General features: G+C 41.0%; 34 protein-coding genes and 5 long non-coding RNA genes across 52 annotated transcripts; 16 read left to right on the top strand and 23 right to left on the bottom strand.

Annotated features, from left to right (window-relative positions):
- The first annotated feature begins 331 nt into the window (after positions 1 to 331).
- Positions 332 to 34,268, top strand: atf6 (activating transcription factor 6). The gene is made up of 16 exons (XM_079574587.1): positions 332 to 577; positions 985 to 1,061; positions 8,734 to 8,812; positions 9,077 to 9,174; positions 9,728 to 9,851; positions 11,222 to 11,425; positions 13,493 to 13,662; positions 18,125 to 18,310; positions 19,390 to 19,481; positions 20,991 to 21,134; positions 22,887 to 22,982; positions 23,084 to 23,186; positions 24,276 to 24,340; positions 24,905 to 25,016; positions 26,387 to 26,471; positions 33,366 to 34,268. The coding sequence occupies exons 1-16, from the start codon at positions 478 to 480 to the stop codon at positions 33,560 to 33,562; spliced, it is 1,932 nt and encodes a 643-aa protein (XP_079430713.1). The 5' UTR covers positions 332 to 477; the 3' UTR covers positions 33,563 to 34,268.
- Positions 34,269 to 34,540: 272 nt separating this feature from the next.
- olfml2ba (olfactomedin-like 2Ba) lies at positions 34,541 to 40,049 on the bottom strand. 3 transcript variants are annotated; one of them, XM_079574580.1, is made up of 8 exons: positions 39,747 to 40,049; positions 39,392 to 39,655; positions 39,208 to 39,315; positions 38,966 to 39,088; positions 38,676 to 38,898; positions 37,667 to 38,449; positions 35,699 to 35,875; positions 34,541 to 35,463 (listed from the first exon to the last, which is right to left on the bottom strand). In XM_079574580.1, exons 1-8 carry the CDS (start codon positions 39,960 to 39,962, stop codon positions 34,850 to 34,852), a joined length of 2,508 nt encoding a protein of 835 aa, XP_079430706.1. In that variant the 5' UTR covers positions 39,963 to 40,049; the 3' UTR covers positions 34,541 to 34,849. The 3 variants fall into 3 exon arrangements, with proteins under 3 accessions (XP_079430706.1, XP_079430705.1, XP_079430707.1); XM_079574579.1 differs by having other exon boundaries at positions 34,542 to 35,463; positions 38,966 to 39,118; positions 39,747 to 40,048; XM_079574581.1 differs by having other exon boundaries at positions 34,542 to 35,463; positions 38,966 to 39,118; positions 39,392 to 39,584; positions 39,747 to 40,048.
- Positions 40,050 to 40,662: 613 nt separating this feature from the next.
- Positions 40,663 to 41,852, bottom strand: LOC306976438 (torsin-1A-interacting protein 2-like; the record flags this gene model as incomplete). The annotated part of the gene is made up of 2 exons (XM_079574367.1): positions 40,663 to 41,517; positions 41,744 to 41,852. The coding sequence occupies 2 exons, from the start codon at positions 41,850 to 41,852 to the stop codon at positions 40,784 to 40,786; spliced, it is 843 nt and encodes a 280-aa protein (XP_079430493.1). The 3' UTR covers positions 40,663 to 40,783.
- Positions 41,853 to 44,067: 2,215 nt separating this feature from the next.
- Positions 44,068 to 44,655, bottom strand: LOC306976615. The gene is made up of 4 exons (XR_013793776.1): positions 44,594 to 44,655; positions 44,349 to 44,375; positions 44,233 to 44,262; positions 44,068 to 44,149 (listed from the first exon to the last, which is right to left on the bottom strand). It is a non-coding gene; the product is annotated as an uncharacterized lncRNA (long non-coding RNA).
- Positions 44,656 to 45,623: 968 nt separating this feature from the next.
- LOC306976614 lies at positions 45,624 to 46,703 on the top strand. The gene is made up of 5 exons (XR_013793775.1): positions 45,624 to 45,764; positions 45,844 to 46,014; positions 46,120 to 46,221; positions 46,329 to 46,469; positions 46,591 to 46,703. It is a non-coding gene; the product is annotated as an uncharacterized lncRNA (long non-coding RNA).
- An 80-nt stretch (positions 46,704 to 46,783) lies between these two features.
- Positions 46,784 to 47,707, top strand: LOC306976610 (torsin-1A-interacting protein 2-like). Its single transcript, XM_079574605.1, has 2 exons — positions 46,784 to 46,830; positions 46,936 to 47,707. The coding sequence occupies exon 2, from the start codon at positions 46,948 to 46,950 to the stop codon at positions 47,689 to 47,691; it is 744 nt and encodes a 247-aa protein (XP_079430731.1). The 5' UTR covers positions 46,784 to 46,830; positions 46,936 to 46,947; the 3' UTR covers positions 47,692 to 47,707.
- Positions 47,708 to 48,331: 624 nt separating this feature from the next.
- Positions 48,332 to 49,388, bottom strand: LOC306976616. Its single transcript, XR_013793777.1, has 7 exons — positions 49,343 to 49,388; positions 49,180 to 49,266; positions 49,020 to 49,111; positions 48,880 to 48,938; positions 48,661 to 48,804; positions 48,538 to 48,563; positions 48,332 to 48,449 (listed from the first exon to the last, which is right to left on the bottom strand). It is a non-coding gene; the product is annotated as an uncharacterized lncRNA (long non-coding RNA).
- A 673-nt stretch (positions 49,389 to 50,061) lies between these two features.
- Positions 50,062 to 51,077, bottom strand: LOC306976617. The gene is made up of 4 exons (XR_013793778.1): positions 51,008 to 51,077; positions 50,771 to 50,907; positions 50,606 to 50,697; positions 50,062 to 50,229 (listed from the first exon to the last, which is right to left on the bottom strand). It is a non-coding gene; the product is annotated as an uncharacterized lncRNA (long non-coding RNA).
- Positions 51,078 to 52,593: 1,516 nt separating this feature from the next.
- Positions 52,594 to 53,871, bottom strand: LOC306976608 (chemokine XC receptor 1-like). The gene is made up of 2 exons (XM_079574603.1): positions 53,798 to 53,871; positions 52,594 to 53,715 (listed from the first exon to the last, which is right to left on the bottom strand). Exon 2 carries the CDS (start codon positions 53,696 to 53,698, stop codon positions 52,679 to 52,681), a length of 1,020 nt encoding a protein of 339 aa, XP_079430729.1. The 5' UTR covers positions 53,699 to 53,715; positions 53,798 to 53,871; the 3' UTR covers positions 52,594 to 52,678.
- Positions 53,872 to 54,583: 712 nt separating this feature from the next.
- On the top strand, positions 54,584 to 66,106 carry fyco1a (FYVE and coiled-coil domain autophagy adaptor 1a). Of its 4 annotated transcripts, none has more exons than XM_079574576.1 (18): positions 54,584 to 54,657; positions 55,327 to 55,442; positions 55,905 to 56,011; positions 56,100 to 56,225; positions 56,313 to 56,419; positions 56,503 to 56,646; positions 57,883 to 57,973; positions 58,052 to 60,472; positions 60,556 to 60,648; positions 60,866 to 60,984; positions 61,047 to 61,214; positions 61,660 to 61,812; positions 61,891 to 62,120; positions 63,246 to 63,390; positions 63,666 to 63,758; positions 63,830 to 64,040; positions 64,884 to 64,993; positions 65,093 to 66,106. In XM_079574576.1, the coding sequence occupies exons 2-18, from the start codon at positions 55,382 to 55,384 to the stop codon at positions 65,166 to 65,168; spliced, it is 4,455 nt and encodes a 1,484-aa protein (XP_079430702.1). In that variant the 5' UTR covers positions 54,584 to 54,657; positions 55,327 to 55,381; the 3' UTR covers positions 65,169 to 66,106. The 4 variants fall into 4 exon arrangements, with proteins under 4 accessions (XP_079430702.1, XP_079430701.1, XP_079430703.1 ...); XM_079574575.1 differs by having other exon boundaries at positions 54,585 to 54,669; XM_079574577.1 differs by having other exon boundaries at positions 54,617 to 54,657; positions 55,330 to 55,442.
- A 136-nt stretch (positions 66,107 to 66,242) lies between these two features.
- On the top strand, positions 66,243 to 87,077 carry ghrhrl (growth hormone releasing hormone receptor, like). The gene is made up of 13 exons (XM_079574595.1): positions 66,243 to 66,565; positions 75,126 to 75,231; positions 76,877 to 76,984; positions 77,311 to 77,402; positions 80,019 to 80,122; positions 82,500 to 82,632; positions 82,779 to 82,932; positions 83,256 to 83,316; positions 83,392 to 83,461; positions 83,671 to 83,762; positions 84,569 to 84,698; positions 84,997 to 85,038; positions 86,426 to 87,077. Exons 1-13 carry the CDS (start codon positions 66,518 to 66,520, stop codon positions 86,525 to 86,527), a joined length of 1,242 nt encoding a protein of 413 aa, XP_079430721.1. The 5' UTR covers positions 66,243 to 66,517; the 3' UTR covers positions 86,528 to 87,077.
- A 406-nt stretch (positions 87,078 to 87,483) lies between these two features.
- On the top strand, positions 87,484 to 88,675 carry LOC306976618. Its single transcript, XR_013793779.1, has 3 exons — positions 87,484 to 87,763; positions 88,237 to 88,356; positions 88,638 to 88,675. It is a non-coding gene; the product is annotated as an uncharacterized lncRNA (long non-coding RNA).
- A 101-nt stretch (positions 88,676 to 88,776) lies between these two features.
- LOC306976596 (uncharacterized protein) lies at positions 88,777 to 97,092 on the top strand. Of its 2 annotated transcripts, XM_079574584.1 has the most exons (20): positions 88,777 to 88,953; positions 89,601 to 89,720; positions 90,395 to 90,535; positions 91,291 to 91,416; positions 91,577 to 91,609; positions 92,175 to 92,297; positions 92,609 to 92,731; positions 92,835 to 92,957; positions 93,229 to 93,351; positions 93,749 to 93,871; positions 94,201 to 94,326; positions 94,938 to 95,066; positions 95,265 to 95,357; positions 95,519 to 95,614; positions 95,734 to 95,829; positions 95,966 to 96,061; positions 96,341 to 96,442; positions 96,515 to 96,620; positions 96,689 to 96,805; positions 96,876 to 97,092. In XM_079574584.1, exons 1-20 carry the CDS (start codon positions 88,791 to 88,793, stop codon positions 96,949 to 96,951), a joined length of 2,235 nt encoding a protein of 744 aa, XP_079430710.1. In that variant the 5' UTR covers positions 88,777 to 88,790; the 3' UTR covers positions 96,952 to 97,092. The 2 variants fall into 2 exon arrangements, with proteins under 2 accessions (XP_079430710.1, XP_079430711.1); XM_079574585.1 differs by lacking the exon at positions 91,577 to 91,609.
- A 1,449-nt stretch (positions 97,093 to 98,541) lies between these two features.
- uqcrh (ubiquinol-cytochrome c reductase hinge protein) lies at positions 98,542 to 101,794 on the top strand. Its single transcript, XM_079574608.1, has 4 exons — positions 98,542 to 98,696; positions 98,887 to 98,928; positions 101,295 to 101,456; positions 101,621 to 101,794. Exons 1-4 carry the CDS (start codon positions 98,652 to 98,654, stop codon positions 101,651 to 101,653), a joined length of 282 nt encoding a protein of 93 aa, XP_079430734.1. The 5' UTR covers positions 98,542 to 98,651; the 3' UTR covers positions 101,654 to 101,794.
- Positions 101,795 to 102,295: 501 nt separating this feature from the next.
- faah (fatty acid amide hydrolase) lies at positions 102,296 to 111,762 on the top strand. The gene is made up of 16 exons (XM_079574588.1): positions 102,296 to 102,683; positions 102,945 to 103,058; positions 103,303 to 103,443; positions 103,539 to 103,672; positions 103,803 to 104,009; positions 104,078 to 104,118; positions 104,211 to 104,335; positions 106,131 to 106,256; positions 106,337 to 106,431; positions 106,525 to 106,624; positions 106,743 to 106,786; positions 106,852 to 106,891; positions 106,970 to 107,078; positions 109,878 to 110,017; positions 110,136 to 110,263; positions 110,580 to 111,762. Exons 1-15 carry the CDS (start codon positions 102,465 to 102,467, stop codon positions 110,259 to 110,261), a joined length of 1,761 nt encoding a protein of 586 aa, XP_079430714.1. The 5' UTR covers positions 102,296 to 102,464; the 3' UTR covers positions 110,262 to 110,263; positions 110,580 to 111,762.
- Positions 111,763 to 114,264: 2,502 nt separating this feature from the next.
- LOC306976604 (diencephalon/mesencephalon homeobox protein 1-A-like) lies at positions 114,265 to 118,285 on the bottom strand. Of its 2 annotated transcripts, none has more exons than XM_079574596.1 (5): positions 118,129 to 118,285; positions 116,542 to 116,703; positions 116,223 to 116,417; positions 115,598 to 116,018; positions 114,265 to 115,241 (listed from the first exon to the last, which is right to left on the bottom strand). In XM_079574596.1, the coding sequence occupies exons 2-5, from the start codon at positions 116,692 to 116,694 to the stop codon at positions 114,823 to 114,825; spliced, it is 1,188 nt and encodes a 395-aa protein (XP_079430722.1). In that variant the 5' UTR covers positions 116,695 to 116,703; positions 118,129 to 118,285; the 3' UTR covers positions 114,265 to 114,822. The 2 variants fall into 2 exon arrangements, with proteins under 2 accessions (XP_079430722.1, XP_079430723.1); XM_079574597.1 differs by having other exon boundaries at positions 114,272 to 115,241; positions 116,223 to 116,401; positions 116,541 to 116,703.
- A 1,100-nt stretch (positions 118,286 to 119,385) lies between these two features.
- Positions 119,386 to 157,486, top strand: LOC306976934 (uncharacterized protein). The gene is made up of 6 exons (XM_079575064.1): positions 119,386 to 119,476; positions 123,591 to 123,662; positions 125,416 to 125,561; positions 129,580 to 129,683; positions 148,038 to 148,177; positions 157,353 to 157,486. The coding sequence occupies exons 1-4, from the start codon at positions 119,443 to 119,445 to the stop codon at positions 129,667 to 129,669; spliced, it is 342 nt and encodes a 113-aa protein (XP_079431190.1). The 5' UTR covers positions 119,386 to 119,442; the 3' UTR covers positions 129,670 to 129,683; positions 148,038 to 148,177; positions 157,353 to 157,486.
- LOC306976503 (transmembrane protein 275-like) lies at positions 149,286 to 151,164 on the bottom strand. Its single transcript, XM_079574439.1, has 2 exons — positions 150,848 to 151,164; positions 149,286 to 150,625 (listed from the first exon to the last, which is right to left on the bottom strand). The coding sequence occupies exon 2, from the start codon at positions 150,569 to 150,571 to the stop codon at positions 150,062 to 150,064; it is 510 nt and encodes a 169-aa protein (XP_079430565.1). The 5' UTR covers positions 150,572 to 150,625; positions 150,848 to 151,164; the 3' UTR covers positions 149,286 to 150,061.
- Positions 151,286 to 155,620, bottom strand: mknk1 (MAPK interacting serine/threonine kinase 1). The gene is made up of 14 exons (XM_079574707.1): positions 155,471 to 155,620; positions 155,107 to 155,169; positions 154,678 to 154,780; positions 154,473 to 154,571; positions 154,302 to 154,399; positions 154,115 to 154,194; positions 153,967 to 154,040; positions 153,785 to 153,889; positions 153,599 to 153,654; positions 153,429 to 153,524; positions 153,158 to 153,352; positions 152,893 to 153,057; positions 152,768 to 152,811; positions 151,286 to 152,640 (listed from the first exon to the last, which is right to left on the bottom strand). Exons 2-14 carry the CDS (start codon positions 155,158 to 155,160, stop codon positions 152,421 to 152,423), a joined length of 1,389 nt encoding a protein of 462 aa, XP_079430833.1. The 5' UTR covers positions 155,161 to 155,169; positions 155,471 to 155,620; the 3' UTR covers positions 151,286 to 152,420.
- On the bottom strand, positions 156,403 to 162,709 carry mob3c (MOB kinase activator 3C). The gene is made up of 4 exons (XM_079575063.1): positions 162,492 to 162,709; positions 160,358 to 160,935; positions 157,250 to 157,452; positions 156,403 to 156,689 (listed from the first exon to the last, which is right to left on the bottom strand). Exons 2-4 carry the CDS (start codon positions 160,773 to 160,775, stop codon positions 156,660 to 156,662), a joined length of 651 nt encoding a protein of 216 aa, XP_079431189.1. The 5' UTR covers positions 160,776 to 160,935; positions 162,492 to 162,709; the 3' UTR covers positions 156,403 to 156,659.
- Positions 162,710 to 172,288: 9,579 nt separating this feature from the next.
- Positions 172,289 to 174,565, top strand: elovl1b (ELOVL fatty acid elongase 1b). The gene is made up of 7 exons (XM_079575197.1): positions 172,289 to 172,426; positions 172,494 to 172,684; positions 172,927 to 173,007; positions 173,071 to 173,127; positions 173,208 to 173,313; positions 173,517 to 173,653; positions 173,724 to 174,565. The coding sequence occupies exons 1-7, from the start codon at positions 172,357 to 172,359 to the stop codon at positions 174,075 to 174,077; spliced, it is 996 nt and encodes a 331-aa protein (XP_079431323.1). The 5' UTR covers positions 172,289 to 172,356; the 3' UTR covers positions 174,078 to 174,565.
- A 141-nt stretch (positions 174,566 to 174,706) lies between these two features.
- zfyve9b (zinc finger, FYVE domain containing 9b) lies at positions 174,707 to 189,117 on the bottom strand (the record flags this gene model as incomplete). The annotated part of the gene is made up of 17 exons (XM_079574366.1): positions 174,707 to 175,522; positions 175,740 to 175,919; positions 176,000 to 176,105; positions 177,350 to 177,512; positions 178,114 to 178,158; positions 179,359 to 179,439; positions 182,248 to 182,398; positions 183,874 to 183,978; positions 184,080 to 184,162; positions 184,238 to 184,462; positions 185,176 to 185,331; positions 185,430 to 185,552; positions 185,730 to 185,841; positions 185,912 to 186,114; positions 186,594 to 186,693; positions 186,782 to 187,512; positions 188,772 to 189,117. 17 exons carry the CDS (start codon positions 189,115 to 189,117, stop codon positions 175,361 to 175,363), a joined length of 3,072 nt encoding a protein of 1,023 aa, XP_079430492.1. The 3' UTR covers positions 174,707 to 175,360.
- Positions 189,118 to 189,186: 69 nt separating this feature from the next.
- btf3l4 (basic transcription factor 3-like 4) lies at positions 189,187 to 192,737 on the bottom strand. The gene is made up of 6 exons (XM_079574723.1): positions 192,625 to 192,737; positions 192,206 to 192,267; positions 191,638 to 191,751; positions 191,081 to 191,282; positions 189,557 to 189,616; positions 189,187 to 189,469 (listed from the first exon to the last, which is right to left on the bottom strand). Exons 2-6 carry the CDS (start codon positions 192,257 to 192,259, stop codon positions 189,423 to 189,425), a joined length of 477 nt encoding a protein of 158 aa, XP_079430849.1. The 5' UTR covers positions 192,260 to 192,267; positions 192,625 to 192,737; the 3' UTR covers positions 189,187 to 189,422.
- A 1,255-nt stretch (positions 192,738 to 193,992) lies between these two features.
- ptgfr (prostaglandin F receptor (FP)) lies at positions 193,993 to 196,186 on the bottom strand (the record flags this gene model as incomplete). Its single annotated transcript, XM_079574364.1, has 3 exons — positions 196,053 to 196,186; positions 195,076 to 195,913; positions 193,993 to 194,298 (listed from the first exon to the last, which is right to left on the bottom strand). Exons 2-3 carry the CDS (start codon positions 195,868 to 195,870, stop codon positions 193,993 to 193,995), a joined length of 1,101 nt encoding a protein of 366 aa, XP_079430490.1. The 5' UTR covers positions 195,871 to 195,913; positions 196,053 to 196,186.
- Positions 196,187 to 199,717: 3,531 nt separating this feature from the next.
- On the bottom strand, positions 199,718 to 210,136 carry st6galnac5b (ST6 (alpha-N-acetyl-neuraminyl-2,3-beta-galactosyl-1,3)-N-acetylgalactosaminide alpha-2,6-sialyltransferase 5b). Its single transcript, XM_079575341.1, has 5 exons — positions 209,876 to 210,136; positions 208,451 to 208,675; positions 201,462 to 201,871; positions 201,038 to 201,145; positions 199,718 to 200,224 (listed from the first exon to the last, which is right to left on the bottom strand). The coding sequence occupies exons 1-5, from the start codon at positions 209,888 to 209,890 to the stop codon at positions 200,002 to 200,004; spliced, it is 981 nt and encodes a 326-aa protein (XP_079431467.1). The 5' UTR covers positions 209,891 to 210,136; the 3' UTR covers positions 199,718 to 200,001.
- A 4,083-nt stretch (positions 210,137 to 214,219) lies between these two features.
- Positions 214,220 to 241,071, top strand: slc44a5b (solute carrier family 44 member 5b). Of its 2 annotated transcripts, none has more exons than XM_079574748.1 (22): positions 214,220 to 214,457; positions 227,986 to 228,034; positions 231,666 to 231,739; positions 232,483 to 232,567; positions 232,808 to 232,892; positions 232,996 to 233,109; positions 233,473 to 233,533; positions 233,611 to 233,734; positions 235,251 to 235,334; positions 235,454 to 235,566; positions 235,880 to 236,011; positions 236,106 to 236,205; positions 236,274 to 236,366; positions 236,545 to 236,632; positions 236,709 to 236,971; positions 237,058 to 237,152; positions 237,219 to 237,322; positions 237,404 to 237,477; positions 238,563 to 238,633; positions 238,724 to 238,812; positions 238,891 to 238,975; positions 240,464 to 241,071. In XM_079574748.1, the coding sequence occupies exons 1-22, from the start codon at positions 214,421 to 214,423 to the stop codon at positions 240,589 to 240,591; spliced, it is 2,148 nt and encodes a 715-aa protein (XP_079430874.1). In that variant the 5' UTR covers positions 214,220 to 214,420; the 3' UTR covers positions 240,592 to 241,071. The 2 variants fall into 2 exon arrangements, with proteins under 2 accessions (XP_079430874.1, XP_079430875.1); XM_079574749.1 differs by lacking the exon at positions 240,464 to 241,071 and adding an exon at positions 239,231 to 240,425 and having other exon boundaries at positions 214,226 to 214,457.
- Positions 241,072 to 242,742: 1,671 nt separating this feature from the next.
- Positions 242,743 to 248,150, bottom strand: LOC306977077 (LIM/homeobox protein Lhx8). Of its 3 annotated transcripts, none has more exons than XM_079575245.1 (8): positions 247,996 to 248,150; positions 246,908 to 247,033; positions 246,668 to 246,789; positions 246,069 to 246,289; positions 245,606 to 245,709; positions 244,343 to 244,438; positions 244,040 to 244,229; positions 242,743 to 243,027 (listed from the first exon to the last, which is right to left on the bottom strand). In XM_079575245.1, exons 1-8 carry the CDS (start codon positions 248,074 to 248,076, stop codon positions 242,951 to 242,953), a joined length of 1,017 nt encoding a protein of 338 aa, XP_079431371.1. In that variant the 5' UTR covers positions 248,077 to 248,150; the 3' UTR covers positions 242,743 to 242,950. The 3 variants fall into 3 exon arrangements, with proteins under 3 accessions (XP_079431371.1, XP_079431372.1, XP_079431373.1); XM_079575246.1 differs by having other exon boundaries at positions 246,069 to 246,286; XM_079575247.1 differs by lacking the exon at positions 247,996 to 248,150 and adding an exon at positions 247,404 to 247,596.
- Positions 248,151 to 255,509: 7,359 nt separating this feature from the next.
- Positions 255,510 to 268,137, top strand: erich3 (glutamate-rich 3). The gene is made up of 14 exons (XM_079575150.1): positions 255,510 to 255,690; positions 256,365 to 256,458; positions 256,766 to 256,891; positions 256,960 to 257,031; positions 257,624 to 257,752; positions 258,705 to 258,863; positions 259,103 to 259,312; positions 260,376 to 260,559; positions 260,742 to 260,928; positions 261,863 to 262,086; positions 262,166 to 262,300; positions 263,479 to 263,820; positions 264,259 to 264,390; positions 264,951 to 268,137. The coding sequence occupies exons 1-14, from the start codon at positions 255,671 to 255,673 to the stop codon at positions 267,659 to 267,661; spliced, it is 4,725 nt and encodes a 1,574-aa protein (XP_079431276.1). The 5' UTR covers positions 255,510 to 255,670; the 3' UTR covers positions 267,662 to 268,137.
- Positions 268,138 to 268,396: 259 nt separating this feature from the next.
- tnni3k (TNNI3 interacting kinase) lies at positions 268,397 to 278,345 on the bottom strand. The gene is made up of 25 exons (XM_079574747.1): positions 277,929 to 278,345; positions 277,654 to 277,762; positions 277,462 to 277,547; positions 277,155 to 277,252; positions 276,869 to 276,979; positions 276,691 to 276,789; positions 276,467 to 276,605; positions 276,225 to 276,369; positions 276,032 to 276,136; positions 275,416 to 275,510; positions 275,188 to 275,337; positions 275,020 to 275,103; positions 274,871 to 274,927; positions 274,628 to 274,720; positions 274,492 to 274,549; positions 274,215 to 274,409; positions 273,569 to 273,673; positions 273,449 to 273,501; positions 272,886 to 272,938; positions 272,343 to 272,475; positions 271,941 to 272,050; positions 270,818 to 270,877; positions 269,815 to 269,984; positions 268,693 to 268,772; positions 268,397 to 268,512 (listed from the first exon to the last, which is right to left on the bottom strand). The coding sequence occupies exons 1-25, from the start codon at positions 277,966 to 277,968 to the stop codon at positions 268,433 to 268,435; spliced, it is 2,508 nt and encodes an 835-aa protein (XP_079430873.1). The 5' UTR covers positions 277,969 to 278,345; the 3' UTR covers positions 268,397 to 268,432.
- Positions 278,346 to 278,913: 568 nt separating this feature from the next.
- fpgt (fucose-1-phosphate guanylyltransferase) lies at positions 278,914 to 281,384 on the bottom strand (the record flags this gene model as incomplete). Its single annotated transcript, XM_079574363.1, has 4 exons — positions 278,914 to 280,374; positions 280,891 to 280,983; positions 281,063 to 281,251; positions 281,312 to 281,384. 4 exons carry the CDS (start codon positions 281,382 to 281,384, stop codon positions 278,990 to 278,992), a joined length of 1,740 nt encoding a protein of 579 aa, XP_079430489.1. The 3' UTR covers positions 278,914 to 278,989.
- Positions 281,385 to 281,791: 407 nt separating this feature from the next.
- Positions 281,792 to 287,878, bottom strand: acot11b (acyl-CoA thioesterase 11b). Its single transcript, XM_079575039.1, has 16 exons — positions 287,706 to 287,878; positions 286,817 to 287,004; positions 286,599 to 286,668; positions 286,257 to 286,317; positions 286,083 to 286,184; positions 285,867 to 286,002; positions 285,611 to 285,764; positions 285,082 to 285,201; positions 284,869 to 285,007; positions 284,726 to 284,781; positions 284,459 to 284,525; positions 284,298 to 284,381; positions 283,461 to 283,594; positions 283,255 to 283,386; positions 283,013 to 283,139; positions 281,792 to 282,686 (listed from the first exon to the last, which is right to left on the bottom strand). Exons 1-16 carry the CDS (start codon positions 287,774 to 287,776, stop codon positions 282,468 to 282,470), a joined length of 1,860 nt encoding a protein of 619 aa, XP_079431165.1. The 5' UTR covers positions 287,777 to 287,878; the 3' UTR covers positions 281,792 to 282,467.
- Positions 287,879 to 288,466: 588 nt separating this feature from the next.
- ssbp3b (single stranded DNA binding protein 3b) lies at positions 288,467 to 299,095 on the top strand. Of its 2 annotated transcripts, XM_079575040.1 has the most exons (18): positions 288,467 to 288,632; positions 289,295 to 289,367; positions 289,499 to 289,560; positions 289,642 to 289,726; positions 293,555 to 293,644; positions 294,709 to 294,783; positions 294,977 to 295,039; positions 295,118 to 295,181; positions 295,257 to 295,330; positions 295,407 to 295,471; positions 295,546 to 295,594; positions 295,840 to 295,875; positions 295,963 to 296,017; positions 296,382 to 296,446; positions 296,526 to 296,604; positions 297,097 to 297,125; positions 297,204 to 297,305; positions 297,651 to 299,094. In XM_079575040.1, the coding sequence occupies exons 1-18, from the start codon at positions 288,577 to 288,579 to the stop codon at positions 297,678 to 297,680; spliced, it is 1,152 nt and encodes a 383-aa protein (XP_079431166.1). In that variant the 5' UTR covers positions 288,467 to 288,576; the 3' UTR covers positions 297,681 to 299,094. The 2 variants fall into 2 exon arrangements, with proteins under 2 accessions (XP_079431166.1, XP_079431167.1); XM_079575041.1 differs by lacking the exon at positions 294,709 to 294,783 and having other exon boundaries at positions 297,651 to 299,095.
- A 2,784-nt stretch (positions 299,096 to 301,879) lies between these two features.
- On the bottom strand, positions 301,880 to 304,229 carry dio1 (iodothyronine deiodinase 1). Its single transcript, XM_079575165.1, has 4 exons — positions 303,825 to 304,229; positions 303,279 to 303,422; positions 302,874 to 303,073; positions 301,880 to 302,511 (listed from the first exon to the last, which is right to left on the bottom strand). Exons 1-4 carry the CDS (start codon positions 304,153 to 304,155, stop codon positions 302,446 to 302,448), a joined length of 741 nt encoding a protein of 246 aa, XP_079431291.1. The 5' UTR covers positions 304,156 to 304,229; the 3' UTR covers positions 301,880 to 302,445.
- An 899-nt stretch (positions 304,230 to 305,128) lies between these two features.
- glis1b (GLIS family zinc finger 1b) lies at positions 305,129 to 375,517 on the top strand. The gene is made up of 11 exons (XM_079574476.1): positions 305,129 to 305,380; positions 305,467 to 305,787; positions 323,240 to 323,366; positions 324,414 to 325,824; positions 348,834 to 348,995; positions 352,287 to 352,397; positions 354,430 to 354,571; positions 359,592 to 359,760; positions 373,771 to 373,898; positions 374,615 to 374,764; positions 374,845 to 375,517. Exons 2-11 carry the CDS (start codon positions 305,514 to 305,516, stop codon positions 374,979 to 374,981), a joined length of 2,811 nt encoding a protein of 936 aa, XP_079430602.1. The 5' UTR covers positions 305,129 to 305,380; positions 305,467 to 305,513; the 3' UTR covers positions 374,982 to 375,517.
- Positions 375,518 to 375,674: 157 nt separating this feature from the next.
- Positions 375,675 to 379,893, bottom strand: elovl8b (ELOVL fatty acid elongase 8b). The gene is made up of 8 exons (XM_079575364.1): positions 379,602 to 379,893; positions 379,468 to 379,527; positions 377,785 to 377,972; positions 377,616 to 377,696; positions 376,479 to 376,535; positions 376,292 to 376,406; positions 376,079 to 376,206; positions 375,675 to 376,005 (listed from the first exon to the last, which is right to left on the bottom strand). Exons 2-8 carry the CDS (start codon positions 379,523 to 379,525, stop codon positions 375,841 to 375,843), a joined length of 792 nt encoding a protein of 263 aa, XP_079431490.1. The 5' UTR covers positions 379,526 to 379,527; positions 379,602 to 379,893; the 3' UTR covers positions 375,675 to 375,840.
- A 279-nt stretch (positions 379,894 to 380,172) lies between these two features.
- On the bottom strand, positions 380,173 to 383,664 carry mutyh (mutY DNA glycosylase). The gene is made up of 15 exons (XM_079575363.1): positions 383,512 to 383,664; positions 383,128 to 383,243; positions 382,983 to 383,022; positions 382,840 to 382,913; positions 382,718 to 382,759; positions 382,568 to 382,639; positions 382,389 to 382,502; positions 382,218 to 382,315; positions 381,970 to 382,114; positions 381,547 to 381,628; positions 381,288 to 381,470; positions 380,910 to 381,049; positions 380,682 to 380,831; positions 380,546 to 380,596; positions 380,173 to 380,452 (listed from the first exon to the last, which is right to left on the bottom strand). The coding sequence occupies exons 1-15, from the start codon at positions 383,594 to 383,596 to the stop codon at positions 380,336 to 380,338; spliced, it is 1,509 nt and encodes a 502-aa protein (XP_079431489.1). The 5' UTR covers positions 383,597 to 383,664; the 3' UTR covers positions 380,173 to 380,335.
- Positions 383,665 to 383,860: 196 nt separating this feature from the next.
- Positions 383,861 to 386,993, bottom strand: armh1 (armadillo like helical domain containing 1; the record flags this gene model as incomplete). Its single annotated transcript, XM_079575698.1, has 9 exons — positions 383,861 to 383,941; positions 384,762 to 384,891; positions 384,965 to 385,037; positions 385,106 to 385,216; positions 385,333 to 385,417; positions 385,481 to 385,677; positions 385,746 to 385,912; positions 385,988 to 386,056; positions 386,785 to 386,993. 9 exons carry the CDS (start codon positions 386,991 to 386,993, stop codon positions 383,861 to 383,863), a joined length of 1,122 nt encoding a protein of 373 aa, XP_079431824.1.
- Positions 386,994 to 390,992: 3,999 nt separating this feature from the next.
- On the top strand, positions 390,993 to 394,934 carry mpnd (MPN domain containing). Its single transcript, XM_079574571.1, has 13 exons — positions 390,993 to 391,595; positions 391,968 to 392,170; positions 392,250 to 392,471; positions 392,539 to 392,638; positions 392,700 to 392,778; positions 392,865 to 392,961; positions 393,029 to 393,101; positions 393,194 to 393,270; positions 393,426 to 393,594; positions 393,829 to 393,899; positions 393,995 to 394,084; positions 394,172 to 394,264; positions 394,342 to 394,934. The coding sequence occupies exons 1-13, from the start codon at positions 391,580 to 391,582 to the stop codon at positions 394,426 to 394,428; spliced, it is 1,377 nt and encodes a 458-aa protein (XP_079430697.1). The 5' UTR covers positions 390,993 to 391,579; the 3' UTR covers positions 394,429 to 394,934.
- Positions 394,935 to 394,962: 28 nt separating this feature from the next.
- Positions 394,963 to 405,109, bottom strand: sh3gl1b (SH3-domain GRB2-like 1b). 3 transcript variants are annotated; one of them, XM_079574573.1, is made up of 11 exons: positions 404,935 to 405,109; positions 404,756 to 404,816; positions 401,441 to 401,509; positions 401,232 to 401,304; positions 400,728 to 400,871; positions 400,389 to 400,522; positions 399,183 to 399,341; positions 398,700 to 398,803; positions 398,402 to 398,535; positions 397,795 to 397,842; positions 394,963 to 397,033 (listed from the first exon to the last, which is right to left on the bottom strand). In XM_079574573.1, the coding sequence occupies exons 2-11, from the start codon at positions 404,798 to 404,800 to the stop codon at positions 396,840 to 396,842; spliced, it is 1,104 nt and encodes a 367-aa protein (XP_079430699.1). In that variant the 5' UTR covers positions 404,801 to 404,816; positions 404,935 to 405,109; the 3' UTR covers positions 394,963 to 396,839. The 3 variants fall into 3 exon arrangements, with proteins under 3 accessions (XP_079430699.1, XP_079430698.1, XP_079430700.1); XM_079574572.1 differs by lacking the exon at positions 404,935 to 405,109 and having other exon boundaries at positions 394,964 to 397,033; positions 404,756 to 404,928; XM_079574574.1 differs by lacking the exons at positions 397,795 to 397,842; positions 404,935 to 405,109 and having other exon boundaries at positions 394,966 to 397,033; positions 404,756 to 404,928.
- Between the last annotated feature and the right edge of the window lie 386 nt (positions 405,110 to 405,495).

Raw genomic sequence — 405,495 nt, 5'->3', positions numbered from 1 at the left:
CACCTACACCATAACTATAGGCTCACTTTAACTTACCATTTTCTTCAGGTTAAATGCAGAATTAATACTTCATATAATTTTGGGATCAATGTTCTCTGAAGTTATAGGCACTAAAACAGTAAAAACTCTCGCTTTTTATTAAAGTTTACAGCCTGTCAACGTTTTAACGATAAGAAGTCACAGATCTACTTTTTTATGGACCCACACAGACCATCAACATATCTGATTTGATAATTCCAGAAAACAACTGAATACTAGGGATATCACGACGCCTTGTGGTCAAAAGGGGCATTGCTGGTAATTTCACTTGTTAGGACCTCGGTGGCACCCGTAGACTTACGGTAAAGTCAGACGTGTATCTTTGAACAGGAAGTTTTCGCCAAAACATAACATCTGATGGACTATGGGTGACAGCAGATGAAGACAAAGGCCAAATCTCCTCATATTTTTTGATCACGCAAATGAATTTAATAGCGAATGGCTTCTGTTTCCATGTCAGATTTAGAAAATCCACAACATTATCCTGTAATGGATAACGAGACGGGTCTCATCTCCATCGACCAAGGAGGCGAGTGGGGTGAGTGCTCTCTATTCGAGAAGGATCTACGTCAGATAAAGGCGTTTTTACGATCAACTAACGATATAAAGTACCTTTGCAGCAAGAACCAACTTTGAGGCCTTTCATGAAATACGTTTAATTCGTGTGTCGCACGTTTTTAGCCATTTAGCTTGTTAGCCGTGTCCCCCTGTGATGAAGGATGATGTAACAAGATGCCAAACATTGTAATGTGACGTATTACAATGAATTACAATCTCAAAAACAATTAAAATGTTCTATTAAATCGTATCATGTTTGTTTTATATACTTCAAATTGTAATGCCTCACATGAGAAATCAGCATCCTTGATGCTTGTGCTTTAGTAATAGGCAGAGATGAAGAGTAATACATTTAATGTAGCAATAATAATATGTATTCATTCACAGACATCAGTCTCTTTGATGAACTTGAAAACCTGGGAGATGCAGATGAGTTGCTGGAGGCTCTGGAGCATGCAGGCTTTGTGAGTTACTCATTTCCCTATTACGCAAATTACAAATAGGACTTTGATGAAGCTCAGTTCTCATGTGAAAAAATGTGTGTTGCTAGCCCATTTTCGACAAAGTATTTAAGCGCTTTCTTATTGTTGGTAAATGGTTCACTGTAAATAACAGTATTTATTAATCTTTTTGCTAAATTAAACACTGTCTTTTATTAATTGAAACCGGAAGCGCGTCCATCACGTGACCTGTCTATGCTAGTTTAAAAGAGCTAGGCCCACAGCCTCAGGGCAGAAGCTGTGGCGCAGTAGTCGGGCCGTGGCCTAAGCCTTGTGACATCTGGGACGTGTAAGTGTCGTTTTATCTGTTTGTCCATTTTTAAACTTAATCCATAGTACGCTAAACTATTTTATCCTTTATTCACAGGGGACCTATGTTTACACTTTTCTTTTCTGTACTATTTGAGCTCGAAATAAACTTTGAAAAGCCAACTGATTCTCCCTGGTGATTTCGAGGGGGCAACAAAATCTTGGTGTTTCAGCCCGGTTGGATTAAGTTTGTGGATGACCTGGATCGCTACCGTGGATTGTGGCTACCGGAGCGCGTGTGTGGACTATATTCGTGAGTGGAATACGCTACGAGAGACGCCAACACGAAGCTATCACGGAGCTAATGCTAACGGAAGCGAGGTCAAGGAAGACGACACAACCCACCACAAGTCACGATCAAAGCCAAGGTAAAAGACTTTCCAATCATGCCAGACTTTAACGAACAAGTGTCTGAATGGGAAAATATGTTGGAAGAAATCGAGGGAAAGCTAATTGCCTTACCTGCTTCGGAACTTCTTAAAATATGCACTACACTTGAAATCAATGTTGAAGATGAAGAAAAAAACTCACCTCGCAAATTGAGAAGGCTAATTCTGCAGCATTTGGAGTGTGAGGATGTCACGTCGCTTGAAGATGAAGGAACGTCATTGTTATTGAAAATAAATGACAGAATTGATGAACTGAGAAAAACGCTGTCTACGTCTGGTCCCACGTCGCCACGCCGCCCTCTGGCGGACACAGCTGGTACTGCGCCCAGCAACACGGAACCTGTGGTAAGACCACGCACCTCTGCCACCACGCTTACTGCCGCTAATAATTTGTCTGAAAGAACTCAAACTGTTGTTCACCCAATGTATAGAAAAGACTTGAAAATTAATGGACAAATTGGTGAACATAATCAAACGGATAAGCTGGGATATGCAAGTTTAGAAAGACAAATTACAAAAGCATTAAAGAAGGGATATGATGAATGCGAAATTATTGATGCAGTCCTTCAAGCTATGATTCCAGGAACAAAACTGCGAAGTTATCTGGAAAGTAGAGATGATTTGTCATTGAAAGCTCTGAAACAAATATTGCGGACTCATTTTGTTGAAAAAGATGCTAATGAGCTGTACCACTCCTTAACTCGTGCTGCACAAGATCACGGAGAGACTCCAGTCCAGTTTTTAGTTCGAGCTATGGACTTAAGGCAACAGATACTCTTTGCTTCAGAAAGAGCAGACACTGGCTTGAAGTACAGCCCAGAGCTCATCCAAAATCAGTTTTTGCAAACCATACTTACCGGACTCCAAGATGACACCATCCGTATTGACTTAAAGCCATATTTGCAAAATCCAAGAATAACTGATGAAGTTCTGCTGGAGAAAATGACCGCCGCCTACAACCTGGAGATGGAGAGGAAGGGCAAGCTGTCAAGCAAATCCAGAGCCAAGGTGTTAGCGGTGAGTAAAGATCCACATTTCACTGATTCAGAGAGCAGCAGTTATGACAGTAACTCTACCAGTTATAAAAAGCAAAAGTTTGAAAAACGTGACACATTGATGGAGAAAGTAGACCAGGGGAACAAAGCAATCTGTGAAGCCATTCAGAATCTCACCACTCAGCTGTCAAGCCTACACCAGCCACCCGGACAACCACCACCATGGGGACAAGCCAGCCACAGCTACAACAGACCACCGCCAAGGACACGCCCCAACCGGCAGTGTCACCAGTGCCAACGGACCAATCCAGGGGGGAAATGCGACCACTGCTACAAGTGTGGGAGCCTAGACCACTGGGCCGTTGGTTGCCGCAGAGCGCCTAGGAACACCACAGCCTCCACCAACAAGATCGAAACCAGCGTACATCTTGGTAAGAACACGGACATATTCTGCACCACAGCGCCCCTCACTGGTAAACAACATCAAACTGCTAAGCTGGTGGGGAGGAGGTGCCTTGTTCGAGCCACAATGAACAATGTTGACACCAAAGTGCTGTGGGACACTGGCTCACAAGTGTCCATCATTGGAGATAAGTGGAAACTGAGACACTTACCTGATGTTACTGTGAGGCCGGTGGAAGAGTTACTGGAGGAAGGAGGGCTGGATCTGTCCGCAGCAAATGGGACAAAGATTCCATACCAGGGCTGGATTGAAGTGAAGTTTGCACTGTCACAAGATGCTGTTGCTGGGATGAGTGATGAACCTGTAGTTGTTCCTATCTTAGTCGCCTCTACAGATCTGGAATGTCCTATTATTGGATTTAATGTAATTGAGGAGCTGGCTTTGGCAAATGAGGGTCTTGGAAGCTGTCTTCCTTCTGGTCACATGGTAAGGAGATTTTGTTCAGCACTTGATGTGGGTCAGGAAACTGCGAGGGCTGTTCTAACTGTTTTACAGAAGCCGTCACCTGAAAACAACCCCCACATTGCTCGTCTGGGAAGAATGCCAGTTACTGTCCCAAAGAGGAACGCCATCCAAGTGCAATGCAACTATCTACAGCAAGGTTTGCTCTGTGGAACTCACGTCGTGTTGGAGCCTAACCCGGAGACACCGTGGCCCACAGGACTCAAAGTAAGAGAACAGCTCATTCAACATCAAGAGAATACAAGGATTAAGGTAACTGTTGAAAACACAACAGACTGATATTACTCTTTGTGGCCGCACAACGCTTGGCTGGTTACACAGTGTTTATGCTGTTTATCCACTAGAGCCCAAGTCACCAGAGGGCAGTGCCACATCCTCACCGGAGCAGCCCAGTCAAGCACCACAGAGGGAGCCCTGGGTCCCGCCTGTAGATCTGAGTCACCTCTCGGCAGAGCAGCAGCACAGAGTTCGTCAGATGCTGATGGAGGAGGGGGACGTGTTTGCCAGAGATGAGTGGGATGCTGGTTGTGTCACTGGTTTGCAAATGGACATTAATTTGAAAGACTCTGTTCCTGTCCAGAGAACATACAATGCCATACCCCGACACCTGTATCAGGAAGTCAAGGCTCACATTCAGGATTTGTTGAGTAGAGGTTGGGTTCAAAAGTCCTATTCCTCTTACTCTTCACCGGTAGTCTGCGTCAGGAAAAAGGACGGCACTCTCCGGTTATGCATTGATTACAGGCTGCTGAATGAGAAGACCTGGCCAGACCGTCATCCCATCCCCAGGATCCAAGAAATCCTGGAAAACTTGGGTGGAAACTCCTGGTTCACCGTCCTGGACCAGGGCAAAGCATACCACCAAGGCTTCATGAGCGAGAAGAGCAGACCATACACAGCCTTTATTACACCATGGGGACTCTATGAGTGGACCAGGATCCCATTTGGCCTCTCAAATGCCCCGGCTGCTTTTCAACGCCACATGGAGGGATGCCTGGGAGATCTGAGGGACGAAGTCTGTGTGCCCTATCTGGATGATGTCCTTGTTTTCAGCCGCACATTTGACCAACATGTGGAAAACGTCAGACAAGTCCTGCGGCGACAGAGAGCCTGTGGGATGAAGCTGAGAGCCGAAAAATGTGAGTTGTTTAAGCCACAAGTAACGTATGTTGGTCGTGTGATCTCTGCAGAAGGATACAGGATGAACCCAAGAGAGGTGGAGGCAGTAAAGGCGCTCACGTACCAGACCCCAGCTACAGTGAGAGAGGTGAGGAAGCTCCTGGGATTCTTGAGCTACTACAGAGCTTACATCCAGGACTTCTCCAGGACTGCAAAGCCACTGTATGAGCTGCTGGCAAAGCCCAAAGGTGAGCCAAAACACTGCCACAAAAAGGGGACAAAACATTCAGGTGCTCAGCTCCCACCCTCCTCTCCGGTTCAGTGGACAGAAAGACACAGAGCAGTTTTAGAGACGCTTGTGAACCAACTTACAAATCCACCTGTTATGGCATATCCAGACCTCGAGCAGCCTTTCATTCTCCATGTTGACGCCTCAGAGCAAGGGCTCGGTGCTGTGCTGTACCAGCGACAAGATGGCGCACTGAGAGTCATTGGCTACGGATCCAGAACCCTGACGCCTGCAGAGAAGAACTACAAGCTGCACTCAGGAAAACTGGAATTCCTCGCACTGAAATGGGCCATCACAGAGCGTTTCCGTGACTACCTGTTCCACGCGCCACACTTCACAGTCTACAGTGACAATAACCCACTCACTTACGTTACCAAGTCGGCAAAACTCAACGCCACGGGTCACCGCTGGGTTGCAGAGCTGGCAGACTATAGATTCACACTCAAGTACAGACCTGGAACAGCTAACACAGATGCTGACTTTCTCTCTCGCAGACCTAAGCCCATCAAAACCATCATGCAGGAGTGCACGGAAGAGTGTGAGCCGGAGGTCATGGACAGCATCTGTAAAGCAGTCAAAAGCAGCCAAACAGGTGAGATCAACTGGATTTCTGCTGTCACCTGTAATGTGGATGTCCTACCACCAGATGGCAGTGCTGTACCACCCCTTCAGCCCTTCTCCATCCAAGACATCCAGGCCCAGCAGAATGCAGATCCAGCCATCCAGAGGGTCTCCAACCTGAAAAGAGAAAACACTTACCTGAAGTACAGAGACAAAGCTGCAGAGAGTGAGCAAGTCAGAGTTCTCCTGAGAGAATGGCCAAAGCTGCAGCTGGGTGAAGATGGACTCCTGTGGAGGAAGACCAACAACAGGCTGCAACTGGTGGTGCCAGAGCCCTTGAAGCCCCTGGTGTACAAGTACCTCCATGAGGAGATGGGACACTTGGGTGCTGACCGGATGGTGGCCCTGGCCCGAGAGCGCTTCTTTTGGCCAAAAATGAGGCAGGAGATGGAGCACTATGTCACACGTGTCTGCAGCTGCATCAAAAACAAAAGGCCCAACAGAGTCACAAGGACACCACTTCAAAGCATTGAAACTTCTGCACCATTCGAGATGGTCTCAATAGACTTTTTACATCTGGAGAAAAGCAACGGAGGGGAAGAGTATATCCTGGTTTTAGTGGACCATTTCACTAAATACGCTCAGGCCTACGCAACCAAAGACAAGGCTGGGAAAACTGCTGCCAGAAAGCTGTTTGACGAATTTATCCCACGCTTTGGGTTTCCATCCAGGATCCACCACGACCAAGGGAGAGAGTTTGAGAACCAGCTGTTTCGGAAGCTCCAGGAATATGGTGGTATTCAACACTCTCGCACTACACCTTACCACCCCCAAGCTAACCCTGCCGAACGTTTTAACAGGACTCTGTTGAGTATGCTGCGGACACTGGAGGAGACACAAAAGGCCAGATGGAAGGAGCACCTCAACAAAGTAGTTCATGCCTACAACTCCACCATCCACGAGGCGACAGGGTACTCTCCTTTCTTCTTGCTTTTTGGACGTGAACCAACCCTCCCAGTTGACCTCTTGTTTCCCAAGAAGCTCGGTGACGCAGAGAAACAGACCCCTGCTGGCTATGCGGAGAAGTGGAGAGAGGCAATGCAGGAAGCCTATGCCATTGCCCTGACGAACATGAGGAAGTCTGCAAAAAAGGGCCAAGATTATTACAATCAGCGCGCCTGGAGCTCCACGCTGAACCCGGGTGACCATGTATTGGTGAGAAATCTCACGCCTCGAGGTGGTCCGGGGAAGCTCCGCAGTCACTGGGAGGACACTGTCCATGTGGTGAGGGAGAGCAAAGGCCCTGGAAGCCCTGTCTATGTGGTTGAGCCTCTGAATGCTGTAGGGAGAAGACGTGTGCTGCACAGAAACTTGCTCTTACCTTGTCCTTACCTGGTTGAACCAGCGCCTGTCGTCCCCAACCCTAAAAGGAGAAGCAGGAGAACCAGAACGTCGCCAGGAAGAGGGACAAGTGTTAAGTGCAACACCCAGCCTGCAGGTACAGAGAGCTCTAGTGAGGAAGACTACCATCTCGTCCTGCCACCCCAACCCGCTCTTCAGCCGCTCAATCCAACTGCCAGAGAGTTCCAACCTAGAGTCCCCACTCCAAGACAGCCGGAACAGGGAGCTGCACCTGCTGAGGAGAGAGCTGAAGGGGTGATCCTGATCCCAGAGGTTGACCCTGAGCCGGAGCCAGAGCCAGTGCGGGAAGCGGATTCATCTGAGCGAGAGGCATCCTCCTCAGACTCCTCGGAGGGATCTGCAAGACCTGTCAGAACTAGACGGCCCAGGCGCTTGTACACCTACGACCAGCTTGGTGAGCCCACGGTCCGGGAAGTGCAGACCTGTCCTGTCGGTGTGTCCAAACCAGCGAGGGTCCGAGACGGCTTCTTCAGCACCTCGGCCAACCTATATCCTTTTAATTCCCAGTCGTAATGCAGTAGTAACATGCACTTGATGTACCTGCTAATTGAGTTGCACTTTGCACTTTGCACTTTAAAGTATGTGGCTTGTGTGCAATAGAGATATGTGCAATAGTAGTAAATGTACTTTAATTATTGTTTAAGTAGTACGTGCTATTAAGTTGGTTTGCTATGCTGCTACAAAATCTTGGGTCGAAGGTATTTTCCTTGAGTCAATTCTGAAGATTCTGGGGCCCACCAATGCTTCAACGGACTATCTACCCAAATACGGAAATGGACCTTTAAACCTGCGCGTACCGCCGTGCCAAAGGACTTTTGGATAACGGACACTATTCATTTAGCCTGGACTCTTTTGTGAAGTATTGTTGTGGTTAAAATTTTATTTGCTACAATTTATGGTTTAAGTCAAGTAAGACCCCCCAGTAGGATTAAGGGAATGTTGGTTTAACATTATTTTTAGTGGGGGAGGGTGTTGCTAGCCCATTTTCGACAAAGTATTTAAGCGCTTTCTTATTGTTGGTAAATGGTTCACTGTAAATAACAGTATTTATTAATCTTTTTGCTAAATTAAACACTGTCTTTTATTAATTGAAACCGGAAGCGCGTCCATCACGTGACCTGTCTATGCTAGTTTAAAAGAGCTAGGCCCACAGCCTCAGGGCAGAAGCTGTGGCGCAGTAGTCGGGCCGTGGCCTAAGCCTTGTGACATCTGGGACGTGTAAGTGTCGTTTTATCTGTTTGTCCATTTTTAAACTTAATCCATAGTACGCTAAACTATTTTATCCTTTATTCACAGGGGACCTATGTTTACACTTTTCTTTTCTGTACTATTTGAGCTCGAAATAAACTTTGAAAAGCCAACTGATTCTCCCTGGTGATTTCGAGGGGGCAACATGTGCACCTGTTAGGTGGAGGACATGTTTCTGTACCGGTCTTTCTGGTGTCTCAGATTAAACTGTCTTGTAATTAACAGGTTATTCATTCATGTGTTAAATAGTTATGATCATGTTTATATTCTCTGTTGTTCTTAGCAACAAATAAAATCACGCAACTGTGCATATGTAAGCCACAGCACGTCTAAAATTATTCTTCCTCATAAAAGTCAATAACATTTATCTCTGTTAAAGGCCAATGAGGGACCTAACCTTGATTTTGATATTGACATCTCTCCATGGAGCGAAGTGGACGCACAGAGCAGCTGCACAGGTACAACAATAACACTTGTAATAATACTTATAGTCTGTATAGATACTTATATATGTCAACTTCTGTGTCAATGTATTCTCCATTTATATCAACAAACAAATACAATCGATTATTATTATTATTATTATTATTATTATCTATGAAAAAAGGGTGGGGAAAAACATGAATTTTGTCATTTAGAAGCTAAGAAGAAGCTCCCAGTTGTTCCATGTGCTACTTATGTGCTAAATATGTATATCTCGTTGTGTGTCCTTGTGGCTCCAGATGGCGAGGTGACTGTGGACTCTCTGTCACCCGCCTACACCTTGAGTTCGCTCCCTTCTCCCTCCTCGGTGGAAGCTCTGTCCCCGTACTCCTTACATGTAAGTCACTGCTTTCAACACGTCTCATTCACAACTTCTGTGTTTGTATCACCTTGTTTGATGCACACAAGACCCTCGACCATATGGTGAGATCAGCAGCTGTTCAATGGAGGATCGCACTTGGAGCACTTAATGACAAAATCCTTAAACACCTTGTCAAATTAATACGTTGCTGTCCATCTGTAGTATGGCCGGATCCCTTTCACCAAAAGGTGCTGACAACCTGAGACAAATTAGCATAATTTAGGAGGCAGATGTTTTCACTGTGTCAAGACAAGGACAGGGGTTGCGCTGTTATCTGGTCTTTATATAGCTTTGTCAAAGTTACTTCAAGGACATTTTTTACATGTTTTAGAGCAGAAAGATATGTCAATATGTTACAGCTTGTGAATGTTTATGTGTAGTATGAGAATCATTACATTATACAAGCTTATACATTACTCAAACCTTTGATTAGGGTCAATGAAGCTGTAACCCATAGGAAATAAAAGGGATTGAGCCAAATAATAATGTTGTTAAATATATTAATCTTCTGTTAATGTTGGATTTTCAGGATGAAGCTCTTTCTCCACAATCGCAGCCTTCCCCTGCGTCAGTTTGCTCAGAATCCAGTGGGTTTTCTGAGGCCGTCACCCCAACGAAAAAAGCTCTAAAAAGAACCAGTCAGTCTCAACGAGGTAAGCAGGTTCTCTCCTTATCAAAAGCAAATAGTAATATCTAAGGCACGTAGAACATCAGTATTCAGTAAAGTGTGTTTTATTATGTTGAAATTATTGGAACATATCAAAATACGTTATGCATGACGAGGTGTTCATTATCGAGGATGATGGACACCTCGGAGTGCTTTATCCCGCTTATACCATGGACCCGCAAACTGAAACTGTTCATTGGGGCCTGTTTGCTTATTAATTATTTTTGAGTGATTTCACTTTTTAATCAGTTTTGCCTGAAGCTAGTTCCAGCTCAATTGTTTATAAAAGCAGCTGCAGTGGAGTGATATAGAACGTGATTTAACTGTTATTTAACTGTTGCCGTGCTAGGTGTACATTATCACTTTTTAACGGACAGCCTCCAGCCAATCAGAATCGAGTATCCACCCAGACCCGACCAGGGCAAAAGACTGCCCGTGGGCTGGGTGCGAGATGATTCAGTCTGGCCCACGACTTGTAGGGCATAAATTCATAAAAATAAAAAAAAATAAACGTTCCTGTGCGGAGTTATGAATTTTTAAAGAAATTACCAGAATGCTCACTCCAGCCACTAGGGGGCATCTATAAATAAAAATAAAAGGACAGACTTCCACAGGTGTCCAGCAGAGGGCACTGACATAATAAACAACGACAAGATAAACAACACATGTAGTCAAGTCGGAAATGGACAGTCTGCCCCTGGGCAGCTGTGGCTACAATAGTAGCTTACGACCACAGAGTGTGGAGTGAATGAATATTGACTATAATGTAGCAGAGACTTGTGACACAGGCTTGTAAAGTGCAATAAGTGTAAGCTGTTTTTATGAGGCTACAGTCCTGCCACGCTCATTATTGTTCATTTATTGAAAACAATTTTGCTCAATAGTATTTTCCCAATCAAAACAATTTTTTATTTAGGAGCTTTTGTTTATGGACCTCGGCGATACACTCTGGATATATTTTGGACCCAGGGAAATGTACTTTGAGACCCTGCTATAGTGCATCGCTTCATTTCCAACAAACTCCGTTTGAAGGAAGCACAGAGGAGCTTTCAGTGCGATGGTTGAAGTTAACGAGGATGAAAAGTTGAAGAACCTAAATAATGGCTTGACATGGCTAAATATGTATATACAGAAAATAATAATCTTACTAAATAACAGTAGATATCAGCTATTCAAAATACACAAAGATGAGCAGAATAGGTTCGAGTTATTGTTGGTGCTGCCCTCCGACTCAATTCAGGCTTTTCATGTGGCCCCTTATGGAAATTAATTGCCCACCTCTGATCCAGACCATGGTATAATCCTATTTAGTATTATACATTCTTAATATATGTATGTGTTTTTTCTTTCAAACAGTCAAACCCTCCCAACCGCTTAAAAGGCCGATCCAGTTTGCCCCAAAAGTTTCAATCCAGCCCAAACCTGTGATCACAGCGGTGCCTTTGGCCCACGCAGCAGCGCCCCTACAGGCGAAGACGATCATTATCCAGCCACTGCAGACGACCGTGCTGCCCGTGGTCAAACCAGCTCCCATGAGCATTCAACCAGCGCCACCTACAGGTCAGAACACACTCTCATTTGATTTTTATTGCCTCTTGCTAAAACTGACTTGTGTTTACGCCTTTCTGACAATCTTGGTTAAAATCATAAATTATGTTCAAAGCCTTGACATGGCCACTAGAGGGAGCTTTAAACACAATTATGTTCACTCACTGCTTATCTTAATGCCCACGTGTTTCTTGCATTTTGAGAAAGTCTATTGCCTATTCGGTCTTTTATCTGATTGTGAGCAGTGCACAAAACCTTGTGAGCATCTACTGTAATTGAGACAATGTGTGTAAACTTTGTATTTTATGACATAACAATTTGTCAGGATATAAGGTCATTCTAGGGCTGTGGTTTCTGTATTCTTCAAGTTATTGCTGTTGTTTTGGGCCGTCTGGTTTACTAATCTGGTCCCCTGTGTGTGATGTCAGTCACACTCAGGCCAACATAAACACTTCTGTCACTGTCTTGGTTCACTGTGGGTGGAGTATTTGACCTTTTTCAACTTGCATTTGAACTTGGATTTTCTCTTTTCTGGCAATTGCCAATTGGTGTCTTGTCTTTTAGGGCCATGAGAATTCATATAAAGGGCAATTTGCTTTTCCCCCCCAAGAACACAGATGTTTCTGAGACGTTTGAGATGTTTCTTTTCACCTTCACCCCAGTAAATTCTTCATGCAGGTGGTGAGTTTGGATGGAAGATAAAAAGAATCTGGTACCACCTTCATTCATCAGTGTTGGTATGTCAACACAATTAGCCCTGGCAGGTCGTTTAGAGCTAGAGGTGAGTGCTGCTGGGTCATTCAGAGAGTTGGTTCCTGGCACTGAGTTTAACTGGAATGGGGTCGGTCTCCTCAAGGCACCTACTTTTCACATCATTTGTAAATCCTGCAACATTCAGTAGTCTCTGTCGTTTTTCAAATTTAAATCTTTTCAATAATGATAATGAGCTATTTGTAATGGAACAGTATCTCATCTTTGTGTTGTTCATGAGAAAGTAGCAACTCATTTGGTTTATTTTAGTATTTTAGTTTATTTTATTCTAGTGCAGGGGGTCCTCGGCCACATGTAGCTACTTAAAGACGGGGTATTATGCTTTTTTCAATCACATAGCACCAGTCTATAGCACAATACAATGATGATGAAACCTTCTGTTGGTCTGTAAATGCAGTAAATTAGAATAACTGCCTTGTATAAAATTGCTCTCTCAAAATGGCTGTAGCAAATGTCTTGAAATAGGCCTCTGTCTCTTTAAGAACCTCTGACCCTTTCCGACACGCCCCCTCCACACGCTGTCTGTGGCATCAGTGGGGAGGGGGTTCTGCTGAGGAGCAGTGGTTGGTTACTCGGCTGGTGATGAAAGCTCAGAGGCGTCTCCAGGAGGTGGGGGCGTTCCTAGGAGGACTCAGGCAAACCTATCCCTAAAATGGCTGCCATCAGAGTTTTTACAGATTACTCAAAAATACGTGAATGTGCCAAGGCAACATTTCAGGCATGTTTTTAATGAGAGAATGACATAATAACATGATGTAAAGCTTGAAAACGTCGATTTTGCATAATACCCCCCTTTAACAAAAATGGCAGAGAGTGACAAATGCTTTGAGTACATTTGTTATGTGACTTAGAGTTCCTCGGAAAAAATGCTTCTGAAATTTGGCTCATCAAGCCAATGGAGAAATGGAGAAAGGTCTTCAGAGCTGCTATGTGCATATCCCTGCTCTAGCGTCTCAAGAAGCTAACACATCTCGGGTTAGGAATGTGGTAGTTTGGAGCATAGGTCACAATGGTAAAGATCTTTTGCACCTGTATTTTAAAAGCAGGAAAGTCTTGTTAAAGCCATGAGGTCAATGCGGCTCTTCAAAGGTGAGTGAGGGGCTCTGAGCTGCTGCATCTGCTCCTGGCTAAAGCTGAGCACTGGATTAAGCCTTTTTCAAATAAATGTTTCTCTCCCAACACTGTCAGAAAAAACAAACTGACTTACTAACATAATGACAGCCTTGGTAATGATACAGGCAGCGTGAATATGATTGCAGTCCTGTATATCCCTGTAATAGAAGTGTGTTGTATTGTGTCCCTCCCCAGGCCGCCCCATAGTGCTGTCTCAGGCGGGCCAGGTGCTGCAGATCCAGACCCCACAGGCGCTCACTGCCAATGTGGTCGCCATGCCAACGCTGGGTCCAGAGAGGCCCGTCCCAGTTGCAGCCCCACCAGTGGTCTCGGTCAGCCTCTGTGCTCCCTCCTCGGACGATGATGTGAGTCCCACTGCTGCTGCTGAACATGTTACAGTCACCTCCTGTGGGGTTACATGACTGTGGACAAAACACTTTTATTGTGAAGTATTACAATTTATATTAGATTTACAATTTATATTAAAAAAAAAAAAATCCTTTAGCACATTTCAAACAAGCTTAGAAGTATTAACACTTGAGTAAAGACTGAAAACTGGACTGGAGGGGTTTGAAGTATAAGCATCAGCTGTCAGCACTGACTGAGGTAACAATTGTAGTTTCAGCTGTGACAGTAGCAGTGTTTTAGTGTTTTTTAAGTAAGTATCCGCTGATGGAAGTGTGAAATATTGTATTATAGCTTTAAAACAAAATGGTAAAGGATTTGGTTGCTAACTGTCTTTATCCTCTCAGTAAAACGTCATCCACATGTTTACTTCAACTGCTGGATTGAGTTTGATCAATTTCCAACAGCATTACCGTTACCATTACCGATTTTTGGGGGGATTTTGACTGGCCGATGCCGATATGCATCACTGATATTTTTGGGCAATATTTTTAATCCTGTGTATGAAGCTTCTAAACGTGTCAGTGTTGAACTGTGACAGAAGGGGGTGCTGTATGTTCATGTTTAGTTTGTACTTCAGAGGGAGCTTGTTTGAAAGACAAAAATCAGTAGATTCCAAAACAAACAACGGTAAGTCTCTATCTCTTATGGTTGCGAAATTATACACAAACGTTTACAACACAAAATACATAAAATAGGTGAGAAACTGGTGACCGATTTTTCACCACGAAATCTCTCCGCGCTCCTGAGGCCTAGGAAGTTGTGGGAGGGCTCATTTTAAAGCCCAGACTGAACCGGGAAGGCATAAAACAGGAAGTCTCATTTTAGGTTCTGGAGATATCGGCTGATAAAAAGCAGGTATCGGCTATCGGTTGATATCGAAAATACCCAAATATCGGCCCAATCTATCGGTCGGGCCGTAACATTTACAGAAAACGTTACAGTTAATAAATAAAGATAATGTTTTGTTGGACATGTCTTGACTAGTGCAGTTACAGGCGGCTACAGGTTATAAAGCGCACAGATCTGCTTATTGTTGACATAACAGTGACAGTTGGCAAAAGCACATTTAGTTGAAATATTATATTGTTGTAAGATAAAATGGTTTTGTAGAAACATAGAAACATTAAGCGCACAAGCTAGTTCTAGTCATGTAAATCAAAATATTCTGCATAAAGATAGCAGTGTCTTTTTTAATTGATAACGTCGTCCTATTTTGAGAACATTTTATGAATTATGGGAAAAGTTGATAATCGGATGACGGCTGTGCTAGTTTCTGTTGCCAATGTTTAACAGACTTCTATCAAGACAAAATAATGAAAGAGTCTGACTCTTAATTAATGGATTGTCAAAATCAGGCAACACAGGCCAATAAACACAACCTCGGTTTAGATAATGTCATAGAAGGACATTGTTCTGCACAGAGACGACAGGGAGTGGAAAGGTCAGTTCCTCAAAGTAAAGTAAAGTATTATTACGCAATGTAATTTGTCTTTGGTCAAAGTAATGACAAGTTTGGAAAGGACGGAAACACATAGCACTGTAATAAGTTAGTTGAAATGTGGCATATTTTAATACAATCATCTCTCAGTAGTAGTTGCCATCTTTCCCGAATGCGTGTCCTCTTTATTAGAAACATGTGGGATATCGCAACCAAGGGCTAGTTCTTCTTGGCCCATTGTGCTTTGCAGATAAAATACAAATGTTCCCCTTGTTTGTTCTGTAAACCCCTGTTGCACAGAGATTCACCAAGTCTTTCAGCCACGTTATTGTTTCAGGCAATGACTGCCCATGTACATTTTGTAGGTTCAGCTTTTCTGATCTGTCCATGAAGTGCACAATGACACATATCACAGCTACACTAAATAAGAAAATAAAAAATTCGAAGGACAACGATCTTACCCTTACCACAATGGTAAATATTGAAATTTCCCATAATCCTTAGGGATGCTTTTCTCTGTCCATCTTGTAAATTGATCTTGACATAATGGTAATATCAGTGTTTTCTTCTTATTTTTCAGCGAAACGTTTAAGTGTCTGTTATGTTAAGTTTGGTAACGACCGACCTTTGACTGTAAAAACACACCAGTGAAATTCCTGAGGGGGAACTAGTCCAGTTATCACCGGGAATAATAGAGGGAGAAGTACTTTTCATGCCTGAGTTGAAGAGGAAAGTTAAGCAAATCCCAGAGCCCAAGACAAATGTCTCAGAATATTTGTAAATTTAACCAAGTCGATGAAGTGTGTACAATTGTGGGGGAATTGCGTAAGTGAACCCAGTCTCCTCTTGGTTGACTTTGAACAGCGATTGCATATTTCTACAGCTTTGATGACATTACAATTTGAGGATATGTGTCTTATTTTAAAACTAAGATCCCGAGGAGAAGTTACTGGATTTCTGTGTTTCCTTTTTCCGCTTTACTTGGTTCTTGTAAAATGGCTGTTAGAGATGGCATGCTTGCTCCAGGAGCTGTGAACTACATACAGTACGTCTCTTGTGCCTGGGCTGTTTACTGCACTGTATTTTGGCCGTTAGTGCAGCTCTGTAAGCCATGGTGTTAAACGGCTGCTAAACGATTACATGCTGCAGACAGGTGTTGTTCAGGCTGGAGTGTTTGCGACAGCTGTAAACAGCCATCAGTGGACGGCTCTGCTGAGGTGGTGTCCAGCACTGCAGTCCTGTGGTGTGGGGGTTTTACTCTCAACTGTTGTCCCTAAAGTTACATTATAAACCTGCTCATTAGCACTTTAAAGCAAACTATTGAAATATTTTTTTCAGCTTGACCCTGAATCCGAATACTAAAGGATATAGACATGACATGCTGACTGTCATCAAGACCAATAAGCGGTTTGTGTGATCCATTCTGTTTGCACAAGAAATCACTTTTAAAACCTTTCTGAAATGTACCTTAAAACCCACCACCAAACACCAGCTTATTTAGAACCTCAGTAAAGTGTTTGTGAAATACCGTATTTATACAGTATGTCAAAACTTACTAACCTACAGGCACATGCTGGTAAAAGTGTTATGACCTCTAGTAAATTGAGGAAGTAATTTAACTTTGTCTTGTTAAACTTAGTCCCTCTCCCACAGTAAAACGTTTGACTCCAGGACACCTATGAAGTAAATGTTACCAAAGTTTACAGGGTGCTGCATGTTAAATGTGAATGATGCTGTAATGTGGCTCAGAGGCAAAGCCACAGCGCATGTGCAGAGAAATATGTATCTCTGTGTATTTGCGTTTTGATTTGAGCCATGCCATGCACTGTAGCTGGCAAATGCCTTTACACTTCCCTCCACATGTCATTGGCTAGACTACATTTTATTCTATCGTTACAGTAATTTGAAAATGCCATTGTGCCACATCTCTGTGTTTTGCGTCTCTGCGTGTTCTGGTGCCAGTAATGTGAAGTCCCCTCGTCTTCTCTCGTTGGTAACTGCTCCACAGCCGTGTTCCCAGGCTCCGGCCCATGGCACCGCTCCCAGATCTGCAGACAGAGGGGTTTCTCAGGAGACCGAACTCAAATAAGAGGGATCCAAATAACTTAATCACCAGTGAAGCTAATAGGACCAGGATTACCCCAGAGAGTGTGATTGGGGAGGGTCTGCCACGAGATGCTTAGAAAGGAACAAAGAGATATAAAGTTCTTTTGATGTGAGGGAATATCCTTTATGACTCATTTAATGATTTTGGAGACTTCTCAACTTCCTGTGCATGGAAGAAAGTACATTAATAGCATTTCAAACAATTTCTTCACTTCAATAGTTAAACGCTACCAGCTCACCTTCTGCTGCAGTATTAGGCTCAGGCTCTAGATTGAAGTGGTTGAGAGTGAAGCTCTTTCTCCGGCACTGACACGCTTCATAAACAGATTCCTCTTTCTGAACGGAGCAGAGGCCATAGATGTGACCTCTTGACCTGCGCTGCGGATGTTTGTGTAAATATTTAAGACTCTCTCTCAAACATGTGCCTTTTAAGACTCTTCTGGGTGATGTTAAAACACTGATTTATTGCAGAGACGGCACAGAGGTGTCACAGCAGCAATGCATGAATGTGTGTTTGTTATTTCTTCAAGGGGAGCATCAAGAGCTGAGGGTGTTTTTATGACTTTGAAAATAAAGTTCAGGTGATTTTATGTTTTGTTTTTTTCCTATTGACATTTAGTGCCTGTAAATTTATCATAGAAACAAAATGTCATTTCAAGCTAAATGGTCTCGCGCACAAAGGCAAACATGAAGTCACTCTAATGAGAAAGGTAAAGATCATCAGCCTGACGGGTAGCTCAGTCTCTCACCTCACTGCGCTTTTCTCCATAATTACTTCCAGCCATTGTGTTTGTATAGCTGCAAAGTGTGCTGCTAAAGTGTGCAATAACAAAAGCACTTCTCATGCGTGTTTTTCATCTGCTCTGTCGCCGCAGTCCAAGTTGTCCCAGAGGCAGCAGCGGATGATCAAGAATCGCGAGTCGGCCTCCCTGTCGCGGAAAAAGAAGAAAGAATATCTGCTGACGCTGGAGGCGCGGCTCAAACTGGCCCTGTCCGAGAACGAGGCCCTCAAGAGCGAGAACGGCAGCCTCAAGAGGCAGCTGCAGGGCCTCCTCAGTGAGGTGAGCGGGACATGATGCCCAAATACCAAATACAGCGGATTAAGAACATTTTTAGACCTCTTTAAGTTACTTGTATTCTTAGATAGCAGTCTGATACTACATCATATGAATGTCTCTTCTATCAGCAAAACATGTATGCTGATAACCTTATAATAATAATATGGTTTCGAAAAAGATTCAATTAACTGCCACCGATATAGCCCTTATATCCCACTTCTTCACAGAGATGAATTTATAGGCACGTTACACATTTTTCAGGGAGCATATCATGTCACAGTACTTTACGCAACAACCACCAGTCTACTTGTTCATGATCATTATAAAGGCCACTTTATAACTTTCACTGATGGACAGAACCACTTTTAGAGGTTTAGGGGGTTCTTTTAGAAAGACACCATGTATAACAAAAAAGTTTGTTGAAATACCTTGCACGTTTTGAAGGACTTTTTAATTCACTTCCGTCTTCCTCAGAGGCATCCCCCGACATGCATGATGCGTCTCTTATCAGATGTTCTTCCCAGGCGTGGCCACAAGGACAGTTTTATTGTTTCTGTCAGTGTGGCCACGCCTGCCGGCGTATAGTGGTTACTGGAGAAGTGAGTCCCATGTGCGCGCCAGGGCAAAGGCGCCCTCTTCTCTGTAGATGGATCTTACTCCTTGCTTTCTGATCTCAATGGCCTCCCGGATCCTCACCCCTTCCAGTCCATTACGTGATTTTACCTTTTGCAGTGGTTAGCCGTCCAGCTGTCTCTTTCTCGCACTCCTTTTGATGTTCCCGTTTTCGTGTATTGAATGTCCATTCTGTTTCCCAAATATATGTTTTATTGCAAGTTTTGCATGGTGTTTCGTAGATCACGTTGCATTTATGGTCGGCTTGAATTCTGTCTTTCTAAAAGACCCTTATAAACCACTTTGAATACAAGAACACATAATGAATGTAATAAAAGAGAACCACTTTCATTCCACATTATAGCACATGAATAAAGATTGGGGTGTGAACATTTCTTGAACCCACTGTCCTGATAAAGAATGTGTGATTGATCTGACATAAAGTTGTGATAACTTTTATTTTTCATCAGAACACTGTGCTACAGACGACAGCCCCCAAGAGACGAGCCGTGTGTCTGATGGTGGTCCTGGTGTTCATCATGTTTAATCTTGGACCAACGAGGTAAAACCACCACAGCTCTTCATTGAAATATTCTATTTTAATGTAATTGCAGCTATAAATTGTTGAAATACTGTGAAAGGGACATATTTAGGTCAAGGGAGAGCCCCTGCCTCTCGGTCTTAGTCACCCTGGCAACTGATAAACCGTTCACTGCCCAGAGCTGCTAAGATCAGGTTGCCCACAGTCCGACAGAAAAAAAGGAAAATATGAATAATATAACACAAAGAAAAGAAGTTTGTGATTAAAAAAAAAACAGAGCAACATGACCTCTATTTATATTGTGTAACTTTGAAACTGACCACAGAGAAAGGATTTCACATCATCAAACTCACAGTGCACCTCCAAACGGCGAGATAAAGCCTCTGTTCTCATGTTGTAAAAATGTTTGTTTTCTTCTGGGAGTAGTTTTTCCCACAAAACTCACTCAGACATTTAGTTAGTCTGGTGGGCTATCCTAATCTGTGCGCTGTTTGCTGGGAAATCCGTTGTTCTCAAGAGCTTGAACTTGAGGACATTTGTAAGGAGTTTGTTTTCGTGTCGGAGTCTGTGTGTGTCTTTACCTGCGCTCACCGCTGTCTCATTGTATTCGGGCTCCCCTCTGGAATGCTAAATATTCCCTTCTGAGTGGGATCTCTTTGAAATGAAAATGCCACTCGGTGCATTTAATACTGTTGAAAGGGTGGTGTGTGTGTGTTCACATTATTTGACTAGTGGAGGTGCAGGGCCCTCCTGTGCGCAGGATGTGAGCAGCGGGGGATTCTGCGGTCATTTCAGTCCAGCCCTGGCCCACAGTCGGCTTGACATTCACTGTTTTGCTCGCTGGCCCCTTTGGCTAATCTTTTTCAAATGTTGCAACGAAGCTATTAAGTGATTTACGAGCAACAATGTAGGTTTTTTTTGCTAATGACTTGAATATGATAAAAGTCTAGGCTCTTAAACCTCTTAACCCCCGCATTAACAGAGCACATTTTCTCCAGTTCAGCTTTACCCAAATCTAGAAGCTTCTTGATTTGGAAGCTAAGACCTACAAAACGGATATACATTTTTTTTTTCCTTTTCCCGTCGTTGCTGTCGGTGCGTTTTATTTTTCAGTGCTTTTTCTGTGCCACTTTTCCATCCTTTTTGTCGCTCTTTTGTCACATTTTTGTCACTCTTTCATTACTATTTTGACGCTTATTTTTAAGAAGCTTTTACATCTAGGCAATGCCAAACTGGAGAAAATTTGCGCGGTTCAGGCTGGGGTTAAGAGCTTAAAGAAAATGTTGATTTTGTTTTATTTTGTAGAGGGATCTTTTGAATAAATCAGGCCTATATGTGTGCTATAAATTTAAATCGGATTTTACTGTCAAGAAAAAGGATGGACATGCATGAAACTCAATTAGTCAAAGGTGCTAATTGAAGAGTAAACTAGAAATCTACCAACATTTTGGGTTGTTCACAGGTTTCATGTCACAGTACTTTCATCTGCTCACACTTGATTGCACCTTCTCTCACACCGTCTCTCTACAGTCTCTTTCAGGGTGGCCCCGGGTCCAGGCTGGATGTTGTTTCGACACAGCACAGCGGCAGGCACCTGCTGGGCATCTCGTCAGAGGCAGAAAGTGAAGTTGTCGTAAGGCCTCAGAGCACAGGCCCTTCTGAGATGGCAGACAGGTAATCAGTTCGACAACAAGTCTGTATTTTTCCAAGATGTCGGCAGACCAGGATGCACCTGTGCTTTTGGGCTGGTTGCTCCTTACACCGTAAATAAACATACATATGCCTCAGCCGTTTGCTAACACCGTTTTAACATCTCAATAGAAAGCCTGGGATTTGAGTAAAATGCTGGGAAATTGGGGTCAGGCTTTGTTGACATCTAGTTCACATGTTAGCAGCCATTTATTTGTCTTTCTATTTTTTTGCTAAAGATCAAGGATTCACATTTGTTAATTGCATAAATACCCCTCTTTTTGCTATATTACCCACTGAGAATGTTGCTTTACAGAGGTGGTCAACACATCTTGCACTACAGTGATACCAGCCTGTGTTGTGTCAGATCTATGCGTCGGGTACCTCACACACTAACACAAACCATTCACGTGCAGTTTCAAGTTTCCCAGCAGCATTTTAAAGCTCAGACATGAAGGAACACATTAGCCTTTACAAAGGGGTGACAGCACCCAACACAGCAGAGGGCAGTGTGACGGCAAAGATATGCAACCTAATCTATGGGTACCCCTGAAAACAAGTTGCATGTGTGTAATGCTGGAGGGTTTACATGGCCTCTTTTGGCGGGACAGTGGGTCAGTCAGCTTTGATTCTGACATGTTGACCCAAGAAACCATTTCCAGAACCCACTGAAGCGCGAGGCCCTGCCTGTGCGGTGGTGTCTCATATGTGGGGGGCCCATGGGAGCAAGTTACTTCAGGTGGTTTTGGTAAAAAAGTTCTGCAGGTGGGCACTGCCTGTGGATACTGTACATCAGCACCTTGTGTTTCATAACTGTTCACTCAGTGGACAGACTGTTGTTTCAGTCACTGTTGCAATAGAGGTGCAGAGGTGCCATGTTCTGCAGATGTAATGTGAAACATACAAAGAAAATTAATGGTGTGACTCGTTTTCCAAGTCATTTCCATGACTCGTGACTCAACTGAAATATCAAACTGAGCACTTGGACTTGGACTTGGCTGATTTCGCTCTTAAGTCCGGAGCATTACCGACCTCCCAAGCATTTGTATCATGGTTTTAATTTCCAAGATGGATAAATGCCATCAGAATTCATCGGTGGGTCCATCGAGTGGACACTCCTTAAAAACAACAAGAAAACCCTGATATGGCCTGGACTTGGACTCAGAACTGGACTTTCTTCTAGTGACTCAGACATTCACATTAAAGCAGAACTAAGTATCTTGTTTACCTCAATAAATCCTTTTCGTTGTCCTTCAGGGGGTAATACAAGTGTTGATGGGATGATTAGGGGTTTTTCCATCTCCCCTGGTGTCTCTGGCCAGAAAGCCATGATTGCAACTTGCCTCCAGGTCGGAGTCGCAATATACACTAATGAAATCACGAAGAAGAAGCTAACAGGCTAACGGGCAAAGCTATCTGCGGGCTGGTGCCACAGTTGAAGTTGAGTGAAAAAAATATATTTCCATTGTGTAATTGGATGTACAATATCCCTCTCTCCCTTTGTCTTTTCTGTCAGTGAAGTATTTACACTCACGGACAATTAATAAGTAAAAAAACACAACATGCTACGACACCTGCAGTGGCGCCTCCAGGAGCATGAGTTATTTAGTTCTGCTTTAAGAAGTTGTACTTAGATTTGCACTTGTTCATGACTTGACTAGAGTTTGGACCTGGACTTGAACAATGGCGTGAACGTGATTTGTAAACGTCCTATTTTTCTGTTCTCTTAATGTGTAGTTTTGAGGATAAAGCGTTAATGGTGGTGAAGGATCCCATCTTTCTTCGACCCCCTCCCCCCTGCCAGCCTCCTGTCAACAGAACCAAGTGCATGGAGTAAGTAGCGCCGCACAACACGGCTTATGAGCTTTCTGAAACGTCACTTTAAATACCTTAATAGCTATGGACGACTTCATAATTACCCCTTTGACTGGCAGGTTGGCGCACGAGCTCCGGGGCTGGGTCCACCGTCATGAAGTGCAACAGACCAAATCCAGACGCATGAGTAACAGCAATCACAAATCCACTCGGACCATTCTGGTTAGTCACAACATTATTTTACAATTTACCACGCTCAATCGTCTAAACTGACTCGAAACGCACACAGTAGAAGCAGTGTAACAGCGAGCGGCAACGCACTAAATTGCAAACGACACTTGGCAAATGTCGCTTCACTGTTTCATCACACCTTCCCCCTTTTCGCCCTCTCTCTATAGGACCATGTTTAAATTAATCCAGCACCCTGAGAAAGTAAACATTCATTGGGGAGCTGAGGATTAGGGTCCCGCTCGCACCGCAGTTTTCTTTTATTTGTCAGGAACTTCTCCAGCCACCTAGAGATCTGTAGACGCGAATACCATAATTTATCTGAACAATCTAAATACAACTGTACATGTGTTTATTACTTTCCGTTGTGTGCATAGTTTAAAGCCACACGGCGCAGCGTTCCAGGTTATCTGTTGCTACAAACTATTGATGCTGATACAGATGTGAGTGACGGTGAATGTGCTCCTAATGCTGAACCCGGCAATGCTATTTTTGAAGTGAGATGTTTGGAGACGAGGCGAAGCTATGGGGGGAAGCAAATGGTTTTAGAGGTGCTTTTTACCACCAAAAACACTCTTACTGATGACTACATTGTTACTAGATTGATTACTTAAAGGGATTTTTCAGGATTTTTGACATAGGGCCTCATTTCCTAGTTATCCAGAGTGTTTTCGATATCTGGATACATTTTTATTCATGCAGTCCTTATATTTGAGAGTTTAGTGGTGCTAGGCTAGTGCTACACGTGGAATTCACAAAGGAGCTTTCTACAAATCAGATATGGCAACGTTTGGAGGACTACCTGATGATTTTGAAGAGGTTTTTAATGCAGGCAATAGTTACCATAGACATGCGCTAGCCTAGCACTAGCCTAGCACCACTAAACTCTTCAAATATAAGGACTGCATGGATTAATATATGAAATATATACAGTATATATCTCCAGAAATCAACAACATGGATAATTAGGAAATGAGGCCCTATGTCAAAAATCCTGAACTATCCCTTTATGGCGAAATTGCGACTATGGCTATAAAATTGCATTTCTTTGCCTTAGATTTGACACAAACACTGTTTTCACAGAAGACCGATGGAAAGGAGGCGTCTGAGATTGTGACCGTCCAATATACTAAAACTACTGAAGAAAAGTAAGTGCATTTGTTGGTACTCTATAATATGGATGTGATTTCATTAAAGTGTACACATTTCAGTAACAGAAGTGTAAGCTACATATATTCACTGCTTCTTGCACAGATTGTGAGTTGTTTTAAAAAGTTTATTCCCAGGCAGTAAAGGTCTGCAGTGAAAACAGTTTGTCTCAGACAGATGGAGTCAATAGATTTTTGGACACCTAAAATGTTTTCCCTGTTTTAGTTTTGCTGTAAAAACCCAACCTTCAGGAACAATAGGACAAATGTGTATTTTCACACGCCGTAACTTCACCAAAACAGAAATAAAAAATCCACAATTTAGATCTAAAGCATGAGAGCCTACGGTTGAACACTGGAGTATTGTCTTCTGACATGTTTTTGGTTTTTATCCTTTTGTTTCCACTCCTTTGTATATCTACACTTACCAGATGAATTAAACAGCATTTGGCAACAAAAATAGGCAACGCGGGAAAACAGGAAACTGAAAGATCACATCACAATAAAGTACAAAAAGGTTTATCGAACAATCAAAGGCTAATAACTGCTTGACTTCTTCTTCAGGATTTCTGGCAGTGAGCTGCAGGTGTACTACGCTCCCTCTCACACCTACAGTGACTTCTTTGATGAGCTCAATCGCCGTCCAGATACTTTCTACGTCGTGTCTTTCAGAAGGGTAATGTATCTAGTGTTTATGTTTTACATATGAAATGATTATGTCATTAATCATGTTCTTCTTTGCCAGTTTATACATTTTTGTTTTCTGTTTATATATTTTTGAAGGAAATGTATTGAGATTAAAAATGACAAAACTTGACTTTCTGGCTCAGAAGAAGTTGGCAAAGGGACAATAGGGACTACAATGGGGCAGCAGTTACGGCTCAGTCTCGACGGGTCAGACTCAGGAATTCACCACCATGTATAAGTGAGGGCTAGGAAACCACAAGGAGGCACAGTCTAATTTCCTCTTTTTGCCAGTCACAAGCCAAGATAAAGAGAGGGAAAGGCATCCAGTGCAAAAGCTTAAAAAATATGCTGTTGCACACCGTTGGCCAGCTGGTTTTATACCCATGCTCCTGAAAGAAAAAGACAAAAGTGGGTTTGTTGGACTAAGAACTACAGTACTGTTTATTATTAGAAGTGTTTAGTGAAGTGGAATTTACTTCTTTGATGCCAATTTAAACAATGTGTTGTATTAATACCTGCAATGGGAGTCCTTTGTTTATTTGCGTAGAATTTGTTTTGTCTGGGTTTTTGAATTATTGAGGTAATGCAGGAATTGTTTTCAATATAAACTATCCATTTTAGTCCTCTTTGATTGCCCGTTCCTTGTTCCACCGCTGTGTCTTTGGGTCACAGCTTTTGGTTTCAGTGTGACGTGACGCGATGGAAAACACAACATGACCGAATTATGAAACAGGTCCCACATTTAGAGGCACACGTTTTTTTGTTCTTGGCTCTTGATGTTGTTTTAGCGCCCGTAGATTTCTGGGTGTAGTGATGTTGACACTATACCATATTGAATAATGTTTAACTATTTCACCTGTTGCTATAGCAGCTGCACTTTATGTTGGATTTTGGAGCCTCGCGTCGCTGTAATACCCTCTGTACCTCAAAATATGTGCGCACAGATTGACAATGCATAGCCCATAGTACTGCACATTTGTCTCGTTTTCTGTAACCCCTTCCTCCCTCCTGTCATCACCATAATGCCCCTCATTTTTCATTCCACTTAGACGCTCACCACTTCAATGAGCTCTGGTGCCCAGTACGTGTGCAAAGCCCTAGGGTTTTTGCCCTGATTTTAGAATAAATAAAATCTAAATTATCAACAGCTCACTATTTAATAACAGTTGCTTATGTTGGGAGAGTGCACATCGGTGTAGTACCTCTATTGTGCTGTGTTGTGTGAGTCATACTGTATGTATTTTGGTCCTGGTTTGTAAGATTGAAAGTTTAAGTTAAGTTAAGTTTTCAAATGCAAGCAAATTTACTTATACTGTGTTCTTTAACTGCCACTTACTTACACTTCCTTGTAATTGTCAGGATCACCTACTGCTTCCAGCCACAAGCCACAACAAAGGGCAGAGACCCAAGATGTCTCTCATTCTGCCTGCAATTAATATGAATGGTAAGTCCAGTGCACTTAACATTTTGTCTTGTCAGTCACCATATTTTAGACCAAGCTATTTAAAAAATGTTTCACGTCTTTCCTTAAACGTCTAACATAAAGCCTCATATCAGTTTTTTGGTGACTTCAGTTTGTGCCCACTGCCCGTACTTGCCTTGCGGGGGATTCTTTCACCCGTCCATTTGAGATCAGTGCATTTATTATGACTATTTGGCCTCATAAACAAAGGACTATGTCCTTGCTAAACTCGATAGATGAAGCCAGGACTCTCTTCATTGGCCAACGCTGGTGCCAAATTATTTCCTATGATTCATGGACACATGTTGGGTTTCCATGAGCTCACCAAAACTTGTCTACAGCCATTCAATCTTTGGGATTATCAATGCCGCTTGTTAGGTCAGTGTCCGTTTCAGTGGGAAAGTGCTTTTGTTTCCAAATACTGAACAGCTCCAACAGTTTTCTTTTGGTTTAGTTTTTACACATTTGAAGTAACAATGATTGATATTCATTTGACCAAATCCAGTCTTATGAGTGTTTTTTTCCCTGTCTTATCATTCCTGATGGTTGTAAACATATTTGAAGCCATATTCCATAACCTTTCTGAATACAAACGAATAACATTCAAGCATTTATTTTTATTGTTAAAAAATACCTAAAAAGTGAACAAACAAACCTGTGTCTTTGCTGTGAGCGGCTCACCTCTCCTAAGACCTGACTCTAACTTAACTGGGAGCGGGACGTCTCCAGCTCGTCTCCATGGAGATGTTGACGACAGGCAGCCAAATACTTTCTGGCAGAAACGTTTAAACAATACAATTTTGACATTGGTCGAGCACATGTGAAACTTACGAGCCAATACATTTTCCTGCCCCTAAAGTTTACACCTCTGCCTTAACAAGTCTCTTTCATCCGGGAGGTTGTTTGTGTTGAGTGTGATATTTAACCTCATCTGTGACTGGAAGAAACTTTCCACAGAGATAAAAGTCTGGGAACATCACCTTCTGATCCTCTTTTGTTTTAACAATCATTATGTGACTCTTAAGAGCATTATACTTAACATCAAAGGCATCACCATAAGAGGAGCAGATATTCAAAAGCTTCTGCAGGCCTGCACTACAAGTATCAGTATATTAATACTAAGTCATGTGCGTACATCAGATGGTTACACAGGACATCACCAACAAGACACCCAGTATTACATTCATTAAGTTTCACAGACGGGTCATCAATATATAAATTGAACAAAAGTGGAGACAAAATACCACCCTGATGCACTCCATTACTCACTTTGAAACAGTCTGGTATAGAGAAGAGTCGCCCCATTTCACCCTCATACTCTGACAAGAACACCAGAAAATAAGAATCCTCGTAAGGTATGCTGGAACAACTCTTTCTGTAAGTTTATCAAACCATTTGCCATGAATGATACGGGCAAAGGCTTTAGAATCGTCTAGAAAAGCACATGAATGTTTTAGAACTCTGGTTGTTGTATTTATGCATACATGTCTGTGCCCATGCTTGAAGCCAGATTGGTTAGCTGTGGTGTACAAATATGCATATACAAATACAGGTCCTCATCCTATTCCATTCCTTGACTACCCACTGCAAAAATATATCTGCATCTGGCTGGTCATTAGGAGCATGTTTTGTATTACTGGCCACAGTTTAGTCCAAAATGTGACGCAGTGGGCCTTTCATTACGGGTGTTTTTGTCGGTGAGAATACCATAAACAACTCGCCCCTCCTCAGGCCTGACTCATAACTTTGCTACAAGCCGGACAGCACCAGTCTGTCTCCATGGAGATACAGTATGTTGCTCTGCTTTAACTGCTGGTGGCGAAATGTCTAAAAAAATAAATAAACACTTTATTTTGATAACCCATTGCAAAAATGGCATTGTTGTGGTCTAGCTGCTGATTAGTAACTTTGTTTATTAGTGTTTTTTCCAACTTGTATATGTTGCTCTTGAGACATAGCAACATATATCAGGTGATGTTCCATAGTAAATAATTCAAGGCTCATCCCTATTAGAAGCCAAGCACGCATTTTAGATTTTGATAATAAGGTGATTTTTGTTATGAGATTTGAAGTCTCCACTGGTCAGATATCCCACTGAGATGAATTTGTGAAATCTAAGGCCTTTATTTGAACTTTTGGAACAAAGCTCGTCTTCTGGGAATGTATCGGGTTTATCTGATTTGTCATGGATGCCTGAAATTGGTCACATAAAAAAGACATTGTTTCTTTTCCCAGCAGGTGGAGGAGTATTTAAGCAGGAGACACTGTGAGAAAAATAATGTTATGTGTTTATATATCAAAGAAATAAGCAGGACGGTCTTGTATTCAGTCTTATATTTAGCCTTGCAGTATATGATCCAAAAGCTGTGACTAACAAATGAAATATTACATTAGATACAGTTGCAAAAGTATGTGGCGTATTTATCAGCGAGATTACGGGGGTGGGGTCCACAGCGCAATCTGTTTTCTAGCATGAAGACCCAAATGCCCCAGTAGCTTGGAGATTCGTGTTTTTGCTGTAATTGTATTTATCTTCGAAAACCTTTTAGAAAACAAAGCAGTTTTATGTTTCTTGAGTGCTCTACCACGGAGTATAATCTTTTCCAGCCTCGCTCCTCGACAGTCACTAAATGGTTTTCATCTGGTCTTGGTGGACAGGCCGTGCTAAACTAGAGCGCTCATTTGCTCCGTCTTCGTCAATAAGTGCACTTTCTTTGACGCGAGCTACGGTCTGTCCACGGTTCAGGGGTTTTGTTAAACTTGCCTGACCTGGACCTCTTTTCACACTTAACAAAAAGCGGTCAGTGCCTCCCATATAAGGACGAAAGGTAGTGTTTACGTAATCATGTCTGAGTGGGAGAGCGAGGTTAAACGACTGGAAGTGACATGTTTTGAAAGATAGATGTTTTACAGGCGACGTCAGCACAGGTAGATTGCACTTATGGGAACAGGGCGGATTCCAAACAGACAGGTTTCACTTTTGAGATCCATCTTCAAACTCTGAATAGCTCCAGGCTTTTCTCGTCTTGAGTCATAACATCGCCAGCTCACTTAAAATCCTTCTCATTTGCTTACCACTCAATATAATACCCCAGCGGTCCAAACACAACTGCATTAGCCCAGGTTGCTGATTTCAAATCCATATCATTCATTCATCTGCTTCTGCTTAGTCCTCAGCGCACGCACAGTGGGTGGTTACGGGGCTGAGACACTTGCATAGACCGACAGATGACTTTTCACTTTCCCAAGACAATGGTCCACATACTCAGGCAGGCATTCATATGTCTGTTCACGCGGGACAAGGTTTGTTCTGTAATAAAGGCATAATAGAGCAAAATTAACCTCCTAACCCCCACCTGAACAGAGCACATTTACTCCAGTTTGGCTTTACCCAAATCTAAAAGCTTCAGGAAAAAATAAGTGACATAAATGAGGCAAAAGAGCCGCAAAAAAGTGCCAAAAAAGCAATAAAAAAGTGACAAAAACATGACAAAAAAGTGACATAAAAGTGACGAGACAAAAAAGCAACATAAAAGTGACAAAAAACGTGAAAAAAATGTGACAAAAAAAAAAATGTGACAAAAAGCAGCAAAAATGTGACGAAAAAACAACAAAAATGTGACAAAAAAGCAACAAAAGAGCAACAAAAAAGTGTCAAAAACATGACAAAAAAGTGACCAAAAAAGCCACAAAAACATGACAAAAATGCAATGGAGAAAAAATGTCAACAGTGACGACAACGTGGCAACACAGGAATCCATTTAGATCCGTTTTATAGGTCTTAGCTTTCAAATGAGGCGTTACACTGGCCTATAGGCTGCAAGCTCCAGTCAAGACGTTTTTAGATTTGGGATTACTGAACTGAAGAAGATGCACTTGGTTAAGAATAAGTAAGTGAGGTCATTTTAAAGAGAAAATATTTAAAGAAAAAATAACTACTGTCCACTGAAATGGGCAAAGATGCTGCCAACTCACGAAGCGAAAGCCCACGCTGCCTTATCGCCACTCTCCGTCTTCTTTGTTGCCTCCAATTTTACATTGCAATTTAGATTATACCGTAATTACACATAAATTGCTTCCTTTCCGCCCGTCCTTCTGTGGATGTGCCCTTAGAGCTGCTGCCAATCTGGCAACCAGCTCTGTCCCAAGATGCGTGGTCATGTTTCCGCGGCGTGCTGTTGCCAGGCGCTGGGGTGGGGGTTATCGCTACATATCGCATACTGTGCCACTTTATGGACCCGCTCCAGATGCCGTCTTTAAAAGGGAGGACGTGCTGAGTGGGACGACAGGCCTGGCCAAGTCTTCAAAGAGGGCTTTTTCAGATCGGAGCCGGTAGCTTCACTCCTGTGCGTTTCCTGTTTCTCTGTCCAGCTACAGCTGCTTGCCCCAAATGTATAGGCTTTGATTTATGTAAGAAATATGCAAATGAAGTGGGCGAATTTAGTCAAATACCTCGAAGCCTTGAGATTGGATTTACTGAACTGAAGACATTAGAGAGATTACTGGTCCCCATAGAGCAGTGAGTGTTTATTGTAGTGTAAGCAGATGATAAAAATGGATTGTGCATATCAAAACACATTGTACGCACATGTGCATGAGTTGAGCAGATGCACACATTCTGACCTTTGATACTGTTACCAATCAGCATTTTGGATGGTAATGAGGCAAAGAACTGAACAAAACTTCTATAATTTACTCATCTACATTGATTAGGAGGATCATCACGGTCATCCTTTTTTATTTTTCAAAAAGGGCTGGGTTATTTGGAAAAACACGATTTAGGAGGATTAACATTCAAGAGAAGACTGAAAAGACCCTACGAAGACTGGCTACTTAAATGTTTGAAAAGGATTTAGCACATCTGAAATAGTTGTTAAAGTGCATAAACACATTAGACACATTTTTTTCCTAAAACATAGTTAACGATTATATTCAAGATTTTGCTAAAGATTGTACCCAGCTTTCTTTAGTTTGGCCATTTTTGTGATGTTTATAGTTTCTCTTCCTTATTGGACACCGACAGGAAGTGACATAGGAGAAGGTAAACAATTTTAAACTGTTGCCGTGCCAACCATGTTAAGTCAATGGGAAATGAGTCTGCTATGTCACTTCATGTCAGGCTTAAAACTTTTAAATAAAAATAACTTTTCTGCCCAACATTTCTTCAATAAAGGGGCTAGATGCAAGTTGGCCATTTTATACTCACTACTGCCACCTCAGGTCTAACATGTAACTGCACCTTCTATATTAAGCTCGTGCATGACGGCACTTCGGACCCGAAGTAACAACTTTTTGAGTGACAGTGCAGGATTTTAGAGGCAGTTGTGGTGAACAGGTCTGCTCTCAGACATTAGGACACGGTTGGAACATAGTAGGTGGAGGAAAATACATAATTTTAACATTTTTAAACTCCGTATAGTCCCTTTAAAATGGCTTCACTGAAATAAAATGATAATTATGCAACTCCTGAACTTGCAACTGATGTTATCCTTCTAAATAAGTCATATTTTCAAAAGCATTAAAACCTGTCATATGCACTTTAAAGGCCCCATACCTGACTATTTTTCTTTTTGTAGGGTAACATTATTTTTGCCCCAGAAAAGTATGTTTTTAAGATGTAATTTGTGGAAAAAGAAGCCTAATGCGTGAAGTTTGCCTTGTATTATGATTTGTTGTTCAAATAGTCAATATGTGATAAAAAAAAAAAGGGGGGGTATACCTATTTTGTCACATTTCGACTTTGAAGGACGGCTGTGATCGCTGTGATAGTCACAACCATTTGAATAGCAATTTCCTTCTGATTGCTTTTAATCGTGCTTCCCTAACCTCATACCATTTTTAACTCACCTGAAATGACACAAAGCACCAATTCTTACCAATATGGGGAAACCAGTGCTACCGTGCAGTGAGAGAATTACATATTTATTCTGGGTATGAGCATAGCGTGACAAATCTTCAGCCACGGACGACTTCCAGAGATGTCTGTGAAACCGCTGAGGCGATTTACTGTAGATCGTCCCAATTCAAAACCAGGTGCAAGAGCGGAGCTGATGAAGTCATAAAACGTTATCCGATGATGTGAACATCCGCTAAATCCACTCGTCACAGAAGCCACTGCAGCCGCAATCGGATTCGCTTTGTGTGTCCAGTGTCGACGCTGTCCCGCAGAAGGCACAGTGGCTAATGTCTTGCCCAGGTGTCTGGAAAAGTCTCCAGATCTTAAAGCATTCACTGGACTGCCAAGTAGTTTAAGACGCCTACAGCTTCATTCTGTGGTCATATAAGACACAGTTAAAGTGCGTGTTGACTTGAGCTTTCCTTATGGTTTCTCTTTGTCCTCCACACAACGAAAGCCTTAAATCTGTCCGTAAATGTAAATATACAAATCTCCTTTTACAATCGTGTCCATGTGAGAGACCTTCTAATCCAGGGCCTAGTGAAGTGGAGCTGTGGCATAACCTCAACCGAAGTAAGGACCTGTTATGAATGAGACCTCAATATGACCTTGTGAGAATAAAAAATGGGCTCTTTAATAACCCCTTCGTGTTTATCATTCTGTTGTAAACGAACTTTGAGCTAGAAGGTCTCACAGCCTGGTCGCGGCAATAGAGAAATTTGTCTTTCTTTGTTCTCGTCTTTCAAATTTGCATGTTCTGCTTTTGATTACAGCGGCTTTGTTTATTTCTTGCATAGAGATGTGACTCACCTCTGGACACCATCTGTCTCCAAACTCTCCTCCGCCATTTTCTTATGAGGCTTTTTCTAGGTCACCGTTTTGTCACACAATTCAAAGTGCGGTATAATTTGTACTGCAGAAAATGTCTATATTATTATCTTACTGTACTTCTTTCTGTTTTTTGTTTTTTGTTTATATAGAGAGCATCATACGGGACAAGGAGTTTGAGGTGATGATGCAGATTGACTGTGAAGTGACGAACACCAAGATTTTGCACATCAGGTCGTCCTCAATCCCGCCTCTGCTGCGCGTCAACCACACAAACTCTTTTTACCAGCATTCCTCCTCAGACAAGCCGCCCGTGCCCCCGGTCGGCGTGCTCGTGGGCTCCGCGTAGGATCAACATAAGCAATAGCCGCAACAGACTAATTGATTGAATGCAAATGCACAGATTATCTTTTCTTTGATCGGGCCTTGGAAGAATCAATTGTTTTAATGTGTTTTTAATGTGTGATGGGCGTCTCCCAGACCTCACACTGAAGCAATTGTTGAGTTCTGGGAGGCATTGCATTGTACCATGAAAAACTCTCAGAAAACACGTGCATTACCGACAAAATATCTCATTTGAATTACAGAAAAGCTGCTAAACATAAGCAAATAGAAAAGAAAAGCCAAATGAGCAATTGGCGTCGTTTTTTGGAAACTGAGCAAAGTAATAAGTTCAACCACTATTGAGCAAGGGTGCTACATGTAAATATACAGAGTACTCGCTCAATTCTAAAGCTTTCATTGTCTTGACACTGTATTTCTATCCTGAGATAGATATTTATTTATATAATAGTCTAACTCGCTCATGTTTCATGTCAGAGACGGAGATTGTTTGTAAATAGAGTGCCTATATGAAGGAAAAAAGGGTGCGTTTTATTTTTTATTTGGTTTAAAGGTGTGGTTTTATAAGTAAATTTAGAAATACTTATTTGCTTAATATAAATAATTTTCATTTGTCCAATTTTTGTAAAGAAACAAAATATGATACTTCAATGTGGTAAATATTTGTACTTCTTTGTTCCTGCTGCTTTTCCTGGTTAGTAGCTTGTCCACTCAGTTCTAAGACCCAATGTAAACAACCACAAAGCACATTACAGTGTGAAAATGCAGGTGTTTGCTTTGACCTGCTCATTGGTTTCACATGTTTGTTTTCCAATATTCAAATTAAATTATACAACTGAATTCTGGTAATTTGATGGTTTTGTACATTTGCAGTAATGCAGAAATAAAATGTTTCCTAAAATAATTTGGATGTGTCGTGTGATGTTTGGTTGAGACGGGGTGTAAATGAACGAACATTTTAAAGTTAGTAATAATAACCATATGTTTATTGATTCAAAACCGTCTGATATGAGGGAAGTGCCTCCATGAGCCTAGTTACATACAGTATAAAAAAATACAAAAATATTTTTGAAATGCGTTTCATAAGATGATTAAAGTATTTAGACACTGAATTAGTCACTGCTCTACTCTCAATAATCTCATAGGGCTTTTATACACGTGTACAATATATACAACACAATAAAACATTGTTTAACGAGGAACCAGGCCTACTGTTGTCCAAAATATTAACACAAAAGCATTTTTCTACGGATTGATCTACAACCCACTTCAAATGTTCCTGTAAATTGACCACTCAAGGCTCTACATAAGCAAACTTCATATTGTATGTGACTTGATGTCCATTGTCCCATCCGTACAGTACCCCCTCTCTAGGGTTATAGCCTAACTGTGTGGTATAAGTGTAATTATTAGTGAAGGGCATTCGGGGAATCATCTGAGTGTTCGTATGCGTGTCGAACGCATACTCCAGGTTGGCCTCTCTTCGGTTGTAGCTGTCCACGAAATACAGGACCCCGCACACAATGAAGCAATTTCCGTATTGGTTCCTCCTGAGTCCGGTCTTCCACGTGGTCTCCCTCTGCATGCTCAGATCCACGGGGTCCAGCCGACTCAGCACCACCACCTCCTGAAGGAAGCCCTCATCGTCCAGCGCCGGGTAAATGATCCACAGTCCACTCTCATCCACCGCTATGTTGATGTCCGAGTAGCTGCGCCATTCCCAGGGCGAGGAGGACTCCTCAAAGACGGCGTCGTGCAGCATGGTCCAGGCAGCGACGTAACGGTGATGGAGGTCAAACTTGATGATGTCCTGAGAGAAGGCGCGGTTGAAGTAAAAAGCTCCTCCATAAACTGCATGACCAGTGCCAATCCAGTTGTAAGGGAGCTTGTAGGAATTGGTAAAATGGCCTAGAAAAGATGGAGAGATGTAAAAAGTGAGGAGTTGATGACATCAAGGGATTCACAATTCAGTTCACAACTTCAAATATATTCTTGGCTCATAATTGGCAGAAGCATGATATAATTGAAGAGAAACGTATCTATATATCTTTGGCTATACTTAATAAAACCTTTACTTAAAGGTGTTCAGACATCTTCTTATAGTCCTATCAAATGGTCATTAATACAGTTTTTCATATCTCACCCTTTTTGAAGATTTCCAGGTTGGCAAACTCTAGAAGGTTGTTCCCATAGAAGTAGTTTGTGACGTATATTTTGTCATTGTTAGACTTGGGGTCCTTCATCCACGCCCCCTCGCTCTTGCCGTAGGTGTTTTGTGTGACCGGCTCAGAAATGGTGGCCAAAGTGTCCTTACAGTCAGCTGTAAAACAGAAGGCGGAATCAATTAGCAATGGTAAAATGCATGTATGCTTTGTGTTTTAGTATGTCCAACTTCTTCTTCTAATAAGATTTTTTAGACAGCCAGTACCTAATTGACTTTTGGAGAGGACGTTCGAGGTTTTGAGAGTGGATGGGAGTTTGAGTGCAGAAGATTGGGGCAAACCTTTTTTCTTTTCTTTTTTTTTTGTATTATGATGAAAATAAATTATAGTTCAAAACTAGACTAGCCTAACCAGCCAGAATTGACACACTTTTCCTATTCTTTACTGCTTTTGAACAGAGTGGATGCAAGTGGATGCCTCATTCCGATTTCCAACCAAATTAAGCCATAAGCCACGCCCCCACGAATTCTGATTGGACGTCATTCCAAATGCAGCTTTTTCAGTTGGCTTTATTAAATTAATATTTTACAAAGCTCTCGATTTACCGATCGATCTACGTTCCCACCCTCACCTATGGTCATGAGATTTGGGTCATGACCGAAAGGACAAGATCGCGAATACAAGCGGCCGAAATGAGTTTCCTTCGCAGGGTGGCTGGGCGCACCCTCCGAGATCGGGAGAGGGGCTCAGTTTCCCGGGAGGAGCTCGGAGTAGAGTCGCTGCTCCTTCACGTCGAAAGGAGCCAGCTGAGGTGGCTCGGGCATCTGTTTCGGATGCCTCCTGGCCGCCTCCCGCGGGAGGTGTTCCAGGCATGTCCTAGTGGGACAAGGCCTCGTGGAAGGCCCAGGACACGGTGGTGGGACTATGTCTCCGAGCTGGCCTGGTGTCGCCTCGGGGTCCCCCCAGAACAGCTGGAGGAGGTGTGTGTGGATCGGGAAGTTTGGGCATCTCTGCTGAGACTGCTGCCCCCGCGACCCGGCCCCGGATAAAGCGGAAGAAAATGGATGGATGGATGGATGGATATTTTACAAATTAGGATTAAGGTTAGGGTTAGGGTTAGGGTTAGGGTTGGGGTTAGGGTTAGGGTTATGGCTAGGGTTGGGGTTAAGGTTAGGGTTAGGGTTGGGGTTAGGGTTATGGCTAGGGTTAAGGTTAAGGTTAAGGTTAAGGTTAAGGTTAAGGTTAAGGTTAAGGTAAAGGTTAAGGTTAAGATTAGGGTTAGGTTTGGGGTTAGGGCTAAGGTTAGAAGGTTGGAAAGCAGAAAGACGTGGAACTCCAAACTAATATTGTTACTGTGGTTATGGTTGTTGAAGAAGAAAAAAGTAGTAGCTGTAGTAAAAGTATTGATCACAGTTCCAGTGGTATTAGCAGTAATAACAATTCTTCGTAGAAGTATTAGCGTTGAACCAGATACAACAGGAATTCTGACCATTACCCGCTTTACTTGTTGCTGTTGTTTTAAACAGGCTCTTTAATGGGAATCTTTCATTCTTACATTGTCGGAGACATTATTGTTGAGGGGTAAACCTTTGAATTAAAATGATCAAAATTTACAGTGGGACTTTTTTTATACCTTTAGTGCTCACACATTTTTGGTTAATTTTCTTTAGCAAAATTGATAAACAGCACTTATTTAATCCCACCCCTTTTTCTGTAATTGTATGTCAAAGACCTTTTAAACTTCCAAAGCTTTCACTTGTATTGCCCGCCCTACGGTTGTGCTGATTATTGAGTTTGTTCAGGATATCTGCGAAACATTTAAAACTGAAAAAAAAGAAAGAAAAAAAAAAGCTCCATCTCTTTCCACAAGTGAGATCTGGTTCAAAAGAGGCGATTCGGACATCAACGCCATTAGCAGTAATTTTCTTCAATATTCAATTGTAACCTACCTGGCTTTCTCCTGTAGGGTCTGCCATCTTTCTTCTGCCGTGGCTCCGATAGAGAAACAGATTTTGCAGCAGTGGTGGTGGACAGCGTGGTGGTAATAGTTGCAGCAGAAGGCGGCGTGGTCCCGGGTGTGGCTGAGGGCTGAGACGTGTAGTACGGGGTGAGAGAGGTCGAAAGCTGTGTGGATATTGGCTCAAGTATTTCATCTTTACTAGCTGGAGTTGACAGAGCTGATGATGACTGTGGGGTTGTGTATGAAGTAGGGACCACAGTTGCTGTAGTAGTAGTAGTGGTAGGCCTAGCAGATGTAGGATTACCAGGAGTACTCTCTGCAACTTTGTCTTTCGGCAATCGCTCAGAGGTTTCCGTCACGGTCCTATTCATTAGAAATGCCTTAAAGGAGTCTATTGTGGCTGTCGGTCCGGGGGATTGGACTGGGCTTATTGAAGTTGAAGTCCCTCGTGGTTCATCTGTCAAATTAATCTGCCACTGACTGTGTTTTTTTGACGTGTCCTTTTGTGAGCCCAGTCCAGAGTCGGCTGTACTGGCAATAAGCGAGGTTGTTGTCAATTCAGGTGGAATCTTTGCCTCGTGACCAGTTTTTCTGACTTTGGATTTTAAAGACTGTGACGTTTTCTGGGAGTCACTGAAATGCCGTTCACTTTTCGATCGAAATGTCCTTTGTCCGGGTCTCGTCCTGGGCCGCGGGGTTTTTTGCTGGAGAAGATTCTCCTCAATAAAAAGGTTGATTGGGCCTTCTCCACTGAAGCCATCATACTCGAACACTAGAAGGAGCAAAAATCTTTTAAGTAACAGAAACAAAGGCTGCCGTACAATACACACAAATCATTTACTTGAAAGTACAGTGAAATTGACTCAAATCAAATCGCCCAAGAAGTTACTTCCTGTTTCGATCCAGAACGCCAAAATAAAAGCACACAGCTCGAATGTTAGTGTGATGCAAATATACACTTGGAGAGGGATGAAAAACAATCAGTAAAAAGTGCTTACAGTTCTCCCCCGGCTCCCCGTCATCGGCTACCATTGGATCTGGCTCGGATTTGTAGAAGGTCATTCCTCTAATGATGAACCCATGGGGTCCTGGTTTTGTCACTTGGTTGACAGAGTTTTTGGGAGCCTCATGAGGACTCATCTCAATGACTTCAGCAGAGTTTTCAGTGTGAGTAAAGGTGAAGGGATGATTCTCTTTGACAAGCTTTTCCTTAAACGTCTCCTATCACACAATTGCTTCAGTTATTACATTGCAAAATTACGTACTGATATGCTTATGCACAGCTTACCTCTGATTTGATGTCTGATCTGTGGACCTCATCACGTGACATCTTCTCATCTTGCCATTCGGGTAGAGACTGAGTTGGCTGACTTTGAGTTTCATCTGCCTGTAGAGGTGGGCTTTGCTGAGGCTTTGTTTCAGAATGAGATGTATTTACCGCCTACGGTAAAAGTGTGAATTTATTGAGCATACAAGTAATTACACAGTCTACTGCATCTACAGAACATCATGATTCCACTGTAAGCTCACCTTTTCTATGTGATCTACACGCTGCAGCAGCTTGCTGGTAACAGAGTGAAGCTTCAGCAGGTCCATACCATAGAGAGATCCTTCAAGTAAGTCCAGGATGGTCGACAACTGAACAGCAACATCAAACATTTAGTTCTGGAATATGTCAAAGATAATCAAGGTTTATGGGTATGTGCCACTTCACCTTGTCATTTTCCTTTCCAGCCTCTCTAAGTTTTTTCAGCCTGAACTCTCCTTCACAAGGGTTGACAGCAGATGGGGGAGCAATGCATGCGCACTTGCACTCTGGTCCAGATGTGATGGTCTCCACGGTGTAGAAGTCCTCCGCTCGGGCGTGCCCCGCTTCTATCCGCTGGCACGCGCTCCTGCTCAGGGGTCTGACAACACATTTACAGCGACAGTCAGAGCCTTCCGAGAGGGCTTTCACTTTGTCATAATCACCCAGTAGCTACAAAAGAAAAGGATGCACGTTTTTCAATGCTTTGAAAGTTAACGCACAAGAATAACAAGAATAAAACGTTGCGCAAAAGCGGGTTCACCTGAGACAGAAGACCCTCTTGTCCGTGGACCTCCTGGAGCGGGTCCCTGTGATGCTCATACTCGGACTTGGCATCTGCAGAGCGGCTGCGCCTTGGCACTGCGCTGCACTGTTTCAACAGCGCGCTGCATGCGAATACGACCACACACAACCTATGCATCTTAATTAAAGTGACTAACACAGTTACACAGCATGCAAAATGGAAGCAACAGTCCATGTACTGTCGTAAAAGTGAAAGAGGCAAATCCTTAAATTTGGTAATTATTCCACGACGTCATCTTGTAGAACATCATAGGGGTCCTTGGCTGATTAAGAGTGCAGAAACACAGAGGGAAGTAGCCGGCATCTGCAGCAGCAAAGAGCAGACAAGAGGCGGGTCCGTGAGGCTTCATGAGGAGGAGTTAAACAGCAGCAGTTTTTCAAGCACATTGCAGACACTTGCAATGACAATGAAATTACAATTTTATTAACAAACCTATCAAAGTCTATTGATAATCATTTGCTACTGCAAGACTGTGCTCATGAGTCCCATACAGTTTATGAACTTTTGCTGCCCTCTGGTGGTTACGGTGGATATCGTTTTTAAGTAACTTCAACCCAGATTTAAAAGCCCCAAAACTCCATCCATAGCATGAATTTCTAATAAGAGGGTTTTCCGGGTTTTCCCCTTTAATTTCTTCACTGATGTTGAGGCTATTTAGTACCCTTAAAAATCTAATAACAATGTGTCTTTAACCATGTTATTTTATAATGACCATGCACATTGAAAATCAAGTGGTGGCAGTTGAACATGATTTTTATTGTTGTATAAGGCACAATTACATGGTTCTGACAGATATTGTTTATTGTAACGATGTAATATTTAAAACTATGTCTTTAAAACATGTAACAATTAGACACTAAAACATTTTAAATTACAAAACATTTGATTAAGAGAAAAAAAAGTGCAAACTTGATTTAAAAATGTGTTACTTTTCCCTGATGCCATTGCAAAAGCAATTCTGAAGCAGATATAAATTGTTCTTGGTTGAGCAAGAGTTAGCACTGATGAGTTTTTTCAATTCTTTTTTCTGTTGCAACCGGTAAAATGAGGTGAGAAATGCGGCTCCACAGTCCACCATATTTGTCAATGTCCATTTTATCAAAAGCAGAGGGATGACCATGTGAAAGAAACTTCTTCTGTAAATGGTCGGTCACCATCTCCTCCACTTCACTCAGACGGATCTTTGCTTGAATCTCTTCCTCCTCTCCTAGAAGCACTGTGAAGATTAAAAATGTTTTCTTAAAAGCTGCATTCTCATGATCACAGTAGCGATAAAATATCAGCGTGGACGCTGGAGGCAGCTCCTCAAAACGGTGAATAACAGCAATTGGTTTTCCCTCTTCAAAAGCTTTCTGGAGTTGACTGTCAATGTCTGATTTCACCTTATCACTGTCCTGGCTGGATTTGCTGACCCCGTCTAAGTCAAAGGCAGAAACATTGAGAGCGGAGGACAAGGCAGAAGCGATACTCTGAGCCAGGCAGCGAAGTGTGCCCTCTGCCCTTACACCAGCAGTCAAGATTATGCTGACGGGTTCAGTGGGCTGGCTTATATGAAAATGTCTTTGCAAATGGATCCTGCTTCTCTTCCACAACTCTTCACGCTGACTGGGGAATTTAACCTTCAGATTTTCCATTTCACGGTGAAATATGTCAATTTGGCGGAGATCTGTCTTCTGAGGTGGATCCTTGTCCGGTCCAAAAAATGAAACAAGAACTGCAACAATAGCCACTAATGCAACGGATAGCCAAAAAAGTCTTTGTCTATTGCCTATAAGAAAGAAAAGTAGTATAGTAAAAAAACATTTAATTAACAGCCATAAAACACCTTTAAAAATGACAAAATATTACTTTCAACAATAGATGGGACATGTATTGGCGCAACAATAGGTGTTGGGCCAATTGTTACAACACCCTAAAAAATCATTAGTAATGCAGAAGATAAGTCAGATAATTACTGGCTTTCGCGGTTTCTTCAGGACTGACAGCTGGGTTGACTCCAGATTCTTCATTGGATGGGACTGATGCTTCATCTGGTTTATCATCATCTAAATTGATAGTTAACATACAGCAATTATTAGAAATAACATAAACTGACTCAAGGTTTTGCTATACAACATATTTTTCCATTTTATTAACAGCCATAAAACACCTTTAACCTCTTACTCCCTGCGACGAAAACAAGGACGGAAACGCAACAAAAAGTGACAAAAAAAAAAAAGGAACTAAAAAAGCGACAAGACTGTCAAAAAACGTGCTGGAAAAGCAACAAAAACGTGGCGAAAACACGACAAAAAACAATAACAAAAAGCAATGAAAAGGCAACAGAAAAAACGTGCCAAAAAAGAGATGGAAATGCTACTAAAACGCAACAAAAATGTGACAAAAGTTATGGTCACGTTTGTAAGTCTTAGCTTTCAAATGAGGCGTTACGCTGTCACTCTCCAGTCGAGAAGCTTTTAGATTTGGGTAATGCCGAACTGGTGAAAATGCTCTCGGGTCAGGTGGGGTGTAAGAGGTTAAAAGTGACAAAACCTTGTCAAATTACCTTCAACCTTTTGTAGGGCATCAGAATTGGGTGTTGGCCCTACTTGGGGTGAAGGGCCAATTGTTTCAACATCCTTCTCTGAAACGGTTTGTTCTGCAGCAGCAGGTGCTTTTGGGGGCAAACACTCTTGATTCTCAGTTGCTGATTTCAAAGTTCCTTCATCATCTGATCATATGGTAAAAACAGATCAATATAATAATTGTGCCGTGTACTTACTGTGAAAAGTTTAAATGCTGTGGTAAGTTTTCTCAAAGAAAAATAATTAGTAATGCAGAATTTAAGTCAGATAATTACTGTTTTTTGCGGTCTCTTCAGGACTGACAGCTGGGTTGACTCCGGATTCTTCATTGGATGGGACTGATGCTCCATCTGGTTTATCATCATCTAAATTGATAGTTAACATACAGCAATTATTAGAAACAACATAAACTGACTCAAGGTTTTGCTATACAACATATTTTTCCATGTCTATAAGAAAGAATTATAGTAAAAAACATTTTATTAACAGCCATAAAACACCTTTAACCTCTTACTCCCCGCGACGAAAGCAAGGACGGAAACGCAACAAAAAGTGACAAAAAAAAAAAAAACGGAACTAAAAAAGCGACAAGACTGTCAAAAAACGTGCTGGAAAAGCAACAAAAAAACGTGGCGAAAACACGACCAAAAACAATAACAAAAAGCAATGAAAAAGCAACAGAAAAAACGTGCCAAAAAAGAGATGGAAATGCTACTAAAACGCAACAAAAATGTGGCAAAAGCGTGGTGACATGACAAAACAGTTATGGTCACGTTTGTAAGTCTTAGCTTTCAAATGAGGCGTTACGCTGTCACTCTCCAGTCGAGAAGCTTTTAGATTTGGGTAATGCCGAACTGGTGAAAATGCTCTCGTGTCAGGTGGGGTGTAAGAGGTTAAAAGTGACAAAACCTTGTCAAATTACCTTCAACCTTTTGTAGGGCATCAGAATTGGGTGTTGGCCCTACTTGGGGTGAAGGGCCAATTGTTTCAACATCCTTCTCTGAAACGGTTTGTTCTGCAGCAGCAGGTGCTTTTGGGGGCAAACACTCTTGATTCTCAGTTGCTGATTTCAAAGTTCCTTCACCATCTGATCATATGGAAAAAACAGATCAATATAATAATTGTGCCGTGTACTTACTGTGAAAATTTTAAATGCAGTGGTAAATTTTCTAAAAGAAAAATCATTAGTAATGCAGAAGATAAGTCAGATAATTACTGGCTTTCGCTGTCTCTTCAGGACTGACAGCTGGGTTGACTCCAGATTCTTTATTGGATGGGACGGATGCTCCATCTGGTTTATCATCATCTAAATTGATAGTTAACATACAGCAATTATTAGAAACAACATAAACTGACTCAAGGTCTGCAGCAGCAAGTGCTTTTTCGGGCAAAGGCTCTTGATTCTCAATTTTGAGTTCCTTCATCATCTGATCATATGGTAAAAACAGATACATATAATAAGTGGAAAAACAAAATACAAAGTACTGTCAAATTACCTTCAACACTAGATGGGACATCAGAATTGGGTGTTGTTGACTGTACTTGGGATGTAGAGCCAATTGTTTCAAAATCCTTCTTTGAAGCAACATTTTCTGCAGGCTCTAGACGCTCATCTGTTCATATGGTAAAAACAGATACATAAAGTAAGTGTACTGTGCACTTACTGTGAAAATTTTAAATGCTGTGGTAAGTTTTCTCAAAGAAAAGTAATTAGTTGGTTACTGGTTTTAGCGGTCTCTTCAGGACTGACAGCTGGCTTGACTCCAGCTTTCTCATTGGATGGGACTGATGCTCCATCTGGTTTATCAACATCAAACTGATTGTTAACATACAGCAATTATTATAAATAACATAAGCTGACTCAACGTATTTTTCCACACCTCTTGATGGCTCCTCTTGTTGAGAATCCCCTAACAAAAACATGCCCAAAAAAGTTATTTGTACTGTACGTTACATAAATGTTCTGCTTATTACAATTATAACCTCTTTATATTACCTTTGTTATCAGGAGCAGCATTTGTGTCTGTTATTAATTAGAAAACAAACATAAGGGAATATATTAGTTCAAAGCAGATATCTTCTTGAAAACCTTTGCCGCAGACTTTGAACCTAGATCACCTGCATGAATGTCCCGTGTTTGGACTTCCGTCACATCTATATTTGAGTAAATAAAAAAATGACAACATAGTATGACCAAGCTGTCTTGTGTCACGGACTTATGTATGTCTGAAGTTTACATACCTTTATCCTGCTGGTGTGCTTCTGTCTCTTTATCACCCATTTCTTGTTACAGTCTTTGATTCTGTGTCATAGCTGTGGAGGAGAGATTATACTCAGTTCTCCTCATAAAGTCTCAAGTTCATAGTCCAAGCTGAGTTGCACATTTGACACAGCTAACGTCACGCACTATAAATACACATACGCATATATAACGTTATATACTAAAACATGACTAATATTTTAAATGACTTGTCAAGTACGCCCAAGGTGTGCTGCTATGTGGTAGAACGGGATGTGCAAAAAATACAACAAGGTTAGGTTCCTGCACCATTAATGATTCATTGCCTGATTGATTTGTGAAAATACTGAAAGTCAACGAGCTAATAGAAATGAACAATTTGATGTCCAAAATGTTTATTACCTCAACGATAACAAACAACAAGCTAGCTGGTTTCGTTAACGTATAAGAAAAATAAAAAAGCAACGACGATAGCATGCTAATAGTTTAGAAACACCGTATTATGATGCTTAAGTTTGATGAATAATTGTAGCAAACTCGAAAGCACTTACTTTTATGCCCTTAGGAAGGATACACAGAGCACTACACAGAGCGCGAGCGAGCCACTTCCGCAGAGCCGACGACTGCCCGGAACCATCGCACTTCCTTGTTTCTATCGGGACAACAAAAGCTGTAGAGCCCTTTTCCGGTTAGCGACGTCAAAATACTTCCCCAAAAAAGTAATGCGCGGGGAAGAAGACATTTATTATATGTGCGAACGTTATGTTTTGTGATAGTTGGTAAGGGGTTTTAAAGTATCAAGTTGGTTTTATGATGGACTCCGAAGATTCCGAGGCGGCCCCTTTACGTCAACTGAGACGTTCAACACGGCAGTCACTGTCAGTTAGGGATCAAGGTAACATGTCACTTCGACAGTTTGGTGTGGATGTTTTTTTTTTTTTTTTAACTGTAGCTCCACTTCTTCTTATCCGAATTGTCATCCTAGTGATAGAGTTTGCTGTAGTTAACGTGTATACTTGCTTTGATACTGATAATACTGTCGCTCATTGTTACTAGCGGTGAACCACGGTCCAACACCTAGAGGTCCACTAAAGAGAGGCAACAAGCGCTCAAGACCCCAACCTGAAGTCCCAGCTGTAAATGGAACTAACGACAAAGGCTCAGATGACGATGGTTGGCTAGTTTTAACTTACAATTTATTGTCTTGTATCCATCAAATAATTTTACTAACTCTGACACCTTTCAAATATAGAAGCCGATACAAAGAAAAGTTGCCTTCAGACAGGAGATTTTCAGGCTGGAGGAGCTGCGCAAGGCCCTCCAAAAAATGATACCGAACCCATGGAAACACATGATGAGAGTGGAGGACGTGAAGATACAAATGTTCAAATTCAATCTTTACAACAACCAAACTATCCTCCAGGTAAGAGACCAGATACTGTTTCAACGAAGCTTGTACTTATTAGTCTGTAATCTTAAACTGTAAACATGGATTTGTTGAAAATGTCCATTGTAAGTTTTGCCTTAGTTCCAGGTCCTTTGGGAGATGTCCATTTGAAGCCATGTGAAGTGCTTGTTCCGCGTTGCAATCTGAGTCATCTTGAAAGTGAAAGTGGCACTAAAACTCGAGGTGATTATATTAAACATTTCATATTCATTTATAATAAATAATGGTGTTATTTTATTTTTATATTTGTGTTTTATATGTTTTTATTGCATACTTTTATGTTTTTGAAGTGGAAAAACCAAAGAAAAAAGATGCATCTCCATCAAAGCACACCGCACCAACTATACCCTCCAAAAGAGCATATGGCACACACCACACAACAGTCACGAGCATGGCTGATTACAAGAGAAAGATGGAGTCCAATATCCCAGGTAATGCTAAAGAATGATGATATAGTATGCGACTATGCGTAGTATATTATACAGTATGGTTTGTTATTAGGAACATTTCTCATGTAATAACATTGCATGTGAATGTCTTATTTTACTCCAGAAATACCAAAAGTGAACCACTATGTCCCAAGAAATTATCCCAAATCTGTGGCAACGACGGGAACAAGACGCCGCACAACTGATGCCTCAACACACAAAGCTGGTGTGGTGGAAGGTAAGTAGGCTTATAAACAATGATAACTTCTGGGAATGGTTTCATCACCTAAAAAATGCATTGTTTGTAACACAGAAACAAAGAAAACTCCTGTTTCCCGCCAGAACGCTGGAGCTTCATCGAAAGGTACATTCATCTTTTTTCAAAATAACTTTTAATCACATCCAAATAACACTAATTTACTAATTTGTTGTTTACCTTATTTCAGGTTTCTTATGGTATTTCTTGCAGCTGGTCCTTTTGATGCTGTTGTGTGCAGGACTTCTCCTGGCTTCCAAACACCTTCCCACTCTCCAGAGGACTAACGATGGTAGTACACATTCATCCAGGTCTGCAAACTCAGGACTGTTTGTTGAAGAGTTGTCTCGTGTGGCGATGCGCTTCCCCAGTCAACGTCCAGAGCTGTGGAAGAGAAGCCGAATCCACCTTCAAAAGCACCTGGACCATCCCCACCCCACTGAACCAGTCAGCATGATCTTGACTGCTGGTGTGAGAGCCCAAAAGACGCTGCAGTGTCTGGCGCACAATATAGCCTCGGCCTTCTCCTCTGCCCTCAACACATCTGTTGTTGTCATAGACGGAGCCAGCCAAGCAAACCTGGACAGTGACCAGGTCAAGATGGACATTGACAACCAACTGAAGGCAGCATTTGAAGGTGACAAACTTGCATCTGTGGTTCAGCGCTTTGAGGAGCTTCCTCCCGGTTCATCACTTATCTTCTATCGCTACTGTGACCACGAGACAGCCGCGTACAAACGGGCCTTCATACTGTTCACTGTGTTGCTCTCTGAGGAGGACTTAAGCACTCAACAAAGTCTTAAGGAAGTAGAGGAGTTGGTACGGGATCATGTAGAAAAGAGGTTTGTGGGCAGTGAAACTGCATTCAATAAAATGGATGCAGACAAGTTTAGTGGACTGTGGAGTCGAATTGCACATCTGATCTTGCCGGTAGCATATGAAGATAATATAGAGCTGAAGGGATGCTAATCAGAATCAAATCTCAAATTCAAGAAATGTTTCATAGTATCATAGATATAACAAGTTCTTTTTTATATATATAAATAAATGGACAAAGCACACATGCATTCAGATCATTAAATGAACATTCCTGTTCCATGTGCCGTATATTCTTCCTTGGTTGGCTGTATGGAGCATTGTTTTTCATCTAATGACATGTACTGCTTTGAAATCTTATTGTTTAACTTCTGAATTCATTTCCAATCGACTGACTGCTTTTCTGATAAGTTGTATTTGCACTATGCAGTATTGTGTTGTTGTTGTTGTTGTTGTTTTAGATTACCAGGTTTTAAACTTATTTGATCATTTGCTGGCTGCTTGAAACATTAACAATATTCCTATTATTTTCTATAAAAAAATTCTGTGAAGACTTGTTGATCATACAAAGCTTGTTTTTTGTGTGTGTAAAAAAAAAACTGAAAAAAACTGAACTTGCCTTAACATGTAAATATGTAAATACTAATACAATATTATGTATATAGTTGAGAAATCACACTGAAATTGCTTTTTGGTATTTGCTGTCTGTTTATTCTGTTTCTTCAACAATTTTAAATAAATAATATTTTGGTATCTGCTATGATTTATATATTTACAGCTTGTGCATAAGTTCAAAACTTTAAAAAAAAAAGTGAATACAGTATATGCTAACACTGGCATATTCCAATGATTATAGCAACACAAAAAGCAATATTTAGGAATGAGGTTATGATCACAGCAGCCACAGACATCTGGAAAAGAAAAAACAAGCCGTCATGACCGCCTTTAATCCACACACAAGCCAAATAAATGCTGGATTCAATGTCTGAATTCACATACTTTAGATTCTTGCATCCGCTCAATCCCTGGAAAGGTGAGAACCGCTACATTAATTAATTATCTCCAAAAATTAAATGATTTAGTGTTTTGTGTTGTTTTGTTTACTTTGCCTTTTTTAATCACCTTTTTTGTTTCCGGAGCCAGTAAATTTCAAAATCTTCACTATGATGATGTATGCTATTTGCAGGAAAATCCATAGAGTGAAGGCTATCAACACTTTCAGCAGCCAGCCCTGGCAATGTTTGGTAGCGCAGTAAATAAAGGCAACTGGCAGGAATAAAGAGAAACCAAGTTAAATCTGTTCTCATCAGTAAAGCAACTACTGAAGATGTGCATTCTTACTTGCAAAGGCTTTTTGGATGAGGAATAAAACTTTCATAACATTATCATATCGGGTCCACCTATTGAAAGTATATACTGTAAATAAATGATCAAACAATAGAACAACACTTGTGACCAACATGAAGAAAAGGTGACATTACAATTCATGACTGCGTCCAATATCTATAAAGGCAAGAACCAGGGTTACTATGCCAGTCACAGACATCACAATTCCCAGAGCGAGGAGTTCCAGCTGAAATATGGAACATTTGATTCAGTTTTTTGTTGAGTCAGCATTAAATATCAAATAGTTTCACTTACATTAATGGGCTCATCAAAAATCCCCAGCACAATCAATGCAGAGAGGATCAGTGCAAAACACAAAATGCTGCCAACTCTTCTTACCCACTATGATTCAATTGTGTTAAAACAATGTATTTATTACATGTGAACATTGAAGTAATAGGTAACAGTCGGCCTTTACCTTTCTAATAATGTGATTTTTTGCATTTTGGGGGTGACAAAAAGGAATTAATGTTACTGGAGCTGCCTAAGTGGGGGAAAAAAGTCATTACATTTTATTACTTTTATCAATAGACTGCGGATTTGAAAGCAGAGTAGCAATGCTTACCACAATAACACTAAATGTGACTCCAGGGACATACTGTTTCCAACACACAAAAAGAAAACACACAAATATGATTTCAACATATAAAAAACATGATGCAGATACAACAAAAGTAAATTGTCAAACTTCTCTTTTTCTGCCTCTCGACGTTCTAAATGCCTTTAAACAATACGTGTATCTGTATTGTCCATTTAATGGTTGTAATCACTCGACTTTCAGGACATTTTAGGTGAAATTCCTCCAAACACTCATTATACTCTAATATGGGTTTGTCTCATTACAGTGTATGACTAACTGGGTGTCGCCACAACCCAAATGACCTCCGATGTTTCAGATAACGAGACAATACTACAAAACACAAAATGCATTTGACTTGATATCTGTCCTTACCCCGTCAATATACCTGAAGTGCTGCTTTGTGGTGCTGCTGACAGAGGCTGTAATTGTGGCTTTGGAAACATAAATACAATTAGATATCTAGCATTGTTTATAGGTTATGATATAGAATTGATGATATATACATACTTGTGGAGATACTTGTCGCACTGTGTTTTGTTGTACTTAGTTTGGTTGTGGGCGTCACACTCACTGTAGTATCTGGAGGTTCTGTAGTACTTTCTGTTGTACTCGGCGTCGTGGCCAGTGTAGTAGGAGTTGTAGTAGCTGGTGTGGTACTTGGTTTGAGTGAAATGGGGAAATCGACAGGATTCCAAAATGTCCTAAACTGCTGGACAACTGTGGCCCTAGAAACATGATGACAAATATACTATTATTAATTGCCTTGTATAAACTTCAGGACACTTTCAATAAGAGACAGGCAAAGTGAACCAAATTTTCACTCAATAAGAGCAATGATACTTTTGAATAATTTTTCGTGAATCAAATAATGACACCCTTGGTAAAAATTTGACTTGAGTAAAGAGTAAGTAGCGCAGGTCTCGTTTATTTTTTAGTAGTGATGCAATTCATTAAACAAACAATGGGTAAAATCTAGATATATCTAATAAAAACCCTACTTCGAGGCCTACTGCAAGTAGTGGTATAGTAATACTCCTCTGAAGTGCTATCACAAGTATCTAGGTGTAGCTGAGTGCTCTTCACCTCTGCTTTTATACTGACCTGAAAATGACGTCCAGATCTTCAGTTTCAGACGTCCAGCTGACTCTAACCTCCTTTTTGTCATTATTAGTTTTTTGACTGACAGCTGAGTCCTGTAACAAGGTCACACAGGGAAGTACTTTCTCCAAATTAATTAAAAACAAACACTTTAATCAATGTACTTACCAATAAACCATTACAATTTAAAAGCCGGGTTCTTTCTGGTTCTAGGATGAGAAATTTACCAACAATGCTATCCGTGTGTTTATGCCGAGCCTCCAGCATAAAGCCTTTAAATGTTGCATCTTTGCCTCTCAGTGTCACTACACAATGGTAAAAGTATTTTTTTTTTTTAATGTATTACCAAATATGAGTTACCAAATATTGCAAAGAGTATTTGTTTATTTTTTACTGTTTTGGTACCTGTGATTAAATTGGGACCAGTGATGACAGGCTCAACCTCAAATGGCATGGGATCAGTTTGGGGGGGAAACATTACCCCTCTAGATTCATGATGAACAAGCATTGAATCACATGACCCTGTGAGATCACCATCGGCAAAACCTTTAACTTTGTAGGCCATGGTAAGAAAATGCAAAGTCCACAACAGATTGGTCAAAATGTTCATCTAAAACAAAAGCAGATTTGGTCAAATAATTACAAATATCCGAAACATAACACAGTATATCTGCATAACATATCTCTCACCTCAAACAAAAGGGTCACTCCTGGATTCTCAACAAAATCCGAAACAGAACAAAGAACAATACCTCAGATGTCTCCTCGTGGAAATTGGCCGCCCTCTCAAGGCAGTCTGTGAGATTTTCAAGTGTCTGTGCTCTAAACAACATAAACGGAAGGATCGAACAAGGAAGTGGATTATAAAACCAAGGCTCGCCCCTTTGTTCTGTTTAATTTATAACTAGCTACATACTTCAGAGGCTCTTTGATAAGGGTTAGAAAATCAGCTGTACTCTTTGTGCTGACCCTGAATACTATGGCCTCATTCCCCATTATCCTAAAGCAAACTGGCATCTTACCACACTATTCTTTAAAATTATTCCAAAAAATTATATGTAAATGTACTATTCATGACTGACCTTTTGGATTCTTGACTTTTTTCAAGAACATAAATCCACTGCCCGGCATTTAGAGCCCTTTAGGTTTCAAGTATTTTCCATAGTTGACACTTATCACTGTTAATAGGTTTACCAATACAATTACACAAAACCTGCTAACAGCTCATTTATTCTTGTTATAAAACATAGTGAAAACAATTATCAAGAAAAAAATATGTATACAACTTGTCACAAATATACCAGAAACAATATATAAAATGATTGAATGCTTCTAATTATGAGCTACAGTTGTGCTCAAAAGTTTACATACTCTGGCACAATTTTAGATTATTTTTTTTAACAATTCCTCAAAGAATATGAACAATAACACAAAAAGGTTTGTTTTCACTCATAGTTAGTGGTTGTGTGAAGTCATTTGTGTTGATTTTTACATTATAATTTTGAATTTTTTTTTTTTATGTATTTATTTTTAATAAATCTTATAGTTTTAAAGCTTTTATAGCTTATTTTTTATCTAAATTCTGTGTTTTGTTGTACCAAGAAAAATTAATGAAAAATGACAACGAAAAAAGAAAGTAGCAAAATGACTCGTTTACATACCCCAGTTTTTAACACTGTGTATTGTGTATTCCGGGGCTGTCGTGCATGAACAGCATGTTTGAGCTCTCCCCACAGTGGTTCATTGACATTGAGGTCAGGAGACTGAGATGGCACTAACGGGACCTTCACTTTGGTCTGCTGGAGCCACTAGCATCAGCGAAACACCTCCATATTTCACAGTAGGTATGGTGCACTTCATTTTAAAAGTTTTTTTTTCCATTTTGGTGGTTTCTTTTGGCTTTACACAACAACTATGAGTGAAAAAAAAAAGAAATTGTGTTCATATTCTTTGAAAAATAGACACAACAAAAAATCTAAAATTCTGCCAGGGTACGTACACTTTTGAGCACAACTTTACATGTGTTCTGCTGAAATGTCAGAGACTGTCCAATGGTCATTGACAATTGTACAGTCACTAATACATTGATCCTTGAGAGTTTGGATTCTGCACTTGCCCTGGCTGCTCCTCCACAATTTTACGAGCACAAAACAGACACAACAAAGATCTCAAATGCCTCCTAAACTTCACTCCGACAAACGCATAGAACACAGGGTTCAAGCAACAGTGGGAGAAGGCAAGGAGGCGAGAAATACAAAAGGCATACTCCAAATAAATTGCTGGGAGGCATTCGTGGAAAGGCGGGACTAAGAGATCTTCTAAAATTTTCAAGAATATGACTACATTGTACGGGATCCATCCAAAAAAGAACACAGCAACAATGGAGAAAACTAACTTCACTGCTCTGCTCTTTGTCCTATGCTGGGTCTGTTTTACCTTGGATATTATCTGAATGTAACAAAAGGCCACCACAGCAAAGGCAACCATGAAGAACATGTTTTGCTGTAACGTTGCCACGGTCTGCCACACATGTGTTTCATAAGTGCAGCTCTTTGAAGCCTCTTCTCCATCAGGACTATCGATGATGGTAGAGTGCAGAAGAGAAGGCAAAGCGGCCAAAACGCTCAGCATCCACATACAGACAGATACCCATGTCCCAGTGTGACTCTTTCTGCTGCTCAAGTCGCTGAAATTCTGCACCACAACGATGTATCTATAGATCGACATCACAGTCAGGGAGAGGATGCTGCTGTAAAATCCAATGTAGAAGACAAAGGACACGATTTTGCAGACCGGCTCTGAAAACTGCCACCCGTGTACGTGGTAGAAGGCCCAGAACGGCAGGCCGGTGGTGAAGACAAGGTCAGAGATGGCCAGGTTGAGGATAAAAATATTTGTGAGAGACTTGACATTTTCGTACACAGCCAAGATGACGAGGACTAGGATGTTTCCAGCCAGGCTCAGGGTTATGACAAGTGCAAAGAAAGCTGGGATGGCAAAGGATTCAAAGTGAACCACCTCATACACCTCACACACTTCAGGCACCTGGTCATATGAGGTGTCGTTCATTTCAGCCGTTGTCACAAAGATGCTCATTTTTCCAAATTAGGAATCTGGATATCAGTTCAGTAAAAGCACACATTAGTAGATAAATGCATCCAAAGTGCATCCAAAACTGGTTTGTTCGTAACTCACCTGTTACTCAATGAGATGGCTGTTGCTTGTGTCCAAACATAAATAGAATGGCTTAAACCTGAGAGAGGTTTCTGTTCCCTGTCTCAGCTAAACCATTAACCAAGGGCGTAACGTTTGGTAAAATATTTTGGACCACCCCCCAATACAAGGACCACCCCCCAATCGAAAGTCAATTAGCAATTAGTTACATTAGCTAGGTTGAATATTGGGGGGTAACCCCCTGTGCAACCCATTTTATACCTATGCGTGTACCATGAAACATGTTCGGCTGTCATAGTATACATTTATTTATTGACAGCTAGCTTCCACAGCACTACACTCCCTCTATGTTAACATTTTGATCTCCAATATTATTTATATTATATGCCTATTGTTTAACTACACATTTATTCACAGAATAATTCTTGCTCTCAAGCAGGAACACTTGTCTAACTAAGTCAAATGGAAAAAGAGAAGTAAATAGGTTGTGAGATTAGGCCTATTTCTCAGAAGTGTAAACCACAGAATATGACATCTGGGTTATTTTATTTAAGAGTAACAATAAAGTGTGTTTTCCTTGTTTCCCTTCTCGTTTTTGTCAAACCTGCAAAAATAAATCTCATATTGTTTTTGCTCTATGCCAAAAAGGATAAAGACCACATAACCTCAGTAGAAATAAATGTATGTCACTGGTCACATGACACCAGTGTTTACGCCACTATTCAACCAAACTATCAAGTTCCTAAGTCCCGCCCACAAACCTATTTTTCATTGGCTCATGATTACTTTCTCGCTCTCTGATAGGACAATGTGGTAGAAGCAGACCAACAAGTTTTTGTGCTATCTAATGTCTTGGATTGTTATGGATTTACCCTTAACAAGTATGTCAGCAGGTTTGTTTTCTCCTTTTATTGTTATTGTGTAACATATAGCGCACGCTTTTGAGTGCAAAAACTGCTACTCTTGATCGGCACTGAAGGCGCTTACCGCGACAACATTGTTGTTTAAGCCATAAACTCGTAAATAATGTCAGAGTCTAAATGCACAGAAGTGAAAGTCAACTATTTCCTTGTCATTGCTTACATTTAAGAGGATGCTGTTCATATTTGAAGTTGAAGTACGTCAATAGCTTGACATTAAATTCATTCGGGAGAAGCTCATCTGTACTTGAAACCAAAACCAAGGGTCCGGGAGTTTTTTCCCCAACTTCCTGAAAACATATTTCACTATGTTGTTTAGTAAACTAAATTGTTGTGAAGGTGAAACGTATTCTTTTTTAAATATCCAAGCTGACACTGTATGTTTCTTGCTGTATAGGCTACTGGACACTTTTATGTATTATAGAACAAACTTCATTTTATATGTTTGTTCTATTTATTTGATTATTTATTTAATTCGAAATTCTTATGCTTTCTATTATCAAAACTGTGCAACACTTTGGAAACTTTGTTAAAATGTGCTTTATAAGAAGTGGATTTGAAAATGCCCCATCACCATGAAGCTCTACTAAAGTGTTCTGTATTCTGAATGATTTTGTTCTTCTGATTCAGTAGACTGGTTGTGACTCTTTGACCCTCGGCGGCCAGAGGAGACAGCGGTGGGGCCATGGCGTTGGGGGCTACGGCTGGAGAGAGCCAACTCCAGAGGATTATCAGAGATCTGCACGGTACGCTAACATTATGGCTGCTGGGCTTTGCATGTGAATAGAAATGACGACAGCGTTGGGACGGCTGGCTGTCAATGCCACAATGACCACGATGAGCAGTGTAGTGAAGTGACCAGTGTTGAGCTGTCATGAAGTCTGCGCAATAGACAAAACATGCTGTAGGACAAGAATCATGCAAAAAGAGAGGAAGATTTCACTGAGAGCTCACCCGTCACAGGTGTCCTTCCAGTTTTTACGATGGATACGAGGCAAGTGTGAGTTTTTATGGGCCAGCTGCATTGTAAAAGGAATGTGATGTGCTGTTTGCCATTTTGAGTCCAGCGTGTGAAATTAGTCAATGATTTTTCAATGATATGATTTAATCCATTGTGTGTGTCATGATGTTCTTCTGTCATGTGCTTCATTTGACACTGTTGACGCTGCATAAGGGCTTTTCGGTCACTGTGTTCCTTTGTTTTTCAGAGTCTGTTGCAGAATTAGCCAAGGAGTACCGGGAAAGTGGAGAGCCCATCACAGATGACAGCACCAACCTGCACAAGTTCTCGTACAAACTGGAATACCTCTTACAGGTAGATTCAACTTATATTTGTGTAGATGATTGGGCTTAAAAGCAATGAATGGTTTAAGTTGAGTCTGGAAATCCTGCTGTGTTTTTAGTTTGGTCAAAAGGAGAAAACCACACTCCTTGGCACAAAGAAAGATTATTGGGAATACTTTGTCGACTGCCTGGCCAAGATTAAAGGAGCAAATGATGGGATCCGCTTTGTCAAATCCATCAGTGAGGTAGGACACATATCCGATAGTTTGTCATTCTCACTACAGTATTTAGTTTGATAATTATGAACAACAATGTACCTTTTAATTTAACAGCTAAAAACATCTCTGGGAAAAGGACGTGCCTTTATTCGTTACTCTCTCGTACACCAGCGACTGGCAGACACTCTGCAACAGTGTTTAATGAACCAGAGAACGACGAGGTACTGATTATTAATATAGACTAATCTCACAGTACTCGTGAATATCTGTTTCAACCGACTCTACCTTTTCTTCCTCCTCTCAGTGACTGGTACTTCACACGGAGCCCCTTCTTGAAGTCTCATCTCAGCGTCGACATCATCAATCATCTGTATGAGCTCAATGATGTGCAGTTTGACGTGGCATCCAGAGGTCATGACCTTGATGCCGCCTGGCCCACATTTACCAGGTAAATACTTTCAGCCCACAGATTTATAATGGAGCTATATAAGCTTATGAAGGAGCTATACCTGATTAATTTCAAATTGCTATATCAAGTCGCTCATTTCAAACTTTCCTAATGCATTTACAACATCAAAATTCATCACAGGGACTGAGTTTAAACCAGGTTTCACAACTTTCAGGGAGGAAAACTGTCACTTCACTGTAAAATATGCCTACTGGCCTGACATTTTATGACTGTTTAAAAGATTTAAAACAGTATTTTTTGGAATGTCTGCTTTTACCATATAAAGGACAAAACAAATTTTATTCCAATAACAGAAAATGTAAAAATCAAGGATTGCTTCTTTTAATTTATTCCTTTTCCTTCCATTTCCTTTCATCTTGCATTTGTATCATTTGTCTGAGGTGAAACCAAGAAACTTCCTTTAACTACAAAAGGGCACTTTCCAAGTTTTTCTTACTTTTTTCCCAAATTTCCCAAAATGTATCCTTAAACTTTCCCTTTTTTTTTTTTCATTTTTACCCCAATTCTCCCATTAAAGGGGCTAGATGCAAGTTAGTCATTTTATGCTCACTACTGCCACCTCAGGTCATATGTGTAACTGCACCTTCTATATTAAGCTCGTGCATGACAATTCGGACCGAATTAACACGTTTTGGAGTGACAGTGCAGGATTTTAGAGGCAGTTGTGCAGGTCTGAGCTCATTCTACACATTAGGACATGGCTGGAACATGTAGGGGGAGGAAAATACTTAGTTTTAACAACTTCCCTTTAAAAAAAGAAGATTCACAATTTTTCTTTTTTTACTTTTTTTTTGCCCAATTTAGCCCATATAAATTTTATTTTTCCACTGGTTTCCAATTGTCTCATGTAAAGTGCTTTGTGACCATGTCTGTGAAAGGCGCTATAAATAAAGCTCTTTTTCTTTTTTTTTTTTCTTTTTTTATTTGTCTTTCACTTGATTACATTTTGATAACTTGAACTTGAATAAAAAGATCTTATATTTCTTTTTCGTTACCTGCTCTCGATACTTACATTTTTTTGACACCAGTTATACCTAAGCCTATTTTCTCTCAATACCATACTGGTATTGTTTAACAGTACCCTGCCCTGCTAGTGAGTAATGTAGCAACAAGGTAGAAGAGGAAAGCTATTTAAATATTTGCTAGGTAGTTAATATTTGAAGTTATCATGCATTGGAAAATAATTGATGCGATATCCTCCTTTTTGATCAACAGAAGGGCTTTGAACGCAAACTCCCCCAGCCATACATGGAAACCACCAAGTCGCAGCTCCAGCATTAACAGTTTGGCCAGCAACTACTCACAGGTTAATGATTTATTTTATTAATCCTAATTCACCATCAGTCGATCATTCACTTTATGTTTTTTTCTTCTTCTTATGTAGCAACCAGGCGATTTCTCCCCAAGTGTTGACTATGGTCATGGTTTACTCAACGATCTGAACGAGTCCCTGCCCCCATGCAGTGAAGACCCCAGCGCCATCGATGACCTCCGCCTCGAGCTGGACCAGTCGGAGCTTAAGCAGCGAGAGCTCTTGAGTAAAATCAACCAAATGGCAGAAGAGGAGGGTGATCTCAGAGGGGTGGTAGAAGACCTCCAGAGGCAACTAGACATGTCCCTGACTGCCCAAGAGCACCAGCAAGTCGAACTCAAAAGTGTCAAAGCTAGAGAGGAGACGCTATCCAGGGAAATGGAAGCACTCAGACACTCGGCGAAGGCCAGAGAGAGCGAACAACAGCAGCTTGAGGTGAAATTAGCCACTGCTGAGGCCAAGAACATAGAGCTGTTAGCCAAGTTAGATGGAGTTTTGGATGAGAAAGGTCACCAGGCAGCAAGCTACTTTGATTCTGCACAAAAGATACATGAGCTACTAGACAAGTTAAAAGAGGCAGAGAAAGGGAAGATGGACGCTGTGGTTGAGATGGAGGAGAAGAAGAGACTGAATGAAAGAATAGAAGAGGAGCTAAAGCTAAAGGCAGTTACTGTGAAGGATGGTGAAACAAAGCTAGCAGAGGTCACTACATCAAAGGCAAAATTGGAAGCGGAGTTGCATGAGCAAAAAACTGCATCGAGTAAGCTACAAGGTGCCCTGACACTGAACGAGAAGGAGACGAGTAATCTGCAGATGCAGCTCACAGATCTCCAGGAAACTGTAGAAAAACAGGAAAGTGAAATGAAGATGATGAAGATTAAATTTGAAAAAGAACTCAAAGAGGAACTTGAGAAAAAAGATACAGAGTTGATCACCAGCAACAATACGCTACAGCAGCTACAAACCAAGAATAAAATCCTGACCGCAGACAAGGAGAAGGTTGTTGCTATCCTTGCTGATACTGAAGTGAATCTCCGGGACCATGCGGTAAAGCTTGAAGAGTATAAAGTACAGTGTGGAAACCTAATGGAACTTAATGAGAAGTTGATGGGGACAGTGAAGAAAAGCGAAGAACGCACGAAGGAGATGATAGGAAACCGAGCCGAGCTGGAGGCCGAGTTAGCTGCTTTAAGAGCCTCCGAGAAACAGCTGCGAAGTCAACTGGACGACACCAAGATGACCGTGGACGAGAAGGAAAAGCGGCTACGCGAGGAGAACAGGCAGCTGGATGAAAGCCTCCAGCGTGCAAATATGTCCGCCAAGACGTCGGAGACCACAGCCAAACACTTAGAACAGGAGAACCAGGCACTCAGAGAAGAGCAAGAAACTGTAAAAGCCGCTCTCAGTCGCATGCAAGCGGATCTGAAAAGCGTGCACGGGCAGATTAGTGATTTGGAAAAGAACTTGGATGCTTCACGCAAGAATGAGCAGGTTTTACAAAATCAACTTCAAACCAAGGAGTTGCAATTGCAGGAGACGAAAAAGGAACTGGGCGAGCTAGTGCGAAATGTGAAAACCTTAGAGACAAATAAGAAAGAGCTAGAAAATGCTAAAGCCGCAGCAGAGGCTGCGATTGCTCGACAAACAGAGATGATTGAACATGTCACTTCTGAGAAACAGGTGATCGAAAAAGCACAATTTGAGAGAAACACAGTCCAAGCCAAAGAAAACCAGGAAGTGACTAGTCAACTGAATCTGGTCGAAGGACAGCTGGACGTGCGTATGAAGGAAGTATCCAGGTTGCAAGCAGAGATACTCGACCTCAGAGTCAAGGTGCAGAGAAATGAAGAAGAAAAACAAAAATCACACGCTCAAATGGAAATGGCAGAGGCCCAGAAAAACGAGCTGAGGACGCTGACGGAAAAACTTAAAGCACAAATCGAGGAGCTAAACCAGAAGCACGTAACAGAGCTGGTGGAGTGCAAAAACAAAGAGGAGGCTTTGATCAAGGAGCGGGACAAAGAAAGGGCTACCAGTGCTGAGTTGGCCTCGACACTCACCCCTGTTCGCGAAGAGGTTGCCGTGCTCAAAACCGAAAATGAGCGATTGATTTTAGAAAGCAGCGAGACGAGGGAAGGACTGCACCGGGTGAACACGGAGATGGCAGAGATGGGCATGACAATTTGCAAGCTCAGCGCTGAAAAGGAAGAAGCCGACGAGCACTGGGCGGCAGATGTGGTACGGATAGAGGAGTTTGAAAAGGAGGTTGAACGGTTTGGCGAGTGCATGGATGAACTACGAGAAGAGAACAGTAACCTAAAAGAGGAGCTGGCGCAGATGGAGCAGCTTCCCAGACAAATGAAGGAATTACAGGAGCAGTTGGAGAAAGCCAACAAACAAGTGCAAAGTCTGAAAAACTACAGCCGCGAGGAAGTGGAGGCAGTGAAGTTTCAGATGAGCTCAGAAAGTATGAATCACCAAGTGCAATTAAAGGTGAGACACATAGTTCGTCTGTGGCCTTTAGTTATTCTTCCCCTGCAATTACTGTAAGTCTGGTGGCTCTTCTGTTATCGCAGAGTTTAACAGAACAACTCGACAAAATGAGGATGCAGCTTGAGGAAGAGCAACAGAGCGTCTCGAGTTTACGGAAACAAGTCTCGGAATTAGAGGTTAGTTTTGCATCATTATAAGAAATAAAGTGAAGAAAGGGAATTTAGCGATGTGTTTGTATTTTGTTTGTTTCATTTACTATATATAGCCAACGTATCCTCCCTCTGCCAGTCCCAAGCCTTGATAATTACAGAAGGAAATTAGTAAAACATTATTGGAGTTGTAAACCTTCTGTAGATTCACAAGAAGTTTTTATTCTATTTATTTTCTCGATAGGGTTTGAATCAGCAATACCAGCAGCTGACCGGTGAGAAAGATGCTCACATCACTAAAACAGAAACCACTGTTCGGGACATTGAGACTGAGATTCAACAACTTAAACATGAAGCAAGCAGGTAAAGACAATTATAAGCTGTTTTCCAATGTAATCACCAACAAAGTTCTTGATTTCCTTTAGTACTAAAGATGCCCACGTGACTGCACAAGCTCTGTGTGATGAATTAAAGCACAAATTGGAGGCAGCAGAACTCGACAAGCAAAGCCAGGTATTGAAGATGTCCGCTGAGATTGACGACCTTAACCGAACGAAAACCATTCTGGAGGAGCGGCTTATTGAGTTAATTAGGTAAGGCTTTGTTTAAGAAACCTAAATGTCATGGTCCGCGTGGATAAGGAGTTCAGTATTAAATATGAATGAATTTTGAATGAATTTTGAACAACTTAATAAACATGCAAACAAACAAAGGGCTTTAGGAGTACATTTCCATATGTACGTACATTTGATTCATGAGTTTGAAAGATAAAACCACAAAGTTTGAATATCTACAGGACCACTACCTTTTTTATTGCTCCTAATAACAACAATATAAAGGCTCTAAAAGATGTGTTTCTATAATAGAGAAGGTTTTTAAGCCACTGATGTTTGCAGTGTATGTTTGAGAGTTGGTTGCGCATGTACTTGTTTCATCATGTTTTTCTTTAAGTCTGCTTGTAGTATTTTGGCTGTTGTAGACTGTGACTTAACTTCACTCTTAGAATGTCTAAAACCTACATAAAGATGTTGTTTATAGGGACAAAGACACTCTGTGGCAGAAGACAGATGCCCTGGAGTTTGAACAGAAGTTGCGGTCTGAGGAGCGCTGGTGGCTGATGGATAAAGAGGCCACTCACTGCCTCGGCTGCCAGGGACAGTTCACCTGGTGGCTGCGCAGACATCACTGCAGGTGGCTTTTAGATCAATGTGTTATATTGGGTATCGGTGATGACAATTTTGACCAAAAAAAAAATGTCCCTTTGTCTAGACTTTGTGGTCGCATCTTCTGCTATTACTGCAGCAACAACTTTGTCATGACAAAGCAGAGCGGGAAGAAAGAGCGCTGTTGTAAGGAATGTTACAACCAACACAGCGCAGTCGTGGAGAGGTTCACAGAGGCAGAGCTGAGTCCTTCAGAAACACAGGCGCCTGATGCTGGCCCGAAACCCCAGCCAAGTCCTGAGCCTACCCCATACAAACCCACTCCCAGAGTCACAGGTAAGAGCAGCAATTATTGGCTCTGGCTGTTACTGTTTTTAAAGGGATATTTCAGGATTTTTGACCTAGGGCCCCATTTCCTAGTTATCCAGGGTGTTGTTGATTTCTGGAGATGTATTTACTTTACTTCATAGTGCTAGGCTAGTGCATGTCTATGGTAACTAGTAGCCTCCCTTAAAAACAGTCTGAAACAAGCACAGTGCATCTGAGGCAAATCACTTATAACATCAGACTACACATATAAATGTCTGTGTTGACTGAATAATGTTTTAAATATAACCATTTTGCACATAAAAGAACTTATATTTCAGCAGCATAAGCTTCATGGTTGTAAGCTACGCAGCGGTGGAGTGATCTGCTCGGTTACCGGATCTACAGTAGTTTGTTTACCTGCTACCGGCATTACCACACGTGGAATTCACAAAGGAGCTTTCTACAAATTAGATATGGCAACATTTGGACAACTACCCGATTTTGGATAGGTTTTTAATGCAGGCAATAGTTACCATAGACATGCACTAGCCTAGCCCCACTAAACTCTTCAAATATAAGCACTGCATGAATATTTTTTATTTTATTTATTTTTAAATCCTGAAATCATCAACACTCTGGATAACTAGGCAATGAGGCCCTATGTAAAAAATCCTGAAATATCCCTTTAAGTCTGTTTCTTGTTTCACTGTGCAACAGGTCTGGCATTCTTTACTGATTGTTTTTTTTATATAAAAAAATTATGGTAACTTAATTCTGGAGGCATTAGGTATATTATAGCAAGTTCTATTACAAGAAATACCAAAACTACGCTGTACGTAGTAGTTAAAGGGACTAGATGCAAGGTGGTCTTACGTGTAACTGCAGTTTCTATATTAAGCTCGTGCATGACGGCACTTGGGACCTGAATTAACACCTTTTTGAGTGACAGTGCAGGATTTTAGTGGCAGTTGTGGTGAAAAGGTCTGGGCTCATTCTACACATTAGGACATTGCTGAAACATGTAAAGGGAGGAAAATACTTTTTTTACACTGTGTAGTCCCTGTAAAAAGTCAGCATGAAACAGAATAAAATGAAAATCAAAAACACTGTGAAACAACACAATGTCATTATGAATGCATTTATTCCCTTCAGTTTCAGACCCTGCCAACAAATCTGACGACGGAGTGTTCGACATTATCACAGAAGAGGAAGTGCACAGTGTTTACGACAGCGACGCTGCCTCTCAAACCACAGCAGGCTCGTTGGACGGAGAGCAGGCTCCCAGACTACTCAACATGTGAGTCTCGCTTCAATTAAATGAAAAAGCTGCACCCCTCGAACTGAACCCCATAAAGGTCAAGGACGTTTTTTCAAATCTCATCACAAACACTTTTCTCAGGTTTTTATTTAAATTACCAAACGTTTCACAATAAATGCATCTAATTTATTTATTTATTGTGTTGAATAACAGTGATTAGTTTATATCACATTGTTTTAACTTCATTTAGCGACTTTCATGCGTCTGTATTTCTTATCTATTATATTTTACATCATTCTAAATGTTTATTGCAGCAGCACAGGTGATGCGACCCCAGAGGATGCAGACGACCATGTTCCAACGGTTCAGGATTCAGAGATCAATCTACTCAAATCTGGAGAAGTCACGTACGTCTCACGACCTTACGAACCCTTAGTTTTAGTCCATATGTAGTAACTTCCTTTTGTTGTAATCACAGGATGGCTATTCCATTCAGCATTGAAGATATTTCACAATTTGGCGGTGGTTCAAGGGAGATCTTTATCAAATCCAGCAACTACAGTGTGATAACTCTTACTGTCTGTGACTGCGGACCGACCATCAGCTGGGTGTTTTCCTCTGAGCCGAAAAGCATTTCTTTTAGTGTGGTTCATCGAGAATCTAGCGACGCTCCCATAGAACAGTCAAAGGTATGGAAAGACATGTTTCAAATGTACATTACAATTGGACTACAATATAAGGAATCAAATTGCACTAAATGGAATAACATCAAAAGGCAAACAACAGTCTGGCATTAAGGCTGCTGCACATTTGGCTGAAACACTGGTTTGTTTTCAACGTTGTGGGTTTGAGTCCCAGCTCTGACAATTTGATGAATGTTTCTCCCCCGCATCCCCCCCTTTTCACCATGTGCTGACTTTTCGAAACACTTAAGTGTCCTATTGTCTAGCTCTGAGTCTGGTGAGGCTGGGCTTTCAAAACAAAAAAAGACCAGCATCCCATGACAGCAGGTCGGAGGCAAACGTTATGAACTCTTATGAAAGAGACAGATTTAACTCAGACATGCATGAATGAAACAGAACAAAACATTGGGTCTGTTTTTAATGCTGGAACAACATTACATGGCTGAAATTAATTTAGTAGCTACCGGCTATTCATTAATAGAGAAATTGAATAACCTCAAAAAACACTCAGAGTTTCTTTTTTTTACTATATAATCAAGGAAAAAGAACAATTGATTTTATCATTTTATGGTATTACCCATAACAATCGGCTGTTGCTGTGCAAGCTCACCCCCTGCTGAGACACCTCTATGTATTTTATAAACCTCAAACAGCAGGTGGCCAGAGCTTTACTTTTACTTTGAGTTTTATAATGTCACAGCTGTAAATGTTTTATCTTACACATTCTGCCTCTGTTTCCTGTTATTCATTAAATATCTTTACATCAGCTGAGTGAACATAAAAATAATTGCTGTGTATTTTATATAACTGTACCTTTTCACGCAGCGGTTGTTTCTGTTCTCCTTTCAGGTCCTGATTCCTCTCACTCGCTGTAATTCCCACAAAGAGACAGTTCAGGGGCAACTGAAAGTGCGACAGCCCGGTCTTTACACCCTCATCTTTGACAACTCCTTTTCTCGGTATGACAGTTTACATTCAGCTTTTAATTCACGGATGGTTAATTTTTTCTGTTGATATTTAATCACAAATATTGCATTTAATCAAAAATGTCTCAACAGGTTTATTTCTAAAAAGGTTTTTTATCATCTGACCATGGAGCAGCCCATAGTTTATGACGGAAGTGACTTTCCCTGAAGCTGCAGACGTGTCCTCTCTCAGGGCATTATGCACTTTATGAGAAATCTCAGGAGAAGTCTTTTTTTAATATCTTTAAACTGATTTTATCAATTGGTTTTGTTTTATGTTTGACCCTTCGCTTTTTATTGGGGGAATCTGGACTCATATGATTTGTATTTGCAAAAAAAAACAAAAAAAAGGTGTAAAAATGTATGCATGGTTTTCGAAGCCTGTCAGACAGGGACGTGATTTTATTTATTTTACCCTTTGATATTGAAGTATAAAATATAAAGTGGTCAGTTCAAAACTAGAATGTTTTAATTTAGCGAAAGTTTAAAACAGCATTTTAAGCACAACTCCTATTTATTAGAACAATGGAGAATGGGCTGTCAAAGTAATTGCACAGTGCGGAGTTCTGCCTCCGTCATGCAGAGAAAAGTGTCTCTGCCACAGTTTATGGATTCACTTTCTGCTGAAGTGCCTTTTGTATCACCAGGGATTGAACATTTTCTGTATTTTTGTTTATTATCAATAGATCATCTACTTTTACAGTCATCTGTGTATAATTTAACTGTCGGCATTTGAAGTACTTTGTATCCATAGTTTTGATAATACATTGAATAGATGTCAACATTCTCTTGAATGGAAAATGTAACACTCGCTTAAAGGACAAGGTGATTTCACTGATGAATACACACGATTGAGATGGATTTTGACTTTCTGTAGTTTTGGTTATTGTACAAGTGTTTTTGATGTATTTGAACGCTGTTTACATACATTTTCTGTAGCATGATTGCACAGCAATAAGACTCTATTCCTACACTACTCAATGAAGGGCTCACCAACATGCTGGTTTTTCTACACTTTGATATTCTGCCTTGAATGATTCATTTGTAGCCACGGAAATATATTGAACATTTGCATTTTTAGAAAACAATTGCTCTAAAAAGTGGGCTGTTCTTCTATGTTTCCTACACAAATAAAGCCTTTTTCATAAGTCAGTTTACTTTTGGTGTTGGTGTGAGACAAATCCACTCAAACACTCACGTTGTTCAATGGCATTTGTGGAAGTACGGCGACACAGTGCGGCGCATGTTTCACATTCATTACCGTCGCGCTTCAACAATGTTGCACGTGTCTGAGCGCCCCTTTACTGCAAAAGCTGAACACATTTCCCAAACCGAACACTCTTCTTGCCATGATTCCTGCCATGGTTTCCGCCGCTCAGCTCCTTCCTAACTTCCTCGCATCCACCTGCTCCGCTCTGTTCAGTCTGTTCCCCGGTCATTGCGCGCACAGGACACATTCAGCCCGGTTTGGTTTGTCGCTCCTCTGACTCTGGCGGGAACAAGCTCCTCATCCACAGCATGCTCCGGACCACATGGACACTTCTTACTTTGCTTTTGGCGCCTACTGTAAGTAAAGATCACAACATTTTATGGATATTGAAAATGCTGCGTAAAACTTAAACATTCTCATGAAAATGTGTCAGACTTCGTGTGCAGTCATATAATTAGATTTATCCTGTTAGGGCTGGAGTGAAGTGTGAAACATTTGTATTCAGAAAACCCTCTGATCAGTGAAAATGTCAGAACAATGCGGAATGCCAGAAGCTAAGGTGATTATAAAATTTCCTCTAGACTCGAGTCTTGTGTCTCATGATTTGACTGAGGCATCTTTATTGAATGACAAATAGCCTGTGCGTTAGGGAGCGGACTGCAGCCTGATTGATTTGGTTACCCAATAGGATTAGGCCTTGGCTATAGGCTATGTTTGTGAAGAATAACTTTTTATGATTGATTATTGATGGGGTAAACAATTAAACAATTAAACAATTAAACTCAACGGTGTCCTGCAATTAGAGTACTGTTTCACAAAAGATAAATAATGAACACAGGCTCAATAAAGGAACATAATAAATATTCTTGGAGATGCAGATCCGATTTTTTCCTGAGCAAAACTGTGGAAAAAAAATATGTGACACGTCTGTATAAATGAATGAAGTGTGAATGTGAAGCAGCGAGAAATGGTACAAAGCATAATTCTCAGGTCTCCAGCAAGTTGGCCATAGAAAACAGCTTTGTCCTTCGCTAAAATAAAACCTGCACTTCTGTCTTCTCTCCATTTAGATTTGCCAAGAGCGACAGACAGTTAATCATCCATTCACGAATTGCCTTGAAACACCTCATACCTCATCATAATATCCATAATTTTTGCTATAGCTACGTTTTCTAACTGCAGATTTACAGATCATTTTTGTTCTGTTTTTCAGTGGTGCAGTGGGGGCACAGGGGTGTTATCGGCTTGTGAAAATAGTAAGCAACATCTGCGAAGTGCCCCTTTTCGGGTAGTAGTTAGTGGATAATGGGTTTCACCTCTCAGAGAATATTATACTGCACACTGCACAAGTACAGAGGGCCCTTTGGCATTGCATTTAGTTTTACAGCTCATAATACAAACACATTTTTCTGGGGAGACTATGTTTCATGATTTTGCTCTTCATGTTGGAGTTTTTGCCATAACTTACCCCATGATGTTGCATTACTTCAGGCTCAACACTGTCCTTATGTAAGATCTATTGCCCTCACACACACACTTAAAGAGCATCTATATATATTGAGCACATGGCTTTTGTCTGATTCATAGTAGTAATCCTTTTTATTTCCCGTAAAACCAAGGGCAGCATTTTCATCTCAGATCACTTCCCTGCTGTGAAGTGTCCTCGTGGCTGATTGTCTTAATATATCGAAGCAGGACATGTGTCATTCTTCACAACAGGGGCAGGAAGCGTAGTCCTTTCTCGGTAATAAACATGCCTATAAGGTTTGCACACATCCTTTTTTTTTTTATCGTGGTGTGGGTGGGATGTTTTGCAGTTTTCGAACAATTTGTCTATTCAAGGATTTCAGTGAGTTTGACTGAAAATTGTATTGATAATTCAGCCACAGCTTCTCCAAGATTGCTGCGTTTGTGGGGTGTTTTTAAGCTGCAGTGGTCGATACCACTGACTGCCCATGAAGTAGCATTATTATTTGACCACAGGTGATGCATATAGGCCAGGGATTGACCATTATTTTTTGCATGCATTCTTTGAAAAGAAATGGTTGTTTTTGTTTAAGATTATGTAATCAATATTCATTCAGTTGCAGCACAGTACTGCATAATAATAAATAGTAGCTTGTGTCACTTTTCTGCAGGTTTATAAGACTCCAAACTGCACACCAGGTTCCTACATCTATAGATAAATTATTTACTGGAAATCTGCAAAAACACCAGCTGCCAATTGAATGCAGATGACAATCATTTATGTAGCTGCAGATTCCCCTAAACGGGCCTCAGACTTGTTGAACAGGCAGCTTGTCAGCATATCTCAGTGGCTACGGGACAACTGTCTGACTTTAAATTATACTAAAACTGTTGCCATGTGTCCTTCTCTAAAGGGAAATTCACCAAATGATCTAAAAAATAATATTGACAAAGATAAAATTGAGCAGGTTGATGAATTTAAGTATTTGGGGGTTATTTTAGACTCTAAACTGAAACTAAAAAGCCAAACCAAGCCAAACCAACCAAAATTTTAATTGTTTCTGTATAATTAAGTCTTGTGCATCAACTCAGTCGGCACGAGTATAATCTACATGCTGTGATTTTATCTCATATGCCGTATTGTTCAATTTGGGGCTAAAAGTGTTTGATCAAAAAACAATGAAGTGGAGTCACTGCACTACCATTGAAAAATATAAAATGATGACATTTAATAACTTCATCAGCTTCTCTTTTATAAAAAAATATATATTCAAGTGTCTTAATGGCCTTGCCCCATCTGTAATGTGTCAGTTAGTAGAAAAATATACTAATGAAGGTGTGAGCACCAGAGCTGGAGTGTAACTGCAGAGTGAAGCGGTGCAGAGCTGCTCTGGGTCCGTCTGCGTGCTCAGTGAAAGGGACACAATTATGAAACTCCTTACCTCTGGAGCTTAAGTCCCAAATGGACCTGAGACTTTACTCCCTGAAGCTAACGCTGTGGCTAAAGAACAAACAAAAGTGTGAGCACTGAACTGCGTGGCTGGACTTGGACTGGGGATGTGAAATGGTCAGATATGTCTTCTATTCTTTCTTTTTATTGTTGTATCGTTTGATGCTTTTTGCTGATTTTTCAAGCCTAACCAGGGACGGTGGCTGCAAATTAACCTTTTGTACTGTTCCTGTCAAATAAACACATAAATAAACCACAAGGTGTGCACACGATCACCTTAAAGGGTCTAGATGCAAGTTCACCATTTTATACTCACTACTGCCACCTCAGGTCATATGTGTAACTGCACCTTCTATATTAAAGGGATATTTCAGGATTTTTGACATAGGGCCTCATTTCCTAGTTATCCAGAGTGTTGCTGATACCTGGAGATTTTTTTTTATATAATTCATGCAGTTCTTAAAGAGGGGGTATTATGCTTTTTTCAATCACATAGCTCCAGTCTATATCACACTACAATGATGACGAAGCCTTCTGTTGGTCTGTAAATGCAGTAAATTAGAATAACTGCCTTGTATAAAATTGCTCTCTCAAAATGGCTGTAGTGAATGTCTTGAAATAGGCCTCTGTCTCTTTAAGAACCTCTGACTCTTTCCGACACGCCCCCTCCACACACTGTCTGTGGCATCAGTCGGGAAGGGGTTCTGCTGAGGAGCAGTGGTTGGTTACTCGGCTGGTGACGAAAGCTCGGAGGCGTCTCCAGGAGGTGGGGGCGTTCCTAGGAGGACTCAGGCAAAGCTGTCCCTAAAATGGCTGCCATCAGAGTTTTTACAGATTACTCAAAAATTTGTGAATGTGCCAAGGCAACACTTCAGGCATGTTTTTAATGAGGGAATGACATAATAACATGATGTAAAGCTTGAAAAAGTCGATTTTGCATAATACGCCAGACTAACCATATAAATGTCTGTGTCGAAAGAATAATTTTAACCATTTTGCATTTAAAATACTTTATATTTGAGCAGGATCTGCTTCGGGTTTGTATAAGCTATGAGCGGCGGAGTGATCTGCTAGAAAATAGTCCCTCAAAATGCGATCATTCAGGCGATGCAAGGTCGACACTATTGACACAGACATTTATATGGTTAGTCTGGCGTTATAAGTGATTTGCCTCAGGTGCACTGTGGAGTGTGTCAGACTGTTTTTAATGCAGACTCGCTGACATCGTAGAAATGCGCCAGCCTTGCATTAGCCTAGCGCCACGAAACTCTTCAAACATAAAAAAAAATATCTCCAGCTATCAGCAACACTCTGGATAACTAGGAAATGAGGCCCTATGTCAAAAATCCTGAAATATCCCTTTAAGTGCGTGCATGACGGCAATTCGGACCCGAAGTAACACCGTTTTGAGTGACAGTGCAGGATTTTAGAGGCAGTTGTGGTGAACAGGTCTGGGCTCATTCTACACATTAGGACATTGTTGGAACATGTATGGGGAGAAAAATACATCATTTAAAGATAGATTGCTGCTTGCGATTTCCATTAGATTTGCAGCTCATCGTTTTAAATCAAGTTTCAGTTTGCTTTGCAGATTTTAAACACGTCCAGGAGCTTTAACATTTAAGAGAAGACTGACAATAGGAACTCCTAAACTTATACGTTAAGAATTGCCTGCACTTTTGAACATGCCTTAATATAGCCTCCGCCCCTTGTTTATCTTCATTCCTCCGACATGCAACAACCAACATTTTTACGATAACAGAGAAAGTCAAGGCAGGATGATTCTTTCACAGAGCAGCTCCCGATTCCCTTTGGTGAACCCTTCGTATCCTTTAATGATGAGGTTTTATTGCTTTATGTAGGTGTGACCCGAGGCTGATGAAAGTTGAATACAATGCGTTCCCAAGAGAGCGCCTTCGTCCCACAGGATTATTGCTTCTAAGTTGCTTCATTAAGTCATGCTGTGTTTCTCCTTAGGTATTTGGAAATGAGATGAAAGCAACTTCTGGCCGGGGCAATACCGGATAGAGGCTTTAGTAATTACATGTTTTCCATTTTCGTCCATGTTCTCTCTTACTTTATACAAAACTAATTATTATCAGTTCTATAGGAAATGTAGCCTTTCATCTATATGCTGGACTTGACATGAGCTATTTTCCTCCTGGGCGATATAGCTAGAAAATAAATCCCGTTTACCCTCGATTTTTGATTGGTCACTGCAGCTACAGATGCTTCAAAATAAACCTAACGCCCAGCAACAAATGAATGGTGTCCAGTGCCATTCATCGCTCCATTGTCCATACTCCATTCAGAACAATGAGCATTATCATTAATTATCATTATTCGTTAATCAGGACAAAGCCTAGTCTTAATCAGATCTAACATGGGCATTAATTGGACTAAATAATGTTTAAACTATGTCTAAACTAGGGCTGAAACGACTAATCGATTAATCGACGACTAATCGATTATTGAAATAGTCGACAACTATTTTAGTAATCGATTAACCGTTTTTTGGTTCACACAGACTAAAATGGAGCAAAAATGACATAAAAATGTAGTATTTTTGATGAAAACCTACTTTGATTTTATATTTAGAGTCTGTAGTGTTTTGTACATTGTAAATTTCATTAATAGAGCCTTCAAAAAACATTTCCCTGTAGTTCACTCCATCAACACATCCTCAAACAGCGCCACTTAAGCTATAATGTGATAAAAAAATTGAAAAAATTAAATTTTCCTACACCATTCACAGCCAAGCGATTAATCGTAAAAATAATCGATAGATTAATCAATTACAAAATAATCGTTATTTGCAGCCCTCGTCTAAACCAGAAAAAAACACCTAATTTAAACACTTACTTACTAAAGCATGAATGAAATAATCTCTAAAAAATGTATAAAGTCTAAAATCGCAGATGACACTGAGCATTAATACCAGTGGTTGGCTCATTGGCTCGTGTTATTGTCACGCCCCGATTACAGACTTATTTCATTTAATTGCGTTTGTCTGAGCGTGCGTTTGTGAAGGCAGTTTTCTTTCTGTCTGAGATTGCTGATTTAATCTAGCCAGTATTTGTGAGTGAATCGTTGGGCCCTCGGAGGCAGTGGATTTTCTGTAGTGACCCTGACGATGGAAAGCTCAAAGGAAAGAACATCTGATACTGATGGCTTCAGTAAACTCCGAAAAAAATCACTCAATAAAAGTGCAACCCTTTTTCCACTACAATCGTTGCACATAACAAAGACTGAAAAAGCGTCAGAAAATCCCAGGCTTTACGCACTATCTTAGACAGCGTAATATGCGTGGTATTGATAACTTTCTTCAATGTTATAAATTCTCTATTATAGTTGAGCAGGTGGGAGGAGTTTTATAGAGAGTAGCCAGTCAAAGTGCATATGACACATTAGACACAATTTTTGATAAAACATAGTCAAGGCAAGATTTTGCTAAAGATTGTTCTTTAGTTTGGCCATTTTTTGTGATGTTTATAGTTTCACTTCCTTATTCACCTTTTTCCGCCCCGCCCACGTTTGCCACTTTTTGCTTTGTCTCGGCACTTCCGTTGTCCTGACACTTCCGGTCGAGCGCAAAGCCCGTTCATTTAAACGGAGAACGAGGGAAAATATTCTCCGCTCAAATCTGATGTTGTGTAAAAGGGCACCAACATGTCAACACTCCACCGTCTCTCTGCGCGGCCGAAAAACGGCTTTGTTTTCGTGTAGTAACTGATTTTATGTGGACTTCTCCAGTCCCATGTTAACAGATAGGAGAAAAGGGGCGGGCACAATTCATGGCGGCGCCCATGCGAGCCTCCGGAATAAGGTGTCTTGGACACGGACTGGAAGTGACATAGATAGATAGATAGATAGATAGATAGATAGATAGATAGATAGATAGATAGATAGATAGATAGATAGATAGATAGATAGATAGATAGATAGATAGATAGATAGATAGATAGATAGATAGATAGATAGATAGATTTATCACATACAAATAAGGTCAAGTCTAAATAGGGTCCATATGGATGATTATTCACAGCAGATTGTTAGCACGATGCTAACTTGAAGCATCATGTTAGCATTCTCCGTTATTTATGTATTTATGGGCTTTTGCACCACTTTGCTTCTCCCCATGTCTTTGTATCTTTATTTAGTAGAAAACTATATTCATAATTCAGCGTTTGTTAAAGGGACTATACAGAGTTGAAACATTTTAAAATTAAGTATTGTCCTCCCCTACATGTTCCACTCATGTCCTAATGTGTAGAATGAACCTTTTCACCACAACTGCCTCTAAAATCCTGCACTAAAAAAGTCCGAAGTGCCGTCATGCACGAGCCTGATATAGAAGCTGCAGTTACACATGTGACCTGAGGTGGCAGTAGTGAGTATAAAACTTGCATCTAGCTCCTTTAAAGTAGTTTTTGAATAATCAGAGAAAGTTTAGATTTTTCTCAAATTGTTTTCCCCCTTAACTGTTTTCAAACATGACCATATTTGGGCGAATCCAGAGATGCCGTCTGAAGGACAACAATTTTAAACCGTTGCCGTGCTGATAATGTCAAGTCAATGGGAAATGAGGGAGTCAAACTTCTAGGGAACTAACATATCGAAGCCACATTAAACTTCTAAACTGCGCTTTGTGTCCAATCAGTTTATACAGTCCTACAATCCCGAATATTGGTCCTCCGAGCCGGATCCTACAATTCAATAATATTATTAATAATTTCACAGATATTTTACTTAACAAAACTCAAATTATATATATTTTTTTTCTTTAAATAGTATCTGAAATGACTTAAACTACATCATGATTAAAACTGAGCTATTGCACTTTTTAAGTTTTCATGCTTTATTATCATGTGTTCATCTCAGCCAGATGGAAGACCTCAGTGATTTTGTGATGGATACTGCGCCTGCTAACATTTCGAGAATGATAATCCTGATATACTGTATTATGTACTCCTCCTTCCTGTGTATAATAATAAAATCTAATTATTCTTTCCTCTTTATCCACATTTGCTTGTTCTACATAATGGTTTCAAGTCTTTTAGTCTTTTAGCCTCTCCGATTTTAAAAGGGAGCGAATTGCCTGAATCTGATAATTACTTAATGTGCTTTTCCCGCAACGTTAGTAACCTTAAAGCTGCAGTTCATAGCTTGATGTTGTTCTGATTCACTGCCTCCTGATGTGGTCACAACACCATCAGTTGAGACATGTATAATGGAGACTCATCATGCACAGTCACTCGAGCACAGCTGAGGTTGATGGGTGCTGACGTTGGCCCTGACATTTCACTCCATAAAGCTGGATATAAGGTGGATGTTTCAGAATTATTTGCCATAGGTCGAGGTTGAGTTTTTTTTTTTTGCTGAGCGTGTTTTTAGGAAGCAATTGTGAATCCTGACTTGTGGGGTGGTCTTTAGCCTCTGGCATTTCTTTCATCTGAAGCCCCCACTGACCTTTTATGGAACAAAACTCGCTAAAGCCACTGTTCGGTGCCCCGACTGCCGAATAGAACTTGGTCTGTTGTATCTATGGCAAACTATATTGTGGAAAATACTCCATCACTATGAATTGAATGAATCCAAAATCATCATTTTTACATCAGCACGCACTAAGGTCTAAAATGTGCTAAATGAATAAACTTGTATTGTGTCTGGGATTACAATGACCAACTAACCTTTGGTGGCGGATTGATTTGTATTACTCCGACATAAATGTCAAGCCAAAGTCAAATGCAAATCCATTCAATCCTTTTTAAGTTGCCGTTGGGGAGTGGATTCAAGTGGCGCACAGCAGTTATTTGAAGGCCGAGACAATTGTCTGTGCCCTTTATGGCAAACTCACATCAATACCTAAGCAGAAAGACTTTTCATGAGACGACAACGGTCCATCTAGAACATATGGATTGGGTAGTACCAGCTCTGTGCTGCACTGCCGCTGTGATGCTTCTTTTCACGCATTTTGAGGTGGTTTTCTTCATGTCTAGGCTTTATCAACCCTTCACCCGGAGTGTGAATACATTTTTCAGCTGGAGAGAGATGAGCGGCACTGCCTTCAGTTCATCGCAGAACACACCAACAAAAGCAATGAAGGTACCATTTTCAGCTTCTGGGTTTCCTATTTACACCAGGGCACATTCAATTCGACTGCTGTGCTCGAAAGCAGCGATTTGAATTTGGTTCAGGTAGGTGCCTATAGAGTTCAGGATTGTGACGTCATATTGCTAAGCTTCATGGGATTTGCAGCAATCATAAACTAATGGAGATTTTAAACGGTAAAATACTGGAATTGTTCACATGAAAACATTTGGACACTGCCGTGAGTTACTTGTATTTACCAGTCGTAACTCAGCAGCTTAAAACCTCTTCCCACCCGCCTTAACCGAGCGCCTTTTCTCCAGTTCAGCTTTACCCAAATCTAGAAGCTTCTTAATGGGAGTTTACAGCCTCTAGGCCAGTGCCTCAATTGAAAGCTAAGATCTTTTTCCCCGCGCTATTGCCGTGTTGTCGTAGCTTTTTTCTATCAAATTTTTATTCCTTTCTTGTTGCTCTTTTGCTGTGTTTTTATGGTGTTTTCGTCAAAATTTTGCCAGTTTTTTGTTGAGTTTTTGTTAATTGCTCATTAGTGGCTTTTTGTTGTACTTTCATTGCTTTTTTGTTGCGTTTTTGTTAATTTTCTTTGCCCTTTGTGGCTTTTTTTTTTTTTGGGTCACTTTTTGTCACTTTTTTGTTGTGTTTTCATCCTTGTTTTCTTCTTGTTTTTGTTGCTATTGTGACGCTTTTTTTATTTGGGTAAAGCCAAACTAGAGTGAAATGTGCTCGGTTCTGGTGGGGGTTAAGAGGTTATTCCATGGCTTTTAATTCCACTTTTCATATAGTTTTTAGCTAATGGAAAAGGTTTGCTTCTATCCACAATGGCAGATCTCCATGGTAACAGAGAATTTTTCCCTCAGGATAATGATGAGTTTGGAAGTGCACCACAAAAAACTGATTAGCCGCACTAGCATGTTTGGGTTTGATTTAGGACAAAAATCCCCTCCTGGAACCGCCATCTTAACGTGGTGGAGGGGTTTGAGCGCCCTAGGGGTCTCCCATAGAAGAGATAGATAGACCAACAGGCTTGTTTTATCGTGAGGACGGCCGTGGACCCTCCACCTGCAGGAGAAGCCATAAGGGGCTGGACAAGTGAAAGAAGATGGATGGTTGGGTTAGGACAAAATGGTGTGGACATGTTCATAGCTCTAAAGTGGCTTATAGCATGGAGAAGGGCAGTACGCTTCAGTGCACATTGTAAACATGTCCAGGGCCATTAACATTTAACAGAAGACTGAAATACTAACTGTTACACTATCACTGGAATCACAATACGACCAATACTATTCAAACAACTACAGGCTTAGTAGCTGATTTTAAACATAGAAAGAGCCCATGGAGAGAGGATGTTATGTCGCATTGAAATTGTACTAGTTAAATACTATAGAGAAAAGTCCTGTATTTCCAGTGGTTTGATGCACCTGTGGCTTATAAGCGGCCTAAATACGGTATGTAAACTAAAAAACCACACGCAATATTTTTAGTCGATTTGCTAATTGCAACGAGTCAGAGTTTGATTTCGATAAGTTGTGCAACTCAATCAGGGAGCGTCCGCAAACACATATCCATTACCAAACTAATGCAGTGAAGAGAACGGTGTTTGTCTTTTGTGGTTTCATGTCACACGTTTCAATTATTTTCAAAGGTTGTCAGCCCATGTGGGACGCTGTGGTGTGCTGGCCTCTCGCAGTCATCGGGGAAACAGTCTACATGGCTTGTCCCGCTGTATTCTCCCTCTTCAAAAATAACACAGGTAGAAAACTAAATTGAAATTATGAATGGTGCATCAATCAGAAGACATTGTGGGACCCACCCGCCTTCAGCAGGTATTTTGTAATTTATTCTTGGAGTGTGCTGCTCCCTTGATTTTAGTGGTGCTCCTGCATTGGTAATGAATTGGTCTCATCACAATAGGCATGTCAGATTTTCACAAGACACTGCAATCTCATTATTCTTTGTTATTCACCGTAATTTACGGTAATGGACTCCGAGTTGTCAGTGTGTCTAAACTGGAATGAGAATATTTTGCAATGTTGTACTGTGATATCCCATGTAAGTGTCGTCCTTTCCTTACCTCAGGGACAGTGGGCCGTAACTGCACCAATGAAGGCTGGTCCAGACCGTTCCCTCCGTACCACGTCGCCTGCAGCGTAGACGACGATATCCCCGAGGTGAGAGCATCAACCACCAGACAGATTATTCCTTTCCACAAGTGGCAAAATAACTACAGTAGCACCCAGAGTTTGGTGTCTCGTTGGGTTGGCAACAATATAGATAATTTATAATAATGATTATTATGTCATCTTTTAAGACAGTGCCTAAAGTCAGTACTGTGGTACTAGGGCTACTTCAGGTGGTACTCAGGGTCTCCTGCAATTTCAGACTTTATTAATTTTGGTTAGTAGTAGTAATTCATTTAAATTTTATGTTTTTGGTTTATACATAATTTAGTCCAATGTAGGTCTATTTTATACCCAGTGTTCTGTCGAGCCATAACCCACCTTGTCGAGTTGTGCATTGCCTGGTGCAAAATAACAGCTTCTAATTAACAAATATACATTTTTAAATTTTGAAAATCTAAAATGTTTTAAAATGAATTGTCTTGTTTATAGAGTGCTACATGACCTGGCCCCGCCTCCTCTTAGGGAATTCATTAAAAAAAGAAATTGTGAGACCAGCACTCGATCAACAGTCAGGGGGGACTGTGAAGTACAGTTCCGGAGGCGCATGTTTTCTTAAAACGTGCTTCCCATTATGGCTTGCTCGAGTTGGAACACTCTACCTATGACAGTTAGAGAAAGCAGCACTTACGTCTCATTTATGAGACAACTGAAAGAATGGCTTCTTTGCCAACAATTAAGAGGCATTAGACAGGAACATATTTCTAAATATTTGCAGGTACAGGCGTGTGAGTGGGAGGGACGTGGGGAGTGGCGGATGAAAGAGATGCACTTTATGCATTGTGTAGTTGTTGTCCTTGCCTGTTTGGTCTGTAATGTACTGCAGTGTGTTTATGTGTTTTATATTATGTATGTTCTTGTCTTGTTTTTTTACCTCATGGGACTGTGGAAATTTGCCTTGAGCTAAATCCGGCATATTTATAGCACTAGTTGTCTGTTCATTAATATGCACTGTCCCATTCAAATAAATTAATAAATAAATAAAAGCAAGAAGTGCTCCCTTTGCTTTCACAAAATACACGCCTAGGAACTTAGTTCAGCAGCTTCATTGTCAGTGTCATATGTTCAATATTATTCAATTAATGTTGAAATATATATATATATATATATATATATATATATATATAAAACCTGGAGGGTGAAGGCATCAGTGGTGCCCGTGGTCGTTGGGGCACTCGGGGCAGTAACCCCCAAACTGGAGGAGTGGCTCCAGCAGATCCCAGGAAATACATCAGACATCTCGGTCCAGAAAAGTGCAGTTCTAGGAACAGCAAAGATACTGCACAGAACCCTCAAGCTCCCAGGCCTCTGGTAGAGGACCCGAGCAGGAGGAGAAAGAGACCGCCCCCGGAGGGTGAGGAAGAGTTTTTTTTTTTTTATATATATATATATATATAATGTGCATATTGAAGGGACTAAAATTATGTTTTTTCCTCCCCCAACATGTTCCAGCAATGTCCTAATGTGTAGAATGAACCCAGTCCTGTTCACCACAACTGCCTCTAAAATCATGCGCTGTCACTCGAGTCTGAATTGCCGTCCTGCACAAGCTTAATATAGAAGGTGCATTTACACGCATGACCTGAGGTGGCAGTAGTGAGTATAAAATGGCAAACTTGCATCCAGCCCCTTTAATGAACAAACTAAACATGAGTTTATCCATAGCATTGCATTTACACTACCTTTGACTGACAGTTTGAATCAATTCAATTTTGTACTATCACAAATTCTTATCACAAATTCTAATCCTTTTTATTAGACATTTTTTACATAAAAAAAAATACAAAACAAAAACAGAACAAAAAGAACAACAAACAGACATTTAAAAAAGGAGAAAAATATGTATGATAAATTAAAGGGGGGAGGGGGAGGGCAGGCCATTCATGTAGTAAATTAATAAAGTTTTTTTTAAATTCTAATTTAATAGTCTTCTTGCTAGCACTGAGACTATGCACGGCACTACCGAGCCAATGACACATTTTAGTTTTGGGAATGCTAAGTTTGACGGCTCAAGTGTGCTCCTCAAAATATGTCACAAGAAGCTTCTGAAAATAGAACGGAAACATAATTTACTCAAACAACCCAGTCCAGTCGACGATATTTCAATCTCTACTATGATGGAAAATCTCTGTACGACTGAAAGCTCAGCCAAGCATAAGAAAGATGTGCGAGATCCTCTGTTTACGCTTCATTGGAATATCAGACTATTCCAACGCAAACAGCCAACAGTCCCATCAGGTAATTGGCGCATTATCTTGTTTCTCACAGAGGAAATGGGGCATCAATCATACATTTGTGAAATTGTATTTTATGCCGTTCCACACCCACCTCTCGATTTTCATTAAGTTTTCCAATATTGGGATAAATAGTTGGTAATTAAAGTTGCAGTTGAGTGGTTTTGTTGTTCAAAATATTGCAGTTTCTCAAAAGCAACACTTTTTTCCTTCTTGCGACCTGTTTTTTGAGCCTCGTTGAAAGTTAACGTCTGCAATTTGTTCTCATTTTGATACATCATATTCATTGTAAGAGCATGGCAGCTTTTCCCACAGCTTTGATATTTCGTTATAACTGCCTTTAAAGCAAATATGTTTTTTGATGTGCTTTCAGACGGAGCAGTCGTATTTTGCCACTGTGAAGCTCATCTACACTGTTGGCTACAGCGTCTCTCTGGCCGTGCTCGCTGTGGCTGTGCTTATTCTGATGCTGTTAAGGTTTGAATCTATTACATTTACAGAAGGACATTATTCAAATCAGGCTTAATTTACCTGAAACACACATTTTTGTGCAAGGAAACAGCAAATTCCAGTAGACTCAGTTCATACATGCTGCTTATGACCTTTGTAATAAATGGCAGAAGAGACCTGGTAATACAGTGATTAAGAGAGCATAGTGTGAGCCGAAATCAGTGCGTCTTCGTCATTTCTGTGGCCTTTAAGACTTGTGTCCTGGCTTCAACTGAACCATATTTTATAGATACTCTAGAAACTTTCCCCCACAGACGCTTTAACAGTGTTGTTCCCTCATGAAGCACCAAGCCTGAGTTGTGTTTTGTTGAATTCATAGATGTTCTAAGAAGAGTCAAGGAGATTTGTTTGCATTGGCTGAGATGGCAGGAGAGGAGTTATGGGGTGGTGTCGCCTGCAGCAAAGTGCAGTCAAATTAACTCACCTTTTTAGGACCATTTGAACCTGAGCGCGGTCAGTGTGGCGTTTGACAAATGTAGTGCTTTGCTTGTTGATTTGGCAGAAGATGGCGTTGTTTATCACTCCTCTCTTTTAGTTGTTTTTTGGTCATATGAACAGACCATGCATTTCTCTTATTGGTTAATCTGCTTGTCAATCACACTAAGCTGAAGAAGTCCTTTCTCACACCTTGGGCTTGAATCTGAAAAGAATAGTCTCAAATGGCTTACAAATGTATTGCGTTTTACAAGCCTGTATTACCAAGTCTCTCTAAGCGCTACACTGTAGTCATTATTCAGTCACTCCATACTCAGTGGTTGTAAGCTACTGATGTAGCCACAGCTGCCCTGGGGTAGACTGATGCTTCCAGTCTGTGCCATCAGCCCCTCCAACCACCACCAACCACCCACTCACACATGTTTTTAGTGGTGGGGAAACCGGAGTACCTGGAGGAAACCTACGCAGACACAAGGAGAACATGCAAACTCCACACAGAAAGGCCCCATCCAGGTGGGACCGGGTGCTACCGTGCCGCCATGCTAGCATATTTGCATATTCCTACAAATTCAGTCAGCTTCGTCCTCAAGAGATAAAATTAGTTTTCGCTCACTTGCTTATTACATGGGGCAGAAATCTAATAATTATTTCTCTACATATTCATTATACCAAACCGCCTTCGCTTTGCCCGATCCCGTCAGACCTCGGAAGCTCAGCAGGGAAGGGCCTGGTCGGTACTTGGATGGGAGACCGTTTGGGAACACCAGGAAGCCTGGAAGTGCTACATAAGACTAATGCTTTATTATTATTATTTGTATAATCTTACCATGGAATACCAAGGCGAAGTTGTTCAAAAACTACTTCAAAAACCTAAATCTCACAGATTTCAGGTTGGAAACATCAACAAGACCTGCCATTCCAGAGGTTTGCACGTTGCCTCAACCATTTCGCTATATTTTGTTCTTCAGTGCTTCCAGGCCTCTGATTCACCTTTTTGCTCTTACGTATTTTACTTGTGAGTCATTCTGTCAGACCAGGACTCATCTTTGGTCAGGAGGATGTTACACGACAGTAGGCACTCTTTTGAGGAGAGAAGATGAAATGTTTTGTTGAATAATACTGTTTAAAGTGTACTATATCCCACAACCAGACAACTGGAGAAAGTTGCATCATGAATTAAATCTATAGAGTTATGAAGCTTATACAGAACAATTTGCTATTCACAACATAGTTGTAGGCATATATTGAAGTGAAAGTAAACCAACAGTGTTTTTGTATATAAACAGTACTTCATTACTGATGCTGAGTGAGAAGCACATCTTGTTGCTTCATTTAGCCGGTGCCAGTAGGTCAACAGTGTCTTTAAACTTGTTAATCCTGCTCTGGAGCTGAGAGACTCTTCATTATTGCAAGACTTTCTTTTGTCTTTGGAGGATTGTTTTACCAATTTATCATTAAGCTCTTTTAAAGGCGAACTGCGTAATATTCTGGACTATACTGTATGTTGCCATCAACACAAAACATGCTCGCAATGACCAGCTCAGCACAGAAAATGCTATTACTGCGGTGGATGATCAAAGAATGGATTTGGATGAGAACCTAACCTATTTAAATCTCAAATTCTGCTGACTTTAGTCACATCTCCATGGAGACGAGCTGGAGATGAACCCACCCCTGGTAAAGTTACAGTCATGTCTTGGGAGAGCTGAGCCGCTCACAGCAAAGGCACATGTTAGTAGATTTATGAGATATTTTTCAATGATGAAGCAATCTGTCATAAAGTAAATGCTTGTATTTCAATTTTATTTATTGGGTAACATTTTACGCGATATGGCTTTAATATGCAATATATCAATATTGTACAATCGTGGATAGTAGCTACAGCATCATTTTGCTCCTTTCTTCACAGGAAACTACATTGTGCCCGAAACTTCATTCACATCCAGCTGTTCATCACATTTATCCTGAAGGCAGTGTCCGTGTTCATAAAAGATGCCACTTTGTTCTCCAGCGATGACACCAACCACTGCACCCTCTCCACAGTAAGATGTGACTCCAGAGCTTGTTGCTTCAATCTAGTTGTCATATTAATTCAGCTGCCTTTGGCATCACACATCTCTTTTTCTTCAACTAACCAGTAATCCCTTAACTAACCCTGCAACAATTATCTCACTTCTCTTCTGTTCAGTTTGCCTGCAAAGCTTCTGTCATTTTCTGTCATTACTGTGTAATGGCCAATTTCTTCTGGCTCCTGGTGGAGGCGCTCTACCTCAATTCCCTGTTGCTCTCCTCGCTTTACCATAGCCGCTGCTGTATGTGGGGCTTCAGCTTGTTGGGATGGGGTGAGCACAATCTATTACTACGACTAAAGTAACACCAACACTAAATCACTAAATCATGTAAACTGTTTTTATCATTGAGACTTGAGATTTTACTTTAGTACATCACTGTAATACAATGCTCGATAGTTATAAGGACGTGTTCTTTGTAGACAAAATTAAGCCATCATCTGTACTTGGTAGTTGAAGTCCAACACTTAAACTGCCATGTACAGATGACAGCCTAAGAGCCCTTTTCTATGATTCAAAACTCCTTTATGACTTAGAGCTTACATAAACATACGTGCCATTTGTTTTTGTTGTGACTAAAGTTTTGTCTTTGTCAGGAGTGCCTTTCTTCTTCATCTCTCTGTGGATTGGATCTCGGGTGTATTTCGAGGACACAGAGTTTGTATTAATCTATGAGAAGCTTTGTCAGTCATTTTCTTATATAATAATCTGTGTTTGCTTTGTGTCAAACAGATGTTGGGATATCAATGAGGAATCGCTGTTTTGGTGGATCATCAAGGGCCCTATTGTTGTGTCCATAGCGGTGAATAGACTCTTGACTGTGCCTTCTTTTGTTTACTTATGACATTTATACAAACACCTGTTGTAAATGGGTAGATGTACATGCTTAATTTATACCTGGTGTCATCCCTTATTTCACTGTTCAGTGCACGAGGCAGCCTCTGTCATTATCTTCAACCAACAACAATAGTCACAGTCAAAGTGATGGTAACTTTTCTTTATTTACAACAGGTTAATTTTATGCTCTTCATGAACATCATCAGGATCTTATTTCAGAAGCTCAATCCTCGTCTAATCCAGTTCAACAACTCCTCGCAGTACAGGTAATCCCCTTTACACATACAAGGCTGGCAATCACACGGGACGCATTAGTAACAAGGCTTTAACAAGAAGCAACAACAGCATTAAATTATGGTTGTACACCGAACATGTTTCTCTTATTTGCTACACCACTAAAGTATGTTGTATACACTAGCTTCCTCTGTTTGACTTAGCTGGATAGGTTCTCTTTTTCTAAATATTATTTTTAAACATCTTTATTATACTGTAATCCTCTATTGTGGGGTCTTAATAGTGTAGATGTGCACAAGTACATCATGGATTCTCAGGTAGCATGTAGGTAATGAAGGAAAAATTATGTTAAGTGCTGTTTGACTGATGCTAGATTAAAATCCACTCACAAAAGCATTACCTCTGATCTCTAATTTAAATAATTTGAATTTAAAACATCCCCAATCACCGTCGTCACACAAGAAGCTTGTGCATTCTCACACATTTTAACACTCTTGATTTGAGGTTAATGATAATTGCATACATAAATAAGTGTCTTGTTTACTTCTGTCAGGATGTTTATATGCACAGTGCTCTGACCTCACTGGGTGGCAAATTATTGTCTGATTTCGCCAGAGACCTGGTCATACCACTCTTGTCTTGTCTTAATCTACATAATGCTCACAAAGTGTCAGTCAGTGGAAGAGGGATTGTATTATGACTCCACTGGTGGCATCTAAACACCTACAATACTTCCTTGATATGTCTTGCTCTTGAATGCCTCCACATAGTCAGAGCACACTGTATACCTGCATATTAGACTTTCTTCTGGTCATTTTTATCTTTGTTTGGGTAACAGGCGTTTGATCAAGTCCACACTTCTGCTGATCCCGTTGTTTGGGACTCACTATATGTTCTTCAACTTTCTGCCCGATTACTTCAGCGTCAACCTGCGCTTCTGTGTTGAGCTCTGCCTGGGATCCTTTCAGGTACTGCTGTATTCACAAACTGGGCTGAGACATTTAACATGTACTAAGTGCTACCATATACAGTTATTTGTCAAACATTAAACATCCCAACAATAGCCATAATATTGATCAATTCTACTGTTCTTATAAATGATGCAGATCATTTGCAGTCATCCAGGTAGTTAATTCAATCTTCTATTTAATGACGAGAAGCCATCGTTGCACCCCCCATCAAGCCAAACCTCGAGGAAGCTCCCTAGATGGGGATTGTAATTGCTGAAATTACTGTTTGACAAAATGTTTTTTTTTTCTCTTTTAGGGTCTTTTAGTAGCAATTCTCTACTGTTTTCTCAATCAAGAGGTCAGTATAAATGTCCTTTCATACACTTTTTACAGTTTGTCTCAATTCCTTTGGCTTTGGCAGAAGCAGTAATTACATTCTCTAAACCGCTCTCTCTAAACCTCTAAACCACTGGGCATTTGCTCAGATGCAGAACCTTAACTTTATTGTCGCCCTCTGGGGAAATTTGTCTTCGTTTCACCGTCACTGTCACAAAATCACAGCAAGTCACAAAAAATCACTACAGGACAGATGGCAATAATAAATAGCAAAGACAATAAGTTAATGATAAAAAAAAGTAATGCGCTCAGTAGGTGACGGCAGTAGGTGCATTTTTTATTATCCTATTTAACTTGTTTTTGTTTGCCGCCAAACCACACAGTGATAATGAAAACAAGGACGCTTTCAATCAGACTGACATACGTAAACCCTCAGATTTACATTTAATTTTCCTTTGAACAAATTGTTAATGTATCAGTACATTTCTACAAATGATTAACTTCAATGTCCTACAGTTTGAATAAGCATCAAGTTAAAGCTTAAAGGAATAGTTTTCCATACTGAGATATGTTCTTACCTGAGCTTAGACAAGTTGATGCGTACCTGTCTGGTCTTTGTGTGTGCCCGTGGAGGAGCGTGGTAGCTTCCAACTTCACCCCCGTTTGGAGCTACATTGGGAGGCCAAATGCAACTGCAGCTTCTATATGAAGCTCGTGCATGACGGCACTTTGGACCGAAGTCACAGCTTTTTGAGTGACAGTGCAGGATTTTAGATGCAGTTGTGGTGAACATGTCTGGGCTCATTCTACATCTTAGGACATTGCTGGAACATGTAGGGGGAGGAAAATACATAAATTTTATATGTTTAGACTCTGTATAGTCCCTTTAACTTCATGCTTTTTTTTTTTAAGTGTAAAACAAGCCTGTTTGACCTGTTAGTAACCCTGTGGCTGTTGGCTGGTTAGCAGATATACAGATCAAACAGCTGCCTGTCACTTCTCAGTCAAGTGGTTCCAAAACATGTCAACATCATGTCAATGTTTAAGTCATCTCAAGCACAATCATTTATTCAGTTGTCAAAATGTCTGGAGGACCATAAAATGAAAAACATTGCATTATTGTAGATCACTTGGCTCTTCAGACATTTGCTGAACTGATTGCTTCAATCGACTGTCAGATGAAACTAGAGTTTGACTGATGAAGGGGTAGGCCACAAATCTCAGATGACCAATCAAACACCGTGTTCAAGTACTTGGCAGGTGCTATACATGAGTAAGCTGCCAACCATATACATATACAAATATGGCTGATCAGGATCTGTACACTTTGTTAACATGAAGGTGCCTGGCAAGGGGAAGAATAGGAGTAATTGATTGTTTGAGGAGAATGTTTTTTGTCTGTTTTACAGGTTCAGAAGGAGATCCACATGCAGTGGCTGAGGTGGCAGGAGAGGAGCTATGGGGTGGTGTCGCCAGCGGCAAAGTGCAGCCAAATGGACACGCCTTTTTAGGACCATTTGAACCTGAGAGCTGTCAGTGAGTCGTGTGACAACTGTGTGTTATGCTCTATTTCACATGTAAAAGAGACCACAGTTGCTTGACTTGAATGTTTCCATTAAATGTACTCAAAACATGAATTGTTGCATAGAAAGTGTTGAATACTGTTACTACATTAAGAGCTGCCTTTAGCTTTGAGCAAGATTGCCGATGGCAACCCTCTGTCCTGTAATTTTATTGTTGGCATTAATATTGAGTCCGTTTTATTTTGTGTTGTTGCTTTTCAGTTGTCGGCGGTTCTCGGTGGAGCCGTGTGCTCAGTCCCTGTAGCTTTAGCTTCTCCGCGGTCGCTGTCAGTGAGCCTGTTTTTCTGTTATAAAGGCCTTTCATATTGGCCACAGCTGTAAAAAATAATGTTCAGCATGAGCTAATAGTTTATTAATTCATCCTAGAGCTCACAAGTCTCAGTTACTTTGGGCCTAAAGCGGGGTACGTCCTGTGGCCAGTTAGACAGCATCCAAAGAGGTATGGCGGACAATCTCTGTGGGTGGAGTGCAGGTAATATACAGTCCCTTTTCTACTGTTCATGTTAGGTGAACGGAGACTCTTATTATTCGTGTATAGATTAATATGAGCTGTTAGTTTTGGCTGTTTTTGCGATGCACTTATTCTACTTCTTCACAGCACTGTGTTATAAACTAATAACTGATCTTTATTTTGGAGAGTTATGTTGTGTGAGCTCATTCTTACTAAGGTGAAGATTGTTGTTATTATTGTGAAATAGTCCAGTCACACTCAAACTGTGAAGCCCAAGCTGGCACAATGCATGTTTGTTTAAAACATCTTGATCTCAATGTAGCAGTAGATTATAAGTATGTTAATAAATACTGAAAATATCCAGATGTATCTCTTTGTCCTGTATTATTGTATTATTGGGGTGTTTGAAAAGGGGTTTTAGTTTTAGGTTTTAAGTGTTTCTTTAAAATTGTCCTTGATGTCTTTATGACCTCTGGGTCAGGCTTTACACCAGGGCATCTACGGGCCTGTTTCGCACTCTGTGTCCTCCCCTTCCTTCCTCTGTCTCTCTCTTTCTCTCCAGCCCCTCCTCTGTCTCTCTCTCTCTCTGGGTAGTTTGGGATTTGGGTAGTGGGAAGTACAAAGTTAGACAGGATGTGGAGTCACTGCTGCTGCGTTCTGCCCCCCACACTGACTGAGCAAACTGGAGTCCGCTCTTGGAGAAGCTACAAAAGGTTTGAGACATCTTGAAACCTCTTTGACACATACCTCTGAGCCAGTAAATACAGGAGATGTGAGTGGAGCAAACTTGATTGAATAGACCTTTAACTTTTTAACTAGTTTGATAGTTTGAAGCCATATGCTGCAGCTGTGTTTGTTTTTACCCGTATAATGGAAAACACCCGCAGAGTCTCAGACTTTCTTTTTTGTTTGATGAGAAAAATATGTTAACATGCAGATGAAACTTGTGGCTAAACTTTTTCTGCAGCTGTTGTGGAGTTTCTATTGTTGTGAGCAGACGGCCCAGGGGGTGATGATAATAAGAGGGCGCTCTTCCCTCATTTGCCTGCCAGGACATGTTGCTGCATTACTTCTGTGCATGAAGATACTTTAATTAGGGCCACTCAGCTGTAATTGTCTATGCTCTCAATAGTAATTAGGTGTGTACACTGTGCCCTTGTGGCCCACTGCTCATCTGTTAAAACAGATTCCGGTGATGAATCACATGTGGGTCCTGTCAGCACTGCTTCTGCTTGTGTCCCGCGGTCAGCCTCTGAGCCCTGAAGAAAATGAGGTCCTGAAGCTGTCCGAGTTCACCGAGAGCCTGGTCAGTGACATATTACTCTGCATGCAGAAATGTTAGGCAAGTGGTATTTATCAGCAGTAAAATTGTTTTTAGAACAACCAAAATATGAATATTTATGCAAGTTGAATGCCAGGTTTTCAGTTTTTCAGGAAATATGTTAAAATTTCAATTAATATTCAATAAATGGTATGCAAGCCCTGCAACTAAATGAAAAACAAAAACATTACAAATCTCACCATGTCCCATCAGACCCATGGTGGATCTTCATCAAACTGACTTACATGGTATGCTTTTTTTTATAGTTGGTTGACAATGTGATTGGGAATATTAATGAAAAAACAACTCTCTCAACGTCCACTTGTAAGTTGTTTTGACCATGTACAGTTTGACTACAACTGAGGGATGTCTTTTTGATAATACTTTATTTATTACAAGCTCCTCAGTGGATCACAACAATGAGTCCAGTTCACAATACCACTACTGCACCCTCCTGTCCTGGAAACCAAGTCCATCTGGAGAACAGCACAGACTGTGGCTGTCTGTCCCATCTGGTGAAAGACGGGGACAACTGCTCCTGTCCATTGGGCTTCACTCTGCTGGGAGAGTCAGAGTGTAAAGGTAAGAACAATTAAACTGTTTCGTATTATGCAGTGTGGGAATGTCTATTTCTATCCAGTGAACATAACTGATAATTGAAAATAGAGTAGCTGTGTACTAGTACCACAGTGGTCCTCATAGCTCCTCTGCAGTTCTAGTCATAATTAGAAATTACCATTTGGGGTTAGCCGGTTTGCGGTTGAAAGCACCTTATAGTCACCGTTGTGTCCTATTTCAGTCCTGGTTCAGCCCTAGCTCAGGCCTGGTTTTGACCTTGTGGTACTCTTAAAAAACAAAGACTGTAGTTGGTGTGAATAGTTTGAGAATCACAGCCTTCCCACACTGAGGTCATTATCCACCTGTGAACCAAGATGCACCGCACCGTCCTTTTCTTTTCCTTAACAATAATTTATAAACATTTTCATTCAAAACACAACACAAAAGCAAGGGCATCAGTCAATCATACAAGTCCAAAGACAAAATGGGAACCTCCCCTGCAGAGTGTGTCTGCCAAGTCCCTCGGCAGATGGCATTGTCCTTTTCAAAGAAAACCCCACATTTGGGTCTGGCTTTTACTGAATTTGAATACTAATTTTGTTCTGAGATTTTGTTGCTTGTTTGTTGATTTTCCTGGTGAAGTTCTCATACATCGTGTGTAACCTCGACAGATGTGGATGAGTGCATTGAAGAGGGTCCATGTGGTCCCAGTGCCATCTGCACCAACACCCCTGGCTCGTACTCATGTAGCTGTCTTCGAGGATACTTGATAAGTGCAGCAGGATGCCAAGGTTTGTTTGCAATTGTGTCAGAAATTGAACAGCTTTGCTCACAGCTTCATCAAGGGTCTATACAATTAAGGACAGACAGTGATCATCAAGTAGAATTTTTCTTGTTTGGAAAAGGCGCGTAACTTTCAAAATGTTAATCCATCCATCCATCCATCCGTTTTCTTCCGCTTTATCCGGGGCCGGGTCGCGGGGGCAGCAGTCTCAGCAGAGATGCCCAGACTTCCCGATCCACACACACCTCCTCCAGCTGTTCTGGGGGGACCCCAAGGCGACACCAAGCCAGCTCGAAGACATAGTCCCACCAGCGTGCCCTGGGCCTTCCACGAGGCCTTATCCCACTCGGACAAAATGTTAATATCTCCGTAATTTAAATTACGGGGCTTATATACATTATTCTCAGTTGATGTCAAGACTTTAGACCAGAAATAAAATGGCACAATTTGGAGTGCCTAACAACAAAAACAACAACAACAAAAAGGTGCAACAGAAGTGGATTGTGTAATTTGTAAAGTGCATCGCCCTTTGAGTTCTAGGCTTCAGCCCTCCATCTGAAAATGTGGGAAAAAAAATCTTCTTTTTACAAATATCTACAGTGGAAAAGTGGAGGGAATAGAAAGTTGTGATAGGGACATGTTTAATCTTTTCTTTAAAGAAATACATGCTTGTTTTTGCAGACATAGACGAGTGTGAGCTGGCTGCTGTAACAGGACTACAGGCCTGCCACAGCAATGCTGAGTGCAAAAACACCATTGGCTCCTTCACCTGTTTGTGTCCATTGGGATATGTAATGGCTTTAAATGGACAAGGCTGTGTTGGTGAGATTTTCAATGATTTGTTATGTGTGGAGAGATTATAGCATGAACACCCCAGTTGTTATTCCTTCATCTCATACTATTCCATACTCTCTCTCATAGACAAGTTTAACAATTTGTAGAACAAGCTCTACTGGGTTGTTTAAGTGTTGCAGACATTTTGTCTTTCACCTCGAGAAGCGGCAGCTTATACTGCTCTAAGGAGGGGTTTACCTCGTTAGTTTAGCAGTTGCATGCTCTTACACATATCTGAATTAATCCTATGTTGAGAAATTGACACCATTTTGGAGTATTTTGTCAACTAAAAAATCATGTACCAATGAAACCTATGACCCAATTATCTCCTAATATACAGGGCTTGAAATGTCCTCTTTTGCACACGGGCCACTGTGGCAATTACGTTTATTTTTTATGATACTTGCCAATTAAAAGCTTCATAAAACAATGCTATTTCTTCAATGCAAGTTTTATGTTTATATATTTAAATTTTCATGACTTTTTACCAGGCAAAAACATTGTAAATAGCATCAAAAGAGCCTCAATTATGCATAAAATCAGTCTTCCCAAAGTACCTTGTGGTAATAAAAGTGTTGTTTGGCCAGTGTTAGTGTCATGCCATGTTTATATGCTATAGATAGTTTGAACCAAAATGCTCCATAATGTTGTAGCACTTCAAAGGCTATGAGCTCTGAAGGATGAGGTTCGGGAGAGCGAGGGGAAGCCGCTCATCTTGATTCCTGGATGTGTGTCTTGCGCAGATGTGGATGAGTGCAGCTTCGAGGAGCAGTGTCGTCGTGAACTGGGAAACGTCTGTGTGAACACTCCTGGCAGCTTCCTGTGCCAGTGCCGGCCCGGCTTCAAAGCGGAGCGCCCTGCGTGTGCCGGTCAGTTTATTATAAGCATCGATAACACTGTTTAACCGCTGCAGTGGCTTCTCGCTTTACGTAAATCTGTCTGCTGAACGAGTCCTATTGTGCTGCTAATGCTCTTCTGTTTTATTTGCTTTGCCGCCAATCCTGCTCCTGAATGCATTTTACTCTAAAGGTCCAGTGTGCCCAAACTATGAAGTATGTCAAGGTATGAAATCTTCACCTCGTTTAAATGGTGGTTTGGGATTTTCAATTTGATGTTTTGTGCCCTGTTTTGTTTTCTTACAAGAACCATACTATTCTTTTTCTCAGAACTGATTTGTTATATATTCTTTGGTTAACACTGGTTTATAGGCATTGTTTTAGTTTTCAGTAGTGTTTGTTAAAGCCATACTGCGAAACATTCCAGCGGAATTTAACTGAACTCTAGACACCGATAATGCTCTTTTTGCAGTGGGTAATTACGATTCAAATTTGGAAGATAATCTAATTAATGCAAGTCTCATGTTTGGCCACTAACTTTTCCATGGAGACAACCTGGTGATGTCCCGCTCCCGTTTATATATATATTCCGCAGTATGGCTTTTTTTTAACCTATTTACGTATGTATGTTTCGTGTCGAGATCCCCAAACCTGTATTGTAATGCACTGGAAAGTACAGCATGGAGCTCTTATCTCCGAAGTTCAGCCAAGAACAAAAAACACAATCCAGTGTTTTCACACTTATAGTAAATTGCAAGTGGTCTTTGGTTGTCCCTCTGTGTCCATCCCAGATGTGGATGAGTGCGCGGAGAGTCCCACGGTGTGCGCCGGTCAAGGCGTGTGTGAAAACTCGCTCGGGAGCTACAAGTGTGTTTGTCAACCAGGTTACCACGGAAACGGCACACACTGTGAAGGTAAGTAATTAGTGTCCACTGGGTCACCCTCCTCGCGCGCCTTTATGTGACCCGATTCGGGTTCTAAAGTCTATCCAATGGTTGTATACAAAAATATTATAATAATTTGCTCTGTCACACACATTTTTGGTCCGATCGCACCCTCAGTGCATGGTGGGGTAGCACAATTTGCATATATTACACTTTCCGTGGTTCACAAACTCGCTCGGATGCACAATTCAGTTGACTAGTTTGTAAAGAGTATGTTCTGTTTGTACCAGTATGATCTAGTCTCATTTTCCATTTTTAAATAATATGTTCTTTTTTCTTAGATAAAAATGAGTGCTTGTCGGGTGATCATGGCTGTGACACCAACGCTCGCTGTGGAAACATTATCGGTTCATATTTCTGTCAGTGCTATCAAGGCTTCAGTGGAGATGGACACTCGTGCTTTGGTGTGTGTGAACACAGGCGCACAATGTATTATGTGTGCCATTAGAGGTCAGTAAAAACACTAAAGTCAGGAGAGAAAAAAAGTTCTTGCTTTCTTTTAACCAGACGTTGATGAGTGTGCGGTGAATAATGGCCGGTGTCTACACAACTGTACTAATGAACCAGGAAGTTACAGCTGCCAGTGTTCTTCAGGATACCAGCTGGACAAAGACGGCCATAACTGTACAGGTAATTCTGTCTTGTGACATAAGCATATGTTATTACAATGCCATTACATTGCCATATCACTTAATTTAAATAGTGAATAATAATAACATTATTCCAAAGTGAAAAGGCTTCAGTGCATGCGGAGGCAGTAGACACAGAATAATCTCTAACATTATTGTGTGTTCTAATGATACCAAGCCCACAACTGTGTCACATTATTGTACCTTGTAAACTGAATGGTGTCACTTCTTGCTGTGCCAAAAACCTGATCTAAGTGTTTCTGGTCTCTCAGATGTGGATGAGTGTTTGGCACAGAGTGGGACTTGTGCACATGGTTGTGTTAACACACAAGGATCTTATCAGTGCTCCTGCAGGCCTGGATACCAGCTGCACATCGACGACTCCACCTGCGTGGGTCAGTCACCGTGACACCATTTCACTCGGCTGAACATTTTAAGTCAAATAGACCAGCCATTCCCAAAGTGGAGTCTGGAGACCCCTGGGAGGCCTCACAGGCAGAGAGAGAGCTGTCCACATTATTGTCAGAAAAATGAAAGTTTGAAAGGAACTTTAACTGTAATATGTATTGAGACTATAATTGTTTTTATTGTTATGTCACATGACGTGACGTTAATAAGGAAAAACATGTCGCATGTTGTTGGAAAAGAGGCAAGCTGGACTTTGGGAGTGGCTGGTGTACACAAACTGTGCTCATTCATGGAACTGATTTGCATTGCTTCGTTTAATGCATGAATTAGCTTCATTTAAATGTGAGCAGTTTTGTTAATGTTTATCTTTGGCTGTGTGCCCAGACATTGATGAATGTAAACTGCAGAATGGAGGCTGCTCTCACACCTGCACCAACTCTCCTGGAGGACACACCTGCCACTGCCCTCCTCCGCTACTACTGCACACAAACAGCCTCAGTTGCATTAGTAAGTTAAAGCCATTTGCTTGCCTACATTTGTTTCACAGAGTTGAAACCATTTTTTATTCTTGTGTTATACTTTGAGTTGTTCCTAAATTTGATGTTCCATCCTATGTTGTTTTATTTGTCTATTCATTTGAGGTTTCATTTCTATTAGATTTAAATAGAAATAGAATCTGCATACCCGCTATATTTTTGTGGAAAAAAGAGAGACTGCCGGCATATAATGAAAACTACTATGAACATACGTTTGCAGTACTACCATAAGTGTAAACCTGCTTTTGGTTAGCCTTTATATATCAATATTCATTATTAACGTGAAGATTGTTTGTGCAGATGTTACATCATGTAAGTGGAGAAATGGTGGCTGTGAGGACACATGTTCTGTGAGGGCAGATGGACTGATCCAGTGCAGTTGCAGAGTGGGCTGGAAACTACACTCAGACCATAGGAGCTGTGTGGGTAAGTGAGAGAGACAGCTTTTCATTTAAGTTTCTTACTTTCGACTCTGTGCGCTGCCACTGGGGGCCAACCTGACCAGCATGTTTTTGAAGACAGGGGAAACCTACGAACTTACGCAGACACGGGAAGAACATGCAATCTGTCAAGTTCCAAACAATCAGGTCTCACAGCTTAACATTCTTCATGATGTTAACTGATGGAAAAATTGACTCCCGATGAAGCTACTAGCTCATAAGACTGGGCTCCTTCCCACCACCATGCTTGTGTGGCTTAGCTGCAAGTCTTGCCCTGTTACGCCCCTTTTTTGCTTCCTGTAGCGCCTCTTGTGACAACTCCACTGTGCTGCAGGTGTGGGGGCTCTTGATGACTGATCTGTGGATTTTTAGGTCTCAAATGCTGCTCAAAGACCTTGAGATAATCAGCTAGCTGTTTCCTTCATGGGCTTTAAGGATTCTGCAGTAAAAAAAAATATTTGTGAGATGTTTTGTGATATTGAGATATTTCTGGATTATGTACATAGTAAAAAAAACAGTATGACAAATAAAATGTTTGAACAGGTAATGAAGCAGAAGATTTGCTGATGTTAAGTAACTTTTTGTTTTTGTTTTTAGACGTGAATGAATGCGGGGACTTCACAAACGGAGGTTGCGAGCAGCTGTGTGAAAACCATCCCGGTGGCTTTAACTGCTCCTGCAGAGAGGGCTACACAGTAAGAACAGACGACCCCACAAAATGTCAACGTGAGTGAGAAGCATGAACAGAGTTTTTTTCTTTTCCACAGGATAATAATAATAATAATAATAATAATATATATATATATATATATATATATATATATATATATATATATATATATATATATATATATATATATATATATATATATATATATATATATAATATATATAATAATAATATGTTCTTGTGTTTCTTTTCAGCCTTGTGTGAACCTCCTTGTCAAAATTATGGCGTGTGTGTAGCCCCTGGGAGCTGTGATTGTCCACCAGGCTATCCAGGGCTGGGCTGCTCAGGTAAACAGTCTTCTCTTTATGAAAAATACATGCTGCAATTGAACATTGTATGTTTGTAAACATACCTGAGTCTTTTGAACACATGCTGTAAGAGGACAACACAATAAAAAGATGACTGAGATGTCTCCCAGCTGGTGTCAAAATATGGTCATATGTTTCAGCCATGTGCTCGCCTCCTTGTGCTCACGGGGGCAGCTGCATGAGGTGGAACAAGTGCCTATGTCCCACAGGCTGGACGGGAGTAGGCTGCCACACAGGTATCAAGTAAACACTGCAGAGATGTATGTAAACATAAAAAGCTTTTCATGTCAATGCTGTTCAACTGTATGTTTTATAAATGCCATGTTGTTATCGCTAACCTTTTTGTTCTTTTTAGCTGTTTGTGAATTGCCCTGTGCTAATGGCGGCCGCTGTGTAGGGCCCGATGTGTGCCAGTGCCCCTCTGATTACACCGGCCCCCAATGTCTTTTGCGTGAGTACCAAAACCACCAGCACATCTGGCTCTCGTTGTATCCATCATGCATTATTTAGGCGCACAGGTACTTGCATGACCTTCTTCATATACTATAAGTAAGGCTAATGCAGTTTCTCTGTGCACAACCTTTCAGCCCTCTGCACCCCTGCTTGTCAAAATGGAGGGAGATGTGTGGATGTGAACAAATGCATTTGTGAGGCGGGATGGCAAGGAGCACGCTGTCAGATTGGTAATGGATCATTTTATTGCAATGTATTTATGATACGGGATGATTTTCTTTTAATGTTTTTGTCAGTGGCTAATATGGTTTGTCTTGAGCAAAAGCTACTTTTTCTTGCCATAAATAAGTTTTTGTTTTTTGCTTTAAATATAGACCTTAAGTTATTGATAATTATTAAACTTCACTGCTCTTTGATGGATGAAATGCCATGTCCACTGATAAAAGAGGGATGTACTGAGAGGTTTAGATCACCAATTGAACGATTGCTGTCTGTCCTACTTTTCCTAGAACCTGTTCAGTGTCAAAAGCCTTGTACGAATGGAGGAGTGTGTATAGGCCTCAACAGGTGCCACTGTGCCAAAGGATTTACTGGGACGAACTGTGAAACAGGTATACACATAACCGATCCTTCACAAAACACTGAAGTCCCTCTGTTGGTTAAAATTGTTGTTTTTCTTACAGCAGTGACCACGCCCTGTGTGCCCCCCTGCCAACACGGAGGCACATGCAGTCCTCACAACACCTGCACCTGTCCAGCAGGCACCACAGGCCTCCGCTGCGAGCGACTGTATGTACCAATGTCCATAACCGAGTTTGAAAGACTAAAACTAAACTTATTTTTTCTGTTGTATCAAGGGCATGCCCAGTGGTTACTACAGTGGTGAGCATGTCTCGGGCTGTGAGAAAGGCCTTCAGAGAGAGTTATGTAGATCGCTGTGGACCCCTTGGTGTACAACTTTGCACTAAATACAGGTACTGCAGTTAATAACAGTAAATGTATTGTCTCAAAACACTAAAATGCTGCGTGTGTGTTGTTTTCCAGGATGAACCAGGCACGGGTGTATGTCCAGGCCTATAGAGTTGGATATAAAATTCAGTGTCCAGAGAAGAACACATGAACCACTATTTAAGCAATGTCACCATCAGGAAACGATAGCAGCACAAGTGTTGCAGCAGTTAGCGCTCATGCCTCACAGCAAAGAAGGTCCCTGATTCAATCCTCGACCGGACGTGGCCTCTCTGTTTGGAGATTGCCTGTTCTCCCTGTGTCTGCTTAGGTTTCCTCCGGGTCCCCCGGTTTCCATACCTCTAAAAATATGTACAATAGGTTCCCTTCAGGGGCCAGGACTCAGCTGGAAATGAGATTCCTAATCTCAGTGGGACTTTTCTTGTTATATAACGGACAAATAAAAGTAAATAAATAAATGGCTAGGTTAACAGAATGTGAATTTTCAATGGGTGCTACATTCTTGGTATAAATGTATGATTATTGAGAATAAAGACATTTTTCACAGATTCATTTTTAGGGACTATACAGAGTATAAATATGTTAAAATGAAGTATTTTCCTCCCCCTACATGTTCCAACAATGTCCAAAGGTGTAGAATGAGCCCAGACCTATTGACCACAAGTCCGAAGTGCCGTCATGCACGAGCTTAATATAGAAGCTGCAGTTACACGTATGACCTGAGGTGGCAGTAGTGAGTATAGAATGGCTAACTTGCATCTAGCCCATGGATCTATTATAAAAAAGATCTAGCCCCTTTAATGCAGCGGTGTCGAAGTTGTTTGGGTTGAGGGCTGAAATTCAACCCCCACAGTGGGTCGCAGGCCGCATATATTGTAAAGGACTGTGGCCTCATAAATATCGGCTTACACTTATTGTGCTTCATCAGTCTATGTCACATGTTTCTCGAAGTGCTCAAAGTCATTATTCATTCGCAGAAAGTTACTATTACAGCCGCACCACGTGGCTGTAATATGCCGTTCATATCCTGATCTCTTATTATGTCAGTGCCCTCTGCTGGACACGTGTAGAATTCTTTCCTTTTTTAAATTCAAGCTGCCCCCTTGTGGCTGGAGTCAGCAAACTGGTTATTTCTTTAAAAATCCATAACTCTGCACAGGAATGAGCTAGAGACTTACTTTTTTGACATGCTCAGGAATTCATACTCCTCAAAGGGCCACATTAAATCATATCGGGCCTTGACCTTGGCACATGCGATTTAATGGAAACTAGTCAAGACCAACTCAAACACATGCACTGCCGTGTTTTAGAACAATTAAAACATATTTTTATGTCGTTAATCAGTAGCATTAACCGCACCAGCCAGATTCCTCAGACTCACAGTATCCCTCGGTATTTTTTTAAAAGGATTTAAAAATATTGTAATTGATCACGAAATCAGTTTTGACAAATTCATTTACATTTTTAGTGATTACTCATTTAAACGTCTATCCGAGTCCATAATGACAGCTCATCTGCAGAATATGAAACAGAACAGAAATCTTTCAAGACTGTCCCTGTATGCAATACCGTATTCTAACATTAGATGGTGCTGTATTCACAAGGAAATTAAGTTATCTTTATCAACGTACTGAAATGTACGTCGATAAAGATGAATTGTACACTTTTACTATATTAGTACACCCATTTGATTAGGTTTTTCCCCAACATATATTGATCCATTCAACAAGAAACAGGAACAAGGGAATCGTTAGAAATGCGTTTCCCGGAAGTCACGGTGCCGGTGTACTGGAGTGACCTTCCTCCTGCTCGTGTGTTGACAAGCAGCTTGTTGAGGACAAATCTGTCAAAATGGTATTCGAAGAGAAAATGATCACGAATGGGGAGCCCGATGAGGTAAATACGAAGTCATATCTTCACTAATGAATAGTTGGGATTTGCCCAACTCGCAGAATATGATTTGCTGTTAACAGTAGCTATCCAAAAGCTTAAGTTAGCATTAGCTTCTTATGTTATGTGTGGATTTTGAGGATTACTTGCGGACTTTTTTTTAATTTTAATTTTGTATTTATTTATTTGAATTCAGGAGGAAGAAGAGGAAGAAGAGGAGGAAGAAGAAGATCTGGTGGTATGTTCTTGTTATAATCTTTTGGCATTTTATTTTGTCAAAGAAAATCCACTGTTACCATGGAGATCTGTCATGTTTGTTGCAGTTAGCATACATTTTCCATAGACTAGCATTAGCCATAAACAGTATAAAAAGTGGAGGAAAAAAGCCGCGGAACAACTCCGTTAGCTGCTGAGTCATAATACATCTAACTCAGTGTTGTGTCCAAGTGTTTTAATGTGAACAATCACTTCTGTAAATCCCATCATGCTTAGCGATATGACATCACAATGTCCTGACATCACCCCTAAGAACCCACTGAATTCATACAATGTAAGTGTAGGTGTTCAAGGGTTCAGCTGTAAAAAGTTGACAGAGTAGGAATAGAACATTCATCCTTAATGTTAAATATTAATAGATGACTACTCATGAGGATAAATTCACAATTGCTGCCATGGTGCCTTTAATGGTCGAAGGGTTCAGGGTTTCATGTTGGTATTACAGTTTTTATCCGTTTGGCTCTTCTTGAAACAGAAATTACATTCTCAAAACAACATGGACAAATCTCCAAACCACTTGGCAGTTGTTCACAACAGAATTGAATTTCTCATTAATTTCATCAAATTGCAAATGTCTAAGTCCATGTCTCAACGTCTCAGTAGATCTTTGCAAATGGTTAAGTACATGTACCTACAATTAGCACAATTTCCAAGTGATTAGATCTGGTTGATCTAAACTGATTAATGATTCTCAGTTGAATGGTTGTTCGCTCCAAAACGTGTCAGTGTCATTTCATTGTATAAATCATCACATGCACAATAGTCTGTTCAATTGTCAAAATTAGTCAAGAACACAATACCATGAATAATACCATATATGTTGTGAAAGTCCAGCTATATTTACAGCACGGTAGGCTGCATATATTTTTCATTTTTCATAACTAAAAGGAAATTTAGTTTTGAAGCATGAGTGAACAGTTTTGGGAGAGATATGAGCTTTTGCAGGTGAGCTGTTGTCCTGAACTGTAAGACTGTTTTGCGACATGATCTTAGAGTTTTAAGAATGTAATTTCTGTTTTAAGAAATGAGCCAAACCAATAGAGAAAAACTATAAGCTGGAAGATGGGTAGGCATCTTAGGAGCGTGTCTGTGTGAAGGATACTGAATCTTGTCTCCAAAACAAGTACAGAAAGAAAAATATTGATTTTTTTTAGCTATTGCATTGCATTGCATTGCACATTGTGATTTTATATATAGTTTTAGCAGTAAAATAATGATGGATTCAATGAACAAAGTAATTCATTATTATTGAGGGGGCCCTATGGAATTTTCGGAACAATGAAGGGGCCGCAATGTCCCACACTTTGAGAATGGCCACAGTAGAACAGCTTCTGCTGCTGATGATATGAGGCAGCAGAAAACATGATTCCAAGACCATTCCTCCAAAAAAAAAATCTCTCTAGATCTTTCATATATACCTATTCTGTTGGATTTGTTTCTATAATTCACTTCATGTTTTTAATACTGGGATTCAGGTAAAGGCTAGAGACAGGGATGACCCAGTTATAAGCTGGCGATAATTTTCCATATGGCTACTTTTTATACTTCCGTTTGTGTTTTAGTGTGTAAGGATTATAACGAAATCTGAAAAAGCTTCTGAATCCTGCTTTGCTTACACGCTACAGAACAAGAAGACCATGGCAGTGAGAATAGCTGATAAACAATGGTCAACACCATAATCATTCTGCACATAACGTAAAGTACAGATAATAGAGCAGGGAATTTCGTCTTGCAACACTTCCAAATAAATGACAGAGATGAAGGTGACAACTGTTTATTCTGAGGCCGACTTTCTGAATTCTACACCTAAATGACGGACAATTCTCATACAGTGATTTTTGTAAATGTTCTGACCACTAGAACCGTCCTCCTGACAGTGTGCAGAGAAAAGTTAAGACAGTTGCCCTTTCCCAGGTTAATTTTTAAAGAATATATAGCCCACATGTGTAACCGAATAACCCCATAAAGCAAGGCAAAGCAAGTGCATTTGTAGAGGAGGATTAAACAGGGAGTGATAGATGACGAATGAATAACGATCTACTGGAATATCACAGACAGAGAAGCTGCAGATTAATTGTGAACATTGTGAAAATTATTGCATTGATAATGGCATAAAAAATAAAAACAGACAGGAGCAGGTCACCACTCTCACCCAGAGTTCTGGTCAAACAAAGCATCTGAAGGTCTCGTGATATTGAGATCATGGAGGTATATTACACACACGTATCATTCAACATTAATATAGTATACTATTTACTTCTCCAAATTTCATCAGGTTTGATCTCCTTTTATTGTCAATGTGGTTAAAGGCGTATATTTGTCTTTTAGGATCCCATTGAAGCTCTAAGACAGAAATGTGAAGAGGCAGAGCATTGCGTTCACACCAGGGGGCGTCTAGAAGAGTGTGAATCCAGAGTAGGGTCCCGGTCTGCAACTGAAGAAGACTGTACTGAAGAGCTGTTTGATTTCCTCCATGCCAGGGACCACTGTGTGAGTATTAAAGGGACTCTTGTGAGAAATATATCAATGTAAATAAGTAAAATGGAGATGGTAACAGTTAAAGATTAGCAGTGAAAAACTGTTTTTTTTAGTCTTTAAAAAAGTTAAGTGTTGATTAATTATTGGTTATTTACTTTTTCCCCTTTCTTTTCTAGGTGTCTCATAAATTATTCCATTCTGTGAAATGAAATCCTGAAGACATGGACCCTGATTGTTATTATATTGTTAGACAAACTTAGATCTATGTGGATTATTCAATATGTTGTCACTTTAAATATATATACTCTGATATGTATATCGAGCTGTTTATGCTGTAATGTACTTGCAAACAAAGTACAATAAAGCTCATGACTTGAATTCACTGATTGGTCTACTGCTTATGAAGTTACCGTTATTAGTAAGTGGAGCATAGGGCACATTATCTTGTGCATGACCCATGACTTTTAGAAACACCGATTTAGCAGAACCAGATTTGAATGAAAAAATATTAAGATTTATACTGGACCATGTGTTCCAGTAAATCTTAATATTTTTAGCCTGGCAATAAAATATATCACTTTTATGTGAAAACTTGCAATAGAATTTAAAGGCAAATAATCAATGCTTGGTAAAGTGTCAGCACGTTGAGTCATACATTTTCACCTTACTTTGGCGCCCTCTACCGGTGAGCTTTAATAAGGCCTTTTCGTAACTGGGCGACAGTCGCTTATTGTTTGCTAACCCGGTGCAGAAGAAGGCGGCTGGTATGGGCTGGTACCGTTGGTGCTGAGCTCGTGCCAACCGTTTATTATGATAGATCCATGGTGCCAACATGACCTGTATTATTGACTGTTAACTAAAGGCGAGACGAAACCACACCCACACGAAGCGTGTCCCGTCAGCGGCGAGGAAACGAGCTCATTTGGCGGAGTTAGCTGACAACTTCAAGTGGTCGGTGCAGTTGTCATACATGTGGGGTCAGTTGTTTCTGTGTCTATAGGCCTGGTTCATGCTCTGAAAATGGGGAGCTTCGAGCAGTTTGTGCACAATGCACGTTCTTTCCTCGGACACCGGTCTAAGGCCATTCTTCTGTCGGGGGCTGCGTGCTTTGGGGCTGTGCTGCTGGTCCAGAGGGTCGTCAGCCGGCGAAAGCAAAAGAACCGGATCTTAGAGGCTCAAAGGCGAAGGGAGGAGAGCTTTCAAGTGGCGGAGCGAGCTCTGCTGGAGTACAAGCAGTCCGTAAGTCAGATCAAGCATAAAAATAGGATTTTTATTTCATTTTGAAATTCATGTATTTTGCCGAGCTGGCGGGTTACAAACATGCAGCTCTGAGTCTTGCATCACAGTGGTTTTGTTTTTCCCTTTGCCGATCTAGAGTTTGTCTATGTAAAACATGAATGCTCCTCACGGGGGTTCAGACGAAAACTGTCAGGTCCGAGTTTGGGGATAAGAGTTTCCCCCACAACTTGATTCTGATTGTGCCTATCCTTTTGCTTTCAGCATCCCATGACGAACGCCCCTTATATCTTAGGTCTATCCTTGTCTGAGCTAACAAAGCAATTACAGGAAAGCTCACTGTCTCCAGAGGAGGTATTTTACACCTATTTGGAAAAGGTAAGTCATTAATGCTGACTCACAATATCATATTATAGGAGCCAATATGCTTCCTCAAGTAAGAGTAACGTTACTTTGAACAATTATTTTTACTCAAGTAGGAGTACATATACTTCATTATAGTTTTACTCAAGTAGTACTGTAGGATAAAACCACTCTAAGAAGTACATGAATACAGCTCACCTCTCATCATACACCGGGGATTGCAACATATAACTTCTGTTCTGTGTTTGTTATTTTACAGACTCTTGACGTCGATAGGAAACTGAACTGTTGCACTGAGATTATTTTGGACAGTTTTGAGCAGTTAAAAACAATTGGCTCTTGCAAAAGAGGGATCCTTTATGGGGTTCCTGTTAGTGTCAAAGAAAATTTATTGCTCAAGGTAGGCTACACTTAGTTTCATGAAATAGTTTAATACGTCAAAGATAACCACAATATTTTTTACAACATAACATTGTTTTTTCCACATGAATGTAGAACCATGACTCCTGCTGTGGAGTGGTGAAATATTTAAACCAGCCTGCTGATGAGGACTGTGTGCTGGTTAAGGTCCTGAAGGAGCAAGGGGCGATTCCGTTTGTGAGGACAAACTTTCCACAGGCTTTACTCAAGTAAATCTATAATATTATATACAAACCTGACATGTACAGAAAATTACAAAGTAAAGTTGTACTTGTTTCTTACTTTCCCCCTAAATGTAGCAGTAACATCATCAAATGCTTTTCCCTGCCTTATCTGCAGCTATGACTGCAGTAATCCTATTTATGGGCAGACTTTGAACCCTCATAACCTCCAGAAAACCGCTGGAGGTTCCTCTGGCGGTGAAGCGGCCCTCATCGGGGCAGGAGGTTCTGTGATTGGTATTGGCACTGACATTGGGGGCAGTGTGCGTATCCCGGCTTCGTTTTGTGGCATCTGCGGCTATAAGCCCACAGCAGGTCGATTGAGGTGAATGGCACAAACTAAATGTTATCTTTTTATGACATCTGTGTTTTACTCGATTGTTTTTGTTGTAGTTCCAAGGGTTGTAAATCTATTTTCAGAGGACAAAAGACGGGTGAGGAAATACACACTGGCACATTTTCACAGACTAAAAGTGGCGATTTGAAAGTCGTACAGCTGAAATATATTTTCTAATTGTTCTGATAGTGCTGAGTACACCTGGACCCATGGCAAGGGATGTTGACAGTTTGGCTTTGTTTATGAAGGCTGAAATTTGCGAGCAAGTGGTTTTTCTGGACCCAACTATTCCCCTGCTTCCATTTGATGAGGAGGTGAATACAGCATTGACATTTGCTTAGTGTGCATCAGGTGACTGAACTCATGAAATGAATTCACAATGGACCATTGTCAGCAATGACCTGTTTATTGGCTGCGTTGTGTAATAGATCTATGGTTTTATTTTACCTATAAATCAATGGACTTTATTTGTCTCTGTGGAGCAATTTTATAGTCTTTTTAACAGTTTTAGCTTTAATTCATCCCAGTCCAAGACAACTCACTCTTACACCGTCTCACCACAACAGCAGGAAAGTAATAAGTTACATGTATGCAGAAGTTGTGGAGGTTTAATATGTGGTTGGAGAGAGATGAAAGAGCTGTAGAATAGTTTATATAGATCACTACTGGAGCCAGAGACAAATACTTGTGCTAGTTTTACTATTCAAGTCTTGCTATGCTTCCACAAAAAGTGGGTCATGTTGATCGCTAAAAACAAAGCAATAATCGGTCAATTAGTCCAAGTTATGACTACTGTACATCAGTTATTTTATTTAAGGAAAGTCCCATTAATATTAATTTACCACAAGGCCACTACAATTCTTAAGATAAAATAACAACTTATGAAAAACAATTCATAGGTGTTGTTCTCAGTCTGGACTATAATGTGCATAGGATAATTTTGTAATTATGACATATGTTGTAACTAAGAACTCTATTTTTTTTATTTTTATTTTTTTATTTAATTAACATTTTTATTTTTTTAAGCTGATGACATAGATGGCGGTAAAGTTCCATAGTAGTTTTTCATGCAACCATGTTATGTCAATGGGATATGAGTGAGTCAAACAAATTGTTTGCCTCTATGTCACTTCCTGTCAGCGTCCAATAAGGAAATGAAACAATAAACATCACAAAAAATGCCAAACTAATTGAAGCTAAATTTTCAATAAAATTGTGGTAACTGTGTTCAAAAAATGTGTCTAATGTGTCATATGCACTTTAAAAGCTGTCAATCTAATAAGTTCGGCCCTTTTATAGCGAGCAACAAATGATCATTTGAACGCCAAAAAAACAAGAGTCAACGCTCCTCCGTGTGATTAAATTACAGATATAGGTTTTCAGCAGTCCAAGCATGGCCTTTTAAATAAAGTAGCATGGAGTTTGTATCTACACTGTTTAGTATGTGTCAATATGATAAACCTATTATGGCAAATAGTAATAAATGGCGAATAAATTGTCCAACATAGGCACAAATTTGATCGTTCTCTTCTGGCTGGAGGGGTCCTGTGCAATCTGCCTATCTTTTTCCAAGAAAAATCTTTATTACTTACAATAATAACCATTTAATTACATGCATACTAACTAGGGCTGCACAATATATCGCAAAAAATATCGTACCGCGATATTAGCTGATGCAATATCTGTATCGCGAGAAGCCACAATATATCGCAACATCACCATAGCCTTCATCTGACTGAGATCGACCCATTTTTTTGTAAACTCCAACTCATGCATTTGAAGTCATGTGTAAAAGTTCAGTTTTAGTTTAACATTTACTAGCTTTGTTAAATTCTACCCTTGTTTTGGTCCTGATTGGGTGTTTTTTAAGTCTTCTTTTGACACAATTTGCTGAAAAAAATGTAACATATCGTGTTTGGTGAAATATCGCAATAGTATCGTTATCGCGATATTGCACAGCCGTATCGCATATCGCAAGTCACTTCAATAACGTGCAGCCCTGATACTAACCTTGTGGGGAATCTAGTCTGTGTATTGTTTGTGTACTCGCTGTCTATTTAAAATGAAGCACACACTCTCAGCTTGATCTCATGGTTGTATTGTTTCCAGTTGTACCAGAGCAGGAATTCTCTGAGAATTGGATATTTTGATTGCATTGAGCAAACACCAACATCTCCATCAATGACTCGAGGTGTGCAAGAAGTCAAAGTGTTGTTAGAGCAAGCAGGACATACTGTAAGGACTGACACAAATGCACAATACAGGGCGTTAATGTCAATTTTAATTTACAGAATTTCTCTAAATTTTGTCTGCAGCTGGTGCCATATACGCCGACAAGAATTCTTGAGGTTGCTGAGTTAATGAGTAAAGGAGCCTTAGTGGATGGTGGCGCCACTTTTTTGCAACAATTGTGAGCAAACTCTATTGCAAATATTTACTTAGCCATACAATAAAATTATAGTCCTGGGAAAGTTTGAATCTATTTGATGATTCTTTACAACAGGGAAGGAAGTCCAGTTGACCCCGTTCTTCACGCTCAAGTTGCAATGTACAGTTTGCCAATTTGGTTGAAAAAAGCGCTTGCCATCATTCTCAAACCCTTTGTAAGTTTTCCCTCTGGTTCCTCCAATCTATAAATAAAATTGTGCCATATATCTTTAGTACCAATTGACATAGGTTTGTCTTTTACTCAACATTGTGTTTTTATGTTTGGCTTTGCAGTGGCCCTCAGGAGCCCTTATGTTCCGATCCACAAGTGGAGTTGGGTGAGTGAGTTGTGTCTTCACATTCAATTTCTCAATTAGATAATACTGAAATATTGTTCCTTTAGATATGCTACTGGTGTTTGGAAGCTACATGCTTCAATTGAGGTAATTGTCATGCGTTTTTTTCAGTCTTTGAAAAGTTTGGGTTGAAATTGTGCTGTATTTAAAACCACTTGTTTGTAGGATTGTGTGAATGACACTGTAGCTGAGTGGAGAAGACTCAAATTAGACGTTGTCCTTTGCCCAATAATTGGACCTGCTTTCAACTTCTGTTACTGCGGCAAGCTTATGTGTATGTAATAAGTCAAATTCTTTAATATGTCGTCATAACTGGAGTTGGAGTATAACAATGCAGTCACTATATAATATTGCAGTGGTGGAAGAAGTACTCAATTTACTTAAAGTATTACCGTATGTAAAAATCACTTCTTCTTTTTTTTTTGTCATGTTAGTGTTTCATTCCCTCCTAAAACATACCTCCACTGTTGCTCAAATTGATTATTGTATTTTTGAGTAATCTTTGAATCTCCTGCAAGCACCCATTTTCCTGCTGTTTTGCTGGAGGGGACGAGGCTCCGCCTGGGCACAAGGTCCCTCCCATATTCGTTTCCTCAGTTCAGCCAACAGTCCCCGCAGACCTAACTTTTAATGTATCTATTTTGAATACTTGCCAGACAGGCACAGAGTTTCTTAAAGAGACAGTGGCGAAATTGCAGCGTCAGGAACAGTGTTGCTGCGAGGGAAAATGGTTTTAAGCCGTTTTTGATATTTGCTGCATTTGGCGTCCTCGTTGCTAACAAAACCGAGCCCCTGCCCAAACGCAGTGTTAACCTATTTTCTACATCACTTTCTTTTAAACCTCGGAGTTTGCACCCGCTTTTAATGTCGCTTTTACTTGGATCTATACTTTTACATATTTTTAACTGCATGGTGGACTTATATGATACCAGAGGTGAGCCGACGGCTCTACTCACCTCCACGTCCAGATGTGGGGACTGTGCCAGTTTGAGCCAAAAAGTTGCTGACCTGGAGACCGTGTTGTTTTTGGCAGCCGTTTTAGTTTTAGTCTTTTGGACAAAAATGCTTTTAGGTTTAGTCACATTTTAGTCATTTCAAAATGTGATAGTTTTAGTCACGTTTTAGTCAGACGAAAATTAAAAAGGTTTTTATCACGTTTTCGTCTGTTTCATTATAAGAAGTTATAATTAATTTCAATAAGTTTTGGAAATTGGGATAAATAATAGCTATCTATTGTCTTTCTATAGCTTTTGACAAACAGATTACACCACGATAGGCACTGGCAGAAGTGGTAGGCCTACTGTGAACAGTACTTTTCCCAAAAGCGCCCGCTCTCCTCGTCCCCTGATCATCGCTTCGAGATTTTTACATTTATTTTCTTACCAACAGCGCTGTCTGCACATACGTAGCCTACCTCAACGTGCTTTCTGCGTTCATACGCCACGGTTTTGAAAACTGTCCTGAGAAACAATAAAGTCCCTGTGACATGGATGTCAGACGCTCCGAGGAGGATGTACGCGAGCAGTGACTGCACGCCACGGGGAGAGAGAGAGAGAGAGAGAAAGAGGCGCCGCTGCGTGTCACGTTTACCGGTGTGTTCTCTCACTCTGCGCACAAACTCTGTTTGTGAACGATCTGACGAAAAACTTTCTCCCATTTTTGTCTTGTCTCGTCTCATTGACGTAAACTCGTAAACGTCTCGTCATGTTCTAGTCCCCAAAGAGCTCATTTTAGCTTGTCATCGTTGTTTTGACCCCATTTTGTTTCTCTAATATTTCACTCATAAAATAACATTTTGAAATAAATGTGGGTTCTATCTTTAGTTTGACTTCATAAAAATGCACTGATAGTAAATTTACCAGTTTTTTATCATTTTTTGAGTCGGTGGGACATGTTTATGTGAAGAAAAAGTCAAATTTTGAGCCAAAAATGGCCCTGTAACACTGAAAATCCTGAAGTGGATATAACTAAGTATTTGGTGAATTGGGCACTGGGAGAGGCTCAAAGGTAGAGCAGGTTCTGTTTTTGAAAAATGTTTCATTTTTGAATGAGAGCAAATAGTTACACTCGTGAAACCCCATTCATTTCAATGGACATGAGCCGATCCTCCATGTTTTCTGTCTTTGACCTTTTGTACCGACTTCATTTGTGCTTCAGATATGAAACCATTATTATGTTTCCGTCCCAGAGGACCTCCTTGACATGCACATTCACCAGATTTTGATTTCAGATATTTTTACAATAGTTACAGGGCCTAAAGCCTGAAAACAGCAGCAGCTCTCCATTCATTTCAATGGCAGTGTCCTCCATGTCTGTGATTCCAGCTATATTTTTGACTTTTGCCTTTCATACCAACTTCATTTCAACTCCAAATCCATAACTTTTTAAAATATACACTCCACAGAGCCTCCACTCCATGCACATGTACCAAATTTTGAATTCAGTCATTTTTTCATAGTTTTACGACCCAAAAACCAGTGCTATAACCCAGTTTCGAAATATAGCCAAACTATGTCAGGAAAGTCTCTATATTCTCATCAAAAATCTGCTCAAAGCAGAGTTTACATCTTAATTCATGAACTTTTATCAAATTATTAAATGTTCAGTGCAGTTTGACAGTGAAAGTAAAGTACAGTAGAGCAGAATGTGTTTGGAAAAACAAAGCTTTGAAAGTTATACAAACAACTGATACTGAGACCACGAGTGTAACTATTTGCTCAGATTCAAAAATGAGACATTTTTCAAGAACAGAACCTGCTCTACCTTTGAGCCTCTCCCAGTGCCCAATTCACCAAATACTTCGAGTTATATCCACTTCAGGATTTTAAGTGTTACAGGGCCATTTTTGGCTCAAAATTTGACTTTTTTTTTTCCCACCGACCCCAAAAATAATAAAAACAACAATAGAAACAACTTTACTTGTTATTTTCCACCACTGCTATATTGTTTTATTTGTGTTTCAATGCTATGTTTTCATAATTAGTTTTGGCAATATTACTAGTACTAGTAGTATATTAGTACTTAATGATTTACTGTAAATTATTCTGATCTTCTCCTTTTTAATAAACTCCAGGTATGGTTCCACATTCAATGCCTTACAACCTGCTGAACTTCTGTGCTGGGGTGGTACCTGTTTCCACGGTGACCGAAGAGGACGAGAGGAACCTCTGTCACTTGGACAAAGGCGATCACTTTCATAGGGTCCTGAAGAAGGTAAGAGAAAATAATAATAATGACAATACTATTAAGATGGAGGTCTTCAGTTGTCCACTAGGTGGCAGCAGAAGACAGTCTGTTGTGTGTGAGTCACGCGCTAATTGTGTTGTCACAGGCTGCAACTGGAGGCGTGGGTCTTCCCGTGGCCGTGCAGTGTGTGGCGCTACCGTGGCACGATGAACTCTGCCTGCGCTTCATGAAGGAGGTGGAGGAGCTCGTCAAGAAAGCGAAGACAAGATGAAGGTGCAAATACAAAAGTTTACTTAATTTATGACTTTTCATTACGTTTTTCTCCATCACATGCATATATATTTCTCTGCAGTTTCAGTAAAGGTTGCCATTGCTGTAGTAATAAATTGTACAGTCATTTAGTGAAACAATATTAATTTCATATAGAAACACAAAAAGCAAGACCAATGGCTCATCTCTTAAAAATGTGATAACAAGACCTGCTTCTGCTAAGTTTTAATACATTTACATAGTGTTTGAAATCTCCTAAGAAGAGTAAGGACAACGTTTGTGGTGTTTCGTTAAGATGTATTTCTCCTGTGTTTTGCAGAACTGAAATGACGAAAGTGCCAGGGCAGACCAGGCAAAGAGCTGGAATTGAGAGGTAGTTCTTAGCATTATCTGTGGCACATGGAGCAGCTCTGACTGTGCCACTCAGTCAGGGAGCGCTAAGCTTTTGGTGCTTTCGAGACTCAAGTCTTCAGAGAAATCTTGACATTGTTCCTAAATCCCTGCAGATCCAAAAAGAAAGTTGTAACCCACAATGGCGCATACAGTCCAACCTTTGTCTATCTATATATCTTTGCTCAACATTTATTATTAAAAATTGTTATTGATTATTATTCTAGGGTAAATAATTTAATTTCTGATGAAAAATGTTTAATTGAATTCCTTATTCTAGGGGGGAAATGTTATGTATTACTTGATAATGTTATAATAGTTAAAATAATCAACTTGGTTTAGTTTTATAAACACTTTGTATCAGTTTGAGTTACTGTAATATGGTGTATCTGAACATTTCTTGAAATTAACCTAATGTCATTACTGAGCTGTTTTTGTAGTTTTAAGCCACAGTAAATAAATAGATAGCCTGTCCATTCCTGTTGTTTTGTATTACATCACTACAGGCGCAAGCGCCACCATCCAAACTCCCCATTGCAACTTTCTCCTGAGACGAGCTCACCATGTAAACGCACCAAGGTTACACCACTGCCACCTACTGATGTAAAAATATAGAATCACATCTATTTGCTTACTGGGGCTTTAATATTGCACACATTAATCCACCCATAGATAAATGTTTTCACTGTATGCAAAGAAAAACACTTTGTTCACTGAAATGGAACTGTAGCCTGTCTCTCTTTGGAGTATCACAATGCATTTGGAGTCGGAGAGCTTAACGCAAATGCAAAATAAATAGTGGCCTCTGCACTTTCTAAAGTCATCTACAGAGTAAAGTCTGTGAAGTGGAGCCACTACTGCTGTAATGATACTGCAGATCTATCGTGTGCCCCTGGATAGCCATGGTACTTGCTCATGTAACATCTCATTGGTAAGAGCAGCAAACACCTCATTTACAGAAACCTTAGGCTATGAGATCAGGTACTTTAAAAGCCATCCAGACACATTGCACCCCGCCTGTGCACCAGCAAATAAAACACCTTGATATTGCCTCAACTAAACTAGGATGATTCTGTCTTAATGTCTCATTTCAGGGACCAAGAAGCTCATAGTCTTTATGGCTGCAGAGAATAGCACATAGCAATGTTTGACACAGCAGGTGTCTACCTTTTGAGATGATCAAAGTCGCAAGTTCATCCAGCAACCAGAGCCACTTACAGAAGGCATCATGAAGCAGTGAGATTGGCAGCTTTTAGGTCTTTGGTCCATTTCATGAGCCATTACTACCACAGAGACATCACGCTGCGTGGGACGAGAGGGAGGAGGTGAAGGCAGCTTAACAGACAGCTGATACAGGTGTATAGGCGGTATCAAACAGCAGAGCTGTCAATGCAGCAGCCTCCAAATTTCGTCTGAAGAAACTTAAGTACCACTGATTTCACTATGACAGGATTAGCCCGGAGCTTCATATGATTTTCTCAGATTCTGTGACTCAACAATTCAGTGATCCACGCTCTATCGGCTTTGAAGGCCCTATCCCAAGTTTCAAGAGCTTACCCTTTGGACAAGGGCTACTTTTCTCTCACAGCTCTGCTTTTCCCTTTTTTTGCTGCTTTCAGTTGTTCATCAACCCTGAGTCCACGCCAGCTCTCCCATCCTCCTTTCTCTGCACATCTGCTAGGTTTGAGTTTTTCTTTCTTTCCTCCAGTGCCGAGCTTGGCCCAGGGCCCTTATAGCCAAATTGGTTTACATTGGAGAGATAAATGCTCTGCAAATGCGCTTAAACACGTACAGTAAAAAATGCAGACAGTGCGTGTCAGGATTATCACCCGAGTCAGGGGGAGAAAGGCGAGCGTCTCAGTAGCACAAAGCTGGAGAACCAGAGTGAAGCCTCAGATATAGTCCGTCTCATCCACTTCACAGGAGAAGGAGAGAAGGATTTAGCATTTGCATGCTGGTCTGAAATTCTTGGCATTATATAACATGTCAACAATCACACTAGTATTGTGAAGTATTGTTTCACATAATGAGCAAACTGTGGCGTTACCTTCTGAAAAGCACCTTTAGAGACCACCCAATTTATGTATGTAGGTAATTTCCTTTAAGACAATTATTATTTTTTTTTTTACTTTGGTTATGGAAGAAACTTTTCCATTCTTATTACCTAAGATTTATTGCAACTGACTTCAGGTAAAAGGTACAATTATCTCGCTTTGGGGAGAGGCCTGACCACATCCACCTGCTGCTGTTGTCTCCATGGAGACCCTGAAGTGTGGTTCTCTCACTTCAGTTTAAACCGCATGCTCCGCTATGGGGATTTGGATGTAAAACTTCCAAGAAAGACCCTATCACCCCCCCCTCACATAGTCCCCCCTTTCTCATCTCCATGACCTTCCCCGCCTCCCAAATCTGTGCCACCCCCCAGACCTTCCAACACAAAGGCCTCAGAGCAAACCCAGCACAGAAATCATAGCACACCATTCAATCATTGTTTTTTCCCCTCTCTCACCCCTTTTATGGTCCCACTAAAGGTTTTAGCCGGGCAGAGAAGGAGGGCTGTCACTGAGGAAACCTTAGCCCATTGATGAAGTGACAGGAGCTGCCAGAATATGATCCTAATCCTGTTTCTAGCATTCTTTTGGCCCGCTGGCATCGCAATTCCTCCACACATTCTCTGAGCTGTCAACGAGGAAAATCCCTCTAATAGTGCATTGCCCAGATACACATCAAAGAGCTCCTGGAAACCTTCAGCGGCTTAGCTGCCAAAGACACACTCACACACAGCCACAACCTTACCCTTTACTTCTGCTGTGGTTGGAAAGAGCCAGAAAACATGGACAACGCATCTGAATGGCTCTAAACAGGAAACTATGTGGGCAGCATAACTCCATCTTGAATTTGCTCTTAAACTTTTCCATAGAGCCTTGCACCTTCTTTTCTTCATCATAGATAGATATTGTTTCTACAACGATGAAGTGAAAAAGCAAGAAAACTCTGGAGAAACAGGTGTCTCCACTTTGCTGCCTTAAGGAGCCCTTTCAGTCCTATTTCATCTTCTCATTCTATTCTTACTTAATCCATCGATATCCAAACTAACCGAAGGTAATCTTCTTATGGCAAAGCGTTCTGTTTCGGTGCAGCCAAACCTCAGCTGACAGGGCGAAGGGGGGCCGGTGGTGGGTGTTACAGCCTGACACAGTGTGTCACTCATTTAAGATTATTTATTCTGTTGAGGCTGAACAAGTGCTCCCCCGTGTGCTGCGTGAGTAGACCTCCTGTGTCTAAATTATTTACAGCTCATCAAGGTATCCATTCGTCAAACACTTGCAAGAAATAACTGTAAAGTTAAAGCTCTTAAGATATATTTTTGACTCTCATTGCTGTTAGTTGTCCAAACACATTTTTTCTGGAAAATCCTGACTGATATATAAAGTGGTAGGTAGAGCATTGAGGTAAAAATGAAAATATCGTCTACTACTGGATGACTGAGAGCCGGCCCAAACATAAAGTTCTTTAGCTAAGCTAAAAAAAATAATAATAATACGCCCTTTTACTTCCAGTTTATTCATTTGCATTAAACTGATAAATTACTCACATTTAAAACATTTTGGAAGTACATTTTACAATATATTTTTTACAATAATATACATCATTTGTGATTCTCCAGGATCAGACAAAAAGCCTTTAGAACATTTGTGTTGCATTTACATTTATAGAGGAAGCTGTAATACGTCTGGAAAGAAAAATCTTTTCCACAAAACAAAACATGGAACTAACACCGGGAAGATGTACAGTATGATTTACAGATTTACTGCACTCCTTAAACTGGCAACCCTGATTTTAGAAACTGGATGTTACGCGCCAGTGTAATTTACTGCTGCGCTCCAGAACTGTAGTCCATGCACACACTTCACAGGATGGTCAATTATTTATTTAGTTTTTTTCCTCCTTTTTTCCTCTTTTGTACATTTATCGATTAAATACTTTGCTCGCCTATTTCAAGTGACAGTGAGCATATTGCTTTACAGCTATGTCATAATAGTTCAAATCTTTTTGAGTCACTTCTGTTTTTTTCTTATTAAATATTGTGAAATAATGCTGAATCGTGGGAGAACTTTGGAAAGAAATCATCCAATGACCCACAGATCAGTGCTATGAACATAACGATGGGTTCAGTTAGGGAGTGTGTCCAGTCCCAGTGAAGCCGCGTGCTGCTTGGCCCTCAAGCGCAGGTTCTCGATGCTTGTGGTCTTACTGTTGAGACTTCCCGGGAGACTTCCTGGTGCTGCCTGCAACAGTGGGCTGTTCCACACCTGCTGGGCCTGGGACAAGGTCTGATAATAGGACTGACAGGGCAGGGATCCCAGGGGGGCTGGCATGTTGACATTCATACCCAGGTAGGGCAGAGAGGAGGGTGCGCTCATGTCAAAGGACGGATAGTGTACCAGGTTGTTGGTGGCTGCCATGTGCTGCCGGAACTGCTCCTGGAGCCGGAACAGGCTGAGGGGGGACGAGGCGTAGGAGTTACTCGTCACCAAACCGCTGGTCACTCCACTGGAGGAGGGCAGGGCTGGAGAGCTGAGGGGTGAGTCTGAGAGCGAGAAGAGAAAGACCACACGTTATGCAAATGCACCCCAACAGTTCGGTAAATGTACTGACTATATATATTATAAAATATTGGCTTTATTTGTTACTTTTCATGGATAGAAATAAAGAAGTGGTCATGTATGGTCATATGGAATAGCAATGGGGCTTGTGTGGATCCTGAACCCTTAGAAAGGTAACGCTCAACATGATTACTAAGTTTTTATTGATTTTCTGAGTCAAACATTGCTAAAACAATCAAAAAGGACAATGTGAATCGTGTTATTTAATCTAAATTAAAAAGGTGTGAGCAGAATGTTGATTATGTACTGAGGTGCCATCGTGGTTTCACTTTGGTCGTACCTGACGTGGGACTCAGATGTTTGCAGGACGGAGAGCTGTTCCCTGGCTGCGGCTCCTCTTCCTGCGTCTCCTCCCTGATCTTCAGCCTGGACTCCACTCTCGTTTCCTCGTCCTCTCTGTCAGCGCTCTCTTCCGCTGCTGACTCGCTGTCCGACGGCTCAGGGGAGGTGACGTTCACTTCCACGCTCATCTCTGCAGCCTGCGGTTGAGCAGCTACCAGTCTGTCTGGGTCTGAGTGACAGGACGAGGTGGAGGAGGGAGGCGGAGGGCTGCGGGACTCTGGAGCCACAGTGGTGTCGGTTTTAGGGTCCTCTGTCGAACCCTCCGTAGACCCTGATGCCTCCTTCTGCTTCTGTAGCTGCTCTTTTTGAAGGCTGCGCTGCTTCTTACGAAACTTTGCCCGACGGTTCTTAAACCAAACCTACGAACAAATGAAGAAATACCATGAAACATTTTCTGCAACACAATGTCACGCAGGGGCAAATGAGTAAACCCTCAAGTGATTACCCACCAGTTGTGTTTAAATGAATCGAACAGATCTTTGAATTACTTGATATATATTCAGAATATACAGAGGACTCTACCAACAATATTTTATGCAATGGTTAACTTTGATTTGACGTACCTGTACACGAGCCTCAGGTAGGTTAGTGCACATGGCCAAGCGCTCCCGCATCACCACATCTGGATAGTGGGTCTTCTGAAAGGTTTTTTCCAGAGCTTCCAGCTGCTGAGCGGTGAAGGCGGTCCGACTGCGCCGCTGCTTTCTGTGTTGGGAGCCATATCGGGCCTCAAGGATAATATCTTGAAATGTGCAGCCGTTGAGAAGAAAGAGAGAGACGTTTAATTTAAGTTCATGTGTTGCTCATCGATGTGTACATTTTGGACTGTGTGGCGAGAGTTATCTGCAAAGTGTGAAATAACATGAGCTACTAATTCTTACCAGCCAGTCTCTCTGCCAGGGTGAGGGCATGTACTGAGGGTCTGTAGTCAGGCGCATGCTGGGCCTGTTGCGCCGCCTGTTGGTGAAGATTGTACATGGCGCTCAGCGAGTTCATGGCGTGAAGGGAGTAGCCGTTCACCCCGTAGTGCTGCATGATGCAAGTCTGCAAAAAGGGAAAAACAAATGAGGAAGCTGAAGGTTTATGACAGAAAATACTTACAACAAAAAATCTGATCAATTTGAATTATTAGAATTCAATGTGAAAAAATAGTCTTTGTTGTTGTAAATGTTGTTTGTAGTTGAATGGATACAAACAAAACAACAAAACAAAAAAGGTAAATTTAGAAAGACTTAAAAATGAATATTTAAGAAATTTAATATAAGAAATACTAAACAAATATTCGATATACCTGAAGCTAGATATAGTATTGATAAATTATACACAATTACTAACATATATATATATATAATAAATCTAAAAAGTAAAATAGGGTTATTATTTTTTATTTTTTTACTATGTATTATTTTGTTATTTTACAGTTAGAGTTTCTGTTTTTTCAAAATATTATATGGCTGACCAGATTTTTTTTTGTTTAAGTATTCAAATGTATTATTTATTTTTATTGCTCATATCTAAATACACAATCCAAATTTACACCTAACTTTTGGAGTAAGATTGTCTTCAGGTTTGTGCGCTCGTGAGAGGTCACTGACAGAGGTCTCTCGCCGGGAACAAACATATTTATTTTGTTTGAAAGACAGACTCAAATTGAGGCCGTTTATTCCAATCTGTGGCGGGTCCCAGACCGATGTCAGGCGCCTGCAGGCAGCGCGAGAGGGGTCCACGGTGAAATATGCACGGGGTCCCATTGGGCTCCTGTCTAATGTGGTGCAAATAGCTCTCAGCAAGGCTATAAATTTATCATCACTCCTGACAAGTGAAAGGTGCGGGTGTGTGTGTGTGTGTGTGTGCGTGTATGTAAACCCTGTGTCAAATGCACTTAACACTTTTCTTTTTGTGACTTTTCTGCAATATTTTCGAGGCGCCTCCAGCTGAATCTGTGTAATGTGTCCGACTCCGATTTGTAAATCTTCAGCTTAGATTTTACCATAATGCTCTTCTCTCAGGACAATGTCAGTGGCCTCGGGCTCGGCGTTAAGCCTAATTATGCTAATTGCCGTGGATTTATGAGTTACAGCATTTACTAAAGACTGCCTTGGGGCCAACGCGTTTGGCGTATCAGTCGCTTTTCCAAAGTAGCCTTTTCTTGCGTTAAATGGCGATTTAACGTCAGTGCTAATCCTGGAAACTATACAAAGTTTAGCTGGAGGGTTACAAATGTTTAATTGTGTTAAAACAATTTTGTTTGTCTTACGCTTTTCTATTTGCTTCTGATTCTGACTGAACTCCCATCAGCGACATTGTCAATAAAATTGTCCGGCTTAATCGCTAGAAAGCTAAGTTAACTTGCTTTAAACATGTTAAATACAAGTAAAACGGGATAGCATAAACATCATTCTTCATAGATCTGGATGTTTCACGACTTTTGTTTTCGTATTTGTTCATTTAAAAGCCTGTGAAACTTACCTCTCTGCTCTGCCCTTGTCCGAGGGTAAATATGTCCAGTGGTCACTGTATGTTCCCTCCGGATGTTTTAAACGCTGTGAAAACTCCTCCTGGAGCTGGTCATGTCCCGAGTATCCTGAGCGTGTCCCGGTGTGGCGTGTGTGTCCGCGGGTCGGGTCTAGGATGAGGAGGATGCAGCGCTGCCATCTCTCGGCCTTTAAAATGCTCGTGATGGGAGCACGCGCTCAGCCTGTGGACCAATCAGAGCTCTGTCCTCCACAGCTGCCCCGCTCCCTCCCCATCACCACCTCCCCGTCCGCAAAGAGCTGTCTGTCTGTGACACACACTACTTATTTATCGAACACAGAGAGTGGGTGTTTATCAAGGCATTGCTTTTATATTAGGTTATCTAATTAGTCATTGAATAAAGTCATGTATGCCTTTGTACTCTGGTATGTATGTAAGGTGATGGCATTTAGCTAATGAAAAAAAAAACATAACACTATATATCACTATAACTAACTATAAATCTGTATAGCCTAATTATTAGAACACAAAATATTTTCCTTTCGATCAACAATCCCTGATAATTATAAAAGTATTATTCCTATGTCCTGTTTGGTGGGCTTTTAGGCCTAAGTAAGTTGCATTAAATATTATTAACATGGCTGAGATCAGAATTTTTGTAGGTATACCATGTTTTAATGTTAAAAAAAAACATACAATGACTTTGACATGCAGCCAGGCACTATTAATTTAGGCCATTACAAAACAATTGGCTTCTCTTAATATTTTTAGGCCCAACCGGGGGCCAAATGTTGCTGAAACCGCGGATTAAAGAGCTTCGTCAATGGGTTTTTAATTAAAGCGTTTATATTGCATTTGCCCGTGGCTCTGTCGTTTGGCGGGAACGTGGCTGAGGGAGAGCGCGAGGTGCATGCCGGGCCACAGCCTCCAGGAGCTCCCGGCCCCGAGGGATTTAGGTTAGGATTGGGGTAGACAAGACGGCATTTCACCCTCCAAAAATGTCTTAAAATGACTGCTGGTAAGAGGATTAAAACAATAATGCCCCTCTCTTCTCCGAGGTTTTTAGAAAAGACTTCTTCCACCGAGGAAAAACCGTTTAGGCTGGAATTAAGGGCAGCGCAAAGTAGCCTTTTAATGTAAAGCTTGCATAATTTTGTTGAATTTTTTTCCCCGAGACAGGCGAGAGAGAAAGGAGGAGGTGGTCGCTCAAATCCTAAACTCAATTTGATCTTTGGCCACATTCACTTGCAGCGGGTTTGTGGCGTGCATAGAAACAAAACCGGCTGCAGCTAATTTGTTCGGGACGGAATGTTGCCATGGAGATCCACCATCATGCTAGGAGGTAATAGCTAACATTGTCATTAGCTAAAAACTACGTAATAAATAAAAGTAGAGAAAAGAGCCGTGGGAAAACTCCGTCACCTGTTGGTAAATACAGTAGTGGCCAAATGCTTTTTTTTATTTTTATGTATAACTCTTTTTTTTTTAATTTATGTTGGTAAGGTTTTGTATCTTCTTGGCGGTCTGTGTAAACGGAAGCATTTAACGCAACAATTAGTTTTTTGTTTTTTTTAAATAAATATTTCAGCTACAAGAAAAGGCTTAAAAGCGCAACTATGGTAAGTTTTTATTTGTCCCGTATGCTCTTTTCACTGCTGCATTTGGGTGCAGAGGAGAGAAATCGGATTAACTTGTGAACCGATGGAAATAAGAACTTAAACTGGATGTAAAGCTGGCCAGTGTCTCTTTGTGGAGACCGTTTCTAAAGCAATTAAAGCGAGAAGGAATTCCTCTCAGCTGCTCTCGTCAAAATGAGCTTTTTTACGGACCTAATGCGGGCTAATGTCCAGCGTGGCTCAGGGCTTCAATGCAAGTGTCAAGAGGCCTGCTATTAGAGTGATATTACTAGGCCAGTGCAGCAGTGGCAGCCCCTCCTGACCGTGAAGGGGACAGAGGCACTGAATTAGACCTTTGGAAATGCTCAAAAAAATGCAACAGGCTTTTAAAAATAGATTCATTAATTACATTATCACCAATTTTATTATGTTAAATTGGCAGATTGCTCAGGCCAGAAAAAGCCAACCACTTAAACGTAATTGATAGTTTATGCAAAGTAAAGCAATCGCTCTGCAAACAACAAACCTTGGCCCTTGAGCTTAAACCATGTTCTGAAATGCATGTTGTGTTATTTTAGCTGAATATGTCTGTCTATGTACATCGTGTAAATTAGGGGTGGGAACCTCTGGGTACCTCACGACTCGATGCGATACGCGATACATGGTGTACGATGACGATTATCTCACGATACGCCGATACTGTGATAATCGATATATTGCACAAAAATAACCTACAGTACATCACGATTTAAAAAAAGACTTTTAACACTTATTTTAACATACTATTCATCATTTACATTTCTTTTCATGTACCTAAATGATCCCTGACTTACACACTGAAAATGGAGCTATAGATCTGTCAGTGACTTCATTTACATTTATATAAACAAGAAACCACAGTTCTATTTAAAAAGGAATAAATCAACCCCGAATTAATCTTCTTTATAATTATAAAAAACTATCATTAAAAGTAATTAATTGTGTGACAGTGTTTGGTCCAAGTGCTTAGTTCTGCCCCCTCCTGTCCTGACTGAATTCTTGACCATTGTTGGCCTCTACTCCCCTTATTCCGGAAGTTCCCGTGGGCGCCGCCATGAATTGTGCCCGCCCCTTTTCTCCTATCTGTTAACATGGGATTGGAGATAAAATCAGTTACAACACGAAAACAAAGACGTTTTTTGTCCGCGCTGAGAAACGATGCTGTGTTGACATGCGCAAGTGAACATTGGCCATTTTACACAAATCAATCGACTAAACATCAGATTTGAGCGGAGAATATTTTCCCTCGTTCTCCGTTTAAATCAACGGGCTTTGCGCTCGACCGGAAGTGTCTGTACAGCGGAGGTGCCGAAACAAAGCCAAAAGTGGGAGGGGCGGAATAAGGTGAATTGACTGTAAAAACCGTGGAGCACTGCTGCCTCATTAATATGCAGGATGTTTCTCATTAATATGCACGACGTCATCAAAAGTGTCGCTATCGAAATAAAGAGTATCAGTATCGTTCCGCAAAATATCGCGGTATATCGGAAAGTCGATCTATCGCCACACTCCTAATGTAAATGTTTTCTATTGCGCTTTATGACCTGAACTCGCAAATCAAAACACAATTGCGACGCATGCAAGAAAATGTATATGAAATTAATTTGCAATAATGTAGCCCAGAAGCTAATTATAGGCCATTGTTTGCTCAAGCTTTTGTTAGGTATTCTACGCACCATCTCAGCCTCAGTGCCCGCAGGTTATCAAACTTGGTAAAACTTTCCCAACCCCAAATTGATCTGAGATTTCCCTGGATTTCCTGCGCAGTCTCATTGTTCTCTGCTCCCTGACTGCATTCACGCGTTATTATGGAAAACCCTCTCTCATCTCTCTCAGATGTGAGTTATCGTCTTTGCTCTCAATCATCCTCCCGTCTGCTTTCGGAGTATCAAACTTTATCCCTGTATCAGGACTTTGGCAGCCCGATTCGACGCTCAGCTCTGGAAGCCGCAGAGATTTATAAATCATGTTCAGTTTTTAATCAGGTTTATTACGCTCGAATGTTTGTAATTTTACCCCTCGAGTGGCTCTCTGTGTTTACAATTGGCATTTTACATCAACTCATGTAGAAAGTTGATGCCTTCAGCCTTCAGAGCCCATTAACTTTTATCATTAGGTTTGTGTTAACTTCATGAATATATTACATTTCATTCCGGCTGCTCAGGCCTGCGCATGCTCTCTGTCAAGGTTAGCTTGTGCTCATTTGGGTGAAATTAATCATTTTGATGTATGGTTTAGAGTTGACTGCTTTCCTGGGACTTGTGTGACTGGAGTAACAAAGCAACTTGCCATTAGCAATCTTCACGCGGTGTCCAAATGGAGGGTAGAGCTTAAATACTTTTCCTGTATGTATTAGTCTAAAAGATAGCCTTTAGATCTACACACGTTCTGTCTTCATAGTACTTCATGTATGTAACATTCCAAACATCATTTGAACATGAGGCAGAGATAGCAGCTTAGATTACATACTTGTGTCATAAATTTGTCAGGATGAGTTGATGATATGCATTAGGCCAGTGGTTCCTAAACTGGGGTATGTGCACCACTTGTGGTACTTCTTCAAGTGGCACTCAGGCTCATCTGCAAATTTAGATTAAATTAATTTTAATTAGAGAATATAGCCACAAAGTGGTAATTTATTAACAGCCCTTGCCGACCGTCCTTCCCAGAGCAAGGGGGCACTATTGTAACTTTTGTTTTGATTACAGTATTATGTAACAGCCTTTCTGTTTTTTTTTCATTTTCAGAGGTGTTAGTTTTGGGATTTTGGAATGCAATATTATGGGGATTGCGCAGTTATTCTTTTTGTAAGGGGCGCTAACATGCCCTTTCAGTACCTGACAAAGTCCATGTTTTTATGGCATACGGTGTTGCTGTTATAATATTTTTTGCTCAACTTGTCATAATGTATGTCCTTTGCTAAATTTTGCGATTCTACGACAAACTTGATTTTTGGCCGGGTCCTATCTCGTAAAAAACAAAGAGCAGATTTGGTGCTGTTGAGCCAATATGTTGAAATTCCAAAATTGGACATTGCCTTAAAATGTGTCGCCTCAGGTTTGAAGAATAATTTTCCAATAGAAAAACAATGTTTCTGCAGGTACCATAAGTATGTTCGAAAAGTGCTCGTGCATTCCCACTTACGATCATGATCATTTTTGGATGACATGTGTATGTGTGTGGGACGTGCATGACGAGAGGAGCTTGTGAGTGTATGTTTGAGGGGCTCGACCTGTACGCATGTAATTGGACAGCAGTGCGCTCCGCCCATGCTATAGTAATGCATGGTTTAGAGACAGTCTAGTCTTGTTTAAACCTTAGTTGATCTTGATCTAGGCCTGGTGGTACTTGGAAGGTAAAATATTTGATATGGTACTTGTGTGGAACTCTGGTGTTAGGCGGGCTGTTTCAGGTGGTACTCAGTGTCCTCTGCAGTCACGGTTTAGTTCTGGTTTACACCTGGTTTAGACCTGGTAATAGCCCAGTGTAAACCAGGTTATCGACTGGATGTTGCTCTTACGCTACTGTGAGTTGAAGTATCTTTTTGCTTCAACATACAAATATAAACTTTTAACTGTCGATATTTTGAAGAAAAAGAAAGAACGTTTAAGGTTCAAAGGGATTTTGTTGTGATGACACAAAGTTGACTCTATGGAAGGTACTTTTTCTTTTTCACACTGTACAATCAATGCTTCTTTTCTTTACCCCACGATCAAACCTGGTGTTGCATGGTTTAAACTCCTTGGGACCGTGGCTCCAGTCTGGGCTCTAACTATTGTTTCTTGTGCTCTGATCCCACAGATGAAGCCCGGTGCAGCTCGAGTGCTCCTCTAAACGGTTTCTCTGGCAGACTTGACATATCGGGGTTGGCAGGTTTGTTTCCTCCCTCTTTCTCAGAGCCGCTCTTTGGTTGTGCCCCTCAGGCTGCGGCCCAGCACAAGGGTTCCTATTGTCAAGGCCTAATCCAGGGGCTACACAGCTTTAGCAACATGGTGGGATAAAAGCCCATCAAACCACTACTTTATGGGGGCAAATCTTTCCTAATCCCTCGCTTTATCTAAACAAAAGGAGAGAAACAAGAGGATAGAAAGAAATTGTGCAGACACAGGGCAAGACCAGGAGCTAAGATGCAAAGAAGTAGTTTCATTGGAGAGGCTAACCATTTCTGACAGGCTCTCTCTAAAGGGCTGACAAAAAACGGACACCGGGATTCTAAAAGGGCCGAACAGGGTCTTTCTCCATTCTAAAGTTCGGCTTTAAGATCCTTAGGGGGATATGTCGAAATTAGCCAGATTAAATTCAAAAACCTTTACTATTAAGAGAACTTGGCAGGGGGCACCTGTCAGTTTGGGATACTTAAAAAATACCTCCTGGTTTACTCACTGGATGTAAACAAGCGACAACTGTGTGATCTCAAAGCTATTCTTCGCCTTTTTTCCTCGTAGTGAAAAACGGAGTATGGGAATTTCCCGTTCCCACCTCACACACTGCTTAAAAAAATCTGCCCCGTAATGCCCACTCTGACCCTGACCTATGTTCAAACTATGAAGCTTTACTAACAAGAAGAAAGCCTTTAGTCAAGATTGTATTTGCTTCAAAAGAAATATACAAATTGGTCTTTGCACTCCCATTAGCGCTGTTCATGATTGATCGCTTAATCAATGATTTGATGTCGTAGGCGAGCCTCCAAAATACTAAAAATGAGTTGTTACACAGTGTAGAAGATAGACTTCACAGCACTAACTGAGCTTGCCCTTCAGAATATTGTACATTATTAAAGCAGACCTTTGGGCCTAATGAGGAAGCTACTGTATTTTATTGATTGTGAACGAGTTGGCTAGTTGTTATTGTTAGGACAGTTTTTCTCCATGAAAGTTGTGACAAACTCTTCTATGTGATTAATTGTGATGTTACAAGGAAAGACTCTGCACAGGTGTGTAGAAGACTAAAGAAAAAAGCTCCCACACAATGTCTCTCAGTTTTGTAAGCTTTATTGCTGCAACGTTTCCGTCAAACTGACCTTCGTCAGGCTTGAGGACAGCCCCTACTATCAGGTTGTGTATTTGTTATTATCCTCCAAAATTGATGAAATGTGTGATTCTTTTATATGTAATTTTCCACATTTTATAATAATAGGTGTATGTTAAATGCAGCCTATGTTTTATGGCTCTTAAAAGTGTTGTTAAAAATTCTTTAGGAAAGTTAGGAATGAGTTTGCTTTATTTCTAAAAAAAAATTATAGATTTCTAAAAAAAAAGTACTACAAAATTTATATAGAATGTACCGTACAATTTAGCTTATGACAGGTAATTAATCAGGTAATTAATCAATATTGACAAAGTGACTGATTTAAGCAAATAAAAAAGATAGAACGATCCCTAATTCTTATTCTGTGTCTGCATAACAAATGGGCCCAGCTTTGGTACCTGTTTCTAAATGTGTGCAAATTTAGAACTGACACATCCATCGTGCGCCTGTGCCTGTGCAGGACAAATCCCCCGACCCCATTTCATATATGCTGCTGCCAATTCCAATTTCTATCTTTCTCTGTGGCAACACGCTTCGAATCCCGAGTGTCCCGTCTCCAAATGACTGTGTGAGTTAGAGCCTCCATTTTCTTCCACAGACCAAATGCTCCACAAGAGGACCATTTGTAGCCCGGCGGTCACAGACTGGGGACAAGCCAGCTCCCCCGACTCTGGGCACATAAACCACGAGTGCCATAGGGCTGCTCCTGACCAGACCAGACCAGACCAGGAACAGTGTAACAAGGTGAAATTTTGATTTACAGTAAGAGTAAATACACTTCTTCTGTCTCACATAACAGGCTTCACCGACCTGCAGCGAATTTGTTTTTTTACAGGATGGGAGGGGAACATCAATCCCTAAGCCTAATCCTATCCCTATAAACTTAACCTTAACCCTTAAACTTTTCTTAGTTCTGGAAAAATGTTATGTCCTATATTGTAAAAGCACACATTTGTGAATAATTTTTGCATTGTGCGTCTAATTATAAAGCATTTTTGTTGATTGTGATCGAACAGGCTGTTGCTCACATTGTTGTGTCTGTATTGCTTCCTAAAAGTTGTGAAATGGGTTTACAAAGTAATTCCTACTGAGGTGTTAGAAATGTTCCTCATCATCCTGTGAAAAGAAAAAGGCAGGGACTGGCATCACCTACTGTAGATCAGTAAGTAAAAGCTAACTTCTAAAGCATGCCCCCTGCTGGCTGATGTCGACGTCTGCTTGAAAGGGGGTAATTAAGAGATAATAGGCTGGGGATGTTCGTCAGGGACCGGGTGATTAGTGATTCATTACATGAGCTTAGAATGAGCGAGAAGAGAGGAAGGATGTGGTCCGGTTTGCATGAGGGGGGCCATAGTGGAAGTGGCTGACAAATTACCAATGGATTTATCCTGGGTAATTAACTATCACCCAGGGAAGGGGCGGGAACACATTAATATTAACATAGTGTGTTGTGTTTAACATAATTGATGTTTAATTGGTGTCGATGGAAAAACTACAGCCTCTGTTTTAACGTCCTCATGTTCCCCATGTTCTGTTGCCTTAACATAAATGAAGTCTCTACAGTAGTTTTTACCAGAACATACCAGGTTCCATGCTGCTACATCACAAGAGCACCTAAAGCTCATAAAACATTCTCCTGATGCTCAACTTCACACAGACAATGCAGTGGCTTATGAAAAGATTTAGTTCAGAATTTGAAACTTATTTTTATCATTTCATTTGAATATAGCACTATAAACCCTTTTTGTATTGCCATGTACATAAATATTACAGCCTGCAACGTCATGAAAGTTCAGCAGATAAAACTGTCTATCTAGTATTTGACGGCCATAATTCCACAAAGTACAAAAGTCTGTATTTCCATGTTTCAAGTCCTACTAAAGCCAGCCTCCCGTCATGCAGTAATCCTCTCTGGTCCTATATCAGCCCCTCAAAGTAGCGCACACTTACATGAAGACTCTGATGTGCTCTGTCTGTTTTATCTGATTTAAAAGCACTTTGAAACAAGTCTTACAGAGACCAGGAGGCGTGCGAAAACTGCTCTCAATCTGCCAGGTAGAGCTCCCAACATCCAACATCTGCCTATTGTCGCTAAATCGTCTCAGCGCTTTAAAACATCTGTGGGTCATCTGGATTGGGGCATTTAGAGAATTGAGGCTCATCTTTGGGCTTAAGTCAGTGTTGAATTCCTCTTCAAAATCAGAGCTAACTCCGGCTCATTCATTAGACTAATGACAGCGTAACAGGGGCTGTATGTCAAGTCCTGTCATAACAGAGCTGGCTGTTTCATACATGGGTGAGCAGCAACAAGAACACACTGGACTGGTGCAGCTTTTCAACGTTTTGTAGCTACAGGGCAGTCCACTAAACCAGCTAAGCCATGCTCTGTCCATCCATAAGCTTTTTTATGAAATGGTCAGAAGGGATTGTTTCATTGTTGTTTTATAAGGACTTTAAACCTTATTCTTCTTAAATCCCTCTTTAAAGGACTTTGCCTTTTAGTTTGAGGCATATCCAGCATTAACCCGCTGGCTAAGCGTATGGTCTGACCAAAAGTAATAGCGTCACTGCCTTTTGTTGTTTTGTTGGAAATGTTTGAACATAAAGCAGTGTGGAGCATCTATAGTAGAGCACAGGAGTCTTGTCTAGGGTCTATTCCATGATCTATTTTCATTTGATGTAATTAATTATGTATTAAAGGGATATTTCAGGATTTTTGACATAGGGCCTCATTTCCTAGTAAATTCATGCAGTCCTTATATTTGAGGAGTTTAGTGGTGCTAGGCTAGTGCTAGGCTAGCCCCTGTCTATGGTATCTAGTAGCCTGCATTAAAAATCTCTTCAAAATCATGGGGTGGTCCTCCAAATGTTGCCATATCTGATTTGTTGAAAGCTCCTTTGTGAATTCCACAAATCCGGTAACATCAGATCACTCCACTGCTGCGTAGCTTGCAACCAGGAAGCTGCTCAAATAAAAGTTATTTTAAATGCAAAATGGTTATAGTTAAAAAATGATTCAGTCAACACAGACATTCATCATCAGTCTGGTGTTATAAGTGAGTTGCCTCAGGTGCACTGTGCTTGGGTCAGACTGTTTTTAATGCAGGCTACTAGTTACCATAGACATGCGCTAGCCTAGCACTAGCCTAGCACTAGCCTAGCACTAGCCTAGCACTAACCTAGCACCACTAAACTCTTCAAATATAAGGACTGCATGAATTTCAAAAATCCTGAAATATCCCTTAATAAAGGATACAATGCTCCACCTTTTTCCGGAGCAGGCAAATGCAATTTTCACCAACTTTTTTCCATTAAATTATGACCATCTCATTCCATATAAATAATATCACATGAAAAGACATGCTAATTCCAATTGATAAATGATATGCTCATAATTACTGCACAACAACAATAGGTGGGAGTATGATTTGTTCTTTCTGGGGTTACTTTTAGTTCAGCAGGCCTGCTCCCAGCCATTTGACTCTAATTACAGCATGGTAGAGGCCTCCGCAGAGATGGCAAGCTAGTGTAGAAATAAGTGCTTAAGAAATGACTGTGTGAGATGGCCCGAAGGCACAAGGCTCTCTGCTGGGACGCGGCGGTCGGCCACTTAACCTGGATACCTGCTAGCTTTAGTCCAACCAATCAGGACAAGTGAGGAGAAAATAGTTCAGGTGGACAATCTGACTGCCCAACTCAAGTGTTACAACAAAAAAAAAGACTAGAGCGCTCCATTGTACACGTCTTCAATCACCGTCAGTGGGAATAAAGGAGGGAGCGGTGTTGGATCCTAACAGAAAAGGATCCTTGCTGGGCCCAACTGCCCATGTAAGAGCGGGTCTGTGTGGGCTGTCAGATGGCGCAGTCTCTGTGTCAGATAATCCCTGCAGCACACAGCAACCACAGGGGGGGCACTCCAGGCCTGTGACTGAGACTCCGCTGATGGATATCTGCATGGATGTATTTGTTCCTAATGAGAGACGATTAGCAGCCCACTGAGCACACGCCACATGATAAAATAAACAAGAAAATTATTACATTTTAATGTCTAACAGAGCAGAAATAATAAAGAGTATTCATTTCAGATACAAGACAAATCAAAATAACAAAAAGCTGCAGTAACTGATTTATTTTCTTGTAGAAGAGTAAATTATTTTACTTTTGTTATTTATTTATTTATTGCAGGCCTACATTGTAAATGCAGCAAATAGTGAAAGAACAACAGACCATATGCATGTTAATGTCAACTGTTAATGTACATTTTTATCCATCACTATCGGGAAGTAAGTCTAAATCAATGTATTTCTATGGTGGTTCGCCCAGATTCACCCCTCTGTTTGACAAAGCTGTGCATGCACGACATGGGCATATAATTAATTTAAATAAACACCTCAGAATCAGTTTATGATCAACTAACACCAAGTTTTACGGCCTCAAAACTATCTGAAATATAAATGTAATAATTTGTGTACATGAATTATTATTCCCATGCATATTTATATCGGTCTATTTAACTGGCTAGACCTGAGTCACCTGATTATATTATTTCATAATTATTAGTATTATTGTATTTATTTTATTCAAAATCTTATGCCCCTGCTAAGTCCCTGCATGTTCCAAGCGTGGGCCTTGTCATTACTAGCAATAGTAGTGCGTCAGCTCTAACCCATTCAGATGTAAAGTGTCCTGTATACTTATGGATGATTATGGCAGGGATCATTTATGTTTCATTTATGTGTGTTTTTCTTTCCTCTTGCCTTAGGGCTCTTCCGCACACACACACACACACACGGTCTGCCACGCTGCACCCCGCAGAGCAGCCCCTGAGAGAAGATCGGACTCCGGCGCATGAATATGGATGAGGAGGTAACACTCAGGGGAGAGAATCTGATGACAGTGCAGGAAAAGACCGGGGCATCTACTGCAGGGATGTACGACTGCTCAGCCCTGCCACTGCTTTGATAAAGTGGCTGAATTCAAATGCGCGCGTGGGTGTGCTGCGTATAGACCGAGGAGCGCGTCCCGTCAGATGGATATGAATAATGGATTGATAGGCCCCCCCCCTCGCCCTTGTTGTTGTAGTAGTGGGTTGCGTGTGATGTGTTTAGCCTTGCCCAGCTGGCAGGGTCACAAGGGATGTTCACACATTATGTCCCAGTCCCATGAGATGTGTGGGTGCATGTTCCCTTTTCATCATCAATCAACACAGCAAACTGTTTAACACCAACAATGAGGCTGCTAAGAGGCCTCTCAGCTCATGCCAGAAGTGGTGATAATTACCTAAACATGAAGTTGTCACTCTCACTCCCATCTGGCCCCTTCGGTTCAGCTCGGGCCGGCGAGTGAGACGGACAGTAATTGGAGAGATTGATTCTAAAAGCGTTCTCATTTGACCTGCCCTTTGCCCATATGGGGGAGTGTTATTAAGCCTGATAAATGCCGTTGATGTGATTTCTTATGCTTTATGTCTATTCTCATCACCGTCAGCTCTTTCTTCACTGATCTGTGAGACAATACAGTGCACAAGGGTCAAATAGCTGTTTTCACAATAGGGTAATCTGAAAGTAACTTTTGCATGAAAATTTGATTGCACTCACACCCCAAGCCTAGTGGGTAAGGCTGCTGCACATGTACACGGAACAGTGTTCTGGCCTCTGTGTGGTTGGTGTGACTGCCCTGTCCATAAAGCAAGACTGAAATATGAAGTTGAACTGCTTGTGTGCACAGCATGTTTTACTACTGAACTTATTGCAGTCTTTTTGATTTATTGTAATTTCATTTCAATTCTGAACCCCTTGTGCAAGTGTTTGTAGAGTCAATGAAATAAATACATTATAATTAAATCGGATACTCAATGTCACTACAATGTTTCTACAAATGAAATACATTTATTAATATTAAACAAACCTTGTATTAGCCACTTCACCAAAATCACGCCACTGTTTGAACTTTGATCTGGGCATTTCAACATGCAATATGGTAGGTCAACAATATTTTAAAATCTTGCTTTTATTGGTGGGTTGCAGATTCTAGAATGTGATGATGTCACCAGACCCAGTGGGGGGCAGGAGCCAGTTTTTCCTATTAACAGCATTACACTTTAACAAGTTGTATCATAAATGTTTTTTTCAGATACATTAATTACAAAAATTAATATTAATATCAGTCACTGGGTGCATGATCTCTCTGCACAAGACCAAAAATGTCCTCAAAAACAAAATAATTATAACTCGATATAATATTATAGGCCTTTCGAACGCTGTGATGTCACCTGTAACCCAGCAATTGGAAGACACCAAGCAGTCACGACCTTTAATATACATATTTATAACTTTGAGACATGACGAGTGTAACCCTGAAAGTTAGAAATTATAAATATCTTCAATGGCCCAAATAATACAATAAATGTAATGTCAGCACGATATACAATTGTTGCCGGTGAGTTGAATTAGTTCTATAGGTCTGTAAGTGTACAACAGAGAAGCTCAACTTAATACAGTAAAAAGTTATACAAACATGTGTCATTACTCCTTGAATGTCTAACAGTACAGTCCTACAGTACCTCACACTGCATATTAGAGACTGATTTTTTTTCTTCCCCTGGAGTTGCATATAGCCTTGAAACACAGAAACTAATCCATGATATTGATCAGTGTGTTTCATATTGGCCCCGGTAATCCATCAAGCGAACAGTGTGGGATAGGCCTAATTTATATCATCTGAAAGGTGTAATCAAAGATGAATGAACCCCGGCGTGATAGAAATGTGCGCTGGGTCATAATTTATCCCACTGTGAGTAATGGTGGAAGAGGATAAGCAACAACATGGTGTAGCTTTATATTAAAGCGCATGTGTACCTCATGTTACCTGATACACTGCTCAGAAAGCTGCTGTTATTATGCAGTATTACTACTACTCAATACTCATATTTCATTTTTTTCCCCTGAAGCTACCCCTAACCCTAATAGTTGCAGAATAAAAAAAAAATCTGATAGCATATACAAATGTAGACCTACAATGTAAAATAAGATTATCCATATATATTCACCCCAATATATTTCACCATTAGTTGTCTGTATTAACTGTGTGATTAATTTATATTGCTCAACAACAAGCTCAAAATATGGCAGGGGTGACTCACTTGAAAGAGCAAGTTTCTGGTAAAGTCGAGAGGTAAATCAGCTGCAAATGTATGTGCAAAAAATATATATAAACGCTTCCCTTTAAAAAAAGCCACTTAAGAACCCCAACCCTTTAAATAAGGCCAAGTATAATCTGTTTCCTCCGTCGCGGTAGATCCAGTGGGGATTTGCAGAAACATTCGCCAGTGACACAGATCTACATAATCATTTTAAGTTTCTACCCGCTCCTTCCAATGATTCTCCTGCTGTCACTTTAGATACCGCTAAAACTGATTTGGGCTTCCTAATCTCCCAGTATTTCTTAGACTTTAAAAATCTCTAATATTATAAGGAGATTATTTCATTTATAATTGATTGAGTGCATTTGCCGGAGTGCCACTTCAAAGTTGCGGCATTAGGGATGCATTTAAGAAGGCTGGGCACTGGGATGGGGTGCAAGGTTGTGTTTGGGAGAGGGTGGCAGTTTGGGGCTTGGGAATGGAAGTGGCATAGGGATATAAGAGCGGCTTGTGTTTTTAGGCAGGGTGGCTGATGCAGATTTCCTTTTAAATGGGCTCTTGGGAAAGTGTCTCAAAAAGCCACAAGAGGACACCAGCCAATAGCCAGTTCAAGGCAGAGGTATCGCGTCAAGTCCTGTCCATTCTCTAAGAACACTTCAAGAAGATGATACCTTGGAGAAGTCTGCTCTACCTGTAAGAGACTTTTACCCAAATAACTTTTTAAAGCCACGCTGGACCCCAGAAGGCGCCTTTTGAAATCCCTCCTTAAGCTCTCTATTTGAATTTTGTCTGCGTATAGGTCTCTAAAATCTCGGCAGTCCAGATCGGAAATATATGGCTGCGTCTCCAAACTAGGACCAGCCTAAGGATCTTCATTAAGGGAAAGATATAGAGTCTTTAAAGTAAATCCCAGTGGAGCCAAAGAACAGGGGAGAGATATGGCCAATTGGGAGCTCAGGCCTATTGGAGTGCTTAGTTCTGACTAAATGAATCTTGACAGTGAGAAGGATGCTCTCGTCCTGCCCAGTATTGTGCCATGCTCCCAGCTGCTCCTATGTGCCCCCCAACATCCCTCTGCATTAGATACTCCCCTTCCCCCCAATCCACCACCAGCGCTGCCATGGCCCAACCAGATCATAATCCTCTTAACGCTGTGCCTTATTAACCACTCATCTAAATGACATGAAAGCAATGGGCTGCAGAGAGGGGAGGGGGAAAAAAGTAAATTATTTCCCCAGAAATAAAGTCCTGGCCTTTTCACCATACAGTACTTTGTATTTCACATTTCATTATGTGACAAGTGTATCTAAGTCTGCTCAGGGCTCAAGAGAAATGTATTTCAGAGCCCATCAGGCGCAGCAAATTTAAAGCAGGGTCCAATGTGCCCTTTGTGTATTGCATACACACACACCCATTAAAACGCACACGGCTAAATTGAATTCCAATTAAGTCACTTGCACAGTCGAATAAATGGATTCCTATTGAAGAAACTGTAAATGACTGATCCCACTCCCAGAGGAATCCTCTCATTAGGGGCCATTTCCTGAATTAACAGCTCCATTTGCCACCGCTTGGCTCATACAACCTGGTGAACCTCATGTCATAGCCACCACCACCAACCTAGATATTAATTCTCCGGCAACCATTTCGCCATTTGACCCACTTCTTGCTCCTGCCGTAACGGTAACTGAGGTTTGTCCCTCTGTGCATTGTCAGAGAGAGTCGCCTCATGCTTAGACCAGGAGAGAACATGGCAGTAATCCTTTTCTTTGCACTTAGCTCACGATACTGTGTTGGCAAGAATTGGACAGCGTCAATGACAACAATAACAGTAACATAGTAACGCGTCGATCCTGTATTTGTTGTCGTTTGTATCCCATAGAAGTTTGTGTTTGACTGGAGCCTATAATCAGAAACTAGGCTTGTTTTTTTGTCTTCATGGTCATTTAACAATATATCATGTTGGGCTGCTTGTGCAATTAATCAGAATTATACTTCGATTATTAACTACACTCAATAATTAAACCAATAACATAACTGAGAAAAATCTATAATCTTAATTTGTATTAATTATAATTACACATCCATTATATTATCCTTTACCTTTATATAAGGTCTGCAGAAATTGTAGACAAATTCAGGCGTATTCTCTTGTAGTGGCAAAATAGTGTTGCCTGACATGTGATTTTTATGTCAAAAGTCCTTCAGCATTCCTCTTCTGACACTTGTGTGTCTCCCAAGCCAGTGTGTGCACTGTATTATCAAGGCAGTGACAGAATCTCACACATCTGTTTTAACACACTTGGCTAAACTTAATATGGCAAAATTAATCTTCTTTTATATCAATAAAACATCTGGGAAACACCTGTTTTCCCCATAACTTTTGATATTTGATTGTGATCTGTGTTTTCAGATTTTTGATTATTTTACCATCATTTTGAGAGAAAAAAAGTCCCACGCATGGAGAGATAAGCCAGAAAAGTGGTTTAACAAGCTGTTCCCCTTGACTGTGGTGGACACCTCACTGCATGAAATAGAGCAGTGGTCTTTTTTTGAACCTGCTGAGATGAAATAGTGTTTGAATTTGCCTTTCCTTTTACCGCCCAATGTGAACACCGTGCTCCTGTTAGGCTGACTAAAGACACCATGTCCAGGGCTTTGTAAGGCCTGTTTGGTTTCCCCACATCTTGTTTTCTTGTGGCTCCACAGCTCTCTAAGTCCTTTTCAGGCAGTTTATGAGGGCCCGCCTCGTGGAGAGAAAGCTTTGGCCATGTTTGCTCGGGGAATAGTCGGCTGACAGGGTGCTAAAGGAGCATGTCAGAGCACGGGTCCCGAAGTGTTTGGGTAAAGAGAAGCCGCTACCTCTTGCCACTGAAGAATCCGCCCTTCTTCGGTAATCTGTCACACCTCCTTCTAAATAAAATGGCTCAGAGGTTTTCACACAAGTCCGTCAAGGTTAATATTTACCCCTGCCCTTGGGTCAACAGGGGAGCAACGGTCAGTTGACGAAGTGATGAAATATGGACAAACAGCTGGATTTATCAGCTAAGATGTAACCAAAGTTTCAGTCATAAAAGTAGGGTTACAAATATCTTGTAGCATTTTTTTTATTGCAATTAAAGTTGTAATTAACAATGAATGTTGGGGGTTAAGTTTTTTCTTTTTATGTGATACAACACCATGATGATAGGATATTTCTTTGTTTCCAGGAGATAGTATTCATCCTACAATAATTGCAGACGTTTTTTAATTATTAAAAGTGTAATTTCGATTAAATAGCGATTGATTTCCCTCCTCACTGTCCATGAACACGTGTGACGGGGGTGAGGATGTGATAGAAAAAGCGGCACAGAGAGTTTAGTGTGGCCTGTCTTGAGCTTAGTCCCGTTCTGGCGCAGGAGCTGCTCAGTTCCAGTGCTCCTCACATATTCAGATTTGGGCCGGGCTGCCATGTGGGCTCCTAGATACTACCCCCCCTCCCGGTTCTATTCAAGGACCACAAGGAGCCTCGGATGGCGTTAAAAAAGGAGATTAAGTTTCCTCTGGAGAGTAAATCTCCTTAAGGGGGTATCTGTGTGCCTCTCAGCTGCCCGGTCAGTGAGGGAGGCCTAGGGGAGCCTCCCTGTGAACTGCTCGGAGGTACAGGGGGCACCTAAAGCTGTTTGGGTGAGAATCTGCTGGGCACATTTGACTCTGGTACCAGGTTAGACCCAGCCTCACTGCTTTAGTGACCAATACCGTTTTACCAGGAGATGATTTTAATGCGTGACTTGCACTTTTAATCCTTCTCAGCTTGAAAACCTTTTAATGAATGGAGAATTTTGTGTGGTTTTGATTTTTCTTACATAAAGGAAATAGAGATGTGATGGGTTCATCAGATCAGAAATGGCCATTGATAATCAGATTTATGAGTATGGCGTTAATCAGATTTTAGTGCTGAAAAGAGTGAATCCATCCTTCAAAGGTCTTTGAATGTCCATTGAATCGAGAAAAGGACGGATTGCAAAAGCAAAAACCCTTACACATACCTTTAGTTGATCAGTAATACTGATGACTGCAGTGAATGGGAGAGAAATCTAATGACTTCTTGAGCTTCGGAGCTGGAAAAGCCTTATCTGTTCCATTCAGCAGCGCCTCTCCTGGGAAGTGTGGATCACTGTGCGCTGGGACTGTCAGGTCCTGCCAATAGCCGTAATGGGCCCTAATTCCACATTAATGCAGTCTAAATGAAGTGTCACAGAAGATTGATCTGCCCGGGGCGTTTCCGTGGTGGAGCTTGTTCTAGTGAGTGGGCGACGGGGCGGACACCTGGTTACCCCACGCTGCACTCCAAGGGCCATTACTGGGAGAGAGAAACACTGCACGTGCAAAAATAAATACACTGTAAAGTCCTAAATATGTCAAAACAGGTGTAATTTTTCTGATTTATGAAACTAAATTCCGGGATGTAGGCGGATGAAGCGGTTCAGTCTCCTAATATCGTTGTCTCAGTCTCGTGAACGCCTGAGTTTCGATGCACTCCTCGTCTTCTGTCGTCTGTTGTCTGACAGGTGCACAGGCCGGATAATGCTGCCAGTGGGAGACTTTGCAGGGAGCTTAAACACAACCAGTCCTCCCACTGTACATATCTAAGACCCCATTTTACTCCACTCCATTAAGAATTCTTGCTCACAGAAATAGGTTTGTACTCACTGTCAAGCCTACTGTGAGTTTCCCTCAGCAGAGTATTAGGCTAATCATGCGCTCATTCTACTTTGTATATTCTTGTGAAATGATAGTCTTTGGAGTGCTGCAGTGACTTCAGAGGGCCGTCATCAGGCCACGACATTTTAGTGTTTTCCAAAATCAAAGCTAAACCAGTTTGGAACCACTAATAGATGATTGAAGAAGTTAGGGTCACATAGTGAAATTAAAGACTGCTTGGTTGCTTTGTGTTACGGTACTTTTAAAAAAAATTTAACTTAATGAAACTTTTTGCCCCTTTTAATAAGGACATATAGGGTGTTTATTTCTCTTTCCAGGGAGATTTGGATTTTCTAGATGTGACTTTTAATGGCTGAGAGTGTGGCCTCTGGGCACATTAAGTTTTCATTTGAAGTTTTAAATCACATTGATTCAATCATTAATATTCACACACAAGCCCTACTCCGCTGGACACACTTCCATCACTTCAAACAGTTCTCCACACTTCATTTCCAACCTCGTAAATGGTTTAAATGCAGTGATGGCCATCTGTTTGTGTGTGTCTGATTGCCTGAGAAAATACATGCGTACTGCTGAACATTAAAGGCAGCGGGTCGTTGGATGAGCCTCCTAGGTGACCCAGAAGAGTGGAGCGAGTGTGTCGGTGTCACTTTGATTAAGTCTAATACCAGGCTTTTGGCACATGTGGTCAGGTTAATGAAACTCAGTCAGAAGGAGATCTTCCCTGGGTTCATCCCTGCCATGAAGCTGCGGGTGATGGGATGAGGTTCAGCAACTCGCTCATATTTCCCGAGCAACCCCCATCTCCAGCAATGGGACACTCTCAGTACTTAGTGCCAGCCCAGATATGGGCGTCAATTATGGCAGTTATAACACATTCTTATATAGTACACTATAGACAGGTGCATTACTATTATGATCACAATAAATGTTCTGGCAACAACAGCATTAAAACTGGCACTGGCCCAAACTCAAGTAACATTTCAACCAAACCACATTGTGCGTTTATAGTCGCCAGAATCTATCATCAGAACTGGCTGAAACACAATCATCAGTCATCTCTGGTCAATTTTTGCACAAAGTCGATTGACAAATACACTTTTCTTTGTTAAGATAATGTACAGATGCTAGTATCCCTTTGGCCTTTTCTTTTTTGCTGATTGAATATGTAATATTTCCTATGATTCGCCCTGAAGTAATTCTGAGTGTGACAAACTTAATAAGAAGTCAGAAAACAACAGTTAATGTTGTTGAGTGTTGATGCACTGTACTTTTAATAAGTTTCCTCAATGTAAGGCGACCTTTAGAAAGGCGCCAAGCAAACAAAAATGTATTATATCAATTCTTTATATCTTTTTATACTATGAATTTTGTGCAGGACATCAAAGTAACATTAAATTAATTATATAAAAAACAGATGCCATGTCTATCTAAAAACACAAACACACAATAAAATATACATCAAAATAAATTATTATAATATATTATTTTCTGTAGTTGTTTTTTTTTTCTAATTAAGAACCCGTATAAGGATATTTAATTTACTGCTTATAGTATATTCTCAATAGCACACTTTTTTTTTTTTCTTTAACCCCTAAAATTCTGTCAATGGTCTTTGGGGATTCCTAAGGTTATCGTCTTGACCCCAGTTCTCCAAACGGGTTACTCTTTGCTCTCTCATTCTCCGCTGACACAGAAGTAGGGCACACTGGAGAATAAGAAACACAATTGGGAGGCATCCTGTCGCTTTAAGAACGGGACCCATCTAATCTCTGCCATATCCACTCCAGACCCAGGATTTATAAATTTTCTCTTGCAATCTCAATTCTCAAAGCCGTCTTGATTTGGAGTGTATGTGTGTGTGTCAGTGTTTGGAAGTGTACAACTGGCAAGAGGAGGTAGTACTGGGGAGGGGGGTTGCGGTTTGTTTGTGCTGTCCTTTAGAAAAAGAGCTTATAGGTTCAGCAGAAGAAACGCGGGGAGCTAATGTGAAGATTTAGGACTTTCTCCGAGGCTTGGCCCCGTCTAAGCTCTGTTTGCTTGAGCCGTTTGTGGGGTCCTGCTCACACTAAACCAGGATTAATATTCCCCCCATATCCAACCAACCCAGACACCGACTCCACGGCCTCCTCGCGGTCCTCCACCCGCCCCATACAGCCCCCCTCGCAGCCCATGCCTTTTCTGGCCGTGATCGTCTCCATAGCCTAATCCAAGTCCGCTGCCTCTCATCGCGCGCTTTATCTCGTCTAAGTAAGCACCTTTCTCATGGATGCTTTCGGTGCGGGGAAGCAGCAGGAGGAGCGTAAATATGTTTTCTGCCGCCAAGACTTTTCACACTGTTCACTGACCTGTGTGCGCTGGTATTATCAGAGCCAGAGCTAAGCTTATAGCCAGGTTCACCGAGACCAGGGGAGACTAGATTTAACAGAACTTGATTGGTTTACAGACGCCTCACAATCAACATATAAGTGATGGTTGCTTACTGTAATAGGCAAGTCAAATTTCATGCAATATTGATGTAAATACAGAAAACATGTTTGGTTTTTCATTTAAACCCGAATGTGAAAGAGTGTGCCTGTATGGTGCCACCAAACTAAAAGAAATGATGCACTTTTATAACTGAGTCGAACCCAGTAAAACTAATAACTAACAGAAAAAAAACTGTCTATAGAATGGCCTCTTTTGTTCTTGCAGTGCCTAATTGTTTTGTTGCTGAGTTGTAACAAAAAGTCCAGAGATAGGACCTCACCTGCTTCTAATTGTGTACTGTAAGCAATATAACAGTGGATATATTGAGGTTGCACAATATATGTCAAAAAATATCATTGTTGCAATGTTAGGTGATGCAATATCCCTGTTGCAAGAAACCACAATGCATTTTAAAATCACAAAGTCACAAATCTGACCAAGATTTACGTGTTTTTTTGCTAATAGACTAAAACAACAGCACATGGTAACTTTAAAATGTGCAAATGTTCTGTTTTATATCATTTTCTAATTTACTTGATAAATAAGTTGATAAATAAAATCTTAGTCTTGTTTTTCATGGTATAGCTTAGATGTTTTTGCAATGTTCTAAGTTGTTTTGGAATATAATATTTTCTTTTCTCATATTGTGCAGCCCTAAACATCATACTGTACTATTATCTTATATTTATTTTATTTTCGATTTAGCAATAGCTCTCGTTGCTGTATTTTAGATGCCTCAGGATGCCAGTGCTGCTGCACACATCTCCTTGACTCTCAAACAAGATTGTAACTAAAGCTCAACTCCCAACTCTCTTTTTTGTTGTTGCCTTTTCTACTTTCTGACTCTGTCGCTCCCATCTGGATCAAGTCTGAGGAAAGAATAACAAATGCATTTAGAGCTGAGAGAAAAGGGATGATTTTGGCGCTAAACAGGCGGGCTAAACCCATTACCTAAGTGTTCTTTATCTTCCCATATGCTTTTGTTGCATAATCAGCTTTGTATCTTTCCAAATCCAGGATTGAGATAACAAACAAATGGATCAGCTCTATGTGTAGAATAAGAAAGCCTTTCTGCTGGCTCCTTCACTGTTTAGTACTATCCCCTGGAAAACTGTTCGGAAAAAGAAAATTAATTTACGTTTTGAATATTTCGGAGCAAAGCAAACGTCCAGTATTTGACCATTTCATGTCGAAGTAAGGGAAAGAAGAGGGGGTGGGGGTAAATCTGTAGCTCACAGATTTGCAATCTTTAGCCTTGATTCTTCTACATAAGAAAAGGAGGATTCTAGATTATCTCGAGCATTCAGCGCCAGGAGAGTTGAGGACTGACTGAACACATCGAGGACTTAAGATCCAACATGGCTGCACATAAGCCACTGACTTATCAGATTCACCTTTAGGTCGCCGTAATATTTGATCCTCATTGGTGATTTTCAGGCAATCTGAATTTTAACCATAACTTTTAAATTACAGAAAAAGTAAATAGTTTGTGGAGTTGTAGTTGAGTTCAACCAAAAAGCCTAAAGTATACAATTTACTGGATATTATTTGGATGAGATGCCTTCATTTGACTCAATCTTGTCAAATTATTTGGACTTCAGACTGGCACAAAAAGGTCACATTGTTAGTTTTGAAGATGACATAAAACACCTGTACCTTTATCGCTTCAACCACCAAAACCATCAATTATTTTAATGAACAAGACAAGACTTGAAAGAAGATATCATGTTTTTTCCTATTTCAACATTCTTTGCAGTTCGACAATACGATTGATGGGACTGTACAGTTAATCATCTTATTTATTTATGGATTCAGACACTTTATTTGACTCTGGAAGGACACCGCTCATATCTGGTCAGCCTCTTTCAAACTGTTGATAAATGACCCAACATTTCAAAAGGAACTTCCCCACACAAACAATGCGGCTGAAGTCAGAGGAAGTCATGATAAGTGTGCACGCCGCTGACCTCAATGAGCATTTCAGTTCAGTTCCCCGCGGGTAGACGGGCTCATCACCCCTTCTTGTTCTCCCATCAGCTTCAAGCACACCTCTTCGGGATACACTCTCCGCGCGCCCACACGCACACAGCCACGCATTCGCACGCGGCCTGGGAACGCCGCTCTATAATAGGCCTCATTTGTTATTGCCACGCTCCCTCGTCTCGTCCCCGCGGTTCAGCGAGTGCACCGCCAAAGCACGTCTTCCACCGCCAATGTCACACAATTACCTCTTAACTGCTCAAACAAATAGAGCGACCCGGCGAGTGACATCCAATCAAAACTGTCACAGGTGATTGAGTCTAGTCATCTCGGCGGCCCGCGCAGCTATACCTGTCAGGAGAGCGGGGCAAGGAGAAAAGGCGGAGGAATGTGATATCTGCTTTATAATAGACTACTAATAATGTATAAACAACTGCGCTCCCTTTTCGCGACGCTCATATTAAAGTTGTCCACAGTGCGCGTGATGCCCTCCTTTCTTTCCTCTCGAGACCGGAGAGGATGGAGTAATGATAGGAGCAAATGGCAGAGAGCAGATTGAAATTTCCATCCGCTCTGAACCATGCCGGCTCTGCTCCTGAAAAGACATTGGCTGCTAATGGGGTTAGATGGCACGCATGAGAGTTGGAGGCCTGAGTGATGTTAGCTGTTGATACTCAGAAAGCACAAAAAAAAACACAACACCGCTTTGAAGAGGAAAAAAACTCCCTACAGGTTTGGGCATACAATGATGCTCCCAAGATTCGCCCCAAACAACCTGGTTTGAACTTTGCGCTGGTGTGGAGAGACTGGAGGATCAAATGAGGAGAAGTGACAGAAATCAAGAAGAAGAAACGGGGGTTGAGCAAAGGGACATTAGGGACATGATGATGTTGTCAGAGGCTGATGTAAATTGGAGAATGACACAGACTACAGACACGGCTCGCTGCACGCCGCCGCAACACGCCGAGGCCATGACACTGACAAATGGAATATTTCAGACGACTTAATCAGAGGAAATGGGGTTTGGTCTGCAGGTGACACGGGTCCCGCTCCAGCGCTCACAAAAAGAAAACTGATTGCCTGCCTCCAAACCCCCGCAACCGTCGCTCCATTTCTCTGTCTGAGGACTGAGTCTCTTCGGTCCCCACTCCTCGCCCTCTGCTGTCGCTGCAGTCAAAGCGAGGGTTAGCACACGCAAGTGCTACAATTAGATTCACCCACTGATATACCCTGATGTGTTTACTGAAGTATTACCAGTAGTAGGGACAGTTTGTACCAGTTTCTCAATTCCTTTTTTCTATTCTCTATTTTTATTTATTTATTCAGTTTTAGTGTTATTAAAACTAAACTGGTGTATTTTTTTTCTCAAATTGTGTCTTTTTGTTTTAAAATTTGACATTGATGGGCACACAGATTCATCGGTTCTACTGCCTATAAGATTGTGGGTGTACTCCTTAGACAAGCTAGCTAAAACTCCCCATGTAGCCCATTTTGTAGCTACAGTCAACTATGACTTAACTACGTAATAAAGTGTTGTAAAAATGTAGTCCTGAAGAATGAACAGGAAAATTTATTCAACGATGAACTCTGTTTTGAATACGGATTGGACGATAAACAATAATATCGTTAATCGCGATAAAAAATGCGGCAATTAATCGATCGCCACATTTTCTTATTACTGTGATTATCGTGCTAGAAGATAATCGCTAAATCCATTAGACAACCAGTGCCGGTAACTTTACAGAGAGGGGGTACTTCACCATGGAGATGTGACTTCAGTCACCAGTATTTAAGGTTTCAGTAGGTTAGTTCCTCATCCAAATCCATTCTTTGATTACCCACTGCAGAAATAGCATTTTCTGTATCGAGCTGCTCATTAGCTGCATGTTTTGCATTGATGACAACAGTGTTGTTAGTCCAAAATGTTACACAGCTTGTAAATACTTTATGTCTCACTCAATATGACATTTCCAGCAGACTATGAAGAGGAATATTTGATAATTAATGATCATTTCTGCAGTTTGTGATTTTTTATTAAACCATAGACAAATATCGTGATATCGTTAATCACAATTATTTTGCCCAAGATAATCATGACCCCAAATTTCATCATCGTCCCATCCCTAGTTTTTAAGAGTTATTTTTCGCAGTTATAAAAGGCATAAAGAGATATTTTTTGATTGGTTTCGAGACGTCAAACTTGCTTTCACTTTTGTTTTTAACTGTTGAACAGAAAAATAACGACCAGGGCCCAGAATGTGAAATCTTTTAAGTCTTCTGTTCCAAGGACTTATTTAGTGACTTGGTGCCTGGAGTTCAGTAGCCCCTTGTTGTGTATGAATCAGAGCACGAGCCCGCTGCCCTGTCACAGCAGCTACAGATCAATGATAATTACCACCTTGACATGAGTACGCTTATTACTGAACAGGATCAGGGACAGGGCCCAGGCCTCGCTGACCGCAGGGCCCGATCGATAGTCCACAAATAATGACTCTCTTGGGCCCTAGATTGGACTTTGCCACTAAACAAGCCATTACAGCCGCACGCATGACAGCTTAGGTCTAGATATGCGTCCTAACTCTGCCGGTCCTGGAGGCTTCTCTGGTTTGGGCCGCCTCGCTTTGGCTCCCACACGCCTCAGTACTCAATCTTGTCACACAGTGTTATGGGCAGGCCAGACACTTGCCCCTGGCTTTGAGACGTGTTAACCAGAAGTGAGTGATTAGGGGAAGCATGCTGCTACTACACAATCTGTTCCTGTTACAACACATGCCACAGAAAAAGACCTTTGCTGTGTGACCTGATGATTGCCACTGAGTGGTGAGATCAAACATGGCTACATCCTTCAGTATACGCATACACACTCAACCCTGCACATCAATGCGTATACGTACGCTGATCCGTCTGTGGCAGCCCTCATCTGCTTTTTGCTTTGATTTTTTCACCACTTCCCACCTCCAGATCCCTTGTTTTTTTCTCCTTCTCTTCATTTAATCCGGTCATACCTGTAATCGGGCTGTGCGACAGGAAACTTCAGAGAATCAATTAGTCCACGCCTCATCCCGGAGCCAAGACGATTCCTCTCGACTTGAGCCGCAAACTCCTTCTATCAGGAGTCATTCTGGCTGCCTAACACCCGGGCTCCTCTCTCCTGAGCCGGGATAGGTTTGACTCTAAGCCTCTAAAACGTTGACAACCCAAAGCGCCTTTCTCTGTGCAAGCCCTAACCGTCTGCCTCACCCATGCCCCTTTTTACTCTTTTTCTCTAAGCGCTGTTGCCTTCTAAATAAAGACGGATTTGTTTTTTCTTCCCGGCAGACGGTGATAATGTACCGTTTCATCCACAATTAAATAAACATTTCTTAAAGGAAAAAAGAAAAACTCCAAAAAGTTCGATAAGAATTGAGTGGCCTTCTTTTGTCCTGGAGAAGTTAGCCACTGCTGTACAGTGGACACTGCGGTGTTGTTTTGAAATATGGACGCATGCTACAAAGGCAATTGAAAAACATGGACTATGCTGGCACTTCTGTGGGCCCTCGGAGTGGAGTCTGGAACAAACAGAACATTGAGGGGTCAGATTTAATCCTCCGCCCCTGCCTTTTGTATTCAGATTAAAGACTAAGAAGGATTTGCAGAAGCCTGGAGTCTCTTGTTAAAAGACGGTGTTCTCCACTTAACCTGCAATTTACCTGTCACTTAAGCCAGCTGCGGCGATCCAACACACCTCTGCACGTAAAAGGAGATTCTGGTGTGTGTGTTTTATCCGCTTTGAGCTAATGAAAGTGGTATATTAAATTCCCTGGCAGATGCAGATTAAAGCCGTGGCACTTTGTGAAAGACAGGTAAGAAATAATCACTCAAAATACTCCAAATACAACCACTTCTTTGCGCAGGTGTCTGCCTGTAATAAACACGAAATAACTTGTTGACCAGTTGGGAGTGCTGTGATGAGGTTGTGTACTCTCTGGAGGGCAGTGAACAGAGATGCCTTCAGGATACAGAGTCGAGTGCTTTGGTTTGATTTGTACTGTTGAACCTTTCTCATCCTATAGTAAAAAAAAAAAAAGACTCTTTATGTGGCACCCGACATTCTTTTTCTTTTCTATAACCCTCTCAGTGAAGCCAAATTCATTTGCCCCAAACCAAAGTCCAGGGAACGAGTACAGCTATTACTTTGCCCCATTCCACAAAAGCCATAATGCCCCTCTAAATCTTCTCTGACCAGAGCGGGACAGGCCCATAGCAGCACTAAAGTGGACCACTCCCAACAACAGGAGTAATTGGAGATACTGTGTGTTGAGACATTATCAGTCAATCATTGGTTGCCAACACTGAGGCCTCTCCTTGCATTCTTTTCCTGAGTAGATGCCCGGCAAACAAACACATGGCCCATATGGGAGCTTTACGCAAGTCTTTGATATGCCCCTTAATCTCCACTTAACTATCCCCACTGGTTTTAACATCCTTGCGCATTAGCCTATGTCTTATAACTTAAGAGTTTATCGTTGCGCCGCTATATTTAGACGCCCTTTCTCCTCAGAGTCTCAAAGGCAGCTTGGAAAGGAAAGGAGCGTGCTAAATTGTAAACCTTCACCAACATAACAAAAGGATATGAAAATTTGTCCTTTGTTTTACGGATCTCTTTGCCATTGAGCCATAACAGATTAAAACAATTGGAAAGCGATATCTTTGTGTGGATGGGAGATTTAAATTAAAGGAAACTTTTGTAGGAATCAAGTGCTTAGAAATAAGTGGCCTAAACAAGAGCCTGCATAGAGCCTTCTGATCGACTTTCCCCTCTTTCTCTCTGGCATTTCTTTGCTATCAAACAAACCCGCTTCCTTTTGACGTCCCCAGACAGGTTTGCTTTTTATTCTGCCAGGGGTCCACCTGTATGGCTTCACATCAGACCCATCCCCTGTGGGCTCCTGTGTTAAATTCCAAACTTAAAACCCATTACCGAGCTATCAGCCCGCTCATAATGCTGTCTAACCACCTCATTTCCCTAAGTGTCAGCCCCCGTCCTTCACCGGGGGGGGCTCAGTCTGTCAGCCCGGCCCGGCCAGCGTGTGTATGTGTCCAAGAGTGTCCCATCAGCACCGCTGTCCCGCCTCCGCCCTCACCTCCTCCTCTATCTGGGGCCTGTCCTCCATCAGAGGCAGGATACAACACTCAATCTGTGGAAATATGTCAAGCCTAAAGTGACTGGGGACACAGGGGGTAAGAGACTTTGGAATGAAAGTGCTGGGTATTTCATTTACCATATCCACTCTATTAGGCAGAGCGGCACAGTCAATCAAGGGCCTACCCGTTTTTTTTTTTTGAGACAGGGGAGCGAATTGGGACACTGGGGCAAATGGCTGTCGGTCATGGCATGGATATAGCAGTGACAGCCTCTGGATCAGTTTGAAGAGTTGTAAAAATGGATTATTACATTGAACGTCCTTGTTAAGGGGAGGTTGAACTGAGCATGTGCGGGAAAGCGAAGTAAGCCAAAAAGCTGGAGGTGACTGTGAATGCAGGTGCAGTGTCCTGTCTGCTAAGGGCCTCTTCACCCTATGCGGATATCCCAGCGTACCTCTCCGCAGAATGATTTGGTAAATATGGAAAGGGGCCCCTAGGCCACACAGGCCCGGACCCCTCTTTAGGAGTGGATAATTGACTCCTTTCCCTTCCTTGATAATTCATAGCTTGCATATGCCAGCTAATACATCAGCTGCAAACTGCTCTGGCCCCCGTCTTCTCCCCTGACACACGCACACACAGCACCCAGAGGAATGAGCCTCAGACCGGGCAGAAAAAATGGGGATGACAAATGGAAGCACTTCTAGATCTATGAATGAATTATGTCTTCTAAATACCTTGAGCAGAGGCAACTGTCAGCCGTCGTCTATACTAATCTGGGACAAAATATGACCAACTCCGCATTAAAAAAGCAGAGCGGGGCTGCGAGAGAATGAGGCGAGAAATGAACAAGCAATCAGGCCATTAAATTGAGGTGTCTGATTCAGCTTTGGTGGACATTTGCACATTTATCATAAAATGAAAATATACTCCTCCCCCGCTTTGTCATTATAATGCAGAGTCCTCCATTGAAATAGATTAGGATTATAGCAACTGGACAGAGAAATCATTAGTTTTACAATGGCCAAGTCAGCACTCGTCATTAGTAATGAAATGCATGCCTTAAATGCATAAAGACCATATTGTCATGAAAAAAACTTTTAGCAAAAAATCATTAAGTAAAAAATCATTTTGAACAATTCTGATATTTATGTTAGTTAAGATTAGAATTGTAGAGTTTACTGTATGTATCAAAAGGTTTTGGGAACATATGAGTGAGCAAACCACCTCCATCAAAATGTTATTCATATATTTTTTTTCTCTAGTTAAAGTTTTGAATATTTTTTTGTCAATAAATTTGCTACAATGGGTTTAAAATATATATGGCTTTAATATATATATATATATATACAGTGGGGAAAAAAAGTATTTGGCCAAAATCCAATAGAATGTCTATGTGAAACTGACCAAATACTTTTTTTCCCCACTGTATATGTGTGTGTGTGTATATATATATATATATATATATATATATATATATATAATTATTATTATATATATTTTTTTTTTTAAGTAGGACAATCACGGAAAGAATATAATTTTGTTCACAATTTAGTCACTTTTGGTCTTGGAAATTGTGTAAAAAATCTTGAAACAAATGAATGTGAAGGTGCCTTCATCAATGCTTTAATTTAAAAGTTTGTAGAGTTTGTGTAAAGGCATGTTCATAATGCTGGTGTATATGAGTGTATAGAGAAAGTAGTGCCTGCACACTGAGGTCAAAGACATGCTAACCTTGCTATTGTTCTATCTGCTGGTTATCTGCTGTGCCGTGTCTTACCTTTGGGAAATGTATTTTTCAGGCTGAGGTTGGAGATGACCCCGGCGGTGGTTTGGGGCCACAGGAGGATCATTGCATCCCTCTGAAAGGCAAAGTAAAGCACAAGGACAGCAGGCATAGGCCAACTTCTGCAATGGGACTCGGGCCTACGAGAAGGCCGAGGTAGGTTTATGTGTGAAGATATATGAGCATGATACGCTTAAAGTGCGTGACTTTTTGTTTGAAAAATAGCAATAGTGTTCAGACATTGTAAAAGTCATTGGTCATGACTGTTATTTATTAGGGTCCTTTAAGTGTTAGATAATAATAATAATAATAATATGTATGTTGTCTAGTATCTTTTATCTGTGCTCATAGTCAGGTCATTATTCTAAAAATTATCTTATCTTTGTTATACTTTATGAACTTTATGCTTTATTATGATACTTTAAAGTCTAAATCACTCATTTTCTTTTAAGCATCCATTTTGAAAGGGGTACACATTAGATTTGGACGAGGGCATGAATACAATTTGGGATGACATGAAAACACTAATCTGATGGAGCGTTTGAAAGTTGCACTTTTACTCTTCAGGATAAGACTGCCACCTAGTGTTTGCCCATAGTGAAGGACTTGAATTAATGTTCAGTTTGTAGAACTGCAATAAACTACATCTTTGCGGCATTTCCACGTCATAATGTGTTAATATAAAAATGTAGACAGTTGCCGTTTTTCTTTTTTAAGTTTAGATAGATGTTCTGTTGATCTTGTGTTGAAATGATTATACTGACCACATGGGGCTCCACATTCATATTGCCTGTAGCCTTTTATCTACACCTCTATTATCTAAATGAAGCTCTTTAAATGGTCATCTGTCAAACGTGACATTTTGCTCATTTTGTCATTAATTAGATCATTTTTGCACTATAATGCGTTTCCTTAGTCTCTCTGACTCATTTATCTGAAAAGCTATAATCCTTGCATTACTCACATCATGTTAACAAATTATCAGCCCTTTCAATTACTGGGATATTATGTACTTTCCAATTAACAAAGATCAATAGAATTGGCAAAAAGCAGTAATTTAGAAGTAATTGTCTGTAATATCCTTTTCATACCATTTGCCGTTCAGATAAAATCAATATCCTATTAAAGCAATTCTTATCTAAAAAATGACACACAAAAAGGTTTGTGCAGTGTCTGTTTTGTTGCTGTAATTTCTTTATAAAGCGTGAACTGGCAAAGGCACCATTAGCAGCTGAATGAACAGACATGACTCAGAATCCCTCCTTTATTCAAAAATCACACCTGGTCTGAGTCTGAACACAAACTCACTCCTGCTGCTGTGAGCCTGTAGACAGTCTTTTATCCAAATTCACATCTAAATTAGTGTATACATGCAACAATAATGCTTCCCGTTAAACATTTGCAACTACAATAACAAAACATTTCACTATCTGCTCGTCTTTTGCACCTCTGGATTAATTTCAGCCATATTTCCCCAGAGCATCTTGACACTGATACAAGTTCCCCTTTAAATTTGCTCAGGTTGACATGTCATCCTCTTTGTTACACTCATTATCGGTCACTTTTATGAATCACAAGACGACTATTCAGAGCTAAAGGCAGAGAGACAACACGCTGCGCTACTACTATACAGTGCAGAGAGAGTGAGTTATCTGTTTCAATGGCGGAACACACTGTTTGTGCACGGCAGATGTAAACAGAGGTACGGCCTTGGTTGTAGAAAGAGGGTGTTTGCTTTGCAGTGGCTGGCCATTCTCAGATAAGAACTTATCTCGTCTATTACTGTGGCTTGAAATGGGTAAATGATTACAGAATTAAATGCCGTCCGTCATGCATCATATTGAAGCCTTGCATTTAGACATTCAATCAAGAGTGTCATGGTAAGATTACAAATTATTTCACAAAAAGAAAAGCTCATGTATTGGTGTAAAAGACAACTGTAGGCCTTAGAAGATACTTGTCCACATTCTGTTGTGCGTCATAGTGATGTCTTTGACATCACCTTTGTAGGCTTCAAGGTGAAGTTCCCTCTATAAACACTCAGCCAGACCCCATTGATGCATGCAGGCCTCCTCCATCCTGACTGGGCAGAGGCGTGCTGCTGCTGGCCTCATGGCTGGAGTTAGACTTGTGAGAGGATGCAGGGGAGTTGGTTGGACTGAGCTGGACGGCTGTAGTGTCCTGCAGTGTATGTTCACTGGTCTCCATCTCAAAGGCCACAGTCCCCATGCGCATCAGCCCCCAGTTTTCTGCCCCCTTGGCATGGTTAGTGGTGTGGGCTGGGGGCCTCCTGCTGACCACGCAGCAGGCAGTGAAGAAGGCCAGCGCTATTAATAAAAGCAGAGGTCCAATGATGATGGGCGGGTTATCCGAGGGCATGAAGGTGCCAAAGGCAAAAGCACCCACCAGAGTGATGTTAATGCCAGCCAACAGGATGCACAGACCACACGCGCAGCAGAGCGCTGGAGAGGGCAGGCTCTGCCTCCACTTGGTGCGCTGCCTGGGCACCTTGGCACCAGGAGGTTTACAGCTTTTATCAGGAGGCACCATGTCTTACAAGCAGCTCAGAGGAATTCATAAGAGAGTAGTAAAATGGGAGCAATCCTGAACAGAGGAAATCACAATTAAACAGTAGTTATACATAACAACAAAAATGTTGACCGTCAGAATCCTATGTGTACAAGTCGCAAGCATCCTTTATTTAATTTGATTCAAATGAAAGCATGTTGACACGCCACGATGCTGAACTAAATGAATTTTACTCCCTCGTGAATTAGCGCCGTTTAGAACAAAATACTGTAAACACGCATCAATTGAGTTACTTACGCGACATGATAATCGTCTTGTAATTGTTTGACGCATGTTGATCGTGTTGTTCTGGAGTTGCTGCTCATCTCTTTCAGCAGGCGTTACAACTGCACAGCAAGCGCCCCGAGTCGCATCCTCATTAAAACTATCACACACCACTGGGGGGCGATACGGGGCTCCCAGGAGACTACAAGCCAATCAGTATAAAGGCATTATTAGGACTCATTATAATCTTTTCGTAAACCGGTGATGTAGTCTTGAGATTTGCGCATGCCCTATATTATCTCAAGGTAGCAATGCTCACTTTTAAAGTCAGAAACAGGAAACTTGTATCTTTGAAAATCTGAGTTGTATTTATTGAGAACACAAGCTTATCAGTGAAAATATAGAGCATGTGTTAGTTCTTGCATCCCTAGAATAATGCATAGACTCAGCGCTTGTAGCAGGGCATAATAATTGCACACCAATTACTGCTCTTTATTTGATGCCATTAGTCAACATGGAGACACAAGTTAGCTTATGATTCATCATAGAAGTGAGAGGATTTTAGCAGTGAGCGCCTGTTTCCTAATGTGTTTATTCACTCTGAGCAAATCTCCAACAATTCCTGCAGCTGACAAAGGCCCTTAGTTGCTATAGGGATGAGGTGTCCATGGCAACAATGGCAACGTCAGGAGACGTGTATTTAGTGGCCAAGTCAAGGGCAGAAAGTGAGCCCAAATACCATACAGTACGTTTTCCCTCTTCAAGATAAATGTTAAAAACACACCCCAAAAAAAACCCTCAGTAAAACACTTTCTCTGGCACAATCATAAAATAAAAAAAGTATTCAACCCTATCATCGCATTCACTGATAGGTTTTTCAGTTTACTTAAAATTACTAAAACCAATGCTAAAAAAAAAGTCAAAGTGATTATAATCCAGTCAGGGTTGCTCACACTGTACAGTAACAAATGTTCAAACACTACTTTGAGGTAAACAAGTCACTAAATCCCAGGCAAATTCCCAGTATTCAATTCAAATTGTTATCACAATGGAATACTGTGATTTTAAGAACATTTAAAGTAAAGTGCAAAAAGTAAAGGTAAAGCCATCAAGATGAATTATGCCATTTTGTTCATCTCTGGGTAAAACTCTTTCAACAGTCGGCCTTGCCAAAACCAAGTTATACAGAATTGCATAATAAATACTTCACCTTTCACCAACCATTTGATACTGACCACCAAAGCAGTTAATCCTTAGATTAAAATTCACAGTTGAAATAAAATTGATAACCCTCTTAATAAAGTAAAAATAATGCCATGATGATGCCCAGGTTATTAAAAAATAAAAATTAAGTTAATGAAATGTAGCGTTGTTCAAATATTTCTTAAAATAATCAAGTTGAAGTAAGAGGTGATGTCCATAGATAAATTGTTCCTAGATGCTTGGCTCTCATCCAGGAGAAGAGATTACAGGCTGCGGAAAAGAGCTTTAGCATCAGGGACAGTTATTTTCTAATGACACTACATAACAGGCTCCTAAAGGGGGAAAACACATAGAAGGTGGGCAGGAAACCAGAGAATCTGTTTGTAAGATGTGTGCGGGCAAGTCAGTCTGCAAGGTCATCAGAAGCAGGTGCAAAGTCCTGAGTGCGTAGGGCGCTGGACTGAGCTCGTCTGCGTGCAAGTCTGGAGTTGGAGGGAGGGGAGAGCCTCATGGAGCAGACGACTGCTCCTTCATCTTCTTGTTGTTCATCGTGCTGTGATAGCTGCCTGTTGAAAGCAATGGCTTCAGCTGCAAACTGGGTCAGGTCTTTGGTGCTGCTGTTCCTAAAAGACAGTTTTATATTACAGCAAACAAATTGTGTGGCAATACAAACGATGTCCATTAGGACCTTATATTATTCTATTTTCATTGTTATATAAAGAAAAGTAAACATATTTAGAGATTTCAAACCTTTGTAATATATGAGGAGTTGGAAGACCTCTCTCCGGAGCATTCTGTAGAAATCAAAATTCAATGAGCTTTGCCAACACAACCAAACTTGTCCCTCAATCTTTCTTGTGTATAACTATACTTACTCCCTGCACCCAAGGGTGCATGAGGACCTGAGCAGCACTAAGTCGAAGTGTTGCATCTCGTACTAGCAGTTTGGAAATGAGATCTTTAGCTTCTTGTGTGATGTGTGCCCAGTCCTTATCTGGAAACTCATACTTTCCTTGCTGAATGCTCTCGAACAAGTTATTCTATAAAGACACATATGCCTTCAGCACAGTGCAAAATACTGCAATTATGGAGCTTATTTGACCTAAAAGCATCATGTATAATGAGGCTATTAAAACACACCTGACATGTTCTGCAGGTCTCACCACGGTCCCATCCACAGTCAGTGCCACAGTGACCAGTGAATGGAGGACTCCCACTCAAAAGAATGTAGAGGATGACTCCAAGACTCCATAAGTCACAGCGCTTGTCATAGAATGACGCTTCATCAGTGAACACCTCCACTACTTCAGGAGCCATGTACTCTGCAGAGCCACACTAACACAAGAAATGTGCATAAATATGAATTTCTCATTAAATACAGGAAGTGTGGGCGCCAATGTTTAGTTCTCACCGGCGTCGTAAGCTCTGGGGTAGTTATAGGTGTACAGGCACTGCTGAGTTTCACACCACTTCCAAGGTCAAAGTCACATATTTTCACAGGAGACACCTGAACAAGATGTGGAATATTAAATACAATGGTAAACTAACGTTACAAAGTATTTAAATTCAGTATAGAACTACCTGATCTGTGTATTCACAAAGTATATTCTCTAACTTGAGGTCCCTATGAGCAATACCTGTACAAAAAATAATTTATAACACAAATAAGTATGAAAACAACTTATTCTAAGTATTAACAGTATGTATAAAAATGGTTTACACATGATTTGCACGTTACAAGCTTGAGCTGGTTTCTCAAAAACTTACCTTTTGTGTGCAGGAAGTCAAGTGCTTGTGCAATATCCCTGACAACTTTGCTAGCCTCCAGCTCATTAAAGTGCTTACGGTTTTGGATATGTGTTAGAATTGAGCCTAGAGACGAAAAATAGGATAACTAAGATTTCTACAATAAAATTATAAAAAGGGATAAGACTTCACATTAAATGTACCTCCGCGCAGCTTCTCAAATACTAAATAGAAGCAGTTGTTGTCTTCAAAGAACTGAATCAATTCCAAAATATTCCTGTATAGAAATATGCATCTGATTACCGTTACATTACATTTAATGATTATACTTGCCTTATCACCAGTACTTACTTGTTTCCTTGGCACTGATAAAGTGTCTCCACTTCCCGAAAGACTCTGCTGCGACTGTGCCCCGCACACTTCTCTACAATCTAAACATGAGCATTAAAAATCAATGATACTTTGAAGCAAAAGCAAAAGTGTAACAACAACAAAAAGATGAAACTCTTAGCACTTGGGGAATACAGCAAAAGCTCACCTTTACAGCATACTCCATTCCATTCTGCAGATTAATACATCCTTGCACTTTAGCATAAGCTCCCTGACCAAGCACTTCATCAGTCAGTTTGTACAGATCTGCCAAAGTGAGACAAAAATGATGTCACTGCTGTACCAAACCAGCCTCTCGCTATGTTGGACATAAAATTACCATCAAAAGTGCCGGTGAAACTGTCTGTGGCTCTGGTTCTTTTCTTTTTCTTTCTTTTAACTGCATCTGCAATAGTTACTGTTTGGCTTTGTTCATATTCTATAGCAAAAAGAGAATTGGACAAGAAAAAAACATGGCTCAAAATACAAAATACAAAAGTGAACCTCCTGATACAGCTCATCGATACTTTATTAAGTATATGCACCTGTGGAGTCTTCTGAAAGTTGTTGTCTTTTCTCTGAAGTCTGTCCATTGTCCTGAGATACCCCACAACTCTGCCCAACTTGGCTCAGAGCCGTGGAGCTGCCCTGTGACAGAGGAGGAGGCCACATCAGGTCAAGAGAGTGAAAGTGCTGGGGTGGCTGTAGAGCTCATGTTAGCTAGAAGGTCAATGTAATAATATACATGTAACATTCGCTTATTTCAATACTTGAGCTTTGAAATCGGAATAAATTAACAATTGTCTATTGTTAATTATTCTCTATTGAATAGAGATTTACATTACAGGCCTCATCCTGCATGTTACCAGAACTTATTTCAACAGTCATTGCGCAATCATGGCTGTGGCAGATAAGAGGATCAATAAACTACTTGGTTACAGTAAATGGGATCCGATAGGTGTGACACTTCCTACCTTACATGGGACCGGGAAGGATTGTAGTTCTGTCATCATGCCGTACCTCACCATTTCTGCCAACTGAGGACACATCATGCAATACAGAATAAACACGTTCATAAAACAGTCGCATAGCAGTAAAGCTGCTAGATGGACTTGTGGCTTATCATGAAATTTGCCTTCATTGTTTGTTTGTTTTATAACACGTAATCAAAACAAAAAAGTGTTTCTCACATAACCGGCTGCTATTATATCGGAAGCTAACTGGTCTCGTTAGCATGATTAACGCCTAACGGCTGCCAGCTTCTAGATTCCGCCATATATTTTACGACACCCTGAACCGCCACGTAGAAATACACACTAAATTGCAAAAGCTTCCAACCTGGACAAGTCCAATTCGGCAAAAATCCCGAGTGTTAAAGCCTGAGGTGCCTGAGGTGGCTGAGATGGCTGTGGTGGTTGAGGTAGGCGTCCATTACTAGCTGGGATCCATCAGTCAAGCGCTCAGTGACGCACGCGCGGGAAAACACGTAAACAAAGAGAGCCCCGCCCACTGCGCGCTCGCGAGCGCTTTTCTTGTTTTCAATTGGTCAAAAGGACCTTTCGTCATCGGGTGTGTTCAAAGTCACGCCCTTTCCACGTCAAGGGGGTTTCTGAAAAGAGAAGTGCTAAAACTAAAAGTTTGACATGGCATTGTATTCTATTTTTTTCTAGTAGTATTAATGGCTTAGCGCGTCACAAGTTTGTCAAAGCGCTACTCTTCAATCATTACTCATTCAGCCTATACTCGGCGGTGTGATGCTTATAATGTAGCCACACGTACCTTGGGGTAGAATGACGGAAGCAAGGCTGCCAATCTGCGCCATCAGCCCATCCGACCACCATCAACCACACACTCAAACACTGCATTCATACAGACGGTGAGTGGGTGAAGTGCATCTTACAGGCTGCTTAACACACCTGATAGAGAGTAACATTACCTTAAACATAAATTTAGTACAGTAGAGTAGTCACCTAAATCATTTCGGGAAAAATTAAGTTAAAAAGTAATTGACAAAAGTACCTTTTGCGTGTACGTGTAGTGGCTTTTGACACATTGAGCCTGAAATCTAAGTTCTAGTAGTAGTAAATAATGAAAAACATAACATTGATATTTCCAAAGAATATTTCCAATTAATTCTGAATGATATGGTGCACTACGTGCCTCTGCCCAACACCAAAGACTTGGAAAACCTTTTCTGGTATTTTATTACCATGAAGACATTCAAATTCTATAATAATAATAGTAATAATTAAAAAAACAACCCTGCTTACACGGTCATTAGTCACAAAAAACATTCATGCACATTCGAAAATATTAATGGGCTATTTACATGGCTCTGAAACAATGGCTTTATAGCACCATTACTTGATTAGTTGGACGAACACTGTCACAAATGAAAAAAGCAAAATGTCATTGTTGGTCTTGTAAATATTAAAAAGAACATTAACTGAATGAAATGAAATTGGGTTCGGTGTTGTCTCTGGGGCTCAGATAACGATCAAAGGTAAAACTCTGTACGTAGCTTTGTTTAATTGCATATCTTCTCTGTCATTTCCTTCTGTGGGAAAAAACAAAACAAAAAAAACATATGACGTACAGAACATGAGCTCATACAAGTGGAATTGTGTCAAATGATAAAAGCTATTATAAATTATGTAATGGAAAATACAAGCAATAAAGGAAACAACAGCACTTCCTGAATGCCTTTAACAAAACCTTCGCCTCAGGTTCGAACAGTAAAGGTGTATGCTTGTACCTCTGCTGCAGTGTTGATACACACTGATTCTATCTATATTACACTTCTCATTTTATGATGGGTACATTTTTATTGATGCTTGAAAACACATTCTTTTCCTGGCCAGGCCATTCTCTGTTGAACTATATTCATTTTCTTTATGTGCTCTACTATCGAGAATTATACTTATTTATAAACATACTATTTTAATCACAGGGTTAATCCCAGCCAGGATAAATGGAGAGTTTGATTTAACTAGCCTCATAGCCTAATTGCCCTAAATCAGTGGTTCCCAAAGTAGAGTCTGGAGCGTCAAGGGCAGTTCGAGGCTGACTATACACAGAAAGTAATAATCATAATAGTTAGACGTAGCTAGCTCTTACCAGAGGCTCCAGTTCTGAGTTGTCGATAAGGTTGAACTCGGTGATGAAGTAATAGTAGTGTTTGTAGCATGTGTTGATGTGGGCCTCTGCTCCCATGCTGCAGATGCTGTCAAAGTGGTGGATGTAAACATGGACGAACACCCTGAAGAGGCGACTCAGGACCTTCTTACACACCTGCTGGAAGTTCTTCGGAAACGGGACACCTGAAATTAAGAAGAAAACAGCATTATGACATCCTGCTATCCGGACAGCTCTACATTAAAAGGTAATTTTAGATGAAATTATATAATTGTACATTATCTGAAATATGTTTATCAATCAATCAATCAATCAATCAATCAATCAATCAATCAATCAATCAAAACTTTATTTATAAAGCGCTTTTCTTACAAGGTTGTAACACAAAGTGCTTTACAGATTAAAAGCAGTTCCCGCCCACCCAACCACCCACTCTTCCAAACAGACAACAACACTGCTCACCCCACCCCCCTCCCCATAGCCACACACACACACGCAGGCACACACACACACGATGAGATAATGGCCGTAGTGCTGAGTCTGGGTACAGATGAACCAGGTAAGGAAATGCCATCAGAGGAGCCGTCTGCACCGGGAGCGGCACATCAGCCACAGGGCACCACCACCGGACACCCAGCGGAGGTGCAGCAGAAACACCACACCTCCATCCGGGCACCCAGACGGCAGTGCCCACACAGCCACAGCCAACCACCGCTCCCCGGGCAGAGGGCTCCCTCAGAGGAAACACTGGAAATTCTAAAAATGCAAAAATGCAATATGCAAATAACAACATTAGAATAATAAAAACATATATATAAAACTAACTAAAAACTAGTATAATAAGATAATTATAAACATAAATAATAATAAAAATAACGTAATAAATAAGTAAATAGAAATCAGCTGAAAGCTAAACTAAAAAGGTGGGTCTTGAGCCTGCTCTTAAAAACATGAACGTTCTCTGCAGCCCTGAGCTCCTCCTCAGGTCGTTCCAGAGGCAATATTGGAAAGACGCCTCGCCATAAGTCTTTTTGTTGACTTTAGGAATAACAAGGAGACCTCTGCCGGAGGAGCAAAGGGGCCGTGAAGGTTCATAAGGTAAAAGCAGTTCTGAAAGATAAGAAGGACCAAGACCATTAAGACATTTAAAAAATATTAAAAGAACTTTAAAATTGATCCTGAAACACACGCGGAGCCAATGCAGCGATTCTAAAACCGGTGTAATGTGGTCCTTCTGGTCTTCATCAGGATACGAGCTGCTGAATTTTGTAAAAGTTGTAGACCTGAGATACTCTTTTTGGGAAGACCAGAGAGCAGGGCATTACAGTAGTCGATACGACTGGTGATAAAAGCACGTATTAGCGTCTCCGTGTTGGCCCGAGAGAGAATGGGGCGGACGCCCAGGTTTTTCACCTGTGAGGAAGGATTAAAAGACAATGACTGCAGGTAAAAGTTTCTCTCTCTGGGCCTCAGGACCGATGACTAAAACTTCAGTTTTGTCCTGGTAAAGCTGGAGAAAGTTTTCTGCCATCCAGGATTTGATATCTAAAATGCAGTTAAAAAGTGCATCCATTGGCCTGGTGTCATCTGGAGACATGGAGATGTATAACTGTGTATCATCAGCATAACTGTGAAAGTTGACTCCGTGTCTCCTGATGACACCACCAAGAGGGAGCATATACAAGTTAAAAAGCACTGGGCCTAAAATCGAATCCTGGGGCACACCACATGTAATTCCATGCACCTTAGAGGAGCAGGTATCCACACTTACCATGAACGTCCTGTCTGTGAGGTAGGAAGTAAACCATTTGTGTACAGCACCAGAGAGGCCCATGTGTTTTAAACGAGTTAAAAGGATAGTGTGGTCGACTGTATCAAAAGCAGCGCTCAGATCCAGTAGAACCAACACGGTCAACTTTTTAGAATCATAATTTAATCTAAAATCATTTAAAATCTTTAAAAGGGCAGTCTCGATGCTGTGGTTTACCCTAAAGCCAGACTGAAAATTTTCAAGGACATTATGTGCAGTAATAAAATCACTAAGTTGATTAAAAACAAGTTTTTCTAAAATTTTGCTTAAAAATGGTAAGTTGGATACCGGCCTGAAATTGTTCAGGTCATTAAAATCCAAATTGCTCTTCAGCAGGGGCCTCACCACCGCCCCTTTAAATGCAGCAGGGAAGACCCCCGTCTGAAGAGAGCAATTCATGATGGTTAAAAGCTCATCTCTAAAAGATCCATAAAATGTTTTTAAAAAAACAGCGTTGGGACTGGGTCTAAAAGGCATGTGGTGGCCCTCACTCAGGAGAAAACTTTATCAAGCATCTCAGCATTAACCAGGACAAAACTTTGGGAGGATAAAATATTACATCTGATAGTGTCCACCTTCCCCACGAAGTGGTCTGCAAGCGTGTCGCAAAGGGAGTCAAACACTTTAAAATGGTATAGTTTTACAGTCGTCAATGTGACACATTCAAAATGAAAGTGTAACATTATGTTAAATAAATACAGTAAGTTTACAGTCAACTGTTAACTGATTCAGTCAGGTAAATCTGATTAAAGACATATTTATTCTTTCGCCAGATCTAGTTTGCTCAATATAATTGTTTTTAAGTTAAATGTAATCAAATGTAATAGAAATACATGATGATTTGTAGGTGTATTGTGTAACATTATTGCACATTGCAGACTTTATAATAGGTTGTAGGCCTCCACCAGACTATAGAAGAAACTGTTAAATGTGTATCTTGGACTCAGCAACAATAGGAAAGTGTATTTGAACTGACAAACTTGATAAACACTGTATAGCTGATCCCGAAAGCTTTTTTTTTATGGTGCTGCCAACCTATTATGTGTAATCTTCAGGTCCAGTAAATGTTTATTGCCAAATTGCCACAGCTCACCACGGCCTTTTAAATGTCAACAGTACAGTTTAATTAACCTCCGCCTGAACTGTGTTATCCCATTTCAAATCATAATGAAGGCGAGCAGCTTGGCACATTACAGATGCATCAAACACCACCGCCTTCCACTCCGTTTTCTGCATTTGGTTGCACACATTCAGCGATACAGGTGAGTTTGCACACATACCTACTCTGGTAGGAAAGATGTCCTCATTGTTTATAAGAGACTCTATCCAGTCCATGAGTAGGGTCATGTATTTTAAAGCAGGTAGTTTCGTGGGCTTCTTGTAGTCGTCTCCGTCCTGCCATCTGTACTCGTACCGCAGCCCCCCTGACATAATGGGACACGTTCTCTCAGTGCAGAACTCCGCCATAGTCCCATAGATCAGATTGATTCTGTTGAAGAAATCCACCACATGTACCGCGATCCAATCGTTAACGCTCTCTCCTTCCGGCAGCTGGACCACTTTCCTCAAGTCCAAGCCAGACTTCAGCGAGGCCTGGGCTTTCTTATAGAGCTCAAATTTTTGTGTTCCCGGTTCAAATCTTTTCTTTGGCCTGAATGTTTTATCTTTGCTGAAAACTTGTCCCAGACACAGAGCCATTAACTCAGTTTCCCCCTGTGATAAGGGGAGAACAGGTTCCCTGAAATAATGTTTACTTTTGGTAGATCTACTTCCCGGTGAGGTGACCACGCGTTTTTTTTTCCGGCTCTCAGATCAGGGCATAGGGATCATCGTCTTGTTTGGACAACGATTAACCTCTCTGTTGGGTAGAAGCACAGCATTAGTCACACTCGTGTTAAATAATATGAGTCATGATAACTCCTGCGACAAAAATAGAAGTGTGACATCATGACGTAGTAAAATTCTTACCAAAATCTTTGCAGAGGTTTAAAAGTGTAAAAGTAAATCCTCTTTTTACAAGTGAATGAATGAGGTTTCATTGTGGTTGTTCACATTCACACTTTTTTTTAAACCTCTCGTGTAATTTTAAGTATTTACAATGAGTTTTACTTTGCTATTGTTTGTTTCATCGTTTGTTTGAACTACATTATATCATTTAAAACAAATTCATGTACCATAACATTTTCAGTGTTTCATAATTGAGTGTTTGTTGTTTTCTATTCATTTGTTTTAAAGACTGTACAATACATATACAATAATGATTCATGGATACAGTAATTATTCGTTGTCTAATGTGAAATCCGGCTTTGCCTTTCACTTCAGTTTATAAAGAACTATTGTTCTTTGGGAAGCCTACTTGGGTATGTGTTTCCAATTCTGGCATTATCTGAATGTTTTCTTGGAAAAAAAGGCTTATTTTTATATTAATAGATTGATTTCACAGAGAAACTCAATTAATAGTGTTAACAGTAGAAACAGTAGTTGTAACACAAGCAATAGCAGCAGTATCAACATACTATTATTATTTTCCTAGTTATTCATGCAGTGTTACAAGATTTTAGCATGTTGGTAACTTGCTTAGCTTTTCCCTACCACTATAAACATGTACAACTGTGTCTCTTGTAAAAGAGATTCTAAATCTCAGTTGAACCAGATTAAATAAACAAATAATCAATAAATCTCTGATATGTCGGGTTGGTGTATTGTAGCTCATTGTCCTGGCAACAGTTCAATCAGCTGTGCTATGCGCTACAATACTGTGTGGATTAACGCCTGTTTTGATGATTCAGATATAGCACAACAGTCACATTCATGTCACAGTGATTGCAACATGATACTGTATCCGCAGTTGAGTCCTATTTTAAAGGAGTACAATTCTGTGGCTGTGGCCTAAAACAAAGAAGTGAAATAAACCACTTCTTTATTCATAAACCATTCTGCATACTTTCACAATGTCAGCTTGTGCATGGACCTTTCACTTAATAGAGAATTTCATATTCCGAAGAATAGGCCGTGTGAGAGGAATACTGCCCTTCAATCAGAAGTCAACTCAGGGGGAGGATGAAGACGTGGTCATGAGATATCTGTAAATGTGCCCAGAACAAAAGGAGTGCAGTTTCATTTTACAGATCTTTGTGTGCAGTCACAAAGACACAGCCATACATGGGCATTTATAATTGGACACCCTTGGTTATGGTTTATTCAAAAGGTGACAGTATGTGGGAAAGTTGCTCTTGCATGCCTTAGGAGTCTCCCAGGAAAGCGTGCCTGATCATGCACAGCAGTTGGCAGTCTCTACATGCACATATTTTTGACGAAACTTTCCCATAAAAAAGTAGGACATAAAAACAAGGGGTTAGAGCAGAAGAGAGAGAGAGAATGTTAGTATGAAAAACTATTGGGAAAGCTCTGTACCTTCTGAAGTCGGGAGCAGAAGTGGCTCAATGTTATACCACTTTGGCAGTAACTTCTCAGAGGACTCTTGCGGCACGCTCTTTCTTTCAGTCCTTCACAGCTCCTAGTAGACCACAAGTTTCCAGATTTCGTGAGCAGTAAGAGAGTAAAGAGAGAAAAGAGTTGTTTGGTTTTTCTTCCTGCGGGTGATGTCACATCCTGACTTTGTCCTCCTTGTGGGTGTGTGCAAAGAAGACCTATAAATTGAGAGAGTCGAAAAGCTCTTTTTAAACCCCACTTACTCACCCCTCCTCCTCTTTCTTTTCCCATTTTTTCTCCCTCATCCCAAAGCCAAGCCCTCTGGTGAGGTCCTGAGAAAGACTGCCCTTCTAGTCATAAATAGAAGCGACACAATAATCCCACATATGGTTTCTGCTTGTTGGTCATCCAAATCTCAATAACATATGATTTAAATTCTTGGCCTTTATCTGATGCTGGCATTAGAGTTATAGTAGCTTGACCTAAAGTGATAGTTCAGCTTTTATTATGCAAATGTAGATGACACAGTGGAGTATGAAGGATTTCTAGTAACATTAATAGTAGCATTGGTGAAGTAATGTGTTGATTGTTATAGATTAAGCGATGGCAATAATAGCAAAAGTATCAATTGAAAATGTTGCAGACATTACTCTAATAAAACCTTTTAGACGTCTGCATACTTTGCTGTTCTTTGCTATATGACAGTGTGTGAGTAAAATGAGATTTGTTATGTGCAGTAGTGGGCTATATTTATTTTAATAGTCATTCTTGGTTAATGTAAATAATGCCCACTGAGCTACAAGAAACAAGAACCGTAATTGAAACAAGAAAGACATTTAGACTCTCATTGCCCTATTTACTGCCGTATATGTGGATCCACTGACTGTGTCTTTGTTTGTGTGTGAATGAAGTTGCTCTAAGGCAGATATGTCTCCAGGTTTTATTTTGGTTGTGTCATTCGTCATAGCAAATTTAAATTCTTAATAACACAGTAGCATAGGCCAGCCAAAAGAAATTATGATAATGTGAAATATGTTGAAATGTTGAGTTTTATTGTTTTATAAAGTCATGTAGACATGTAAAAAATAAATTTATCCAAGTACAGTGGACTATAAAGGTTCCCAGCTAATTTTTTTTACAAGCTGCAATAATACAAAATATCCACTTGATGTCACTGGCTGCTTGCAAGGCTCAAGGAAGGTAAGCAACAAGGGAGATACCCTTCTCTTGTAGTAACAGATGAACTTCCTCATTTTCTCCTATCTTTCTTCAATCTGCATAAGCAATACATTTGTGGGTCATACAACCAGTACAACATTAAAGTAAAGCTTACCTTTTTTGTTGTGATCTTCATTATCACAATAATTTGCTTCATTACACTGGATACACAAGTATGAAAAGTACAGAGAGTGTTTTACCATGACAATCTAAATGCTTTGAGAAATACCATGATGACAAACAGGAAACTACGAGTCATGCAAGTTCATCTGTGACAGGCATGAGCTCTGTGAACTGTGTTCTAGTTTTCAATCATCAAGAAGAAACATCAGACTGGGAGAACTTAAACCAGAACTGCATCTTTGAACTGCAGCTGTCACTCAGCTCTCTCTTTTACACAAACACAGAGTAAGTACATGTGCCAATATACGTTGTATTTCAGGACAATGTTGACCATGCAACATCCTGGTCCAACATTTGTGTCAGAGTCTCTTTGAACTTTACACAACTCACTAGTGTCACATCTTCAAATACGCTACATGGAGGCCCCCAGGTAAGGGTGTTACCTCACTGTTCAAAAGTCAAACAGTCTTAAAGATGGATTACTCTTAAAGAGGCAGAGTGTTAGTTTTGGACCCCATGCTACTGGAGGCTTCATGGTCGTGATTCTCTGAATTCTCTGCAATCATAAAAAAGTGAAGCTGCATTAAATGTCACGATTTCACAACTTACTCATATGACTCCCTGTGGCGTAATCAGGATTATTGCTGACAATGTAATTACTTAGTAGTAATAATCATGTTTAAACTATAGTCACAACAGTGTGATGCATAGTTTACGTAGGCTACAGTCTAAAGGGTTATGTAAATCATTTTGTTTCATATCTACATGCAAAACTGTATCTTCTCTTTACATCATGTTCATGTCATTCAAGAATATACACGAGCATAGACCAAAATTCTTGTATGTAAATCATGTTACATTTTGTGCATCTAAAAGGCAGATCCTATGATATGATATGATATGATATATGATGTGATAGGCTATATGATATGGCTGTGAACACAAATATTGTGGGTCAATTCATTTGAAAAGTTGTGCATTTGACTCAATAGGATATCACAGATGTGTTTTCATCCTACGACCAGATTTGTATATTTATATGATTATCATTATTATTAATATTAATATTATTATTATTAAGCAGTAGATTTTAAGTTTTCATTAAAAACAACATTTTGCTATTGTGTCTTTCAGGACGCTCAAGGTTTCTTATAATTGTACAGACAAAGAAGGTATCGTAGTTTTGGAGCCATTTGTACTGTTTTTTTGTCGATGTTTCACGCACCGACTCCACCTTTTCCCGGCTCTTCATCAAAGGGCTGGGCTTTGGCTCTGGGCCGTTTTAAAGTGCTAAGGAAGTGCAGGCGCTGAACTTCACACACGCTGTCAGCCGCTTTTCCGTGTTGGGCTTTTGACAGCCTTCACTTTTTACCTGGTGAGTAGCAACGCCACGGCATTTATTCATAATGTTTTCACCACTCGCTGATTCGTAACACGCCAGTTTGGACCAGAGAGACTAAAAAAAAAAACGGCCGCTAACATAACGTAAATGTTACCATGTGTTACATTTTAGGCTGTGGCCATTTTCCTTTCAATGAATGAAACTCGTACGGGACGCAGTTCTGCTTGTGTTCATCGTGCTGTACCTCACGGTGACCTTATAACATTGTGAACATCATAAAGTATCTTAAGTAGTTTTGGTTAAAGTTATTGACCCTCTTCGGGGATGGAGATGGTATCGTCCAGCATCCTCTCTTCTCATCATGTGCACCTGTGGGGGACAAAGTGCGCATTGACGGCTCGTGTATCTGCGCACAGTGTCTCTCCATCGTCGCATTGCCCTTTGAGTGCTCTTTGCATCGTTCACGGCCATGTTGTTGTTTATTTTAGCGTATTCTGTCCGTAACAAAGGAACAGAAGACGGCTTGAGCATCCATTTCAACAGGTAGGACATGCTGTGTTTACAGAGGAGAATATGACATAATAATTCTTGAAGTATTTAGCCTATTTTCAAACTGAGACTAAAACTATAATGTCATTTTCCTGTTCTGTGAAGTGTTTTGGTATGCATGTCTCATGAAGAAGTTTGAGTCTAAGTTTTAAAGTTGGCAAAGAATATGTCTACTGTTTTCTAGCAGCAGAGTGGAGAGGACTTATTGTGGGTTTGTAGTGTGTGTCGCTCTCTGGCCATTAAGTACATCCCAATGTAAAGCCAAAACCTTACTGTTCTAAATAGCTTTGAATACTTTGATCCCATTCATGCTCTCTGTTTTATTATTATTGGTGGCTGAAAATGGAGTAGGAGCAGTGTAACCTGCCTCGTGTGTTTACAATTCTTGGGCAGTTCAACTATCTCAGGGAGTGATCAGAGCTTGATTGAACCTCCAGCCTGTGGGTTTAGTCTCTGCTGCCTCCTATCATGGGGTTTCCCCAGTGCTCTACCCAAATATACATGGGTGGCGTGGTGGTGCGGCACATAATGTGCATAAGTGCTGGGTTTGATTCCCTGGCCAGGTATAGTGGCAGGCAATAAAGTATTTTGAAATCCAATAGGAAATCAAATACTTTTTTTTGCCACTGTATGTGGTGGTGTTATGAGAGCATGTGTTGCGTGGTTTTTCCCTTCCACTAAAATGCTGAGCATACACATACATGTGAACTGTGGAGATGAAGTGTTGACTTTGAATAATGAAAAGTGTCAGTGATTGTGTCTGTGCCCAAGATTCATTCCACATAAGGTATTTATTGCAACGTAAAGCTCCAATCACTAATGCTCAATAAGAGTAAGCACAACTGAATAAATGAAAAATGGCACTGTTTGATGTTTTTACAACCAGTAGTTAGATGAGGCATTAATGTAACCTTTTTGAAGTGCAGTGACTGTCTTTATAGTGAATCAGCATTATGTTGTTGGCGGTGCTTAATTTGTAAATTAGTAGTTTCAGGAACACTTTTGGTCTGAAGTGATGGATTCGGGGAACAGGCCAAAACAATGGCTGTAGCACTCTTATTAAACACCATTATATCGGATCAAATTTTTGCCGGATCCTCCTAAATATTTCCCGTATCCTGTGCCCTGAAAAACTGAAAGATGCATTCCCCCAAACGGGTGATCAAATTAAGCACTCGTTGTTGGGGTTTAGTAGCAGGATGTTGAAACGTACCATTCATATCAGGCATTACTGGATGTGATTTGAGTTGCATAAGCTGAACGGCATGTGTTTTACTTTTACTCCCAAACTCTTGAACACTTAACTGTGTTGTCTTTTTCTAGAGTGCAGTGATTTGTATATAGATTACAGGTGTTTGCATTTGATAGGATATCCAAAAATCCTGACCAGAGAATTTCCATTTGTTTCCTAGCTTGGCTGGTGCTGGTGTAGGCAGTTTTATTTGAAATGTCTAAATTACTACAATCATGCCTCCGGTGTTGTGTTTGATAGTCTATTGTTTATTTGCCCATTTGAAACAGACATGACGTTACATTTATTTACAAAGTATTTGGTCATGACCCATATCTGTCATTTTCATCAATTGTTCTTTCTCTTATGATTCTTATCCTTTCATGTTTGTGCGACAGACATGCAGTGACCTCACTCATTCTTCTGTGTTGCATAATCCAGCTTCTGGCTCTCCATGATCATCATCGCTGTGTAGTTTTCTTTTAATCAATTTTTAAGCCAATCCTAGGGCAGGAACTGCACCCGTTTTGGGGGTTTGAGGAGCAAATTATATTTAAATGTGATAAATTATACTGCAGTGGGAGATATTCATTTATTAATAGATTGTTTTGTTTTTTTAAAGCTGAGGTTTATTCAAAAGGTCCATATCGGTAAAAGCTATATTTGTTTTTAGTGTGAAAATATGAAGTTGAATCAGCCCTAGTAACACTTAAATCATTTTTGTTTTTGTTTTCATACACTCGGCTTGACACGGCATTTGAAGGACACTCTATTGTCTGGAAAGTTACAGAAATCTGATTCTCTGAGACTTGCTGATTGGACAGGTTGTGTGGGAGGGGCTCTAGAAGAATGAGACCAGTGTTAAGTGGGTGATACTACCACCCCCCCCAAACACACACACAAGCATACACATGCACATACACGTACATACACCTCTCTCTCTTTCTCCTAAAAATGGATGGATGACCATGACCTCTAGTCAAGCTGCATTCCATTCACAATTCTTACTGCTGAAGTGATGATGATGCATTTGCTCTTTGGATAGATTGTGGTCTCAATCTGAAGTTGAGCTAGCTTCTTAACAATTCTCACTTTATAATTATTGTGCTCCATCTCTAGTACAAAGTTGGAACTATCAACCAGCTCATGCAGCTCACGACTATTTGCTCTGGATGTCTCCCGAGGCTCAGACGGTTTTAACCTAATCAAACAAGCTGATCTGTTTTTGTGATAAGCAGCAGGACAAGATTGCTGATCTGTTCAAAGAATTGATTGGAATAACACCAGCTTGCTTTCCATGTATTTCTATGTACGTAGGTCCTTATGTTCCTGTATCATTATCTTGTTATCTAAAGGCTTTTATTTGTAGGTACAGAAGTGACCCTGGCTGGGCCTCAGGTGAGAGTGCTCTCCCAGAGGCAGTGAGCACTGACTAATGTGCTCTCAAGTGATCAAGTCATCTCATAGGCTTCAGTGGAATGTGTGTGTTATTGTTTTCCTGCTTATGGGACTAGTATTCACTTATGTGCCTCTGCACAGCGTCAGTTCTGTAAACCGTTTCCTGTGCAATGAATTCACTTCACTTTTCTTGAATTTGGTTAGATTCCTTTGAGTCAATTCAATTCCTGGCCATTCAAAATAAATCTGACCAAACTGGACCTCAGTATTTTCTTTTATATGATTTTCTTACAGAGGTCTTGGCACCACAGTCAGACTTTCTGCACCGGAGTGTTGAATGTTGATTGATATTTTGCATGTGCTGTAATGGTATGAATGTCCTTCCATATGTATTTTTGTGGCAACAGTACGCTGCTATCCAAATCATGGCACACATTTAATTTATAATTGATTATACAATTTTTATTATATCAGTCTCGGGGAACACAGTTCTTCATGTGGGGTTATCATGGGGCGACAGTGGCGCAGATGGTAGAGCGGGTCGTCTCATGATCGGAAGGTCGGGGGTTCGAATCCCACCTCCAGAAGGTGCACACTGTCGTTGTGTCCTTGGGCAAGACACTTCACCCACATTGCCCCCAGTGTCTGCGTACATTGGTGTATGAATGAGAGTATGAATGGGTGAGAAGCGCTTTGAGTGCCTAATGTAGGTGGAAAAGCGCTATATAAGTCATCATTTGGAGATCTGCCATATGAACCTACTCTGGAATGACCAAATTGGCATTTCCTTGTCTTACAGTGAAGGGTGTTACCATGTGTTACCATCATATTTGAGATGGCATGTGTTTCCACTATGAAGGATGATGAGGTGTTGTCTGTTGCGTTGTGGTATTTTAGAGGAGGAGCTAAAATGCTGCCCCCACTCACTCACAGAGTAGCAAGCCGGACAGAACTGGTCAGGCGAGTCTCCGGACTCTGCTACAGCGACGCATGATTTACAATAGCAAACTCACCTGGGCCGGCTCAGGTGTCAACCAGCTACAAACAAATTCAGCAGTTTTTGCAGTTTCTGCAAAGCACAAACAAACCATTAACTGTTAGCCCCAAATGCACATGTCTGCACTCAGTTTAATGGCACAAAGTTCTTTTTGGTATAGCTTGCTCTGCATTTTGTCTGAGCCCATTTATGATTTAATATTATTTGCACATAGCCATTACATTAAGCCTACTATGATAATGCTGTGGAATGTGTGGGCGTGGCTCTGATATTGGAATAGGAATGAAATGGGTTTTATTTCACGCATGAGGCAAAAGCAACAGTGTCCTGAGCATTGTTTGTTATTGGACTCCTTTAACTGTTGTCACCCAGCCCTTAGTAAACATTCAGTACAGTTCAGTTTTTCCTTCAAAGGGTATTTTGACCTGGACAAGGATATACCAAACATCATTGATAGTCCTCTTACAGAGACAAAGCCAGTGTGTCTAATTGTTTTGCGGGAGTCAGTCTGGACAATGGCCTCGGTCATGATAACAGAGCTGACTTTATGCCTGTGAATAATGTGCCCCCAGGCTTCCCCAGAGGAGAGCTTCAGATCTCGTGTCCATGTGTGTGCTGGGTGTGACCTAGAGACTTGAAACTGAACCGAAATGGGCGGTGATGATTGCATGTCCTGTGTATCTTCTGGGGGTGATGGGATTTGTGGGTGTGGGGCGTTTTTAAATGGGAAGCAGTTGTACACTCGTCCCATTACCCGGTCTGCTCCCTGTCGCTCCCTGGCTCCTGCTCAGCTAGTCCCGCCCCGTTGTTCATACAGTGACATAAAAGGGGTGGAGATTTGGAGCGGTGTACCACTGGCCGCGCTCTCGACCGTTTACTTTTCCTGTGTCTGTCCTTCCCTCTCTCGCTGGCCCCGATGTGCTGATGCTGCTGCAGTCTGCCCGCCCGTCCGCCCGCTGACCGGCCTACCAGACCGTTTGTTTTCCCCTGAGGCACTCTGCTCCTGGAGGACTCCACCACACCTGGTCTGGGATTATTCTTGTCTGAGCCTGGTAAGTTGCTCAACTTTTGAACAAGCGTGAGTTGAATGAGTGACTTGGGCTTACAGTTCAAATGGTTCAGTTTTTGATCCAGTTCAAGCGTTTGGTGTTGGGTTTAACGTTGTGAAATCCTGGCTCATTTGGCACTTTGGACTTGGTGCTTGTGACTCTTTGTCTAGTTTGTTCATCATTTTGGCTTGAGCCTTATTTTCCATGTATGATTCACTAACATGCTCTCAAATGGAAAGCCCCCTCCCTTTTTATAGTGGCAAGTCTTGGTGACATGGTTGCCAAGTCTTGTCAGCATTTTTAATGTAATGGTGTGAACTAACAAAGTAGCTGTCATGTACCTTATTTTGTGATCTCATATTTTCATAATGGGGAAATTTTACTGGATTATCCTCCCTTTACAAGACTGTGACTGACTAAAAGTCTCAGTGTCTGTGCTCAAAACTGCACTTTGCCCTAAATGGGTTTGAATTTCAAGTGTTCATTGAAGGCAGCCCACTGTGTCTCCAGCTGCAGTTGTTGCTGTTCAATGGCTTATTGGTGCCAATGATTTTTTTCCTTGGGTTGAAATATTGGTCGCCTTTTAGTTTTGTGCCTTGACATTTCTAGGCCAAAGGTGAAGCTTGCCACAGTAACGCTAGTATAATTCCAGTAAAGACAATCTGACAATTTCTTTGGTCACACGGGTGTGACATTTGGCATCTCTAAACTTAAATCCCTCTAATTGACATCTGGAAATGTCTTGGTGTGGTACTCAACTTCACTAATTATCAAGCACTGGTTTCGGTTGATGGCTTTGACTGCCTTTTTCCTCAGAACAAGATTCAAGACTTGATGTTTGCTCAGCAAAGAAATGATGATGCATTTGTTGAACCAAAACCTACTACAACAGTTCAAAAGCAACCACAGGTTTTTAAGTAAGAGTTTTCTGAAATGTAATGCATGTGTTAAACAGAGCGTTTGTACCATAACATCCACCGACGGCTCGCTGGTCATTGTGGGAATCTGTGTCACACGATCTCAGTCACCTGAAAACCAGGACAAATGGATTCGCACAAAGATACTGAGACTGACGGGTTTGAGAACTACAAAAGCAGAAAGGTTTTGGCTGCTTCAGACTGCAGTGACGTTTTGGAGACATTGTTAATCTTATCAATTTGAACACATCCAATGGATGGAAGTTTTTCTACTGGTATTTGTACAATTGCAACTTAATACAAGATTTTAAATGACAATGCAATTTTTTCTCAGGTATGGGCTAAAGGTGGGCTCCAAGCGAACTGTTAACTTGAGTGTCATTGATTGCACAATAAACAATAGTTCCCGGTGCACGAGAGGGCACACCCTGCATATCCAAAGTTTACACATGATATGGTTGTGCCTTTGTCAACAAAACAAACTCTTTGCATGCTGTCCATGCACTGCTAATACAGATAATGTTTTGTAACAGCAGGCGAATGAGGGAAGGCTTTTTTATTTATGCTGTAAAGTGTGATTTTAGTGTTTGTCCACTGTGACGGGTTTGTGTAGTGAATCTGAAAGGCTATTGTCTTGACCTCTAGCTTGGCTTCCACACAAAGTGCTGCTTCACAAGAATGCCCTCCCCATTCCTTGTAGCCCCTCCCTTCTAATATCAGGCCATGTCTGATGAGCGGCTGTGGAGTTGGCCAAGTATCCAGGGATTTTATGGGAGGGTTTGTTTTGTGAGGTATGAGCCGAACTGTAATCTCATTTCAGTTACACTGAATCCAAGTTTGCTGAAAATGATGATGAAGAGTTCAACACACTTGCGATAACTGTGTAACATTTTCTTGGCAGAAGTATTGTCCTTTTAACAGGAAGTGCACTTTTTCAGGAGGAGGACTTTGAGCAAAATTTGACAGCATCTATATATTTTTGTTTACAGATTTTTTTGGTCCAAGTAACATCAAGTGGCAGACATGCTTCAGGGCATTCAGGACATGGGTTCACAAGCCATGGATCTCTACAACTACCTCATAGCTGGATTCGGTAAGTGCTTTACCAAATCTGACATAACTTAAATATTTTTTATTTAGAAGCTTTTATTTATCTCTAGATCCACGGATTTCATCATATCCACTCATGCAGAATCCAGTTCCCATGTCTATAATATTGCTGTGCTACCTGTTCTTCGTACTGCACCTGGGACCTCGCTTTATGGCCAATCGGAATCCCTTTCAGCTCAAAGAAGCCATGATAGTCTACAACTTCTTTCTTGTGGCCCTCTCTATATACATCGTGTATGAGGTAAGGATTTGATGTGAAGACCCAGGACACGGTGGTGGGACTATGTCTCCGAGCTGGCCTGGTGTCGCCTCGGGGTCCCCCAGAACAGCTGGAGGAGGTGTGTGTGGATCGGGAAGTCTGGGCATCTCTGCTGAGACTGCTGACCCGCGACCCGGCCCCGGATTAAGCGGAAGAAACTGGATGGATGGATGGATGGAACATAAATAATTGATAAACAAATCTGATTGTCTTGTGCCTAATAGTTTCTGATGTCCGGTTGGGCTACAACGTACACGTGGAGATGTGATCCCATTGACACCTCAAACAGCCCTGAAGCACTAAGGGCAAGTATTCTATAATTATTTGAGGGGTTAGTTTTTAATTTAAACCATTGACACCTCTTGCAGATGGTCCACGTGGCATGGGTTTTCTGGTTTTCCAAGATTATTGAGCTTATGGACACTGTAAGTCATGTTTTCTTCGTAAATGTAAAAATCTATGATTTTGGGCAAATATTTTTTTTTAATGAGGATTTCTTTTCCAGATTTTCTTCGTGTTGAGGAAAAAGCATGGACAGATTACCTTTCTCCACATCTTCCACCACTCCTTCATGCCCTGGACTTGGTGGTGGGGCGTGAACTACGCTCCTGGTATGTACTCATTAACCTGCTCCCGGCGGCTGGTTTGGAAATGATTGCCACAGAAGAATGTTGTACAGCTCTTGCCTTTCTTGTACAAATCAGGGTTGTATTGATCAGCCATCCAAAATGAATATGAATCAATTCGGTTAAGGTTGTAATGAAAGTTAATATAGTTACATTTTAATTACCCTGAGGTTGTTTTGTTACCTCAGGTGGAATGGGATCTTTCCATGCCATGGTGAACTCTACTGTACACATCATCATGTATTTCTACTATGGTCTTTCTGCTGCCGGACCTCGTTTCCAGAAGTTTCTGTGGTGGAAGAAGCACATGACTGCTATTCAGCTGGTATGTGTCTCTGTTTACATGGAAGTGCTTATGATGCTTAAGTAATAACGGTTTGTGTTTTGTGCTTTAGACTCAGTTCGTGCTGATATCAATACATGCCACACAGTGGTACTTCATGAGCAGCTGTGGATACCAGTTTCCAGTCTTCATTCACCTTGTCTGGATATATGGCACCTTATTCTTTGTGCTTTTCTCTAACTTCTGGATCCAGGCCTATGTGAAAGGCAAGCGCCTGCCCAAACAGGGCATGAAAAATCAGAATGGCACAGCAGTTCACACTAATGGCAAACACTTGGAAAATGGCTCAAAGCACCGCAAATACGTAACCAGCGATGGCTTCATCCATGAAAACGGCACCAGCAACGGCCATAGCACCAGCAATAGTTCTGCTCATTATGACAATGGCAAAATGAAGAGGGCATAAGATCTCAGGAACGAAACACCCAAAACTAATGACTGTAAGAACCTGGTAAAACTAAGGATCCCAAAGAATATTTTGGCTGTTTTTTATTTTTAAAAGTTAATACGTGGGGAATGACATGCTCCATGACTTCACAGTTGGGGTCCACACATAGTTGGCTTGTTTTTGGTTGGGGAAACCACCCACAGAACACAATATATGAAGCGAAGATGTTTGTATTTAATTTTTAATGTTGTCTTCACTGATGTTGACGTGGCTCTTAGTTCAGCCTCACACTGGTGGCCCTTTACTTTTGTCATTCTTTTCTTACTTATCTGACCCCCATGTCTTCCTGACCTCCTGTGGACCGATTACTGTACAGTTTCAATTAAACTTAAATACATTTGTAAATACTTTTACTGCAGGCAAAAGAGAAAAAAAAAAGAATTGAATTGGTATGCTTTCTTAATGTTGTAAATTTGATTTAATGCCAATAAATTCAATTTTACATAGTTTTGGATTACTTGTTTTTATAGATCTCCTCCACTCACTGTCAGAAAATGATTGACATTGTGCCTTGTTGCAGTAAGAAGGTATTTGCTTGCTTGTGCATCTTGCTATGTCAAGCATGACGGAAGAGTAGGAGGGGAAACAAGAGGCTCATTCTGCTTTGTGTAAACCATTTCATGGTAAAGGGAGGGAATGTCTCCCGGATCTGCACCCACTCGCTAGATTTATGGAGGACAATTGTAGCCACAGACAAATCAGCAGATGAGGTTTATGCCTTCCTCCTTCAAAGCCCTGGAATATTGAAGACCCTGCTGTGCTCAGTATCTCTTAAATATCCAAAGATGACGCCAGTGAACTTCTTTACAACTTTAATTTCAAGTTGAGAATGCATTCCAGAAGCAGTCGACAAAATACATCCAGTAAGAAAACATTCGTAAGCATTCAGTCAGTGTGTGTTAAATTGGCTACAAATCTACACAAGTCATTCACTTTTCTCTTTGCATTGGGTCCGAGGTGCTCCCTCGTTAAAGGTCTTAAACATAGTGTTGTCTATAAGCTATGAGGTCTTCTACAGTGCAGTACCGTGCCCTGATCTAATGGCCTGATGAGTTACATGCATACCCTGATTGTCAGAGGGCAAAGTGGTCTGTTAATGTGGATGAGATGGGCCAAACCAACAGTGTGGTCTGATCTGCCACGTAAATGCACTGCTTTATTGCCCTGAAACCATATGGCAGCTCGAATGTCAGACTCAATGACATAATTGTGGTTAGGGTTGGGAAGAGATGAAGCAGCTTTTAAGTGACGTTTTCCAGTATGTAAAATATAAGCTCCATTACTATGGCCTCGTCGCCTCTTTTGCGCCCCCTACTGTGTATAACGGGAATTAACACACTATCCAGGGCATTGAGGTACTGAGCAGGGAGTGGCTGCCCATTGCTCCCAGCCACAAATCCCACCTGAAATGACAAAACAAACCACTTATTAGTTTGAATACAGTCACACCTTTGCAAATTCTCTTCACTTATAAACTACACAGCTCTTTACAGTTGAGTCAGCTACCACTTGACTCAATAGTTCAGTACATACAACATAAGAAAATGAAATTGCCCGTCTCCAGTCTGTGCAACACATTTGTTTATTAAGAAAAAGACGATACAGAGGGTGCTTTCTGACCTCTTGAGGATCAAAGGTGACTCTTAGCCCTAGTTTGGCCATGCCGTCTTCTTTGAGGAGTTTCAGGTGTGGGCACAGTGCTAAACAAAACGCTCTGGCGATGCGCTCAGTTAGCCGGTTGTGTTCAGCAGTTTCTGGCATGTCTCCTCGACCATGTTCTCCCCGTTGCAAAAAGAAGATCTAAAAATCCACACACACAGTTAAACAGGAAAGTGTTTTGAAATGTACTTGGGTGACTTTTTATGGCCTGCAACACTTACTTCAGTCCAACGGATAATTTTTCCATTTTCCTTGTATTCAGACTTCTGAAATAACTTCTTGCTACTAATGGACTCCATACATTTTCCATCAATTGGGCTTATTATTCTGTGAGGAAAAAAGGAATATAAATAGTGAAGAATAGACAATCCCATTTTAGTTTGTCGTACTATTAGGTATTCAGGAAGTCTTTTGTTATGATGTTGAAGTCTAATATTGAAATTGTTCAGATATTATTATATTTCTTATTACTTTACAGTACATTGGTCTTATACAGAGGCTATACCTTATCATGTGCAAGTAAAATCAATATACTAAAGGCAATGATTAAGAGGACTCTCCAACAGGGAGCTACTTATTCTTACACGAGGTCTACATTGAGTTCACCCTGGACAGTTATAGCTATATATTTAGTTAATTACTGCCTTTACTATTATTACCAGTGTTTGCAGAGTCTGTTCAACATGTTCAGAACAAACCGTAAATGCATCTAAAATCAGACTGTGAAAGTGGAAAGTGTTTCGAAAGTACAGGAGAGTGGAAGCTTTTGTGCTTCTGTTTGGAGATCCCCTTTTGTCTCGTCTGAAAACCTATGACACAGTAAGATGTTCAGTTTGTTATTTATATCTATGCTTTTTAACACTTCATTATTAGGGCAAATACTGAGAGATTCAAACAGAGCTTCTTTCCGCAGACTGAACTCTTCATGATTACTAAGGAGCTGTAGGTTTTCCTTGTCATGGTTTTTACCGCTTAAAATTGCCCAACTATAACTGAATGCGGGTCTTTGTCATTTCGCTACATGATACGGTCTGTTTTGACGACGTATGTGACATACACAGGCGAAACTCGGAAAATTGAAATATTGTGAAAAAGTTCATTCATTTCTGTAATTCAACTTAACATGTGAAAGTAATATAGACTCATGACATGCAAAGCGACATATGCCAAGCCTTTGATTCTGACGATTTTGGCTTACAGCTTGTAAAAGACCCCAAATAAAACATTTAAGAAAATGTGAATATTTTGAAAATGGACGGCAAGCCATAATCATCAAAGGCTTGACATATGTTACATAGCATGTAATGAGTCTGTATTAGTTTCACATTTTAAGTTAAATTACCGAAAATAAATGAACTACTTTTCTGCTTTTCACCTGTATATCTTACTGATTTTAACTTTTTAAGTAACATTGTAGACGGGTTAGGGTAGATGTTTTTGCCAATGGAATAAACAAATGATTTAAAAAGGAATTAGATGTCTTTCTGAGCCCTCTGTATACCATTCAGTCAAGTGTGAAAAGATGGCGTCCCTAACAACCCGACCTGTGCTACCTCGACAGGCACACTCACCCCTTGTTCACTTTGCACTTCTCCTCCACCCACTGTACACAAACAAGCTCCTGGCTCTCCGATTGGTCGAGCTTCCCGCAGGTGACAATGTAGTCTTTCATCTCCCGTAGCGACCGCCGCAGCTCCGCCATGGTCTCCACGGTGATCTGCACCATGAGGCCATCTGGGGCAAAGGGGAGGACAGCAAAATAGAAACGAGACGCACGCACACAAACACACACAGGTAGACCGGCCAGGACAGGCGGTCTGTTTAAATGCACACACAAAACATACACATTACAGATACAGGTGAGCTACGAATGAATCAAGCAGCGGCGGTTTCACACCTGTGCAAATGCAGGGGGTGTAGAGCCACGTTACGCAAAAGCAATTCTGAACGTTCACCTCGCCTTGTAGTAAAACTGCATTTTGTAATATCGGTTCATTACACCTGATCTCCATGGAAACGCAGGACAGTCAGCTCCATATTGGTAGATAACACTGTCAACTACCCCCCCCCACACACACACACCTGAACCGAGCACATTTTCTCCAGTTTGCTATTACCCAAATTGAAAAACGTCTTGAAAGAAAGCGTCTAAATAGCGACAAAAACAGCAAGAATACGAAGATGAAAACGCAACAAAAACAGCCACAAAAGGCAAGCAAAAAAGTGACAAAAATGTGCCAAATAAAGTGATGACAACACGGCAACCATGTGAGGACAAAGATCCGTTTAGATCCGTTTTGTAGGTCTTAGCTTTCAAATGAGGCGTTGCACTGACCTAAAGACTCCAGTCCAGAAGCTTTAAGATGTGGGAAAAGCTGAACTGGAGGAAATGCACTTGGTTAAGGGGTTAAATTGTTCAATATCTATCTCTAAACGTCTTAAATGACATATACATAAGTAAAACAAGTCGCCTTTTTGTCCAGCAGCACTTCCATACACACTGAAAGTTTCAGGCATTTACACATCACCTTCAGTTGCCAGAAGATTTTTTATATTGCATTATGTTGGACCTGTAAGCTAACCACAGTTGCTAATCACTTGTTTGCATTTTAGGCAAAATACTGCATTTTGTAATATAGCTATTTTTTTATTTGTTTTGTTTTGTTCTGATGAAGAAGATGTTGCTGTGTTTTATAGCATGCCACAGTTTCAGCTGCATCTTAGTGACAGAAAAAAGCCTGTGATTATAATTCATTATTTACATTTGAAAAAATTATCCAATATGGTGGCGGGTGGCATTTTTTTGTCACATGAGTCACAAAAAACGATTGTGTTGCAATGATTACATTCTGGGGGAAGATTTATGGCAACTCTTTCACATCACATCATACTTTTAAGCCTTTGTAAATACTTACGTATGCCATCGCTTCTAAAGGATTTACAAAGGATTTGTTCATCATTTATATTCAGCACTTAAAACAATTACCTTTAACTTATAAGACGTCCCGCCCAACCTTAAACACGCCTGACTTGTGCCTCAGCATAACCTGACCTGACACAGGAAGGCGCACTGTTATTATGTGTAATTACCTCAATTATGTTTGCAGTATGTGTGTACTTATCACACTTCAAATGTTACATTTTAAACCTATTACATAGAGCAGTGTTACATTACAAACAAAATCTGATTGAAGTTGTATAGTGCAGTGTTGGTAAAAAAAAATATACTAAATACATACACTCAAAATCACAAATACATTTTAAATGATTGGAAAAAAATATGAAAAAAGCCCTAATATTTTATAAGGAATAAGACCTATCCCTTTGCTCTCATTTGTAGCTGTGCTGTTTTTCAATCATTTGCAAATTCTAGGTAAAGTTTATTCATTGCCCTTTATACAGATGCCCGCAGTACAAGTGAACCGCTGGTATGGCATTGGGTAAAGTCAACATGAACCATATTTGTGTCTGTGTCTGTGTCTGTGTCTGTGTCTGTGTCTGTGTGTGTCTGTGTGTGTCTGTGTGTGTGTGAATGTGTGTGTGTGTGTGTATGTGTGTGTATTTATGCAAAACGTCCCACCTTCCACAATGCTGGACTTGGCGAGGTATCCTGCAGAGGCTTTAAGTGCGCTGCTGAATATGAAAAAGCATGATCCAGTAACTGTAAAGAGAGAGAACAACAGATTAAATATTAACATTTCTATTGGCTCCCTTATATTCCTCTATATACACTACAAAGATGGTAATGAGGTCATTGATAGGATGCATTCCTTTTGAAACCAAATTTACTTGGGTCAGTGTGGTATGTTAAGATTGTTTTATACATTTTCAATGAGTGAAATAATGTAATTGTATTCAGGATTATGCAACTGTACAGCAGAGATGTTAGTAGCCTATAGCAGTGGTTCTCAAACTGTATCACGTGAGTTTCTTCAAGTGGTACTCAGGTTGTACTTTAGTTATGGATTTGACTAAAATGTTAGCGTTAGAGGATAACATTAAATCGCTATTTATCATACTGGGTCAAGCTGTACAGTCGTACTATCTCCGTCGTCGCCTTGACTGTGGTGCTCAGACTCTCAGCCACTGAATGTTTGCTTGCGTATCAGTGTGACGCTGTGAGAGGGTATTAATCCCTCTTTTGTGGAAGCATAGACAGACTTGAATGGTAGGACTAGCACAATGTCTCGAGTTCATGTCTCCGGGTCCCGCACCGATGGTAAATAAACTTCTCCTGTATAAGACATCCAGGCTGCTGCCAATTTTTCATTTATCCTCTCAAACACCATTGTTCATTCTCAACAATTCTCAACAATTTTGTCCACTTTAGGTCTATTCCAGGCCATTTTTTAGATGTGTTTAGACTGATTTGATGTTGTTGGTAACTGTAAGGTCACGTACTGGTGGTACTTTGGAGAACCACTGGCAACAGCAACAGTAATTTGGACTGACGCTTTAACTACATAATAACTTTCATTAGTATTTTTGTTCTAGCGATAATACTCAGCTCTTTATGTCAGTGGTTCTCAGCTGGGGGGTTGGGTCATGACTCACAAACCTTGTCAGAGAACTTTTTTTTCTCCAGAATTAATCCACTGAAAAAGTGCTGAGGTTTGTTTAATTGACTGGGGCTGAAAAATATCATTTTAACAGATTCAAACTGCAAAGCGAAGAGTTTGAATAAAAACATCTAGGTCGTGGCTTGATATCTTAAGGCAATGGTCCAGCAATGGTTGAGAACATGGATGTGTAGAACCACAGCTTCGTGTGACCTCATATACTCCTATCAGTCACATGAGATATGTGATCAGCTGACGGCCAATTGTAAAGTCACACCTGCCAAAAGTGAGTTAATCATTGGTAAGCACTTATCAGACGACAATAATCCATTATTATGATCCAATTAAACGAAAAGACAAAGTCATGAATGAAAACACTGAATAAAAAGCCATTATTTGGTGAAATTATCTCAAATTAACAATGTCAATGATGACCTTTGATCTACAGACGTAATTATTCTTTCTCATCCAGTATAACACATTGGGTTATTAATCAATTAATCAATCATTAATTTATTTTTAGAGCGCTTTGCAAAAACACCAGGAAGTCCAAAGTGCTTCACGGAAAGATAAAACAATTTGAATTAAAGCAACCACATTATTACACCCTAGACATCATTCAGTGGGTTATAGGTATTAAATGAGCCAGTTTGAGGACAGGTCCGTGAGAACACACAGACTGAGGGGCGACTGTTCCACAGTTCAGTCACAGCAACGATCGCCCCACTGTTTGAGCCAGGACCTGGGCCCGTCCAGAACCATTTGATCATAGGACCGGAGCGCTCTGCTGGGGCAATGTATCGATAAAAGCTCAAGTTAAATATAACCGAGCGAGACTATGAAGTGCTTTAAAGACAAACATTAAAATTCTAAAATCAATATGAAAACGGAGCCAATGCAGGGAGGAGAGGATGTGGGTGATGTGGCTGTGTCTGGATGAACCGGTTAGAAGACGAGCTGCTGCATTTATGCACTAACTGTAACCGATGTGGGAGGCCAGAGTATAGAGTGTTACAATAGTCCAACCGAGAACTGATAAAAGCATGAGTCGACTTCTCTAGGTCTTGGCGTGACCAAAAGGGCTTGACCTTAACCTTAGTCAAACGGTGCCGCTAAAAAAAGCTGGCTTTGATAACAGCATTTATTTGTTAGTTGAACAGTTCTCGGTCAAAGGTAACTCTGGTAAGGTTCCTGACGGCCTCGTGGACAAGCCCCAGGACCAGACTTACATTAATATGTACTTACGTAACTTTTTGAAGTAATTGTCCATTTGCAAGTAGTTATTTAATGTAGTACTTTTTACTTCTACTTGAGTAATATCATAATCAAGTCTCTGTACTCTTGCTTGAAGTAGTAGTAAAAAAAAAGTGAGTAAATCTTTACATGACAAATCTTTACATTGATGCGCACAAAACGTGTATTTCCTGTTTTAACTAAATTCTTAATAATGATTTCTTTTTGTAATTATTCAGGCTCTGTTTCTCATAATTTACGTTTCCACAGAAACATGAATCAGACTTTTACGCTCAAACAGTTACTCTGTACTCACACGACTCTAGTACTTTTTTACTTTTACTTAATTAGTAATTATTTGAGTCACTACTTTTTACTTTAACTTGAGTAGAATCATTTTAAAGTTACTCTTACTTGAGTGAATATTTTGGCTGCTCTGCCCACCTCTGCCCATAACCCTGGACTGAATGTGCGAATCTAAGGGATTGACCGTTTTTATCAATATCCTGACATCTAGTGGCGAATAGGGGAACTGCAATACTAGACACAAACACAAACAGCATCTGAATTGCCCTTTGATTTCCTTTACTTCAGCATTTTATTTGTGCCTCGTATGCATCTTTATCGCTAAATTAAAACAACCATACATCATTGTGACCCAGGCCCGGGCCGCCTACCTTTGCGTGGCTGATTGTGGATGCTGATGGCCTGGGTTTGGTACTGGCTGTCATCCCCTTGAACACAGATGAGGTGGGAGTCTGCGACCTCGTTAAAACACGCCCCGATGGCCAGCACATGTTCATTGGATTTAGTCAAAGCCCTCATCATCTGTTCAAGAAAAAAAGCATTCATTTTACTCACAGATGTTGTTGTGAGTTTATGGTTTGGGATCATGAAGAGAAGCCCCAAACCATAGACTAGATTTGAAGTTATTAACCTCTTAAACCCCACCTGAATCAAGCAATGTTTTTCCAGTTTGGCTTTACCCAAATCTAAAAGCTTCTTGAAAAAATAGCACCAAAAAAGTGACAAAAATGTTTTGAAAATGCAACGGAAAAGAGACAAAAACACCACATAGTAGAAGAAAAGTGGGGGAAACGGATCTGTATAGATGAGTTTTGTAGGTCTTAGCTTTCAAATGTGGAGTGACACTGGCCTATAGGCCATAACCTTTCAGATTTGGGTGAAGCTGAACAGGAGAAAATGGTTCAGGCGGGGGTTAAGAGGTTAAGGGCCACATTACTGTGGGCGTCACAGAACAAACTACATCAGAGATTCTCACTATTAAAGGCACACTGTGCAACATTTTGGATTCTACTTTTGCCAATATAAAACATTCTCCTAATGACCTGCACGACACAGAAGAGGCTATTTTTGCCCCTGGTAATCAAAGAATGGATTTGAATGAGGACCTAACCTACTGTAGTTAAATATTTGACTGCCTTTAGTCGACTCACCATTAGAACTGGGCAATATATCGATATTTAAGATATATTGATATATTTTTTAATGAGATATGGAATTAGACCATATCGTGTATATATCGGGATATTTCAAATTCAGATAAGCTATTAAGTTAACAAAAAGAAACAGGTAATCTCAAGCTGATGTTTAAAAAAAGCATATCTTTATACATAAATGCTGCCCTATTTTATTTTCTAGGCTATTATTATTTAAAATATATATATATACATATATATTTATGTGCACCGTACGGAGCTTTGTTATACAATGTTTAAGTTTACATTTTATAGTGAGTTTTCAATAAAATTATTAATATTTCACTTTGACTGAACATTAAATTTCACAGCTCTCACTTTGCGTAAAAAGTATCGGGACATATATTGTATATCGATATTCAACCAAAATGTTATCAATGATTTAAAAAAAAAACATCCGTGATTAATTAAATACTTGTATAAATTATTCTATTTATTGGGTGAAACGTTACGCAGTGTGGCTTTTAAATATATTGGGATGAAACTAAAACTGAAGGTGCAAACATTTTAAAATGCAATGCACCTTGTTTTAGAAAAGACATTCATTTCCACATGCGTTTTCCTTTATCATTGTTATTCAATATTTTACTAAACCATTTCAACATAGACATTTAAATTTAACGAAAGTAGCAAAATCGTAAGACTGAAGTAGTGTTTTTGTTTTAGGCCGTGTATTAATGTGTTAATCTCAGTCAGATGGAAAACCTCTGTGACTTTGCATTATATTGATTTTTTGGTTTTTGCTGTATGGATATTGCAACAACGATAATTTGAACCAAACTATTGCAGTCCATGAAGACCGACCTCATTGTAGCCAGTGCTGGGTATCTTTATGCATGTCCGCTGAGCTTCTAGATCCACAGTGAGGCCCGGTACCATTGGAAGGCTGTAGCGATAATTCCTAAAATCCTAAACAGAAACAAAATGTGTAGAAATGCAAAATCACCAAATCGTGATGTTTGTTTTCATAGTACAGCTTCGTAAACTGTAAAGGATCACGCCATACTTACAACTAACAGTCTCATGATAGTGCGACCGATCTCCCCAAACAAGGGCTTCCTAAATCGCACGCTATACAAAGGACACGGATAAACTGGGAAACAAAGCAAGGCAGTCACAATAGTAGCACAGTCACTGATCAAAAACAAAAGCATTGGTTGTTTCTTACATCTATACTCTGCCCCCAGCCTCAGCATGAGCCGCAGGGGGAAAGCTTTAGCCCAGGCCACCTCTGCGCGGTGGACCAGCAGGCCGAAGAGGTAAGGCTGGTTGGGCAGAGGTAGTCCCTGGAGCGACTGGTGTGTGGCACGGACGTAGAGGAAGCCGGCGTGGTCTGCACTGCTCAGGAAGGTGCTGCCGAACAGGGACAGGGATAAATGCTTGACCACCTTCCCTGCATGCACGGGGCACAGGAAGCACAGACCAATCATAGTACCGAGAGTAGCAGCTGTTGTTGAAAGTTGGAACAAACAAAAATTAAAATCCCGTATAGGGCTGTAACTAAATATAATGCTTAAAAAAATATCAACAGCAGGCAATGGCAATCATGTAGACTCTTGGCCACTTATTGAGATTTAAATTGGCTAGCACTTCTAAAGTAACATAACAACGTATTGTATTTGTTCTATTCAGTATTTATACATCCTTCAAATCATGTTTTGTTCCCGTTGTTCCCTCGTCAAAGATATACCTGGAGTAGTATTTCACAACATTCGCACAGTTTTGAGTAATCCTCGGACAAAGCTGTTAAATTGAGCTGTTTCTTCTTCTACGGCATCAGCGACTCTTTCTGTACTTCCTGATTACAATTTGCGTCATTGTTAAAACCCCAGAACTGTCCTCCACATTTTTAAAGCCCATAATCCAACACTATTGAGTCTATTTTTAAGCTCCGTATGCACGACACGTCCGCTTTAAGCCTTGACTGAAATATCTGATTGACTTCAGATCAATACCTCATAGATCAATTCATGTCATCATCTTAAATGAACTGTTAACCATTTTCCTTTATTTGTAGAGGTCCTGAAACGTGGCACTATTTAAAAAAAAGTCACTGTCCCAGATGTGTCATAGTAAAGGTTATAAAAGTGAGTGTGTCGTAGTGACCTGTGAGGCCGTCCCTGTACAGTTGGATGAAGTGGCTGAAGAGGTCTTTGGGAAAGCTCTTTTCTTCAGGTAAACACTGCAGCAGCACCACCACCTCGTCCTGTCCCACAGCATGCATCCCCTTTGTGGTCACGCACCAACACTTGCGGTTCACATCTGGGACAAGGTCACGTAAACAGGAAACAAATTACTTTGTTAAACTCTGAAGGCATTGTGAGACTTTATTTGTTTCATGTGCTCATAAGATGACGTACAGTTGACCATTTTGACCATAGCAAGTAGATTCGCATTGAGCACAAACACGAGTGGTTTTGGCCTGCCGCTCTCCAGCTCCTGAATGAGCAGAGTCTCTGAGGGCTGCTCCTCCACAGTGTAATCTGAAGCACAAAGCATTTATCATGCATACAAAATCCTTCTGTGTTTCCTTATAAGCCTAAGGAATGTAAACTCACCCTTGTGTGTATTATCTACGTATGTATTATCACAATATTGAATCCTTTTAAGGTAAACGCAACTTGTATAAATATTAAGAGTTTATTAAATCATCGACTCACCCCCTTTGACACCGGTAGATGTTAGGATAGGCGGGAGACCATTCAAGGGAATAAGGTTGACAGAGCTGCCCACCAAAGCCGCAGTGCCCCAGCCATATGAACTACAAGCCTCCTTAAAAACAAGTCAGTGAATCGATTAATCAGTTGAACAAAAAACGTTGTTGTTGCTTGCGCAATCTTACGTTGGCAGCTGTCCCATGAGCCCTTGAGCCTCTCCTTAACTGTGGGGAGCTGACGGGACTTTTGACTGGAGCGACGAGTGCGCGTCTCATCAGGGGGGAGAACATGGGCCCTCGCACCGGGGAGGTGGGAGCTGACTCAGATTGTTTACTACTGAGGATCTCATCAGCAAACCACACTCTCCGCTTTCCCCTTGGGGGCGTCCCTGGAGAAAATAATGTATGAGTGATTAATCAGCTCAGACTGACACTCATGTCAGCCAAGGCATGACCCATATGTTCTCTAAGAAAAGCACTAAACCCTTTATAAACCTTTATAACGTTTATCTTTAAAGGAGCTATACCTGGAAATGGAATGAAATATGTTTTGTCCTCCTTTAGTATATTGTAAACTCAAATGTTTGTGGGGATCAAATGATATATTTTTTTAAATCATTTTTATGAACTTTCAAGTTACTTTTCTAGCGTTTTTGTGATAGTGACCCAGAAAAGTGACCCTTCAAGTTGTGAAATGTGCCGATAAACGTGTCCCTGTAAGAATTTGGATGCTACAAATATATTAGGAAAGGTACGAATGAGGTTTCACCAATAACATTTTTATTTAGCGTCTTCCCCTTTAATTTTTTGCAATCAAAAAATTGGGTATAGGGCCTTAAGGTGTAATGACATTAATAACGGTGTTTACCCTTAACCAGCGCCGAGTGACAAGCCACACAAACACGTCCCTCCTTGCCATCAAGGTGTGTGAGCTTGAATTTGAGATTGGAGCAGAGCGCACAGACAACCTGACAAAACAAAAACATAATATAAAGGCCAGCAGAAAAAACTCTGCTTCTGTCTCATGTGGGAGTAATGTCAAGGTAAGGTTCTTACCTTTCCACAGGCGCGGCAGTGGTGCCTCCTCTTGGTGAAGGTAAACCTGACCCCACACCTCATACACACCTGAGCCTGGGCGTCCGGGACCCACACCGGGGCCATCTCCCCCAAGACCGAGCCTCGATCCTTGGACAAAATCCCGACTGGACTGGCCTGTCTCGAATCATTGTCAGGGTTCAGCAGAGAGGCGGCTGCTTGCCCTGTAGCCGACTCCTCCCCACTCTCCAACTCCCCTGGCCCGCTCCCTGAACTCCCGCTAGCATCTTCAGCATTTGGATCGTACTGCTCCAGTCTGCTCTCCTCCAGCTCTTTCTCCTCAACCACAGAGTCCTCTTTAGAAACCACCTTCTGGGCTTCTTTGTCCTCTTCTCCATCTTCCTCTGGCCAAGCGGCTTCAGCAGGACTCAGGACCAGAGGGCTGGCGCCCTCTCCAAAACAGTCCTCGGACCAAGTGGAAATGGATGTGACAGTGCAGCTCCCCTCCTCCAGCTGTTTGAGCACCTTCTGAGGTTTGGTCTGCTGAGGAGGGGGAGAAGGCGCCTTGGCTGGGGGATCACATGTTTTCGGTACATGAGGGCTCTCTCTTGCTGCCGCTGATGGAGGTTCAGAGGGAGATTCGGGTTTTCCAAGTCCCGGTTTGGGCACATCTCCATCCTTGAGCACCAGCAGGCAAGGTCTATTGAGCCAGTGCTGCTTAGTGTCCTGGATAGATGGATGGTCCACTTCATCTGTTTCATAAGAATAATGATTACAGGCGTAGCCACACATGCCAGATATACATTAATAACAGTGTATTGGGCGGGAGGGATTGCTGTATTCACATGCACTAAGTGGCCATTTAAAGGAACATGCTGATCTTTAACTTCACCTCAGTTTTCAATCATAACCACAGACACCATTTCATTAGTGGACAATTGTCCTTGAAAGGTGGAAACCAATTGATCTCATATACAGGAAGGGCTACAGTCCAGAGTTTTTTCCAGTGCAGGCTTTTGTCAATGTGCAATGTAGGCAATGGTAAATGTAGAAACAATTGATTAAAACACAGTCTCTGGACAACCAAAGCTGCTTTGTGTGCAAAAATGTGATTTATGGGCTCCTATTGTGTTTCATGTTCCCCATATGCAGCAGTAGTTATTAGGTTGATTATTTCCCTCTGTTAAACTATGCACACAGTATGTGTCATTAAAGGTCTGGCATGCTGTTCCATGATAATGAATTACTAATGTGATATATGCTTTTGTGTTGACTGGGACAGCATGTCACTGTATACAGTGTAAAGTATGAAATTACCCTCCATGATGACAGCTTCTGTTAAAATCCTATTACTGCTGTTTCAACGCCCTTCACGGGGTTTTGCAAACGAATGGTGGTCACGTAGCATAAGCATTACAGTAAATTAGCGGCTCGCAGAGCACAAGGAGCTAATAGCCTCCCCATAGCGGCGTTTCATTGAGCGGCACATCCAAGTGATTCATGAATACCCATGACTCAGGAGTGCACGCCATCCCCTGACGACTGCTCTGTCCTGTTAGAATCCACCATCCCTGCACCAGAACAAGAAAGTTAAATAACCTACAGTGTTTCAGAGGACTGTTTCTGGTGCACCGTGCATCTGGAGATTATAGGACACTAGAATAGAAAAGTGAATCGGTCCGCTTCACGGGACAGTGACGCAGTCGTCAACACACGTGCACATGTTTAACGGGCAGCGCGGCCGGTGGCGGCAATGCGACACTCATCTCACTCAGCTGAACCCCTTACATCACCAAAACACAAGCTTTTTCTGTGACCGGACCAGCGGGCAGCTCGTGCAGCCGCCGTGCACCACAACACACATGCACGAGGAGGCTGACACAGATGATGCGTCTATGCGCGGAGCCAACTGCTGGGTCAGCGTTTTCAGTGACAACATCCCGCCGCACGCAGGCAGCGGATGAGGGAGTTGTAAAGCATCCCCGCCCCGATGACATTACCCACGTCTTACCTTCTGTTATGGCTCCCAACAGACTTTCGTTCTCGTCATCTCTCGTACTGAAAAACTTGAGCATTTTCCCGGGCTCCTTGAGAGCCAAAGCGCTGGGGCTTTGCTCTCGATCGAAACGCGGGATGGTGCGCCTCTCTGCCCCCCCTCCCCCTGCTCTGATCTCTTCCTTTCTATGCGGCTCTTTGAAGAAACTCAGGAGGTGCGCACCGATGTCCCTCCCCAGTTTGCTTTCTACAGCCCGCAGGACCCCGCGTGCGCCAAGACCACAGAGCAGCGGTGCCAGAACCCCCACCCCCCCCAGACTACAGAGTGAAAGGCATAGTGTTACAGATACATTATTGTCCATTTTGTGAATCCAATACAAACCACAAATAGATTGAAAGACAACACCTAAAAGACCACAGCACCATCTAAAAATGTTTATCACCTTTATTGGTTTAATAAACAAAAGTATTAAGACTTCTTTGATAATCGCTGGGGTCCTGGACACAGCTGACTATGTACAATATTGTAGGGAGTTGACCGCACATTTGAAGAGTAATCTGTTTCACACTGTCAGCCTGACATCCATAGGGAATTGTAAAAGTCTCCGGTTTCACGAGAGATGCTCATTTCATTGCAGTCCGTTAGAGCAAATTGAGTCCGCTCGGGTCAGTTGGCCTCGTTCTTTGATGCTTCGTCGAAGTTCTCAACCAGATCTATAGAGCAAAGCAAAGGATCTCTCAAATGACACTTACAATTTGACTGCTTAACTATTTCTGAATTCTGCTGATAAACGTGTTTACCTGGAACATCGTCATCCTCCTCCTCAATGTCTTCTGGTTTTGGAGCCTTACTTTCAAGAGCTGTGAAAGAAACAAACAGCATCCTTAATCAGATATGCAATATAAATGTTTATTATCTATCGCCATTATCTCAGAAGCCACAGAGGCAGGCTTACATTAATATCAATTTTAATCTCTCCTCTTAGTAATCATGACTGATAGCCCAATAGATTATGATTGTTTATTCATTTGCAGTGAAATGACAGTTTATTGATGATCATGGCAGGAAAAACAAATTGTTTCAGTATAGCCGCCTGCCTGGCTTTGCTCAATTAAGTTTTGATAGCAAGAGTGCCCTCTGCTTGATTAAAGAATCAATGAGATAACAGTTCACTAATGTCATTATTAATCTAATGTACAAACGCTGACTATAGGAGTGAAGGCTTTACTCAAGATCTACTCACATCTTATGCAACCTTTGTTTATATATAGGTTTACAGCAAGTAAATTCCCCAAGAGCCACATCTCAGATGTATTTTCTTTTTGTTAAGAACATGAACAGAATCTGCAGTCCTTAGAATAGAAAAGTATAAACAGGAATCTCAAGTCATTTGTTTATTTAACTGTGTTGAAATATCCTCGACCTAGTGGGACAAACTGTCAATGGTGAACTCTTTTTAAGTCACATATGGGCCAGTTGTTCAAAGGTAATCTGATAGGATTTTGGTGATCGGATTGGATCAAATCTTGAAAATGTGTTGTGCAAGAGGGAAAGAAAGATTCTGAAATCTGATTAGATAATGTAATCCAATCCTAGTTTTAATCTGGATCAAACCTTCACTTTGTGATGTTCAGAACAATTCAGCAGGATCTGGATAACTTTGATCCAAAAAAATAGGATTTTCCTGATTCCAACAGGGGGTTGGTTTCATGGTGGATTTCAGATGGAAAATGTAGCAAAACTTTAAAATTGGTCAAATAATCAATTTGTGTATATATTTTTATTTATATTTTGCACAACTGTTCAACTGTTGCAGTGATGACGTAGATAAAGTAGACATGGGCTACCAATGAAGCCTTTTAGTGTAGTAACGTCAAAATAATCTTGTCCCCATGAAATAAACCCTCAAACAGATTTGAATAACAGACAGAAATTATTCAATATTTCTGTCATTCATCACTGTCTATTAATTTCTACAAAACAATTGCATCTCTTACTACACATCTAGTCAGTCAAAATAAAATCCATTCAGGGCACTTGTGATCCGCATTTGGTAATCTGTGTATCTGGATCAGGATGAATCCAATCCAATGTTGCTTTGAAAGAAAAGGTATCCTGGATCCTGGATAGCAAAAAATGTGATTTCCAAATCCGGATCATTTTGATCCAGATTACTTTTTTTTTTAACAACTGGCCCAATGTTACAAACTTTTCACATATGTCACTAAAGCATGAGTCACTCTCTGCCATTTTGTTACATAAAAGCAGCCCACAGAATAAAAATGTCTGGAGACCCCTGAGTACAGTAAGGGGACATGACGCACCTTGCCGGGGGAACTGCTCTGCGAGCTTGCGCAAGCTGCTAAGGCTGTCTGCTCCCAGTTGACTGAGGATCCCGGGCAGCATCTCCGTCAGCTGCTTGGTCTCAGCGTGGCCCGTGATGGCAAACGTATTAGCAGACAGAGAAGCCTGCACTTTGGGGTTGTTAAAGTGGATGACAGTGCCATCATCTTTTATCATGTTCACCTGAAAGTACGTATGGAGAATGTACCAGCACGTTAAGCTTCCAGAAATATCTGCCAAACTATTAACAATTAAATGACACATTCACAACAAAATTTACACACTATACATATCATTATCCGCACTGAAATCTGAGGTCAATAGAATCGGATCATTACTATTTGTTTCCCCAACTTTAAGTATGTGGTATACATGGGTAGTAAGTTAAAATCAGGCGCTCATGCTGATTAGTCAAGATACAACATGGGCATAGTGATTTGAGAGCCAAAAATAACCAAATCGATATTGTTTGTGTAATTCAATTAGAAGAACTTATATTACATATTCTGTATTTGTGCAACCACACTGCATAGTTTACCTCCTCAATGCCAGCTATGTTATTGACAGCCAGTTTCTTCAGTGAACTCTGAAGTTTTTTATCATCTGCAGTTGCCGTTCTATGTACAACCTTCTTCTTTCTGCGCGCAGATCCCTGTGGACATAAAGACAGAGATCAAGTATACACGCATTATGCAAATCAAGCTGTAAATCAAACTTCATTTAATTGCGTAATATAACTTTTGATTGTTACAAGAAATGGCGAATGAATAGCAAGCCTAAATGACTCAGTCAGCCCAGGGTGAAAGGGGGAAAGAGCTGGGACAGACAACAGTGTTTACTGTGCAACAGCCTTAACCACTAAGACTATTGGCTGCACAACTGGTTCCTTTTTAATTTCCTTTTAATATTTCATGCCTCTTTATATTGAATCTCTTACATTATTGCAAGACCGTGACAGCACATTTATGGTAAGTGAGTTTGTGAATTTGTTCATAGACAATGGAAAGAAAGCTTATTCTGAACAAACACTAGTAAAACCTTGGGTCTGCAGCCTGTAGTAGCTTATTTAAAATTGATTTCAAACCAGATTTCATTTTTGACCTTACCTTTCCGCCTATCCGAACCTGGGCTTGAAGCTTTGCGAGTTTTTCTTGATTCATGATGAAACCTGCAGGTTGGGAAATAATAGCTTAACTTCAGCAGGCGACATGAAACAGAACAGGGCAGGGGCGACATGAAAACAATTCTGAAAAGGAAATTGCTTTTGAGCACAAGTGGGCAACGTGACAATAACCTCGTCGTTACATCTCTGTGTTTATGAGCTGCATCGTGTTGCTGCAGAGCTCTGGTGGAGGCTGTGTTGTCTGGTTAGCAGCTGTCCAGATGAAAACACGGGGCCTGGGGACACGCTCACGGCCTGTCACAGCTCCACGCAGCCGCTCCGCTCCAGCACCACCGCGCACCGACCACCACGCCCTCCCGGGACTCCCACCCGGCACATACATGAGTATCAGTGAAGTCTAACCTGCTCAGAAGTCCACAGAGTCATGCGGAGGAGAAAGATGGAGGTCCGCGATATGGTGATTACGTCACGCACCAAATCAAGCTTCTTCTTCCGCATTGAGTGACATCACTGGGGCGCTCTGCTGCCGCCTACCGGACACGGGCTTTACGACATAAACAATGTACTATTAGTCAAAAATACAATTAACAAAAAAGCCTAACTCCGCATCTGGCATGTACACTTTTGTTTTATTCAATGCATTCTTATTTCTATTGCATATATGAATCTTGGACACTGCAGCATTGGCCTTTCATGTCAGTGTTAATTTTGACAACATATTTTATTTTAGTTTTAGTCTTAGTCTTTTGACTAAAATGTAATTTAATTTTAGTCAAGATTTAGTCAAAAAAAAAACTTTTCAATTTTAGTCTAGTTTTAGTCGACTAAAATTGCATGTCAATTTAGTTAAGACTAATTTAGTCGACTTGCATTTATAATATTCATTATAATCATATTTAATCTGGTTCCTCGACTTCATGGAGCTGCTCCACATGAACAAAGCACAAACCTGTTCATTTGGCAGTGAATGTAAATGATATGAGGCTCTTTCAGACGGTCAATAGAAGTTTGGATGATTTTAGTCTCTCCTTTTCATTTTTATTTAGTCTTATTTTAGTCGACTAAAATATCTGGACATTTTAGTCATAGTTTTAGTCTCATGAGAAACTTTTAATTTAGTTTTAGTCCAATTTTAGTCTCAAAAATATCACTTTGACTAAAATCAGGACTAAATATTTTAGTCGACGAAATTAACACTGTTTCATGTTTATGGAATCAGATAAAACGAAGAGCATGAAACCCCTGGATCACACTCTACTAACACAGAGGAGCAAAGATGAAATAAAGCTTTAAACAGCAGGCCAAACTTTGCACGACATGCAGTTTAGTTCTGGATTACCTCAGGCAAAATTCTAATCAGGTTTGTTTGTCACAAGGGAACACCATTACACCATGATTTAAAGATAATCACATTCAGAAGAAACAATTATCCATCTTTTAATGCCCCTCAGTGACCTCTTACACTCAAAGAGGGGTGGGTTTTTATTCATGACACTGTGTCGTTAATTCCACTGGGCAAAAAAGAAACACAAAACTTCAGATTACAATATGCGAATACATAACATGCAGTTACACAAACAACAGGCCCTTTTACAAGTAAGACACTTAAACAGCTGGGGAATGTTCAGAACATTTTAGAACAAATTATCCCGAAGCACAGATGCTTGAAGTCACAATATGCATTTGATAGCACTGTTTGCTTTGAAGGAAATGTGTCTTTTGAAAGCATGGCTGAACAAACAGTATATTCTTTTGGAGGATCAGTAGTTTTTATGAGATGGATTTTATGGCTGTGTCGCTCAAAGGTGTGCCTCTAAAACCCCCAGTGCTGGGTTGTGAGCGGCTGGTGTCCACTGAGCTGCGCTGCATGCTGCTCTGCCACAGCCGCAGCTCCACAGACCGAACTCTCCACACTCTGTGCACCAACATGTAGAGCTTCCTCAGGACGGCCTTCCTCAGCAGGATGTACACCCAGGGGTCCAGGATCTGGTTCCACGTAGCCATTCGGACGGTCATCAGCAAACTGTGGGTCTCAGCCTCCTGTCTGCTCCTGAAGCTCAGGGTGATGACACGAAGCTGATAACACAAAGCAGAAGAACAATTACAAACCACATAACTCATTCTGAGTGTAGGGAAGTTAAATACACGACAATCAATCAATCACGTTGTTTTGCATAGCCCACAGATAAAGGAGTGGCCTCTCAGCACTGCACAAACAGAAAACAAGGTAATGTCCGAGCAAATGTAGTGTCCAGGCAAACATAATGTTCAAACAGATGCAATGTCTAAATAAGCAGCAGCAGGACTTGACTGTTACAGCGGTCACAGTCACCACTGCACTACAGGCTCATTTATTTTCTATTATTTTATTTTTTTACGTAATATTTTTATTCCAACTGTTGTGCCTTGAAAGGACATTGATCAAAGTTCAGGAAACTGAACTGTCAAAACATATAATAAAATAATGGATTTTGACACAGTAGGATCACTTTTGTTCCTGTGATTTTGTCACTAATATAGAGTCATCATTTCTGTGTTGTCTAAATGACAAACTATTCATGTTGAAGACTGACTGTGGAGGCACTTTAAAATGTTTCTACTTTGTGTTGATTTTTACTTTTGTAAGCGATTTGGACTGCCTTCTCTGCATATGTTTGTAATGCAGTGCAAAAAAGATAATACTGTAATTTAGCTTCAATACATCACTTTTACTTGTGGTTAATCATGTTTCACACAGTGGTGTAAAGTAATTTTCAGTAATCCCCCAGAAAATACACTTCTCTGATGGAGCTATGCTTCTCCATCTGCCTTGTGTAGTGATAAAGTGAATGCAGTGGAGCAGTGTTGTCTCACCAACAGGGGCCCCCAGCACACACAAGACACCATCATGATGGCGAGCAGTTGGCAGATCATCTCCAGGTGGTAGGATGTGGTTCGGAACAGGTGTCTGCGCTTCAGTCTGGACTGCAGCAGGGCGCAGCTGGTCAGAGCATTGCAGATGATGGAGAGGAGGAGAGCCAGCAGGCCCAGGCCAGAGAAGAGCAGAGGCAGCAGGACGTCCAGCCAGTCCAGGGGCCGCTCCATGTGGAAGAAGCACCAGCTTCTGGAGCTCTGCACCCTGTATGGTCTCCTCAGCAGCACAGGCAGCACTGCTACCAGAGCAGGCAGCAGCCAGCTCAGGCCTAACAACCTCCTCATGTGATGGGCTGCCACAGCTGTAGAGTGAAATAGAGGCCTGGTCACCCCAATGCAGCGCTCCACAGCCATGAGACTGCCCAGGAACAGAGGGCTCAGGCCAAAGAACACCATGCAAGCTCCAAACATGCTGCATAGTATGCGATGGGGGTCGAACACATCCCACTCCTTCTGGGAGCTATACACAAACAGCACAAAGCCCCCAATGATGAGGTGTCCCAGCAGGTCAGTGATGACCAGGCTGCTGGCGAACAGCAGAAAGGACGCCCTGGTCTTTGTGTGCACTTGTCTATAAGACTTGAGCAGAATAAAGAGAGCCAGGCCATTGGACATAATGCCCACACTCATAGAGATGACTGAGGCTTTGGCTGACAGCTCCGGGGAGCTGCATGTGGTGTTGAGCGCTCTCACCTCTGCCCTGCAGGGTGACCCTGCGCTGCCATTGACTAACATGTTGAAGCCACATACACAGGGAGGGAACTGGGGTGTGTCACATCTGCATTAAAACAAACAAACAATGATATAATTATAAATACTCTGGCTTAACTAACACACTTAACATACAGCTGTATATTTGATAGTATGTTATGAAATCTGTAACAAGACAATTATTTAAAAATATTAAGAAGACTCACCTTGACTTACCTCTTTTGTTTTTAAATCTGCACCGTGGAATGTGCTCAAATCCATTTTCCTTTGTATAGTCAAGTGTCCATAAATGATGATCTCCTGGCAGTCTGGTGAAGAATGCCGCTGAATAATAGCACAACATTAGTTCTGGAGAAGCATTGATGTGGCACGTCAGCTGTGCACACAGTGCTGGAGCCAACTCGAAGTGAGAGAAGCAGAAGAGCTGCAGCATCAATACAGCCCACCTCAGAGGCTGTCCACTCACACACACTCTACCAGAACAAAGCTGGATTTAAATTAAGGATCGGAGTTTATCAGATACCATTAAACTAAACACCTTCAATTATTATTGGTATTTCATCTTTAATTCTCACTTACAAACTTTAAACTATTTGTGTTTGCATAAGTGGGAATCTTCTCATTACTTAGATTATGACCCATCATGTCAAGTATTTTGATAGTTGTTGCAGCCCCATTTCCTCCAACACAAACATGAAGCAAATGGGACCTACAACACAGAGATCAACGGGTGCACAAGAGGGAAGAACTTGTGGGCACCTGTTGAGACCTTTTTGGAACGCCACATCCAAAAAGGTCTCTCTGGCTACCCATAACTCAACAAACTAAAGAACAATAAAATATCAGAGCATACAGTAGATGCCACAACTAAAGACTTTTCCATAAACATATCTTTCCCCACACTTTTCTTTGGGGACTTTTTTTTACACTTATCATCTTATCCAGTTGTCTTATTACTCTGCCTGTGCTCTGTTGTTGGAATCTGAAAGCAGGTGACATTACAGCTGAAGGTGTGGTGTCAGAGCTGCTCCATCCAGACAGAGACAAAAGCTCCCAGTGCACTATGGAGCACAATCACTTTCCTTTGTTAGCTGCAGCAAATGGGGCTAGCATGAAGCCACGAAGTAGATGGAGTAAGATGGGAAAATCACCTGTAATGTGTGCTCTTTTTTGCTGAGACTTCCTCCTCCCTGCATCCATCTAATCACTACCGGGACTCAGGGGCAGCAACACACATACAAGGTCCAGCCATTAGTTTCCTTTCTCTGTGTGTCGAACAGTCAAAGGCACAGTGACCAAAATGCTTTTAGGTAATTGTGCAAGGAGCAGAAAATTTACCTTGGAGTAGGAAGTCACAGATGTCAAAGCTATTTTTTGAAATTAAGGAGTTAGAATGGGCTAAAGTTGACACAAAGGGTTTTTTAAGGTCATATTTATTCCATGGATTAAAAAACAAGTAAAATCCAACTTTGATCACACAGGCAAAAATGATTATGCAGGCAAAGCTAATGCAGTGATGGCTTGAAACAGTGACTCAGGAGAGCGGTACATGGGCATGTCACTGAGGGCTATGGCAGCACTGGGTGGTTTATTCAATTCAACTCAACTCAAAATGGTCATAAACATGCACACATTCATCTTTGCAAGTTTAGCAGAATGCGGAAATTACATTTGCAATTCAAATTCTGTTTCAACACTAAAGACAATTGGGCCGGACCTGATGCCACTCGAGGGTCACCTCAGTGAAACATCTGCATATTCACCTGCTGTGAGCTGATTTCTTCTTTTCAATAAATTTTCATAAGAAAGGTTGGCGTTTTTCAATTACCTTAACAAAAGCGTTTTTTTTTTTTATTAATCCAGTCACTGTGTCAGATAACTGATGAAAGTGAGATTCATATTAATCTGCATATTTTACAGTGTTGTCCAAATGTCCACCAAAGGCACATAGATGGAATAGACTCTTCTCAAAGAGTAAATACTTATAATCAAATCTCTTCATCAACTGCTAATAGAGATCTTATGCAAAGTGAAGCACAAAGCAATTATTTGGTGGAAAATAATCCAGATATCTGTCCAGTAGGTGGTAGCAAAGACTCGCTGCTGGTTTAATATCATTTCCTTTGTTAGATCATCTTACACAACAGCGGTATTTCTCATAACAACAATCCTTCACAGTAAGTAAACTATTTAACATATACATCAAATGGTATGGGCTTAATATTATGGTTTCCATTAGTAGCAGGTAAGTGGGATAGTGTTGCTGCTCAGTACCTGCTCTGACATAAAGTCTGTAAAGGTGAGACTGCAAAGCATGCTGGGGTTATTTGGCAAGGGAAGGTGAACAAATGAGGGATTTAGAAGTAATACATAATGCATGTGTTATAAGCAACCAATTTCTTTGGTAAATAGAACTTTATTTCAAAGCATTTAAATATCAATTCAGTATTCAAAGAATTCAATGATAATATTCCACACTGCAAAGCACAGCCTTCACTGAAAGATATGACAAGAATTCAAAGCCCATTTATTCCTTTATTCATGTGTTATACTTTTAAAGCCCTCACCTGATTTTTTAAAAACATTAAAAACAAAAGAAAGAGGGAGTGAGAAAATTAAATTAGTGGCTTTGATCCAAACTCATTCCTAACGCACATTTCCGACATTCTCTTTTATAAACAGGGATGAGACTAGACACATTTCACAACTTACAGAAATGCTAGTGCACTCATATACAGTTTTTCACAATTATCTGAGTTTACAATTATGCTGGAGGAGGACAACAACAACAACAACAACAAAAATCAGGTACAGAGCTTTTAAGTCTGATAGTGACAGTGACACATATTTACAGTCAGGGTTAAATAGAGGCTCTAATTTTCAGCATCATGGGGGAAAAATGAATAAACAAGGTCCAACAATTGATCAATGGATGTCTGATCATTCCTGTTTGATTGTCACCATTTTCATTTATACATTTTACTTTGATGTCTATCATTAATGAGGGCAATTATTTCTTTCACTAAATATAAAGACGTGTATTTAATAGTAGCAATGAAGAAAAGTTTGAAAATTGTAAACAGTTGCTGCTGGTTTATGAGCCAATATTACACGCTGTATCCCACATTAAAAAATCCTGCATGTGTCCTGCATGTTTAAAACCTTCATTTTGTGCCAGATTTTGTATTCCCAAGGTCACCAGTAATAATGCGGTACAGATAACAGACGTGGGAGTCTTTTTTCTCCCGTCTGTCCTTTGAAGCCTTCCACATTCAGGCCTTTCTACCTGAAGAGGAGGTAATTGGTTTGCAGAAAGTGCGTCCGCCGATCACAGGAGCAGGCCGTGCACTTAGCATGACACCCCGGCTCCGCGTGAGAGCTTCAGCACATTAGGATTCCACTTGGGTACAATCACTTCTCACAATGAATACACATAATAAAGCAAGACTAGTTTCACTGGCTCCAATTGCAGGGACAAGCATCTTTACTTGTTCAATTGTTTCTTCTCGAGCTGCTCAACTAAACGCAATCAAATGGAAAACACAATTCAAATGGGTTGCATCTGCTCCTCTACATGTGCATTTTTGTTTTGTTTTCTATGTCAGCTATTGTCTCCTGTAGCTTGTTTTAACAAAGAGGTGGGCGTGAAGGTGACGGTGTGACTGTTCTGCTTTTATATGTGTGAAACGGGAACAAAGGAAGATGAAAATATGAAGGAGTGTTTGTTGTGTTTGAACCCTGTGATGTGACTACTGTTGTGACATAAAGGTGTACAAAATATTGATTTACTGGTTGACAACAGAAATATCATGAGCAACTCAAATTGATTCATTGGTTGACAACAGAAATATCATGAGAGCAACTCAAATGTTTATATCCGCTATTAAATCACAAAAACCCACACATAAGTTGCCATTGTTATACTAATAAACTTTGATTGCTCTGGACTGACTTTACTCCACAGTTAAACTTCCGAAACAGACTGAATCCTGTGCCGCATCTCAATGTGATCCCATTCTGCCAGGCCGTTTATGCACTGGGCTAACAGCCAGAACAGCAGCTTGTTCTGTAGCTGACGTCTCAGAGCCGTGACTAGTGGCTGTGCCTGCCCAAAGTGTCCACACTCATATTTCACACCTTCGCACTACAGCAGCCTCAGGATCCAGCAGTGGACGAACTGTTCCGAACGGGAGAGGGCTCCCAGTCCGGCTGGTGGAAGTCTATGTTCACAGTTTGGGCCCAATTTGAAAAGACCATCTTCTCAGTGATGAAGCGATGGCTCCCTCGCCTGTTCTTCTCATGAGACAGATACATGGAGCACTCCTCGGGCCCCGACGGCTCGTAGTAATGATAAGGCACCGGGTGACGCGTCGGCGATCTGAGAGAACAGGGAGAAGAATAAAACAAACTGTGCCACAAGTGATGGGGAGGAGACGTGTGGGTAATTATGAGCTGGACCCAGAGGAAAACACTCAAGAGACTGAGCAAAGAAAAACAGAAAGATCAGAAGAACCCATGCTCACTGATGTGTTTATTATTATTCACAGCCTCAAACTCACAGCCTCCACACGAGAGCCTCTCTCAGCAGAACACTGACAAGACAATGTTCATGTAAGAAGCAAGAACACTCGTAAAATAACCCATACAATCATTAACCACTATTCATTTGTTCCACTCAGTATTTACTGTTGCCGGTTTACATCACTGCTGTCCATACACTGACTGTAAAAGCACAAAAGGACCCTAGACTCTACGCTCGAAATAATGATGACTATAATGCCTTTCCCTCGGCAGACGCCATTAAAGATGCACAGAAACTGCTGTTAGGAACACACTAAATCTCAGACTAAGGCAAGACAGAAAAGTGCCTCTCGCTGTTTACCCTCCACACTCAAATTTAAAGTGACACAGAGAGGCTTTAAGATTCAGGGAGTACTCAGGATGTCACGTTAGCAAGAAAAAAAGCATACATAATGGCTGCTGGGACATCAAATCTTTTCTTAAATATTTAATTAAATAGTTACCAGCAATATATCATGTAAATGTGCACAAGCAATATGTTGTCATGAATATTTGGCGTATAAGACAAATATTTGCAAATAAACTGAGTATTGCTTGATTTGATCTGTTTCTACATGCTAAGTTTAAATCTGAAATCCTCTAACCTCATGTTCTATAGCATGACATGTACCTGCAGAAGTCCGGAGGCACCATGCCGAACACACTGATCCTGTCACACAGCTCCAGGGCTGTGGCCATGCTGAACCAGCCGGTGCTCAGCCACGAGTTGGATTTCCTCCTGAAAGAAATGGCACACTTTAAATCCAGTTTGAATACTTTCACATTTATACAGCAGTGTAAACATGGGCGAAAGTGACTGTGGATCAAATGAAAAGCTTGAAGCAGATGGGCCTGATCTCTCAAAGGAGTCGTCCTTATTCATGAGGGAGAGATAATGTGACATTTCCACTGACTGTCTGTACAAGACACAGGTGTTGATTCTCATAACAGTGTGGGTTTGTGATCATGCAAATCCGCCTTGCTTAACGAGACATTGGTCATTAATAATTCTCCCTCTTTTGTAAGGGTTGTTCAAAGACATTCGTAATTACTACCTGTCAATCCCCGTCTCCTTCTTGAACAGCTCATCAAACTTCAGCATCTGGATCCGAGATATAATGTATATCTGGAGTTTGGGCATCACATGCTTCAGCTGACGCAGGCTGTTGAAGACATGACCTTTGCCGTCCCTTCTCATGACTTGGCTTGGACCCCAAAATATGAAGACTGTGTCCTGGCTGGAGTTGAGCAGCTGCTGCCTGTTCCTGAGCACCCTCTGCAGGCTGGAGTGCGCCATTATGCGAACACTCGTGCGCCGGCCCACATCTCTTCGGTAGCCAACACTTGGAGCGTCGTTCATACGGATCACGCACTCTGATTGGTCAATTTCTTCACCCTTGTTGCTGCCAGTTAAATGTCCGGAGCTTGACACAAGAGCACACGTTTTGCAGTGCTTCTTCAAGGGCTGCGGAGGAGAAAGAAGTCACAATCAATTATACAGTTATTTCTGCAAGCCATAAAGGAAACAACATGGTAATGATTCAAAATAATAAAAGCGTGTTTCTGCACTTAAAACACATATGCACAATAAGTTTTAAAAGTGAAAATAGGAAGCCTTTTGTTTGATCATCAATTGCATGTTTTGCAGCTAAAATACTGTACTGAATCATTTGACAGCTGCAGCATCCTTGAGTCTCTTCACATGAATTATTCTTGGCCTTAATAGACTCAACATTGGCATTCAGAGCCAGGCGCAGCTTCACACTTCATCTGGTTTTGAGGTGTGGATGAGAGCACATACTGGTGATATTACCAGTGCAAAAACCTGCTCTGCTGCTCGCGACACAATATTTATATAAAACTCTCTCCCAGCCTCTCGGTCGCCGCATACTGAGTGATTGCATAGTGGGAGAAATGTGTCTGCAGCATTGAAAAGTTTCCTCAAATCTTCACCCGCTTTGATCCAGTCGAGGATGTGCAACACAATAACATTTCTCAGGCAAGAGGCTGCAATTGCTGAAATCTCCTCTATCCAAAGGGATCTCACGGGGTTGAACTGTTTTTCTTCTCCTTTTTATTTATTAAGCAGCCAAGACATTGATCCTAGAGGTTAAAAAATGCAGTTAATACATTTTTTATCAAACTGTGATTTAATATGGTCAACATCAATCATCAACATATTTTGTCAATATAGTTTACTACCTATTTATTACTAGTTTTACAAGCCTTACACAACAGGATCCCAAATTAATTTAGTTAATGAAGTGAACAAATAAAATGTTCTGCAGAAGTAGCCATGGGTGGTAATGGGGGTCTTGGCCTAAAAAAAACTTTGACGAGTTGTGTCTAGTCATTGCCCAATTACGGCGGATTATACAAAATCAACTTTTTAGAGATTTTTTTTTACCATGTTACAATGTAACTCTCCCATCAAAAACCTACCTGGAGTTGTGTTTTGAGCAGATAATACATCTTTAACTAATCTTTGGCTCTTCACCAGTGGCTATTCTTTAGCCTGGCAAGTCCAGAGTGATACCCCTCTGTATCAGTCTGGGCAGAATGCCCTCATTTGCTGCTCCTGCCAAACTCAGATCAGTGCAATCAGATTTGTTCCGTGTTGTTCTCGAGCAACGTCACCCTTGAGACGCAGAAGTCTTCTCAATAACAATCTACAGATGGTGCACGGGAGAGTGAGAGCTGGTAATGACCAAAAACACGCCTGCTCGAATGTTAATGCAGAGCTGCTAATAATAACACTGCAGCAACAACACACGCCCGCCCTTCGCTGATTGGTTTACGCTGCTTCCTGTTTGCTCACGCATGTTCCACGCATGTTCCATTTTTTACAGTCTATGGTTCCACTCTATCAATGTAGTTGATGCCGGCACTGACCAGACTCAATCGCTGGTATCTAGAATATTCCAGTTGAGCACCTTTGTCTCATTACAGTCAATGTTCACTGACAATTCGCCTAAAAAGTCGCAATCAACTCCGACTACACCTTGATCAACTTTTGAACCAACCCACTCTCGCAGAATAATAAACCCTAAATCATTTCAGTGCACTTTGATGTTCATGTCCATTAGATCACAAAATGGGCAGATAAAACAGTCACCTACTTTCCTCAATGGCAGCGTTCCCAGCTGATCACCATCCACAGGCCTACACTCCCCACTGCAATCCTGTTTATACACCTCTCGAGGGAAAAGATGATCATAATTGCTTTGGGAGTCAACTCCATCATTCAGGACTATATTATTGCACACTTCCTCTGAGCCCCCAATCCTCCAGCCACTGCGAGCGAAACATTCACCGTGAGTGTGATAGATAAACTCTCAACAACCTGGAGGAGTACGGAGGGTTTTGAGGTCAAAGGAAAGGCGTGAGGAGCAAGTTTACACCAACAATACAGTTTCTCTCAAGGACTTTGGTGAAAGAGCAGCGGGTTGTATCATGTTGAGCTGCAGTAATTATTTAAAGGCTGATTGGTAACTCTATCAACGCCCCACATAGTTAGGTAACAGATCGGGACGGAGAAGAAACGGGGTTTGTAGTACGAGGTGTTGTCACAATACTAGAAAGAAAAAATCACAATAGTAAAAGCAATATTCATTTGTTTTTCATAATAAAGAATAAAATTGAATTGAAACAGAATTAAAGGGGGTATGAATGCTTTACATGGTGAGAGTTGGATAGTTAAACATCTTACCTACATGAGGACGACATCAGCACTTTACATCAAGGAACCACTCACCCATTCACACTCTCATTCATACACCGGACACTGGAGGCAAAACCCGCTCTACCATCTGCGCCACTGTCGCCCCCCATCAGTTACTAAAGTGGGACTGGTTTTGAGATGTAATTATAAAGATTTGCTTTGTTGTCTATGGATTTGCATAAATCTCATGTACTTTTGTAACCATAACATCAACCTGTGTCCAGGGACTGTTGGTGGAAATAAGCATTTTTTAAAACAAAAAACAAAATCCAGATATTTCATTTATCAGTCATACTTTTCTTCATACAATATATTACTATTATTGTCACCACCACAGCAGCAGCCAGCTTGTTAGAGAGAACTCCAGGCAGAGTAAGGAAGAGAGGTGGATATTTGCATTTGAATTGGTCGCGATGCTTCTGTCTGGGATTGTATAATATCATTGTAGCCAGTAGACATAAAATAATGGTAATAATGGACACACTATTTCTGAAACTCTGCCATAGCAAGAACTAGAACAACTAGTTCATTAATATTACAAGCCTGACTGCCCTGCTTCATTTCAAGAACAAGACATTGAAGAGCCAGGCATTTGGAGACTAAAGACCTGAGGCAAACACACAAACAAGAACACATCAATATTATCTGGACTGTTTCATCCGACTGGTCCAATATTCATTTTTTATTGTTATATTTTTCAAAATTTAAGAACTACAATTTAAAAATCCTTTCATATCTATCCATCAATCCCTATCCATCCCTATCCATCCCTATCCATCCATCCATCCATCCATCCCTATCCATCCATCCATCCATCCATCCATCCATCCCTATCCATCCATCCATCCATCCATCAATCCATCCATTTCCACTTTTCCATTGCCGTGTCGTGGGGGCAGCTGTTGGAGCTGCCCATATCTCATAAGGGGCTTCTGAACCGCTCTTTGTCTGTCCCGTCACCTAGGACCTGTTTGCCATGGGAGACCCTACCAGGAGCACAAAGCCCCACACAACAGAGCTCCCAGGATCATTCGGGTGCTCAAACCCTTCCACCACGTTAAGGTGGCGGTTCCAGGAGGGGCCTTTCATATCCAAGCCAAACATATTACTTTAAGGACACTCTGCTGAATTGTTTCCCCCTGCCCATCAGTTGGAGGTGAGTAAATGTTCATACCATCCACATGAGCCAACAGTGCCATTTAACTAAGGGTTATAAGAGAAAGAAGACCTGTGTTTAGCACCTCAAAGCTAAGCTGCAACATCGCCATGGAGACAAGTGGTCCTTGCAAAGTTATGAGTCACGCCCCAAAGCGTAAATGTTGTTCACCAATAAAAACACCCACAATAAAACTCAAGCATTTTCCTATTTATTGGGTAAAATGTTATGGCATATGGCTTTAAGTGCCCCATTTGATGCGAGGCATAAAAGGCAGCAGACGGCACATTAGACAAAATGACCCCACAATTCCCAGTTCCCAGGGTTCTGTTGTAATTTGCTCAGTACATAATGCACGGAGCTGTGAGTTTGCAGGTGTGTGGCAGACCTTATATCACCCTGAAGAAAACCTGATACAGCCCCGTGCAGACGACAGCTATTCCGAAGGTATAGGGACAGCTCAAAGGGATACACTACTCAGCATAAAAATGTCGCAGGCTGAATCCATCTCCAATCCCCTGTCAGTAGTGGATATGCAATGGACATCCAAGAAGAGAGACTGTAATAAAATGCTCAAATCTCACAAGAAGTACCTAAGACTGAAGCAGCTCTCCGATGAAAGAGCTACTGTCAAATTATCATGTCTTTCCTTGCCTTTCTTTTCTAACAAATTGTCTGTCTTAGTCTGTCGAGATTTGAATACTGATTTATACATGCTTTAATAATACTTGACGTCAATCCAGCTTAATAGACTTGGAACTAGCACAAAGACAATACTATTGAATTTGGCAAAATAAGGGCAACGTCAATAAACTAAAAGGTCCGCTCCACTCGCCTGTGCTGCTGTGCATATCTCTCCACACTGTCCACAATAATGTGTTTAACTGATTGAGCTGTCCGTAATACTGCACTCCTGCAAAGTGATGGGCTTTTACACCTGTGAAATGGGCTGGTATACAATACACTGGGGTGGTTTCAAAGGCATTAAAGGTGCAAGGATACCCAAAATGGCAACAAATGTGTAAATGGACACCCCATCCAAAGATAGAAAGGTTATTTGAAGAATTAGAATGTAAAACAGTAATAACCGTGTATTAACTCTGCATTAATACATGTTAGTTAAACTTCACACCTCAGAAGCTCTGTGGGGCAACTTTAGTGCCTCTCCCACTCTGAAGTGGGGAAAACAGCGCAAATACATTATTTTGGTCAGAAAATACATAGAGCAAGGAGGATGAATGACGATTTACCAAAAGACACACAGAAGCTAACATCCCAAAAGGAGGTCAGCTCTAATCCAGAGGTACCAATGCTCCATGGCTGAGGAGCTCGGTACCATCGCTGTTTTCTCTTCGGACTAAGGGTAAAAGGTGCAGATTGGAGGCACTTGTATTGGCAACAAGCGTCTACATACAATGCTTGCTTGTAACCTCAATATCCTGGAGCTAAAATCATTATAAAAATGAGAGAAAACAACCATGGAACAACTCTGTTAGCTGCATGAGCTGATGAGTCTAATATTTACACTTTAGAGTCCAAATGCTTCTTAGTAAAAAAAACAACAACAATCTCTGGCCTTCCTAATAAGGTATCAACAGACAATCTTAGGTCTGTGCTGCAATGACAGAGGAACAGTGCACTTTCTATAGATTGGACCACTATGACTATTCAAGGGAGAAGGAGGTTACAGATGAGCTCTCTTTGACGTCTGCCACCTCCTCAAGTTTAATACTGAATCAATAGGTGGTTGAACGGACTAAACCAGTTAAAATCCCTGAACCTGGTCAGATCGGCTGGATGCTGTGTCCTCTATCCTACTACTCCCTCTCTTGGGAAGTCATTGTTGTATATCCAATTGCCTGAAAAAACAGCCCGTCTTGTAATAATGACTACCGTCCAGTTGAATTAGCATCTTTAATATGAAATGGGTAGCAGGACTCATCCTGCTCCATCTTCAAAATTATGCACATAGGCAGACCTTCTCCAGTTTGCATACAAGCAAAGAGGGGGGACTGTTTTGCATGAAGCCCAAGCCCAACACGGCTGATGTTTGTAGACTTTTCCAGCGTGTTCAGTAAGGTCCAGCCTCATCTGATGGTCTCATCTTTAACCCTCACTCTCTCTTTTTTCACTCACTGCTCCAAGCATCGGATCCAGAGAACATGACCGGCTGCTAACTGTCTGGAGAATTATGTTTGCTGATGATTGTTTGATGTATTGCCTGTTGAATGAACAAGGAAACCTTTCATGAGTGATTCCCGGATTCCTGTATTTCCTGTCTTTACTCTTCTTACTCGTTGTTCTTATTGATATGAGGCCATTATTTAATCAACTGCATCAACAAAACAACAGAGCAAATACTGTGCAATGCCATTCAATCACAATGACCTAAATGTGTTGCCTCTCTGAGCCTTGATGCCCAACACACAGTGCGTTATGAGACATACAAATGTCTGGCTGTAACAATAGATCACAAACTCGAATTTCAACCCAACAGTGAACAGATCATCTCAGTGTCAGCAACAATTCAATTTCCTCAGAAAACTTTGTAAGCTCCGAGTCCACCAGTCAGTTCTCACCCGCTGCTAAATGCTTCATTCAGTCAATCATTAACATTTAAAATGACAGCTTGGTTTGAATTCCTTTCTTAGCAGTCAACTCAAAAAAATCTTTAGACTGAACAATAACCATGGGACAGAAGCAGCAATCACTAATGGATATTGTGAATAATAGAATCAGATAGCCACAGTCAGTACAGCACCTCTTTCTGCAGGACGCTGGTACAGGTCACTGTCTCTGAGAGCAAAAAGAGCATAGTCCAGCTTCGTACTCACGTCAAGTACTCTTAATAGTGGTCTTTTCAGTCTTTTTCAACAGTTTCAGACAAGCCAAACTGTCTTAACTTGAGCTTTGTTGGGTGTGACTGATTCTTTATGTTCATCATGTTTATTTCATTTCTCTCTAGGTACTATTGAAAGTGATGCTGCCTTTATCATCTTTAATACTTTCTTTAATCTCTATTTTCTACTCCAGTAGCGTGCGTTACATTTTAAAACACTCTGGTTTATTATTATGAAATGCACCAGGAAAGATGTCTTTGCAGATTTACCGACACAACTCCAAGCTCTACATCTTTATTGCAAGATAATGCAGAACCTTAAACTTACCTTTTGGTCCGTGATAGCCGTGTAGCCTGGCAGCGTTGGCACTGTGAGTTTCTCTTGTGATTTGTCGTGCTTTTTCACAGTTGCACTTGGCTGCGGGGGTGAACTGTGGGCAGATGAAGCCACTGCTGGAGGTGCCATGGATGTGCTGTCACTGTAAATGCCTTTGTAGACCAACATCAAACTGGTCACCATGGTAACGGCTAGGAAGCCACTCACCCCCTGGCACTGCACAGAGAGGCAAATAAGCAGACATCAGTGTAGAAAAGATTCACTTTATTTTGCCCCTTTTCTGCCAAAGATCAGCCCTCTCCAGTGCAACTTCCTCGCTACCCTCCGCAAGGCGGAGCACATTGTTAAGCACGTTTGTTTTAATTAGAAGATCAACATATTCACAGAGTTTAAGGTGACTAAAAGGGAACAGCACAACTTAAGAAGTTTGCTTGAGTGCCATGTGTAAGAGTGCAGTGCACACATTTGGAGTTTTGGGAATTTGAGGAATTTTAAGTTGAGACTTGACTCAAATGTATTTTATATCGTATTCCGTTACACTGTCCAAGCAGAGTGTTTTATTGCATGATATTATTGCATAAAAGCAGCATTTGAATAAGGCTACACTTGTTACACCGCTGCTACAAACGTATTGATCACAAATTAGCAATGCAAAAAACAGCCCAGAAGGAAGACCTATGTTTGTTCTTTTTTAAATCAACGAGTTCTATGTGAACTCAATATCCATCCTATGGCCTCTGTTACTGTGACAAAATAAATGTGCAACATTCTTGAACCTTGGCTACACTTTATTTTACACTACCATTGAGTACATTTTTGTTTTTAGAACAATGTGCTTTGTAACAATCTAATAACTTGTTCCTATGCAGTGCATACACAATGGATGTATTAGTACTTTGCATTTACATAATGTAATAAGACCCTTATTACATTTGTTACATTATGTATCTCCAAACTACAAATGCATATTATTCCATAGTGTATCTAACCCACAGGGACACAAGTAATTACATTAATTGTTTCTTATACATTTACATTGTACTTAATTTGGTAGTTACAATGTATGAAGGATAGTGTAAGATAAAGTGTAACCTGAACCTTTAAGGAAATCCAACACAAGCCTATCTGGAGTACAATCAGTGTCTGTCAAATAGAAATGTCTTGAATGGACAACTAGGCTGAAATGAAATTACAGTGTCAGCTGTGTAACTCAAATGAGCGTAACACACTGTCAAAGACTACTGTACATCATAGTGGAGAGAAAAAAAGGCACTTTAACGACAAAAACACTTTCCGTATCCCCGTTTAAGCCAAGAAAACCCATATACATCACGAACTTAACAATTAGGTCACAAAACAAGACGCAGATCCCAAAACGCAACTGAACAATGCATTGCCAAAATTAGCTTCAAGTACCACTTTCATTCGCATCTTTGTTCCCCCGTGCTTTCAGAAGCCGCTCGTGGATGGTACGGTTGCCATTGCCGATGGAGAGCCTGGACACGATCTCTGTTCCGCGCCAGGATCACTGGCATGAAGAGGACGAGACGAGGAGCGCGCGGTGCTCATGAGCATCTCTTGTCCAGAACGACGCTGCCTGCGCTACTATGGCAGCTCCGCTATGTAGGGACGTCCTCATCCCGCAACACGAGCCTCACGGTCCTAAACAACCCCGCCCACACACCCCCAGGGTTCATCAAGGGTTCAGTAGCCTGCTGTCAGTGTATGGTCAGTGCGCACTACTATAGCCTAATTGAAGGCTTGATGCATTCTAAACGGAGAGATGACCTGGAGGCTAAACAAAATCAAATAGCCTACTTCTTAAAAGATGAAAATAATTAAAAATGCTCACCAGGTTTGATTACTGGCCAGTGATATCCTTTCTGCCTCTGTGTCTGGGTTACATGTTTCCTCTGAATGCTCCAGTTAGCCCCTTCCACCCAAGGGCTGAGCCAGGCTGTCCACTGTCCAGGTTCAGGTTGCCCCAGTGGCATTGAAGGACATAGGTCAAATCAAATGCAGGTCAAATTCCCATCCATCCATACTGCTATAAAAGGTTCATCCATGAGCCTTGAATTGTAATAGGCTGAAAAATAATCATGTGTTTTAACTTGAAATAATACAGAATATTGTGACATGCTTGCGCAATACATTTTTGATTCCCAGTCATGCACTTTGGGAAATCAAACTCAATGGACGGAAAACAGGAAACTACTTTATAGTCTCATTTGTCACAGAAATCTGAGCAGTTAACGGTCCATGAGGGACTCTTCCTGGAAGCAGAAATTGCATCAGGACTAATGGGACATTTTCTTTTTATAGATGCCAGAGCTTTTTTCACTCTGCTTTTATTTTGTTAACATACATTTTGATTTGGGGGAATGGATCAGCCTAAAGTGTGGTATCATACTTTCTCTTATGTAGCCCCAGATATTGAACTGCACTGAAGTGATTGAGTAATCTATCTGAAATATGCATTCTTCTTTTAATTGGTTAATACAGATGTGTTTTTTTTTTATTTTTACAAAAATTGTGTATGTAGACAAACAGTCCAAGCCCCAAACCATGTGACCAGACCTGGCAGATGATTAAAATGTTTTCTATTTCGTTTTGAAATTAAATAATTGCCCAGCTTTACATGTGATCATTAAGTATAATGGAAAATCAGCATGTATTACAAGATGTTATCCCTCATAAACAGCGCCTATTCTCTCTATTCCCCATCATCATAGATTCAGTGGATTAGTTACAGTAAATGGCGGTCTGTGTGCGTTGAATAGAGATGTCCACTGGGTGTGAAAATGCATCAGAAAATGCATCTTAAGTGGAGCACAGCAGTGTGGCTTGAGTCTGGAGAACCAAACCTTTGTTAATTAACTTCAGCCTGTTTTTCAGAGAAGTGCCAGATTGCTGCCTGCTGTAGCCAAATGATGAGGATGAGAAATTATCTCAATGTTTGCCTGCACCTGTCTGCAGCCTGGAGCAGAGTGTTTGTTTTGTCCTTATTTTCCAGAGGACATAGCTTGAGTGTCAATCATGCATCTGAAGCAAAGCTAAAAGACTTTTGTATTGGGATGTTACATTGTTTATTCTGTTTATCTTCATTTTTCCATATGGGGTATAATATAGGCAGCATCCAAGCAAATCTTTGACTTGAGATATGAGCATTTACATCTTTGCACGTCCAATCAGCCATGAGAATGACTAACAATGTGAAGGTGATTTGAAGGTTTACGATGCCCCAACTCCCATATATGCCAATGCCAGCAACAATTTTAAGGCACACGACACATTGACTTCATGTGTATGAAGGGTGGTAGTAAAACAAATCCTTTGATTAAAGGGAATATGAATTTGATTGAAGTTGTTTTTGACAGTTAGAAGATGGTATTAAAGCAATGTCAGCTCCCTGCCACGAGGACCAAAGAGGCAAGTTTATTTGTATGGCACATTTTATGTACAAGACAACTCGATGTGACAACTCAAGAAAGGAGCTTTCCTCGCTCATTGGTCTGAACGTGACCTGATTTGATACCTGTGATCTGATTGACTTCTGGACTGCCATGTTGGGTATCTCTTTGCAATTGTAGTGGGTTTATACTTTATTCACACATGTTTTTATGAATTCTTTTTTCAGGTCGTTAAGATGTGCCTCCCACTTGAGTAAGAAAGCCTCATCAATATATAACGGTGTGGAAAAAGTCCTTGCTATTTGAGATGTACAAGCCTTGGCTTAATGTACCACAAAACAAAAGATCTGATAAAGAAGACTTGAACTGAAAAAAAAAAACAGCCATTTGTGAATTGATAAAAATCTTTAATCAAATAACTTTTCTTTCTTTTTTTCATCAATACAAGTTATTTTGCATGTGTCAGTTTTTAATTTGTTACTTTGACCCATCAGTGCAAGACGTCCATTTGATAAACGCAGCTGTGACTTGATAAAAAAGACTTGAATGGATAGAAAACACTGACTTGATAAAAACGTTTGTGGATTGATAACTTTTATTAAAACAACTTGTTTTAGTCACTTTCATCACATTCACATTAATCAAATTCACATTCCCTTTTATCAAAGGCTTACTTCCACCTTTCATATATGCAGGGGCACAGCCAGGAATCTTTTTACAGGGGGGCCAAGGGTCCAGTTATTTACAGTGCATAAGTCTTTGTTTTCTGTAATACTAGCATGATGTAAGTTTTACTGATGGCTGTCCAACTCATGTAAGTTTGATAATACACATATCTACTAAGGATACTGTATGTGAAATTACTGTCATTTCGTTCGTTTAAGTTCCCAAATTATTCAAATTTAAGGATGTTATATCTGGTTTACCGGTCATTTGCAATATTTACAAGTTCTGGATACAAACTTTACAAAATGTATATATCTTTTCTATGTGGGATTGTTCTGGAGCTGGCACTGAAACTAAATCTGGTCTCTGAGTCCCTACCAACCAAGCCCGGTTTTACCATGCCCTCGTACTCATTGCATTTCATACATGTAGGGAAGTTATAATTAACCGGAGTTTATGGATGGCTAAGGCCAGGCTACAACCAACCTGCCTAGATGTGGATTGAGAGCTTTTTGTTGTCTATCTATGCTCTGGCCACTTTTTTGCCTCCCCAGTGTGCTTCTTTATCTGAAGTATATCAATATCTTGATTAAAATAGTGTAGCCTAATAAGAGAGAGAGGAGAGTACAGAGTGTGGGGCGTGCATAAGACTTTAAGAAAACACTGTGAGATCAAATACACAGTTTTGTAAGTAAAGATGAATGTTGACAAGGTTACTGTTCTCAAAACAAAAATACTTGCTCAGGACAATTCTTTCCTAGCCTGGCTAACACCAGACTAAAATCACAAGTGATATTTAGTCTGGGGACCACCAATTCATTTTCTCGTAGGAGAGGTGTGGTTTACGATCGTCCATACTCGTTTATTGGGCGATACGAAAAAAAAAAAAAAAAGTCTCTTGCGTCTGCACGTAGCCACAGCCAATCGTATCATCGTATGAGATGACGTATGACGTACCCGCTGTAAACTTTTGAATATAAACTATTTAGAACAAGGTCTAAAGCTTGATCAAAAAATACCATCGTGTCTGCTGCTGTCATGTTGGATCCGTAAATAAACTTTTTTTTATTATTATCCGTAAATAAACTACAAGCTTCCATATATCGAATAGCGCGTCATCGTCTTGCCGTCCCTCCTCGCTCTGTGATTGGTTCCCAAATCCACCGGAGATGTCGGCTATGGTCCCCAGGCTGTTGTGCAGTTCGAAATAATTCGAGCGCACACAGCAGCATGGTGTTAGCCAGGTTAATTCTTTCCTGGCATCTAGACTACATTTTTATTCACCAATAATATAGCTTGTGAAGGCTTAATGCATAATCATATTCTATAATTTAATCTAATTTTGAATGAACTGATTATGTCAACGTTTATTCCCACTGAGGTTAAATAAGTAAGATGCAAGTCTGCGCAGACACCACAAGGGGTCAGTGTTTCATAGGTATACGCAGAGCCAAATTGCTGGTTTGGGCCATTGTTTGGATTAATCACAAAAAGAAAAAAAAGGTTTTGCAGCGACCTCTTGCTACAGCAACAGCTCGGAGGGATTACCAACCTGAGACCACGAGGCATCCAAAACAAACATTTGCATGACACATCGACATTTGAGTGATGCTCGCGCTGTATTCGCCTGTTTCATCTCTCCCGAACAAAGAAATAACGCATGATCCCTCTGGTGGCGCACACACAGCGGCGCCTTTAAGACCAGCTCTGAATAATTAATGACGTCGCGCTGTAAACACGACTGACGCTCGGCTGCGTGGCCAAAGCATCCCCCGAAAGACCAGCAGCGATTCCTTTCAATTCGTCTATTTTTCCTCAGTATTTCCCTCGCTTATGCTGTCCCTAAGACGTAGACGACGGTGCTGCGTTTCTCTTCTTACGTGCCATGGCTAGAAAGACGGACACCCCCGCGTCCTATTATGGTGAGTGTGTGCCATCGTCTTTGTTGGAAGCGTCAGGATTTTTACCCCCCGTGTCGAGATAACGGGATGACAACAGGACCAGGCGATGCTCCAAGCTAAAAATGGATGTTTTCATATTATTTGCGTGGAAAACACTCATGTTATATGTGCATTATGGGCTTTTCAATGGCTGACGTTAACTGTGTGTAGTAGCGTTAGATGGTGAATTACGATGTGCCAAACCATACAAAACGTCGTCAAACTACAGCTTTGATGCATCTTTTCCCCTGACAAATATCTAATACGTTTTCACAACTGAACAGCTATACTCAGTGCCATCGAAATTGTATTAGTTTCCCTTTGTTTTGTTTAGCCAGCTGCTTACCTGTCTGTCCTGCCTGGCAGTGCCCATCACGAGAGACATTAAAACGCTCACATAGCAACAGACATTGGCCCAAATAGGAATAGTGCCTTTTGTCACAGTAATTTCAGTTTATACACTGTATATTAATCCCTTTCTTGCCATTTCTAAACAAACAAAAAAATCTGTGTTTTTTGTGTCACTTATGGCTGCCTCTTTTTGTCATTGGCTTCATGTTTGATAGGATATTATTGTTTATTAAAGCATATATTTACTGTCATTTTAATTTTGTTGCTCACACAGAGAAGATTTAATGTTGTTCAGGATCAGGTTGAAGCGCTGTTCTCCAAGTGGGTTTGTTGTCTCTTTGTGGCTGTTTCTCAACCCCAGAGACACTTGGGTATTTTAATCTGTGGGCTCTTTGTCCATTAGCCTGCATTAGTTATGTCCTTTTATCCAGACAATATAATCCTTCATCTGGTGTAGATGCCACACAGACAGCAGACTCAATTCAGACCTAGCCTGGGTTTAATAGAGCATTTCTACACAAAGGCATTGTGTTAACTAAATGGTAACTAATACATTGGAAGTAAAATGCAATTGGACAGGTAGAGCATTATCTCTGCAAAGATTTGTGCCATCAAGAAAATGTAAAGTGTTCCCTGCCCAAGGCCCACAGTTACACACTGACATTTAATGAGTTCTGTGATACTTGTGTGATGTTGGTGCTGTTGATTTCTGCTGCAGGATTTTTATAGAATTATGTGATTACTTTTTATTCTATTGCAATTCAATTTGTGATTTATGTTTAAAATCAAGATTCAGGTCATAATGTGCATTTTTTGCATCCAAGCGGCAGCATTTGCACGTGAGAAAGTACTGGAATATTAACTACTAAACTAATTCAGTACAACTTGATTAGAAGGTTTTATACAATGAATGAAAACCTACGGGATATTATATTGTTTTCGATTCATTGTTAGGTCCGACTTACGCCATGTCTTTTTGGACTGAATGTGTCAGCTTGAGTTTTTTCTCATTTCTTTTCCCTTTTGGATGATTTGAACTCTCTGACCCTTGTGTTCTTCAGATGTCATGACTCCAGTGATCTGCCAATCACCCCCCCTCTCTGTCACTTGTGCTTGATCCTCTCGTTTACCAGGGCTCATTCAGCGAGCACAAGTCAAATTGAATGCTTTTTAATTCAATTTCAATGCGCAAATTCTGCCACAAAGGCAACCAATTCATGTGTTTTTTTATTTCCTTGGATATCCAAAAAGCAACTGTACATAATGGGCGACTCTAGACCGAAAATTGGGTAAAAAAAAAATCTGTGAACCGTGTAACTGAATGTGTTTTGATTTGAACCATTATTTTTGTATTGTTGGTGAATGTAAAGGGGGGGGAAATGAGCTGTGTCATTTTTGTATTGAAATTGCAAATTTAATGCTTTTGTGCATTATGGAGCATTCTATGTGCGTATTTGACCTTTTAGTTACCCAGCGGCTGTATGGGTGGGGAGCACAGTGCCTTTACTTTTCGTCACAGTGGCCTCTCTAACGCTCCAGGAACAGTTGTTTTTAGGGTTTCTAGTCGGTTTTCACTGCTGATGGAACAATATGTTTACACTTACAACCCATTCAGATTGTATCCATCATGCTAACCACCCATACAGCCGCTGTGTTCAGATTCAAATTCAGAGAACTTTATTGATCCCAAAGGGCAATTTGTTTCTAGTAAACATCAGAACATTTCACAAATAATTCAGACAAGAGTAGAGGCTCAAGAAAACAATAGACCAAAAATAGAGCACAATTCAAAAGGTCTATGTTACTTAATAAACACCCTCCCATCAGAATTCAACACTTCAGTGACAGGAGGAGTAGGAGAAACGATTAGTTTTCCGAAAAGGTACATAAAAACGATGTCCCGAAGGTATGAACAAAAACTCTGAGGACAGAGCATGGAGAGACTGACCCAAGTTACCGGTACATTTAGCCTTCTTTAGCAGCTGCTCCTCCCTTAGAGACTGTAGGTCTCTTTGTTTAACTCCAACAAAGACAACACAGACAAACCCTTGAACCAGTGACAAAGTTGCAAATAATCCTTTTATCGGCAACTCTCTGCTGCCTGTGTTTAAAAATGGAGTCTGTATTTGCGTCAAACTTGTCAATCCAAGAACCGAGATATTTGTACTTCTCCACCACTTTGCTGTGAATGACACTGCGGCCCAGGGGGGGCGCTGTGGTGCGTCTAAAATCAATAACCATGTCCTTGTTTTTTGAGATGTTTAAATCAAGATTACTGTCGCTCCATTGGACAAACTCTGTTAACACAGGGCCATGATTCATTTCAGTTCCAGAAAGGAGGACACCATGAACTGTGTTGTCTGAAAACTTAAAGGGACTAGATGGAAGTTGACATTTTTATACTCGCTACTGCCACCTCAGGTCTTACGCGTAACTGTAGTTTCTATATTAAGCTTGTGCATGTCGGTACTTCGGACCCGAATTAACACCGTTTTGAGTGACAGTGCAGGATTTTAGAGGCAGTTGTGGTGAATAGGTCTTTGCTCATTCTACACATTAGGACATTGCTGGAGCATAATTTTAACATTTTTAAACTCTGTCTAGTCCCTTTAACAAAGAACCTATTCTTCTGAGTGGCCCGGCAAATGTCAGTGTACAATATGAACAGGAGAGGGGATAGAACACATCCCTGAGGGAATCTGGATTCTGTCCGTGAGAAAATTTTAAATCAATAAAAGAAGCTGTGTTACTAAACAGTCAAATACACTAATATCAAGGGTTTTTAATTTCACATTAAAACATAATGCACCTTTAAAGTCCCTATACCTGATTTTTTGATTGCAAACAATGAAAGGGGAAGACACTAAATTAAAGTGTTATTGGTGAACTAAACTTATTTGTAAATTTCCTAGTATATTTGTAGCATCAAAATTCTTTCAGGGGCACGTTTATCGTGTTGAAGGGTCACCTTTCTGGGTCACTATCACAAAAATGCTAGAAAAATAGCCTGAAAGTTCAGAAAAAAATGATAAAAATGTTTTATCATTTGATCCCCATAAACATTTGAGTTTACAATATACTAAGGACAAAACAAATTTCATTCCATTGCTAGAAGTAAAATCAGGTAGACCTCCTTTAAATTTTGGTATTTTACTTTTTAGTTTAGTTTAACAACTTTTTACGCTGTTTATAATGCCCCATGCTCACCCAATTTTGTCAGTGGCCATGGCAGTCAGGACCACGTTCACATTCAGTGTTCACAACCTCTGCCTTTACAGCAGCAGTGTCACAAGTCAGTCTGTGTTTGCCAGACCTGACACACACATGTGACTGTGAGAGTGAGAGAGTGACCGTTCATCTTTGCACTCAATTGATAGACAGATACACAACATAGGCCCCGACACCGTAGATTTAATAATTAGAGATAGATGATCACCTATTCATCTCCATTCATTGTAATGGTCCTGAGTGGTTTGTAAAAATGAACATGGCTGCTTGATCTCTTCCCACGAAGCATGTTCCTTAAAAGGGCACCGCCCGACTCCACAGAGCTCCAGATTGACAGACTCTGGTGCCCATTTCTAACATTTCAAAACACAACAGTGTGATTTTCAGTCTAATGTTCATCGTTGCCCCCTGGACCAATTTTAAAAAATAGTCACGTGACTCTTTCATCGTTCATAAGGTGTATTGTTTGGAACAAATGTTTTGGCCGTTTAAAGGTTCCACACAATTATAATGCATGTTGAAATTGTTGTTAGAAGTCTTATTCTTTAGTATAGTGCACTACATAGAATAATACTCCTTTAGTACATTGTTGAATTCACTTCTTATGATTAATGACATTCATGCTTATAACTATCTATGAATGGATAATTAATCAAATACAGCAGTGTTTGACAACATTGAAAAGATCGTGAGGCTAAAATGCTTTATTGCATTAACACCTCCAAGAGTCACATAATGAGATAGTTTAATTAAAAAGGTATTTTTCTGTGCACTCTCCAGTGAAGCATGGGATGAATATATGGTGCCTCCTGGTGTTTAGGTCAGCTGCTTTATGTTGGTTGGCTCCCCGGCGGTTCCTGAGCTTTGGCTGCTCACTTTGCACAAGACTAATTTGGTGTTTAGCTCACACTGCTGAACAAGAAGGATACAAATACTAAAGCGCTGGCATCATTAAGTGTGGTTATAAAAAATAGTTAAGCACCACTGCACTATTGCACTCATCACTTTTGAGAGATGCCACACACATTTAATTTAGTCTCTCAGACAACTGTTCCTTTTTATACAATTATGCACAGTTCCTTACGAGACATAAATTAAATTGTCATTAAGCCTTACAGGTAAACTGTGTCTGATTCCTAACTGCTCATTGCTGACAGTTATGCATGTCAACTTTTGCATTTGTGTGTTGGATATTAAGCTATTTGGCTGTTAGCGAGATGGAGATGAAGATAGAAGAAGAGATAAAGATAGCAATTTATTCATTATCGCAAAACTTGGACAAACAGTTTCTCACGCAGGTGTTAAATGGGCTGTTAGCCATCACTGGTAAGATCAAAGTCTTACATCTTTAGTGAGTTGCAAATCTGTAGTGCTAGCAGTAGCAGTAAAGGTAATTTGAAAAGCTAATTTGGACTGGACAAAAAGGGTAGATAAGCTAAGCCACCTCTTATTAAAAAAGTCATATCCCTCTGCTATAATTTGCACTTAGTCATCCATCAGTGCCAGACTTGGCCCACATTCCAGATTCCATCTTTTAGCTTGGACGATTATGTAACACTTTACCTATCTCTCTTGTGGTTAGTGGGATTATATTTTCCTGCTTTAATAGTTCAGTCAGTTAGAAAAGTCCATAGCAAAATGTCATCATTCTCTGGCAGGTTTGTAAGTAACAATTTAGATATGACTTCCATTCAGCTTCGGAAAGTGTCGACTCGAGCACACTGTTAATTAACAAATTTCTCGCATGGGTAGCTTCCCTAAACGTGGCATTTTTTATACTTCAGTCAATACAGAGACTTGTGGAGACTCAAACGTGAGTGCACTGTGTCTGAAATGGCAGTCAGTGGAGGTGGTTTTTGCTCCAAGACTAAATTATTGGCATAAATAACCGCTGCTGCCCCCTAACAACATACTGGACTGAGAGGCTGATGCTCTGTTCAGTTAATTAGCCTTTTATGATTCCTGTAATTAAACTTTGTGGGAGATTTTTTTGATTTGTTATTCCCCTTCGGCTACTGTAGTTTCTGTTTCTTTGTGATATATATTGTGGTATTTTGTTTAAACCCACATTTAGTTTCATGTGTGGTTTGGTTTTAGATTTCAATATTCATTCAGGATTCTTCTTTGGTTCCCTTATCTATAATAAAGTAGTCTATATGTGTAATTTGAAGGCATCTATGTTCTCTTGTTGTATGAGTCAGCCCTTATTTGCAACAGGCTTTGCAGCTGTGGAGGTCTCCTCTCACTACTGTCAGTGTGCACCGCATAGTTTCAAATGTAGATGTATTTTTGTCTGTAGACTATTGTCATAGTCACAGTTCCTGGTTTCTCAGGAGCAGAGCACTGCTCGGACATGCCTGCGAGCTGCTTCAGGAGTAACCAAGGTCACAAAGTCCTGCCACAATGCTGCTGCCGCGGCCCAGAGCAGCAGGCGGCCTGTCAGCAGCTGACACTCTCACAGTCTCACTCCCCCTCGGGCTTCAAATCCCAATGGGCACCTCATCCGACTTTTTGAGAGGATAGCACTCCTTCACTGCCTCCCTTTGAAACAAGTAAATTCTTTTCAAAGAGCACCAAGTGAGACAGCCACGAATCGAACTTCAGACGTCCGTTTATAGATCAAAAATATCCCAGAGAACTCTCCAGGGCAAAATAGTGTTTTCTTGTCTTAGCACAGAAGACCAGCATTTTAACTGTTGTACTATTCTTCAGAGGCAGAGTTTGTGAAAGGCAGACAAGATGTTTCTATGACAATAGCGGGGATATAACTAAGCAACAACTTGCAAATATACTCATAGTGGAATTTATATACAAGAAACATAAAAAAAACATTAATTAAAACATTTAAAAAACAACTCTCATCAATTTACTTCACACAGGGTTAAGTAAAGAAGCTACTTCTTTTCTGATTTAGATGGATCTGGAAATAATATTGTAGAACCTGTTTTAGCCCAAGTCATCCAGCGTCTCTTTAAATATAGGGAGCGTTTTTTCCCCAATGCTCCCTGCCCTGTTACTGTACCTGTGCAGTAGAGCTGTGGAGCAGACGGTGCATAAAGGGGCCAGTGTGGGACAGTGGCTGAGGACAGTGGGGCCTGTGTATGCCATGTTTATGGAGCATATAACACATCCTGCTCCTGGCTGTTCCCTCATTTAGTAAATGGCCTCACTTAAGTGCATGTGTGCTCTTAAACTTTCTCACATTTCAGAATACATTAAGTAGGGTACAGTTTAAAACATGTTTTGGTTAATTTGATTGAGTTGACTTCTGAAAGGGGTGAAAGAGTACACATTTCTTTGTTTACAGTAACAGCTAAAGTCTCTTGTCAGAGGATGCGATGTTAGAAGTTTAACACTGTAAATAGATCGATAGACGGTGTTGCCATGGTTCTGACTGGTTGTCACATTAGAGAGTAACAGCAAAAGCCTTTTATCCTCATGTAATTCTCTCAGATGCTCTGATGAATCACAGTTTATGTCATGACTTCAGTCACAACAGGACGCAGTGGCATTATCTAACACAGTCAATACAAACTGTAGCTCAACAGCCCTGTTAGGCCTGCCTGCCAGGCTTTTTCCACATGTGACTACAAATCCCCATTCCCCAGGCTAATGCTAACTACAGCCAAAAGCACATGCAGCTCCCCTTGTCTTCTGCACTGGCAGACTGCAGTGCTGGCTAAACAAAGCATAAAAACTGTGTGAGCTGTGAATGGACATCTGATTTCTTCTCCATGACAATGTCAATCTCAACTTTATATAGCACATTTAAAAAGGCAAGGCAAGGCAAGGCAAGTTTATTTGTAGAGCACAATTCATACACAAGGCAATTCAAAGTGCTTCACAGTTGCATAAATACAAGAAAGCAAATAGAATCAACAAAAACATCAACATAAAATTAATCAATTACAGTAAAAGGCAAGCGTGCAGATAAAATACTTTCAGTCATATGCATGGGCAAAAAGAACTGTTTTCAGCCTGGATTTGAATGTTGCCAGAGTTGAGGCCTGTCTCACATCCTCATGAAGACTGTTCCCGATTTTAGCTGCATGAAACTGAAACGCAGCCTCACCGTATTTATTTTTGAGATGGTTCATACGGCTGTAACATGTCAGAGATGTACTTTGGTGCTAAACCATGAAAAGACTTGTACACAAGCAGAGCTGTTTTAAATTCTATTCTCTGAGTGACAGGAAGCCAGTGCAGAGACCGGAGCACTGGACTAATATGGTCGTATTTCCTGGTTCTTGTCAGGACTCGAGCAGCAGTGTTCTGGATGTACTGCAGCTGTCTGATAGCTCGTTTAGAGAGGCCAGTGAGTAGGCCGTTACAGTATGTCTAACCCGCTGGAGACAAATGCATGGATAAGTCTCTCTAGATCTGGTTTTGACACTATTCCTCTGATCTTAGCAATGTTTTTCAGATGGTAAAAAGCTGCTGATGTTATTGCTTTGATGTGGCTGTTTAAGTTCAGGTCTGAGTCCATGATTACTCCTAGATTTCTAACCTGATTTTTTTGGTTTTAGAGAGAGAGACTCAAGGTGACTGATAACACTTTGTCTTTGTGCCTGTGGGCTAAAAACAATGATCTCAGTTTTGTCTGAGTTTAGTTAAAGTTGTTTTGCATCCACAAACTGATCTGTTGGATGCAGTGACAGAGAGTATCTACAGGCCCATGTTCACCAGCCGTCAGTGACATGTAGATCTGAGTGTCATCTGCATAGTTGTGGTACGACACACTGTTTATTAGCTGACCCAATGGAAGCATGTACAAGTTTAATAAGAGGGGTCCCAAGATTGACCCCTGGGGGACTCCACAGGTCATGGCAATTTTGTCTGAGACACAGTTGCCAATTTCAACAAAGTACGTCCTGTCCTCGAGATAGGACTTAAACCAGTTTAGAGCAGTACCAGAGAGTCCCACCCAGTTTTCTAACCTGTGAAGTAAGATCTCGTGGTCCACTGGGTCAAAGGCAGCGCTCAGGTCCAGCAGAAATAAAACTGAGACCTTACCTGCGTTGGTGTTCATGCGGATATCATTTGTCACCTTGATCAGAGATGTCTCAGTGCTGTGGTGGGGCCTAAATCCTGACTGGAAAGTATTGAACACATTGTTAGACAGGAGAAAGTAAGTGAGCTGCTGATATACTACTTTCTCTAGGAATGGCAGGTTTGATATGGGCCGGTAGTTGTTCATTACCTTGGCATCAAGGCTGCTCTTCTTTAGAAGAGGCTTACTGACTGCAGTTTTCAAGGCCTTTGGAAATGCTCCAGTCTCGAGTGAGATGTTAACTAACTGAGCAAGTTGTGGTAACAAGCTGGTCAGCACAGACTTCAGAAATCTAGTGGGTAATTCATCAAGGCAGCATGTACATGAACTCATACCGGAGATAACCTCTTCCATTGTTTTGTCAGTAACAGGTGTGAAATGTGTCAGCTCAAAGTGTTTATCTGGTGGCAGAGTTTCTATTTGTGTTGTGGAAATTATGGCATTTTTAATGCTTTGGACTTTGTCATAGAAAAATATTGCAAACTCATTACACTTAGATGTCGAGATTAGTTCTAGGGGCAGTGAAACTGGAGGGTTGGTTAATCTGTTTACTGTGGAAAACAGAACGCGAGAGTTGTTTCTGCAGTTTGAGATGATTGTAGAGAAATACTTCTCCCTTGCTCTACGCAAAATATGGTTGAACCCACAAAGTACTTCTTTGTAAACCTCAAAATGAACCTGGAGCTTTGTGCCATTTCCGTTCGGCTTTTCAGCACTCCCTTTTCTGTGCCCTGACCGAATCTTCACTTCTCCAAGGTGCCTTTTGCCTATTGTTAACCATTTTAACCTTGACAGGAGCAATAGTATCCAAAACATTTAAGACCCTTGATGTGTAAGAGTCCAACAGATTATCAACATTAGAACATGGGGCATTTTCAAATCTGATCATCTCCATAAACTGTGTCCATGTTGTATCATTTATGTGTCTTCTTTGAATAACTCCAGGCCCAACCACTGGTTTAGGTGTAACACACAGGTCAAAGAAGACACAAAAATGATCAGATAAAGCAACATCAACAACATTCACATTTGATATATTAACACCTTTTGTAATAACTAGATCTAGAGTGTGGCCTTTGTTGTGAGTCGCCTCACTCACGAACCAAACATTTCAAATAACAGCAACACAGACTTCCACACTGGACTTGTGTCGACGTGTAGTTCACCTACTGTACAGTATACTATAGCAGTGTATTGTGTCGTGTTCACACAGTTAGAGGACATTGTCCCAGGAAAAGCTGACACTCTGCAGTCTGTCGTCTCCACCGGCCGTCCCTGATCTCAGCATGAGTTTACGCTGCAGATCTCACCTGCCATATGGACGTTTTTGTCACTGATGCTTTGAATAGGAACCGCACAAAAATAACACAACGATTTAAGAACTGTAAAAATAAGTGTCAGAATGTATTTCTTTGTGCAAGCTCGGTCAAACATTCCTGAGCAAATACTTTTCTTTGGGTCACTGATACAACCCTGATGTGACCATTGTATTGATTAATGGCATAAATCAAACTAGTCATTTCAGGTTTTACAATTATATTCTAGTGACAATATATCAATATTATTTCTTGTGCCAGTGTGCCAATGGTCTTCCATCTTTAGACATAAAACTTACCACTTGCTGACAAAACACATCAAAGACACCGCAAAAACACTTGTGAGAAAAGTGTCCTAGTTGAGCATATTATACCCAGTGCCAGAGCCAGTATATAGTTATATCTCACTCTTTGGAGACCAGCCTGAAAGCCTGTTTTATGTTTGCCATCCTCAGTTTTTCCTGAGTCTGCAGCTCGCTGATATATCAGTGCACATACTGCTCCGTCACTCAGTGACTGGGGGCTAAGATGTTGCCTTCTCCCATCCTTCAAACATGCCCCATTGCAACAGGGAAGAGGACAGACAAAAGATAGAATCCCAGGTATGGCTGTGCTGATAAAAATAAAACCGACTCCTTGCCCGTTATATTTAGAGGTCATCAAATTTTAAATTAGAGGAAAAAGTGGCCCGCCAGATTTGCATGTGCGTAACGTGGAGTAGTCATCCGTCCCAGCGCTCACAGTTTTCAAGCCCGGCTGTTCACAGGATCGGGAACGGAAATAGCCAGATGGGACTTGGAGCTACTCATGCTGCCCCAAAGTGTGTCTAAACCAGCTGCTTTGAGATACATCTCCCCCAGTGTGATGATTAATTGGTCTATACGAGCACGTCATAGTTTCAAATGAGGCAGGGACCACTTGGACACTGAAGAGGCAGCCAATGCGAATTCATGTCCTTTATCCCACGATAAACACACAGATGGAGGGAGTCAATGGTGACGCTCGTAGCCATCCTTCAATCTCAGCTTTGGCCAATGAGAAAGACTTGCAAGTCCCGGATATGCTTTATTCTGGCTTTTTAAATATTATTTCAGACAAATTAGCGTTCATATTATAACCTATAATAATGTGTGTATTGGAAAAGAAGTAAAAGTAATTCCTGAGTATTCAAAACATCTGGGTTTATCTTCAGCAGGCACTGATGAGGGGTTTAGCAAGACATGCATTCAGAACTGGCTTTTTGAGCGTGTTACTGTATTATAATGGCGTGTTGTATGCATGAGGGAAACTAAACTCAACCTCAGATAAGTTTTTGAGAGAACCACATTATATACTCGAAAAATAGAATAACAAAAGTGATTCACATGATTTATTAATCCGTGTACCTTTCGATCATTAGTTATTCCGTTTCAAAATAAAATCAGAAAAACTAATTATGTGGTTGTTTTATTGTATATCCATTTTCTAAATTAAATTGGAAAGGCAAAAAATTCTAAATAAAATATTGACCCATTTCTTTGCTATGCAGTGGAAACAAACACTGCTAAAACAACTTCCGTTATTTTGTTCACTATTGCTTCGGTTTGATTTGCTACTGGAAATGATGAGTAACTTTTTCTCTGCCTCTCTCGCCCTCGCGCAAGAGGGAAACAAAAACAAACTTAAGAGGTTAAGCAAAAGAGGTCGAGCTTCAACGCGATCTCCTCTGTAACCGTTGTTTATTATGTCATTAGGACTTTTATTTCTCAAACTCGTTGCTGCTCATTTTGAGCTCCTCGTGGAGCTGCAGCAGCAGCAGAGGTGACCGGGGCGGAGGAGGAGGAGGCAGTGTGCGGTGATGTCGCTTCGGAGGCGGCCAAGAGCGGAGCTGAGCGAACAGGTGCAGATGTGAGTGTCGGGGCTCCTGCACCCGCCCCACTCACGGACTCCACACGCCTTTTTCTCTCCCATGGCCCGGGAGAGCTGGTGCCGGGAGAGTTCGGGAGCTCTCTCTCTCTCTGTTTCCCCAGAGCCGCGCTCTAAAACCCTGTCCCGTCATGCATTCCCAAACTGTCCCTCTGCCACTCCTCTCTCCGTCCCCCCACTTCAGCAGTGACTTTTGTTTTGCAAAGTAATCATGCACAACTAAAGTGACGAAGAGGAATAAAAAAAAAAATATAATAACGCGCATACCCGTCCCCCAAGATGCGTGTGCCCCCCAGACACAGATGTGTTGTAGTCTACGTGATACGCAGGTATACGCCGTATAACCACGAGAAGCCACTACAAATTGGGCAAAGATAGGCTACGTATCACTGTTACTTTTGCGCTTTCTGCCTGATTAGTGACCAGCCCAAACTCCACAACAAGTAACTATTTCCTCTCCTGACACCGAGGCATTTCATCCCTCTCTCTCTTTCTCTGGCACGGTTCCCTCTAAGCTGCGCTCGTGCGCAATTACTACAAAGCGCTGAAGACTTTGCGACCGTGCGATTTTCACTCGTACGTTCGTCGTGAGCAGCTATTCGAGGCTCGTAGCCCCCTGTACACTGCATGACAGAGTGTCTGCCCAGCTTTTTAAGGTTGTTTTCCAAGCAGAATCTCCTCACGGATATTTCTGAGCAACCATTCCCTCCGTGGTAATGTAAAGCATCTCTGATCTCTGCATGTGTTGCCCAATTTTTAAAAAGTATCTGCATAAAACTTTCCAAACAAGTGCAGGAGCGGTTCTGAGCTGAGGTCTCTCCTCACTTCCGGTGTCGAAAACAATAATAAAACGAAATAATAGTAACGTCATAATTTTGGAGGGAATTAAAAACAACTAGAACCAAAACAAACACATTGACATTGACGTATACAAGATTTATTTTTCTAATTCAAGTTTAGAAAGGGAAAAAAACAAAAAAACAAATGGAAATGTTATTTTTCTGATTTTATTTTGAAACGGAATAACTAATGATCGAAAGGTACACGGATTTTTATTGTATGTCAAGACCATTTTTAACAACTGCTACTCCGTCTCATCATTAGTCGTCATCCTCCTCCTGGCAGAACGTGACTGTGAGGTGGCCTACTTAGCGCATCCTGCCCTGTGCAGTGTCCCAGCAGGTAAAGCTGCACACGGGACAGGAGCTGGAAGTGTAAATGATTTAAATGTGAAGTCCCTGTGTCTAAACCCGAAACTGTTATCTCTGCCGTAGGGCTGGGCAATTAAGCTCTACATTGGTCTATCTCAATAATCGTCATGGGACTTTTTAATCGAGAGTTTTACGGCCACTTTTTTGGCAGAAGTCGCACCTAATTTTGTAGTTTGGATGAGACAAGGGAATATTTTTATGTGTTAAATGACACTGGAGGAAAGCATTTCTTTTTGTTTGAGCTGAGGTTTGTATATGTTTGTAATGGTATGTCTAACTTCATCAGCTACACATTTATTTTTATTATGAAAATAATAAAAATACTCTCCTGATTTTTTTTTATTTTTTTTTAACATCTGTAGATTTACCTGTTTATGATTAGGACTTTCTGACTCACTCTATTGTCTACAGAAGTACTTCTGTTTCACATCTGTCTTGTTCTTTTGCAGGTGAACCACGCAGATTCGACCCTAACTTCAGAGGGCCCATCCACAACAGGTATCCAGTTTGCTTGTCTGTGTGTCTACAACATGTGTTTATAGACAGCAGTTATTTTGGTTGCATATTATATCGTCGCAATATACTGTACTGCAAAATCCCTGAGGTCTTCCATCCGACTGAAATGTGCACGTTTTGCCCTAACACCCTAAACAAAAATGCATAGTAAGTTAATCGTGTGCAAATTGCTCACATTTAATTAATGTAGTGTGATGAAATTATTTCTTTTTGTCATATCCTTCTGCCCCAAAATCTTTATTATCGTATTAAGATGATATATATTACTGATACTGTTATTGTTAATGTGTGAAATAACATTCATCTAACACTAAATTACACATTAAAAGCCAGTTTGCAATACCATTTTGCTGAGTGAGCAAGTAGTAAGGTCTTTATCCTTGTTTTCTTGCTCTGTCTACTATTAAATACTTCTGTTTTGCACTGGCTGAATGCTGATTGATCGCTTGTCATGTGACTAATAAAGATTGAGGCCTAGTGCTGGCAGCTCTCTGTGCTCCAACACAGATCAATGGCCATAAGTCTCTGCAGTCCGGTTGGTGGCAGGAGTTAGCCCTTTGACACACATTATTACCCTGTACAGACGTAGTCCACTGTTGACTCCAGCTACAGCATCAATGACACTGTTTCATAAACAACTCCACAGCAGAGCGGCTTATGAAATAAGGTCTACCCCGCAGGGACAAATTGATCCAGATGAAAAATGTGGGAAAAGTGTTTTAGAAACAATAATGAGCAGAACACAATATAGTTATATATTTCTTGATGCTTTAGTCAGTTTGTGGGGTTATGTGTGGTCTTATCTCAGTTTTGTTGGATTTTAGTTTTGCAGGCTGCTGTGAAGTCATGCTGAAGTCCTCCAGTGTCTCTCTATCCCAGCGCATCTCACCCATTTCACTGCTACAGCTGGGTGAAGGCACCAAAGTGTCTTTGATGTTTCTGTGGCTGTGAGGCTTTTTCTTAATGAGAACAGGGAGAGAACAGGCTCTGCTGCACTCGTCTTGTTTTCAGCTGTACGCCTTGATAAAAGGACTTTAATATCTGTGGTTATGCGGTCCGGCCCTTGTTAACTAACTGCGGTGGTGGTGTCCACCTACTAACATGTTCAATTGGCACACGAAGGGGACATTAAGCTCATTTATCTCTCTTCATTGCATCACTGAGTGGTAGAGGTGTGTTTGAGATCATGTGAATATGCTTTTTTCTAATTGATGCAGAGAATATCTTTGAGAGCTGACCTCTGCTACATCAGCCACAGTGGGACACGTTCAGAGAAGGCCATGCCACGTCACGGCACGTGTGCCTTCTGTGTCACCTTCGCTACAGAATATCAGCCTGATCTGACAGAGACATTAAAGTTTCTCATTGAACTGACAGAGCCACAGTTCAGACTCTGCCTGTCTGAACAGAGCTGCTCTTTGGTGCTAAGGCTCAGTGACATCTAAAAGAAAACTTTGAGTCAGGACCAGGGAGTCTAGAGAATATTCCGTTATACTACATTGGACTGGCCTTTTTTCATAGGCTGGGTATTTCTCTGATGAGACACTAAAGTCAGATTGTTTTCTCTCTTCTTCACTGTCAGCTCTCTTGGATCGTTCACCTAATACTTCAAAGGTGACTTTGTATTCACACAGTGTGCTGCGTCTGCACAATGACTTAATGCAGCCAGGTCTATTTAAAGAGTGTGGAAACCTGACAAATTTCCTCTAACAGTCACATAAGGCTGAAACTCACAGCTGTGGGATGCTAAGTCAGTGCTAAGTCGATGCTAAGTTATCTATAAACCAACTGAGGGCTGCAGCACTGAAGAACGCACCCGTCACCATGGCAACAAAGAAGACTCTTCCCTTTGTTCATTTTGAATGAGATGAAATGTGCCGCATGTCTTTGTTATAAACACTATAACATATTCAGTGTCAGTAACACAGCAGAAGAGCAGAACCACTCTAATTTGTTTTACCAAAGCAGTTTCTTGAAGAGACTACGCTTCTGTAAACTTAGAGGATTCTAGGAATCGAAGTTGTGTTACTATCGGCACCACTAACTTATTTTATCTTTAATTTAAAGGTGCATTATGCAACTTTTTATGCAACAAAAAGGTTTAATATTAACCTCTTAACCCCTCACTTAACCAAGCGCATTTTCTCCAGTTTGGCTTTACACAAATCTAAAAGCTTCTTGCTTGGAGAGCGTAGGCCAGTGTGTTGCATTGTCGCCACTTTTTATGCATTTTTTGGCCTTTTTTTTTGCATCTTCATCACATTTTCGTCACTTTGTGTTGCATAATGCACCTTTAAAGGGACTATACAGAGTTTAAAAATGTAAAAACAAAGTATTTTCCCCCCTACATGTTCCAGCCATGTCCTAATGTGTAGAATGAGCTCAGATGTGTTCACCACAACTGCCTCTAAAATCCTGCACTGTCACTCAAAAGGGTGTTAATTCGGGTCCGAAGTGCCGTCATGCACGAGCTTAATATAGAAGCTGCAGTTACGCTTAAGACCTGAGGTGGCAGTAGTGAGTATAAAATGACTAACTTGCATCTAGTCCCTTTAAAGAGCCTGAATATTTCTTCTCATGTCGTGATTTTGGCTGATGTGAGAATATTTACAGTGAACAAAAGCTCATGAAAGCAGGAAGTTTTAGCAACACTTCGCACAAGAGTTGGGATGTAAAACGTTGCGTTTCTCCGCCAGAGCCGCCTCAGCGCAGTCTGCATGCTAAGCTGCATGTATTAATATCGTAGCCTCTTAATTAGAGCTGCGCTTGCAAACAATCTCTGTTCATTTGTGATTCAAATGTGAATTACCCAGCTGCTAATTTAGGCCATTCTGCACGTACAGTTCAAACAGCTGTTTGTATGTAATTCATTAGTGGCCATTGGAGCTAAGTGTACAGAGCTGCTTTTCCCTCCTGATGATCTGCTTGTTGTGAATTTAAGGGTTTAAATGTAGGCTGTGAATTTCATCTTTAATCATTGTATAACTAAACAAGGATGATCCAAGTGGAATTAAAAACACACTGTAACTTATAAAGATTGGGCGTCTGATTCACATTCAGTTGAAAGAGTATTTGAGTGTCTGTTTATTTAAGGAGAGCGATGCTTGAAGGGAAGTAACGGTGTGACCCTCTTGTTATTAAGTGGCTGATTTGGCCTAAGAAAGGTTGAACACAGCGGCCTGGGGAACATCTTGTCCTGGGGCAGAAGTGAAGGGAAACAGCTTGTTACGGAGACAGTAAGTCAGAGAGGAGTCAGTGAGATGCAGTTTCAGCACGTTGAGGCCGCTGCAGTGAGGGCTGTCTGTGTGCGCCTGTGGGACCCTCCACTCTGGGGTTCAGAGCCTCATTACAAGTCAGTAGTGCTCTACAACACTCCCCTGCAGCCTCAGAGTGAAGATGACAGCTCGTCATGCCTCCAAGCAAGTTTTGGGATCTCGATGAATCTGAAATTCTAATGCAACAGCCAAGTCATAATAATCCGTAAAATACAAAGTGATAAGCATTCGGGTTGTTGTTTTGTTTCGTTGTGTTGAGTCGGCCTCTTCAGCCTTTCTGTCCTTGTGCAGGAAACAAAATGTCTGTCGTTAACACTGGCCTTCTCACTTTATCCCAGGAGCTGCACAGACGTGGCCTGCTGTTTCATCTTCATCATTGTCATCATTGGATACATTGCTTTGGGAACAGTTGGTGAGTTCGTCTGGTTACACGTTACTTCAATATAGAAATGTACATTGCTGCATTACATTTACCAAGGCGTTTGAGTGTAAAAGTACGTAGTTTAGTGTTGGAAAAAAGGAAAGAAATGGTGGGGTTTTAAGACACACAGTTTAATCTCTTAATATCCGCAGGCCACAGTGTGGGATTCACTGATAAGGTGGACTGATTATAAAACAACAAACTAAAGTTGTGTGTTTTGTACATACTCTCTCTTTGCAGTTATTGCTATCGTGAACATGTAAAGTTTAAATTTCATTCATTATTTTAGTTTAGAAAGACCCAGTTTGATCTTTGTAAAATAAAAGAATGCCAGTCCTATGATTTTCAGAAGTGTGGTGTGAGGGAGTGACCTTCTTTTAAAACCATATTAAATGTTTTGATTTTGTCATTGTAAAACAGAAGACTGTCCTGCATTTGTTTATATATGGTTTTTATTTCTCACTATCAAAGATTGCTTTATAAAGTGCAAAGCCGAAGGGCCTTAACTCTGTGCTGTTGAGGAGGAGTAAATAAATGAAAAAGAAGCAGCCAGTAAATTGAATTTCAGGCTATGGCTACTTTTATCTAGAAATCCATTACACACAACAAATTAGACCTCAGAGCTGTTCAGGAGGACACTACAATATTGGGCCATAGATGTTGGCAACAGTTGCAACTTATTTCGGAAAGCATCCACTAATTCAGTTTTGTAACACGGTTTGTTGTCTTTTCAGCCTGGAGCTTTGGTGACCCCAGAAAGGTGGTTTATCCGACGGACAGCAGGGGCCAGTTCTGCGGCCAGAAGGGGACCGCCAATTCGTGAGTTGGAAAACTTTGAGATTTTGTTTTCTGTGGAGCAGAATAATTATGTTTATTCATTTGTCAGATTTCCATAGTTATCTCTAGACTCACAAAGAGCCAGCTACATCGAGAAAGCAAATAATTAATTACTGAAAACTGCAGCTGCGCCATACAGTGTGAAGAGCTGCTGATAAAATAGTGCTGCGTAATCTGTTCTAATCTGATCACGCTCCTTGTCTTCATCGTTTGTCTCCACAGAAACAAAGCTGTATTATTCTACTTCAACATTTTGAAATGTGCCAATCCTGCTGTTTTAATTAACCTTCAGTGCCCTACTACTCAGGTACAGGCCTGGCCACATCTTCCTTAAGCATTTCCCATTGTTTACTGCCGCTTTCTGTGACTTTGTGAAGAAGATGGGGAGCTGATTGTTTGTTCCTCTCCAGCTCTGTGTCTCCAAGTGCCCGGACAGATTTGCCAGATTCCTGGACTCGCAGTCAGCTGCAAACTGGGAGTATTATAAGCAGTTCTGCAAGCCAGACTTCGTCCTTGGCAGTAAGGTGAGAATGAATATAGTTCTCCTTTGTACACAAATGTTGCAGGAGTATCTGACACCACACGCCCTTTATGAAGTAATGATATTGTGTTTTCACTTTGAACACATTTATAAAACGGGGCTAAAAAGCACGTGTACATGATGGTGGAGGCAGCAGTTGGTAGCCGCGCAGATGACATCAGGACAATGGCGTCTCGAGAGTGAGGTGCTGAGTGGGAGTGACAAACACAGTCGTAGTTTAAACTGAATCATTAATAATGTTCCCACATGAAGTTTTAGAGTCTTACACCACATATATCTCCATTGTTTCCTTCAGCCATTTAACTCAGTCAACCTCAATGAAATGTTTACTGCTTTCCTCTTTCAGCCAAATTCAGAGGTAATACGAGATGAGGACTGTCCATCCATGATTGTGCCAAGCAAACCTTGTAAGTCAATGTTCAGGTCTTAAACACGGTTCGTAACTTTCATAGGTAATAAAAGTTACTGGATCTTTGTGTTGTAGTTCTTCAGCGGTGCTTCCCAGTGTTTAACACAAGTAATGGTATTGTGACCATTGCCAATCAGACCGTCTTCATAGATGGACACAATATCAAAAGAAACGTCAGTGACCTCAAAGATGCTGCAATGTAAGTCTCCTGATACAGAACTGAGAACTGTCATTGTTCCCTGGTAATGACGGCACAGCGTCACCTTCATTCTACTAAATACACTGTAGTCTGTAAATGTAGTTAAGTAAAATTACTATGGTTTTAATAGGCCTCTCAACTCAACACTCAAAGAACACAAGACAAATATGCAAGGGTATGGAAAGAATGACATGTCGGTCATGTCCAAGAATGTGTGAGCCACATTCATAAACATGTGCATGTTATTGCATGAAATATCAGATATAAACAAGAAATCATGTATTTGAAGGAGATAAGCTAAAGATACATGATTCTGTTTTTAGTTTGTACAGCTTTTTGATAACGCAGGCTTAATGCTTTTCTAATTTACATAAATTCACCCCTGTCTTGCAAGATAAGGTTCAAACTTATGGCTTCACTCTCTGTGTAGATTAGTCTTTCAAACTGTGAGCTTGTATGCAACTCCATTAGACACTATGAAATACTGTTTATTTTCCATCATTGCTCTTATCTGGCATATGTTTTCCAACATATGGTGCCCTCTGGTGGACTGAATTCATTCTCCTGCTGTTTGTTATAGGGCAGGAGGTGCTATTTCTTAGACCAGGTTCCACTGTCCTTTTGGCAGCTAAATTAAACTCTTCATTATCATTACAGTTTAGGACAGTCACTTCCACATGTTGTGCTGGGAGCTGGAAATAGACACTTGACTTTCTTAACTCCCTGTGCTTCATCTCAACTGCTTTGTGCTTCTATCACCATTCAAGAGATGTGCTTTGCTTAAAGGAACAGGCCACAATTTTTCTATACTGAGATATTCTTACCTGAGCTTAGATGAGTTGATGCGTACCTGTCTGGTCTTTATGTGTGCGCTCAGTCACGCAAAAAGACCAAAGATGTTGTTAGCATTTAGCCTCTCCTCTTTGGACCCAAACAGGCGTGAAGCTAGAAGTGCCCACTTCCACATTTCCCCTATTTAAATACGTGAGTAGTTACACAATCCAAGTATAATTACACAAAATTAAACATGTTGTTTTCTAAGCGGATAAAAAGGGGAACTATATTGTAAGGCGTAATAACACCTTAGGAGCAGTTTGACGTCTGCGCAGTAATATCTTCAGAATTCTTTAGGAGTGAAGACTTTACTGCACAGACAGTTTAATTTTGTGTAACTATACTTGGATCGTGTGACTCGTGTGACGTAGGGAAAACATGGAAGAGCTTGGTTGTTTGGGTCCATAGGAATATGCTGGGAGAGGCTAAATGCTAGCAACTTCTGTGGTCTTTTTGCGTGACTGAGCACACGCACAAAGACCAGACAACTCGTCTAAGCTCAGGCAAGAACATACATCTCAGCATGGGAAAAAAAACTGTGGCCTGTTCCTTTCAGTTGCTTTAAATCTTCCAACAAATAACAATGTCAATAGAGTTTTAGGAAATTACAAAGCAATACTGTATTGACAAGCCTGTGTTTGAACGATTTCATCACATTTATTTACCTGCCGCATCTTTACAGGGGGATCAGCAATCTTCTGAATGCCAAACAGGTTGTCACCAAGATCTTTGAAGATTATGCAAATACATGGCACTGGATTCTGATGTAAGGAATTCATATTTTTGTGCATTATTTCAGACATTCATTTCGCAAAACAGTTCAAGTGCTCCCATACCAATTTAAAGCTCAGTATGAGTTTTAGTTTTGTGTTTGTGTTGTTGCAGTGGTCTGGTGATTACCATGGTGCTCAGCCTGCTATTTATTTTGCTTCTGCGCTACATTGCCGGTGTGCTCCTATGGCTTATTATCTTTGGTGTCATCGGTGCTATCGGCTATGGTAAGTACTGCTCCATCAAGCACCTACAGCTCAAAATACTGTACCTGTGGTTCCCAGCCTTGTTCCCTAAGAGAGTAAAATATGACCTTTCGGAAAAATAATTCATCTTAAATCAAACCTCAAGCCTTTAGAAAGAACCTAAAACTGTCTTAGGCAGTAGTTGGGAATCACTGTACGTGTATGTAATGTATGTTTGAACTTGTAATAAATTGAGCAGATCGTTTGCTTTGTTGTGCTGTCCTGTTGTGATGTAAACTTAATATCTAAAAGCATAAAACTGATCTATTTCTGTGTATTTTCTCCTTCCATTTAGGTATCTGGCATTGCTTCTGGGAGTACAGTACGCTAAGAATGAAGCCTGGCTCCAATGTTACCATCTCTGATATTGGCTTCCAACCAGACTTTGCTGTTTACCTTAATCTCAGTCAAACATGGCTCATTTTCAGTATGTTTTCAAGTCTTTTTCAACCAAAAAAAATGAAAGTTCTTGTTTATTTCTGTGTATGAGTCATATCATATACAAACCTCTTTTTTCACAGTGTGCTTTTTGGCTGTAATCGAGGGCATCATTGTGGTTGTGCTGATATTTCTGAGGAAAAGAATATGCATTGCAATATCATTACTAAAGGAGGGAAGCAGGTTAGTAGACGGATGTGCATGTGCAAAATATGTAGTGCTGGATTGAGTTTGACTGTTGTCTTTTGCAGGGCCATTGGAAACATCATGTCCACTCTCTTTTACCCTCTCGTCACCTTTTTACTGGTCACCATCTGCATCGCCTACTGGGCTGTTACTGCAGTGTATCCTTTCATTTCATTTATTGATTTATTTGAATGGGACAGTGAATATTAATGAACAGACAACTTGTGCTGTAAATATGCCGGATTTAGCTCAAGGCTAATTTCCTCTCAGAAAAAACTGTTTGACCAAAGTCCAAAGTACATCCTAGTTTTGTTTCCTTGACTGGCTTGCCTTTAGCTTCTTAGCATCTTCAGGCGATGCCATCTACAAGGTCACGTCACCAGATGGCAAATGCATTTATGACAACAGCACATGTAATCCAACGGTAATTGATAATATTTGACTATTTATGAGCAAGTTCGTGTTTCAATTTTTAAATGTATTTATTTATTTTCCTTCAGAATTTTTCCCAGAGTAACATTTCTAAAGCGTGCCCGGGATCACAGTGTAACTTTGCCTTTTATGGAGGAGAAAGTTTGTACCACAAAAACATCCTGGTATTTCAGATCTGTAACCTGTTTGCCTTTCTGTGGCTGGTTAACTTTTCCATCGCACTGGGGCAGTGCACTCTCGCAGGGGCCTTTGCATCATATTACTGGGCTTTAAAAAAGCCAGATGACATCCCTCCATGCCCGCTGTTCTCCTCATTCAGCCGGGCCATACGGTATGTGGCTTTAAGGACACAGTGGAGATCACGCTAAAATAGTTATTGCTGTGGACAGTTGGTATTTATTTCCTATGTGGCTTTAGTTTTCACACAGGTTCCTTAGCCTTCGGTTCTCTCATCCTCGGCTCTGTGCAGTTTATACGGATCATTCTGGAGTATTTAGATCACAATCTAAAAGGTAAACGTGATGCTTATTTTACCAGACAATTGTTTTTGACGTTTCTGATCAGGCTGTGTGTTTCAGGTGCACAGAATACCGTCGCCCAATTCCTGCTGAAGTGTCTCAAATGTTGTTTTTGGTGCTTGGAACGTTTCATCAAGTTTTTAAATAGAAATGCATATATTATGGTGCGCACACACAATATTTTATATAATATAATGTTACAACTCATTTTATTTGATTTACAAATTAACTTTTCTATCCAACAGATAGCAATATATGGAAAGAACTTCTACACTTCAGCCAGGGAAGCTTTCTTCCTTCTAATGAGAAATATCCTTAGGTAAGTTTTTATCAGCATGGTTCAGTTATAACTAGTATCATAGTCAAACAAGTGACTCATCCCCAGCCCTCTCCTTGTAGAGCGAAATGAGCGACTGCCGCATCTATATAGTAGTAGTTTAGTAGTTTATTTGAGCGGGTAACATTTCTTTTCTTTCTCAAAATTTCACAACTACACAGTAATGGAAGCTCAAAGGGAGTAGACCGAAGCAAGAATAATAATAATAATAATAATAATTCATCGGTTATATATAGCGCTTTTCTGGACACTCAAAGACGCTTTACATTGCACTATTCATTCACTCCATACTCGGTGGTGGTAAGCTACTATTGTAGCCACAGCTGCCCTGGGGTAGACTGACGGAAGCGAAGCAACCAGTCTGCGCCATCGGCCCCTCCGACCACCACCAACCACTCACTCACGAATTACATTCGCTAGGCTTCCTGGTGTTCCCAAACGGTCTCCCATCCAAGTACCGACCAGGCCCTTCCCTGCTTAGCTTCCAAGGTCTGACGGGATTGGGCATCGCATAGGCGGTATGGCCACAAGAAGCTTATAAGTTCCTACCCCTTGTTCATGTAAATTACATTTGCATTTCATAATCTTACAGTTAGACATTACATCAGATAGAAACAATTCTCCCTGAGTATACTTTATCTATATCCACTTTAACTATATACCTGTACATGTCTATGAGTTAACTATTAACTATAACAAATATCCATATACACTCATCAAAATTAGCTTTACAATTAGCAGGACTGACAAACAAATATATTAATCTAATGGACTGACCTGCGCTCATATGTGAGGAGAAGAAAAGAAGAAAAGAGAGTGTGAATTACAGCTTATATTGAATCATTTTGTAATCAGGGCACATTTGCCTGGGTGCCCTTATGTTTGCGTGGGTGCTCGAACCCTGCAGCACCCACCCTCTATGACTAGTATACAAACATAGTGTTTAATATAATGTGTTTAGTATAATCTGTTTATGTGCACTTTTATTCCATCTTTTATTCACGTCTTCACGTTTGTATATAGATGATAGATCTACAGCACTAAACACCTCTCTCTGGTGTCCACAGGGTGGCAGTCCTGGATAAGGTCACAGACTTCCTACTTTTTTTGGGAAAGCTGCTCATTTCAGGAGGGGTCGGTGAGTCAGCAGTTTTCCAACATTAACATTAACAACAATTTCAGGGTAATTTCAGTGCTATTTTTAAATATTGCTTGTGCTACATTGCAGGGGCTCTTGCCTTTTTCTTCTTCACACATAAGATACCAATCCTTCAGGAGCATTTGCCAGTGCTGAATTACATTTGGGTCCCTCTTGTGGTAAGAACTTGTAACAACAATAATAAAGACTGTTTTGGAAACTGGATGATTCAGAAACAATGACTTTTTCCCCCTCAGACGGTCACGTTTGGATCGTACATTGTTGCACAAGGCTTCTTTAATGTTTACTCCATGTGTGTGGACACGTTGTTCCTGTGCTTTTGTAAGTACACCGTGCAATAGATCACACACAATTAACACTTAACGCCCCAAAAGTCTTGAATAGATTTATTTTGATCTTAACTGACAAATAAAAGCTTCACATCCTTTTCACTCTCTAAAAACACTGACAGTACTTTCTGCTCTTGTTTCTGCTTGACTAATTGCAATAAGCCTTTACTTCCCCCTCTCTTTCATGTCTGTCCCTCCACCTGCCGCTTTCCCTGCCTTTGCTTTCTGTCCCTGGACTGGCCTGAAGGTGAAGACCTCGAGCGGAACGACGGGTCCTCGTCCAGGCCCTACTTCATTTCTCCAAATCTGCACCAGATCTTGAGAAAAGGGGAGGATGAGCCCAAGCTATGAGTGACGTAGCCTCTGGACTGAACACTTTTTCCCCCTCCATATCTGTGTGCTGTATGCATGGAGACCGGACTCTCGGAGCAAGTACTGTAGGGCTAACACACACTGGATGCATCCCCGGACTGCGATAGTGCGGACATGACCGAACGTGTTTGACTTCAGTTTCTCACCAAAAAGGCATTGTAGGCAGACGTCGAAAAGATCTGCTCTCTTCCTCTTTTTCAAGACGACAAATACCCCTGCCTTTTCTGCCACTTTTTTTGTTTCCTTCTTTCCTTGTGTGTATTCTCTGCTGACCTCTGCCTTATAAAGAGGGTACACATCATTTCACTGAGTGGATGCACAAGCTCGGATTAGTATAACAAAAATAACAAAGGCATTTTTCTTTTTTTTACCCCAACATTGTCAGAGGACCTTAAATGTACAGCTGGACCTGGTTGGGGGTGACCTCTCGTGGCACTTTGGTCTTCTATTGTAAAGTGGAGTTTTGTATGCACTTTGACATATGGGAAAAGAACCATGTGAATTTGTTGAGCATGATATTTGCTGACTGTTGATGTTTACCATAGGTTTTACTGGTTGCTTTGATCCACTTTATTTATTCTAACTCAAAAACACACCCCAAAATAGTGTGTGTTCAGCACTTAGCAAATCCATGTATCCTTGTTTTCCTTTTTCATCAGACTCATAGATGTACTGTAATGCAGACATAGACTGTGGAGGGCAAGACTTAAAAGCAGATGTAATCTTTTCAAAACATAAACAGAACCTGACCATCTTCAGGAAACTTCTGAATGCAGCCACTAGTTTATGTGCCTAGTCGTGGAAAGATTCTTTTTGTTTCTCTCTTGTTTTAGATTTAACACCAAGACTTTTTTGAGATACAGTTTATAAAAGGATGTCAAAGCCATTTTTGGTAATTTTTTTATTGGATGGGCCAGATGTAGTGGTGTTTAATACTAAGTATAATACACACATCTGCAAGGGAGTTCTTCAGTGTTTCTTTTGTATAGAAGATTTTTTTATGGACAAATCCAATGACAATGTGAATCCTTTTTGAATAAACATAAACAGTTTGAACCTTCTGGTCTTTTTACAGTCACGATAGTAAAGTTTGTGCTGCTGCTTTTAGTGTACGACCTGGAGACGAACGACGGCACGCCGGAACGACCCTTCTACATGAACTCGACTCTGCGGCGCATCCTCAACAAGAAGAACCTCAGACCAAGAAAACTGTCGGGAAGAAAGATTCGTTTATGATGGAGGAAGATGAAGGTTTTTGCCAAAGCGTTTATAGTGTTAATTTATTCATATACAGAGAAGCCACGTCTTTGCACTTTGAAAACATATATAGGCCTATTCATTTTTATTTGCCAAAAGGTTGTGTGTCTTTCCTCTGGTTTCATTTTGTTTGATAGCTCGTGCAGTTACCTATTTTTGCCACTAGGTGATGCCCAGTATCCTCAGTAGAGTTAAGGCTATTGTCTTAAGAGCAGTTTTTGAATTGTCTCACATTGAGATACATTATTTAAACTTATCGGCCAGTGTTTCCTCATTGAACTTCTAAAGACGTAATGGTAGAGGAAACAACGCCCTAAACTTCAGTGCCTTATTCTAGACCTGGCACAGTCCACACCTAATGGTACTGCAGCTGCGTCGAGCCAATAATGCTCTGTGAAAGTGTCAAGCTACCAGTATTTTTTTATAGTAAAATATATAATCTTTATTTGTGAATTCGAATTGTACTTTTATTTTTTATTTTTTAAACTAAAAGTTGTAGTTGTAATGTTTTTTTTTTTACATTGTTTTTTATAACCTCTTTTGGCATTCATCATTATAATTTCTTTGCAAATTCAATTAATCCCAATAATATGATATAAGATAACTTGTAATTTGTTGTTTATCAACATTCTAACAGATACTATCATGGAGACAATGGAAAGTGCATTTTTAGTACAAGCATTTCTTCATCGATTCAAATAGAAAGTGAGAGTACATTCTGAAATAATGTGTAGTGTATTACACATGATTAAGTTAAGTTATACATTATTCATCTTTGTAGAGAAATCTTTTATGTTTATCTTTTATGATTCAATCTATGTGCTGTGCATTACATTGCGTTATTTGTCGGGCTCCTGCGACAATTTCACAGTTTAGAACGGCAGCATGAACACAAATAAATACAGTGAAACTCGGAAAATTAGAATATAAAAAGCCAAACCTTAAGCCCTAATCCTAAAGCTTTTATGTCTTATTACATTATGTACCTCCAAAGTACTAATACACATAATTCCATTGTGTATGTACTGCATAGGTACAAGTTATTACACATTGTTACATAGAACATTACATTGCACTACATGTAGTTTGGTATATATTTAATATTTATAATGCAATTTTCTTCGGGATCAATAAAGTATCTATCTATCTATCTATCTATCTATCTATCTATCTATCTATCTATCTATCTATCTATCTGTCTGTCTGTCTGTCTGTCTGTCTGTCTGTCTGTCTGTCTGTCTGTCTGTCTGTCTGTCTGTCTGTCTGTCTGTCTGTCTGTCTGTCATATATTAGTTTCACAGTTAAAGTTGAATTACAGAAATAAATTAACTTTTTTCACGATATTCTGATTTTCCGAGTTTCACCAGTACTAATGAGTTTGGTGAAATAACCTCAAATAAACCTCATCTTTCATCATTTCATCAACTTTCCATTGCTGTACCATTCAACACAAGTTTTAAATTGTATTTAAGTCCAAAACTTAAAGAACCACAACCTTCTCTCCATAACAGGCCACAGAACCGGCAGCTGTACAGTTAGACCTGTCAATTAGAATGCGCTGTGCCCATTATTGTGATGAACAATTGATTTAATAACTTAAATATTAAAATCTGTTGACTTGCACAGCTCTATTCAGAGACATCTTCATTCCTGGCTACAGTTTTTCCCCCCAGATATTTAAATTCTTACGAGATGGCGAGATAAGTCCCAACAGTGCTGCGTGTCTTTACCGTTAAGATTCCTTTGGTCAACCACAGTCAGCAAGTACACACAAGTAAAAGTACTCCCTGGTTACTGCGTGCGTCAGGCTGCCACCACTGCATTTAAAGACATGCTGTAAATATTCCCATTGACAGGTTGATGAGCAAAGGCACTTTATTTGGCCTTTGTAGATGCAGAAAAATGTGTTTGAAATACTAATGGGCATGATTTGAACAAATGTTGTGTTTTTTCTTAAATGTTTGAGACAGTCATTTTAAATTGTTCTGTTATTTTATCATTTGTCTTGTGTGTTCTTTACAGAATTAGACACCGAATGACGTGGATCAGAAATTAGACATTTATTTCCAAACCGACACACAATAAATAAATAAATAAAATTACAATATTTAACAGATATACATATTAAAGTTTATCATCTTTAGAGAGCACTGTCCATATAGTGTCACCAACTACACAAAACTAATGTCCTATGACGGATGATTTTCACCGAAACCCTTCCATTTTCACAAGTAACATGAAGACAATGGGAAAAGTTGATTGGTTCACTCAAATTAAAACCACAATGATAGTTTATGATGAAAGATGCTGATGGTGGACACTGTATAAAGTGGTGCGTTCAGGCGTGGGACACGGGCAGAGAGGTCAAAGCGTGCGGCGGCAGCAACGGTTGAAACAGCGACGGAGCGGAGTGGACTGTAAAGAGAAGCAACGTGTGGTTAATCAAATGTCTGGGATGTCTGTGCAGAAGTATATAGTGTGTAGTTACTGATGTTTATTTGTGCCCAAGGGAAAAGGGAGTAGGAATACAGAGCTTTGTTAATGTGAATATTGCACGGAGTCTTATTTTTGCTGCAATATAATATACTTTTCCAATTGTTAGCATTAATATTTTGGTAAATTATACAACAACACATGAAAAAAATAAAATCCAGTTGTAGTCCTGCAGTTTCAGAAGTCACCACAGTGAATCCTGCGATTTTCTTTATTGTAAATACACCGAGGGCCGAAGCCGCTGATTATTTGCCCAAAGTAAAGCACAACACTGGAAAAATGACCATCTTATATGAGATAAATTACTTAAAATTGCTTAAATTAAAGTTCTTCCATGTTGAATTTGAGTCTGTTTGAACTAATCCAAGATACAAATGCTAGCGCCAATCCACTGTCAAAGGCGCCAATGGAACAAGAATAAAACCCACTTGAAATCAGACAAATAATTGTTTTTCACATGAAATGACACAAAATTATCTGAATTAAGAGAATAACTACTACTAGAGGTTTTATCTCATCTAAGACCAGACCAAATCTACTCAATCCTTAGATTTAATCTCTTAATTCAAGTAGACTTATGTCATTTCTTCCTTAAAACGATTATTGTTTGTCCAATGCACTTCTTTCAAATGCCAGTGTTGTACATAATGTATGACCTAATTGGGTGTATTGACAGTATTTCTTACCTTTTTTTCTCTTTGATTTGTGTAATAATGTTTCTCAAAATCCTCTTGAGGGCCAGAGGTTCTGTGCTGAAGGGCCAGATTTGGCCCCCGGGCCTGACGTGGCCTACCCCTGATGTATAGTATGTAATGCATGCCTTAAAGCCGGCTCTTTCTATGCTATTGCTTGTATTTGGACTCTTTAGATATCACTTTCATCCAGAATTCAATAAGCCCCAGTGTAGCAGAAATATTCTTTAAAAGTTACTCACTGTCAATGAAGGAGTGCAGTGCTGAGATCATTGAACCCTCTGGGCCTCCGTAGGCGGTGTACTGCAGCTCCTCTGGGGTAGGGGTGGGCTGGGATAGGCGGCTGGGAGGCAGTGAGGTCAGTGCGCCGCTCGATGAGTGGTTTGGGCTCACATGCTTTTTGTGTCGCGCTCGGCAATTCTGGAACCAGACCTAAAAACAAAAGAAAGGGTCGATAAACAATATATATTTATATATAATGTCAAATATTACTTTGTTCTTGTTTGATCTTTGGTTTCTTTAAATGCGATGTGTAAATTTCCAACCTGTATAACTCTTCTGCTGAGGCCGGTCTGCTCCGCGAGCTTCTGCAGGGTTTGAGCGTCTGGGTTGTTGTCCTGAGCAAACTGGGCCTGCATCACCTGCACACAAATATCACACAGATATCACACAAATATCACATAAATATCACACAAATATCACACAAATATCACATAAATATCACACAAATATCACACAAATATCACACAAATATCACACAAATATCACACAAATATCACACAAATATCGCACAAATATCATAGCCTGGCTAACACCAGACTAAAATCACAAGTGATATTTAGTCTGGGGACCACCAATTCATTTTCTCGTAGGCGAGGTGTGGTTTACGAGCGTCCATAGTCGTTTATTGGGCGATACGAAAAAAAAAAAAAAAAAAGTCTCATGCGTCTGCACGTAGCCCCAGCCAATCATATCATCGTATGAGATGACGTATGACGTACCCGCTGTAAACTTTTGAGCTAAATTATTTAGAACAAGGTCTAAAGCTTGATCAAAAAATACCATCGTGTCTGCTGCTGTCATGTTGGATCCGTAAATAAACTTTTTTTTAAATTATCCGTAAATAAACTACAAGCTTCCATATATCGAATAGCGCGTCATCGTCTTGCCGTCCCTCCTCGCTCTGTGATTGGTTCCCAAATCCACCGGAGATTTGGCCATGGTCCCCAGGCTGTTGTGCAGTTCGAAATAATTCGAGCGCACACAGCAGCCTGGTGTTAGCCAGGTTACAAATATCACACGTCGGGAGGTGCAAAATAAGTCACATTCTGAATTTTTTAACAAATGTATATTAACATTTTAGCAAGTAACATTTAAAGCCACACTGTGTAGAATGTTACCCAGTAAATAAAATTGAAATACAAGCATTTATATTATGACAGATATTTTCATCATTGAAAAATATGCGGCTCAGCTCTCCTAAGACATGGCTGTAACTTTACCGGGAGTGAGTACATCTCCAGCTCGTCTCATAGAGATGTAACTAAAGTCAGCAGAATTTGAGATTTAAACAGGTTAGGTCCTCATCCATATCCATTCTTTGATTACCCACTTTTTGCGTTGAGCTGGTCATTAGGAGCATATTTTGTACTGCTGGCAACAGTATAGTCCAAAATGTTGCGCTGTGTACCTTTAAAGAATGACCGGTGTATACAATTATTACTTTTATATAAATAATACTATAAGAGCACACAAAAGAGTGTTAATCCTGAATTAATTGTGCACTTCCATGATCTGAAGGAGGTTACCTGCAGCTGGTCTGCGGTGAAGCTTGTGCGAGCCCTTTTTGAGGGTTTGGGTTGGTTTAGCTCTTGTTCAGTCGGGACTGCTCCCTCCATGTTTACACTGTTTCCTGTAACATGGAAAGTTTCAATATTAGAACATTTAAAATAGGCTACAATTATTGTAAATATAACACAAACTAGTTGACATAGGCTATTTATATGGTAAGTAATACAATTCACTGTTGCACAATAGGTATTAATTCACATTTAATTATCTTTTTTATTATTATTCTTTAACATGTTGGTTATAGACTCATTTTTTAGAATGAGAAACATGTAGGCCGATATGTTTTTGTCAAAATCTGAAAATCTAGGTCAAATTAAAATGGACCCGAAACAGTAAAAATCCTGTTGGCCTAAGACGGATAAAAGTTCTATTTTCCCACCCAAATATCCCGATGCGTTCAATGGACTCCGGTTGTCTCACCTTTCTCCACGGCGCGCTTGAGGTTGTCCAGCATGCAGTCGTAGTGCACGCGACAGAGCACCTTTTCCTCCACGAGCGCGAACTCCTCACCCGTTGACAGTTGTCTTTTGCAGGAGAAGCACGCGAAACAAGCCAGGTGATACACGTTGCCCTTGGCGCGGCGCACCCAGTCCGTCGCGTGGATGTTCCGGCCACAGCAGGCGCACCACGTGCCGTATCTTCTGCACAAAACAGCAAATGGAGCAGACTTAAGTTTGACGACAGCATTTGTTTCTCAACGACTTTGCGTAACATGCCATTAGGCCACTAACATGAGTGAGAGTCCGTGCGTAAAGTTCAAAGTTGACACGGTTAATAGGCCTATGTTTAAAATGTAGCCTCCTTTGATATTATCACAGTATCACACTATCATTAATAATAATAATAATAATAATAATAATAATAATAATAATAATAATAATAATAATAACAATAATAATAGGCTGTTAATATTTATAATAGGCAAACTGAAGGGCAGAATAACATATTTTTAAAGCAGCTCAAAGGCCTTCGCATTGGCCCATATTGTCCACTTCATACACCGATTGTTGCGCACGTACCTGAAGTAATCCAGTTTACAGAAGACCTCTTTCTCTTTGATGTAGCAGCTACTGTGGCTGCCAAGTGAGGTTTGGCACACGCTGCACGAGAGACAGCGCACGTGCCAGCACAAGTCGTTCACCTGCAGCCAAGAAGGAGACACCGCGAGACAGAAGTTGGTAATTGACATCTCCGAGAGCCCATGTGGCAAATACCGCCACGGCGCACCACTGGCAAAAGATATAAATCATGCGTTTTACCTTGAGCAAATATTTATCCACGATCTCTTCGTTGCAGCTCGCGCACACGGTTCTGCCCAAGAGAGGGGCGGAAGTCATGGCCTGCAGCGACGACGCGTCTTCATCCAAAACTTCCAGAGGAGCGCCCTGAGGAGAGGCACGCGGTGAGAAAGCGAGCACATTGGACAAACTGGCCTTCTTCTTACAAAACCGAATTGAATTAACAAAGCTTTTGAGTTGACAGGCCCTTGGTTAACTTGCAATATGTTGTCCCAAAATTAGCAGAACTCTTAGAAACTAATGTGAAGAACAAAGTAATGAAAGTGATTTAAAGGGAAAAATAAAACAACAGTGTGATCTGGGAAGGTGTGGCAAAAACAAAAGCCTTCACTATTTGGTAAACTTGGAAAAAAATGAAGATCCACACAGGCCCCAATAGTCATGTGCACAAACTTAAATCCCATATTATTATTTTTTCGATAAAGTCAAATCGCTTTAGTCCGTTTTTTGCGCGTACCATGATGTCTGCCCTGTCTTCTGCGCACTTGGCCAGCTGCTCCTCGTCTCTGCAGTCCTCGCACATGACGCGCGTCTCTACAGCGGCGGCGGTGGCGGCGGTGGGCGAAGTGCCGTCGGTGCAGCTCGTTTAAATGCCCCCTGCCCCGTCCCATAAATATCATGCATTTCACCTTTCACCATGACAACGCCGGCGATTACCAAAATGACATTTAAAAGAGAAGTATAGCCATTACTTAGACAAACAGTCAACACTTGAACTCACACTTATCCTATGCGTATTATGTCCTCGAGTCGTGTGATTCAGCAACGCGCCCATTTCGCCTGTCAATCAAACGCAGCGCGACGTCTCAGGGAAAAAGGGCAATGATTTATTTAATAACAGCAATTAAAAGAGGCCTAAGTTCGCCACAAACGTCTACCCGGGCAAAGCAAAAGGTGAAGAGGTCTTATTAACTACTTGAGTTTTAATTGCAGAAACCAGGGGGAGTGCATTGCTCCAAATTGTGAAAATACCAAACAGTCGGCCAGGACAATTTCCTCCCATATAAAAGACTCCATAGGCGATAGACTGACTCATAGCAAAGTCTTACCTCCTCGGTAGACAAAAGGCACTCGTTTGCATTCGGGCTGTCAGTGCAACGTTCAACTTTCACTTCACTTTTCCAGCGCATTTTAATTATATTCCAGAGTCTGTGTGAGCGCTCTCCCAAAAGTTGCGTTCAAGGAAAGTCCGTTTCTCCAGCACTCCTCTACTCCTCTGTGTGGCAGTGAGTGCGCCCTAAGCTGTGTCTTGTAGTGGGTGGATCAAAAATTCATATTTTGCGGCCCTTTTAGCCGCGCCTCCTGTGGGACTTAAGCTTCATGTGTGGTTTCTTCATGGTGTTACACTCATGATAAATGTGTAAAACGCTGGCAGCAGGAAGCTTCCTAATGGGTTATTACAGCAACATGTGATCAGTGTAATGGCAGCTGTCAGTCTGTCACTGCCACAATCTATACACAAATAGGTACGACAACAGTGTGTTTGGGACAATGGCTTCTGACCCCTATAACCAGTCCCTGCAATTAAGTGCATGGCCTGTTAGAAGTTTATCAGCAACCTCAAACAGAAGTTTTTAGCACTAAAAATGCATCCTATAAGCACCACACAGATTCTGATTGATTGATGAGAAAATCTTTTATTGATTCAGTTTGTGCGCAGATATTTCTTTTAGGCTGTCAATCACATAAATCACATTTATCTTTACCCCTCAATAAAGTGGCCAGGACATCATTGAAAGTTAGCTGTAGCCGAACAGAAGTGACCCAGGATTTTATTTCTAGATCTTGAGCTCAATGAGCTGCTATTAGGACCACGGTCAGGGCAAAGAAGCAGAAGGCGTAGCCTCTCTGTAACTGAAGTGTCTGGATTTGGGAAGCCCACTTACTGTGAGGCAAAGGTGGATGCCACTCTGCCATCATCTCACTATATTTCATAATCCATGTATTGTTCTGGTTGATTATGTAGAGTCAGCTATATGTATATATAGTATTATGAGCAACAAATTCCTGATGAATATCCCTGCTAAACAAATCAAATCTAAATGTCCCCTTCACTCGGCTCTTAACCTGTTGCCTGCTGTCCCCCCTGATCAGGGGTCTAGGGTTAGGGTTAGTTAGCCCTAATCAGGATATAATTACGGTTAAGAATGGCAAATGTAACATAAGTTGTGTTTTACTCACACAGATCTCACACATAATTTTAGAAACTTGAAGGTCTTGGCTTTCAAATTAGGTATCACACTGACATACAGGTTGTAAGCTCTCCAGTCAATACGCTTAGAGATTTGGATGTAAATGACTGTTAACCCTAACCCTATTCCTTATCCTAACCCTAAAGTGGCAGTAAAGTGGTTAAAGAGCTTTACATATCCTTCACCCATTCACCCATAGATGTTCCAGAGGAAGTGTCTTGCCTAAGGACACAAAAACATGTGGCAGGAGCCGGGATCAATCCACTGACCTTTGGACCGATAGACAAATGCTGCACTAACTGAGCTACTGATACATAATCCTGACTGTTGTCCCAGCTCTGACAATTCAAATTCAATTCAAATCACTTCCCACTCTTTGTCTTACGACAACAATTGCAATCTGATTTATTGATAAAGTAGATAATCAAAATAAAAAGTTGCAAGGCATTAGCATGTTGCAGGGCACAAGTGCCTAACAAGATGCTAACATCATCGCATTATGTTTCCCATAATAGTGAAGGAGGCAGACCACGTGCGTAGGGCTACTTGAAGTGTATATTTCTGTATGTAATGAGACCCTATACAGGGGCCTTACTTAGAACACTCTCAAACTATTCCCTATTTTCTTTCCTTTCTGACTGTCGGCTTGAAAACTCACTCCAAAGCGCACATGCCTGCACTCTCTGCCCATACACCCACACGGAAAAGGGTCTCTGCTTTGGGATAACAGACTTGCACCAGCTTGAGTGTTGCTGCCCATATCTCGATAATCACAGAGAGATAAAGGTAAAGGTAGCGTGCCTGCATCTCCGTGTGTCCTGTTCCACCTGGTAGGGATGAATGAACCTTATCTGACTCATCTCAAACATCGGATACAACTGCAGTCTGTGCACTAAGGCCACTGGACCTCACCAAATCCTATGAATGTCAACACTCATTTGATGTCCCTTGACACCTGCACACTGCTTTGAGTGGATTGAACATACACAAAAAGGGCATGTAAAAAGTCCGAAACCACCAGGAGTGAGAGCAGACCCCACTGACTCTGTTATCAAACCCATATAACTTTTAAAATACTTTATCCCTCTTGGATCAGTGGCTGCAGATGTTTGGAAAGATCACTATCTCATGCAACAGTTTTGGCCTGTTTTCATTTTCGATGACATGGCTGACTTCTACAGTGTTTGCTGTGATGTGGACCAGACCAAAACAATGTCTGATCTGATACCACTAACTTGTTTTACTGCGTTGCATCTGTCAGTCTGCCTGCTGTGTGTGGGCTACACTTTTGGCTTCATACAGTAATGAGAACAGTATGGAAAGCAAGTATTAGTGTAGTAAGTATTAAAGTATATTGAAGAAAAAATTAGATTTTAGTGATTGGATGCTCTATAAGTGAACAAGCGCACGATGTAATGTGTGATGTTAATTCTTGAATATAGCAAGACCGAGCCACGCAAACCAAGACACAAAGTGCATTTTTCTTCAGAGGAACTGTCTCTTAATTTGACACTTCCCCATAGACCTTTGCTTTCTTCATGTCTGCAACTACTCATTAATTTCATTGAAATGAGCCCAAATTGGGGTGGTTTACAATTGACACAACGAGTTTGTCATGACCTTTTCTCCTTGCACTAAATGGGCACTTATTGAATCTGGAGGGGAGGTGGGAAGCTGGTGGTGTTGGAGGGGGGGGGGGGGGGGGGGGGGGGGGGGGGTGAAATCACAGCAGTGGAAATGGCAGTGCAGAGTGAAAGAGCGGCCTGATTGCACTGGGACAGCCCGCGAGGGGAGCAGCGTGCGCAGCCCCAATCAGAGCCGCATAAGGAAAAAGTGCTCTTATCAAGCAGTAATGGCCCACTTGACAATCACACAGGCACAAAACTGCTCTATTTAACACTGATTGCAACAACTGCCGCCTCCCCCACCTCCCCCCCCTTCCCCCATCTGTAAACCGCGTGAGTCCCTGAGATCCCCACCACCACCCCCAGCTCACCGCCAAGACCTTTTCCTGAATGGAATTAATAATCACCTCCTATTTTTCCAGCACTAATTGTTATTTTAAGATTTACTCTTTATTGGTCTTTTTTGTTCTGCTTTGATTAAAGTGACGAGCGTTGAAACCCCTTTCACCAAAGATAATGAGTGTTTTCAAAGGTACAAGTCTAAATAAGTCGTGTCCATTTCTCCTGAGTTCAGCAAAACAATATAAAGGCCATGCTGCAAATTAATATTATTTCTATATTTTGTTCAAATTTCTTTTCTATTGGGCGACTAACTCATTAATTAGCCACAAGGTATTATTATTACAAGAGTGTATTATTGTAATAACTTGAAGCAAAACATCATTTTTGACCTGCGGGACAAAAATTTACAAGAAAATTATAGCCATTTGGAAAACTTTGTTCCTCACACAGATTTTCAAAGTGTGTGTGTGAACGTTTTTTTTTTTTCATGGAATGTTATTATTTTGGAGAGAAGCAAGAGGTATCTGGAGGGTTGCAGGAATTGACTTTCTGGAAAAAGCACAATGTTTGTCATGATGTCCTAAAGCACATCTCTTCAAGCCCTATACATAATAATACAAAATGTTTGTGACACACAGCACGTTTCATGGAGCAGAAAAACAAGTTTAAACTATATAGACTTTAAAAAGAACAATGAAAACTCACATACAAAGAATTATTATTATATTGAGGCTTTTTTATTAAAGTACACTTAGGTTACCACTTCAAAGCTACTCTTTTTTGCTTCCAATATTGCTGGGACCCTGCCAGTCAAGGGTCCCACGGTCATGTCCCCAGATACAGGACCCCGTAGTTCAACTGGGTATTAGGAAATCCATTTTGTAATATAAAGCCGTCAATATTAACGGCTCTATATTAAGCCAGTAATATTGACCACTCTAAAATAGATAAATACATACAGTACATACAGTACATACAGTACATACATACATACATACATACATACATACATACATACATACATACATACTTACATACATACATACAAACTTTTTCTAAATTGTATTATTTGTAATGTAATTTTGTACTGTATTATTTGTAATGATTTATGTAAATGTTAATATTTTATGTCTTAGGGACCAGGTCTGCGAACTAGCTTTTAGCTATACGGCCTATGAGCATGGCATCGGTTATTGTAACAATGCTTCTTCTTCTGTCCCTATCAAATAAACATATAAATAAATACATACATACATACTTACATACATACATACATACATACATACATACATACATACATACATACATACATACATACATACATACATACTTACATACATACATACATACATACATACATACTTACATACATACATACATACATACATACATACTTACATACATACATACATACATACTTACATACATACATACATACTTACATACATACATACATACATACATACATACATACATACTTACATACATACATACATACATACATACATACATACATACATACATACATACATACATACATACATACATGCATACACTGTTTTTACAAAGTCAATACAAAAGCTGCTTTGTATCTTTTTTCACGTCTGAAAGACAAGCGTTTTATTCACACATACAGTGGTCAATAGAAATGGAAATATGGCCCCCCCTATCGACCATAGTTGATACTTGCTTGTGAAACTGCGCTACAGTGAATTAGAACAGGGGTGTTCAAAGTGCGGCCCTGGAGCCAAATGCAGCCCTCAGATATATTGTCGGTGGCCCTCAGGGTTCTTATTGAATTGGCAAACATTGCTGAAGATGGTACTTTATACTGCAAGTTTCATAATTCTGCACAATTACACTGCGTTCCAAATTATTATGCAAATTGGATTTTTGTGTCAAAAAGGTAAAACAAAAAACAATAATAATGAAACTCATGGATGGTATCGTGTCTTGGGGCTCTATGAATCACTGACATTAATCTCAGAGACCTGGGATTATTAGTTGTCGGGTTAAGCCCAGTTAAGGGAAAAACTACTGAAAAATGGTGTTCCACTTTATTATGCAGATCATCATTTTCAAGCAATATGGGAAAGAAAAAGTGACTTTCTGCTGATGAAAAGCGTGAAATAGTTGAATGCCTTGGTATAGGTATGAAAACCTTTGATATTTCATGAAAGATTAAGTGTAATCATCATACAGAAAGAGATTTGTGGATGATTCAGAGCACACTCCATTTTGTGCAGATAATGGCACAATATGGACAGTTTCTGCCAGACAAACACATCAGATTAAGAGAACAGCTGCTACAAAGCAGCATACAGGTATTTGAAGCTGCTGGTGCCTCTGGAGTCTCCCAAACATCAAGGTGTAGGACCCTCCAGAGGCTGCAGTTGTGCATAAACCTTCTATCCGGGCCTCCCCTAAACTGTTAATTGAATGCTGATGAACAGAAACGGCTGCAGTGGCTCAGAAATACATGAGGACTCATTTTCAAACAGTCTTGTTCACTGATGAGCGCCGTGTAGCCCTGGATGGTCAACTCAATGGAGTAGTGAATGGTTGGTGAATGACCACAATGTCCCAACAAGGCTGTGACGTCAGTAAAGAGGTGGCGGAGTCATGTTTTGGGCCAGAATCATGGTGAGAGAGCTGGTCAGCCCCATTAGGCCCTTTTAGGCTCCCTGAAGGTGTGAAAATGACCTTGAAAAATATGTGGAGTTTCTGACTGACAACTGTCTTCTATGCAACAAAAAGAAGAGCCGTGCTTTCCCCAACAAAATCCTCTTCATGCATGACAACGCACCATGTCCCGCTGTAAAGAAAACCTCTGCATCACTGGCTGCTATGGGCACAAAAGGAGAGAAACTCATGATGTGGACCCCCTCCTCCCCTGACATCAACCCTGTTGAGAACATTTGGAGCCTCAACAAAAAAAACCTCTATGAGGGTGGGAGGCAGTTTTCATCCAAACGGCAGCTCTGGGAGGTTATTCTAACATCCTGCAAAGAAATCCAAGCAGAAACTGTCCAAAAACTTACAATTTTAAGGGATTTAAGAATTTTGAAGCTGCTATCACACAAGGGCTCCTATGTTAAAATATAACTTGACCTGTTACTATTTTTTTCATTGAAATAGCTTTTGATTTCAGTAAATATGACCTCCTAATGCTACAAATACAACAAATGACCATTTTCAGTGAATTACAAGCTTTAAAATGTATTGAAACGATGAGTTGCATAATAACTTGGAACAGTGGATTTTGAGGTTTTTACTATATTTATTTTTGAAAAAAATACTGTTATCGCTAGGAAATTTTTTCCACCACATTTAAATGATCCTCTACCAACTAAAGACTTGAAAATTATGCTGACTCTCATTTGAGTTGACAATTTAGTAAATCTTAGAAAAATGTCATTTGCATAATAATTTGGAACGCAGTGTATAACCTTACAGACTAACGGTAAATTGTAAGAAAGAGCTGGCATTATTATTCTAAGCCGAATTAAAGGTGTAGGGGGGCAGGAAAACCTCTTCTAAATGCATCCAGTTGGAATTTTCCACTGCATTGACCACCAATCCGTGGCCCTTCTCATTACGTATATAGGGTTCAATATGCGGCCCTCGATGACAAAGGGTTGGACATCCCTGAATTAGAAAGATCTTGATGCTATAAAATTCACTGCAAAACGAATTTATATGAAGATAGCAGGAAGTACAGGTGACCACAGAGGATTTTATGGTTGCCAATCAATAATAATAGGCTATTAATATTATAATAATAATTATATGGGAAAAATTAAATAATAATAGAAAATAATGAAACATGAAACGCCTAAGATGTAGCTCTCACTGAAACTGAGCTATTGTTAATCTAGATACAAAAGAACGAAGTAAAAGTTCGGTAGACCAATTTACTGCTCTATACCCCCACTAGAGGGCATCAGAGCACTTGCAGATGCATGTTATATCTGTCAATTAGAGAACAGAACACTCGATCTGTCGTATGATAAAAATGATGACCAAGACATGTCGCGTCTGAGATTCGGCTCTGGACTAGACGTAGACAGTGTTTGGACAATAACCAGCAGTTTGGTGAGCACTATTTTTTATACTCAAATGCGCCTTAATTGAGAATAATAAAGTATGTGTTTATTTACTGGAGCCTATAGGCAACGGTTTTATATCTTTTGTTTACTCTGCTTCATTAGGTCCAGGACAGGTGTTTTCTAGAATACATTATTTTACACCAAAGCGATGCGATCACATAAGAGCTGCAGCTTAAACACTGTGTCTCTGTCTGTAGCCCAGGTTTACTGTGACGGGTGTGTTTATCCTGGTTTACATGTAGCGGGGACGTGTAAGCGGAAACCTGGTGGCACCGTCACGTGACCTACCATGGCAACGGCCAGTGTCATCAGCTCCACGAGCCGTGTTCAGCGCGAGCGGCTCAGCTGGAAACTAAAGTCACTTTAAAACTCCTTCTGACTGCTTTTGGAGCTCACCCAGAAGACAGAGGACAGTCCACAGCCTTATTTACCTGACAGTCACCCGAGCTCATCATCATGAACCATCTCAACCCGGGGTAAGAACTCTTCAAAAAGGTCTGTTAAAAACTAGTGCCATTCATTTATTTAGAGCTATTTCAACATGATGCCTGGATGCTGCACTATCAGAAAAGTATTGTTTCAAGAACAGGTATTTTTGGTCACATCTGCTATGGTTACATAATTACAGCAGATGTTAATAGATAAGCATACTAATGTTATCATAGGCCATGGAATATAGTGGAAATAGACCTGCAGTCTCTAGCACATATATGTCCTTATTAGAAAGATCAAAGGCCAAGTGGTTAATCAGTGTCTGTAGTGATTGGCATTATCTGCCTGAAGTGCAGGCATGATCATTTACAAATCCGAGGTCAACTAACTATTTATACAAATAATGTTGCAGTAAAAATGAATAATAAGAAAAGTCCTGCAATCCCTTTGTGTAATCAGAAACCTGTAACAGACCCCCCCAGTTGTTAGATCCTGTTGTCTGGGGCACAAACACTGAAGGAAATCAAATCTGTGTCGGAAAAGTAAAGCCACGTTGAGACAAGCTGACCCAATGAGCACAGGACGGTTGATAAACAAACATGGTGTTGTTAGCCCGCAGTCTCTGTGTGATTAAGAGTTTGATTTGCTGATGGCTGTAATCATTAACTGGACTCCATGGAGGGCCGGTGTTAATTCCTGCCTGATCTTGTCTCTGTAGCCTCATCTCCGCCTACAATAGTCTAACAGATAAGCATCTCGCCGGATACTTCAGCAACACTCGGATCCGGAGGCACCTGCACAGGGCTGGCCTGGTAAGTTCATGCCTATAAAGATGTACATTTTCCTAGCCTGGCCACAAAACACATGTTAAAGTAAAGGAAGAAAGTCTTATTGAGGGGGCCAAAACTATACTTCTGTAATGGTCGACTTTTAGAAGAGAACGAGAGAAGAAGACCAGAGTTACGAAAAGGCCTTCATATTGTCAGCCTCAAAGCATAAGTGCATCCCCCCTTTATTGATTGATTTATGAAAAACCGAGACCTGCCTCGAATGAAAAAGGAATGCACCCAGGCAGAAAGAAAAAATGGGGTTCTTGTTTTTTGTCATTGTTGTCTTTAGATAACGAGGAGCGGACGTATTGTTCCGGACAAAGAGTACAGACAGAAGCTGATCCAAAGAGCTCATCAGAGGCATGTCCGAGAATGTCTGGCCCAGGCCATTTTCCACAAAGTGCTGGAGATGGAGGTATCAGCGTGCGGCGCCACTGACGACCCTCTCGGCGCATGCTAAATTATGCTTACGTGTGTTCACAGCGTCTGCATCAAATCGAGATCAAAAGGAAACTGGAGGAGTTTGCGCGGAGGGAGAGGGTGCACAAGATCAAGGTACGACTTTCAGATGCGAGCGCTGATGCTTTAAAATAACACAAACTCTCCACACTGCATCGATTGTCTTGCCCAAGGACACAACGTTTTACGGCTCAGGTTGAAGCCGCAGCTTGGGGAGAAGGTCAAAAGGTCAGTGGTTTGAATCTCAGCAGGTGCATACTGGTGTGTCCTTGGGCAAGACACTTCAGCGTCCTTGCCCTGTGTGAATATAGTGTGTGAGTGAATGTTTGTCAGTTTATTCCAGGGCAACAGTGGCCTTCCCGAGTGTGGAGAGACTGAATAATGACTATTATGTAAAGCACATTTAGAACCAAAATGTAAACTATTATTATTATTATAGAGTGGGGTGATTCTTATTGATGCTGTATCTGTAGGTAGATTTGACTTCCACACAAGTTTGTTAAAAGTATGAGCATTTTTCATTATCTCTCCGCATCACTAGATTTATTTTGCAAGTTTCATTGAGTGAGGCAGTTATTAGACTTTAAAGAAACTTCATGAATGCATAATACAGTACCAACTTTCAACTGATAGCCATCCTAATTAAATATCTTTATGTAACATTCATAAATCATTTGGCTCTTCTAAGGTGGAAAGGTCCAAAAGATACGAAGAGGACATTATCCGCATCCTGTCGCCCCATCCGCCCACAGGAGCGCGTGGCATCAGGAAACAGCACTCGGGACCAGAGGGAGAGCACACCGAGTCCTCTGAGTCTGTGAGTTCAGTAATGAGTGCTTTTCCATAGTGTTATTGCAGCCCCCTTGATTGAAGTGCTGCAGAAATTATAATACCTTGATCAGGTAAAGAGGAGGGAGGCTGGAAATGTCACGGCATGGTTAAAACACTTATTACACCTATCAGAAATCTGAGTTTTAAATGTGACCTTTACTGAAGAGCCCTTTTCATTTCAATTTGTATAATTTACTCGACCGGTAGAAGTGTGAGAGAAGTGTGGGTCAGGAGCCTGTGGTGTTGTTTGAGAGGGCCTGCTTTTCTCATCAGTTACACAATAAATTACCAAGCCACCTTACAGTAATGTGAGGACCTAAATAATAAGCGTCTACTTTTTTCATCAAAGTCAGATTGAGCAAAAACTCCAAACCAACAACTTTGATAACTTTGATAATAAATGTGTTAGTTGGTGAATGGTTGTTTGATGTCATTATGGTCATTCTTGTGGACGTTTTAAGAGATTTATAGCTCCTGGAGATATGGCAAGAAGGTTCACCTTGTACAGAACAGACTAATCTATTTTTTATTCTTTCTTTTATGAGTACAGTTCATCACGAGATAGACATTTCAAACATAAGCCTCAGCTTGAGCAACAAATTAATGTTTTCTCTCCAGTGCCATTTACACAAAATGTTTTCATTTGAATAAGAAGCTGTTAGGATTGGCGAACCTACTGATTAAAATTTACTGTGCCTGGTAATCTATCATCTATTACCCATAGATTTAATCTACAGGTCAGCGTAGAACACAATAAAGGTTTGATCGTACATTAGGCACGTTATAACTTTTTGTTTGTTCATTATTATCATTGTTTCATCAATGAGTGGGTCCTAATGTGTAGTAGGGGTACACAAAAAGCATATTCTCTAAATGACAGTGTTTGCAGATAAAGCAGAGACTATTCCTCTTGACCTTCACGTGTCGTCATATTCCAGCCGGGCTCGTCCCGCCCCAACACGGCTCCTGGAAAGATGCAGAGGCCTGTGCGCTTAAAGCCACTTCACAGTAACAGCACCACGGCCTCCCACAGACACAGCTCCCCTTACAGACGTCAGCACCCGCCCCATCACAACCAGCGCCCATTCAACGGGACGGTGAGGCCCTGACACACGAGACACGCCACACGGGACATTCAACTCATTCTAGTACAGGATGTGTCCCAGACAAACACATGCTGGTGTTTTGGAGGAACATGAATAATTCAACATTTATTAGACATTTTGCCTGGCGTTATATTCTAATTGGAGGTGGCTTCTTTACATAATTTTACTTTTCTAACCACATCCCTGCACTCATCTTTGCTATATCAACAACAATGAAATCGATCTTTCAGATGGACAAAGACCCTGACAGACGCCTGAACGCTATGGAGGTTCGGAACGGGATTTCTCCTTACTGCCTCCCGGTCATCAACAACTTCGTAACTCCAGTGCCCCCCAGCACCAGAAGGAAAGAGCGTCCCGTGAAGCTAAGCACCAGCGGCACCGTGCGAGGGCGGAGACTGCGCCCCACCACCGGCTCCAGTGCAGCCGACGTCAGCGAGGTACCAGCTAATCCCTCTCTGTGGTCTCCCCGGGCAACGGACCGTTCCACAACAAACTTCAGGCACACGTGCTTTTTGCATTGATAGTTCATTCAGGGGAGTTTAATTGTCTTGGGATGGTTCAGTTAAGAGGTGATGTTGGTACATTTGTTGTGCATTCACAAAGCTTGAATAATACAGTGAGACACCGTATGGGAAACATGGATAAATGTGCAAAAGATTGGCATTTATCCACTTTTTATTGTTGGTCTTAACAAATGTATGTAGCTAGTTGCTGGTGCAGCACTCCAGTAAATGGAGTGCTACCATAGAAATCTGACCTTTTGGGGGGAAAAAACTTTTGCTAACATTAAAACAATGCAAAGAAAATAAATAAAAGAGCTTTTGACCAACACCATTAACCTCTTAACCTCCACCTTAAAGGGACTATACAGAGTTTAAAAATGTTCACCACAACTGCCTCTAAAATCCTGCACTGTCACTCTAAAAGGTGTTCATTTGGGTCTGAAGTGCCTTCATGCACAAGCTTAATATAGAAGCTGCAGTTACGCATAAGACCTGAGGTGGCAGTAGTGAGCATAAAATGACGAACTTGCGTCTAGCCCCTTTAACCAAGCGTTTTTTCTCCAGTTTGGCATTACCCACAGGAACGCCTCATTTGAAAGCTAAGACCTACAAAACGGACCACATTTTTGCCGTGTCGTCTTTTTCTTGTCTGGTTGTCATAGTTTTTTTTATTGTGTTTTTGTCATTATTTGATGCTTTCTTCATTGCTTTTATTGTTGTGTTTTCATCACGTTTTTGTGACTTTTTAGTTGCTTTTTTTGTGTTATTGTTGCTTTTTTATTGTGTTTTTGCCGCTATTTGGTTGCGTTTTCATCCTCATTTTCGTCCATCCAAATACATTTATGTGAACAATAACTCCAGTATTTCACATTCTGAAATCGGCATTAGTGTCTTATTATGGAACATACTAACAATCCACAGATCTTTGCGGTTTTGACGACACAACATCAATCTTTATTCTTTTAATGTTACATCTTCCTCTTGTGTTTTGCTTCAGGACCCGCCCAGCATGCTGCGGAGCTCAGTGCCCCAGAGCCGAGTGCGTGTGAACATGGTCTACCTGGGTAAATCTGTTCACCTCTCCAATGACCTGCCTGACCTGAGAGACGAGGTCAAAGTGTTTCAGCAGCACTGTGGAGGAGAGAACTTGTGCATCTACAAGGGCAAACTCAGAGAGGGGGGTCAGTATCTCAAACACACAAATGAATACTACTGCTAGTTGTATATGACAAGCCTGTTTTGGCATTTTTGTAATATATTTTATGGTTGTAACATGGTTGAAAGGATTAGGATAAACTAAAACACACTTTTAATTACAAATTTACTCTACTTAACCTCTGTTTACCATTGTCATGTCTGTCAGAGAGTTTCCAGTTCATTTCTCGGCGTCACAGAGGCTTCCCCTTCAGCCTGACCTTCTTCTTAAACGGGCTTCAAGTCGAGAGGCTGAGCTCCTGCTGTGAGTTCAAACACAGGAAGAGCTCCCGACTCGGCGGTCGACACGGACATTTCGCCTTCACCGGGGTGGAGGCAGCGTCCCCTTGCTATAAGTGAGAACAGACGGAAAACTTCAACTCTGAATGTTTCACAGTCACAGGTTTTAAAAGAGCAAACCAGAACTTTGTACCAAATTGGTTCGTGCGAAAGAGTTATTTTCTTAAGAGACAATAGTTAACAAGCGAGGTGATGGGCAGCTGAGAATTTCATTGTTTTTTATTTGTTTTTGTTTACTCACAATGAAAGAGGGAGCTTTTAACTGTGTGTTTATCCACATGAAACAAAAACTGGCACAAACTAGTGTCTTTTCTCCAATGGGCGCTGGCTGCTCTGCTTTATGACCACGACACTGAGGGCCGCCATTGCTCCGCCATTGCTCCGCCATTGCTGTAGTACCTCCATATCGCCACTAGGCCCCCATTGAAAAGCATTGGAGTTTAGACACAACTTCAACGCCTGGTTTCAATTTTTTCAACACTGGACCAGGCTAGATATTCCTCCTGAGATAACGCTGGGTTAGTCACAATATATGAAACCAGGCTGGTTTTCGCAAGAAGAATTTTAGAAATCTCGTACTTAATGAGGGTCGGACCGTTAGCATTGGAGCAGCGGGAGCTACACGTCACGCAAGGGCCGAGTCTACGGTGAAAATCCCACCCGTTTGCCCTTTTTAGGAACATGCTTCGTCAGAGCTGAGGAGGGGGAGTCTGTAAATCCTCCATGAATTCCCCCTCGACCGTGGTCATTATGGTAAACAGGGAGGAGTGAGCAGAAGACGTCCATTATTTTTTACAGTCTATGCTTTTCTCTCAGCATCGTTGGATATTGTTTTCTATTTTATTTCACTTAAACATCACATGTAGGTATTAACCAGTTACACAGACTAAATAGTTTTCAGTTTCTGGGCTTTAAGGCACAAGATTCATAGTGTTACAATGACCTTTGCCCTCCATATGTGATTTAAACATAATCAGATTGTTTGTTTAGGTGCATCATTGCTCTGGGTTTGGACAAAAAGCCTGTCCCCCCACCGAAAAGAATGAAGGAGGATGCAGTGAAGATGGGGATAGTGCCCAGACTGACGGTAACTGCTGGAGCGGACACAGAAACGACCAAAGCAGAGGATCCCGTGTCCCGCTCCGAGTGTGAGAGCAGCCCGAGAAAAGACACAGAGAAGGAGAGGGCTCACGAGGACAGTAAAGTCAAAGACGGTAAAAGAAGGAATTATGAAGTGATTTACAAAAGGATGTACAAGCTATGGGAGTGTTTTATCGTTTTGCCTGTTTGTAGATTATGAGGAGGATTTTGAAGCCGACGATGAAGGCCCTGTGGAGGAGGAAAAGAACTGCACGTCTCCAAACGGTGAAAGAGAAGAAAAAGTAAAAGAGACAGCGGCGTCAGAAAGTGAGGAGAGTGAGAAAGAAGGTCGGTGAAGCCACAAAAAAAGTGACTTTAAGCTTGGACCGCATTTTCTCTTGTTCGACTTTACCTAAATCTTTTAAAACCCACATACAAGACGTAAATGAGGAGGAAAATGCACCCCAAAAATCCCCACTACAATAAAGCGACAGAAACGGAATGAAAAAGTGACGACAACGTGGTGACAATGCGAGGAAAAATGTTCAGTGATCAGTTTTGTAGGTCTTACCTTTCAAATGAGGGGTTACACTGGCCTATAGGCTGTGAGCGTCAGTCGAGAAGCTTTTAGATTTGGGTAAAACTGAACTGGAGAAAATGTGCTCGGTTAAGAGGTTTAGAAACTGTAGTGCCTATTCATGATATGGCTGCTCTCCACCTCTCGGTAAACAGCTTTTGTGGTTAAGCATCAGTCTCAAGGGTCGTAGAGACTTTGAATAAAAAGGGGTGGGATTAGGACAAGCGAACGCCTCCCAGTGGTCTATATTTAGTCCGCCTGTGGGCAGAATATTTTAGTGTCGCTGAGGAAGCTGATGGGCGGCACAATGGCACAGCGGTTAGTGCTTGTGCTTCACAGCTAGAAGGTCCCGGATTCGATTCCCCCCTGGATGGGGCCTTTCTGTGTGGAGTTTGCATGTCTGTGTAGGTTTCCTCCGGGTACTCCGGTTTCCCCCACCACTAAAACATATACAATAGACCAGGATGAGTGTGAGTGTGGGACAATGGAAGGAAATTAGCCCCGGCTACAATCCGGTGTGGCTTGTTTGCGTGCACGAGTCCCATGTATGTTCATTAACATGCACTGTCCTGACCAAATAAATAAATAAGCCTTTTGGATGAGAGACAAAATGTCCTCCACTACAGAGTCCAGACGATGACTCCAGAACTTTCATCTAGGACTTGCAAAACGTAGTCACTGTGCTGGGTTATATATACATTTTTATCCAAAACTTTGTCAGTTCATGTGACAAAGGCATGACAAAATAGGCCGTCAGATATGATTTTACAGGCCGCCTATTGCATTGTTTCAAATGAAAATGTATTCTTTATTATGTTTCTCTCTGTTGGCTAACGTCTTGTAAACTAGTAAGCTAGTCTAGTAAAGAAAAACTAGATAACTTCCATCAAGAGCATGAGAAGCAACGCCAACATCCACATCATCAGTATTTATTTATTTATTTTTCCAGGTGGCGTAAAGTCTCGCTCAGGGTCCAGTTTTACCGGCAGTGACAGAGAGGAGAGTGACGCAGAGGAGGTGAAAGAGGCCAAAGCAGAAGATAAAGAGGAGCCGTCTGAAGAAGCACAGGAGGAGGTTCAGGAGGAAGCCCCATGCGGTGATGCGGCGGCAGCACAGCCCGCTGAGGCCAAAGACTCTGAAACACAGGACAGCGCGGGACAAAGCACCGAGATAGAGATCGGTGACAACAGCGGCCCATCAGGGAACGAGAACAGAGAGACGAGTGACACACACACAACAAGTGAGGGTGAGAGGAGGACAGACGAGAGCACACAGGACGAGCCAGAGAGGGGTGAGTACGGGACAGCACAGGGGGCAGTGGAGCAACCCTCTGAGTGAGCTACAGCACCTGTGTGTTTCTGAGACAATTTCCACTATTATCACAAATACCACACCATACAGATCAGACCTGAACACTTTTACAAACCGTAAAACAGGATAATAATAGTGGAAAATGGATGTTTTGCCTATTTTTACGATTTTTCATTTTTATATGTTCTCTTTAAAGTAGTGTCATACTTTGCATCATTTTGTGCTTTCTTGTTGCATGTTGTGTCATCTTTGTCTGTTTGCTGTTTTGTCATTAAAGATACATTTGTATATATATTTTGGCCTGCTGTGTGTCTGATTGAATTGAGTTTTCTTTTGGTCTTTCAATATTGTCAAACTTGGGCGTGAATTGGTGCCGCCCAAGGTTAGCATTGAAACCTTTTCTTCTTCTTCCCCCAAGCTAAGTCTGTGCAGGAGAAGTTGGCGGAGGCCGTCCTGAAGGAGTCCCACTGCAGCTCTGAACCAGAGCTTAGCGACACAAGCACAGAGACGGAGGCGAGCTCTAACAAATCAGCAGAAAAAGAAACAAAAGGTAGTGCACATTATTATCACGATAGCGTAAAAAGATGTACCTTATTTTCCGGACTATCAGTCACTCCAGAGTATAAGTCGCACCAGCCAAAATATGCATAATAAAGAAGAAAAAACATATAAGTCGCTCTGGAGTATAAGTTGCACCAGCCTTGGCAACTACTAGGGCATGGAGGCATAACTCATTCCTCTAGCTGTGGCCACCTAGCTTTTAGCCAGCGATTAGCTATTTTTGTTTTCTTCCTCTGCTTTTCGCCAGTCCCTCACAAGTTTCTCGCTCAATTCAAACTTTACTGTTTTGAAAATTTTCAGTGGTACTGTAAGTGCTTTATTTGTTATTCTACAACCATACAGGAGTAGCAGATACTGGCACACAAGCCTAGAGCGCTCTCTCGCGGCAGTCAGAGTGAAAATAACGTGAAATTCTATATTTTGATATACAAGTCGCACCTGAGTATAAGTCGCACCCCCATCCAAACTAAGAAAAAAAGTGCAAAATATAGAAATATAGTAAAATACATTACAACAATATACCCAATTTTTCATGTTATTCATCTTTAGTTGCAGAGGCGGTTGCAGAAACAACTACCGGACAACTAGAAGTTATTGAAGAAGAAAAAAAGATGGAAGAACCGGTGACGCGAGAAGTTAAAGCTGTGGTCCACAAAAGTGAAGAGCAAGAAGAAATCATAGTAGACAACACGGAGCTAAACGACCGAGTGAGTGACAAGGCTGCGTCAGAAGTGGCCAAGGAAGCGGGAGAGAACGAGACATCTGAGGAGATAGTGGAGGATGCTAAGACTTCAGCTCTTCAAGACGAGCCAAAAGATGAAGTAAGGGAAGATGGGGAGGCGACGGAGCAGGACGCCAAAAGTGTTCAAAAGGAGGATGAGTCAGCCGCGTCAGATCTGAGTCATAAGCCGAACGAGAGCGCGGAGGCTGACAATACCGAGCCACTGACTGTCACCGAAACAATGGAGATGAAAGCCGAGGCCCCTGACACACAAGAGGCTGTTGGCGCTGAAGAGGGACCAGCGACGGACACACAGGGAAATGATACAAAACAAGAGGTGGAGGAACAAACACGAGAGGGAGGTGAAGTAAAGACGAAAGAGGAGCTGATTTGTGAAGATGCAAAAGAGGAGTCTGTGGCGGAAAGTGAGGAAAAACAAAAGATGGAAGGGAAGAATGAGGGACAGGAGGCAACGGAAGAACAAAGTGATTTGAATGAGGGAGAGAAGGATGAACCCCTAAAAGAGGGTAATACTGAGGATTTGGGAGAAAATAAACCAGAAAGTGACGTTATTGAAGAAGTAGCAGAAGAGGCAGGAGCAAATTTGAACCCAGATGAGCAGAATAAGGATGGCTTGGATAAGAGTGAAAAAGAGGCGGAAGACATGGGAGAAAATAAACCAGAAGGAGAACTTATGAGTGAAGAAAATGCAAAAGTAGTAAAGTTGTTGGACACAGGTTTGAACACAGCACAAACAGGGGATGACGCTGATGAAAGTTCTAGCCAGAAAGATGTGAGTGAAAAAGCAAAAGAGGAACTGGAAAGGACAGAGCAAGATGGCAGCCAAAAGGGAGACGCAAACAAAGAGAAATCTGATGATGACGATGAGAGAAATACAGTAAAAGACCAAGGGGAGACTCAACATTCAGAGGGTGAAGCTGAATGTGCAGGCAAAGAAGTGGTTGAGTTGGAAAACCCCGGAAGCACATCGCTTAAAGAAGAGGGACAAGAAACCAGTGCAGACAAGTGTGAGGACAGCGCACAAATGACAGAGGAAAACGTGAAATCTGAAGATGTAGTGGCGAGTGTAGCAGAAGAGACGCCCAAAGACACAGAAAACAATGCACAAGGGGCTGAAGAGTCTGAAAAAGGAAATAAGGATGTGTCCGAAGAAGCTGATGTGAAGGAGGTTGATGCAGAAAATGGAGAGGTGTCGGTGGTCCCTGATGCAAAGCAGACAGTGGAAAAAGTGCAAAAAGAAGAGTCTGAGAACACGATTGATGATGCTCATAACATGGGGGAACATGGCAAACTGGGGCCTTCAAATGAGCCGGAGAAAGCTGAATTAAAACAGGACAATCGCAACAATGGGCATGATATTAATAATGTGGCAAGTGAAGAAATTGTAAAGCCGCCAAGCAAAGATTCGGATACCGCAGAAAACAACAATAATGAGGAGATTGCACAGTCCGATGCAGACACAACGGGGCAAGTGGAGGCCGCGGACGCTTTTGCCGCTGAAGGGGAAAATGGAGATACAGAAGAAGCAAGCAAGGCTTCAGAGGAGGGAGCAAGTGTCCTCCTAAAGCCCCAAGTCAAGTCCTCTTTGAGTGAACACATCGATGAAACAGAACCGAAAGGCAGTCCAGAGGGCTTGACAACAGCAGACAGCGCAGACCTCGTCACCAACTGGGTAACAATGCACCAAACGTCCAAGTATTTTGAGACATTTGTCGAGCCTTTGGAGGAAATCAGGGAAGTGAATTCGGAAGCATCAAACGAGCAGCCATCAGAGTTGCATAGATCTGAAAGTCCTGTCAAAATGGTGAGGGGTGGAGGGAAAGACGATGTCACGGATACCAAAGATGAAACTTCTGATGTTGGGAGTAACCCGTCTGAAGCCAAACCAGATGGATCAACCAAAGATACAGGGCAAGCACGAGAGAGTCAAGTGTTGCATGTACCAAATGCTGAAAATGAGGAAACCGTCAAAGAACCTGTAATTGAGGAAAGTTTAAGGTCAAAAGAGGACCAAACGGTAGAATCAAGCGAGGGAGATAAAATACATGACAGCTTGGTGCAGCTTAACAACAATGTAGCCAGAACTAGCATTACAAGTAGTCATCTGTCTATTACAAGTGGGAAACAAACAGTGTCTGAAATGTTGAATGAAGAGAAAGCGAGTGATCAGGGGCAAGACACAACGAAAATACAAGACACAAAAATAGAAGAGCTTCCAGAAACTTTGGAAGGTTTGAATGGACCTGAGCACACGATCAGTGATGCGCCGGACAACAGCGAAAGCAAAGAAGTGACAGTAACAGCAGAGCTCACCGTGTCAAAGACGGATAGCGCGAGTCAACAAGAGTCACATAAAACTCAAGAAAGTGGCAATAGTGAAGAGAAGAAAGAGCTTATTGAAGATTCCAGCCACACTGTGAGTAAGGAGCATCTGAGCAGCTTCTCTGTGGACAATACGGTGTTTGGACGAAGCGCACACACTTTACTGACCACGTCTACAGCTGAGAATGGGCATTAAAGCCACACTTGACAAGCTGACAAGTGCGCAGAGAGACTGATTGACACGAGTGCCTTAAATAGTCTGGACTTTCTGTGGTAGCTTCATGAGCAATAATTATCTCATCACCAAATAATGAGCTGTGAATGCGTGTTTAGACTAGATCATCTCTTCCTATTGTCGGGCACAAAGGTGAATAGCCTATGTAAGAGAGATTGAGTGGAGCCGTCTATTACCTGTAAACAGATCCTGCTACTCGTGCTCTCAAATCTATAAATAATTCATCCTTGTGAGACTCCCACAGCTGCATTTGCTCTAGAGACACTTTGAGCGTATGTATTGACGGATTTAATGCTTAAAAGCACAATATTTTGATATTTCATGTTAGACAAGAGGCACTTTGTAACAATTACAATTCTATCTTTGTCTTTTACCGTATTTATGACTGAACTGCGGGCAACAGATGTCAAGTCAGTGTGTCGCCTTCTGCTGCTAACGTTACCTCAAAATGTTTTCCTTAGTATCATTGAGGCTTTGGGAGTTTTATCTTATAGTTATTTATTTCGTAACTGAACACTTAATTCAATATGGTGTGGTTTAGCAATAAAAGAAGTTAAATGGCATCTGCGATTTCTTACTTTTTTATTATTAAACATTGGACATACTCACAAAAGTAGTAGCCCTAAAGTAAACACATCATGGTATACCTTCTTTTCCTAGTAAATCCACTATAATAATAGTAATAGTATAATAATAGTAAATGTATAAAACAGTAAAAAAGTTATATGTCGGTTAGTTGCTGTCCTCAAAGCTTCCGTTGTTGCTCAAGTGGGAAGAAAATCGCATCGTGCTCATGGGATCCGACACATAACCTAAAAAAAAGATACATAAAAACAAATTAAAAAACATTAGTTCAAAGTTTTTTTGTTTACTTTTTGTATATAATTACCACTGGTGTAAACTATGATTAATGCTTAACATGGGAATTATCCTTGTTATCCCTAATTAGTTAAACCATGGAAACATGCACTTTAATGTACTGGTGGACCAACCATTTCGATCAACTGGAGAGAACTGCATGCTTCTTCTGAGCTCTTCCAGTGAGAGGCCTCCAGACGCCCGTCTTTGCTCACTGCCGCCGGGACAGAAAAACACCACAATGCCTTATTCAACAGAAAGACAATACACGGCCAAAAGACATACTGTGGTTTCTTTACATGCAGGGAGCAAGATGAAGCCAGATACACTGTAATATGATCTTCTGGTCTCGTCTACTCTCACTTTCTCTGCTGGGCTAAACATTATTCAATATTTATGACAAGTTTGACAGTCTGGTCACAACATCTGCAGCACCAATATAGCCTGTAGTTTTGTTATTGGCAGGTGAAGTAATGGGGTATCGTTCAGATTTGAGATTTATTCTCTATGATCACAATTAACACCCGCCTTAACCAAATGCATTTTCTCCAGTTCGGCTTTCCCCAAATCTAAAAGCTTCTGGACTGGAGCTTGCTGCTTATAGGCCAGTGTAACACCTCAAACTCAGAGCTTCAAAACTGATCTAAACGGATGATTCCCTTGTGTTGTCGTCACTTTTTTCACTTTATTTTTCATTTTTTGTCACTTTTTTGTGGCTTTGTTTGTGCATTTCCGTTGCATTTCTGCCACTTTTTTTATTGCGTTTTCGTCACATTTTTGTTCATTTTTTGCTGCACTTTCATCCCTTTTTTTGGGTCACTTTTGGACGCTTTTTTGTTGCAATTTCCTTGCTTTCTTCTCATTTTTGTCACTATTATTACACTTTCTTCAAGAAGCTTTTAGATTCTGATAAAGCCTAACTCGAGAAAAAGTTAATGTGCTCAGTTTAGGTGGGGGTTAAGAGGTTAATACCAAGAAATGGTCGTTTAGACTGTGGGTTAAGGTTTGGACAGGTGTGTCTCATGCTATTAAGGAACGATTCTATTTCTGTGCAGTAAATTAAAGTGCAATACCTAAATATGCCGCTAAAAGATGCACATCCCCTACTAGAGTTCAAAAGGTTAGGCCAGATAAACCATGAGCACAGTTAAATAGTTGTAGAATAGCCCTCTCGCTAACAGGGCTAAGACCCGGGTGAAAGAACACTGTGAAGTGCTTTTCCTTAACCGTCCAAGGTCGTGCACAAGTGTTCTTACCTCTGAGACCAGAAGGCGTAGGCGCGTGTATTAAGAGCGTACTCCAGCTCAAATCGAGAGCGGAGAGCTGCCACATGGCTCCGCCCAGGACCCCCCCGAGCCGCCAGACAGTCGGAGGACGAGGAGGGGGACAGGGAGCCACTGCTGTTACTGGAGGCTGGAGACATCAGCTGGAAGCAAAGGGGGAAAAACAACAACAACTCATATACTACAACTGTATGGAAAGTGGGTTGTTAGGATATTTTTTTGGAGAAAATCAGGGCAATTGGATTTGGATTAACAGAAAATTATACAAAACAACATGCCATGGACTCTTCATTCGGCATTAAATGTATAACATTTGTTTGTGATTTTTTTAATCTTATAGTGAATTATATTGTATCCACTTGAACAAACTGTGAAACTGCTTTTAGCCTAACCTCTTAACCCCCACCTGAACTGAACACATTTTCTCCAGTTTGGCTTCATCCAAATCTAAAAGCTTCTTGAAAAGGATAAAAACGCAACAAAAAAGTGACCAAAAAAATGGTGAAAAAAAAAAAGCAACAAAAAAGACAAAAACATGACAAAAACGCTTTAAAAAAATGACAAAAAAGTTGTCTTTTCTAAGACTTAAAGGGACTAGATGCAAGTTGTCATTCATTAAACTCGCTACTGCCACCTCAGGTCTTATGCGTTACTGCAGTTTCTATATTAAGCTCGTGCATGACGGCACTTCGGACCCGAATTAACAACTTTTTGAGTGACAGTGCAGGATTTTAGAGGCAGTTGTGGTGAATATGTCTGGGCTCATCCTACACATTAGGACATGGCTGGGACATGCAGGAGTTTTAGTCCCTTTAAGCAAAGACCTACAATCAGTTTTATAAGTCTTAGCTTTCAAATGAGGCATTGCACTGTTGCTCTCCAATTGAGAAGCTTTTAGATTTAGGTAGAGCCGAACTGGAAAAAATGCGCTTTGTTAACGTGGGGGGTAAGAGCTTAGCTTAAGACTTAAGTTTACCTCAATATTGGAAAGACATTCTTCCAAGTTTGAGACAACTTCGGAGAACTCGGGTCTGTCCTGAAAAACAGAACTATATTTGTCATCACACAGGTGCAGTCCATCCCCATGAGAGGCACAGGGTTCAACACCCTCAGATCTGCTCTCCCCTGGGGAACTACAAAGACCCCAGAGCTGCTCAATTATACATCACATCCACAAGCTCACCTCAACATAGATTCAAAAACACCCAACAAACAAACATGATACCAACACTGACCAATCATAACATTAGGACATTGTAAAGTATGTGAATTAAAAGACCCTTAAGTTATTGACCAAGGTCCAAGGAAGCAACAAGTGATGCCAATGGGCTCTTTATACTAAAAAAATAAAATAAAAATACACCGAATTCGATAAAAGTGCCTAAGGATAGACAAGGCTGTAACGGCTGAAGAGGCTGAATCTATGTCTGAGAGAAAGCTGTCAATGCTTGCCTCTTTTGTGTGGGGAAAAAACAGTTTTACACCATCAATAATAAAGCAATGGGCTCATATTTCAACTGATATGTGTACATGGCAGAGTTACCACTGATGCTGTAAGGCAAGGAAGTATATCACAGCATCCAATATCAAAAGTATAAAGCAAACTTTGAAGCATTTAATTCCAGCTTGCACAACTAATATGTAAACACTAATCAGCATGTCGCACATAAATCTCACGAGAATGATCTGATCACACAGGAGTGCACCAGAGAATACCTATGAGGAAATGTGTCCTGATGAAGTGGCTGTGGGACAAGTGTATTCTCTGGAGAAGCCATTTTGTGATAAGTGAAGAGAGTACTGGCAACAGGAAGACGATGTATTCCCAGGGAACTGCGCCAACACGCTCAGCTAACGTGCCCTGACTCTTAATTAGGTCGAGGCTACATTCCTGGCTAATTATGAACGTCACTGCACCGATTATGCTCAGGCAGCAATACATTATCAGGGGAAATGACTGTTCACTTTTAAAATTTTCAAGCACATGCAAAATGGCTCGACTTCCGGGCCAATTTGCCTTTTTGAATATTTATACGGTAGCTCTAAAATATGCAAATAAACTGCCTAATAGTTAAAGTATTAATTGTGTAATTGTGTACCTCTGGGCAGGAGTTCCAGCCTCTCATCAGAAGTGCAGAGATGGGTTTAGGGATGGAGTAACCGATCGGAGGTCTTATGTGATGGTAGGCCATGTCTGCAGCCGCTGCAGCTACAAACACAAACAAAAAGGTGTTTTAAAACCTGCTCATTGGTTTCAGTTTCAGTGAAGCAGCATCACATTCAAATCTGTGTTCTTTATAAATCACATTTCATCAACAAAATCGAAGAACTTCAAAGCATTTCCAAAGTACATAAGTAAAGAGAGTATCATATAATAGCATTAGAGGAAGATAAGTAAAGAAGAGATACCATCAAAGAGCAATCTAAAATTAAATGAATAAATAAATAAATACAATTAACTGTGTAGTAGCACATAAATGCTTGGTCCTATGATAAATTACCAGGTTTCAAATGGGCAAAGGGTATTTCTCCAGTGAGCAGTTCCCACAGACAGAGGGCATAGCTGAACATGTCCGCCTTCACCGAGTACCGGGTGCACTGTGTGAACACTTCAGGAGCCATCCAGCGCAGATTCTGTACAAAGGCACACATCTGGTATAATAAACGTATTATACCGTATATTTAATATGTTTGATCATATCAACATAATAAACCTGAAAAAAAAAAGATAGGAAAACAGAGGTGCACTCAATGAAGGCCAATTACTGCTTTGAACACTGTGTCCCAGCAAGGGCGAATGGTTTCTCACAACAGGCAGCTCCCAAGAGACGCAGAGCACTTAACACCAAACTGCAGTCCAAGCACTCTGCATAGAGATGATTCAGCACCAAATCTGCATCATGGCACTTTCTTGATGGTGGGTAATTGATGGCAGGTGTTCGTAGAGAACGACAACAAACAGCAAAGCTCACACTGCTGGTGCTGTCGGATCATGTATATAACAGGACAGGACATAGATATAATAGAGAAGTCAAAATACCGACCCCTGGCTGCTTGGTCATGTTGTCCTCATTCACAGACTGAAGGAATCGAGATTCTGCATTAAAGAAAAGAGCAGGTTTTAGCTCAATCACAACCTTTACCGCAATGTAAGTACTGTATGATAATTCTCAAACTCAATTAGAGTTTTATGGGGACAATATTTTAGCGCATAGGTAAATGGACTCTAGTGATATAGTGCTTTTCTACCTTTATCAGGCCCAAAGCGCTTTACAGTAAAGAACCATACACCAATGTACACAGTCACTGGAGGTGTCTTGCCCAAGGACACAACAACAGTGTGCATTTGCGGGAGATGGGATTCAAACCCACAACCTTCTGATCACGAGACGACCCGCACTACCACCTGTGCCACTGTTGACCCTTTAACTAGTCACAACTGGTGTTGCCCATGTTTTTGTGTCAAAATCATCTGGGTCATCACGACATATTACTCCTGATGCTAACTACGCAGAAAAGGAACTGGCCTGAACATCATGTGACTTAACTCAGTCCCTGAAATGGGTGAAATATGTTTAACACAAATAATCAGAAGTGGTAGCCTTACCACCAAAGTCTGCAACCACAGCGTGTCCATCCTCATAGAGCAAAATATTGTGACTGAAAGCAGACAATCATCAGTATCCTCAGTGGTTTCTCAGCTCACGTGGACTTGTGGGTGGCCCACCTGTTGAGGTCCCTGTGGATGATGGGCTGGGTCAGGTTGTGCAGGTACTCCATGCCCTTGGCCACATCGATGGCGATGATGAGCTTGGACTGCAGGTCTATGAGCCTGTCCATTGACACATCATTAAAACAGCAGCCACTTAGAGCCAGGTCGATGGCCCCTGCCAATCACACACCGCACTTAACACAGATCAATAGGGCAGTCTATAAAGAGCACACCTGAGCTCACAGTTAGCACAACTCTTCATCTGGATCAATGGCAGGATCAGGGCCACTGATTGGTGAAGAGGCGTCCAGGGTGGATAATGAGAGCTGTAACAACTGCTGCTCTGGGCAAACACGCACTTGTCCGACACTAAATAACTCCTTGCGGTTGTTTGAAATCTAGCTGTAAACATTTAGTCTCTGTCCAGGGAGTCAGACAAACTCTGCGCCTTATCACTGTTTATCGGCTTTAGAACTAAATTAATTAAACTCACTTCAGTTCACAGACATGTTTACCTCACAATGTATCTACCATGGACAAGGATATCTATTCTTCACACTCAATAAACATCACACAAAGAACAAAATCTGTACGTGGGTAAATAATCCTGAAAAACCAATGTGCATGCATGTAGTTTAGGCAAGTGAACAACAGCACTGACCTCTTCTGTTCATGCAGCAAGGAGAAGAGAGAGCCTCCAGAAATGTACTGAGTGACAATCGCAAACTGACTGGGGTCGTCTAAACAGGCGCCCACGAAATGTATGATGCAGGGATGGTTCAGACGACACAGTATTGACACCTCTCTGCAGAACATGTCCACGTCTGATTTAGAGCAGTACGTGTTGGCTTTATATCTGCATAAAAAAACAAAACGTTCCATAAATCAGAGTTGACAAAATGGAGATAAAAAAAATGTTTCTACTAAAAGGACAATACCGTTTAATAGCAACAATTTTGTTTCTGCATTTGCCTTTGTAAACTCTGCCAAAAGAACCTGGAATGGCCAAAACATCATGTTAATACAGTATTCACGGCTAGTCTTCAAGCAGGCTTGTACGATGAAGAACTTTACCGGAACCAATAATTTCATGAAACTCCAGCTCAGAAAGTTGAAGGTGGAAATGCGACGGGAGAGTGGCCCTGAGCAGCAGAACCTCCGCCTTCTCTGTGGGGAGATAAGAACTATAATAGAAAATGTCCCATGAAACAACACACATAATGTATACCGCATTATTTTCCTCAGTAATTTAATAATAATAAAAATCCAATATTCTCTTCCAACACAGAATAAGGCAGTCATGTTTCACTTCAGTACCTTTTGTCATGCTTTTAATCTTTCCCAAAGGAGAAGGCACAGACACATAAGATCCATCTAAAGTGGAGACAGCATGTTGAAATTAATGTAGATAATCTTTTTTTTTTTTTATGTAGAGACCCAGATATTTCTACATTATGGCGACTCACCCCCTCCTGGCTGCGAGTACTCATTACAAGGGGAATCGTCTGGGCGTTTGTAGTGTTTTAATAATGTCACGATAGCGTCATGGCCTGAGATTAGAACAAAGCAATTATATCAAAACATAGTAACGCAGACCTTGTAATGAAGAATAACTGCAGCTCATGGAAATAGACCTTTTTCATAAGCCCACATCAGGCAGGTCTGCTCATCCTTCTCTCCACTGGATCGACTGGGGTCACAAGCCACTAAGTTCATGTCCGCCCCACTGTCCAAGAGAAACTGCACTAAGCGGATGTGTCCATGGAAACAGGCGCTGTGCAGTGCTGCATAGGGGACAGGAGTAACAACAACAACAATAACAAACCACAATATTATAGTAACAAGCATTAGATCAGTGATACCTGTGTGTCCGTCTCGGCCTTGGTGGTTAATGCTCATGGCGTTTTGACTCAACAGAAACTTCACCATCTCCAGGTCTTTTCCATAAGTACAAGCACTATAAATAAACACTTTATTCAGATGTTTAGCTGTTGGATGTTGCTTAAACAGAGGCATTTCCAGACTGTTTTCATTTAGGTGACCCAGGGGTAGCATTCAGTCATGGTAGGATGGCACCAAGTAAAAGTCTTTAAGTGGGTCATTTAGTGTTTGCTTATGTGCAAAAGTGAATAAGCAGCAGAGTCAATTACGCATTTTTTACTCATGCAACATTCTCCTATTTACATATCAAATTTGGGGCCCTCTTACTATAATTAAGGCAATTTCAAATGGTAAATTAGGTGCAACATGCCCACAAATAGCTATTTTCCAGCTTGCACTCACTATTTAGCACCGGTCTTGACCCAGAATGCTAAATATAAATTGAGAAATAAAAACTATAATTTCAGCAACTGAACTGAAGGTGTTGCTGCCCTTCAGAGTGGGGTGGCCAATCAGAAACCATGGGTGCCTGTGCTACCACTGGCTATCCCCTCGTTGTCACGCTTCTGTTAAAATATAAGGCATTGTTTAATTTGCCTGTGAAGCGCTGTCTCGCTGAAGATGTTCTCTTTAGGGATACTGTCTGTGCCTGAACGCTGGAGGAGTTCCTTCACTGCTGCAAACTTTCCATTATAGCAAGCCCTGAAGAACAATAACATTGCACACTGCTTAGTCAAAGCTCCTTTTCAGTACCTAAATTATTCAAAAACAGTCAATAAAAGCCTTTTACAAGTGTAATGGAGTGTCCCCATAAATGTTGACAGAGTGAGGCTGCACATCAAAGTCGGCCTGAAGAAGGTAATGCACGATGTCGTGATGACCAAATCTAGCACAGAAGTGAAGAGGGACGTGATCCTCGTTATCCTGGGCATTGACTATAAATGGGTAAGAGCGAATAGGAGAAAACACTTTTTTAAAGTACATTCTCAAAGTAATTTAAACAGCACTATGACTTGTAGTTAGAAGACTTGCCATTGGCCTTGCTTTCTTCTAACATTAAAAGTTTGCAAATACTGAGATAGCCTTTTGCTGCAGCCAAATGCAGAGGCCGGTCTCCTACTTCACCAGAGGCATTTACGTCTGCACCGTACTTCAACAGAAGTTTTGCCACCTAAAATACACAGGAAAAAAAGTCTTTGTTGGCTGCTAAACATAAATTTAACCAGGCAGAGAGGGTGAAATTGTAATTTCTTTACTTGTTCATGGCCATTGTATGCAGCAACATGAAGCGGAGTGAAAAACACAGCATCTTGTACATTCACAAACGCTCCATGTTGTAGGAGTATATCAGCTGCCTATAAGAGGACAATACTCCATGTAACAGACTAATGACAACAGAAGTATTGAGAGTATTTTAATTAATGTTTGTCCTACCTCATGGTGTCCAGCCAATGTGGCCACATGCAGAGCAGTCAGGGCCCCATAGCCAACCTGTTGAACATCTGAGCCCCCGTGGAGCAGCTCTGTCACCAGTTCACCATTATCCTGAGGAGTGGAAACTAATTGTAAATAGCATTTACTTTTTTATATGGCAGAAAACGGTTTGCTAGTTTTACTGCAACCCAGCAGCTTATTCTCATTTGGGTTTGGGTGTACTTGCACTCCACCATGTGGTAAAACATTAGGAAGCACGTATTAAATCACAGGCATGTCTTGTAACCTTGTAAGCCGCCAAGTGAAGAGCAGTGAAGCCATTTCTGGACAGTCTGGATGGACGCAGGCCTTTGAGGACCAGGGTGTGAATGTGACCCTTGTTCCCTGAGCAGAACATTCTGGGTTAAATCCTTATAAGCATAGCAAACAAACATGTAAATGAGGATTATTGTTTGTCAAATCGATGAACAAAACATTATTATTTTGAGGATAATCACAGACCAGAGAGAGTTCTGTCAGTCACCATGTCTAATCCTCTTTCACTGCCACATGTTGTTTGCCGGTTATTAATAGACTCTAGTGGTCACACATACCTCCACAGACACAGCAGAGATGCAGCAGCGACAACCCCTTGTCTGTGCGATAGTTCAAGTTCACCTTCTGGAAAGCGTCATCAGAACTTGGAGACAAGATAACAACCTCATGTTAGGACAGACTTTAAACAACAAGAAAAGAAATAAGCATGCTTGGATTCAAATTAAAACAAATTTAAAAAACGCTGTCACCTAAAGGCAAGGTTGAGATCTGCTATCTGCGTCTCTTGTAGATGGAAGTCATCCTCCAACCTCTCAATGATAACAGCATATGATTCACACACCTTCTTCTTCCACTCATCTGTACAGGAAAATAATGGTTACCTACTTGCCTTTATACATAAATGCACTGCTATTCATTTTAACACTCTTACTGAAGTTGCTCTTGAAAACAAAACTGAGTCATTTAAAACTAAAAGATAAACTCAAGTTTCAGCCAAGTATGTACATCTGTGAAAGAGCTTTACCTGTGCATGTCTGAGAAGGTCTTGATTTGTAGTTTCCCATTGATATACAGCGGCCCTCTGCCTGTGTGACCTGTAGTTTGGTTGACTACAGTGAAGTCGCAGTGCAATCTGTCACTGCTCCACAATTGCCCCAGTGCAGATAAAGGGGGGATCATAACTGGGGGCTAAAAATAAACCCATTTGAATGGAATGCCCAACAACGATGACAACTGATCTGCCTTCAAATGTGGCCTCCATCTCTGGTGATTTCAGTCTTTTCAGGGAAAAAATAAGTTTGTAACCTATTGTTTTTGTATCGTGTACCCCTTGAGTCATTCATTTATACTCTGAGTACCCCCTACATTGAGGATTTTGCCAACATTACTACAAAGTGACCAACTAAACAAAGATTATTTAGTATTGATTAGTGTGTTGTGTTCAAAATGGGTGCCAAAATACTCTCAAAATCAAACCTTGAACTGAAAAACATAATTAAAACATTTGGAAACACTGCTGTATAACACTGACTTAAGTCATATTCTTTAATGAACACACAAGCATAAATACAGCATTACAGAGGATTCAATTAGCAAAGCTGTTAAAATATGTAAGGGATAATGCACGATGAGGTGTCCATTATCCCGCTTACACCATGGTCCCGTGAACTGAAACTGTTCATGGGGGTCTGTTTGCTTATTTTTTTAAGTCCTGGGCAGGAGTTATTTCACTTTTTAATCAGTTTTACCAGAAACTAGTTCCAGCTGCAGTGGAGTGATATAGAACATGATTTAACTGTTATTTAATTTTTGCCAGACTAGGTGTACACATCATCTATTATATTAAACATTACATTACATTATGATTACAGTGTACATTATCACTTTTAAGGGACACCCTCCAGCCAATCAGAATCGAGTATTCACCCAGACCATGGTATAAATATATATGAAAAAAGAGCAAATTTTATGTTTTTGTGTCAAGGACATTTTGATGGAGAGGATAAAATAATATAGCTTGTTTGATTAACTGGTGCTCTTTTGAACATTAATAATAAACAAAACGACATGTTCAGGATGACAGAACTATTGGGCTGTGATTTCATCATAAAGTGCTGCTCTGAACCTTAACATCTCCTTCAGATTTTTGGCCTGTAAAGCCTGCTGCATAGACATCAACTGTACATCCTTGGTTAAAGCTATTGTAGCGTCACTGAGCACAGCGTTAACCATTTCTAACGACATGGAGAAGGAGGTTTTCTGATCTGAACAAATGGGAAACAGACAAGCGCTCCACAAACTGCAACAGGACACATCACCAGAAAACTTCAGTCCTTCGCTGCTTATTCCCCAGCGGGACAGGCAATGAGGCAGGCTCGAACCGAATAGCTGCAGGGTTTCAATGTTGGCAGTGTTTTCCACGGAGCGCTTCAGGTTGTCCTCTATCCCAAACGCAATCGTTACATATCCTGTGTTGCGCTTCTGGTTGATGCAAAGAGAATGCATGAAGACTAAACCAGGCACAGACAGACCAGAGCCAATCCAGCAGCTGCTTATGATGGACCCTTGGCCAATAGAAACTTCCTTTTCAAGTCGGGAATACTCTACAACTGAACCTTGTCCTAAAGAACAAGTGGGATCAACAATGCTGTACATCACGCAGCACGAAGGAGTGTCTTTATAGTCCTCAGTGTCATGCAAGCTGAAGGCCGAAGACAGGAGGCCAAGTTCATTTCTCAGCGCTGTGTCTTGCGTGAGGTGAAAAAGGAATTCAGATGTGGTTCCAATGTGGTAAAACTTAGACACGTTCAGGAGAATCACATTTAAGGGGGTGCCTCTCAGAAGGTGGAAGATCTTTTTGCGAACTGCCACCAAATTGCCCTCCTCTTTGGTGACATTGCTAGTATTGCTGGTGTAATCAACAGAGGCTTTGGGGCCGAGTGCTTGTAGAAAATCACCATATGCGTCGATCTCACAGTCCAGGGAGCCCACTTCTTTGAGCAGATTCAGGAGAGTGTGTGAGGTTTCGAAGTCGAAATAATAAGTACTGTCTGTGTAAACAAACTCACTGCCTTGGTCGCTTTTACAAACTGCCCCAGTGTCTCGCATTTTGTCCACGCTCGGTTTGTGCAGAAAACGCAGACAGGAGGTGGTCTGCATTTCAGAGAGGGAGGATGTTTCATGTGATTCTAACACAAACACCCCATGGGTTGTGCCTATAGACAGAGGAGAGGGGTGGGCCAATGCAGTAAAACCTGGTTTGTCAAAGGTGATGCACTGGTTTTCTGCAATACTGTACAGCTCAATGTCGTCAGCGCAGGTCACGAGAACGCCTGGTCTCATGTGCGATGGAAAATCCACATACATGGCCAGTTTGAGCTCCAACATCTGGTACAAGGGGTTTCCCAGGGGCAGCGCAGTGAAGATCTTCCCTAATGCACTGGCACTGGGCAGACGCTGACTCAGTCCACCTAAACATACCATGACAGACAGGTTAGGGAACAAGGACAGTACTTTTAATATTAGCAATTTGTTCACTTTTACCCCCCTGCAATTTTACTTCATATTAGGGCGTTTAATGTTGATCTCATAATTAATCAAAACATTATTAATCCATTATCCATCCATTTTACTCAGATTTAAAAAATGGTTTGTAATGACATGTGAGTTAATACTACAACTAGAGTGTTTTAAGTTGACCTAGTATTAGTAATCAATATACATGATAATTCCATTAAAATCACCTGCGATTTCAGAAGTAATTGACAGAACTACTTCATATATATTCTTAATATTAATAGTAGATTGATCGTAAATTCTGCTTGTATATAAATCAGAATACTACATTATAGCCTAGTAACATATGAATCGCTCACATGTTGGTTTACAATCAGAAACAAATTCCCAGGGAGCAAAGTTGGGGCAGAAAGTTCTGAGAAAATAATAACACAATGTAATACAATGTACATATGATCAATGTTTCAAACCTGCATGAATCAGAATGACTCTCAGTTTGCCCAGAACTTTCCCATAGGTGTCACTCAGGAGCTGCAGAGTGTACAGAGTGGATCCTCCATTGCCTACAAAGAAGCCAATTAACAGTGTTACACAATAAAAGAGCTATAAAATACACAGACTGGAACCTAACAGTATAGTCACCAATTTTAAAGCCGGGTGGATCTGAGACAACCTTGTAGTCAATTCCAAGAGGAAGCTCTTTTCTTTTAATTTTCTCATTTATTTGCAGCTCGTACGCGTTTTTCTGACTCTCATCCACAGCTGTCACAACAACCACATCCCAAAACTCACCGGGCTTCACCTCACGCCCTTGAAAAAAACAAAAACAAACTTCATCAGGCGGTCATATCACTTTCGATACTAACACGATGATGCACAAGAATAACTCGCCTCGTAAATCGCCAAATTTAAGTAGCTTCTGGTGTGATGAAATCTTCAATTTTTTGCTGTATTCCACGTCCATTGTGGGGTTGCTCAGTACAAGTCCTAAAATGTTATATGCTCATTCATTTCCTCTGATCTGAACTTAAGTTTGGGCCAGTTGGGTTCATGCAGAGCTGTCATTGACTACTTCCGGGTATTGTCACATGACGACATTAACTCACAGCGATTGGTTCACTCTTTTCTCACATGAATAATGAAACTAATGCATGACGTTATGTTGCACTTTAAAAATAAACGACGCTTCACTTTATTTCTTGATGTACTGGTCTGATTATTATCAGTTTATTTAATTTGAGCAGCATAAAAAACAACAACAAATGTTCACAGCAGGAAAAGGGAGTGAATTTGCCCTCTCAAAGGAGTAGGTTGAAGTTCAGAGAACATGTTTAGACCAACCCCTGCCTTTAAGAAAAGTTGCAAGGTGCCTGTATGTTGTAAAAACAAAAACAATAATAGGTTTTAACGTAATAATAAGGCAATATATAGCATTTAATACACAAAGCAGGCATAAGCCAGATTTTTATACATTCTTTTCTTGTCACTGCAACTATTAACATCATGAGGCACAAGACAGAATACATCCCTTTAACGGTCTGCACCTGTTACAACATTATTAAAATCCCGTCAGAAAAACAGAGCATTACCTCAAGCTGTTTTGTCATAAAAAAGGTGTTCAGGAATGACAAGAATGCAGAGAGGAAGGTTTAATTCTGAAACAAGTGAGGATAATCCACTGGCCTATTGTGTTTATTGTTCAAGATAATTTGAGACAGCTTGACGTGAGCTGCTTGTAAAAAGGCACTGTGGTATAGAAATAACCCAAAATCAAATACATACCGGTACATTGTGCTTTAGAATACGGATTATAGAGTTAGTGTTACGTTAATTGCATACTTCATATCCTGAGGACCTAACTTTCAAACCAGACTTGATCATAAATACACAGTTAATAAAAAATAAATAACTATTGCATAAAAAACAATCCATTGAAGCAAAATCCTAAGATGATTAAATATATAAGTCCTGTATTGCTTCATACTGCTTACTGCTGTATTGCATTACTTCCAAGCCCCTGACGCACAGAGGGCTCACTCAGTTGTGCTTACTGTCGGAGCTGCTGATCGTCCAGTACTGTGAATGTGGTTGAGTTGCAGCTTTCCTGTTGCTGCCCAGAGGAAGACGGCACAGCCAGACTGTGTTTGTTGGCCTCCAGAAAAAGACTGCAGGCAGCAAAAGCACTGTAAAAACTGGATGAGAGACCAGCGATGTCTGTGGAGATGTAAGGGAGGACTCCTGGTGTGGCCTGGTTGTAGTATGTGATCTGAAACAACAACAAAGCACAAGTATTGACTGATTGATTACTTTCTTTGGCTGATTGTAATTTGAAGATTTCAAGTTTTTAATTATGACGGATCCTGAGATAAGGCAAGAGAAAGTTACTTGGCAGTTGGTGGTGGTTTTGACAAAATCAATACATTTTTCTTATTTCTTATGGCTCTACAATGATAATGTATAATGCAGCTTAGGGACCTAAAAAAGAACTGCCAGTACAGTAAATAAACAGAACAAGCCCTATTTAAAACCCATGAATAGCTCTGCATTATAGGAAATAGGTAGAATGCATGCATGCTGTGTCGTTGGGCCAACCTTGGTGATAAAACTGCACTCTTCCAGGATTGTAAAGCCTGCACAGAGCACCTCTCCCCTGGTGTAATCCTCAGTAGGAGGGTGAGTGGGCAAAGTGACAGAACGCAGTGCAATCAGATAGGGGTCCCTATGAATGACAGAGAAAAATCACACACAAATAATATGAAAAACAGGAACCAGGAGAACATGCAAAAACAAAAACAAAGCATTATGAGAAGCAAATAGTGTTTTTGTGTGCACACCCTGAGTCACAGGGCTTCCTCCGAGATGCCAGCAGGATGAACTCCATGCCTTTGTCACGTTTACTGGCAGATGGAGTTGTTACACGATAGATGGTGTCCTCCTCATCTGCCTGCATGATCACCTCACATGCTCTGGAGAAATATTATGAAAAATATAGTGAAATATAGATTATCAGCACATACCAAGTTTAATTCCAGTCACATACTCGTAGTGTTGGTCCCACTGCTTTCGCCTGGTCAGGTCGGACAGTAGATGAAATGTCTGTGCTGCCGGGACGCTCACATGCATCTCTACCTTGAAGAGGAGCCTCTGGTTTTCCTCTTGTGTGTACAGCCGGACCTGGTAAGATACATAAGCAAACACAAACTGAGGTCATCGCGCCTAAAGCCAGACCAAGGGGGCATGGCCTTCTCTGTGGTCGGCCCTGCACTATGGAATGCTCTGCCCCCCATGTTTGAACAGCCCCCAAAATGTAGTGTTTTAAGTCTTGTCTGTATGTTTGTACATATATATACATATATGTGTGTTTATATTGTATTGGCCTTCATACTGTTTTTGTATTTCACTATGTGGGGCACTTTGGAAACTTTCTGTTGGTAAAATGTGCTATAGAAATAAAGTGGATTGGAATGAAAAAACGTGAAGTTAGGTGGCAAATGATTTTTCCCAGAGGAGATGTCGGACATTTCCGTTATGTTGATTTTTGTGCAAACCTTGTGTTTAAACTGACTTTTTTGAGCTCTTAACCAAGTTATAGAGTAGTTACTTCATCAAATTGTGTTTTCTTTCATTCAACTATGCTTGAGTAATTCTGCATTTTCCAGCCTCCTCACGAGCGCAAAACACTTGCCTCCACCTGCTGATGTCATGTGGTGGTGCTCCTGTCTTGCAAATATATAGCAGAAATAAACTTTTTCACTGTTCTGTTTATTACTACATACACTAGCAATTAAAACTTAATATTCTGATGCTATGTAATATTTTAAAATCCAACACATTTCACATAAAAATCTGCGGAAGAAAACCTTCAAAAGTTGCTCACCTTGTTTTTCTCGGAGGTTAAAACCCAGCTGTTTCTGGCATCCATTAGTTTCAGAGCTGAAACATTATTGTAGCTCAGGTACATCTATAGAACAGAATGATACACAACAGAATATAGTATATTGAATAAGTAAATAAATAAATACAACAACTTTCAAATACCTGGTTACTTAGATCCCAGGGCACAGACAGAGGAACTTCATTTTGCTTGCAAGAGATGATATATTTCCTGTATATCATCATAAACATGTAAAAGCAATATTCAAACATTTGGTGAAAGGTTTATCATAATGAACGATGTATAATGGGTAATGTGCATAGCAATATTGTAAGTAAATACAGTGAGAAACATAGATATTACTGGGAAATATACACAAACTTAATGTCAACTTCTGCATGTTAATACTACTTACAAATAGAGGAGATTACCTGTCAAGCCGTATTTTTTTTCTAGCAATGGCTTCTTTATAGCGTCTTATCCCATCCTAAATGACAAACAAATTAAACAATTTAACAAAACCAAATATTAACTATATATTTGGCACATTTGAGGTTACTTTCACAAATCTCACCACAGGTTCAGGCCGTATTCGTGGCAGAGTTTGAGGTTTCTGGTCACTGTTCAGTACTTCAAATGTCATAAAGGCACTATTTATATGACGCAGCGGCTCCCCACCCTTGTAAGCCTCTGCACACACTCCCACCTCCATGCTGCAAAATACAAGAGCATATGGATGAGATGCATGTGGTATTAGAAAGGATTGCAAAGATAAGTGAAAACTCGCCTGTGCTTGAAGGCATTATTTACAATTGCTTTTAACACCAATCGATCACCGATGTGTGATGGACCCCGGAAATGAAACATATCTATGGTCCTGAGAGTTGGATGAGCATTACACAAACGACTGAAATGAACACAAAAGAAACATGTTCAATAAATATTTCAGCGGATACAGACAGGTATAACATGTGTAACATATACACTAACATCAAACATAATTTGTTGTTCTTGTAGAATGCATTGTCCTTTGCTATTTACCTACCATTCAGACCTTGAGTATGGATCTTCTTGGTTGTACTAAACTTCAGCAACATTTTGGTTTAACTTTAAGAACTGTAGTTTCGGGATGCTTTTCCCAAGTTCCAGTTATCCACATTGTCTCTTGCTTTTACCCCTTTAGCATTGGGGACATATTTTTTCTAGCAGCAGCACACTGCATATATATTTAATCAATCAATCAGTGGTTGTAATGGTGGTTGTTTTTTCAGGCCAGTGCAAATAGAGAATAGATAAAATTCTAACTTTGTTATTACCATGCTGCAATGGTGGCTACATTCTCCATCCAGGCCATAATCTGGCCCCCGAAAGTGCTGACCTGGTGATTGGCATGGGGAGGCAGCACCAGCTCCACACTCTCCACTCGAGTCTTCTCTGCTGGCACAGCGTCCTCATACTCCTGGCATTGCCCTGGTGAGAAAAAAAACAAGAACAAGGAGCTCAGTCTCAATCTGATTTCAAATGGTGCAATAACAGACGCTGAGTTATGAAGCCGATGTCAACAGCTTATACCCAGCTGAGCGGTGCTGCTGCTCAGTAGGTCTGTAATGATCTCAGCGTGTATGAGCCTCATCCTCCGGCGCTCGGCTGCCAGGCTGTACTCCATCTGCTCCATTTGTGTGTGCGGAATCACCTGCTTCAGTTGTACCTGTGCAAACACCATATAGTAATAAGATTTGCTCAAAGATACTGTTTAATACAGTTTTACTGTACGAGCAATAGATTTACCTTTCCTGCTTCAGTTCGTCTGGCAACAAAAGTGGCAAAAGCTTGGGAGACTTTCCACTGCCTGTCTGTGTAGAGGTCTTCACAAGTGACCAATATGCCAACCTTGACATAACATGAGCTGTAAAACATTTATCTAAATCAAGGAGAAAGGTAAATGGAGGACATCTCACTCACCTCCATACTCGATGTGAAGGCTCTGTTGACTTTTGCTAAGATATTGACGACTTTTCCAACACTGTGAGCAACACACATATTTAAAATGTCAACACAGTATGATTGTACTAGCAACAGTATCCCACAGCATAACAACACGAGCTGCCTGAGCTTACTGAGGAGGGCCTATATCTAAAAAGTTAATATATGGTAAATGGTCTCAACTTATATAGCGCTTTTCCACCTATTAGCACTCAAAACACTTTACAGCAAGGAACCAGTCACCCATTCACTCTCTCATTCATACACCAGTGTACACAGACACTATAATGCCAGTCATCATAAGAAACAGAAAAACCCTACCTTATAGTATGTTCAAAATGGATGTCATCCACGGAGGCAGTGATACAGGAACAACCAGCATGTCTTTCAGCTGTGTGACAAGAAGTTACACAATTATTTAGGCAAAGAACAAACTGGTGTCTAATTTTATGCAAAAGCAAAACAATCCTCATGAGCAATAGATTCGCCACAGTAAATGACCAAATCCAAAGAATTGTAAATGTGTGATTATTGCTGACCTGACAGACAGGCTGTGGAGTCCATCCACTTGAGCAGCTGTCCCACACTCAGCTCCCCACGGTGGTTTGCGTGACAGGGCAAAACAATCTGGCTCATCTTTACTTCAGTAGGATTTCTGTAGACTTCACCTGCATCACACTGCTGTCTCTCTGCATCCTTTCCATTTGACATCATGATGTGAACGCCACTAAAATGGTACACATAATCTATTAATGCTTCCATTGGCCTATTATTACACACTTTTCAATAGCTGCATTCATTATTGATGTACTAATACCTTGCTTAATTAACACAGAACAATGTAGATCAAGAACGAAAAAGATAATTGGTCATCGGACTGATATTGCATATTTAAAACATATCAAATGGAAATGCATTTTCACTGTAATCCATGCATTGTGCAAACTGTCGAATCTGACTGCACAATCTAAGACGCTTTCAGTAATCTGTCCTCAGTTGAATTTCCCAACAAGAATGCACAACCTCAGGCCTGTGCAAACATGTAATTATATATTCAACAAGTATTCTATACAGTTTGTCACTGTTTGCACCAAGTATCTTAAGAGCAGGAGAGAGATATGGGCCTACGTATTTGAATGGATCTCAAGTGTTTGGCCACAACTTCTGCCCAAGAGGGGCGCACACATGCAGTCCACGAAACTCCCTTCTCTTTTGACGGGTCACCTGTCTTTCCTGTTACTGATGACAGGTGTAATGACCTTTACAAGGACCAAACGGGGGAAATACTAGTTTAACGCCGTTGCATTTCAAACAAAGTGGCAGAATATGAATATATATAAAAAGACCTTATTGACCATAGAGCTGCATGTCATCGCACTGTTGCCTCCTGCCTATGGTCAGTAAACATTAACACAACAAAGTACTTACCCCAAAAAGTTGCAGCAGGAAAAACTGAGATCAAGAAGATTTATCCAAAATAAAAACAAGCAGATGAACATGAATCTTCAGGCCGGACCATGGCGGACGGCGGCTCTGTGCATTTGACCAATTTGTGCATGCTCATGTAGGCAACAGTAATCTCCCAACTGTTTGAGCCCGTAACCTCACCACCTCTGAGCGAGGAGGAGGCGACACAGACCCCTGTCACGCTCAACTTTTAAGGTGGAATTTCTCTTTGGTGACCAAACACCAAATACGCACATGCAGATACAGTCTATGATGCAGACACAAGGCCTGCCTGTCAAGCCAAGTGTACATGGTGTCTGTCTTCTTAACAATTAAAATCTTTCATTAGGCGTGTATTACGTATTACGTGTATTCACATTTTCAGTTTGTATGCAGACTATATCTTAGTACTAAACCTCAAACAAATATGTACATTCTCCCAATTATTTCTACTCATTTGAATTTAGTAACTACATATGTTTGTATAGTCATAATTGGGCCTAATTTAAATATCAAATTTACTGATCATAATAAACACTATTATGCGTGATGTATTTTGAGGAAACCCCGGTTTAATTCAACAAGTGGTGCTACCATTTGATTCTTTACCGAAATTACGCTCATTGAGGATCACAGTTATCAGCGTCAAAACAGAAAAGCGAAAGCACGAATAGGCAGACCTTAAGACGATCGGGGGCTGCTGATTGGCTGAGGGGCGCGTCAGTCAGCTGGCCCCGCCCCCCACAGACGATGCTCGGTTGAGTCGTAGTTGAAGAGGAGTGCGGTTGGAGTGCGGCCGCGATGATCTGACAGATGAAATAGCGAAAAAGAGAAAGACCTCCTACACTAAACAATGTTCCCCAAAGGTAAAGGCACCCCGGTGCCATCGGACGGCCAGGCACGAGAAAAGTAAGCCCCAAACCTATATTTTTGTGCTTTTTCTGCGTCGTAAACGTTTCCCTCCTGCTCTGTTGTTTGCTGGACAGGCAGCAGAAGGCGATTTCCTCCACCAAGAAGGGAATTGAATGAACCGCCTTGTCTGCTCGCCATTCCTCCCTGTGTTTTGTTACGGCTACCTTTGGCTTATGTTATTTCTTTACACATTTATCGTCGTTTTCGAGTGAATTTGTGTATTACATATGTCGACGGTGCAAAAAATAATTGTCTATTCAGAGAAGAGCACATAGAAGGAAACAATAACATCGCCCTGCTACCACAGTACATTGTTTTCTCTGTTGCGCCCTGGAAAGGCTGCGTTTATTTCTTTCCCTCAGCCCCATCAGCCAGGAGACAGTGTCTGGCTTACGCAAAGCACCGCGTGTACATTTAAATATTATTTACATTTATGGTAACAAACCAACTCTTTTTGTAGAGTTATAAATATGTTTCTTGCTCTGGCGTACTTACCTACACCCATTTAATTTTTTGGCACAAGCTGCTGGCAGCCATTGTTCTATGGGCCTCTACCCGACTAGTCAGTCACTGCTCACTGCTTTAGGAGGACAATTACACAAGCTTCTACGTTTCTCATGTTCATTCTCCTGATTAACCAATACATTCTTTTTACACAGGTTGGCTCTTTATGTCTATGAGTATTTATTACACATAGGAGCACAGAAGTCTGCACAGACCTTTCTATCAGAGGTAAATTATTCTACTGGGCAATAACCAAAATATCATTTGTGAAATTTCAAAGTTCCATTCATAAATGCAATAACAGTTGTACATGTATTGCAAATATGCTCATAGATGTAAAGTAAATGTTATGTTAATAGATCCGATGGGAGAAAAACATAACTTTGGGAGAACCACCTGGATTCCTACATTCCTGGTGGTGGTAAGTGAAAATGTTGCCATCTCTGTAAACAGGACTGGAGTTTGTTTGTGTTGTGTGCTTCATGGCCTGTCTTGTCCACAGTGTATTCTGGGACTTGTATTGTGCAGCGCCAGAGAGGAGAGAGACATGTGACCACTCCAGTGAAGCGAAAGCCTTCCATGACTATGTGAGTAGTGCTGTTTATATGAGGAGAATGTGTTGCCGCATATGCTTCACCTGCTGATGAACACGTAAATACTCTGTCAATCCTAAGAATGGCCACAAATGCATGAGAAGTCTGACTATTGGGAGGAAAATCGTAGAAAATTACAAAATCTTACCAACCTAAAACCTCTGGCGATGACTGATTGATTTTCGGTAGCTGTAGTGGTCTTAGTAGAGTTTTATTTATTTATGTATTTATTTATTATTTTAATGTTTTGCAAACAATTTGAAATGGTCTGGCAATCTTTAATTGTGATATCAATTCTGCATCACTTTAAAATCTTTATTTTGCATGCAGAAATACATTCAGTTATTTTGCTCTGTATGAGAGTCGAATGATGCGCCCAACAAGGTTTATGGACTTCTGGGAAATGATGCTGATGTCAGCATGTTCACTTGAGTCAGTGTGGGCTCTCCTGCTCTGCCGTCGTGTGACTGCATGAGCTTGTGTCTTATGTGCCAGGTAGTAAAAGATCTTCTGTTAGTTGTTTTCCTTTTTATAAAATGTTGCCTTCAAGCCCAACAGAAGTCTAGCTTGTTTTAAACCTGAAGGTTTGGGATGGTCTTTTGATAAAAAAAAATGTTATAATAATTGTTGCTCTTAAAACAATGAAAATCCACTGCACTCTCTCCGCATGTGTGTGCTATGTACAACAGGAAGAGGTTAAAGCAGAGACGTTGGTCCTGCTCTTGGCAGATAGGGTTGTCAGGGCAACGGGCCTGCTGATCTGGCAGGTGACCTGGGATCCAGGAGAGAGGCTGCAGCGTGGCTCTGCCCTTTAGTAATCACACTTGTGCATTCCCCCATACACCTGTACACTGGACATGTCCTCTGTGAGTCATGCTTTTAAAACCTCTTTAGGACATTTCAGTTTTAATTTACATTTTGATACCATTGCACTGGGCTTGACGTATTTTTACTTAAACTATTTCACCATTGCATTTAATTGACCAGAGTTCTGTTACTATTTTAGCCAAATAAAATGGCAAAAAATGTCTCTGCCCATTAATACAAACAAACAAACAAAATGAGTGCAATTGAATTTTAGAAACTAAAAGCAATGCGTGATTGGAACTGTGGACAATTTTCCCGAGGAAAGTGTTTAGCGAATGAGTGATCACCGAGACATCGGTGTGCTGTGGGGAGAGGATGTTTCTGTAGACTTTTATCGTCTGGTGCTTACCTTTCTCTGGTAAAGGATTTTTAAGGCTTGGGTCAGGAGCTTGTCTTTGGACCGGACTAGTCCTTGGACCCTGGCCTTTGTCTCGGTGTGGGGGAGGTGAGAGCTTCTCTGTTGCCGGCTGCAGTCGTAAAGCCCCGGTGTATTCACATTGGCTCTGACGAACGCTCCCCCAGGGGCCCCGTCGCCATGGTGTCTGTGCTGATTGATGGCTGTCATGCTGCTGAAGGGCAGACTGGAAAAGGAAAGGGGAGTGGCACAGTGGCATATGCCCAGCATCTACAGCGGTGAGCACAGAAGAGAAAAGAGGGGGAGGAGAGAGGAGCATCCACTGTGGGTTTATGATGTTGATTGATGGTTAAACATTTACAAGCTAAACATAGGGACCAGTTTCTTTGAGCCGTGGTTTTAGTTGAAGTGAGACAGTTGGGAGCAGTTCAGGTCATTGTTGGGTGGTCTTTATTGAAGCCCAACCCCCTCATATTATTCGACATTTGTAAGAAGTTAGATCTGTCACGTCCTCCTAGGCCTGTCACAATAATGACCATCTCGACTTTTGGACTTTTTAGTCGAAAGTACATATAGTTGTTTAATTTTTTTTAATAAAAATCTATTACTCTAATACTTAAACAACTTTACTGAAGTAAATTGTGTTTCATGTTTTTTGTTACTTGTGTTATTGAAAATACTGTGCGTTAAAGTACTGACTTTTAAAACCGGAGATGACTGTGATTCCCATTTTTTAAATTTGGTCTTCATCGTTTATCGTCTATCGTTTATCACAGTACATTCCTGCCTCAATATCAAACTTATTCATTTAGTGTTATTGTGACAGGCCTATGTCTTCCTCTGGCCACTTCATGGTTTGGCTTTTGCATTGTCAGTGCATGATTATCTTCAGCCATGTGCTTTTCCCTTGCACTCAGTTTCTTTTTTGTTTTGCTAAAAGGGACCAGGAGCACATCCGCCATCCCTCTGGCCTTTTCTAGCCCCCCTCCAGAGAAGTTTGATGACAAATTTGTTTGTCTCGAATTGCTGTGTGTTCTTTGGGGTACCAGCAGCACACTTCCACGCTGAATCATGGTGGGTGGGTGTTGGGATTAAGCTGTATTGGTGGGGTGTCTGTCTTAAAGCAAGTCCCCTGGGAAGTGAAGAAAGGACCCAGACAAGAAGCCTGGGGCAGGGCTGGGACATCTGCCTCTTTCCTGTAGCACTGTAAAGAGACAAACGTGGCTACATCAGTCTAGTCCAGCAAGCACAGCTGTGGGTTTTCGTGTGATAAGGATCTCACACTATGGCTCTGAAGCCACCATGTACATTTGCCTTAGCCTTTTTAATACTTTTGGGTTGCTTTTGATTTTAATGACGAAACAATGAGAGTTACTGTATCTGTTCCAAAGTGGTGTTTGTTTGAAAATTGATTTAGCCAAGATATTTAAATGGACATTTTACATATACTGACTGTATTTTAGAACTTGCTCTGAAGGAAGGTCAGTAACCACTTCTGATTTAAGATTCATTACTAAAACCTCAAAAAGTAAGCATGAAAAAACATGTGTGCTTGTCTAGGCACCTACTGCACATTATGTTAAGGAACATCTTCTCATTCAGCTTGTATCTGAATGACTTGTCTGGGCAGTTCACTTCTGGTTGAACGGGTTGTTTTTTCTCATGTTATGGCTGCATGTCTTTCCTTTCAGTGTTTAAGTCAAGATCATGAAGTAGTCAGAGAAACGATTGCTTGATTTATTTTACTCCTCTTCCTTTTCATGTCTGTCCTAGAATGTGCCATTGTTTTGTTTCAAGGCATGTAAATGTAGCTTTGATGAACTATTACAACAATGCAGTGAAGGATGTTTTGTGCTGAGGATTTTTAGTGGTGGTCACATGACTCGTGTGCATGTTCCACATGTCTGGCTGAGATAAGAAAACTAATGAATAAATGCATGTATGTATTATGCTAACGATCATATTGTGCTTTGCATTGTGGGTGAATGTGAGGCCCAGTGTACAATGTCTTTCTGCCTGTGCTCCAGTGGTGTTTGGTCTGACTTTTCCCTCTGGCCTCACTTCTCTGCCTGCTGAGGTATTTCACACAGACCCTGCAGCTGCAGCGGATATAATTAGGAAAAGTACAGTCGATACCAGTGTGTGTTATTGACCACGTCTGTTTGTTGATGAGAATAATGTGTCCGAAACATATTCTTGAATAAATGAAACCCTATAAAAACATGAGCGTATCTTGGATCACTCTAGTAACAAGGAAAAAATACTCTGTCAATTAGGACTGTGTGACCAAAGCAAATGGCACATTAGTGAGTTAGGGCTGCGGTTTGAGCAGGAAACCGTCCCAGCAGCCCCTGCTGTGTAGAAGCACTTTAGAGACACTGACTGATGTTTATCAGAGCCTCTGGACCCTTGATCAGTCACGCTTACAAACCTGTGTGTGGACGGCTTTTATTGGCTCTATAGAGACACTCCACACACTGCATCTTTTTCTTCTTTGCTTTAGTCATTGTAATTGTACGAAATCTATATTTTGGTTTTGTTCAATTTGTGCTTTTTATGAATAAATAAATAAATAAAGATTTTGTCTTGTATTTTCTCAGAGTGCAGCAGCAGCTCCAAGTCCTGTAATGGGAGGGATGCCCCCAGGGGAGGGCATGCCTGGAGGACCCATGCCCCCCGGCTTTTTCCAGGTCAGTCGACCACACTGTCACTGATATTGGTAAACGTGAGCCATATTATTAGACTACGTGAGCCACAATGGCCTAGTTAGTGGATAAGGTTGTAGCACATATAGACAGAACATCGCTACATATAGACAACACACTGTTTCGGCCTCTGTGTCGTGAAATTCATTCTCGGCTCCGACAATTTGTTGAATGTCTCTTCCCACTCGTCACCTCCTTTCACACTTTACTGCCCTGCCCACTAAAGCCAACTGGCAAAAAGGACTGGTCTGCACAAAATATCAATGAGTTATTATAACCATTTAAATGGTTAATTACTAAATTGTCTACTAGTTATATGTTAAACATAGTTTAGTTAGTGGATGTGCCTCAGTTCCACAATGTAAACAGCAGGGCGTGGCCTGGCCATTTTCCCTAATGGAGAAATCGAAAGGTGCAGCACCTACTGTAAATCAATATCGCCAGAGAATAAACAGTTGGCAGGCTGCAGTTTTGAGCTACCTCTGAAGCTCCGATCGGCTGCGTTATCTTTGTGCAGTTCCTAAAGTAATATCTTTAAATTTAGAGACGTAATTGAATTGATAATAGTATACACTCTTGCAACAGTGTAATGGATAATGGTCAATTAGACTGGTGTCTGTCAGATCGGTAACATTAGCAGCTCAGTGCCAGTGTTTAGTGTTGTTATGAAGCTAATTGCTTAGAGCGTAATTGATGCTGTTAATTCAGAGAAAATTAGCTCTGATAACATGCTGCATGCAGCAAGCTTCTTGATGTCTTGACTGACAGGCAAAAGAGCATACATCCTCCACCTCCCAATCTCTCCTCACATTCAAGTCATTTGCTTGCTTTCTTTGCTTAGTATTTCTTGCTGCATTTGAGACATTAAAAATTGCCATCTTAATTTTGAACATTTGACTGCACACTTTGGTTCTTGGCACTGTCCTCTGCCCAGCAGTAACCCTGCTTCTCTCTCTGGCCCTCTTCTGTCACATGTCTGCTCTGTCCCTATCTCACTACCCTCTCCCTACTCAATCTTTTTCTACTTCCTCATATTTGCGATGTGGCAGGGTCCTCCTGGTCCCCAGGGCTCTCCTCACCCTCAGCCTCCTCCCCCTAACAGTATGATGGGGCCGCACAGTCAGGTAATACTCCCTCACCCTCTCTCTGTCTCTGGTGCTGTCATGTGGGAACTTCTGTTCTCGGTGCTCAAGCGTCATGCTATGGCATATGTCTCAGCTTAATGCTTAGTGCTGTATCCACTCCAAACTTTCAAATGCAATGTTACAGATCTTAAAAATAATAAAAAAGGTTCTAAAGAATATTCTTTTTATTTAGTCCTTCATGTCCCCGCGATTCGCTGGAGGCCCAAGAGGTCCCCCCATTCGACTTGGCAACCAGGTAAACTGAACTCTCCACATTTAATAGACTTCAGTGTGGCGCTTGTGTTAATGTGGAACCACCACCTCCTCTCTGCAGCCACCAGGTGGTGGGCCAGGCCCTCATCCTATGCTGCCCAACATGGACCCCACTCGACCACAAGGTGGTGATGAGAACATACAAATATTGATTTTGAGTTTTTACTTGGCTTACTATGAATTTGTTCTACCCTTTGTAGGACATCCTAATTTAGGTCCAATGCAGAGAATGAGTGGACCTCGAGGCATGGGGCCAATGGGGCCAGGGCCACAGGCAAGTAACAACATCACTATTAACTGTGTTTTATTTGACAGAGTTGTAGCCTAATCACCTTTGTTTACGTTCTCAGAACTTTGGTGGTGGGATGAGACCTCCTCATAACAACATGGGCCCAGGAATGCCTGGAGTAAACATGTAAGCTTTCATGTTTCCTGTAAGTGCTAATGGCATCAAAATGTACTGTCATTTACCATTATTTTTAATTTCAGGGGTCCAGGGACTGGTCGACCATGGCCCAATCCCAACAATGCCAACTCTGTGAGTATTAATGCGTACACTTTGGGAAGTGCTGGTTCAGATTGCAGTCCATTCTCTGAGAGCAGTGGAGGTATAAAGCTCCCAGTTCAAGTCTGGGCTGTAATTGTAGTATTATGTGTCAGGGCCTCCACAGACGGCTCTAATGCTGTTAGGGCGCTCAAATGATGAATGATGACATTTTGAGGTAGAGAAAAGAGCTTATATTCCTCTTTTCTGCTCTATAATGTTTGTGTTTCTGCTTTCAGATGCCTTACTCATCGCCTTCTCCTGGCGCATATGGGGTAACAGAACATTTTAATCATTTGAACTATAAATGCATTTTATTTTTTGCATCCCTTTATATTATGTGTTTTGTTTTTGTTTTTCAGGGGGCATCGGGAGGGGGTGGACCTCCAGGAACTCCTATAATGCCAAGCCCTGCAGGTTTGTGACGTCTGCATCAAAATAGACTTGGTTTATATGGCGATGATGGTTCAGATGGTAGAGCAGGTCATCCAAGCGGTTAGCATCCTGGCTCCAGCTGGTGAAGATTGTCATTGTGTCCTTGGGCAGGACTCTTCACCCTCCCCGTGTGTGTGTGTGAGAATGTAGTTTGTGAGTGAGCAGTTGGTGGTGGTGGTCGGCGGGGCGGGGCCAATGGAGCAGATCTGTCAGCTCTGCCAGGACAGCTCTCTATAATAGTAGCTTACCATCCGAGTATGAAGTGACATAGGCCTGTAAGGTGTAATACAAGTGTAAGCCGTTATTATTATCATTATTAATATTAAATCAACCATTTTTCCTACAGATTCAAATAACTCTGGTGACAATTTGTATACCATGATCAACACTGGCCCTGGTAACCGAAATAATGTGAGTTACTTTAATTCTACTGTTCTACTGATGCACTGTGAATGTAGAAGCTTAGTCCGTGATCTTGTTTGTCCTGTAGTTCCCAATGGGCCCTGGCTCTGATGGGCCACTGGGAGCTATGGCTGGGATGGAACCACATCACATGAACGGATCACTAGGTAACGCCTCATTACACGTGTATTATGCCCAATAACATTCCTATATTGTGCAAAATCAACTTGATCCATGTTCAGTTTCTCATCAAACTGGACTAGTATTTGGCTTCGTTTGCACATGTGTCAGACTTTGTAGACTGTATATTTTATCAGTCAGCTCTCTAAACACCTGTCCAGACTCCTGTTTGTGCCGTTTCCTGTGCAGATTAGAATGTGCTGTCAAGTAGCAAACAATGTTTTAAGATTTATTACAAACTGCTTCCCTTTATCTGCACCTCTGTTGGCAATTTGTCTATATTACATTATAGTACATTCAAAACCATCTTAAGGCTCGGGGTATTTTCTAACCCAGATAAACATAATTTTAAGTCATACTACAAAATAAGCCTTAAAGTGTTAATGCGTGAATAATTCATAATTATGAAACTAAGTGTTATTTCTGTCAAATATTTTTGTTGTAGTAACAGTGGTTCATTTTTTTGCTTTTATTCCCAGGGTCTGGTGATATGGACGGATTGAACAAGGTAATCTATACAATTTATTCTTGGGTCCTTTGGTAAATTGTATGATCTGTAACATTATATTGAAATCATTATCTGCAGAATTCTCCAAACAATTTAAGTGGCATTAGCAATCCTCCTGGGACACCAAGGGACGATGGGGAGCTCAGTGGAAACTTTCTTCACTCCTTTCAAAGCGAGAACGTAAGTCTTATCACTCATAAATAGATTAATCTATTAGTATGTGCCACTGAACATAAAGTTGTACTCAGACATTATGAATTAATCTTTCTTCATCATAGCATGCATCATTTTACAACACATATTTGGCCACTAAATCCACCAGATTTTGTTTTCTTGTACCTTGATTGTGATACTCTAAAGGTTTTTTTTGTGGAAGTATTGTTTCCTGGTGTGTTGGACACTTTTACATTTATTTATTTATTATAAGTTTGTACACATTCGTAACTTGAAACGACAGCAACAAGCAAAACATGACAAATCACAGGACAAATCACAAGTTGAGTAACAAGTACTTTTCCCCCCCAGTACTCTCCAACCATGACGATGAGTGTGTGACGTCTCCATTCGCCCAACATTGTTTGCCATCATTCCTGAGGATCGATACTCACACAAGGACACAGCCAAACACATCAGCACCAAATTTGGGACAGATGAGCGCCTTTTTTTGGAATCTACACTAAAACCAGAATGCTGATTTGGGGGGAAAGAACCAAAATGGCTGACGACCACTGCTCCTGGCTCAAAATGAAGGACAGTTTCTCCATTAATTGCAACCCCAGAGTGTGACAAAACCAGCTACTGAAATGCATACACGACACGTTTTTTGCCCCTTCATTCTTCGCAGGGCACTCCCCCCGTCCCTGCCCATCCAACCTCTACTGGCCCCTTGAGCGAGGACAAAAATGGTTGAAGTTTACCTCTTGTATTTTTTATTATTGCTTTGTGGTGCAAGATGTGCAGGAAATGTCTCATGCTTCTGTCATTGAAAACACTGGAGAGTGTGCAAATGCATTGTGAGCTTGGAAAGTCTTTGTCATGTCATTTTACTGTCAACATAGGACTCTCGATTTGCCTTTTTCTCATTGGCCACCTTTATAATTCTCACTAAAAAACGCCTTTCTATTTAGAGAGGTTTTTAGAGGCGTCACATAAACTCTTACATATAGTATGTCAGAGCTCAGAGGCCCCCTACTGTCTCTCCGATTCATTTTCTTGGTTAGTCTCTTCATGTTGTCAGCATATGCGTCTCAGAAACATCTGGACTGCTGTTGAACTGTAAGGGAATTCAATCTATGGCATAAAGACTTGAGTGCATGAATGCTGAGAATCTGTGTACAACATACTACCTAGTGCTGCTCTCTCTTTGTGGACACCTGCTTTAAGTAAGACGTGGTGTATATCTTTATCTGCCTGTGCTTTTAACGCTCTGTGCTCCTCATTGTCGTAGCCTTCGGTGTTTTTTTTTTTGTTTTTTTTATTTCCTACTTGGGTTTATTATGTTAAAATGGCTATGAATGAGCAGCCTGGTTTAAACCCTATCTATCATGCATATTGGTTGTTCACCTGTTGTTCCTGCATCATTGGTCGCTCCCCAAGGCCCCGTTCCTACACATTTTTTATATTTTGATACAATCTTTGACTACGTATAATGCCCCAGTTAATCAGAGTTAGTCAAAGCTTTCTAAACTGACTCTAGTAGGCATCAATATAAAGTTAGCAGCAGTCTTGTAAATGTGACAATGATTTTGTTTCATTTCTTTTTCCTGTGAACATTACGCATTATACACATCTATGTTGCCTTTATTTGCTGATATTTTTTTATTTCAAATTGAGGAAAGATTGCTTGTTAATATAATTTTACAGTAAGTTAAAATGGTGTGGTGTCTTATTTTGATAAATGAATTACAGCCGTAAAGGGTTTAACGTTATCTGCAAAATATAACTTTTGAAGGAGCCTATAGTTTAATATAGGGCAGCACGGTAGCGCAGCGGTTACAGTTAGAAGGTCCTGGGTTTCCCCGTGTCTGCGTAGGTTTCCTCCGGGCACTCCGGTTTCCCCTTCCACTAAAAACATGTACAATAGGCCAGTATGAATGAGAATGAGAGTGAGTGTGGGACAACGGATGCAAATTGGCAATCCGGCGTGGCGTGTTTACATGCATGAGACCCATGTATGTTCACTAACATGCACTGTCCCGACCAAACAAATATTGCCATGGAGGGGCAGGTCAGAAATGTTATTTACCCTTTACTGTCAATATAGATGCTCGGACCTGATTTATGGTTAATATCTCTGTTATCGGATCCTTCCATATAAAAGGTAAAGTTCCACTCATAACGTATCACACACTATGATAAGCTACTTCCGGGTCCTAGCTGTTGAGTTCCATTGAAAAATGGCGCAAAAACCGGAACTTAATCTGAATCTCCGGCTGAAATAACGGCAGATAAAAGGCCAAAAACTGTTTCACACCTAATTAGAATAATATGTCTCACGGCAAAATTAAGATTTTTTTTTGAAATATTTAATAGAAGTCTTCATTGTGTATGGAAAAAATAATTTAACGGTCTATGGTTAAAATCTGTAAAAATCCCATTATAGTGAATAGGGCTTAAGTCCTGGTGGACCCGGAAGTAGAGCGATGACATCACTTAACAAACCTATAACATGGTTGGATGGCACAGCAACAGTTTAAAATTGTTTGCCTATAACTATATCACTTCCTGTCGGTGTCCAATGAGGAAATTAAATTGAGAGGGCGAGTGAGCGCCGCTGTGGGTTAGGTCTCTTAGCCAGTCAGGTGCTCTTCCAGGATCCGTACGCCAAAAGGTCTGAAGACAAAAAAGGAGGTCCGAGGCAATAAGCCGACATATGAGTAAAAATCCTTTCCCTCGTTAAAATAAAGGATTTTTACTGATAAGTTGGCTGTGCCTCGGACCTCCTTTTTTGTCTTGAGGAAATTACATTTTCAAACTAAAGAAAACTACAATTTTGAACAAAAATATTTAAGATTTTTGCTAATATGTCATATGCGCTTTAAGGATCTGAAATTCAGCATTAGGCTACATCAAGTAGGTTACCAACTTATAAAATCCTAAAAACAAACATATTTTTTCATATAGCCTACCTTAAATGCATAACCTAGAGGAAGAATTAACCTCTCAAAATAAATCTGGTCAAAAATTGCAGCTTGTACCACATTTTGAGAACCACTTGTGAAGTAACCAGCATAAACGTTCACTACAGCGCCCACTGCCGGCCAGAAGTCTACACGTCCTTTTGTTTACATCACATCACCTTATGAAAAGCGCGCTGTTGAACCCATTGAACTCATGGATACATCCACGGGGCACTGCAGGGTGGACGCGGTCGCGCAGGATCCAGTTTGACGAGCGAAGGAGGATGTGACCTGAGCTCGTGCCAAAACTCACATGAGCTTCTATAACAGTTGTAAAAGACATCACAGTGTTTAACATCGACCGTTTTCTGTTATTTTGTCCAAACTAAGTATAACAAAACAAAAGCTTCAGACATAGAATGACATAAGTATTTGCACCTTTAATTTTTTACTCGAGTCACTTGATTATTTTGGAGTAGCTTTCTCTGAACTATTCTACTTGTTTTAGGTGCTTTGCCCACTTTCAAGCAATCAACCAATATAGCCTACTCTTCTCGAGGTATCATAAAAGTGGTTCTATTAGACATGCATGTTTATTGAATGTCACAAGGGCCTTTATAGGGCTTACAATCAATACCCAGTGATAAGGTGGTTAGATATTAACCTACTTCCATGACTCATATATGCTAGTGTGAGCAGAGGTACCTTTAACATGAATAGTTTCCAGACAAGATAGCAAACAACAGGCAGACTTGTTCAGGTCAATAAGCCCCTGCAGCAACATCACAGCCAATCTGCTTCACTCTTTTATGGTTAGGCCTGAAGATAGAATGGGTTTCTGGAGTTATAAAATGAATGGGGCAGTCATAGTTAAAGCTTTAACAAGTAATCGGAAAAATAAAGAGTGAAATAATCACGATTAATCGCATAGTTTTGACCAAACGCACTCCTGTTTCTGAGCACAGACATTACCTCAAAGACAAAGCACTTGTATTAATAACATATTGTAAGCCAGAGGTCTCCAACCTTTTTACTGGATGAGGTACTTTTATGTAACAAAAGAGCTACGTACTTATGCATCAGAAAGACTTCTATTATGCTATTTCAATGAACATGACTTGAATTTTGTCCTGAAACTCAGCTTTTGTACCTAAAAGCTTACGGATTCTGTTCAAAATGTTCAGTACTCACTTATCATGTGCCCGTAGCGATGTTGAAAGCCTTGGGCGAGCGACCAAGAAAAGGTTGGAGATTCCTGTTATAAACTGTTGGGCTTTTCCCATAGAATTATGAAACTGTGAATATTTGGTTCATGAAATTTGAGCAAATGCTTTAAATTTGAGTGTTTTATGTCGGCCAAGTATGAATAAGTATAATTATTAGAGAACAATTAACTGCAATTAAATCAATAGATAATAACAACATCATTATGATGTAATTAATTAGAAATTAGGAGCTTCTTGTGGTCATTTGTTTTTAAAACTATTCATATACAAAGTGTGTTCTTTGCTTGTGAGTGGGCGGACAATTACTTGGTGCACTCACTTTGCAAATATGTGTTTTTCTCAGTTTATAAGAAATGTCACTTGGACACAATGAGTTATTCTTTAGAAAATGTTATTTAATTTTATAAGATACAGATAATAATCAACAAATACAAGTTTCATGCGTAGAGTCTCAAATGTACTTATCTAATGTATATAGAATAACAAACTTTATGCACTTGCAGTAGATCCAATTACATCTCTCAGTGAGTTTAAGATGCAACCTTCATGAAAAAGCAGTTTCCATTGCATTAGATGAGTGCATTTAAAGAAATTGTGGATAATGAATGTTGTTAACCTGATTGCTACATATTAGACAAAAAGACTAGCACTTGTACAGCTGTATGTTGTTAGACAGCCCAGGGCCCAGACTCAGTGTTTCCCATCATCAGGCTGCAGAGGACAGAGCTTTGCTCTGCAGCTGTCACTCAGAAACATCTGTAATCCAGTCCAACAAAGGTCTGAAGTGTCTTTCAACAGTAGCAGGATAACTTAGGTGGAGCTTACACAACTACAGGAAAAATGCATGTTTAGCATACGCTGTCGTACTAATGCTTAGATTATATGGACTACGTAGTATGGTAATGTATTACAATATAAAAAGGCTTATGTAACACAAAAGACTTGACAGATGGATCTGGCTTGATGCTCGTTCTCTTATTTCATTTTTTCCAGAAAGGCACGCACTTCTAGTGGATTGTAGCCCCATGGACCCATTGCTCCCTGGAAAAGAAATATTATGTAATATACGTAACACTTCAGTTTGCAGATGAAGCCAATGGCCGGAACAAGTACAAGTATATTAGTAAAATGTGTCACATTTCTGGCATTCCCTGCACAAATATGGCAATGAGCCAAGAGTTGAAGTGTTTTCTCCACATGCAATCGCGTGAGATGCAAAGGAGATTTGGACTGATAAAGCCTTTACAGCTATTGATTGCTACAACATGCTATTGCATCAGTAAAAGCAAGCAAAGTGTGTGAGGGAAAGTTCCAGTTACACTTCGCTTGTATATTTAGATCATATGTTAGATCCATATGTTGTCACACAGCATTATTGTGGTACAGCCGTGTGAAAATCTTACCTTATAAACTACTTTGCCTCCCTGCAGCACGTACAGTCTGTCCGGTAGCGCTCCATACTTCATAGCACTGCAATTGGACATTTCATCCACCACCACGGGACACAGGGGGTCCTCCTGAACCAGGATACGTGCAGCGGACAGGCGGTCTTCAAGGCCCTTATGCTGGTTTATATCATAATTGTTGGAAAAGGCCCAACCATCTGGAATACATAACTTTATGTGACAAGGGAAATGCACATTGAACAAAGGGCACATTCAATTCATACTGCAGCTTGCACTCACGCAATTGAAATGAGTCATCTTAATTGTTAGTTTTATTCTCAGTAACCTTTGTCATTCAGATTAGGCCAGGCTTTGACACAAACAGGCTAAACTCGGCTGTGGAGACCAGGCTTTGTAACTCACCTGATGAGTGTGCTTCTGCAACGTAGACCATCAAGAAGTCTGCCACTCCGCTGAAGTCCTTGACGAGTTCTTTAAACTCGCCAAGTTTGAGCATGAACGGGGGTCAGGTGCAGCTGCCGAAACTCAGGACCAGTGGTCTGTTGTCTGCACAGTCGAAAGCTCATTATTCAACATAGAGAGTCACAGGTACTCATAAAGCCTACATGTACAAAGTGGCACAAGCTCCTGTTGACATATAAACAATTCATTTTAATTTACCTTCAATATTATTTGTTTTACACAATTTCAGGAACTTTTACAACCCAAAAAGTGCTGCATTAAATATTTATATTATCATAATATATAATGAATACAATACAAGTCATTAATATGATTTCAAACAGATACTCAGTACTCAAGTAGATTTTTTACACATAAGGTTTTACTTTAACTTCAGTATTTATTGAGGTCACTGCTTTTCACTTCAACTTCAAATCAATATTCCTCTAACTGAGTACATTTTTCGACTCCTTCCCACCTCAGCTGTTGCTCATTGTCTACACGAACCTTTCATGAATTTGAAGATGCTTGACATCTGTCCCTCCAGGGTGACCACAGGTGAATCTGGGGCGGCTCCTCCTCTGAACGCTTCCTGTCCCATTGACAGCCACATGTGAGCCGACGCAGCTTTGATGAAGGAGAACGACTTGAAGGACAGTCCCCAGTCTTCAAAGCTGAAGTTAGGGTTGTCTGTCATCGGCGTCCCCATTGTCATGAGGATCTTCTCGAAGAGTTTAGGAGAGAGGAAATAAACAATCCGAAGAGTCACATTGTAGCTGATCATGAAGCAAAACAAAAGTGCCGTGGATAAATAGACGCCTAGTTTTTGAAGAAACATGACGGCTTCTTGGTGGCTGCTCAGCTTCTGTCTGTCATCTGGCAGCACAAAACTACTGACTATCGCCGCCGCCCACTAAAGTTTAGTAAGAGCTGCGTTCACTGACCGCGGCCGAGCTCGTGTTTCCCCCCCCCCTTTCTATATCAGCGTAATAACAAACTATCATTTGCACATGCACTTATATATCTGCAGAAAGCAACTCATTCAGGAACCGTCATGTAAGGAGTTTAAGTTTGCACTACTTTGCTGCTCAAATAAATACGAATCAACATCGTTTTTAAAGTGAAACGAACACTTCTTACCCTTATTCCAACAATGTTAGGAGTCAAGAGATAAGAAAAAAATAATAATAACTTTTATGTTTAAATTGTTATTGAAAATGTCATCAATAGTCAAAGTCAAGCATACAATCGCAGTTGTATAAGCACAAATACGTTGCTTTTTCATTGAAAAGGTCGTTTCTCCCACGCACTTCTCCGTTCTTAAAGGCAGCACTGCTTAACTATACCCGCGCCTTTGACAGGTTTCACTCACTGGCTACAGGTTTTAAATGCTTAACTCTTCCCTTCTGGTTAATCTACATCTCACCGGTTGTTATATGTGACAAATTAAAACTATAAAACCATAACAATAACACGGTGTTATCACATCCACGCTGCTTGATGACAACACAGCCATCAGGGGGCGCTGTTGCATTGCTTACAAACCTGACTTTGTGAATTTACTAAACTTTGCCTCTGCTGTGAACTCCCACACAGTCCAGCAAAGCGAGGCTAAATGTCTTAAAACCGGTTTATTGTAGGCTCACCTAACACGTTTGCACTGACGCAAAGCTTCACTGGTTTCGATGCACTTATAGGTATATTTTTTAAAGGGCTGCTTATTAGGCTACATGTTTGATCGTGTTCTCTTCTTGACCTCTTAGCCCAGTTAAGGATTTAAAACTGTGGGCATGAATTACCTTTGAAACACAGTAGCCTCGCCATTCGCGCACACCCCTGGTTTACGACGTTGCTGCTGTACATCCTCCCGTGATGCAAAGGGGGCTTGTCTCAGTGGCGCGTGAGCTCGTGGGGCTGCAGCGTCACCCGGTGCCAATCAGAGCGCGGCAGACGCATGGGATGCTGATGACTGGAAGGATGCTGGCGACGCACGCTCTCACCTTGATAAATGGGCCTACTGTATGTCACAGTTCACCTGAGGATGCTCATCTCCGTGTAGATTAGTGAGTATCACGTTATTTTTTACCTAGTTTCCTAACTGGAATCAAAATACATTCACTTTACTTTTTTTTTTGTCTTTTTTTTGCAGGTAATGTGGTCAGCCGTGTAAACTGCTCAGGAAAGTTTATCCTTTTAATGCAGCGGGACTCCTCAGCGCTGTGCGGGATGGTGAGCCACTGTCAGACCCCTGCGTTCACTGACTACAGCAGCCTGTCGTCGCTCTCCATGTACGGCAGCAAAGCGGACCTCTGCGCGCGGAGACCGGTCAGCGGGGCTCTGATTTGCCGGAGCCCCCTCAGCAGCCTCCCGGGTCGCATGCACGGCTCTAGTCCCAAGCATCTCAGCGCGTCTGAAGAGAAGGCGCCCTGCAAAGGTTCACGGTCGTGCTTTCCTTCACCACAGCTTCAAGGTAAGAAGCCTTCATGGATTTGCCTTTTCATGCATTTTTCATTTGTTATACAGCACAGTGCAAACATGCAAAGACTTTCTCTTTTCCCCCCCCACTCATTGCAAACATTTTCTCTCATTTTGTAATTCATGGGAATACAACAACACTGAAGTATTTACATGGTTGGCTGTATTCAGTTATGTTGCCTTTTTTTTTATCTTTTTCCCCTACTTACTTACTTATAATGACCTCATGCTCATTGTGGCCTCAGAATAGCTTCCCTCAGAAAGGCAGCTGTTTGAGAGACTTGCTTATTATTGCCTCTTCCTAAATTATGATTAGTCGGAAGAGACTTTTATATTTGCAGTCGTCCTTGCAGCAAGATGAGAATAAACGGTTTTGATTATTGTTTCTGTGCTAAACACAAAGCAGATGTTTGCACAAAGTGTCTCAGCATTTATGAGTCCTCACAGAGCAGCGGTGCCCCCAGACCTACAGCATCCCAAACACATTCAATCGTCTCATTGTCTCCATCAGGCTTTTGAACTGGGCTTCCCGAAAATACAGGAACAAGATTTGTTTGAATTGAGTAATTATGAAATATGGCAAGATGCACATCTGTCTCAGTAATATGAGCCACACAAACAATAAATTACTTGTTTGTATAATTTATGTTAATTCTAATAGTTGCACAGATGGAAATGAAATTGTAACCAGATTTCTTGCTCCTCCAGCAAGTTGTGCTGTTAAACTGTACATCCAGTGAAATGTCCTCTTGATGATTAGCTTTCTCTATGGACTTTTGTTTTTTACTGAAAATAGTAATTTTATATATATGTTTGATTATTACTTGACCACATATTATTGCAAAGTGACTCGCTGAGCTTTTCTAACTTGCCGTGTGGCACGAGTGAAGTTTGACCAAGGCGCCCTGTAGCCTCTCTTGGCTGTAGCGATGGAGCCCTGATGATGTGCTTATTTGTGGAGGATGTTTGAGAAAGAGCAGAGTGGTTGCTCACACTGATAAATTCAGGAGTGCGTCTGTTGATTCAAACTGTAAATGCTGACTAATGCTTTTAAATAGTGCGAGTACATTTCTGTGGCTTTTTGTTTTATTTATTCAAACCCCATTGAGAAACATTTTCTTTTAGGGGCAAAGATTCAAACGTCACAGTTTGTATTTTTACTAAATCCACAGACGGGCGACACACTTTCTGACTTTGGCTTTTTCTGTGTTTTCAAACCATTTAGACGTCATCGCTCGCTAGTTTCAACCGCTAGAAGTGGGAATCTGTTGCTATTTGATATCACATGATTCAGGGACTGTTTCGATTCAAAAACTATATGTATTGATCTACTTATTTTCTTTTATATTTATGCTTTACATTATCAGGCAAGACATTAAGAACACATTATTATTTCTACTTTTTGTTCTGTCTTTATATTTTTTGTAATAGTAATTGATCCTTTAATGCTACAAGACTATGGACTTCTATCATTTCATAAAATTGTAATATTTTTTTTAAATGGAGGCTGTTAAAAGCTTCATTTAGTGTGATCCATGTTGTTTTACTTTCTTTATTAAACATCAGTCATTCTAAGTGGTTGCACGTTTCATGAGTCAAAGCTCTTGAGAACAGGTCAAAGCTCCAATATGTTTCTCTATAATCTTGCTTCTGCAGACAACACCATTTTACACCACAAGATAACTTTTTATACAATGAAAGGCATTTCCCTGACTCTGTGTCTTTGACGGTGCCAAAGTCTCTCTAATGCAGCTTGACTCATATGTAAACGCAGCGATAAAAATATGAAGAGCAATACTAGATCATTTTGTTTGCATGGCATACAGGTTAAAGCTACAAAGGTAAATCTGAAAACGCCTCTCGCAGATATAGCTGACACGTGTTTAATCTTGTATGAGCTCAGTCGTGAGTAATGCTGGGTGCTCCTGAGAAGGGTGTTGCAGTGTGTAATGTGTGCGGCATGTTCCATTGATTCATAAAGTCGAGCACATCGATGATTGTGCACAGGGTTCTCGTAAACGTGTGTCTGGATCTGAGGATCTGACGAGGGGATTCTGGGTAATGCCATGAGCCCACTTCCTCTGATGAATGAGAGGGCTGCTCTGCTCTAATCTGCTGAATCACCACTCTGTGAAAACCTTAAAGTGAGACCTGAGGCGAAATCTGCAAGAATGTCTTCGGAGACACTACCAAAAAAACGTGACCTCGGAGCCCCAGCACGTCCCTGATGGTCGACATTTTCATTCTTGTTTTACAGATATAGTATGAAAAGGGCTGTTTGCTGAAGCCAAAGGCATGCTGACTTTTAAGATTGACTGCCAGTAATTTCACTCACAGTAAAAATATGATCTGGTTTGAGTAAGTGTCAAAATAGCTTTTGAATACCAGAGTTAATGTGCTCTGGACTTGAGTTTTATGAAGTAATAGCTGTGTAGTTGGTAAAGACAACCTGCCATAGAAAACACTTTTTTTTTTTAGTTTAACTGTTTATATTCTTAAAGTGTGTTAGACCATATCAATACAAAAGAATGAGATCTATCTATAACAGCATGTTTAAAGTCTACATTGCATTTAGGCAGCAGCAGTCCTCGTCCAGACATTTTATGTATGACTTGCACACGGGTGGGTTTTTGATTTACGTCTCGGTTGTGCCACTTGCTGTTCTTGGCCTGACTCAGATTTGCTTCATCAAAGAAAAATCTGCTCCACTTTGACTGTAGCCGTTTAAGCAACATTTGCCAGAGCTGAGAGTTGACTGGACACTGCAGCTGGAGGGGACAGACGTGTGTCAGACGAGTGGCCAGGACACTGCTGGAGTTAGAAACCAAGAGAAGTGCTTGATTTAAGCGTGACCGTCTGTCCGAGAGGTGAAAGATCATGTTTAAATAAGTGGATTTTTTTAAGCCGATTAAACGTACAGCAAGTCAGACATTGGCTTCAACCGATTGCTCCAAAACAAATGGGCAAACATGAGTCTGTTTTAATGCCTTCATTAGAGTGCAACAGAACGCAGCCAAAAAGCCAAAAAGGTTTATCCTCTCCCTTGTTCACTTCCCTGTGCCAGTAGGCTGCCAATGGGGTAGTGCCCAGTCAACTCAGCCCACTATTGGCTGGCGCTGTCCCAAAGGACTATGAAAGACATTATAAAGTCTAATAGTGCAGTTTATATATTTTATTAGCGCTCGTTAATAGAATCCCGGTGCTCTGGCAGAATTATTTATTCTCTAGTCCTGTTAAACAAATCCAGCTGCAGAGCTTTTACTGTATATTAACTCACTCATAACTAATAAGTGATTTTACATGTTGAAAAATGGATGGATCCACAAGCTTTAATCTAATCTGAAGTTTTGAACAGTGTGTGACTGGATCAGGCTTCTGCAAGGAAGTGCACCTTAGACTTATTAGTACGATCAACAGCTATTGCAGTTTGAAGTAAGTTAAGGGAAAACCACTTCTGGTCATCCTGGTTAGCCTACAGGGCAGGAGCGTTTACCTCCTGCGTGATGAGAGGAAGTGAGAGATGTGGGAAAGCAAGCCGTGTGTCCGGGTAAATGCTGCATTTGGCGGGATTTCCATGGGAATAAGACACTTTGCCTGTACCATGTTCGAGTTAAGACTCTTAGGTTGACTATCTTTTGCAGATGCCTGTACATACCAGGTCAAAATTATGTTGAGCTTGAATCACCATAAAACAATACACACATACAGCAAGTGTCAATCCGTATTATACACAGTAATTGCAACAGTGAGTACTTTTCATTTAGCTTTTCAGTCAATTTCATTAAGTCTCTCTACAATATGCTGTCAGTGGGAGTCTGAGCAGTGTTTCTTTTTTTTAAATTTAGTAATTGTTTTTAATTTTTTCCAAAAGTTGACCAATAAAACTTTGTTCAAAACAGAGAAAAGATTAGTTGTATCGATGGCAATTATTAAATGTAACATTTTTTTTATATATATATTTTTTCTACCATGAAATGGCTTGTTTGAATTAAAAACATGATGTTGGCAAATTGTGACAAGAAGAGCATCCTCTGAATAACTGTGACCACTCTTACTACACTACTATAAAAAGTAGCCCTTGTATTTGTGGCCTAAATGTCCTGCTCATTTACAGCCTCAGTGTTGCCAGTGTTTTATTGGACATGCTGTTCTCACCTTGTGCACTGAGAATACCGGATCACAAAATAAAGATGATTCCCAGGGCAACCTCCTGCATCTGAAAATGTCTCTTAGTTTTTATATTTCCCTTGTGTACCATCTCAAAGTAGCAAGGAGATAAATGTGTCGCTGTTCCTCTTTTGTTTGTAGCTCATAAAAGTGTTACATTTTACAACTCAGATGCTATGGAGCCTCAGCCAGTTGGACGATACAAAACATTTCCCGTTGACAATTGACATCAAGCAATTCATTTTTAGTTAATAATATTTTGTTCTGGACTGATTTAGGATTGATTTAGTCCTTTATTATTACATGCAGGGGACAGATGTTCCCTTTTGGACAATTTGAGTCCACAAATACATCTACAAATACGTAAGAACTAGTCACTAGTGTGCTCTGTGCCCAGTCTAAGCCCAGATACATGTAGATGTTTTACAGGAAGGACATTTGGTGGAGAAGATATTTCATATTAACGGATTACTAAGAAGCAGATGACGATTTGCTGCTGTGATCTGTTTGCGATTTGAGAAAGAAGGTCAAAATAAAGAAGACTTTGTTGAACAAGCGACCTAAACCTGTAATCACATTATTGAGTGTGCCTCATGTAGCAGCACCAGCGCAAACGCACTAGATCGAGGAGATATTGTCCGACTTGTATTGCATCCGCGCCATGCACTTTGCCTGACCCGGGCCCAGTGCATCAGAACTTGGGGCTGCTAATCTTTTACAAATGCTGGGAGTCTCCATGACGGCCCTCACTGAGACGGCTTAGTCAAAACAGCCGCTGCCTCTACCTTAATTCAAACTCTGATTAACTAACAAGTACCTGCTGCTGCTTCTCCTCTGCATTACACAGACCAGTGCCTCCGCGCCGCTCCATGAAGTTTGACGGTGTGTTTGCTCCTCTGTGGAGACACACAGTCCCTCTGAGGTACTGCCTGTTCAGGAGGTGTAGCTTTAAGATACAGGACATGTTGTGTGTGCACTCTCCACTGTCTGGCTCTGTTCTTTATTGAGTGTTTGGCTACTTATTAATGCAAATGCATATACATGCATATACACGAAGAAAACATCAGTTATGTAGATACTATTTGTATGTTTTTGTAGAATGTATTGTCCATGTTGGGAAATTGCCCTTTGCATTTGCCATCTTAAAGGAACACAGTGTAACATTTTGGATTCTACTTTTGCCAATATAAAACATGCTCCTAATGACCAGCTCGACACATTAAAGTCTATTTTTGCCTTTGGTAATCAAAGAATGGATTTGGATGAGCACCTAACCTACTGTACTTAAATATGTGACTGCCTTTTGTCGACATCTCCATGGAGACGAGTTGGAGACGTCCCAGTCAGGTCCGAGGAGAAGTGAGCTGCTCACAGCAAACACACGTTGGTTCATTAATATATTTTTATAATCAATGATAGAAACCATCTGTAATGAAGTACATATTTGTATTTTATTCTATTTATTGGGTGAAATGTTACACAGTGTGGCTTCAAGAGTCTGATCATACTTTTCATGAGGTTTAAACTTTTAGCCTGCTATACCTTGACTGTTATTTAAGCTGGAAAGTCCCATCGATATTTCAGAATCTCTTCCTCAGGTTAGTACTGACCCCAGAAGGGAACCTATTGCACATGTTTTTAGTAGCAGCACCCACACACAGAGAGAGTAGGCAAACTCCACACATTAATGCAGTACCTGTTTTACTTTATTTGCTGTTGTGTGTTTTTTTTATGTGGTATCATGCACATAATAACTCAGATCGAATGTCAGCATTACGGGAATATAAAAAATGTTGTGCCTAAAACTACCCTTCAACACCAGTCAATAGACCTTGTTATCGTGGCTTTGAATGCCCTGGCTGTGAATGTAAATTGACTGTAATGTAATGTAAATGCAGAGTGCTCGTTTTTTACAAGGCCAGACCTGTCATTTGAGTCAAAATTATGACCAATGTGGGCCACTGTAAAGATGCCAGTCGTCTCCGTGAAGCATCAGTGCCCTGCGGCGTGCCAAAGTACACTCATTTAACTGCACAGAAAGGCCTTACCCAGAGCCCACATGTTTATGTTAGGATGATGTCAAATGGACAGAATTCATATTTCACATCGCATTTTGCTTTAAGATGCTTACGCTCATTTTTAATTTGTTCGGAAACAAACATTTGCATTTCAAAGTCCTTCAAATAAAAGTAAATGAAAAAGCAAACCCTTTTATAGGTTTGGAGGCCATATTGGAAAACAGGTCATGGGTGAATTTTTTTTAATGGTTTGTCAAAGAGCTTCTCGATGAGTGCCAGCTGAGGTGAAAGAGTTGACGCAGGGACCAGGCCAGAGCCTCTTGAGATCTGTTAAGCTCCGCGTCCAAGAGCAGCGCGTTTAAGAGGCCAGCGTATCCAAATAAACTCTATTATTGTCTGATTAGGCGCCTTCTCACCTCCGCGTCATCCAAGAAGCTTTCAGCGACTGCAGCTCACACTCAAACTGCTGTCACACAAAGACGTTACATATAAATACCGAAATGAAATATTGCACACACACACACTCCATTCATAATTTAGTTAATTTATTTTATTTGTTGCTATGTAATCGCCAATCATTATATCTACATGTCTTCCTCAGCAATTATGTCAGGACCTAGACGAGATAAAAATGAGCAATACAATATTGATATTGATAAATAATATTCTTACCAGAAATGCAAAATTAAACAATGGAATAAAATTTATTGTATGATGTGGTTGTCCAGGTATAGTCAACTATTACCGCAAAAGATGTTATTACAATAGTTTTGCCATTTTTTCCCCTAAACATATGACTTACAAACACTAGACCCTCTGTATAAATACAACATAATGTTAGTTTAAAGCCACACCGCGTAACATTTTACCCAATAAATAGAATTTGAATACGGAACAGATATTAGAACAGATATTTTCATATACCTCATAAATGTACAAACAAACATGTGCCTTTGCTCATGCTCACCTCTCCTAAGACATGACTGTAACTTTACCAAGAGTGGGTACGTCTCCAGCTCGTCTCCATGGCGATGTGACTTAAGTCAGCAGAGTTTGAGATTTTAATAGTTTAGGTTCTCATCCAAATCCATTCTTTCATTACCCACTGCAAAAACAGCATTTTCTGTGTCGAGCTGGTCATTAGGAGCATGTTTTGTACTGATGGCGGCAGTGTCGTCCAAAATGTTGCGCAGTGTGCCTTTAAGCAACAATAACCCCCCCCCCCTTTTTTTTTAAACAAACAAACAAACAAACAAACAAACAAACAAACAAACAAACAAACAAACAAACAAACAAACTCTCCCTGACTGTCCCAATCCTACTCCTCTTCAGTAACTCTTCGTGTGTGTTTTTTTTAATTGTCTATGTTTTTGTGAGGAAAAATAACAACGACCTAGTGCAGGGAAAATGTTATCGTCACAGCCTCAGGAATGTGCATGAGTAAACAGCTGAATATTAAAGGGAATTAGTGAGTTATAGTATTGTTCATGCTTTTGCTATTGCAGCAGGAGGAAAGACTGCGTAACAGCTTTGCACTGTTGGATGAATAATGTGAAAATATACACTTCTTCACACGTGTCAGGGTTTCACTGGACATAGATATTGACTCTGAATGAGACTTGAGAGGCCGAGTCATACGAGAATAAACTGCAAACCACTTTAAGGAAGAGGAAGTCACAAGGGGCTTTAACGCCAGGCGATCCAAATGCTGTAAAATATATATTTGGTCATAAAGCTCTTTGATGGTGGCCCTGTCAATCCCGCACTCATGCCTCTTGTCTGCACAAACAGCCTCCTCTTGCTCATAAGATCGAATATGTTTCCATAGGTGTCATTGGGTCCCATTTGTCATTACTTTTACTGGCCCCAATAGTGCGCCTCAACCCAAAACGCTGTCACACTGTCCTGGACAAACTTCACTCTTTTGGCAGCCCGACAAAGATGAGAAGTCGAGTATAAAGTGCTTTTCTTTGCGTGTTTGGCCCCCGAGCATGAGGCGATGTATAATGTCTGACTGTCCTGCTCGGGTTACGCTCTGTCAGGAGGGTGGTCCTGTTGGAGACTTTGGTGAATGAGGACTCCCCACACAATAAAAGCGTCCTATTGCTGACTTCCTTTAGGTATGTGTGGTTTGAAACTCAACACAGGTTTGCTCAGTGGAAAACCGGAGGCCCGCTCCTATTTATTTTGTATATATATATGAAAACCCCACTGCGTTGCCCCCAGTGAGGGTATTTTTAGACATGAATGGCCTTTGGTGGTAGATTTGAGGGAAAATAATCACTGTGCCATATTGTTTTTAAAAGTCCACAATTGGCTACTCCAACAATGAGGAGTTTGTTTGTGTCCTCACTGTTTCTCTGACAGGATAAATAAACTTGTATCTGCAAAAATCAAGTAGGGACAGTCAATCATTATTAGAAAAAGGTTGTTTATTAAAGCAGAACTATGTAACTTGTTTACCTTAATAAATCCTTTCTGTAGTCCCTCTGGGGGTAATACAAGTGTTGATGGGATGATTAGGGGGGTCTTTCATCTCCCCCTGGTGTCTCTGTCCATAAAGCCAGGCTTGCAACTTTCCCTGCTCCGGGTCAGAGGCTCAATACACACTAACAGAATCACGAAGAAGAAGCTAACAGGCTAACGGGCAAAGCTGATAATAGCAGTAATTACAGCCAAGTTTGGGTGAAAAAAATGGTGTCATTGGATGTACAATATCCCTCTCTCCCTTTGTCTTTTCTATCAGTGTAGTATTTCCTCTCATGGTCAATTAATGAGAAAAAAAAATGCTATGACACCTGCAGTGGTGCTTATGGCCTCTAGGGGCATGTGTTACTTAGTTCTGGTCAATGGTTCTGCTTGTTTTTTTACGGTCTATGGTTCCGCTTTAAGTCTAGCTTCCAAAATTAACAAAATAAACACTACCATTCCAAAAACAGGATGCTTTCATGCTTTGGAAGATACAATTCTCACAAAGTAGCGTTCTCTTAATCTGCCCGCTCTAAAACAACAAAAGAAAAAATGCAGCGAGAGGAAATAAGATTCCTCTTTCTTTCTCAAAACATCTGGTTTGGCCCTAGTTTCAAACAGCTTATGTTTCTTATACACTACAGCGTGTAAGTAACTAAATAATTATTCTCAAATGCTGCTCTGTTCAAGCGCTATCTAATTACCAACACTTAAATTCAACCCCTGTGTTGGACCACCGACCATCAAGGGAGTCATACACCAGAAATGTTCCTAACTATCCATTTGTTTCCCCCCCCTCCGCTGTCTCTAACCATTAAAATATACAGTAATTGCTGCAAATTGATCGCTTGTTTTACAGAAGTCCTATAAATCTGTGCTTTTGTCATATCGGGAAGAGCGTCGGGGAGGCGGTGCTGCTGGGCCTAAACGAAGACGGAGTGTCTGTCGGTGCATCTGCTCCATGAAGATACTCCTATGTACTGTGGTTGAGTCCGACCGCTGTTATTTCCAAGGAATTTCCTGCCATCTGTGTTCAATCAGATCGGACTTGCTTGTAAATATTGGGAATTGGCTGCGGAGGACTTACAGAGTGCCCAAACCACCAGAAAACACTGTCGCAGAGATACCAACCATGGATCATTAGCTGAGGATAAACATACCAGTACTTCATTGTGCTGGATGAAGTCGATGTCCACTTTCTTTTCTCTATAAACTGTAGACACATTGTTCCAGTCTGAGCATCTAAAGAGTCTGAACAGAGAAAGACAAAATATTAGTCGTGTGAAAGTGGTACCAGGAGAAGCAATAGTTGAAAGATCCAGAGCTGAACAATTTGTGGAAATTATTCTTTAAAAAAAATCTAACAAGTGTAGCAAGATGTGGTTCACAGAGCTCGATTAAAACATGTCCAGAGGCATTTTGAGAGAACACTGACACATTAACTGCTACGATATGAAAACAAGAGTCATATGTCCAAACAACAGTGTTATCAGTTTTTGCAGACCACATAGAGACTGTAGTTGAGGTCTGTGGAGCTGTCATCCTCAACATCAGTGCTTGAACCGACAGAACTATGTATCATTTGTGATGTGCAGCTTTTGTGATGTGCTAATTGTGATCTTTCTAAGTTAATACTAGTAAAACTTGATTGTGAATAGGAGCAGTAAGAATAGTAGATGAATAGTGTGAAAAAGTTGCAGCTGTTGCAAATACCTCATCCCTATGAACATTTGCACTCAATGCATTTACTTTTTTCTTTTTTAAGCCTTACTTTTACAAGACGGGCCTACAGATTTTTAAGTACTTCTCTTCCCTCTGGCGTCAACGAACCCTAATACTAATTTAATTAACAAACTCCCTCACTCCCTCGTACATGTTTTTACAGCTATGCCGCTACACAGAGCAGCCTCTCATGGTGCTGAGAGCCGCTTCAGTCTTGGCTTATTCACCTGCTCTATAAAGGTGTCAGTTTAGACGTGCCTCTCTCACGCCGAGCCAAATGCATCATGTCTTTGTTTCTGTCTCCGTGGTAATTATGAGGCTTTCCTGTCAGATCGGAGGATGTGGTTTGGACTGGGACTTCTTATAAAACTTTGATTGTGTGTGATTAATGCTGGCGGTGGACAGATTTGTGGGCACGGCGTGTTATGATAGTGATTGTCGGGATACAGATGTGGCCCGCTGTGCCTTTATAGTGGTTTCTGCGCTGTGTATACTTTTGTTTGGTTAACAAAGAGAGTTTGACTTGATGGCACAGCTGTTTATTACCATCTCTTTTTGAACTCATAAACCGGTCTGTTTATATTTCTAGACGCTCTGAAAAGTGGCTAGTTTCTTGGCATGTGTTTTTACACTTTCTTCCTCGCTATGCTTTGAAATATTAGAAATAAATAATAAACAGACACAGAGCACAAAAGCATGTCCTGTGTCATGTAGATTCAACGAAGCTAAAAGTGCTGTGAAAGTGTGGCTCACCTGAACGAGAAACGAGATCACTGACAGTCTCCTGCCACTAGGTGGAGTAAGACACAAATCCAAAGTCTTAATTATGTTAATGAAGCTCTGTGCTCCTTTGACAGTGGTTTACAGTGAGGTGAGCACAGAGTGGAATAAAAGCAGGGCTGGAGCGGTCTGTGATTGGTGGGACGGTTTGTGGAACCATAACAGGGGCCAGAGGAGCAGCCGGCGATCACTGCCAAATGTCTGTTTGTGTCTCTGTCTGTTACCTCTGCTCCATTTTGTGCCCACGTAGTTTTGATCATCTTTTGATTAAGTCCTGATCAACAAGGCTCCCCATTCTATTCCCTTTTCTGTCAACGTTTCCCACAATGGATCATTTAAATCAAAAGGTAATAACTTGTAGAAAATATCAGATAGTAAAAAGGAGATGAACTATTAGGGACATCGCAAAGACTGCATTTATGTCTTTCATTTAAAATCTTCTGCAAACAGCAAAATACGGTGTCTCCACAGGTTGCATTAGTAATGTCTAAATGTTCTGACATGACCTGTACAGGTGAAACTCGGAAAATTAGAATATCGTTAAAAAGTGCATTCATTTCTGTTATTCAACTGAAACTGTGAAACTAATGTAGACTCATTACATGCAACGTGAGATATGTATAGCCTTTATTTGTTATCATTTTGATTATTATGGCTCAGCTTTAAAAACTCAAATAAAAAATTGTATTAAAAAAAAGGTATATTTCACTTTGCATGTTATGAGTCTATATCGTATATTAATTAATTATATTAAGTTGAATTACAGAAATAAATGAAGTTTGAATGATATTCTAATTTTCCAAGTTTCAGCTGTAATTCGTATTAGTGTGGTTCATAATTCAGTCTCAAACAAGCTCCATGTGCACTGTCGTCTAAATGTTTTAGATTTTGAAAACCTATATTGCAATCACAACACTCGTCACAAATATGAGATGTTTTTCTAAAATTGTGCAGCTAACTAGAAACAAAAATGAAATTGGGTTAAAAATATTAAATTAAACAAGAAGTAGAATGTTTTTTAGAATGGCTTTACTTTGCTTTTTTCTGTTTCTGAAATATTTATAAAATCTTAAAATATTCCTCATAATATTAAGACATGTTGTGAGATAATCTGTTGATTAACATCAAATGCAAATGTATGTATATGTGCGCTCATCCTTTAAGGCTGACAAACAAACTCTACACATGACTTATTTCAGTGTCCTCTAGTACACTTAATCCTGATAAAGCACACACTGCAGTTGACTGTTTTGTGTTGTTCCCTCGCTCCACACCTGCCTCTCTCTCCCTCTCTCTGTAGACATGTTATTTTTCATTTACTTGTGCCCTCGGGTTGTTCCATCATACATCCATTACTAAGCAAACAAATAAGTTCCGGACCTATGCACCAGACACAAATATAGACATGAGTTATGAGATTCTGCGAAGCCGGGGACGGCTTTAGTCTCTAATACGCAACATCTGCACTAGACAAGACCGGAGCATCCTGGTTCTGTAGGCCGACTTTGTCCCATATGTGAGGAGCTGAAGGGGGGTGGCCTCTGCAGGTGGGGCGCGCGTGGGTGAACGGGAATAAAACGATCATTATTAACTGTTTAAGTGCTGAATGCTAAGATTTATGGGGCCCAAAGTTAGAACGGTTGAGGTGTCACCTTGGATTTCCAGAGGCATCCGTCTTGTGGTTTTGGCAGCTTGTTGTACCTCAGAGTTCAGATGTTTGCATCACACTCCTTGACATCTCACCCCCCTTCTTTACACTTTAAGTACAGTACACCTCTGATCGCTCCCCTTTTCCTCTCCTTAAACCATCTATCCATCGAAACATCTGCTTTTAATTCGGGCTCTGAGCGTCTCTGAAGACCTGAAGGCATTAAGCGCTGGCACAAGCGCAGTCTCGCTCTGGCACTTAGCACAGCACCGAGGTGACTTGAAAGGGAGAGGCGAGAATTATAGAAAATGAAGTGTCACCCAAATAAAAAATCGCCTCAGATTACCACCAATTACAGTTAATAATGCTCCCCAGCCCATGTGCTGATCAGATGGAGAGCTGCCCTTGTCTGATGACACAGAGACGAGTGAGGTTCATCGATGCAGACAGCAACACCGACTTTAACTATGTGTCACTTGGGTTTGATCTCCTTTGTTTTGCAAAAGGCGTTGTTCACTCACACTGACTGAAGTGTTACTTGACATGATGGATAATCGCCATGTTGTTTCAGATCTCAAATGTGAGATGGAGAAACAAAAGGCCGGGGGAAAAAGACAAAAAAAACCCATTGAGGTTAGAGTGTTTAACTAATGGGGAACTTGCAACATTTTAACCAGTATAGAAGAAATATAGAAGTTTTCCAGTATTGAGTATATGCCATTGTAGATGTTTACAGTTTTGTATCAGGCGCAGCATAAAAACAATTCTCACGTTATTTGTTGCCCTTCTCAAAGCTGGTAAGTATCATTTTAATGGCTCACATTTGCACTTTACAAGCTTGACTTGACAAGTGTCTCAAGGCGCGCCACACTGTAGTCATTATTCATTCACCTGAGGAACACTGGTTTTAAGCTTCTCTTGTAGCCACAGCTGCATTTACTCATTTAAAAGTTTTCCATTCGCTCCTCTCTTCAACCTATTAACCCCCGACCTGAACCGAGCACATTTTATCCAGCTTGGCTTTACACAAATTTAAAAGTCTCTTGAGCAAAGCATCAAAATAGCGACAAAAACGAGGATGAAAAAATTTGACAAAAGAAGGAACAAAAGAGTGACAAAAACACAATAAACAAGCGACAAAAACATGATTAAAAAGTGATGAAAAAGCAAAAAAAAGAGCCACAAAAAAGTACTGGAAAAGCAACAATAACACAATAAAAAAGAGATAAAAACACAACTTAAAAAAGGGACAAAAAAGCGTCAAAAAGAAAGGAAAAAAGCGATGAAGAAAGCAAGAAAAACAATGAAAACCAGACAAAAATGTGGCGACAACACAACAAAAATGTCACGATCTGTTTAGTTAGTCTTAGCTTTCAAATGGGGCGTTGCTTTGGCCCATAGACTGTGAGCTCCAGTCGACAAGCTTTTGAGATTTGGATAAAGCTGAACTGGAGAAAATGTGCTCTATGTTGATGTGTCCTGTACAGTAAATGCACAGACACAGTTTTTCGGACACGCACGCGGTCATAAGTTGGGATAATGGCCATGTTGTTCCAGAGGGGTTAAGCCCTGTTTGATTGGAGACATGTGTCTGCAAAGCTTTATTAGCCGTTTATTAGTCACTGAGGTCAGGGGAGAATTTTTAGCCAAGGCATAGCGTTGAACTTGAACACGACTCTCATCATCAGCCCTTCAGGCCGCTCCAGCAGGTATTCCATTACACTGCTCCCTAACTGGCCGTGATCCCCAATGGGAAAGTCGGCCTGCATGCACATCAGTGTAATCACCGTTGTGGCGACCGCAGCTAAACATCCAGCCCTCGCTCTAATTAACCCAATTATCGGGTCTGCGCTTGTTCATTGTTTCTGTCTATTGTCTTTCTGTGTGACCGCCGTCTCCTCCGCTGCTGCATTAATCAGCGAGAGAAAAAAAGGACTCGGGACTTCTCTGTCTTTCCACCCGCGGTCACGAAGCGCCTGAGCTTTATGTGTGCGCGCGCCGCGTTCCTGAAGGATTTCAACAAGAAGAAGCTATGACAAATGGATGACATCACAGGCAGCATATTGCGGGGTGATTGGAACCTCGTTTCTCTTTCGCGGCCAGAGCCAAAAACTAATCATACATGTCCCAAAACAAGTTCTCATATATCTTTGTTTATCCCTTTATAATTACACTCTTGTTTGAATGTTTTGTGTTTAAATGAAATAGAGCGTGGCCAATAGAGCAAGTGACAAACCACCCTTTTAATCACTAAAGCTTGTTCTGCACATCTTTTCATAAGTGCTCTTTCTTTTGGGCTTTTGATTGCTACATTTTTGGACTTGCCTCAGATGTAGAAATGAAACAAAAGGAAGATCCCTCTCCAGTTCTTGCACAATTGCCACTTACCTGAAGATAAGTGGTTGTGGTTTTAGTGAGAGATAACAAAGGAGTCTCTATTCAAGTGTCCAAGTGTTGTGTGTACCTCGGTGTCGGTGTGTAAGGATGAGCCAGCACATCTGTATCGGGGCAGCTGTGGCCTGTGGTTCTTTGGCGCTGTCACCGCTCTGCCCCTGTTTGCCTGCTCTCAGACCCAACAGTGGCATGCCAAATTGTAAATGAACACTTACATCTGTGAACATAACTGCATAATGCCACCCTGATCGCTCTAAAAACCACTTACTGGAACTGGATACAATAGTACACTTTGTAAACTAAGTGCTTACAAAACACAAAACACACGTAAGATAAACATTTGGTGAAAACGGAGGGTAAAGGAACTCCTTTATTGAGACTAATGCTGCGTAGGACTTTTTACGTTAGAGGCGATTTTATCTTACGCAGGAAGTAAGGTGTCCTGTTCACTCAGCTCAGGAAAGAAGCTGGACCTCACGGGCTTTAACCTCTTAACCCCCGCCTAAACTGCCAGCATTTTCTCCAGTTCGGCTTCACCCAAATCATTAAAGCTTCTCGACTGGAGCTCACAGACTCCAGGCCGGTGTAATGCCTCATTTTAAAAGCTACCAAATTGATCTAAATGAGTGTTTTTTTGTCCTTGGGCAAGACACTTCACCCTACTTGCCTCCAGTGTCTGCGTAGATTGGTGTATGAATGAGAGTGTGAATGGTTCCTGTAAAGCGCTTTGGACCCGATGAAGGTGGAAAAGCGCGATATAAGTCCATTTACCATTTTATCTTTTTTGACGCCATTTTTGTTGTTTCTTCATCACTTTTTTGTCGCTCTTTTGTTGCTCGTTTCTTGCTCTTTTAGGTCACTTTTTAATCACTGTGTGCTAGTCACCTTTTGATGCCGTTTTTGTTGCGTTTTCATTCCTTTTTTGTCGCTTTTTTGTTGCGTTTTAATCACTTTTTTATCTCAGTTTTTGCTGCTATCTTGACACTTTTTTTCCCAAGAAGCTTTCGGGTTTGGGTAAAACAAAACTGGAGAAAATATGCTCAGTTCAGGCGGTGGTTAAGAGGTTAAAGGGGGTAATTATGCAAAATCAAGTTTTCAATGTAACAACGTTGTTTTCTGATCAAAAACATACCTGGAGTTATGTTGTGATTCCCGTAACAGCTGTAAGAACAAGTCACTCATTTTTTGACTCATTGAGAGACACATAAAGCATTGTTTAAGAAGCTAAGTATCTGCACTATAGATATAATCCTTAATGGTCGTTTCATGTTACGTTTGTCACTTTTTGTGGATGTCTTACATTTCCCCTCGGTCCCCTGCCTCCTTCTTTTTGGCCTCAATGTCTTGATCAAACTGGGCTCTAACGCACAATGAAAAGTTCAACGCTGAATTACCGTGGCACACATTCAATATAAACTGAATTTACGGCTGGATCCGGGCCAAGCCACCATATGTTTAGGAGGCCGTTACCCGGCGCAGAGCATGACTGATTCTGTTAATGTCGCAAAGCCCTAAACCACTCGAGCACAACCAGTGTGAAGCAAAGGGATCAAATCTTTAACACTCATTCAGCTCACTTTAATATCCAATTATAAACATATTAACAAAGGGGATCAGTGTGTAATGTATGGATGGTTACACTGTTATGCTGTTGATTATACCTTTGTGGCTCGAGCAAAGTTGCCAAGTGGATGTCTCAGCGTCTGGGAAACAATGCTCGCACTATTGTTGAAGGTTGCAGGCGTGTAATCGGTGTCCTGGGATTGTCTTCTTGTTGTGCTTTTCCCATTTGCAACGTGGACTTTTTTTTCCTGGCAATTGTCCATCTTGTATTTTGAAATAGAGCAGTGAGCGTTGTCTTCTTGTTGGGGGAAAGATTTACCTATGCGAGCGCCGGGGAGAAAGAACATGTGTGTCAAGTCATTCAGCAACAAACTGTATTTCCAAACATTTTATGGCGCTGCTTTATTTGTTGATGTTGCTTCCTCTGCTTTTGGACGGCGGAGGCCAAACTAAGCGCTCCATCTTGTATTATTTCATTTTCAAACCAGGCACAGGAGAGCGCTTACGTGAGTTTTAGTTGGTCTTAAAAGATTCCTGATTGTTGTTAAAAATCAAGGCCTTTTTAGTTATTGTGAGTTTATTATTATTTTTAAATCTATATAATCATGCTTAGTTATTGGATGTATAATTTATGAGGGAGTGTTAAGTTTATTTTTATTAACTTAAACCTTTTTGTTCTCTCTTAGTTCCTGTCAATGGCTCATACTGCTCAGAGAAGGACAGTGCTGTGGATGACAAGCCTCTGTTCCCTCAGAGCCTTCAGTGCGACAGGCCTGACCTCCTGCTGCAGGACGTCCCGCACCAGGACACAAGGTAAACTGCCACTTTTACTGCACGACAATTTAGTTCCTCTTTCACTTATAAAGCGTTCTGCTGAGGATCACGTTACAAACAAAATGCAGATGTGGTGTGGATTTCGTTATCTCTGCTGTTCTGAAACAGATGTACGCACAGCGTCGTATATGTGCGCTTTGCTCGCTCGTAAAATACACTAAAGCAGTTCAGAGGAAAGTGCTCACGTTCAACTAATGCATTTTTGCCGTTTGCCATTGATCAAGTCAAACTAAATTTCCTGTGAAATTCCTGTCGCTTCACTGTCAGCCGTTCAGTAAAGTGCTTCTGGACATGCACCTCTGCAGTCTCAGTATTGCGCTGCCAAACAGGAAATGTTGCTCTGAAACAGGGAAACAGATCAAATCTTTATTTACAGTGAAGACAAAGTCCATGGCTCTGTGTTGGGGCGAGAGCGGCTGTGCCCCTGGTGTTTAGGACAGAGACAAAGACGTGTCCTTCATGGGACAGAGCAGAGAAAGGGGAGCTCTTCTCACATCACTCAGGGGCTTTGGACAAAATCCATAATGAGCCAACTGACAGCAATGATTATGTAGAAGATCACAGCAACGCATGGAGAAATTTGACCTGGGGTTTCCATTCAACAGGGCAAAGATTCCCACCATAATACACAGTATTGGAGATGGTGACCCCTTCATAGGCTGCAATTATGCCACTAAAACAGTTGACTCCCTGTTTATACAAAGATTTAACTCTTTTAGTCATCAAAGCCTGTCAAGCACAGCAGCCAGTGGCATCTCAGTGAAACACCTGTACATAACTCCATATGATTGGACATCAGTGCGTATTCTACAAAAAGCGGATCCTCTTACATTTATTTGTCCTGGTATCACATGTCAGTTAAATGTGTGCCTCTGTGTTATTTATAATTGTTGTTTTGGGGGTGAATGTGAAATGCAGAGGGGAGGGGGCGGCGGACCCTCTCCCGGTGGGAAGGACTTGCTGCTGTGTCTGTCATCAGACTCAGACTAATAGTGCTCATATTGCGGTGTGTCTCTTTCTGAACAGATCATCCTCAGACTTCTCCAGGACTTTGCCGGTGGCCTCTCCCGGTTTGTGCACTACCAACGGCGTTCACTCTCCTCTGGCTTACCAAATCAAACAGGAGAGCTCAATGGGCTACAATATCCCCAACATGGGGCCGGGGGGTCACAATGCATCACAGGCTGGATATCAACTCTTAAAGGAGGACATTTTAGGGGTGACAAGGGACAAACTGATCGGAGGCCAGCAGATTAGCAGCAGTGCTAGTAGCATATGTACAGTAAACGCTGTTAGCACTGCCATGTCAGCAGACGCATCTCAACCCTTTAATAATGAAGATGGCTCCTCCCCGCTGGCTTTGTCCCCAACGGGTTCCCATCATTCAGCGCGGCGACTCTGTGCTAACAGGTTGAAGAGGCACTGCCTGTCCCTGGCCTCACAGTCCAGCTCCGCCGCCACAACGTCTCCCGCAGCCGCCACAGCCATCCACAACATCGATATCTCTTCACAAATGTCCATGGTCTCCTGCAACGGCTTCCACAGCGGCCTGTCCCCGAGCCACAACAGCCCAGGCTTCTCGACATCTCCACCCACTGCATCCTGCACTCGGGACATCCCTTACAAGCCCCCACCTCAGCGAAGCCCCCAGTCGGCTCCGGGACAGGAGAGGTGCCAACTGTCATCCCCTGCCTCCTGCCTGCTGTCCCTGTCCTCCTCATCCTCCTCAGTGTCGTCAGTGGAGCTTGAGGGTCAGTCACTGTGTGAGGAGCAGAGCTCCATGCAGCTGGGTCGGGGGGCAGTAGGGGCAGAGGGGTGTGTGGATGGACTGGGGCTGCTCATGAGCGGGTCAGTGATGCCAGGGACCCTACAGTCAGGAGAGAATGAAGCTTTGTTGGAGGTGTCCCAGAGATCAGGAGCAGCTCTGAAGCAGGAACCTCTGGACGATTTCAGTCACAGCGAAGACGAGCTCTTTCAGCAGCACTATCATCACCATCATGGAAATGGTCGAATTGGGCATCACCACTGCCCCCCTCGTCCTGCAATGCCACCCCCCTACCACCTGCACCAGTACGTGGGGCCCAGCCCAGGGGGTCTGCACCATCAGAGCCAACAAACTGCACCGGCCTCCTCCATGGGACATAAAGCAGTCCATGGAGCCCCTCCAGGGTCCCACAGACCTGCAGAGCGCGAGGACTTAACTGCCGGAGTGCTCAGCGACAAACAGGTCTGCCGCTGGATCGACTGCAGCGCTGCCTACGACCAGCAGGAGGAGCTTGTCCGGCACATTGAGAAAGTGCATATTGATCAAAGAAAAGGAGAGGACTTCACTTGCTTCTGGGCCGGCTGCATCCGCCGCTACAAACCCTTCAACGCTCGCTACAAACTGCTCATTCACATGAGGGTGCACTCCGGAGAGAAACCCAACAAGTGCATGGTGAGTCATAATCAGCACACTGCTCTGTAGTTACAATAAACCTCTGACACCAATGTCCATTCACAAAGGCAGCGTCTCTGTCTCTTGATAGATCGGGACATGTTTAGTAACACGCCTACCACTTCTATCTGGACAGCTTTCTTTTCTTCGCTGTTATGATAGTAGTGTATTTTTAGTGGAAATTACAGAAAGGGTTTCAGCTGCTGCACTGCCATGTCTGTATTAATACATTTGTGGTTGTATTCGTTACAGGTAAGTCTCCAATTGCACAAGTCAACACACTAATCAATGTCAAGCTGTCACTCCCTTGCGTCCTTCAGCAAATGGAAAAGCCCCCAAACCTCAAGAATGATTTAGTCCAAATACACAATTAGTCTACAATTTGTGTAGGGCCAAGCCATGTTTATTTTCATGAGCACTGTGTTTTTCGAGAAGGGATTCACATCAGGAAAAGCCAACACATATGGTTAAAATAACCAAACAATGCCTACACTTGATCCTTTTAAATGGGAGCTTTAAATGTTTAGCTGTCCCACAAGTATTAAGTGAATTGGCTCCATATCCAAGCCAAACAGGCAGAGAAATGGAGTTGTCTGGATAGCGGAGCCACAGAGGGAAAGCCGACAGTGCTCTCTAGTCTTGCTCAATTCACGGTTTTACCAAAAGCTCCTGTCAGAAGCAGTGCTCCTCTGTTTTAGGAGCCACTCCAAACCCCAATTATCCAAAAAGCAGAGTCTGAAATCCCTCTCCAGAACCTGTTTTAATCTCTTGTTGCTTTTCCATAAAAACGTGTGTTGTGAATAGGAAGTCACTGACACGTGTTAAATGTAGATAAAATGATTTAGCTGTAGAAAATAATAGATGCTTTTTGTTAATGTCAGCGGGCTCTTGGCTGACCGCAGGCTGTGCTTGGTTATATTTAGTTGATGGCAAAAACACTGGTAAATGTTTATCTCTTCTCCTCTCGATGGTTTACTGTAGGTGCATGAATGACTTATTGTTGCATTTTTGTGTTTTTTTGGAGATGTTTACCATATGTGAGCTCTCGAACAATCTGGGCTCAGTGTGGACGCACCGCTGGACTCTGTCTCTGAATGAAAGGCCCAGTTGCTAAACTCCCTTCAGCCTGATTTCAGACACACGATAATAGAGATATTGTTTCCAGTTAGGCCTACAATAGGAGGTATTGATTCGTTTTACTGTACGCTGGGTTGCTCTATGTCCGACAGAGGATAAACAAAAAAGTGAAAGGTTTTCGGGCTTGGGTCAACACTTGTAATCAGTAGGGATTGACTGTATGTTGATATGGGAATTGGGAAAGATAAACTTGGAAGGCCTGAGAAAATAAACCCTCTCAACATATTTATAGTGACATAGTGTTTGTGCATATCTGATTGTATTATATTTTTGCTTAAGTATCCCTTTAGTGTTCACATCCGAGAGGAAAGAAAGGGCGCAAGTAGAATATTGTGGCGTCAGAGGTTAAGGCAGCTGCACATTTGTCTTGTCGTGAGTTTGAGTTTGGACTCTCCACTCGTCACCCCCTTTCACCCTGTGCTTTCCTGCAAAATAAAGCCAAAAAGTCCCTAAAAACAAAACTTCTTTACGGAACCATGCCGTATTCTTTGGAAATCACAGATTACAGCTTTAATATTTTCTGTTTCTATGATTTAATATCTTTACTCAGGCCAACTCAAGGTCAACTTTATTTGTTGTAGCTCATTTACAACAACCAAATCAGCCCAATGTGCTTCACATAAAATAGATTTTAGATCGAACCATAAAATCTCGCAATGCAAAAATACAAAACAAGACATCATTAAAACTGGTGCATCAAGATCAAAGAAACAGAATAAATGCGGAGGCAGCTCAACTTGAACAAAAGCCAGTGCGGTGAGTTTTCAGAGATGATTTTAAGCTGCTCAAACTCAAATGAATTCTTATTTTGTACATTTGAAAATACATGTGATTATTTTACTTTACTTGTGTTCATTTTTACCACTTATTCTTGTACTTCTCAAGTAAAGTAAGTGAGTATAACAAATAACTATGTCGATAACACAAAAGCTTTTAATATTTCCTCAGTATCTTTTGTGCGCTGATGCATTTTGCAATAGACAAACACGTTCAAGAATGTGAGCGATTCTCGTGAAGGAAACCAATGAAACGGAGCTGCAGAGTAACCAGGACTAATTCTTTTATTTGGGTCCAGCAGCAGATTCCTCCGGTCGCTCTCGTCTTGAGGCCAAACTAAACATAATCTCTTCTGTCCCTTGTCTTTTCTCTGCGCATATATCCCATACTTTATATCTTTTTCATACAGCTGCATTGAATTTGCTTCCTGCTGCTTCTTGGCAGGAAAAAGTCATTATCACAACAAAGAAGTCGAACTCCGAGCCCCGCATGAGCCTGTCACTGACTAATATTTTAAGAAATACCTCTCTTTAAGAAGGCGGTTAGTTATACACATGTGCATGTCTTGGTTAAGAGTTATTTATATGGACGCTTGTTCCCTTTCCAATTAAAATGGGCCCAGGGCTGTTGTGTCGGGCGTGCAAGCGCTCAGGGACACAGGCAAAAAGGAAGCAATATAATCTCGCTGCAATATCCTGTTGTGTTTCATGCTTAATTCACTTGTTGTTTTAGTTTATTACATTTTTTTTCTGGTGTCTGCATAAATATTAAAAATATATCCAGTGAGCGCAGCCTTGACATAGTCCCAGACTTTGATATTGTTCTGTTTTCTCAGAGGTCGCTCCAGTGGATTTGATGTGTCTGTAGGCTGCGAGCGCCGAAGGTCACGCACAAAATCTCATGTAGTCCCTGCACCGAGAGGTTTACGCGACTCAGGCTTCTATATACATGCTTTATTGGCTTTTTGTAAAATACGTTTTTGTTGGCAACGGCACCAATTTCCCATTATAGAGGAAAACAAGCAAACCAGGAGGAGTTGTGACTGTACTTTAATAATTATTAGGTATTTATTGGTTTATTTGGTATGAACAGTGCATGCTAATGAACGCGCCACACCGAATTGCAACCCTGGGTTAATTTGGATCCTTTGTCCCACAGTCGTCAGTCATCAAACACACTCTCATTCATCCTGGTCTATTGTACATGTTTTTAGTGGTCAGGGAAACCTACACAGTGAGAACATGCAAACTCCGCACAGAAAGGCCCCGTCCAAGTGGGAATCAAACGCTGCGCCACCGTGGCTTCCTTAATTCTTTGCACATGACCATCATGTTGTCAGATACTTTGCATAACTCTACGATCACATACTACAGCATAAGATGATGTATATTAATTGATTCATCCTCATCCTTTGTGCTTCATGGCTCTATAAAAGAACAGATTAATGTTTTCTCACTTTTGTTTTGGTTTTGTGAACGATGATAATAAATCCAATCAAAACGGCCATTATAATGATAGTAACAAGGATCAGGAAAAATGTATGTTATTTTATCAGGACATAAGTCAACGTTTCGGCACGATGACCTTTCCTTCATCAGGCAAAACGTTGACTTGTGTCCTTGTAAAATAAAATATATTTTTGCAGGTTTGGCAGTGTGTGTGGGATTTTTCCTGATCGATGTGACATGGGCTGCTTCCTCGTCTCCTGCGCACCTGCCCTGGGTATTTGATGTGCGAAGTCCTCCAATGATAGTAATAAGCAGATCATAAAAACTGCTGCTCTTTAGGCAGGACATAGACAAATAGATAGATAAATAGATAGATGGATGGATGGATGGATGGATGGATGGATGGATGGATGGATGGATGGATGGATGGATGGATGGATGGATGGATGGATGGATGGATGGATGGATGGATGGATGGATGGATAGATAGATAGATAGATAGATAGATAGATAGATAGATAGATACATGGATGGACGGACGGACAGACAGATAGATAGATAGATCGCCATGATTCATGCATTTTTTACCCATGTAACATTCTCCCATTTACATTGCACTCACAATGAAGCAATTGTCTTGATAAATGACCCCCTAAATATCATAGTCTTATGTTTAAAACCAGCTAACTCTATTGTTTAGACTTACTTACTTACTTTCAAATGCATGTAATTATTGTAAGTAGTTAATGCTCTTATATGTTTAAAGTGTGCACAAACTTAATCCTGATTTTTTTTTTTTATTCTCACAAATTGCGATTGATTTTTTGTTGTGGGTTTTTTGTGTGTGTGTTTTTTTTTGCATTGTGTAGCCCTGTTATATGTATGAAATTATTTATTAGGTTTGTCTTTATTTTTAGGAGTGAAAATATAAAGTCAAACTCTTAGTGCAGTGTCTCCCCATAATAATTAATTCTTTTGACGGCGCCTCTGCAAGGACACCTGACAGTGAAAGTCATTTAAAATGTTAAAATACAGTCAGGATTAGCCCCTGAACGGGCCGTGTCCAGACTCTGCAGACAGACACACGACACATCATCGCTGACACACTCAATCAAAGCACTTGTTGAAGGAAAGTTGGATGACGACTCCTTCTGGAAAAAAGGTAGATCATGGAATTTCCTCCTTTTCCGCCGGTGTGAAACCAGCAAACATATATATTTAGATTTACTAGACTGATTTTTGGAAGAGAGTGCCGACGTCCCTCCGCTGCAGACGGCGAGGCTTGGACGGTCAAAATGGCGGAGTAAATGGAGTCTTTTGTGAGAAATCAGCTCAGACGTGGAGGAGATGAAACTGGGAGTGCCATTAGCTAATTAAAAGCGAGGCTCGGCACATGACCCGACTTTTCCTCTGAATGCGGCTGAAACTGGAGCTGTCTGGGCTCTGTGCGGCCGCCGACTGACGTTGATATTAATGTGTTGGTACCTGCAGCAGCCTCCAGCCCTGAAGCCTGTCTGAAGCATTTACAAACCACAAACACAAGGGCCATCAATTAGCACAAAATTACCTGTTTCATGTGATACTTCTCATTACACTGTGCCCTGCAATGATTTCACTGCTTTTTCCAACCCGTGTCCTTTGTTAAAACATAAAATTCACTTCAGAATATTGTTCTTAGTTGCTGCAGAGTTCGGTAAGATGGGGTGATAATATGGTATAGAAAATAGATTTAACAAGTTCAGTGTTTGATTAAAGGTTTATTTTTAATATTATGGATGCCTATAGTGCTTTTCACAGGACACGAGTCAACCAAAGCGCTTCACACAGTTTAGGGGATTTGAACTTCTTTCACTCCACACATGGTGGTGGTAACCTACGTATGTTGCTCTGGAGGAGACTGACAGAAGCGCGACTGCACCAACGACCACCACCATTCATTTCATTTTTAATTCATTTGAATGGGACAATGCATATTAATGAACAGACAACTAGTGCTGTAAATATGCCGGATTTAGCTCAGAGCTAATTTAATTCATTCACACACACATCATTCACTCTGGCCTATTGTACATGTTTTTAGAGGTAGGGGAGACTGGAGTACCCGGAGGAAACCTACGCACACATGAAGAGATTATGCAAACTCCACACAGAAAGACCCTATGATCAAACCTGGGGCCTTCCTGCTGTGAGGCATGAGTACTAACCACTGCACCACTGTGTGCATGTGTTACATTATAGGAGACATATCATTGGGCCAAACCGCCTTTGCTCTGGCCGATCCCGTCAGACCTCTGAAGCTCAGCAGGGCAGGGCGTGGTCGGTGCTTGGATGGGAGCCCGTTTGGGAAACACCAGGAAGCCTGAGTGAATGTAGTGAGTGAGTGGTTAGTGGTGGTCAGAGGGGCCGATGGCACAGACTGGTTGCCTCGCTTCCGTCAGTCTACCCCAGGGCAGCTGTGGCAACAACAGTCGCTTACCATCACCGAGTATGGAGTGACTGAATAATGACGACAATGTAGCGCTTTGAGAAACTTTGTGTCATACTGTAAATGCATTCATACAACTCTTGTTATTTTTTCTTTTAACCCTAAATTGCTTGATAGATAGATAGATAAATAGATAGATAGATAGATAGATAGATAGATAGATAAATAGATGGATAGATAGATAGATAGATAGATAGATAGATAAATAGATAGATAGATAAATAGATGGATAGATAGATAGATGGATAGATAGATAGATAGACTTAATTTGTACTTGCAATCTCTAAAAAACTGACATTTTATAAAAGAGTTATTTGAAAATAAATAGGTAAAGTTAAAATAGGTAAAGGTAAAGGATAGTGCAAAAAGTCATTCAGCAGTCTAGTTGCTGTCTAAATGCTGCTGAACTTCCTTCAAGGCAGCAAGGAGAAAAGGGCATGATTTGGATTTTTTGCTGGATTTTATTAGTTAATACAGGGAACATGAAAAAGCACTCCACATTTTCAAAGTGTGCATTTCTGTTTTCAAAGTGTGTTCCTCATGATCATCATCATTTGCTAGCATTAGCTGAGAGTGAAATCGTGTTTTCCCTATTTTACAACAGGTCACTCCCATTACTGCCTCCAGAGCCCAACTCTCACTCCTCTCACTCCTCTCACTCCTTCATTTCAAATTTTAAAATGTAAAATATCGATGCTGCGGTACCCCCAAATCATATTTTAAATGATATGTCCACTTTGAAATAGATATGGCTTTAACAAGATGAAAATAAACCTTTTTCACTCCAGCGTCATTGAACACGAAATTTTCCAAACTCCACCTGTTACTTTGTATAGTAAATGGTTGATTCCATCACAACCCTAGACAGAGTAATTTACTTTTTTTTTTTTTAAAACCTAACTACAAAAGTCTAGAACAAAATTTGAAAGATGTAAGATTGTGCAAGTGAGTCGCTATCCAAGTTAATCCTGATATCTCTTCAAACAATAATCCCAATGCCTGTCCTCCCCAGGTCTGTGCGCCGCGGCAGCATGTGCAGTCGTCATGCTAACGCTAACACAATGCTATCCTCATGTGATTCCTGTGTGATGAAACTGCCGCTGGACGTGCTCTGCGGCTGTTGCTTTGGCATTCCAGTGAAAGGGAATGGATGGATGGGTCTTGCTTGTTTTCCTTGTCGAGCAGATCAGGCCAGCTCCTTGTCAGCCTGTAAAAGTTTTCCAGTCAATCTTCTGTACTAATGTAGCGCAGTCCTCTCCTGCCATTAAAACTTCCCCAAATCTCATCTGTTCACTCTCTCCCACGCAACGTTTAGTCATCAAACATTACAACCATGGATTATTCTGTCCCTATTAAAATAGATAATAAAGTAGAAGCACATGATGAGCACAGACCTGTTTTAAAGACGTAGTAGCTCTAAGGTCAGGGGCAGATGGTTGTGAATACACCTTTTTTCTTTCTTTCACAGCCCGTTTGGAGTTTCTTCATTTTCTTATACACCATAACCTTGTCATAACCCCCTTTGGCCCACGATCAGACCATGAAAATACATGTTTGATTGAAAGTTTTTACTTACTTGACGCACTTTAATACGTGCATATAATAGTATAACAACAACATCATGCAGAACGCGCCGCCAGGTCAAGGGGCTAACGCTGCGTCCGATAACCAGATATCAAAGCTGCTGGACTTTCTACAGTGATACGCTCTAATTTCATTTGTTTGGAATGCTGTATTTTGAGTTTCCCCATTTCCCCCTCGTTTAATCACGCTCCGCTATCGGAAACCCGACGACCCCGGGCTCTTATACATTGCACAGAGATTGTGTCATAATTGTTTCCCATCCAAAAAAAAACGTAATCAGTTTAACCTTTTCAGATCACTTTACAAATGCGCAGAGAAGAGGGGGTCTCTCCACTGAGGCAGGGTTGCGCCGTGCTTTGGAGATACGCCAGATTAACAGATGAAGGATGGGCAGGAGGGACATTCTTCAACATATGCGCCATAAACTCCGGGTTATTAATAGACTCTGCATCTGGAAAATTGGATATCTTTTGTACTAATCCGTTCAAGATGCACGGCAGGAATATAATGTACATCATAATCCCTGACTCTTAAGATAAGCAGAAACTCGCTCTGAGAAAATACCTCCAACATTATTACTTACAGTGGAAAAAGCAGTGTGTAATATTGGAACAAGAATTATGTCATGTACTTTTTTTCTCTCCATCGTCAATGAATGAAATGGTTAGTTGCTGCTTTGAATACAAACGTCCAAACATGAACTCCAACGGCATGAGGTCAGTCTAGAAATATTTTAGATTGATTAATGGATGCTGTATCTGCAAGCCAGAGTTATTCCTGAGCAGGCGACCTTACAGCGGACAGACAAATGATCGAATGTGCTTTATTGATGTGCCTTTGTGCGAGATACAGAGCGGGACTTTCTGATGCACGGCATGGTGATAAGAGCCGCTCCACTGCAGCTCTAATTTACTTTCACAAATGTTTGCTTCTATTTTGTGTCATGTTTGTGAGTCTTTGGTCATGGTTTATTTGTCCTAGTCTAAACCGGGTCATGTTGATAGACCTTGAATTGGGGGCGACTCCAGCTGATGACACTTGAGGACGAGACACTGAGGAGATTCACTGCTCATTTTAGGACTTACCTGAATTTTAAAATGCAGGTGAAAAACGGATTAGCCTTGTAAAATAAAGGCCTTACAACTATTCCTGCCTGAGTGCCCCAGCTTTTCTCCTTTTCACCTGTTAGGAATGATCCCAGCGGTGAAGACAACACAAGGATATGGTTTGGCTTTGGGTGTATAGTCTTTGTTTAAAGTATTAGTCTGGTTAACTATGTAATTTCGCCGGATTTTTGTCGGGAGTATCAAAACTATTCATTTTTGAAAGCTTTATTAAAGGGGCTAGATGCAAGTTGGCCATGTTATACTCACTACTGCCACCTCAGGTCATACGTGTAGCTGCACCTTCTATATTAAACTCGTGCATGACGGCACTTCGGACTCGAGCTTTTTGAGTGACAGTGCAGGATTTCAAAGGCAGTTGTGGTGAACAGGTCTGGGCTCATTCTACACATTAGGACGTGGCTGAAACATGTAGGGGGAGGAAAATACTTAATTTGAACATTTTTAAACTCTGTATAGTCCCTTTAAATAAGCAATCAGAAAAACAATATTTCCATTTGCTCTGATATGTGAAAAAAGTTGCGATAATAACATTTATATGTGGAGCAAAAAACTTAGTTTGGCGGAAATTTACAAAATCCATCCATCCAATTTCTTCCGCGTTGTCCGGGGCTGGGTCGCGGTTGCTCCAGTCTCAGCAGAGATGCCCAGACTTCCCGATCCACGCACAACTTCAGCTGTTCAGGGGGAACCCCGCGGCGACACCAGGCCTGCTCGGAGACATAGTCCCACCAGCATGTCCTGGGCCTTCCACGAGGCCTCCTCCCAATAGGACATGCCTGGAACACCTGGAACCAAATTTGGCAGAAAATTCCATTTGGCCGTTCCAGATTTTACTAAATGACAAGGGAAAATCGAAACATTGTTTTTCTCATTGCTTGTACCATAAAGTTTCCAAAAATATATAGTTTTCAGACTCTCCACAAAAATTCCACAGTAGTGGAAATCTAAACATAGTGAACCAGACTATGTTCAATACTTTAAACAAAGACCATACATCCAAGCCTTACTTCTGCACCATGAAACTAAAACTGTGGGTCTTCATGAGGTCTTATTGTACATAAAACCCGCTAATGCTTTAGTTTAGACCTGATCAGTTCATATTTCAGTCTTAAATCATGTTTGAACTTAAATCAAATCATAAAATGAATTGCAGTTATAGTTCTAATCAGAAAATAGCAATTTCATCTATTTTTCCAAATTTGAGAGTGTAACATGTAACAAGTTGGTGGTGCTAAATACTGTTACACTGTCATTTTCTACCCTCAGCTCAGCGTCATTGATCAAACCGGCCTTGTTTTATATACACCTTTAACATAAGTGTACACAGTGTGTGCTGCTCAGCGAATCTTTGAGATCCTCCAGAGATGTTTATTTATGCTGCAGAGCTGTCACTTTGGCCGGGCATCATCTCCCTCACACTGTCCACTGCTCAGTGCTGTCACACCTTCCACTGTAGGGGCACACAAGTCAAACATTTATCCAGCTCTCAAACACCACAGGCCACAAAGAGCACGCCTGCACCCCGCCAGTCCCGCGCCGCCTCAGTCTTGAGCTAATATATAGGAGAAACTGGGCTGCTACTGTGCAAAATAAACACTAAGAGAAGTACGGATAAATTATGTAGCGAAAGACATGTTTACACTCGGGGTGTCAAGTTTAAATTATGCGCCGCGGTGTGCTGTGGTCCGGCTGCCGGCTTTAATTTGATGTTTGAGAGAAGAGTCGTGAAGGTTGGAGTAAGCAAAGCCAGTTCAGACCAAACCAAACCAGGCAGCGACTGTAGCCCACTGATGTCATCCCAAAAGACACAGCTCTAGTCCTGAATTCATCATGAAGCATTATGCATTAGCCATGTGGTATGTGTTGGATTCGAGGCGCATTTGGATCATTTGCTGAATCTTCTGTCAACAAACATCTCCAGTATTGAGCCCAGGTTGTTTGAGGCTTTCCAACATGTGAGTGTTTATGGTGTCAGGCCCTCCATTTGGTTTGTGCATGGCCAACTCAAAGTGAGAGAGTGACGAATGATGCAGAGGGAACGGTCCAAACAGTCTTTGAGTGTGAAGCTTGTAGTGTTAAATGCTCACATAAAATTATATTATATGTACTTATGCATAACCTATATTTAAGTATGAAAAAATACATGAATAAATAAAAGAAAGATTTGAGGAAAATGAGGTATCATCAAACATGAATTAAGTATTTTTAACCTTTTAAGCACCACCTGAACCCAAATCTAAAAGCGTCTTGAAAAAAGTGTCAGAATTGCGACATGAACGAAAGGAAAACGAGGATGAAAATGCAACAATAAAGTGACAAAAGAAGTGATGAAAATGTGACAACAACACGATGAAAAGCCACAAAAAAGTGACTGAAAAACTATGAAGAAGTGGCAAAAATCCAATGACAACATAGAATCAACGTAAGGAAGAAGATCCATTGAGATCAGTTTCGTTTGTTTTACCGCTCAAATGAGGCATTACACTAACACTGGCCTTAAGGCTTTAAAGGGACTATACGGAGTTTAAAAATGTCAAAATTATGTATTTCTCCCAACATGAACCAACAATGTCCTAATGTGTAGAATGAGCCCAGACCTGTTCACCACAACTGCCTCTAAAATCCTGCACTGTCACTCAAAAAGATGTTTATCCGGGTCCGAAGTGCCGTCATGCAAGAGCTTAATGTAGAAGGTGCAGTTACACGTATGACCTGAGGTGGCAGTAGGGAGTATAAAATGTCCAACTTGCATCTAGCCCCTTTAAGCTTTTAGATGTGGGTAATGTCGAACTGGAGAAAATGCACTTGGTTAAAGTTTTGACAGGTTTTAATGCTTTTGAAAATATGACTTATTTAGAAGGATAACATCTGTTGCAGGTTCATCAGTTGCATGATTATCATTTTATTTCCGTAAAGCAGAAATTTTAATAAAGAAATGTTGACAGGAAGAAATTTGACTCATTTCACATTGACTTAAAAGTTAAACTGTTTACCTTCTTCTATGTCACTTCCTGTAGTGTCAGTGTCCAATAAGGAAGTGAAACAAAACAAACAAAATGTCCAAACTAAAGAAAGCTGGATGCAATCTTAAGCTAAATCTTAAATATAATCATGTTAACTATGTTTTAGCAAAAATTGTGTCTAATGTGTCATATGCACTTTAAGGTGGTGAGTAAAAGGTTAATCTTACCCATGGGAAACTTTTGTTACTAATCTTTGCGTCTTGGTCCTATTCCATCCATGGCCGACATTGACCTGAAGTTTCACATTATTAAATCACTTCACAGCATTTTACACTCCCCACTAACACTTTTGCACTTTACTGTATAACCTTTTAAACAAGCTCTAACCAAAGCCACATCTAGAGTAATGAGTGATGATTGCAGTGAGCAGGGCAAATTCGAGGAAGGTTTGCGGTCCCGTTTGAGGACGTTTAAGGACATGTTCGGGTTTCTTATTGTCCTGTTTATGATTGTGTAACTTAGCAGATCTGGCAACGCACAGAGGCTGGTATTTAAGCCGGGATTTACCTCTCCCTGGTTGCGTTTTACACCCCAGTGATTTCTAACGGTCTCCAGAAAAAGCCTGCTAACTTCTTGTGTTCCCTTTTAAAAAAAAAAAAAAAAAAACCCATCTGGTTCACATTGCGTCCGTTCAGCTCCGAATCACTTCAACATCGATGTAAAAAGGTTTACGCCGGGATCAGGAGCAGAATTACGGGAGAAGTAAGAAGCCTTTAAGTCCGAGCGTATCCCGTTTGTTTTTCTTTGTTCTTACGGCTTCTCATAACTGGGAAAACTGGTCTGTGTCGCGGGGAAGCCGTGCTTTCATCACCGCAGAGAAAACAAATAAAACTTCAGCACTCACACTACGGTGATTGACAAGGAAAAACATACTTGTTGACCCTTTACTGGTAAGATTTGTATAGGAAAACATTCAACTTAATTGCTTATCACCGCTGACAAAAAAATGTGTTGGAAGTAACGAATGTGGAAAAACAACCCACAGTCACTTGTCAGGAAAGAGCATTCGTCCACTTAAACTGCAGTGAAGTGGTTTAATTCTCTTTACTGGGGAACTTATTCTTAGAGAAAATACTTTTATGAATATTTCAGCCCAACACATGACTTATTTGTGTCCAGACAGGAGGTAAACATGCTCAAATCGTTTCTTTTTCTCCCCCCACAATTATAATGTTGATTTATTTGCTTTGATTTGTTCACATTTACAATTACATTCATAGAGGAATGATGAAGAATGAGCCCCACACGTAGGGTTGCCAGATCCTATGGTAGAAAAGTGACTTGCATTTGAATCTTTAAGCTGCTGACAGGAAGTGACATAGAAGAAAGTAATGTTGTTCCATAGCATTTTCACTCATTTCCCACTGACTTAGCATGGCAACAGTTTAAATTTGCCTTCATCTGTGTCACTTCCTGTCGGTGGCCAATCGGGAAGTGAAACTATAAACATCACAAAAATGGTCAAACTAAAGAAAGGGCACAATCTTTAGCAAAATCTTAAAGGGACTATACAGAGTTTAAAAATGTTAAAATTAAGTATTTTCCTCCCCCTACGTGTTCCAGCAATGTCTTAATGTGTAAAATTAATTAATATAGAAGCTGCAGTTACATGTGCGACCTGAGGTGGCAGTAGTGAGAATAAAATGACCAACTTGCATCTAGTCCTTTTAACTCCCACCAGTAGCGAGTACCTTTTCTCCAGTTTGGCTTTACCCAAAGCTAAAAGCTTCTGGAAAAAAGGGTCAAAACAGAGACGAAGATGCGTCGGGAAAGCATCAATAACGCAAAAACAAAAGCGACAAATACATGACAAAAAAAGTGATGGAAAAGACAATAACGCTTTAAAATAGCGTAAAAAACGAAAGATAAATAAGGATGAAAACGCAGCAAAAAAAAGCATCAAAAGAGCGACAAAACAGGCGACAAAAAACATTAAAAAAAACAACAAAGAGGCAAAAATCTGATGGAAAAAGTGACAAAAACACAACAAAAAGCAATGAAAATCTTTTCAAAATAGCGTCAAAAATTAGATGTAAATGACGATGGAAACGCAGCAAAAAAAAAAGCATTAAAAGAGCGAAAACGAAACAAATGACAAAAAAAGTGATGGGAAAAGAAACAAAAACCTGACAAAAATACAACTAAAAAGTGACGACAACGCAAGGAAAAATCTTAGATCAGTTTTGTAGGTCTTTCAAACGAGGCCTATAGGCTGCAAGCTCCAGTCGAGAAGCTTTTAGATTTGGGTAAAACCGGACTGGGGAAATGTGCTCGGTCCCATAAAGGGACTCTCTCCTACTTCCTCAGTGACTGCATTCTGGATAGTTATAACTTTGAGGAATGGCATAGTAAATTGTCCTGTCTTTAACCCGCCTCTCCTCCAGTGCATAGAGCAAGAACGTGTGTGTGTGTGTGTGTGTGTGTTTGGCCAATTCCAATATTTAAAAGACATTATTTGCCTGGGTTTATCTCACGCTTTGTCTGAGATTCATAAAAAAGCAGAGTGAACCCTGATGCCCGCTGTGTCTTCGGGATAATGCGAACCTGGCACAGAGTGGAGTGAACAAATCCGAGGGCACCCTGGCACCTCACCCTCGCCACATTCTTCTCTCTTCTTACCCATAAGGCTTCGTGGTCTGGTGTGGCTCCAGAAGGGCTTGCGTAAATGCGCTCTCTTCCCCTTCGCCCCTTTCCAAGTCCTCGTGTTGATTCAAATGTCATTGTGACCTATTGTTTAATTTTACTGGCATGTTTTCTGTCTGAAGCCTATAGCGTTTCTGGCGCTGAGCTATTTGGCTTGGCAGCTCCAGAGCCTTCTGCAATGTTTATTTGTTGTCACGTCAGAGTTATTGGGTTGCCACTAAAGCAGACGTGAGGCTTTAGACAGCTGTGTCAACTGTTGCTCTGTGTGGACAATGAAGACAGTGAAAAAAAATACAATGTTGCTCTTTAGGGAGCACTTTGAATCCACAAATATATTTATTCAATATGCCTCAGTGCTGTACTAGAATTTAAATTGAAGCCTATATTTAGTGCAAGCAAATAGCTGAAATGATTAATGTTCTTCATAAGCTGACTCATTTTGACGTCTTTCTGGCTTTAGCGTCTGATAATGTATGAGAGCGCCAACAACTGTGCAGTGGCTCAGAAACGTTTCACTCCAAGTTCCACCTCAGAACATATTTGACCTTGAAAATACCAGGCCTCGATTAGGATGAAATCAGGACTGAACCGGGTTTAAAAAAAAAAAAAACTTTTCAATTAAACTAAATAAAGTTTAAAATTGTTGATGATCCATAGTACCTGAAGAAACCCATCCATCCATCCATCCATCCATCCATCCATCCATCCATCCATCCATCTGCTTTATCCGGGGCCCTGAGGTGACACCAGGCCAGCTCGGAGACATAGTCCCACCAGCGTGCCCTGGGCCTTCCACGAGGCCTTGTCCCACTGAAGAAACCCACCACAGGGAATGAGGCTGCCATGTTGGACACTGTTCTGACATCAGCTTTGTGAAATTGGTTCCCAGATCTGACAATCGCCTAATGTTTCTACCCACCCTTCACCTCCTTTCACACTGTGCTGACCTGTCCAATAAAGAGCAATAAAGACGACAGGGAACCCCAAAAAGTGTAACAAATGCTACCTCAAACTAAAAGAAAGGTATTGCGTTACACACACAATTTTTTTCTAAAATATAGTTAACACAATTATATTTAAGATTGTACCCAGTTTTCTTTAGTTGGACCATTTTTGTTTATAGTTTCACTTCCTGATTGGACTCTGACAGGAAGTGACATAGATGAAGGCAAATTTCGGTGTAACATTTCACCCCTAAAAAATAGAGTAAAATACAAGCCTATGTCATTATGGGTTCTGTCATTTGTGAAAAATACCTCAAAATGTGTGTTTACTTGAGCTGCTCCTCTGAGAAATTAAAAGAAAAATGAGAAATGGCGAGTGTTAGCCTGTTCAGAGTATTCTCCTATAGCCATTAGCATTTAGCCTTCACACATTACATTACAAACGATCCCGATTTTTTTCAGCCACATTCAGGTGATGTCAAAGTTAAAAAAGCATTAATGAATGAACAAATCTTTTGAGAATTCACTTGAGATAAACATTTGAGTAAAAGTGGCTTTTGATCTAAATGCTAAATCATATTCAGTTTGGTTTCTGCTTCTTGCGAGATCAGATGCAGATCTTAAACATCTTTTCATCCTTGGATTCTATTGACATTTCTTTAGAAGTTATATATTTTTGCATTATTTAGTCTCTTTTTTACCTACTTTTCTAAAAAGTAAGTAAAAGTGTAAAAGTATTAGCCCCAATTTTTGTGTATTCAAAACCCCACTGTTACCAGCAGGGGGTGTTATTACTCGCCTCTTCAATTCCGATTCTGTATTAAAACCCTCTCTTCACCTTTGCTCACAGTTTTTAACAAAAACATAAAACATGTTTTGACTAAAAGCAGTATTTGAAGGAGTTAGTGGTGGATCTGAATGGATCAGGTGGTTTCGCCAAAGCGACCACTCCAGACCTGCAGCAATTAAAGTCTAGTTTCTCCATCACAGACGACCACAAAATCCCAAGAAAATTGCAAGTGAGCAACAAGACATATTTTCTGCATGAACAGTTTTCAACATAGGGCTTGAGGAAATTGCAGTCGACCATGGCTGCATGGCATGAAAACTACAGACTCTGAGAAACACTTCAAATCAGAAGAGGCTGAGAAAGTCGTGGATGGTTTTAAAGGTCCAATAAAAAGCTTGTATTACCGATGAGGTCAAGCACCACGTTGTTTCTTCATTATCTGCCTGAGTCCAAAGAGAGGCCATAAAGCAGAACGGTCAAATCTTAAATCCATTGTTGTGTCATCAGTGGATCTGTCATCCCCTAATGGCCTCGATATAAAATCCACATTGAGGTATACGAGCGCCCATTGTGTGTTGTAGGCGGAGGAGCTTTCAGCCAATGGGGGGTCGAAGGGAGGAGGCAGGTGAGAGTGAAAGGCGCTGGACAGATTGAAGCGCTGGTGTCAGTGGATGTGCCTCGTCAAACTGGATCCCGTATTGCCTGCCAGTAACACCAGTCCGGGCGCCAGATCATGTTTAGGTTTTTCATTGCATAACCCGGGCTCTCTGTCCATTTGGTGGCAGGTTCACGTTACTTGAATGGGTTTATAATTAATGCTAATACTTACTAATGGGCATGGCACTGGGAGATCTCTATTGACCTCTAATTGGCTATTATATGCAGAAAGTATTGTTAGGATAAAAAGCCATACAAAGTAGGGTCGTTTGGGTGCAAATACTTTTAAATAATATAATAATAATACACTTTTTTCCCCCACCAACTGTTGTTTAGTGTTGCCGACTGGAGCCAATCAAACCAGAACAATAGTTACTCATATTCAGTCTGAAAGGGGATTTCACATTCAATTTCCCTTTGTATTTTTTTCCGCCTCAGCTTCCCTCTAAGAGAAAAGTACTGGTACTGTCATGCAAAATGTGTAACTCTTTATTTCAACCAATTTGGCGCCGTAGGAGAGATTCAACTTATGTAGCAACATTTATTATACACAATTAAGCTTTATTTTGTTTTATGTGCATTTATACACACAGAACTGCAAATGCCATTTGTCTCATGCATATCATTTGAGTGTTTGAGAAGTGCAGCGGTCGTATTGGCAAACAGACAAACTTATACTACGTATACTCTTCTCATGATAACCAGTGTATCTGTGAACGTGACCCTGTTTTGCCCCTCTCATCCCGGTGCAAACCCGGGCTGGCTCAGCGAGAGGAAATCACATCTTAGCCTCTAATGTGATGCAGGCTGCTGACATTTGACTGCAGCAGGTTAAGTGCTTCCATGAAGCTCCTGACTGCGCTGTTGTTCTCACTGGTCCTGTGTGTGCCAGGCCTCTGCTGGAGCAGGCTCTCCTCCATCTCTGCACTTCTCCTCCTTCATCTCACTGTGCTGCAGCAGCTGGGCACGCTCATTACAGCAGCGTCATTAAGTCATCATAGCTCTGCTTCCTGTTGTGCCATCCATGGTTTTTAATCTGGCCCCATAACTGCTCCGGCATCAGTGCAAAATGGCTGTTAAGAACAATTTCTTTAGTCATTTACATGAGTGCTTCCTCCCCTCGCTGACTGCTGCAGCCTGTTCATGCTCATCTGGACAACACTCCCTTACCCTTGTGGGAAATACTGCTAAAAGTGACTTTATATATTTAAAAGATAATTTTAGTTTATGAAAGTGTGATGTTTCTGGGAATCTTAATTAAGTGGGTGTGAGTCAATCTCTGCTCTCCTGTTATAAAAAACGCTCGTGTCTGATTCAAATGAGGCCTGTTCCTGACAGATGAGTTTGGCTGCAAAGAGAGTCTCGCTCCACAGTGGAAATGATATGTGTAAACTATGTAATGTGAATGTTTGAGCCAAGCTGTGTTTAATTTTGTAACCTGACAAAGCGCATGAGAAACCTGTCTCTCTGTAGCTGTCTGCCTGATTCATATGGATATAATTTCATCCATTTACGTTTCTGCGCTCTTTGCTGTGGTTGCCACAGGGCATTTAGAGGCAGGCAGATTAAACGCACATGTTTCTCCATCCGCAGCTCCGCTCTGCACAGTCACTGAAGTGTTGGTGGTTTCCTCATTGGTCAGAGCAGAGAAAGACACCTTGTGATAAACCAACTCAAGGCCTTTTATATCCTTATAAAGTTATACAAGCTGCTTTTCAGTGTTGCCACTTCATTTGACATGTTTTCATTTGCCACTAAAACCCCGCTGCTCGTCATGTCTGTTAGACTTGGCAGTGACAAAGTCTGGATGTATTTGGTAAAACAAATCGCAACAGAAAACCACCAGACAGCCCGTTCTGTGAAGAGCCCTCAGCATGAAGATTTGTGACTGAAACTGCAGTTTAATATTGAATTTCATCCCACTATCATTATTCAAGCCAACGATTCCTGCACAGTGAAAAAGATAACAGTTATAATCTGTGTCCGCCTTTAATATACACTATCAGGAGATAAAGTCTGATTGATTTTTAATAGGTGACTCCATTAGGTGATGACCCAGTGAGATGATATTCAGCTGTCCATTTCCCTCATATTGTGTATTAGAGGGTTAAACCAGGCGTGTAGTTCCCCCTCAGTGCTTGGTAACGGCTCGCTTGTTTCAGCTCCTGCAAGGCCGTTAATGAGCCGCTATGTGAGCAGAGCCGCACACTGCTACCTTTTAGCTCCAGCACTGTTTGGTCTTTAGCTGCCAGTCAGGAGTCATTTCCCCCACGAAGCATCAGGCCCCCTAACGCTCCTCGTCCTCTCCTCTCCTCCGCTCACTGTAGACCTCATCATCTGTCCGGCGGAGACTTCAGCCGTGTCAGGACCCCGCTGCTGTCACCCTCCGTGTTTGCAGAGCGCTGACCCCCTCCTCTAAAGAGCGCAGCGGTGTTAAACGGGGCTTGTAGCAGAGAGCGGGGTCGCAGTGAGAGGAAAACTAAACACGTTTAAAGTCATTAATGTGATTAGCGCTGTCTAAACTGTTTTCACTGATAATATGAAAGACAACATCAGACCTGTGAGGTGTCAGGCTCACTACAGCTATCTGCTTGTGTGAGACTGACTAGTTTTTTTTTTTAGCAAGTCTGTTTGCTGGTGAAGCCTATTTTTGGGATTCGGTTCATGCTGCACATTCAGGCATTAGTTTGAAAGGGAGTAAGTACAGTAAGTGCCCTTTATTTGCTGAGCACCTGTAAAATACCGTCCACTTTAACATCATATTTGTGTGGTATCCGTGGAAAGTGATTGTCCATCTGCAGACCAATGGCACATTAGTAATGGCTGTTTGTTTAGTGCGGTCAGCGTGGACTCCTCTTCTCTGGATTTTTATGATACTTTCCCACCCTCGCTGTTTCTCTCATTTCAATGCAGACTTTGATTTGATTGGCGGCACTCGCTAAAGTTATATTTCCGCAGTATAACATGGTGTGACATTTTAAGTTGTTTTCCATGACTGTGCGCAGAGGCCAGACAGTAAAGGTGTGTATTGATGGAAGCTTGGGATGTGTTTTTTTTTCTCACTACACATTCCTATCCGCTGCTTCATTGTGTGTTTTCTGAACAAATGCCTGATCCCCGAATGTTAAATGTTAATAAATTATCAGTCTTCTCATCGGCAACCGAAGCGTTCGTTTATGGCTGTTTCATATGAGAAAATATGCAGTGTTTAATGATGTGAAATAGTTTTAAATCGGGTGATAATGATAGGACTGACAATATATGGAAAATATATTAAAGTTTTTGGCCTCAGATTGAATCATAAAACAGTTGAGAGATTATATGAGGGAGAGCAGGGGCAGGCTCACAGTACAGGGGGCAGGTGGACCCAAAAGTGGGTCGTAAAGGACAGAGAACATTTCCTTCACTATTTCTAAAACAAAATCGATAACACTATAAATGAAGATTGGTTATAATTTTAGCTTTAACCTCTTAACCCCCACCTGGACTGAGGACATTTTCTGCAGTTTGGCTTTACGCAAATCTACAAGCGTCTGGAAAAAGTGTCAAAATAACAGGGATGAAAACGTAGCAAAAATCCGTCCGGAAAGCAACAAAAAAAGTGATGAAAAGGCCATAATAGAACGACGAAACAGTGACTAAAGAGCGACAAGAGCAACAAAAACATCACAAAAACATGTAAATAATGCGAAAACACGACAAATAAGAAACAAAGAATCAACAAAAAAGTGACAAAATCGAAGCAAATAAGTGACAAAAATGTACCAGAAAAGTGACAATAATACAATAAAAAAGTGACTAAAGGTGAACAGTTAGGGTCACTTTTATAGACCTTAGCTTTCAAATGAGGTGTTATTCTGTTGCTCTCCAGTCCAGAAAGTTTTAGATTTGGGTAAAGCCAAACTGGAGAAAGGGAAATAAACGCTTGTTGGCCATTTTATACTCACTACTGCCACCTCTGGTCTTACACATAGTGCATGACGGCACTTCGGACCCGAAGTAACAACTTTAGAGGCAGTTGTGGTGAACAGGTCTGAGCTCATTCTACACATTAGGACATGGCTGGCATATGTAGGGGGAGGAAATTGCATTTTTTTTTTTTTTTTTTACTTTTTTAAACTCCTTATAGTCCCTTTAAGGGCTTATTAATACTTAAATCAGCAGCAATCTCTGGTAGAATACATCATATTTAACTGCACAGTGTTTGTAGATGCTATAGATGCTTTATATGCTCCTCTGTGCAATACAAACAGCTATTCACTATAAAAAGGAAGATTAATCTTGTTCCTCTTTGATTACTGTACGTATTTCAATTCGGATCAATTTCGGGGGGAAAAATGGTGCAATTGGGTTTAGATGTGCCTTCTAAATTTGTAAAGGTTGACCCTGCAGAGTTAGCAGGTTTTATGCACAATTATAATAATAATAATTACTTATCTTGAAGTTTGCTTGATTTGCAGTTCAAATTGTGATTTTGATTGTGATTAATATCCTGGCCTTGATAGACACTGTCTAATGCAGTAACTAGATTGTGCAGTCCTGGTTACACATACACAAGTATGAGTTCACGCTCCTGCAGAAGTGTGTGCTGCTGCGGGCTATTTCCCTGTAATTGGCCACATTAAAACTCTCATAGACAGCCCGGTCACAGAACACGGATCTACCATGACAGGCTTAGGTTTCCTCTATATTAAATGGAGCCACAGTGAATAGAGTCCGAGCTGCGGCGAGAGTGAATGAAGGAGGATGAGCCGATGAGCAGTGAGCGCAGGTGAAGCTAAGGCCCATTAGAAGAATGGTGTCACTCTCTCCTTCTCCGTAACCCGACCTGCCGCCGCCTGCACTAAAGGTCACCGGACAATAGGCCCGGACTTGGTGGGGCTCGCTCTGACCGTAGTTTATTACAACAACCGTCATCTTTGCTTTTTACAAGGATTTTCAGTTTCAGGGCTGAGATATTAATCAAAATTGAATTGAAACCGCACTCTCTCGTTTGGTCAATGTCAATAATTGTCATGGGACTTTGTAATCGCAAGGTTTACAGACATTTCTTTGGAAGAAACAGCACCTATAGTTTTGGAGTTTGGACGATGGAGGATTTTTGTGAATTCAATGAAACTGGAGGAAAGCATTTGGTTTTGTTTGAGCTGATGTTTGTATAAACGGTATGTCTGAGTTCATGAATCAGTTACATGTTTTTTTGGAATCAAGATCTATCATCAGGATTCTTTTTTTTTTTTCCTTATTGACCAGCCCTACTGTATTTTCCATCCAAACAAATGAACAGTGAATTAAGGAGGTGGTTAAGTTTATTTATTGACATCTTCTTCAGACCCATCCTTCGTGCCAGAGGAATGACTTGTCCACAGCAGTGGGCCGCCTCACTACAGCATCTCCAGACCTTGAGCTATAAGTTTGTGGATTTAGTTTGGGGTTGACAGGGGAAACCAGAGCACCAGACACTGGACCAATGTGCAGTCACCGCTCAGATCTAACCTGTGACTTATATGCAGAGCAACCTCCATAAAAACATGCTATTATCTGAGACAAAAGCTCTTACAGTGCCCTTTGCAGATGTCGTAGCATGTTACAGATTAAATACTGAGTAAATACTGTGCTGACAGAAAAAACAAAAGGAGAGCGGGATATTGTACATCCAGTTACACAATTTTCACTCAAACTTGGCTGTAAATACTGTTACTGTTAGATTTGCCTGTTAGCTTCTTCTTCGTGATCCCATTATTGTGTATTGGTGACTCCGAACCGGAGGCAGCAAAGGTGCAATTGTGGTTCCCCCCCCCCCCCCCCCCCAATCACCCCATTAACACTTGTATTACCCGTAGAGGGACTATGAAAAGGATATATTAAGGTAAACAAGTTACTGCTTTAAATTGCCGTCTAAAAGTAAAACAACATATCAGTGAAGCAGATTTGATACAGACCTAGTGCTGTCACTGTACTCTGGACATCCCCAATGCACTTAAGTGACTCCTTACACAGCAGCTCTGCAGGAGGTCTGCCTCATCCCCTTATCAGCCACGTTTTCTGCCTAAAAGCAGAAGTGGATACGCGAGAGGCATCATTAATTATTCACCTGTTAACAAATCTGTGGTCTTCATTGGCTGAGTGCTCGGGATCAGATGGTTCTTTGCGGCCTTGTTCAGACTGACTGCCACTTGTCAGCTGAATGTACCATACACAAACACTTGAGCTATGCATTACATCTAGAGCCACTGTGCCACTCTCCACTTTGCTCTGCAATTTCTGTCAACAAACACAAGCAATTACCATTTTCTGAGAAGTAAAAGCTCCTCAGTGAAAAGTAAAAGCTGCTGTACGTGCCTCTACTTTTCCATTAACTTATGTTATGTGTTATGTTATTGCTTGTCCCCAGTTTGAAGGCTGCAACAAGGCGTTTTCCCGACTGGAGAACCTGAAGATCCACCTGAGGAGCCACACTGGAGAGAAGCCGTACCTCTGCCAGCACCCGGGCTGCCAGAAAGCCTTCAGCAACTCCAGCGACCGCGCCAAGCACCAGCGCACCCACCTGGACACGGTCAGCCCCAGCACGCTCACACTTCAGACCCATTGCTCTGGGTGGTCTGTGTGTGGACATGCAAACACCAAAACAGACAGATTCCTTCATCATGGAGAATTAAATAGCTTCTTATAAAAAATGCGTAAAAAGATAGACCACTTTAAAGTTGATTTGTCTATGTGTGAGTGTTGTCTAGAATAATACAGATTGTACCATGTGGGTGAATACTCGATTCTGATTGGCTGGAGGGTGTCCGTTGCAAAGTGATAATGTAGACCTAGTCCGGCAATAGTTAAATAACAGTTAAATCATGTTCTCTCCGCTACAGCTGTTTCCATAGTAACGATAAACAATTGAGGTAAAACAGATTAAAAAGTGAAATAACTCCTGCCCAGAACTTAAAAAAATAAGCAAACAGGCCCCAATGAACACTTTCAGTTTATCCCTTACATAGTATTTGTGTTTGTAATAATGATCTGTTACAATTATCTAATTTAAAATAGCTATATTTTGATAAGTTAAAAAGGATCGCGGCTGCTAAAAGAAAAGAAAAAATAGAAATCACAATCATTCAAACGATTATGAGACAACTTAAAAACTTTCTTTTACTTTTCCATGAACACAAGTGCAAAATATGTATATTTTTCTTCTCAACTGTGCTATTTTGTAATCAATGGATGCAGTATTGTAAGTGTAGTTGAATTTCGATTAATTGCACCGCACTCGTCCAAGCTAAATTCCTGCCCAAGCCTGTTTCCACGTATTGACAACTTCAGTCTGTCAGTCAGCGCGCTCTGCTCTGGCCTTGATGCGGCACAGGTCGTAAAGCCATCGCTCACTGAACACGAGCCTCTCTGGGCACACTTTTGGACTGGGACACAGGGCCTGACAGAGTGCAGCCTGTTCCTGACCTGAAGAAGGAAAGACTGAGTCAGACATCACTACCATTTGCACCAAATTGATCTCCACCTTATGGCCAAACAGTCGGATGATCGAGCAAACCTTAAGAAATCATTAAACCTTAACATTGCATTAATACATTTGTGAGGTAAAGTTGCACTGTGTACCTGTTAAACATTTTCAGAACTGATTATACATATATCATGAAACAAATCTAAAATTATAGACGTTTGGGCATCAAAAATAGTTTGATATTGACTTATGTTTATTTAATACTTTGGGTTTTTTTTTTTTGCACCTCTCAGTCTTTCCACAAATGATGCAGCTAATCCACGATCCAACTCTTAAGATTTTACATTAACACCGACTAAAACTTCAGTGTGTCTGGCCTCCTCCCTGCTCTGCCAAAACACTTGTGTGGAAAAACATTCAAAACTTAGATGATATTTATTCTGCGCTGAAGTCGTGGTTGTGCCTGTATTGGGTGCGATGGCTGACAAAGCAAACACGGTGGGCATGAGCGGCGCAGCGAGTGGCTTGGAATAACAATGGTTTATTTACAGAAGAGGCTGAGGTCTGGAGGGAAAGCCAGCGAGGCATATCTTTTTACACTCTAATGGCAAACCTGTATTTACCAAAACGTTTTCAGATAAAAGAAAAAAAAACGAAATCATCAAGCTACTTGTTATATGTGTGGTTGATTAGAAGAGGCGGTAACCGTGTGACATGCTCTGACGGTGCAGAGGGGAGTGAAGCATTTTCTGTAAAAAAAAAGTCGCTGCCCACCACAGGAACATAGTTATTGAGTCAATCTTGGGGAGTCAAAGGAATAGGCCCCCGTTTTTTCCATACTTAGGTATGTTCTTACCTGAGCTTAGACGAGTTGATGCGTACCTGTCTGGTCTTTGTGCGTGTGCTCAGTCACACAAAGGTTGTTTAGTCTCTCCCAGCATAGGTATAGCTCCAAATTGGGGTGAAGTTAGAAGCTACAGTTACGTAAAAAGTTATACAATCCAAGTCTACTAACACAAAATTAACCATGTGGATTTTTTAAGTGGATTAAAAGGGGTACTATACTGTAAGGCGTAAAAACACCTTAGGAGCACTTTCCACGCAGTTAAGTTGAAGTGCTCCTATTATGCATATGCATATATTATGAATATAGTTACAATATACTTGGATCATGTAACTTTTCATGTAACTGTATTTAAATTGGGAAAACATGGAACAGCTTGGTAGCTTCTAACATCACCCCAGTTTGGAGCTATACCTATAATGCTGGGAGAGGCTAAATGCTAACAACATTTGCGTGACTGAGCGCACGCAGTTACGCATCAACTCATCTAAGCTAAGGTAAGAACATATCTCAGTATCATGCCCCTAGAGGCCAGAAGCGCCACTGCAGGTGTTGTAGCGTGTTGCGTTTATTTGACTCATTAATTGTACAAGAGTAAATACTACGCTGACAGAAAAGACAAAGGGAGAGAGGGATATTGTGCATTGTGCCACAACTCAATGACACAATGGAGACTCACTCAAACGTGGCTAAAGTGGCACTAGCCCACAGTTAGCTTTGCCTGTTAGCTTCTTCTTCGTGATTCTATTAGTGTGTATTGCGCCTCTGACCCGGAGGCAGGGAGATGAAATCATCCCATAATTAACACACTAATTAACACTATGAAAATGATTTATTAAGGTAAACTAGTTACCTAGTTCTTTAAAACAAGACAAACTGTTTTGCCCTCCATCCAGTGAGCCTCCTCTTGGCAGTCTTTGGTGACTGTCGCGCCCACCAGACACAGACGAGGGCCTGGATGGTGAAATTCCAGTGATTTCCAATAACCTCACAAGAAGTGAAAAGGTTGTCTTGTTTTAATAACAACCTGGATGACTGAGACACCATTTTAATTTTGTTTGAGGCGATCTGAGCGATAGCACCACCTCATACATCGGCTGGAGGAAAACAATCACATAATTCTCAAACGTGCGTGAATGAAACAAAACAAAACCCCGGGCGGGTAGATTTTTTATGAGGAAAAATCTCTTTGAAAACAAAACATTGGAAAAAGATGGTGATTTTTCTTCTTAAATTACTTAAAGGTGCTTGAATTAAGCTGCTGATGTGTGTGTGTGTGTTTTTTTAGATAGACCTTTATTCTATTAACACACAAATGCGGGTCATAGAAAAACTCTCTATAAATACAGACAGAAACAATGTGATGTGAAGTGTCTTTTAACCCTTTCTTGCCTTTATCTTCTGCTTCTTTTCCTCTACTTTCCTCAGCTGAAAGGTAGGACTCTAAATTTTACTTCCAAAAATTCTCCACTGCCCATCTTCCTATAATTTCATAGACTGTCGAGATATTTTTTTAAGTGAATGTATTTTAAGATTTTCCTGTCTCATTGCAGAAGCCGTATGCGTGTCAGATTCCCGGGTGCACAAAGCGCTACACAGACCCCAGCTCCTTACGCAAACACGTGAAGATCCACTCGGCCAAAGAGCAGCAGGTGCGTAGGAAGGTAAGACGTGGAAAACTTAACATTAACCTCTTCACCCCCATCCTCTCCAGTTAGGCATTACCCAAATCTAAAAGCTTCTTGAAAAGAGTGTCAAAATAGCAACAGATATGAGACAAGAATGTGGATGAAAAGGCAACAAAAGAGCGAGGAGAATGTGACAGAAACTCCACAACAGAGCAACAGAAAAGCAACAAAAGAGCAACAGAAAAGTGATGAAAAAAGTGTCGAAAAAGCGACGAAAATGTGATGAAAAAGTGGCAAAAATGCGTGATGAAAACACAACAAAAAAAGGCAAAAGAGCAACAAAATAGTAACAGAAAAGTGACAAAAAAGTGACAAAGTGAGCTGAGATTTAATTTATTTTACATTTGTGTCTAAAATTCGTGTGTAAAGTACATAATAAATAATCGATGACAAAAAAAGTGATGAAAAAGTGACACAAAAAGGTCTTAGATTTGGGTAATGCTGAACGAGAGACAATGCACTCGGTTAAGGCGGGGGTTAAGAGGTTAAAAGATTCCAGTGTAATAATTGGCTTTATCTCTCAAACTCTCATCTGCCTTTTATAGCTTTGTTATATGTTACACAATTGTTTTTACCTTTTCTCCGTGTGTCACGACTTGAATTGGTTCAGATTCTTTTGACCCATTCTTGGGACTGGCTCAAAACCGTACTTGCCTCTGTATCCGACTGGGCATCAGTGCATTTCTGTCCTTTCCAAACAAGCATTATTAAAGTCAGAAACAATAAGGAAGCTGTGGTCTAGGTGTGGCGACTTTAAAAACAGTTTAAGCAATGATCGATCTCAGTCTGTTCTTGGTCAACAGCATGTTCTCCCTGACTGAGGAGAGTAAATATAAGAGAATGGGCTCATTGTTGTGGAAGGGGCTGGATAGTGGCACACTGCGTGATGTGTTCCCGAGCTCTCGGCGGTAAAGGGAAACATGTGTAGCATTGTTAATAAGCTGTAATGCTGCACAATACTCCAGTGGCCAGATGTTATGGACAAATGTCAAACAAACGCTCTTACTCCACTCTTGGAGCAGAGCTGGAGAAAAGTGTTCGGAGTGTCGCAGTGGGGAAAAGCAGGGCCCCAATTACATGTGATGAATGCAGCGGGGCACTCTGAGGACACGGGCTCTACTTTACTCACTTATGCTTTTAAATGATATCGCAGACCGTGCCAGGGCTGAAGAGTGTTGCACATATTGAACTGCTCACTTGTCATTTGAGCGTCCAAAAGTCAAAGCACCTGTAGAAATGATGCACAAAAATGCCATTTGTTTCTGAGAGCACTTAAAATAAACACAGACTTCTTTCCAACTACAAAATTATACTCAGAAATCAATTTTCACGGACCGGTGTGGAATATTTTGATATGTATTTATTCAAAATCATAAATAAATCGTTGGCTCGTTGTTAGTATAAATATTCTGATTTGGATCATATCATCACACAACTGGAACTCAGGCCTCGGTTTAGAAGTGGACGAAACCGCTCACAGCAGTGTTGCCATCCACTACTCGCTTAGGTTAAGTTGTGGCGTCTGCATTTTTAACTCTTTGTATGCACTGAGAGGTAACCCGTGTGCCACAGGGGTCACCGTGCTTCTGCTATAAGCTCATCTTTCATCTCTAATGCTTTGTTGTGTTCTCTTTTACTCTAAACCTTCTTGAAACATGTCCATTGTTCCTACTGTTTACTCAGAAAAACATCATTTTCCCATTGGCTCCGAGCTGGCACCGTGATCGTGGATGTCTTAAAGTCCAGGCCAAAACATGACTCAAAAATGAGTGAATTACCCTTTCCCTGGTTCCTTCTGAATGCTAATGAATTCTGATTTACAGAGATACTGTTTCATATTAACATTACAATCACGGTATGGCAAAAGAGGAGAAAACAAAAATGCACACTGGCTTCTGGCTGAATACCCTTTAATTCTTGTCTTGCGTAAGATGACAGTCCAGCTGCATTTAATGAATAAACACAGGCTCTTTGTAATAGTTTTTCTTGTGTCATATCTTGTTGACAGTTGCGGTCGTGTCCCCACCTCGAGCAGGACGTCCTGAGTGACTGTTTGTCCCTGCAGCACCTCCAGAGCTCGACTCCCTCTCAGCACCTCTTCAACGGGAAAGACACGCGCTCCCCTGTGCTTGGCCAGGACATCTTCTCAGGTGCACATGGTTTCACAAAATCACTTTCCACACGCTCAGGTTTTAGGTACTGCCACAGAAACAAAAATGCTAATCTCCCTGTTATGCAAGTGTAGCATTAGCCGTTTGCAGGGATGTCCAGGGAGAGTCGCTTATTGAGAGACAGATGAAGTGGAGGGCAATATTTTAAGGGTTTTCTTGTCTCATCTTAAAAAAAACAGCACTCAGTAAATCATTGAAATTGGTGCATTTAAACTAGAAAAGTTTAACTCGGCCTATTCTCCCACCACACGTTTGTTGAGGTTTTACTTCAAGGCCAATTCAGCAGGAGTCTGATCCCTCAGCCGTAGTTTGGAACCTGCCTGAAACCTTACAGCAGGTTTCAGCAATTTGGGACTCCCACTGTTGTAATGAGAACTTATGAAACTGTAGTAACAAACATCAAAACATTTTAAATCTGTGTGCTATATATAAATAGGAATACCCTTTTAGTTTTTTAAATCAGCTCAGGTCCCAATTTAGGAACCACTGCTTTATAAAGTATTGCGAAATAATTATGTTCACCCAAGAAACACTGACCTTGCCAAAACAATATCACTGTCCAGGAAACTGAAATAAGAATGGGTTTATAGCTTAGGTCCTGCACACATGGTAAAGAAGTCAGTGGGCTAATAAACAGGCATGTCATCGTTCCTGCAGATGGGTATTTTGTGCTCTTAGCTTATTGTCGTCGCTCCAAATTGAGACAGACCTACATAAAACAATGCAGTGATTTAAACCACACACATTTTACTTGTACAGCTATAATAATGCTTTATTCTCAGTTTGATATCCTTGGACTTGAGCTTGTTTGTTTCTTTGACAAGCAAACCATTAGCTCCTGCGGTAATGAGACAGTGTTATCTCACCCCACACTAAACTCCTGACAGATGACTTTGACCGTCACCGAGTCAACGCCAGAGTTTATAAGCGCGGAAGATGAATTGTTTTCAAGACTATGGACAGTGCAGCTCCCCAATGCTTGTCCGCACTTCTTTTTGCCTCCGCAGCTCCCGGCTCCCTGTTGCTTTTCTTTATTGTTTCTGGAAATGACAACCACCAGCGACTGAATGGCTGTCTTGTCTTGTGAATGTTGCAAACACACATTTAGACATTCTATACATGTGGAGCTGACTATTAGGAGATCACGATCTGTGAGGAGTATTATCTGTGCAGCTTCTTTTCTGCCCTGACTCTTTGTAATTGTACTTTTTAGAGTGAATTTATTACCGGTGTTGCCAGTACTGGTAAGTAATCCACTGCTGTAACAAGATTAAGTAACGGAGTAATATAACAGGATTATAATTTAAAAACTGGTAATGTAATGAAGTAACTATTGATTACTTTTTGTGATATTTGGACTGCGGAAATCTAGAAAAACAACCAAGAACTACAAAATCATTATTTTGAGTTTATCTCATCCAAAGCAAAGAATTTTGTTGTCCATTGTCGGTTCTGCAGCAAACAAGACGTTTTCAACTGCGACAAACAAATAGTCTGGTTCACTATGTTCAGATTTCCACTGTTGGGGCATTTTCTTGGTGAGTGTGAAAGCTATATTTTTTTGGAAACCATGTGGTATAAGCACTGAGAAAAACAATGTTTCCATTTGCGTTTGTCTTTTGGTAAAACTGTACAATCATACAATTTTCCCATTAGAGTAAATGGGGAGTTCTGGTCGTTGCTACGGTAACACCATGAATCATATGACAAGGGTTTCATTTACTTTTTTCATTGGAACGACTATATGGAATTTTCTGGCAAATTTTGTAAATTCCTTTTACTCCCCATATAAAAGTTATTATGGCTATTATCGCACCTTTTTTACATATCAGACCAAATGGAAACTTGCTTTTCTGATTGCTTATTTAATAATGTTTTCAAAAATGTATAGTTTTGATACTCTCCACAAAAATCCGGCGAAATGACAGTGAAGACTGCAGATTGCAGACTCGGCGACAGTGGAGGTAGAGCGGGGCGTGTCGTGATCAAAAGGTCGGGAGTTCGAATCCCACCTCCTGAAGATGCACATTGTCGTTGTGTCCTACTTCCCCCACCCTGCCTCCAGTGTCTGCGTACACACTGTGTATGAATAAAATAAAAGGGCTGTATAAGTTGAGACCATTTTACATTTAACTTTTCATATAAAGTAATCATAGAAGTAACTCGATTAGTTTTAGGAGTAATCAGTAGTTGGATTACTTTTACAACGTAATTGCCGTAATAAGCCTAACCCTAACCCCAAACCTAACATTGGTCCTGGGCAAACAACTCTGACATTGGTCCTGGACTCTTAGTTCCTTGGTGATATCAGATCCACTGTGTGAGTAAACCTGTCACGTATAGAAAGCTTCATGTTAACATTTTCAAATCAATGCAACTTTAAACTTCAGCCATATCTCGAGAATAATTTATTTAATCTGATCTTTACTGTGTTCATGGTCTGCAGCTTGTTCTCGTTCCCTGTTGTGCTCGGTTAGTGCATTTGGAAATGGCAATACGCTGGCCTCGTCTCCAAAACACAACGCCAGATCGTGCTACCAGTTTGTGCCTCCCTCTGTCTCTGAGTGGATGCCTCTTTCTTGCTTTCTTTTTTGTAAATAGCTTCAAAGCCTGGAGGACTTGGCCCCGTAAATGGAGAGTTGTTAAGGAGGCAGTGCAATTCCGGCGCCCCATTCCACCAACAGGGAGAAGTTACCGATTGGCATTCAGGCTCCCCCATTTGCATGAATCTGGCTTTATATTTGAGCCAATAGGATGCACGAAAGAGGTGGGGCGCACTGGGCGAGTTATTAACACTCTGTAGAAAGTGAGTCATACTTCCAGGCAGGGTTGTTTTGCTGTTTGCGAGACTTATGAGAAACCCCTCTCTGTTTTATAGACCATTATTAGAGTGCTCCCCAATTAACAAGAGGAAGCACCTATCACAGTTTTAGTGGTTTATTTGTGCCCGCTGATATGCTGACTGTTCCAAATTCCTGCGCACATTGAACTCAGCGAGACTCGAGTCAGTCGACGTGCAGCGTGAGATCAAACGCCGGGTCATTATGAAGTTAGAATGAGCTTTAATGAGTCTCATTAACCTCTTAACCCACGCCTGGACCAGGCTTGGTTTCTCCAGTTTGGCTTTACCCAAATCTAAAAGCTTAACAAAAGAGCGACAAAAATTAGGATGACAACACAACAAAAATGCAACAAAAAAGGGACAAAAATGCAACAAAAAGCAATAAAAAAAGCAATAAAAAAGCAACAAAAACTGACAAAAAAGAGACAAAAATGCAACAAAAAAGTTGCGAAAACACAATAAAAATCAATGTGATGAAAAAGCAACAAAAAAGCCACAAAAAGTGATGCAAAAATGTTCAAGAAATGCAACAAAAACACAACAAAAAAGCAACAAAAACCATCAAAAACATGACAAAATAACAACAACAGAAAAGTGATGAACAAGCTTAAACCCCCCCCCGACAAAAACATGACAAAAAAGCTTCAAAATGTGACAAAATATACTACCACATTTGTAGGCCTTAACTTTCAAATAAGGCATTACACTGTTGCTTTCCAGCAGATTTGGGTAAAGCTGAACTGGAGAAAAAAAGTGGGGGGTGAGAGGTTAAAACATTTGAAACCTTTACTGTGCCACATGTCCGTGAAAAAGTGATCCTGCTGAGTGCGTGGTGTGAGTTTGGAAGATCTATCAGTCTTTTGTTTCACTTTTACTGTAGCTTTACATGAACTGTGTAAAATCCAGAGTGGATGGTGAGAACAGGGGAAGGGAATCTGTTTAGTAAAGTGCTTATGGGCCCAATCCCCACTACTGTCTTATTCACACTTTCTCGTGTTGCAAAGGATGAAATTGCGGCAATCGTGGCCATTATTTGTCGACTATTTCCCCAGGTCCGGTAGCAGATGTTGAGGGCTAAAGGGGAAAACATTTAAGGCTAGTGATTGATGATTTGCGGATAATGAATCAAGCTTGTAACCATTTCAGAGCGCTGTCAGACTGGGCTTTGGCGCGCTTCCACTGGGGAACAGCTGCAGAACCGGGAGCACCGAACCACTCCTGGTCCTTTCATCTGCTCCTGTCTCCTCGAGATGCTAACTCCAGCAGACAGTCAGCTCGCCGTCTGCGCACCGGCAAAGGAATCAGCCAAGAATAAAAAAAAGAAATTGACAAATTGTATTGTTCAAATCCTCACAGCAGTCCTTCTGGCTTGTCCCCCCCCCCTCTTGTACAACCTATAAAACCTACCAATACCTCTAAGATGCTCTTTCAATCATCCACTCAAATGTATTACAGCAACGGCAGACAGAAATGCATCCGGAGCTTGGACCTGAAACAACTTCTATTTTACTGCACACCAGAGGCGAATGATACGTATTGGTCCTTCATAGAAAAAACGATAAAAAAGAAAAACAAGATGGTCGAAATGGGCAATATTGTCCTAGTTGTTGAAAATAAACAACTTTATCCCGATGACGTAAATTGTACAAACTCTCAGTAGATGCTGCACAACTTACATCAGTTTTAGATTGAAAGCTAAAGCTCCAAACTACATGTGAACAGCTTTTTCCACCGACTGCATTGTTGTTTTATAGAGGCTTGTAGTTCTCAGGGGCTCAAAGACAATGCCCTGCACAGATGTTTCTCATGCCCACAGCTCACATACACAGAGGATATCCACTAACCTTATTGCTCCTAAATGCTCTACTGTTCAAAGTCACTGCAGAAACATATGTAACATTTTACTTCATTATAGCGTAATAAGGACAAACAGCTGTAAGGACAACCGAGGCCAATCCCCATGGCAGTGCAAACAATGTACCCGAAATTACAACCAGCGCAAACACAGAGCATTTCACTTTACACCGCCCTCTGATTGGATGAAGGATGTCAAAACAAAAATCCCGTTACCTTGAAATGGGTTTTAATTTGCTCAAGAGAAAAAGCCCCTGAAGTCTGTCCGACACGTTTACTAAATTAGCTTTGTTTGTCTTTCAGGCCTGTACACTGGCTCCAGCAACCCCCATCACCCCGTCGGTACCCCGGCCGAGCTGCTCTCCCCCGCCGCCCCCTCCGCCCCAGAGCTGTCCCAGCGCCACCGACTGGAGCGAGACATGGGCAGCCCTCACCTGTCACCACTCGCCCCGATGGAGGGGGCAAGAGACGGGTCAGTACGGCGTGTATACTGCCAAATACATTTTATTCACAGTGGGATGGATTCACAACCGTCCTCGGCTATTAAGCTGACGTTTGATACCGAAAATGCTAAAATACCATTTTTTTTTCTCTCTGTACTCTGTACCTTTCTATATCACGGACAATTACCGGAAAATACCATAGACATTAATTAAGAGCAAAGAAATGTGTCTGCTGTAATTGTATAAGGTGAAAATACAATATACACTTTAGTTTTTTTTGCTTTTTCATTATATTATTATGTGACCAATTTTACAAATAGGAAACATTATATATTTTCAGTGTCAAAAATAGGAATAGAACTTGAAAAATGTATTGTATTGAAAAAATCAGCACACTTTCTATTAAAGGGTTTTGCTCAATGCGCCAATTGAAGTTTCCAACACCAACAGAGCAGTGACTTTTTCCATTGGACGCCTACATTCAGCAGAAACAGCCGATATGACATATTACATCGAGTGGTGAGGTTATTTGCTTTTCTGTGCATTTCAAAGTGACATATATTGCACGTATAATCACACATGTAAACAGTCTTGACTCTTGACGGACACGCTGAGGAAGTATCTCACTAGTATGAACTAGTAGAATTATTATGGCTTACTGTTCTCCTTCATACTTGTGAATGTTTGTACAAGTTATGTAACGTTTAGGTTAAAGAGAAAACTTAAAAATGACATATTCGGTTAATGTAAGGAGGACCAGTCTGGGGGTTGTTGCTGTTTTGGATTGGATTAGAATCGCTCCGATATTTTCCAGACTATAAGTCGCACTTTTTTACCATGGTTTGGCTGGGGGTGCGACTTAAACTCAGGTGCGACTTATATATCAAAATATATAATTTCACATGTTTGTTATTTTCCCATTAACAGCCGCTAGAGGGCGCTCTAGGCTTGTGTACCAGCATCTGCTACTCTGAACCCAACTACCCCCAAAGAGAAAATCATATTCTGCTGGTTACAAGCTGCAAATAGTAAAATATGCAGCAGAAAGAAGGTTTGAGTGAGTGAGAAGCTTGTGAGGGATTGGCGAAAGTGGAGGTTGCTCTTACTGCAATGAACAAAGCAGAAAAAGCTAATCACAGGCTTAAAAAGCCACAGGTAGAGGAAGGAGTTTGCAAGTGGGTGCGTGAACAACGTGCTGCCGGGAGAGGCTGGTCAACGGTGCACCAGAGTGACTCGTGCGTCTTATAGTCCGGTGCGACAAACAGTCCAGAAAATACTATGAGAGAAAGGGAGTAATACCGCATCATACATTTTATTACACATTAACTTTTTTTCCTTCATCTTTGTTATTTGAGAAGGTTTTGTGTATAAAACCCACAGCTGAAAAATAAACCGCGCAGCAAAGCATAATAAGGGCGACTCTGGTTTCATTTTAATGCTGATATTACTGAATTTGTATAAAAAAAAAATGTACACAGTGTTAGGGCTGGGTAGCGTTTTTTTTTTTTTTTGTTTTTTTTCAAAACCAGTACTTTAACAATACTTGGTGTTTGATACCAATACTTTTTTCTGATGCCTATACTACAATATTTGTCATCTAGATCCAGAAAACAGAACATTAATGTAAATGCAAATTTGCAATATCGGGTTCATCACCAATGTCAAGAAATGTGTGAAAAAATGGGGGGAAATGATGGCAAAATAGGAAGAAAAAAAAAATGAATAAATTGGGTAACAAAAAAAGGGGAAATGTGGGGGGAAATTGAGTAAAAAAAAGAGAAATTAATGGGAATAAATTGGGGGGAAAAATTGGGAAAATATGAGTAAAAAAATTGCAAAAATAAGGGAAAAATTGGGGTGAAAATAATAAGAAAAAAAGTGCTTTTTTTTAGGCAAAAAAAAAAGAAAAAACAATAACAAAAAAAAACAACAACAACAAACAAACAACCAAGTCACTTCCTTTAATGATATTCCTGGACCAACAACATAAAAACTTTTTTTTGGTACCTGATTTCTATTCTTGTATCTTTTTGATATCGGTAGTACCTACATTTTTTATTCGATTCCATACTGGTATTGTTTAACGGTATCCAGCCCTAAGCAGTGTATTATTTTCTGTATTTTCTGTATTCTCCTTATAGAGGCTTCCCTGCAGCATTATGAAGTTATATTGAGTGATAACTTTCTAAACGACTGCGCGCTTGTAGAACCCTTAGAAAGACGATAGTGACAGGCTCGGTGCTGACTAACTCTTTTGGCCTTGTTGCCAGAGAAACGATAACTGTAAAACGTCCCGAGAGAAAGCGTGTCCTGGTCACTGCAAGGTCACAGTGACACAACACTATTTCTGGCAGCCACATCTGTATTCTCAAAGTCCCAAGTGTCTCCTCTAATACAGCCAGTGTTATCCGAACGGTTTTCATGAAATAAGTGTGAACGCATCATCTTCCACTGTTTATTATTTCTCATAATTAGTCGTTACAGATTATGAATATGAGTCTGTTCTGTGTTTCGCCCGTAGAGAAAAAGCCTCAACTGCCGCAAGAGCAGGCCAATGAGTCCACATTGAGAAACTCAGAAAGACAGCAGATTGTTTTATTTGTCCGTAATTGTTATATTGAGTTGATGCATTCAAGTATAATCAAGCAATGCTGTATTCAAATTACATCACATCTGGGGCTTGTTACAGAGAATCTTTTGGGAGAATGTTTAATAGGCAACCAATAAAACCCAAAAGAGTAATTAAATGAGCTGCAAACGGATGGATGGAGTTAAAATAGCTTGATTTAAAAAAGATAAAACAATAAGAAAAGTGAAATCTGTTATGAACCGAGAGAGAACAAGCGCCTCTTTTTGGGTGTGTGCGCTGCGTGTTTCCAATTAGACGTTTTCCCAGAGGAGAGATGAGCGTACGATCGTCGTCAGGAGGCACAGTGTGTTCTGGAACAAACAATACAATAACCGCAAGAGACGTATTTAAAATGCCCTTTTGCAGTTTACTTTTATGGAGTGGTGGTGCTCAAACGTTCAGAGTATTTGCCTGAGGGACAGTTTCTCGACAGACATGACGAAGGTCAATAGAATAAAATCTATTTTCTGCTTGTGCTCAGGCTCCAATTTTAAACCTGGACGAAACACTAAGCATGTAATGACATAGACTGTGACCAAAGGCAAGAACAAACGAGTTTAAAGCAAGAAATAAACGAGAGAGCGGATTGGGACTGACTAAAGACCACATGAGAGCTCCGGGGCCACATATTGAGCTACTTATGTATCAAAACGTGGGTAGAGGAGGGTAGAGTAGTAATATATTTACTCAAGTAAGTGTAACGTGACTTTGAAATGATTTTACTCAAGTACAAAGTAAATGGAGAAAATGTTACTTGAGTTCTGTGAATAGAAGAAAAAGTTATGACGCCATAAATTGTGAGAAACAAAACTTAAAGAGGGGGTATTATGCTTTTTTCAATCACATAGCACCAGTCTATAGCACACTACAATGATGACGAAACCTTCTGTTCGTCTGTAAATGCAGTAAATTGCCTCTGTCTCTTTAAGAACCTCTAACCCTTTCCGACACGCCCCCTCCACACGCTGTCTGTGGCATCAGTGGGGAGGGGGTTCTGCTGAGGAGCAGTGGTTGGAGGCGTCTCCAGGAGGTGGAGGCGTTCCTAGGAGGACTCAGGCAAACCTATCCCTAAAATGGCTGCCATCAGAGTTTTCACAGATTACTCAAAAATACGTGAATGTGCCAAGGCAACACTTCAGGCATGGTTTTAATGAGGGAATGACATAATAACATGATGTAAAGCTCGAAAAAGTTGTTTTTTCCATAATGCCCCCCCCTTTAAAGAGACTGTACAGAGTTTACAAATGTTAAAATTATGTATTTTCCTGCCCTATATGTTTCAGCCATGACCTATTCACCACAACTGCTTCTAAAATCCTGCACTGTCACTCAAAAAGTTGTTAATTTGGGTCCGAAGTGCCGTCATGCACGAGCTTAATATAGATGTCGCAGTTACACGTATAGACCTGAGGTGGCAGTAGGGAGTATAAAAATGACCAACTTGCATCTAGCCCCTTTAAAAACAATTTTGTGATATTGTGATATTTACAAAGAAAATTCAAAGAAAATGGCATAAAAACACAAAAAAAACTAGATAATTCTCAAGAATAAAGCGCATGATACAAACTACATCTACAGTAAGTACACCGTCTGGAATTGATCACATTTCTGCCTAAATTGGTCACTAAATGTGGTCTGATCTTCAAGGCGGTGTACTTACTTTTCCCACGCTCTCCTGTGATTGTTTACATATTATTGCCACTAAAAACATGATCAAATGTAAATATTTGGGTGGTATTAGTTCAGGCAGACACTGTTTAATCATTCCTGTGATATTGATGCTGCATTTGCCACTTAATTATTTACTCACAGTGGAAAAAGCAACAATTATTTTTCTCAAGTAAGAGTGCAGATATGTATTATAATTTGATTCAAGCAGAAGTAAAAAGTACCGTATGACTCTCAGGAGTACAACTTCTTCAAAAAGTCACTCAAGTACTCAAGACCTACGCCTAAAACACAATAGTGAACAAGGCAGTACTAAATCTATACAATAATGACCCGAAAACACCCACAAATGTCGTGAGTAAGCTGTTGAATAGATGTGTTATATGCTGTTAACTCTGGTGTATATTTCACATGAATCTGTTCAGAATAACAGTGACACAACGAGACTCACTGACTGTTTTGCACTGACTTTAAACAGTGCATTTGCTCGTGTGCGGGCGCGTGTGTGAGTGGAATAAGTTGAAATGCACTAATTGAGGAGACACACATGATTGCTTCAGATTGATGTGTGAAGCTCTGGACTTCCAGCACAAACAAAGCCTCAATCGCTAACGTCCTCGGACCACTCAGAGACGTCAGGGCGGCCCGCGAGCATCTGGACCCAAAGTGCTGCTCCGAGCCATGAAATTTCAGGAGGGAAACGATGTCGAAATTACGCTGCGGTCTGCGTACCTTTTTCTCTTTGGCGTTCGGAATTACAAGTGCTTATTGGGCAATAGAAAGCGAACCATGGTTGGCAGCACAGTTACAGCCTTGTACAGAGAGTGACATATTGGAAGTGAGGCGTACATTAGCAGCGTTTGGCCCTTGACGAGACACATCTGAAGAGTAGAATAAGCATTCATGCATTTGTATGTGTAAATGTGGAACAGCGGTTAGCAGCTACGATATCCTCAGGCTTGAAATGTAACTTAAGACACAATTAAAATCTGATATTATTGCTTTATTCAGCCTTTTAAGAAAATAGTTTTGCACTCCCTAGGATTGATTTGTTATGTCATAATATAAATGTGCTTAAAAACAAGCACAAGTCAGCCCTAATTTCTAAGCGTGCAAAATGACTTCTGTAATTTTGGCACAGAGTGAGGCAGTTTAAATAAGGCTTTAACCTCTTTGAACAGTAGTTGCGAGCCATGAGCAAGAAATGATTTGTAGAGAAGCAATTTGAGCTTTGAAATACGCAGAATTAGTTTGGTGAAACTGTCCGGAAAACAGCACCAAACGCTGTTCAAGATATGCCCTCGGACAATGAGAATGGCGCTTTTCGAGCTTGACAAGCTTCTCAAAGCGCTGCACTGTAGCGTAGTCGATTATCTCTCCGACCGTTCACTCACTACACACTTCATTCACTGGTGGGGAAGGGTCTTGCCCAAAGACACATTGACAGTCTGCACCAACAGGAGCCAGAATTCAAACTGATAATTTTCCCAATATGAGTTGCCCTCATGAGCCACACTCTCCCCAGATTAGCAGAGCATGCGGCCTTAAAGTATATATGACACATTATACACAGTTTTTGCTAAAACATAGTTAAAGGGACTATACAGAGTTTAAAAATGTTAAAATTATGTATTTTCCTCCCCTTACATGTTCCAACACTGTCCTAAGATGTAGAATGAGCCAAGACCTTTTCCCCACAACTGCCTCTAAAATCCTGCACTGTCACTCAAAAAGGTGTTATTTCGGGTCCGAAGTGCCGTCATGCACGAGCTTTGTTATACAGTAGAAGGTGTAGTTTCACGTATGACCTGAGGTGGCAGTAGTGAGTATAAAATGGCTAACTTGCATCTAGCCCCTTTAACACAATTATATTTAAATGTATTAACTATGTTTTAGCTTTCTTTAGTTTGGCCATTTTTGTGATGTTTATAGTTTAACTTCCTTAATGGACACTGACAGGAAGTGACATAGAAGAAGGTAGACAGTTTTAAACTGTTGCTGTGCTGTTAAAGGGACTATACCGAATTTGGAACCTTGTTACCGTCACTACCGTCCTTCGGCGTCAGTATGTGATGAAAAAGGTAAACCCCTTTTCGTCACATATTGACTATTTGGGTTGACCATACACAACATCAACAAATCAATATATGGGGCAAACTTCAGGCATCAGGGTGATTTTTTACACAAATGACTACTTTTACAACATACTTTCATGGGGCAAAGATAACACCCTACAAAAAGAAAATGCATGTCAATGCCTTTAAGCCAATGGGAAATGAGTGAAACTGCTATGGAACGTTATATTCTTCGATGTCACTTCCTGTCAGCAGCTTAAAAATCCTACTAAAAATAACTTTTCTGCCCAACATTTCTTCATTCAAATTTTGCTGCTTCACTAAAATAAAATGATAATTATGCAACTGATGAACTTGCAACTGATGTTATCCTTCTAAATAAGTCTTTTCAAAAGCATTAAAACCTGTCATATGCACTTTAAAGCCAAAGTAAAACAGTCATCGATATCGTTCTCACTTTAATTCTCTAAACATGTGATGTGACGACAAGGCTACATTCAAACTCCTTTCCAAGTATCCTGATTTGAATGTAGATGTTTCACAAGATACGCACAATTTGAGCAGTATGGTCAGGACACCCTTCACACGAGGTTTTCCGCCTAACTCTAAACAGGCATCCCCAATGATGTGACAGAGTGAGCCCTCGTAAGGATAGAGGGGGAAAAAAGCACACACACGTCCTGCCCGGTGTGTGACAGAGTGAGTTGGGCACGAACCGTCTACTTACATCTCCGTAAAGATGGAGCATTTGATTTACATGTTTAAAGCCTTAAGTATACAGCCTGCTGCCAAAGTCAATACGAGGGCCGCACTTGTTTTTCCCAAACGGTTTAGCGGGACATTAAACATTTTGACAAAATTATCAAACTAACCCGGCTCTAGTGTGGCAGCCTCTGACCTCATTGCTAAATGTGTTTACTTTGGCTCCAGCGGCCCATTTAGACTCTTTGACTTTGCAAATACCAGTGTCACTTTTCCCGTGGCTAATATTCCAATATGCCAGATAAAATACATTTGCCGATCAGTATGGCGGGTGCGTTGAGTTGGCGTTTCCACCAGGGCGGCCCGTGTTCAGAGACCGGCCCGCAGTCTGTGGTTACATAATTGCAGCTGCCTTTCGTTGAGTATTGGTATTAGAGCCCCAGTGTAAATATTAGTCTGAGGTGGTTTGATAGGTGCGCAGTGACTGACATGAGCTATAACTGAATTAGAGTGGCAGCACAGAAGGACATTAAGAGAGAGACGTTACTGCACTTAACCCCTCTATGTCCCCTGCCCCACGTCACAGACCCAAACAAAGCACAGGAGAAACAGATAACAGGGGTATAGGATTCAGGGTAAATTGTACTGAATATTATCATGGCCAGGCGTAATGAGAGGTCAAGCTGAAGTTAAAGGAACAGGCCACCGTTTTTCCATTCTGAGATATGTTCTTACCTGAGCTGAGACGAGTGGATGCGTGCCTGTCTGGTCTTTACGCTTGCGCTCAGTCACGCAAAAAGACCAAAGATGATGGTAGCATTTAGCCTCCTCTCCTCTATGGGGCCAAACGGGGGTGAAGTTAGAAGCAACCAAGCTCTTTCACGTTTTCCCTATTTAAATACGGTGACGTGAGTAGTTACACCATCCAAGTATGGTCACACAAAATTAAACATGTCAATTTTCTAAGTGGATAAAAAGGGGTCCTATTTTGTAAGGCGTAATAACACCTTAGGAGCACTTTGACTTTACTCCACAGACGTTGAAGTGCTCCTAAGTGGAAGAGCTTGGTCGCTTCTAACTTAGAGGAGAGGAACAGAGCTGACAACATCTTTGGTCTTTTTGTGTGACTGAGCGCACGCACAAAGACCAGACAGGTACACATCAACTCGTCTAAGCTCAGGTAAGAACATATCTCAGGATGGAAAACCAGGGCCCTGTTCCTTTAACAGGACTTGTTATAACTTATTTTCTGTTTTTTTGTTCATTTGGAAAGCTTTAAAGTAAATGAATAATATAAACAAGTTGGACAAGGTTATTCCCAGGAATGATTGTTATTAAGGTGGGATCATTCCTCTTCAGGACACTTATCTTTCTGGGACTGACAGAAAGCTTTCCGGGGCCCGAAAATATCCACACATTGCAGCCCTAGGCACAGGCTTAGCTTTAACTTAGCTTTAGCATCATGCTGTTATCTGTCTCTCAAGCACAGCATTAGCCTGGTAAGTAGAACCAGAAGTGTTCCCACCAATGTGTGCCAAAGAAGGCCCAGTCATCCATCAGAGGGGCTTAAGGTCCGGCTTCACAGGGAGGACACGAGAGGGGAGCAGGCGCTGTCTGTGGAGGACATGGCCGATCCCAGATTCCTCATGGGACGTTCAGGTGCAGGTGAAAGGAGACAGATGAGGAGCAGAGCACCAGCACTTATTATATGAACTGTATCTCTAAAATAATGAGCTTAGTTATATTACAATACACAGAAATCTGTAATACTCTTTGGTGAGAACATAGCCACATATGTATATTAAAGCCCCTAAAACAAACAATAACGACAGTAATATCCAACATCAAATTGTGTGTGAATCTATTATTTGCCTAAAGTTATGTCCATCCGAGACAGACTTTCTGAGGCTGCAGTTTAGTCATGGACTGAGTGAGTTTCCCAGAATGATGTCAGCTCTTCCATTTTACTCACAGAAAAAATACTGATGCAATGACAAGTGTCAGAATCTGTGATATATTCAGTGTTTGGCTCTTTGAAAATCTACACATTTACTTCTCTTCTGACACCTTCTTAATCCCACAGAAGACAAAGGTTACCTCATCCCTCTGTAGCAGAGTGCACACAAGGGTGCAGTACATCTGTCCATACACTCGCACTCACCCCACGACCTGCTCCCTATTCATAAAAGTCACTCCATCAATGGGACAACCTCACCTTAAAATCCCCACAAAGCTCAACTCTGATGAATCATCTGGTCAAATGGTAGTTAAAAAATAGTGAGAAACTATTAGGCGCATGGTCATAGGTGGTATTTTTTATTGCAAGCTTAAACGTTATAATCCCATCATCAGTAACATTTTGGGGTGTGTGAGACAGACTAGACATTTGTGTCCAAAGTCTAGACAAATGTGTGGTGGCATAGTTAAGATCTGTTCCTTTCAAACAGGTTTGTCCCTGTTTCAGAGCATGGTGTCCTGCACTGATCAACTCCATCTCCTCCTTCCACTTCCTCCTGCGCAGCTCCCTCCGCTTCACAAGTCTTTCATCATCTTCTCCTTTCCTGTTGCGCTTCTTGTGACGCCTGTGGTTTATAGAGTTCACTGTAAACCATGGCATACTGACAATCCATTTCGTTTTTCATAAACAGATGAGTGTAAACTAAGATTATCAATGCCATTTTGACTTTTCATTTCTCAAAATTTAAAATATTTAGTTTAATAACTGCAATAGAAACGCTTTTCCTCCAGGTCTAAACAAAGGTGTGCAGGAGTACCCCAGGTCTAAAGTGGGTCTAAATACTGTATGACGAAATGAACCTATAAGGACCTGGTGCTGTGTAACACTATTACCGGCATGACCTCACCTTAAAATCCCCTCTGCCCCGTCAGGTTGGATCTACCGTGGTGGACAGGAGTGGGTGGGCTCGGCGTAAAAGTGCAGTAGTACTATACAGCGATGGATATCAGGGGAGAGATTAAAGTGGCAAATGAAAGATACCCCTCATGCCCTGGTCCTGCGGAGGCTAATGCTACTGCGAGAGCGCGCCTGGCAGTGATTACCCATGATTCACTTTAGCTGCGCATAGAGGCAGCTTGTAAAAATATGAACGGTATAACTGTTTCCTGAGTTTGTGCTGACAGCGGCTCTCGTGGGACGCTGCTCTCCGCGGGAACACATGGCCGTGCGCTGGACAGGGGCCAGCACATAGATTAGCCACACTTGGTGTAGACCTCCATCCTGCTAAGCGGGACATGCAGAGGGTCCTGTGGAGATTCAAATATGGGCCTGCACATACAGCACAGCGGCGCATAGTTACAAAGTGGATCTTAAAATCAATGGATCAGAACACAATTATTTTTTAACCACTCCTCCTATGATTATAAGTGTAAACAAGACCCTTCTGTACTTAATCGACTAGCCGGCTTCCTACAATTTGTACAGCATTTAAGGTCTTTTCTGCTCATGGGGTCTCCAAGTTGCCTCATAGTGTACATTGCATGTGATTGACTGTCATAACATGAGGGCTGTGTCCATCCTGACACAGCCCTCAAAATTAATTGAAACGTTGCCATTTCATTCTATTCAACAATGCTCACAGGAGATACTTGAAACAGATACTGCACTTCAGGAGCTAAATCACATCCACATTTCCATAAAGAGGGGACACAGCGGTGGTTCAGCTCTGACTCTGGATCAGTGAACTACTGGTGGGTCTCAGAACCATTATCAGTGGGTCGGAAGGTTTTCACAAGGAGCATTTCTTTCAATATTTTCCCAATGACTCGATTAAAGGAATAGGCCACCGTTTTTACATACTGAGATATGTTCTTACCTTAGCTTTGACGAGTTCTTTAGGACCTGTCTGGTCTTCACCCGTGCCTTCAGTCACGTAAACACAGCGCAGACGGCGTTAGCATTTAGCCTCTCCCTCTCTCCTCTATAGCTCCAAAACTGGTCAAGATAGAAGCGACCAAGCTCTTCCACGTTTTCCCTATTTAAATATGGTTACGTGAAGTGTTACACTACAAAGTATAATTACACAAAATTAAACAATGTGGATTTTCTAAGCGGATAAAAGGGGGAACTATAATGTAAGGCGTAGTAATACCAGGAGTAGTTTGGCATCCGCACAGTAAAGTGAAGATTACTGCGCAGTAAAGTGAAGATTACTGTGCGGATTTCGAACTACTCCTGGTATTATTACGCCTTACAATATAGTTCTCACTTTTATCCGCTTAGAAAATCCACATTGTTTAATTTTGTGTAATTATACTTTGTAGTGGAACACTTCACGTAACCATATTTAAATAGGGAAAACGTGGAAGAGCTTGGTAGCTTCTATCTTGACCTGTTTTGGAGCTATAGAGGAGAGAGGGAGAGGCTAAATGCTAACGCCGTCTGTGCTGTGTTTACGTGACTGAAGGCACGGGTGAAGACCAGACAGGTCCTAAAGAACTCGTCAAAGCTAAGGTAACAACATATCTCAGTATGTAAAAACGGTGGCCTATTCCTTTAAAGTGACTGTTTTCAGATTGTTTTGATAATTTTCATCTATAAACCTTTATCGAAGGCTTATTCAATTACAATTTGTCTGGAAATTACAGTATTTTGCATTATATGACAAATCAAATCGTTTGCGTTCACGTTATAGAGTATTATTTCAGCTGGAGGGCGGGTGCCAATACAACTCTATGGGAGAGAAACAGATTTTGAAAGTAATTCCCAAAAAGAAAATGCCCAAATGTTTTCTCTGATCATGATTTGATAATGATTGGATTCACAAACCTGACATACTGTATGAATTTTATGGCTGAAAGTCCCTTCTACTGGCCAACATCAAGCGCATGTTTTTGAATATTGTCTTTACTTTTGGACGCCTTTGTGAGGAAATAATTAGACATATGTTCACGTGTGCTGGAAGAGATGACTTTGAACTTTGTGACAGCTTTTGTTTCATATGAATTGGCCCAGGAACTACAGCGATATTAGCAATAAGACATTTTTTAGCATTACTATGGTTACCGCCATGGAATTTTAAGTTTCCCTCCACCTCAATTTTAAACTATAGGCTCTTTGTGTTGTGATGTCACGTGAAAGCTATCTATTGCTATTTGGGCTATTACTTTTCATAAGGGGCCTCATGATTAACAACAACAATAAATTGAACTCTTAAACTTAATGCTGCTCATGTTTCTCCCATTGCAGAATACACCTAATATCTGGAACTCATTTGATTGTAATTGTAAATATTGTGTATAAAAAGAAGACAAAATAACAGAACTGATGCAACATTATCAAAGATTAAGATCATTCTTCTCTCTGCTCCTCTTCATTCAAACTGCATTGATGTAGCAAGTTTTATGTTTATATATCCATTTCACTTTTGAATGAAACACATAACTAAGTGACAAAAATGAAAAAAAAAAAAAAAAATATATATATATATATATATATATATATATATATATATAGCCATTCCAGCCCATTCAGACAGATGATGGTGCTTCTGATATACCCAATTGTACTTGGGTGATGATGGGTCACCAAGCGATCCCGGTTGAGAACCACTGCTCTAGATCAGGGCGGGGTTTCCCAACTTTTCAGGCCATTACCCCAAAAATCACTCAACCAACAACTCGGGACCCCCTTCTTTAAAGTGTAAAGATCTGGTTTAATGATGTTAGTGATACTGTATTTTGATATTTTGCTTGATTTCACAAAAATGCATCAAATTCAATGTCAGAAATCGAACATATAGTCCAGACAGTTAAGGTAAAGCCATTATTTTGCGTGTCACATTGTATTGTGGTTTAGTTTTGGCACAACTTCTACCAACTGTTCAGGTTAATGTCCTCAATCTGGCTTTTTTTTTTGCTTGTGTGTGGAAATGTAAGTATAAGCCATACCTCGCACCTTGAAATATTTAACACTGAATATAAATCCTTGTACAGTCCACCTTATGCCTATGTTAATTGTCCGCCTCTGTTTCTGATCCACGCCAAGTCCTTACACCAGTCCTCCGGCCCCCTGCAGCAGCTCCCTGTCATCACATTTATATTGCGCTTACTGCGGACCATATGCTTCCAGGGCACCAAACTTTATGTGTTGGCATTCCTCATTTGCAGTCATGAGTGAGCACTAAGTAGATGTTGCCTGTTTTGGTAGCTGATTGGCCGGTTTTAAAAGCACGTCTGTTGGACATCACAATAAAAACTTGGACCACAATACCATTTAATGTATAGTGCGTAATGTGGATTTATTGAATCATTTTGACCGTGTTGTTAGCGTTTATATATTAAACATTTTGTTATCTTAATAAATCCCAGATGGTCCCCCATGTTTCTTTGCCAGTTTAATAAAAGTGAAGTCTCAAAGGTAAAACAAATTTTAGAATGTAATACTGTTGCACATTGCTATTATAGTTGAATAATTGGCCTTGGCTCCTGTGGACGGCATTTGCAAGATGCTGACACTGACAAAAAAAAAAGGAAGAGTATTTAGTTGCACGTGTGATTGTTTCTGAATGCAATTTACCATAGCTACATATCAAATGACCACTACGTATATAATCCCTGGAATAAACCTTCCTTAGAAATAAAGATCAATGTAAGATGATCATCCTTTACCACATACAGGTCCACAGAAGTCCCGGCTGATCTTTCTTAGCGGCGCTGATGCCATGTGTGTTCAGGAGAGGGCTGGTTACACTTGAATGCCACTCGGGTGTTTGTTGACTTAAGATCATAATATGTGGTAGGAGGACGATTACGCGCGGGGTGCCAGAGTTTCCACACGCCTGGCTCGTTTCATGTGTGTGTTTAGGATCACTCGCTCCTCGCCTCGGCCCGTTGGATCGTGCGGTTTGCGAATCGCATGGAGCTTCGACTTTGATTTTGCTCTCAGAAGCAGCAGGCGTGTTATTGAGTTTCTTAACTAACGGACCGTGTGTGTGTGTCTTCCACAGGGTGTCGGGTCCGCTCCTGTCTCCGGGGATCAAGAGCACCGGGACACCCCCCTCTCCCCTCGACAAACACCTTGTGCACCCTCACCACAAGCCCTACAGCCACTACCCGCTGCAGCCGGGCAACGACGGTGAGATGGACCGAACAACAACAATAACATTAACACGATCCGCTTTGCAGAAGGAAGTGTTGTTTCAGGAGCCTGGACTAAAAACATTATTTTTATCGGTGTTTCACTGTAATTTCCTGAGCCTTTTCTGTGACATGTGACATGTGAAGATTCTGCTTGTTCTCCTACTTTGTTTAAATAGTTGTCTAAGAATTAATAGTGCCAGATCACTTTCATATTCTGTTTTTAGCAGCACGGGCCACACCACAGAGCAGCACGAGCAGAGCCACATGAAAGGCTGCAGGGGAGGAAGTTGTCCTGTAGAGCAGTGATTGTGCCTCTGTCAGGACAGAGAGATGTGTGTCATACAGACAAAACAGAGAAAACCACACACAGGAAGCCCAATCCTTGAGTTGAATTAGTCAAAATGCTGGCTCATGTTTTCAGCTGTCTCTCAGCTCTAACGTAGCAGGCTCAGCTGTCACTCCAGAGCCTTTCCTAATGTTTTAAACAGAGCTCCCTCTGTAAAGATCCACACATGGGCGTCTGTGGAACCACTGTGTGGTCAGAGAGTTACGCAAAAGCACTGCAGGAAAAGCTGCTCCTCCATTATGGTGACTCCTGTGGTTGATCTGAGCACAAACTGGGACAAATGTGTTCTATGTTTTGCTGAGGAAGCACATGCATCTCTACTGCTTTTAGAGACTGATGATGATTTCCTTCTTGCCCTGCTTCAGAATACCAGGGCAGCTTCCAGAGCTGCTTCCATTTCGGAGACTCCTACAGGATGGATCAGTCTGTCGGTGGTGTCCACGTTCCAGAGTCCCACAACTACAGTTCCCACCAGCACAACGGCTTCAACATGACAGCAAACAATACAGGTGCAGGTAAGGAGGGACTGTCAATGAGGAGTAAAGTCCATGTTGATTCAAGTTAACAGTATGTAATCAATACATTTGTCTTCCAGGCTTCAACATGAACCAGGAGCTCCAGGGAGGGTCAGGGTGCCAGTTCTCCTCCAGTCCAGACGAGAGCATGTTCTTCCCGGTGGGCAGCTTCGATCGCAGCCTGAACCACATGGCGTCCGTCTATACAGAGACATGAGGCACCGGAGCAAAGGACTCTCATAATGTAGCATAAAGTTACTCACTCTTGAAAATATGAAAGCAAGCACTTTCACAATAACAAACAAACAAACAAACTGAGTTTCCCTGGAATATGGAAAGTATTAACGGAAACAGCTTCATTATGAAAAGAATGCAATAAATACAGAGCGAACTGCATCAAACTATTTTAAAGTAAAAAAAAAAAATGTATTTAAACAGTGGACTCTCAATGGAGATGAGCATTTACAGTAGCCTTCACTAGGTCCATCTTTTATCTACTTGTTCATGTGCAGATTATTTTGGTACATACCGCTCACCTGGGGTTCTCTCCAACCCACAACCTCCAGTATATTTTGGACTGAAGTGTAGAAATCATATACATGTTGCAGTGTCATTTTTAGCAGTGAAAAATGTTTGTTATTTTATTTTAGATATTGGAGGATGTTTTTGAACAGTGGATTCTACTTCGGTGCAGCAAAACTCACCTTTAATATATATGTATAATATGTACAGTTTGTTTACAACATTTCTGAATGTCTCTCGAATTATGAAATTAAAATGAGCTAAATGACTGTACAATTCTTGGTCATGTTCTTACATCGTAAACAAACTCTAAAACCGGTTTCGTCTCCGGACACTTTGTCGACACATCACAACAAGCCACTTCTTCTTGAGCAAAAGTATTTAAAGTTACTCTTACTTTAGTAAATGTTTGAGGTACTCTGCCCACCTCTGTTTATAAGAGGAAGACATGTTTCTGATCATAGGTGAGTTGTGCCCTCTACTGGTCACATGTGGGTACTGAAACTAAACTAAACAGTAAAAAAAACAACTAAAAGTGTGTTAATACTAAAGTTTTATTTCTGCTTCTTCCGGCTGAGATAGCTCTGGTAATAGAAGTTACTGAAGAGTATAATGAGAGTGACGCAGTATCCAAACACCACAATGTTCATACTGTCGGGATAGTCGCACTCTGTGAAGAGGTTGTAGCCTGTGTGCAGAAGGAACAGGACAAACTGCACCTGCATTCAACAAAACAACGGTAAATCATTGTTTTCAGCTGTTTTCAGGCAAAGTTAGGCAGGCGACACTGACCAGCTGCAGGGAGGTCAGGTACTTCTTCCACCAAAGATACTTCTGCATGTGAGGGCCAATAGCAGCCAGGCCGTAGTACGAGTACATGACAACATGGACAAACGTGTTGACAAGACCAATGAAGAACGCTGTTTGTAGAAAAAAATATGTCTGAAGTTATTTATTTATGTACGGATTTTTTTTTTTTTTGGAGTAACCCGTCTGCTAACTTACACTGTCCTCCGGCTACATACTTGACTCCTGCCCACCAGTTGAAGATCATTGTGCCGTGGTGGTAGACGTGGAGGAATGTCAGCTGGCTGTTCTTTTTCCTCAGAATGAAAAATATCTGTCGATGACAACACTTCTACATAATTCATCCAGTATAATAATACTAATAAAAAAATAAACCAAAACATACCGTGTCACTCAGCTCTATGACTTTGGAGAAGAAAAACCACCAGCACACTCTGGCCATCTAGAGAAATGAAGAACAGCAGTTAGGATAAATAAATCATTGTGAATTTTCTTACAGAAATAGCATGATAACTTTGGACAACAGTGGATAATGCATTATGCAGGCCCATTTCAATATTAATACCAAGAAAATACCAACTGCGTCTTGGTAATTTACTGGGTTGTATAACACATACTGGGTTATGACATCACCATGAAGTAACTTAGGTTTGTGTCTTGCTTGCATCTAATTATCATATTTAATTATCATATTTACCATGTTATTAGTCCAGCCTAATGCTCATGGCCTCCTGCTGTGATATTGAGCTATACAAATACATTCTAAATAAGTAATTATTTAAAAAAAAAAGTCAAGAGCCATTTAAATCATCAATAGAAGATCTTCAGCAGAGTAACATAAAAGGAGCCTGGATAAAATAAAACCTTTGCCAAAAAAGTCATGTAAATCACTGGAAAGGTGTATAATAATGCATTGGTTTGCGCTTTTCTGGACACTCAAAGACGCTTTAAATTTCACTATTTGTTCACTCGGGGTAGACTGACGGAAGCGAGGCAACCAGTCTGCGCCATCAGCCCCTCCGACCACTCACTCACTCACTCCATTCGCTAGGCTTCCTGGTGTTACTACACGGTCTCCCATCCAAGTCCTGCCAGGCCCTTCCCTGCTTAGCTTCCAAGGTCTGACGGGATTGGGCAGAGCAAAGGCGGTGTGGTGTATAATTGATTGGGTGTGTCTTGGCAACTGCAAAGTTTATATTTTAACCTCTTAACCCCCACCTGAAACGAGCACATTTTCTCCATTTTGGCTTTACCCAAATCTAAAAGCTTCTTTAAAGAAGTGTCAAAAAAGCAACAAAAATGAGATGAAAACACAATAAAAGAGCGACAAAAAAGTTCCAAAAATGGTTGATGAAAACGTAAGCCAAAAAGTGGGCCCAAAAAAAGTTATTAAAAATGTGACGAAAATGCAAGAAAATACAATGCACTGGCCTTTTGATTTGGGTAAAGCTGAACTGGAGAAAAAGCACTTGGTTAAGGCGGGAGTTAAGAAGTTAAAGGCAACAAAGTACAAAGTTCTCACCCTTATCGCCAGTGGACTTGTGCTATAATCCACAGGTTGGCAAAGGAGGCTATAGTTCGCTAACCACGAAGAAACCAAGAACTGTGACAAAAGAAAAGTATGTGAGTTAAATTCTCACAATACATTTAACTGTCATGGGATTATTTATTTGATGGCGTGTCTTGCTCACCTCAAAAAACATGTATGCAGACAGACCAACCATGGCAAAATTGTAAACAATGAGGACAATTTTGAGGTCAACAGGTTCCTTGTGTCTCATGAGACGTGGACCAACCCAAACCACACAGAGGTAGAGCAGGAAGATGAGGGCGACCGGGACAGGGGAGTAGACCAGCAGCCAGGGATCTGTCCTCTTGTCTGGAATATTCACACATTTATGTTATACATGTATCAGGCAAGTCATAGACCAGTGTGTTTAGAATGTTTCTCAATGAGTAACACCAGCGCCAGATCAAGATCAATTCAGGACTAACACTCCCACGACTAAAACAGGTCTAAAACAGACAATAGACAAAACAAACTAAAAACAATAAACTGCTGTAAACCATGTTGAAACCAGAAAAAACACCCAACTTAAATACATTATTAAAGCAAACAAAATAATTAACCCTCTTCACAAGAATTGGTCATGTTGTAAAGCCTAAAACAGCATACAGGTGCTCGTCATATAAATAGAATATCATGAAAAAGTGCCCCTCCTGGAACCGCCACCTTAACGTGGTGGAGGGGTTTGAGCACCTGAATGATCCTGGAGCTCTGTTGTCGGGGGCTTCGTGCCCCTGGTAGGGTCTCCCATGGCAAACAGGTCCGAGGTGACGGGTCAGACAAAGAGCGGTTCAGAAGCCCCTTATGAGAGACCAACAGGCCCGGTTAGAACCATGAGGCCGTCCTTCTGTGGACCCACCACCTGCAGGAAGAGCCATAGGGGCTGGTGCAATGTGATATGGGCAACTCCAACAACTGCCCCCACGACCCGGCAACGGACAAGTGGAAGAAGATGGATGGATGAATGAAAAAGTGCATTCACTTCTGTTATTCAACTCAAACTGTGACACAAACAACTGCTTGCATGTATTGAGTCTATACCATACATTAAATTCACATTTTAAGATGAATTAGAGAAATAAATGTGCTTTTTTTAAATTACAGTATATGACAAGCACCGGTATATCAATAAGGTATGGGCCCTTTAATCAAACTTATAATCACATTTCATATGACCCTGAGCACCACCTGGAGAAGTCAGAGTACCTAAAGTACATCTACCACAGTTTGAGAATCACTAGGCCAGAGAGGTGATGACCCAGTGCTTCTAAAAGTATTTAGAAAGATGGGTCAGAGGAAGGATAGTACCAAGGACTTATTAGTCCAAGTAAAAAAATGGGTTCCTAAATGTAGATCATTGCACCTAAATTGAAAAATGATTAGACATAATAGGCAATTAACAAACTAAATTAAAACATCTGAAAATGATCTTTTAATTCATTTTAGATGCAGCTGGTAGGTTTAACTGGAGCCCGGACTGGCTGCTGTGTCAGATGTGTCAGACAAGACAACCATTCACTCACTCACAATGATCCCATGGTTGCAATGTTATTTGAGAATCGGCTGAAAGTAAGACAAACTGTTTGCCATATTAGTCCATTTATTAGGCAAACCTACTATCTTATTAATGCACTTGTTAGAGTGTGGGTGAAGGAACAAATTCAAGAATGACTGTCAAAAAAAACAATTTGTGGGGGTGGCCACTGAAAGTCATGTGAAGCAAATCAACACCGCCACTCCCCGCACAGTTCGACAAACGTGTGGCTTTGATGAAAAGGGAAACAACAAGGCGTGATATATTTAGTACCTCCATTCTCCAGCACGCCCTGATACCAAGACTCGAACCTTTGCCACGCGGAAGTCATCTCTAAAACAGAAGCATCGTGTTACGACCACGCTGCAAAGACAAAGTGGATCCATCAATACAAAGTAACATCTTACTGTGATAGTCCAGTCCTCACAGTCCAGATGAACAACGACTGCCCGCAGTCCGAGGGTTAAATGTGTTAAAGTAAATGTGAAGTCGGCGAGAGGTCAACCATACATCAGCCGTGATTCCGACAAGTCCCTGAAGGCGTAGCTGCTGCACTGATTTATTTGAAAATGAAAAACTATTTGCAGGTAAACATTCGGAGAGAATAAAAAAGGCCAAAACAAAATAAACAGCAAAAGGAGGACGCAGACACTTACGGGAACTTGGTCCGAAGGAGTGGACAGAAGCTTATGGGCTTTATCCGCCCACAGCGCTGTTTTCAATGTCGCCACTAGAGGGAGACATTTGCTCCCTTTTCATGCGTAAACGGTAAAGAATAGTTTAGTATAGAAATAATATAGTGTTTCAAATAATAGACAGTAAATCCGTTTTTAGGTTTGAGTCTTAAATAATAAACTAGCAGACGTGTGTTGACACAAACATTAGCTCTAATGTTTGTCTTGTCAAGGACTGTGTGATCTACAAAACAAACATACACTTTTGCCCCCTTTTAGAGAGTTCAACTTTATTATGTAGTAGAACATTATAGGACTGATACAGAGTAAGTATTAAAAACAATCCTTATGGGTTAAGATATAAAACTTTCTAAAAATAAATGTCGCATTTATTGTTGATTATATTACATTAAGGCATATGTCACTAGATTTTAATGTTTACAGTGTGATGGTGAAGCTCACTTTCATCAGTTTTCTTCTTTAATATTTTTGAAGAAGGACGTCAGAGAAAGTTGTTTGCTGTCACCTCTTGCTGCACAAGAGTTTTTATTTTTAGTTGGTACAGATTTCTTCCTTTTTGCTGCCTGGGAACAAAAAAGGAGAAATTTAGACAAATGTACATCTAAATTATCAATTTATTTATACATTTATTTACATCTGGATATATATGAGCTTACATTTGTGGTTTGATGATCACTTTTGTCCACTGAATCATAAAGCTTCAAAATCTGCAACACAAGTGACAATGATCCAAATTTAGAAGTTCCCACATACTTTCCAAACTAAGCAGCAGCGTGGCGGAAACGACCAGACCTTTTTCACTCCTGTTGAAACAGCAGCCTCTTGTAAAGCTGATCTACTGAGCCACTGAACGGTTTCACAATGGTTCGCTGATCCCCGCGCCTTTAGACACACACTGTATACAACATATGTTTGATGGATGTGGGAGAAGATATGAACCACCTGTAAATGACAATAAAGACGATAACCATAACACATGGGTAAAATAATGTGTTTCAAAGTAAACAACAGATACAAGACCTCTCCAACGAACTGAGGGTCTTCTGAAAAGCCAGTTCCCAGTATTCTGCAGATCTCAGTGCACAGCGCCCTCTTGTGTTCAACCTCAGAGATTCCCACTTCCAAAATACTGGGGAATTGCCACAAACCTGCCAGCAAACCTGTTTCAACAAAAAATAAATAAATAAATTCAGCAACAAAAAATACTGTTCGAAAAAGAGAATCGGCATCAATTTCGGTGGTACTAACGTGATTGCATGTGCACATTTTTTGCTATTGCACTTCACTAGAGCCAACATAACTGAATATCCATCTCATCATAGTAGCTTGACATTAACATTCTTCTAAAAATTGGCATAAGAACAAAGTACTTCCTTTCCGCAGTAACTGTTGCCTGACCTTTGCTGGGTCTTTGCGTGAGGAGGTATTCGTCCTGTCCATCTGCTCTGTGTCTGAGGACCAAGCCGGTCAGTGTCCTCTCCACTCGTGGAGGCTTCTTTGCTGGTTTTCTGGGAAAGTTCATGACCCCAAGCTCACTGTCCCAGGGCTCAGAGGGACACAGTAGACATGCCTCACTGTCCACTGAAATTAAACCAAAAAGTCTTTCAAAACGTCTGAGTAAAAAGTGAACCAACCTCTTATTGATGCATTTACTTACCGCAGTCCTCGATGTCAGGAGGAGATCCCTTTCTTGTCTTGCCCAGAAGCTTCTTAGTGCTTTGTTCTTTTGCGTAATTAGCCTTTTCAAATTAAAAGGTTAGAGTAAGAATAATATAAATACAGTGCAAACCACAACAGTATACTTGAACATAATCATTAATTATGGAAAACAACTGAATGAAATCCGAGGCACAGACATGCTGCTCCTGATATACTTCTTTTATCTTAACACGCTTCAAGTCGAGTCTTCATCAGAGCACTGTCCTGGACTTCATTCAGTTGTTTTGTACATTACACAAATTACATAGATACAGAACAATTACACATGTAATTCTCTTCCCTCTCGGGATCCTGAAGAGCACCAGATTGCTAATAATTAATATAATTGTGCATGCGCTGAGACAGAAGCACAGGTTTGCACCTTTTGATAGGAGCGACAGTGAGACTGTACGGGACACTGACTGCAGAGGGGAGCTTTAGGGGTACAGATACGAGCTCCTAGCTCCATCATGGCCTGGTTAAAGTCCCCTGGTCTGTTTGGGTCCACAACTGAATTAGCAATATCCCTACAGACAAGAACAGATATACAATCAGTGCAACAATAAACATGGCATTTAAGAAGCAGCTTTTACCTAGAAATTCTATTATAGTTATAGTATTTAAGCTCACCATAAGGCCTCTGTTACAGCAGGACTTGAGGACTCTGCTCCAATTGCTCGTAAGCGACATAACACTCGGATCACATTGCCATCCACTGCTCCTGTAACCTAGAAAACCAGATCTGAATGTTAGTATACTACCATAACAATATTTCAATGAGCCTTTATATGTTGAACCAACCTGCCCAAGAGCAATAGAGCCTATAGCACCAGCGGTGTAGCGTCCAACACCTGGGAGCTGTTTCAGAAGGCCGTCAACTGACTGAGGCATTTCTCCATTTAGCTCAGAGACCACCTGGAGGAGCATTGTCATAGATGTCATTTGCTACTGTTGGTTCATAGTAATTTTATTTATCTAACCTTTCGAGCGCCTTCATGAAGTCTTTTGCCCCGTGAATAGTAGCCTAGACCTGCCCACATTTGATTTACTTCCTTCAAGAAAAAAAAATGACCCACATTTAGACTGTTTTGGCAGTAGACAAAACATGTTGTGTTTCACTAAGATAAGACCTCTAATGTAGCGGCTGCCAGATCTTGTACTGTTGGCCATCGCTAAAAGAAAAGCAACAACTGAAGATAAAACTTTCAAATGTTTTACCGGTTATGTAGTGCGAATGATTATAATATCTTACTTTTATCCATTTGTTATAATAACTTATGACTGTTGCAACTTGAGTCTGCTGCAGCATGATTTCTGACACCCACACTGAAAATAGAATAAGGTTTAAAGCTAAAAAGTGAAAAAGCAATGGAATAATGCGAGCACAGATCAAACCTGCATATGTCCTGATGTTGAGGTCTTGCTCCGTAATAGCCTGCGGAAAAAACAACACAAGGCATTAATAGTCTTACAATAGATAACTTTGTAGGAGCATTTTAAAGGTAAGGTTTATGAAAAGCCACTAGTAATGACTCTGTACCAGTGTCCGCCATGGCAGCTCCCTTTTATCCTTGTCATACCAGCTCAAGAGTTGGGAGCGGAGCAAGACCACCTCTGCAGCATCAGGAAAGGTGTGGTATGTTTGGGAAATAATCTCTAGAAATTACATGAAAAGTCAGATCTTTCTTGCACAGAAAAGCCACAGCCTCTCATATCCCTGTTTTTGCAATAGCCTACCTGCCTTTTCACTATCACCTGCTTCTTCTGCACTTTTTTAAAAATCGTTTTAATCTTCACTTATACGTATTTACTTGGGTTCATTGCATGCACGTGGTAGACTACTGTGTTTGAGATTAACAGAATATTTAGCCCCACATCCAAGATCATACATAACACACAGGAAGTAGCAAACATGCGATCCCACCTTCTTTCACAGCAGCCACAGGCCTTTTCCTCTTTGCCATGTTTGCTCTTTTACCTGTAATAACTGCAGCACGAACCTTTTTCATACTGACACAACTGATCTATACAATATCGTAACACCTTTGGGTTTTTCAGATCCCGCCACATTGGAGGAAGGGGCTCGGCTTCTGTCCAATCAGCAACAAGTAAACAAGGAAGTCGAACAGCGTCACAGCGGAAGAGGCGCTTTCACAATAAAAGCATTTTGTTTATAAAGTTTTATTCAGTACAGAAAGAAAAGCTGGAGTCAGTGGCCATGTTTAAAAGTAAACAGTATTCGTCTGGACTGCACATTTTTATTATTAGCCCTTCTAAACAATATTGACAGTGTTGGATAGAAGAGATTCTGCTTGCATATCGTCCACATTCTTGTGCACCGTTTCTGGATTACTCTGGAATAAAGACAACAGGAGAGTGATCCTGAGCTAATTTAACAATGACCTAAACCACATGCTACGATGTATGTACCATAAAGAATGCAAACAGAGGATCCCCCATGGTTCTTTGAATGGGCTCTTGTATAACCGGGCACAATCTAACCAAGGACTGAATGTATAACACATTTTGTAAATTTGTTTGCATTTACACATTTACTGCTTGTATAAGCATTCATTAGCAGGGGCGGACTGGCCATATGTCCATTCTGGAAGAGCACAGAAGGGCCACCGGTCCCGCCTTAACCGAGCTTTACCCAAATCTAAAAGCTAAAAAGAAAAGCATCAAAATAGCGACAAAAAAGAGGATGAAAAGAAAACAAATATGTGCCGGAAAAGCAACAAAAAAAGCGACAAAAAATGTGATGAAAAGTCACAACAAAGCAACGAAAAAAGCAACAAAAAGGCCACAAAAGCATGACAAAAACACAACAAAAAATTATAGAAAAATGTGACAAAAACACAACAAAAAGCCACAAAAAAGTAATGAAAAAAAACAACAAAAAATATGACAAAAAATGCGGCCACTTGACAAAAAGTTACAATCACTTTTGTAGGTCTCAGCTTTCAAATGAGGTGTTACACTGTTGCTCTCCAGTCGAGGGGCTTTTAGATTTGGGTAAAGCCAAACTGGAGAAAATGCGCTCCGTTAAGGCGGGTGGTAAGTGCACATTTACGCTAATTTGGGCCAGGCTGGTCAGAGTCCAGGGCAGTTTTTCAGTCCCAGTCCGCCCCTGTTCATTAGTATATGTTATATAAGCCTGTTGTCAATATGTACCTTTAGTGCAAGACTGGCTTGTATTTGGGATTCACTGTGTTCTTTGTTGCCCATAGCAAATAAGAGATGCTGGACCACTCCAAGGGAAAGTAACTCATTGCTAATCTCTTCACAGTCTTCAACCAGCAATCTTTAAAAGGAAATACATACAATACATTTACTGTCATATAAATGTGTTCAAAGAATTTTGCTATGTTCCTCACCGGATGGTTTTAGCAGCAGCAGCTTGTTGCACAAATACAGGTAAAGATCCTGCTTTTCTCAACACCTCTATTTCTAGAGTTGACGTGACAAGTCATACATTAAAATGTTATGTTCAAGTGGAAAGATAAATCAACTCATACTTTGTGTATTTTGAGAGAGCTCCAGCTCCTTGATTTGAAGCAGAGACACCAATCTGTTCAGTAGAAGTGGCTTCACTTCAAAATGCTTTAGCTCTAAAATCATGGTGATAGCTGGGATATATATATATGAAAAAGGGGTAAAAATGTAAACATTGAAATACAAACAAAATAGCAATATAAGGCAAATCCAAATGAATATATAACATTTGATAAAAGACTGAAGTTACCCTCCTCTTGTGCTTCCAGGTGTAGGGTCTTGAGGATTTCAAGCAGAGGGTCCACTATGCTGTGATTCGCAGTCGTCATCATGGACTAAATAACAGATTATAAGCGGTGTACAAAAGCAATATTGATCTTGAAATATTTGTTGCTTACCTGCAATGACCGTAAAGAATTCAGGACCATCTTCTGAACTTTGGGAGATGTGTGTGATAAGAGTGCGATGAGTTCTTGGTAGACTTGGTGTAGGTGTTTGGGATTTCCATGGGACAATGACTCTAGGACTGCACAAGCTTTCCTCTGGGTCTCCTCTGAATATAAAGTGGATAAATACTCTGATACAGCATTAACACCTTGAAAGAAGAGGGCGCCCTTAGTACTTGTATAAACTAAGTAATGTCCATAATGTACTTTATCCTACCATTACTTTCACAGATGAACTCTTTGTACTTGCGGCCTGTATTTGAAATAATATGTAAAATATCAAGTGCCTCCTCTTTGTCCTCTCCTTTAATATGAGCTTGATTCAAAATGTCAATGAGGGTGAGAACCCCTCCATCCTCCAGGAACTCTGCGATGTACTGGTCACTGCTTGACAAAAGAGAAAACGGTCATGAGTGACTGCACAGTTTACAAGGAAAGATCATGTTTCATTATACTCACTGGCTTGATGCAGAGATGAAAATCTTTATTGCTTTAAGTTGTAAACCCAGAGATGTGCTAAACCTGTATCTATGGGAAATGAGTAATGGACTGAGTCTGACTCCTAGGTGTGTATAGAAAAAAATCCCACCAACCAAAGTAGTCAGAGCCGTGGGAAGATATTTTAGTAAGGGGGCGCTGAGGGACAAAATTTACCCCCAAAATACTTTTTCTGTGCATAAATCCTATTTATTAACCTCTTAACTCCCGCCTGAACCGAGAGCATTTTCTCCAGTTCAGCTTTACCCAAATCCTGTAGGCCAGTGTAACACCTCATTTGAAAGCTAAGACCTACAAAACCAAATTGATCTTTATCCTCACATCAGATTTTTTTCCATCACTTTTTTTGTTGGGCAGTCGTCTCATTTTTGTCAAATTTTCGTGACTTTTTTGTCACTTTTTCATCAAATTATTCGCATTTTTTTTGGTCAAATTCTTATCACTTTTTCATCAATGTTTTCTCACTTTTTTTTCCACATTTTCATCCTTGTTTTCGTCTCAGTTGTGTCGCTATTTTCACACCTTTTTTCCAGAAGCTTTTGGACTGGGGTAAAGCTGGAGAAAATGTGCTCGGTTCAGGTGGGAGTTAAGGGGTTAATATTGCCTGCAGTTCACAAACTATCCACCAGGGGGTGCTGCAGCGCCCTCAGCACCCTGGGTTCCCACGCCCTTGAAAGTAGTCATCCAGCAACACCCAAATACAAACCTACCTCCTCCACCACAGATATTCGTGTTAATGCTGATCTGATAAAGGATACGTGAGTCTCATCCACGTCGTGATTCGTGCCAAAAAGAGACTGGCGACCTGAGCGAGCGTCATCTCCAGTTCATGAAAGGTCTTCCCGGTGTTTGCAGACAGAAAGGTCACGAGCAACCGGGCACGAGCCGTTTTATCCCCGCGGTCCCACTCGCGCAGAAAACCAAGCACTTTGCCCAGGTTTGCATGCTCATCCTCGCTTACAGGCATCTGGAACAGCGCGTCAGCCGCTCGCCAACTAACCTTTACCTGCTGTTGTGTTTCGGTTCCTAGTTGCTTGGTTGCACATTTCATTTGCACTCTTGTTTTTGAAGGAAGGTCATGACATGGATACAGAGGGAGGATTCTTGTGTGAACTATAGTGTGAACATATTAAACCGGTTTAAACATTACAACATGGTTCATCAAAAGGATGGGTTAATTGAAATTGTTGAACCTTTTTTTTGTGCTAAGTTATTTGATATTTTAAATGTACTAGGCCTACTTCTTTGTCACGAACAATATATTATTAAAACGTTCTAACTAGTTCAGGTGTCGTGAACGTAATAAAAAATAAAGTTTGATAAGAAAACAAGTGCCCTCTAGCGGACAAAGTGGTAACAAAGCACTGACATTTCACAACCAGCAAGCACAAAAATATATCACCTATGCAACATAATGCACTTTATATAGATCAGACAACAGTTTGACATCACATTTCACTGCAAGACAATGGAAAATGTATGTTCTTCCACCATACATTTTGTCGTTTTTATAAGAGCCTGGCCCATCAGCTTGGACCTGACAACATACAGCAACATCTGATACATTGCCCATACTGTATATGGTCAGTGGGAAAACAAAGAGAAAAAAAAATAACTTTCTCCCATTTCTCCGCTATTACTTTAACAAATGATGAATATATTTCTCATATACATATCGAGTAGAGGAGCAAATGGTTCAGCCGGCCATTAATAGGGGTTGTGTTCATATCTAGAATATTGGAGGGCAAGTGCCAGTATAGGAGAGAAACATCCTAAAAGAAAATGTCCAAACATTTTCTCCGATCACCACATTATTCTTATGGTTGAAAGTCCTACTGACCAACATCACGCAAGTGTTTTTGAATTGTCACCACTTTTGGATTCCTTTATGAGGAAATAATCAGACCATAATTCATATTTGCTGGCAGAGACGACTTATTGACAGTTTTTGTTTCATGTGAATTGGCCCAAGAAAAATCAAATCTAGTGTTTTTGTGTTTTAGTGATTCTTCGAACTCTCCAGGAAAAAACACAAACTGCTCAGCGATTTGGAGGAGACAAACAAGTCACTTCGGACCGACAAAGAAGTCCTTACGAAGGAGGTCTTGAAATGTAAAATGAAAACGTCTGAGAGTGTCTCTCGCTTGGAAGCAGAGCTCATGGAGACCAAGATGGAGCTGGAGAAACAAACAAAGAATCCCCAAAAGCAGCTTCAACTAAAAACAGAAACTGACATGATTTCAAAGAGAAAAGGCGAGAAAGGAGAAATGCAAGCGCCATGTAACAAAGCTGGAGAAGAGGCTCACAAATGTAGGGAAACACACGCTCTTCGTGGACAGGTGAAGGAACTGTACGACAATCTCCAAAACGAAAGTGTGAAAATAAGCGTGAACTTGGAGGACACAAACAGGTGTCACCCGAGGGGAAAACAAGTCCTTTTAGATAGACTTATACAATCTGAAAAGACCAACCCACAGGAGAGAGAAGAACGTCAAAAGATAAGCTGAAAACAGAACACACAGTTCAGAGAGGTAGAAAAGGTAGAAAAGCGCTACATACAGTGCCTCTCGTAAGTATTCATACACCTTGAACGTTTGCACATTTTGTCATGTTTACAACCCTAAACATAAAGATTTTATTTGGATTTTTTTACTGAACGTTCACACACAAGTAACAGACAACTGTGAAGTGAAAGCAAAATGATACATGATTCTGTTATTTTTCAAAAAATAGAAAACCGAAAAGTGGGGCGTGCATAAGTATTCATACAGCGTGAATGAATACTTTGTGGAACCCCCTTTTGCTTCAATAACAGCAGCAAGTCTTGGGGTCTGACTCTACAAGATTTGCACATGTAGAGAGTGACATTTTAGCCCATTCCTCTTTACAAAACAACCCAAGCGCTGTCAAATTAGAAGGAGAGCGTTTGTGAACAGCATTTTTCACATTATTCCACAGATTTTCAATAGGATTTAGGTCAGGACGTTGACTGGGCCATTCTAACACATTAATATGTTCAATTTTTGTCTCATCTGACCAAAGCTCCTTCTTCCACATGGAGCCGTGTCCTCCATATGACTTCCAGCAAACTTCAAACAGGATTTCTTATGGCCTCCTTTCAATAATGGCTTTCTTCTTCCACTCGTCCATGAAGGCCAGATTTGTGTAGAGTACAACTTATAGTTGTCCCATGTACAGATTCCTCCAGCTCAGCGGCAGGACTTCACAGCTCCTCCAGAGTTATCTTGGGGCACTTGGTTGTATTTCTTACCAGTGTCCTCCTTGTTTGATCTAATATTTTAGCTGGGCAACCGTGTCTTGGTAAGTTGGCAGTGGTGCTTTACTCTTTCCATTTCCAAATGATGGATTGAACAGTTGCTCCAGGAGATGTTTAAATCTTGGGAAATCTTTGTATAACTTAACGCTCCTTTAAACTTCTCCACAGCTTTATCCCTGACCTCTCTGGTGCTCCTTGATCTTCATGATGTTGTTTAGTGACCAATACACTCTGACCACAGCTCTGAGGGCCTAAAAGAATAGCTGAAATTATACTGAGAGTAGATTACACACAGGTGGCCTCTATTTAATGGTTAGGCCAAGGTGTGAACATTCTGGAGTCATTAGGAATGTTATAAAGGCAATTTAATGCACTCAGAAAATGCTGTATGAATACTTATGCACACCCCACTTTTCTATTTCTTGAAAATTAACAGAATTATGTATCATTTTGCTTTCACTTCACAGTTGTCTGTTACTTGTGTGTGAACGTTCAGTAAAAAAAATCTAAATAAAATCTTTATGTTTAGGGTTGTAAACATGACAAAATGTGCAAAAGTTCAAGGTGTATGAATACTTACGAGAGGCACTGTAAATGGGACCATTTTAGCGGCCGTTCGTTCTTTCTTTCTTCCTTGTGTTTGTTATGTCTTTCTTTCTTATTCTTTCTCTTTGTTTTCTCTCTTTTCTATTCTTTCTTTCTTTCTTTTTTTTGCTCTCCGTCTCTCTGACATCTCTTCTCTTGACTCCTGTCTTCTCTCTTCTTTACCGAAGACCATCTTGATTTTTGTGGCGTCTGAGGAGAGAGCTTCTCCCCCTGCAGATCTTCTCTCGCCTGTAGACTCCATCGTCCTTGTTGCAGAAACGTGTGCTCGCATCACTGAACATCCTTAAACGCTTCTCAGAACGCCTCACGTCTCCTCTCCTCCCTGACAGCATGGTGTGTCTTTCTGTGTAGAGTTTGCATGGTCTCTCTTTGACTGTGTAGGTTTCCTCCCCTGGAAAAGAGATGCCTAATCTCAGTGAGACTTTCCTCCTCAAATAAAGTTGCTTTACAAAAATGTATCAGAGTAATCAATAATTAAATGTCATCTTCATGTGCACTGTGTGTCATGTGATCTGCTGTGCTCCTGATGCTTTTTTGCATTCCCAATTAGTGGCTAAATAAGTTCATATGGGCTTTCCAACATGTTTATACATCATACGCAGCATTTATAAAAGTATATCGCAAATTAAAGTGAAAGTATTCTGTTTTGAGAATACTACTCTGATTGGACAAATTTAATAGCCTAGTATATAATTGAATAAGGTAGGCCTATTGTAAATAAAGAGCCAAGGAGGCTGTTGTTTGTAGGACAGCTGATGCTCTGCCTATGATCATATTTTACTTATATTTTTAATCTACTTTGTGCATGCCCTTATAGTTTTACAGTTGCTATGGTTTATTATTTATCTTAAGTTTTAGGTTATATGTTTTATAAACATGTTGCACAATTGCTCTGAAGAAGATTCCTAGTTTGTGCACCTGTTCACTGACAATGGCAATATAACCAATTCTGATTCTGATTGATGTAGCCGGAGCGCCCCCGGGTGACTACAGACGTAATTACACCCAGGGGTGCTGCCCTCTACTGGTCGTTCTGTTTTAAATACATCTTTTCCCCAGGAATAAAGAGGGAACATCGCGGAGTGGAGACGATAGTGAACCATTGTAGCCCGTGGTAATTTGACGGGCTCATGTCGCACCAAAACGTTTTAAGAATCAGCTCTTCAACTCCACCGTTTGTCCCGCTGCCCCGAAACTCTTCATCTCCAACCAACTGACTTTTAATCAGCTTTAGTCTGATAGCGGTTTGTTGCCTCAAACCCACACCGCGACGCTTAGCTGTGGTTTGTGGGGAATGAGAAATGATCCATCGTTTAGATTAGTGTGCAGGTTTTACCAACAATGTCCATTTGGATGAGCTTTACGCGTGTACGTTTTTGTGCCAATGTATATCCACATTTGGCGGATAGCGCGAGTGGTCCGCCGAAAGAACACAGGCAGAGTGACAAGGACGAGGAGAGACAGAAAGGGGAGGGGAACAGACATTAAAGCAACACAACAAGGAAACTACACCGCGGAGCTAGACGCCTTCATTTCTCTTTTTGAATAATAGCCGTAGCTTTGGCGAAGTGTAGCCGAGGTGTGAAACCTGCCCGATTCTTAACCCCAGAGCCGCAAGTGCCCCAGGAAGCAGCAGCTTTGGACCGAGTTGGATTTAAAGGCGTTCGCCGATGTCCGCTGATATGGGTGAGAATAATGAAAGATACATAGAAACAATAAAGGGGCAGGCCTGATCTGGCCGAGCCCTTTGGAAGCACCAAACAAAAGGCCAACCACAGCATCGCGCCAATTAATGAAACCCTCAAATTATCTTGGGGATTAGTTTAGTCTTAAAACCTTATTTTCAATCCAGAGGAACTGACCATTTTTAGCATTTGGTTACTCAGCCGTGAACATAACGCACGGCACTTATCTGGCCATAACGGCTTGGTGATGTGTTACTCTTATGGTCATGATAGGCCAATCAACACATACAAGAATCTGAAGTATAAAGTTTAAAAAGTGTTGGAAAAGTTGACTGAAGAACCAGCACCATTCTCATGACGTATGGTGTTGCAGGCCAAGAGCCCCCCTGCTCTCCACAGGTGGTGGAGGATGGAGCAGAGGAGGATGAGGAGGAGCTGAGTGGAGGAGAGGAGGCAGACCTGCGCTCCACAGCGGGTCGAGGGTCCCTGCTCACTCGAAGAGGCATCACCCTCAGGGTCCTGCTCAAAGATGGCCTGGTGGAGCCTGGAGACGGCGTGCTGACCATTCATTACCTGGTAATAACAGCAAACAAGTTTGGTCCCAGATGAAGTAAGATTTTTTTTTAAATCAATGCATTCTCATCTTGTTTTAAAGGGTAAAAACTTTTCAGGGGACCTCCTAACTGATGGAAAGATCCGCTGGGTCGAGACAGGACAGATCTTTAACTCTCCAAGTGCATGGGCCACACACTGTAAGCGTCTAGTGAATCCAGCCAAGAAGTCTGGTTGTGGCTGGGCATCGGTGCGCTACAGAGGACAGAAGTTGGTCCAGTATAAAACCACCTGGCTACACAAGTACCAGCCCAGTGCTGACATGGTGAGAAACGCAGGCACAAGTGTAAGTGCAATCAAAGTTACAAACAACAACATTGTCTTTGTCACAGAGCCTGGTAAGTGAGGAAGATGATGATGAAGACGAAGAGGAGGGTAAGACAACTGTTCAGGCCGAAGACAAGAACAAAAACAACAAACCTGGAGTTCATGGTAAGTACACACAAACTCTTTCATGTAGTATTGTATAGATATAACGCTCTTCATCTCGCAGACCTAATGGTTTCACGGAAGACTGACAGAGAGAGGATCCCTGTCAGATACTGCACTTTGGGCACCAGAGATGCTGCTAGGTAATACACTTACACTTACTCTGTATCTTCAGTGAAATTAATAAGTGAGTAAATAAGACATACATTTTCCCAACCTGTGTACTCAGAGATCCACACACACTTGTGGAACTGTCAGCGTTCTCAGCCATCAACCGGTTCCAGCCTTTCAATGTAGCTGTGTCCAGTAATGTACTGCTGCTAATGGTAAGACACGTGTTTAATGTTTAAATATATAGACCGGCTTTTCTCATTCCCATTTTTTATGTGGTAGGACTTCCATTGTCACTTGACGACCAGCGAGGTGGTTGGATACCTCGGGGGAAGATGGGATACCAACACACAATGTAAGCATTCTTCCAGTCAGTATTTCTGTTTGGTGATTGACGTTTACTCAGCTCAAAGGAGATTCTTTACTCTTACAGTGTTGTTGTTTCAGTGTTGACAGTTTTGAGAGCTTTTCCATGTCGAATTCGACTGGCAGACAAAGAAAGTGCTTCTGCCGTGGAAGAGGAGGTAATGCATGGACATCTGTTCCGCAAAATTGCTGGATTATGAATTTTTTGTGAGATGCAAATATAAATTATCAATACTGACAAGAACTTATGCCAAGTTGCTTGCTCCAATTGCAGTACTTATTGGTTGCTTTGAACAACACATTGTGGTTTTAGATTTGTCAGAACCTGTTTATGCGTGGGTTGTCATTGGTCGGATGGTACCACAGTCATCCCCGTGGGCCAGCCTTGCCCTCGCTCCAGGACATCGACTCTCAGATGGACCACCAGCTCAGACTGCAGGGCTCCAACAACGGATTCCAGCCCTGCCTGGGCGTCATCTGTGGTGAGCGCCTTCTACGGGGGCCAGACATATTTCAGCATACTATAATGGGTCATCAGAGCTTGTCAAAGGAGAAGGCTTCACGCAGTGTGCCTCCCAACTCTAGGGGCCCAAATGGGACAAAAACTTCCACAGTGGGTCTCAAGATTCTTGAAAATAAGTCACTCAAACCTCAACACAATGGAATAGCAATAGACAATTGTGAACTTCTTTTAAGCAGAGCATTTTCTCTTTTAGGCCCATATTATCATGGTAACCAAGGTGTGGCATCCACAATAACCCCATTCTGGGTTGTTCCACCTGCCGAGGTGAGAAGATACATTTTTGATGTACTATCTAATATGGTTGTAGATGCATGTTTTCCTCACTTTCTTGCTCTCTCTCTCTCTATTTATTTTTAAAGCAACGTCCCAATGACTATGGGATCCCAGTAGCTGTTGAAGTCACATATGTGCAGGACAACTTCCTCACCAGTGATGTCTTGAATGAAATGGTACTGGTTCAGACAATAGTCTTTACTTCTAAAACACAAACAGGTTCAATCGGAGTTGAAAACTAAAAGTGTGTTTTTGCCCAACAGATGCTGATTGTTGACTTCTACAAAGGAGCACCTGACCTTGTACAGTTTAGCCAGTACTGGTGTCCTGATACAACTATGATGGACAAGATAAAGGTGAGGGCCTCAATAAAGAAGTGTTATGCTTCCCTTCTGTGTTTTTAAATTAATTGTCTGCTTCATCTGTGTGCCAGGGCTCCTTAAGCTGCCATGCCCCCAAAGACCAGGCCTACTCTCAGATCCTGGAACACGTCTACAGTCAACTCAACAACATACAATGAGTGGACACACACAGCGCGTCCCAAATGACTTTATCTTTTGAAAACAATAAGATGCTGAAAAAGTGCATAAGCTAAACTTTACCTTTACACTTGGACCTACAGTGTGCTGTCTGTGTGAGAATTCTGCCGGTGCTGATGCTACAAGGTTATGATGAACAATGTAATATGTCGGTCAGTGTAATTACTGTCTTTACTGTGGGTTAGTGTTGTACCACTGCAGGTACAGTAGGCGCAGGTGTCTTATGTGGTGAAATGTTATTGTTGATTCACAAAGATTTATTGTTAAGGGTTGTGCCAGTCTTTTTTGCTGCTGCCTGGCCATGTGACTGTCCTGTTTAGCACATGGTTGTTGCTTCTTCCATACCCTTACTGTATTTATTACCGGTACTTGTAATCAAAAGCCTTAAGCCTGCTGTTTGATAAATCAAACATTACCACATACACTGGAAATGAATATTTTATTCAACCCCCATTACCCTTTAAAATGTTTATTATTTAATGTGTAGATGATATAAAAAAAAAAGAAGAAACCAGTTGCACTTTGCTTTTTCTTTATTTAAAGTAGGGCACAAGGTAAGAAAGGGACAAGTAAAAATATCTAGGTTATAAAGTATTGTGGTTAAATCATAACAAATGTAAAAAGACAACTTAAGACATACATTTAAAAGGTATATTACTCAACTACATGCAAGATTAATCGGAGGGGTTTAAGTCTTTTATATAAAAATAATGCTATATATAGCGGACTTAAGACTGGAATAACATAGCCCTTAAAAGAAATTAAAGGGATGTTTTAAACATGGACAATCTGATTTAAATCTGCTGCTCTCACACAGTTGCTTGGACATCGGCTGTAGTGTATAAAATGTCCAGAAAACACTACATGTGTTTCTGGACTCTCGTCAAGACTGAGATTTCTTTAAATCTCAGTCTTGAGTTCAAGGTTCGAACCACATAAGGTCAAACAAAATGTGTGACTATTAATAATGTCTAGCTTTGGTTTCAGGCTATAGGTGAAAACGCACTTCCCTCTTTTCCACACAAGGCAAGGAAACAAGTGTGATTCCTACAATCAGTTCTTTGTTTCCCTGAACCTGGTGACAAGCTGAAGAGCAGAAGAAAACAGGAGACACGGAGCCAACTACACAGAGGGAAGCCTAGAGTGATGGGAACAACTCAGAATCAGAGGCAACCAACTAAACGTCCATTCTGAAATCCACAGCGTACAGTACACAAACCCAATATGACACGGATGTCAGATTAAGAGTTTGTTGTACTTCTAGAAGTCTCCCTTTCAACAGATGATCCCTAGTGAACAAACAGGCAGATGACTGGCTGGGCGAAACCAAGAAGCCAGTTTAGTCATTTCTGATACAGCATCACAGCTCCACCAGCAGCTGTTTGACTGAAATACACTCGGACCAATGCACCAACTGATAAACTTACCTTTATTAAAGACAAATTGTGAGACAAAACGAGGTTAATAATCTAGAGCAGCTGCCTGCAGCGCTCATCTTTTGAGGCAAAATGTCAGCAGACCAAAGGCAAGGTGAAAGAATAAAAAAAAACTAAAGGCATGAAATATGGCCGGGTAACAGTAGAGAGATTAGCATTTTAAACAAACAGGCACACTGACTCGCTATTGCATTTCATACACACGTTTTGGCTCACTCAGTTCAATTACAATGGACTAGTCTAATCTGTACTTCCAGAAAACACACATCTACCAATGACATCAAGGTGCAAGGTCTGTGTTACTTTGGGTTGGTGCCAATGTAGAGTAGGTTTGTCACACAGTCATCAATCTCATCTATCTAGACCAAGGTGCAAATAACATTTCCCCATGATTCACTGTTTCACAAATCAAAGCAGACAATCACAAACCAATACTGATCAATAAAACAGATCACACTGCATCATCATCGTCCTGAAGCTACCACAACGGCACACTTTACAACAACTGCACAACTCAGACACAGTTACAAAATGAAGGACCATAAGAACAGTTAATGTGCTTTTACAGTTTGGAAAAAGTGTTTCTGAGATCAGCCAGCAGATGTCACTAAGAGCGAATCCTTAGGTCTTTGATGGTCACACATCATTCATAGTAAACATTACATTAATGACATTAATTTGTCTTGAACTGACTTCACTCTAACTGCAGTGATGCAGTGGAGCAACTGTAAATGTGATATAAAATACTGAATCATAATACACAACTTCCTTCCATTCAATAACACTTTCGAGTCTTTGTTCATGAATTTTGCAGTTTATCTGATTAACCAGATCAAAACTGTGTGCAGGTCCACTTTGATGATGTTGAAAACAACCTGTACGCCATCCTTCACTCTCTTCTCTATCACTAACTCTTTTACTTTGTGTTGGTGAAGTCTACAGAGCAGTCAAATGTCCTAATGAGGCAATGGGACCAGCACATCCACGTAGTTGAGAGGGAAGAAGCCTGACTGGCCGTTGAGCATGCCCTCATACCAGTTCTCGTCGATCTGATTGGTGAGAATAATGATGTCTCCCTCTCGAAAGCCCAGCTCCCCCTCATTCTCTGGATCAAAGTCGTACAAGGCTTTACAACTTGGCTGTTCAGGAGCTGTGAAAAAGATAGACAGGTTTAACAAATGTTCAGCTCTGTACTTCATGTTAGACATCTAGTTATACTTTATAAATGTTATTTAATACACAGATATTCTTGTTCTCAGTGAGCAACAAAGCGTTGTTCAGTTATGTGAGACATGACTTTTCAATTCACTTAGTCACTAGTATGTGAGTGTAGTTGTACGTAACATGTTAGTAAAGTATTTCAGTGGATACAATCATCAAACAAGCCTTTTAACGCTGCAACAGTTTCACTACTTGTGTTTTCTCTGTGGTGGCTTGTGACCTCAGATGCATCAGCCGAGAGGAGAGGCTTTCACTGGGCTTTTTGTCTCCCAACAATTTTCTCATTGTATCCCACTGTCCCCAAAGGCTGCACAGACACACTACAGAATTTCAGAGCACTTGTCATCTCCACTCACACCGTTATTTTTAGGCAAACTAAAGTTTAAATAAGCATCCTATGAAAATGCCTCATTAGGGATGGCATTATTAAATTATGTTTCTAAAAAAAATGCAAAGCAACTTACAAAGAATTGTCACATATATTCACGCACACGCACACACATCAACATACTATACATTTGCTGTTTGCATATCCCAATGAGGAGGCAAATATGTTGTGAAATAATTATGATACAACATATACATTGTATTTCACATGAGCATGCAAACATCACAAGTGGTTATTTCAACAGTGTTACTCCGGAAGCAAGTGTCACAAAAGACAAACGGGCCTCACACACTGTGACTCACACAATCTGGGTTTCCGAAAAGAAAATCTGGCCGAATGAAATGACGATTCTGATGGAGTTGTAAGAAAGAGGAACATGGTCAGGGTGAATCTACCCCCCCCCCCACACACATACACACGTACACACATACATATACACGTACACACACGGGCAGAACACTCAGAGTGGGGGAGCTCAGCACAAGGACACAAGCATTCACATAACTTCAAAGACAATAATCCTGCTTTATGTCCCTGCAGTGCATGCTGCATGTTTTAACACAAGGCCCACCAAGCCTACCTAGTGTGTGCAATATTTAATTAAATTTGTTATTTATTTCCGAGTGAACAGCCCAAGCCTTTGTTCTCTCTCATAGTGATCATTTCAGCGACTGAGGCATGACATAACATGCCAAGTATGAACAGTATGCGATCTTTCACTCAGCACAACTGTTTGCTCATTCAGATAAACAGCAAATGTTTCAGTTTCACCTTGAGGGCAGATCATGTACCTCCGAGTTTACGGCTAGGTGACCTTCTTGCACCCCCCACTATCAAACTGGCACTGATGTAAGATGTGGCTTAGCACTCCTTCCAAAAGCATGTGAAATACAAGTCTGTGCTTCTTACCTGAGTTCCGTGAAGGGGGTGGAGCCATGGAGGAGGTGTATCCTCCGTTTGAATGGCTGTTGTCACCAAAGTCATACACAGGTTTCGGTTTGGGTGTGTATTCACGTCGTGGCCGAGACTGAGCCTCCATCACCCTATTTACAATGACAGTCAGTAAATAATATCAAAAACCCTTCCAGTTGTGCCAAGGCCATGACGTAAACACCTAGACCTTGACTAAAGTTAGCGCTAACATGATTCTGAAACACAATGTGCATTCACATGTCTGTACACTGTGCATTTGTGCTTTCTGTTGCACCTCTCCTGAAGTTTACTTTCGAGCTCCTCCAGCACTTGCACGGCCTGTCTGTGGTACTGCAGCTGGGATTCCACCAGAGACGACAGCTGGCTCACCTGCTCAATCTGCAACACACGCAAATGCAAGCGAATGAAACTCCTCAGATGAGCCAAAATAACACAAGGTCATTGAAAACGGCTTGGTTTAGCACTTATTAGGAGAGGATACTGAAAGAAGCACTTCATCTAGTGAGTAGAAATTATTTACATTGCATATCTCATCTTTAAACTATATTTACATGGTTTACACAAGGTGTGTACAATGGCAAATTTTTTGATACAAGATAACTATTGATTAATGAATAATGACTTTTATATTTTGGATGTTCTTAACACAAAGGTTCACACTAAGGCTCCATTCAGACTTATTGTACAATATTTCTTATCCCATGTAGATTAACGTTGTCCAGAGAGGAGTCAAAAGCCAGTTTCGGTTTAGACTTACGTCAGTCTCTAGAAGGTTGTACATGCTCGTCTGCGCCACTTCTTTTGACTCATGAAACTTCTCCAGAGACTGCTGGATCTCTTCATCAGGGATCTTTCCCAAACGCTTTTTTTTGTAATCATAGTCCAGCCGGCGGCCCTCCAGCTTCTTGAGGTGGTGCTGAAATCATCGGAGACGTGTTATGTCAGGTCTGATCCTGTAAGGTTAAAGTGTGACCAATCACCAATCACACTTAACAAACAAAACTGCCTGCTAATCAGAAGTGCCAGGGCAAACACTAGAGGAGAGAAGCAGCTAAAAGACAACTTTGAAGGTAAGCTAACGCAGCTGTTACACTAACAGCGGCTAATGTTATTAACATTAATGGTAGTAACATAATTGGCTTCTTCAATTGCGATATGATGTTGTAATATCAATCACCTATGACATGTTTCATGAGGGTTGTCTTCCTCCTCCTCAGGCAAATCAGAGGCCAAGAGTCTGCTCTAGCATTGGCCCCGCTCGCTTTGGCCAGAGGTGGGAAACAGTTCCAAAATGCGCCCTGATCTGATGGCAAATGGCAGGCCATACCGCCTTTGCTATGCCCAATCCCGTCAGACCTTGGAAGCTAAGCAGGGAAGGGCCTGGTCGGTACTTGGATGGGAGACCGTTTGGTAACACCAGGAAGCCTGGCAAATGTTGTGAGCGAGAGAGTGGTTGGTGGTGGTCGGAGGGGCCGATGGTCTACCCCAGGGCAGCTGTGGCTACAATAGTAGCTTACCACCACCGAGTAAGGGGTGACCGAATAATGCAATGTAAAGCGTCTTTGAGTGTCTAGAAAAGCGCTATATAAAACCAATGCATTATTATTATTAGTAGGTGGGCACCGTGCAACTCAGGTTTTGCCAGTGGAACAGAGGTATTTGTAACGATACAGCATTTCCATATACGTAGTAATCAAAGAAAATTCATTTAGTTTATTCTTGATAGTGTGCTATATTTGGTTAAATATTTGCTTTCATAACTCAACTATTTGGTGCATAAATAAATACTCAATCTACAAATCATCTTCAAGCAGATAGAAAAGAAGAAAACTATTGGTGAGCTACTTGCTAAGAAGTGAGCGCTGTCCCATCATGTAAGAAAATAAGGTTTAATTTATGCTACTTGTCAGTGGTCATAAGGTTGTGCCGATGTGTATTTACTGTACATCAGGTTAACATGTACCTGTATTTCTCGAAGGTCCTTGTCACACAGGCCTTGTAAAGGATCAATAAAGTTCTGTTTAACATCGATGTCAAGTGAGTCTTTGACCTCTGCCAGCCTTTTCATGGACTCTCCAACGTCCACCAGCGCTCCGCCTGCCACACAAACACCAGCAGCTCATTAAATATAGATTTAGAGCTCTATTCTTCAATAAATTATCTTGAGGGGCAACTTAAACTGTGGCTTTAGAAAGGTCTGGGGCCATAAATTACAACGCTAAAGTTAACACACTCATCTCTAATTATAAACACCCTATAATAAACTGTTGAATGGACCAGATTTATTGTAAACAAAGCCCACCAAAGTTAGTGTCCTCTCCCAGCTCCCGTCCGTATTTGGTCATACACTCCCCTAGCATCCCCTCAGCCTGGGGGTAGCCAGGATTCTTCACCTGGCCGCGGATCTTTGACACTGTGTTCAGCATGGACAGTTTGGCCCGGGAGGCTGCAAAAACATGGAAGAAATTAGTGCTGTGACTGATTTGTGAAAATAGCTGGGTGTTTTTGTTTGGGTTTTTAAGGAATTTGAGTTGGATGAACACAGAAATAAGGCACACTAACTGAATAAAAGTCCTTTAATTCTTTAGCAGGACGATAAAACAGTGTGGTCTTCGTCAGGGTTTAGTTTAGTTTATATTTCAAATATAAACAGTCCTACAAGTTTCCATGAGTTTTAATAAAAACTTCAGCGAGTAGGTGTCAGAAAACATTGGCATATAATAAAATGAGCAAGTCTTTTCAGCTGAAATTGAAGAGATCCTAAAGAAACTGACACTGTGGATATGATTTAAGGTTGCTGTCTCACCTGGATTGGGTTGAAGGTACTCTGAGGTTTTGGAGATCACATCTACTACTGCTTTACTCGTCACATCTACTTTCTGCATCGCAAAACAAATTCAAACATTATGTCAAAGTGGTCACATTGCAATCATGACGTATTCAATATCCACATTATGGACTTTAAGCAATTCATATTTTTATGGACTAGCATAAACGTCGCATTGTGTCTCTTACCCGTTCCAAATCTTTGAAATCTTCATCTAGTTTTGTTCCTTCTGCACCGCCCACTTTCTCACTCACCAGCTGAAGATAAAATGAGACATCAAGAGTTCATTACAATGTACAGTTTCATATATTTTTCTTGTCCATGGCTCGGTTATGTAAATGATGTATGAGTGCTAAGAGTGAATAAATAAATGAAGTGCATTTGAAGATCTTATACCTATTTTTCCCCCCTTTTTTTTATGGGGGTGCAATTAATCAGCTCTAAGGCCTTCAAGTGCACTCTTGGCCTCAGTTTTCAATTTAACCGATAGCTACATTATAATAACAATATGACTCAGTTTCTCAATTAAAAACAACAACATGTCTGTGAGGTACTACACAAGAAGCACCCAACTCCACAAGAGGCGAGTAAGACCCAACATGACAGCTGACTGAAAGCTCTGAACCTCAGAAAGACAACATGGCTGATATTATGCAATCAGTTGTGCTTGCACAGTTTAGTTTATTTGTTTATTTAAAATTCTGCTCAAAAGGAGTAGGTTGAAGCAAAAGCTTATGAGCGCCCAACCCCCAAAATCATTACAATAAAAAAATAAATATCAAAAGTACAAAGGAACATAGTACAAAGTACATAGTACAAGAGCCTAGGAACACAGCATGTACATACACACAACGTACCCGTTTATGATTTAACTTTACCTATTGTAATTACATCATCAATCATACATTTAGCAACTTCATATTTTGATTTGCGGCTCGTGCAATGTGATTTGGGCTGATCCAACAGCTGCCCCCACGACCCGGAAACGGACAAGTGGAAGAAAATGGATGGATGGATATTGTGATTTGCCTCATTGGCAAAAGAGACAGCTGTTCCACTTCAAAGTGGCTATTTCAACATGGACCACACTTACAAAGCACTGTTTGAAATGTTCATATAACAGAAACGAAGCACAACTACAACAATGGTCTCGTTTCATGTACGATGTCTAGGACAAAGCAACAAAAAGGCGATCATTAAAATATTTCTTACAGATGGTTACCATTGCCAAACATAGTTAACACTAGTGACTTTCGGTAATGTTATGTTAAAAAGGCACATTAATAGACATATTATCCGTGATTTGCTACTTCCCAGTTGGCATTTCCATCCTCAATATAGGATTAATTTGTGTAGAATTTTCCTTCCTTTTTTTTATGTACAATGAATTATGTAATATGTAAGCCCTACATAGTGTAGGGCGTTAAGAAGCCAGGGTGTAGATTGGGCCAGTTGAAAAGCTCCCCATCAACAAACCCCCACCCAGCTGCCCTAACTAGCTGATTTTGTAGATGATGTTCCTATGCTGTGTGGTGCATTAAAAGAGGAGGTTTATGAGCCCACAGTGAAGTTATGTTGTTCTACTTTACCCAGCTGAAGGGGTAGATGCATTTCTGTTACTGCCAGATGTAAGACTTCATTCACATAACCATATAGCTTATTATGAACAAATGTTTCACAAAAACATAAAGAAAGCACTGAACTGTGTGGATGAACTTGGTATGTGAAGTGGTCAGATATGTCTGCTCTTTCTTTCTTTTTATTGTTGTTTCGTATGTATTTTACTGATTTTCCGCAATTCTAAGTTAAGTAGGTAAGAAGCCTTATGTACATAACATCGGCCACAATGTTTTCTTGTATTGTCCCTGACAATTATATAAATAATTAAAATAAAAATGTTTGTGGCGGCAACAGGAATTTGTAAATCCAACATGAGTCACACCAATAAAAACCTCAAAAGGTGTCCAAGCTACATAATGGCTTCCTCCTGTTTCCTCCAGAAAACACATGACAAGGGCCTTGAAAGATTTAGGTCATACAGTAAATAAAGATACGGCCTACATTCAAATTGGCCCCATACTTTTGATCTAGGTACATAATATGCAGCATTGAGTAGTAACGGATACTAACATCATGTTTATATAAAAGCTGTGTGTCAGAAACCTCTAAATAAATGTAGTGCTTGGACATTTTGGTACAAACACATTAAGCACAATGGGACGAGTCAAGAACAGATCTCTTTCATCATAATGACAGGGTTTTAGTGAAATATGCTGGAAAACCGCAAAGTCTCCTCTTAAGATGCTCAGCTTTGGTCTAATTGAGGACATAGATAATACACAAACAATGAGCAGAGAAAACCAGCTGCATTGCACAATATCAGAGGGTTATTCTCTGACACTAGATTTGCAGCAGTTTACCGAGATCCTGCTGGCTACAGGAAATGGAAAGAAAAGCAGGAATATTTTGTTTTCCATTTTGTTAACCTTTGGAAAATTAGTCATCCAGCGCTTCTATCAGGATATAGTTGGACATAGTTGGTGTAAGCGCGCTGTCAAAAGTATGTGTTATAAAAGAAGAAGTCTACAAGAACACACTATATTATAAGAGAACCTCCTGCGTTTCCCCCCAAGCGTACACAATTTGAGCTATGTCCCCTGTTATTGACTCTCACCCAGTTTTGGCAAGAAAGAGCAACTGCATTGCAGAGGAGTGAATGGAGAAAGCAGCAGAGATGTGCCACTGCTCCTGCAGCAATCTTTCAAGTTGGCTTCTTGTTTTCTTTCTACTTTCTTCCTCAAACACTGTTGAAACTCTGATATACTGCACTAGAGGTACAACTGTCATTTTCACTACCAGGAATCTCAGAGAGTTCCTGACAGGAAGCTGGGGCAAAAACCAAATGTCTTTCCTGCTTAGATCAGCAGGAGAAAGAAAAAAAGGAAAAAAGAATCTTTCTACCCTTCCCCGCCCTTGAGCCGACCTGCTGAAATGAAAAACATGCATTGGCATACAACTATTTCTACGGATAAAGCAGTTTTTGCTGAATCCTCACTTGCTGCAGCTTATAGAAAGCATAGTGGCAATCAGGCAAGATATGAAGATGAAAACACAGAAATCCAAAGTCAACAGTATGTTCCTGCGAAACAACTTTAACATATCACAACACAAAAAACAATCACGAAAAAACTTGAAAAATGTGTCTGATACATTTTTTTCTCTTCTTTTTTGTTGAAAACAAACACAATTAAACACAAACTGAAACGACACCAACTCGTATGGGGCCATTACACTAGCCCAGAACAGCTGGAAAAGTACACAGAGATCACTAAATATAGCACAGCGATTTATGGTCAACAAACTAACTGTTCCATCGCCAGAGCAAAGATCAGCGTTAGCGACATAACTGTAAACCGTTAGCTGTTGATGCTAACGCTCAGATAACAGATGCTAACCGATGCTAGTGACAGTGGCTAAAACGGGGAAAAAAAGTTTTTGCAAACCTGGCTGGCTTTATAAAACTGTTTCCTCAGCCCCGCTACAGACATCTTGTACTCCAATCGTCTTCAGCCCCAAAGAAAGGAGTGTGCAGCACACAGGCAGTGAAACAAAACAGACAGTTTTAAAGTTTTGTGAAAAGGCCCTGTGCAGAAGAGAGTAGATGGGTTATCATAGGACTGACGAGCAAAGACGGGACACGCCACTCACTGACCACCACAGCAGCCACGTATCTCCCACTCACTCTACTTTCACTGCGACCATGGGGGAAATGCAACCAAAATAGAAAAAGCACATGCAAAAGGCGCTTTTTAATAAACAAGTGCGGCAAATTTTAACAGAACACACAAAATAAACCTCTTTTTGTGAGTTAACGTAGACAAAACGATGTAAATATTATGTTGATGTGTACTGCCCCCTGTTGGATATAGTGCACACGTGCAGAATAGAGCCGACTTTTGTTCGTGTTCCCCATGATAATGATAATAATGATAATAATAATAATAATAATAATAATAATAATAATAATAATAATAATGTTATTAATAATATTATTATTAATAATGATGATGATAATAATAATAATGGAAGTTTCAACTTTACAATCAAGACTTGCTCTTGATTGTAAAATCCATTCATTTGTTTAGTGAAGAATCTGACATGTTTAATGTTACAAAAATATGACGCTGCGGAGAAGAACCATAACAATCTTGGACAAGAAACCGTTCTCCTTTCACCACTGCAC

The sequence above is a fragment of the Gobius niger genome (genome assembly GCF_951799975.1).
Source record: "Gobius niger genome assembly, chromosome: 17".
NCBI classification, from domain to species: Eukaryota; Metazoa; Chordata; class Actinopteri; order Gobiiformes; family Gobiidae; genus Gobius; species Gobius niger.
The sequence above is the reverse complement of the archived record's forward strand: the minus strand, read 5'-3'. Positions and strand labels throughout refer to the sequence as shown.

Bases quoted from the DNA above. Each gene is read 5' to 3' on its own strand.
- LOC306976503 (XM_079574439.1), bottom strand. From the start codon at position 150,571: ATGGTGCCTCCTGATAAAAGCTGTAAACCTCCTGGTGCCAAGGTGCCC.
- slc44a5b (XM_079574748.1), top strand. From the start codon at position 214,421: ATGGCTAGAAAGACGGACACCCCCGCGTCCTATTATG. The intron at 232,568-232,807 runs GTGAGTTGGAAA...TTGTCTCCACAG, and splicing joins CAGAAGGGGACCGCCAATTC to AAACAAAGCTGTATTATTCT. The intron at 236,206-236,273 runs GTTAGTAGACGG...TGTCTTTTGCAG, and splicing joins TTACTAAAGGAGGGAAGCAG to GGCCATTGGAAACATCATGT.
- LOC306976608 (XM_079574603.1), bottom strand. From the start codon at position 53,698: ATGAGCATCTTTGTGACAACGGCTGAAATGAACGACACCTCATATGAC.
- st6galnac5b (XM_079575341.1), bottom strand. The intron at 201,872-208,450 runs GTAAGTTTAAGG...TCTCCTCCGCAG, and splicing joins CGGCTATCACGGACCAAAAG to CCCTTGAAGAAGCACTGCAA. The intron at 200,225-201,037 runs GTACATGTCATG...CTGTTCTCTCAG, and splicing joins GTGCCTCCGGACTTCTGCAG to ATCGCCGACGCGTCACCCGG.
- olfml2ba (XM_079574579.1), bottom strand. From the start codon at position 39,962: ATGGACTGTTGCTTCCATTTTGCATGCTGTGTAACTGTGTTAGTCACT. The intron at 38,450-38,675 runs GTAAGCACTTTT...TGCTCCTTCTAG, and splicing joins CGGGGAGCCGGGGGAGAACT to TGTTCGAGTATGATGGCTTC. The intron at 35,464-35,698 runs GTGAGATATGAA...CATCTTTTCTAG, and splicing joins CCTGGAAATCTTCAAAAAGG to GCCATTTTACCAATTCCTAC.
- elovl8b (XM_079575364.1), bottom strand. From the start codon at position 379,525: ATGACTTCCGCGTGGCAAAGGTTCGAGTCTTGGTATCAGGGCGTGCTG. The intron at 377,973-379,467 runs GTACTAAATATA...TGAATATTCCAG, and splicing joins GGGCGTGCTGGAGAATGGAG to ACAAGAGGACAGATCCCTGG. The intron at 376,407-376,478 runs GTATGTTTTGGT...TGTCATCGACAG, and splicing joins TCATAGAGCTGAGTGACACG to ATATTTTTCATTCTGAGGAA.
- LOC306976604 (XM_079574596.1), bottom strand. From the start codon at position 116,694: ATGCAGCACTACGGGGTGAACGGCTACTCCCTTCACGCCATGAACTCG. The intron at 116,418-116,541 runs GGTAAGAATTAG...TTTCTTCTCAAC, and splicing joins CCCTGGCAGAGAGACTGGCT to GGCTGCACATTTCAAGATAT. The intron at 115,242-115,597 runs GTACGACCAAAG...TCTCGCTCTCAG, and splicing joins ACATCTGAGTCCCACGTCAG to ACTCACCCCTCAGCTCTCCA.
- ghrhrl (XM_079574595.1), top strand. From the start codon at position 66,518: ATGCTCCGGACCACATGGACACTTCTTACTTTGCTTTTGGCGCCTACT. The intron at 76,985-77,310 runs GTAGAAAACTAA...TCCTTACCTCAG, and splicing joins CCTCTTCAAAAATAACACAG to GGACAGTGGGCCGTAACTGC. The intron at 80,123-82,499 runs GTTTGAATCTAT...CTTTCTTCACAG, and splicing joins CTTATTCTGATGCTGTTAAG to GAAACTACATTGTGCCCGAA.
- erich3 (XM_079575150.1), top strand. From the start codon at position 255,671: ATGAACCATCTCAACCCGGG. The intron at 257,753-258,704 runs GTGAGTTCAGTA...GTCATATTCCAG, and splicing joins ACACCGAGTCCTCTGAGTCT to CCGGGCTCGTCCCGCCCCAA. The intron at 263,821-264,258 runs GTGAGTACGGGA...TCTTCCCCCAAG, and splicing joins ACAGGACGAGCCAGAGAGGG to CTAAGTCTGTGCAGGAGAAG.
- elovl1b (XM_079575197.1), top strand. From the start codon at position 172,357: ATGCTTCAGGGCATTCAGGACATGGGTTCACAAGCCATGGATCTCTAC. The intron at 172,685-172,926 runs GTAAGGATTTGA...TGTGCCTAATAG, and splicing joins CTATATACATCGTGTATGAG to TTTCTGATGTCCGGTTGGGC. The intron at 173,128-173,207 runs GTAAGTCATGTT...TTTCTTTTCCAG, and splicing joins TTATTGAGCTTATGGACACT to ATTTTCTTCGTGTTGAGGAA.
- uqcrh (XM_079574608.1), top strand. From the start codon at position 98,652: ATGGTATTCGAAGAGAAAATGATCACGAATGGGGAGCCCGATGAG. The intron at 98,697-98,886 runs GTAAATACGAAG...ATTTGAATTCAG, and splicing joins CGAATGGGGAGCCCGATGAG to GAGGAAGAAGAGGAAGAAGA. The intron at 98,929-101,294 runs GTATGTTCTTGT...TTTGTCTTTTAG, and splicing joins AGGAAGAAGAAGATCTGGTG to GATCCCATTGAAGCTCTAAG.
- tnni3k (XM_079574747.1), bottom strand. From the start codon at position 277,968: ATGGGAAACTACAAATCAAGACCTTCTCAGACATGCACAG. The intron at 274,721-274,870 runs GTACTGAAGTGA...ATCTCCCCACAG, and splicing joins GATTAAAAGCATGACAAAAG to AGAAGGCGGAGGTTCTGCTG. The intron at 272,476-272,885 runs GTCGGTATTTTG...GCCTTTGTACAG, and splicing joins ACATGACCAAGCAGCCAGGG to AATCTGCGCTGGATGGCTCC.
- acot11b (XM_079575039.1), bottom strand. From the start codon at position 287,776: ATGTTCATCTGCTTGTTTTTATTTTGGATAAATCTTCTTGATCTCAGT. The intron at 284,782-284,868 runs GTGAGATTTGTG...TTTGTCATTTAG, and splicing joins GAATACGGCCTGAACCTGTG to GATGGGATAAGACGCTATAA. The intron at 283,387-283,460 runs GTATGTGACTGG...ATATTTCTCCAG, and splicing joins CAGTGGGACCAACACTACGA to AGCATGTGAGGTGATCATGC.
- ssbp3b (XM_079575040.1), top strand. From the start codon at position 288,577: ATGTTCCCCAAAGGTAAAGGCACCCCGGTGCCATCGGACGGCCAGGCA. The intron at 295,595-295,839 runs GTGAGTATTAAT...TTCTGCTTTCAG, and splicing joins ATCCCAACAATGCCAACTCT to ATGCCTTACTCATCGCCTTC. The intron at 296,447-296,525 runs GTGAGTTACTTT...TTTGTCCTGTAG, and splicing joins GCCCTGGTAACCGAAATAAT to TTCCCAATGGGCCCTGGCTC.
- LOC306977077 (XM_079575245.1), bottom strand. From the start codon at position 248,076: ATGCGCTGGAAAAGTGAAGTGAAAGTTGAACGTTGCACTGACAGCCCG. The intron at 247,034-247,995 runs GTAAGACTTTGC...GCCTCTCCTCAG, and splicing joins GCCTTTTGTCTACCGAGGAG to GGCGCTCCTCTGGAAGTTTT. The intron at 244,230-244,342 runs GTTGGAAATTTA...TTTTGTTTTTAG, and splicing joins TCAGCAGAAGAGTTATACAG to GTCTGGTTCCAGAATTGCCG.
- btf3l4 (XM_079574723.1), bottom strand. From the start codon at position 192,259: ATGAATCAAGAAAAACTCGCAAAGCTTCAAGCCCAGGTTCGGATAGGC. The intron at 191,283-191,637 runs GTAAACTATGCA...ACGTACTTTCAG, and splicing joins ACATAGCTGGCATTGAGGAG to GTGAACATGATAAAAGATGA. The intron at 189,617-191,080 runs GTGCGTCATGTC...TTTCTTTCACAG, and splicing joins AGAGCAGTTCCCCCGGCAAG to CTCTTGAAAGTAAGGCTCCA.
- glis1b (XM_079574476.1), top strand. From the start codon at position 305,514: ATGCAGCGGGACTCCTCAGCGCTGTGCGGGATGGTGAGCCACTGTCAG. The intron at 352,398-354,429 runs GTAAGACGTGGA...TCTTGTTGACAG, and splicing joins AGCAGCAGGTGCGTAGGAAG to TTGCGGTCGTGTCCCCACCT. The intron at 354,572-359,591 runs GTGCACATGGTT...TTTGTCTTTCAG, and splicing joins TGGCCAGGACATCTTCTCAG to GCCTGTACACTGGCTCCAGC.
- faah (XM_079574588.1), top strand. From the start codon at position 102,465: ATGGGGAGCTTCGAGCAGTTTGTGCACAATGCACGTTCTTTCCTCGGA. The intron at 102,684-102,944 runs GTAAGTCAGATC...TTTTGCTTTCAG, and splicing joins TGCTGGAGTACAAGCAGTCC to CATCCCATGACGAACGCCCC. The intron at 104,010-104,077 runs GTGAATGGCACA...TTTTTGTTGTAG, and splicing joins CCCACAGCAGGTCGATTGAG to TTCCAAGGGTTGTAAATCTA.
- atf6 (XM_079574587.1), top strand. From the start codon at position 478: ATGGCTTCTGTTTCCATGTCAGATTTAGAAAATCCACAACATTATCCT. The intron at 9,175-9,727 runs GTAAGTCACTGC...TTGGATTTTCAG, and splicing joins TGTCCCCGTACTCCTTACAT to GATGAAGCTCTTTCTCCACA. The intron at 9,852-11,221 runs GTAAGCAGGTTC...TCTTTCAAACAG, and splicing joins AACCAGTCAGTCTCAACGAG to TCAAACCCTCCCAACCGCTT.
- fyco1a (XM_079574576.1), top strand. From the start codon at position 55,382: ATGGCGTTGGGGGCTACGGCTGGAGAGAGCCAACTCCAGAGGATTATC. The intron at 56,647-57,882 runs GTAAATACTTTC...TTTGATCAACAG, and splicing joins GCCTGGCCCACATTTACCAG to AAGGGCTTTGAACGCAAACT. The intron at 62,121-63,245 runs GTAAGAGCAGCA...TATTCCCTTCAG, and splicing joins ACCCACTCCCAGAGTCACAG to TTTCAGACCCTGCCAACAAA.
- mpnd (XM_079574571.1), top strand. The intron at 392,171-392,249 runs GTAATAACAGCA...CTTGTTTTAAAG, and splicing joins TGCTGACCATTCATTACCTG to GGTAAAAACTTTTCAGGGGA. The intron at 393,102-393,193 runs GTAAGCATTCTT...TTGTTGTTTCAG, and splicing joins ATGGGATACCAACACACAAT to TGTTGACAGTTTTGAGAGCT.
- LOC306976934 (XM_079575064.1), top strand. From the start codon at position 119,443: ATGTTGCCATGGAGATCCACCATCATGCTAGGAG. The intron at 119,477-123,590 runs GTAATAGCTAAC...CTGATCCCACAG, and splicing joins ATCCACCATCATGCTAGGAG to ATGAAGCCCGGTGCAGCTCG. The intron at 125,562-129,579 runs GTGAAATTTTGA...CTCTTGCCTTAG, and splicing joins ACCAGGAACAGTGTAACAAG to GGCTCTTCCGCACACACACA.
- mutyh (XM_079575363.1), bottom strand. From the start codon at position 383,596: ATGAAAAAGGTTCGTGCTGCAGTTATTACAGGTAAAAGAGCAAACATG. The intron at 382,914-382,982 runs GTTTGATCTGTG...TTCTATTTTCAG, and splicing joins CAACATCAGGACATATGCAG to TGTGGGTGTCAGAAATCATG. The intron at 381,471-381,546 runs GTAAGTAAATGC...GTTTAATTTCAG, and splicing joins TCCTGACATCGAGGACTGCG to TGGACAGTGAGGCATGTCTA.
- LOC306976610 (XM_079574605.1), top strand. From the start codon at position 46,948: ATGCTGTTGTGTGCAGGACTTCTCCTGGCTTCCAAACACCTTCCCACT.
- sh3gl1b (XM_079574573.1), bottom strand. From the start codon at position 404,800: ATGTCTGTAGCGGGGCTGAGGAAACAGTTTTATAAAGCCAGCCAG. The intron at 400,872-401,231 runs GTGAGACAGCAA...ATGTTTTTGCAG, and splicing joins GTACCTTCAACCCAATCCAG to CCTCCCGGGCCAAACTGTCC. The intron at 399,342-400,388 runs GTACATGTTAAC...CGATGATTTCAG, and splicing joins AGGACCTTCGAGAAATACAG to CACCACCTCAAGAAGCTGGA.
- mob3c (XM_079575063.1), bottom strand. From the start codon at position 160,775: ATGGCTCTGTGTCTGGGACAAGTTTTCAGCAAAGATAAAACATTCAGG. The intron at 157,453-160,357 runs GTATGTGTGCAA...TCTTAATTTCAG, and splicing joins CATCTTTCCTACCAGAGTAG to GTGTCCCGTTTCCGAAGAAC. The intron at 156,690-157,249 runs GTAAGAGCTAGC...TTTTTCCCACAG, and splicing joins ACTCAGAACTGGAGCCTCTG to AAGGAAATGACAGAGAAGAT.
- mknk1 (XM_079574707.1), bottom strand. From the start codon at position 155,160: ATGGTGAGGTACGGCATGATGACAGAACTACAATCCTTCCCGGTCCCA. The intron at 154,195-154,301 runs GTGAGCTTTTGC...GCTCATGTTTAG, and splicing joins GAATGGAGTATGCTGTAAAG to ATTGTAGAGAAGTGTGCGGG. The intron at 153,890-153,966 runs GTACATTTAATG...TTTCGTCTCTAG, and splicing joins ATTTGAGAAGCTGCGCGGAG to GCTCAATTCTAACACATATC.
- LOC306976596 (XM_079574584.1), top strand. From the start codon at position 88,791: ATGAGTCCAGTTCACAATACCACTACTGCACCCTCCTGTCCTGGAAAC. The intron at 91,417-91,576 runs GTCAGTTTATTA...TTTACTCTAAAG, and splicing joins GGAGCGCCCTGCGTGTGCCG to GTCCAGTGTGCCCAAACTAT. The intron at 95,830-95,965 runs GTGAGTACCAAA...ACAACCTTTCAG, and splicing joins CGGCCCCCAATGTCTTTTGC to CCCTCTGCACCCCTGCTTGT.